Below are 576,716 nucleotides of genomic sequence, written 5' to 3' on the forward strand. Positions count from 1 at the left end.
TGTTACAGGGAGAATCGTGTACAAAACAACTCTGAAATTCAACAGCAAAAACGGCAAAACCATAATCTATCAGGTAATTACTTATCCAGGTGGACATGAGTGAGGGACTTTATGGTGCATACCTATAAAATAGACATTTTTTATCCATAATCTAAGATGATAGAGTTCAGGTCTAAAAAGTACAGTATCAAACTTTAATAAGAAATTATTTCAGAAGGATGAGGTGCATTGTATTAAATATACCATGCTTCATACACTTGTTCCCAGAGTATCACAGATATTTTATTTAGATAGATATTATCAACTGTTACCCACTGGAAATTTAGTTAGATAACTGAACTAAAGCCAGTCTACAGGTATATCCCTATTATTGAAGTACTTGGTTTAAAATAGTTTATCTTTAACATACGTATGTTATAAGTTCCCTTCATATCTCATTTCAACTTTTTGTTCATTTTAGGCCAGTCCTATGGAAACCACATATACCTTTATTATCTGCTTTAAAAAAGTGAATTAAAATAATATTGAGCTAAATATTTCAAAATGTAGCATATAGAACATATGTTGCTGTAATCTTTAATTTACAATAAATTAGGAGCAACTCAAATGAAACATTTTTGCAGGATTTCTGAAAATTATATATTTCCCAAGAAATACTGTATATTTTTTAAATAAATACTGTAATTGTGTTAAATATAACTACTACAAATTGTTAAGAATTACTTAAAATAATGTATGTGCAATTATTAAATAAGAGGTTCAAATAAATGACACATGTTCTCGTATCTAGAAAAATCCACCTAATGTATTTATTTAAGTATATATTTTTTTATTTAGCTCCATCAGCAAATGATTTTTTTTTACAAAATAGACATTAGAATAAAGTCGAAATAAAATACAATATTTGCATAATAAATAAACGGGAGGAACGGGAACGTCTGCCCTAGAAATCTTACAAACTAAGTGATATGTTTCAGCACAGATTCAGGAGTCAGTGACAGGAGTAAGGGTAGTGGATGACCATGTCAGGTCAAGAGTACTGTATGTGTTAATAGATTTGACTTGATGTAGGGATGAGGGTATTTGGTGTATTCAAAGGATAAGAGAGTTCCACAGGTAGCTACAATAAGCAAAGAGTTGTAGGTGAGAGAGCAGTACAGCTGAAAGGGGAGGAAAGGAGATAGTCATCAACACTATACAGGAGTTAAGCAGGGGTAAAGCAAGAAATTAAAGCTGAGATATAGAGAGGGTCAGGTGAGTGTAGAACATTGAAGATGAGACAACTTTGAATACAAAACTAAACAACAATATTTAATTAAGTCTTTTTTATTGTATTAATGAGTGTAAGAAATGTAAGTTTTTATTTCTGTATGTTAACACCTTACATTAAATCATTATGCAAATATGTTCAAAGGTATGTTCTCTTTTGAGGGTTGAGAGTTAAAAGCAAAAGGGCAATGTCATAAGGGAGACACTTCAAAGCCAAGGCAATATCAAGTCATGGTTAATGAAATAAATCACCAAGACACAACATTTATGCTATATAACCACAAAATCTGTTTTTCATCTTTCGGCTGTACAGTTACTCTTGCCAAGGATATCTGTTGGCTTTTTCAAAGTGGTTGCTCAGCTTCAGGGACTCAGTTACAGTAAATGTTGCGCAAACTGCCCCAGATTTCAAACTGAAGTTTACATATTGTTTAGTATATTGATGCAATCCCTGTATTTGTGGGAGTTTAGGAAGCACAGTGAAAGGAAGAGCCCAATTAGTGCATCTCAGCAGGGACATTATTTTCCTGGGAGTGCAACAAGAGCTATTATTTCATCTTGCTAACACAGTGAAGGAACTGAGAGCATGGAAGGGGGTCTAGCCATGGCTATTAAGCCATGGCTGTTTGGCCGCTGGACTTCTGCCCGCTGGGACTCTTTGCTACCGCTGATAACCCAGGGAGTCTGGGGGATTCTGAGCCATTTTGGCTGATAACTGCACCCTAGGTCCTTAACCCTAACTCAAACTTCTAGCCCCTAATCCTAACCTTAACTCCTAACCCCAAAAATCCAATAGCTAACCCCTAACTAATATCCCTAACCTTAACCCTTAATCCTAACCTTACTATTCCTAACCTTTATATTCGTAACTTTAACCTCTAATCCTAACCTTAATATTCCTAACCTTAACCCTAATCCTAACCTTAACCCCTAATCCTAACCTTAATATTCCTAACCTTAACCTAATACTAACCTTAACCCCTAATCCTAACCTTAATATTCCTAACCTTAACCCCTAATCCTAACCTTAATATCCCTAACCTTAACCCCTAATCCTAATCTTAATGTTCCTAACCTTAATATTCCTAACTTTAACCTCTAATCCTAACCTTAATATTCCTAACCTTAACCCCTAATCCTAATCTTAATATTCCTAATCTTAACCCCTAATCCTAACCTTAATATTCCTAACCTTAATATTCCTTTGTGCAAAGAAGAGTGCACCGCACACCAAATTGTGATCTTAGAAAATTCACAATAAGTGAATCAAATTATTATGACACTAAATAGTGTTAGAAACACATTAAATAATGTTCAATAAAATAAATAGTGAAAGTGAATGTTAATAAACAAATAATGACTTAGGTGTCTAAAAGAACATCATTGAAGTGGTAGGATACAAATGTAACCTAAGGCCTCGCTCACACAGCATGCTACACGACGTGTGCACACTTACGTGCGCGTGTTCGTCACAGATGCCTGGCGGCCAATGGTAGTGTTCAGTATTAAAACTACCATTGGCTGCAAAGTGCGGCGTCGACGCTGCTGCAGTCACGGGTGTCTTTTCAATCTGTGATCTCCGGCTGCAGCAGCGTGACATCAAATTCAGCAGCCAATCAATGTCCAGGCGTTTACATTGATTGGCTGCTGAAATTGACCAGACTCGGCAGTGAAATCGGAGGGAGGGGAGACAGGGGCCCCCCCTCTCAATATGATCCATGCAGGACCCCCCCCCTCCCACATACACACACACACAATGGATTTGTGCTTTTATGTTTTCCTACGATGCATCGCAAAGCCACCCTGCGCCCGTGATACAGCACCCCCGCTCAAACCCCCCCCAATCCGCTCTCACACACTTCCTGGATGTGTCGGATCAATCCGTCTGCTCGGGATGATCACACATCGCCCAGCAGACAGAGGCGCACACACGCCGATGTGCCCAAACAGTGTCGTGAAGCCCCCTGTGTGAACGCGGCCTTAAATACGGGGAGTCTGCAGCTAATCTGATGGCGGCCCCTAACGCCTCTATACCCAAGCTCTTACACACTTGTGAGGCAGTCTCCTATGATCTAGATCAGGGGAGCGCAAACTTTTTAGACTGCGCCCCCCGCCTGTTCTCCCCCCCTGCTCACGCCTCCCCCTCCCCCTTACCATGTCATCGGCGACTCTGAAATCATCACGCCTTGCCATGGCGATGCGTCCACAGAAGCCGCCGGAGATCAGGTAAGGAAACGTACAGAGGCCTTACCCGAACCCCCGGAATTTAATTGAAATGCTTTTGGGAAGAGTGCGGGGCCTCTGTAAGATCTAGATAAGAAGCAGAGCTTACAAATGCTTTGATCAGAATTGCTGCACCTGACTCTACTCATCGGCACAATGTATCTCATAGTTGTTTGACCGACAAACAGACTACAAAGTAATGTCTTAGTAGCTATATTCTTTTATATGAGACAGGAGAATTCCTCTAAGTATTAAAGCTCAGGGGAACATAATTATATTATGTAAATTAAGTTTAACCATATTATATAGTCTGCAACCGCGTGGAAAGTACACATGAAACTTTTCCTAATTAAGACAAATGTATTGGTAGAAGAGCGTGCTGCTAGTGTGTATCCTTAGGCATCATGCCTGAATACATTTTTATTGGTGGTTAACCCGCTTCCAGTCCGGATTTGTTTTGCAGTGCTTACTCCTATCTTCTCTCATCATAATCTGCTACTTAATTACTACTGATCAGAAATCTACTCTATATGAGCCTCAATATAGATGTGGGGGCTCATACTTGTGGACAAATTAACGAGGAGATTCCAAGACAGATCATTTTTCATTTCAGAATTTAGTAGTTTAAAACAATGGGAGAAACCAAAGATATTTAAAAGCACCAAATAAACCCTAATTAAGTGCTAAAAAGAACTATGCACTGCTGTCAGCTCTGAAAAACATCTTAAATAATCCAATCAGAGAATAGTGGGGTAGAGTTAATAGCAACACCTACTGTAATTGAAGTTGCTAATATTAGATGTGGACTCCTACAATCATGGGAAATATTCCTACGAAGTTACTTGTGTAGCTTCAATATTTATCAGTGTAGATACTGCATATATTATCAGTGACAAGCAGATACATTGCTGTGTAAGCAATTGTATATAAAACGGATCAGTAACTTGTAGCTTGTAATGAGCAACTCAGTCCACAAACCTCTATTTTAGATACTGGTACACTGTAGCCAACATGGATCTGCCTTTGATGGACAATTAGCAGTATCCTTGTGTTATTAGGAGTGCACAGTAACACAGGGTAATAGCAATATAAGTTGAAAGTAGAAATGGGTGAATATTTAATGGCGAATTTGGATCCGCAGTGGATCGGTCGGTTCCTTTGGTGCGCGGATTTCAGCGGATCAATCTCAAAAAGGGCGATTCGCGTTTTGTGGATTTTTAATTATTTTTGCCAGCACAATCAGCAGATTTGGCAAATTCGTTAACAGATTTTTCAGAATACGCCAGCAGATCGCTGAATCTGCGGTTTCCACAAATCCATCCACGGCTTGGATCCAATGGCGGTTTATGATGTATCCACAGGGATTAAAACCGGCCAAATCCGTTTGCAGATTTTACACCGCGAAATGGATTTTGGGGGAAAAACACGAGAAATTGCAGGGAACCGGATTTGGGCAGATTCACCTACCTCTAGTGAAGAGCTTTGTCAAGTAATTAAAAGGTAACAAAATCTAACAAGGTATAAAGCGCGAAGGATTGGGCTCACGGCAAGGAAATACCTAATCCTCTCCGTACCTGACTCGTAGTATCACGGAGCTATGTGAAAGGCACATAGCAGCGTCTAACACTGAGTCTGCAGTTGCCAGTAGGTACATAGCAATGAAAGTTCCCAAATTGCTTCTACACCTAAATAGAAAACATAAGAAGGATTTCTAAATACATTGCGGCGGAGGTGAGTTAACAGAAAATGTGGCCCCTGCATTACATGGATGCCCTAGAGCGATCTGCTAACCCATATGACATCACAGGCTCGCGCTCGCTGTCTGCCGACGCACACATTTTGCGTGTGAGAACGCTTTCTCAAGGCCACAACCCCCTTTTCTTTTAACTCAACTATTTGCTTGCCTTACCTCCATTCCCTCACGCTTTATACTGAACCACTGATTGAGCCACCTGTGCTGAAGCAGGGATATCTTGAAAACCTGACATGCTGGTAATCCTTGAGGACTGGAGTTGGCGACCCCAGCATGATACCCTCAGCATCAGAAAAGTGAATAATACATCAGTTGATTACTGACAATGTTCTTCTGAAATGTTCTGCTTTCCTGTGCATTGAAGAGCCACAGTATCTGTCACAAAAGGCATTATTCAGGTATTAGGAGGTAATGCTGTTGGTTGGACAATCAGTTTGTCACAGACAAATTTGTGAGGTTTCTATGGCTCTGTAAACCTATAATGTTATCTATGCTGGTCTATTAAATTGTATCACAACCTTGGAAAGCAAAAAGGAGAAAAATGCTTTAAAATTTCCAGTTAGTCCATGTACTGTAATAATTACTTTAAGTGCCCAGTTTTTGCTGAGTTCTTTCAGAGACAAGGAAGGGGAGCTAATACAAATCTTATGTGGTTTTAAAGAAGTAGAAACCACTTTGGGAATTGTAATTAAAATCTGCAGTGTGGTCACTCTGACCCTGTTCAATTCCACCCAGGATTGCAAAGTAACAGTGACAGCATGTCACAGAAGTCAGCTGCAAGCTGTCCGGATAAAAAGTAAACGACCATATTTGTTAGAACACTGTAGCTACAGTAGTACAGATGGGCAAACATTCGCGTACCAGGCAAAATGTGTCTTTTTTTTCTGCAACAAAATCTGCATGACTACAACGTTCTGGCAATTTTCATATATATATATATATATATATATATATATATATATATATATATATATATATATTTATTTATTTATGTGTGTGTGTGTGTGTTAAAAGTATATGTGCAGGCGATATGACTATATTTAAGTCACTTGACCCTTTAAATACTTAATTTTTGCCAAATTCTATCAAAAAGTGGCAGAAATCTTGAAACATTGTTGACATTTTTCACAATTTCAATTTTGACAATTCTTTCGCAAAAAAAGGGGAAATGTTGGAAAAAATTGCAAACATGTTCACAAAGCACTACTTTGAAGCTATCTGTTAGCTAGCACCTGAAACTAACAACTCGCTGATGCACAGATACTGTGCAATTGGAATCCATACTGGGATCTCCACTGCTGTGAATGACTGTAAGGATCTTGATTGATGGTTTTGTATGTTATATAAAATCTTTCATCTGAAACTTAGTCCTAACCCAGTGTCTACCTTAGCCTGGTAAGCCTTAGGAAATTAGATTCAAAATCGATAAACTTCGGGTATCAAAAAGTACTCCCCTCCACTCATTACGTTCTACTGCAAATACATTTGGCACTGAGATTACAAAATGATTTACATAAAATAATGGAAAAGGCGAGATACCCAACAAGATTAAAGAGTGCTTCAATATACAAATGAGCAGATGTCAGTGCGTCCGTTAAAGCGAGGCGTTACATTAATGCTAATGCAATTTTTAGTGCTGCTAAATTTGTGCAACATTGAAAGTAATGGTAACGCGTGCATTATCGGCAAAATGCAATTGTGCATTAATAGTTTTTTTAGTGCGTTATTCCATGTTAACGGGGGCAATGACCTCTGCTACATCTGTATATAACACTACAAGTTAAAAACAATCAAATGCTATAAAGTGGTGCATCACGTAGAAAACTATATTCAGAAATAATGAAGATAGACAAGTTGTTATTTCCTCTCGGTTCACCAACCTGTGTATCGTTAGGATAGGTCAGGGGTGTGCAAACTGAGGGGTACGCCACTCAGGGGGGCGCAACATTTCTCAGGGGGTTTGGGGTGCGGCGCTTACAGAGGTTTTGTGCTCTTCCCCACAACATTTAAATAAAATGCCTGGGGGAGCACGCGAGGTCTCTGTAACTGCCTCTTACCCGCTCTTCGGCAGGCGTCAAATGAAACCACGTGGTCAAATGGCAACGCCAATGCCAGAGAGAAGGTAAGAGGGGGATTGCGAGCAGGGGGGGAGAGCAGGTAGGGGGATGCAAAGAAAAATGTTTGCGCACCCTTGGGATAGGTTATACCTTAGGAAAGCTGCACGGAAAAACTTTCAATTGATGTCCCTAATATTCCTATAGTATTAAAGCTGCAGTTCAGTCAATATCCTGCATGTGTGTTTTTTTAATAAATCAGTTCTGTAGTAAGAAAAAATACTTTTAGCATTTTCTGTTTTTAAAAAAACAACTTTGAAAGACCAATTTTCTTGTATTCTATTTTAACAACCATTTGCTAAGGCACTGCCCCTTCATGTCCTGTCACAAGCCCTGGCACACCTCTTTGTCAGCTCTGCCCTCCCTCTAGTACATGTCAGTGCAGGAGTGCTCATGAATATTCATGAGTTTCCACTGAGTGACAGAAGCAGAAGAAAAACATATGCCAGCTCTAATGATGTCACCAAATTTCGCTGATCAATACATGGAGAACGAATTGACCTGCAGCTATACAGTTCTTTAGGTAATTAGAGATTGCCCACATGAAACTATTGAAGTAAAAAAATACATTAAAAAAAAAAAAGACAACTGCAGCTTTAACAGAGACAACTTTGGTCTGTAACTGTTATATACGCCTATAACATATATTATCTTCAACTGCGCATACAATGTCTTGTATATAATGTATAACCCTGTTCACTCGTTGTAACTGTGTATTTGTAACCATGTATTTGTCATCATAACTCTGTGCCCAGGACATACTTGAAAACGAGAGGTAACTCTCAATGTATTACTTCCTGGTAAAACATTTTACAAATAAATAAATAAACTCACAACCCCTGTGCTTCTGACCCCGCGGTACCCAGCGCCAGCACAATATTCCCCCACTTCATGTACTATTAAACCGAGACTGTTCACAGCCTCTATGCTTTCTATCACATTCAACCTGAAACAACATGTTTCCCGCTATCTCACACAGCTTCTTCATGGTAACATCATAATTCTTTGACATCCTTACTTGCCGTAAATACCCAATTAAGCACCCATTACTGGCCATAATAAATATTCAATAGCATAAGTACTATACCTCGCAGCATATTTACATAAAAAAACTAAATTATAATAAATTCTACCATTTATAGCTCTAAAAAGAGATGAAAAAAATGAAATTGTTATCCAATTTAAATACATAGAAGATTACATTATTTTAAAAAGGAATGAAAAGAAAACTCTTCATTGAATCCTCTTGGCTATTCTGTCTCTAGCTGGTATATCGATCTCATTTCTCGTGCAAACATTCTTTGTCCAGATCACACCCTCAGACCTCCATGAAGTCTGCAAATGCTGAAAAAAGGTTTAATCATTGACACTAGATCCATGTGCAAGTTCAAAACATCTGCCCACACTATATATAATATATGACCATTTATTATACAAATAATTTGTTCAAGTATTCTAATTTCCAATTGACATGCGCTTGTCCCCACATATTACGGCCCACATGGGCAGTTTATGATATAAAATGGCATTTTCAACATTACAATTTAAAAAAAAGTGCTTAACCCAGATATTTTTCCTGATGTGTTTGTTTTACTCTTCTTGATAAATTGGTACAATATGCTGGCCTGGGAAGCCTTCTCTGTCAAAAATTGCAGTGGAGAAATATTGTGCAGGAACCGGGCACCATGCATCCGGAAACGTAGAGGCTGTAAACTGTCTCTGCTTAATATTACACAAGGAATATGGCTCGGGCGCTCGGTAGCATGTGACCGGGAGAATAAGGGCTGTGAGTTGTCTCGGATCAAACTGTTTGCAGGGAAGTGATGTTGCTTCAGTGACGTGAGCCGTGTCCCTGTCTAATGTTGCTGACATCTGACCAGTCACAGCTTTCCGTGCATTGGAGGCTTTTACTTTAACAAAAAATAAATCAGACCAATCTTTAAAAGCTACTAGATACACGTATAGTGTATTATTATTGTAGTAGATGCATATTCTCAATACAATAAAATATAGGAGAAAGAGAACATACTGTATGTATGTATGTATGTCTTTATTTATATAGCGCCATTAATGTACATAGCGCTTCACAGTAGTAATACACGTGGTAATCAAATAAATAATAGATAATATAAATAACAGATCATGGGAATAAGTGCTTTAGACATAAAAGTAACATTAAGGAAGAGGAGTCCCTGCCCCGAGGAGCTTACAGTCTAATACCATGGTATGTAAATACCAGTTACAGTATCTGTCTAGATGAACATAAAACAGGCCCCATTAAGACTTCACAGTTGCCTAAATTTAGAGGAAATATTGGAAACCCGGGACACTGTAATAACTCTCATACTTCAGTGTTCACACTGAGCGTTGGCATGGGAATACAGTATGCGTAAACATTTTACCATAAAGTGAAGAAACAGGAGAGTTGAGTATAGAGTTTAATACTCTGCTTAGGAAATTTTGTGGAAAACCAACACAATCGCCTCCCTGGGAGTGTATCCTTGCTTTAGGGATTCATCAATAAAACTTTTGACCAGCTTTAATAGGTGAACTTTGAGGAGAAAGAGCAGCTGAATAAGTAAGGAGGTTTCCAACAGCAGATGTAAAAGATAACCTCCATTTTTCTTTGTTTCTAATTGAGACAAGCATCATTAACATCATTGCAGACTGGACCATATTTACTAGGGTTTAGCATATGAAGTATCTGTTTTTCAATCCCCCAGAGACCATGTCTGGTATATTCATATACATTTTTGTTACATCCATCCATGAGGAACAATGCAAACTATTTGGTGGATTCCAACATTCCCGGTATTATCTGAAAAATCCTAAACATAATGGGATATCCAAAGACAACTTCTGGGGGGAAATGAAATGACATTGATCATGTCATTTTGCTACAATCCTATCTCTTAATAATAGAATGTATGAAGGAGTAGCTCGATGCCTTAGAAGTGACCTGTTTTGAAGCCTGTCAGCTCGTTTTGTGACTTTGTGCAAGGTCATCTCCCTGTGACTCACACACCAAAATGTGATTGTAAGCTCTACCGAACAGAAAGATTGCACCTTCAAAATTCTATGTACAGTCATGCGCACACTGTCAGTGAAAATAAATAAATATATACATACATATTCTAGGGAGATAAAGGTCCATTTTTTTACTCTTGTCTAAATAAACCATTCCATTAATAGCAGACTTCCTGTCTGTAGTCCTAGTATTTACATCAAATTATAGTTTAATTAGATAGAATAAAGATTGGCAACCAGTTTTGTCATCACATGAAATAAACCCACAATGCAATAAAAAAAAGCTGTGTGTGCTGTGCACGCGCATAGTAAGTGAAACTTCTTTGACTTTTGTCACAGAAATTGTATTTGTGTTGGTGATGTTTTAATTAAAAATCAAAATACAATTTCATTGACAACACGCAAATAAATCTGACTTATAACGTGCTTGCTCGGCACACATCCCCTGTATTAGCTATTTGCACTAAGTGTGAATTCCTCGTGTGCATGTGTGTGTGTATGTATGTCAGTCAGTGTGTGTGTGTATGTGTCAGTCCGTGTGTGCCAGTCAGTGTGTGTGCATGTGTGTCAGTCAGTGTGTAAGTGTGTCAGTCAGTGTGTATGTGTGTGTGTCAGTCAGTGTGTGTGTGTGTGTATCTGTGCCGGTCAGTGTGTGTATGTGTCAGTGTGTGTATGTGTGTCAGTCAGTGTGTGTCAGTCAGTGTGTGTGTGTGTGTGTGTGTGTCAGTCAGTCAGTGTGTGTGTGTGTGTGTATATGTGTGTCAGTCAGTGTGTATGTGTGTCAGTTAGTGTATGTATCTGTGCCAGTCAGTGTGGGTCAGTGTGTGTATGTGTCAGTGTGTGTATTTGTGTTAGTCAGTGTATGTCAGTCAGTGTGTGTATGTGTGTCAGTCAGTGTGTCTGTGTAAGTCAGTGTGTGTGTGTGTGTGTGTGTATGTGTGTCAGTCAGTGTGTATGTGTGTATGTGTGTCAGTCAGTATGTGTGTGTGTGTGTGCGTGTGTGTTTCTGTGTGTGTCAGTCAGTGTGTGTATGTGTGTCAGTCAGTGTGTGTATGTGTGTGTGTCAGTCTGTGTGTATGTGTGTGTCAGTCAGTGTGTATGTGTGTGTGTCAGTCAGTGTATGTATGCGTGGGTGTCAGTGTGTATGTCAGTCAGTGTGTGTTTGTGTGTGTATCAGTCAGTGTATGTATCTGTGCCAGTCAGTGTGTGTCAGTCAGTGTGTGTATGTCCTGCTGCGGCCAGGGGTGGGGTGTAACATTGCGCACCACCCCCCCCCCCCTTTGCAAATTCTGCGCACACCCCTCCCCCCCGCGGGGGACATGCGCCCAGAACGGGCATGAGTGACCGCGGGCAAGAGGTGAGGTTACCCGTCTGCTGCCCGGCCCACCCGGGTCACCCTTTCTTCCAGCAGCAGGAGCCTGCCCCTGGCTCCGAGCCCCTGTGCCCGGCAGGTTGCACCCGGGTTTGCGCCGTGTGCCACCGCTTCCTGTGGGCACAGTGGGACGCGTTCCAGAGCAGCCGGACCCCGCCAGACAAGCGCATGTACTGGCTGAAGCGGCCGTGCTGGGAGGGAGTCCGCGAACACCCGCATCAGTAGAACCCGGCGGGCGGAATGGCGCTGCTGCCAACGGGCATTAGGAGCTTGTGGGGGGAACGCCGCTGCTGCCAGCCGCTTCTGTGCATGTGTGGCGTCCGTCAGCGGCGCCATCGCAACTGCACATGCGTGGCAGGGCAGCGTGCGGGGAACGGCGGCCATTAGGATCGGCGCCAGCGACGATATGTCAGAGGCCGTGTGTGGGGGGGGGGGTTCCGTGGCTGTTTCGAGCGGCGCTGGCGGATATCACATGTGACAGCAGGTGTGTGGGGGGAGGGGAGGGAGCGTGACCTCACTTTCGTTTCACATTTCGTCTCCATCTGTCCAGTTTTGTCCCATGATAACTAGGTGCCACTAAAGAAGTTTCACTTCAATAACTCATAAGCAGTTACAATACTATATCATGTCTGCGCTAACAAAGTCAAATATTGGATAATTTTCCTACGAAACTGAAAATCAATGGGACATATCCAAACATAATAAAATAGCACCATAAGAAGAGCTTTAGTATTTAACTAGATTTTAGTTTAGTCTTTTGACACTGTACCACATAGGAGACTGATAAACAAGATGCAATGTTGGGATAAGAATTTATGGGCATTAAATGGATTAGACATTGGTCAAATGATGGGCGCCAGAGACCAGTCAAAGGCGAGAGGTGGACCAGTGGAGAACCTCAGAGATCTGTACCTGGGCCAGTTCTCTTTAGTATCTTTATTAATGACAATCCAAATGGCGTTGAAGCGAAAGTATGCCTTTTTTGATAGATGCCACAGAGATAGGCAACAGGGTTGACACTCCAGGGGGGTAATGATTTAGGTGCAGATGTAGCACCTGTTATTCAGTGAGCGGTCACATTAACAGACCCAAAAAAGCATGACACTGCACTAATTTAACTCCAACAAATTAATCTGCAATTAATTTTGCATTGAAACTTGTGTTGCAGATCACATGCATTGGTGGCAATATGCTTTGAATAACAGGGGCCAAATCTGTAGATAATGAATACAATCTAAAAAATAAAACAACAATAAAAATAGTAAAACACAACTTTTATAGTAAGGTATGTAATATGAGCAATAAAACAAATTCCAAAGTATATAGTTGTACACTCACAAACAAACATCAAAAGGTGCCTCATGGTCTCCGGTTCTCCAGTAGAGCCGACAGAATCCTCCACCAGCTTTGCAATAGTGGTGTTCCTCTGAGGTCATGAGCCTCCTAGAGAATATCTATTGATGCTTTTCATCCCTATTATATTCATCCCCATAGATTTTCTACTAAGATACTATAAAAAAATGTCATGTATTTATTACTAATATTCAGTCTATGCTCTAAAAAACGCTCTTTTTATGTTCTGCCAATACTGTGCAATGGAGGCCGCATGGGCACTCCAAATAATATATCGCAAAAGCAGTGTTACACTTTATAAACTTATTGAAGGCGTAAGATTTTCCAGTACTTTTGACATAAAATACTTACTTTAATCTTTAATAAAATGACATGTAATGCCCCGTGTGCCTCCACATTTAAAATAGCCTTTCGGTTTTAGTGGCATCCAGGACTTATTCTTATTTTTATCAAAACCTAATGCCCTTGGAATACTAGGTGCCAAATTATTTTTACATGTTTTGCAATGTTATAAATCACTTTTGGCTTCTCGCCAGTAACCTCTCTAAGATTCGGATCAAGTCTAAGAAGTGGCCAGTGATTTTTTAATATTTAATTTATATCTTCAGCTTTTTTATTATACCTAGTAATGAAATACTCTTCTTCTGCTTGAAATACTCCATTTTGGCTTCTTTTTCTATTGTCATGACATACCAATAAATCTTGTCTCTCTAAATTCTTAACGCTCTCATAAGCTTTCTCAACATGTTTATCTTTATACCCTTTCTCTTAAAGCTTTCCTTTTAAATCTACAGCCTGGGACATAAAATTAACATCCCTTGTACAGTTTCTCTTTAACCTCTGAAAACTGTCCAAAGGGAATATTAGTCTTCCATTTGGTATAATGATTACTGTCTGTTGCTAAATAAGTATTAACATCTACGGATTTAAAAAAAAAAAAAAAAAACTTTGGATATTATTTCTCTATTATTCTATACCAGTAAATGCAATTCTAAAAAATACAATTTTCTTACAGTTAGTTTAATACAGGATGCAAAGAAGGGTGTGTGTGTGTGGGTCTGTGTATGTGTGTGCGTGTGTGCGTGTACTTATGCTCTACTTCCTGGTAACATTCTTTATATAGATAAACAGAGATTTAAAAAGTTATGGTGGGTAAATATATAGATATACATGTATACACATACACCCAGGACCTGTGCAATTGTATTCGGTGCCCTAGGCAAACCTTCATCCTTGAGCACCTCCCACCCCACTCCAACAAATGAACTTGCAGATTTTTTATTTAACCGAAAGCTTTTAATATTATACCTAATAGATTTTTTTTCTAACATTCATACATACTCCCCAACTCTCCCTGACACACTCTCACCCACTCCCCCCACTGACACTCTCGCCCCCTATTCTCCCTAACACTCTCTCTCCATAAGACTTTCTCTGCCCCCCACTCTCCCTGACATTCTCTCTCCCCTCGCTCTCCCTGGCAATCTTTCTCCCCCCACTCTCCCTGACACTCACTAACACTGACGCTCTCTGTCCCCCCACTAATACTGACCCTCTATTTCCCTTCACTGGCTCTGACACACTCTCTCTCCCCGCTATTGACACTGACACAGACCGGAACAGAACTGAACAGATACACACATGACAGCCATAGAACATACAATACACACACACACACACACAGGACCTCTCTCCGGTCCATGCTGCTACCTCCTCTGTCTGTCCCCACCTCCAGGCACCTGAAAGCTCATCCTGATTGGCATTATCCAACAGCAGCCAATCAAGATGGAGGAAACTGCCCAGTCCTCTAGGAACAGCCCTGCTCTCCCCGTGCTCAGGGGATTCCTGCCCGGTTAGGAAACGGCACAAGGCAAACTATGTGGTTGCCGCCCCCATATTTTGCTGCCTTAGGTGGCTGCCTTGTTTGCCTAGTGGTTAAACCGGCCCTTCATACAGTGTCTTGTCCCATTCCACTTCCCCCTCACGTCTCCTTACTGTCTTTGGCCGCTTTTGTATTTCAATAGAGGAAAGTCTTTTATGCTTCTACTGTTAATTTTCACACCAGGCCTCCTGTTTCTACCTTATCTAATTTCCCACTTTCTCTCTACATCCATTGCAACCAGATATCCCTCTTACACACACTGTATATTATATTGTATTTCTGTATTTCTGCTATACCCGATGAAGGAACAGGAGATGTTCAAAAGCTTATAACATATCAACTACTTGTTGCTCTAATAAAATATATCATACCACCTACTCCCTCATTTGTTACTTTTATACAGTGTGCAAATCTTAAATGAAAATCATTAATACTGAAAAAAGAAATGTCCCTTTTTTCATGAGCTGTAGGGACTGTTTTGAGATCCATTTTTAACTTTTTCAGGTACTTTGTTGGTGAAAGTGTTGTCCTTTTCGCCGCAGGGAAAGTCATAGGATCTTTCACATTGTTATTGTCTATATATCATTTTATATTAATGTATGGTATTACTAATATGTACATTAGTGTGTCTGCCCTGATATTGCACAGGGCACTTTATATTGAAATGTGTTTATTTAAATATTGAATTGATATTCTTTGCTAGTGCTGGTCCTTCTAGTCGAATTAATACGGATGTATTGAATGAATGATTACAAACTCTCCATACTTTCATGCAAAATGAACAAGATATCATCTACAAAACATCTGTATAAGTTAATATTTCAAAGAAAAGGATTATTATTCCAAATCACATTGTCCTGCTACAGTAGTATCTCATGTATACATTTGCAAGACAAGGAGCAAACCTAAAGCTCATCTCCCTGCACCTACTGTAGTTTGCAAATAAAATGTATTAAAATGAAAATAGTTATGTTCAAGAATAAATGTAATACCATCAAGAATACAATTTTGTAAAACAGAAAATTCCACATAGACTATACACCAAGATTCTGCTTACGTCAATGTAACCGGGACTTATCCATGTTTAAATAAAGCTGCCTCAGAGCTTTGAATCTAGCAGGGAGCTGTTTAATTGCATTCTCTCAATTAGCCAGGCTTCACCTGGATAATCAGAGCTCCAGAAAAGCCTCCTGTGAGAAACAGAAAGAGAGATTTCCTTAGCCCGCCATGGTGCTGTCACAGGAGAGAGACAATGTCTTGAGCACAAAGGTCAAGACACCGGACACCACAGACCTGAAGGGCCACCTGCTTTAAGGTACCGCTTGAGACTTTGGGGTGGCAGGCTGGTATGGGGTTTTTTCCTCCCACCAGTCTTGCAGATAGGGGCTGGGGAGTAAGTTAGCCCTTACACAGGAATAGGTGTTTGTTGCTTTATTTATTTTGTTTTTTTGTTTGCTGTACAGAGTTTAAAGGAACAGGCTCAATAAAGCCAGGTTATAATTTCACCAAAATTGGTCTCCATTAGTGTTCCTCTGCACACATCTCTTAACGTCAGTAAATATATATATTTATATATGAAGAATTTGATTTGGTAAAATTGTTGGTAAAATACCCCCAAAATAACAATATTTTATCATTTGCCTATGGTCCATACAAATTTAAAGAGATGGATAGTTCTCAATCTGATGAATTTATCTCAATCGTAGGTTTTAGATCTTATGCCTCATTAATGAGATTAATGGAAGATGTTAGCGGAGAAAACACATACTGTATAGTATATATGGGTAACCTGTATTGGGCAGATAGAAGGTACAGACATTTTTTTACCAAAAAAAAATGAAATTCATGTTTTACAACAAAATGTTATTCTTGGTAACATCAAATGTATCCTAGAACATTGTTATTTTCATTTTAATGACACATTTTATTTGCAAATTCGGGACATGGTGATTGGCACTAGGTTTGCCTCTAGTTCTCCAAATGTATACATGAGATACAAGAAGGAGAATGGGATTTGGAATAATACTGTAATCCTCTTTTTAAAGAATATTACATTCTACAGACGTTTTATAGATAACGTTCTGTTAATTTGCATTGGAATAATGGAGAGTTTGAAATTATTCGTTCAATTAATCAGTATTACTGATTTTAATTTATGATTCGCATGCTGTATAAAAGTAACTATAAGCAAATTCAATTGTTAGATTTGCCTGTATTTAGCAGCAGAAAGTAATCATTATACCAAATGGAAGACTAATATTCCCCTTGGACCGTTTTCAGAGGTTATAGAGAAACTGTTCAAGGGAAGGGGGTTTTACAGAACTGTATGTCATAGGCTGAGGATTTAAAAGGAAAGTTTTAAGAGAAAGGGTACAAAGATAAACAGATTGAGGAAGCTTATGAGAGAGTAAAGAATTTAGAGGGACAGGATGTATTGCTCTGTCAAGACAAAAGAAGAAAAAAATTAGTATCTCAGACAGAAGTCTTTCATTACTTGGTATAATAAAAAAGCTGAAGTTATGAATGATTAAATAAATTAATATTAAATAAATATTGGCCACTTCTTAGACTTCTTGATCCGAATCTTAGAGAAAAAAATATTTGTCACTTTGTATTCCAAGGGCATTAGGTTTTTTTTTTTTTTTATAACTTGTATTTTATTGAAATATTTTTTTTTGCGTAAGAAATACAATAAAACATACATTACATAGTTACTTTGTGCATCGTAGTAAAATAAATACAATATTTGAAACATTGTGCTGTATATAAAGTGGGTGTTCCACGACTTTTCGCGCCCTACTGAGCCGTGGAAAATGGGGTTGAACCGGGGTTGAGGGGGGAAAAGAGGAAAAAGAAAAAAAAAAAAAAAAGGGGGGGGGGACGTGGGGAAGGGGGAGGAGGGTTAGGAAATGGCAGAGGGGATAGGGAAGGGAGGTAACTGAATACTAGATGTTGGTATCACCGGGTCACGCGAGATACTCCAGTTGTCAGTCTTAGAATGAGTAAGCTGGTGCCTGAGCGTTGAAGTATATAAGATAGAACGGGATCTTTGAGATCGCTCACTCCTACAGGAGAACGCATCTACCATTATCAATGCCAAATTGTGTTACGCTCAACCCCGGGGATGTCTGTCTGTGCTAACCATGGCAGCCAGACGTTTAGATAATTGTCACCAGTGTCGTTAACCAGACTCGTTAACTTTTCCATCTGGCAGATAAACCATAATCGATTCCGAATCTTTGGGATGTTTGGTATGTCGGGGCGTTTCCATAGTGCTGCGATCTCACACCTCGTTGCAATTGCAAAATGAGAAATTAATTTATTTTGGGATTTTGTTAGATCTTTTAGGGGGTCTGTTCAGGAGGAACAGCCAAGGATCTGGGGGAATAGTGAGGTCAAAAATCCTCTGTATCCAATTTCTAATCTTGTCCCATATTTGGGCTATTCGTGGGCAAGACCACAGCATATGTAACAAGTCGGCCGTTCCTCCGCACTGCTTGGGGCATAGGGGGGAGGAACCTGGCACGAACTTAGATAATTTGAGTGGGGTGAGGTACCACCTCATGAGTACTTTATATGCGTTCTCCTTTAGTGTGGTGCAAATAGAGCTTTTGGCTGTGGCTAAAAATATGGTGTTCCAATCGTCCTCTTCTAGAATCTCTCCTAGGTCCGTCTCCCATTGGTTTCTAAAAGCAGGGGTGTGTTGGTGTGATGCTGAGAGATCGACTACTTCTTTATATATCGTTGATATAAGTCCCTTAGTGTCGGTTTCTGCCCGACAGAGCTTTTCGAATTTAGTCAGGGGGGGGTATGGGGCCAATTTGTTGTAGAATGCTCTTATCTGGAGATATTTAAAGAATTCTGAGTGGGGGATATTTTGTTCTGATCTGATGTGTTCGAATGTTTTAATTTTAAGATCAAAACCCTCTAGGTCCTTGATCCTATTGTATCCTTTTGATCTCCATACTGAACAATTACTGCCTATTAGACCAGGTGCGAACCTCGGGTTATTCCATAAGGGGGACATTAGGGAGTTAACTGATGTAAGAGAGTTCTTAATTTTGGAAGCTTCCCAGATCGACAACGAGTTAGTCATTGAGGTGAGCGGCAGATCTATGTGTTTTCTTGAGTTTTTAGGTAGCCAAATTAAACTGCTAAGGTCCAATGGGGAACTAGCAGCACCTTCCAACTCCACCCATCTTTTCAATTTAGGGTCGGAGTGCCATTGTATAATATGACTTAATTGAGCCGCTTTATAATACGATAACAGGCATGGTACCGCCAAGCCTCCCGCTAACACAGATCTTTTCATATTTATTTTATTGACTCTCGGTTTTTTCCCCTTCCAGATGAATTTAGATATTTCAGACTGAAGTGAGAGTATATCCTTCAGTCTGAGTGGCACTGGTAGGGTTTGGAAGAGGTATAGGATACGGGGTAGTAGGTTCATTTTGATGCTATGTATCCTACCTATCCATGAAATTTGCTTGGAGGCCCATCTGGAGAGGTCTTTTTTTAAGGAACGAATTAGGTTGGGATAATTTGCGGAATAGATATTTTTAGCGTTTTTTGTAATTTGAATACCTAGGTATTTTATGGATTTCATTGGCCAATTAAACTGGAAGTTGAGCTTTAACAATTTCTCGGTGTGACTAGGGAGATTAATGTTTAGAGCTTCTGATTTGGATTGGTTGATTTTGAATCCAGAGACTTTGGAGAATCTGTCAAGTAGGTCAAATAGGTTTGGGAGGGAAGTGAGGGGCTTTGAAATTATTAATAAGATATCATCTGCGTACAGGGCCGCCTTATGAGTTTGTGAATATACGTTTAACCCTGAGATATCTGGGTTGTCTCGGATGTGCGCCGCCAGAGGTTCAATACATAGGGCAAACAGGAGAGGGGATAAAGGGCACCCCTGTCTCGTGCCGCTCTGATTCTGGAATGGGAGAGAGGGGAAACCCTGATGTATAACCTTGGCTGTTGGGCCTGAGTATAGAGACATAATTGCTCTGCTCACCTGATCCCCGAATCCAAATGCTGCGAGCGTTTCCTTAAGATATGGCCAGTCAATCCTATCAAAGGCTTTTTCTGCATCCAGACTTAATAGCATACTTTGGGTGTTATTTTTATTTGCCAATTCTAGCAGATCAATAAATCGTCGGGTATTATCCGCTGCCTGCCTTCCTTTTATGAAGCCGACTTGATCTGGGTGTATTAGTCTGGGTAGGATTGTACTCAATCTGTTGGCCAGGAGTTTAGCGAATAATTTGATATCTGTATTGATTAATGATATAGGTCTATAACTTGTACAATGCAACGGATATTTCCCAGGCTTATGTATGAGAGATATAGACGCCAACAGCATATCTCCGGGGATTGGGGCTCCCGCTAAGATAGCGTTGAACATGTGGAGCAGCCTTGGGGCAAGTAATTCTGAGAATTTCTTATAGTAGAGCCCTGAAAAGCCATCCGGACCTGGTGCCTTTGAAGATTTGAGTTCTTTGATAGCCTGTGACACTTCTTCCAATGTGAAGTCAGTACACAGCTAGGTTTTAATAATAAGAAGAATACATCCTGGATGGCAAAAAAAAAAAATGAAAGGCCGTTTTAAATGTGGAGGCACACGGGGCATTACATGTCATTTTATTAAAGATGAAATAAAGTATTTTATATCAAAAATTACTGGAAAATCTTTTTCCGTCAATGATTTTATATAGGTCAACACTGCTTTTGTGAAATATTTATTGGAGTGCCGATGCGGCCTCTAATATATTGGCAGAACATAAAAGAGGAGTTTTAGAGAATAGGCGGAGCATTAGACATTTTTACAGTACTGTATAATAGTGGAAACCTTATGGGGATGAATATAATAGGAATAGAAAGCATCAATAAAGATTCTCCAGGAGGCAGTAGATGTATTTCCCTTTGCAAAAGGGAATCGTATTGGATTGTTATGATGCAAATTCTCTCTCCAAATGGTTTAAATGAGGACTTAGAATGTGTTCCTTTTATTAGAAAATCTAAAGGTTATAGAGTAGGTTAGAATGTACTGGTGTAATTACTGTGGGGTTTCCATTAATCATAGAAACCTGCACCAACAGATCATAATGAAGGATTTAAAATATATATATAGGTGTATATTCATAACTACAGTATGTAGCCTATATTGTGTTTTTAATATGATATATACAGTGTTCGACAAACCTATACATTTGCTCGCCCCGGGCGAGTGGATTTAACATCGTGGCGAGCTCCTATTGGCCCAAGCAGCACACGTTTGGTACTAGGTGGCGAGTAGATTTTTTTGTGTGGCGAGTAGATTTTTTGGTGATTTGTCGACCACTGTATATATATATACTGAGTTAAGTTATGGTGAGTAAAAAAAGTGAAAAAACCCTCCACAGCAAAGCAAATATGCAAATGAAAATACAACTGTATGCTCATCTGTATGTCTTAGGCAGGTCTGCAACCCCGCCTTTCCCCATTATCACCCAGCACACAGCACTTCCACTGCAGCAAGGGATTCTGGGAAATGACATGCAAATGAGCACACAGTGCCACTTTTTGCTTCAAAAACCATTTTTAACATGGTTCCCTATAGGCTTAAGCTTGCTGCATGGTCACAGCTTTGAGCACAGCCAGGGTTAAGGTGCATACCCAGAAAACCACCCACAGACAGCTGTTTCGACCTTAATGGGTCTCATCAGTGTGGGGTTGATTAACTGGGTATGCAAAGAAGCTAAAGGATAGACCAACCATAATACTGAGTTAAGTTATGGTGAGTAAAAAAAGTGACAAAAACCCTCCACAGCAAAGCATATATATATATATATGTGTCACACTTGCGCTAGACTCTGAAAGGTCGCAAGATAAATTCCAACAGCGTCGGAATAAACACCAGCCCTGGTGTGTTGCTGACGTCTTGTGCAGGTGCTCCGTTTGCCCGACAATGAAATCCTAAGATTCTGAAACAGCAAGGCAAGAAAAACGCCCAGGGTTAGTCATTCTTCAATAGATACAGTACTTTTAAAACAAAAAGCAACAGAAACTTACACTTGGGTAAATGACAGTCCAGGTAGTAGACCAAACGACCCGCGATGCAGCAAGGTGATACAACGGGGACCCTGCGCACTGGGTTCCCGGATCAACCAGCAGAACACGAATCACGTCAGCCCAAATACAAAGTCCAATGTCAGTTTAACGTTCTCTTCTACGCATTAAACTAATGGTTGATGGTTGATCCGGGACCCGGTTCCTGTCACCTTGCTGCATCAAGGGTCGTTTGGTCTACTCTGTGGACTGTCATGTAAGTGCAAGTTTATGTTACTTTTTGTTTTTACAGTATCTATTGAATTACTTACTCTGGGCGCGCAATGTCTTTCTTGTCTTGATAGATATGTGTATGTGTACAGTATGTATAACCTTTTCCCCGTTCCTCGCTGACTTTTTGTACCCCACAAAGTTCTTCAATAAATATAGAGTTAAAAAAAGGAAGGAAAAAATAGAGACACTTAACATGACAATAAATAGGACGGGGGGGTTGTGACTAATTAGTATAGACAGAGGGACATACCGAAATGATGTTAATTTGATAATAGTTCTGTTGCATTTAGATTAAGCTGATAGAAGGGAAATCAGCTTCGTATACAGACAGAGGGACACCTATGTGAATACATTAATCAGAATCTGTTAGTCCAGATATATACATATAGCTATAGGAAACTTCCAGAGATGATAACTCCAGCTTAACTCTACAGACACTTTCCCATTTTCTCACTTCTGTATCTCCCCCTCTTTTTCTTTATTCATGTTTTGATATGTATATCTATGTATGAAATTGGATGTTGTGTAATTTTTATATGCCAATATAATACAGGTGATAACACAAAAGTGGCACTTAACAAGGGTGCATAGCTAGTGTGACCAGATGTCCCGGTTTTGACGGACACACCCAGTTTGACCATCAGAGCAGGGGGGGGGCAGCAGAGAGCAGAGAATGCAGGGAGGAGAATGGGAGGAGAGCGCAGAGCCCCAGCAGTGAGACCCGGAAGTGTGTCAGTGGCTGCTACCAGAGCTCAAGATGGCTTCCCCACCCATGTTCCACCACCGTGACAGGTAGGGTTAAGAATGGGGAGAGAGAAAACACACACACTATAGGGAGACAGACAGAATGGGGGAAGAGAGAGACACAGAATGGGGGGAGATAGAGAGACAGAATGGGGTGAAGAGAGAGACACAGCATGGACAGAGAGATGCACACACACTCTATAGGGAGACAGACAGAATGGGGGGGGCAAGAAAGACACAGAATGGGGGAGAGAGAGACACAGCATGGGGAGAGAGAGAGACAGAATGGGGGGGGGGAGAGACACAGCATGGAGAGAGAGAGACAGCCATGGAGACAGAGAGAGAGAGAGAGAGACACAGCATGGAGAAAGAGAGAGAGACACAGCATGGAGAGAGAGAGAGACGCAGCATGGAGAGAGAGACAGCATGGAGAGAGAGAGACAGCATGGAAAGAGATACACAGCATGGAGAGAGAGAGAGAGACAACATGGAGAGAGAGACAGCATGGAGAGAGAGAGACAGCATGGAGAGAGAGATACAGCATGGAGAGAGAGAGAGCATGGAGAGAGAGGGACAGCATGGGGAGAGAGGGACAGCATGGAGAGAGAGAGAGCGAGTGAGAGAGAGAGAGAGAGACAGCATGGAGAGAGAGAGAGACAGCATGGAGAGAGAGAGAGCATGGAGAGAGAGAGACAGCATGGAGAAAGAGAGAGCATGGAGAGAGATAGAGACAGCATGGAGAGAGAGAGACAGCATGGGGAGAGAGAGACAGCATGGAGAGAGAGTAGGAGAGAGAGCATGGAGAGAGAGACAGCATTGAGAGAGAGAGAGAGAGAGAGAGACAGAGCATGGAGTGGAGATAGAGGCACAGCATTGTGAGAGCGAGACACAGCATAGAGAGAGAGAGAGGCACAGCAGAGAGAGAGAGAGAGAGAGAGAGCATAGGGGGAGAGAGAGACAGCATAGGGAGAGAGAGAGACAGCATAGGGGGAGAGAGAGACAGCATAGGGAGAGAGAGACACAGCATAGGGGGAGAGAGACACAACATAGGGGGAGAGAGACACAACATAGGGGGAGAGAGACACAACATAGGGGGAGAGAGACAGACAGAATGGGGGGGGGGGCAGAGACAGAATGGGGGCAGCGAGACACACAGCATGGAGAGAGAGATACAGCATGGGGAGAGAGACAGCATGGGGAGAGAGAAAAGCATGAGGAGAGAAGCAGACTCAGAATGGGGAGAGAAGTAGACACAGAATGGGGAGAGAAACACAGAATGGGGAGAGAGACACACACAGAGAATGGGGGGAGAGAGACACACAGAGATAGGGGAGAGAGAGAGAGACAGAGAATGAAGGATAGAGAGACACCGAGAATGGGGGAGAGAGACACACAGAATGGGGGGAGAGAGAGACACAGAATGGGTGATCGAGATACACACAGCATAGAGAGAGAGCATGGGGAGAGAGAGACACACCCAGCATGGGGAGAGACACAGCATGGGGAGAGACACAGCAAGGGGAGAGAGAAAGCAAAGAAAGAGAGAGACAGCATGGGGAGAGAGACCGACAGAGTAGGGGTAGGGTGACACAGAATGGGGGGAGAGTGAGAGAGACACACAGCATGGAGAGAGAGAGAGAGAGACAGCATGGGGAGAGAGAGACATCACGGGGAGAGACATACAGCATGGGGAGAGTGACACAGCATAGGGAGAGAGACACAGCCACAGAATGGGGAGAGAGTCAGACACAGAATGGGGAGCGAGGCAGACACGGAATGGGGGGGAGAGAGAGAATGGGGAGAAAGACAGAGAATGGGGAGAGAGACAGAGAATGGGGAGAGATGCACCGAGAATGGGAGAGAGGGAGACACACACTGAGAATGAGAAAGACAGAGAGACAGAGAATGGGAGAGAGACAGAGAGAATGGGAGAGAGACACAAAGAATGGGAGAGAGAGACACAGAGAATGGGGGAGAGAGACACAGAGAATGGGGAGAGAGAGACACATAGAATGGGTAGAGAGACACAGAGAATGGGGAGAGAGACACAGAGAATGGGGGAGAGAGACACAGAGAATGGGGGAGGGAGACACAGAGAATGGGGAGAGAGAAACAGAGAATGAGGGAGAGACAGGGAATGGGGGAGAGAGACAGAATGGGAAGGATGTAACGAGAATGGAGGGGTGGGGGAGAGAGAGAATGGAGGAATGGGGGGGGGGAGAGAGAGAATGGAGGGATGGGGGAGAGAATGGAGGGATGGGGGGAGAGAGAGAATGGAGGGATGGGGAGAGGGAGAATGGAGGGATGGGGGAGTGAGAATGAAGGGCTGGGGGGAGAGAGAGAATGGAGGGATGTGGGAGAGAGAGAATGTAGGAATGGGGGGAGAGAGAATGTAGGGATGGGGGGAGAGAAAATAGGGGGAGAGAGAATGGAGGATGGTGAGAGAGAATGGAGGAAAGGCGGAGAGAGAGAATGGAGGGATGAGGGGGAAGAGAGAATGGAGGGATGGGGAGAGATAGAATGGACAGATGTGGGGAGAGAGAATGGTATGTGTGTGTTTGTGTGTGTGTGTGTGTGTGTGTGTGTGTGTGTGTGTGTGTGTGTGTGTGTGTGTGTGTGTGTGTGTGTGTGTTTGTGTGTAGGGGGGACAGAGAGGGGCATGAGACATAAAGGAGAAGGTGTGCAGTTGGTGATGTAATGTGTTTTATAAAAAAAAATTTTTTAATGTGCTTTGGTTTTTACTTTTGTAAATCTGGTCACCCTATGCATAGCCAACTACTAAATGTGATTGGGACCTTCAAACAAAGAATAGAAGCCGCAGGCATTCCCAAACACAACTATTTAGATACAGTATGTATGGCACACATCCAAATATTCAGTTCTGAGTACTCATTTCTGCACAATTCCTCTAAAACATCTGACAAACTCTGAACATGTCTAAATACATAATAATATACAACTATAGTAATAGAAGGTGCTCTGAGACATTTCTTAGCACTTGTCAATGCAGCGAGCCATTGTTGGTGTGTATTACAGTTTTACTTATTAAAACGTTAATCAAAGGCAAAAGCTATGTCTTTATAAGCCCTACATGCATGTTCATTGTATAAAGTACACAATAACGCAACCACAGCAACTCTGATTTACACAGGCCTAACTTACTGTATAAACATTCTTAATATGAAGTTATAATTTGCTAATAAATTGTTATATAAACAAGCACAAAACACTTTGTCATCCCCTTCTGTGAGAGATTGGAAATTAAAAAAATGTATGTTTTAGTTGGCAATTCTTCTGTACCAACATTACATTACAGTACTTTCTTCTTTGGCCTTCAGTAACTGTATACTGAACGTACAGAGCAGTTTTCTGCTCTGATTACTTACAGAATCTTGGGACTCGGGCGGAGGTCTGGGATGCTTGTTGTGCTTGATGAAAAAGAATACAAGTTTCCAGTTTGTTACAGCATGGGTATAAATGATCATTGGGCAAACAAGCCAACATTAGATTAGATTCACTAAAGGCTGCTGAGTTTTAGCACACCTTAACTAATATTCGGACGAATGGGAGTAAAAACATGCTAAAGCTTTGCACTCTAGTGAATCTGGACCGTCGTGGCTTATGAAAGGAAACATATAGTAATAAGCGCACACAATTTTTCAGAACTACGAGACCCTCTGAGGTAATATGGAAACCCAAAAAAGTCAAAACTGATAGTGTTTAATGTTCACACCAAAGTAATAAGATAGGGAAAACAAAATAAAATCTGCTAAATCTGCAGAGCTAGATAAAAGGCTATGGTAGCTGGAGAAAGTAAACAAAAAGCAGGAAGAGGGGGGGGGGGGCAGGAAGCTTGGCGGGAATAAATTCAAGACAAACTAACAGTTATCTGCAAGGTCCGCAGTGCTCTATGCGAAAGCAATGCTAGTCAGGGAATGACAAAAGAGCAGGGGGCAAGAAGTGCAATGGGAAAATAAAGGAAAAAGGTATCTACAAGTTCTGCAGGGCTAAATGCGAAGGCAGTTATAGTCACGGGACAACAAAAAGCATAGGGCAAGGAGTGCAAAGGGGAAACAAGAACAAAACAAACGTTATCTGCCAGGTCTGTCGACCTACAATAGATGCAAGGTAATGGTAACTAGGGAAAGACAAAATGCCATGGACCAGAGAATAGTCAGGCTGCTGCTCTGTGAAAAAAAAGTTGACAAGCAACAACTAACTGACTAGGTGGGGTTTATACACCCTAAGCTGAGATGGGTGCTGAACTCATGGGAGATGCTAGTTCCTATTGGCTCAGGGTCTGAACTTGACTCATCTGTGCGCCCCTACAGGTCTAAAGTAAGTACTGTGGGAGGGAATCTTGACAGTACTCCCTCTCTTAGGCCTCCCCTTGCCACCAGGCTTTTCAGGGTGTCCAACGTGAAACCTGGAGATCAGGTTGTGGGAATGAACATGGGTGGCCAACTTCCATGACCTTTTCTGTGACCCATAACCTGCCCAAACCATCAAATAAAATAATTTCTTCCCCCCTCCCTCCAATACTTGTGATCCAGGATTTTCCAAACCTCTCCAGACTAGCCTAAGACCTCGGGGGGAGTGGGAGCGAGTTTATTTTTAGTTCTCCGTGGTTATCAGCATGATTATCAAAATCCAATCGGCTTTTGCCTTTCTGTACTAATTGAATATAATATTTATTAGTAACAGAACCATTGTGAGCATCAAAAACTGGCACTGCCTTTGGAAAAGTACGAGCCTCTTCCCGGCCACTATGATCTTGCTTACCTTGTCCCAGGTCAGAGATAGATTTTTGCATGGGGAAAAAATATTATGTTCAGGCTCAGGTGGGCAAAAATCAGTTTTGTTCCTGCTGAACAAAGTTCACAGAGAACAATAAAGTGTTAAAGTTAATCTTCGCTGTCTGAGCTGAAATTATGCAGATTGAAAGCTCTTATATTATCTTCTTAAATATCACACTTTTTATCCTCTTCATCTGCATCAATTTTGTTTTCTGATAAATCAAAAAGTCCTAAAGGACCAAGTCTCCCGAGGTATTTCCCTGCCATATCGCTCTCTTTTGACCTTTTCCCTTCAATGTGACTCAAACACGATTTCACGGGAGACTAGGACTAACATACCAGGGATCAATACGCCAAACAGAAACACAGAGTTAATTTATTGGAAAAATAATTATCCACAGCAATTTACAGCAAATCAACACACACACTGACAACTGGGAAACTGGGGTACCATATAAATGAAGATGCAGAGAACTCACTAAAGAGATTTTCCCTGTTCTTCCTGCACTGTCCATGCAGCTTCATACAGCTTGTTCCCAGCTGCTGCTCCAAACAAAATCTGCTTCACAACTAAAACTCTCAGCTCACAGCTAATAAAGAGCTGCTCTTATCTCACTGGAATCTCCCCTCCCCTATGTGTTTGCAACACACCCAGCCCCCGATTGGTGGGGGGAAGGGGATCATAAACACAGTTATATGCAGAGCCTTAATTGGAAAGATTACAGACCACTTTGCAACAGTCCATTTGAAACAAAAATAAATCCCTGGTCCCTGAAGTGCTGGAGCCAGGCTACAGAATACATATACATGTATAACATAATACAGATGTATTATTGACAGGTACTGTAGGAGAAATGGTCTTGACCTTTATTAAAAGCAGTCACATGTATCCCTACCGCACACACGATCTCTCATTCTGAGCATAAATTCTGCTGCTAGGGAAATGAGCGCTGGATCTACATCAATTTGGAAATCAAGAGGGCGGGCAGGGATTCAGCTTTCATTTGATCAAAAATGCCTTTGAAACCTTGATATATATTTGGTAATGAATAATCATTGGCACTTGTACTGTATGGTGGCTCTCCAAAAATTCAGAGCAAAGACAGAAAGCTTGATTATCCATTCATTTCTCGGGTGCTCCCACAAAACACTGATCTCTGGTAATCGCTTATAACAACTTCACAAAACGTGTCTCTCTCTACCACAGAGTGAGTGCTCTGGTGCAAATTCTTGAGTTTCCTGGGACATTCACACACAAAATGTCCTTGTTTTCCACAAATTAAAAACAAATCTTGATTCCGCCTTCTTTCCCTCTCAAGAAAGGGGTCCCTGGATTCACCCTATGTACATCGGGTGAGGGTTCCCTTATTTGACCAACATTGTTTTTATGTCGGACTGTATCTAAGCGTTCATAAATAGTTTGGGAATCATTCCTCTGTCTTTATCCCTTACGTTCTCCTAAGGGGTGTTCCAATTGAAATGCCAAGTCCACTAACTCTGGGTATGGAGCGAGTATCCGAAGAACCTGAGCCAAAAAATCTTTAATCTACCCTCTACAACCTCTATAAAAACAGGGAGGTATTTTTACCTTCAAGTCAAGCAGATTCCATCACTGGGTAAGATATACAAAAATGTCTTTATTGCCCAGCCGAAGTTCCAGAAGCTGGCTACCTTATGTGCTGATTTTGTGATCTCTCGTCTATCATACATTCGCTGGAACACTGCTTTAAACTGATCTAGATTTTTTAGCAGTGGGCTGTCTAAATTCACTAATGGGATAGCCCATGCGGCCGCCTGCCTCTGAAATATGATATAATAAATGCTATCCTTGATTGGGGGTCAGAAAAAACCATAGGCCTCCCTAATAAATGAAGTTGACATTGAGCAAAACATGTCTGATATTTTCGGGGACCCTCAAAATACCGTTCTGGCGACGCTAAAGGGATAGCATGGGGAAAGTTATGTGAAATGGATGGTGCCTCGCTGGCCACGTGAGGGCCAGGAGGCCCCTGCAGGATAAACATGGGGGAAGTAGGAACAGTCTGTGGCACCCCTCCAATGGATAAGGGTGTTACCTGAGCCTACAAGCTATCCATTCTAGCAGTTAACCCCGCTATAGCTAATCTGGACACTGACATTTTTCCATGACAGTATGTCTTGCAAGGTTTTGGCTTGATCAGCTGGTAATATTCCGGTGGGATCCATGTACGGTACCTAAGAGGGACTGATAACTTGGGCTCGTCAATCAGACCTACGAGGCCATAGGAAGTAATATTTAAACCCACCAAATACAAGAGACCGACATAAGTAAAACCTAATAGTGCTTAATGTTCACAACAAAGTTATAAAACAGGGAAAAGAAAATGGAAACTGCAAAATCTGCAGAGCTAAACAAAAATCTATGGTAGGTAGAGAAGGTCAAAGAATCACAGGAGGGGGGAAAGAAGTGAAAGGGGACACAAGGCAAAGCACAAGTTATCTGCAAGGTCTGCAGGGCAACATGCGAAAGCAATGGTAGCCAGGGGACGACAAAAAGCAGGGGACAGGTAATGCAATGGGAAATCAAGACTAAAATAAAAGGTACCTGTAAGGTCTGCAGAGCTAGATGCCAGGAAAAGATAACCAGGGAAAGACAAAGTGCAGTGGACCAGACAATAGCCAGACTGCTGAAGTTGACCAACAACAGCTAGCATGCTGGGTGGGGTTTATTTACCCCAAGCTCAGAAGGCCACTGGCCTTATGGAAGTCTGTCGTTATCATGGTTACATTGCACAACCAAACGGTCACAATGTAATGGGATTTTCATGGAATAGCTTCAGATTGGCGCTATCACAGTTTACTGAACAAGTCCCTAAATCTTTAAACGTTTGTAAAATGTCCCAATGCTACTGTACGTCTATTCCTAATTAAAAACTGAAGAAGAGTTAGTGGTGACACACTATCTACAGTATGTGTCTTGCTGTGGTGTCTGAGAACGCCAAAGTCTCTTGTTCCTTACCTAATGTATGTGCAAATGCAAATTTTATGGAATAAATATTAAGCCGGGCAATTTTTATTTTTTCTTCACACTATTACGCTAAAGATTATTAATAGGTTATTATAACTTGCATCTATTAGGTGTCCTTGAATTTGAAAGAACTTCGATATAAGACCACTGCTTTTCTTAAAACAGCAGTCTACGTTGCTTTGTGTCTCCCCACCCCCCCCTTTAATACAGTAGGTGCATCAATACAATCCACACAGTGATAAGTAATTAGCTAAGTTGCTGATCGATCTGTTCACTAACTGGCTGGCAGTGCAGCAGAAGAGGACCAAAGATGAAAAGTCTGTGGGAAAGATCATGTGACCATGCAGTCACTAGATACAATTGTTCCACTGCTAGATTGAGGGCAGGGCTCAAAAAGGGGTGTGCCAGAGCCGGTTTCAGAAGAGGAAGGAGATATGACTGTGTAAATGGCTGCTATAGAAACAAAAAATGCTTGTTACATTACAGTATAATACATACAAAATGTAATTCAGAATATTTTTTTTTAATGCTCTACTGTAAGTATTTTCTCATAGTTCAGAACTGATTTATTAAAATAAAACACACACACAGTAGGATATGGCTTGGTCTGCAGCTTTAAAGAATTAAGTTATACTAACAGTAAAGAAAGGAAAGTTTTATAATAATGACTTGGTACAATACTGGAACGTTTTAGTTATTGTGACTAATAAGTTTTTATGATACTTAGAAATACTTTTGCTGGAGTCTCTCAAACACCCACAGAAACAAGCCATCCATCTCAACATTTTATTGCTTACGAACCAGCAACGTTATGAACTATTATTCTGACTTGTTCCAAGAATTACTCATGTTTGCATTACCATATTATCTTTGGTCACACCCCAAATTAATGGCTGATATAATAAGAGGAGATGAAAACATGCATTGACAGTCAAGAACATTTTGTTGTTTGACTTTGGCAAGGTTTTAAATCCTTATACTTAAGGGGAAAAAAAGGAATAAGAATGTGTAGGATATTGAAAATACTGCAAAATTATTTGAAAACAGCATAACATTTGACTCAATATTAATCTGGCATATTTTATTCATTCAAGAATTATCTATGCATACAACTTTCATTTGCATAAGCTTTTTGCCCAATTTGCTACAACATCACCTGAAAACCAACTATCAGAAATCTCTCCCCCCTCAGGTAGGAGAAATGGGGCTTTTGCTGGAGAGGAGATGGGAGATAAGATACTGATAGAGATAAAGAAAGATTGGTAATCATTCAAATGAAATCTGTCCACTGGAGAACGGCAATATAAGATACATCCTACAGTGTAGACCAGGGGTCAGGTTTTCTGGATATCCCTGCTTCAGCACAGGTGCTGACTTTGCAGTCTGTGGCTGAGCCACATGTGCTGAAGCAGGGATATCCTGAAAACCTGACCTGTTGGTGACAAGTAACCAGAGTGTTTTTGTTCTGTGAGGTCGAAGTGTACCTTAATACACTTACTCCGACTTAAGACTGCGAGTATGTGAGCGTGTCACTTTTGCTTCTCCCAGATCTTATTTGATTACAATGATGTTATGCTAATGTATGTTTTTTCCTTTTCTTCTTTTTTGAGGAATGGGGATGCGTTTAAAACATCTTTTCCATTGGACATCCATCTGGTGAGGGCATCATTTTCTTCAGCACTGTTGGAGCACTATTTCATTTGTAATTCACTCATCTGCTTTGTTCACATACTCACTTCACTGAACGGTTCTAGTGACCGGTTTCATTTGACAGCACTGAGGAGAATTATTATATTATTGGTTATTTAAATTGTGCGCTTCTTTTGTGTGTGTGTGTGTGTGTGTTAATTGTACAGAATGAACTGCTACAATGTCAGGCATACACCTGCTCCAGGCCCAGCCAAGATTTGACATGACAAAAACACACAGCGTGGGCCCTGGTTGTTAGAAGACGTCGACACACTGATTCTAACTGTGGATCTGTGAATAGAAATCAAGCAATTCAACCTACTCAAAAACTATGCTGCCCCAGGAGTCAGAACACTGATATCCATTCTGCCGGAGGAACAAAGGACAGACCTCAAAACACTGAAAGATGCATTAACAGCATATTTCGGACCAAAGACAAATGTTGAAAATGAGAGATATGTTTTTCACTCTACAATTCAAGATACTAAAGTATTAATGGATGCATTTTTCACCCGTTTAAGACATCTATTAACGGCTGCGATTACCAAAATTATTCCAACGGAGCCGTTCTTAAATCCCACATAATAGCAGGATGCAAATCACACTCTGGCACACACTTTTTTGAGCCCTGCCCTTTCTCTAGAAGTGCACCAATAGTATCTAGTGACTGTCTGGTCACATGATCTTCCTCACAGAACTTTGCATCACAGAATCTTCGCTGATTGATCACAGGAGAACAGATCAAACGGCAACTTCGCTAATCACTTGTCAAAAATAAAAAAAAAACAACAGCTTGAACTGCTGCGTTAAGTTCTATTGGGGGAATGTAATCAGTAGTGATGTGTGAAATGTTCACACGAGTTTGCAAACTCTGAAATTTGCAGGTTTTTTCTCAAAAAATGTTGCATAAAACGGCAGTTCACATGAGCTTGAAACGTAAATTCATATGATTAAAGAGCTGATAAGATTGGTCCTATGAGATCGTTATTTTTTTTTTTTTAATTACAGAACATTTGGTGGGAGGTGGCAATATTTTCCATTTGTCTGAATTTTTAAAAAAAATTCCTTCCCCATAAATGACAAAATTCACGCAACATTTTTAAAAAAAAAATGTTGCAAACAATATCAAGCGCAGTTCTTTAGAGATGGACGGATTGGTCCAAATCTCCCTTTCTGGATTCTCCAGGGCTTCTCAGGCAATATCTGATCTGCACATTGAAATCAGAGTTTCCATTTCAGCAACTTTAGTTGGCACTGATTTAAAAGAACAATGATAGAGGATGATCTGGCACACAAGTAATGATCTAGATAAATATCACCTGCCGGTGCCCACGGACTAAGGCTAAGGTCCGCATGGCTGGCTTGCTTGCCGGCGGCGCGTGCAACTCGCTGTACCGTGATCTGCGGTCTGCAGGAAACTTTTGTCGGAGCGGGGGGGGGGAGGGGGGGGCGTGGCCAAACGGGTCGGGGCTCCACTTGTAGCATTACCCTGCCAGGACGGCCCTAAACACCGGATCAGCTCTGGTCAAACATCCGCTGCCTCTCCGCTCATGGGCTTCACTTAGGGCTTTTTTTGTTCATTGTCTTTTGTTTAATTCCCTCCCTCCCCTCTCTCATCCCCCCCCCACCCCACAATGTTGCTGGAAACAGCCGCCCTTGAAAAAAACCCCAAACAATAGCAGCTCCTGGGTGTGTGCGGCGGGGGGAACGGCTCTCGCTGCCGTTGGATGGATCGGGGGTTGCTATGGAATTAGATTAAAGGATGAATAGACACTTTGGCGTGTCAGAACTGCAGCTACTGATTGTGTTACAGGGCTGTGAGCTGCACAGTCAGGGACTGAGCCGAAGGGACAGGCGGCCGGGCTGTGGGACTCAGGAGGCTGGCTTGCCATTGGTTGAAGGGAGCCAGTCTATGATTGGCCCCTTCGCGTACCATGTGACGCGTTGCCGCAAGAGAACACCATTCTCTCGTGTCTCCTGCTGGCTGCCGCGTCACAGTATGTCGCAAGTTGCAAGTGAGGAGGGACTGGGACCGGATCGTGAGTTCAAACCGCAATGGTAAGTTGAGCTCACGCCGCCGCCCGCGCCAACGGGCGCAGCGGGTCCCAACCCTAAAGGGGATCGTCCTGCTAAGTCCCCAAGAAATTACATGAAGACGTTGCCCCCCTTGCCCTGGACTTTTTTACCCCCTGTTTTCCTTTCCCCCCCCTCCCCTCTCCCCTCTCCCCTTCCCTGTCCTTATCCCTGCCCCAGCACATAGTGCTTTCTTTTGGTCTGTGACCATTTTTTGCATCATTCATGTACCATTAAATGCCTTTTTGGCTGATCCATTTATCTTTTGTTCTTTCCGTTTGAGTGCTGGGAACATTTGTGGTTTATTGATTATTTGGGAGGAATCAGGGTCCTCCTTGTTCCCGCTTTGCACCTATTATTTCACTTTATACATAGTTTGTGTGCTGTCTAATACTGTTTGTTTACTACCCAACACTTATTCGCATTTAAGTTAAAAGAACATATACACCTTTTATATCACAATTGTAGATTTTTCTCATTAGCGCCCTTTATTTATTTTCGTCTGGTAATTCACTTACCAAGCCTGAACACAAAGGAACCAGGTTTGTGTTAAACAAGGAGGGAAGTGCAGTTCTTTGGAACATTGTGAGAGAGGAGATGGGTGGCACTAAGGTCTGGGTGATATTGGCTCAAAGAACAGAGCTTTTGTTCATCCCAGACACTGAGGAGCCTATCTTTGCAGGAGATATCTGTCTGGCTGTAGGAACTGTTGCTGGGTATGATCCCTGTAGGCGCTGCTTCCATTGGCTGGTTTTAAATCCCTGTTCTCATTAAGCCCACCCCTGTGGACTGTCCCAGATGCACAGTCATCGCCTCCGGCACGGATTTGTCAGTCACAGGCGAGCACTCATTCTGTGATTGGCCAGCACGTAGCATCCATGCTGTGATTGGGCGGCACCCTATCCTCCATGCTTTTCTATGGAGATTGGGAAAGTACTTTATGTAAAGGGTAGCCGATCTGAGCTCCACAGTCGTTCCTGGAGTTACTGTGTAACCTAAGTGGTGTGCTTCAAGGCTTTGCCGGAGACACCCCAGAACGGGACTTGGTATCTGATCCAAGTGGGAGATTTGAAAGTGCTATTTTCAAAATAGCATCCCTGAGGTCTTGAGAGACTGGAACCTCTGTGGACATGTAAGTACTCCTGGGTAAGCCTACTGAAATGCAGCTAAGCACATAGCTAGCTAGGATTCCCCACGCAACCCCTGTTTTGGTGAGAGTAAGATCATTTTTGTGTATTTGTGCTGTGCCTGTTAACTATTGTCAAAATAAACTTACTTTATTTAACTCTTTATTTCTGTCTGCTGCTTTTTCCCAGTGAATTACCTTGGTTCTCTGGAATGTTTGCTCTCTCTAATAAAATACTGGCTATAGTATGACCTGTTTTTCTCTCATTCTCTTGACCTCTTTGCTCTAACTAAAACCTGGCCCTCACACTCCTATGGTGGCCTTTCCTTCTCACGCACTCTTTCGGATGCTGGGGTGGAGTGGGAATTCTTCTCTCTTCTCACTGTAAGTTTCAGCTCCAACCTACATCTGATTCCCTAACATTCTACTCCTTTGAGGCCCTTACTATTCACCTTGCTGTCATCTATAGCCCACCTAACTCTACATCCTCACACTCCAATTTCCTTTCTTACCTTTAATCCTGGTTGTCATTTCTCATCTCTTCTGATCCATCCACACTCCTTAGGGGACTTTAATTACCACATGTATCACCCCTTCTCATCAAAATGTAAAACATGTTGTCTCTGGGTTAGCCTTCAATAGAAGGTGGCAATCCTGACTGTTTCACATAGTGATGGGTGATGACTTCAGCTGCTTTTTCTGCTACCACCACCACCACCCTCACTACCAAAATTCACATGACTTGAGGCCTGACTGAGAGAAAGAAAGCGGTGATGATGACCACTGTTTTGTTTGGTTTTGGTGCAGACTGTATGCCCACTGAGGCTGCCATCTGAGAACCTTCATTAGCCTCCTCTTTCTGACATTCCTCCTTTTCCAACTGTGCCTGGACACAATCAATTAGATTTCCCTTGCAATGAGTCACAGTCTCTTCCCTGTGGGGCAACAAGTATTTAAATCTGTCTATGAATCTAGGGTCTAAAAGTGTAGCCTGAAGGTATTCCTCTCTCCATTTCATACTGACAACACGGGGGTCATTCACCACACCAGGCATTCAAGCAATATAGCAACCGTAGCCACCATGCCATGATCAATATTATCATTGTCGCTAGTATTATGCTGCGTATCGATTAATGTTTTGTTTTCTAAGAGGAATATTAGAGGGATAATCTGACTTATGCCACTTTCATCACCACTCCCCAAAATTGAGGCTTCCTCAAAGGGCCTAAGAAGCCTGCACAGCTCTCCCTTGATTTTGCACTATCTACAGTAGACTGCAGAAAGGCCTGACCCAGCTGCCTGACATTCTCCATGATGTAGACTCATAAAAATAAAAATGTGCTTCCTCACTAGTTGAAAAATGTATTTATCACAAAAAAGTAAATTTACAAAAATCAATATAATGAAGGCAAATAACTTCACAAAAAGTCTAATAGCAAGTTTAAAAATAAGAGGTAGTCACCACATGGATCTCCAAAGCAACACCAGTGCTTCTGGACTTCTTGTGACCATTCCTCTGGCAAGGAAATAGCAAGGATGTCCTGATACACATTATTATTATAATTATTCCTGATTCTAGTATTCGCTTTACTTGTGGTAGAATCTGTATTTTCACAACCCTGAAGAACGATCGCAGTTTCATCCCTTTTATCTGAAACATTATCATATTCATCATTGCCCCAGCCACCACTACCACACCGACCAACAGTGCCACTTAAATCACAGTCTTTAACTGCATCAGCAGCAACCTTATCATCAGAATCAGTGTTTCCCGTTTCACCGGAATCAATGTTCAAACACCATGAAATCGGGAAATACTGGGAAAATCGTATCACTGGAAACCCGGAAGTAAAGCACACATGATGTCATCGCTTAGGGGCGGGCACGCGAACCAATGTCACTCCCTACACTTGCTGCCTTGCCGACTGAGCTCACAGAAAGGGAGGGTGGAGGAGAGCCACCTCGTGTGATGTGTAGAGGGGCAGGGTCTATGTGCTGCCTGCCTGTCTGCCGCGCTGATGAGAGCAGGTTGTGATCAACCATTGCAACTGCCCGCTCCCTCACTCCCCTCTCCCGGACTCCCTAACTGCCCTCTCCCTGACTCCCTAACTGCCTTCTCCCTGACTCCCTAACTGCCCTCTACCTCAGTCCCCCCACCACCTTTCCCTCACTCCCCTCACCACTTGTCCCTGTCACTCCCCCCCCAACTTATCACTCACTTCCCCCAGTACCTGTCCCTCATTGCCCTCACCACGTGTCCCTCACTGCCCCCACCACCCTGTCCCTCACTACCCCCACCACCCTGTCCCTCACTGCCCCCTTTACCTTGTCCCTAACTCCCCGTTACTTCCACCGTGTCTCTCACTCCCCCTCGTTCCACCCTGCCCCTGATAATGTATACATTTTTAAGATAGAGGTTTTTTCTTATACTGCATCATTTACTGTAGCGCCCGCTGCCAATGCTAGTAATGGAAAGAGAATGGTAGAAACTCAATGGGGACCAGTTATCCCTTTTAATAAGAAGTAATTGACAGTCAGAAATGTTCTTAAAGATTAGTAATTATTTTGGGGGATTAAAGCTGCAGTTCAGTCTTTTTTTTTTTTTTTTTTTTTATTTATTTTTTTACTTTAATAGCTTCATGTGGGCAATCTCTATTTACCTAAAGAACTGTATAGCTGTCAGTCAATCCGTTCTCCATGTATTAATCGGCGAAATTTTTGTGACATATTAAAAGCTGGCATTTGTTTATAATTTGCCTCCGGCAGTCAGTGGAAGACTCATGAATATTCATGAGTCTCCCAGTGACGTGTGCTCGCTCCCGATCTGCCGCTGTGTGGTGCCCCCTTCTGCCCGATCCCTGTGGCTGTCAGCCTGCGCGAGATGGAGGGGGCTTGTGCCGCCAGTGGGGAGGGGGGAGCGGGAGATGTGTCCTGCTCCGATCCCTGTGCCTGCCTCCCTGCCCGCGCGCGCGGGAGATGCAGGGGGGTTGCGCTGCCCCCGTGGGTGGTGGGGAAGGGAGGGGGGAGCGGGAGATGTGTCCCCTTCTGCTCCGGTCCCTGTGCCTGCCTCCCTGCCCGCACGGGAGATGCAGGGGGGTTGCGCTGCCCCCGTGGGGGGTGGGGAAGGGAGGGGGGAGCGGGAGATGTGCCCCCTTCTGCTCCGGTCCCTGTGTCTGCCTCCCTGCCCGCACGGGAGATGCAGGGGGGTTGCGCTGCCTTGTGGGGGGTGGGGAAGGGAGGGGGGAGCGGGAGATGTGCCCCCTTCTACTCCGATCCCTGTGCCTGCCTCCCTGCCCGCACGGGAGATGCAGGGGGGTTGCGCTGCCCCCGTGGGGGGTGGGGAAGGGAGGGGGGAGCGGGAGATGTGTCTCCCTTCTACTCCGATCCCTGTGCCTGCCTCCCTGCCCGCACGGGAGATGCAGGGGGGTTGCGCTGCCCCCGTGGGGGGTGGGGAAGGGAGGGGGGAGCGGGAGATGTGTCTCCCTTCTGCTCCGGTCCCTGAGCCTGCCTCACTGCCGATGCAGGGGGGTTGTGTCCCGGAGCAGTGGTGGCAGCAAGGTGGTGATGTGTGTATATAAATGTGTGTGTTTGTGTATGTGTGTGTGTGTGTGTGTGTGTGTGTGTGTGTGTGTGTGTGTGTGTGTGTGTGTGTGTGTGTGTGTGTGTGTGTGTGTGTGTGTGTGTGTGTGTATATATATGTGTGTGTATATATGTGTGTGTGTGTGTGTATATATATATGTGTGTGTGTGTGTGTCTGTGTGTGTGTGTGTGTGTGTGTGTATATTAGTGTGTCACCACAAGTACTCAGTCACCCACCCACCCACCCACTCACCCTCTCCCGCCCACCCACCCACCCACTCACCCTCTCCCGCCCACCCACCCACCCTCTCCCGCCCACCCACCCACCCACTCACCCTCTCCCGCCCACCCACCCACCCACCCACTCACCCTCTCCCGCCCACCCACCCACCCTCTCACCCTCTCCCGCCCACCCACCCACCCACCCACTCACCCTCTCCCACCCACCCACCCACTCACCCTCTCCCGCCCACCCACCCACTCACCCTCTCCCGACCACCCACCCACCCACTCTCTCCCGCCCACCCTCTCCCTCACTCATTTATATCTGGCTTTTTTTATTAGATTAGTAAGGAACTATGTACAGTAACAAGGACAAGTTGAAGTAAAGTATAAATGTAATACAATAAATAAACGGTTATGTCAAAAACAAATGTTATTAGTTCTTACTAGGAATTTTATTCCATTTCTTTTTTTAAAAGGTGGGACTGGGGCGAGTAGATTTTTGGGTGATTTGTCTAGATAGAGGTGTGTTTGTGTGTGTGTGTGTGTGTGTGTGTACACTGGAAGTCAGAATACTTCTGTCAGACCGCTTGTGTGTGTGTGTGTGTGTGTGTACACACACACACACACAAGCGGTCTGACAGAAGTATTCTCTGACTTCCAGTGTCTGCCGCTGCTACAGCGTAACTCCTCCCTACCGCCCTCCTGTCCCGCTCCTGTCCCATTCACATGGTCCTCTTCTCCCTCCGCCACCACTGCTGTCCTCTGCCGCTGCCAAGCTTTGCTGCAGGATGCCGTCCTTCTCTCTCTCCGCCGCCGGCTGCTGTCCTCTGCCGCTGCCGAGCTTCGCTGCAGGATGCCGTCCTTCTCTCCCTCCGCCGCCGGCTACTGTCCTCTGCCGCTGTCGAGCTTCGCTGCAGGATGCCGTCCTTCTCTCCCTCCGCTGCCGGCTGCTGACCTTCGCTATATATCCATACATACATATACATATATACATACAGTATATATAAAAAAATATATATATATGTTCTTCAGTATTTATTGATACCTTTTTTTTATTTGGACCAACAATTTGTGTCATGGGACAAGCTTTCAAGAGTTTTCCTCTTCCTCAGGTCAAGCAATACCATAAATATATACGCACATAAACATGCGCACACAGTGTATATGTTTGCGTGTGCGCATGTTTATGTGTGCGTGTGCGCATGTTTGTGTGCGTGTGCATATGTGTGCGTGTGCGCATGTATATGTGCGTGTACGCATGTATACGTGCGTGCATGTTTGTGTGTGTATATATGTGCGTTTGCGCATGTTTATGTGCGCATGTATACGTGTGTGCATGTTTATGTGTACGTGTGTGCATGTTTATGTGTGCGTGTGCGCATGTTTGTGTGCGTGTGCGCATGTATGTGTGTATGTGTGCGTGTGCGCATGTATACGTGTGTGCATGTATGTGTGCGTGTGCACGTGTATGTGTGCGCGTGCGCATGTATATGCGTGCGTGTGCATATATATCTATATCATACAAACACTCACAAAGGGGGTAAGCGCGGCCCTCCTACCCCAGCCGCCAAAGCTCCCTTACCCCCCCCCCCCGCTCCCCCCCCCCGCCCGCTCCCTTACCCCCCCCCCGCCTGCTCCCTTACCCCCCCCCCGCCCGCTCCCTTACCCCCCCGGCCGCCAACTCCCCAGCCGCTGGGGGGCCAAGCAGCCTCGGATCTGCGCCAGTCCCACTCTCCACCACCTCTCACTCCCGTTGTGTGTGTGTGTGTGTGTGTGTGTGTGTGTGTAGGGACATTTTACTCCTGCCAACAATTTGTGCCTCACTTTCACCCCACCCTGCCCTTCACCCCCCCTACCCCTGCCCTTCACCACCCCTGCCCTTCACCCCCCTCTACCCCTGCCCTTCACCCCCCCTACTACCCCTGCTCTTCACTCCCCCTAACCCTGACCTTCACCCACCCCTACCCTTCACCCACCCCTACCCCTGCCCTTCACCCCCCCTACCCCTGCCCTTCACCCCCCCCCCACGCCTGCCCTTTGACTGACGCACGCACACACCCTGACTGACGCACTCACACACCCTGACTGACGCACGCACACACCCTGACTGACGCACGCACACACCCTGACTGACGCACGCACACACCCTGACTGACGCACGCACACACCCTGACTGACGCACGCACACACCCTGACTGACGCACGCACACACCCTGACTGACGCACGCACACACACCCTGACTGGCGTACGCACACAAACCCTGACTGGCGCACGCACACAAACCCTGACTGGCGCACGCACACAAACCCTGACAGCCACACGTACACACACTGACAGCCGCACGCACACACCCTGACTGACGCACGCACACACCCTGACTGACGCACGCACACACCCTGACTGACGCACGCACACACACTGACGCACGCACACACTGACTGACTGACGCACGCACACACACACACACACACACACTGACTGATTGACGCACTGACTGACACACACACATACATACTGACGCACGCACACAACCCCTCACAGCCGCATGCACACAACCCCTCACAGCCACACGCACACATACACAGACTGACGCGCGCACACACACACACACACACTGACTGCTGCACACACACCCACTGACTGCTGCACACACACACACACACACACACACACACTGACACACACACACACACACTGACACAAACAAACACACACACACTGACACACACACACACACACACACACACACACACTGACACACACACACACTGACTGACACACACACACACACTGACTGACGCACGCGCGCACACCCCCACACCCACGCGCGCACACACACAGACTGACGCGCGCGCGCACACACACAATGAATGGTACACACACACTGACACTGACACACACACACACTGACACTGACACTGACACACACACACACACACACTGACACACACACACACACACACACACACACACACACACACACACACTGACTGACACACACTGACTGACACACACACACACACACTGACTGACACACACACACTTACTGACGCGCGCGCGCGCACACCCCCACACCCACACACTGACTGAATGACTGACTGACTGCCGCACGCACACACTGACTGACTGAGGCACACACACATGCACACACTGACTGTGTGTGTGTGTGCGTCAGTCAGTCTGTGTGTGTGTTTGTGTTTCTGCGTCAGACTCACTGACGCGCGCGCACACACACTGACTGACTGACGCACACACAATGACTGACGCACACACACTGCATGAAGCTGTAAAGGAGGGAGGGGGGGAACTGGATTGATGTGAATGGGGGACAAACAGAGAGAGGGGGAGGGGTGAGGAGAGAGAGAGGAGCGGGAACATTACATCCCGGGCAACGCCGGGTCTCTCAGCTAGTATAAAATAAACGTAAAGAGAGGGTGCATACCATTCAATGATGGATACAAAAAAGGAACAACAGGACAGTCACTCTTATACTCCCAGAAAGTGAATATATATATCATTTACGTGAATCACTATCCGTATTTGAAGTGTGTGTGTATATAAATATATATATACATACAAATGAGCATACAGTAATATTTCCATTTGCTATTTGCCTTGCTATGGAGGGTTTTTGTCACTTTTTTACTCACATAACTTCACATATACATACATATATAATATATAATATATATAATATATATATATATATATATATATATATATATATATATATATATATATATATATATATATATATATATATATATATATATATATATGCGCAGTGGAAGTGTATTGTGTGTATTTACCTACACACTCACTCCACATTTCAGTAACATACATATACATCTAAATAATATTCACATATACACGTTTGCTATAAATGGAATTATTACAATTTTACATTATATACACGTGCAATGAATGGAATAAACACTGTAATAAGTTTGAAATCGCCTATCCGAGCTGCTATGCATGGCTGATCCCTTTTCTCCAGCTTCCTTGAATGTACTACTGTATGAGGAAGATCATGTGACCAGATGCTAGTGCACGTTTAGAGAGAGGGAGGGCAGTGCTGACAAAGGGGTGTGCCTGGGTTTGTGACAGGCCATGAAGGGGCAGTGCCTTAGCAAATGCTTGTTAAAATAGAATACAAGAAAATTGGTCTTTCAAAGTTGTTTTTTTTAAAACAGAAAATGCTAAAAGTATTATTTCTTACTACAGAACTGATTTATTAAAAAAAACACACATGCAGGATATAGACTGAACTGCAGCTTTAATTCAGAGTAATATCAATGCAAAAACAAAAAGAGAAACAGCGCAAAAAACCTCATAGTGTAGTAAATAAACAATATTGTATTAATAATACAGGTGAGTATTGCACGTACATCAAACGCCGCCATGAAGAGTTTACCGCGCTTGTATCCTGCGGCTAAGGGTCTCGATCCAATCGAGCAGAGGACTTGTAAAGATCACCCACGGAGCTTGCGGGAGGAGAATTGATCCCGGTGACCCACAACATATCATCCACGGCTGCAGAGCACAGAGTGGTAACTTGTCCCTAACATGTCTTGCTAATTATACAGTTCTTTGATGTACGTGCAATACTCACCTGTTTTATTAATACAATATTGTTTATTTACTACACTATGAGTTTTTTTGCGCTGTTTCTCTTTTGTTTTTTGCACTAGTTCGGTTTGTGGAGCCATACCACGAGCACAGCAGCATAATCTCTATCATATGTAACAGGTTTCAATTGTTTTTTTATATATCTATATTATATGCACCAATTGAGCACAATTATCACGATTATATGAGCGCAGATCACTTCTTTTTTCAGAGTAATATCAATACCTTGTTATATATATAAGTTAATATACTACAAACAGAAACATGGCCAGGAGGAGGGCCAGAGCCCACTTAACTGAACCTCCAGTCAGTCACGGGTTAATGCCTGGTTGTAACTGGTTCAGCTGCAACTATGGTTTAAGTAAATCATGTATAATTTTTCAAGCTATAGCACTACAGAAATAACAGCCTCTCCATCCCACAGCTAAACCCTGCAACAGATAGCTTCTGCTGGAGGCAGCACCACTATTTATACTCCTCTGCTTCTCCTCCTTCACCTACTGTATTATGATTCTGTTTTTTGAATTGCAGATTGTGGATTACGTTTTCAGGTTCAAATTATTAATCCAACCTGCAGATTGTCAGTGATAAAAAAAAAAGAAGATTTTTGAGACTGATCCACAGAAAACTGCAGCTCAAAGGAACTGGCCAATCCGCATCAGATTCAAATCCACAAAAAAAAAGATCCACCCATCTCTATTTATTGCTAATAATACATCTGCTGTTCCAGGAGCGAGGATCCTGAGCTGCGGCAGTGCTGTGTCCTCAAGATCACTGACGGAAAGGCTGGCAATGTGATTTGGTTGTTAATACAGTGTAATTTATGAAATCTGTGACATTGTGTCCCCAAAGATTTCTGTTTTGTCTTTATTTCATTCAAAGAGAGAGGCTCTATGATCCGCACATGTCCTCAGGTTAATGAACATTAGGATGACTTGTTGTTGTTCAGACTTGGAATTAGACTGTATTACCATAGAGATTTAAATATTTGCATTTCTGCAGATGACAGAAAGGTGAACAAGAGGATTGGTAAATAATGTCTGGAGGAGCCACTACATACAGTACTGTATGTTCAATAAGATTGAGTGTTAAGAAGACTAATACTATGCATTTTAGACATGGAAGCCTATGGGCAGTACAGTATACACAATGCAAGATGGGTTGTTGATGGAAGATCATCTGAATGTTTGTAACATTGAATCCACCATGTCTGCCCATCTACTCCTTAAATACCTCCCCTGGCTACCATCAAATTCTTTATCACCTACAAAGTTCTCCTCCCTTTAAAGGATCTACATTCCTCAGTCCCTCCTTACAGCTCAGCTGTGATTTATTGCTATGCCACTGCTCATCTCCTGCACTTTGCTTATACTGTAACTACAGCCCTTTCCTCTCTACTACGTGAAAACCTCTCTCTCACTGCCCCCCCCCCCCCCCTACCTGTGGAGTTCTTGTACCCTTAGTATATTCCAAACACCCTCTATTGCCATCTCCAAATCAAATAACACACCTTCTGATGAACCATGTTATTATACTTCTTTTATGAAAGAGAAATGAGAGAGAAACCATGAGAAACCCGGTAAATATGCTTATTTTAATCATTTGAATATACTTTGCATACCCAAATAAGCATATTTACCAGGTATGTTAGGTGTACTCACGTTTGGTCACAGGTCCATGTGTTGTTTAAAGGAGCGTTTTGGGAAGTATATTCCATCATTAAACAAAATTAAAATACTTGGCATATGCCTTGCAAATTGTGACTAGGCTGCAATTTATTGGCAAAACAGAAATGTATCTGTACAAAGTAATAAGATTATTTTATTTAGTATTTCAATAATATCTATTTAAACATTTTACAAATCTAAAATATGTAGTAGGTAAATGATTTGTCTTCTTACCTGCGAGGATGAATACTCCAACAAGGATAAGAAAGACTAGCAAGTAGAGACCGACCACGGCATACTTCAGAGCTGCTATAGAGCCAAGCTGACCACATCGTCTTGATGGTCTCCTCCCTCCTGCTGGACCTGCATATAAATAAAAGTTTGACTGAGCATATTTTCTCCTAATTTGCCATGCCTACACCGTAATCATGAATTACATTGGGTAACATTAATGCATTTCAAAGCACATATCCCACTAAATAAGGAAGCGCCCTTTTGGGGGTGTGGAATCTGAACTTTGATCTTTGTTTCAAACTCCCAGTTAAGCGTTTTAAGAAATCAGGGTTCGAGTCTCTGCAGGTAGACAAATGGGGCCTTTTGAGAGAGGCGAACATTACATCGCTGGCTCCTCGCCAGTTGTGTCATTTCGCTATCGCCGGTCTTTTTTCAGGTTTCTTTATTGTATTTATTTCTTTTTATGTTTTTTCTTGCCCATTGACTGCTAATGTATTAATCTGTGCCCCTTTAGGGTACAAATAAATACAGTGACAGGCAATGCATTTTTTGGCAAATGCTTGTTTGCAATTGATTGTTATTTTTTTCTATTTCTGTTTATTGTTTTTACTCAATTGTTTGGTATTTGGATGGCTTGTTTTTAGTACATTTTATGATTGGTTAGCGGTTTTATTTCTTGCATAGTTTTGTTAGTTAGGTGTTTATTTAATTGTATTCTAGTATTTTGGTATAACATAATTTGTATTCTTTTGCGGTTTTGGTGTTAGAATAATTTTATTGATGTGTAGTTGAGGCTTTGTAGTTCTTTTATTGTTGTGATGTATAGGTGCTTGTGTATTTCTTTAATTTTCATGTATTTTTCAGCTACATGTTTTTTGTATAGGTTGGCTATTGGCTGCTGCAGTGGCTTATCATGCCCATATTATATGGGTATGATGTACCACTGTGACAATCAATGGGTAGAGGGTGGGAGGTACTTGTGCCGGGGTGGGTGGTTAGGCCTCCCGGGTGGGTAGCAGGTGAAGGTGGGTTAACCCCTTAATTACTATAGCAGTTATTAACCGCTAAGGTGATTAAGGGTCTAGGGGCCATTAGATTGTATTTTTTATTATACTCTTGCTGACAACGGAGGACATGGACCTGAAGTATGGTGATGAGGATGAACTTCATGATGGCAGGGGTAAGTAGAAGTTTTATTTACTTTATTTATGCTGGCTAGCTAATGTTTGATTTTGAATGAGTAAATGATCTATAATCCATATCTTGATAATAGTAATTTTGCCCATAACTTAACTGTATGTGTTGTTGGGGGTAGAGAAGGTGGGTAGTAGGGTTGTTTTGTTTTTGAATGTTTATTGTGGGCACTGAGGATGGGCAAAGTTGGCATTTTGCTCTTGATGGGTGTTTACACCTACCGGATGGGTAGCGGGAGGGGTTAACCCTTCATTACCTTACCGGTATTAACCGCTAAGGTAATGAAGGAGTTAACTCCACCCATAATCCCCCCGCAAGGCCTAAACACCCACCAAGGGCCAAATACACCCTTCACCCACACCCACTACCCACAATAACAATGGCACCGGTAATTAAAAATGGTATGGTAGTTGCCTGTAAATGCATTTTTCATGCTGATTCATGCCGAGGGCCTCCAGTGCTGGTATTTATGTGTATCAGCTCCGGAGGCCCCCGGCATCAATCCGGTGCAGTAACAATACATTTTTTGTGTAAGTCCACTCTTTCGCCGCCGCCTCAGAACTTCCCAGCAGCTTCACGACATCTTTTTCTGGCTTGAGGAATTTGGGAGGAAATTGCCATTCTAGAGCTGCGAGAATTGCACGAGTTTAAAAAATGGCGATAAAGGGCTTATCGCGGCTCACCTTACAATGTGTTTTTGACGAGACCCAAAAATGGCGACTCAGCCCACTTATCGAGGCTTTCTGAATCGCTGTAGGCATTTATAGCCGATAACAGCTAAAAAGCCTTTGGGTTATAAGTGGGTAATGATGGCTACTAGAATAGGCACCTTAATATATTTTTGACTCACAACTAAACCTATGCAATAAAGCTAGAAAAATTCATTTGTTTTTTAATGAAATTAAAATAATACAGTGCTCACTAAATTAGGCAAATGAAAAAGGCCCCCCGACAAAATACAAATGTAGCATTATGACTCCCCTTATTTATTTATTTTTAAGAGAAAAGACAGGAAAAATAACACGAGCGTCAACGAGATACCATTTGTTTTAATAAAGCTAATTTAACATGTTTATTTATTTAGCATTAAATAACGCAGTAGCATTACCACAACTCTTCAGATAAACTGGAGTAAAATGCCTTCTACATCTGTAAGTATTATTTTTTTTTAATCAATTCTGTTGAGGTGTTTCTTTAAGTCCCAAAGGCAACTATAGAACATGAATGCTAGTTTATTGCATCTTTGAAATTACACTTGTACAACAAACAAGAGTGCCACTGAAAACCTAATTCATCCAGCACTAGTGTTTCTCTTAGTGTACCCAAGGAGGATAATAGATATTAATAAAGATATTTATATTTAAACACAGTTTGTGCCATACAGTATGTCATGCTACACTTGACATATTTGTTTTTAGTGATTTACCTTTTGTTGAATTGTAAAGGAGAGTTTTTATTGGCAAAAGATAATTTGTGTATATTTGTTCTGGGAAAGGCAGGATGTTTAAGGCTGAATCAGACCTTGTCCTTATGTTGATAAGGACAACATTGGTGGTGGAACATAGTCATGGACCACTAGGAAACTAGGGGATGTGGACAGGCAAGTGCCCTGCCTGTAGCCAAACGCCAAACCAAGTGTAAATGTAAGTTAACTCTTCCAGATGGCACGTACAGGTATTCTAGAACTACATCCACATACAAAGCTAAACCTGTTCAGGGTGGGAATACTGTATTGAAGAAAGGGTATGTTTCCTTCAGAGAGAAAGCGAGAATATCAACAGACACCTATTAGACACCCTCCTTTTCCCAGCAATCCACCAACCGCTCTACTTCCCCTTATAACAAAAGCTCAGGTGGCAAGAGTGACAGGTGACAGCGACATAGTCAGAAGAAGAAGAGCAGCTGAATGTGCTTATTGCTGCTGTTAGAAGCCGTTCTAAACCTGTGGAAAGTGCAAGAGGGAAAGCCATTACAAGAGAACTTTCTCACACTGAAAATCAGTGTGACTACTCTGCCCCTGTGGAGAATTAGCATTACCATTAAGGAAGAGGTGATTGAGATAGTGTACGGCTAAAGCAAGACTGCCAGTACCAATTTGTATGCTTGGGTAAAAAATGTTCTGTCTGGGATGTATTCTGCCCTGACCCAGACAACAAATGCATGGCTATATGCAACGTATGAAGCATAAAGTCAGCAAAGGCAGGAAACATGGTCATCTTGGAACGTCCTCTATGCTACAGTATGCCCAATGTATAGATGTCATCCACTTAATAGTCAACCAGACCAAAATATGGTATCAAGGGGTAGTCCAGGTACTGTAGTACTGGGATTTCAAATTACTTTTCATTGTCATCAGAATCCTCTACTAGAGCGACTCCCCACAGATTCTTTACCAGATTAAATATTTCCCGCCCATCCTGTTTATAATAATCTCCTTATAACGATGCATCTCTAGAGGTGACAAAGAGGAAGACTTGCTCCGGTCAATCTCACAAGCAGTTAGTTGTTAGGTCCAGTAGTTGAAAGCAATGTTTGTTTTACATATATCGCTATGTCACATTTATTTTAAAAAAAATTATTGAGTTTTCTGATCCTATATTTCTGATGACCCCCTGAAAAAAAACAGAACATGTGCTACAGAATTCTTATCTTTGTTTTCCTTTTAGTTTTGCTTATTCCCTGAAAATACCATGGAATGTCACACTACATAATTCTTATCTTGTGTATTTCCCCTTCCTAATATTCCTTACTGTTCTTTGGGTGTGGTGTGTTAGAGAAAGTATAATTACCATAGCTGTCCATCTGATGAGTGGGTGCACATGCTGTAAAGAGGGCTAGTGTGCGCACACTGCAACAAATATTCTATGGGTCTTATTAACTAAATAAATCAATGATTATCAAAGTCTTTTGTAACCAGTTATTTCAGTAGGCCTTTCCAATAAAAATTACATTTAATCTGAGGATCAAAATATTCAACAATCAAGGCTATGTGGCCTCTTCACTAAACTTCAATACATTCAGTGCATTTTAAATTTCAGTTAAAAAAAATGCAAGATCGTAATACTTGTTTTTTTTCTAAGTGTTATAGCGCTGTTCGTTTAAACTGCAGCCTGGAAGAGCTACAATGAGAGAGCTGCATCTCCATGCTGTTCTTACAGGCGATCGTGCAGTTTTAATGTTAATTTTAATAAAAGAGTACGGAAGCAGGGGGTCTCCGTAGCTGAGCCGCATTAATTTTAGCCTAGGGGACCCTCTGCTTCCCAAGTTACAGGCCCCGGTACGGAGTGCAAGTATCCCCCTGCGCGTTAAAATCGCCCGGTCATGTGACCGGGAGATTTAAACATTGCGTGGATAACGACACCCCATACTGGGGCCTGTAACTCAGGAAGCAGAGGATCCCGGACCTGGAATTAATGCGGTTCATTTCAGACTACCTGCTTCCGTACTCTATTATTAAAAAATATATATATATATATATATTAAAACATCATTACTGTAGCGGCTAGCCGCTAAGGTAATGAAGCTGCATTCATTTAATTTTCAATAGAGTATGGAATCAGGGGGTCTCCTGAGCTGAACCGCATTAATTTCAACCTTGGGGACGCCCCAATTCCCGAGTTACAGGCCCCAGTATTATAGTTGACTCATGGAGGCTATGTAGATAGCCTCCAGTAATAGTCCGTTGGTAAGGGGCATACAAAATGGAACATGAACAATTTTGCAGGGAACTCCCAAGACTGGTGGTGATGAATGCCAGAGGCACTCCACAGATATACTGCGTGGCAGTCTGTGACTTCATAAGATCACATCGCTCTATGAGCGGCGTTCAGGTCGCAGACTATATAATTAAGCCGCAGGAACGGGAGACACTCACCAGGTTACCGCTAAGGTAATGAAACTGGCTGCAATTTTATTTTTATTACACAGGATTGATACCGTTTACCCCCAAAGACCCATGGGGACCAGCAGAAAAAACAGGCCCCCCCCAGAGATTCAGGGCCCCCCCAGAGGTGCAGGACCCATGGGAACCCCAGGGACCCCCGGATCTCCGGCGGGTCCCCGACCGCCTCCAATATCAAACCTTTGCCGTAGAATCAAAAGCAACTCCTTTAATGCATATTGCAATTCCTTTAGCGCCAGCCTGTAGCTGCCGAGAAAAGATTACAAGTTTTTATAGTACTATATGCATATCGGAGTTCAGTGCAAAGCAGTTTCTGGCCAAAAATTTGATTTTGGGCATTTTTTGGCTTACCGCACGTTGTATTTTAGCCACAGTCTTATAGTACTATAAAAGCCACTTTAGTGCGATATTGCACGGTTATCGGAGCCTCGTGAATTGCAACACAGGCCATATCGCACTATAAGGGCATTTATAGTGCTAAAAGTCACTTATCGGAATCTAGTGAATAAGCCCCTATGGCTGTTATGGTAGCTTCAACCTTGAGAGGCTGCCTCTGAGCAGCCAAAATGTTAGTTTATGGATAAATAAAAGTTTTTTTCAAGAAACTCTATCCATCTTTTCAGTGGATTTTGTATGCGGATTTTCCTAGACTTCTGCAAGGAGCACCCATCGTATTTTCCTGGACTTCTGCAAGGAGCACCCACTGTGAGAGCACTGGCCGGATAAACATAGGAACTTTGGAAGAATTTTTGGAGTGCCTAAGATTTTTCTGTTTTGTTTCTGATGTTGTTTGAACATTTTCTACTAATTTAGGTTTCTTTGTATCCATTAAAAAAATATTTTAAACCAAAACCAAAATCAAAACAAATTGAATTTTAGCAAAACCAAATTGTTACAATTTTTTGGAATCAAAAAAACAATACATTTGCCCTCCCTTGTACTAAAATGAAAAAATATGTTGGCAATTTCCTTGTGCAGCTAAATATTATTTACAGTATTTACTTCTGATCTGTTGGTATTGAATCTATATGTTTTGGCCAATGAAGTCGTGGTACATTTAACATTACAGTGGAAATCACGTTGTTTGCACAAAAACATTTTGTTCTGCCAGAGCGTATTTACAAATTACACCCCAAGAATTGATAGTTTTTCAAAAACTGTTGAAAAGTTTATTTCAGCTTGGTTTATTTTATATCCATCGAAAAGGGCAATTGTGCAGTTTTGGGCCAAAATTCCCCTTTTACAGTAGATCAATTGGGAATTTCATCTGAAAACAGCCCTGGATGGGCCTTTAGAGGTAGGCCCTGAATTCAAAGCCCCATATTTACCGAAGCTGTTCCATAACACAATCCATGGGCTAGAATATATTTTGCAGCCCGTTCAAGTGCCTTATGGAGTATATCTGATTGGTAAATACAGGCCTAAATGTATTCACTTGTGTCGTCCTGTCACAATTAAATTCACCGCAAATATGTATTATTTGTTAACCAAAAAAAACACGAATGGACTGTAGCCAATTTGGCAATATTTGCAGAGAAACATATAATTTCTAGTCACAATTGCTTTTTTAAGAGATTCAAATGTTATGAAATCTGGTTGATAATATGCTAATAAATCCCATTAATATATATTGCAACACAGTTACAGGTGCGTCGACGAGTATTCTAAAACTTGCCTTAAACTTGCCTTGGAAAATCTGTTGCTATCACCAACAAGATTCAGGTACATGCTGGGTACATGCTGGGTACATGCTGGGTACATGCTGCAAACATTTCAGTGACATTTCTGCAGAGACTAATGGGCCATCGGATTAACACAGCAAGGGTCCCTGGCAGTCCCAATCATTTGAATGGGACTGCCAGGGACCCCCGCTGTTAATCCGATGGGCCATTAGTCTGTCTGCAGAAATGTTGCAGCATGGACCCAGCATGTACCCAGGATGTACCCAGCATGTACCCAGCATGTACCCAGCATGTACCCAGCATGTACCCAGCATGTACCTGGGTCTTGTTGGTGATTGCTCCAGATTTGTTTTAGAATACTCGTCAGCAGTACGGTACTTTTATTATAGAAATATGAGAGAGAGGGGAAAGGAAGTTGGCAAACTAAAATAGGAGATAGACTTTAAATGATTTTGCACCACATATTTGTGATAAAAAGACTTCAATCTGGGATGTAGCTGTAATACACTGCAAGCCATCGTTTTGACTAAGTTTCACTGAATAATGGCACTGAAATATGCATACAACAACTCATTTAAAAAATCAAAGATTTTTTGTTTTTCTTTTCTATGCACTTAGTTCTCAAACATGTATTATTATATAGCTTGGCTAGCATTTCAACCAATGTAAAACGTAAACCAAACACGCCACAAAAAGGAAACAGATGTTCATGTAACTCTCAATAGATTATGGTTTCAACTGTTTTGATTTTTCTTCTACAAGAAACCACATGTATTCAACTTTTCCAAAGTAAATTATATGAGAACACCTGCCCTGACAAAATCCAATAAAATACAAGTTTTACAAAGGTGTATTGAATCAAAACAAATGTATGGATTTGAACACAATAATTAAGTCTCTCAGTGTATTCATAATTCACGTCTGTTACGCATCTTACATATTTTAACAATACAAAAAAACATACTACGTCCTTGCCAGCTAACCTATAAATGAATTACCATAATATTATGCCAACCATTAGTCTCGCAGCGTGTCCACCACATAATCACATCAAGGGGATCCTATCCCCCCTTAAGTCCAGCCAAAGAAACCACAGCCATTTAAATATCACCCGTTTAGTTGTTGCTCCAATTCAATGTTACCTAGAAAATACCCTACTGATGAGGACTCCCCGCGCTGTAAATACAGATTGTAGTCATTTGTTCATGTAATGTCCCCTCTATCCTCTATTTTTGTTTTCAGTGTCTTCTTTTTTACCTCTTTATATCCTCTTATTATTAAATCTGTCTACCAGAAAACAAACCACAGTATCCATGTCCCATGTATGATTCTAATCCGGAGAGATGGCTGCATGGCGCCGAGATAGAAAGTCACGGTCAGAGGGCCCAGCAGACAGGTTGCCGTCAGCGGTGGAGACACATGGATCATGGAGCTGCAGGAGGAGGCACGGCTGCTGGCTCACGTGCTCGGTGGTGAGGCAGGGATGTCGGCCAATGGGATCGCCCAGCAGAGCGGCAGAGCGGAGAGGTATCAGCAGAGGTGGACGGTGGAAGTTAGAAACAAGGGAATCTTATCTTGTGGGATTTTGTGAACCACATTGGATTGGGTGTGTCTTTTGGGGTCTGCGGATTTTTCGAGTTGGTTTTGTGACAAGTAGGCGTTTAGGCATAGTTGGCTTGGTGGGCAGTTGCGAATTCCAGAATCCGTTGGTAGATTATTGTTTTCAGTGATCTGCCTGCAGATGGCAGATGGCATCGAGTTGGGGTGCTGGCGCAGATTTTGCGGTTTAGTGCGGATTTAGTAAGCAGTGCTTTTTCTGCGTGTATTGTGTGGTACGTGCTGATCTGGACGGGGACCGCGGATTTGGGGAATAGTGGTAGATTTGGCGTGATTTTGTGGTATAGTCAGAATTTAGAATGCAGTGCGGATTGTGGGTTCGTTATAGTGGTATGCTCGGTTTTTGGTCGGGAGAGCGGATTTTGGGGTATAGGGGAGGATTTGGTGTTGATTGCGCAAAGGAGTGAGAATTTTGGGTGATTGCGTAAAGATTTTGGTGGGAAGGTGCGAATTTGGATTGGGTCATGGATTTTGAGTGGATTTTGCAAGGATAAGGGAGTGGATTTTTCAGGCGGAGCTCTCACGGATGGTCATGGAGGCGGATTTTTGGTAGAATCCATATGGATTGGGTATAAAAGTGGATTCTGGGGAAAATCCACGTGGATTCGATACATCCATGGATTCAGTGGGAAAATCTGCACGGATAGATATTGGACCAAATCCGTTGATGGATTTTGCACCACGCACTGGATTATGTAGGAAACGGTGTTGGAAAACGTATTTTTTTGCTTTTACCCATTTTTAGTAGCAGGACGGGCTCCAGCGGCGGAGACCTGGAGAGGTCAGGACCGAAGAGTGCTGCGAGGACAGGACGCAGTATGAGAAGGAGCAGGGATGTGGCTGCACGCAGATATGCCACCCCAGCACTGAACATTGCAAGTAGCAGGCCAGAGCCTACGGCCACTCAGGGCAGAAGGGAGTAGTGGAGAAGGAATCGCAGCAGGGAACGATTAGAACTATGGTGGTCCCGGCCTCTGCTGAGGTTGAGCCCATCAGGACAGAAGAGGTGGGATGTGGGTGCAACATAAGATGCCCTGTTGGCGCAGAAAAGGATGCAGCTGGCCACAGAACAGTGGGCGGTTGGTAAGTCATGCCAGGACAGTACTGGGGGGGGGGGGGGGAGATAGAAAGTGTCAGGGTTAGTTTTAGGTCACTTACACAGGGGGTATAGACAGAAAATTGTATTTAAAACCAGAGACAGAACATGAAACAGACAGGGCTCAGTGCTACATCCAAAGACACTAATACACGGTACAGTGCCTAAATATATATATATATATATATATATATATATATATATATATATATATATATATATATATATATATATATATATATAGTCAGATAAGGCAGTTGGCACTCCAATAGGTGCTGGTAAGCCACAGGTGCACGTCCCATATAGAGAATGTAGTTATACGTTACCGTTCCAAGGATAGGTAAACAAGAGACAGCACTCAATGTTGAAAATCAAAGTGTATTAGTGAAAGCAAAAATACATCCAGAAACCCGGGTTTCTGGATGTATTTTTGCTTTCACTAATACACTTTGATTTTCAACATTGAGTGCTGTCTCTTGTTTACCTATCCTTGGAACGGTAACGTATAACTATATATATATATATATTGTGACAAACGGCTTACTCCGGGGCTCCGTCGTTTGTCCGGGACTGTTTAGAACACGGTCTTTTAGGGTAGGTTAAATGATGAGGCGTCACGTACTGTTCCTTTAAACAGGCTATGCCTGGTTTATTCAGTCCCAGGCACTGAGACTGCCACAGTGCATACAACATAAAACAGATCAAAACAAAAGCTGCTCACCTGAGCGATAACTTAACTTAGATATCCCTGACTCAGGGTTGGAAGTGGCTTTTCCACTCCCAACAACAAAACAAGGTACTTTTGCAGTCTTACACAAATGAACAGAAAGATTGAACCTGTTTGGGGAAGAGGCTTCTCCCCTCTGTAGTTCAGCAGCCTTCCAGCCTCCTGGCTCTTGTGGAGAGACCAGAGCAAACAGGAAATCAGTCTTTCATACCTGATTCTTAATTAGCATGACAGGTGACAGAAATCAGGCAGCAGACAAACTCTGGTCTGGATCTCTCATCCCTCAGTTCCAGCGCTTGCCAAACTGTGGGATGGAGTGTATGTATTATAAGGCTGCACTCCCAGGCCAAACAGGATAGAAACTGTCTAGTATCCTGGGAGCCCTATATACGGAATTTATTACCATCCCCTGGTTTCTGTCACATATCCTCCCCCCCAGCTCAGACCTCGAGGGATGAGCAACCATGGATATTAGGGAGTGCATCCTTGACAACCCGTCAGCATTGCCATGTTTGTGCCCTGACCTGTGTTCCACAGAAAATTTAAAGGGTTGTAGGCTTAGGAACCACCTGGTCACTCTAGCATTCTTTTCCCTGTTTTGACACATCCAGGTAAGGGGTGCATGATCTGTGACAAACCGGAATTTTCTCCCCAACAGATAGTATTTGAGCGTCTCTACAGCCCACTTTATTGCGAGACACTCTTTCTCTACTATGGAGTAATTTTTCTCCTGGGGATTTAGTTTCCTACTTAAATAAAGGATGGGGTGCTCCTCACCTTGAGACTCCTGGGAGAGTACCGCCCCCAGCCCTACCTGAGAGGCGTCGGTTTGGACTACGAACTCTTTGGAGAAGTCAGGTGTGACCAACACTGGTTGGGCACAGAGAGCTTCTTTCAGGCTTCTAAAGGCCTGTTCGGTTTCCGGGGACCACTTTACCATTAGCGGTCCTCTTGCTTTTGTGAGGTCAGTTAGTGGGGTTGCCTTAGTTGCAAAATTGGGAATAAACCTTCTATAGTACCCAATTAACCCCAAAAAGGTCCTTACTTGTTTTTTTGTAACTGGCCTTGGCCAATTTTGTATCGCCTCCACTTTGAGTGTTTGGGGTTTGAGTAAACCTCTGCCAATAGAATATCCCAGATACTTGGCCTCCTCCAGACCAATAGCGCATTTAGCGGGGTTAGCAGTTAGTCCAGCAGACCGGACTGCGTCAAGCACAGCTTGGACCTTTGGAAGGTGGGATTGCCAATCTTCACTATGGATTACCACATCATCCAGGTAGGCGGCAGCATACCGAGCATGTGGTTTTAAAATTTTATCCATCATTCTTTGGAATGTGGCGGGAGCTCCATGTAAGCCAAAAGGCAACACCTTATACTGAAAGAGGCCGTCTGGGGTTGAGAAGGCTGTCTTTTCTTTTGCCCTTTCTGTGAGGGGAACCTGCCAGTACCCTTTTGTTAGGTCTAGGGTTGTGAGATATCGGGCTTTGCCCAGTCTCTCTACAAGTTCATCTACCCTGGGCATAGGATAAGTATCAAATCTTGACACCGCGTTTAGTTTCCGGTAGTCATTACAAAACCTTGTTGTACCATCTGGCTTTGGGACTAAGACTATAGGGCTGTTCCACCCACTTTGGGATTCCTCAATTACACCTAGTTTTAGCATTTTTTTAACCTCTAAACTTATAGCCTTTCTTTTGGCCTCTGGGATTCGGTACGGTTTAAGGTTAACTCGGACCCCCGGTTCAGAGACTAGGTCATGTTCAATTACGCTAGTTCTACCTGGCCGTATAGAGAAGATTTCTTTGTTTCTTCTCACTAAATTCTGAACCTCTTGTTTCTGATGAACAGACAGGGTTTCAGCTATGCTAACCTCTGGGTCAGTTTCTTGATTCTCTGACGGACCTGGGGGTACTAGGGTTAACAAGACTTCTCTATCTTTCCAGGGCTTGAGTAGGTTTATATGGTAAATTTGCTCAGGTTTCCTCCTACCTGGCTGTCTTACCTTATAATTTACTTCTCCCACTCTTTCCAAGACCTCATATGGCCCATGCCATTTAGCAAGGAATTTACTCTCCACGGTGGGAACCAGAACTAGTACCCTATCACCTGGAGAAAAAATTCTGACCCTAGCACCCTTATTATATGTATTCCTCTGTGCTTCTTGAGCTTTCTCCATGTGTTCCCTCACTATGGGTAGGACTGCAGCAATGCGGTCCTGCATCTGGGCAACATGCTCTATTACACTTCTGTAAGGGGTAACCTCGTGTTCCCAAGTCTCTTTGGCTATATCCAGTAAGCCCCTTGGGTGTCGGCCATACAATAGTTCAAACGGGGAGAAGCCTGTGGATGATTGGGGAACTTCCCTAATGGCAAATAACAGGTACGGTAACAAACAATCCCAGTTTTTCCCATCTTTATCGACCGCCCGCCGTAACATGCTCTTTAAGGTTTTATTGAACCTTTCCACTAAACCATCTGTTTGTGGATGATAGACTGAGGTTCTGAGATGCTTGATTTTTAGGAGTTTACATAGCTCTTTCGTTACTTGGGACATAAATGGTGTTCCCTGGTCAGATAGAATCTCTTTAGGAATCCCGACCCGGGAAAACAGAACTACTAACTCTTTTGCTATGTTTTTAGCTGAGGTGCTACGTAGGGGAACTGCCTCCGGATATCGGGTGGCATAATCTAATATTACCAATATATGCTGATGTCCCCTAGCAGACTTTATTAGGGGTCCTACTAGATCCATAGCAATCCGGTCAAATGGTACCTCTATTATGGGAAGGGGTACCAATGGGCTGCGGTACGCCTTGAACGGGGCGGTGATCTGACATGCTGGGCATGAGGAACAATAATTCGTAATTTCTGCCAGAACCCCAGGCCAATAGAAGCTTCGGAGAACCTTTTCTTTTGTCTTTTCCACCCCTAGGTGTCCCCCCCAATGGATGACTATGTGCGAGGTGTAATACTACGTTACGGAATGTCTGTGGTACCAACAATTGTTTAGTTGTAACTGATTTCCTTTTATCAACCCGATATACTAGGTCGTTCTCTACCTCGAAGTAGGGGTAAGCAAGTGACCTATCTGGTTGGCCAGGAGTACTATTCTGGTCCCGTATATTTCCCCTTGCTACCGCTAATGTGGGGTCCTCCCACTGGGCCTTCTTAAAACTCCCAGGACTGACCTCTAGGTCAGCGAGGGTCTTATCCGGTTCTGGGGTGGTAAGTGTCTGCTCAACATCTTGATTTGGGGTATTCCCTACCAAAGTAGTGATGGGGAAGGGAATTTTACAGCACTCCTCCTTTTCCCCCTTCTTATTTGGGCCCTCGTCAACCTCCATTTCTGAAAAAGGGAAAGGATTTGTTTCTTCTAATACTTCGTTATGGTCCGCTATTGAACTCTGGGCGCTATTCTGAGCGGGGGACCACATTTTTAGAAAATGGGGAAAGTCGGTCCCTATTAACACATCATGTGCCAGTTTGGGTACAATACCCACCTTGAAATCTAAAGAACCAAACTCTGTTTCAAAAAAAACATCAACAGTGGAATATTCATGATTATCCCCATGTATACAACAAATTGCCACTCTTTGTGAACTGTTTCCCTGTTTCTTCTTAATGGGCAAGAGGTATTCGGACACTAGTGTGACCATGCTCCCAGAGTCAAGAAGTGCCCGAACCCTCTTACCATTAACCTTTACAAATGCCCACAGATGGTTATTCAAGGGGTCCTCTGGGCTAGGGCCCATACATTGGGACAACAGCGAATAAGGTTCCACGCTGTTGCATTGCATGGGCTCATAATTTAGTGGGCAGATTTTTGCGGTGTGGCCCCTCTCATGACAATTTACACATTTAGGTACATAGTCTGTGTCCCACTTAGAGCCTTTTCCCGGCTCCCCATGTTGGCTATTGCCCTTAGTGTGCGAACCACTGTTGCTTGTGCTGCGTGAAGGGGGTCGCCGCTCTTCAGCGCCCCTTAACCCCGGTACCCTTTTACCGTCTCTGGAAGAGTCCTGGAACCTCGGGTAGTGGGGTTGCTCCACGACTGTGGGTTGCGGGTGCTCTTCTGCTGCATTGTACCTTTCTACGAGGGCCACAAGCTCATCCGCATTGTGGGGGTCACTCCGACTGACCCAACGGCGTAAGGCAGAGGGAAGTTTCCTCAAGAACTGGTCCATGACCAACCGTTCCACGATGTGGCTGGCTGAGTTGATCTCGGGTTGTAGCCACTTCCGGGCGAGGTGGATGAGGTCATACATCTGGCTTCGGGTGGCTTTATCCATCGTGAAGGACCATGCGTGAAACCTTTGGGCGCGAACAGCCGTGGTTACGCCGAGGCGGGCGAGGATCTCGAACTTCAATTTTGCATAGACGTTAGCTTCGGCTGGCTCTAGATCAAAGTAAGCCTTCTGGGGTTCGCCGCTTAGGAAGGGTGCGATTAGACCAGCCCACTCAGCTTCTGGCCATCCCTCTCTCTGTGCCGTGCGTTCAAACGTGAGAAGATAGGCTTCCACATCATCCGAGGGTCCCATCTTCTGAAGGTAGTGGCTTGCCCTGGTCATTTTCGGAACTGGGGCTGCCGCTGCCAGTGGAAGGTTACTGATAGTCCCCCTCAGGATCTCGAGTTCCTGCTGTAAGCCCTGAGCGAACCGCTGTTGCTCCTCTCTCAGCAAGCGGTTTGTCTCTTGCTGGTTTGCATTCGCGTTTTGCAGGGCTTCATTCGTCTGTTGCTGGTTTGCATTCGCCTGTTGCTGGTTGGCATTCGCCTGTTGCTGGTTGGCATTAATCTCTTGCTGGGCTATTAGCAGCTGTTGCTGGGCTGCATTCGTCTGCTGCTGGTTTGCATTAGTTTCTTGCTGGGCTATTAACAGCTGTTGCTGGGTTTCATTCACGTCTTTCTGGGCAGCGACATTGCGTACCAGCGCACCCACCACGTCTTCCATCTTGTTTGCAGAGGATGAAAAAAACTTTTTTTTTTTTTTTTCTTTCAAAGTTCTTCAACCCGCAGACCCCCTAGTGCTCTGCCCGCATTCTCCACCATATGTGACAAACGGCTTACTCCGGGGCTCCGTCGTTTGTCCGGGACTGTTTAGAACACGGTCTTTTAGGGTAGGTTAAATGATGAGGCGTCACGTACTGTTCCTTTAAACAGGCTATGCCTGGTTTATTCAGTCCCAGGCACTGAGACTGCCACAGTGCATACAACATAAAACAGATCAAAACAAAAGCTGCTCACCTGAGCGATAACTTAACTTAGATATCCCTGACTCAGGGTTGGAAGTGGCTTTTCCACTCCCAACAACAAAACAAGGTACTTTTGCAGTCTTACACAAATGAACAGAAAGATTGAACCTGTTTGGGGAAGAGGCTTCTCCCCTCTGTAGTTCAGCAGCCTTCCAGCCTCCTGGCTCTTGTGGAGAGACCAGAGCAAACAGGAAATCAGTCTTTCATACCTGATTCCTAATTAGCATGACAGGTGACAGAAATCAGGCAGCAGACAAACTCTGGTCTGGATCTCTCATCCCTCAGTTCCAGCGCTTGCCAAATTGTGGGATGGAGTGTATGTATTATAAGGCTGCACTCCCAGGCCAAACAGGATAGAAACTGTCTAGTATCCTGGGAGCCCTATATACGGAATTTATTACCATCCCCTGGTTTCTGTCACAATATATATATATATATATATATATATATATGTATATATATGTATATATATATATATATATATATATATATATATATATATATATATATATATATACATATATATAAATATATATATATATATATATATATATATATAGTTATACGTTACCGTTCCAAGGATAGGTAAACAAGAGACAGCACTCAATGTTGAAAATCAAAGTGTATTAGTGAAAGCAAAAATACATCCAGGGTATATATATCTTTTGAATAAAATGGTCTTTTTGGCCAAATTGTTGTAAGCCCTGAACCCCTCCAAGGCAGACCACGTCTCAAGGGTCCTAACACTAAAATAGATTCTTAATAACCTGTACATTACCAGGAAGAATGATTTATAATAAATCTGTCAAAATTAGTTGCATAGTTCTAAGTCTGATTGAAGCTCTTACTAACCTGTAAAATACCAGGAAAAGCACTCTGCATTACATTTGTCGCAATCAAACTGGATGCAAGTTCCCATGGGTGGGGAAGGTGCAAAGGAGTGAGCTTTAACCATTTAAAAGTGGGAGAGGGTGAGCTTCAAACTAGGGAAAGAGGAGCCACCCTCCAAATCAGGTAGGACCAGCTGAACAAGAATATAATATTTAAATATATATTGCCATGCTCAGTAACACTCCTCTTTGACACTTATACGCATATATATATATGTTGTGGTTATTTTGGGGGTTCAATATGAGCTTATAGGTGTCCTGTATGTTTTGGTATAGACAGAAATGAAGGATTGGTGGGACAGCGAACCCATAGGAAAAAAGTTTGGAACTCATCGGATGTGCCAAAAATTAAAACATTTATTAATTTACATGATAAAAAACATGAAACAAAATACACAAAGGACAAGAAATCTCCTCCCATGCGTTTCGCACCAGACTGGCGCTTTCTCACAGAAACTTCTCAACTCCTTTAAAAAGGAGTTATGGCATTTTTTCAGGGCTGATGGTGTGCCTGGGGGAGTGGGGTCAGCAGTAGTTTATGGGGAACTTAGCTTTCTTGGAGCTCTTTCCACTGGTGGTAGCAGTGGAGCTATGGGGTCAGAGATGGCTAACAGGGAGGTCATCTTCTGGATGGACAACATGGGTGTGGAGGCGGCCGTGAATGGGCTTTCAGCGTCTTCTCTGGTGGTCCAGCTTCTGAGGTTGAAGGTCCTAAAGTGCCTGTATCATAATATATGGGTCAAGGCGAAACACCTGCTAGGTTTGGTTAACAAGATAGTGAATTCCCTTTCTCGTTTTCAGTTCACAGCATTCCGGGAGTTGGTCCCAAGAGTGGCTATGATGGGGAACCATGGTCACAGCAGCTGTGGCAGGAAGCAGTGCAGGAGTGATGGAGCTGGTGAGGGCTTGGGAAGGATGGTGGGCCTTGTTAAGTGCAGACGGGGAAAACAAAGGCCCGAGGGCCTAAGAAAAGAGGAAACCAGAGATTAAATGTTTGTGGTACAGAAACAGGAATTTGGAGTCTCAGCCCAATGATTGGAACATTTTTTGCAAGCATCTTCTTAAAGTTGAATGGAGACAGGGATTTCGGAATCCGCAGGCTGGTTGTGGGTTGGAAGAGGGGGGTCAAATCTAATGATGATAGGGCTCCTATTTCGACAGCAATGCTGGACAAAATTGTGGGGTAACACACAAAGTGTGTTTTTTGAATTCTGAAGCAGACCTTTTTGGCGTAGCTTTTGCCTGGCCTTCTTTGGGGCTAGTTTTGGCAAGTCACGCTAGAGAAGGCAGTAAGGCTAGTGGCAGATCACAAAGGCCAGTTTAAGGCTTGTTAAATTACCTTGCTGGTGGCTGGAGTAATGTTACTCTGGGAGGGAGACTCGGTATTGGCTCCCGGTGGGAGGTCTCAGACCACGGAAGTATTTTATTTGGGGAAGGCGGTACCATTCCAGGCTGCTGTGGCTTGAATGGTTGTGACCTTCCAGGTGGAATTTGTGAAAGGCGGTTCCATTCCAGACAAGGTTCAGTTGATGTGGTAGTGATCTTCTGATAGGGGCTCGGTGCAGTCAGTCTAAGGTACTAAATGGCTAGATGAGCATGAGCTGAGGGTATCCCTCAAGCTCTGGCAGATGCGGATGGAGCAATCTGGCTGGGTCGTTAGTTGGGTATAAATATGGAATATTTATCTGTTATTTTAAATAAAAGTTATGGCCGTTTCCCATTCCCTACACGAGGCGACTAACCCAGGACCAGTTCTAACTGTGGGTCTAGGAATCCCTCCCCTCCCACTCCCCTTGCACCTTTGTCACCCTTTGCAATACCACTCATTTTCTAAAAAATTAAATAATACATCAACATTTCTTAAGCGCCCTATTAAATTGGGATGAAAATAATATGTCAAAAAAGCGTAGGCTGGTACTTGCGGAAATTATTTGATATTGAGGTGAGCATGCTACAGGAAACCCACCTGCTACCCAAAGACCAAAAACTGTTATCTATTAAACATTTTCCGTGGATATTCCAAGCCTCATCAAGAAAAAAAAGTGGTGTAGCAATATTACTCCTTAAAAAAACTAAATTTCTAACCTGTTAAAGTAGATAGAGAGGGTTGTTTCGTAATGGGCATACTGTAGGACTCCTCAATCTTGTACACGTCCTCAATATTGTACAATCTAGTCAATGTCTACACCCCTAAAACATGTACAGTAGCCATGTAACCCCTGGATACCCTAGCACAATGTCCTTGTAGGAGCATGCAGTGCTAGGGTTAAACCCCAATCACATGACACAGTATGTGATCCTAATCCCCGGTATGTAACAGTGCTGCAGTTACAGGCAGGTGCCTGAAGAACCCTTGGCGCACATGCCAGGAGGGTGGGCGTACTCCAGTAGTACTGGCCAGTTTCTCAGGCTTAGGAGTGAGGCACACCCTTGGTATTAAAGTTGTCTCCCTTCCAAATGTAGCAGTTCTGTTCTGTTCTGGCTGGTGAGCTCTCTCTGGGTTCAGAGGGATGGTTCCTCTTGCCCCTAAGGCGGTGAAAAATATTAGACTTGTCTAGGGGCCTCAAGCTCAAGCTAGTCATGTTCTGAGATTATATAGTTTTGAATAAAACTCATGAAATTCTTCAGCTATTATGGCGACGCCATGTGTAATCTCCCCTTTTTTTCTTTTGATAGCATTGATTTGGGATCTTGCCTGAACTGCTCTTGGTTTGCTTGCCAATAGACAATCTGCCTTATTACCTTAAGGAATTAGGCCTAATTCTATTTTAAGGCCTTTACTGTGTCCTCTATTTGGATCTGCTTTAATTCAGTTCTGGCCGCTGTAAGAGTTTTATGTATTGTTTTAATAGGGTTATTTTTGTGTTCTTGTTCTAGCTGAGATATCTTATTCGTAAGAGCCATGGGCCACTTAGTAAGTATTCCTTAATTAGTAGTTTGCATTGTTTTGGATTTTTGAAAGTTGTGTAAGAGTGGGAGTGTTCCCCCGGGTTGGATCTGTCCACTCCTTGGACTTGGACCATATTAAAATCTCCTCCAATTATTAGGGGGTTTCGGATGAATCCTTTCATCTGGTCAATTGTCTCCTTTAGAAGTACAGCTTGGTTATCTTTTGGGGCGTAAATATTTATCATGGTGACTGCTACACCTGTTAGCAGGCCTTGTCGTATTATGTATCTCCCCTGATTTTTTTGGTCTCTAAGGGAATATCTTTTTGCTCTGTCATGAGGTATAGAATAGAATGTTGTAGGATATTTTTTTTTTATGCCTTTGGGGGATCGACCGAATCAAAATTAGTCTCCTGTAAGAACAACATATCACCTCCCAGCCTCTAAAATTCTGTCAAGGCCATTCTTCGTTTGAAATTTGAATTCAAACCTTTAACGTTTAATGTAATTAATTTTATTGATGTGGGGTTAGACATCGTGATTACCGTGATTCACTATATGTCCATAGATTAGTTGTTTTGGATTGGATGATCGGCACTCGAGTTGAGCTTCAGTCTGTCGCAAGGGGTGGGATGAGGGGAGGAGAGGGAAAAAAGGGGGAGAGAAGGAAACATACAATGGTAAACAATCCGTTCACATCATAGTTGGCAAACCTCAAGGGGGTCTGCATAGTGAACCAACCGTTCACATAGTTCTGGACAAGCCTCGAAGGGGTTTGCTCATTAAACATTAGCCAGCCCTGTATAATTGTAAATTTGTAATAATTGAACTTAATTAATCCAAATATTTCCCCATTATGTTGGACGGGTTGTGGACAGAGAGGATCCTTGTCCCATATCTGGCTGGACTGCCCTAGGATTCAGCCCCTATGGGAGAAGATATTTAAGTTTATTCTTGATACGACTGGGATCAAGGTACCAAGAGATCCATAGTTCCTACTCCTAAACAACCCATTACAAGGTATGAATACAAATGATTAAAAACTAATAATATACTGTATATTCTCAATGCTAACAGATGTCTAGTCGCTAGATGTTGGAGACAGACCAACCCTCCCACATATAGAAAGGTACAGTAAGGGAACAAATAACCCATGTCATGCTTATGGAACATCTAACGAGCTATCTTGAAGACTACTGTATGTGACTAGATTCCGGAAAGTATGGGATCCCCTTTTATTATAAGGATGTATATATTTCTATAAATAAGGATAAAAGTCAAGAGGTATGGTTGACGTGTTTAATATTCAAAAAGAACAATATATGTGGATCTAATATATAAGAAACAAATTCAATCTTTATTTTGTATGGAAGGGGAAAAAAAAAAAAGGAAAGTTATTTACATGGACAATGAAAATCTATACAAGAGACAACATACAGACATGAAAATAAGCCAGTCATACAGTGATATAATGTTGCAGACCACCACAAGCAGTGCAAGTATTAACAATTTGTGCTTGCACTGAGTTGTTGATCATCATAGACCCTTCTAGAACAAAAGGGATTAATTGGGGCTCTACAGGTCCCCCACGAATTGCATTCAAATCGAGATATTTGCAAAATCTGGTGATATCCCCTCCTCCCACATTCCCCCCTTCCTCCCCCCACCCCACTTTTTCTTTTTTGTGTTTATGGTGTTTCCATCTGATGCAATATTGTATGTCAATATTATTATAATATGTTTAAAGATATTTGATGTTAACCGTGAATACTGTAAAAATGGAAAACCTTCCGAAAATATCAATAAAGAGATTAAAAGAAATAAATGGTGGCCGTTAATTTCTCCCAGAAAGTGGCATGGTGTGTTTATTGGGAATGGGTGAGGGGGTCAAGCTCGAGGCATGAGTAAGGCTACGTCCATAGGACTGCAGCCGTGCTGAGGCGCGCAGAGGCTGAGGGTTTTCCCTGGCCTTAGTCCACGCGCCGTCCGGGGGCATGTCGGGGGGGGGGGGACCTGTGACGTCACGGAGCTGGTTCACCCTCATTGGGCGAACCGCTCACGTGACCGGCCCTGCGCTCCCTTGAGTGCTTGAATTTAAAATTCTCTTAAGACCTACGCTTCCGCACGCTTGCGGAAGCATGCGTGAGCCCCTGCTAAAGCCGCTCTCATTGCGGCTGCAGGGGCTCACTGGTAAGCGCCAGCGCGCCTCAGCACGGATGCCCGAAGCCTAAGGGATGAGCCAGTGGGAGCAGACACCATTGAAAACAAATTAGTCGTACGCAGATCTAATGCGTTATTGCACCAGCACATGCACCAGAAATATGCCGGATACATCTATATGTCCATATCTACTGTACTCTGTGTCTTCCTTTTATATTTCCACAATGGTCATTTTTTCATATACTGTTGGGTTTTTCTGCTGGTACACATTGTATATACAGTGCATAGCTGCACGTAAAAAAAAAAGATTGAATGGTTGTTGACTGCTAAAATGTAGAAATCCTTGAATCTACACTGAACATTTTTTTATGGCTGTATAAATTAAAGAGCAAAAAACATATTTAGTTTGTTAAAATATACTATGTGCAAATCCCTGCAGATACACTGAATTAAAATCTCACTCACTCTAGATCAACACTTTTCTGTCAAACATCTCTAAATGTGTATATAATTTGTTGGCTACGCACGCAGGCTGTTTTAAAAAATAAATGTAAGTATAGTTGTTCGTTACAAAAACAAATTGCACTACACAAAAGCCAAACCGCGTTTTTGCCTGAAAGAGACATCCAGTGAAGAGTTGAGGGTTGTGCTAGATTAACTCAATTAGAAAAACTGATCCTGGTCTAACTAAATTACCTTTAACTGATGAGAAAAACAACCAAGACCCAAATACCATATGCTATCAACACCCTCCCTGTGAAAATTCTTTCACTATAAGACTTGTGCTGATTTTCTCCTGTGAAATATGCAGTTCCACTTACTAACTTTTTTTTTCTCAAAAAACAGCTAACATGTATCATTGTCATATCAGCTTTGTACTTTGCAGATATTTATATTTTAAAAAACATTTTTTCAGGAAATATATTTTTATTTTTCACTGATTTTCTCAAATATTATTTTAGAAATGGCTGAGTTATTTTTTACTCAGAGAGAAGACGTTATAACTTAAACATTTGCTGGATGTAATAACAAACAGATAAATCAAACCGCTGTCGCTAGATATGTCCTCATAATGTTACATGGGCAATTAAGCATGTGCATAGGAGATAATTCATAGTTGAGCAGAGTAGATCCCAAAAAAGGATCAAAAAGATTCCCCACAAATTTGCACTCAATGCTGGCACTAGTAATGCAGACAACAGTGGTCTACCAGTTCATATTACTGTAAGTTGGTCAAGTGACTCATTGGAATCAGAACTAAAGAACAAAATAATAAAATTTGATTACATCATATTAAATACAAACACAACCATAAGATAAAAAAGATATGTACAATATTAAAAATTCCCAGTAGTGTAGTGGATAATAGAGTACCCGTTAGTGATGGAATGTTTCTCCAGTGGGTGAAATAAACTCTATACTGACATCTAGGGCAATACTCAAATAGTTCCTGCTCAGTAATATTAATTCACAATGAATTCATGACTCTAAATGGGTATATTTATATCCTTAAAATATGCTGCAACATTATATATTGTGAAAAATCCTGACTCAAAATATTGTAGCAAACATAAATGCTGGATGTTAAAGACAATATGGGGCCTATGCACTAAAGGTTCCTAAAAAAAACCTCCTCAGCTCAGTGAGACACAGAGAAGGCATTGTAACCAGGCCTTGTGTCCAATCTGGGGCAAGGGGCTGGTTCCTGCTGGATCTGTACTTAAGGGGTTGTACTTCCTCAATTTAATGAGTTGCTTCTACCTTGAGAGAGGCTAGTCTACCCTTGATCAGTTGTGCAGGGCCCTGTCTACTGTGTGCCCTCCCTTAGGGGAGTGGTGGAAGACTGTTTCCCTTACTCTATCAAGGAGTAAGGGAAGAGCTGGGACTGCTCCAGGTGGCCTGTGGCTGGGAGTGAAGGCCCAGTGACCTCCTGAGGGTGAAGGCCCTAATCTCCAGTATCCAGTGGTTTCTGTGTATGCTGTGCAGTGTACAGTGAGAATAAGTGTTACAGTTGTTCATTATACCTCCTTGCCTGAGACTGAAATCTATCAGGGGGAGAGTGAAGAGTTCTCTTACAGGGATTTCACCCCTCATCCCTGGGGTCTGCCCGAGATGGAGGCGCTGTCACCGTGAGTACGATTCAGTTATACCCCAGAAGCCTGTTCTGACATCCCCTAACATCATGCGGGAGACTCAGGACAACTGTAAGCCAGCAGGTATGCACCACACCATGTAACAGTATAGTTTTCCCAGTACTAGACCCTATCTGCAATTGGGGAAACAGGTTTACACATACATAGGAGATACAGGCACCCCATAACGGGGCCTGTATCTCAGGAATCAGGGGGACACTGGACATCAAATCAACAAGGTTCTGCTCCGGAAACCCCCTTCTCATCTACACTAGTAGGAAAACTTAAATTAATATATGTAGTAAAAAACACATAAAACCATTATGGGGGAGTGCCCCCACATAAAACCATTATTTATTTTTTTGACACAGGAGTAATACCACAGGCTGGCGGGGGTCCCTGTGTGCGTCTGTGGGCCCCACATGCACCCCGGGGGGATTCCCATGGGTGTCTGGGGCCCATCCGGTTGGTCCCTGCTAGGCTTTCTGGAACTCGAGGTGATCCCTGTGGGTGTCTGTTGGTCCCCGGGTCATCCCAAATGGTGTCTGGGGGCCCTCGGTTGGTCCCTGCAGTGTCCGGGGGCCCCACAGGGGTCCCCAGGTGGTCTCTGCAGGTGTCTGGGGGTCCTCAGGTGGTCTCCGTGGGTGTCCAGGGGTCCTCTTGTGGTCACCTTTGGCATTCGTGGGTCCTCAGGTTGTCCCCGCTGGTCTGCGGTACCATTTTATATTTAAAAAAATAAAAACATGGCCTACATTTCAATAAATACACCTCCTCCCACCAAACACATACAGTAATGTGCAAAATAACTATTATCCAGATATGGATAACAGATTATTTGCCCATTATTAAACACAACATTAGCCAGCCAGCATAAATAAATAAAGTAAATAAAAACCATTCTACTTACCACTGCCAACATGAAGGGCGTCCTCGTACAGCATACTGCAGGGCCATGTCATCCCATGCCAGCAACAATACATAAAAAAATACAATCTAATGCCCCCTAACCCCTTAATCACCTTAGAGGTTAATAACCGCAATAGTAATTAAGGGGTTAACCCACCCTCCCCTGTCACCCACCTGGGAGGCCTAACCACCCACCCCAGGCCCACTATACCCACCCTCTACCCATTGATTGGCATAGTGGTACATCATATCCATATAATATGGGCATGATAAGCTACTATAGCAGTCAATGGTCACCCTAATACAAAAGCATGAATGGAGACGCGTCTGATTCCAGGTAAGTTTTCTTTTTGCAGCGGCCTCACGCGATCCCCCGGCATTAAATTAAATGCCTGGAGGAGAGCGCGGACCTCTGCAACCGCCCGCGCTCCCCCAGATAATTCTCCCGCCCCCCCCCCAGTTTGCGCATCGCTGTGCTAGAGCATATATCTCTCTAGTGAGTATGTCACATAAAGAAATACATTAGTTTTCAAATCGGATTAGTACACATTAGCCTGGACTAACAGCCAATCTACAGACTCTCTCAAATAGGTATATCATGAGTAGATACAGTAGGTCCGCTACTCTGCAGCCATAAGAACAGTTCAATGAAGCATAGAGATATATAAATGGATCCTGGTCTCTGCGGACCAAATCATGAAAGGAACAGTAACCCGATATACACGCCATAATGAAAGCTAAGTCAGGAGGATGTCTCCACTCCAAGATGACGTCACAGCCGTGACGCCCTACTTATTAATACGTGTAATAGGAACCTGCGGGTCACACGCAATATGCTTGTGAATCCGGGTCACAAGCAGTATACCTGTGAAGCAGGGTCACACGCAATATACTTGTGAAGCCCGGTCACACGCAATATACTTGTGAAGCCGGGTCAGACGCAATATACTTGTGAAACCGGGTCACATGCAACATACTTGTGAATCCGGGTCACACGCAATATTTGTGAAGCTGGATCACATGCAGTATACTGTACTTGTGAAGCCGAGTCACATGCAATATACTTGTGAAGCAGGATTACATGCAGTATACTTGTGAAGCAGAGTCACTGTATACAGTATACAGTACTTGAGAAGCAGGATCACACGCAATATACAGTACTTGTGAATCTGGGTCACACGCTGTATACTTGCAATATACAGTACTTATGAATTAGGATCACATGCAGTATGCTTTTGAAGTGCTTCTCTCTCCCCCAAAATGTTCCCCCTTTCTCTCCCCCTCTCTCCTTTATCCCTCCTATCACTCCCTCCTTCCCTTTCTCTCCCCCGTAACTGAAGTTAGCACTTACAGTAACAATGTGTTAGTTAATAACAGAGCTCTCTACAGATCTGGGCTTCTGTGCTCATACAGGGAGTCCTTGGTTATCCAATGGAATCCGTTCTGGAAGTAGCATTGGATAGTGAAACAGTTGTAAAGTGAGTCCTATGTTAATCAGTGGTGGTGAGCGTTAGATAGCGCATTCCGGCGTCAAAAAATGGCCCTTAGGGTTGCATTGTAAAGCGTTGGATATGCCATTCGTTGTAAAGTGAAACATTGGATAACGAGGACTACCTTTACCTTATTGCTAAATATAATAGGCCTGAATCTTATACAAGTTGTAGCTTGTAAATAAGACTAAAATAATTATTTAATATTTCTTACAAAGAAACGTGTACCCTGAAACAAGATCAACCGGGAAAGGCAATTAGATCTGAGAGCTGCTGTACACTGTTCGCATGAGAGTACAGTATAGTAAGTTCTGTTCTAGAGATGCCTAAGTTACTATTTCACAAGCTGCAAAGTGCACAGTTGGTGTTACACCCATAATAAAACAGGACAAAAAGAAAAGAAGGGAACTCGCACATGGGATGTAAATTATAATGTTTTTTTACTGAAGGTAAGCATTAAAAAACACCATACGCAGTGAATACCGACATGCAGATAAGTAGAAAAAGTGAGCTCAAAAAAACAAAACAGGACGCAGAATGAGTGCAATCCATATGCAAAGAATACTTAGCTCAGCTAATTACTTAGTTCCCCTACTCGGGGAAGCGTCAGTCAGAAATGCAGCCTGCATTGAAGGACGTTTTCTTATTGCCTCACCTGCTGAACTTGCTGAACTTTGGCTCCCCTGCTGGCATCTGGTAACGTTTTTGGGGTTCTCACACAGGCAACCCATTACAGGGAAGTACTGCGGTGGCCTAGAACCGCTGGGAATGGGCCAGAAGACGGGACTATTCCCAAAACGTTACCCCCCTTTATTTAATTTTGTATCATGTCCACCCCCACTCCCCTCCCTTTACCCATTTGTTTTTATTCTTCCTTCTCCCCTTTGCTGTTTCGTTCTTCGTTTTTACCTGGCTTGCCTACCCCAGTGTGACCCACTTTTTTTCTGGTTACCAGTACCAGTCTCCTTTTTTGCCATTTTTTGTGTATTCTTTGCATATGGCTTTCCCTCATTCTGAGTCCTGTTTGGGGTTTTGAGCTCACTTTATCTACTTATCTGTACGTCTGTACAGTATTCACTACGTATGGTGTTTTTAATGCTTACCTTAAGTAAAACACTTTATGATTTACATACTTTCTCTGTTTGCTTTTTTGAGTGTGCAGGTTACCTTCTTTGATTTTTGTCCATATATACAGTGGTTGACAAATCACCAAAAAATCTACTCGCCACACAAAAAAATCTACTCACCACCTAGTACCAAACGTGTGGTGCTTGGGCCAATAGGAGCTCGCCACGATGTTAAATCCACTCGCCCGGGGCGAGCAAATGTATAGGTTTGTCGAACACTGCATATATATATTGAGCGATTTCGGGGTCTCTTTGGGTTCGCTGCACCTTTACTATACCCTTCTGCTCATCTTGGGCATGCTGACTCTCACAAATGTATATTTCCACAATAAAACTGTACACACTCTGCACTTCTTTGTTTACTTACTACATCAATGAAATAAAGAATACTCTTTTCATGTGTATCCATTTTATCAATGTTTTGATCCAAAAATGTGACATCAAATGATAAATTGCAAATGCTTTCTTCTTAAGGATAAAACATTTATGCAGCTGGTAATTTGGCTTCCTCAGACAGGAACAGTGTAGAATCCAGGAAGACATGAGCACTCTTGCACTCTTATAAAAATAAGGGTTTCCCTAGAGATGAGATGGATTTCATTCATATTGCTATACTAAAGCACTGGTAGCAACCGTCACTTGGACAACTGGTGAACTGAAATGACATTGCTATACCAGTTAACAACACAGAATAAAAACTCAACACTGGCCTGTGACAAGAATGTATTTTTGTTTTAAAACAATACAATTATCACCATATCTCCCTTGGAAATAGCTGTGGGATATCTTTGAAACATTCAGGGATTTTGAAATAAAAGCAATGCATAGAAAACATTACCCATGTATTGTTGAATAGGCCGTTTGTGATGGTGTCGTATGGTACAGCTGTTTGGCACTAACTAATGAAATGTTATGCTTAGTGCTGCCCATAACCACAGTCCCCACTGGGTTTTGTACATGAATAATTCCTTTCCCGCAATAGTCATTTTATAAGTAAAAGAGACTGTTTATTCCACAGCATGTGGCCACCCTGTATCCACATAGAACTTTTGATGGTTAACACATTTTGGGCCATATTTCCTAAGTCACCTAGTGATGCCGGAAGACCACTTACAGCACTTTTCAGATGGTGTTTTATGGATTAGCACTGCTTTGTAAACACAACCCTGTGACAGGGTAGAATCCATGTCTGATAACTATGCAGGGAAAATCTATGTATAGCTGCTGAGTCCAGTGGGGAGCCTGAAGATTGGGATTCTGAATGGCCAAAGGGCCACAGAAATAATAATATAGGGACCAATTCTAAATGGAGTTTCAGCAAGAGCAGGCCAAGCATCTGCATGAGCAGGCCAAACATCTGCATGAGCAGGCCAAACATCTGCATGAGCAGGCCAAACATCTGCATGAGCAGGCCAAGCATCTGCATGAGCAGGCCAAGCATCTGCATGAGCAGGCCAAGCAACTGCATGAGCAGGCCAAGCATCTGCATGAGCAGGCCAAGCATCTGCATGAGCAGGCCAAGCAACTGCATGAGCAGGCCAAGCAACTGCATGAGCAGGCCAAGCAACTGCATGAGCAGGCCAAGCATCTGCATGAGTAGGCCAAGCATCTGCATGAGCAGGCCAAGCAACTGCATGAGCAGGCCAAGCATCTGCATGAGCAGGCCAAGCATCTGCATGAGCAGGCCAAGCAACTTTATGAGCAGGCCAAGCATCTGCATGAGCAGGCCAAACATCTGCATGAGCAGGCCAAGCATCTGCCTGAGCAGGCCAAACACCTGCATGAGCAGGCCAAGCATCTGCATGAGCAGGCCAAGCAACTGCATGAGCAGGCCAAGCATCTGCATGAGCAGGCCAAACATCTGCATGAGCAGGCCAAACATCTGCATGAGCAGGCCAAGCAACTGCATGAGCAGGCCAAACATCTGCATGAGCAGGCCAAGCAACTGCATGAGCAGGCCAAACATCTGCATGAGCAGGCCAAACATCTGCATGAGCAGGCCAAACATCTGCAAGAGCAGGCCAAGCATCTGCATGAGCAGGCCAAGCAACTGCATGAGCAGGCCAAACATCTGCATGAGCAGGCCAAACATCTGAATGAGCAGGCCAAACATCTGCATGAGCAGGCCATGCATCTGCATGAGCAGGCCAAGCATCTGCATGAGCAGGCCAATCATCTGCATGAGCAGGCCACGCATCTGCATGTGCAGGCCATGCATCTGCATAAGCAGGCCAAGCAAAATGAACTACTAATACACAAGCAGGCCAAGCAAAACAGACTACTACTGCAGCATTTGCAGCACTTGCAGTTTACTGGCTCCATCTCTGGAGGAGCCTCCTTCTCTTGTACCAGAGAAGCCCAGGAAAGTCTTCCTCTTTTCTGCCAAGATATTCTCCCGAAGACACAAAGCTCCAAAATCTCGGAGGAAGAGTTGCTATGACAAAAAAAAGGACTGGTTGGAAAAGTCTGCGACTCCAGGTAAGAATACGCATGTACATATGTAATAATTGGGAATGGCCAGAAGAAGGGAGATACAGAGCCTGGAGATTTACCTGGGCTATCATGATTTCTGTAAGAGTCAGGGGGAAGACCCGGTTATTGCTGAACAATATGAGAAGGTGGTTAAAATCAATGACAATGTATTGATGCCCAAGGTATTATGCTGTTTCCTCATTTTGAATTGTTGAAGGATATTCTGTATATGGTGAACAAGCATACACAAACAGGGGAGGTCACTAGGAAAATGTTGGTCCCTTCCGTGTTTGTTAAGGTTTTGTTCACCCTGGCTCATACTCTTGCTTGGGGTGGTCACCTCTGTAGAGACAAACCTATTGAACGCATTTTGTCATGATTCTTATGGCCAGAGGTGCATGGTGATATCACCAAATTAAGCAAGACATGTCCTGATTGACAGCTAGCAAGCCAGAAGGGATTAGATCCACCCCCTTGGTTCATCTACTCTTGGTCTATGTTCCCCTTGAGAGGATTGGGGTAGAAGTAAAGGGCGGTTAGGGATAAAGTCAGTTCAGACATTGATCTACCATCAAAAGACTGACAAATTGGTAGATAGGTTTAACCAACCTCTAAAGAGTATGTTGAGCAAATTTGCACACTCTGAAAAGAGAGCTTGAGAAGAACTTCTCCCCTTTCTGTTGCTTGCAGTGCAGGAAGTTCCCAGGGCCTTCACAGGGCTCTCCCCATTTAATCTCCTACAGTATATGGCCTCCAACCCCGATAGAGAAGGCTAAAAAAAAGTACCTTGTCTATTCGGTTGGGGGTGGGAAAGTATGGCCACTGACCAGTAAAATACTGTCGCTGCCCTGAAAGAAGTCCCAACCCCTCAGAAAAAAAACCATAGGTACATTCTATTTTGGGTTTAGCGAATAATTATCATCGCCTCATCCCAGGCTATTCAACAATTATAGCTCCCCAAACAGATCTCACTAGAAAGAGTGCCCCTGTCAAGTAGTATGGTCTAGGGAACGCCAGAGAGCCTTTGAGGAGCTGAAGATGTGTCTGTTGGAGGGTCCCGTCCTTAGGAGCCCAGATTTCAATAGGCCCTTTGTACTTCAGACTGATGCCTTTGATGTAGGAGTAGGGGCCGTTCTGTCCCAACAGTTTGAGGGAATAGAACACCCTATCCTTTTTCTGACCTGGAAGTTATTCTCGAGGAAGGTGAATTACTCAGTTATGGAAAAAGAATGCCTTGCTGTGAAATGGGCGATGGAGGTCTTGAGACACTACCTAGGGGGAGTACATTTTAACAAAACCTATAAGTTAACCTCTAAACTAAGTGTGTTCAAAAAACTAAAAGTGATAAGTGGTAACAAATAGAATATGCTAAATAATGTGTATCATAATGAAATCAATAAAACTAAGTGACTGGATAAATCACTATGAACTATAAAAGGGCAAAAAAAGCAAGAAAATATATAACAAAAATGTGAACCACAAAATGTCCAAAGTGTTCCAAATCAGGTGCTGCTTCTTTCGGAAGGCTCAACTGGATCTCCAAATTAGTGGAAAAATAAAAACAAAAAATGACAATCACCATAGTGTATTATTTAATGTAAAAAGTTAAAAACAGCATAAAAGACTCGTGGTAACAAACTCACAAACAGCTTTCAAAATAACGCATTGTGGAGTTCTAATAACTCAATACTGTGCTGTCCTCTGGATGGGGATCTCCCCACGCCTGTCACCATTTGTTTGGTGTGCTGAATCCTGTGTTGATTCTGGCGTCTGACGTCACCCGTAATCAAACCTCCAGGTGTAGTAGCAATCGTCTCAGTAGGAAGCAATGTCGCTATGCTGGTAATCCTCGCTCACAGGGCCACAGAAAAGGACAAATCAGCTTGTTGCATTAGCAGAGAGTTCCAGAGGGGGTCTTTCAGGAGTACAATGTGTACAAGTGGAAAGGAAACCCTATCCGTTTCATAAATACATGACTACTTCAAATGCTCTAAAATTCATTCAAATTGTACCTGGTACACAATAGTATACTGTAGATAGAGTGATACAGTATATACAACACAGAATATAATAACTTTGGTAGCCCTTATGCCCAAACACTACCCACAACAAAACAGAGAAAGGTAGAGATAATGGAAACAATGAACACACTTTTACTGTCATTATGATTTGAAGGTTACTGCATAAGACTACAATTATTGGAAAATCTCAGATAATATTATTGTGATATTCTATCGGCAAATATGATGTAGAAAAGGGAGATTTAAAAGATAAATGGGCAGCTATCAACATTACAACATTGTGTGCATTGGCTGAAGTTTCTAACCATAATCCCTCTTCACCATGAACTCATTCCAGATAAAAATGTAGTTGGATGGTTACACTTAGTGAAATTTAACGTTAGACTGCAACATACTGTATTGCTGGGTGTTCACAGGCTGAGCTACAATGGAAAACATCAAATCTGTCTTCAATATATATGTGAACTTTTCTAAAGTATTGAAATAAGCAGGGATTTTACAGATAAAGACTAAGGTTTTGCAAAAGTCAAGGCTACATTAATTTAGTGCACAAAAGATGGAGTAACAACCAGGGCCCCCCACAGATTTCAAGAGGCCCAGGACTAGAGTTACGACCGGTGCCCCCCCTCACCACGTGTCAGTGGTCTCGCAAGCCCATTTCACACCTCTCGAGCCCCCTCCTTTATTCCCCCCATCTTCCCATGTATTTTTCTACTCCCTGTCTCACTCTTACCCCCCTCTCATCCTAACTCACTCCACCCTCACCCTGCCCCATCAATTACCCCACTCTCACTCAAACCCGCTCCCTGAATCCCCCTCCTCACACATATCCCCCCCCCCCTTGTCCACACACACAATCCCCCCACAATAATTACCCCCCACAAAATATATACAGACCCCACCCAATACATTAAAGAACACCCTCCCAATACATACAACCCACAAAACCCCCAACCCACAAATATAGAAACCTAACCCCCCAAATATATACACACAAAAAAATACCCATCCCCAAATAAATACAAACTACAGACTTACCTACTTTGGGGATGGTCTCAGGCTTCTGGTGCACCTCACTCTCATGCTGGGGAGCACCGGCATCAGAGAGAGGCCCTGCATGGGACAGTGAGGGAGGCCCACAGCTGGGGAGAGTCGGGACCTGTCGGCCGGACAAATAAGTTGTATTTGACTTCTGGCCAGGCCCAACTTCTTTGCCCAGCTGGTCTTCTTGTTGCTGCCGGCTCTGACTCTCCCCACACTGACATTGTCCCACTTTGAGCCTCTGATGCCGGCCTCTCTCTGACATTGGCACATGCCGGAAGCTGGGCTTGGCATTCGACATACACTGGCATGAGAGAGAGGCCTGGCGTGTGCCGGCATCAGAGGTTCGGCATGGGACAGTGTTAGTGAGGGAGGCTGGCAGTTGGGGAGAGCCAGGACCCAGCAGCAACGAGAGGACCAACAGCTGGACTAAAGAAGTTGGGCCTTGCCAGAGGTCGGGCCCAACTTCCAATGCCTGGCTTTCCCCCCTGTCGACAGCCATGGTAACAACACTCCAAATTGTGGAGTACGTAGAAATGGTGTGTAGCAATGTTGTATATTACAGTATATGGACATTGTACTTAATACAACAATGAGCTTAGCGCTATTATTTGTAAGGCAACATACAATACCTGTACTTACTGTACATACTATGTATGTATTAACCTAACCCTTGCCTTTTTGTTGCCCTGGAGGATTGATCTTGGACCACCATGGTCTGTACAATGGATCTCATGTGGTGCAAACCTACCGAAATCTGTCACTGAATGGTGTTATGATTTGCATTACGTCACCTTAAGGCAACTATGTTTTCTATTATTTCCATTTGCATTTTTGGTATTAACGAGGACATTGTAATAAAGACTATCACAATGCTTAGTGAATGTGATGTTAAATCAGAAATAAATATTGTGGAAATAAGTATTGTCTGTCACTGAACAACCATTAGCGAATCTAGGAAATAGCATACACAATCGCAAAGCATCTTCTTCATGATGTATTTCTCATTTCATATTTACAGTATGAAATGATTATTCTTTTGAATCCCTCCGCTAACATTCCTTCTTTGTTTTGTGGATTTCCCTGAGAGAGTACAGGGGTAGTACCAATGCAATTATCTTACCCAGTATTTCCCGTCCTGTATTCTTTACTACTGCAGGATATGAAGGAGACTACAGTGCGTGGCTATAACAAGTATGTAAAATATAAAAAAAATTCAGGAAGTCTTTTTAAACAGTATGTTTAGTACGCCATGCAATGAGACTGGAGAAAGGCAATTTCACCTGCTAAAAAGGAAACGGTTATCTATTTATTTCAAAATCAGCTGTGGAATGGAGAAATTGGGTCGCTACCTATGTTTAAAAGACGGAGTACAATGAATACTCACATCAGATAAAGACACAAGATAGACATTGATCCATAGGCAGATTTAATTGTTACATAGTTACATAGTAGATTAGGTTGAAAAAAGACATGCCTATGCTAAATTTAGACAACAGATACTTTATCCTATATCTATACTTACTTTTATTGATCCAGAGGAAGGCAAACAAAAAACCCCAGTGTCATATCATCCAATGATATCTCATAAGGGGGAAAATAAATTCCTTCCTGACTCCAAGAATTAGCAATTGGATTACTCCCTGGATCAACATCTAATTGTTAGGTAAGAAGAATATACAGAGACAGTAGGAGGGCATTCTGGTAAGTGCGTCTGGAGGGGGCCAAGTTTTATGAATCATGTGTATAGTATTAGCCACGGTGCTACTCATATGCTTCTTTAAGCAAGTGTGTCTTAAGGTGGTATACAGGTGGGGAAAGGGGAAAGGGATGGGAACCTCTGCTCAGCTAATGGTAATTCTAAATAAGTAGGTGAGTAATGGTGCTGTGCTGAGAAATATACTAATAATATACAAAAGAAAAAAAAAAGCCTAGGCGGAGGCTGATCTAATTGCAATAGCTCTTGTCACGTCGAGCTCGGAGCATTACCTCACTTATATATGTAGCCCTGTGTAATTTTGGGGTTACATGTCTTTCTCCTCCTGTGCAATAATCCCTGTTAAAGGGCAGGTTGCCAGGAGTAATCATGGGGTAATCATGGGGTTTGCCCTCACTTCATATGCTGCGTATTATTTAGTGAAGGAAGTGACTTCAGGCTCTGTGTCCACTAACAGTGACACAGGGGTGGTGCCTACTGAAGCTATATAATATGCAGCACTTCCTTAATTTAGTATGTGTGCCTCACCATCTGAGTGAGGTGAGTCTATCCAGCAACCTGTCAGGGCTCTGGCAGTGTTTGTGGCCCTCCCTCTAGGGAGTGGTGTGGAAGACTATACCTCTTACTTCATTAGGGAGTAGGGCAAGAGTTAGACCTGCTTTCAGTGCCCTTGCCTGGGAGTGTAAGGTCAGGGACTTCCTTTGGGTTGGCAACCTGAGAATGAGTGGCTAGACAACCAAGCCACTATGATGGGCGGCTGCCCATGTCTGCTGTTAATAAAGGATGCCAAAGAAAGATATCGCTTCTGTCCTGTGTGTGGAGTCACTAAGGAAGAAGGTGCATATAGAAGTTCTCTTTCAGAGACTCCTCCCTGCTACGCTGGGGATCTGGAAGAGATGGAGGCGCTGTACCATGAGTGAGTATAACTCAACATTACCTCACAAGCCAGTCCTGATGCTATTCCCCTTAATACCATCAAGTGGGAGACTCAGGAGTCCTGTAAGCCAGCAGGTGCACCACACTATAGCCATGTGTAACCAGAGTAGTATTTCCCTAGAGGGTAGAGGGGCCAATCTGCGATTGGGGGGGGGGGGGGTAAACCCGTTACATTTTGGAGGCGCTGCTGAGATAGGCAACAGGACTGGATTTCAGCTAGGTGAACTGATGTAGGAACATGTATGCTTCAAGGAAAGTGCTGCGGAATGGAAGGGAGCTTAGGGGTAGACAGGGGTAGATTGTCTGCTCTCAAAGCACACCCTAAATGCCCCTGATTGGGGTGATATAGTTCTGGAGACAAGGCTATTGCTTGGGTCACCTGGAGGAGGGTAGTTGTTTGATGTCTAGGGGGTAGCCTGTTAACTTGGTCAGGAACTCCTGGTATGGGTCAACGCTATGTATAACTGACAATAGAAGACATGTTAAGTACAGAGGGACTGATCCTAGGTACTTCTAGCCAGTAACCAGATTGTACACCACAGAGCACTTACACTGGACTGATATCGTGTGCAGCATACAGAGAGAGAGTTTAACCTAGCCTGAGGTAGTGCATTACAACTGAGGCATATACACTTGAGATACATGTAGATGTTCACGCTGGCTTACTTTATTGCATCAGCATGGCGGCCGCCCAGCAGAGGAGCACCATGTGCGATTTCAGCAAAGAAGTAAAAATGGCGACTATATGTGATGTGGTCCCGCGCGGTGCGGAGAGCCCAAAATGGTTCTTCGCGCCAGAGATGAGAGGCACACGTGCTGTGTGGGCAGCGGAGGAAGCGTGTGCGGAGACGCCTTTACTGAGTAGGCTGTGGAGTGGCGGAAAGCTGTGGCTGCATCCTTTCCCTCCTGTTTGAATTCCCTGAGTGTTTCAGAACAGGAGATCAGTGAATACGTTGCAATTACATGTGAAATGTCGGATGATGTATCTGAGTATCAGTCGGTGATTACCGAGCAAGTTAAAACTGCGGTGAGTGTGGACTGCAAAGTAATCAAAGATGGCGGTTCCCGCCACCCTGGGAAACCGCGTGGGCAGAGCGCTGAGAGAAATTCTGCAGGGATTTGGCCGGGAATTGGCGCGAAAACTGAAGTCCCGCCCCCCTATACTGTGATAGGTTCAGAGCCGATTCTGAGTCATGATATGCCACTGTGGGACCCTCCTTTAATCTCCAGCAGAGGGAGGGGTCACTGCACCCACCAATGGAAAGCTGATTTGAGTAAAGGAGGAGCTTCCAATCCTTCAGTTGCGAAGAGCTGGCGAGCAAGAGAGACTGTTGTGTCGTGTGTCTCCCTTACACAGCGCAACTACTGACTGTGCCATGGTGGATTTTGCTATACACCCCTACCAACTTCCAGGAGGCTACCTGGTAGTGAAGACGGGTGATCGAGAAATTCTCCGGTGTCTATGCATGCAGTGTAGACTACCGGGCGGAGAAGCCAGTATGATGGCGAGATGCCCTCAATGCGGCATCCACTACTTGTGGGCCGTGGAGCCATTCGTACCTGGGCACACAGAGGCGGGAGGAACTACAGCCATGCTGACGGCCGTAGAACCGCCAAAGATCAAGACAGAGAAGAGAGATCCCGGGGAATGGGGATCGCTCCTGATGGTAGCGCCGAAGAAAGAGAACGTAGAGGCTTGTGACCGTAGCGGGAAACCGGAGCCTCAATGTCGGTCCCCTGCGGAGGTACCCTTACCCTCATCGGCATCATCATCGTCGGACAACGACCATGGGAGCAGTGCATCGGTGATGATGCGCCTACTGGCGGACCACTGCAGCAGTGCTGTGGAAGAAGAGCGGCTTACCTGTGATTTGGGCCCTCTACAGATCAACATCCCTCGCCAACAAGCGCTGGTGCGACTGGAGCAGCGGAAGAGTCCCACGGCCGTGGCGACTCCCCGTGCAGCAGAGGAACATCCGGAGACGGGACCGGAGGAAGAGGAGACCATTGCAAGCCGGCGGAGTGGTGAGGAACCTCCTTACTCCCCACTGGCTCCAATGGAGGCGGCCGTAGTGAAGGCCCCAAAAAAGGCCCAAGCGGAGCCGAGAAGCGTTGCGGGACATCCGGTGCCGGACGTCTAAATAGAAGAGGAAGTTCCGGGGTGGGACGACTCCACCCAAGATGGTGCCACCTCGTGAGAGGAAGACTTCCGGGGTTAGCAGCGGGACCGACAGGGAGCATCAGTCAGCGGCACTGAGCAGCAAATGTCTAGTACAGCCGGATGGAGAGAAATATCGATAGGCTATGAGAGGCCGTGGAGGAGAGCGGGTTGATGACTCTGCTACCCCCAAGGCCACGACAGGTTGTGGCATTGCCAAGCTGCTGATTTACCTGCCGAAGCGTAAGAACACTTCCCCATTCCCTTTGCCCAGTGCCAAGGCCAATGTCCCTGCCCCTATCCCTACCACGTCACCTTTGGGGTCACGTTCAAGCCAAGGGTGGTCTGGGGAGTCACGGGACACATCTGAGGAGCGGCCTGTGTTGGCCATGGACTGGGGGGACTGTAATCCTTCGGATGAGGGATCTGGGAAGGAGGTAATACCATATGTGAAACCACCTAAGATGAATCCTACTATCTACACCCACATTGTTAGAGGAGGCATTATGGGGCCTCTACACATTCTAGTATCACATCTGGGGTCTAGAAGGGGACTCAGAAGGGCATGAGACTGCCCTGGTGGTGCGAAACCAATTGCGGGATCATAGCACTAAGTGGTGGGTTCCGTTATATGAGGGTTACTCTGAATGGTTGGACCGCACTAGATTCATTCTGATGCAAGGAGATGTGATTGATCACTGGTGGCATGTGGGTATGTACTCGGCTGAGGAAGGCCAAGAGGAGATGGGATGAAATCCAAAAGTGGATAGTCACCCCTAAAGGGTCCTCTATTTTGTATGAAGTTATTGCCCCTGAAGAACTACTGTCCTGGGTACTGCGGGAAACAAGAGACTGGTGAGAGTAAGCAGGGCTGAGAGAGCCATAGTGGCTAGGTATAAGCAGTCTCATGGCTTTGAGTATCCATTTGTTCCTGAGCCTATAATGCAGGAAATTGAGGAGAACCGGAATACATGGTTAAGGGAAGCGGTGGAGGACTAACTTAAATTTAAATCTAGTCACTCTGAGTACCGAACTGAGGCTAGAGTATGTTATCTCATGCGTGTCTGGAGTGTAGGCAGGAACACTTACAAGCACAAGTTAGAATACAGACCAGAGAATGGGTCGCCCAGATCATATAGTGTCACCATTATTGATCACAACGGGCGAGAAGTTAAGAAACCTGATCCCAGGCACTATTATTGAGTGGATTCTCCGAGGGAGTAGTCCTAGTGATGGGAGGGTAAAATGAATATGCTTTGTATTACAGTAATGCACTTGTGTTGTATTTGTATTTTTGTATTAATGTGAATTTTGTATTGTTATGTTGCAGGTTGTCTGTTTGAAAGAAGACCCAGCAAATTTAGAGCCAAGTGGGGACCATTGGATCCACCAGAGGGAGATTGTAGCCCTGTGTAATTTTGGGGTTACATGTCTTTCTCCTCCTGTGCAATAATCCCTGTTAAAGGGCAGGTTTGCCAGGAGTAATCATGGGGTTTGCCCTCACTTCATATGCTGCGTATTATTTAGTGAAGGAAGTGACATCAGACTCTGTGTCCACTAACAGTGACACAGGGGTGGTGCCTACTGAAGCTATATAATATCCAGCACTTCCCGAATTTAGTGTGTGTGCCTCACCATCTGAGTGAGGTGAGTCTACCCACCAACCTGTCAGGGCTCTGGCAGTGTTTGTGGCCCTCCCTCTAGGGAGTGGTGTGGAAGACTATACCTCTTACTTCATTAGGGAGTAGGGCAAGAGTTAGACCTGCTTTCAGTGCCCTTGCCTGGGAGTGTAAGGTCAGGGACTTCCTTTGGGTTGGCAACCTGAGAATGAGTGGCTAGACAACCAAGCCACTATGATGGGCGGCTGCCCATGTCTGCTGTTAATAAAGGATGCCAAAGAAAGATATCGCTTCTGTCCTGTGTGGAGTCACTAAGGAAGAAGGTGCATATAGAGGTTCTCGTTCAGAGACTCCTCCCTGCTATGCTGGGGATCTGGAAGAGATGGAGGCGCTGTACCATGAGTGAGTATAACTCAACATTACCTCACAAACCAGTCCTGATGCTATTCCCCTTAATACCATCAAGCGGGAGACTTGTAAGCCAGCAGGTGCACCACACTATAGCCATGTGTAACCAGAGTAGTATTTCCCTAGAGCGGCCAATCTGCAATTTTGGGGCGGAAACCTGTTACATATATATATATAATTATATTAGTTAATGGCTGCGATTGTGGTTAGTGGTTTCTGAACACCACATAGATTTATATCAGATCTGCAGTGAGGAGCTCGATCTAGCAGGACACTACAGTATATAGAGCTTGCAACTGACTTACTATATCGGGTGCACCCAGAACCACTGCCTTATCATACAAGCAGTATGTGGTCTGGATGCACATTTGATTTCCTATCCTGATACTTACCTTGGATTTTTTAAGTGTTAATGCCTGCATCAACGAGGGTTTTTTGGTGTACGTGCTTAGTATAATCACCTTTATATAATTAGGGGTTATATTACCTACTAGCACACATTAAATCTGCAGCAACTGACTTATTCATTTCACGTATACAGCTATTGATTTGGAAGGGATACACCCCCTTTATCTTGGCAATTATCCTCCAGTACACTATTACAGAGGTATGATAGAGTGCCAATATACCTATATACACATTATTATAGGGTGATACAGGATTGTGTGCTACGTTTGGACATATGTTAACACTAACATCTACCATACTATATACCCAGGTGATTGCAGGTTTTGACTGGGTTATACAGTAATTTTATTCTCATTTATGTACATCCTTTTATTTTAACAAATATATTAATAAAGTATTTTTAACCATGACAATTTACCTACCACTACTATCTATTTTGAGTTACAGAGTGCTACCAGCTGTGTCTTAAGGTGGGTCTTAAAGGTGGATAGAGAGGGTGCTAGTCGGGTATTGAGGGGAAGGGCATTCCAGAGGTGTGGGGCAGTCAATGAGAATGGTTTAAGATGGGAGAGGGCTTAAGATACAAAGGGGGTAGAGAGAAGGCATCCTTGAGCAGAACGCAAGAGTCATGATGGTGCATAGCGAGAAATTAGGGCTGAGATGTAAGGAGGGGCAGAAGAGTGTAAAGCTTTAAAAGTGAGGAAGAGTCATTGAGTGCAAGATGCGGGATTTGATAGGAAGCCAGGAGATGAATTTCAGCAGGGGAGACGCTGAGACAGATTTAGGAAAGAGTAGAGTGATTCTGGCAGCAGTGGTAAGGATAGATTGTAGGGGAGACAGGGGAGAGGCAGGAAGGCCGGACAGCAGGAGGTTACAGTAATCGAGATGGGAGAGAATGAAAGCCTGAGTCAGAGTTTTAGCAGTCGAGCAACAGAGGAAAGGGCGTAGCTTACATTTATCTGTATTAAACCTCTTCTGCCATTTACCTGCCCAGGTTTCCAGTCTCTCTAAGTCCTTCTGGTAGAAATTACATCCTGCTCTGATTCTACTACCTTTCAAAATTTAGTGTCATCAGCAAAGATGGAGACTTTGCTCTCGATGCAAACCTCAAGGTCATTAATAAAAAAGTTAAAAAGCAGGGGTCCCAGTACTGATCCCTGAGGTACTCCACTCATGACCCTAGCCCAACCTGAAAAAGTTCCATTTATGACAACCCTCTGTTGTCTATCCTTCAACCGATTTTCAATCCAGTTGCTTTATTTGCTTTATTTTGTACACCACCCTCTTGTGTGGAACCGTATTAAAAGCTTTTGCAAAATCTAAGTAGGCCACATCAACTGCATTTGTCTTTTATTAGTATTAAAAGGATGAACTTTCTTTATTTCGTGTATGGAGGTTGCACTTAGTTTTTTAGTGTGCCTTTCTTTGGATCAATATCAATAAAAAAACATAACAATCCAAGTAAATATATTAAATGTGCCTTCTTAAGATTATATTTCTTTGTCATAAGAGATTATCTTGAGTCTCAGGCTAAAACTTGAACGAGTCCATTGACCATGATACTTATATAAAGTGATCTCCCAAGGGGGAGAGAAAACAGCAGTGCACTGTGTTCCAATGGAAGGAAATGGATGACGGAGGCTGGATCACTAAAAAAAATCCTTTCTTTATTGAAGCAATAGCAACATCAAACAAGCAGGAGTCTTGGAAGAAACCTCTAACATGTTTCACGCATCTGTGCGCTTTGGGAAATCACTTGCTGCATTCACCGCTGGCTGAGAGTACGCCGCATTCGGGTGTCCGGACACCCAAGGTTGTGAGTACTTCATGTTTATTCAATACCAGGACTGTTGAAGTTTACTTCTCATTTTGGTCTACCTTAAGGGGTCATGTTGTTAGCGGACAAGGGGGCCAAAGTTACCACTTACAGGGGACTTTAGACATCCCCAGCGCTTCAATATACAACACACCCTGTACTGTACATACTGTATGAGCAATATATAACCTAAAACTCACTCATCCTCAAAACAACTATACAAAACCGGACATACAACCAATGTGTTTTCCATTTTTCTATATATACAACTAATTTTTCTATATACATCCTATTATATGACTTATATTATTATGGATGCTTTTTTTGCATACTCTGGAGCCATGAATTAGGAAGCTTCAGTTTCCATTTTTTCTTGCATGATACTTATATACAGTATACAAGTATAACAAAACTGAAAAAGAGCAGTTGGTATTAAACCTTTAAATAAAAGGTGGAACTTAAAAAGATGCAGAATGTGACTCAATCGCATGCAAGGAATATTGTACCACAAGGACTAGTGCAGCATTAATGAATACTGCGTAATAGGCATATCTATGGACATGAATAACTAAAACGTTTTATTTTCTTTTACAAATTTAAAAATGACACATTTACTGCATTTTACTATCAATTTATTTTTTAACAAACGTGATCCCTGTAAATTCTGGTTTTGATTTTGAATGCTCAACTCAACAACCTGCTCATATCCATTGCAGGAACATTTCTGGGTGAATTCTAGAGCTGAGGAAAAGATGTTAGATGCTAATGTAGACAACTAATATCGAAGACCCTTCAGAAACTGGTGTGCCTTTTTTTCAGATGCTTAAGGATTTACACAATAGAGTATCTGGCAACTACAGTATCAGTTACAGTTAGTCCACTCCTATAAAACATTGTGATTCTACTATATTCACTGGAAAAATATTTGCTTTCCCCTTGGTTACAGATGGAACGTAAAGTATAGGGATGATGCAAACAAATCTGTTGTCTCGCATTTTTCTGCTTGTACAGCTGCAGCCTCCTGCATTTCACAAACGTGTGGGTGGGTCAGGGTACTTTAAGCCAATTCTTTTGTCTCCAAGGACCTGATTTAAGTGTTGTCAGAAAAATATTGCAGCTATCCCTATTATGAAATCCTGGTCTCATTTGTTTCTCCATCATAAAATTACCTGAGCAATATTAAAAAAAAAAAAAGTCCACAGCACATGCTAATAATTATAAGCACACTAATACAGTATAAAGTGCATCCAGACTAGTCTGCAAAAATTAGCATGCACGTGTAATCACCTTTTTTTTTAATGTCAGGTTTATTTAGGGACACAGACTAGAGTTTGGTACACAAAATAGAATATTTATTGTGTTTTCGGGCGGGGAAGAATTGTGAAGCTATCCATCCATTACTCAAAAAACCGCAGTGCCAAACCACAACAAAATTATGTTTGAAAAGTAAATATATATTGAGTCCAAAGGCAGCACGGGTCCTCCATGACTATATGTAAACATGAAGTGTGAGCACATTTTTCATAGATTGGTAACCTCGGTGGTAATCCCATATGGGACCAAAATGAACAAATGCAGTGGGATGTTTTAATAGGTTGAATCTTGGTGATTGGTGACAAACGAAACAAATCTGACATATTTTCCAAACAGTTTTTTAAAGTTAAAAAAAAAAGTCCATTGTTTTCAGTTATTACGAGGTAGAAAGAGGATTGTTTGATAAAGTCGTCAGATTTATTCAGGCTGCCTTCCAAGTGTATCACGTACAGTAGGTTAGAGAGCAAAAAAATAAATAAAAAAGGGGGCAGAAATAAGAAACCCCTTCTAAATTCAGGCTATAAAGTTTACAATCAACGCTTTACAGATTAAGTAAATAATTCTAACACATTTAACAAAATCCAACACAGCAACGCAAGGGCATTACTGTAAGCACCTTTTACCTCCTTCTCTACTCAAGACATGCCAACGGTATTATGTAGTATTTTGGCTTATCTATCTCAAACAATGATAGCAATAATTGTCCACTCACGGTTTCCTAACACTTTCTATGCTGTTTTCTTGACAGTTCCTTGTGGAGGTTTATGGTTTGTGGTTATCTGATCACAGAAATGTTATTGAAAATGTTCCATTTAAATTCACATGTAATAATTTGATGTGAATATGCTATTGAATGATCATTTTATTAATGTTATGAAATAATATGATATTTATTTTCCATCCAAATTCTTACAAATATTAACTGAGCTTAGCAGTAGTACTGTAGTTATCTAATATACTCCCACAATTTATGTAGTGATGTGTTAAAACATCCCTTGGTATTATACAATTTCTGGCAGTAATAATGGAAGCAAGTCTGGGTTATTGTAAGCGGCTATCACTCAGGTGGCATATATATTTGATCGGGTTCCTGAGGGTGGTAGACCCCAGATGATTGGAGGTACCAGCATTCTTCACCTTCCTTCATTCGAGGTGCTGGCTTTTTGTGGCCGATAAGGAGTCTCTTCTGGATGAAGGCCACAAAGTTGCTCTTGGTCTCCGGTTTCCTTTGTAGGTCGCAGCGGTGCGAAGTGAACCTAGAGATGGCATGTTCTCCATTGTTGGGGAGGCGCCTTCTTGGTGAACGGAATGGTAGCGAGTTCACCCAACTGCCCGGTCCGCCTTTGACGAGCTCCTTGAAACAAAATCCAACACAGCAACGCAAGGGCATTACTGTAAGCACCTTTTACCTCCTTCTCTGCTCAAGACATGCCAACGGTATTATGTAGTATTTTGGCTTATCTATCTCAAACAATGATAGCAATAATTGTCCACTCACGGTTTCCTAACACTTTCTATGCTGTTTTCTTGACAGTTCCTTGTGGGGGTTTATGGTTTGTGGTTATCTGATCACAGAAATGTTATTTAAAATGTTCCATTTGAATTCACATGTAATAATTTGATGTGAATATGCTATTGAATTATCATTATTTATTAATGTTATGAAATAATATGATATTTATTTTCCATCCAAATTCTTACAAATATTAACTGAGCTTAGCAGTAGTACTGTAGTTATCTAATATACTGCAGGTATCCAGGAAGGAGAGTTGGAGCACTACTATATAAAATAAATTGCTAGAGAGTGTGTCCCAAAAATTAGAGGTTTATTGGGTCAGAGCATGGCAAACAAGAAAAAATGAGCCCTCAGGCTCAGGGGGGGCCTGAGGGCTCATTTTTTCTTGTTTGCCATGCTCTGACCCAATAAACCTCTAATTTTTGGGACACACTCTCTAGCAATTTATTTTATATAGTAGTGCTCCAACTCTCCTTCCTGGATACCTGCCTTTGCTGTGGAGTACCGGATGCACACACCTATGAAGATTTAAATCCCTGGAGGACCACCTGCTACAAGTGAGTTAATCTACTCAATCTTGCACTTTATATTCCTATTCAATGTTTTGGCTGGACACTAGCTAGTGTGAGTATTTACTTATCTAAGGTGATACTCTTCCAGTTTATTGATACCTGGTGGAATTAGGTGTTTATGTTATAGGTGGTCACCATCAATACGTGGGATACTTCGAGGATACAGCACATAGCAATTTAGAATTGAAGTTGCTGAGTCTATGTTTTAGAGCACCACACAGTCTGTTTTTTCTAATATACTGCCACAATTTCTGGCAGTAATAATGGAAGCAAGTCTGGGTTATTGTAAGCGGCTATCACTCAGGTGGCATATATATATATATATAGCTCAACCCCGTAATAGCGTGATCCGCTACAACGCAAATCCGCTTATAACGCGGTCTGAGTACGGGTCCCGATTTGAAAACCTCCATTTTGCCACGACTTACCGGCATCTAGATTTTTTATAGTTTTTTTTATAATTTTTAAGGTTTGTACCTCTACACCACAGGAACTGTGTGATGTCACAGACATCTAAAAATAAACTTAACATTTAACATTTACATGTACACTGTGCACTGTGGCAATGTGTTGTAGAGGATAAATATATTTATAGGGTATGTCTTGTCACACCAAGCCTATGGAGGTAAGAGGCAAGGCATTGGTATCAGTATGTAAAAAGGTCCTGAGTTCGATCCCTGCATGTGTATTATACAAAATGTATTAATGTTCAATTCCCACATGGTATGTGTGTGTGTGTGTGTGTGTGTGTGTGTGTGTGTGTGTGTGTGTGTGTGTGTGTGTGTGTGTGTGTGTGTGTGTGTGTGTGTGTGTGTGTGTGTGTGTGTGTGTGTGTGTGTGTGTGTGTGTGTGTGTGTGTGTGTGTGTGTGTGTGTGTGTGTGCCCGGTAGTCAATAAAGTATTCAATTGAATGTTTAAAAAAAAAAATGACACCGCGCACGAGAGCTGACAGCTGCAGAGAGAAGAGCACGTGGACACAGCCCTTGGAAGACCCTATGAAGAGAGGAGAGAGATCTAGATACCAGTGAAATTTTAACGTGGTCTCGGGATTGTGGACCCCAAGGACCGCGTTATAATGGGGTTCAGCTGTATATGACATATATATATACAGTACCATCACGTTTTAAGTTATGGTGGGTGAAAAAGGCAGCAAGAAACCTTCACTGTATTTGCATATAGCAAATAAAAATATCACTTGTGAGCGCATTCACATGTCTTAGGCAGGTCTGCAACCCTGCCTTTCACCATTATCCCCAGCATACAGTTCTTCCACTGCAGCAAGGGATTCTGGGAAATGACATGCAAATGAGCCCAAAATGTGTCACCTTTTGTCTGAAAAACCATTGTTACATGGAGCCCATTTAAGATAATGCTCGCTGTTAACACAGCTTTAAAGCACAGCATGGGAATCAGATGCAAAGCCAGAGGAACCATTCACAGACATGTTTCAACCTTAATGGGTATCATCAGTGTGAAGTTGGTTGTTCTGCTGGCTTTGCAATTTCAAGACTGTAGGGTTTACCATCACGTTTTAAGTTATGGTGGGTGAAAAAGTCAACAAGAAACCTCCACCGTATTGCATATAGCAAATAAAAAGATGTAGGCTGTATGCTGAGGATAATGGTGAAAGACAGGGTTGCAGACCTGCCTAAGACATGTGAATGTGCTCACAATGTGCATATAAATATATATATATATATATATATATATATATATATATATATATATATATATATATATATATATAGTCAATGAAAAAATAGTTTGCACTCACGGTTTCTCAAATGAAGGCAGATGCTCGTCCCATATAGAAACATGTACAGGGTAACCAGGGAAATCCAGGTAACAAAGAGACAGCACACCGCAATAATGAAGTAAATAAAGTGTATTAACAACACAGGGCAGCCAACGTTTCGGTCCTCAGAGTGGGACCTTCCTCAGCACTGCCCTCAGCAACTGTAAATATTCCTGTATAGTTGCTTTATGCTTTACTGTGGAGGGTTTATGTCACTTTTTTTACCCACCATAACCTTAATAATTGTGGTATATATATATATATAAATATATAAATCTTATTTATATATATACTAGCTTTTGTACCCAGCTTCGCCCGGGGAATGTAATATTGAATACATGTCCCCGCCCCCCCCCCCTCCCGCTGGCGGAACATCTCCCCGACGCCCCCTCCCCCCCCCCCGTTGGCGGCACATCTCCCCGCGCTGCTGTGGCATGTCCCCTCGCTGCCAAATCCGCAGCAGAATGTCCAGTGAAAGTTTTGTTGTGCTCCGTGGTGCCGTGTCTGAGATTTCGATGCTTCGGACATACAAACAAACAGACGGAATCTGAATTAGAATTATAGTATGTATACTACACACACACTTTTCCAGGGGAAGCAAGTCTCGTGTACATGAGTGTACTGTATATGAATCAAACACGCAGGGATATATATATTTCTGGGATAGAGAACCTGTTGGCAGCATTTATAGGGAACGTTTATGTGTAGAGATGAATATATACACATAGTGATAGCACTAAACAAATTATATTCAACATGTGGTTTGTTTTGCGGTATATTTATCAGGTGTATAAGGATATATATCTGAGAAGCCCCCACTCCTCTGTGTGGCAGACAGGAGCCATCTTGTGACAGACACACACGCCATCACCTCATAGCCACCAACCATCGCCTCACAGTAAACACCCTGATTTTGGTTTAAACATCACCCCCTGCATCTCCCCTTCCCCCCTCCCCGCATCTCATATCACCTCTCCCCCCTTGTATCTCAAATCGCCCCCCATGGATAGATCGATCTCTCTCCCTCCTGCTCTCTTCCCTCCCTCACTCTCTTTCTCCCTCCTCTCCCTCCTTCTCTCTCCTCTGCTTCTCCCTCCTATGTCTCTCCCTCCTAATCTCCCTTCTCTCTCCTCTCTCCCACACACACAGTGTCAAACACACACACACACACACACACACACACACACACACACACACACACACACACACACACACACACACACACACACACACACACACACACACACTGTCACACACACACACACCCACACACTGTCAAAGTCAGACACACAGTGTCACACACACACTGTCACACACACACACCCACACCCACACACCCACACTGTCACAGTCAGACACACAGTGTCACACACACACACACACACACACACACACACACACACACACACACACACACACACACACACACACACACACACACACACACACACACACACACACTGTCACACACACAGTGTCACACACACAGTGTCACACACACACACACACACACTGTCACACCCACACACCCACACCCACACACACACACTGTCAAAGTCAGACACACAGTGTCACACACACATTGTCACACACACACACCCACACCCACACACTGTCACAGTCAGACACACAGTATCACACACACAGTGTCACACACACACACACACACACACACACACACGCGCACACACACGCGCACACACACACACACACAATCACACACACACAATCACACACACAGTCTCACACACACACACACACACACACACACACACACACACACACACACACACACACACACACACACACACACACACACACACACACACACACACACACACACACACAGTGTCACACACACACACACACACACACACACAAACACACACAGTCACACACACACAGTCACACACACGCACACACATTTCACACACACTCACACACAGTCACACGCACACACACACACACACAGTCACACACTGTCACAGTTACACACGCACACACACACACTGTCACACACTGTCACACACTGTTACGCACTGTCACAGTCACACACACACACAGTCACACAGTCACACTGTCACAGACACACTGTCACACACACACACTTTGTCACACTGTCACAGACACAAAGTTTGCAGCAAGTAAAAGCAGCCTCTCTCCCTACCTCAGCTCACATGTAAGGAGAAGCAGCAGCCTCTCGCCCCCCCCCCCCTCCCATGCCCCCCAAGTGCCGGGCTGCTAGAGCAGCTCCGAGGAGGGAGGAGGAGAGCGGAGGGGGGAGAGCTAGGGACAGGGACACTGCTCCACAGAGTCCCAGATGAGAATCACTGCTCATGACATGCACAGCTCCGTCACAGGCAAGAGGACGCCCCCTCCCTTAGTAGCCACGCCCCCCGCCCCTCTGTTCCTGCACTAAGAGATTTGCTGGACATTAGAATGTTCATAACTTGGGAGGTGAGTGACATTGGAAGCTCAAAATAGTTGCGTTGACCTACAAATCTGCAGCAGAATGTACAGTGAAAGTTTCATGGTGCTACGTGGTGCCGTTTCTGAGGTTTCGAATATATATATATTTCTTGTTCTTGGTAGATACTTGAAATACAGTACATTTTCTAGGTGGGCTAATATGGAAAGTCTTGGGGGGTCTATGTACAATATCATAATTTTAAAAAAAATGTGCATCTATATTTTAGTGCTAAGAAGTAGTAAAAACCTTCACATATTGAGAAAAATAAGGTCAAAACATTGGCACACAAAAGCATCAAATTGACATAAAAAATGGAATTTGCGATGCTTAGGATATAGGCCCTTGAAATGTGATTGGACATCATGTTTGAACTTTAGGTGAGAATTAATTAAAAGTGCAATTTTATCCACAATTATATCAGAAACTAACCCTGTGCATGCCCCCCTCAGCGCTCAACAGGTTATAACTGTATATCATGTGAAACAGTCCCCAAGTGCTGTGTATTTTTTAATTTTCAAAATCAAATAATCATTATTTTTGTTCTATGGCTTGTGATGTAATTTTGCATCCTAACAACCTCTACTGCACCTGTATCATCATCACTTATTGCCAGGTTCTCATATGCACATTCACGACTTGAAATCCTGCAAGTAATCATGACTTCACTTCTAAAGAATGTTTCCATCATTTGCTTCCTCTATTTTTGAGGCAGGAATGATGTGAAGTTATTTACCCCACTTAAAAATGTGCCAGAAAGAATTAAATGCTCACGTAGGAAAACAGGAGGTTGGCTTTTTAAACACGTAGAAAATATATATTTTTTTATTTTTGTTCCCTCCCCCTCCTCTCTGCTTCTACATAACCCTCCTTCTTCCACTCTTGACTCCTCGTTCTCTGGTTAAAGTGTTGGCAGTCTCTACACTGCTTTTCTCTTCTCCCCCTGCCGCATGCCCTCTTGATCTCCTTTGCTCACACCTTATCAGAACTCTTGCTCCTGTATTATTGCCCACTCTCACCCATAAATTCAACTTCTCCCTGTCCGCTTGTCCTTTCCCCTTATCGTTAAAGCATGTGGTTGTCACACCAATGAAATTCTCAAAAACACCATAGACTCTACGTGCCTTACTAATTACCTGTATCCCTCCTGCCTTTTTACTCCAAACTGCAAAAAATCTTGTGTTCTCCCGTATGATCAACTTTTTAACTCCCATGCCCTCCTGGGCCCATTTCAATCTGGCTTTCATACAGTTCACTCAACAGATTGTCCTCACTAAAGTAGCCAATGATCTCCATGAAGCAAAATCCAAAGGTAATTTTACCCTACTTTTCCAACTAGGTCCTCTGCTATCTTTGATACCGTTAATCACTCTCTTCTTCTTCCCTTCGTGTGACATTTGAATCCTCCCATCCGTTCTTTATTCACATTTACGCCATGGCTAAAATTTGTTGCCTCTTCCTCGATAACATTGCCAAAATCCACCCTTTCATCTGTCAATCTACTGCTAAAACTGTTATGCATTCCCTTATCCTTTCCCGTCTGGGTTATTGTAATATTATGCTAACAGGCCTTGCAAAATTATGCTTTCTTCAAGAACAGTCCACACTCATCTCCTCCTTAAATCCCTCTTTTGGCTTCCCGTCAAGTTTTGGATAACCTACAAAGTTCTCCTCCTTACCGTCAAGGCTCCCCACTCATCTGCTCCTCCTTACATATCAACTTTTATTTCTCTTTATGTCCTTGCCCATCTCCTGCGCTATGCCTATAATTGTCTCCTTTCCCCCTCTTTCACCTCTTCTGCTCTCCCTCACCTTAAACCATTTCCCCAACTGCCCCTTACCTGTGGAACTCCCTCATACTTTATATTCATCAAGCACCTTCTCTCCCCATCTTTAAATAAAACCTTAAAACTCACCTCTTACATGAAGCATTTCAATAGCCTAGACTCATGGCTACTGTCCCACACCTACAGTTGCTTCTAACGGCCATCGTGGCCAAGCACTGTCATGTTCCACACTTATTCCCTCACCTGCTGTCTCTTTTAGTTTCCCAATATCACTTAGATTGTAAGCTTTATGGGGCAGGCATTTCCTTTTCTATTGTCTGATTTAGTTTTTTTGGCATGTATTGCATTATAATTTCCTATATTGTATTGTCTCTTTCATAAAGCACTGAGGGCGCTATCTAAATAAAGATAGAATAATAATAACTTTATTTATATAGGGCTTTTCTCCCAATGAGACTCAAAGCACTTCACGTTATAAAAAGGGAAAAATAAGAAAACATTAAGGTTATAAAAGAGACCAACACAAGGAAAGATGCAATACAGGATGGAATGGTATTGTAGCTATCAAATGCCGTACATGTTCATGAATTAAATGCCTGCGTAAACAGGTAGGTCTTGAGTCTGTTTATATAGATTTCCAAAGAGGAGGCCTCTCAAACTGTGTTCCAGAGAGTGGGAGCTGTGTGGCTAAAAGTTCGGGCCCCAAAAGAAGTCAAGGAGATTTTATGAACTATTAGGAGTCCATCTACAATTCGAAGCGAGCGAATGGGAATGAATGGAACTAAAAGCTCTTTCAGATAACTGGGACACTGCTCATGTACTGTAGGGCTTTGAATGTCAACAAGCCAATCTTGATATAAATGCGCCATTCGTCAGTGCAGAAAACTGAGAACATGTGTCATGTGGCAAGAATGGGGCTGGTTAGTTAATAAAGTGGCCGTAGCATTCTACACCAACTGCATGTGGCGTAGCTCTTTTTCCAGAAGACCCAGGTGCATTGCAGTAGTCGAGGCATGAGGACAAAAAGTCATGGACAAGCATAGTAAGATCCTCTTGGGAGATCAAGTGCTTAATCCTGGCTATGTACTTAAGGTTAAAGAATTAAGATTTTATCATGGCTGAAACTTGATGTTGCAGGGTCTAGTCAGTCAAGGAAAACACCAAGATTCCTTACATGGACAGAGTTTAGCAACAAGGAACCCCCCAGCTTACGGCCTGTTGGTCAACCTAGCTGCCGTCTTGTTGTCTTCAGACAGTGAGTATCCACCACAAGCACTTCTGTTTTATCAGGATTCAACCTCAATCAAAGTGCCCTAATAAACTCTAGGAGCTCAGAAAAACATCTTTTAATGACTAATAATGGATCATACGTACCCGATGCAAAGGACAAATAGAGTTGAGTGTCATCTGAATAGCAGTGATAACCCAGGATATGATGTCTGATTATGTCACCAAGTGACAGCATGTGCACTGCGAACAACATAGGAGATAGGATAGAACCATGTGGCACTTCACATGACAGGGATAATGGTGCAGAGGAGTATACTCCTGATGATACTCTCTGTAACCTGCCAGTGAGAAAAGATCTGAACCAGCCGAGAACTGTGCAACCCAGTCCACAGAAATCATTCAGGCACTCCATTATGATCCCATGGTACACAGTATCAAATGTTGCAGAGAGGTAAAGGAGTTCTAAGATCGAACAGTCACCTCTGTCTCTCATAATTTAGCACACAAACTGGAATGGGTCATAAATACAATGGGCTGATAGAAGGGTGTCCGGTTGGGTTGCCAGCACTTTCTTAATAACCTTCTCTAGGAAAGGAAGGTTTGATACAAGCCTGTGATTAGCCATGCAATACGGGTCTCATGAAGGCTTTTTTTAGAAGCAGCCTGATAATTGCTTCCTTCAGTGGTTTGGGAGAGACACCTGTCTGCAAAGAGCACCAGACTATTTGGGCATACACTCAGCCTATTATATGAACACAGCCTAAGAAAAGGCATGTTGGGACTTGGTCCAAATCACAGGTAATGAGACGCAACCCCTGGATTGTTTGCACAATGTCTTCTACATCCAGATGGTAAAAGCTAGTCCATAAAGCCAGAGAATGTGCATTTTCATGCCTGAAACACTGACACTAATAAGATAGCACAGTTAGACCCCAAACAAGATGGAGGTTACTTTATCAGAGAAGAAGAGAGCAAAATCATCACAACGGGACAGTGAAAAGGCTTCACCAGACTGCAGGAATGCTAGTTTGCAGAGCCTCTTCACAGTGTGGAATAGTTGAGCTGGTCTATTCCCTGCTGCCATGATCACATGGGACAGGAACACTGACTTCTTTCAAGTAATTGTGGACTGGTATTTCATGATGTGGTCAATCACTTTCAGCTTATCCTCAACCAAGCGAGACCTCCATCAGCACCGTTAAAACCTGCTTCCCTTCTTTTTGAATTCCCTAATTACTTCTGTCAAATCAAGGGATGTGGTAGTGTGAGGTGAGGTGTCGTACGCGACCAGGAGTGATAGAATTCATTACGGCCCCCACATTTTTATTGTAGTAACGGATAAGAGCACGGGGATCCACGCTAGTAGTCAATATGTCAGAGAAATCCAGGTTTGCATCAGGTCCTAGGGAGACACACCTCTCAATAGTTGATACCTGGTCAACTGAATGGGAGAGGACCTATTCGGGTTTGGAGCTGTAATTGAGAACAAAATGGAGTGGTGGTATGACCAGACAACTGGCTCTATTCTTAGGTCGAAGATTTCCAGTCCAGTCTGTAAAACAAGATCAAGTGTGTATCCACTTCTATGGGTAGCAGTGCGAACAGGTTGTGTGAATCCCAGAGCATTCATTATGTGGAGGAGGTCTTGACAAAATTGAGAGAGGTCATCATTGACTTAGGCATTAAAATCACCCAAGATAAGCAATTTGGGGGGATCCAGGACTACGCCAGCAATGAGGTCTGCAATTTCCTACAGAAACACCTTCCCATCTCCAGAGGGACGGTAGATGAGAAAGACTCTAAACCCCACACTGCTAGCACGCCGGGCAGCAATTTACTTAAATGATTGAGTATGCCCCACTGGGAGGGCACTAAGTTTAAAAGTTGTTATAAAACATATTGCAACACCTCGTCCCTTACGCAACTGTCTAGAGCAGTGAATGACAGAATCGTTTGTTGGGACAGCAGCTCCTAAAATGGGGGCTGCGTTTTCATCTAGCCAAGTCTCTGTGATAGATGTTAGGTCTGATGATTCAATAAAGTCAGCTATTACAGCTGTATTGTTCCAAATAGATCTGGATACATACATACAGATACATACATCCATCTCAATTATACATAGTTTGCTTATAAAGATAGCATTTTATCAATAACATAATAATACTGTATATGTTTCATCACATCTCCTGAGGCCCAATAATTCCCAATGTAAGGATGTGCATATACAGCAGCGGCAGCTCTTATTCGAGCAAATGCCGCTGGCTGTATGAGGCTGGGAAGCGGGTAGCCGCGGCGCGTGGCGGCGCACTGTGACGTCACAGTCACATGCGCGCCCGGCTTCCCCGTCTTCCCCGGCTTCCCCAGGCTTCCCCGACACCCCTGGAGATGAAATTAAGGTAAGCGGGGGTGCGGGGAAGCAGAGGGGCATGACAGAAGCCGGGTTCGGGGTCCAGAAGGGGGGGTAATTGCGCGCGATGTGGAGGGGGGGTGTGTGGGGGAAACGCGGCAGCGCGCATTTTTTACTGGCGGCAGCTGGGGTAGATCCCGGCATGCCGCCGGCATTTACTTTAATAAAGTATGTCGCTACTGTATATATATAAAGGTTCCGCGCTGTTGCATCACATAGGCAGCGCCATATTGTCCCTGTTTTGCCAGCAAGGTCACTGCGTACAAGTTGGGCTGCGCATGCGCGAGAGAAGCGCGCGAAGGGTAACCAATCTGTAGAGACATGGAGGAACTCTGAACTCTGAACTCCGAACTGTGAGAGGGTCAGCTGAGGCTGAGGACCAATCGGATGCGAGACTTTGTATAGAGGAACCGGATGCGTGTGGGCGGTGGGTCAGAGCAGAGAGGGAGGTGGAGGAGGAGGTTGGCGGAACCTCGTGTGCGAGAGCGGAGGGTCAGTGACCCGTCCGCTTAGGTAAGGGTATTTCCCCGGCCCGAGGAGTCTTCCCCCTGCCACAGTAGGCTGCTGCTTTTGTAAGGACGCCCATAGTTGTCAGGGACGTTTCCCTTTAGTGAGGTTTATCTGCGGAGCTGCGGAGCTGCGGCCGCCATCTTGGATTAAACAACTGACGGTGCTGCAGAAGGGAGAGACGGCGCAAGGCTGGACTAGCCCCAGGACCAGGTGTGGAGTGTCACGGTCATCGTAGTGACCGGAAGGTATCATTATCTACAAGTGCACCTACCCCGGGCACCAGGCGCTGATCCCGCCTCCCAGTAACTAATTGGGTTTACTGAGTGAATCCATATGGTACCATAATTTACCGGTTATACGATATACTCCTTGGGAGAGTGGCAGAGCCACCTATGTACAGAACATTACCCCTAATAAGGTGTGGCCGAGCCACGGTGTGTGTGTGTAATGTTATACGATGAGTCTGCCGATCATTTGTTATTCATGTGTGATATATAAAAGGTTGCTGTTGCATACTGCTGTTGTTATGTTCTTGCTCAGGGTATAATCTCTATACTGGGGATCCTGGGTAAGTGGAGGCGCTGCACCGCAAGTGATAAAGGTATATGACCCCAGGCTCCCAATTAGCGGAGGCTCAGAGCTCCTGAAGCCACAGGTACATGCACCACCGTAGTCCCTTAGTATAGGCGTTAACAAAAAGGGCTACATTTGGAGGCGCTGCTGAGATCTTAGACCTGGGGTGCCCCCACATTTTTTTTGTCTCTATTGTGCAACCAACCCACATCATGTCGGTGCCCTCGGCGCTCGAGGTGCGCAAGTGGGCCCAACGGCGCGGGATTCCCTTGAACCGTGTTTTCGCGCTGGGCCATGTCCCCGCCATGATCTCGTTAGGCACAGTGACCGAGCAGGTCCGAAAGCTTCCTCTCCTGGACAATGCCCAAGTACAAGACCATTTTTATGACCGCGACCAGACCTGGCGCCGGATCTTGTATGCCACTGAACAAGATATATGCCCCGAGGCTTTGCCCCGTATACTGCTGCTGCCCGAGGCCCCGGGGGTGCGCTGTCCCATAGTCCAGGTGGACACCCCTGCGCCCCTTGCCACTTCCACCCCCCGGAGAGAGTATACCCCCACCGCTGGCGCCGCGACGGGAGGCCCCGACCACTCCCCTGACCGTGGCCTGCACCCTCACTGGCCCGCAGCCCTGAGCCTAGGCTCCTCCTCTACCCCGTCCGGCCTGCGGGCTAGCCTCAACTGACTTAGCCTATCAAGATTGGACGCTTACCCCGCTGTCGGGGATAGCTTACCGGGAGACACCTCTTTGCCCGCCTTAGCTGCCGTTATCCACAATACCACCCAGTCGCTCCAGTACAGGAAGTTAAAGGCCTTCTCCGGGGAGAAACCCACGCCCCAAGGGGAAGTAGGGATAGAGGACTGGCTGGATCATACCGAACAGGTACTACCTGAATGGACCTGCACGGACGCGGTCCGTAGACAGCGCATCGTCGAGTGCTTACGGCCCCCCGCGTCCCACATGGTGCACTACTACCGAGACGACAACCCGGAAGCTGATGCGGCAGACCTCATCTACTGCCTAACCAAGGCGTATGGAGCTCCGGTGGACATATATACTTTGATGTCGAAATTTCATGCGTTAGCCCAGAAGGAAGGGGAGATGGTATCCGATTTTCTCAGGCGACTACACCTGGATCTCTGGAATATGGTCAGGAAAGGCGTGTTGCCACGGAAAGAAGCCAACGGAATACGTACCACTCAGTTGCTGAGGGGCCTCCTACCCCTACACCCCGTGTCGGTGCGGGTCAGTAGCTGCATAACGCCCGGGCAAGCCCTGTCGTTTCACGACTTAATGGATCGGGTCCAAGCGCACGAGATGGTGTTGTTAGGGCGTGACTTAGCCACCGGGAAGAAGCCACCGCCCGGGGGTAAAGAAGCCAAGAAAGTGGACCCAAAGCCCGACGTGCCCGAACCTGGGGATCCCGATCCCGAGGATGTCCCCACCCCAGTGACACCCAGACCTCGTCCCCCGACTGGGCGAAGTCCCCCAACCAGGAGAGACGAGGCTTACCTCAGCCAAATGCAGTGTTACGCATGCGGAAAGATGGGACATTTACGGGCCCACTGCCCCACCTCGCGGAGGACGTCGTCCCGATCGGCGCAATCAATGCCGTGCCGGCCCCTGGAGGATGAAAAGGTGTTGCCATCCTCTCCGAGCCCCCGAATTGGCCCCGCCTCCATTATTCGAGTGGTTATTGAGGGCATCTACGCCGCCGCATTATTGGATACGGGATCTCAAGTGACCATCGTGTATCGGCCCTTCTACGACCAACACCTACACCAACTACCGTTGCTATCTGCGGATGCCTTGCGACTACGGGGACTGAGTCATGAAGATTACCCCATAGACGGAGTAGTAAAGGTGCAGTTAGATATTCTCCAGCTGAATACTGGTAAACATCACCCCATGGAAGTGGAGGCCTTAGTGTGCCCCGAGCCGCAGGACCACCCCAGCGCCCCAATCATCTTGGGGACCAACGCTGACATTGTGCGCGCGGTATTCCGCCAGTTTTTGCAGGAAGCAGGAGAAGCCCCACTGCTGGCCCTAGCGGCCTGTCCCGCCCTCCAAGAGGTCTGCGGTAAAATTGCGACCGAAGAAGAGTATGGCGTCCTTTACAGCCAAGAATGGGGGCTGACCCAAATTCCCCCGTGGGAAGGACGAATGATGGTCGCCGCTTGCCATTACCCCCGACGACGGTTAGAGGATCAACTCTTCACCGTGGAGAGCGTGGCCCAAGACGAACAACGGTTGGGCTACAAAGTACTGGCCTCTGTTAAGAAATGGCCCGGGAAGATTCCGGATCGCACCTGGGTGTACGTGCAGAATATATCCCCGTACCCCATGACTATTGACAGGCGGCAGACGCTGGGAAGGATCTACCCCGTGACTCCCGAAGAGGAGGTTCCGACGAGACAATCAAGGTGTTCATCTACTATCGTTGATTCAGTATTGGAATTTGACTTCGGCGACTCACCACTTCCGGATGAATGGAGGGAGAGACTGCAGAACGAGCTTCACGACCGAAGAAATGTGTTCTCCACCAGTGATATGGACGTGGGGTGCAGTCGCAGTGCCCACCATACCATCCGAATGAGCGACGCTACCCCCTTCCGGGAGCGCTCCCGGCGGCTTGCCCCCAGGGATGTTGAGGAAGTGAGGAGATTACTCGCCGAGATGGAAACGGCTGGCATCGTGCAGGAATCTCAGAGCCCTTACGCCTCACCCATCGTGGTAGTCCGCAAGAAGAATGGGACGGTCCGTCTATGTGTGGATTACAGAACTCTGAATACCCGTACTATCCCCGACCAGTATACACTGCCCCGAATCGAGGACCTCCTGAACGCTTTGACGGGAAGCAAATGGTTCAGTGTGCTCGACCTCCGGTCCGGATACTACCAGGTGCCCATGGGCCAGGAAGATCAAGAAAAAACGGCCTTCATCTGTCCATTAGGGTTTTACCAATTTACCCGCATGCCTCAAGGGATCTGCGGTGCCCCGGCACGTTCCAGAGACTAATGGAAAAAACCCTCGGAGACCTTAACCCGCGAGAGTGCTTAGTGTATCTGGGCGATATTATCGTGTTTGGGCGGACTCTAGAGGAGCACTCCGAGAGGCTGATGAAGGTGCTGGATAGGCTTCAAGGGGAGGGTCTCAAACTGTCCCTGGACAAATGCAAGTTCTGTCGATCCTCTGTGACGTATGTGGGTCATATTGTGTCGGCTGATGGAGTATCCACCGACCCAGGGAAGATAGAGGCGGTGGTGAATTGGCCTAAGCCTCTCAATGTCCAAGAATTGCGGTCCTTCTTGGGATTTTGTGGCTACTATCGACGGTTCGTTGAGAGCTATTCCAGCAAGGCCAAGCGGCTGAATGATCTTCTAAAAGTATACCCGGGAGAAATCGGGAGGAAAAGCATCACGGCACAGACGCCCTTTGGGGAGACCTGGACTCCAGAATGTGAACAGGCCTTCAAGAACTTAAAGGCCAGCCTCACTCAGGCTCCCGTCTTGGCCTATGCGGACCCATAACGAGAATATGTCCTACATGTCGATGCTAGCCTTAGCGGATTAGGAGCGGTCTTGCATCAGAAGTATGAGACCGGGTTACGTCCGGTGGCCTATGCGAGCCGAAGCTTGACCCCTAGCGAACAGAATTACCCGGTCCACAAACTGGAATTTTTGGCGCTAAAATGGGCTGTAGTGGATAAGCTGCATGACTACCTATATGGGGTGCAGTTCGAAGTACGTACGGACAACAATCCCATGACCTATATAAACACGTCTGCCAAATTAGACGCCACGGGACACCGTTGGTTAGCTGCTCTAGCCAACTACAGGTTCAACCTTAAATACAAACCCGGACCCACCAACATAGGTGCCGACGCCCTGTCTCGTCGACCGGGCCTTCAGTCCACCCCTGATGAGGAAGTTTGGGAAGAGATACCGGGTCCAGGGATTCGTGCCCTCTGCTCCGTAGCTGCGGTAGTCGACGACCACGTAGCATTCTCGGAATTGCGGATTGTTGACTCGTTGGGATGTAATTCGCGGGCTATTCCCCTGGCCTATCAAGGTCGAGAAGGGATGAACATCACTGAAGATAATATCATCTCGTGGAGGGACCTAGTGCATTATCAAACACAAGACCCCATAGTGGAGTTAGCCCGTCAAGCGGTACAACAAGATAACCCTTCTATACTGAAGCGAGCCCCCGGAGACTTGGTGAAACTCCTGCTAAATGAGTTTGGGAAGTTTGAAATGGACAATTGTTTGTTATATCGGGTGATATCCTATCATAACCATCCCGATCGGCGTCAGTTGTTTTTGCCGGAACGTTTGAGAACCCTAGTCCTCAGGGCCCTTCACGATGACCATGGTCACCTGGGCATTGACAAGACGTTTGGGCTACTACAGGATAGGTTCTATTGGCCGAGAATGAGGGAGTCCGTGGAGCAACATTGTCGGAGGTGTAATCGCTGTTTACAACGAAAGACACTGCCCACCAGGGCGGCTCCTATGGCACACTTGAAAAGCTCGGGTCCAATGGATTTGGTGTGTATGGATTTTCTCTGTATCGAGCCCGACAGTCGGGGAGTTAGTAATGTTCTTGTGATCACTGACCACTACACTAGGTACGCCCAAGCGTTCCCTACGAAAGACCAGAAGGCCGTAACGGTGGCCCGAGTACTATGGGAGAAATATTTCATTCACTATGGATTACCAAATCGTCTTCACTCCGATCAGGGCAGGGACTTTGAGAGTACACTGATACGGGAGTTGCTCACTCTACTGAACATTGCCAAGTCGCGTACTACCCCGTACCACCCCGAAGGGGATGCTCTGCCTGAACGGTTCAATCGCACTCTGTTAGATATGTTAGGAACCTTGACGAGCCCGAAAAAGACGGAGTGGAGTAAACACGTCGAAGCATTGGTACATGCGTATAATTGTACCCGACATGAGTCCACCGGGTATACTCCGTATTTCTTGATGTTCGGAAGAGAAGCCCGTTTACCGGTGGATGTGCGCCTGCGGATATCTACCGATGGGGTATCCAATAGGACGCACTTTCGATATGTCCAGCGGCTAAGGGACAGTTTACAGCTGGCCTATAGATTGGCTGAACGGACGACTGCGCAATTGAATGCGGGAAATAAAAGGCGCTACGATCACAAAGTACGTCACAAGGAAATTCACCCCGGAGATGCGGTCCTCTTACGCAACTTAGGTGTTCCTGGGAAGCATAAATTGGCCGACCGGTGGCGGGAGGGTGTTTATGAGGTGGAGTCACAGATGCCTGGTCTTCCTGTGTACCGGATCAAGGATTCTGAAGGCCGCGTAAAAGTGTGGCATAGGAATCATCTGCTTCCCATACCTCAAGTAGGGACGGACAAATTGGAAATCCCAGCCACGCCCATAGATGGAGAAGTTGAACACACAGAGGATGGCCCAGAGACTGTAAAAATTGCCACCTCTGAGGATCCAATGGAAGGAACCTCTCAAAGGGGCCTTCCGGCCGTGGAGGCATCTCCCGAAGGAGCCACGGGTAAAGAGCCTCTTGGCCCGAACATTGATCATTTGACTCCCGCGAGTCAGCCTCTAGACCCACAAAGCCCATGTTTCACACCCCAAAGAAACTGTACTAATGCTGAATACCCCTCAAGGGTAGAGATGGAAGTACCAGTTGAGACTGGACACTCTGCAGAAGAAGCAGAGGAGAATCAACCCCAGCGAAGTCAAAGAAACAGTCAGCCTCCCATGCGAATGGCATATGATCAATTTGGGGCACCCCATTATGAGGCTCAGCAGTGGGCTCGGCATAGGATGCAAGCTATGATGGTACTGTTTAATGAAATGTGTAACCTAATCTAGGAGGGAGAGGGTTGTGTAAATAGTTATATATATGTGGGTTAGGTAGTCCAGCGGGGACGTTGGATTCTGGAGAGGGGAGAATGTAAGGATGTGCATATATATATATAAAGGTTCCGCGCTGTTGCATCACATAGGCAGCGCCATATTGTCCCTGTTTTGCCAGCAAGGTCACTGCGTACAAGTTGGGCTGCGCATGCGCGAGAGAAGCGCGCGAAGGGTAACCAATCTGTAGAGACATGGAGGAACTCTGAACCCTGAACTCCGAACTGTGAGAGGGTCAGCTGAGGCTGAGGACCAATCGGATGCGAGACTTTGTATAGAGGAACCGGATGCGTGTGGGCGGTGGGTCAGAGCAGAGAGGGAGGTGGAGGAGGAGGTTGGCGGAACCTCGTGTGCGAGAGCGGAGGGTCAGTGACCCGTCCGCTTAGGTAAGGGTATTTCCCCGGCCCGAGGAGTCTTCCCCCTGCCACAGTAGGCTGCTGCTTTTGTAAGGACGCCCATAGTTGTCAGGGACGTTTCCCTTTAGTGAGGTTTATCTGCGGAGCTGCGGAGCTGCGGCCGCCATCTTGGATTAAACAACTGACGGTGCTGCAGAAGGGAGAGACGGCGCAAGGCTGGACTAGCCCCAGGACCAGGTGTGGAGTGTCACGGTCATCGTAGTGACCGGAAGGTATCATTATCTACAAGTGCACCTACCCCGGGCACCAGGCGCTGATCCCGCCTCCCACTAACTAATTGGGCTTACTGAGTGAATCCATATGGTACCATACTTTACCGGTTATACGATATACTCCTTGGGAGAGTGGCAGAGCCACCTATGTACAGAACATTACCCCTAATAAGGTGTGGCCGAGCCACGGTGTGTGTGTGTAATGTTATACGATGAGTCTGCCGATCATTTGTTATTCATGTGTGATATATAAAAGGTTGCTGTTGCATACTGCTGTTGTTATGTTCTTGCTCAGGGTATAATCTCTATACTGGGGATCCTGGGTAAGTGGAGGCGCTGCACCGCAAGTGATAAAGGTATATGACCCCAGGCTCCCAATTAGCGGAGGCTCAGAGCTCCTGAAGCCACAGGTACATGCACCACCGTAGTCCCTTAGTATAGGCGTTAACAAAAAGGGCTACACCAATATCTTTTTATGTACAGTAGAGTGAAAGCAAATTATTATATACAGTATTTAGACGAAGAGTTTCTGCATTGCACTCTTGATTACCTTTATTTTACATCATCACTTCTAATGGCAGACATAATAAAATTAGAGGTCTGGAGACATAAGTTATATGTCATACCGTATACAGAAATGTACACGTATTAAAAAGATCAATATAAAAAATAAAAAAGATATTTTTTATATATATATATATATATATATATTTTATATATATATACATATATAAAATATCTTTTTTATTTTTTATATTGATCTTTTTAATACGTGTACATTTCTGTATACGGTATGACATATAACTTATGTCTCCAGACCTCTAATATATATATATATAGGGCTTTCATAATTCAAAATTTGATCAAATAACACTGACAGTAATGATCTTAAACATCTTGGACATCTGGATAAACTTTATGCTGAAAGTGTAGGAATTGATTAAGATGAATATATGAGTAACACAGATTTTAACAATGCTAGTTGTTGATGCTAGTGAAAGGCTGAAAGTTTGAAACGTGTACAGTAATCTGTCTAATGGAGAACACTTAGCACTAAAGGACTTGAGTAGTAGGTCAGACATTGAAGTCAAACCATGGGACAAAAGGTGAATTTTGTAATTCTATTAAAAGAACAATATAAAAAAGAAAATGTATGACTACAACAGTAAATGAAATAAAAGTTTTAGATTATTAACTGGTAATTCTACTAATACTTTTCAAAAGGAACTAAATGGCCTTTTACAGTAAGGGTTTCTAAATGGTCACATTAATAAAGATGAACTTAAATGTGTGATGATGTTACATCCAAGGGTTGCAACCTTCTACTCAATCTTCAAAATTCATACAAATGCAAAGTCCCCACCAGGAAGTCTGGCATACAGTAGGTAATCTGGGAATTAATGTGTGTATCTGCATTGCTCGTATTCTGCTCCATTTTCTGCATGATCTTCCGTCTTATGTAAGAGATACCAAGGATATTTACGGAAATTCTCTGATATATCTCTTCCACAAGAAAAACCCCTGTTATCAATAAATGTTGAATCACTATATAAGTCTATACAAAAGGCACACCCCTGCTGTTTAGTCAACAAACACTCACTTAGCTCACAACAGCTTCATGCAACATTACCTACCTCTGTGATAATGAACCTGGTATGTACCTCAACTTTGGTCTTTCTCATGGCCTCGTTGAAATGTTATTCTCTCTATCCACTACAAACTCCTCCCTTCTGGCCCACACCCAATATCACCATTCACCCTGGATAACTCAAAAGCCTTGCACTATCTACTAACTGTTGGTGGATAACTCTGAAAACCAGTACACCAACCACCGCACACTCAAATGGCAAACATCACAAATTTACAACTTGCAAACAATTATTCAAATTTCTAATCATACTATTACTCTCTTTAGCAGGTGATATTGAACCTAACCTAGACCCCCCTTTTCAACTCTGTCCCATGCCCCTGAGAATACCCCCTTCAAATTCCAAAAAGGTCTATCTGTCGCCCATATAAATATCCGGAGCCTGCTGCCCAAACTGGATGAACTAAGGGCATGGTGCCTTACGCAAAAACCCAAAGCCATCGTTCTCACAGAAACATGGCTAACCCCTAAAACCCTTGATGCAAATATCACCATTCAGGGATACTCCATTTCTAGGAAAGATAGGTCAAAGAGAGGAGGAGGGGTGTTATTTTATATTGCAGACACCTTACAATTTGAATTTTTAAGTTGCTCCCCAAGCCCACACTCTTTTGAAATCCTAGTTCTCAAAATCTTCCTCCCCTTTTCTACAGTAAGCCTGTCTTGGTTGCTGGCATCTACCGCCCCCCTAAAGCCCCTCTACAATCCCTGACTGATATCACCCAGTTTCTTGGCTCCATTTCCTCTCTGAATGAGAAGAGTGAGCTGCTAGTTCTTGGGGACAGGGCCACCAATAGAAATCATGGGGCCCAGGACAAATGAAAGGAGCAGCCCACCCCCTGCCCCCCGAACCCATAGCGCACCTACCACAAAAAAAAATATTTTTTAGCGTGCAACATTAGCTTAACTGTTTTCTTCTTATTGTAATATGGAAAAAAACATTACGATGCAATCTGTTTATTTTTATATTTTCAACAAAAGACAGGTGACTGTCTGCCTGGGTGACTGACTGGGTGGGTGACTGCCTGCCTGGGTGACTGACTGCCTGGGTGACTGACTGCCTGGGTGGGTGACTGACTGACTGGGTGGGTGACTTACTGTCTGAGTGGTTTACTGACTGCCTTGACTGCCTTGACTGTCTCTTTACTGTCTGGGTGGGTGACTGACTGACTGCCTGGATGGGTGACTGACTTGGTGGGTGTGTGACTGAGTGACTAAGTGACTGAGTGGGTGGGTGGGTGACTGACTGCCTGGGTGGGTGACAGACTGGGTGGGTGACTGACTGTCTGAGTGGTTTACTGACTGCCTTTTGACTGTCTGGGTGGGTTGGGTGGTTGACTGACTGTCATGTTGGGTAGTGACTGACTGCCTGCGTGGGTGACTGATTGACTGGGTTGACTGAGTGGGTGGGTGACTGAGTGAGTGAGTGAGTGAGTGGGTGTGTGACTGAGTTACTGGGTGGGTGAGTGACTGGGTGGGTGACACTGACTGAGTGACTGGGTGGGTGGGTGACTGGGTGGATGGGTGACTGAGTGACTGGGTGGGTGGGTGACTGAGTGACTGGGTGGGTGGGTGACTGAGTGACTGGGTGGGTGTATGGGTGATTGAGTGACTGGTTGGGTGGGTGACTGAGTGGGTGTGTGGGTGACTGGGTGGGTGGGTGGCTGACTGGGTGAGTGAGTGACTGGGTGGGTGACTTCACAAGGCAAACAAGACATGCAAAGGCACAATATTACTCTGACAATCTTCACCAGAATACATCAAACCCAGCTACTGCACCGACACACTTTATTCGAGCAAATACCCACTATGTACCTGGCAGATACCAGGAATGCGCCGCTCCTCACCTCTGACAAGCCCCGTTGCATTTGCCTTCCCAGCCTGGGTTCATGCCTGGCTGACGGGCGGCTGATCTGTTAAATGATAATGATTAGGATTTAATAGGCTGCAATGCTTCGCGTGTCTACCAGATGGCATAAATTCATGAATTGTAATGCAGTATATATATATATACTGTGCAGTATTGCAGCCAGCGGGAATAAAATGCTTCAATCCCTGCCTGGAAAATACCTCAATGCACTCGGGCAGAAAACAGTCACAAACCTCAATACACCCGGGTATACCCGAATTCGTGGGACTAGCCGAGCTCGAATAAAGTGTGTCGCCAGTGTAACTTCTGCAAGGTTATCAATAATATATTCCAGCCTTCTAGCCATCAACAACCAAGTAATATCACTAAGGAGGATATTATTCTGACAAACCCCACTGACATTGTACTGTAAATGCATTCAATGATTACTTTGTGGGGTGTGCTACTAACTTATTAGAAAAACGCAACCCAAACCACAAACATAAACCTCATTCTGTGAGTACCCCCATAGCCCCACCCTCTCCCAACACTGCTCACAATTTTCAATTTGTACCAGTATCCGAAGAGGAGATTATACAAGTGCTCTTCAAATTAAAACTAAGCAGCCAATGTGGACCTGATTTACTGCAATCTAAGTTCCTACGACTTGGTGCACCAGCCATTGATAAACCAATTGCTTCCATAGTCAACTCTATTCTGTATGCAGGCCATATCCTTAAGACCTGGAAAACTGCCAGAGTTGTCCCAATTTTCAAAAGTGGGGACAAAAACACTTTCTCAAACTGCAGGCCAATCTCTCTTCTCCCAATACTATCCAAAGTCATGGAAAAATGTGTCCACTCCCAATTAAGTGATTACTATAACAAGACACATTTCCCTAGCCAATTCCAATCTGGCTTTCGCCCCAAACACTCCATAGTAACTACCCTGCTAAAAGTTTGCAATGAAATCCAGTGTGGAATGGAACGGGGATAACTCACTGGTGCAATATTCCTTGATTTTGCAAAGGCTTTTGACACTGTTGATCATGTTATCTTGCTTAACAAACTCAAGTGCTCTGGAATAGGGAAGCATGCTTTAAACTGGTTTCATTCCTACCTATCAGGTATATCCCAAAATGTGTCCATCTTAGGCTCTAACTCCAACCCCTTGGATATCACCTGTTGTGTCATGCAAGAATCTGTCTTGGGGCCCCTTCTCTTCTCTGTGTTCATCAATAATCTTCCTACAGCTTGTAAGGGAGCTTCAATACACAGGTTTGCAGATGACACAATCGTATATGCACACAGCCATAGCCTCCCTGACCTTGAACACATACTACAATCTGCCTTTTTGAGACTTTAAAATTGGATTTCCCAAAACAAACTGTTTCGAAACACGGACAAGACTGTACCGATGGTATTTGGGACCAAGGCTAAATTTGTAAAGCTTCCAGTGACTGAGCTCCAGATCAGAACCAACGCTAAAACCACCCTAGCTCCTGTTACTAGTTTTAAATACTTGGGCATAAGGTTTGACTCCCATTTAACATGCAGGATGCACATTGATACCCTGACAACAAAATCATATGCCAAACTAGCTGGACTTTACAAGAACAAATCCTCCCTAAGTCTGCTAGTCAGAAAGCGTATCGCACAGCAGATGCTAATGCCAATTATCGACTATGGGGACATAGTATATGGCTCAGCATCCCAAACCCACCTTAGCAAACTTGACACACTCTACAATTCAATATGCCACTTTGTTCTACAATGCTACAACACACACCACTGTGAAATGCTCAAAAAACTAGATTGGTCATCACTTGAGTCTAGGCGCAAAGTTCATCTTTCCTGTCTTGCCTTCAAATACTTTCTGGGCAAATTACCCGTCTATCTGAACAAGCTCCTCACCCCTACCACATGCAGCACTTATCATCTGAGATCTGACTCCAAAAGACTATTCATGGTCCCAAGGTTCAGCAAAGTATCCTATAGGGAGAAGGAGTGGCTCAGTGAGTAAAGACACTGAAAGACACTGAGATTGCTGCAGGGGAGCCTGGTTCAATTCCCGGTGTCGGCTCCTTGTGACCTTGGGCAAGTCACTTTATCTCCCTGTGTCTCAGGCACCAAAAACATAGATTGTAAGTTCTATGGGGCAGGGACCTGTGCCTGCAAAATGTCTCTGTAAAGCGCTGCGTACAATTAGCAGCGCTATACAAGAACATGCTATTATTATTATTATCCGGCCGCTCCTCCTCTTACTGGGCCCCCCAAAACTGGAACAAGCTATCGGAGACTCTCACAGCCTCCACCAATCTAAGTTCTTTCAAAACCAAAGCTGTCTCACATTTTAGCCTGGTCTGTAACTGATACATACGCCTATAATATATATTATCGCTAACTGTGCATGCTATGTCTTGTATATAATGTATACCCTGTTCACTTAAGTAACTGTATTTGTAACCATGTATTATTTGTCATCTTAACTCTGTGCCCAGGACATACTTGAAAACGAGGGGTAACTCTCTATGTATTCTTCCTGGTAAAACATTTTATAAATAAATAATACAACATGAGAAGGGTTTAGAAGTCTTAACTTTATTTTTGGAATCTGGGAGGACACAACACCGCTCCCCTAATAATTAGTATTATTGTTACTTTAATTTGTACTGACACATAATTATTTTATTTTTGACGAACAATTTTAATTATTTTTGCAGGGTACTGCATTTGGATTGGATTTGGATTGGTGGGAGCGTTGCTGTGCCTCCACCAATGATTTGTCCCGATATATTGACCACATTTTATTATGGGTCAGATATATACTGTAACAATGGTGTTCTACTCTTTTGGGATGATCAAGTGAGCTGTTGAAAAATGTAATTGGTCATGTAATTGGTCTCCTAAACAGTAATAAATATCATTTGAAACATACTCATACTCATCAGGTAAGCTTCTGATTAATGTTTTAGACTTGCATATTGGGGGAAATGGTTAGGGAGTTGTACAGACTAGCACTTTTAGAAAAAAGTACAGAAACAAACAGACTGCTGATGTCAAATAATGCACACCCTAATACTTTAGTCTCATAAGGGTGGGGCAGTTAATTCAGATGAACTGCTCCACTGATAAAGACTTTGAAATACAAGAACCACAATTGAGACAGAGCTTTTAGGATAGAGGATACAAAGTTGAGGACATTAGCAGAGGGTATAGTAGAGATAAAGTAATAAATAGAGACAATATGGTAATCGATGAGCCTTCCGAAAAGGAGACACACAGAAAAATAGTAAGATGAATTAGTACATATAATTCCACTCATTACCAAGTGCAACAGATACTGGTATCTACTGAAAGCAGACCCTGTTATCAAAGAGATTTTGCCAGAAAAACCATCAACCACTTGGTTCAACTTATTTGAGACACCAAATGGTCCATAGGCACTTTAAGAGGCAAGCTAAACACAACTACAATTCTGACAGGATTTAAAGGCTCATATAGTTGTGATTAATGTTGAGCATGTTACTACTGTATATGACAAAAACAGCAATTCTGTAATACGGATGGGGATAGATCTTATAATAATTGTAATTATATTAACTCAGGTTACATTGAACATAACAAATTCATGATAGACCTTCTGCAATTTGTCCTTTGTCACAACTTTTTTCTATTTGACGGAACACTGTACCACCAGACCCAGGGAACAGCGATGGGCACATCCTGTGCACCAACATATGCTAATCTATACCTGGGCTGGTGGGAAGATCAACATGTGTTCAGTGACAAATTTGTGCAATACACACAATACATTGATTTGTGGATTCGTTTTATAGACGACATATTATTGATCTGGCATGGTCCAGTAAATATATTGGTTGAATTCGTGTCTCTATTGAATGCTAATGATTTGAACCTAAAATTGACATTTGAGTACAATGCAACTGAGATAACATTCTTGGACCTGAAAATTAGTAAGGACCCAGATGGTAATGTGCAAACCACGATCTTTAGGAAAAAGACGGCTACTAACAGTCTTTTGGCGGCTACCAGCCACCACCCTCCATCTTTAGTCAAAAGCATCCCCATTGGGCAATATTTGCGACTACGCCGCAATTGCTCCACTTTGAGAGAATTTTACATACAGGCCCAGGACCTGAAAGATCGGTTCTTAGATAGGGGATACCCAATGTCTACATTGAAACACGCATATCATCGCGCAAGAGATAGTGACAGAGCACAATTACTGGGTCCTAATATGAAATCACCTAATACACAGGTTCGTTGCATTGGAACCTATAACTATAGGTGGCATGAGATCAAGAAGATTTTCATGAAACATTGGTACATCTTAAGATCCGATGATGACCTTGTTAAAATTCTAAAAGACACTCCAAGCATCACTAGCAGGAGATCAGCTAATCTGCAGGACGGCCTTGTGCACAGTCACTTTAAACGCCCTATATCATCTACTTGGTTAACACCTCCACCAATGGGCATGCACAAGTGCAAGAACTGCAAAGCATGTCAATATATCAACCCTGCTAAATTCTTCTTGTCTCACGACAAATCAGTGACATTTGATATTAGACACCACATAAGTTGCAAAACCATCAATGTAATATATTTGATCAGTTGTGAGTGTGGCCTCAGATATGTTGGTAAAACCATCAGGGAGTTTAAAAAACGAGTACTTGAACATATAAACTCGGTCCACAATAAATTAGAAACACCAGTTGCACGCCATGTAAATAATATTCATCAGGGAGATATTAAGTGCCTATCTTTTATAGGCATTGACCACCTTAAAAACAATATACGTGGTGGTGATATAAATAACAGACTACTAAAACGTGAGGCAGAATGGATATATAAATTAAAAACTCTATACCCTCAAGGGTTAAATGAGGGTTTCACATATACTCCATTTATTTGATCATCTGTGGAGATTGACATCTTGTTCAACTATCCACAATATGTCTCATGCTGATATAAACTATATACCTGTTATTTAGTGTCTCCCTACTTTACTGGCAAGCAAGCAAATACATCTTTGATCGTGGACCTAGTAAAGTTTAATATGCATTCAATTTAGTACATGTCTAAATACCTCCAGCCCACTATGATTAAGTTTTGCCATATATCACTGAACAGCTAATCAGTATCTGTTAATTTGGTATGGGCTCAACAAGTTTAATATATGCCCTCATACATGAGCCCATGTCCCATATGCTGGTGATTCTTTTAAACCTTTATTAGTTATTATTATTGCTGAAATTAGTGTGTACCCCTTTAACAACCGCTGTTCTAAACATACAGTTCCCTACTGATCAGTATAAGCGTTGAGTAAGCTTTCTATTGGCCCGCGGGATGCTATGGCAACCCATGACGCTATATAAACACGCTTCTGAGATCAGCTGGTTATCACTCGCCCCTGAAGAATCTCCGTCAAGGAGGGAAACGCGTAGGGCGTTTTGGCGTGGTGACGTCAGCGCGAGGGAACTGAGAGAGACGGGTAGTATCAACATTTTGTGTTTGTGTTCTCTGCTGGTGCTCCTTTTAAATGCGATCGCGTCCAGGCCTCAACTGGTTCTACTCGCTCAGTGGTTTTTTGCTATAGCCTGTCTCTGTACTGTGATACATTGTGTTACTCTGTCCTGTAGCTAGCAGGGATTCAATTGCAATTAGTTGCGACTCAATGTATGTTCAATCTCACCACTGCTAGTCTGCCAGCATCTGCTACACACTGACACCTATTCATGTATCAATGGCTCTATGAAATGGTAAAAGTTTATGTGTGCAGGGATTTTTGCTAAGGACAATTATTCACAGTATTGATTATTTGTTGACGGCTTATTCAACAACCACAGTAATAATTTGTTTACTGCTTTAATACCCAGCAGAGTGTTTAGCATCAGCTTATTCTGGTCTTTTATTATTAATAGCTTGCCGTATATACTATCTGTGTAGAGTGATTGTTAAATGTCATTGGGCGCAGAATCAATCCACGTACCACCAACCTGTCATTGAGTTGCACATACAGTGATTATATCTACTAGTTTTAATATGGTAGATTATATCTATTAGCCATAACATTATATTTATTAAACTTAGGACTAGCACACTGATTTGGGCTATTTATCAATACAGGTTGGGTGCTCGGTACGCTATGCCACATGACACACAATACACATACACAGGGCAAGCACCTTTGAGCTTTCCCAGCTGAGTAACCCACTCTCCCATCAAGGCCTATTAGGTATCACTGCTTTTGATCTGTATTATTAGGCATCAGCATATCAGACTATATACCTTGGCCATCTATCGTCTCCTCATTCCCTCCCGCCACTGTACATTATATGTATTTATTATTATCACTTTGTGTTAAGAACTCATTTTATCCCCATTATCAATTAAATGTTAAGTTTTAAAAGCCTAGGAGTGCACTACGAAATGAGCTTCTAGTTGTTAAGTGGTAGCAATAAAGATGCCTTCACTTCTCAGCTGAAACCAAATTCTGTCTAGTGCAGCTCATTAGTTGCACCCACCGCCAATCTTGACGGCTCAGGCACCATCATATTATCATCACATTATTTGATTTAGTGAGCATTATATATATTTTTCTTTGTTTTCATTTAGTGTTTACTATAGGGGAACATAAGAATCCTCTTCTTTATTTTGCTCCTACCTCTATTAAGAGATTATTAGTCAAATTCATCTAAATATGACAGGTTTTCTGTCCACCAGCTGGGATACCAGCTCATGGCATGATGAGGCAAAAAAAGTCTTCTCTGTGGAGAACACGTACACACCCTACAACAACACTGATAATATCACTGATTTTTTCAGAATCCTTAATCGCCTATTCAAGTCTCAAGCACAGACTTGGTGGGAGGTCTCTAGTCTGCAGAATTATGATACACAAGATATGATTCCACGGGGCTTACGGATAGGCCTCTCTCCAGCGTATCACATAACCACTGTTGAGTTTACCCAGCAATGGGAGAACATATTATCAACATGTTCACAGTCCTTAATAAAATTATTGGTTGAAACTCAACAGACTAGGTTATTGAATATACAAAAGGAGCTTGATATCCAATTACGCAAACTAGATGACTTTAGAGCCCACAAAGATTTTGATGATATGGAATCTAAACTACAAAGAGAAGTTGATAAGTTTAGAAATGAAATCAAAGAAAGGAAACACAGAAAATTTCAGAGGGATGCTTTAGATTATAGTTTACATCAGGTGTACAGCTATAAAAAATCCCAGAAGAGAAGACAGCCCACAATTAATTACTCCTCCTCAGAGGCTGAGAATTCAGAGTCTGAAACATCTAGTGGTTCAGAAACCAGAATGTCTGCCCCATCTCCCTCTACAAGTGGGATCTCTCAAACTGATACCAATACTATTGCTTTTTTGGAATACCCCCTCGTAAGAGACCAACAAGACGAGGGGGCAATAACAAAAAAACAACAGACCAAGGAAAAAGCAGGCAGAGGCCAACGCAGAAAATAAATTCCACAGCAGTAGAAGACGGGAAATTAAAGATCTTTAATCTCTCAAAAATTAATCTAACTGGTGATCACATCTCACTATTAGAGAAGGGATTATCCTTTTCACCCACCAAGGATTTTAATCTCTTTGAGTGGGTGAAGGATCTAAATTTGTTTTCCCGTAAACTGCTACTGCATAAATTTCACGCTAAAAAATCTAGACGTGAAATTGACACTATTGGCCTCGCCGCATCCGATCAGACAAATGTCCAGAACCTTATGTCATTACTAGATGATAACGAAAGTCCACCTGATAAGAGAGAAGGTCCGTTCTCTAGTTGTAAACCGAAAAGTAAATTTACCCCCTTTATGTCATTATGTCCCCAGGTTGAAGTCTTTACCAACCTAGTCACTCGGGACCTAGAGAAAATGAAAATTAAAAAACACATGCGATATAACATCACTAAAAAAGAAAATGTGGCATTCAGGGAATTAATGACACAACAAGAAATCACAATCAAACCTTCAGACAAAGGTGGGAATGTTGTTGTTATGGACACCGAGTTTTATGTCAAGGAATGCAAACGTATCCTAAAAGATAGAACAACATATAAGATACTGGATTGCAATCCGACTATAAAATTCATTAAGGATCTTCAATCCATTTTAAAGGGTGCCCTCACCAACAATATTATTGACAAAAATGAGCATGATTATTTGTTACCCAGGACACCTACAGTGGCAACATTTTATACATTGCCTAAGATTCATAAAGATCAAAAAAGACCGCCAGGTAGGCCTATTGTCTCCGGCAATAATAACCTTACTGAACACTGTAGTGTATACCTGGATCAAATCATGCGTCCTTTCGTGTCAAATTTACCATCTCACATTAAGGACACGAAAGACACCTTACGAAGACTAGATGGCATCAACTGTGATAACCAAACCCTGTTTGTCACAATGGATGTGGAATCTCTCTATTCCAGTATCATCCATTGCAATGGTGTTAAAGCATGTAGCTATTTTCTCTCTACAAGGGGCTCAGGTTACATTGAACATAACAAATTCATGATAGACCTTCTGCAATTTGTCCTTTGTCACAACTTTTTTCTATTTGACGGAACACTGTACCACCAGACCCAGGGAACAGCGATGGGCACATCCTGTGCACCAACATATGCTAATCTATACCTGGGCTGGTGGGAAGATCAACATGTGTTCAGTGACAAATTTGTGCAATACACACAATACATTGATTTGTGGATTCGTTTTATAGACGACATATTATTGATCTGGCATGGTCCAGTAAATAAATTGGTTGAATTCGTGTCTCTATTGAATGCTAATGATTTGAACCTAAAATTGACATTTGAGTACAATGCAACTGAGATAACATTCTTGGACCTGAAAATTAGTAAGGACCCAGATGGTAATGTGCAAACCACGATCTTTAGGAAAAAGACGGCTACTAACAGTCTTTTGGCGGCTACCAGCCACCACCCTCCATCTTTAGTCAAAAGCATCCCCATTGGGCAATATTTGCGACTACGCCGCAATTGCTCCACTTTGAGAGAATTTTACATACAGGCCCAGGACCTGAAAGATCGGTTCTTAGATAGGGGATACCCAATGTCTACATTGAAACACGCATATCATCGCGCAAGAGATAGTGACAGAGCACAATTACTGGGTCCTAATATGAAATCACCTAATACACAGGTTCGTTGCATTGGAACCTATAACTATAGGTGGCATGAGATCAAGAAGATTTTCATGAAACATTGGTACATCTTAAGATCCGATGATGACCTTGTTAAAATTCTAAAAGACACTCCAAGCATCACTAGCAGGAGATCAGCTAATCTGCAGGACGGCCTTGTGCACAGTCACTTTAAACGCCCTATATCATCTACTTGGTTAACACCTCCACCAATGGGCATGCACAAGTGCAAGAACTGCAAAGCATGTCAATATATCAACCCTGCTAAATTCTTCTTGTCTCACGACAAATCAGTGACATTTGATATTAGACACCACATAAGTTGCAAAACCATCAATGTAATATATTTGATCAGTTGTGAGTGTGGCCTCAGATATGTTGGTAAAACCATCAGGGAGTTTAAAAAACGAGTACTTGAACATATAAACTCGGTCCACAATAAATTAGAAACACCAGTTGCACGCCATGTAAATAATATTCATCAGGGAGATATTAAGTGCCTATCTTTTATAGGCATTGACCACCTTAAAAACAATATACGTGGTGGTGATATAAATAACAGACTACTAAAACGTGAGGCAGAATGGATATATAAATTAAAAACTCTATACCCTCAAGGGTTAAATGAGGGTTTCACATATACTCCATTTATTTGATCATCTCTGGAGATTGACATCTTGTTCAACTATCCACAATATGTCTCATGCTGATATAAACTATATACCTGTTATTTAGTGTCTCCCTACTTTACTGGCAAGCAAGCAAATACATCTTTGATCGTGGACCTAGTAAAGTTTAATATGCATTCAATTTAGTACATGTCTAAATACCTCCAGCCCACTATGATTAAGTTTTGCCATATATCACTGAACAGCTAATCAGTATCTGTTAATTTGGTATGGGCTCAACAAGTTTAATATATGCCCTCATACATGAGCCCATGTCCCATATGCTGGTGATTCTTTTAAACCTTTATTAGTTATTATTATTGCTGAAATTAGTGTGTACCCCTTTAACAACCGCTGTTCTAAACATACAGTTCCCTACTGATCAGTATAAGCGTTGAGTAAGCTTTCTATTGGCCCGCGGGATGCTATGGCAACCCATGACGCTATATAAACACGCTTCTGAGATCAGCTGGTTATCACTCGCCCCTGAAGAATCTCCGTCAAGGAGGGAAACGCGTAGGGCGTTTTGGCGTGGTGACGTCAGCGCGAGGGAACTGAGAGAGACGGGTAGTATCAACATTTTGTGTTTGTGTTCTCTGCTGGTGCTCCTTTTATATGCGATCGCGTCCAGGCCTCAACTGGTTCTACTCGCTCAGTGGTTTTTTGCTATAGCCTGTCTCTGTACTGTGATACATTGTGTTACTCTGTCCTGTAGCTAGCAGGGATTCAATTGCAATTAGTTGCGACTCAATGTATGTTCAATCTCACCACTGCTAGTCTGCCAGCATCTGCTACACACTGACACCTATTCATGTATCAATGGCTCTATGAAATGGTAAAAGTTTATGTGTGCAGGGATTTTTGCTAAGGACAATTATTCACAGTATTGATTATTTGTTGACGGCTTATTCAACAACCACAGTAATAATTTGTTTACTGCTTTAATACCCAGCAGAGTGTTTAGCATCAGCTTATTCTGGTCTTTTATTATTAATAGCTTGCCGTATATACTATCTGTGTAGAGTGATTGTTAAATGTCATTGGGCGCAGAATCAATCCACGTACCACCAACCTGTCATTGAGTTGCACATACAGTGATTATATCTACTAGTTTTAATATGGTAGATTATATCTATTAGCCATAACATTATATTTATTAAACTTAGGACTAGCACACTGATTTGGGCTATTTATCAATACAGGTTGGGTGCTCGGTACGCTATGCCACATGACACACAATACACATACACAGGGCAAGCACCTTTGAGCTTTCCCAGCTGAGTAACCCACTCTCCCATCAAGGCCTATTAGGTATCACTGCTTTTGATCTGTATTATTAGGCATCAGCATATCAGACTATATACCTTGGCCATCTATCGTCTCCTCATTCCCTCCCGCCACTGTACATTATATGTATTTATTATTATCACTTTGTGTTAAGAACTCATTTTATCCCCATTATCAATTAAATGTTAAGTTTTAAAAGCCTAGGAGTGCACTACGAAATGAGCTTCTAGTTGTTAAGTGGTAGCAATAAAGATGCCTTCACTTCTCAGCTGAAACCAAATTCTGTCTAGTGCAGCTCATTAGTTGCACCCACCGCCAATCTTGACGGCTCAGGCACCATCATATTATCATCACATTATTTGATTTAGTGAGCATTATATATATTTTTCTTTGGTTTTCATTTAGTGTTTACTATAGGGGAACGTAAGAATCCTCTTCTTTATTTTGCTCCTACCTCTATTAAGAGATTATTAGTCAAATTCATCTAAATATGACAGGTTTTCTGTCCACCAGCTGGGATACCAGCTCATGGCATGATGAGGCAAAAAAAGTCTTCTCTGTGGAGAACACGTACACACCCTACAACAACACTGATAATATCACTGATTTTTTCAGAATCCTTAATCGCCTATTCAAGTCTCAAGCACAGACTTGGTGGGAGGTCTCTAGTCTGCAGAATTATGATACACAAGATATGATTCCACGGGGCTTACGGATAGGCCTCTCTCCAGCGTATCACATAACCACTGTTGAGTTTACCCAGCAATGGGAGAACATATTATCAACATGTTCACAGTCCTTAATAAAATTATTGGTTGAAACTCAACAGACTAGGTTATTGAATATACAAAAGGAGCTTGATATCCAATTACGCAAACTAGATGACTTTAGAGCCCACAAAGATTTTGATGATATGGAATCTAAACTACAAAGAGAAGTTGATAAGTTTAGAAATGAAATCAAAGAAAGGAAACACAGAAAATTTCAGAGGGATGCTTTAGATTATAGTTTACATCAGGTGTACAGCTATAAAAAATCCCAGAAGAGAAGACAGCCCACGATTAATTACTCCTCCTCAGAGGCTGAGAATTCAGAGTCTGAAACAGCTAGTGGTTCAGAAACCAGAATGTCTGCCCCATCTCCCTCTACAAGTGGGATCTCTCAAACTGATACCAATACTATTGCTTTTTTGGAATACCCCCTCGTAAGAGACCAACAAGACGAGGGGGCAATAACAAAAAAACAACAGACCAAGGAAAAAGCAGGCAGAGGCCAACGCAGAAAATAAATTCCACAGCAGTAGAAGACGGGAAATTAAAGATCTTTAATCTCTCAAAAATTAATCTAACTGGTGATCACATCTCACTATTAGAGAAGGGATTATCCTTTTCACCCACCAAGGATTTTAATCTCTTTGAGTGGGTGAAGGATCTAAATTTGTTTTCCCGTAAACTGCTACTGCATAAATTTCACGCTAAAAAATCTAGACGTGAAATTGACACTATTGGCCTCGCCGCATCCGATCAGACAAATGTCCAGAACCTTATGTCATTACTAGATGATAACGAAAGTCCACCTGATAAGAGAGAAGGTCCGTTCTCTAGTTGTAAACCGAAAAGTAAATTTACCCCCTTTATGTCATTATGTCCCCAGGTTGAAGTCTTTACCAACCTAGTCACTCGGGACCTAGAGAAAATGAAAATTAAAAAACACATGCGATATAACATCACTAAAAAAGAAAATGTGGCATTCAGGGAATTAATGACACAACAAGAAATCACAATCAAACCTTCAGACAAAGGTGGGAATGTTGTTGTTATGGACACCGAGTTTTATGTCAAGGAATGCAAACGTATCCTAAAAGATAGAACAACATATAAGATACTGGATTGCAATCCGACTATAAAATTCATTAAGGATCTTCAATCCATTTTAAAGGGTGCCCTCACCAACAATATTATTGACAAAAATGAGCATGATTATTTGTTACCCAGGACACCTACAGTGGCAACATTTTATACATTGCCTAAGATTCATAAAGATCAAAAAAGACCGCCAGGTAGGCCTATTGTCTCCGGCAATAATAACCTTACTGAACACTGTAGTGTATACCTGGATCAAATCATGCGTCCTTTCGTGTCAAATTTACCATCTCACATTAAGGACACGAAAGACACCTTACGAAGACTAGATGGCATCAACTGTGATAACCAAACCCTGTTTGTCACAATGGATGTGGAATCTCTCTATTCCAGTATCATCCATTGCAATGGTGTTAAAGCATGTAGCTATTTTCTCTCTACAAGGGGCTCAGGTTACATTGAACATAACAAATTCATGATAGACCTTCTGCAATTTGTCCTTTGTCACAACTTTTTTCTATTTGACGGAACACTGTACCACCAGACCCAGGGAACAGCGATGGGCACATCCTGTGCACCAACATATGCTAATCTATACCTGGGCTGGTGGGAAGATCAACATGTGTTCAGTGACAAATTTGTGCAATACACACAATACATTGATTTGTGGATTCGTTTTATAGACGACATATTATTGATCTGGCATGGTCCAGTAAATAAATTGGTTGAATTCGTGTCTCTATTGAATGCTAATGATTTGAACCTAAAATTGACATTTGAGTACAATGCAACTGAGATAACATTCTTGGACCTGAAAATTAGTAAGGACCCAGATGGTAATGTGCAAACCACGATCTTTAGGAAAAAGACGGCTACTAACAGTCTTTTGGCGGCTACCAGCCACCACCCTCCATCTTTAGTCAAAAGCATCCCCATTGGGCAATATTTGCGACTACGCCGCAATTGCTCCACTTTGAGAGAATTTTACATGCAGGCCCAGGACCTGAAAGATCGGTTCTTAGATAGGGGATACCCAATGTCTACATTGAAACACGCATATCATCGCGCAAGAGATAGTGACAGAGCACAATTACTGGGTCCTAATATGAAATCACCTAATACACAGGTTCGTTGCATTGGAACCTATAACTATAGGTGGCATGAGATCAAGAAGATTTTCATGAAACATTGGTACATCTTAAGATCCGATGATGACCTTGTTAAAATTCTAAAAGACACTCCAAGCATCACTAGCAGGAGATCAGCTAATCTGCAGGACGGCCTTGTGCACAGTCACTTTAAACGCCCTATATCATCTACTTGGTTAACACCTCCACCAATGGGCATGCACAAGTGCAAGAACTGCAAAGCATGTCAATATATCAACCCTGCTAAATTCTTCTTGTCTCACGACAAATCAGTGACATTTGATATTAGACACCACATAAGTTGCAAAACCATCAATGTAATATATTTGATCAGTTGTGAGTGTGGCCTCAGATATGTTGGTAAAACCATCAGGGAGTTTAAAAAACGAGTACTTGAACATATAAACTCGGTCCACAATAAATTAGAAACACCAGTTGCACGCCATGTAAATAATATTCATCAGGGAGATATTAAGTGCCTATCTTTTATAGGCATTGACCACCTTAAAAACAATATACGTGGTGGTGATATAAATAACAGACTACTAAAACGTGAGGCAGAATGGATATATAAATTAAAAACTCTATACCCTCAAGGGTTAAATGAGGGTTTCACATATACTCCATTTATTTGATCATCTGTGGAGATTGACATCTTGTTCAACTATCCACAATATGTCTCATGCTGATATAAACTATATACCTGTTATTTAGTGTCTCCCTACTTTACTGGCAAGCAAGCAAATACATCTTTGATCGTGGACCTAGTAAAGTTTAATATGCATTCAATTTAGTACATGTCTAAATACCTCCAGCCCACTATGATTAAGTTTTGCCATATATCACTGAACAGCTAATCAGTATCTGTTAATTTGGTATGGGCTCAACAAGTTTAATATATGCCCTCATACATGAGCCCATGTCCCATATGCTGGTGATTCTTTTAAACCTTTATTAGTTATTATTATTGCTGAAATTAGTGTGTACCCCTTTAACAACCGCTGTTCTAAACATACAGTTCCCTACTGATCAGTATAAGCGTTGAGTAAGCTTTCTATTGGCCCGCGGGATGCTATGGCAACCCATGACGCTATATAAACACGCTTCTGAGATCAGCTGGTTATCACTCGCCCCTGAAGAATCTCCGTCAAGGAGGGAAACGCGTAGGGCGTTTTGGCGTGGTGACGTCAGCGCGAGGGAACTGAGAGAGACGGGTAGTATCAACATTTTGTGTTTGTGTTCTCTGCTGGTGCTCCTTTTAAATGCGATCGCGTCCAGGCCTCAACTGGTTCTACTCGCTCAGTGGTTTTTTGCTATAGCCTGTCTCTGTACTGTGATACATTGTGTTACTCTGTCCTGTAGCTAGCAGGGATTCAATTGCAATTAGTTGCGACTCAATGTATGTTCAATCTCACCACTGCTAGTCTGCCAGCATCTGCTACACACTGACACCTATTCATGTATCAATGGCTCTATGAAATGGTAAAAGTTTATGTGTGCAGGGATTTTTGCTAAGGACAATTATTCACAGTATTGATTATTTGTTGACGGCTTATTCAACAACCACAGTAATAATTTGTTTACTGCTTTAATACCCAGCAGAGTGTTTAGCATCAGCTTATTCTGGTCTTTTATTATTAATAGCTTGCCGTATATACTATCTGTGTAGAGTGATTGTTAAATGTCATTGGGCGCAGAATCAATCCACGTACCACCAACCTGTCATTGAGTTGCACATACAGTGATTATATCTACTAGTTTTAATATGGTAGATTATATCTATTAGCCATAACATTATATTTATTAAACTTAGGACTAGCACACTGATTTGGGCTATTTATCAATACAGGTTGGGTGCTCGGTACGCTATGCCACATGACACACAATACACATACACAGGGCAAGCACCTTTGAGCTTTCCCAGCTGAGTAACCCACTCTCCCATCAAGGCCTATTAGGTATCACTGCTTTTGATCTGTATTATTAGGCATCAGCATATCAGACTATATACCTTGGCCATCTATCGTCTCCTCATTCCCTCCCGCCACTGTACATTATATGTATTTATTATTATCACTTTGTGTTAAGAACTCATTTTATCCCCATTATCAATTAAATGTTAAGTTTTAAAAGCCTAGGAGTGCACTACGAAATGAGCTTCTAGTTGTTAAGTGGTAGCAATAAAGATGCCTTCACTTCTCAGCTGAAACCAAATTCTGTCTAGTGCAGCTCATTAGTTGCACCCACCGCCAATCTTGACGGCTCAGGCACCATCATATTATCATCACATTATTTGATTTAGTGAGCATTATATATATTTTTCTTTGGTTTTCATTTAGTGTTTACTATAGGGGAACGTAAGAATCCTCTTCTTTATTTTGCTCCTACCTCTATTAAGAGATTATTAGTCAAATTCATCTAAATATGACAGGTTTTCTGTCCACCAGCTGGGATACCAGCTCATGGCATGATGAGGCAAAAAAAGTCTTCTCTGTGGAGAACACGTACACACCCTACAACAACACTGATAATATCACTGATTTTTTCAGAATCCTTAATCGCCTATTCAAGTCTCAAGCACAGACTTGGTGGGAGGTCTCTAGTCTGCAGAATTATGATACACAAGATATGATTCCACGGGGCTTACGGATAGGCCTCTCTCCAGCGTATCACATAACCACTGTTCAGTTTACCCAGCAATGGGAGAACATATTATCAACATGTTCACAGTCCTTAATAAAATTATTGGTTGAAACTCAACAGACTAGGTTATTGAATATACAAAAGGAGCTTGATATCCAATTACGCAAACTAGATGACTTTAGAGCCCACAAAGATTTTGATGATATGGAATCTAAACTACAAAGAGAAGTTGATAAGTTTAGAAATGAAATCAAAGAAAGGAAACACAGAAAATTTCAGAGGGATGCTTTAGATTATAGTTTACATCAGGTGTACAGCTATAAAAAATCCCAGAAGAGAAGACAGCCCACGATTAATTACTCCTCCTCAGAGGCTGAGAATTCAGAGTCTGAAACAGCTAGTGGTTCAGAAACCAGAATGTCTGCCCCATCTCCCTCTACAAGTGGGATCTCTCAAACTGATACCAATACTATTGCTTTTTTGGAATACCCCCTCGTAAGAGACCAACAAGACGAGGGGGCAATAACAAAAAAACAACAGACCAAGGAAAAAGCAGGCAGAGGCCAACGCAGAAAATAAATTCCACAGCAGTAGAAGACGGGAAATTAAAGATCTTTAATCTCTCAAAAATTAATCTAACTGGTGATCACATCTCACTATTAGAGAAGGGATTATCCTTTTCACCCACCAAGGATTTTAATCTCTTTGAGTGGGTGAAGGATCTAAATTTGTTTTCCCGTAAACTGCTACTGCATAAATTTCACGCTAAAAAATCTAGACGTGAAATTGACACTATTGGCCTCGCCGCATCCGATCAGACAAATGTCCAGAACCTTATGTCATTACTAGATGATAACGAAAGTCCACCTGATAAGAGAGAAGGTCCGTTCTCTAGTTGTAAACCGAAAAGTAAATTTACCCCCTTTATGTCATTATGTCCCCAGGTTGAAGTCTTTACCAACCTAGTCACTCGGGACCTAGAGAAAATGAAAATTAAAAAACACATGCGATATAACATCACTAAAAAAGAAAATGTGGCATTCAGGGAATTAATGACACAACAAGAAATCACAATCAAACCTTCAGACAAAGGTGGGAATGTTGTTGTTATGGACACCGAGTTTTATGTCAAGGAATGCAAACGTATCCTAAAAGATAGAACAACATATAAGATACTGGATTGCAATCCGACTATAAAATTCATTAAGGATCTTCAATCCATTTTAAAGGGTGCCCTCACCAACAATATTATTGACAAAAATGAGCATGATTATTTGTTACCCAGGACACCTACAGTGGCAACATTTTATACATTGCCTAAGATTCATAAAGATCAAAAAAGACCGCCAGGTAGGCCTATTGTCTCCGGCAATAATAACCTTACTGAACACTGTAGTGTATACCTGGATCAAATCATGCGTCCTTTCGTGTCAAATTTACCATCTCACATTAAGGACACGAAAGACACCTTACGAAGACTAGATGGCATCAACTGTGATAACCAAACCCTGTTTGTCACAATGGATGTGGAATCTCTCTATTCCAGTATCATCCATTGCAATGGTGTTAAAGCATGTAGCTATTTTCTCTCTACAAGGGGCTCAGGTTACATTGAACATAACAAATTCATGATAGACCTTCTGCAATTTGTCCTTTGTCACAACTTTTTTCTATTTGACGGAACACTGTACCACCAGACCCAGGGAACAGCGATGGGCACATCCTGTGCACCAACATATGCTAATCTATACCTGGGCTGGTGGGAAGATCAACATGTGTTCAGTGACAAATTTGTGCAATACACACAATACATTGATTTGTGGATTCGTTTTATAGACGACATATTATTGATCTGGCATGGTCCAGTAAATATATTGGTTGAATTCGTGTCTCTATTGAATGCTAATGATTTGAACCTAAAATTGACATTTGAGTACAATGCAACTGAGATAACATTCTTGGACCTGAAAATTAGTAAGGACCCAGATGGTAATGTGCAAACCACGATCTTTAGGAAAAAGACGGCTACTAACAGTCTTTTGGCGGCTACCAGCCACCACCCTCCATCTTTAGTCAAAAGCATCCCCATTGGGCAATATTTGCGACTACGCCGCAATTGCTCCACTTTGAGAGAATTTTACATACAGGCCCAGGACCTGAAAGATCGGTTCTTAGATAGGGGATACCCAATGTCTACATTGAAACACGCATATCATCGCGCAAGAGATAGTGACAGAGCACAATTACTGGGTCCTAATATGAAATCACCTAATACACAGGTTCGTTGCATTGGAACCTATAACTATAGGTGGCATGAGATCAAGAAGATTTTCATGAAACATTGGTACATCTTAAGATCCGATGATGACCTTGTTAAAATTCTAAAAGACACTCCAAGCATCACTAGCAGGAGATCAGCTAATCTGCAGGACGGCCTTGTGCACAGTCACTTTAAACGCCCTATATCATCTACTTGGTTAACACCTCCACCAATGGGCATGCACAAGTGCAAGAACTGCAAAGCATGTCAATATATCAACCCTGCTAAATTCTTCTTGTCTCACGACAAATCAGTGACATTTGATATTAGACACCACATAAGTTGCAAAACCATCAATGTAATATATTTGATCAGTTGTGAGTGTGGCCTCAGATATGTTGGTAAAACCATCAGGGAGTTTAAAAAACGAGTACTTGAACATATAAACTCGGTCCACAATAAATTAGAAACACCAGTTGCACGCCATGTAAATAATATTCATCAGGGAGATATTAAGTGCCTATCTTTTATAGGCATTGACCACCTTAAAAACAATATACGTGGTGGTGATATAAATAACAGACTACTAAAACGTGAGGCAGAATGGATATATAAATTAAAAACTCTATACCCTCAAGGGTTAAATGAGGGTTTCACATATACTCCATTTATTTGATCATCTGTGGAGATTGACATCTTGTTCAACTATCCACAATATGTCTCATGCTGATATAAACTATATACCTGTTATTTAGTGTCTCCCTACTTTACTGGCAAGCAAGCAAATACATCTTTGATCGTGGACCTAGTAAAGTTTAATATGCATTCAATTTAGTACATGTCTAAATACCTCCAGCCCACTATGATTAAGTTTTGCCATATATCACTGAACAGCTAATCAGTATCTGTTAATTTGGTATGGGCTCAACAAGTTTAATATATGCCCTCATACATGAGCCCATGTCCCATATGCTGGTGATTCTTTTAAACCTTTATTAGTTATTATTATTGCTGAAATTAGTGTGTACCCCTTTAACAACCGCTGTTCTAAACATACAGTTCCCTACTGATCAGTATAAGCGTTGAGTAAGCTTTCTATTGGCCCGCGGGATGCTATGGCAACCCATGACGCTATATAAACACGCTTCTGAGATCAGCTGGTTATCACTCGCCCCTGAAGAATCTCCGTCAAGGAGGGAAACGCGTAGGGCGTTTTGGCGTGGTGACGTCAGCGCGAGGGAACTGAGAGAGACGGGTAGTATCAACATTTTGTGTTTGTGTTCTCTGCTGGTGCTCCTTTTAAATGCGATCGCGTCCAGGCCTCAACTGGTTCTACTCGCTCAGTGGTTTTTTGCTATAGCCTGTCTCTGTACTGTGATACATTGTGTTACTCTGTCCTGTAGCTAGCAGGGATTCAATTGCAATTAGTTGCGACTCAATGTATGTTCAATCTCACCACTGCTAGTCTGCCAGCATCTGCTACACACTGACACCTATTCATGTATCAATGGCTCTATGAAATGGTAAAAGTTTATGTGTGCAGGGATTTTTGCTAAGGACAATTATTCACAGTATTGATTATTTGTTGACGGCTTATTCAACAACCACAGTAATAATTTGTTTACTGCTTTAATACCCAGCAGAGTGTTTAGCATCAGCTTATTCTGGTCTTTTATTATTAATAGCTTGCCGTATATACTATCTGTGTAGAGTGATTGTTAAATGTCATTGGGCGCAGAATCAATCCACGTACCACCAACCTGTCATTGAGTTGCACATACAGTGATTATATCTACTAGTTTTAATATGGTAGATTATATCTATTAGCCATAACATTATATTTATTAAACTTAGGACTAGCACACTGATTTGGGCTATTTATCAATACAGGTTGGGTGCTCGGTACGCTATGCCACATGACACACAATACACATACACAGGGCAAGCACCTTTGAGCTTTCCCAGCTGAGTAACCCACTCTCCCATCAAGGCCTATTAGGTATCACTGCTTTTGATCTGTATTATTAGGCATCAGCATATCAGACTATATACCTTGGCCATCTATCGTCTCCTCATTCCCTCCCGCCACTGTACATTATATGTATTTATTATTATCACTTTGTGTTAAGAACTCATTTTATCCCCATTATCAATTAAATGTTAAGTTTTAAAAGCCTAGGAGTGCACTACGAAATGAGCTTCTAGTTGTTAAGTGGTAGCAATAAAGATGCCTTCACTTCTCAGCTGAAACCAAATTCTGTCTAGTGCAGCTCATTAGTTGCACCCACCGCCAATCTTGACGGCTCAGGCACCATCATATTATCATCACATTATTTGATTTAGTGAGCATTATATATATTTTTCTTTGGTTTTCATTTAGTGTTTACTATAGGGGAACATAAGAATCCTCTTCTTTATTTTGCTCCTACCTCTATTAAGAGATTATTAGTCAAATTCATCTAAATATGACAGGTTTTCTGTCCACCAGCTGGGATACCAGCTCATGGCATGATGAGGCAAAAAAAGTCTTCTCTGTGGAGAACACGTACACACCCTACAACAACACTGATAATATCACTGATTTTTTCAGAATCCTTAATCGCCTATTCAAGTCTCAAGCACAGACTTGGTGGGAGGTCTCTAGTCTGCAGAATTATGATACACAAGATATGATTCCACGGGGCTTACGGATAGGCCTCTCTCCAGCGTATCACATAACCACTGTTGAGTTTACCCAGCAATGGGAGAACATATTATCAACATGTTCACAGTCCTTAATAAAATTATTGGTTGAAACTCAACAGACTAGGTTATTGAATATACAAAAGGAGCTTGATATCCAATTACGCAAACTAGATGACTTTAGAGCCCACAAAGATTTTGATGATATGGAATCTAAACTACAAAGAGAAGTTGATAAGTTTAGAAATGAAATCAAAGAAAGGAAACACAGAAAATTTCAGAGGGATGCTTTAGATTATAGTTTACATCAGGTGTACAGCTATAAAAAATCCCAGAAGAGAAGACAGCCCACAATTAATTACTCCTCCTCAGAGGCTGAGAATTCAGAGTCTGAAACATCTAGTGGTTCAGAAACCAGAATGTCTGCCCCATCTCCCTCTACAAGTGGGATCTCTCAAACTGATACCAATACTATTGCTTTTTTGGAATACCCCCTCGTAAGAGACCAACAAGACGAGGGGGCAATAACAAAAAAACAACAGACCAAGGAAAAAGCAGGCAGAGGCCAACGCAGAAAATAAATTCCACAGCAGTAGAAGACGGGAAATTAAAGATCTTTAATCTCTCAAAAATTAATCTAACTGGTGATCACATCTCACTATTAGAGAAGGGATTATCCTTTTCACCCACCAAGGATTTTAATCTCTTTGAGTGGGTGAAGGATCTAAATTTGTTTTCCCGTAAACTGCTACTGCATAAATTTCACGCTAAAAAATCTAGACGTGAAATTGACACTATTGGCCTCGCCGCATCCGATCAGACAAATGTCCAGAACCTTATGTCATTACTAGATGATAACGAAAGTCCACCTGATAAGAGAGAAGGTCCGTTCTCTAGTTGTAAACCGAAAAGTAAATTTACCCCCTTTATGTCATTATGTCCCCAGGTTGAAGTCTTTACCAACCTAGTCACTCGGGACCTAGAGAAAATGAAAATTAAAAAACACATGCGATATAACATCACTAAAAAAGAAAATGTGGCATTCAGGGAATTAATGACACAACAAGAAATCACAATCAAACCTTCAGACAAAGGTGGGAATGTTGTTGTTATGGACACCGAGTTTTATGTCAAGGAATGCAAACGTATCCTAAAAGATAGAACAACATATAAGATACTGGATTGCAATCCGACTATAAAATTCATTAAGGATCTTCAATCCATTTTAAAGGGTGCCCTCACCAACAATATTATTGACAAAAATGAGCATGATTATTTGTTACCCAGGACACCTACAGTGGCAACATTTTATACATTGCCTAAGATTCATAAAGATCAAAAAAGACCGCCAGGTAGGCCTATTGTCTCCGGCAATAATAACCTTACTGAACACTGTAGTGTATACCTGGATCAAATCATGCGTCCTTTCGTGTCAAATTTACCATCTCACATTAAGGACACGAAAGACACCTTACGAAGACTAGATGGCATCAACTGTGATAACCAAACCCTGTTTGTCACAATGGATGTGGAATCTCTCTATTCCAGTATCATCCATTGCAATGGTGTTAAAGCATGTAGCTATTTTCTCTCTACAAGGGGCTCAGGTTACATTGAACATAACAAATTCATGATAGACCTTCTGCAATTTGTTCTTTGTCACAACTTTTTTCTATTTGACGGAACACTGTACCACCAGACCCAGGGAACAGCGATGGGCACATCCTGTGCACCAACATATGCTAATCTATACCTGGGCTGGTGGGAAGATCAACATGTGTTCAGTGACAAATTTGTGCAATACACACAATACATTGATTTGTGGATTCGTTTTATAGACGACATATTATTGATCTGGCATGGTCCAGTAAATATATTGGTTGAATTCGTGTCTCTATTGAATGCTAATGATTTGAACCTAAAATTGACATTTGAGTACAATGCAACTGAGATAACATTCTTGGACCTGAAAATTAGTAAGGACCCAGATGGTAATGTGCAAACCACGATCTTTAGGAAAAAGACGGCTACTAACAGTCTTTTGGCGGCTACCAGCCACCACCCTCCATCTTTAGTCAAAAGCATCCCCATTGGGCAATATTTGCGACTACGCCGCAATTGCTCCACTTTGAGAGAATTTTACATACAGGCCCAGGACCTGAAAGATCGGTTCTTAGATAGGGGATACCCAATGTCTACATTGAAACACGCATATCATCGCGCAAGAGATAGTGACAGAGCACAATTACTGGGTCCTAATATGAAATCACCTAATACACAGGTTCGTTGCATTGGAACCTATAACTATAGGTGGCATGAGATCAAGAAGATTTTCATGAAACATTGGTACATCTTAAGATCCGATGATGACCTTGTTAAAATTCTAAAAGACACTCCAAGCATCACTAGCAGGAGATCAGCTAATCTGCAGGACGGCCTTGTGCACAGTCACTTTAAACGCCCTATATCATCTACTTGGTTAACACCTCCACCAATGGGCATGCACAAGTGCAAGAACTGCAAAGCATGTCAATATATCAACCCTGCTAAATTCTTCTTGTCTCACGACAAATCAGTGACATTTGATATTAGACACCACATAAGTTGCAAAACCATCAATGTAATATATTTGATCAGTTGTGAGTGTGGCCTCAGATATGTTGGTAAAACCATCAGGGAGTTTAAAAAACGAGTACTTGAACATATAAACTCGGTCCACAATAAATTAGAAACACCAGTTGTACGCCATGTAAATAATATTCATCAGGGAGATATTAAGTGCCTATCTTTTATAGGCATTGACCACCTTAAAAACAATATACGTGGTGGTGATATAAATAACAGACTACTAAAACGTGAGGCAGAATGGATATATAAATTAAAAACTCTATACCCTCAAGGGTTAAATGAGGGTTTCACATATACTCCATTTATTTGATCATCTGTGGAGATTGACATCTTGTTCAACTATCCACAATATGTCTCATGCTGATATAAACTATATACCTGTTATTTAGTGTCTCCCTACTTTACTGGCAAGCAAGCAAATACATCTTTGATCGTGGACCTAGTAAAGTTTAATATGCATTCAATTTAGTACATGTCTAAATACCTCCAGCCCACTATGATTAAGTTTTGCCATATATCACTGAACAGCTAATCAGTATCTGTTAATTTGGTATGGGCTCAACAAGTTTAATATATGCCCTCATACATGAGCCCATGTCCCATATGCTGGTGATTCTTTTAAACCTTTATTAGTTATTATTATTGCTGAAATTAGTGTGTACCCCTTTAACAACCGCTGTTCTAAACATACAGTTCCCTACTGATCAGTATAAGCGTTGAGTAAGCTTTCTATTGGCCCGCGGGATGCTATGGCAACCCATGACGCTATATAAACACGCTTCTGAGATCAGCTGGTTATCACTCGCCCCTGAAGAATCTCCGTCAAGGAGGGAAACGCGTAGGGCGTTTTGGCGTGGTGACGTCAGCGCGAGGGAACTGAGAGAGACGGGTAGTATCAACATTTTGTGTTTGTGTTCTCTGCTGGTGCTCCTTTTAAATGCGATCGCGTCCAGGCCTCAACTGGTTCTACTCGCTCAGTGGTTTTTTGCTATAGCCTGTCTCTGTACTGTGATACATTGTGTTACTCTGTCCTGTAGCTAGCAGGGATTCAATTGCAATTAGTTGCGACTCAATGTATGTTCAATCTCACCACTGCTAGTCTGCCAGCATCTGCTACACACTGACACCTATTCATGTATCAATGGCTCTATGAAATGGTAAAAGTTTATGTGTGCAGGGATTTTTGCTAAGGACAATTATTCACAGTATTGATTATTTGTTGACGGCTTATTCAACAACCACAGTAATAATTTGTTTACTGCTTTAATACCCAGCAGAGTGTTTAGCATCAGCTTATTCTGGTCTTTTATTATTAATAGCTTGCCGTATATACTATCTGTGTAGAGTGATTGTTAAATGTCATTGGGCGCAGAATCAATCCACGTACCACCAACCTGTCATTGAGTTGCACATACAGTGATTATATCTACTAGTTTTAATATGGTAGATTATATCTATTAGCCATAACATTATATTTATTAAACTTAGGACTAGCACACTGATTTGGGCTATTTATCAATACAGGTTGGGTGCTCGGTACGCTATGCCACATGACACACAATACACATACACAGGGCAAGCACCTTTGAGCTTTCCCAGCTGAGTAACCCACTCTCCCATCAAGGCCTATTAGGTATCACTGCTTTTGATCTGTATTATTAGGCATCAGCATATCAGACTATATACCTTGGCCATCTATCGTCTCCTCATTCCCTCCCGCCACTGTACATTATATGTATTTATTATTATCACTTTGTGTTAAGAACTCATTTTATCCCCATTATCAATTAAATGTTAAGTTTTAAAAGCCTAGGAGTGCACTACGAAATGAGCTTCTAGTTGTTAAGTGGTAGCAATAAAGATGCCTTCACTTCTCAGCTGAAACCAAATTCTGTCTAGTGCAGCTCATTAGTTGCACCCACCGCCAATCTTGACGGCTCAGGCACCATCATATTATCATCACATTATTTGATTTAGTGAGCATTATATATATTTTTCTTTGGTTTTAATTATATTAACTGCCAGACACAATGGGTAATATATATGATTACGTGTATTTGCAATAAGAGATATATTGGCAAATCCTTTGGGGAACAAAATGTGCTATATTGGAATATTTGATAGATGTAACACAGAATAGGGATACACGTTTATCAACACGCATTCATGAATGTCATAAGGGCAATAGAAATGGCCTAAACTTCTGTGGTGTAGTCTATCCCTTCAGGGAATAGGGGAGGTGATCTAGATAAGGTATTAAATAAAAGGGACGCTGAGTGGGTCTAAAAAATTGGTTCGCTGGCCTTTTAAGGCCTAAATGAGGGGTTTCTGTTCAACTGTTTTTTTATAACGTGTTTTAAGTATGTGTATAGAATGTGTATACGGTATATTGTTTGTATTCTCCATGTCTTCTGAATGATACTGAATCTCAACATCCGGGTCCTGCTAATGAGGATATAAGACAAGTCAGAAGACATGCACAGTCAGCCCTTGAAGAAGCCGTTCCACCCATATGAAACGCACATTGGGCAACACACACAGAGGTCTGGAGTGCAGCTGTCATGTTGATGGACCCCTAATACTGGAGGCATTCAGTGATGTGGGGTGAAGCACTGGATATCCACTATAATCCAGAACAAGTGACTTTAATTTCACTCTCAAGGTGACCACCTTTTATGATTCTATTTTGTGTGTATATTGCTTTCCAAGGAGATGTGTCCAGCGGACTGTATTTTCCCAAGAAGTACCATCTGTGTTTTGTTTTGAATTTATTTTCTTGAGATCTTGATATATGTTTAGCGAATATGTATAGAACTAAAGGGGATTAATTTTAAAGCCACAACACTAGAAACTGACTTACACCGTTTTGCTATAAGATGAGTAATTGAAAGATATTCTAGGTATACGATTAGAAATTATCCAGAGATACAGTATATGATATTAATAGATGCATGATTGAGTGTAATTGTCTCAGAAGCTATACAGGGTCTCTTAGGAGTTGTATGGTATTGAGAATTCTAGAGGATTTATTATCATGCTTCACACATTGTGGGATGATAAATTGAGTGTTTTATGCAGAATCTGTCTTAAGTATCTAATGCTCCATATTGAGCTGATATTAAAGATCCTCACAACTTCTATGACTATACTGTATAAGATATGTTTGTGAATGATGGTCATTTAAACATAGCAATATACGCACAATGAGAGATTAGCTTTTTTTAATGTACCTCTCAAGTAAGATCAATTGGAATTAAAAGTCAATAATAGTTACCCTATATTAAGTGTAAATTCAGATATACACTGTCACTGTTTGTATTAATCCTCCTATGCTACAGTATGTACAGCTAGTGGTTTGAGCCCTTGAATATAATGCTTCATTATAAGATTTTTTTCCCTGTATTTCTTTTATTATATAATTTGGAATACATGCACATTTCTTTGTAAAGTATGATCTATAACTATACCTTCAGACCTCTGAATTTTGTTAAGTCTGTCATTCTAAGTGATGATGGCAAATAAAAGTAATAAAGAGAGCAATGAAGGAACTCTTTGGACCTTATTCTGCAAGGCATGATAACTGCCGGTAACGTCAAGATGACTTTTCAGCTGAGCAATATTGTGAGAATTGCTCCATCGGCTCCTTGGCCACCGCTGGGTAACTCTTGCCACTCTCTGTGGTCAAAGATGAAATAGCAGCTCTTCAGGGCAGGGTCTCCTTTTCCTACTGTTTATTTGTTGCAGCTGCAGCACTTATTTCTACAAAAAGAAGTATATCTCCTATCATCTCCAAGTGAAAATATTTAAATCTGACCAAATGTAAAGTCCAATGTGCATGGAAAGGAATCCTGAGGGAAATCTTCAACGAAGTCTCATGGAAGGACAAACAGACATGTAAAACAAGGACAAAAAAGACAAAAGAAAAAGATCATAGTGCAACTCAAATAACAAAACAAATGTAGACAAACAAACACTGAAAAGATTGGCAAAGAAATAAATACAGATTTATTTCTTTGCCAATCTTTTCAGTGTTTTTTTGTTTGTTTACATTTGTTTTGTTATTTGAGTTGCACTATGATCTTTTTCTTTCGCCGGTTTTTTGTTTTTACTGTTTGTATTGGTCTGTGTTAACCTTTTTGCATAGGCAGCCCCCACTTTAAGTTTAAAGTGTATTATATTAATGTTTGTCACTTATAGTGTCACTGTTTTAATTTATCGCAATAGCACTGATTTCACTGCTCTTCCCTTATATCTCCTATCATGCCACGTTTATTACTGCTGTAAAGTGCTATGCACATTATGGTACATGGATGGTGATATACAAATAAAGATATACACACATACCGTATATTCATAAATATTGTACATACAAAAGGACTGCTGGAGTAAGCATACAATTATGTTGCTGCCTCTCATTAGTAGGGTTAGGTATACCCCATGGATCCCCATCAGGTCGGAAGGAGTTTAGCCCCTTTAAAGACTACCATGGAATCAGATATGTCCTGAGAATGTAAAGCAACGAACACCTCAATGTGTGCAAGGTCGTCGTATGCTTTAGTTTCTCCCAGCTTGACATGATTTGTAAAACCATCTAACACACCAGATGTACCATTTGATTCTGAGGTTCCAGCAGAGAGAGTAAAAAAGATTAGGTAGACCCGTCATCTTTTTGTTACCACTCTCAGATTCAAGCAGACTTTGGCAATCTCTGGGGTGGGGGAGCATCCACATCACGGCCAACATTCAGTCCATTCACAGTTTTCAACACCTACAGATGCAGCCACCAGTAACCGATCACTTGCCTGGGTAAAAACTAAGGCATCTCACAGTAAATGCCACAACATGCCTCGACATTTCTGTGAGATTCCTAATGGCCCATCAGTTTGAATGGGACTGCACAGAACCCCTGCTATGTTAATCCGATGGGCCATTAGGAATCTCACAGAAATGTTGAGGCATGTTGAGGCACTTAGTGTGAGATTGCCCCAGATTTTCCAGGGCAAGTGATCTAATACTGGTGGCTGCATCTGTAGCAAGGAGGAATGACGAAAACATGAAATTAGGTCACTTCTCCCAAAGCCGGCATCCTTCTCAGTCCAAAGTTGACTACTGATATCTTTGAGAAAAGTGGTGTGCACACTAGACCGTGTGCTCTGAAAGAAATTCATCTCACTCTGGCTCCCTGATGGTATTACCATCTTCACTGAATTACGCATTTATCTCCTATCTCAGCACACATTATTATCCAAACTGAGTAAAATATCGAGTCTATGCGTATATCGTTTTACTAATGAAATATTTTTTATTTACTGTTATACAGACAATCGGTAATATATGTTTTAAGTAAAAAATTATTACAAGTTAAATTTTAAATTGTAAGTGGTGTGCATTTAAGTGAATTTCTTTCAGAGCACACGGTCTAGTGTGCTCACCACTTTACTGATTCACTTTCAGTTCACAGTTGCACCCACTCATACTGATTCTCACTGATTACTTTACATATTATTATGGATTCTAGTTGATCACTTCCTATCCCCAATCCTTTTTGTTACTGATATATTTGAGATTATTTTACGTGAACTCGTACATTTTGTGACAACAGCCATCCAACAGCTCAAGGAGATGTACATCCAGTAGATAAATGATAATTGGGAAATAGTTGGAAACCGAATATAGTCTTAAGCATTCACGGTAATAATTCAGAGTTATTGCATATCCTACACCTACTTGGGCCCTATGAGGAAGGAATCAGCGTACCTCCTACAGATGCAGCCAAGAGTATCCGAATACTTGCCTTGGAAAATCTGAGGCAATCTCCCAGTAATGTTGCAACATTTCTGTGAAAACTCTGCAGACAGACTAATGGCCCATCGGATTAACACAGCGGGGTCCCTGGCAGGTTCTGAAACTTGTGCAATTCTAGCTGCGATTAGGTTATCGCGGCTAATTGCGGCTCTAGAATGGCGAGTTTCCCCAAAATCCTCACGCCAACTTTTCTTGGCTGGTGAGAAGCTGTTGAGAGGCGCCCTTTAGCCCTCGGGTGGTCCCCGCGTGTGTCCTGGGGTCCTTAGGTGGTCCCTGCAGGTGTCTGTGGGCCTTCGTGTGCTCACCCCGGGGGTCCTCAGGTTGTCCCGCGGGCATCTGGGGGCCATCGGGTGATAACAATGTGATACGAGAGATTGCAGATACAATGGGATTCGGAGGATGAAGACTTCTATAGGTAAGTAAAATATTGAATGTCTGTAAATATCTTTTTTTCAGGTTTTTTCATTGTATTTATTTATTTTTATGTTTGTAATTGCCCATTGACTGATAATGTATTAATCTGTGCCCCTATGCATTTAATAGTCCCACGTCACGTGACCATGGGAATAAAATGCATTGGAAATACCGGCACCCCATAACGGGGCCTGTATCTCGGGAAGCAGTGGGTTCCCGGACCTGAAATCCACGCGGCTCTGCTCAGGAGACCCCTTGCTCATCTACACTACTGTAGTAATAACATTTATATTAAAAAAACATTAATTTCAGGTGATATTTGCGCAGGAAGTGGCGGCTCTCTCTGAGCAGCTCTCTGCAGCTGTAAGAAATTGCCGGGTAAGACCTTTTCAGAGAGGCGATCTTCACATGGTTTTGGGAATTTTGCTATCACAGGTAATCGTGGCTTTCTGAATACCTTAATACAGTAGCAATGCTCAAAAAACAGGCGATTTAAATGGCCCTGCAATTTTTTTCATGAATGCTTATAGCCTGGGCCCCTCAATGTTAAAGGATCATCCAAGAATGTGGTATATATGATTAAATGCAGCAAATGTAACCAATTATGCTACATTGGTGAAACCAGTTCAAAACTACAGGCCAGAATGAGCATACACAGACACACAATAACACATATCATAAGGGAGGAAACTACTGCACTCCAGTGGGACATCACTGCTCGCCGGCAGATCATTCCATACTGTAAATTACTTAAAAATTGAAAACTTCACCGGAATGTTTAAAAGCACTCAAGAATGGGAAATATTTTAACTCAAATGATAATGCTGTTTGATATTAAAAAAAAAAGACGATCTAATGCTGATATGGGGTTTCTTAAAATTATCATCATTTTTGGTAATGTTTCTCCCTGCCTCTCTGTTCCTTTTACATTTCAAATCGTTCTTCCCCCACTGCACCCCCGCCTCCCTTCACACTGCTGATGGATGCTTGTCCCTATTTCTCACTATCCCTTTTATCCACGTATTGCCCTGTCTGTTTATTTACCGTCCCCTCAGCCATTCCTTCTCTACATCATCTGCCTTCGATTGTAATCTTGTGTTTCTACATCTGGGTTATGCTCAAACTAATGAAATATTTTGTAAATCAGTATTGCTTGACCTGATGAAAAGAGTAAAGCTTGTGAAAGCTTGTCTTATAATATCAATTGTTAGTCCAAATAAGAAAGGTATCACCTAATGCTCAAATACTCATTTACTGTACTCTGCACATTGCAACTGAACTAACACGGCTATTTCTATTTAATTCTTCATTAAAAAAAAAGAAGCATTCCAAAAAAAGTGTATTACGATTCTCCTTGATCTACAATGATGGAAAATTAGCTGATTACAAGGGAAACCTGCGCACTGATATTATAATCCGTTTTTCAAAATAAAAACCCTTTCTGTGATTTAATACATCGTCCTCCCTTTACGAGTTGATATATTGTAATGTGAAAGTAATAAAGTTGTCTTCAGCACCTAGAACTCAAGACCTGAAAACTTACTATAACATTCTCTTATTTAATACTTACAAATGTTGTGCGCTAATTCTTATGGGACTAACATGATATCAGCCATTGTTCCTTCATTAGACGTGCATGAAGATAGTTTGCGTACATATATATGTACTCTAGAAAGAAAACAGAGCTCATTCACTCTTTGATTTGTACACTGTATACTCGTGTTTTTATTAACAGTCCTCCTTTAATTTACATTATAGTTGGCACATCTTAACTATACTGTTGGAGCACTGGAGTAAAGAGTAATATTTTCCTAGTGCCATTGTTTAATGATATTTTTTTTATTTGGGGCTTTCAAAATGTCATTTCACATTTGTAGCTTGTAGTTTCTTGTTTCTTGAACGACCCACTTGGTGGTAGGGATATTACATTTGTGTATCAGTTTTCCTGCCAGAACTATGATTAAACAAATGAAGTGTAAATGCTTTGTAAGGTTCTGAGTGCACATCACATGGCTGTGCAATTGGCCATAATCCTGTGGTATAAGAAAACAGTGAAGAATGTGGATGGGAAACAGGGCTAGCTTGTCTTTTTTATAGTATATCCAAAAAGCACTAAAAGTTTTTTCCATTGGCAAAATTGCACTGCCATAACAAATCTACAGTCCAGGTCGGGATAAGCACACCCCAAACGATATCTAGCCAAAAAGTCTATTTCATAAATGTTATTTCATGCACTGGCATTATCACGTACAGACGGTGCAAGTCCGTTCTCCATGGGAATCGTAATCCTTCACAAAGGAGTCTGCGGTGTGACGTGTTGCAATTCAAATGAACAAGTTAGGCTATTTTGCCAAGAAGTCGTAGCTTATGGTTAGCAACACTTTGGGGGACATTTACTACAGTGCAGATGGGGGTATCACACTCCAGTCCGATGTAAGTGCCATTCAAGTCTATGGTGATAACCCCCATCGGCTCTTAGTAAATCCCCACCTTTGGCTTTTATTCAATATGCTGTCCATCTTTCTCCCCTTTGCTCGGGTAGAGTGAAGCCCCAGTTATTTCAATGGAAATTAAATCTAACCATGCAAGGAAAAGACGTTTCACAGCATGTTATACTTGGGGGCCTTTATCTTTATCATTTGTTAGGGATCATATATGAAGATGGACAGATGTAGCAGTCATTATTGCTCCCATTGGCGTGTTACAGCGGGACACACACAATGCTTCAGTGGGAGCAGCCACCACTCTAAATGGACTAGCAACAGGTGCAATAACACTTGCTACACATCTGTTCTTCTGCATTTCCTTCCCATGGCACTGCATCTAGTCTCTCTATTTTATGGTACAATCCTAAGGTAAGTGACATTTTGTAGCATAGTTTAGTAAACATATCTAACTGTGATATATCTAGTATATCTAAGTAGTATATCTAATATCTAAGAAGTGAAGTGAAAATGAGTTAACATACATTGGTGGAATTCACTAAGGTCCTATAAGGCAGAGGTTTAAAGGCTATCCCAGCTTCAGCACAGGTCTTTGACTGAGCCACTGATTGAGCCACCTGTGCTAAAGCTTGGATATCCTTAAAACCTGACCTGTTGGAGGGTCTTGAGGACTGGAGTTTAAAACCCCTGCTATTAGCGATATTGTATGTATGTATGTCTTTATTTATATAGCGCCATTAGTGTACATAGCACTTCACAGTAGTAATACACGTGACAATCATAAATAACAAATAATATAAATAACAGGTCATGGGAATAAGTGCTACAGAAATAAAAGTAACATTTAGGAAGAGGAGTCCCTGCTCCGAGGAGCTTACAGTCTAATTGGTAGGTAGGAAGAACGTACAGAGACAGTAGGAGGAAATTCTGGTAAGTGCGTCTGCAGGGAGCCACACTTTATGTATCATGTGTCTAGTATTAGCCACAGTGCTATTCATATGCTTCTTTAAGCAAGTGTGTCTAAAAGTGGGTCTTAAAAGTGGATAGAGAGGGTGCTAGTTGGGTATTGAGGGGAAGGGCATTCCAGAGGTGTGGGGCAGTGAGTGAGAAAGGTTTAAGGCGGGAGAGGACTTTAGCTACAAAGGGGGTAGAGAGAAGACATCCTTGAGCAGAACGCAAGAGTCGGGATGGAGCATAGCGAGAAATTAGGGCTGAGATGTAAGGAGGGGCAGAAGAGTATTAAGCTTTAAAAGTGAGGAGAAGAATGGAGTGTGAGATGCGGAATTTGATAGGAAGCCAGGAGAGGGATTTCAGCAGGGGAGACGCTGAGACAGAGTAGAGTGATTCTGGCAGCAGCGTTTAGGATAGATTGTAGGGGAGACAGGTGAGAGGGAGGAAGGCCGGAGGTTGCAGTAATCAATACGGGAGAGAATGAGGGCCTGAGTCAGAGTTTTAGCAGTTGAACAACAGAGGAAAGCGTGTATCTTTGTAGCTCGATCCATCATTAACTGCTGTCTATACCAGTCAAGGCAGTTAACTCTGAATAAAGCTTTGATGCCCCATATTGGAGTTTAGTGAATCCCGGTGATTGTCTGATATTCCACTATATAGGGTAGCATGGTATGCACTAAAACCAGCAATGTCTGTGTAATGGGAAATTCAGGAAGTTCTTTAAACCTATGAAACATTGAATGTACTGGAGTACAATTGAAGAAATTAATTTTCAATAATTAAACAGGTTTCAGCACATGATGACAACGAAAATAGTTGAAGATATCTTACAGAGAACATAACCCTGATATTGTAGTTGGACTGAAAGTGTATTGTCCAAAAAAAATCCTGCAGAGCAAAGTGGACTAATAGTAAAATAGTGCAATCTCAACTAAGAATGAGATAGATAATATTTAAAACATTTAAAGAATTACGTTCTCTATGTGGTAAATGGACAATTTTCAGCCAAAATTTGAAATAAAACTTATTTTCACATATAAAATGGCATAAAATCACCCATCATTTTATGTATGTATGTGTTCATTTATATAGCACCACCAATGTAAGCAGTGCTCTACAGAATTAATTAAAAAAAAAGTATATGGATATAATATACAAAGTTTCACAAGAGAGTAAAATAGTAGGGAGTCCCTGCCCTCTAGAGCTTACAATCTAAATGGAATAATGTGAGATCTGCAGAATACAGTGAATGAAAATATCACTTGTAAACACATTTACATCTAAGACAGGTCTGCAACCCTGCTTTTCATCATTATCTCATAGCATGCAGTGCTTCCACTGCAGCAAGGGATTCTGGGAAATGACATGCACATGAGCACACAGTGTCACCTTTTGCTTCAAATCCATTCAAATCCATTTTGACATGGACTCCTATAAATGTATGCCTTCCACATTACAAAGCTTTCAGCACAGCCTGGGTTACTATGCATAGTCAGTAAACCTACCCACAGACAGCTGTTTCACCTTTTGGGTCTCATCAGTATGAGGCTGGTTGTGCTGGCTTTGCAATATGAAGCGGTGATAGGTTTCAACTGCACATTCAATAAGTTATAGTGGGTAAAAAAGTGCCATAAACCCTCCACCGTATAGCATAGAGCAAATGAAAATATCACTAGTGAGCACATTCACGTGTCTCAGACAGGTCGGCAACCCTGCCTTTCCCCATCATCTCTTAGCATACGGTGCTTCCCCTGCAGCTAGGGATTCTGGGAAAATATAATAGGAGCAACTGCACTATAGATAGGGTGGAATCCGGGATACACTAAAAAAAAAATTATTAAACAAATTCCATTACTTAAAAATAAATATTATTATGGTGTTTGTGAAATAGCATCCCCATTTATGCTGTATTATTGATTTTTTTCAGTTTCCTAACATAACACAAACTCCCCCCTCTCCCCTTTTCTCTTCAGCCCATTCTCTCTCCTCCCTCTCTCTCCCTACTTTATTTCTCCCTCCCCCTTTTCTCTCTATCACTCCCTTTTTACTCTCTCTCCCCCATTCTCTTCCCTCACTCCCACCCACCCCCCAATTTTCTCTCTCCCCCCATTAATTCCCCCCCCATTTCCTGTCTCTCCATCCCATTCTCTCTATCTCCCCTATTATCTATCTCCCCCATTTCTCTCCCTCACCCACTCCCCTTCCAACATTTCTCTCTTCCCCCCATTTTCTCCCAGTATTCTCTCTCCTTTTTCTCGAGTTCACAAGCTGTGACTTACTACTGGGTGGGACTGCTACGATGGGACCTGCCCCAAGCCTCCTCTGCTGCTGCCACCATCCTCCTCTGCCACCGCCCCCACTCTCCTCTGCCACCGACCCCACCCTCCTCTGCTTCTGCCATCCTCCTCTGCCACCGCCCCCACCCTCTTCTGCTTCTGCCATCCTCCTCTGCCACCGCCCCCACCCTCCTCTGCCACCGGCCCCACCCTCCTCTGCTGCCCCCGCCCTCCTCTGCCACCGCCCCCACCCTCCACTGCTGCTGCCCCCGCCCTCCTCTTCCACCGGCCCCACCCTACTCTGCTGCTGCCCCACCCTCCTCATAGGGGGGCTATGTGGCCGTATTTGGACATCTACATCATCAAGGGGGCTGGGTAGGAATCATAACACTGTGTCCCCCACCCGTCGCACAACACTAAATATGTAAACCCCATATAAGGCCATCTATCATCCAGGGGGAAGGAAATACAGCCCCAGCTTACATTCAGCCAGTGGGAACATGGATTCAGATGGAGAGAGTCATATTTCTCTCCCTGCAGATGGTCAATTCAAGTGAAGAATTAATGGAATTAATGGTACGGGTCCATTCCAAAGCATGGAACTCCGCAGCCTTAATCCTTCAGGGCTGCAAGACTGGCTGTCCTTGTGGCTGCTGATGGGTGACATTCGGGCCACAGGTTGCCTCATTTATTTCCGCTGCCACAAGGACAGTAAGTCTGCCTACGTCTGTATGCTCAATGCTGTTGTTTGTTACGGTAGTGTGACTAAAAAGCTAAGGAAAAGGTGACTGAGCACAGTGAGAATTTCAAATGTATGTAAGTGTACATAGCAGATTGGGAGTAAGAGGACACATGAGGTGACAGAGGTCAAAGTTGCATGTAGTGGAAGGAGAAGAGGATAGTAGCTAAGACAGAGAGGTGTACAGTATGAGATGCAAGGAAAATATCTTGATGGACTATATCTAGTGTTATCTAGACTCAGAGAGGGTGCAATTGTAGCAGAAAAGAAGAAATTAGCAGTGAAGGAAGTCAGAGATTTCCTCCAGAGGAGCTCATAGGAGTGGGTGGGGATAATGAAAGAAAGGGGCAGGTAAACATGCCTGCGGGTGCAATAACGCCTGCTGCATCTGCACATGTGTTATGCCAATTAATATTTAGGTTAACATTAGGTGTTAATAGGATCCACATTCCATTAAATAAGCACAGGCTACTGAAGTATGAGAAATAAAAGTCAGTATATTAACAATATATTTACAATACACAAGAATACTTTATGGGAAAAGAACCAAAGTTTCAGACACAAGATAAGTTCATCATAAAGTTTACCCAAACCCTGTTAAACTAGATGTGTTAAGGGACACATGGCGGCTAACATGACAACATAACTATTATGCTCTATAATCAGCGTGGCTTGCATATGAGAGTGGCCGGCAGTGAAGACACAGTCAGGGGCACCATACAGTGCTACAATATAGCAATGGCTGTCAGAGAATGTACGCTCTAAAACACTGAAACTTTAAAAAATAACAACTCAAATGTGAGGTCACCACTAACACACAAAGTAAAAATAGCAAAGTTTTAGGCAGAGTTGGCTCTTTTCATGTTTACGCCAACCCAGTTCATTCTGTTCTCATAAGACAGCGTGGGTGATAGGTATGAATACATTCTCTAATACCAACATAGCCCTGTCTACGGTGCCCTTTTTGTAGCCAAAATGAACTTTGTGTTCCTTCCAGAAAACAAATTCTCTCATTGTATCTTGTATTCTGTGTTGCCTCCTATAAACATGAGATTTTCTTGGCAAACGCAGACATCTTCACACTTTTGGTAACCTTAAATATCTAATTGAGTGAGCAGAGACGCTGCAAATGAATTATTGTGTAACCCTAAGCCGGCTGCTAAATGTCAAGTCTTTTATTTCCTCTCAAACTAAAAAATTGCAACACGTGGGGGGGGGAAAGAATGAAAACTACATCGAAACCATCCAATAATCCCACTGCTTCTTCCAGTGAGAGCACGACATGATGACTTTGGAAGTTTGCTATAAAGAATTAAAAAGTTAATGTCAACAAAGTAGTATTTGATGGAGCCAAAAAGAACGTTTGGTTTTTTTTTTATGATGTGAAATTACCTTTCTCAGCCAAACAACAAAGTACCGTAACGTTTGATGGAATATTTCTACAAAAACACAGGAAGGGCAGCTTCCATGTTTACATATTATCGACACTGTTCTGCATGCAAAGAGTTTCAAAAAGCTATGCATTACGTCATATAGTGATAGTTATATATACCAACATTTGGCAGCAAATCAGACTGTAAGGATGAACGTACAACGCTCCCTTTTTCAGGATGAGAAAAACAAACTGCTACCGTCGTAAGGAGTGGAGATGGGTGAATGTTTGGGGTGAATTTGGATCAGAAGCGGATCGGCCATTTCCTTTTGTCCGCGGATTTCAGCGGATCAATCTCAAAAAGGGCGATTCGCGTTTTGCGGCTTTTTGTATTTTTATTACCTACACATTCCGCGGATTCCGCAATCCGTGGGCAGATTTTGAAGAATCCGCCAACGAGTTGCTGAATCCGTGGATTGGATTCTAGAAAACCGTCAACAGGTTAAATCCAATGTTTTTTTTTTTTTATGAATTCACGATTCATGATTCAAACCGACCAAATCCGTTTGCGGATTTTAAACTGTGAAACTGATTTTTTGGGGGAAAATGCAAGAAAATCCAGGAAACAGACTAGGGCGGACTTTCCCATCACTACTAAGGAGCATACAGTATAAATCTACAACAAGAGACAGGGGGTGTCCAATGCTACATCCAAATGACAAAACATATATGATGAAAAGTATAAAGTAAAATACTTCAATAATAATAATAATAATATTAAATACTTGGTTATTTAGTTAACCCTTTGGCCAAAGCGTCATAAGCCTGCATACCAACGTCAAGGTAAAACCAAATTAATGCAGGTCCTACACTACACTACACTGTAAACCCTTCCTTTTACCTCTGTAAGAGGGGAAGAACATTATAAGTCTTGTTCCTGCAGCAAATGAAATGACCTCCCAAGTTAAAAAGGTGAAGGAGGAGGAGTGAGCTCTGGGGGGAGGTGCCACAGCCTCCAATTGACTGCTAGCAATCAGACATTGATTAACACACATTCCCAGCTAGCACATAAATATATATTCATTATGTGGTGGGTGTGGGAGTTTGAGCTAGCTGGGAATGTGTGTTAATCAGTATAAATCTACAGATGCAGAGGCCATTATTTTAACAAATCACGCTGTGCATACCTCGGAATACCCATGTCTTGGCGCGGGATTTCTTCCAACCGTACCACCTTAAGACGTGGGTGCAGAAAATTGCATTTTAGTGTTCTGGCTTTTAAACACCTGAAAGTGACACAGTAGCCCAGTACTGTACACATTACAATTCATTCATTTAATTGCATTTAATTGCACACAAGCCATGAAATTCAAACAAAGCAACCACGACAAACACGTGTGCCTGGGGCGATTGGCCATGTTCATGCCGTGTGGAGTACAGCAGCGCACACGAAAACAGCGCCGTGATTTCTCAAAATAATGGCCGCTGCATCTGTACATGGTCTGGATTGCCTCACATATATTTTTCTCTTGCTAATTGTAACACAATTTTAGCTTAAAATACCTGCTCCATCCATATTTCTTTATCTTTTAAAACAAAGTGGTTTATTCTAAGAATAAAGTCTGCCTTTGTCAAACTTCCCTAACACATCAATCATTTTATCCTTAAAAGTATGAATTCAATTCTTACATATGGACTGAATGGAAAAGATACTTACAGCCCTCACAGAGGTTCATCTTGGAGAGGTTTCTCCCATCAAAAGACTCCTCGAAGACAGAGCCATTTTCCTTCTCTTCAAACGTGTGAAGGTACATGACCTTATTGTCCATTGCGTTTTGCCCACTTGTTCTAGGAGAAACAATAAGGGAACCATGTGATGATTTACTAATGAAAAATACTCCGATATTATTTGACACTACAAAATATTCGCCCATAATACATGCAATCACAGGTTTGTTTTATTACTTCTACCTTTGTAATGATGATCTTGCTGATGGCAACAATATTTTTTAAATAACAGCTTTCGACGTGTTATGACTTCAAAAGAAAACCGATGACTGCCTAGCACTGCTAAAGTAGGGTTACTGTATAAACTATAGAATTCCAGTTCAAAAGAATGTTGAGCAAAAGTGTAAGTTTCTGGTCACTGGCAGACTTACAGAGCACCATGGAAGCTAAAATGTTGCAATGGATTGAATCTATTAAAGTCTTACTTAGGTCATAAGGGAATATGTATTATAGAAGTGCTGTATATGTATCAAAGTCAAAGAACTGAGGCAAAAATAGCACAAGAGTTAACATTTGTTTGGAGAAAAAAAAACTATTTGTTTTCTAACCTCTAAAGTGTAGGAACTGCCTCACTAACATTAATCTTGGCCGTACAGCAAGCTCTTAAAACTTTTGTCCCAATGTAATTAGAAAGATCCTTTTTTTATGGTGGATGAAAACTTGAGAAGGTTAACCATTTACATGACTTGCATTTAGTCAAATATACAGTAAGCATCAGGATATATCATGCCTTAGGCTGCGGCCCCGCTGCCGCTGAGCTCGCTCATGCTTTGGAGAGCGGTGATGTCACCAGCTCACTAAGCATGAGCGATCGCTGTCCTGCAACATTTTAGAGCAGGAGTGGGGGGGCGTGGCTATTACGGGAGGGGGGGTGTCATTGGCTGTATAGGGGCTGTCTGTGTTTCTATGTATCTCTCTCTCTCTCTCTCTCTTTATATATATATATATATATATATATATATATATATCTCCCTCTCCCCCCATTGCTCTCTCTCCCCCCATTGCTCTCTCTCTCTCTCTCCCCCCATTGCTCTCTTTCTCTTCCCCCCCCCCCATTGCTCTCTCTCCCCCCCCATTGCTCTCTGTCTCCCCCCCTGCGCTCTCTCACCTGCCCCCCCCCCCTGCGCTCTCTCCCCGCTCCCTCTGCACTCTCTCTCCCCCATCCCCCTGCTATCTCTCCTGGCCCCCCTCTCTCTCCCGGCCGTCCTCCCTCTCCCCCCCTCGCTGTCTCCCCCCCCCCTTGCTTTCTCTCCCCCCCTTGCTTTCTCTCCCCTCTCCCTCCCTTCTCCCCCCCTCTCTCTCTCTTTCTCCCCCTATCTCTCTCTCCCTCCCTTCTCCCCCCTCTCTCTCTCCACATCTCCCCCTCTCTCTCTCCCCCTCTCCTTTCTCCCCCCCTCTCTCTATTCTCCACTCCCTCTCTCTTCTTCCCCCCTCTCTCACTCCCCCCCTGTCTCTATCTCTCCCCCCCTCTCTCTCTGTCCCTTCTACCCCCTCTCTCTCTCCCTTCTCCCACCTCTCTCTCCCTTCTCGCCCCCTCTCCCTTCTCCCCCCCTCTCTCTCTCGCTCTCTCCCTCCCTTCTCCCCCCACCACAGCAGCACTCCGTTTGCCCATTTGCTCCCCCTCTGTCGTTTCCCACCCCCTCTGTCCGCCCCCCCCCTCTGTCCGTTTGCCCCCCCTTTGTCCGTTTGCCCCCTCTGTCCGTTTGACCCCCTCTGTCCATTTGACCCCCCTCTGTCTGTTTGCCCCCCCTCTGTTCGTTTGCCCCCTCTCTGTCCGTTTGCCCCCTCTCTGTCCGTTTGCCCCCTCTCTGTCCGTTTGCCCCCCCCTTTCCACTTCTCTCTGCTGAATTCAGTGTCAGTGTGTGTGTGTGACAGCAGAGTAGAACACGCCCCCTCTCTTCCCATTTGTCAGAGCAGGGTCATGTGACCCTGCTCTTAGCACAGAAGTATCTCTCCCTTGTCTCCCCAAGCAGAACGCTTGGGAGAGCGTGTGTGCACGCGCATGAGCGCGCGAGCACAGCGGGAGAGGGGATGTGCTGATCAACATTTGAGAAGGTAAGCGCCCCAAGCACCAAGCGAGCTCAGCGCCAGCGGGGACTCAGCCTTAGTTTTATGCAGACGGAGCCCTATTCATTAAACTGCAATAAGGGCACTCTCATGAAAAAATTGCTATTTTTGCACAAAATTGTGTCTCACCATCGTATTCATTAAGCAGTTATTGCATGCCTAAATTTAGCAATTTTTTTTATGCTATTTGTTTCAGGATGTGCAATTTTGTGTGGTATGCAAATGAGGTGAACTGGCAAGAATACATATTTACGAATTATATATTAAGGAATCACTGGAAAATCACAGCCAGAAATCTCATCTTCCTGAGAAATACACAATGAAGCTTTTGGAGGATAGTAGAGAAAAAGAGAATGAGGGAGAGAGGGGCTGTCCGATTTATTTATAAAATGTTTTACCAGGAACATTGAGGTTTACTGCTCATTTTCAAGAATGTCCTGGGCACAGAGTTACAGTATGATGACAAATACATGGTTACATTAAGTGAATAAATACATTGCATTTACAGTAAGAAATATTATATGTTATAGGCGTATGTAACAGTTACAAACCAGATTAAAATGTGAGACAGCTTTAGTTTTGAAAGAACTAAGACGAGTGGCGGATGTGAGAGTCTATGAGGAGTAGTCTCTCTCTCTCTCTCTCTCTCTCTCTCTCTCTCTCTCTCTCTCTCTCTCTCTCTCTCTCTCTCTCTCTCTTTCTCTCTCCCTCTTGCAAAAAATAATAATGTTGTGTGCAAAAACATCAGAACACAAATACACAACGTACAGTACTAATGGTCTAGTAGAGATTAGAGGTGTGTCTATTCAGCATGCTAAACCATATTAATGCATATTTGATCAGTTTATATCATACATCCACACATTGGCCCTAGTGATCTGCCTTATCCAGTCAGATCCAGCTGGTCTAATAAACTGACACCATGTTGTATGAGGCACTGAGCTCAAAGCATTGTATACTGTACTGTATATAGTGAGATTGCTTGAAATCTATATACTTGTGTTTACGAATGTTTATATTAGCTGTTTTTGGGATTTAAGTAAACATATCGATGGATGAAGTTACATTGTAAACTCTATGTCGCGATTATGTCACTTAAGCCTCTATTGCTCCAACTGTCATGACTACAGTTACGATTTCAATAACAATGTTGCAATACAGGCATTCATTGTTAAGTAAAATGTATTCATTTAAAGTCCCGTTGATATATTCCTTTGTATGGCGTGAATACCATAACCTATTCAGAGAGTCATTTACCATGAACTTGCATGTGCGAACATATTTCTCCCCTGTTTCTTCTGTATGTTGCTTAGATCCAGCCATGTGCTGGATCCTTTAACACATAGTGTATCAGTCCATTACTCCAGAGCCCCTGGTTTCCCCACCATATCCTTCACCCTCTCCTTATTGCTACTTAATGAAACACAACATTAATTTCGCTAGAAAAAAGCATTTTCTTACGCACTACAAATCCCAGAGCTCGTAGTGGCTGGAATAAATACCGCAGGGAGCAGTTGCCTATTGTTTGCTGAGTCTTCACAGCTCACACAAGCAGTAATATGGTCATATGTTTCCAGAAACAAAACAATTGCCAGATCAAACCTGTCCTTGATGTATTTTATTGTTATTGGTTCACTAAAACTGTAGCCATAGATGTAGACCAGGTTACCTTTGTGAAAAGGGAATTCAAATGTTACTTTCTCTTATTACCACTGACACACACACAAGAACACACACACACACACACACACACACACACACTGTATTAATGTATACATATGTCGTTCACAGTTCTAGTAGCTGTATTAGTCTTAGAAAAATACAGATTCGTTTCAGGTTGTGATACCTTTCAGGGAACAAACATCAGAGTTCTTCAGAGAGGAGATTATAGAGAACACTTGAAGAACAGTATGAGGTTGCAAAATCTCTGTACATTACTGTATAATTTCACGTACAGATGTATGTGGTCATATTCTGCAATATTCTGCACCAACACTGCCATTGAATCTAATGGAAACTCTGTGATACTCTGTGTCAACACGGGATATGTTATATTATCTGTGGGTCAATGAAGTCTACACATTTGAATGAAGAAGTCTTATGTTGGTGCCCCAAAAGGTATCCCAACCTACAATGAACCTGTATATGCAATTTAGTGAAAGTTAAGCATACAGTATGTGTGTTGGACTGGGACATGAAAGGCCCACAGGGAAAAACAAGCGGAATACATAAGACCTCGCTGTTGCAATAAACGTTGCTTGTCCAATTAATTTTTAAATACACTATTAATAAATCAGTATTTAGTACTATGATTTATAATGTCAATGTTACATTTTTAACTGTGTTAAACACTGTTTTCAGTGGCCGTGCGCCAAATGTCTCACAATATTTTGGCGCATTACTGGAGCCATTAACACAAATCACTAATGTAGTAAAGAAGTCCAAGACAAAACTCACAGATCAGATAAGTGATGAAAGGGATGTTTTATTGTATAATAATGTTTTTCTAAGAGGCATGTAAGGCTACTGCCTGAATTTAATGTGTAAGGAAGCCCTAGTTTTCTGACATTCCAGCTTGAGCATGGCTAGTACAGATGTGTGATTCTCTCTGTCCATAATGTACAATGCATATACTAAAGCATTTCTACACTCGGGTTTCAAGTTTTAAACAGAAAAGTAACATATCCTTGCTCTGAGAAAGCTTAATTTGTCCATGTAGCCACAGCGACAGAAACTAAGCACATCATCATTTTAAACTAATAAACACATTTTGCTTAGTAGCCATTACAGGCCCTGTTGGAACAAGGATAACTCATTACAGCTGTTATTACTGTTGTACTAACGCGTTATTGCAGTTTCATTGTTTGCCTTGGGAAGAAAACCCAATCCGCCCTTCCTCCTCCTTTTCCAGTACTCTGCTTACGTTTACTGTGCTAGGGAAGAAAATTACCAAAGTTATCTTAAGCAATAAAAAGTTTCCCATGTTGCTTCATTATCTGCTTGTCATAACAATCTCTATGAGATGCTCACGACTTGAGGACTGTTCGCCATCTGTAATTCTTTACGCTGGTGTGAAAGGATTTAGGGGAAAAGCAGCCATGTACAGAGCATTCCCTCCACTCCCTTTGGTCAATTACTTTCTACTAGTGTGCTCATTATTACTGCTCAGAAATACTGCGTTCCCTGCTGCCTCCACACCATGGAAATGAGTGGCAGAGGTGATAGCAGCAAGTTGAGCCCAGTCCTCATATCTCACATGTTTCTTCCAGGTCTCTGACAGTCTGCCACGTCTAACACTGCCCCCCAGTGATTTATAAATGCCCTGTGCTTCCCATCCTCTTAAGTTTTCCATTTTACCATTGCTCCACTATACACAGAGCCAGATGTACAAAGCTCTTAAATCAGGGAAATAGCGTAAAGTTGCTAAAATAGTAATGGTCGTTATTTTCTCTAATTATACAGTATGAAAAAACAATGGCCGTAATAGATCTCATTAGCATAGAGTTAACGTCAGGTTAATTTAGCATGCCCTTGCATTAGTTTCAAATAACCTTAATTCATGTCTTACCCGGATAGGAGGGTAGAGAGAGAGTTAGTCGCAAGTGCTGTATAGTATGTGCCGCCCCAAGCACACAACAAGTGGAGAGACACTTGTGGGTATCTTCCAAGCTCACTAATGCATTATGTGCTGTTTTCAGCCATTACTGCCTCTGTCGTTGGATATAATGGAGATTAGTGCTAATGATATGTTCCCTATAACAATACCTATCCACGGAGCTCCATTATAGTTAGCACAGGTATTTAACGACGTGTTTCTTAGGTCATACCCTAAGGGGCGCTATCTCCCTGCAGAGCATGAAGTCTGGATTTTGAAAGAGAGGGGAGAGAGTTCTATTTTACTAGAGTGTCAAGTGCTGTATATATATCCACTCAAGACCACCTTCAAAGAACAACTGGAGAGACACCTGCGTACAAGAAGGAGCACACCTGAGTGATACCTGGGATATAAGCTAACAGGATATGCAAAGCATATTTAAATAGCTCCCAGTAGCATACATCTCAGGTATCTTAGGCGTGCCCCTGTTTGTGCAAATGTGTCTGTCCACATGTTATTCTCTCTCTCTTTCTCTCTCTCCCACATACTTCTGTGATTCATCGAATCCTCCAGCACTGCAAACAGAAAAGGATGCTGAACTGGATCTAGCAACACTTAGATATTTGTGCACATTTGGCAAAATTGTGAAATGTTGCTTTGAAATGGCCAACATTTCTAGAAAAGTGTTTCAAAAAGATGGCAAAGTAAACAGTGAGACCTTCACTCATCTCTATTAGTTAAAACTGAATCCATTACCTTTGTTACAGTATTTTTGCAATATCTATGCTAATTAACATTCTTATACTTGCCGTTTCATCTCTCACTTCCCAAGAAAGCTTTGCACAACTAAGGATCATTTCAAATATATTGATCCTGGTATATTGATCCTGGTATGTCCAACGCCTGCAGACTGCCATAGTTAAGGAACTCTGGATATTATGTCAGAAGTTAATACAGTAGAAATGACTCTACTTGGCAAGGTGAAAGCATTTTGTGTTTAGTACACTTGGACTCAAATTTGTGTTAAATGTATTTTAATTTCCTACAACTGACACTAATCTCTTGACCCAACAACAAGTTGGACCTTGAGAAAAAGAAGCAGTAAAACAGGGACATGTAAAAAAAGTATATGTGCTACAGTGCTAATGCTTAATATAAAGTAGTGTGCTATAAACCCTACTAGTAATAACCACCGTGCATAAAAATATAGGATGGCTGCCAAAGAACAAATATAGATAAAATTATATATACAACAAATACAAAAAAAAAAAAAGGATGTCGGCGCCTCAAAAAGTCAATAATATAGTGAAAGTCCTGACCATAAGGCATAAACCAGTCCTGTTGACTTAGAACTCCTCTGATGATTCTTGATAGTTGTTTCACCACATGGAAAAAGAAAACCAAAAACCGATCACAGTATATAACTGTATAGATGATTCTAAATATTAACTCATAAATAAAAATAAATATAAAAATAAAAACATAAATAAAAATAAAACAACAAACTCAACAACTACTAGTGCACAAACTATGACTAACAAACAGACATTAATTGACAGAGATACAGTACAAAGACTAAAATAACCTGCAAATAACCAACTAAAATAGACTGATTTAATAAAAATTGTGACATACACATAAAGGTAACCAATGAATGCTGCTCCAGAGGGGCAAAAATTGCCATATGGTCAGGACTTTCACTATATTATTGACTTTTTGAGGCGCCGACATTCTATTTTTCACTAAAACAGAGGTAAAAGTAAAACTCCCGTACACAGGGCCGCCAACATGGGGGACAGCCAGGACTGCTGTCCTGGGCCTGGTGGGTGTAGGGGCCTGGCCCCTGCAGACACATCAGGCTGCTACACGCCAGTGTGAGACTTGCTTTCCGGGCCTTTGAACCACGGACAGACCTGCTTACCACCCTGAGACGGAGTGTTTGTATTCTACATGTGTAGAGGATCCACCTGTCGGGATAGATGAATGCTGGCCCACTGCTCCCCGAGATTGAGTAAAGAGTGCCATTTCCAGCCGTCTACTTGTGTGGTAAACCCACTAACCCACTGCTCATTTGTATTTACTCTGATGTACGCAGAACTTGTTACCCCTTAGTAAAATTCACTTTTTTAAACTATACTTCACTATGTGCGTTGTGCGCCTTGTTCTTTTGTTTTCTCTCTAGTTCCAGGGGTGTCGAGCCACCCCCAAGAAAGGCTGCAGACCCTATATTAGTGACACCTTCAATCTCAAGGTCCACAATATTGTTTTGTTTTACTGTTCACTGTGTGTGTTTCACTAGGTATTAGCTGCGCACTACCACCTATTTCTGTACATCAGTTCTCTGCAGGGGGGCCTGAGATGGATGAAGCACACAGACGGAAATCCCTTCCTCTGCGTAGCTTGTCAGTAGGCGGTGCCTTGGTCAGGTGTTGGGGTCTCAGTCAGAGGGCGGGGCTGAAGCAGCAGCATGAGAGACAGGCGGAGAAAGGTGAGAGGGAAGGGGTGGTGCCTCAGTCATGGGGCGGGGCTGAAGCAGCAGCATGAGAGACAGGCGGAGAAAGGTGAGAGGGAAGGGGTGGTGCCTCAGTCATGGGGCGGGGCTGAAGCTGCTGCATGCGACTGGCTGAGACAGTTGAGAGGAAAGGGGGTGGGGCCTAAGTTAGGGGGCAGGCAGAAGTTGCTGCATGAGAGACAGGCAGAGGAAGGGAAGAGGGAAGGGGAGGGGCCTCAGTCAGGGGGCGGGGCTGAAGCAGCAGCATAACAAATAGGCAGAGAAAGGTGAGAGGGAAGGGGGATAATTAGGGGGAGAAAAATAGACATGGAAGGGAAGAAGAGATATAGAAAGGGAGAGAGAAAAACACCCTGAAAACATAGTAAATAAAGTAGAAGAGAAATACATCAAAGGGAAAAGAAAGACATATGGAGGGAGAAAAGAGAGAGGCATGAGGGGGAAAGAGTGAGAAAGGGGAAGAGAAGATACATGCTGGGGAGAACATAAATCAGATTATAGAATGAAAGTGTGTTTGTGAGACAAGAGAGATGAGGGAGGAAAAAGGCTAAACACCGGAGGGAAGAACAGAGAGAAAGAATGAGATGAAGGGTGAAAGAAGAGAGAAAGACATGCTGTGGTGGAGGAGAGAGGAGAGGGGAAAATATGCTGGGGGGAGAGAGAGAAAGATATACTGGGGTGGAGGAGGGGGAGATATGGGTTTAGAGGAGAGAGACATGCGGGGGGGAGAGAGAGAAAGATATGCTGGGGTGGAGGAGAGAGATATGGGTGGAGAGGAGAGAGATGCTGGGGGGAGGAGGGGGAGGAGAGAGATAAAGATATACTGAGGAAAGGAGAGAAATACATGAGAGGAGGGGGAAATAGAGACACAGAAGGGGAAAGATGGCATGACATGAAGGGTGTAAGAAAGAAAGGCACTAGGGAAAGAAAGAGAGAAATACATGAAGAGTGTGGTGGTTAGGAGGGGAGGGAATGAAGAGACATGATGGGACAAAGTGATCATGTCATAACATTTGGGTGGGCCCTATTCTTTTTTTGACCTATGACCCAAAAATTCCCCTTTGAATATTGCATTGCACTCCTCCCCTAATTACTGTTATACACTCCACTCTCCAAACTGCTTACTGATACAAGCAGAACATAGTTGAAGGATAAGTTATGTATTAATACCGAACCTTCAACAACTTAGGTTATGTGATCTCTCCAGGTGTGATCACATGACCTTGACTAGCATGGATGCCAGAAGCAGAAGAGTAGGGGGCTCCCCCTTCTATTTCTACCAGGCTGGCCTCTCCATCGGATTAGCTCACCCCCCAAAAATGAGCAAGTGCCAATGATGTACCTGGTATTTAAGAGCCTCTGGCATGTCCATAGGGTTGCCAGGTGTCCAGTATTGAACCGGACTATCCTGTATTTGAACACAATGTGCAATAAAAATTGAGGTAACACTGGACATGTATGTGTCCGGTATTACCTCTCTGGATATAGTGACCTGACCGGCTTGGGAGGCCGCAGGATTTCTCCGAGAAGGGAGAAAGCAGGGCTTTTGCTAGTGGGCTGGGCAGCTTCCTCCATCCTGATTAGCTGCATTATCCAGCAGCAGCCAATCAGGAGGAGGTGTTATGAGCGTTGGGGTGGGGCCAAGGAGAGAAGGAAACAGCATGGAGCAGAGAGTAGAGGTGTGTTTCTCGAGCGTGTGTGTGTCTCGAGCGTGGGTATGTCTCGAGCGTGGGTGGGTGTCTCAAGCATGTCACACCTTTCACCATTGTGTCCAGTATTTTTGGAGAAGCCATCTGGCAACCTTACATAATGTCAGGGCTCATGCCGAGTTACCAGGTGGGTCATCAAGGTGCTGTAGAGGTTAAGGCAATGGGAATGCAATATGAAATGGACTCCCTAAGGCCTCTGTTAAACATGTTGTGAAGCTGTCTTACCATTGCTTCAAATAAATGGAAATAATCATATTCAAAAGGGGCCTTAGAGTCCTAATAGCCATTTACTACATTGGACACATTTCACCTTCTGAAAAAAAATCTTTCTAAAGCCGCACAGGGATAGGTCTCGTCAAAAGACATCTTTGGAATATTTGCTTTATTTAACAGTATTTTGAGCAAATTCTGCACCTGAGCAAGGGGGGTTCCCCAAAAATAAAGCTTATATTCCAAAGATGTCTTTTGACGAGTCCTATCCCTGTACAGGTACAGTGCGGCTTTGGAAAGAATTTGTTCAGTTCTACAATCCATGGCAGAAGTGGGATTCTGGCCATGCCTCTAAGCCAGCACCAGCATTTACACCTACAAACCTATACTGTAAATACTTGAAAAGGAGGAGTGCGGGAAGATAAACCTTTCTTTCCTCTGTATTTAATTGGATAATCCATTCTTTTACATTTTATCCTTCATAGTTTTACATCAAGCTACCACAATGTACGTCTACATGCACATCAGACTTTTATTCTGTTTGCAGCTAAGTGCACCTCTTAGTAAGGTTCCTTCTATTTGGTGCTAATGGGTTAAATAGAGAGATTTACACAAACTCAGATAAAGCTAAACTTAAATGGGATAATACAGTATATCCAAAAACACTTTATCAAATATGTGAGCCATGTAACTAACTTAACTCCACTTATTTTACACAACCACTTCTCCAGACATGTAACTGAGGCACGCAGGGCAAAATAAGGAAAAATACCTTGACACATTACAAGATGCATTTCTTATATGATTTAATTAGTATTAATATAATGACCCATATTCTTCATTATCTGAAGATGGTTTAACTAATAACCACATGGCTATTAATATAACTGAAGTCAGATGACGCGTAGTAACACATTTTGCACAGAAATCCTGAAATAAAAAGTACAGTCACAATGTACTTTGCTGTCAAAGTAATGAGAAATGAAGTGGACTTGATTGCCAAGTTATCTTCATAAACATGGTTTGAGTTACTCACCTGCAGAGTTGAGTGTCGTAGTTCCAGTTCTATAGATTTGCTCCCTCTGCTCGTAGGTTAATGCAGGAAAAAAATATGCAATAATATTTGTGGATCTGTTTCTTGCACAGAATACTCCTTCCAAAATCCCACACTGATACTCAATAATGTTTCTGGGATAACTTTGGAAAGTGTATTTTTCTCTGTACTTCTTATGCAGAAAGTGTCTAACTGCTAGTCCCTTTAAAAAGCCAGTAGCAACTCTGTTTTACAGTCACCTTGTTTTGAAAAAGTTTATTTTTTCTTATTTGCCAATCCACACAATGTATCCACCCCTTTTTAAAAGATTAAAGATGTATTGATGATTCCTTACAATGTGCAGTTCCAACTTTTACATGTTAACTGTTATTGGTGGATAAAATGTATCCATCCCCATAGAAATATTTTTTCAACAAATAGTGAGAAGAATGCCCTCTTGTGTTTATCTTATAAAACAGCAAGTTATATTATATTTAGCTATTATATTTTTGTCTTTTTCATTGTTTTTTTTAGATGCGTTCATGAAGCCAAATGTAGAATATAGAAATTTAATAATTAATTTTAAGTAATAGTCATACATTACTTTTTATATTAATATTGTATATCTTTCAACAATTCCAACTGCTGAAGATTTTAGTACCATCAATTCATTGAGGTAAATCGAATCAAATTTGTACAGATTATTTTTGAACATAAGTGACACCTAAACAAAGTTATTGAAATAATATAAAGTTGTCTTTAAAAGTATAAGATCCTTTACAAGTGTATCCTTGTGTGATTTGGGCTATAGTTCTACCCTCCTCCTGGCAGTAATCCCTCCGTAAGGGCAGGTTGCCAGGAGTAATTATGGGTTTTCCCCACTTCAGGCAGTGCACTCAGGCAGTGAAGGCAGGTCACCTGACCCTGTGTCCAATCAAGAGACACAGGGGCGGTGCCTGTTGAAACTACTTAGGGCATTGCCACTTCCTATTTAGTCTGTGGGTTCTGTTGTCTGGGTCACACAGACCGAGCTGCCAGAACTGGCTAGCGTTAGACCTCCCTTTGGGGAGGGAGAGTGTGTACCCCATACCTCCTACCATGCTTAGGGGGTAGGGGAAGAGCTAGACCCACCCTGGGTGCCCTAGGCCTGGAGTGGTATCAGGGACATCCTGCGGGGAGACAGCCTGCTGTGCAACTGTCTGCTGTGACTGAAGAGATACAATAAAGAGACTGCACTTTTATACAATATCCTGCCTGAGAGTGGAGTGTATCAGGAGGAGGGGAAGACAATTCTCTTGTAGGTATTCCACCCCATACTGCTGGGGGCTACAGGAGATGGAGGCGCTGCACCAGTGAAGAGAACGGAGGCACATCCCCAGAAACCTGTCCTGTTCTCCCATATGTCACCGCGGGAGACTCAGGGCCCCCTGTTGCCAGCAGGTACGCACCACACACAGACATGTAGCCTGAGCGTTAGATCCCCTATCTGAGATTGGGTGGGGGAAAGAGGGAAACATAAATTTGGTAGAAAAGGTGGATCCAACTAACTGTAAATTGTGTGATTAATTATAGGCAGGACTGTGCTAATGTGGTCGGTGGATCTGTGTATAATAAATACACCCAGTTTGTTGTAGATATGGGTTAATTTACCTTTGGGTTGCACGTACAGGTGTCAAGAGTTCACTACTTTTAGGGTGGTTCGTATGGTTGTTAAAGCAGTATGTTAAGCTTGGTTTTTGTTACCCATTGTTACCCTTCTGTATCAGTACAGTATCTGGAACTGGTCAAAGTCCTCTAAGTTTTGCTAGGATGTCTCCCAGTTGCAAAAAATAAGGTAAAAAATAGCGCCATATTTTAATAACAATTTCTTTCATCAATCTGTTCTAGTTTGTTTTACACTTTATGTTCCACATTTGATGTCATAAGACTTTCAGAAATGACCACCCAACTTTATTTGTTTTACAGTATGTCAGGTTCTTCGGAAAACAACATCTGGCATTAATTAGATAACGTGTTAATTGCCCCTAAAAGTTTAGCTTTGGATAAATATGTTTCGTAGTTCAGTAACGTTTTGTATCAGGTATTATAACCATGATCTGTTATTTATATTATTTGTTATTTATATGATTACCACATGTATTACTACTGTGAAGCGCTATGTACATTTATGGCGCTATATAAATAAAGGCATTCAATACAATACAATACTTCACTCATCACTGTCACCATCACCACATACACTTTCTTGATCTTTTACTTTATGTTGCTCCAGATCTCATGGAACATACAGACATTTTCCGCAAACCACATGCACGCAACACTCTGTTACATGCCACCCACCAGCTGTCACAATCGGGGCCTTTTTTCTGGGAGTTCCATACGGGCAGTTCTTGCGTTTACACAGGAACTGCTCTACTATGGAAAACTTTGAGAATAGTGCTCACGATCTCACCACTAGATTTCTTGAAAGGGGCTATGATCCCCACATCATTCAGGAAGCATACAACAATGCCAAAGACAAACTCAGACAGGACCTGCTAGGTCCCAATCTTTCCAATGCTTCCAACCAAAGTCTAAATTCTCAATCTGAAATGAGCCATGCTAATGTCAAAAAGGATAAACTACGTGGTGAATTACCTTTGTTCATTACTCAGTACAGTAATCAAGCAATGAGCATAAAGGCTATTATTAAAAAGCATTGGAAAATATTGACAACTGACCCCCTATTAAGAGACCTCGTCTCATCAGACCCAAATTTTGTGTTTAAAAAATCTCCCACGATAGGAAATGCAGTGTCTCCTAGTATACCTAGACAACAGTCTAATCAAAATAAAAAAGAACTATTCCCTTATTTGCTTGGTTGTTATCCTTGTGATAAATGCAATATATGCAATATGTACTCAAAACGAAATACTTTTGTAATCAGGACGAGACTAAAAAGTTCAACATATTATCTTTTATTTTATACAAAACTGAATATATCGTATATATGCTTATATGCGGCTGCAGTAAAATATATATAGGCCTAACAACAAGAGCCTTTAAAGTTAGAATTCAAGAACATGTGAGATCCATCATTAAAGAGGATCTCACACAACCAGTGTCTCAACATTTTATACATTGTCAAAACAGTAGCTTATATAAATTCAGGTGCATAGCCATAGAACATATTAAGACTAATCTAAGAGGGGGTGACAGAACTAACTATCTCCATAGAAGAGAAGCCTTCTGGATATTTACCCTGGATACATTGATACCAAAGGGTCTTAATACTCAATGGGACCTTCAAACATTTTTGTGTGAAATAATTGGGACATAAATATTTTTAATATATGCTTTATGTGCTATGCTCTTGAACTTAATCTCTTCCTGATTATTGAATGAAACCTACAGTGCTATATATATGCATTAAATAATGTTACTAATTGTTTCCTGCAATTCACATTTCTGTTATTCATGTTACAATCACGGACATGCAACTTTCTGTCTTATTACAGACTGTATAATTTGAATTTCTACATTGATAAATTAAAATTCATTGCTGCAATACTTTGCAACAATGTATCGAATTTTTTGACATGATGCATTTTCATGATATAATTGACACTTACTATACTTATTATGTTTATGGGTTGATACCCTAGCATGTCTTGCTATAGTACATTCACTACCAGTGCACTATTTAAAAGCGACTCCATCAATAGAATTTTATTTTTACCTCTACAGTATAATACAATTTGGTGAAATTTATACCAACCTTAATATCCCAGATATAACTAGGTGCTATTTACAAATCTTAGCCCTAAACATTGGTTTACAAATATATTGTTGGATTACTTCATCAAATACAATATATGTTTATCGTTATCTCCATTCACTATTTGAAATTAATTTAACCATTTGTAGAATAGGGCTAACACTACGGGGGTTAAACAATCAGATGGAGTCTCTCTCTTAATGCACTGGTCTTTCTAAACGCTGTGTTTTTCTATGCTCTGTTCACTTAATTGCTGCTTCATAGCTCATTTCATTAGCACACGTGTGTGCAATATTTTAATTAGAAAGGTGGGGTTTAAATAAATGTTCTCCTCCTCTCTTGTCATGCTCCTTGAGAAAGCGCTAGTGACGGCGTGAAACGCGTGGGAGGAGGAGCCTGTTTTTCATGTGGATTAACACATTTTTATGTAGCCTAATAAAGATGCTTTTATTTTAACCATTTGTGGCCGGTGAGTTCCGCTTTTGTCCGCGGTTTTTGGATGTCATACCGATCCCTTTTCTCATTATTACCGGATTATGCTACATCCAATGTGAAAAAATACACAGTTAAATACTTCAATGTTAGTATTCTCATGAGTAAGGGTCATTTAGTTACACCCTTTGACCAAAGCATTATAAGCCTGCAGCCACTTCATGGCATGACCAGTATGCAGGTTCTAACAGTACCAGTATGATGTGGTGGGTTCTGGGGTTAGAGATGGCAAGGATTGTGTGTTCATTCATTTTAATTTTCAACTGGTATCAGTTAGCAGGTCAGGTCCACTAAGGCCATTCTCCCTCCACTGCAGAGGTAATGAGAATTTTCACAGGTAGTGTTAGGACCTGCATACTGGTCATGCTGTGACGTGGCTACAGGCTTATAACGCTTTGGCCTATGGGTTTAACTAAATGACCCTTACTCCTGAGAATGCAAACATTGAAGTATGTAACTATGTATTGTGTCACATTGGATGTAGCATTGGGTATTTTTGTCTTTTGTTGTATACATTTAGCCACGCTCAGTAGCACTCCTTTTGACACACATACTGTATATATATGACATGGTGGGTTCGGGGGTTAGAGATTTGCTAGGATTATGTGTTCATTCATTTTAATTTTCAACTGATATCCGTTGGTTGGAGGTTAGTGGCCCCTCCTCCCAGGGTTTAAGCTCTCCCCGCCCCACTTTTTATATAGCAGGTTTCTTCCATGCATCTCTGCAGGACAGGTCCACTGGGACCAATCTCCCTCCACAGCAGAGGTGGATGAGAATTTTCACAGGTAGTGTTAGGACCTGCATACTGGTCATGCCGTGACGTGGCTGCATACTGGTCATGCCGTGACGTGGCTGCATACTGGTCATGCCGTGAAGTGGCTGCAGGCTTATAATGCTCTGGCCAAAGGGTTTAACTAAATGACCCTTACTCATGAGAATACTAACATTGAAGTATTTAACTATGTATTTTTTTCACATTGGATGTATGTGGCGGGCAAGGGGTTAACTGGGATTATAATAACGTTCTGGCCCACTTGGTTAACCCTGACCCGTGTGTTGGGCTCTTAGAGTGTCAGCTCTGGGACCCAGATGTCACAAATGTATTACTGCAACTGTATACTGATTTTGCGACACTAAAGAATGATGTGATTTTATTTCCTTTCCGGGGATGCTGGGATCGGGAGATTTCTAGGCTGTAAGTTTCAGGGTGGGTTTGGTGGAGAAAGTCTTTGCAGAATGCGTCTATGTAGCGGGGTTCCGGGTTTTGGGATACCTCAAAAGTTGTATACGGAGATTGAGTGATATCCTCTGATACAGCTATGCGCATTACTCTGCCAACCTTGTACCCTGAAAACGCTCTTACGACTCACTGCCAGAGTCCCTGCTGCAGCATCTTCCAGACAAGGTAAATGGGTATGAAGGGGTTAAAAGAAATCTGCAGGTATACACAGAGTCCTTAGTATAGCATGAGGCTCCCCAGTATAGCAGAGGTACCCCCATACTGTACATGCCCAGGTATCCTGAGCCTAGAGTAGGGGTTCAGGAAGGTGCTCATGCTAAGGTTATGAAGCTGAGCAGATTTGCAGTGTTTAAAAGTATGTTTCTAATGTGTGCCAGGAATGAGGCTAGTGATTTGTAGAGGATATACCCTCCCTCCATGCATGACACCAGAATAGGAACTCATAACTTTTTGCATGCAGCAGACAGGACACTACAACTTTTATTAAACGGGAATAGTTTAATATGTATAGATATTGCTGACCTGTATATGAGCTGAGGGCTTTCTAAGTTATAGACTCTGGAAGGCACAGATGGTTACCAGGGGCCATACTTGAAAGGGCTCAGAGATGCCTAGGTGTGAGGCCATATGGGCCCTGCCATTATTATAGAGCACCCATATCCGGGCATGAAACAAGGCAACCTAACACCCTTTGCTAAACAGCCAACCGCTGTGGAGCCTCGCACCATGGGGGGGGGGGGCGAAGGGGCAGAGGGGAATATTTTACCTGCCCGTCTAAAAGTCTCAGGGATGGCAAACCCTGTATGAGTGTTTTTGATTGGTTGCTAGGCGGTTGCTAAGGTGTTTTGATTGGACTGCAGGTTTTCTGGGACCTGGACACCAGAGGTTTGAAAAGCCCTGACACAGGTTAGATTCTGGTGTTCTAAGAGATCCATCTAAGAGTTTCATCAGTTCCATCTTGTGTGATTCACCTGAGATTCAGTCCCATTGGAGAAGTGGCCTGGAATATTTTGCTGTGTGTTTGCAATTAGGAAAGATTCGTTTTGTTATCCCAGTTTTCCAAAGTAAGTGTGTCTTTTTACTGTATTTTTGTGTAACATAGTTGTGTGCGTTCATTAGGTGAATAAACGCAATTTATTTTTATCTCTCTGCTTGCTCAATCAATGATCCCGGTAATTAAAAGTGGTAATAAGCGGGTCTTACCGTGACAAGCGTTATTTAATGGTGGCAGCGTGTGGCATAGATTGAGCTTATGTTATAAAATCCTGCGGGGTCTTATAACATAGGGGGAAATTCGAAGATTGCGAGCTCCCAAAGCAAGAGAAAGCATACACACGTTACACAAAGCAGAGAAAAGCGCAGGTTCTCCCTGTCACTTAGCTTAGTGCCTGAGGGCGGACATGGACAAGCAATGCACCAGGATTGTTACCCAGTGTAAAAGCTGCAGTTTACCGACAGACGGTTGGTCAGAGACACAGCTGGAGGACTTGGAATCTCACAAAGCAGTTACAGCTTCACAAGAGGAGTGGACACTCACAACTGCAGTGGCAACAGTCTCTCAGCAAACCAGGGAACAGGAGGTTAAGCCAGCCCTGGTAGAGACAGAAAGACATGGGGAGGGAATTGGCACCCCAGGACTTGCCGCACGTTTTGCCTCATGGAGGAGAAGGGTTACCCAGACAGGGGTCACATGGACCCGGGTAGCCCCCAGCTCATCTGCAGTTGCAGAGCCCAGTGGGACAGCTAGGATGCAAGAGATTAATTCAGCACTGGTGAGCATGAAAGAACAAGGGGAGGGAGCGGGTCACCACATGGATACTGTTGGGGGGCCAGAGATAGAGAGTTCAGCCGCGGTAGCCCCAATGGCTAGCGGTCTCTCTACGCCTGGAATTGCCGCTCTCCTCGCCCTGTGGGGACGGAGGGCTGCCCAGAACTTGGCTACACTGGCCAGGGCAGCCAAAAGCACACATCAATGGATTCTACAGTCTGCAGTCATTGGAAGTGCACCCAAAGTTGCAGAGGTTATCCCGGGGAGGGGGTGCTCTCAGTCCCACCAGATTGGTCCAGGTGCCACCCAGCAATGTCCAGCGGGCACCGTTGTGCCAAGTGACCATGGGAGTTTCCCAAGCAGCTGGCGTGCGTGACTCCAGTGTCACTGTTACTCTGGTCCGACCTGATATGGCGAGACCAGAGGATCTGCTCCTCGGACCGGGGGTGCAGATGCTCCTGCTAGGAGATGGGCTGCGGCTCACACCGGTTGCCCGGGTCTTTTGTGATTGGGGTGCCGGGCGTGGCATAAGGGAGGAGGGGGTATTGCCCGGGTTAGATGCTGAGGTCCGCCTTGACAATGACCTGGGACATATTACATGCGTGTTTACAGCAGAACTGGCTCTTGTTGCAACGATTCCAAGGAGCCAGAGATCAGGAGTTGCACCTGAAGGATCCGCCGTCCCCCTGCATTTGGGACCAACAGTTCCAAGGGACTCTGCGGAGACCAGACAGGTAAGCCAAAATTAGGGACACAGTTTAAGGGTGCGGTGCGGTCTGAGCCCAGAGAGGAGCGCGGAGGCTCCAGGTGTCCGAGTCTGACTCGGCCAGTGGGTAAGACCGGGACTCCTGGCACCGCGGGCTCTTGTGTGCAGAGACGGGGTCTACCAGTTTAGATAGGGTTTGGACTGGTAGAAGACAGCTAGGGGTACAGAGGGAGTGTAGGCAACCGTTGTTACACGGGGTCCATTTCATACCACTAGCAGAGCATCAGGGGGCCACTCGCAAGAGAGCTCAGCTGTTGCAGCCTTGCTACGGGCTGGGGCAGAGTTGTGCCACGCCAAGGATGCCTGGCAGCAGGTAGGTAAAGCGTGTGATCATGCGAGGCCAGCCCTGAACCTGTTAGAGGTAATAGGGGAACCTTAGCAAGGGGTAGCTATAGACATAGTGGGACCCCTTATGATCCACAGTTGGTCTGGCCAGTGTTACATGGTCATGGGGTAGATTTGTCTACCCGGGATCCTGAGGCTGTGACGCTTGCCACCATCAATGCGAGGGCAGGGGCAGAAGCATTGTTAGAGATTTTTCCTAGAGTAGGCTGCCCTAGTGAGATTCTAACTGATCAAGGGTCACAATTCAGGCGTGAATTGTTACAGGGTCTCTGGGGTGTGTGCGGGGTAAAGCACCAGCACACCATCCCTTATTACCCACAGGCAAACGGTTAATGTGAGAGGTTCAATGGGACCCTGAAGCAGTTAGTTCCGGCAGGTATAGGGATTGAAGGAACAGAGTGGGAGATTCACTTACAGCACTTGCTGTTTGCATACCGAGAGGTACTGCCAGAATCTACCAGGGTCTCTCCCTTCAAGCTGCTATATGGCCGCATGGTCCGGGAACCTCCTGACTTACTCTGTGAGGGGTGGAAGGGGAACATTACCCAGACTGATGCGTCTGTGCGACAGTCTGTGGCAGCTCTCAGAGACCAGTTAGAAACGCTTATGGGGTTGGCACAGGCTGATCTCAGGGAGAAGATCACCCTAGATGGGGAAATAATCTTCTCTATCTATCCCTGATCTCAGGGAGATTCAGACCAAGCAGCAGACTCGGTGTGATTACAATGCCCCTAGCTGCTCATTCATTCCAGGTCAGCAGGGACTTGTTCTGCAGCCCACTCCGCAGAACAAATTAAAGGCTGTCTGGTCTGGACCGTACCCGTTTTTCAGGAAAATGAATGAGTACACCTATGGTGTACAGGAAGATGGTGAGACAGAGAGAAATAGGGCTTATCATGTTAACATGTGTAAGGAGTATTTCCAGCAGAGTGTGGCATCAGTGCTGGCTATTTGTAGCACACTGATGGGGGACCTGGCAAGCAATGCTCTGCCTGACCTCCTAGGGGAATCTAGGCAGGGGGGCACAGGGGAGCAGGTAGGAATAGGGTCCCAGCTCAGTGCACAGCAGCGTGTGCAAGTCAAGGCTATGTTAGAGCAGCATAGGGTTCTGTTCCTGGGTAAGCTGGACAGAACACATATCCCAGATCATCCAGTGGAGACTGGTGATCAGAGACTTCTGCATAAGCATGCCTACTGTATATGGCATCAGCAGAGGTAAAAGGGAGTATAGAGAGGGAAGTGAAAGAGATGCTGGCCCTAGGGGTAATTGTACCATCTCAGAGCCCTTGGGCTTGTCTGGTAGTCCTGATTCCTGAGAAGGGTGCAGTGCTGCAGAGGATCAGGGAGGCAGGGCTGACACTGAAGCCTACAAAATTTGTAGGGGGTATGGCAGAGTTATCTGGGGCACAGAGTGGGTGGAGGGCATGCAAAGCCAAAACCAGAAGGGGGGAAGGCAATAGGGCAAATGATGGGGGTTGCCGGCACTGCAGGGTACTACATGAAGGTTGTTCCCAAGTACAGCGCCGTGGCCAAACCCTTGACTGACTTGACCCAAAAGCGACTCTCAGTTCTGGTAGCCTGGTCTCCTGCCTGTGACACAGCGTGTCAGGCACTGGAGGCAACGGTGGCTAGTGCACCCATGCTGGCTGCTCCCGCCTACAGCAAAATGTTCCTGATTCAGAACAATGCCTCTGACTATTTTCTCGGTGCTGTACTCCCTCAGAGGGGCAAGTTGCTATGCTGGACTCTTGCATTGCAGGAGTGTGACTTCACCATCCAGCATAAGGAAAGCAGTGCGCACGGCAATGCCGATGGACTTTCCCGCCAGGACAATCCTCCCGAACTAATATACTCAAGACACAGGCCAGTTAAACCGCCAGACGAGGCGATTGTAACACAGCCTGCAATTGAGTAGGGGAGGTGTGGCGGGGAGGGGTTAACTGGGCTTATAATAAAGTTCAGGCCCACTTGGTTAACCCTGACCCGTGTGTTGGGATCTTAGAGTGTCAGCTCTGGGACCCAGATGTCAAAAATGTATTACTGCAACTGTATACTGATTTTGCGACATTAAAGAATGATGTGATTTTTTTCCTTTCCGGGGATGCTGGGATCAGGAGATTTCTAGGCTGTAAGTTTCAGGTTGGGTTTGGTTTAGAAAGTCTTTGCAGAATGCGTCTATGTAGCGGGCTTCCGGGTTATGGGATACCCCAAAAGTTGTATACAGTGATTGAGTTATATCCTCTGATACAGCTAAGCGCATTACTCTGCCAACCTTGTACCCTGAAAACGCTCTTATGACTCACTGCCAGAGTCCCTGCTGCAGCATCTTCCAGATAAGGTAAATGGGTATGAAGGGGTTAAAAGATATCTGCAGGTATACACAGAGTCCTTAGTATAGCATGGGGCTCCCCAGTATAGCAGAGGTACCCCCATACTGTACATGCCCAGGTATCCTGAGCCTAGAGTAGGGGTTCAGGAAGGTGCTCACGCTAAGGTTATGAAGCTGAGCAGATTTGCAGTGTTTGAAAGTATTTTTCTAATGTGTGCCAGGAATGAGGCTAGTGATTTGTAGAGGACATACCCTCCCTCCATGCATGACACCAGAATAGGAACTCATAACTTTTTGCATGCAGCAGACAGGACACCACATCTTTTATTAAACGGGAATAGTTTAATATGTATAGATATTGCTGACCTGTATATGAGCTGAGGGCTTTCTAAGTTATAGACACTGGAAGGCACAGATGGTTACCAAGCGCGGCTCCGGTGTGTCTGTCCAGGGGCCATACTTGAAAGGGCTCAGAGATGCCTAGGTGTGAGGCCATATGGGCGCTGCCATTATTATAGAGCACCCATAGCCGGGCATGAAACAAGGCAACCTAACACCCTTTGCTGAACAGCCAGCCGCTGTGGAGCCTCGCACCGTGGGGGGGGGGGGAGGGTGAAAGGGCAGAGGGGGATATTTTACCTGCCCGTCTAAAAGTCTCAGGGATGGCAAACCCTGTATGAGTGTTTTTGATTGATTGCTAGGCTGTTGCTAAGGTGTTTTGATTGGACTGCAGGTTTTCTGGGACCTGGACACCAGAGGTTTGAAAAGCCCTGACACAGGTCAGATTCTGGTGTTCTAAGAGATCCATCTAAGAGTTTCATCAGTTCCATCTTGTGTGATTCACCTGAGATTCAATCCCATTGGAGAAGTGGCCTGGAATATTTTGCTGTGTGTTTGCAATTAGGAAAGATTAGTTTTGTTATCCCAGTTTTCCAAAGTAAGTGTGTCTTTTTACTATATTTTTGTGTAACATAGTTGTGTGCGTTCATTAGGTGAATAAACGCAATTTATTTTTATCTCTCTGCTTGCTCAATCAATGATCCCGGTTATTAAAAGTGGTAATAAGCGGGTCTTACCGTGACAATGTAGCATTGGGTATTTTTGCCTTTTGTTGTACACATTTCACCTTGATTTGTGACCTTGGGAAACATTTTCACATATCTTTAGATAATACCCCAGCCCTGTGGAAAAGTCCCGTACAGCAACAGCTACTATCCAGTCCTAACTAGGGGAAATACATTTTTTGTTATTGTACATTTGACCCCCTATGTGGGGCATGTGTGAGAAAATTGAAAGTGAAGGACTTTACATGTCGAATTGTGTAGTGTTTTCCCCATTGTTTTTTTACACTTGTATTGTGCTTTGGGAAAATGTTGAAAGTTGCAAGAACTTCCCCGATATAAGGATTGTGCTATCGAGAGCTTCCCACCTTTCAGAACATCTTTGCAGAGTTACAAGCTAACCATGTGATAGCCAATGATACAAAAATGAGACACAGCCCACCAGAAGCCCACTGCCTCAACTGTTGTTGTCTGTACCTGCATAAGTAACGGAGGTGCCACCCAGCCATCCTCCTGAGATGAGCGCCCAATGATAAGGTGGACATGGATGAGTGGGATGTGCAGCTGCTGTCCACTTGTGCAGCTGGAAGACAGACAGAGGAACCTTGGCAAAGGTGGCTCTGTTCCCTCAGCTTTAATCAAGATTGAGAGACAGGGAACCCCACCGTAGAGGCCTTGGATAGCGGGAAGCTGTCCGTTCCTCTGTCCGGGGAGACTGGGAGTCTTGATGGCTCAGGGCAGCCCCAGGTGAGGAAGATATCACTGTAGTGACCTCAGAGGTAGGGGTCAAACTCCTCTGGTGGACCTATCCCTATGAGATCAAGTAGAGGAAAACCTAGATACTGGAGCCCCCAGGTCAAGCACCCACTGGGTACAGGAGCCCTGAGCTATACACCCCTGCCTCGCCTTATGGGAAGGTCCCATCCGAAGTCTGGCCATGAAATAAGCCTCCCCTTGGGGGTACCTTAAATACCCTAACAGCCTGACCTGGGACTGGACTGACTAGGTGAATGTTATTTGTTTGCATGCTGTGCAATAAATGCCTAATTTGGTTAAATTTCCAATCTTTCCACATGCTGCTAAGGCCTGAATCATCAGTAAGTAGTGAAGTGAGAAGCGAGGCTTCCACTTCGGGGGATATACATAAATATATAATGTGAAAGGGGACGTAAGAGATGTTAGGGGGCATACAAGTGTGTGACGGAGGAAAAGAGAGTGACGTAGGGAGGGGAGAGGGTGACGTTGTATTGTTATACTGTATATAGGTTTCATGGTCTTGGAGCTATGGCTCTGACAGGCTCTTTTATCATCGTACATTTATACACTTATATACAGACACACCATACACATAGACAGATACACATAAATATATATTCAATAGTAGTAGTGTACTTACGGCAACCCTTAAAAAGTCTGGACATTGTGAAGTTACTGTAAGGTGACACTCAACATTAACTCCTCCTCCCCCCATGCTTTGCTGATATCATCGTACATGATATCACTGATGACATCATGTAAGACATCACAAATGTTTTTGCGCCCAATGGAAAAAACAAAAATATCGTTTACCCAAGAATAAAAATACATTATTTTTTTTTTTATCAAATTATCCATTTATAAATCTTTTAAATTAATCATTTATAAATCTTGTTTTGTTTCTTGGAATTCCCAAGCGAGCTGGGTACTTTTGCTGGGTACTTTAGCTGGGTACTTTAGCTGGGTACTTTAGCAAGTCATTAGCTAGCCATTTCATAATAAAAAAAAACAAGTCAGCTTGTATGATGTCAAACAGCTTGGATATTGCAATATTGCAAGTCACATGTAGGGGCAGTGGAGTAGTAGTGCTGTGCTTTCTGGAAGCCACAATGAATCGTATGTACAGTATGTACGGTATGTATCTTCTGTAAGACATTCCAATTTCTTCCTTATTCTATTATCCAAGTTACCCTGTCTGTCCCAAACACTTTAAAAATCCTTTACCATATTTGCCAACAAAACTTTACTATACAATCCTATTTGGAAGACTGTACTAATGAAGTATCATGTCAATTATTTATTTGTCTGAAATGTTAGAAACTAGGTTAGCCCCAGCGCAGTTTGTTCGACACAAAAAATAATTGTTAAACACAATAAAATAGCTACATCGGAAAGTGTGTTTCTTGTGCATCTTGTAGCCAAACCAGCCAATTTATCAGCTTCTGATAACTCAACAGTTCAACCAACAGTACATCAGCAATTCTTTCTTGAGCTGTCTGGATGCTAGAGGGAGCTCAGTGAGTAAAGACAGTCTGAGAACAGTGACTGACTTTCAAGCAAAGGAGCCTAGTTAAAAAGCCCAGTGTCTGCTTCATGTGAACCAGAGCAAATCACGTTATCTTCCTGTGCCATAGGCTCTATATGTAGAGTATGCTCTACTGGAGAAAAAGGAAGAATGGTGGAGCACTACAAGAAATGTCCATAGAAAAATAAACAAACAGGAGAGTGCGTTTCCCATTAAAAAAATAATTATTTAATGGTCATGAGGACAAGAAAAGGGCAAAAAAGCCCCACCAACGTTACACGCTTCTCAGAGCGCTTTGTCAAGGTATACACAACAAACTTTATTGACATATATATAGAGACATTTTAAAATAAATGACCAATGAACATAACACAAAAGCAACACACCCTCTCTAATTACTAATGTTCTCCTGATGTGCGAGAGACCAAACTAAGTGTGCGGGCTCAGCAACCGATAGTCCCGCCCCTAGCAACCAATCCGGAGTCCAAACAGGTCTAGCAACAGCTCAGGCTAAGCGCTTGCGCAGTGCCTGACTGTGAATAGATCCGTTGGGATAATGGAGGCTACTTACAGGGCGGGAGATCGGCGGCAACAGCACGCATTGTGTTGCACAACTCCAGCAAAACGCACACGCCAGCCCCACAAGCCCGCAAGCCGCGCAGCACCCGGTGGCAAGAGGGGATCGGCGCGGCGGGCCAACAACCAATGGTCCCGCCCCCAGCAACCAATCGCAGTGCGAGCGCGGTGGTTGGATATGATTGGCGTGATGCGGTTGGCTGACGCCGGTTTTTTTTTCCCGCCCCTTGAGTTGCCTCCATTGCCTTGACATATCTACCCACTACAAGGTACTGCGAGAGACAAAAATAAAAGTATACCTTGACAAAGCGCTCTGAGAAGCGTGAGATGTTGGTGGAGCTTTTTTGCCCTTTTCTTGTCCTCATGACCATTAAAAAAATATTATTTTTAATGGGAAACGCACTCTCCTGTTTGTTTATTTTTCTATGGACATTTGTTGTAGTGCTCCCCCATTCTTCCTTTTTCTCTTGTCATACCTGCTGGACGGAGGCACACCTAAGGACCCCCACTGCTGGATTGCATGGACGTTGCAGCTTCAAAAGTGAGTCACTTGCTTGCTACATGTTTTCCTGGCTATAATCTTTAATGAGATTTTGGTATTATCTAGGGTGAGTCATATGCTTATGACTACTGGTGTTAATGTGTGTCAATTTCTCACTATGTTGTGAGTTCACTATCCAGGAGTCTACACCCAATACCTGTTGTCTTCAATCAAGTATTTATCCTGGGGATCCTTCTACAAGTATTCTTTATTTATTCAATTATATTTTCTGTTATCGGTCCTTAGCACCACGCATTTACATTCTACATATGCTCTACTGGGAAGGGAATCACTGTGTACACTGACAGCTCTAAATATAAATATATATACCAGAACTCCCTCCTACTGTCTCTGTACGTTCTCCCTACCTACAAATTCGACTGTAAGCTCCTCGGGGCAGGGACTCTTCCTTAATGTTTATTTTATGTCTAAAGCACTTATTCCCATGCTCTGTTATTTATTTGATTACCACATGTATTATTACTGTGAAGCGCTATGTACATTAATGGCGCTATATAAATAAACCAGACAATATAAGGGAAATGCTGCACACCTCAAAAAGAAAAATAATGATACAGTTACCGGTGCTCCAGTGTTTGCACGAAAGCCTGCAATCAGTCCTGAACAGATGAACAAAGGAACATAGGGCACAACGGGTTTAGCAAATCAAACTCATTTATTGAGCCAACACGATATGGTCGAAACGTCGTGTTGGCTCAATAAATGAGTTTGATTTGCTATATAAATAAAGACATACAATACAATATATATATATATATATATATATATATATATAATATATATAATTATTACTTAAATAATATAAATACACCAATTCAGAGCTTTACCATTGTAATTTATTGTATTCGTTTTCAATATTTCTGTTTTCACAGATGAACTATTCCTTCAGGTGCAATAACTATTTTACAGTAGATGCACCATTCACATTTTGAAGTATTAACAATAAGGAACTTTAAGTCACAGTGATTTATGCAATAGAATGCTACTTCCTTTCTGGATATCCATTCTGCACTATGATTATTTTTTTAGTTTAAGACATTTTTAATGATTTATAGGTTGCACTTTGCCACAATTTCTGTTTTTCGTTATTGCTCAGTAGAATACTTTCTCCAGGTATGCATTTAGAAACATCCCGGTCGGGTCAAGTTTCTCCCTGGTGCTGTTAAATTTGTTGAATCCTGGGTACATCTTTTCAAAGTCCTTACGGGTACATGTGTGAGCCTAAGAAAAAGTCAAAACAATCAAAATTAGATTCCATAAAAACAAAAGCGAATTCCCCATACGATAAGTATGATCGTTTAGGCAAGTGAAGCATGCATCATAAAAGGACAATCTAAGACCTAATGGATAAGGCTTTCTCAGTTCAACTCATTTACTGTAAGCACGGAGATAAACCAAAAGTCATTTAAACTCTCTGGAGTACACATTGGATTATTTCCCATTAATCATTACTCATTATAGACTAGATTAAATTACAGTATTAGTAGAGAGGTGCGCGGTTTGCTTTGTGGACATCTTTGCAGCTTTTTAAAAAACATTTGCATATTTGTCTAACATGCATAAGCAATTCTTGATTTTTGCACACGAGTATACTATTTTAGCCAAATGTTTATGAATATGAGCTAATGTAAATATTGCTAGGGCCAGTCCAGCATCCATTCGTGTTTGCCATGCTGGAGAAATCCAATGTTTTTCTCGCAGGCAATGTACAGTAGCCGGTGGTACTGGCACAGTCAAAGGTTAACGCCAGCTCTTTAGGATGACTCTCCCCAGTATCAATGTGGGAAGCCATCTGGCCCCATAGTCCATATCCAATATTGATCATCAGCCGGTCCCATACTGATATACGGGTTGCTGCAGGGGGAATTGTATAGTCATAATTTGTAGAGTGCACTTCCTTGCCTTTTCTCTTGATATTACAGATATGATTACAAACAGATGGAAAGTCGCTTGGGGATAATTGATGATCAGAAGGGCAATTACAAGCACTTTGCTCTAGGCAGCCAGTAGACTCCAATTCTTATCGACAGACAACACATCACAGTCCACAGTACCATTCACTAACAGTTAATACCAACTTGGACACCAATCGGCTAATGGTGTATTTCTGTGTCTCATTCCCATTTTTGTTATAACTACAGAATTAGGTGGTACCTTTGTTATTTGGACAAACAATTGATATATGATAACAAGCTTTCGCGAGTTCTCCTCTCTTCCTCAGGTTCAGCAATACTGATATACAAAATATTCCGTACATTTAACACAGATGTAAGATCTGCGAGTTTAAAAAAACAAAACAAAAAACAATAATAAGATTAAAATGGTATTTCTTTATAAGTCTATATTATATTGAAATGAAATGTGCTATGCTGTTATAATTGTTAGAAACATTCAAGAGCTTATTTCTAACTACTGTGTCCCTTTGGTAAAACCTGAGTCTTGAGTTCTGGGCTAGGAATATCCAGCAAAAGTGGTGTATCCCTATCCTGAATAGTTTAATCAACACAAGTTTTATCACGCCAATGTTATAGTCCTGTTGTGTCTTAATAAAAGTCAGTGACAGTATCAAAACATTGGTCCTCCAGAAGGACCTGAACAAATGAAGAGGTGGTGCAAAGAAGAGTAACTACTATGGTACACAAGTTGCATCGTTAAATACAGGAAAGACTAAATGACCTTAAAATGGTCATTATGGAAGAAATGAGGGAGAACTGATATGATAGAAACTGTCAAAGTTGTCAAGAAGGAACAGGAAGTAAACACTTCTCAGAGAATGAGGAACAGAAGAATAAGAAGCCATTCACTGACTCGGGATAGTTATGGGCTCAGGGTACATTTTTAATTGAAAATGTAGCAGATTCATGAAATCACTCTACTCTTTCCTAAATCTGTCTCAGCGTCTCCCCTGCTGAAATCACTCTCCTGGCTTCCTATCAAATCCTGTATCACACGCTCAATTCTCCTCCTCACTTTTAAAGCTTTACACTCTTCTGCCCCTCCTTACATCTCAGCCCTAATTTCTCGCTATACACCATCCCGACTCTTGCGTTCTGCTCAAGGATCTCTTCTCTCTACCCCATTTGTATCTAAAGTCCTCTCCCAACTTAAACCTTTCTCACTGACTGCCCCACACCTCTGGAATGCCCTTCCCTTCAATACCCAACTAGCACCCAGTCTATCCACCTTTAAGACTCACCTTAAAACACACCTTAAGACCCACCTTAAAACACGAAGCATATGAGTAGCTCCGTGGCTAATACTATACACCTGATACATAAAGCTTGGCCCCCTGCAGATGCACTTACAGAATGCCCTCCTACTGTATCTGTTAATTCTTCCTACTTACCAATTAGATTATAAGCTCTTCGGAGCAGGGACTCCTCTTCAGAAATGTACATTTTTTTTTATAACTTTCCTTTTTATTTGGTGTTACAATGCATACATGACATCACCACCCATTAGCATGTATTAATGGATAACCATATGCGTCAAAAAGAACATAACAATTAAACAAGACGACAGACAAACTAGACAAACGACATACACAGACGAAATGGGACAGACGTGACTTACCAGACTTGGGCGGGACACATATGGGGTACCTGGGCGAGCAGGCGGGGGGAGGGAGGCACCGAAGATTGCTTCTGCGGGGGGAGGAGCTGCACCTTGGTATGTGAACTAGCTTGATCTCTTCGGCCAAAACAAGCGCCCTACTCTATCCGTTGCTATGTCATCGTCTGGTCTGCTTTGTCAAAGGAGAACGCATCTGATTTTATTAGTGCAAGAGTGTGTCGGTGTCTATCCCCGGGATGTCTATTTGGGCTAACCATGTGGCCCATACTTTTAGAAATGTTGAGCCAGAGTCGTTGACCCAACTAGTCAACTGTTCCATCTGGCAAACATGCCAAATTCTGTTCCTGATTTTGGGTATAGCTGGTAATTCCGGTTGTTTCCACAATGCTGCGATCTCGCATTGGACACACCCCGGATCCATCTGCCCACTAGGAACAGCCACGGGTCCAGGGGGATCTCCAAGTTGAGTATCCGCTGTAACCAATCTCCCTGCTCAACGTAGGAAGCTGCGCCTCTTTTAGGAATTTCTCTAATGTCTCTGCGGTCTTTTGGGTGTGGCTGACCTTGTCTCCATCATAGAGTGTCGCGTAATAGTTTTTAAACACTTCCACAATCTGTCTAGGATCAGAGGTAAGCTCCCCCCTCTGAGATTTGATGGATGCAATACGAACATTTCGAAGCTTGTTTCGGAGCTTATTGGCAAGTAGGGTATCTGGCTTGTTGGCTTGTTCATAGAATCTGCGCTTGGACCATGCTAACTCCTTTTCGGCCAGGGAGGACAGCACTAGATTAAGTTTAGTTTTAGTATCTGATAGCTCCTTCCAGATGTCCTGATTTTTATTGGTTTTATGCTGTGCAGTGAGTTGTGCCAGTTTCTCCTGCAGCTCTATTATCTTCTTCTCTTTCTCTCTCTTACATCTAGCGGCTATATTCATTAGTATTCCTCTAAGGGTAGCCTTATGGGCCTCCCACTGTGTGGACTGTTAGGATACACTCCCTTCATTTTCATTAATCCGTTCCCCGATTTCTGTTTCTGTTGCGGGGGCTTTTAATAGGAGCTCGTTGAGCTTCCAGTTTTCTCCAGGTCTGTCTAGTGTATCTAGTGTGCACCTCAGCTCTACCGGTGTGTGGTCTGACCACGAGATATCATGGATCTCAGTATGGCCGACCACCGGGACCACTCTGTTGGATACTAGGAGGTAATCTATCCTACTGTATCGGTTGTGGGGGTGGGAAAAGAAGGTATATTCACGGGAGCCTGGGTGTTGTTCCCTCCAGATGTCTACTAGCTGACAGTCTTGTATGCCATTGTGTATTGTTAGTACGTCCTGTTTGTGGGTAGAGTTACATCTGTCCAAGTCTGGGTCTAGCGCGCGATTGAGATCACCTGCTAAGAAAATATTGCCTTTCGCTACCTTATGCAGTTTGTTGAAGAAGCGAATAAAGAATGCTGAGTTTTGTTCGCATGGGGCGTAGATTGAGGCTAATGTTAGGTTTTGGCCCTGGATTGCACCTATTACTATAATAAATCTACCTTCCTTGTCTGTATGGATTTTTTTCTATGGTAAGCGCTAATCTATTATGCACCACTATAGCTACCCTCTTTTTTTTTACGTTAGCAGAGGCCAAATAAAAAGATCTATACTTTTTATTTAGATATTTTGGGTGGTTGGTGTTTGAAAAGTGTGTTTCCTGCAGGAAGATGATATCTGCTTTCTTCCGATTATAGTCCCTAAATGCTATTCTGCGCTTGACTGGGCTGTTAAAACCTTTAACATTGTGTGACACCATGATTAGCTCTCTACTCATCTTTGCTGGTATAGGTGGCTGCTCCGGTATCAGAAATGAACACTTGCTGTGTGTCGTTCGCTGCTGTGACCGTTCCTTCTTCTGTTATCTTTCTGCATCTCCTCCAGATCAGGTAAGTATGGGTGCTGGAGAGGGGGTAGGAGGACACAAGAGGGGGGGGGGAGGGAAACATCGAGACAAACACAAACACAACACATACACTATGTTCTCAGGACCCTGGTATGAGTACCCTGGTCCTGAGTCCAACGCCCTTGGGTGCACAGTGGAAGATGCCAAACTCTTCCTCCTCCCTCGCCTTGTTCCCCCTCCCACCTTAATCCCCACCCAAGGGACTTCGCCGGTAACCTGGATCGAGTTCGTCTCGTGTCCCGGCGATCGGCCCATGCGGATTCCGGAGCAAGCCCTAACCCCTGCTGTTCGGCCCCGCTCTTTTAGTTGCTACAAACAAAAACTCTCCTATGCTGAGTTCCCCTCACCCTGAATGCCTTCTTGACTGCTACCGGTCCTAGCACCCCTTCTCTGCGACTGCTTTTCCCCTGATGTACTTCAATGTGTGGAACCTGCTTCCTCTGAGTGGTGTATGGCTAGGCGTGCCGCAGGGTCCTATTTTTCAAGTGTCATTTGTGATCGGAATTACTGCGTGTGTTGCTGTTTTGTTTCTGGATCATTGTCTATACCTGAGTTATATATGTCTTGGTTACGTGCGTCCCCTTTGCTTCCCTCCTGATCCCGCCCTACCCTTTCTAGCTTCTTAATTTGGTGCAGCAACCTCACCTTACTCCTTCTCCTGTCTATTCTTACCTTCTTATCTATGTTCTCCCAATCACTTATGCTAGTTCCTTCACTTTGCTAACCTACCCTTGCCTTCTAACTTGTCACTTCCCCCTTCCTTCCCATCTACTTGCTTTCCCTTCTCTACCTCGACTCCCCTCCCTTTGCCCCTCCCTTTGCCTCTAGTCCATCCTCCAACCCTCCTATCTACTTCCTCTCTCTTTCTTACCGTCTACCCTATTCCAACTACTTGTTCCACTTGCTCTATCACCCCTCTCTATATTTCACTTCCGCCTCCCTACTTATCAACAAACTTCCCCGTTCTCTCTTCTTTCTTCCGATTCCTTTTCGGTGCTACCTACGCCACTCTTATGCTGCCCCTCAACCTTTGTTTCTCTCTCTCAGCCGCCCCCTGCATTCCGTCAAGAATCACATCCACACTCTTTTAATGTCTCAGGTATAGTCCGCACCATTCACTCCATGTTTCTTCTGCGCTGGCCACTCTCTGTCGCGTGACCTGTCTGGTGCAGCTCCGTCTCCGTTGCTGTGCCGGCTCCAGGCGGTATCCCTCCTCCGACGCTCAATCTTCTGATTGTTGGTGCTGTGACTTCCGGCTCTTCTTGATGACGTGGTTGCCGGTATTTCCAGTGTCCCCCGCCACCTCCAAGATAGCCGCCCCGGGTCCCGCCCCTTCCGGTGACGTATTTCCAGTGGCCACCATTTTGGAATGGACAGCTCACCTAGGCGGATGCGTCGTCAGCAGCTCTTCCCGCTCGACCTGATCTTCCTGCTCGATCCCGCCTTCCTGGTTCTGCGTGCCACGCTGAATGCGCTGTCTCCGCCATCTTGGACGCCATGCCGCCACCACGAGGTAAGTCAAGTGTCTTTTTAACAGGTTTCCACTGTCCATGGTATGGTGTAATTTAAGCTATTTGCTTGTGCATCTCCGGCTAGACTTCAGCATAGGAGCAACTTGTAACTGTTTTAACCGAAAACTTTTAAACTGTGTCTTAGCAATGTCACAAAAGTTTATAAACGTTGTTATGGGTTTCTTCACCCCTGATCGGCTCCTTCAGTGGCCGGGTTCCCCACCGTTGTCAACGAGGGTCCCTGGGCTGTTTCCTCTTCCCCTGTGCCTGGGGGGTTTTCCCGCAACCCGGGGACTTCATGGATATTGGACGTCCGTTTCGGACCACCAGCAGTCCGAACGGAAATGTCCAGCGATAACGAATCACTTTGTCCCTTAGTAACTTTGTAATGGGCCAGAGACTTCTGCGTCGGGCCAGGGTGGACGGTGATAGGTCTTGAAAGACCAGTAATTTAGCCCCTTCGAACTCCATGTTGGCGGCATTCCTGGCTTTTTGCAGCACCTCCTCTCTTGCCGTGTAATAATGGAGCCGCACAATAATATCCCGCGGCTGTTCATTTTGTTGTGGTCGGTGCTCGGTGGCACCTGTCCATTATGAGCTTGTCTTTTGGAGTGTCCAGGCATAGATGCTCCAGCCACCACGCCACATACTCCTCACAGTCCCCGATGTTTTCCGGTATTTCTCTGAGGCGGACATTGTTGCGGCGGTCGCGGTTCTCTGCGTCTTCTTGTCTCTCTCGGAGCTCATTTATCTGCAGCTGTAAGTCTGCTGTTTTTTTGGCATTTTTCTGTCCCGTTTTAGCGTTGGCATCCACCTTCCCCTCTAGTTCATTTGTTCGTGCGCCCAGGCTCCCCACTTCCTTGCGCAGTTCTTTAATTTCTGCTTGTAAGAGGGATTTTAAGTCAGTATACAGGCGCTCGAAGTCACAGCGTCTCACGTGCAGCAGTCCCTGATCTCCCCCCCGGGTCCCCCTCACCCTCGTCCTCCGACTCCGATCCTGTGCGGGAGGTGGGCGCCATTGCCGTGGCCGTCCTGCTGGATCTTCCCCCACCAAAATACTCGGGTAAACCCTTTTTCTTGCGGGTTTTGGTGAGCTTTTTCGACATCTCTGCGGTTGTAGCTTGCGTTTGCTATGTTTTCCGGCGTGTAACGTTTAATTGTCCATTTTTGTATATATTAATATGTGGAGCGAGGCACGGAGCTAGTAGGCTATGCTGCCATACTCCTTGCCATCAGGCATGCGCCTCCCAGAAATGTACATTTTTATGTCTGAAATCACTTATTCCCATGATCGGTTATTTGTTATTATTTGTTATTTATACGATTGTCACGTGTATTACTACTGTGAAGTGCTATATATATTAACGGCACTATAAATAAAGACACATACATACTGTACAACAGCCTCCCAGTGGTGATAAAGAAATGTGAAGCTGTTTGGGATGTACAATACTGTCATGTATATAGCACAAGATCAGGAAGCAAATAGGATCTGTCCTCAATTTTGGCTACTCAAGATAGATCAAGTTGTCCTTATCTGATGACAAATGTAATGTTTCTATGCTTTACAATGTACAGTAGGTTGTGTTGATCTTAGAAAAAAATCCAAATGTGCAGACATTTGTACTAGATATACATGTATTTGTTTGACTCCTGAAGCAGCAGTGATGATGTAGGTACTGTATATGTATGGTAGGTGCGACTATGAGGTGGGGGCAGTAGCTATAAGTCCAGGCTATTAAATGCTTATTTTAAATGGTATGTTTTCAGGTTTGACGTGAAGTTAGGGAGAGAAGGTGCTTGACAAATACCTAATGTGATGAAGGTCCACAGGTAAGGGGCATTGATGGGAAATGTTTTAAAACAAGAAAGAGCAGTAAAGGTGGAAAGGAGAAAGTAATGAGCAGAGGGCAGGAGACAAGAACGGGAATAAAGAGAGATTAAACCTGATATATAGGGAGGAGTAGACAAGTGAAAAGTTTTGAAGATTATAAGGAGAACTTTGTAGATATCCAAACTTGATGGGAAGCCAGGAGGGGAATTTAAGTAAGATATGAGCAGGAACTATTCTAATAGAAAATTTAATTATTCTAGTTGCAGAATTATGGCTATATTGTAAATGAGAAAGTTGCGAGGCAGGGCAGTATGTTAGAATAATCCAATCAGGAGAGAGTAAGGATATGCATTAGGCCTGGGACCCGGTGCGCCTGGCGGCGCGGGCGGCCACACGCGAGTTCCCCACCAGCAGGGGAATCCTCCCGAGCCGGTCCCGGTCCCCCCTGACTACACGCTGAGACGCGTCAGCCGCTACGGGATACAAGAGAATGGTGATCCCTAGCGTTGACGCGTCACGTGGTGTGGCTGTGAGCCAATGAGGAGGGGAGGCTTCTGGAGGAGGAGAGGCTTCGGGGAGCGGGGAGGAGTGTGGGGGGAAAGCAGCGTGAGTGCCTGTCTGTGTGTGTGTATGTGTGTGTCTGAGTGCGTGAGTGCCTGCCTCTGTCTGTGTGTGTGTCTGTATGTGTGTGTGTGTGTGTGCCTGAGTGTGTGTGTGTGTGTATGAGTGCCAGCCCGAGCCCGTGGATTGAGGGAGGGGGGGGAGAGTAGCGGGTCCCTCTGCTCAAGCCATGCCCCCCTCCCGCTCAAACCTCCCACTCCCGCCCACCTCCCGCTCCCGCTCCCTACAGACCGCATATCGCGGACTGTGTCTGTCAGCGCCCCGCCTGTCTGCAGTGCGGGAGCGCTGACGGAGGGAGCGGGGCCTTAGCCTTAGAGTTTTAGGAGTAGATTGCCAAAGGAAAGGGTAGGTCTTGGCAATAGAGGATGAAGTTACACATGTTAGCCATTGTGTGAATGTGAATGGAGAAGGAAAGGGAGGAGTAAAATGTCACATCTAGACAACGCTCTTTGGTGAAAGAATTGATGACAGTAATATTTACTGTGATGGAAATGGATAGACATATCTGCATATCATCTGTGTAGAGATGATACCTAAAGCCAAAGGAGTGGATGGGGTCACCAAATGACAGCATGTAGAGAGAGAAAAGGAGAATTTCAAGAACTGAGCCTTGAGGAACACCAACAGACAGTTCCACTGGGTACAAAGATATGTTAGCAACAGACATGGAAAAGAAGCAATCGGGGAGTTATTACAAGAACCAGGATAGAGCTTGGTTACCAAGAGATGGTAGAATATGAAGTAGAAGTGAGTTATCAACAGTGCTGATCTAAATTTTTAATGACTACACAAATCAAACTTTCTTACCATCAGTAAAATATTGACCATGCATTGCCTAATGTAAAATATTCTGCATCGCCCCAGAGATAGTCTCATAAACAAGTACAGAATACTGTATATGGAAACTACATCATTTCAGAAGCATTGATGCTAGCAAGTAGTGTAATTAATATTCAGTATAACTATGTGGAATACCTTGGCCCAGTGTGGTCTTCCTCCAACCTTTTTCATGATGGCCTCATATTCTAACCAGTAGTCTTGATGTGGCACATCCTTTCCATATGGCCTAGACGAGAGAGAGAGAGAGAGAGAGAGAGAGAGAGAGAGAGAGAGAGAGAAGAGAGAGAGAGACAGAGAGAGAGAGAGAGAGAGAGAAATTAAGAGAGAAATTAAGAGAGAGAGAGATTGTATATATAGAGAGAGAGAGAGATAGAGAGAGAGCCTTTTAACTACATTGGATCAATCTTCAACCAAGTCAACAAACACATTCCAAACCTGCACATCACATAGATGACCATATGGCAACTCATTTATTTCCTTGAGTGCTCATGATAAAAAACAGACTATTATGAAATAGGCTACAACAAATCATACATAACAAATGATCTGAAATCTTATGTAACCTACAGTAACAAAAGTTCTAAAGAAAAAAAACAAAAGTGTCCTCACGACTCGACTATAGGAAAAAGTATAAATGGAACTGGAATAATATCCCAATAATCAAGCACAATGTGTCAAATAAAAAAAGATTTCAATTAAACAAGCATATAAAATATCACATTGGATAATTCAAAAAAAAGAAAAAACACCAGACAAAATATAAATTGCCTAAGACAACAATGATGAATATGAAAACAAAAAGAAAATCATACTTATCCACCACAACAGTGAGTAGACAAGAAGCAAGGACAAGTGTGCTAGGAAATATGTACAAATTGAAATCCCTCAGAAATGGAATAAACCCTGGAAAATCACAGAGTGTGCACACTAACATTAACTGTGTGCGTGGGGGTGGTTGGGGAGGGGGGTGCAGAAGAGGCAAAAAGCTATTATGTTCGATGAAATACAAAAAAGAAGAGAAAGCAAGGGGGGCAACGCTTCATGGAAAACCCCTTCTATATGCCCATTACCACACGTCCCTAACGGACCATGGTACTGTACTTTCCTTTAAGTCCATGTAATCTTAGTTTTCAAAGTCCTTAGTGCCTTCCCCGGTTAGTGAAAGCCGTCAGTCTCCGCCCACAATGATGGAACTGGGGGTTCCTTTCTTCCTTGAGCACCGAGAACTATTTCCAGACACATTTTCTTTTGAGTGGTACAGTCTAAATTTGACTTCTAAATACAATAGAACTGATCCTATTCCATGTAAACACGCGCTGTCCCCTTTTGTTTTATAGAAGAATCGTGGAATGTGGTTGTTTCCTGTGGATAGCTGCTCGGGTGTTCCAGTGTTTTTTATTATCTTTTCAGGTTTATTTTATTTATTTATTTGTTTGCATCTTTTGGCCTGATTCCTTGTGTTTTTTTCCCAGTGTTTCCCATTCCCATGCCTATCCTCTTTCCTTGTTGTCATATATGCTGTTTGTTTGTTTGTTTAGGTTAAGTAATATTGTGTATATCATCAGCTACTATACTTCTCTCTCATCCATATCTGTACCCAGTTCCAATACCTATCAATAGGCACTGTGATTTTATGTGTTTTATATATATATATATATATAAAACGCATAAAATTACATATGCCTTTTATTCCCTGCCTTTCACCATTATCCCCAGCATACAGTGCTTCCACTGCAGCAAGGGATTCTGGGAAATAACAAGCAAATGAGCACACAACATTTCACCTATCGTCTGAAAAACCAATGTTACATGGAGCCCATATAAGCTAATGCTCGCTGTTAACACAGCTTTAAAGCACAGCATTGGAATCAGATGCAAAGCCAGAGAAACCATTCACAGACATGTTTCAACCTTAATGGTGTGAAGTTGGTTGTACTGCTGGCTTTGCATTTTCAAGACTGTAGGGTTTACCATTATGTTTTAAGTTTGTTACGCTGTGCTCGCCACAAACTAGACGAGACCCCTGTGCTGAGATGGGGATAGATAGCCACCAGCCACAGACACGGGGACCCCGTCCGGAATGTAGAGTAGCCTTGCTGGTCGAGTCAGGGATAGGAGAAATCAGAATAAACGTATACTTGCCGGGTCCGATGCAGGAGAGATCCAGAGCATGTGGGGTACTGAAGCCAAGGTCAGAACTGGAGAAGAGCGGATGGTAGGAGTCCGGAGCCAAGGGTCAGGGCAGGAGAGGTACGGATCGTCAAAGTTCAAGCCAAGGTCGGGGTTCCAGAGAGCAAGGGTTCCAAAGGCAGGCAGAGTCGGTACACGGGTGAGCAGAACAAGGACAAGGCAAAACAAGGAACGAGAGGCAGAGGCAAACACAAGGTAACGTGAGTCTATGCTCAGCCGAAGTGCCAGTGGCACAGCTGAGCATAAGTAGCAGGCACCAACTAATCACCCCGGGGGGTGGAGCAGGGGCGTAACACTCACGGAGACCAGGGATAGGCTGGAAGGGAGGAGACAGCTGCCAGTACTGGAAGTACCGAGTTCCTCTTGACTCGTCGCTCAGTGGCATTGCGCGTGCGTCACACGCAGGTGACAGGTCTCTCTGCTGCCCTCTAATCCCGCAATGCGGGGTCTGTGCCTGCGCAGTGCGTCAGCTGGGACTGACGCTCCCATGGGGAGTGCTCTGCGCGTGTGAGGAGAAGCGCTTGGAGGAGGATGACAGCGCGGAGGGTTGCCAGCAGGTGTCGGAATGGAGCAGAGGTAAGTGTGGGTGCGCGAGGTCCGTGCGGGAACGCACGAGGGACCGCGAGTCGTGACAAAGTTATTGTGGGTGAAAAAAGGCGACAAGAAACCTCCACCACATTGCATATAGCAAATAAAAAAAGATCACTTGTGAGCACATTCACATGTATATAAAACACAAAATGAGATAAGGGCGCTAATAACTGTTGATAAAAAATAGTGAATCCCACGAATACTGAGAGTGATATACAGTATATAGTCCTAAAAGGTCTGAACAACACACACAAATGATGTGTGTGTGTATATTGTGAAAAATGGTGATTGAATAGTGCCTCAAAGTAACAACTCAAAGTGACAAACCAAATGGTGATAACACAAAGAAATAATGAGAACACTTTGCATTGCTTGTGTAGTCAATCTCAGGGTCTCTCTTTCCTGCAGCTCATCATTGGGAGATTTCTCCACTCCCATCTTCTAAAATTGTATTCGCAACAGGCGACAAGCGCAAGACAAAGCCAAATAGTGAGATATTGTTTGTGTATTTGATCAAAAAGTATCATAGGGTAAGTCTTGCACTCACATGGTACAAAATGTAAAACAGCAAGATCTCACTCATACGATAGTGTAGTCCAGGGGAGCGCAAACTTTTTGTGCTGCGCCCCCCTGTCTCTCTGCCCCCAGCTCTCGCGCCCCCCTGCCTTCCTTCAGACGCGTCAGATGATGCTGCGTGGGCGTGTGATGTCAGGTCACATGGTGCCGCGGCGTCTATTGATGCCGCGTTGCCATGGCGACGCAACACAGACGGCTGAATCCCGGTAAGTAAACAGTTGCAGGGGCCTCACGCGATCCCCCGGCATTTAATTTAAATGCCTGGGGGAAGAGCACGGGGCCTCTGCAACTGCCAGCGCCCCCCCCAGCACAATCTCCCGCCCCCCCTGGGGGTCGCGCCCCCCACTTTGCGCACCGCTGGTGTAGTCTTTTAGTCCGTCTGGTCTGCAACGCCGAGGGAAGCTCTGAGTGCTGCCAACACTCCTCCTTCTGCTGGTAAATTCCCAGAGTGCTTAGCATTGGACTACGGAAAGCCAAAGGTGCCAAAAAGGACATATACAGTTATGTCCCCTGAGGAAGTGGTTGATTCATGAAACGCGTAGGTTTATTTTCTGTAGGACTGAAGTCCTTGATTGCACCTTTGGCTTTGTGATTGAGATCATACTGAATATTTTATTCAAATACTATTTTTCATTTTGTTCCATGTGAGTGTGAAACTTTCCTTGTGATACTTTTTGATCAAATACACAAACAATATTATACTATTTGGCCCTTTCCTGCGCTTGTCTCCTGTTGCAAATATATATATGCTTTTATATAGATAACCACATCACACTGCAGTTAATATGAGGGCATTGGAGTCTGTTAGAATCCTGCCTCTGAATTGCAAACACTGTAGCCATTAGGTATCAGTTGCAATTCATCAATTACCGTTGAGTACTTTATATCAATAGTATACTTGGACACATTGTACTAAGCTATACAACTGTAGATGTGAGGTTTATGTGGATGAATATATTGGTTCATGGAAGTGCTTGAACCTGTGGAGTGATATCCTTACTCTGGGAATATTAACTCCTTGTGGTGCGACTCCTGTTTGTACACTTATAGAGTATCTCCTATTCCTATCACCACACCACCACCAACCAGTATTTTATCTCCCTTGTATGTATATATATCCTCACACCCTGTTTCATATTGTTGGTGTAATAAAAGTTTATTATGTTTATTGTTACTGCCCACGATTCAATTGAATGGCCTTGAGGGAATATTTGTACCTTGGACAACATTATCCCCATACTTACGTACTTTCCAAGTGTGCAATTATAAAGGGATTCCTTTGGATGTAAAATCCACTTCCCATTGTTCATCCAATTTTGTATACAAATACTGTATATATAGCTTCTATCCTCTCACCTGTACATAATGATATTCATGTAACAGCTATCTCGATGGTAACAGGGACTGAGTAAAATGTCATCTCCTCGAGCGAAGCGCACTTCCACTGGGAAGTGAGCCACTGCTTGTGGGTTTCTTTCCAGCCAGGTCTTGAGCTGCAGTAATGCATCCTTGGTCTTTTCTCTAAGAACAAGATAATCAACATGCTCATCACTAGTGCAGCATTTCCTAACCACATGATGAAACAAAAAGTAGTTAGCTGGTAATGATGCTATTTATGCTGTTTATTTATTGTAAAATAATACATAGTTACATACTATTTACATAGTAGATGATGCTGAAAAAAGACGTGCGTCCATGAAGTTCAACCTACTGTATGCTAAATTTAGACGACAGATACTTTATCCTATATCCGTACTTACAGTATATTGATCTAGAGCAGTGATTCCCAACCAGGGTTCCGTGGAAGCAGTCTCAGGGCTTCCTCCTATTGACCACAGACCCCCCCCCCCCACCTGTGGGTAGGGTTTTTTCGTATGTATTTTGTAGGGTGGATTGAGAGAGAGTGGGGTAATTGACGGAAGGTATGGGGGGAGTGAGAGAAGAGAGGGGGTAGGAGGGAGTGAGGAAAAGAGGGAGTAAGAGAGACGCAAGGGATAATACATGCGAGGCGGAAGGGGGAAGAGTTAGTGAGATGGATGGGAGAGAAATACATGGGTAAAGGGTGGGAAATAGAGGTAGCTCGTGAGGTGTGAAATGTTGTGACTGACCCCTGTCGAACCTAATATGTGTCAGCCAGATAGGGGTTCCCCGAGATTTATCAAAATCCTTCAAGGGTTCCTCCAAACAAAAAAGGTTGGAAAACACTGATCTAGAGGAAGGCAAACAAAAAAAACCAACAGTAAAACATCATCTAATGATATCTCATGAGGAAAAATAAATTCCTTTCTGACTCCAAATATTGGCAATCGGATTAATCCCTGGATCAATATCCTTCCCATGTTTACTTATTTGGTATATCCCTGTATACCTTCCCATTCTAAAAAAAAATCCAACCTTTTTTTGAAGATATTTATTGTATCTGCCATCACAGTCTCCATGGGTAATGAATTCCACATTTTAACTGCCCTTACTGTAAAGAACCCTTTCCTTTATTGCTGATGACATCTCCTTTCCTCCAACCTCAAGGGATGGCCCCGAGTCCTTTGTACTGCCTTTGGGATGAAGAGTTCTTTTGAAAGCTCCTTGTATTGTCTCTGAATATATCTGTATATAGTTATCATATCCCCTCTTAGACGCCTCTTTTCAAATGTAAATAAATCTAATTTAGCTAGCCTCTGCTCATAAATCAGATTATCAATCCCCTTTATTAATTTGGTGGCTCTTCTTTGCACTCTCTCTAGTTCCATAATGTCTTTTCTATGGAGTGGTGCCCAAAATTGTGCATCAGAAGATACAGTATACAGTACACTGAGATAAATATTTCTTTTGTTTAAGCATATCCTAACTTTGTTTCCCCCAAGACAATTCCCAGTGAAAGTTAACAGTAAACAGATTCAATGACTGGAGACATGACTGTAGCAAAATGATGGAAATATGAGATGATAATAAGCTGTGTGACAACACATGATCAAATACAGTTTTATAAATTATATTTCTGGCATATCAAATACAGGTAAGTACTAATTATGAATACTTCTCTATAACATTACTAATAATTATATGTTACAAATTAAGTACTTTTTCAGATGTCAAAAATATCTCATACAGGAGAATGCAAAAATGCAGTTAACACATACAAGAAAAAAGCATTTCCTGTGATATCATTAGTCCAACTTCAATCGTTATTGTATCTCTTCCAAGGACAAAACTTAATGTATACTGTATTTGTTGCACTGTAGATATATGTACTCAATAACAAGTGCAAGGTATAAGAAATAGGACTTACATGGGAATGGCCCAGTCTTGCACGTGCTGTTTAAAAAGACAGTCAAAATTAAATACTTTGTAACTGATGCCCACACGCTCAGTCCTGCTCGTAAACAGAAGCCGGAAGAAAAAATGATTGATCCAAGGCACCATTCTTGGCAGAAAAGTGCTGCAAAGATAAGAGAATGACATTTATTTTATAGGGGACATTTTTTTTTTCACACAATGTATAGGCACAAAAAATACCAAGCATTCTACTAGAGGAAATCCAATGTGAAGGGGAAAAAACGGAGCACAGCAGCAAGCAGGAACAGGTAACAAGGAGGGTTACAATACTGGAACTTGGTTTAAAAGCAATTTAATGAAAAAGACAGCATGGCATACTGGAGGTAGAGCACTCTAACGCGTTTCACGCCTAGTTTTCGCTTCGTCAGAGAGTGTGTCAATCTATTGCATTCTACTAGAGGTAGATGCACGGTAAATACTACTGGTGTGCACTTTCAATGGCATTTTAGTTGTGGTTCTAAATATTTTTGGTGTTTTGGTTATGATTTTTTTTTCATTTGTTTTTGTTTGTGCCAATATTTTGTTTTGGTTTTAAATGTAAAATACAATTATGGAAAAAATTAGAACCTTTTCCTTTTCGAATTGAGGTAAAATGTTTTCGACCTAATTTTTGACAAAAATGTAAGGATGAGTCTTTTTGTGGGTTTTTAAACCCACGATTGGTTGATGCGACGTCTGGCCTTTTGTGGAATCAGAAGGCCAGACGTTAGTCATGAGGCCACACCTCGTGGCTCAATAAAGAAGAAGAGTGAAGACAGCTTAAAGAAGATAAGAAGAAAATAACTAAAGAACATTTAAAACAATGTCGGAAACCACGGATCCAACGTCGGACACCACGGATGCCTTTGGATTGCAAATAGGCCATCTGTCCTGGATTTATTTAGCATTTTGGGTTATTTTGGCCACTGGGCCTTGGATTATTTTTTATGTTTTTTGTGTTGTTATTTTCTTTAGCAATTGGACTAAGATTTTTTTCTGGGTTATTGTGGGGGTGTTCTTAGCCATCGGGCTAGGATTTGTTTTTTATGGGGGTTTTTTTATGGCTGGGCATCGGATTGATTCTGGGGGGATTTGGCCATGAAGATGAGGAGGACAGCTTCAGCCCCACTGGGGTCAGTAGTCACTCTTTCAAATGGTTAACATTGATTTCCAAATAGGCTATATAGGACCCCAATTAAGGCATAGGTAGCCACAGTGACAATCAATGGATTTAATGGCTGTTTTGTTTAGAAGTTGATGTTTGTTTTTAATGTTTTTATTTTAAACGTTTTAGTTAATTCAGTAAATGCTGTTTAATGGTCAAAATCCATATTAGCCCATTAATCTAGTGCGTGTGTGCCGGGGGGGGGGGACTAAGATAGCCAATGGTGGTAGGTAGTGTATTTTATTACTTGTTAGGTAGAATTTATAAAGATTTTTTTTTATAGTCTAGAGTTGAATACTTTAGTATATTTATACCGTTGGTAGAGGGATCTAAACTGCAATATATTAGCCTTGTCCAAGCAAGAACGTAACTAATGTGTGATTGAAGTAGTTAGTCTCCTCCCATATCATATATTCTGGTGATAGCCATTTGATTATTGCACGTGCAATAATAACGAGGGAGATAATTACCTCCTATAGCTTGTGGAACATGCATGACACAACGTGTGTCCAATAAAAAAAAGTCCTTGGAGAAACCAGGGGTGCCATGTGTCCCCTCCTGTGTGTATACTAAGGGTTGATTATTTACTGTATGTTCCAACGTGGCTGATCCGTTCATTTTCAGCCGAAATTAATTAAAAACAATCTGAGCAGTCGCTTTGTCAAATATAATATCACATAAAGAATCAGCCCTTAAACGTAGTAACTTCAGACTAAACCAAAGTTCAGTATGGATATAGAGTGTGAAAAAAAGACAGTGAGTAAGTCAGTGAATGCTTGATTAAAACAGTGGGGTAAGGAGGTAATAACATCATTAAAGAATATTTCTAGGGGCCGAAGAAGACCTGTATTAGAGGGCAAGTAGCGAAAACGTTTTTCTTTTTTTTCAGGGAAAGAGAGAGGGACAGGTGAGCAGCACTATACTGGAGAATGAGGAGTGGCTGCCGTGTGAGGCGATGGACAGTGAGTGGAGCACTGGGTGAAATTCCTTTACACTTTAACTTTTGTGATGTCATGGCTGGGTAGGGAGATTAGCGTAGGTATCGGGAGGGGGACATTAATTCAGTTTGATGGTCACATTATTCCAATAAAAGGACTGCACCATGAAATCGTTCACTTCTTTATTATCTGAAGTATGTTGGCCCTTTTAGTTAATGGGGAAATGTATGTTTCAGACAGCACTTCTTTGGTAATGTAGTTTAATGCTAATTAATGTGAGGTGTAGCGGGAACAAAAAGAGAGGCCCTATCCTCTTAGAAAGTCAAACACACATGCAAGAAGTTCCCAGCATTCATTGGAAAAAACATGTAGAGTCAGCAAGAGTTTTGTCTAAATAGAGAATGTGTTACTGACAAATCATAATTAATAAAAAAAATTAATACACAATCACAAAGTGCATATAAAGTGCTTCTTTTTTACTCTGGGAACAGGCCTGAAGACGGGGGGTTTATCCCCTGAAACATTGCCTCCTTTATTTAGTTTACTCCTCCCATTATTCCCCTTTTCCCGGTTTTGTTTACTTGTTACTCCCCTGTGCAGCTGCTGTGCTTGAGACTGTTTACTAAGGTCCCAACTAAGGTGGCTGAGACCCGATGCCTCTCTGGGATGAGAAGTATTTTTGCTTGATTACTCATTCGTTTGGATCATACAGTATATCCTTTTTTATGTTGTGCTTTTTGATCTAAGATATATTTCCTTTTTTTTGTCTATATATGCCCTTTAGATGCACTTTGTGATTTTGTACACATTTTTTATTAATTATGATTTGTCAGTAAAAGATTCTCTTTTTTTGGCAACACTTGCTGACTTTCTAATGGTTGCTGGGAACCTCTTGCATGTGCTTTTAATTCATGGGGACATTTGCGGTATCTGTGTTATCTCCATACTAGGCTAGAAGTGTGTTTGATGCAATGCTTCATATTTTGCTCTCAGTTGTGTCATCCTGTATCTGGTGCAGATTGTTAAACAATGTATGCCACATCAGACCTGGCAGGTTTTCTAGGACAAGTAACACAGGGAATGTGCAACACAGACTCAGAATTTGATACACTTGATAATATGTGCTAAGGTTATAGTTAAATACCCCTGGCTGGGTAGAGTTACATATAATTGTCACATTCTAAAAATCAGCAGATTAGTCACAACTGTTATGATGGATAACAAAGTGAGAAAGTCCTTGTGATTAATTAACCTGTGTCTACAGACTGTAGTTTGAAACCCAGTCTAGCTTCAACAGGTTCATGTCTTTATATGAATGTGTCTAGGGTCTTACAAGAAGAAATCATTGTGGCTGTATTGACCTACAGGGATAGAGTATAAATTAGCAGTGTTAAGAACAACACATTATTATTACTACATGCAAAATGCATGAAGTATTTGTTTGCCATTACTTGAAGTATATCAAACTGATATTGTGAAATATATGGCTCTTTTTTTATATATATATTTCAAGTTTTCAGTTGTAATAGGAAAATACTTAATGATGATGTATATTGGGTTTCATTTAATCCACATGTATCTTAAGAACAAAAATAGGAAAATAAAATGTAAAAAAAAACACATAGGACAAGATGAGGAAAACAACAGAAGAATTATAAATATGTCCCATGGTAAACAATTCCTACAGAGTGAGCCCATTCTGTAATGTAATCTACTGCTGTAAACATAAAGATCCAGTCGTTGGAGAATGTTGAAACAGTTTTCCATGAACATACAGTACAGTATCAGTAGACAATTCATAGATAAGCCATGTTCATATGTTTAACTAGAGGTGAGGATGTATTCTTTAAAATAAAATCCATTTGGGCTTGTCTATCCCAACAGACACTCTACGGATTTAGTAGACATCTGGAGAAGCAGCTGTTTGCATCTTGATAGCAATACAAGTCTCAAACATCTAAAGGACTTCAGACAAATACACAAATATTTTTCTGACATATATCCAAATATACACCTGTTCCGTCTACTCCATCTGAGTGATTGAGTTTGACAGAATAGACATTATTGTGGTTAGCACATTATGGCAAAAATAGGCATCGGTTCTTAACATGACAAAAAGTGATTACCATCATTGTTACTTCTACAAAGTGATATCAGTCATTCTTCCAATTACCAGTGCTAGATAATATAGTATTTTGCTCAGATGGCACCATCACTTAGAGCCAATAGTATCCATTTTTGCAGCTGAAAATTAATATTTTTTATGACAATTATAGCTGCATATGAAAGCCAACTACAATAATTCCAAGAATAGGAAAAGAACACAAAATTGCACGCCATTATACAACAGCTAATACTGTACTACTTAGAAATCCAGATACAGATTGGAATGAGTACTGCATCTAACCCCAAATCTATACAAGGATATACTGCAGTTCAACAAGTTATACGCAAAATAGAAGCTATTGTACAGTGTATGCACAAGGAATCACTTTTTCAAAACAATTGTTTTATAAAAATGACTTTTCCCTTTAACATCACATACATTTATTGTAAAATTTCCTGGTAGCACTATGTTTTAAAGAAATATTGAAATTAATCACATTCGAGGTCTTCTTTAATTGTGATTTTCTTAAATGTTTCAGAAATCTTTTGTGGTTATACATGGTTCACATTACATATAGTAAGTGCAGTTTCACATGAATGGTGCTGTAAACTTCATCATCAAGGAGAAAAAGGGCTTCAGAAAATAAGAAACCTGAGTACTAGAACTGTGTCATATTAGAGAGAGTTAATTTGTCTCCAGTGGTTCCGAACTAATTGTTTAATTGTGTGAAAATGTGTTCAGTACAGTAATAGAGGGGCGTTTTTTTCAATGTTGTGATGCATTCTTTCATTTCTGGTATTGTTATGGTTTAATATAAAAATCTGTTTCAAACTGGTGTAGTCTTGTTGTTCAGTTTGTTAGCAAAAACATGTATTATCTGTTTCTGCTGGCATCATGCTCTTGCCTAATTTCCATGCTTAGTAGGAGAATATGCTATAGTAGGTTATAGTGTCTAACTCCACTGCACTCTATACTCCCCACGCTAAAAAGCGAAATACACACAGCTATTGATATCTTGACTTTCATTCACTTTAATTGCACTCCATGCATTTTTCCTGTGCTTATCCTGCTTCTCATTTTACTGTATAGGGGGTTATTTGTTAAACTGTGATAAGGCCATTTGGGACTCTATCACATGGAAACACCCATTGAATTTGTTTTAACTTCTTTTGTAGTTTACCGAATAACTGTGTTTTGCACGATTTTCTGAAGGGTGCTAAACTGTAGCACTACTTAACTCCTGTTCGCTTGAATGGGAGTTACGGCATGCTAAAGCTTAGCACCCTTTAGGGGGATATTCTAGTAGCTCCGAGTTGTGCAAATGTGTGTGTAAAGAGCCCTTTCCAACTGGATTTGCAGGCTTTGCTATTCTGTATGCCCTTCTCGCATGTCCAAATAGAGCGGAAAAGGCTATTTTAGAAGCGGTTTTATTCCGGCTGTGCAAATTTGAGTACAATGATCGAAAAGGCTCAAACTCGCATTTTTGGACAACTAGCTGAATTCTAGAAGGTTCATTTCATGCAAAAGGCAAAAACGCCTTATTAATATTTGTTAGGTCCATTTTACCTGGTACCTAGGGCAGGTAACCTTTACTCGACCCGGGGAGCTTTCCATCACGGCACCTAGTATATTCTTTTGGTCTCACATATGATAGTTACGAGCCCGGAGTGCGAGAAAACAACAGTAACACAAGGGATGCTGAGTTCTCTTTACTTAAACAATTATTATCTTATCTTAACCTAAATTACCATCATATCTGAGACACCATATACAGCCCATTTCAATTAAACAACAGGGACTCCAACCCATTGTTATATAAATCAGGGACTTAAACCCTCGATTCTTCTGAACAATAAAATTTAGATTCTTTAGATTCGCAGAGAAAAGGTTGAGAAACACTAAAATACGTTTCACTCACCTTTTTCTGTGCAAATCCCACTGCTTACACCATTTGTTAGGTCCATTTTACCTGGTACCTAGGGCAGCTAACCTTTACTCGACCCGGGGAGCTTTCCATCACGGCACCTAGTATATTCTTTTGGTCTCAGATATGATAGTTATGAGCCCGGAGTGCGAGAAAACAAGAGTAACACAAGGGATGCTGAGTTCTCACGACTGAATTTAATAGGTTCACAGGGCATTTTTTATACATAAGGCAAGGACAGAAAAAAACCTTTTTCAGTTCATTACATCTGTTACAAATATGGATCACACATCTAAATTTATATGTAACCTTTACAAAATGCCTTTTCAGTAAATCTTAAAACATTTTACTGCTGAGCAACAGCTATTTAATGGGGTCTTGTAAGGTGGTCTTGTCTTCTGGTGGACTTGCTTCTTGTGCAGATGACAGGCACAAGACAGCTGGTCCCAAAGCTATTTACCATTTTGGTCTCTGAGAAAAGCAAAGCTACTGTAGTATATACTGCTTTTACTTTTTCAGCCCCTGAGGGGAATAGAGCTGGCAGATACAATTTTTTTTAACCTTACAGTATTAGTATTGCATGTTCCATCCAGAACCAGAAATATGGGTTTTGCTGAGGGAGAGCAAAACCCCATATCATGGCAAAACCCATATGTCAGACTGGTGATGGAGTTATCACCCACTTCAGGTCATTCCGCTTCTAAAGCCGATTACTGTACAATCTGGGCGTTTTGGCAGTTAAACCCTGTGATTTGTCACTTTTCATATACACGGATTAAACTATGCAACTTGCAGTACAAAATACGAATTTTTTGCTTGTTTTATTCAGCTATGTTGACCATGTCAAACGTGCAGTTTTACAAGGACAAACTCGCAGCTAATAGAATATCTCTGTTACAGGAAGTCAGAGCGCAAACCCAAATCAATTTAATCAAAAAGTGAAAAAAGTGATACAAAAGTATATTAAATATCCCCAAGAGGAGATGCAGCTAGCGTGAGCAGTTTCACAACACCCTAAAGGACGTCATAACAAACACACCTAGCGCAAGAACTACTCTCAGATGTGGTATGATGTTGATCAGGCAAGGAATCTGGTGTGGTGCAGCTGGTACTCTCAACAGGTATGCAAGAGAGAGAAGAAAAATATAGTAAAGCAGGGCCCCGGGAATACGGCGGGTTCTGTTCCAGGGGCCTGCTGTATAGTGAAAATCGCCGGAAAGCGGATCCGGCGATTTTCAGTTATTTTGCATGCACAGAACGGAGTTTTCTCCATTCTGCGTATGCGCGGCCTATGGTCTGCACGCGCAAACTACGGTCTGCGCATGCGTGCCGGGCGCACCCGCCCATTCTGCGCATGCGCGACTCGGAATACAAGATGGCGGCCCCCTTCTCGGTGCCGCCGTATCAGTAGATCGCCGAAAAGCGGGGCGCAGAGAAGCGGGGCCCTGCTGTACAACACAATTTATTACAATAAAAATTCTACAGCACAGAGCTCATTACCCTCACATGCTCACGGAATATAATAAGCGGTATGACCACTCTGGGTCCTGTAGTGCTGTACAGGCATACCCCGCTTTAAGGACACTCACTTTAAGTACACTCGCGAGTAAGTACATTTCGCTCAATAGGCAAACAGCAGCTCACTCATGCGCCTGTCAGCACGTCCTGAACAGCAATACTGGCTCCCTACCTGTACCAAAGCTGTGCACAAGCGGGGAGACTATAGAGCCTGTTACACATGCGTTATTTACATCAGTTATGCACGTATATGACAATTGCAGTACAATACTTGCATCAAAAGTGGGAAAAAGGGAGTGCTTCACATTAAGTACATTTTCACTTTACATACATGCTCCGGTCCCATTGCGTACGTTAATGCGGGGTATGCCTGTATATAGTTGTGCTGTGCAGTGGACCGACCAGCGTTTTCTCCAAAGTACCCACTTCAGGGATCGAGTGGCGGGTGACATCGCAGGCTCTCTCCACCAATCAGGATTTGGAGATGGATCTCCTTAGGCTCACAGTAACGGCGAAAAAACAGGCAGGGAAACAGCGTGTGCTCTGGTCACACAGACAAGTCACAGCAATAACTCAGCAGGACTCAATAGTGGCAGCAGTCCACAAGACAAAACAGGCAACCTGATGCGTTTCATCCGGATATTACCAGACTTCTTCAGGGGTGTATGGATATGTTAATCTGCCAGTCACAATTAAATAGTCCCTCAGAACGTCGACGTCACGGCACAAGAGGGGCGGGGTATAAAGTGATTGGCTAATACATATCAATACAATATCAAAACAGCCATAATTATATGTAAAAAAGGAAAACGAACTATCAGATAATGGAAATACTATAAAATACAAAGATAAAAAATGAAAATAAAAAAGATAAGATACAAAACGGAGCAAAGAAGGATGGGTGATCTAAATGGAAACAAATAACCATTAGTCAAAAATACAGACACACAAAAACTAAAGAGTATACTGTAGACACATTAAAATAATTAAAAAATACCAATAAATATCCCAGAAGTAAAAAAGGCACATTAATAAAAATGCATAAATTAATCAAAATTAGTTCAAAAAGGAAACCAGATTTATATCTATATTTAACCTCCTGAATACGATTACCACCTCTCCAATGCAATGTAACTAACTCAATGCCCTGATATATAAGACCCAATGGGTTGGAGTCATGACATTTCTTAAAATGTAATGAAACATTATGACGTTCTAGTCCAATGGTAATATTTTGGATATGCTCCAAAATTCTTACACGGAGAGGTCTGTAGGTACGACCAACATATTGTAATCCACAGGGGCATTATAATAGGTAAATAACTGACGAGCCCTACAGTTAATAAAATGTTTAATTTAAAAAACTTCCTTAGTTACATTGGATGAGAAACAGTCAGTTTTTGTCTTGCCAAATTTACAAGCTTTACAGCTTGAGCACTTATAGAAACCTGTAGGCGTATCCCCCAGCCATGTATTATCAGTTGCTATACAGTAGGTTTCAGCAGACAGGGTTCTACTTTGTCCTTGATATTTCTCGCTTTCGTATTAACTACTTGAGCTCGATCTGGTAAAAAGTCTTTTGTATTTGATCACTTTTTAAAATGTGCTAATGTTTGTTTAATATCTTAGTGATTTTAAAATGTTCACTATTAAGTTGCGTAATAAAAGGAATACAATTGGTTTTATCTTCTTTCTTAGGATTAGACTTTAATAGTAGGCTTCTAGCTATTTATTTTGCTCTCTTTTTAGCAGCTGCTACTTCAAGGGGCGGGTAATCTCTTTCAATAAATCTCTGTTCAAGCACAGCGGGCTGAGATTCAGAAATCTCCAGATCTGAACAGTTTTTACGGACCCTTCTAAATTGCCCAAAGGGGATATTAGAAGTCCATTGTGGATGATGGAAACTATTTTTTAATATATAAGTATTGCAGTCAACCATAGAAGCTTGAGGAATTCATTCTGTACCTTAATAATAACAATCTACATTTGCATGTTATGTATAAATATAACTGTTCAAGCATAGAATTTTTGGACATAGTTCTATATGTGTATAGCCCTGGTAGGTTTGGGCTATTATTCTGTCTTCCTTCTGTATTGTATTGTATTGTATGTCTTTATTTATATAGCGCCATTAATGTACATAGCGCTTCACAGCAGTAATACATGTGGTAATCCAATAAATAACAGATAATATAAATAACAGATCATGGGAATAAGTGCTTTAGACATTAAGGAAGAGGAGTCCCTGCTCCGAGGAGCTTACAGTCTAATTGGTAGGTAGGGAGAACGTACAGAGACAGTAGGAGGGAGTTCTGGTAAGTGCATCTGCAGGGGGCCAAGCTTTATGTGCCATGTGTTCAGAATAGCCACAGTGCTATTCATATGCTTCTTTAAGCAAGTGTGTCTTAAGGTGGGTCTTAAAGGTGGATAGAGAGGGTTCTAGTCGGGTACTGAGGGGAAGGGCATACCAGAGGTGAGGGGCAGTCAATGAAAAAGGTTTAAGGCGGGAGAGGGCTTTAGATACAAAGGGGGTAGAAAGAAGACATCCTTGAGAAGAACGCAAGAGTCTGGATGGTGCATAACGAGAAATTAGGGCTGAGATGTAAGGAGGGGCAGAAGAGTGTAAAGCTTTAAAAGTGAGGAGAAGAATGGAGTTTGAGATGCGGGATTTGATCGGAAGCCAGGAGAGGGATTTCATGAGGGGAGATGCTGAGACATATCTAGGAAAGAGTAGAGTGATTCTGGCAGCAGCGTTAAGGATAGATTGTAGGGGAGACAGGTGAGAGGCAGGAAGGCCGGACAGCAGGAGGTTACAGTAATCAATACGGGAGAGAATGAGGGCCTGAGTCAGAGTTTTAGCAGTCGAGCAACAGAGGAAAGGGCGTATCTTTGTTATATTGCGGAGGAAAAAGCAACAGGTTTTAGAAATGTTTTGAATGTGAGGGGCAAATGTGAGAGAGGAGTCGAGTGTGACCCCAAGGCAGCGTGCTTGGGCTACTGGGTGAATGATCGTAGTTCCAACAGTAATGTGGAAGGAGGTAGTAGGGCCAGGTTTGGGAGGAAGTATGAGGAGCTCTGTTTTAGCCATGTTGAGTTTAAGGCGGCGGAGGGCCATCCAGGATGATATAGCAGAGAGACATTCAGAAACTTTGGTTTGTACAGTAGGTGTAAGGTCGGGTGTTGAGAAATATATTTGTGTGTCGTCAGCATAGAGGTGATAATTAAACCTCTGTGCAATAATCCCTGGTAAGGGCAGGTTTGCCAGGAGTTAAGATGGGTTCTCCCCACTCACTGCAGATCAGTGAGGCAGAGAAAGCAGTGCAGTCAGGCCTGTGTCCAATAAGGGACAGGGGCGGGCTCTTGTTGTATCTGTCTTAATGATCTGCATTTCCTGTATTGAGTCAGTTGCTCCTACCCTGAGAGGAGCTGAGTCTTACCTAACCGAGCTGTCAGGGACCTGGCAGGCTTGAGGCCCTCCCTCTGGGAGAGGCTGGTAGACTGTTCCCACTACTCTGATAGGGGGTAGTGGAAGAGCTAGGTCTGCTTCCAGGGCCCTGACTGGGAGTGAAAGGCCAGGGTCATCCTGAGTGAGAACTACTGCTGTGACTGTGTATGCTGTACAGTGTGCTGCAGAGGAAATAAAGTGTTCCTGATTACAAAGAAGCGGTTGTGAGACTGGAATCTCTCATCCCTGAGTGGGACGTTCTATTCCAGGGATTCCCCCCATATCCTGGGGCCTGCAATAGATGGAGGCACTGTCACCGTGAGAACGTACTGGGTATGTCCCCAGAAGCCTGTCCTGACCTTCCCCATAATACCATCAAGCGGGAGACACAGGAGTCCTGTAAGCCAACAGGTGCGCCACACTATTATGCCTTGTAACCAGAGTAGCATTTCCCCTAGGAGAACCTATTTGCGATTGGGTGGGAGAATACCCGTTACAAGTGGATGAAAATAAAATTTTAACCAAAAGTTTTTTTAAGCAGGTTTACTGCAATAATTTTATATTTAAAAATAATTGCCACAATGGACTTCTAATATCCCGTTTGGGCAATTTAGAAGGGTCCGTAAAACTTTTCTGGAGATTTCTGAATCTCAGCCCGCTGTGCTTGAACAGAGATTTATTGAAAGAGATTACCCGCCCCTTGAAGTAGCAGCTGCTAAAAAGAGAGCAAAAGAAATAGATAGAAGCCTACTATTGAAGTCTAATCCTAAGAAAGAAGATAAAACCAATTGTATTCCTTTTATTTCGCAATTTAATAGTGAACATTTTAAAATGACTAACATATTAAACAAACATTGGCACATTTTAAAAAGTGATCAAATACAAAAGGACTTTTTACCAGATCGAGCTCAAGTAGTTTATACGAAAGCGAGAAATATCAAGGACAAAGTAGCACCCTGTCTGCTGAAACCTACTGTATAGCAACTGATAATACATGGCTGGGGGATACGCCTACAGGTTTCTGTAAGTGCTCAAGCTGTAAAGCTTGTAAATTTTGCAAGACCCAAACTGACTGTTTCTCATCCAATGTAACTAAGGAAGCTTTTAAAATTAAACATTGTATTAACTGTAGGGCTCGTCAGTTATTTACCTATTATAATGTCCCTGCGGATTACAATTTTTTTGGTCGTACCATCAGACCTCTCCGTGTAAGAATTTTGGAGCATATCCGAAATATTACCATTGAATTGTAAAGTCATAATGTTTCATTACATTTTAAGAAATGTCATGACTCTAACCCATTGGGTCTTATACAGTATATCAGGGCATTGATTTAGTTACATTGCATTGGAGAGGTGGTAATCGTATTCAGGAGGCCTCTCAAATAGAGAGACCTTCTGGATACATAAATTGAACACACTTACACCTTCGGGCTTAAATATAGCTATAGATCTCGTTTCCTTTTTGAACAATTTTTTATTAATTAATGCATTTTTATTAATGTGCCTTTTTACTTCCGGGTTATTAATTGGTATTTTTAATTATTTTAATGTGTCAATACAATACTGTTTAGTTTTTGTGTGTCTGTATTTGTTGACTAATGGTTATTTGTTTCCATTTAGATCACCCATCCTTCTTTGCTCCATTTTGTAGCTTATCTTTTTTATTTTCATTTTTTTTCTTTGTATTTTATAGTATTTCCATTATCTGATAGTTCGTTTTACTTTTTTAAGTTGTCCTTATATTATTATGGCTGTTTTGATATTGTATTGATATGTATTAGCCAATCACTTTATGTCCTGCCCCTCTTGCGCCGTGACATCGACGTTCTGAGGGACTATTTAATTGTGACTGGCAGATTAACATATCCATACACCCCTGAAGAAGATTGGTATTATCCGGATGAAACGTGTAGGGTTGCCTGTTTTGTCTCGTGGACTGCTGCCACTGCTGAGCCCTGCTGAGTTGTTGCTGTGAATTGCCCGTGTTACCGGAGCACCCGCTGTTTCCCTGCCTGTATCTTTACAGTTACTGTGAGCCTAAGGAGATCCATCTCCAGATCCTGATTGGTGGAGAGGGCCTGTGGCATCACCCGCCACTCAAACCCGGAAATGGTTACTTTGGAGAAAACGCCGGTCGGTCTAATACACAGCACAACTATATACAGGCATACCCCGCATTAACGTACGCAATGGTACCGGAGCATGTATGTAAAGCGAAAATGTACTTAAAGTGAAGCACTACCTTTTTCCCACTTATCGATGCATGTACTGTACTGCAATCGTCATATACGTGCATACAGTAACTGATATAAATAACGCATTTGTAACAGGCTCTATAGTCTCCCCGCTTACCACAGCTTCGGTACAGGTAGGGAGCCGGTATTGCTGTTCAGGACGTGCTGAAAGGCGCATGCGCGAGCTGCCGTTTGCCTATTGAGCGAGATGTACTTACTCACGAGTGTACTTAAAGTGACAGCACTACAGGACCCAGAGTGGTCATACCGCTTATTTTATTCCGTGAGCATGTGAGGGTAATGAGCTCTGTGCTCTAGAATTTTTTATTGTGATAAATTGTGTTGCACTAGATTTGTCTTTTCTCTCTTGCTTACCTATTGAGAGTCCCAGCTGCACCACACCAGATCCCTGGCCTGATCAACATCATACCACATCTGAGAGGATTTCTTGCGAATAGAATATCTCTGTATGTGAATCTGGGCCTTCTGTACTGTACTGTATTGTACTGAATGTCTTTACTGCTCATCTCCTTTGCTGGTCAATGTCTTTGGCACTCAGTTGCCAGCTATTATTCACCAGTGAGTCACTCATTAAATAATTATCTACATCTGTTCTTCCTTTCACAGTTATGCTTATCATTTCAGCTCAATCTGACATGGATACACTGAATCAACTTATATACAATCCTATTACAATCATATTACCTCTGTTTAGCTCTCATATTACAGAATACAAAGTCTGCTCAGAATGTTCCCACTGATGTCTCTATTGAGATTGTATCTCTCCCAGTATCATCATTGCTTTGTGCTCAGAACATTGACAAATGTAATTATAGAACAGTAATATTAATCAATAGCATAAGAGATTTTAAAATGAAATCCATATGTTTGCAACACCATTTTTTTTAATGCATGGAAAACTTTTTTCACCAAACTAAAACAGGTAAAATGTTTTATTAAAGCAGCCATCATAGAAATGAACCAGTTCTAGTCTAGGCAGTATTTTGAAACCTAAATTGTAGTATGCAATGTGGTTTTATTCTAATTCAGTTTATAATTTCTCCAGTGGTGAACTAGATGTGATTGAGTTACAGATGGCGTTGTAATATGAAATAAAAAGAAATGACCACAAGATGGCACCAAAATATAAGGAGTTGACTTCTTGCCAGAGACTGAATGAGAAAAAGTACATGCTGTAAAAATGGCATTTTTAATGATTTGCTTTAACCTAGAGCAGTTATATCATGTCATGTCAATTTCGTGTCATATCAATTGTCCTGATCCAGCCACTCCTAAATGATTACCCTTTCACTGATATACTGTAGGTGCATGAAATGCAGTATTTTGCATTTGCAATATGCTGTGTTGAAGATCCCTTTGGCATAGGATTAAATAGTAGAGGGCATCTGAATGCCAAAGTGGACAGCATTTTCCGTTGTTCATTATATTTATATCTACTACTGGTAAAAAGCCCAAGAATAAACATTTTTTTATCAGCTATTTTAATCAGAATTTATTTTTCAGGCAAACAGTTATACATCCAAATAGGGTGAAAATGGTTTTAAATGCATTGTCCATGCAAATGATTCCTGTTAGCACAGGGCTACACCAACAATCATAAAGGTAATCAAATGATCAAAAAATAGATTAGCACACATTGCTCACATAGCATGGTGGTGAGAGACAACGGTAAGGCAACCCATAAAAGCAAATAACCTAATTGGTCATCTATCTATCTTTTGACCCCTTCCCGATCTACCTTCATGAAGCTACTATACAATGGTAAGTGGTATGAATATCGAGGAAGAAACAACCGTGGTGATTCCTCCTCATATTCTTACTGTAAATTGGGATAATTCAGACGATGACGATGACGACATTGTGTAAAAGACAAGTACCCTGTACAGTAGTAGTTCAGTGACATCATCTTAAAAATACTTCTACTGTATCCACTGTGACAAACAGCTTACTCCGGGGCTCCGCTGCTTGTCCGGGACGGTTAGAACACGGTCTTTTGGGGTAGGTTAAATGAGGAGGCGTCACGTACTGTTCCTTTAAACAGGCTGTGCCTGGTTTATTCAGTCCCAGGCACTGAGACTGCCACAGTGCATACAACAAAACACATCAAAACAAAAGCTGCTCACCTGAGCGATAACTTAACTTAGATTTCCCTAACTCAGGGTGGAAGTGGCTTTTCCACTTTCCAACAACAAAACAAGGTACTTTTGCAGAGTTAGCCAAATGAACAGAACAATTGAACCTGTGTGGGGAAGGGGCTTCTCCCCACTGTGTTCAGCAGCCTTCCAGGCTCTGGAGAAGAGACAAGAGCAAACAGGAAATCATTCTTACATACCTGATTTCTAATTAGCATGACAGGTGACAGAAATCCCTCAGTTCCAGCGCTTGCCCAAAACTGTGGGATGGAGTGCATGTATTATAAGGCTGCACTCCCAGGCCAGACAGGATAGAAACTGTTCAGTATCCTGGGAGCCCTATATATGGAATTTATTACCATCCCCTGGTTTCTGTCACATATCCTCCCCCCCAGCTCAGACCCTGAGGGATGAGCGACCATGGATATTAGGGAGTGCATCCTTGACAACCCGTCAGCATTGCCATGTTTGTGCCCTGACCTGTGTTCCACAGAAAATTTAAAGGGTTGTAGGCTTAGGAACCACCTGGTCACTCTAGCATTCTTTTCCCTGTTTTGACACATCCAGGTAAGGGGTGCATGATCTGTGACCAACCGGAATTTTCTCCCCAACAGGTAGTATTTGAGCGTCTCTACAGCCCACTTTATTGCGAGACACTCTTTCTCTACTATGGAGTAATTTTTCTCCTGGGGATTTAGTTTCCTACTTAAATAAAGGATGGGGTGTTCCTCCCCTTGAGACTCCTGGGAGAGTACCGCCCCCAGCCCTACCTCAGATGCGTCGGTTTGGACTTCGAACTCTTTGGAGAAGTCAGGTGTGACCAACACTGGTTGGGCACAGAGAGCTTCTTTCAGGCTTCTAAAGGCCTGTTCGGTTTCGGGGGACCACTTTACCATAAGTGGTCCTCTTGCTTTTGTGAGGTCGGTTAGTGGGGTTGCCTTAGTCGCAAAATTGGGAATAAACCTTCTATAGTACCCAATTAACCCCAAAAAGGTCCTTACTTGTTTTTTTGTAACTGGCCTTGGCCAACCTTGTATCGCCTCCACTTTGAGTGTTTGGGGTTTGAGTAAACCTCTGCCAATAGAATACCCCAGATACTTGGCCTCCTCCAGACCAATGGTGCATTTAGCGGGGTTAGCAGTTAGTCCAGCAGACCGAACTGCGTCGAGCACAGCTTGGACCTTTGGAAGGTGGGATTGCCAATCTTCACTATGGATTACCACATCATCCAGGTAGGCAGCAGCATACCGAGCATGTGGTTTTAAAATTTTATCCATCATTCTTTGGAATGTGGCGGGAGCTCCATGTAAGCCAAAAGGCAGCACCCTATACTGAAAGAGGCCGTCTGGGGTTGAGAAGGCTGTCTTTTCTTTTGCCCTTTCTGTGAGGGGAACCTGCCAGTACCCTTTTGTTAGGTCTAGGGTTGTGAGATATCGGGCTTTGCCCAGTCTCTTTACAAGTTCATCTACCCTGGGCATAGGGTAAGTATCAAATTTTGACACCGCGTTTAGTTTCCGGTAGTCATTACAAAACCTTGTTGTACCATCTGGCTTTGGGACTAAGACTATAGGGCTGTTCCACCCACTTTGGGATTCCTCAATTACGCCTAGTTTTAGCATTTTTTTAACCTCTAAACTTATAGCCTCTCTTTTGGCCTCTGGGATTCGGTACGGTTTAAGGTTAACTCGGACCCCCGGTTCAGAGACTAGGTCATGTTCAATTACGCTAGTTCTACCTGGCTGTGTAGAGAAGATTTCTTTGTTTCTGCTCACTAAATTCTGAACCTCTTGTTTCTGATGAACAGACAGGGTTTCAGCTATGCTAACCTCTGGGTCAGTTTCTTGACTCTCTGACGGACCTGGGGTTACTAGGGTTGACAAGACTTCTCTATCTTTCCAGGGCTTGAGTAGGTTTATATGGTAAATTTGCTCAGGTTTCCTCCTACCTGGCTGTCTTACCTTATAATTTACTTCTCCCACTCTTTCCAAGACCTCATATGGCCCATGCCATTTAGCAAGGAATTTACTTTCCACGGTGGGAACCAGAACTAGTACCCTATCACCTGGAAAAAAAATTCTGACCCTAGCACCCTTATTATACGTATTCCTCTGTGCTTCTTGAGCTTTCTCCATGTGTTCCCTCACTATGGGTAGGACTGCAGCAATGCGGTCCTGCATCTGGGCAACATGCTCTATTACACTTCTGTAAGGGGTAACCTCGTGTTCCCAAGTCTCTTTGGCTATATCCAGTAAGCCCCTTGGGTGTCGGCCATACAATAGTTCAAACGGGGAGAAGCCTGTGGATGATTGGGGAACTTCCCTAATGGCAAATAACAGGTACGGTAACAAACAATCCCAGTTTTTCCCATCTTTATCGACCGCCCGCCGTAACATGCTCTTTAAGGTTTTATTGAACCTTTCCACTAAACCATCTGTTTGTGGATGATAGACTGAGGTTCTGAGATGCTTGATTTTTAGGAGTTTACATAACTCTTTTGTTACTTGGGACATAAACGGTGTTCCCTGGTCAGATAGAATCTCTTTAGGAATTCCAACCCGGGAAAACAGAACTACTAACTCTTTTGCTATGTTTTTGGCCGAGGTGCTACGTAGGGGAACTGCCTCCGGATATCGGGTGGCATAATCTAATATTACCAATATATGCTGATGTCCCCTAGCAGACTTTATTAGGGGTCCTACTAGATCCATAGCAATCCGGTCAAATGGTACCTCTATTATGGGAAGGGGTACCAATGGGCTGCGGTACGCCTTGAACGGGGCGGTGATCTGACATGCTGGGCATGAGGAACAATAATTCGTAATTTCTGCCAGAACCCCAGGCCAATAGAAGCTTCGGAGAACCTTTTCTTTTGTCTTTTCCACCCCTAGGTGTCCCCCCAATGGATGACTATGTGCGAGGTGTAACACTACATTACGGAATGTCCGTGGTACCAACAATTGTTTAGTTGTAACTGATTTTCTTTTATCAACCCGATATACTAGGTCGTTCTCTACCTCGAAGTAGGGGTAAGCAAGCGACCTATCTGGTTGGCCAAGAGTACTATTCAGGTCCCGTATATTTCCCCTTGCTACCTCTAATGTGGGGTCCTCCCACTGGGCCTTCTTAAAACTCCCAGGACTGACCTCTAGGTCAGCGAGGGTCTTATCCCGTTCTGGGGTGGTAAGTGTCTGATCAACATCCTGATTTGGGGTATTCCCTACCAAAGTAGTGATGGGGAAGGGAATTTTACAGCACTCCTCCTTTTCCCCCTTCTTATTTGGGCCCTCGTCAACCTCCATTTCTGAAAACGGGAAAGGATTTATTTCTTCTAATACTTCGTTATGGTCCGCTATTGAACTCTGGGCGCTATTCTGAGCGGGGGACCACATTTTTAGAAAATGGGGAAAGTCGGTCCCTATTAACACATCATGTGCCAGTTTGGGTACAATACTCACCTTGAAATCTAAAGAACCAAACTCTGTTTCAAAAAAAACATCAACAGTGGAATATTCATGATTATCCCCATGTATACAACAAATTGCCATTCTTTGTGAACTGTTTCCCTGTTTCTTCTTAATGGGCAAGAGGTATTCGGACACTAGTGTGACCATGCTCCCAGAGTCCAGAAGTGCCCGAACCCTCCTACCATTAACCTTTACAAATGCCCACAGATGGTTATTCAAGGGGTCCTCTGGGCTAGGGCGCATACATTGGGACAACAGCGAATAAGGTTCCACGCTGTTGCATTGCATGGGCTCATCATTTAGTGGGCAGATTTTTGCTGTGTGGCCCCTCTCATGACAATTTACACATTTAGGTACATAGTCTGTGTCCCACTTAGAGCCTTTTCCCGGCTCCCCATGTTGGCTATTGCCCTTAGTGTGCGAACCACTGTTGCTGGTGCTGCGTGAAGGTGGTCGCCGCTCTTCAGCTCCCCTTAACCCCGGTACCCTTTTACCGTCTCTGGAAGAGTCCTGGAACCTCGGGTAGTGGGGTTGCTCCACGACTGGGGGTTGCGGGTGCTCTCCTGCTGCATTGTACCTTTCTACGAGGGCCACAAGCTCATCCGCATTGTGGGGGTCACTCCGACTGACCCAATGGCGTAAGGCAGAGGGAAGTTTCCTCAAGAACTGGTCCATGACCAACCGTTCCACGATGTGGCTTGCTGAGTTGATCTCGGGTTGTAGCCACTTCCGGGCGAGGTGGATGAGGTCATACATCTGGCTTCGGGTGGCTTTATCCATCGTGAAGGACCATGCGTGAAACCTTTGGACGCGAACAGCCGTGGTTACGCCGAGGCGGGCGAGGATCTCGAACTTCAATTTTGCATAGACGTTAGCTTCGGCTGGCTCTAGATCAAAGTAAGCCTTCTGGGGTTCGCCGCTTAGGAAGGGTGCGATTAGACCAGCCCACTCAGCTTCTGGCCATCCCTCTCTCTGTGCCGTGCGTTCAAACGTGAGAAGATAGGCTTCCACATCATCCGAGGGTCCCATCTTCTGAAGGTAGTGGCTTGCCCTGGTCATTTTCGGAACTGGGGCTGCCGCTGCCAGTGGAAGGTTACTGATAGTCCCCCTCAGGATCTCGAGTTCCTGCTGTAAGCCCTGAGCGAACCGCTGTTGCTCCTCTCTCAGCAAGCGGTTTGTCTCTTGCTGGTTTGCATTCGCCTGTTGCAGGGCTTCATTCGCGTCTTTCTGGACAGCGACATTGCGTACCAGCGCACTCACCACGTCTTCCATCTTGTTTGGAGAGAGAGAAAAAAAAACTTTTTTTTTTTTTTTTTTTTTTAAAGTTCTTTAACCCCCAGACCTTTTAGTGTTCTGCCCGCATTCTCCACCATATGTGACAAACAGCTTACTCCGGGGCTCCGCTGCTTGTCCGGGACGGTTAGAACACGGTCTTTTGGGGTAGGTTAAATGAGGAGGCGTCACGTACTGTTCCTTTAAACAGGCTGTGCCTGGTTTATTCAGTCCCAGGCACTGAGACTGCCACAGTGCATACAACAAAACACATCAAAACAAAAGCTGCTCACCTGAGCGATAACTTAACTTAGATTTCCCTAACTCAGGGTGGAAGTGGCTTTTCCACTTTCCAACAACAAAACAAGGTACTTTTGCAGAGTTAGCCAAATGAACAGAACAATTGAACCTGTGTGGGGAAGGGGCTTCTCCCCACTGTGTTCAGCAGCCTTCCAGGCTCTGGAGAAGAGACAAGAGCAAACAGGAAATCATTCTTACATACCTGATTTCTAATTAGCATGACAGGTGACAGAAATCCCTCAGTTCCAGCGCTTGCCCAAAACTGTGGGATGGAGTGCATGTATTATAAGGCTGCACTCCCAGGCCAGACAGGATAGAAACTGTTCAGTATCCTGGGAGCCCTATATATGGAATTTATTACCATCCCCTGGTTTCTGTCACACCACTAAACGTCAAACACTTTTAAAATAAAAACAAAAACTTGTGAAATATTTTTGTCCCTGTCCTGTTCAACGGTAGCCACCTTTTTGCATATCCGCCATGTAGTGCCAAAATGAGTGCTCGCTTAGCTCACACTGCTGCATAGTGCTGTGGCCTAGAAAACCAGTTGTTGTGGTTCTAGTCCTCTTGGGTCTGACATCATTCCAGTCATTAGGTGAGTGTCTTAGGCCAGCGGTGTGCAAACTCCCTGCGCCTGCGCCTCCCTTACCTGATGTCTCCTCGGTCGCGCCCCCACACGCCTCTAATGATGCGTCAAATGACGCTGCGGGGTCATGTGACGTCACGTGACCCGCGGCGTCATTTGAAGTCACGTCTCCGTGGTAACGTCATTTGAAGTCACGTCATTTGATGCCGCGTTGTCATGGAGACGTGTGGACAAGATGCCGGCAAGTAAATTTACAAAGGCCTCGCGCTCTTAGTTTGGGGCCTCTGTAACCGCTGCAATGAGATTAACATTACAGTCAGAGGAACAGGTTTTTAGGGGTGCTTATAGACAATTACATGACCCAAATTATTGAGGAACCAACCAGGAGAGGGGCAATACTGGATTTGGTCATATCAAACAATGTAGAAGTAATAACAAATATTCAAGTCCTGGAACATTTGGGTAACAGTGATCATAACATGGTCACTTTTGAAATAAATTATCACAAAACAGGTTACTTGGTTCAACCAAGACCTTAAACTTTAGAGAGGCATATTTTAATAAACTGAGGACTAATCTACAAGTAATACATTGGGATGAGACTTTTGCAGGGAAAAATGTTGGAGATACTGTAAATGGTCAATCTTTAAAACATTGTTAGATAAGCACACTTATCAGTGTATACCCTTGGGTAATATGTGTAAAGAAATAAGTCAAAACCAATGTGGCTAAATAAACAGGTGGGGAGGAAATGGACAAGAAGAGGAAGGCATTTAGATTCTTTAAGTTAGAAGGGACGGAGAAACCGTATCAGAATTATAAGCAATGTAACAAAAATTGCAAAAGGGCAATCAAATTAGCAAAAATGGATAATGTAAAAAGAATTGCAATAGAAAGTAAGGTCAACCATAAAAAGTTCTTTAAGTACCTTAATAACAAAAAAATGAGAAAAGAAAATATAGGACCCTTTCAGTAGGAGATGGGCAGGCAGATTACTGGAGAGAGGGAAAAAGCTGAGGTATTAAACAAATTCTTTTCCTCTGTGTTTACCAGGGAAGAATCAATTTCAATAGTAGTGCCGAAGGAGGAAGCCACAACCTCCATATTAAAGAACAATTGGTTAACTGAGGAAGAAGTTCATAGACGCATGATACATTTAAAGTAAATAAGGCACCTGGCCATGATGGCATACATCCAAGAGTTCTCAAGGAGTTACGTTCAGTAATAGCCAAACCATTACATTTAATATTCAAGGACTCCATTTCCACTGGCTCAGTACCACAAGATTGGCGTAAAGCAGATGTGGTATCTATATTATAAAGGGAGCTAGATCCCAACCGGGGAATTACAGACGTGTAAGCCTGACTTTAATAGTGGGGAATCTACTTGAAGGTTTAATACGGGATAATATTCAGGAATACCTAATGGAAAACAAAGTTATTAGTAATAGTCAGCATGGATTTATGAAGGATAGATCATGCCAAACAAACCCTATTTGTTTCTGTGAGAAGGTAAGTAGGAATTAAGACCAGGGTAATGCAGTTGATGTGGTCTACTTAGATTTTGCAAAGGCTTTTGATACGGTTCCACACAAGGGGTTGGCATACAAAATAAAGCAAATTTGACTCAGTAAAAGTATATGCACCTGGATTGAAAACTGGTTGAAGGATAGACAACAGAGGGTTGTCATAAATGGAACTTTTCCAGGTTGGGCTAAAGTCGTGATTGGAGTACCTCAGGATCGGTACTGAGACCCCTGCTTTTCAACTTGTTTATTAATGACCTTGAGGTTGGCATCGAGAGCAAAGTCTCCATCTTTGCTGATGACACTAAATTGTGTAAGGTAGTAGAATCAGAGCAGGATGTAATTTCTCTCCAGAATGACTTGGAGAGACTGGAATATTGGGCAGGTAAATGGCAGATGAGGTTTATGCATTTGGGAAGCAAGAATAAACAGGCCACGTACAAATTAAATTGGGGTAAATTAGGGGAATCCTTGATGGAGAATGATTTAGGAGTGCTTGTAGATAGCAGGCTTAGCAATAGTGCCCAAAGTTATGCAGTAGCTGCAAAGGCAAACAAGATCTTATCTTGCATTAAACGGGCAATGGATGGAAGGGAAGTAAACATAATTATGCCCCTGTACAAAGCATTAGTAAGACCACACCTTGAATATGGAGTACAATTTTGGGCACCACTCCTTAGAAAAGACATTATGGAACTAGAGAGAGTGCAGAGAAGAGCCACCAAATTCCCCGGACTTCAAATCAATGCGGTTCTGCTCCGGAGACCCCCTGCTCATCTACACTAGTAATAAAAAATATATTAAAAAACATTAAATTCGTGAGAGATATGCGCAGGGAGAGGTGGCTCTCTCTGAGCAGCTGAAAGAAATCGCCGGGTAAGGCCTTTTCAGAGAGGCGATCATCACGCCGCCGGCTACTCGCACGTTTTGGGAATCGAGGCTTTCTGAATACCGTGTGAAATACAAATGAAGGTGAACGACCCTGGCGCTAGAAAGTGAATCACAAAAGTATGAAACAATAACAACTGGTGACCAACATACTATACAAATAATAATAATAATAATAAAAGTCCTCAAAGGATATAACCAAACAGAGTCCTTGTGAAGAATAAGGAAGAGCCTTTTCTTCCTGTTGAGTTTCAACTATGACGTGAAACTTCTCTTAATGTAAATGATGGTCCTGATTGAAGAGACAAAAGTAGGGACAGGGCATTGCGCAGTATTGTACAGCAAATGAATTCCCTTCCCAACGAATGTCCCAAATGATGCCTACTTACTAGAAATAGGAATAAATCACACAGTGGAGAGAATCTGTAAGATGAACCGTCTGAGTCCTGCCTTCTCCAGAGCTGCACGAATCCCACGCAACATCTCTGGTTCAGCTGAATCTTCAAAACGGTAATTTTCCTGTTAATTAAAAAGCAATGAATCAGAAGTGCCGCTAAGGTTAGGGAACCCCACACGATATCTCCCGGTATCTCACCGTCCTCCTGATGTCTCGTGTGTTCGGTACACACAATATGCACCCCACGTGACTCGCAACTGCGGCCCGTAATGATGACGTCAGATTCTGATTCATTGCTTTTAACTAACAGGAACATTACCGTTTTGAAGATTCAGCTGAATCAGGGATGTTGCGTGGGGTTCGTGCAGCTCTGGAGAAGGCAGGACTCAGACGGTTCATCTTACAGATTCTCTCCACTGTGTGATTTATTCCTATTTCTAGTAAGCAGGCATCATTTGGGACATTCGTTGGGAAGGGAATTCATTTTCTGTACAATACTGCGCAATGCCCTGTCCCTACTTTTGTCTCTTCAATCAGGACCATCATTTACATTAAGAGAAGTTTCATGTCATAGTGGAAACTCAACAGGAAGAAAAGACTCTTCCTTATTCTTCACAAGAACTCTGATTGGTTATATTCTTTGAGGACTTTTATTATTATTATTATTATTATTATTATTATTTGTATAGTATGTTGGTCACCAGTTGTTATCGTTTCATACTTTTGTGATTCACTTTCTAGCGCCAGGGTCGTTCACCTTCATTTGTATTTCACTCATCCACTAGGAGACTACATTGAGATAGTCTCCACTTTAGGGATCTAGGCAGCTTATCTGTTTAATAATTAACATTTATGATTTTCATCCACTGTGCACTGCACTGTTATATCTTTGATCGAGCGCTACATATAGTATTTTTTCACTTTTTCTGAATACCGTGATAGCAACGCTCCAAAAAATGGTGATTTAAATGGCGCAGCGATTTTTATTATGAACGCTTATAGCATAGTCCCCAAAGTATCAGTGTACTTGCATAGGGAGAATGAGTAGCTCAGTGAGTAAAGACACTGACTCCAGCACTGAGTTTGACGCGCGGTAACCTGGTTCAATTCCAAGTGTTGGCTTCTTGTGACCTTGGGCAAGTCACTTTATGTCCCTGTGCCTCAGACACCAAAAACATAGATTGAACACTGGGCAGGGGCTGCAAAGCACTACATAAAACTGCAGCGCTATACCAGAACAAACTATTATTATACAGCACTGTATGCACACACTTATTTGTATGGTTTACCTCTGGGGGGCAATCTTTTCTCACAAAATATACAGTATGGGAATTATTTTTTTTAGGACAGCATGTGAAAAAAGGAAACTTTAACAATATCTATGAGATGATTAATGTCAATGGAATTAGTTTAAGGATATTTACCCCCCCCCCTCCCCCCCCCCCCCATGAGCATAGGACTTTTATTGGAATCTCGCTGTATTATGGGAAAATGAAGTACTTTACTTTTCAACTTAATTTCAGTAATATTATTTTTATTTTGTAACTATGTACAACTGTAACAAATACATCATATGGCTGTCACCACTGCTGAAAAAAAAATACATTTACTGAAGACAACATAAAAACAAAGATATTTTCAACACTCACCAATGCATACCTACTTTGCAAAGTTGCTTTTCATCGTGACGAGCATTAGATTAATGTTTTAAAATGAGTTGACTATTTAAGTTTCTGTGAGTCTCTTGTAAATTACACACACTGTTTTAGTACATTTGGCGCTCAGAAATGAAGAAATCACAAATGCACCGTTACTGTAAACAGACAAATGCAATTTACCAGCACTTGCAATGGCTGTGTGAACTGCACACTAAGATATAGACCCTATTCTTTAAACTGCTAGATTAGCCAGACAAATACACCCAAAACAGGAGACTGCTTTGTCGGAGAGGACAGAGATATCGAAGACCTCAAATTCACCTGGCGAAGGCGAGATTTCTTTGCAGTGTTTTCCAGACAATGTGCAATCTGGAACCTTAATGAATAAACAATTTCTTCAAAGTGCAGGTCTCCTCAAAGATAAAGGTACAAAGCAGATGAAGTTCTCCATTTAATGTGACAGCCAAGAACAGTGGAATAACAAAATGTCTGGTCCCATATGTACCTTTGACCTGATGAAAGGTCCATATGGAACCTGAAACGTTTCCTCTGTTCTTGGCTGTCACATTATATGGAGAACTTCATTATGAACGTGTGAGTAGATCTCTACTTTTTATCTCTGTCTTTGAGGAGACTTGTACTTTGAAGAAATTATTTGTCTGTGTTGTGTTGGCTGAACAAGCCGGATTCTCCTCGCTTGAGGCTGTTTCCCCGCACTTTGGAATTGTACCTTAATGAATAAGTAATTCTGCAGCATTTGCATTCAGAATTAACATATCGCACAGAACTGCACAGCCGGAAACAAATCTCCACTAAAAATTGCTATTTTCGTACAATGCCGTCTTGATCTCTCTCTCGTTAAATCATACCGACAATAACAAAATAAAAACCTCACTCAGTCACAATGTAGTATCAAGCATTTGTCAACTATAAGTGTATAAATGTAAGAAAACTGTCAATCTAGTTTCTTAAAGTTGACAAAAACCTGATAACTTAAAAGTTTTTTTGCAGCTTAGATTTCCAATATGCCATAGGTAAATCTCAGATATTGTCTCTCTAGATACAAAATATCCCACCATAAAACATTACAGTACATGGACTTTTGAATTCTTCTCTAACTTCCACTCTTGCTGGAAAAGGGAACCCATACAGTAGGGACATTTAGTGACATGTTAAAAAATGCCCCAAAAGATTCATTTTTGGCCAACATTGAGCTTTACATGCAGCTGGGAAATGGGCCCAACTTCTAGCACTGGCCGGTCGGACTCTCCCCCCAACCCCCCTCCCAGTTACCGCCCCCGGGACAGTTGTCTAAGCTCTTTCCCCTTCCCCTAATGGCGGGCCTGCAACGACAGCGGCCTTCACTCCACCGAAGGATTAATGCTGCGAGGGGTCCCATTCAGAAGCATGGACCCCCCCCCCCCACAGTTCCACTGTGGCCGACACCATCCCAGGCGCCGTGGTGTTTTGCTTGTTCGTCCGGAGGCACTGAGGACAGTAAGTCTGGCCCCATCTGCATATTATTGATGGCAATGTAATGGTGTTTACATAGTACATGATGCAACACTACGAGCATAACAATTTAAATGGTATAAAGCAAGATAATATCCAAGCTCATTTTAAAATCACATTAACATTAATATACAGCAGATCAATTTACTATTTTCTTCTGTAAAATGATTAAGGGCTCAGCTCCGTCAACTAAATGTAGCCAGGGATTTTCCATATTCGATCCCTCTGATGTTATTTTTGCATTCCTTGTGTTTTTAAACTAAATGTTTGGAGCGAATATTTCTAAAGCTAATTATTTCTTCTGAGCAAATAGGTTTCAAAGAATATTTTCATTTCATGTAAGGATCCTGTATATCACATGCAAGAAATAACATGTGCATCCTACTCCATGTAATGGTTAAATTAAAATTCATGACGTGCTACAGTACATATCAAAATTTCGCATCACTGGAATAGGTCAACCAAGTCAGCTTTAATCACGTCGTTATACTCCTCGTTTTGGTTTAAAATGTACCCTTTTTGAAATAAATATAGTGATGAATAAAATGCATTTCACTTTAATAGGAAATGGGGCATGACATGATTTATTTGCAACATTTATCGGCAACAAAGGAATTAAAGCCTTTCAGGGATTTCATGGAAATGTTAAATTACAAATGATATTTATTTTCACAAATGGTTCTTGTTACCTCGGGGAGAGCATGTTCAAGACTTATTTATACACTGAGACCTTTGTTAGTGGAAAATTAATGCACAAACCAATGCCTTAGAGAAGAACAGTTGTTAAAGATACTGAACTGCTGTCTCAGTTAATACTTAACTGTGTTTTCATAAAAGATAAATGATAGTGGAATGTTTATGAATATTTAGGCTGATATAGGTTAATGTGAATTTAATTTTATTATAACAAAATAAAATCATGGCACCATAGCAGGCAATCAACACATTAAAAATAAAATAAACTATGGAGCAGCAATGAATAGAGATTGAATATATTGCATAATTAGAAAATGCAAGATTAATTGTTAAAATAAAAATTTTAAAGCAGCAGTCCAAGCTGCCGTTTATACTCTCCCCCCCCCCCTTTAATATGTGCATTAATACAATCCACACAATGATAAGTAATTAGGTAAGTTGCCGATCGATCCGTTCTCCTGTGATCAATCAGTGGAGATTAGGTTCGGGGGTTCACTAAATGGCTCTCAGTGCAGCAGAAGAAGATCAAAGATACAAAGTGCTGTGGAGAAGATCATGTGACCAAGCAGTCACCAGATACATTTGGTGCACTGCTAGAGAGAGGGCAGGGCTCAAAAAGGGGTGTGCAAAAGCCTGTTTCAGAAGAGGAAGGGGGTGTGACTTTGTAAATGGTTGCTATAGAAACAAAAAATGCTAGTTGCATTATAATACATTAAAAATATAATTTAGAGTTGTTTTTAAAAAAAATGCTTCAAGTAATTTGTCATAGTACAGAACTGATTTATTAAAAAAACACACACACACACACACATAGGATACTGCTTTGTCTGCAGCTTTAAGATACATTTTATTTTTCCATTGCGTTATTCTATTAGTCTTCTTAGTTTTTTATTATATCAAATTTCTATATCTACCCTAGCAAATTCATACGTGTGGATAACTGTATACCCATTCCTGCCCATTACTCACTAGATGTACTGTAGGAGGGAACCTTCATCCCGTCGATTCTCTGGGACCTGCCGTGGGAGAATGTATTGAAGATTCTGGGCTGAGCAATAGAGATGGGTGAATGTGTCAAAAATTCGATCCAGTAAATAGAATGGAGTGTACAGAGTACACAAAAGATCCCTAATGATCGCGCACCGCAGACCTGAGTAGTATTAAATCATGGTCCTGATGTGCGTCAAAAACAAACAAATACAATAGTTTTATTACAAATAAATGGTTAAAAACGTGAATCCTCCTATTCCTCTCTGTAAGAGAAATGCTGTCTCAGGTAGTAGACAGCATTTCTCTTACAGAGAGGAATAGGAGGATTCACGTTTTTAACCATTTATTTGTAATAATACTATTGTATTTGTTTGTTTTTGACGCACATCAGGACCATGATTTACAGTAATACTACTCAGGTCTGCGGTGCGCTATCATTAGAGATCTTTTGTGTAATCTGTACACTCCATTCTATTTACTCTACATACTCCCTGGCAGCACGCGACCTTAAACATCCTTTTTGGGGGGGGGGGGTTGAGCGAGGTAACACATAACTAGCTGTAAAAATTCGATCCACCCAGATGTCGCAGTGTTTTGGACAAAATGTAATTTGTGGTGGAACATTCGACCTCGACTTCGACATTGAAACATTTGGGCAAATGTATCTAAACATGGCGTCATTTTCGCTTCTCCCTCCCTTTTATTTGCGTCAAAACATTCGACTGGCAAATGTTAAAATGAATATCTGATGTGTTTTATTCGATTTGATTGCTAATGTCCCCACAAATGGCCTCTAATGCAGACTTTGGCACCACTGTGGGGAGCACTATGCATGGATACTTCTGTAGGGGTCTGGCTAGGAGGCTGAATAATTTAAACAAATCCCTGGTCAGGTATCACGGTGCAGTGAGAGCAGTTTGAAGAAAGGTGAACCTTTTTAATGGTTACAGGTCACAACTGAGGCATACTACCTTGAAACAGTCATCAAAATCAGCAGATCTCTATCAGGAGATACTGTATAAGCAACTGTAGGTAAAAGTATTATTCACTGAATTTATCAGAGTAGTAATCAGAGTAATAGAGTAGAGTAATATTCTGATGGGTTGACAGCAACGTAGAATCTCAGAGACATCTTCTGTCACTAGAAGACGCTCTTGAAAGGGCTAGAAGGTATTTTCCAGTGCCAGAAGTTGTCTAATGGAAAAGCACCCTCCTTACTTACTGTACCAATGTATGTTAATGTTTGATATTTTATTGTTTTTGTCCTTCAACCATATTGTACTGCTCTGTGAAATATGTTAATGTGTTATAAATAAATGATGAAAATAATAAAGCACCACTTAGTAAATATGCCACACCATCTGACATTGGAAGACAACTTAACAGCCCATCCAAGTATATGGACTGTACGATGTCTTGCAGTACTGGAAGATATCAGCTCAAGGTGTTTTGTTTCATAGCACTTCATAGTAAATATGGCCCAATTACTAAGTAGAGTTATTACATAACACAAGGGCATGGGCTATAATCTATATTCCGACACCAGAAAATGGAGGAAGACATCTTACAGCCCATTCCTGGGAATTGGCAGTGGTGTAACTATTGCTCGGGATGCCCGGGCTCATCCCAGGGGCCCCAGCTCCCTCCGGACACTTGATACCCCCCAAGCGGTTACAGAGGCCCTCCTCTCACATAGCCCATGGTATATTCCTATAAATGTCAGGTAGTTCACATCCCCATTATGTCTCTGATTTACTTGTCTAGTGACTGGAGTACCAAGTATATGCTCGATGGAATTGACATGCTCCAGGATAAGCCTGCATGGTTATCTAGTTCGTTTTCCAACCTAACTTTTGCTGCACATACTGTACGGTAATCAGGTATATAACATTGACAGTTTGACAGTTGATAAATGTATCAATGGTAAACTGTTTACTGTTATAATAACTTTTATTTCATATAGCGCTTTTCTCAGTAATGGGACTTGACGCGCTTCACAATTTCAGTACAGTGCATTGTAAGCAGCACGTAGGGTTATTACAGACACAGTACCTGCCCAGAGGAATTTGCAACACATGTTTTTGGTGCCTCAGACACCAAATCTGTGCCCAGGACATACTTTAAAACGAGAGGTAACTCTCAATGTATTACTTCCTGGTAAAACATTTGATAAATAAATAAAAATAAAATAAACAGGTTGATAAATTGACTTGTGCAAATGGAATTGAAGTGATTTGGAATACATGTTCTCTTTTAGAATCGATTTTTCCCCCAGACTGTATGCAGAAAAATGGTGGAATATAAGAAAAACACAAATATGAAAAACAATTGATTTGTAGGAAAGTTAGAACAGTGAATTGTTTATAGTACATATTGGGTACAAGATAAAGTTTGTCCAAGGCTAAAATAAGGCCAAGATAGGCTTTGGGTCCAAGCTTTTCCAAGGATTGTTTAATTGTATGATGGTTTAATGCTTATAAGCTATGCATAGGTTAAATTAGTAGCAAGGAATTACTACATGAATCCTGTTTGAGAATAGTTGCATCAGAACAAAAAAGAAATACGTACTGTAGCCCAAGTCTGTTCTCCATTTTAACCTGTCCTTGCCTGAATTTGCCTAAATCTTATTGTAACTGTCTCTGGAAGAATAAATCATTTGGAACTGCAAGAAAACGGTGTCAGACTAATTTATTGGGACAAAGAATCTGAATTTTCACACACTTGGAACGTTTGGAACGAATTATGGGAAGACTGTAGAACGTAGCTAGTCTGACTTGGGAAACATAAATTCATATTCTAGTCTGCTGATTAGATCGTCATCTCTGCCCCTCTATAAAATGGTGGATGGTTCCTATTTATTGCATACAATGGGACTCCTATCAAGTATGGTAACACTGTGTGTCACCCAGCAATCTCTTGGTTTCAGTAACATAGGCATCTGTGTCCTGAATGACAATGTTCCAGTCTTTATCGGACGGCTTTATTGTAAATTCTGTATTAGCCATAAGTTCTTTTAGACCTTCTCTCCCTTTGAGGTTTAAATTGTAATTTAATTTGGAGTGGGGCAGCTGTGCTTCCAAATCTCGTCACACGAGAGACAAAAAGCTCAACTGCAGGGCAAAGAGCAAGTGTCAGAGGGAAGTGACCTTTGTGTCTTAAATCAGTGAAGAGGCCAGTAATATGAGGTACAGTATCTTCATTTTGTTCGAGGAGGGAGATTAATGCACCAAGATTTCGTTTAGTAGCCACACTCATAGTATCTGAGTCATCTTTTGACCTTTTCATGTGGAATTTGTGTAGTGGAATCTTCTACCAAACAAATTCCATTTTTTGGCCCTATTCAAACAGATTTAATGTATGACGTGGGAGAAAATGAGAGTCCCGATATTAATAAGCTAAGTTGATCTGGGCTGAAAGATAATTGGACAGGTTAAAGATCGGGAGTTGGGTTTAGTTCCTTTCTTTCCCTAAGGACTCTTTCCCCTCTGTGGGTTTTACTTTTGATTGCGGAAGTTAAAATAAGTCCACATTAACCGAGAGAAGAGATTTATGGCCATTATTTCTCAAAAAGTCACGAGACTTATGTGTTTGGGTTAGTGATTCGCTCTCAGAAACCTCTGCTTCAGATGAAGAGTAATAATATTATTGCCTCTCTTGCTTTGTCTAGAGGGATAACGATATACTGGGCCCTATTCATAGTCTTTACTGTCTCTAATGAATTTGTGATGTTTACAGTCTTTCAACTCAGCTTTGAATTTTCTTCATGTTAGTCTCTAAACCCTGTTCAAAGTCTTCAAAGTCTGGAATTTTATTGAATTTAGATATGTCTTTAAGAGTTGCATCGAATTCAATACTGATTGATTCAAGTCTGTTTTTTTCATGATCAATCAACAGAAGAATTAACTCCTTAGAACAATTTGAATGGACTGTCACCCAACGCTTAATAAATTCAGGTGAAGCCATGTGGTGTGAGGGCACCAGCCTAATCCTTAGTCCTCGCTGGATCATGATATCCTGAATATAGTTTTGTAGGCTTGTCATCTCCCAACATATTTGTGCTTGGTATCAAATGATTTTTTAATATGTTTCAAAAAGTAATCAATTACATCTGGATTAGTTTCAGAGACCGACATTGATTATTTAAAAATATATATTGTTTTGCTTCATCTTGCCACCGTGAGATGTCTATCCCGGTACTCGTGTATCCTGCCGTGGTGTGTACGGATCAATAGAACCAACAACTGAGGGCGTTCAAAGAATCCCACACATACACTATAGGTAAAAAGGAGAGAAGATGATGTACGGCTATGGTCTGTGCTGAATTGACCTTAATGTAAATGTACAATACTAGTGATAGAGCTGTGAGTGCAATACTATGAATTTGTAGTGAATTACAATGAGCGAGAAGGGGATAATGCGATGTCTTTACAGAGAATTCATTTTGTTGCATACCACCCTTAAATGTAACATTTAATCATAATAATAATCTAAACTAGTTCATATTTGGGTTACCAATGACAAATTCTGCTTTGCAGAAATAAAAAAATGACAAGGTCTATTGCGTGTAACAGTATTAAAGACACAATTACTTCCTTGGTCAGTCTCTTTGTCTTTTCTACAAGCAATTTACCTTCTACATACATCATTACACAGGGTTGTAACCCGAGGCCATGTCTGAGCATAAGGAGCTACTTCTGTATCAAGCACTTTAAGATTTGTGGCTGCATGAGATAGTTATAGAGACAAAGATTAAGATGTATGATTTTAACCACTCCACGTGAAATGCATCTTTGAGAAACCTGCAAAAGTGGAGTAAAAAAGTGCACCAGATGTAACATAGGGGGACAGAATCATCTTTTACAATGAGTTATTATCTCTTGATTGCAGCTTGAAAATGTGAAACATCAGGGCTGAGGTGGTTAAGATACACAATACAATGCAGACCCAGATCCGCAAACTCCGTTATGTGACTTAACGTCACGCTAAAGTCATGTAAAGCCTTAACGTGTATGTTTTCACCGTTATAGAGCATAGTGTTAACTGTAACGGCCATTAATAATAATGAGTTGCAAAAGAGGCATTAACCCTAACATTGCAAACCCACTTGTTACTCCGACCAGACCCTGAAACACAGTAAGACTGGAAGGAGATAGAAAGAGGGGGAGAGAGGGAGACAGTATTTTAGTAGAGCACCCATTGACTTACTCTACAGTATATACCTCTGAATTATCGCAGATGTGTTTACAGGTATGTCTCCACGTGTCGCAGAAAGAAGTGTTTTGGGAGGTATATAAATCAATGGATAATTTACTAAATCAGTCCCTTCTTTCATCGCCAAAACACCAGTGATTGTGCCCACCCTTAGTACACTGTATATCAACCTAGAATTTATCAGTACAAGTTTCCAATCACGAGTATTAGAATGTCTCTCAGCAATATACTGTAAATACCAATATAGGATAAGTATCTGTCATTTAAATTGAGCATAGGCTGAACTTGATGGATATACAGTATGTTTTTTTCAATCTTATTAACTATGTAACTACGTCATCCCATTATGGATGGACATTTAGGGTTTTATTCTTGCTCCCGTTCTCTATTTCAACTTTCTGCTAGCTGGATTTTGTGCCTCAGCTTTGTACACTACAACCTATTTAAAACGCTGGTTCTAAACTGCTCACTCTCTTCAAGATCTGATATAGCAAACATATTCTCCTCCTTTCCTTTAAGGATCTACACCAGGCCTGCACAACATGCAGCCCGCCTGGCCTCTCTGTGCGGCCCACATGGCCTCTCTGTGCGGCCCGCCTGGCCTCTCTGTGCGGCCCGCGATGACTCCGGCCGGGCGCCAGTGAATTAAATAAATTAATTAAAAAAAAAATTTTTTTTTTAAATGGCCGTGATTCCCCGCGGTCCCGGCGCACATGCGCAGGGCCCGCTCCCTCCCCCCCTCGCTCGCAACATGGGACGGAGGGGGAAGTAACAGCCAGCCAGCTCCCCCCCCTGCTCCCAACGTGGGACGGAGGGGGAAGTACCAGCCAGCTCCTCCTGCAGGCCCGCTCCCCCCCTGCTCCCAACGTAGGATGGGTCACTGTCACCCTGTCACCCAGTCACTGTCACCCTGTCACCCAGTCACTGACACACTGTCACCCAGTCACAGTCACTGTCACTCTGTCACCCTGTCACAGTCACCCAGTCACAGTCACTGTCACCCTGTCACACAGTCACAGTCACCCAGTCACAGTCACTGTCACCCAGTCACCCAGTCACAGTCACCCAGTCACCCGGTCACAGTCACCCAGTCACAGTCACCCAGTCACCCGGTCACAGTCACCCAGTCACAGTCACCCAGTCACTGTCACCCAGTCACTGTCACCCAGTCACCGTCACCCAGTCACAGTCACCCAGTCACAGTCACCCAGTCACAGTCACCGAGTCACTGTCACCCAGTCACTGTCACCCAGTCACTGTCACCCAGTCACTGTCACCCAGTCACTGTCACCCAGTTACAGTCACCCAGTCACTGTCACCGGTACCCGGTCACAGTCACCCAGTCACAGTCACCCAGTCACAGTCACACAGTCACAGTCACCCAGTCACTGTCACCCAGTCACTGTCACCCAGTCACTGTCACCCAGTCACTGTCACCCAGTCACTGTCACCCAGTCACAGTCTCCCAGTCACAGTCACCCAGTCACTGTCACCCAGTCACAGTCACCCAGTCACAGTCGCCCAGGCACAGTCACCCAGTCACTGTCACCCAGACCTGTCACCCAGTCACTGTCACCCAGTCACTGTCACCCAGTCACTGTCACCCAGTCACTGTCACCCAGTCACTGTCACCCAGTCACTGTCACACAGTCACAGTCACCCAGTCACAGTCACCCAGTCACTGTCACCCAGTCACTGTCACCGTTACCCGGTCACAGTCACCCAGTCACAGTCACCCAGTCACTGTCACCCAGTCACAGTCACCCAGTCACTGTCACCTGTACCCGGTCACAGTCACCCAGTCACAGTCACCCAGTCACTGTCACCCAGTCACTGTCACCCAGTCACTGTAACCCAGTCACAGTCACCCAGTCACTGTCACCTGTACCCGGTCACAGTCACCCAGTCACTGTCACCCAGTCACAGTCACCCAGTCACTGTCACCCAGTCACTGTCACCCAGTCACTGTCACCCAGTCACAGTCACTCAGTCACTGTCACCCAGACACTGTCACCCAGTCACTGTCACCCAGTCACAGTCACCCAGTCACAGTCACCCAGTCACTGTCACCCAGTCACTGTCACCCAGTCACTGTCACCCAGTCACAGTCACCCAGTCACTGTCACCCAGTCACTGTCACCGTCACCGTTACACGGTCACAGTCACCCAGTCACAGTCACCCAGTCACTGTCACCCAGTCACTGTCACCCAGTCACAGTCACCCAGTCACAGTCACCCAGTCACTGTCACCCAGTCACTGTCACCCAGTCACTCTCACCCAGTCACTGTCACCCAGTCACAGTCACCCAGTCACTGTTACCCAGTCACTGTCACCCAGTCACTGTTACCCAGTCACTGTCACCCAGTCACTGTCACCGTTACCCGGTCACAGTCACCCAGTCACAGTCATCCAGTCACTGTCACCCAGTCACTGTCACCCAGTCACTGTCACCCAGTCACTGTCACCCAGTCACTGTCACCGTTACCCGGTCACAGTCACCCAGTGACAGTCACCCAGTCACTGTCACCAAGTCACAGTCACCTAGTCACTGTCACGCAGTCACAGTCACCCAGTCACAGTCACCCAGTCATTGTCACCCAGTCACTGTCACAGTCAAGCAGTCACAGTCACCCAGTCACAGTCACCCAGTCACTGTCACCCAGTCACTGTCACCCAGTCACTGTCACCCAGTCACTGTCACCCAGTCACTGTCACCCAGTCACAGTCACCCAGTCACAGTCACCCAGTGATTGTCACCCAGTCACTGTCACAGTCAAGCAGTCACAGTCACCCAGTCACAGTTACCCAGTCACTGTCACCCAGTCACAGTCACCCAGTCACTGTCACCCAGTCACTGTCACCCAGTCACTGTCACCAAGTCACTGTCACCCGGTCACTGTCACCCAGTCACCGTCACCCTGTCACTGTCACCCAGTCACAGTCACCCAGTCACAGTCACCCAGTCACTGTCACCCAGTCACTGTCACCATTACCCAGTCACAGTCACCCAGTCACTGTCACCATTACCCAGTCACTGTCTCCCAGTCACGGTCACCGTTACCCGGTCACAGTCACCCAGTCACAGTCACCCAGTCACTGTCACCCAGTTACTGTCACCCAGTCACAGTCACCCAGTCACTGTCACCCAGTCACTGTCACCCAGTCACTGTCACCGTTACACGGTCACAGTCACCCAGTCACAGTCACCCAGTCACTGTCACCCAGTCACTGTCACCGTTACCCGTTCACAGTCACCCAGTCACTGTCATCCAGTCACTGTCACCCAGTCACTGTCACCCAGTCACTGTCACCCAGTCACTGTCACCGTTACCCGGTCACAGTCACCCAGTCACAGTCACCCAGTCACTGTCACCCAGTCACTGTAACCCAGTCACTGTCACCCAGTCACTCTCACCCAGTCACTGTCACCCAGTCACAGTCACCCAGTCACTGTTACCAAGTCACTGTCACCCAGTCACTGTCACCGTTACCCGGTCACAGTCACCCAGTCACAGTCACCCAGTCACTGTCACCCAGTCACTGTCACCCAGTCACTGTCACCCAGTCACAGTCACCCAGTCACTGTCACCCAGTCACTGTCACCCAGTCACTGTCACCGTTACCCGGTCACAGTCACCCAGTCACTGTCATCCAGTCACTGTCACCCAGTCACTGTCACCCAGTCACTGTCACCCAGTCACTGTCACCCAGTCACTGTCACCCAGTCACTGTCACCGTTACCCGGTCACAGTCACCCAGTCACAGTCACCCAGTCACTGTCACCCAGTCACTGTCACCCAGTCACTGTCACCCAGTCACTCTCACCCAGTCACTGTCACCCAGTCACAGTCACCCAGTCACTGTTACCAAGTCACTGTCACCCAGTCACTGTCACCGTTACCCGGTCACAGTCACCCAGTCACAGTCACCCAGTCACTGTCACCCAGTCACTGTCACCCAGTCACTGTCACCCAGTCACAGTCACCCAGTCACTGTCACCCAGTCACTATCACCCAGTCACTGTCACCTAGTCACTGTCACCCAGTCACAGTCACCCAGTCACAGTCACCCAGTCACTGTCACCCAGTCACTGTCACAGTCACCCAGTCACAGTCACCCAGTCACAGTCACCCAGTCACTGTCACCCAGTCACAGTCACCCAGTCACAGTCACCCAGTCACAGTCACCCAGTCACAGTCACCCAGTCACTGTCACCCAGTCACTGTCACCCAGTCACTGTCACCCAGTCACAGTCACCCAGTCACTGTCACCCAGTCACTGTCACCCAGTCACTGTCACCCACTCACCGTCACCCTGTCACTGTCACCCAGTCACAGTCACCCAGTCACAGTCACCCAGTCACTGTCACCCAGTCACTGTCACCATTACCCAGTCACTGTCACCCAGTCACGGTCACCGTTACCCGGTCACAGTCACCCAGTCACAGTCACCCAGTCACTGTCACCCAGTCACTGTCACCCAGTCACAGTCACCCAGTCACTGTCACCCAGTCACTGTCACCCAGTCACTGTCACCCAGTCACAGTCACCCAGTCACAGTCACCCAGTCACTGTCACCCAGTCACTGTCACCCAGTCACTGTCACCCAGTCACAGTCACCCAGTCACTGTCACCCAGTCACTGTCACCCAGTCACTGTCACCGTTACACGGTCACAGTCACCCGGTCACAGTCACCCAGTCACTGTCACCCAGTCACTGTCACCCAGTCACTGTCACCGTTACCCGGTCACAGTCACCCAGTCACTGTCATCCAGTCACTGTCACCCAGTCACTGTCACCCAGTCACTGTCACCCAGTCACTGTCACCGTTACCCGGTCACAGTCACCCAGTCACAGTCACCCAGTCACTGTCACCCAGTCACTGTCACCCAGTCACTGTCACCCAGTCACTCTCACCCAGTCACTGTCACCCAGTCACAGTCACCCAGTCACTGTCACCCAGTCACTGTCACCGTTACCCGGTCACAGTCACCCAGTCACAGTCACCCAGTCACTGTCACCCAGTCACTGTCACCCAGTCACTGTCACCCAGTCACAGTCACCCAGTCACTGTCACCCAGTCACTATCACCCAGTCACTGTCACCTAGTCACTGTCACCCAGTCACAGTCACACAGTCACAGTCACCCAGTCACTGTCACCCAGTCACTGTCACAGTCACCCAGTCACAGTCACCCAGTCACAGTCACCCAGTCACTGTCACCCAGTCACAATCACCCAGTCACTGTCACCCAGTCACTGTCACCCAGTCACTGTCACCCAGTCACAGTCACCCAGTCACTGTCACCCAGTCACTGTCATCCAGTCACTGTCACCCACTCACCGTCACCCTGTCACTGTCACCCAGTCACTGTCACCATTACCCAGTCACAGTCACCCAGTCACTTTCACCATTACCCAGTCACTGTCACCCAGTCACGGTCACCGTTACCCAGTCACAGTCACCCAGTCACAGTCACCCAGTCACTGTCACCCAGTCACTGTCACTCAGTCACAGTCACCCAGTCACAGTCACCCAGTCACAGTCACCCAGTCACTGTCACCCAGTCACTGTCACCGTTACCCGGTCACAGTCACCCAGTCACAGTCACCCAGTCACTGTCACCCAGTTACAGTCACCCAGTCACTGTCACCGGTACCCGGTCACAGTCACCCAGTCACTGTCATCCAGTCACTGTCACCCAGTCACTGTCACCCAGTCACTGTCACACAGTCACTGTCACCCAGTCACTGTCACCGTTACCCGGTCACAGTCACCCAGTCACAGTCACCCAGTCACTGTCACCCAGTCACTGTCACCCAGTCACTGTCACCCAGTCACTCTCACCCAGTCACTGTCACCCAGTCACAGTCACCCAGTCACTGTTACCCAGTCACTGTCACCCAGTCACTGTCACCGTTACCCGGTCACAGTCACCCAGTCACAGTCACTCAGTCACTGTCACCCAGTCACTGTCACCCAGTCACTGTCACCCAGTCACAGTCACCCAGTCACTGTCAACCTGTCACTATCACCCAGTCACTGTCACCTAGTCACTGTCACCCAGTCAAAGTCACCCAGTCACAGTCACCCAGTCACTGTCACCCAGTCACTGTCACCCAGTCACTGTCACAGTCACCCAGTCACAGTCACCCAGTCACAGTCACCCAGTCACTGTCACCCAGTCACAGTCACCCAGTCACTGTCACCCAGTCACTGTCACCCAGTCACTGTCACCCAGTCACTGTCACCCAGTCACAGTCACCCAGTCACTGTCACCCAGTCACTGTCACCCAGTCACTGTCACCCAGTCACTGTCACCCAGTCACTGTCACCCACTCACCGTCACCCTGTCACTGTCACCCAGTCACAGTCACCCAGTCACAGTCACCCAGTCACTGTCACCCAGTCACTGTCACCCAGTCACTGTCACCATTACCCAGTCACAGTCACCCAGTCACTGTCATCATTACCCAGTCACTGTCACCCAGTCACGGTCACCGTTACCCAGTCACAGTCACCCAGTCACAGTCACCCAGTCACTGTCACCCAGTCACTGTCAACCAGTCACTGTCACCCAGTCACTGTCACCCAGTCACTGTCACCCAGTCACTGTCACTCAGTCACAGTCACCCAGTCACAGTCACCCAGTCACTGTCACCCAGTCACTGTCACCGTTACCCGGTCACAGTCACCCAGTTACAGTCACCCAGTCACTGTCACCCAGTTACAGTCACCCAGTCACTGTCACCGGTACCCGGTCACAGTCACCCAGTCACAGTCACCCAGTCACTGTCACCCAGTCACTGTCACCCAGTCACTGTCACCCAGTCACTGTCACCCAGTCACTGTCACCCAGTCACAGTCACCCAGTCACAGTCACCCAGTCACAGTCACCCAGTCACTGTCACCCAGACACTGTCACCCAGTGACTGTCACCCAGTCACTGTCACCCAGTCACTGTCACCCAGTCACCGTCACCCAGTCACTGTCACCCAGCCACTGTCACCGTTACCCGGTCACAGTCACCCAGTCACTGTCACCCAGTCACTGTCACCCAGTCACAGTCACCCAGTCACTGTCACCTGTACCCGGTCACAGTCACCCAGTCACAGTCACCCAGTCACTGTCACCCAGTCACTGTCACCCAGTCACTGTCACCCAGTCACAGTCACCCAGTCACTGTCACCCAGTCACTGTTACCCAGTCACTGTCACCCTGTCACAGTCACCCAGTCACTGTCACCCAGTCACTGTCACCCAGTCACTGTCACCCAGTCACTGTCACCCAGTCACTGTCACCCAGTCACTGTCACCGTTACCCGGTCACAGTCACCCAGTCACTGTCACCCAGTCACTGTCACCCAGTCACTGTCACCCAGTCACTGTCACCCAGTCACTGTCACCCAGTCACTGTTACCCAGTCACTGTCACCCTGTCACAGTCACCCAGTCACAGTCACCCAGTCACTGTCACCCAGTCACTGTCACCCAGTCACTGTCACCCAGTCACTGTCACCCAGTCACTGTCACCCAGTCACAGTCACCCAGTCACTGTCACCCAGTCACTGTCACCGTTACCCGGTCACAGTCACCCAGTCACAGTCACCCAGTCACAGTCACCCAGTCACAGTCACCCAGTCACTGTCACCCAGTCACTGTTACCCAGTCACTGTCACCCAGTCACTGTCATCGTTACCTGGTCACAGTCACCCAGTCACTGTCACCCAGTCACAGTCACCCAGTCACAGTCACCCAGTCACAGTCACCCAGTCACTGTCACCCAGTCACTGTCACCCAGTCACTGTCACTCAGTCACTGTCACCCAGTCACTGTCACCCAGTCACAGTCACCCAGTCACTGTCACCCAGTCACAGTCACCCAGTCACTGTCACCCACTCACTGTCACCCAGTCACAGTCACCCAGTCACTGTCACCCAGTCACAGTCACCCAGTCACTGTCACCCAGTCACTGTCACTCAGTCACAGTCACCCAGTCACAGTCACCCAGTCACAGTCACCCAGTCACTGTCACCCAGTCACTATCACCCAGTCACTGTCACCTAGTCACTGTCACCCAGTCACAGTCACCCAGTCACAGTCACCCAGTCACTGTCACCCAGTCACTGTCACAGTCACCCAGTCACAGTCACCCAGTCACAGTCACCCAGTCACTGTCACCCAGTCACAGTCACCCAGTCACTGTCACCCAGTCACTGTCACCCAGTCACTGTCACCCAGTCACTGTCATCGTTACCTGGTCACAGTCACCCAGTCACTGTCACCCAGTCACAGTCACCCAGTCACAGTCACCCAGTCACAGTCACCCAGTCACTGTCACCCAGTCACTGTCACCCAGTCACTGTCACTCAGTCACTGTCACCCAGTCACTGTCACCCAGTCACAGTCACCCAGTCACTGTCACCCAGTCACAGTCACCCAGTCACTGTCACCCACTCACTGTCACCCAGTCACAGTCACCCAGTCACAGTCACCCAGTCACTGTCACCCAGTCACTATCACCCAGTCACTGTCACCTAGTCACTGTCACCCAGTCACAGTCACCCAGTCACAGTCACCCAGTCACTGTCACCCAGTCACTGTCACAGTCACCCAGTCACAGTCACCCAGTCACAGTCACCCAGTCACTGTCACCCAGTCACAGTCACCCAGTCACTGTCACCCAGTCACTGTCACCCAGTCACTGTCACCCAGTCACAGTCACCCAGTCACTGTCACCCAGTCACTGTCACCCAGTCACTGTCACCCACTCACCGTCACCCTGTCACTGTCACCCAGTCACAGTCACCCAGTCACAGTCACCCAGTCACTGTCACCCAGTCACTGTCACCATTACCCAGTCACAGTCACCCAGTCACTGTCACCATTACCCAGTCACTGTCACCAAGTCACGGTCACCGTTACCCAGTCACAGTCACCCAGTCACAGTCACCCAGTCACTGTCACCCAGTCACTGTCACCCAGTCACTGTCACCCAGTCACTGTCACCCAGTCACTGTCACCCAGTCACAGTCACTCAGTCACAGTCACCCAGTCACAGTCACCCAGTCACTGTCACCCAGTCACTGTCACCGTTACCCGGTCACAGTCACCCAGTCACAGTCACCCAGTCACTGTCACCCAGTTACAGTCACCCAGTCACTGTCACCGGTACCCGGTCACAGTCACCCAGTCACTGTCATCCAGTCACTGTCACCCAGTCACTGTCACCCAGTCACTGTCACCCAGTCACTGTCACCCAGCCACTGTCACCCAGTCACTGTCACCGTTACCCGGTCACAGTCACCCAGTCACAGTCACCCAGTCACTGTCACCCAGTCACTGTCACCCAGTCACTGTCACCCAGTCACTCTCACCAAGTCACTGTCACCCAGTCACAGTCACCCAGTCACTGTTACCCAGTCACTGTCACCCAGTCACTGTCACCGTTACCCGGTCACAGTCACCCAGTCACAGTCACCCAGTCACTGTCACCCAGTCACTGTCACCCAGTCACTGTCACCCAGTCACTGTCACCCAGTCACAGTCACCCAGTCACTGTCAACCTGTCACTATCACCCAGTCACTGTCACCTAGTCACTGTCACCCAGTCACAGTCACCCAGTCACAGTCACCCAGTCACTGTCACCCAGTCACTGTCACAGTCACCCAGTCACAGTCACCCAGTCACAGTCACCCAGTCACTGTCACCCAGTCACAGTCACCCAGTCACTGTCACCCAGTCACTGTCACCCAGTCACTGTCACCCAGTCACAGTCACCCAGTCACTGTCACCCAGTCACTGTCACCCAGTCACTGTCACCCACTCACCGTCACCCTGTCACTGTCACCCAGTCACAGTCACCCAGTCACTGTCACCCAGTCACTGTCACCCAGTCACTGTCACCCAGTCACTGTCACCCAGTCACTGTCACCCAGTCACAGTCACCCAGTCACTGTCAACCTGTCACTATCACCCAGTCACTGTCACCTATTCACTGTCACCCAGTCACAGTCACCCAGTCACAGTCACCCAGTCACTGTCACCCAGTCACTGTCACAGTCACCCAGTCACAGTCACCCAGTCACAGTCACCCAGTCACTGTCACCCAGTCACAGTCACCCAGTCACTGTCACCCAGTCACTGTCACCCAGTCACTGTCACCCAGTCACTGTCACCCAGTCACTGTCACCCAGTCACTGTCACCCACTCACCGTCACCCTGTCACTGTCACCCAGTCACAGTCACCCAGTCACAGTCACCCAGTCACAGTCACCCAGTCACAGTCACCCAGTCACAGTCACCCAGTCACTGTCACCATTACCCAGTCACTGTCACCCAGTCACGGTCACCGTTACCCAGTCACAGTCACCCAGTCACAGTCACCCAGTCACTGTCACCCAGTCACTGTCACCCAGTCACTGTCACCCAGTCACTGTCACCCAGTCACTGTCACCCAGTCACTGTCACTCAGTCACAGTCACCCAGTCACAGTCACCCAGTCACTGTCACCCAGTCACTGTCACCGTTACCCGGTCACAGTCACCCAGTCACAGTCACCCAGTCACTGTCACCCAGTTACAGTCACCCAGTCACTGTCACCGGTACCCGGTCACAGTCACCCAGTCACAGTCACCCAGTCACTGTCACCCAGTCACTGTCACCCAGTCACTGTCACCCAGTCACTGTCACCCTGTCACAGTCACCCAGTCACAGTCACCCAGTCACAGTCACCCAGTCACAGTCACCCAGTCACTGTCACCCAGACACTGTCACCCAGTCACTGTCACCCAGTCACTGTCACCCAGTCACTGTCACCCAGTCACCGTCACCCAGTCACTGTCACCCAGCCACTGTCACCGTTACCCGGTCACAGTCACCCAGTCACTGTCACCCAGTCACTGTCACCCAGTCACAGTCACCCAGTCACTGTCACCTGTACCCGGTCACAGTCACCCAGTCACAGTCACCCAGTCACTGTCACCCAGTCACTGTCACCCAGTCACTGTCACCCAGTAACTGTCACCCAGTCACTGTCACCCAGTCACAGTCACCCAGTCACTGTCACCCAGTCACTGTTACCCAGTCACTGTCACCCTGTCACAGTCACCCAGTCACTGTCACCCAGTCACTGTCACCCAGTCACTGTCACCCAGTCACTGTCACCCAGTCACTGTCACCGTTACCCGGTCACAGTCACCCAGTCACTGTCACCCAGTCACTGTCACCCAGTCACAGTCACCCAGTCACTGTCACCCAGTCACTGTCACCCAGTCACTGTCACCCAGTCACTGTCACCCAGTCACTGTTACCCAGTCACTGTCACCCGGTCACAGTCACCCAGTCACAGTCACCCAGTCACTGTCACCCAGTCACTGTCACCCAGTCACTGTCACCCAGTCACTGTCACCCAGTCACAGTCACCCAGTCACTGTCACCCAGTCACTGTCACCGTTACCCGGTCACAGTCACCCAGTCACAGTCACCCAGTCACAGTCACCCAGTCACAGTCACCCAGTCACTGTCACCCAGTCACTGTTACCCAGTCACTGTCACCCAGTCACTGTCATCGTTACCTGGTCACAGTCACCCAGTCACTGTCACCCAGTCACAGTCACCCAGTCACTGTCACCCAGTCACTGTCACCCAGTCACTGTCACCCAGTCACAGTCACCCAGTCACTGTCACCCAGTCACTGTCACCCAGTCACTGTCACCCACTCACCGTCACCCTGTCACTGTCACCCAGTCACAGTCACCCAGTCACAGTCACCCAGTCACTGTCACCCAGTCACTGTCACCATTACCCAGTCACAGTCACCCAGTCACTGTCACCATTACCCAGTCACTGTCACCCAGTCACGGTCACCGTTACCCAGTCACAGTCACCCAGTCACAGTCACCCAGTCACTGTCACCCAGTCACTGTCACCCAGTCACTGTCACCCAGTCACTGTCACCCAGTCACTGTCACCCAGTCACTGTCACCCAGTCACAGTCACCCAGTCACTGTCACCCAGTCACTGTCACTCAGTCACAGTCACCCAGTCACAGTCACCCAGTCACAGTCACCCAGTCACTGTCACCCAGTCACTGTCACCGTTACCCGGTCACAGTCACCCAGTCACAGTCACCCAGTCACTGTCACCCAGTTACAGTCACCCAGTCACTGTCACCGGTACCCGGTCACAGTCACCCAGTCACTGTCATCCAGTCACTGTCACCCAGTCACTGTCACCCAGTCACTGTCACCCAGTCACTGTCACCCAGTCACTGTCACCCAGTCACTGTCACCCAGTCACTGTCACCCAGTCACTGTCACCGTTACCCGGTCACAGTCACCCAGTCACAGTCACCCAGTCACTGTCACCCAGTCACTGTCACCCAGTCACTGTCACCCAGTCACTCTCACCCAGTCACTGTCACCCAGTCACAGTCACCCAGTCACTGTTACCCAGTCACTGTCACCCAGTCACTGTCACCGTTACCCGGTCACAGTCACCCAGTCACAGTCACCCAGTCACTGTCACCCAGTCACTGTCACCCAGTCACTGTCACCCAGTCACTGTCACCCAGTCACAGTCACCCAGTCACTGTCAACCTGTCACTATCACCCAGTCACTGTCACCTAGTCACTGTCACCCAGTCACAGTCACCCAGTCACAGTCACCCAGTCACTGTCACCCAGTCACTGTCACAGTCACCCAGTCACAGTCACCCAGTCACAGTCACCCAGTCACTGTCACCCAGTCACAGTCACCCAGTCACTGTCACCCAGTCACTGTCACCCAGTCACTGTCACCCAGTCACAGTCACCCAGTCACTGTCACCCAGTCACTGTCACCCAGTCACTGTCACCCACTCACCGTCACCCTGTCACTGTAACCCAGTCACAGTCACCCAGTCACTGTCACCCAGTCACTGTCACCCAGTCACTGTCACCCAGTCACAGTCACCCAGTCACTGTCAACCTGTCACTATCACCCAGTCACTGTCACCTAGTCACTGTCACCCAGTCACAGTCACCCAGTCACAGTCACCCAGTCACTGTCACCCAGTCACTGTCACAGTCACCCAGTCACAGTCACCCAGTCACAGTCACCCAGTCACTGTCACCCAGTCACAGTCACCCAGTCACTGTCACCCAGTCACTGTCACCCAGTCACTGTCACCCAGTCACTGTCACCCAGTCACAGTCACCCAGTCACTGTCACCCAGTCACTGTTACCCAGTCACTGTCACCCTGTCACAGTCACCCAGTCACTGTCACCCAGTCACTGTCACCCAGTCACTGTCACCCAGTCACTGTCACCCAGTCACTGTCACCGTTACCCGGTCACAGTCACCCAGTCACTGTCACCCAGTCACTGTCACCCAGTCACAGTCACCCAGTCACTGTCACCCAGTCACTGTCACCCAGTCACTGTCACCCAGTCACTGTCACCCAGTCACTGTCACCCAGTCACTGTTACCCAGTCACTGTCACCCAGTCACTGTCACCCAGTCACAGTCACCCAGTCACTGTCACCCAGTCACTGTCACCCAGTCACTGTCACCCAGTCACTCTCACCCAGTCACTGTCACCCAGTCACAGTCACCCAGTCACTGTTACCCAGTCACTGTCACCCAGTCACTGTCACCCAGTCACTGTCACCCAGTCACAGTCACCCAGTCACTGTCACCCAGTCACTGTCACCCAGTCACTGTCACCCACTCACCGTCACCCTGTCACTGTCACCCAGTCACAGTCACCCAGTCACAGTCACCCAGTCACTGTCACCCAGTCACTGTCACCATTACCCAGTCACAGTCACCCAGTCACTGTCACCATTACCCAGTCACTGTCACCCAGTCACGGTCACCGTTACCCAGTCACAGTCACCCAGTCACAGTCACCCAGTCACTGTCACCCAGTCACTGTCACCCAGTCACTGTCACCCAGTCACTGTCACCCAGTCACTGTCACCCAGTCACTGTCACCCAGTCACAGTCACCCAGTCACTGTCACCCAGTCACTGTCACTCAGTCACAGTCATCCAGTCACAGTCACCCAGTCACAGTCACCCAGTCACTGTCACCCAGTCACTGTCACCGTTACCCGGTCACAGTCACCCAGTCACAGTCACCCAGTCACTGTCACCCAGTCACTGTCACCCAGTCACTGTCACCCAGTCACTCTCACCCAGTCACTGTCACCCAGTCACAGTCACCCAGTCACTGTTACCCAGTCACTGTCACCCAGTCACTGTCACCGTTACCCGGTCACAGTCACCCAGTCACAGTCACCCAGTCACTGTCACCCAGTCACTGTCACCCAGTCACTGTCACCCAGTCACTGTCACCCACTCACCGTCACCCTGTCACTGTCACCCAGTCACAGTCACCCAGTCACAGTCACCCAGTCACAGTCACCCAGTCACAGTCACCCAGTCACAGTCACCCAGTCACTGTCACCATTACCCAGTCACTGTCACCCAGTCACGGTCACCGTTACCCAGTCACAGTCACCCAGTCACAGTCACCCAGTCACTGTCACCCAGTCACTGTCACCCAGTCACTGTCACCCAGTCACTGTCACCCAGTCACTGTCACTCAGTCACAGTCACCCAGTCACAGTCACCCAGTCACTGTCACCCAGTCACTGTCACCGTTACCCGGTCACAGTCACCCAGTCACAGTCACCCAGTCACTGTCACCCAGTTACAGTCACCCAGTCACTGTCACCGGTACCCGGTCACAGTCACCCAGTCACAGTCACCCAGTCACTGTCACCCAGTCACTGTCACCCAGTCACTGTCACCCAGTCACTGTCACCCAGTCACTGTCATCGTTACCTGGTCACAGTCACCCAGTCACTGTCACCCAGTCACAGTCACCCAGTCACAGTCACCCAGTCACAGTCACCCAGTCACTGTCACCCAGTCACTGTCACCCAGTCACTGTCACTCAGTCACTGTCACCCAGTCACTGTCACCCAGTCACAGTCACCCAGTCACTGTCACCCAGTCACAGTCACCCAGTCACTGTCACCCACTCACTGTCACCCAGTCACAGTCACCCAGTCACAGTCACCCAGTCACTGTCACCCAGTCACTATCACCCAGTCACTGTCACCTAGTCACTGTCACCCAGTCACAGTCACCCAGTCACAGTCACCCAGTCACTGTCACCCAGTCACTGTCACAGTCACCCAGTCACAGTCACCCAGTGACAGTCACCCAGTCACTGTCACCCAGTCACAGTCACCCAGTCACTGTCACCCAGTCACTGTCACCCAGTCACTGTCACCCAGTCACAGTCACCCAGTCACTGTCACCCAGTCACTGTCACCCAGTCACTGTCACCCACTCACCGTCACCCTGTCACTGTCACCCAGTCACAGTCACCCAGTCACAGTCACCCAGTCACTGTCACCCAGTCACTGTCACCATTACCCAGTCACAGTCACCCAGTCACTGTCACCATTACCCAGTCACTGTCACCCAGTCACGGTCACCGTTACCCAGTCACAGTCACCCAGTCACAGTCACCCAGTCACTGTCACCCAGTCACTGTCACCCAGTCACTGTCACCCAGTCACTGTCACCCAGTCACTGTCACCCAGTCACTGTCACCCAGTCACAGTCACCCAGTCACTGTCACCCAGTCACTGTCACTCAGTCACAGTCACCCAGTCACAGTCACCCAGTCACAGTCACCCAGTCACTGTCACCCAGTCACTGTCACCGTTACCCGGTCACAGTCACCCAGTCACAGTCACCCAGTCACTGTCACCCAGTTACAGTCACCCAGTCACTGTCACCGGTACCCGGTCACAGTCACCCAGTCACTGTCATCCAGTCACTGTCACCCAGTCACTGTCACCCAGTCACTGTCACCCAGTCACTGTCACCCAGTCACTGTCACCCAGTCACTGTCACCGTTACCCGGTCACAGTCACCCAGTCACAGTCACCCAGTAACTGTCACCCAGTCACTGTCACCCAGTCACTGTCACCCAGTCACTCTCACCCAGTCACTGTCACCCAGTCACAGTCACCCAGTCACTGTTACCCAGTCACTGTCACCCAGTTACTGTCACCGTTACCCGGTCACAGTCACCCAGTCACAGTCACCCAGTCACTGTCACCCAGTCACTGTCACCCAGTCACTGTCACCCAGTCACTGTCACCCAGTCACAGTCACCCAGTCACTGTCAACCTGTCACTATCACCCAGTCACTGTCACCTAGTCACTGTCACCCAGTCACAGTCACCCAGTCACAGTCACCCAGTCACTGTCACCCAGTCACTGTCACAGTCACCCAGTCACAGTCACCCAGTCACAGTCACCCAGTCACTGTCACCCAGTCACAGTCACCCAGTCACTGTCACCCAGTCACTGTCACCCAGTCACTGTCACCCAGTCACAGTCACCCAGTCACTGTCACCCAGTCACTGTCACCCACTCACCGTCACCCAGTCACTGTCACCCAGTCACTGTCACCCAGTCACTGTCACCCAGTCACTGTCACCCAGTCACAGTCACCCAGTCACTGTCAACCTGTCACTATCACCCAGTCACTGTCACCTAGTCACTGTCACCCAGTCACAGTCACCCAGTCACAGTCACCCAGTCACTGTCACCCAGTCACTGTCACCCAGTCACTGTCACAGTCACCCAGTCACAGTCACCCAGTCACAGTCACCCAGTCACTGTCACCCAGTCACAGTCACCCAGTCACTGTCACCCAGTCACTGTCACCCAGTCACTGTCACCCAGTCACAGTCACCCAGTCACTGTCACCCAGTCACTGTCACCCAGTCACTGTCACCCACTCACCGTCACCCTGTCACTGTCACCCAGTCACAGTCACCCAGTCACAGTCACCCAGTCACAGTCACCCAGTCACAGTCACCCAGTCACAGTCACCCAGTCACTGTCACCATTACCCAGTCACTGTCACCCAGTCACGGTCACCGTTACCCAGTCACTGTCACCCAGTCACAGTCACCCAGTCACTGTCACCCAGTCACTGTCACCCAGTCACTGTCACCCAGTCACTGTCACCCAGTCACTGTCACCCTGTCACTGTCACTCAGTCACAGTCACCCAGTCACAGTCACCCAGTCACTGTCACCCAGTCACTGTCACCGTTACCCGGTCACAGTCACCCAGTCACAGTCACCCAGTCACTGTCACCCAGTTACAGTCACCCAGTCACTGTCACCGGTACCCGGTCACAGTCACCCAGTCACAGTCACCCAGTCACTGTCACCCAGTCACTGTCACCCAGTCACTGTCACCCAGTCACTGTCACCCAGTCACAGTCACCCAGTCACAGTCACCCAGTCACAGTCACCCAGTCACTGTCACCCAGACACTGTCACCCAGTCACTGTCACCCAGTCACTGTCACCCAGTCACTGTCACCCAGTCACCGTCACCCAGTCACTGTCACCCAGCCACTGTCACCGTTACCCGGTCACAGTCACCCAGTCACTGTCACCCAGTCACTGTCACCCAGTCACAGTCACCCAGTCACTGTCACCTGTACCCGGTCACAGTCACCCAGTCACAGTCACCCAGTCACTGTCACCCAGTCACTGTCACCCAGTCACTGTCACCCAGTCACTGTCACCCAGTCACTGTCACCCAGTCACAGTCACCCAGTCACTGTCACCCAGTCACTGTTACCCAGTCACTGTCACCCTGTCACAGTCACCCAGTCACTGTCACCCAGTCACTGTCACCCAGTCACTGTCACCCAGTCACTGTCACCGTTACCCGGTCACAGTCACCCAGTCACTGTCACCCAGTCACTGTCACCCAGTCACAGTCACCCAGTCACTGTCACCCAGTCACTGTCACCCAGTCACTGTCACCCAGTCACTGTCACCCAGTCACTGTTACCCGGTCACTGTCACCCGGTCACAGTCACCCAGTCACAGTCACCCAGTCACTGTCACCCAGTCACTGTCACCCAGTCACTGTCACCCAGTCACTGTCACCCAGTCACAGTAACCCAGTCACTGTCACCCAGTCACTGTCACCGTTACCCGGTCACAGTCACCCAGTCACAGTCACCCAGTCACAGTCACCCAGTCACAGTCACCCAGTCACTGTCACCCAGTCACTGTTACCCAGTCACTGTCACCCAGTCACTGTCATCGTTACCTGGTCACAGTCACCCAGTCACTGTCACCCAGTCACAGTCACCCAGTCACAGTCACCCAGTCACAGTCACCCAGTCACTGTCACCCAGTCACTGTCACCCAGTCACTGTCACCCAGTCACTGTCACCTAGTCACTGTCACCCAGTCACTGTCACCCAGTCACTGTCAGTCACTGTCACCCAGTCACTGTCACCCAGTCACAGTCACCCAGTCACTGTCACCCAGTCACAGTCACCCAGTCACTGTCACCCACTCACTGTCACCCAGTCACTGTCACCGTTACCCGGTCACAGTCACCCGGTCACCGTCACCCAGTCACAGTCACCCAGTCACTCTCACCCAGTCACTGTCACCCAGTCACTGTCACCCAGTCACTGTCACCCAGTCACTGTCACCGTTACCCGGTCACAATCACTCAGTCACAGTCACCCAGTCACAGTCACCCAGTCACTGTCACCCAGTCACTGTCACCCAGTCACTGTCACCCAGTCACAGTCACCCAGTCACAGTCACCCAGTCACAGTCACCCAGTCACTGTCACCCAGTCACAGTCACCCAGTCACTGTCACCCAGTCACTGTGACCCAGTCACTGTGACCCAGTCACAGTCACCCAGTCACTGTCACCCAGTCACCGTCACCCAGTCACTGTCACCGTCACCCAGTCACCGTCACCCAGTCACCGTCACCCAGTCACCGTCACCCAGTCACCCAGTCACCATCACCCAGTCACCCAGTCACCGTCACCCAGTCACCGTACCCAGTCACCGTCACCCAGTCACCGTCACCCACCAACCGTCACCCACCGTCAACCACCCACCGTCTCCCACCCACCGCCATTCACCCATCCACCGCCATTCACCCACCCACCATCATTCACCCAACTGTCATTCACCCACCCACCCACTCACTCACCTACCCAGGCAGGCATTCACATGTCTTTTGTTGAAAATATAAAAATAAACAGGTTGCATTGTAATGGTTTTTTCTGTATCACAATAAGAAAACAGTTAAGTTAAAGTTACAAGTTAAATATATTTTTTCATGGTAGGTGCGCTATGGGTTCGGGGGGGGGGTGCGCTATGGGTTCAGGGGGTAGGAGGGCTGCTCCTTTCATTTGTCCCGGGCCCCATGATTTCTGTTGGCGGCCCTGTGGGTGATGTGAGGTGCAGGGGGGGAGAGGGTGATGGGTAATGTGAGGTGCAGGGGGGGAGAGGGTGATGGGTGATGTGAGGTGCAGGGGGGGAGGGTGATGGGTGATGGGAAGTGCAGGGGGGTGATTTGAGGTGCATGGGGGTTGATTTGAGGTGCATGGGGGGTGATTTGAGGTGCAAGAGGGGTGATTTGAGGTGCAAGGTGGGAGAGCAATGTGAGGTGCAAGGGGGGAGAGCGATGTGAGGTGCAAGGAGGAGAGTGATGTGAGGTGCAATGGGGGAGAGGGATGTGAGGTGCAGGGGGGGTGTGATGTGTGTGCTGTGCAGGGGGTATTGTGTGTTTGATGTGGAGGGGAAGTATTATGTGTGTGGGTGAGGGGGAGAGGTGTGGGTATGAGAGACAGATGGGGAGTATCACAAAGCTTGATAGTGAGGGGTTCTGGTGGAGAAATGAGGATGATGAAGATGAGGGGTGCTGGGGGAGATATGAGGATGATGATGAGGTGCTGAAGGAGAGATGATGATGATGATGATGATGATGATGATGATGATGATGATGATGATGATGATGATGATGATGATGATGATGATGATGATGATGATGATGATTTTACCCGTGCGGCCCAATTTATTTTTCCTTGGAGCAGTTCGGCCTTTCTCACTTTACGAGTTGTGCAGGCCTGCTCTACATGTTTCTGCTATTCCTTACATTGCAGATCTAATATAATGTGTATACCTCTGCTTAGGACATGTGCTCTTAAGTCTGCCTCCTGTATGCTCCTTTTGTCTCTATTGCTTTGTCATGACTGAACCCTTTCCAATCAAGACTCCCTACCATTAACAATTATTCTCAAATGCTTTAGAATACAAGAATGCCCATTAATATACCGAAATTAATAACTGCAAAACATTCGTATAGAATGACAAAGTGAATTCAATTGTAATATTGATTTTAACATACTACAGACTAGATCATTCTTTAGTCATAGCACAAACATTACTATTTCAGCCGACAGTGATTTGTAGGTGCAATTATATCCTAATAAACAAGACCCCCTAATCAAGCTACTACGCAAGTCAAAACATTTTACAGATGTAAAAGGATTCATTTTTCCCTTGAAGCTATGATATTTGGCATCCACACTGCCAATCATTTCTATGGAAACTCTGATATTCTGCATTACAACGGGATATATTCTCTTTTCTGTGGAAACAATGAAATCCTCTATATTCTTATTAACTTCACTATACAGTACTTGTAGGCGGACGCTCACAGAGGTATGCAAGGGAGTCTGGTTATAGTGAAATTAAATAAGGCTTTTATTACGCCTGTTTCGTTAGCATCAGGAAACCATCCAAACAAGGGGAAAACAAAGCTTCTATTCACTTGGGAGTATTTCTAGTGAAATACTATGCAATCCACCACTCCCTTTAGATAAGCATGTCTCCCAGCCCCAAACATATAGCATGAAATGAACAGATATAAAAAAGTCTTATAAATGAAAGTCTTATCTGTTCCTTGTGGTTTGGAGGGAAAATCTTCTCTGTTCCTGGTTGCTACCTTTTCTTCAGGATTTGTCAGCATTCAGGATTAGAAGTTTCCTCTGTGTCTTGCAAGCTGCCTCTTCTGGTACAGTAGACTCAAGACATCTGTCCCTTTGTCAGTCTCACAAGTTGTGAGAGTAAGGGACAATCTCTGCTTTGTCTCCAAGTTCAGCTCAGGTGTGAGCTAAGGAGTCGCCCTTCCTGTCTCAAAAGACAGGCTTTTCTACGCAATCTAATCAGGCAGGTGGTGTTTGTTAATTGACTACCAGCAGTTAACCACCACACTGCTTTATTAGAGGCACATTACCTGAACAGGGATAACTCCCCTGTTACATATCTCCCCTGTTTGTGGGAAGCTCGGGCTTGCCACGGCCAAAGCCCATCCTTCCACTCATTCTAGATATCTCTGTGACTTGAATGAGAGTGGATGGAGGAAGAAAACCCTCAGTCCCACTGCGATTGGAGCCCTTTCTCCAGTTTATTCGCGTCTCCTCCCGAAGGTGCTTGAGATCAGCACTCCTCAGTCGCTCGAGGAGGACTTTTTCTAAGTATAGTCTTTTTGCTATGTGCGCGGTCATGAGATTTCCCTCGCGTCGGGTGCTCGTCTTATTGTAGGCAGACTGTATGGCAGTATTTGCAGAGCGTTTAAAAACAGCCCTTTGAGTTTTCTGCTCTTGAAGCTGTCTCTCTGCCCTTTTTCCACTCAATGGGGTTGCTAGTTTAGCCTCTTTGGGATTAAGTTGTAATTCCAACCCCACTTCCAGAGAATGTCCCATCTTTTCAGCTTCTTCAGCTAAGGATTCCCCTGGTTTTGATTCAGCACGTGTACCTTCTTTTATTGCCTGTTGGGGTGGCTGAAGGTTTTGCTAGTGCTTGTTTAGGTGGTTCACATTTTGCAACCTTGTCTTTCAGACGAGCGGTATTCCCAGCTCTCACTGTACCCTTGTCTTCATGGGTTTTTGTGGCTGTGGGATACTGATGCTTAGTCAGGGTCAATACTTGTCCTTGTAAAACTTTATCTCATCCGTGAGAGATCCCTGTTTTTTGAGTGCGTCTTGCAAGTCTCTTCTCAGGGAATTTATCTGCATGCTTTGCTTTCTCTGAGCTTGCTTCCACATTTTTATTGCATTGTGAAGCACTATGAACTTCTTTGCTTGGGCCACAGTTACTTGTTTAAGTTTCTGGACCTTCTTGTGCTCCCTTTTGTGCCGCGTCACTTGGGTTCTAAAATTGGCCTTTAGCGTTGCTTTGGTGATGCTCAGGGTAGCCTTCAGTTTCTCATGCTGCTTTGAGGGGACATACTGGGTAATCAGTCGTTCCTGCAGCACTTGAATTTCTTTAACAGCCTGCAGATTGTCTTCCTGCAGAGTTCGCTGCTTCTCATCGGCCTTCTCAAGGTGCGTACGCAGAACTTGCAGTTGGTTCTGCAGTCGGTGCTCTGCTTCAAACTTCTCATCTTCCAAAAGTCTATTTATTTCTTTAAGCTCGTGCAGCTTTTCATTTTTTTCCTTGATGTCGTTTGTCAAATTAAAATTTTCTTCTTTGAGTTTTAATTTTTTTCTTTGTAATCTTAAATTTTCTCCTTTTTCAGTCTCTGTACTATTCAGGGCCTCCTTGCAGTCCTCCTTCCATTTACGCACATCTGCTTTGAGAATGACAGTCTCCTGGCGTGAGACTTCCTTCTCTAGGTTGAGGGTCTGAAGCTCCATCTGGGAGACTTGGAGATCTGTATTAAGATTGACGATCGTTTCTTTAGAAATGTACAGCTCCTCAGTGAGACTGTGTAGTTCCTTTCTGGAAACTTCCAGGTCTGTGCGGCAGCTGTTGGTCTCATGATGTGAGGCATACAGTGCTCTGCGGAGTGTCCGAACCTCTTTCTGAGATACGTCCACCTCTGTCTGGACACTGTTGACCTCCTGTTGTGAGGCATTCAGCTCTATGCGAAGAGTGTGAAACTCTTGCTGGAAGACTGTCATCTGCTTCAGTGCCTCCTCATACTTCCGCTTTAGCGTAGCCATCATTTTATCAGATTACACTGGCGACACACTTTATTCGAGCTCGGCTAGTCCCACGAATTCGGGTATACCCGGGTGTATTGAGGTTTGTGACTGTTTTCTGCCCGAGTGCATTGAGGTATTTTCCAGGCAGGGATTGAAGCATTTTATTCCCGCTGGCTGCAATACTGCACAGTATATATATATATATACTGCATTACAATTCATGAATTTATGCCATCTGGTAGACACGCGAAGCATTGCAGCCTATTAAATCCTAATCATTATCATTTAACAGATCAGCCGCCCGTCAGCCAGGCATGAACCCAGGCTGGGAAGGCAAACGCAACAGGGCTTGTCAGAGGTGAGGAGCGGCGCATTCCAGGTATCTGCCAGGTACATACTGGGTATTTGCTCGAATAAAGTGTGTCGGTGCAGTAGCTCTGCTTTTCATCCATGGCGGAAATAGTAGCATTTGCATTATCTAGCTCAGTCTTGAGATCGTCCAATTCTGTCCTGGCTGCAGAGTACATTGCGAGCACCGTCTTCTGTAACTCAGCATTATCTTTCAGTAGCTCCGCATAATCATCTTTCTTTTGTTTCAATTGTTCACGGAGTATATCACAGTCACGCCTGGCATTTTTCAGGGCATCCTCAGGGCTGGTCAAGGGATCGATACTCACTGGTTCCGGCTTCGCTTCCCTCGGATGGTTGGTTGAGGGTTCCTCACTGTTGGCACCGGACAAACACTTCTTTGGGGTACACGACTTCTGCCTTGGGCCCTCTGGATATTCGGTTATCCGCGGGACGAGTTCTCCATTTTCTCTAGGCTGCAGGGCATCTCGGTACCACTTTTTCTCCACCGGATCTGCGGACGTGTCTGTTCCTTCCACGGTAAGTGAAGAACCGCTTTTCTTTTTCCGCCTTTTTGTTTTGGATGACTCCGTCCCATCAGGAATACTGGGGTCTCCTTCTTTATTTAATACTTCAACAGCTTCATTATATACGCCAGGCTTTTCTTGCAGTTGCTTTAGCTGGCAGAAATATTGGGTGATCTGCTGCTCCCGCTCTTTCTCTTGTCGACCATATTCGTCATCATAGAGAGCGGTCTTTTCTGTTCGTGCCGAGTTCAGGCACCCCCACCATTCTTGGGGTGTTTTGTGGGTGTGACTCGGTTCGGGTTCCCCGTAAGAGATGTCTTCCTCCTTATTGGACTGGAAGGGCCACTCTTCCGTGGGGTAGGGTTCATTACAGGAACGCTGCATCTTGTCCTCCATTTTGGGGCTCTCAGGTGTAGTTTTCTTCCTGACCTCAGGAGGCGCTATTGCAACTGTTGCCACTGTATTTGCTAGAACCCCCAACTGTGGTAGTCCTACAGGTGGGCATATTTTGCTTGTAGAGGTCGTAGCTCTCACAGGCATCTCTGTAGACTTTTTCTTTCTTGGATATGTTTTACAATATCAGCAGTACTGTGCATGCATTTTCTCTCATCAGGTATACAGGATGTGCAGTTGCTAGGTAAAATGTCAATTTGCTTTACACCATTTACTTGCTAGGTGCAATCTCTCTGCGTGATTTTCTGCTTGAGTTCAGTCTCAACTTTGGGTATTATGACATTCACTCTTCACACTTTGGGATACATTTTACACAGTTCAGCAATTCTTTTTTTTCTAGTAGGCAATTTTACCCTCAGCACTTGTTTACTGAAAATTCCCCTGCATCAGCACAGTTTTGCATCAATTTTCACATTTTTCTGCATATACTCCATTCACAACTGGTAGTCCTATGCGGTGTGGCAGCCTTTACTTGCGGAATCAGTACCGTTCATGGGTCTCCATCTGTATTTACTGCTTCAGCTAAACATTTGAAAACAACAAACGCCTATCCCTTTCAAGGGCTAACTCACTTCTTGAACCCTGACTATGGCTGGAAGGCAAAAACCCCTATTTCAATGACCATATTACACTTTATTATTGTGATAGGCAAATAAGGTTTACCTGTTTCAGCAGTCTCTCTCTCCTCTTGGGATTGGGGAAAGGAGTCCATCTGTGGTTTTGTAAGTTTCAGTGCAGTGTAAGTTTCCTGCATGGGTGTGTATCACTTTAATTCTGGTCTCTGCTGCATGAGAGTTTTTTTTTTTTTTTTACGTTGCTCTGACTGTTTGTAGGCAAAAAGCATAAAAAAATTTCACAGCCAAACTCCGGGTTCCTTAACTTCAAGAACCACCTCTCGTCCCACTTCGGACACCATATGTAGGCGGACGCTCACAGAGGTATGCAAGGGAGTCTGGTTATAGTGAAATTAAATAAGGCTTTTATTGCGCCTGTTTCCTTAGCATCAGGAAACCATCCAAACAAGGGGTAAACAAAGCTTCTATTCACTTGGGAGTATTTCTAGTGAAATACTATGCAATCCACCACTCCCTCTAGATAAGCATGTCTCCCAGCCCCAAACATATACAGTAGCATGAAATGAACAGATATAAGAAAAAGTCTTATAAATGAAAGTCTTATCTGTTCCTTGTGGTTTGGAGGGAAAATCTTCTCTGTTCCTGGTTGCTACCTTTTCTTCAGGATTTGTCAGCATTCAGGTTTAGAAGTTTCCTCTGTGTCTTGCAAGCAGCCTCTTCTGGTACAGTAGACTCAAGACGTCTGTCCCCATGTCAGTCTCACAAGTTGTGAGAGTAAGGGACAATCTCTGCTTTGTCTCCAAGTTCAGCTCCGGTGTGAGCTAAGGAGTCTCCCTTCCTGTCTCAAAAGAAAGGCTTTTCTAAGCAATCTAATCAGGCAGGTGGTGTTTGTTAATTGACTACCAGCAGTTAACCACCACACTGCTGGATTAGAGGCACATTACCTGAACAGGGATAACTCCCCTGTTACAGTACTGTATATCAATTCTTGCCGTGGTCTACAAAAGGTGCTGTCTGTAACACAGTTCTTGTTAGTTCCCCCGACAAAAATATCCCTGTATCAACCCATTTATCTATTTACAGGTATCTATAATCTTACTTATTTATATTCAATTAGTAAGCTATGTAAAACATACCATAAGGAAAGCTTTCCCATAAGCTTTAGACAACAAGACTTTTAAACTGTGTTTTCAAATTATGATAGTAACTACTTGGACAATTCCCAACACAAACAAGGTATTTATTATTAATTATTATTATTATTATTATTATTATTATTACTATTATTATATACTGTATATTTATTTGTTTATCAAATGTTTTACCAGGAAGTAATACATTGAGAGTTACCTCTCGTTTTCAAGAATGTCCTGAGCACAGAGTAATAATGACAAACACATGGTTACAAATATAGTTCGATTAAGTGAGCAGGGTTACAATTATATACAAGACATTGCTTGAACAGTTAGAGATAATATATATTATAGGCCAGATAAAAATGTGGGACACCCTTAGTATTGAAAGAACTTAGACTGGTGGTAGCTTTGAGAGTCTCCGGTAGATTGTTCCAGTTTTGTTCCAGTCTTTTGGAGTCAGATCTCAGATGATAAGTGCTGCATGTGGTAGGAATGAGGAGCTTATTCAGATAGATGGGTAGCTTGCCCAGAAAGTATTTGATGGCAAGACAGGAAAGCTGAACTTTGCGCCTAGACTCAAGGAGGGTATCAAGTTTGCTATATGTGCAGATATATTTATATATTTTTATAGTCATGTATTCATTGGCAAGGTCATTCTAATGGTTATTCTAATATGTACAATATGATCACATGTGTAATGAGATTGTAATGAGATTGCATAACCCAAGATAAAGATACAGCAATACTATTGGAAAGAACGTATTTTGTAAATCAAACATTGTACATCATAATAGTTTGCTAGAGTGACATTAATGATCCAATTATGGATGTCATTATAATATATTATGCAATCTACAGCGGATGACAGGAGATGCATAGAAAAATGAATGCTCAGGGGGCATTTGATATACATCCTAAGTGCAAATGTCGTTAAATGATTTATTCTGGATACGAGAATCTTGAAGAATTAGATGCTCTATAGGAATATAAAAGTTTCCTTTGGACTTCAGAGTTCTCCTGCCCCTTACTCTGTCTGTGATACTGGTAAAACATTTTCCATATTATAAATTGCATCTACCTACAGTATTCATCTATATATGTGTGTGGGTCTGTGTCTGTCTTCCAGGTGCAGAGGGAGCAGGGAAGCTGCAACTGTGAATCAGCGCTTCTTCCCACATCCTTCAGTGAGCTGCCTTAAAACAATGATTAATACTGTCCTGCTCCTCTTCTATCTCTCAGGACTAGTCTGCAGAACCAGAGTGGAGCAGGATCGTATAAATCAGCACAATGTCAGGAAGCAGCTCACGGAAAGGGGCAGAGAGAAACTCTAATGTACAGTATAGCTGCAGCATCCTGGCTGCCATGGATGTGGAGATCTCTGTGGGCCACTTGTAAGCCCCTTGTAGACTAGATGTGGTCCATGGCCAGCTACTTGAAGAGTCTTGTTCTAATATTTACTGTAAACATAAAGTTATATTTAGTTGTGTTTCTTTTGCACAAATTGTGTCTTGGCAAACATAGTTTGGTTGTAAGATGTGTGGTTCCATGTGTAAAACAAACTTGTAAAGTCTATTATTGATCAAACGCAATTTACTCCGACTGAAGATACAGTACTCACAAGCCCTGATGTTTTTGTTTTGCCTTTAAAAAAAATTGGCTTGTGGTTTGTCCTAACATGCAGTGGTTTTAGTTTTTGTTTACCATTCTGGATGGACTACTGTACTCTATGTGAATTTCATCATTTTATATATTTAAGAGACAAAGGATATATATTAAATGATCTCGCAACCTTGTATAATTCCTATTTATAAAGAGTTTTTTTTATAAATAACAATTACATATGTATTCACTTAAAAGATTGAATTCATAATAATTTGTAATGTTTGCACATTGATTAGGAAAGGTTGTTTGGTTTAAGATATTGTCTCACCACTATACAAAAATACAGATGGAGCAGGGTTTGCTGTTCCATCTGGTGTGATACCAAAGTTGGACCAATCAGTGGAAATTTGGATTTGCGGCTTTGTGTTTCGAATTTCGGAACATGGTGCAATTTGTTTTCCACTTTTTAATTTGTACATTTCCAGCTACAAGTGGTGTTTTTTTTTTCTAACAAATGAATTTGCAAATATTTGAAAATGCAGAAAAAAATAAAATTTTGCAGTGAATGAAAGTTTTCTGGTGATATTCTGTGCCCACTCTGCCATTGATTCCTGTAAAATCTCTGTGATAATCTGAAAAAACATTGTGATATGTCGTGTTATCTGAACAATGTCACCTGCTACATCTGTATACTGCGGCTTTATGAAGAAGAAAAAATATTTAAGAAATTTGTAAAAGTAAGATTTATATTTTGTTACAATGTTAATAAATGATAACTCCTGATCATCAGTTTCAGTTCTATCAGCATTAGATACACTGAGAATCACAAATTCATACAATGGTGTGCGGAAGATGTGTTCTTTTAGAACCTGCATTCACTACAAATAATTGCACGGGTTGTTCCTAAGTGCTCATTATAATTGCAATTGAAGTTATTCTTTCAAAGTGTTTTTTAAGTGATTCATCAAAATCCCCCATTGGACACAACCCAATCCTCAGATTCTGCAATCAGTTGAATCCACCAATGGACTGCTGAATCCGCGGTTTGGATGATGCGAATCCGTCCACGGGTTGCGGAATCCGCGGCGTGTATTGGCAACATTAAAAAATCCGCAAAACGTGAATCAAATCCGCGGAGCAAAGGAACCGGACGATCCGCTGCGCATCCAAACCCACCCCCAAAAAAACCCCCATCTCTAGGTGTGGGGGAGTCCATGGTTCCGGTTCGAACCCCCTCAGAGTGTTAATCCTCTGTTGCTCGGACAACAGTGGTCACGTGACCGCGGGTGGCCCTGGTGCTGCAAACCTTGTGTTGCTACATCTGTACAATGTTTATTTGACCCTACAGTATGTCATAAAAGTAGATAGTAACTTTGGGTCTGTAACTGACGCTTATTCAAATAATAAAGGTCACTCAAAGAACAAGTACACCGTATCAAAAGTTTAATCAATGTATATTGCTGAACAAAAAATGTGTTCACTCTAAGGTCGTGGTCCCAGTGTGCACTGTAGCAGGCGTGCCTGGCGGGGGGGGGGGCGATGCGGGCACATCATTTCACCGCGGTCTGCGATCTGGGAGAAAATGCAGGAGTTTGCGATGGGGGGTGGGCGTGGCTTGGGCTTTCTAGGGGCGTGGCTATGACCTCACGCGGCTGGTTCGCCCTCATTGGCTCCGTTGCAAACTGTAAATTCAATTTCTATGTCTTTTGAAAAACTTGGCGTACAGCGCGGCTGCACCTTCTGCGTGAAAGTGCTTACTGGGCCCAGCCCCATTGGGGGGCGGTGCTTGTACTGGGGATGCGGCCTAAGGGTTCTATTCACAAAGCAGTGATAAGTGGTTTTAAGTACGATAAATGCCCTTATAGCGTGGTGTTGCCTGCTCTGCTATCCACAAAGCAGCAATAACAGTGCAGTATCATGCTATAATGGCTTTTTATCACCCATAAACAGTCAGTGAAAAAAATGTCATACAATAGGCCCAAAAATGGCAAATCCGCCGGTTTTTGGCAGTAACTGCTATTCACAAAGCAGTGATAAATTGATCGTACTATAAAAGCTCGCCATTTCTTTTCACCAGCTAAAGGCTGGCGCAAAAGAGATGAGACATGCATATAAGCATTTTTTTCCCTCTACAGCATTAATACAAGAGGCCGGTGGGGGTCTCCGGGTGGTCCCTGTGGGTATCCAGGGGCCCCACGGGTGTCTGGGGGTCCTTGGGTTGTCCCCACGGGTGTCTGGGGGTCCTCGGGTGGTTCCTGCGATTGTCCGGGGGCCGCATGGGTGATCCCCGCGGGTGTCCGGGGGTCTCTGCTTCCCTACAGTACCAATCCTGTGCCGAAAAAATAAAAAGTGCAATATACTGCTATAAAGACCCCCTAAACACATATAGTACAGTAATGGGCAAAATTACTATTATCCAGATATGGATAATAGTGCATTTGCCCATATCAAATAAAACAGCAACCAGCAGCATAAAGTAAATAAAACTTGCACTTACCGCTGCCAGCCTGCCAGGATGAAGGCCGTCCTCATACTCATCACCGTCCTTGTCTTCCGTTGCCAGAAATAATGCAATAAGAAATAAAATCTAATGGCCCCTAACCCCTTAATCACCTTAGCGGTTAGTAACCGCTATACTAATTAAGGGGTTAAACGCCCGCGCCCCCTACTCACCCTCTGGCTACTTTGATCTCCGATGTCCAGCAGACTTACAGTCACCCATGGGTTAGCCCTGCCCCCCTGCATGGACATCGGTTCCAAAAGTCCAAAGCAAATACAGTACATGACCGGCTTGCGTGTACTGACTAATCTGTGTGGTTGGTTTGAAGTGCTGGTTGTTTAAAGTGTGTGCAGTTAGATCCAGAAGGAAAGGGAAGTACTTGGAATACTAGCAGGGGTGGCTGTTTTTGGGGAGTGTGCAGTGGGTTAATCTATTTTTAAAGTGTGCTGTAATTTGAAGCCTGTAAATTTTTTTTTCCTTTCTCCTGCCTGAGGCCAGAGGGTGTGGTTGGTTAAGTGTCTGGCCTAACACACCTCCAGTGGGGGCGGTTAGTTAATTGATAACCTAACACACCTGGTGGGTGTCACTATTTAAACAGAGGCTTCTAACGAATCCTGAGCTTGCGTGTACTGACTAATCTGTGTGGTTGATTTGAAGTGCTGGTTGTATAAAGTGTGTGCAGTTAGAACCAGATGTAAAGGGAAGTGCTGGTTGTTTAAAGTGTGTGCAGTTAGAACCAGAAGCAGTTTGAACAAGGAAGCGGTTAAACAAGGTATAGTTTATTGAAGTACAGTTTACTGTTATTACTTATAAACTTCATAGTTGCTAGAATGAGCAGGATTGAAAATGCCACTCAATGCACATCTTCCCACATGTATGTGCACTTGGAACAGCTGTTCCAAGGAGAATACCACTGTGAGAGGTGTGAGCGGCTGATCTCTTTAGAATCAGAGATTGCTGATCTGAAGAGGCAACTTGCAATATTGAGGGACATTGGCAATCTTGAAACGGAATTAGAGCTCACTGAGCAGGCCCTTGCTTCGACTAGTGGTGCAGATGTTGGCGCTGTTAGTGAGGAGCAGGTAGGTAGCTGGGTGACAGTTAGAAGTGGAAGCAGGGGCAATAGGGAGAGGCAGGTCGTTTCTGAGCTGAAACATCCCAATAGATTTGCCATGTTGACTGAAGATATTGGGAATGTTGGGGCAGAAATGGCAAGGCTTGGGGAGACTAATTCCTCTAGCAGCCAGGGGAATAGTTCCTCTAGCACAGTGGGGATTCAGGATGCTCAGATACAAAGAAAGATTGTGGTGGTAGGGGACTCCATTATTAGGAAGGTAGATAGGGCAATCTGTTGCCGGGACCACATGAACCGAACAGTTTGTTGTCTCCCGGGTGCTCGGGTTTGGTACATTGCGGATCGGGTAGACAGATTGTTGGGGGGGGGGCTGGGATTGACCCGGCGGTTTTGATACATGTTGGCACCAATGACAAAGTTAGAGAAAGATGGAGGGTCCTAAAAAATGATTACAGGGATCTAGGCTTAAGGCAAGGACCTCCAAGGTAGTATTTTCTGAAATACTACCAGTGCCATGCGCTACCGCAGGGAGACAGTCAGAGATCAGGGAGGTTAATGAATGGCTAAGAAAGTGGTGCAGGAAGGAGGGGTTTGGGTTTTTAGAGCACTGGGACTCCTTTTCTGAGAGGTGCCATCTATATTCTAGGGACGGATTGCACCTCAATGAAGAGGGATCTTCTGTGCTAGGGGGGAGAATGCTAAAAAGATTGGAGGAGATTTTAAACTAGGATGGAGGGGGGAGGGGAATGAAACAGATAATTATCTAAATGGAATAGATGAGGATTCAAGGTGGTATGGAGGTAGAATGGGGGCAAGTGCAAGTTTGATAAGCAGTGAGACACCCATAGTAAAAACAGATAATACTAGAAAACTTCTAAAGACTAAACCAAGTGGGAGCAGAAAGGAAGGAGCAGATAAGATAATAGTACAGGCTGAAAAAAAACTTAAATGCATGCTTGCTAATGCAAGAAGCCTGACAGATAAAATGGGGGAGCTTGAATTAATAGCTGCAAGGGAGCCGTATGATATCATAGGCATTACTGAAACATGGTGGGATGAAACTCATGACTGGACAGTTAATTTAGAGGGTTATTCTCTTTTTCGGAAGGATCGAACAAATAGAAGGGGAGGTGGAGTATGTTTATATGTTAAACCGGATCTAAAAGCTATTATAAGGGATGATGTCAATGAAGGGAATGTTGAAAATGTAGAGACTTTGTGGATAGAAATTAGCAGTGGAGATAAAAGTATAAAGAAATTGTTTGTGGGAATATGCTATAAACCACCAAATATCTGTGAGATTGAGGAAGCTATAATACTTTTGCAAATGGAGAAGGCATCAAAACTGGGTCATGTTTGCATAATGGTGGATTTTAATTATCCAGACATAGACTGGGGCAATGAGATTAGCGTTACAACAAAAGGAAACAGGTTTTTGGGGGTGCTTAAAGACAATTATATGACCCAAATTATTGAGGAATCAACCAGGAGAGGGGCAGTTCTGGATTTGGTCATATCAAACAATGTTGAAGTAATAACAAATATTCAAGTCCTGGAACATTTGGGTAACAGTGATCATAACATGGTCTCATTTGAAATGAATTATCAAAAAACAGATTACTTGGGTTCAACAAAGACCTTAAACTTTAGAAAGGCAGATTTTAATAAACTGAGGTCTAATCTAGTAGTATTACAATTGGATGATGTTTTTGCAGGGAAAAATGTAGAAGATAAATGGGCAGTCTTTAAAACATTTTTAGAAAAGCACACTTATCCGTGTATACCCTTGGGTAATAAGTATAAAAGAAATAAGTCAAAACCAATGTGGCTAAATAAACAGGTAGGGGAGGAAATGGACAAGAAGAGGAAGACGTTTAGATTCTTTAAGTCAGAAGGGACGGAGACATCGTATCAGAATTATAAGGAATGTAACAAAAATTGCAAAAGGGCAATCAAATTAGCAAAAATGGATAATGAAAAAAGGATTGCAATAGAAAGTAAGGTCACCCCTAAAAAGTTCTGTAAGTACCTTAATAACAAAAAAATGAGAAAAGAAAATATAGGACCCTTTCAGTGTGAGAAAGCGTATTGCACAGCAGATGCTAATGCCAATTATTGACTATGGAGACATAGTATATGGCTCGGCTCCTCAAACCCACCTTAGCAAACTTGACACCCTCTACAATTCAATTTGTCGTTTTGTTCTCCAATGCAACTACAACACACATCACTGCGAAATGCTCAAAGAACTAGATTGGTCAGCACTAGAGTCTAGGCGCAAAGTTCACCTTTCCTGTCTCACCCTCAAATACTTTCTGGGCAAGCTACCCAGCTACCTGAACAAGCTCCTCACCCCTACCACATGCAGTACCTATCACCTGAGATCAGACTCCAAAAGACTATTCATGGTCCCAAGACTCAACAAAGTATCCGGACGTTCCTCCTTCTCCTTCCGTGCACCCCAAAACTGGAACAACCTACCAGAGACTCTCATATCCACCACCAGCTTAAGTTCTTTCAAATCTAAGGCTGTCTCACACTTTAATCTGGTCTGTAACTGTTTCATACGCTCATAATATATATTTTCTTTAACTGTGCATGCAATGTCTTGTATATAAATGTATACCTTGTTCATTTATGTAACTGTATTTGTAACCATGTATTATTTGTTTTACTCTGTGCCCAGGACATACTTGAAAACGAGAGGTAACTCTCAATGTATTACTTCCTGGTAAAATATTTTATAAATAAAATAAAATAAAGATGGGTAGGCAGATTATTGGAGATAAAGAAAAAGCTGAGGTATTAAACAAATTCTTTGCCTTTGTGTTTACCAGGGAAGAATCAAGTGCAATAGTAATGCCGCAGGAGGAAGCCACAACCTCAATATTTATGAACAATTGGTTAACTGAGGAAGAAGTTCATAAGCGACTTGAAAAAATTAAAGTAAATAAGGCACCTGGCCCCGATGGCATACATCCAAGAGTTCTCAAGGAGTTAAGCTCAGTAATAGCCAAACCATTATATTTAATATTAAAGGACTCCATTTCCACAGGCTCAGTACCACAAGATTGGCGTAAAGCAGATGTGGTGCCTATATTTAAAAAGGGATCTAGATCACAACCGGGAAATTACAGACCTGTAAGCCTGACTTCAATAGTAGGGAAACTACTTGAAGGTTTAATACGGGATAATATTCAGGAATATCTAATGGAAATTAAAATTATTAGTAATAGTCAGCATGGATTTATGAAGTATATATCTTGCCAAACTAACCTTATTTGTTTCTTTGAGGAGGTAAGTAGGAATTTAGACCAGGGTAATGCAGCTGATGTGGTCTACTTAGATTTTGCAAAGGCTTTTGATACGGTTTCACACAAGAGGTTGGTGTACAAAATAAAGAAAATTGGACTCAGTAATAATATATGCACCTGGATTGAAAACTGGTTAAAGGACAGACAACAGAGGGTTGTCATAAATGGAACTTTTTCAGGTTGGGCTAAAGTCATGAGTGGAGTACCTCAGGGATCGGTACTGGGACCCCTGCTTTTTAACTTGTTTATTAATGAACTTGAGGTTGGGATCGAGAGCAAAGTCTCCATCTTTGCTGATGATACTAAATTGTGTAAGGTAATAGAATCAGAGCAGGATGTAATTTCTCTTCATAAGGACTTGGAGAGACTGGAAACGTGGGCAGGTAAATGGCAGGTGAGGTTTAATACAGATAAATGTAAGGTTATGCATTTGGGATGCAAGAATAAAAAGGCGACTTACAAATTAAATGGAGATATATTGGGGGAATTTCTTGATGGAAAAGGATTTAGGAGTGCTTGTAGACAGCAGGCTTAGCAATAGTGCCCAATGTCATGCAGTAGCTGCAAAGGCAAACAAAATCTTATCTTGCATCAAACGGGCAATGGATGGAAGGGAAGTAAACATAATTATGCCCCTTTACAAAGCATTAGTAAGACCACACCTTGAATATGGAGTACAATTTTGGGCACCAATCCTAAGAAAAGACATTATGGAACTAGAGAGAGTGCAGAGAAGAGCCACCAAATTAATAAAGGGGATGGGCATTCTAACTTATGAGGAGAGGCTAGCTAAATTAGATTTATTTACATTAGAAAATAGGCATCTAAGAGGGGATATGATAACTATATACAAATATATTCAGGGACAATACAAGGTGCTTTCAAAAGAACTATTCATTCCATGGGCAGTACAAAGGACTCGGGGCCATCCCTTAAGGTTGGAGGAAAGGAAATTTCACCAGCAACAAAGGAAAGGGTTCTTTACAGAAAGGGCAGTTAAAATGTGGAATTCATTACCCATGGAGACTGTGATGGCAGATACAATAGATTTGTTCAAAAAAAGGTTGGACATCTTTTTAGATGGGAAAGGTGTGCAGGGATATACCAAATAAGTATACATGGGAAGGATGTTGATCCAGGGATTAATCCGATTGCCAATTCTTGGAGTCAGGAAGGAATTAATGTTTCCCCTTAATTGGGTTTTTTGTTTGCCTTCCTCTGGATCAATAAGTAAGTATAGATATAGGATAAAGTATCTGTTGTCTAAATTTAGCATAGGTTGAGCTTGATGGACCTATGTCTTTTTTCAACCTCATCTACTATGTAACTATGTAACTATGTAACTATGTAACTATGTAACTATGTAAGGAATCAAACCTTTTTTGTCTGCATATAAATAGTCCACTAGACATGAATCTAAAAGGAATCATTTATATTCATCAATAAAAACCCATACTGTCCCAAGGATGACATTAGTGATCCAGCACGATTCATGTGAACAGTGAAACATATCTACAGTGTAAAATATACAGTACTATGTAACTATACAATGTATTAATAAAATATACTTTTAATGGGTAATGGAATAGAAAGATGTACTTTTATTTCTATCAGTCTTATTCCCCTTACACTAGCGTTTGGACTTAGCCTGGACCCTGAGAGTCCCCTCACAACCGTATATATGGTTGGAGAACCCACAAACCCAAAACATGTTCTGGGCTACCATTAACCTGGGTATCCCCTCTGCTACAGAGACACTTTTCATCCCTGTGCCCCATTCACCTTTCTGGGCTATGCTGAAGCAGGGAACTCAAGCGGTAAGTCGTGCAAGCGTTTTCAAGGGGAGACATTGCCGGGACCATGTGCCTACATGATTCCCAAGTACATTTTTAGGGGAACCGACAACTCCGGTCCCCAACTACCTAGGCACATTCTGACAACAATTCCTCCGCAAAATCCCCCTTGAAACTCATGCCCTAGCAATCCCTGCTCACTGACATGCCTGTAAAGGGAAAAACACATAAAACATTTTTTATTACATGTGATGGATTGAAAGATACAATGTTACTGGGCCAAAGAGCTAACTCTCTTAAACCCTTATACACGGATGAGGGGTAACCAAAAATGGGCTTAACCTTTATTTGAGATCCTGATTACCCTCTACCTTCACAGGGGCCATTAGATTGTATTTTTTATTATATTCTTGCTGGCAACGGTGGACATGGATGGTGATGAGGATGAGGCGGCCTTCCTCATGTCAGGCTGGCAGGGGTGAGTGCAAGTTTTAATTACTTTATTTATTTCTGCTGGTTAATGTTTTATTTTAAATGGGAAAATGCACTATTAAACATATCTGCATAATAGTAATTTGCCCATTACTGTACTGTATGTGTTGGGGGGGGGGGTTGTATTTATTTGAATGTATGAATATTTTATTTACACACAGGATTGCTACCACGGGCCAGTGGGGACCCCTGGACAACCTCAGGGAAAACCCAAGGGCCCACGGACACCCACGGGACCACCCGAGGGCCCCAAGACACCCATACGGATCACCCAAGGGACCCCGGACACCCACAGGGACCACCTGAGGGCCTTCAGACACTCGAGGGCCTCCGTCAGCCTCTGGTATCATTCCTGTGCATAAAAAATGTGTTAGGTGGGTATAGGGGTGATTGGGGGCACAGGGTGGGGTTGTGTATTGGTGGGTAGTACATATTGCAATGTTTATTGGGGACAATTGCCCCCAATAAACCTGCTGTTGTGCCTTACCCCTTCATTGCCTTAGCGGCTATCCTCTAAGGTAATAAGCTGCTATAATGTAAATTGTATTAATAGCGTGTGTGAGCAGGGGGTCTCTTGAGCTGAACCGCTTTGATTTCTGCCTCAGGGACCCCTTGCTTCCCGAGTTACAGGCCCGGTATGGGGCATCAGGTGCCAGTATCGCTGCCATTTTAAAATCGGCCGCGTCATGTGGCGGGGGGATTTAAATACTGGAGGAGATACTGGCACCCAATATCTGGGCCTGTAACTCGGGAAGCAGGGGGTCCCCGAGACTGAAATCAATGCGGTTAATCTCAGGAGACCCCCTACTCCCGCACACTATGAATAAAATTACATTAAACCATTACATTACCATAACAAATAGTCGTTACGTAACAAATTTGTTCAATTTTTTATTTGGGTTTTAATACTAATTTATTGTGGCATGGTGTCTCCGGAGCAGAACCGCATTGATTTGAGGTCAGGGGAACCCCTGCTTCCTGAGATACAGGCCCCGTTATGGGGTGTCAGTATCTCCTATGCATTTAAATGTTCCATGTCCCGGAGCACCGGATTGGTGAACTAGCTTACAGTTCACCACACAATTGCATTGGTTGAAGTTACAGCCTGAGAAAAACACATATTGAGATCTTGCTGATAAATGAGAGAGAAACCAGTTTAAAGCATATGGTCCAATACCAGAATACTAGAACTGGTATCTAGAGTCACTAGAACTCAGGATTCTGGAATCCATCTAAACTGAGCCCCCTCGGTGGATTCATCACACTTAAACCGCGCACGTGCACAGTAACGTATTTGAAGAGCAAAATACTGCCAGAGAATGGACTCATAAATGAAAAGCACGAGGGGAGCTGTCATAGTGGTTCCACGGCCGCTATTGATTGTTCTGCAGTATTGTTCTTTCAAAATAATATACAGATAAAGCCTTTAGATACATACTTTACCTACTCACCCACCAGTTCATATTTCTCTGCTCTGTGAGCTTCATAATGTTAATGCAGGTGTAGCTGACTCCAGTCCTCACGGGTCACCGGCAGGTCAGGTTTTAAGCATATCACTGCTTCAGCACAGGCAGTTCTTCGATTGAGCCACCTGTGCTGAAGCATAGATATCCCCAATACCTGGCCTGTTGGTGGCGCTTGTGGACTGGAGTTGGCCACCCGTGCTCTAATGTTTTCATTTGTAATTTGTTTGTTTTTTGGGACGCTAACTGTATGTGTCTTTCTTTACTAGGTGACAGCTGCATGATACTGTAGATGCACTCAATGATTGTGGGTAATATGTTTAATTTCAAATAGCATATGTCTGGTACAGTCCTTTACAGGGTTATAGTGGAGGGGGGAATGCCATTTTATATAGCAGGGTTACTGATACCTTCTTTCTGTTAGTGAAAAAACGGGCATATTTCATTTGATCTGTTTTGCACTGAATTAGTTAAATATCATGCTTTTTCTAACTGTCAACCCTAAAATGTGTAATAATTCAAACAGAGATGATTATTGACCCGACCAAATGTATGTATGTATGTTTGTGTATGTGTGTGTGTGTGTGTGTGTGTATGTATGTATGTATGTATGTATGTATGTATGTGTGCATGTATGTATTTATGTGTGTATGTATGTATGTATGTGTATGTGTGTATGTGTGTGTAGCCAGGTTCCCCTTTGCCGAGATTACCCCCCTCCTTCTGTGGCTCACAGCCACCGCTCGCGAGGAGGTGAGGGGGCAGGTGCGCGAGCAGCGCGCTACCTTAGAGTCAGGGCCGGATGCCGGGGACGCAATCGGGCCGTTGCTAGGGCCGCGGTCGCGTCGCGAGGGTCCGGCAGCTCGCAGTGAAGGAAGCCGCCATTGCGGGTTGCGTTGCGCATGCGCAGGGGACAGAGTTACCGGGAGGCTCACAGACAGGTCGCGCATGCGCAGTAAGAAGCGCGCGAACCCTAGTCTACCAGAGAAGGCTCTTGGAAGGGACTATAAGTCCCATGAGCCTCTGCAGCGCCCCACGTGATGCCAGGGAGCCAATAGGGCTGGAGGATGGCCCTGCAGGAGAAAAGAGATACATTTCGCGGGCTTGCAGTACGCTAGTATGTTGGAGCCAGGAGAAGCAGAGGGAAGGAGGTAGGGTGCAGGAGTCAGTGACTCCCTGCACTAGGACAGCAGCCCCCAAGGCCCCAGCTATCCCTGAGCCACCCTGTAATGTGAGTAGTGTCAGGGACAGCCCCCAGGTTAGGGACCCTGCCACTTACTGTCTAGAGCCAGATAGGGACACAGCCGAAGCTGCACGTCCGTCCAGAGGTTTGGGCTCAGACCCTTGTGGTTGCTGCATCAGCCATCCAGGTGGGATCACCCCGGACGGTAGTTCCGGTGTACAGTCGACGTCGGGATCCTTTGTGAAGTCCCTTGGCAGGCCCGGGCACCAGAGTGCCCGCAGGTAATCTACAAGTGCACCAACGAGTCTTGTCACATTTCACCAGGGACACAGTGGCTGCGCAGTCACACATATACATCTCACTTGAGGGTGGGGTAATACTGTGTGGGGTTGCTGGACACTGGGTGGGATCATTCGGTGGAGGTGGAGGTGAAGGTAGCGTCCTGCGCGACACCGGAGTTAGTGTCTCCTCTAGGGAGGGACATCTGTTGCTATATGTGTATATGCTCAAGGTTATTCATGCAAGTAAAGTCCCTGATTGTTTTACACGTTGTGTGGAGTGATATATATATTTCCTGCGAGGAACCACTCCCCCTCTGGTGGAAGCCATCGCAGGTGGAGGCACTGCACCAAGTAAGAGGTTATACATATTGTCATACGTACCCCAGGCTCTCCGTGGCGGAGGCTTAGGCCCCCTGTGAACCTAACAGGTAGAAGCACCACACTGGGTAATGCATATAGATCCCCCTACATACACCATATCTGCAATTGGGGGGGGGGGGGGAATATGGGTTACATGTGTATGTGTATATGTGTGTATGTATGTATGTATGTATGTATGTATGTATGTATGTATGTATGTATGTATGTATGTATGTATGTATTGTGAAAGCAAATTAGCTGTTGCTGCCTGGTTAACCTTAAGGTGCCTGATATGTAAGCCTCTCTTTTTAACTCCGGAGTGATACAGGATGCGAGCCTGAAGGGATATTTTGGGGGTGGTTCCTGTGGTTGGACAGGTAGAAGAGGAAGTGTGCATTATTGCAGGGATGCTTAACTCCAGTCCTCAAGACCGTTCAGATTTTCAGGATATCCCTGATTCAGCACAGGTGGCTCAGTCATTGTGTCGCCGTCAACAACTTAGCCACCTGTGCTGAAGCAGGGATTTCCTTAAAACCTGACGTGTTGGGGGTTCGGGAGGACTGGAGTTGAGCACCCCTGCATTATAGCATTGAAAACAGTCAAACGTGTCCAAGCGGTTTTTATACTTATAGACTTGCTCTATCCCATTAGGAAATCCTTGTTGAATGCTTTAACTTTTCATCTTCATTTTCATTTGTTCTCTTATATACAATTATTCCTGATTCAGCTATGAGAATATTGAATCACTGAATATTAAACAGACTTCCATTGACTGAATTGTACTTTATAACAATGTCAGGGAGTGCATGTTCATGCACTTGGATGTACATCTGAGATACCTCCGTTATTAAAGGTTCCTCTATCAGTTCGTCATCTACAGTATCATTAATAAGACATGTGGTTCATGCACAATTCATTACAGAATTTAAAATATCCACTTGTATCAAACATTACAATATCTCTCGTAATTTCTTTTATTCTCTTTGGTTCTTTCTTCTTGCCTTTTTAGGGATTTTCTTTTTCTGTCTTCCTTCTCTCCCTACTTTCTTTCCAATCTGCTTGCGTGATTTCCACCGTAACCGTACAATATCACGTAAACGAATGCCTGCTACATCTGTACACAATCAAGTGTACGTAACATCACAGATACAGGATGCATAGGATTCCTTTTTCTAGGTAGGGAGTAGTATGAGAAGCATGAGTTTGGGGCATAGCAGAGAGGGCATAAAAATAAATACAATTTTAACAATTGAATGGGAATACATTGTATTTATTCTCTGTTACGGTGTCTCCTACATAGAAAATGTAGTTCAGTGATGCACAAAGCTCCGTTATTGACTAAACGAAAGACAGAGAAAGGAACAGAGTTATTTTAGTTGAGTCCCAATTACTATATTAAGTTTATGCCCTAAAACCTCCCTCCAAATAAAATATGGAGAAACACATGTGCTCAAAAAGGATCACACCTTGGATATGCCCCTCATTAAATGTTACTTTGACCATTATACATCTCTAAGGTGTATTTTAAAGTATTTAGGAGTACACCTCATCTAAGGGATTTCATTTTCTCTCTCTTCATATTCTGTTAGATGTAGCCCTGATTGGTTTGGGCTATAGGTCTGCCCTCCTCCTGGCTGTAATCCCTAGTAAGGATAGGTTGCCAGGAGTAATCATGGGTTTTTCCCACACCTTGCAGTGCAGTGAGTCAGAGAAGGTAGTGCAATCAGGCATTGTGCCCAATCAGAGGCACAGGGATGGTTCCTACTGGATCTGTACTTAATGCACTGTACTTCCTGTATTTAGCCAGTTGTCTCTACCTTGAGAGAGACAGGTTTACCCTAACCAAGCTGTCAGGGCTCTGGCAGTTTGGGGCCCTCCCTTAGGGGAGAGGAGGGAAACCATCTCCTCTTATTCCACCAGGGGATAAAGGAAGAGCTGGGGCTGCTCTCAGTGCCTTTGGCTGGGAGTGAATGTCCAGGGACATCCTGAGGGTGAAAAACCTGTAAAGCTGAGAACTGACTGCTGTGCTGAATACAGAGTGAATAAAGAGACCTGTGTTTTAACATACTTCTGTCCTGAGAAGTCTATTGGGAAGAAGGTAAAGAGATTCTCCTGCTGAGACTTCTCCCCACATCCCTGTGGGCTGCAAGAGATGGAGGCGCTGTCACCATGAATACGATTCGGGCAAGACCCCAGAAGCCTGTCCTGACCATCCCCTATAACACCATGCGGGAGACCCAGGGCACCCTGTTACCAGCAGGTTTGCACCACACTACCATAAGTAACCAGTGCAGGTTTCCCCGAGATAGGCTCTATATGAGATTGGGTGGGGGAAACAGGGTAACATAGAGATGAAATGAAACATGTTTTCTGACACACGCAATTAAAAACAAGGTGAAACAGAGCTGTGACAGTGGTGCTAGCCAACCGATGGTTTAGCTAACACTGCTAGAGCTGTGATCTAGAAAAGCAGTTGTTGTGGGTTCTAGTTCTGTTGGGTCTGACACCATTCCAGTCATTAACCTTATGCTTATTATTAGCTCAATATAGTTGGTATGGAAATCCATTTAGAAAGTGTGGAACAGGACTCATTTAAATATGCTTTGCATAGGCATTAGCATGTCGCTCAGGTGTGCTTCTTTTTCAGCACAGATATGTCTCCCTAATTTATTTGGAGGGACGTTTGAGGGGATATATATATACAGTAACTGGTGACTGCTAATAAAATTAGAAAGGTCTCTCTCTTCTCTTTCATGTGTATGTATGTGTGTGCTCCTTTTTAACAATTCGCAAACAGGTTGTCAAAAAATTAGTCTAGGAACAAATTGATGTTTGCCTCTGAAAGAAAAAAAATCCACAATTGCGGATTTCCCTTTTGGAGAGTGATCCGCGGACTGGCCGGTCCAAAATGGATTCAATTAGCAAAAAAAAATTGTCCATCTTTAGTGGAGACTGTTCAGGAGAAGGGAGTGATCAACAGTATCGAAGGCAACAGATAGATCCAGGAAACTGAGTACGGAGAAGTGACCCTTAGAATTAGCTGTGAGTAGGTCATTGGATTATTTTGTTAGTGCTGTAATGTATGAGTGGAATGTAAACAATGGAAACCAGATTTCAAGCAGGGAGTTGGAGGAGGCGATTGTATACATGCACGCTCATATGATTGTATAGTCTATGTTCTTTCAAAAGTAAAGCTGTCTCACTTTTTAATCTGGTCTGTAACTGTTACATACAGTACGCCTATAACATATTTTATTTTTAACTGTTCACACAATGTCTTTATATATGTAGCCATGCATAATAATGGACTGCATATATCTTCTCTGTTGGCAGTAAGTCCTGGTAAGTAAAGGCCTGCCAGCAGTAGTTATGGAGGTTTTCCCTCAAACCCTGGTGAGGTGCCCTGTGTATAGATGGGAGTGGCTACATGCTCTGAGTCCCTGGATAGTGACATCAGAGATGTGCCTGCCCCCTGAGGTATAAAGGGCACAACACTGACAGTTTAGTGTTGTTGCTGCTGTGTTGTGAAGGTGGCACAGTGGTTGTAGAGTGTTGATAAGCAGTTAAAGATAGGTTTGTGACCCTAGTGCTGTAACTAGTGGCACGAATATTCTAATCAAGTCTGTCTAGGCCACCCTGTGTCCAGGGACCTGGCACAGGGGTGATCTCCAAGAAGGGAGAGGGGACCCCACTTCAATTAAGAAGGGTAGTACCTGGCAAAGGGACAGCACGGCGGAATGTGTGGCTGAAGCTGAAAGCTGCATGGGGCAGTCTACTGTGATCAGTCCGTCAATAAAGATGCCCTTGATAAAGAGAACCCCACTGTGTGAGTGTGAGCTTACTCAACAGTGGATGGCACCAAGAAGGAGTTCCTCACCAGGACCATCTCCCTGCAGAAGCACAGATCCTGATGAGGTGGAGGCGCTGCACATGAAGTAAGTTGGACTCGCACCCACTACCTCAGCAACCTGTCCTGATGACATCCCCTAATAACACCAAGCGGGAGACTCAAGAGTCCTGTTACTTGCAGGTGCACCACCACACGCGACCTTGTAATGGGGACTGGTTAGACCACACGGGCCAATATGAGATTGGGTGGGTCAGGCCAGAGGGATACACCCGTTACATATATAATGTATAACCCTGTTCACCTAATGTACATATGTATTTGTAACCATGTATCTGTCATCATAACTCTGTGCCCAGGACATACTTGAAAACGAGAGGTAACTCTCAATGTATTACTTCCCGGTAAAACGTTTTACAAATAAATACAAGCTGCTCATGTACATTTATGCAAGCCTGTGAGTCATGCGATTGTATACAAGTTGCTCAAGTAGCTAGGAGGCAAAGGGGAGAAGAGATAGAGTGGTAGTTAGAGGAGGTTTGGTGAGGAGAGGGTTTCTTTAGAAAGGGTGTTATGAGTGCATGTTTAAAAGAAGATGAGAATGTGCCAGAGGTGAGAGAGAGGTTAAAAAGGTAAGTTAGTGTGAGGTTTTGTGTGCCAGAGAGGGAGCAGAGGCGATATGTTGGATTAGGATCAAGGGGACAAGTTGTAGAGTGATACGATATGAAGAGTGTGGAGACCTCATCCTTAGTCACAGGTGAAAATGAACTGAGGGTGGATTTACTGTGGGTGTGTTAGGGGAGATAGATGTTGCGTGTGGAGCTTGACATTAAGAGATTTCATATCTGATTGACTCAATCCTGTCTGTGAAGTACTGTAGGTGACGATGTCTCTGGCTGTGTGGGTAGAATGGGGTGCAGGTGTAGTTGGGTGGAGAAGGGAGTTAAAGCTGGGGAATAGGAGTTGTGAATAGAAGAGAGAATTTGTATGAGTGAAGAAAAGTACAGTAGGTTTGTTTGTCAAGGGAAATGGCAGTGTTATAGGATGAGAGTATGAATTTACTGTATAGTGGAGGAAGTCTGCTTTAGAGATGGATTTTCTCCAGTAACATTCTGCAGTATGTGAGCACTTTTGGAGCTAGCAGGTAAAGTGTGTGTGCCTCGGTTGTGGCTTAGATTGTCGGGTAACGTGTGGTGGCAGGAGCGATTTTATCTAAGGCTGATGAGAGCGTACTGTCATATAGAGAGGTTGCTACATTGGGGCATGTAACAGGGGACTTATCCATGTTCACAAATGTGCCTCTAATCCAGCAGTGTGGTGGTTAACTGCTGGTAGGCAATTAACTAACACCACCTGGCTGATTACAGGTGGTAGAAAAAGCCTGCCTTTGAGACAGGAAGTGAGACTCCTTAGCTCACACCTGTGCTGAAGTAGGAGACAGAGGAGAGATTCCTTAGTCCACAACTGGGCTGAACCAAGGAAGGACAGATGTCTTGAGCGACAAGCTGACCACAAGACAAAGGGGACAAGATTCTAAACTTGGAGCCTGACATTTCCTGTGCACACAAGGGTGCAGTTCCAAGAGAGCAGAGAAGCTTCCCCTGCAGCAGCCCAGCTAACAGATAAGACTTTTTCGTATAAGACTATTATCTATGTCTGTGTATTGATAAATGTCTCCATGATTTGGGCTGGTAAATAGCTTAGCTAACCAACCCAGTCAGAGAGGGCTGAGCTACATGTGTAGATAGTCTCCAAAGCAGAGATAGTTTTTTTTGTTTGGCTCACTATTTCGCTTATGTTGATTTTTTTTGCTGTGTTTAAAGCGACAGGCACAATAAAGCCTTGTTATAATTTCACCTTACAACAGTCTCCATTGTGTACCTCTGCACATGTCCTCCTACAGGGCAGGAAAGGGTAGAGAAGGGAGGGAGCAGAGGTTGTAAATATGTTGGAAATTTGAGGGGGTCTAGTGTATGTAAGTTTCTGTATGTGTGTGGAAGTAGGTGCTGCGTGGGTGCAGAGGGTTGAGTGATTGTCATAGAGAGGGCAAGGTGTGTAGAGAAGTTAGAGACGGAGCAGAAGCGGGAGAAAAACAGTTCAAGGGAGTGTCTATTACAATGAGTAGGAGAGGTGTTCCACTGGGAGAGACCATAGGAGGAGGTTAAAGAGATACTACTGTATATGATGTGAAGTAGCATTGGGATTGTCAATATGAATGTTAAAGTCTCCCAGTATGACAGTAGATGTGTCAGAAAAGAGGAAGTGAGAAAGTCAGGTGGCAAACATGTAGATCCGGAGATAGCTGACCAATAGATGACAGCAACACAGAGCAAGAAGGGAGCAAAGAGATGCACGAAGGATGAGAAAGAGAGGGAGGGAAAGGGGGGTATGATGTGAAATGTGCAGTGCGGGCTATGTAGGATACCCATTCCACTGTCCTGTCTTTTCCCAGGTCTGGGGTTGTGGCTAAGGGAAAGACTCCCATAGGAGAGAGCAGCAGGGGAATGCTGAGGGGGTGAGCCAGGTTTCTGTAATGGCTAGGAGGTTGAGAGAGCTGGAAATGAATCAGTCATGGATTGCTGTAAGTTTATTGCAGACAATTTACATTTTCAATTCTTTTATACAAACAAATAGAGTTTTTTACTGCTACACCACAAGCATACACTAGCATTTATAGGCCTATACAAGCTCAAGAAATGCTTGTATTCCTGGAGAAAGTAAACCATATCCTTATTTCAAATTCATAACACCATTGATTTAACATTTTTACTTTGAACCAATTATTTCTGAAGTATTCAAAAGCTACAGTACATGCTACAATGAAATAATTTATCACCATTACAAATAATGTTTGTTTTTCTGGAGAAAGCATATGATGTGTTGAGAGACTAAGCACCAGCAGAAACAAACATTAAATAATGTGTCATCTAATTATGCATTTGCTTAATTGTGATTCCATTAAACAAATTATATTTCACTATTTTATGTTCAAAGCTTAGATGAAAGGAGAAGTACATGTTATGTTGTCGTTCAATAAGTATCAAAAGAAGAAAGGATATTATTTAATGTAATTATCGTTACTATTTACTAATCGTAATTTACTACAGTATTTACCCTATTCACAGACGAATTGCCTCATTTTGTGACTGTTGTTTTTAAATATATAGTTCAAATGTACAGTATATGATTTTGCCCCATTTTTTACATACATGTCCATACAGTATTTATTGAAACCCAAGTTGTAGGCTGTTGTACACCTATTGAACATTAGATAGGACTCCCAGCCTCATTAAAGGATAATAAAGAAAACTTATATATTACCATTTTTCTGATACCATAAAGCTGGAAAGTTTTATCTTTATCAAACGCAAAAAATGATAAACGCTTCTTTAATAAATTAATGGAGCAACCCAAGTAGGCGAATGTTTTGTAAATTGTTTATTTTTTTTTTTTACATACAGTAGGTTTGAAACAGGGGGTCTCCAGAGCTGAACCCCATTAATTTCAGCTTCGCGGACCCCCTGTTTCATCAGACACAGACCTCTGAAGGGGGTGCCAGTATCTTAGCAAAGTTGATAGGCAGCCTCACAGGATGACATCACAGCTTCCTATTGGCCCGCAGGATGTAGGAGCTTTGAAACTCCACCATTATGTGAACCCTGATAGCCAAGCGGAGCGGCTACCGGCACCCACTATGGACGTAAGTATCTCTGGAAGCAGGGGGTCCCTAGGGCTGAAATTTATAGGGTTCAGCTCTGGAGACACCCTGCTTCAATCCTGTAATGGAGGAACATGTATAAAAACTATTGTACATGTATTTTAAAGTATGGGGTTTCTTTAAAATAGTGTTGCAATGCTTTACATGCCTCTGTACTATCAAAGGATGATTAAATAATGGTTAAATATTGTCTCTGCTGTAGGAGGAAATGCAACAGGGTAATACACAATCCCAGTGCTTACCTAAACCAATTATAATACAGTGAATTTACCAATACTTCATGCAATAGTTAATGCAATATAAACAAAGAATACACTACACATACAAAATTAGTGACAATGAATATCTAGTGGATAGATTAAGATAGATATGTCCTGCAGCCAAGAAAACTCACGGATTGTCCAAATCCTTCAAATAGATCGGATTGTCCAAATCCTTAAATAGATCATGAAAAATTAGTTTCCCATATGGGGCGTGTCCTCATGTGATAACGTGTGTGGTGTAATATGTAATAAACAATTAAAAGAGCAGTGTATAAGTGCAAAGTATTTACACAACGACAGTGACAGCGAATACTAAATAATATAAAAGAGCACTCACATTCTCTATGGCGCAAGGTCCTCAGGTGAATACATATGTGATATAATATACAGAGAACAGTGTATAATGCAAAGTAATTTCACAATAACAGTGTCAGTGAATACGGGATAATGTAGAAAAACACTGGCACTAGTGTGCGTGATGTAATACAATGAAGATTAAAAGAACCGTGTATATTGCAAAATGATTGCAAAGTAAAAATACCATTGAATTTGAAAACACTCGCACTAATAATTGCAGTGCTATCTGGTGTCACTCATGCTCATAGAAGCCAGTACGGAGTTAGCTTCCTGCAGTAGTTAATGTTTGGGGCGGATTTAGATCTGCCGCGGATCCGCCGGTTTTGCGGTCGGCGGATTTCAGCAGATAAGTCTCAAAAATGGCAATTCACTGTTGAGGATTTATTTTTTTTAACACCGACAATCGATCCTTGGATTCCGGAACCCATTGATGGATTTTAAGAATTTAATCTGCATGCGGATTATTGCCCATAAAACGAGCCCGAATCCATGACCTTCCAAACTCAACACTACGAATAAGAAGCACAAGGTCATTTAGTAATAGGAGAGCATACTGTACCTTATCCAGAGCACAAACTCCAGCAGGTAGTATCCCACAAAACAATCCCAAAACCAGTTCGGTTTGGACGATGGAGGCTACAACACATAAAAACTAAATGAGTAAGCAGTTATATTTCTGTTTTAATACAGTATATGCTTTTATTCACAAGAGTAATGCTACAGCATGTTACATTTGACAGTAATGGGCATATAAAAACATATTCCAACAGTGGCCTTTCCTGCTATGGAAAGAGATGCTGAATTCTGTATTAAGGACAATGGGGCTGTCTTGTTTGGATCATTTGTAAAGCAGAGACATTTACACATCCAATTATCATTAATCTGCTAGAAATCCTTAATACTCTGTATTTTTATTAGATGTTCAAGCTAAGCGAGTGCCTATATTAACATGGTCAACTTTGTCAGCATATTAGTGTTTATCCAAAATAGTACAACATCAAAAATATTCTTTAAAATTCCCTTTTTTTATAATTATACAGGGAAACGGAGTACGAGGTGCACCTTTCTATCCAAATAATAAAATGTAAAATACAGTACGAAAATAAAACAGGCATGACTGAGCATCTCACATTATTTAAATGACTAGAATGGTTATTAATATCCCAGCAAAGAGGTAGGTGAAGAAGGGTAAGAAATAATGCTAATATTGCATCTTTGAGGCTTTTATTCACGCCTCTGTTTCAGTAATCCTCCAGCGCTTCCCATAACGGAGACATTAAACTGCAACTCATTGTTTCCTGGTGATAGTGCCCCGATCGGAACTACCGCAGTTTAATGAATAACCCCCAATGTATCAAGCCCCTGAATAATGCACCCGAAGCCACATTCAATTAGTTTGTTCCCGGTGGCAACCTCAAATGTAAGTAACTTGTTACACAGAACTCTTTGCTCATTAAGGGGGTCATTCACTAAGCAGTGATAAGTGCTTTTAAGTGAGATAAAAAGCCATTATAGCGTGATATTGCCTGCTGTGAGATTCACAAAACAGTGATAAGTCTTTTAAGTGAGATAAATGCCTTTATAGCGTGATACTGTCTGCTATGAGATTCACAAAGCAGTGATAAGTGCTTTTAAGTGGGAAAAAATGCCATTATAGCACGATACTGCAGTGTTATCACTGCTTTGTGAATCTCACAGCAGGCAGTATCACGCTATAAAGGCATTTATCTCACTTAAAAGCACTTATCACTGCTTTGTGCATAGCACCCAGAAAACCCACTTATCACTGCTTTGTGCATAGCACCCAGAAAACCCACTTATCACTGCTTAGTGCATGACCCCCTGTGACCCATCAGATTTGGTGGAGATTTTTTTGCCACGTGTACTGTAACAGGAGAAAGAAGTTCTCCATTTAAAATTGAACATTTGCTTCATTTCATTGCAATAATCCACTCCTTGTAATTTCTCGCTAAGTCTCATAATTAATATTTATAAAAACGCTCCCCAATATGTCAGTAAGCACAGTGACCCCACTGTGGAATATTGCAATCTCATCAATTCTTCTTTAAATACTATTGAATACTGCCCTGCGATGGTAAAAAAGGGCAAGGCACGGTGATACATTACCAGAAAGGAGCAGCATGAGCACTCAGGTTTCTGGCCAAAGTGGGTTTTGACTCTTTTCCTGTGCCATGCTTATTTCTGAAGCACAATGATACATTTTCTTTTACACACACAAAGTGCACGCGTCAGTACCTTGTCTGTGGGATCCTGGTAAAATATAGTGACATTTTCCGTGTGTGGAAACCAGAAGAAGCGGAAATATTCTGAACTGTTTAAATGGGTATCGAGATTGTCAAGAACCTGCAATAGAAAACATGGATTGTTTATTAGAGCAAGCACTGAATTAAGGATCTATTTAAAACACTGCATCGTACAATATTTGTATTGTATTGTATTAGTTGTATGCAGAAGAAACAGACCCCTTCACACATAGTCAAACTCAAAGATTACGTTGACTTATTTAATTGGAGATGAAGTCTGCCATGCTATTGGTGATAAATCCTTCCAACTGCAGAGCTATGAATAAAGATTAGAGCTAAACATTAATAATAGGTTCTTAATATTGTGTTCTGTTGCTGATGCACATACTGTAGAGTTAACGTAAATCCTCTGACAGATTGCTTGTTTTCTCCATAAACTCAACTAATTGTCTGTCATAGATATTTAGTAAGCATTACTTTGCCATAAGTGCCCTTCTGGTGATTGGAGACACCTTACATCCAATTCAAGTCACCCCTTATATTTTAAGGCTGCTTAGTACATATGGGCCCATAATCTGTGTGATACTTTTCAGTCGATCAACACGAACATTGTTCATAGATTTATTTGTACAGAAAATGTTGCAACCGTTCAAGCTTCTTGTAACATGCTGGCTTACTTAATCTGAAGATGAAACTTGTAATGTCTCCAAAGCTTCAGTATAAATCCATTTATATAGAGAACTATCATGTAGATCCATTAAAAGGCATTACTGCACCGACACACTTTATTCGAGCAAATACCCAGTATGTACCTGGAAGAAACCTGGAATACGCCGCTCCTCACCTCTGACAAGCCCCGTTGTGTTTGCCTTCCCAGCCTGGGTTCATGCCTGGCTGACGGGCGGCTGATCTGTTAAATGATAATGATTAGGATTTAATAGGCTGCAATGCTTCGTGTGTCTACCATATGGCATAAATTCATGAATTGTAATGCAGTATATATATATATACTGTGCAGTATTGCAGCCAGCGGGAATAAAATGCTTCAATCCCATCTTAGAAAATACCTCAATGCACTCGGGCAGAAAACAGTCACAAACCTCAATACACCCGGGTATACCCGAATTCGTGGGACTAGCCAAGCTCGAATAAAGTGTGTCGCCAGTGTACATCCTGTCACACACCTACTCTTTCCTCAGTTGTTCAGTGGGATTTTATGTGACTCAGACATTTGATTTCAGTCGTGGAAAAATAAACATAGAATACAAACTCATCCAATTCATTTTATCATTTTTTTATAAGGCCAACTCAGAAGTATTTAACATTATTTAGAAAAGGGGGAACTACCTAGTAAAATAACCATTTGGGGGCGTGGCTAAGGCACTGATCTGAGCGGTCGCATGTCGGATCGGCTCCTCAGGAAAAATAGATATTTTCGCATTAAAAAAAGGGTAAATCAGCACCAACCCCCCCAATAATAAAGCAGGAAGGTACTATTACATTGCGGTACTGAGTTAAAGATTCAGAACCCAAAAGGAGCTGATCTAGGACGATACGTGGCCGCGACACAACGTACCGAGGCCTATACAGAAACGGCTACACGAGGAGGTTAGATGGCTGCCGTGGTCACGCAGCAGGTCTAGGCCAAAGACCTTCTACCAGGCTGGTCGTGGTGGGGAGCGATTGCTTGAACATATCAGTAGCATCTGCGGTGGATGGCTGTACAGTGCACCCGGAGAGAGCGGGGGCTCTGACCCGCGAGGGGGACTTGACTGAGGTGCCGGTGAGGTGTGGAGACCTGCCGCCTAAATGAGTTGCGGTTTACGATGGAGCTGTGGAGAAGACCTGGGGACCAAGCGGGACACTCGCTGGAACTGTTTGGGTAGAGGAGGACACGGATCCCCCAGAGGTTGGCAGATCCGCTGCAGCCATTGAGGACTGCAGGCCAGAGAGTTCGTCCTGTTAAGATATCACTGTCAGGTAAAGGGCATCAGCACTTCTGTATTTACCTCCTCAGTGCATGCTTGCTTATTTTTCGTACCCTATGGGTAGTGTGACAGAAACCAGGGGATGGTAATAAATTCCGTATATAGGGCTCCCAGGATACTAGACAGTTTCTATCCTGTTTGGCCTGGGAGTGCAACCTTATAATACATACACTCCATCCCACAGTTTGGCAAGCGCTGGAACTGAGGGATGAGAGATCCAGACCAGAGTTTGTCTGCTGCCTGATTTCTGTCACCTGTTATGCTAATTAGGAATCAGGTATGAAAGACTGATTTCCTGTTTGCTCTGGTCTCCCCACAAGAGCCAGGAGGCTGGAAGGCTGCTGAACTACAGAGGGGAGAAGCCTCTTCCCCAAACAGGTTCAATCTTTCTGTTCATTTGTGTAAGACTGCAAAAGTACCATGTTTTGATGTTGGAAGTGGAAAAGCCACTTCCAACCCTGAGTCAGGGATATCTAAGTTAAGTTATCGCTCAGGTGAGCAGCTTTTGTTTTGATCTGTTTTCTGTTGTATGCACTGTGGCAGTCTCAGTGCCTGGGACTGAATAAACCAGGCATAGCCTGTTTAAAGGAACAGTACGTGACGCCTCATCATTTAACCTACCCTAAAAGACCGTGTTCTAAACAGTCCCGGACAAACGACGGAGCCCCGGAGTAAGCCGTTTGTCGCATATGGTGGAGAATGCGGGCAGAGCACTAGGGGGTCTGCGGGTTGAAGAACTTTGAAAAAAAAAAAAAAACGCAATGTCGCTGCCCAGAAAGACGCGAATGAAACCCAGCAACAGCTGTTAATAGCCCAGCAAGAAACTAATGCAAACCAGCAGCAGACGAATGCAGCCCATCAACAGCTGCTAATAGCCCAGCAAGAGATTAATGCCAACCAGCAACAGGCGAATGCCAACCAGCAACAGGCGAATGCAAACCAGCAACAGACGAATGAAGCCCTGCAAAACGCGAATGCAAACCAGCAAGAGACAAACCGCTTGCTGAGAGAGGAGCAACAGCGGTTCGCTCAGGGCTTACAGCAGGAACTCGAGATCCTGAGGGGGACTATCAGTAACCTTCCACTGGCAGCGGCAGCCCCAGTTCCGAAAATGACCAGGGCAAGCCACTACCTTCAGAAGATGGGACCCTCGGATGATGTGGAAGCCTATCTTCTCACGTTTGAACGCACGGCACAGAGAGAGGGATGGCCAGAAGCTGAGTGGGCTGGTCTAATCGCACCCTTCCTAAGCGGCGAACCCCAGAAGGCTTACTTTGATCTAGAGCCAGCCGAAGCTAACGTCTATGCAAAATTGAAGTTCGAGATCCTCGCCCGCCTCGGCGTAACCACGGCTGTTCGCGCCCAAAGGTTTCACGCATGGTCCTTCACGATGGATAAAGCCACCCGAAGCCAGATGTATGACCTCATCCACCTCGCCCGGAAGTGGCTACAACCCGAGATCAACTCAGCCAGCCACATCGTGGAACGGTTGGTCATGGACCAGTTCTTGAGGAAACTTCCCTCTGCCTTACGCCGTTGGGTCAGTCGCAGTGACCCCCACAATGCGGATGAGCTTGTGGCCCTCGTAGAAAGGTACAATGCAGCAGAAGAGCACCCGCAACCCACAGTCGTGGAGCAACCCCACTACCCGAGGTTCCAGGACTCTTCCAGAGACGGTAAAAGGGTACCGGGGTTAAGGGGCGCTGAAGAGCGGCGACCACCTTCACGCAGCACCAGCAACAGTGGTTCGCACACTAAGGGCAATAGCCAACATGGGGAGCCGGGAAAAGGCTCTAAGTGGGACACAGACTATGTACCTAAATGTGTAAATTGTCATGAGAGGGGCCACACAGCAAAAATCTGCCCACTAAATTATGAGCCCATGCAATGCAACAGCGTGGAACCTTATTCGCTGTTGTCCCAATGTATGGGCCCTAGCCCAGAGGACCCCTTGAATAACCATCTGTGGGCATTTGTAAAGGTTAATGGTAAGAGGGTTCGGGCACTTCTTGACTCTGGGAGCATGGTCACACTAGTGTCCGAATACCTCTTGCCCATTAAGAAGAAACAGGGAAACAGTTCACAAAGAGTGGCAATTTGTTGTATACATGGGGATAATCATGAATATTCCACTGTTGATGTTTTTTTTGAAACAGAGTTTGGTTCTTTAGATTTCAAGGTGGGTATTGTACCCAAACTGGCACATGATGTGTTAATAGGGACCGACTTTCCCCATTTTCTAAAAATGTGGTCCCCCGCTCAGAATAGCGCCCAGAGTTCAATAGCGGACCATAACGAAGTATTAGAAGAAACAAATCCTTTCCCTTTTTCAGAAATGGAGGTTGACGAGGGCCCAAATAAGAAGGGGGAAAAGGAGGAGTGCTGTAAAATTCCCTTCCCCATCACTACTTTGGTAGGGAATACCCCAAATCAAGATGTTGAGCAGACACTTACCACCCCAGAACCGGATAAGACCCTCGCTGACCTAGAGGTCAGTCCTGGGAGTTTTAAGAAGGCCCAGTGGGAGGACCCCACATTAGCGGTAGCAAGGGGAAATATACGGGACCAGAATAGTACTCCTGGCCAACCAGATAGGTCACTTGCTTACCCCTACTTCGAGGTAGAGAACGACCTAGTATATCGGGTTGATAAAAGGAAATCAGTTACAACTAAACAATTGTTGGTACCACGGACATTCCGTAACGTAGTATTACACCTCGCACATAGTCATCCATTGGGGGGACACCTAGGGGTGGAAAAGACAAAAGAAAAGGTTCTCCGAAGCTTCTATTGCCCTGGGGTTCTGGCAGAAATTACGAATTATTGTTCCTCATGCCCAGAATGTCAGATCACCGCCCCGTTCAAGGCGTACCGCAGCCCATTGGTACCCCTTCCCATAATAGAGGTACCATTTGACCGGATTGCTATGGATCTAGTAGGACCCCTAATAAAGTCTGCTAGGGGACATCAGCATATATTGGTAATATTAGATTATGCCACCCGATATCCGGAGGCAGTTCCCCTACGTAGCACCTCAGCTAAAAACATAGCAAAAGAGTTAGTAGTTCTGTTTTCCCGGGTCGGGATTCCTAAAGAGATTCTATCTGACCAGGGAACACCATTTATGTCCCAAGTAACGAAAGAGCTATGTAAACTCCTAAAAATCAAGCATCTCAGAACCTCAGTCTATCATCCACAAACAGATGGTTTAGTGGAAAGGTTCAATAAAACCTTAAAGAGCATGTTACGGCGGGCGGTTGATAAAGATGGGAAAAACTGGGATTGTTTGTTACCGTACCTGTTATTTGCCATTAGGGAAGTTCCCCAATCATCCACAGGCTTCTCCCCGTTTGAACTATTGTATGGCCGACACCCAAGGGGCTTACTGGATATAGCCAAAGAGACTTGGGAACACGAGGTTACCCCTTACAGAAGTGTAATAGAGCATGTTGCCCAGATGCAGGACCGCATTGCTGCAGTCCTACCCATAGTGAGGGAACACATGGAGAAAGCTCAAGAAGCACAGAGGAATACATATAATAAGGGTGCTAGGGTCAGAATTTTTTCTCCAGGTGATAGGGTACTAGTTCTGGTTCCCACCGTGGAGAGTAAATTCCTTGCTAAATGGCATGGGCCATATGAGGTCTTGGAAAGAGTGGGAGAAGTAAATTATAAGGTAAGACAGCCAGGTAGGAGGAAACCTGAGCAAATTTACCATATAAACCTACTCAAGCCCTGGAAAGATAGAGAAGTCTTGTTAACCCTAGTACCCCCAGGTCCGTCAGAGAATCAAGAAACTGACCCAGAGGTTAGCATAGCTGAAACACTGTCTGTTCATCAGAAACGAGAGGTTCAGAATTTAGTGAAAAGAAACAAAGAAATCTTCTCTATACGGCCAGGTAGAACTAGCGTAATTGAACATGACTTAGTCTCTGAACCGGGGGTCCGAGTTAACCTTAAACCGTACCGAATCCCAGAGGCCAAAAGAAAGGCTATAAGTTTAGAGGTTAAAAAAATGCTAAAACTAGGTGTAATTGAGGAATCCCAAAGTGGGTGGAACAGCCCTATAGTCTTAGTCCCAAAGCCAGATGGTACAACAAGGTTTTGTAATGACTACCGGAAACTAAACGCGGTGTCAAAATTTGATACTTATCCTATGCCCAGGGTAGATGAACTTGTAGAGAGACTGGGCAAAGCCCGATATCTCACAACCCTAGACCTAACAAAAGGGTACTGGCAGGTTCCCCTCACAGAAAGGGCAAAAGAAAAGACAGCCTTCTCAACCCCAGACGGCCTCTTTCAGTATAAGGTGTTGCCTTTTGGCTTACATGGAGCTCCCGCCACATTCCAAAGAATGATGGATAAAATTTTAAAACCACATGCTCGGTATGCTGCCGCCTACCTGGATGATGTGGTAATCCATAGTGAAGATTGGCAATCCCACCTTCCAAAGGTCCAAGCTGTGCTTGACGCAGTCCGGTCTGCTGGACTAACTGCTAACCCCGCTAAATGCACTATTGGTCTGGAGGAGGCCAAGTATCTGGGATATTCTATTGGCAGAGGTTTACTCAAACCCCAAACACTCAAAGTGGAGGCGATACAAAATTGGCCAAGGCCAGTTACAAAAAAACAAGTAAGGACCTTTTTGGGCTTAATTGGGTACTATAGAAGGTTTATTCCCAATTTTGCAACTAAGGCAACCCCACTAACTGACCTCACAAAAGCAAGAGGACCGCTAATGGTAAAGTGGTCCCCCGAAACCGAACAGGCCTTTAGAAGCCTGAAAGAAGCTCTCTGTGCCCAACCAGTGTTGGTCACACCTGACTTCTCCAAAGAGTTCGTAGTCCAAACCGACGCATCTGAGGTTGGGCTGGGGGCGGTACTCTCCCAGGAGTCTCAAGGTGAGGAGCACCCCATCCTTTATTTAAGTAGGAAACTAAATCCCCAGGAGAAAAATTACTCCATAGTAGAGAAAGAGTGTCTCGCAATAAAGTGGGCTGTAGAGACGCTCAAATACTACCTGTTGGGGAGAAAATTCCGGTTGGTCACAGATCATGCACCCCTTACCTGGATGTGTCAAAACAGGGAAAACAATGCTAGAGTGACCAGGTGGTTCCTAAGCCTACAACCCTTTAAATTTTCTGTGGAACACAGGTCAGGGCACAAACATGGCAATGCTGACGGGTTGTCAAGGATGCACTCCCTAATATCCATGGTCGCTCATCCCTCGAGGTCTGAGCTGGGGGGGAGGATATGTGACAGAAACCAGGGGATGGTAATAAATTCCGTATATAGGGCTCCCAGGATACTAGACAGTTTCTATCCTGTTTGGCCTGGGAGTGCAACCTTATAATACATACACTCCATCCCACAGTTTGGCAAGCGCTGGAACTGAGGGATGAGAGATCCAGACCAGAGTTTGTCTGCTGCCTGATTTCTGTCACCTGTTATGCTAATTAGGAATCAGGTATGAAAGACTGATTTCCTGTTTGCTCTGGTCTCCCCACAAGAGCCAGGAGGCTGGAAGGCTGCTGAACTACAGAGGGGAGAAGCCTCTTCCCCAAACAGGTTCAATCTTTCTGTTCATTTGTGTAAGACTGCAAAAGTACCATGTTTTGATGTTGGAAGTGGAAAAGCCACTTCCAACCCTGAGTCAGGGATATCTAAGTTAAGTTATCGCTCAGGTGAGCAGCTTTTGTTTTGATCTGTTTTCTGTTGTATGCACTGTGGCAGTCTCAGTGCCTGGGACTGAATAAACCAGGCATAGCCTGTTTAAAGGAACAGTACGTGACGCCTCATCATTTAACCTACCCTAAAAGACCGTGTTCTAAACAGTCCCGGACAAACGACGGAGCCCCGGAGTAAGCCGTTTGTCACAGTAGGTAATACCTTACCAGCGGACCAACCTCTGTGGTAGCCAGGTGGGCACCACTAGATCCCCAAATCTCCCTAGGGTGGCTTCTGTAATTATACAGTCATTCTGGACATTGGAACTATACTCTGAATATATTGTATTCATAAATTGAGCACATATTTGTGAAGCACCAATCACCAAATAACCTACCCATTGTATTAATACATGATAAAGACCCTACGAACTGCGCCAGCTATCGCCCAATTTCACTTATAAACACAGACGTCAAACTATATGCAAAAATTCCAGCTAATCACCTAAAACAATATATGAACTACCTGGTGCAACACGATTAAGATTATCCCGGCAAGTAATTATCCAGATAATGGGCCTCATGCAGTAAGCGACGATTATGTGAAATCGGCAAGCTTATCGATTAGTCATGTTATTGGCGTTTTTCCCTCTCCGTATGCAGTAAGTGCCGAATACATTCAAAATCAACCAGAAAACAAATCCGCCCACTCTCACGATGATGAGCCGATCACACACAGGTGTATCGGCGTGCGTGGCGGGGTGCTGTTAGGTTGCACAATCACAAATCTTGCTGAATCAGGCGAAACAAGCATGTTTTTGATTGCGCGCCATATTTAAAGGCAACGTGTACTGATAATCATTCTCTGTGTTGTTGGGAGTGAGAGAGAGAGAGACGCACAGAGCTGGACGATTGAACATTTGCATATTGACTGAGAGACTTGTTGTGTATTGGGTGAGCTTTGTCCTTTGTTGTTTTGTTTACATCTTTGTCTTGTTTTATATGTGGAAGTGGGTCGTGTGATTGCCTGTACATTTCTTGTCTGTTTTTTGTGAGTGCTGGAAGTATGCCCGCAAAGCGTGGGAAGAGTGATGCTGGTGGGAGTGGGAGTGCTACTCGTGCGAGTACGCGTCGGAGTGAACGTTCTGTTCAGGGGAGTGATGTTGCTGGTGCACCGAGTGGTGTTGCTGGGAGTGGGAGTGCTGTTGTTGGGAGTGGGAGTGCTGGTGCTGCGAGTGGTGTTGCTGGGAGTGGGAGTGCTGTTGTTGGGAGTGGGAGTGCTGTTGTTGGGAGTGGGAGTGCTGTTGCTGTGAGTGGGAGTGCTGGTGCTGGGAGTGGGAGTGCTGTTGCTGTGAGTGGGAGTGCTGGTGCTGGGAGTGCTGGTGCTAGGAGTGTGAGTGCTGGTGCTAGGAGTGGGAGTGCTGGTGCTAGGAGTGGGAGTGCTGGTGCTAGGAGTGGGAGTGCTGGTGCTGGGAGTGCTGCTGGTGGCGCAGTTGCTGATGGGGTGTCTGGTGGTGGCGTGCTTGCTGGTGGCCAGCTTTTGGAGGCTCTTCCATTGGAAGAAGGAGAGTCCAGTCAGCACCAGCCAAGCTCTGACCCTAAACCTGCTCGGAAAAAACGTGTGGAGAAGCCACGTAATCCTCGCTTCAATGACCAGGAAAATAGGGCTCTTGTCACTGGCATTCTGGAGCACTATGACAGTATATATGGACATTTAGTAGGTAAGTGTAACTTTACATTTATTATTCAAATACATGTGATCCTAGGTCATCTGAGTTTTGTTCATATGCAAATATGGGTACACAATATCTTTCTATGTTCATTAGTGTGGAAACACAGCTTTTTATCATGCCTTACAAGGACAAATAAACACAGGCGGTCAATTTGCCAGAACTGCATACAATATGAATGCAACCTTGCTTACATGTATAGGTTTAGTAGTGAATGCTCATGTGCTGCACATATTACACATAAAACAGCATGTTTGCTATCACTTGGAACAGCTAGCAGTGTAGGAAACTGGTGCTTATATTATTATTCATTTACCTCATATCTTTTATATGTTTTTCAAGGGCGGACAAGTGCAGCAAGCAAAAAAGAAATGTGGGACACAATAGTCATTGGTGTCAATGCCTGTGGGAATAGTGTCAGGGACAAGTATCATTGTCGGAAAAGATTTGATGATATTAGGTCCAAATTGAAAAAGAAAATACAAGACCAACGCGTGCATGCTACTGGCACTGGAGGTGGGCCCACACCACAACGTCTCATATTGACTCCATTGGAGGAGCTGCTTCGGCCAAAATTACTTACCGTCGTCGTGGAAGGCTTGGCTGGTGACCGTGACATTGGAATTTATCCGTCACAATTTCCAGCAGGTGATAAATATTACTGTACTAGGCGTGTCGTTGCTTACAGTTATTTTGCATAGTTACACTGCTTTTTATACTGTCTTCACAATATAAGCATACCTGCATCTATATATGTATATGTCTGATTCTGTATATATATATCTCAAAATAGACATATATGTAGTAGTCCTACTAAAAGCAGTAACTAATATAGCACGTGCCATTGCGTGCTCATTTACATGTGAATTCCCAAAATGCATAGCTGCAGTGGAAGCAATTGATGGTGGGCGAAGATGGGGAACAACAGGGTAGTACACGTGTAACACATGTTCATGAGAAATTATTAGTAGCTACAGGTACAGAACAGAAATATGTATCATGTTATTGTGTATTTTATTGATTTTACTCCGACAAACATGACATTACTGCCTATTTTAAGCATGCATCAAAGAAATTGCATGTAACGGCCTACAAACATCACTGGCACTAACACATCTATAGTTGCTTATGAAAAGGTCCATTTTTGCTTTATGTCATATACAGACAGCATAATGAGGCACACGTAGCATATGTTATGTCATTGTTTTCATAACTTAAACACTGCAGATGACTACTTAGCTCATCTACCATTGTGTTAAAGCAGCTGCAATTAATATCTCATCACAGCATACACTTCAACAGAGGGGGTGGGGTTCAGCACACACACTAATTACAGCCTCATTTCACGGTCAACTTAGTTCACACCATTTGCACCTGTTTCAAGTCATTGAAAGGTGTGGCTGATTAGGCTTTTTGGGGAAGGGAATACCTTTCTTACAACCTGAATAGCACAACTGAAGTTAATCACACTCATTTGAAAGCTTAACTCTAGCTACTAAATGCCCCAACAACTCATTACTTATCAAAGCGTACGTCACACATTAGTTCACTCATATCTATAGTTGAACTACTATGAAAGACACATTATCACACACTGCATGTGTTGTCTTGTTGAGTCACAGCCACATTCAGGTGTGCCACATCTTCGATTAATGTACCACACATATCCTCTACCAAAAACAACACTTTTTGCAATATGACCACCTTCATGATAACCATTGTGAATGGTCATCTCATGATAGTTATGTACATTATGATACTGATATCACTACACAACATATGATTTTTATGTACTCATTTAATCTATTTATCCTCACGCATTACTGCAGAAACATAGTATGTTGTATGTTAGGGAACTCAAAAATTCTAAGTACACAGGCATGTACAGTGTTATTACAACTATTTATGTTCACTTTCACACACATTTTCGGTTAAGGAACTGATGTTGTTAGTTAATCATAAATACAGAACATACAATAAGTGTTTGTTCAATATTTACACATGTAAATGTAAAACTTATGTTATTGTTATATATAGTTGCCCCTGGAGGACATGTGTCACCTGAGATGGAACAAGTGTCTTCACCTGGGTCAGCCAGCTCAACACTACTAGAAGGTGAGTGTATCATTTGCTGGCCATATAATATGTGCTCTTCTATATGTTATGTTGTCATGTGCATTATTTGTTTTGCACATCTTCTTTAAATAGGATTACTTAGTGTCAGTGAAAATTAAGTGTAAGGCAACATGTATTGTGTTAGTGATGTTAATTATCATGTAGGACTTCTGAGTTTAGAGCAACTTTTCATTCATTCATATTTCATACTGAGTCCAAACATTATTCGTAAGTCAAGGTAGTTTTTAATGAGGTTATAAAACGTATGCTAACATGTTAGGTGTTACTTAGGACATAGTACAATTACATAGTAACACAGCATACATTAACATGCCATTTAATAATGTGTACATTTCTTTTTAGAACATCATGGTGATGAGGATGATGAGTATGATGAGGATGACGCCACAGAAGAGACTGAAATACAATCATGTGACCATGAAGAGGTGCCAATAGAAACTGTTGTACCGCCAAATCGTCCATCAACTTCCACATACGATGCAATTGTAGCTTCAGAGGGAAAAATAGTGGACGCAGAAAATCGTCGCCATTCAGACATGATGACAGTGCTGGAAAGGATGATTGGACTGCAGGAAGAAACAGTATCACAATTGGCACATCTCCACAGAGTCTTCATTGAAGTGCCTAAACAGTTGCAAAAAATCAACACCTCATTCGAAGCATTAGTTGTTCAGCAAACACAAGCTAATTACTGGAGAATGACTAATGTACCACAATTCAACACCTCCCAGCCAGGATCTGTTCATGCAGGTCAGTTTTCACCACATTCATCTGATATTCATTCACCAGGCCCAAATGTTACCGGTCAAGTAGCAGAGATTGCTGTGCAGGTTCCTGACGACATACTACCACTGCCATCTGTACAAAATCAGCAGCTGACACCTACAAAGGAGCCCACAAAAACAAAATACAAGCAGTTACTACTGACCAGTTTTTGGTCAAAAACAACAAAAGACACACATGAAACAGACCAACCATCACTTGTGCAGTGTCTACCAACTTGCTCACATGTGTCACTGGGCACAAGCCCTGTCCGTGAACAGTCACTACCCAAAAGCCCTGTAGGTGAATCGCTGCCCAAAAGCCCTGTAGGTGAGTCGCTGCCCAAAAGCCCTGTAGGTGAGTCGCTGCCCAAAAGCCCTGTAGGTGAATCGCTGCCCAAAAGCCCTGTAGGTGAATCACTGCCCAAAAGCCCTGTAGGTGAATCACTGCCCAAAAGCCCTGTAGGTGAGTCACTGGCCACAAGCCCTGTAGGTGAGTCACTGGCCACAAGCCCCGTAGGTGAACAGTCACTGGCCACAAGCCCTGCCCGTGAAGTGCCAGAGGCCACTCAAAGTGGCTCTGTTGTGCCTAAAGTTGGTGGCAAAAGAAAAAGGAAAATTCAAGAGACAACAAGCAGGCCTGTTACTCGCTCGCAAAAGGAACAAAAAAAATAAATGTTATAATTCAGAAAATATGTCTTTGGCCTTGTTTTGTTGACTTCAGATTATCTAATTACTATTGTATGTATGCTGAAGACTGTGTTGTTTCCAAACTTTCAACTATGTTCTTGTACACGTGAAGTTTTGGAAATGTTAACACTCATAATTAATTGTGTTATAAATATTTATGTTGTAATCGTCTGTTCAGTAATGGTCCACCAGGAGCCAGTTGCTAAGTTTAGAGAAGCTGCCATTGACTTTGCAGCAAAACATTGCATTTGGGTGTGTTAATTGATGTAAGAATTGCATATGCATATTAGTCACATGCAATTATTAAAACACCTAAGTAAGTGCAAACATCTTTCTTGTACGTGTACAGCAGGATTATGTGTAAATTATTACTTACCTTTGCCTTGCTTGGCCATTGTAATTTTGTCCTTTAATCAGTTGTGTGTTCGTTTCTATAACATCTCAGAATGTATAATAATATATATACACACACACACACACACACACACACACACACACTGAGTGAGTGTGAGTGTGTGAGTGTGTATATATATATATGTATATATGTGTATATATATATGTATATATGTGTATATATATATGTATATATGTGTATATATATATGTATATATGTGTATATGTGTATATATATATGTATATATGTGTATATATATATGTATATATGTGTATATATATATGTATATATGTGTATATATATATGTATATATATATATATATATATATATATATATATATATATATATATATATATATATATATAGTACTATATAAACTGGTATACACAAACTAATACACTTCATGGTTCCTTGTGAAAGCACACTATTTTAATAATACAGGCCTAATGTTTGAGAAATATCCTAAGTATGAGACTCTAACAGTATTGTGCTTAAACAAATGTTTATTACTTAATTCAATCATGTTTCTCACCATTTAAATAGGTTTCATACAAGGTATACTTAATGCCATCAATGTTGTGTGTACTCCTGCAATATAAAAAAAAAAAAAATATTATATATAAATATATATATATTTTTATAAGAGATATATTTATATATATATATATATATATATATATATATATATATATATATATATATATACACACGTATTTAAACTCATGCAGACAGGGAGTTAACCAGACTTTCACATACACACAGAAATGTAAGCGGGGAAAAAACATTTCTTTTTGCAGGTGTGTTTTTACTGATATGCCTGGCTAAGAAATATTTTCACACACTGTTCTTTGTTAGTTTTCAAAAAAACACTATGTGAACGCATTCACAGTCTAGGGATGTTTTTCACAAACGAGATAAAAGAAGGAGAAATGTTTCTCCCACAGTCCCATATCACGAACCACAACTGTTAACCCAATTAGACAAACAAATCCAATTGGCGTTTGAAATAAGGAGTCAAAGTAGTTACTTTTGTTGACCTTGACAAGGAAAAACAGGAGTTTGTTAGCCATTCAGCACATTCATTTTGATGAGCAAATAACACAGACCTGCACACAGCTTTTGTGCTACTCAGACATGGCTGATGAATTCGTTAACAATATTAATCCCCTTTTAGGGTATAAGTACATGATCTGTGAAGCCATCTTGAACAGTCGCGGACAGAAAGCAAGCACACGCCAAATCGATGATTTCATTCGAGCAAAATATCCTTATTACCAAGACCGTAAGCATGCACGGAATTTTAATTCCTCAATAAGATTCACTTTATCAAGTAATGACTTTTTTGAACGTGACCAGGATAAGCTACAACACACCTATGGTTTCTGGAAGATTGCCCCGGAAAAACAATTTATCCTGAAAGACGGCACTTATATTGTCGTGAAAGGCATATTTATTCCTAATGGCAATAGCAATGTATCCGCTACTACTGATCCGTTTGAATCGATACGTGCTGCAATATCTGCAGCCTCCATTCCTGAAACCCACATTGTACAAGAACAAAAGTACTATGATTATGTACCAAGCCTTTCAGCTGAAATTGCATTGGAATGGGAACCGGAAGAAATGAACCTACCTCCCGACCAATTATTTGAAGAAAGCAGTGGCGATTCCTATGAGCGCATCCTGGAGGAGATATGTGCCATACTGGATTCAGCGGTTGGGTTAAGCGTGGATGAAAATGGCTTGCATTTCTGGAGCGACCAGTTGCAGCCAGGCGAAGAGTTAATTCTAGAAGAATGGTAAATATAACAATCGTTATGCGTTGACTCTGCGTTTAAATTTTTTTTTTTTTTGTAACCACCATTTTCACTTTCAATGCGTGGATACAGCGTAACATTGCAGACTGCATAACATGTAGCGATCACAAACAAATTGTTTCCTAATACAATATAGTAGGACCTGAAAGAGTAGTACACATTGCTGACGGAATAAATATACGTACTTTCCTATCCCTTTAAACATATTAGCAACATTTTACCATTACTCTAACACATACCTGTTTTGTTATCATGCAACATCTACAACATTGAAAACCGGGTCCACCACGTATGACGTGGGACCCTTGTCATGGGCCAAGGCGTCCTTAAAAAGGATTAGTGATGTAAGTCCCGCCCCCAAGCGACGTGCGCGCCTCAAAGCCTATTGGCTGTCATGTTTTGTTATAGTAACGGTAACTGCAGTGTGTGATGCGTGCGGCTCAGTGTTTGTAGGCGTACCCTGGGCGTTAGCCGAATGTTAATTGAGTGGGAGGAGTGTTAGCGTGCGTTTCACGCTGGCTTAACATGACGTCACACGTATTGCATTTGCGCATTGTGTTATCGGCCGTGCTTTCTGTTCAAACACGTCTGTTTAAAAAGAATACAGATGTACTCGTTTAGAACGAATGTAGTTTCGTCTTCATTGTATTTGAAATAAAGATGTTATGTTTACTGGTATTTTCAACATGTATTGAACGCACAACGTACGCTTTGTTTTGCGCATGCACTAACAGTTAGTGGAGCCAAGCGTGAAGTGCGTGCGCACACAAAGATGTGCGCGCACATCTTTCAGTATACAGGCAACGTTCACTTCTTATACATAGTTATGCCTGCTACAAATTTAAAGAAACATTACATACTGATGAACAGTTTTACTTCTAACATATAAGTGAGTGACGTGTGTATCTACACAATCATATAGAGCTGCGTAACGCGTTGTCACGGATGCATATCTAGTAAGGTGCCATCTTTGACCATCATGTGTTTGCTGTATTTCAGAGATGTCGGGGAAGATACAATCGGATCAATGTATGATTTCAGAAGAGTCTACCTTTATATGAGATGATTGTGAGGAGGAGCCACCGACTACTATACTACATATGGAACTAATTTTATATTGCTTGCAGCGCTTATTAACAAACAATTAAAAATGTGATACCCTTATGCCTATATTGCATAAGCACTTAATTAACATAATGATGTTGCAAAAGAGTGCCTCATGAATTTTTATTGAGTGTTCTTTAATGACTACTAACATTTTATGACATGGTGTGTTTTATATATAACAACCATTCCCACTCTGCTAACACATTTGTGTATTCTAATATGTAATGGAACGTATGACTGTCGAAACTATGTAACAATAATAATAATAATATGAGCATGTTCATGTATAGGGCTGCTAGTTGTACGCAGCGATTTACAGACACATGTTTCAGCCTGAGGTCCCTGGCCCGTGGAACGTACAAATGTTTTTTTTCCGCATGAGGCACAGGGAGATAAAGTGACTTGGCCAAGGTCACAAGGAGCCCACACCGGGAATTGAACCAGACTCCCCTGCTTCAAACTATCAGTGCCAGTGTGTGTCTTTACTCAGTGAGCCACTCCTTCTCCCAATGTAAAGGACACTTACAACCAAGTAGCCATTTATTTTTAAAATCTCTTGTTACATGGGTATGTAGATAAAATGGTTTGGGACTGTAGCAAATAATGTTAGTGGCCAGATGTTATGGTCCCCTCCAATGCATGATGTTCTGAATATGACATCACCATCATGTTATGAAGTACGTTTCTGTGTATATTTCATTAACCTAACTAACTATAGTTTACTGTGTTTATTAATCGTTTAGAAATACATAGTATAGTCAATATGATGATATAAGCTACCATAATAAAGCTGGTGTTATCATTTGTCGGTGTTATACATGGATCCTACACCAATTGATAGAGACACAAACAGTTGTCTTAAAAAGTGTGTCTATGCTAGTGATGAATGTGCTCCCGTAAGTAAACAAATAAGTACAGTTATCCCCTTTTCTCCAACCACCTCTATATTACATTAATGGAAATTATAAGGAAACATACATAAAATGTGATGAAATGTGAGTAATCATTTTGTAATACAATGCACATGAAAGCTCAAGAGTAGCTAAATGCATATACATGATACAGAAAGTACATATATGTAACATTTGTGTTTAAACCAATATGTTGGGTTTTTAGTTCCAATAATTATAGGAAGATTGAGGTAGCCACATCTTATGAGAGATGTCAGCAAATATACATACCATGATCAGTCATACTGGAGATATACCTATAATGCAAAGGAACAATATATAAATTGCAAACATTGACATGCCATCTTCAGTACCGTAAACAACACAGCAAAGTGTGTATTTGGTGTTAAATGTACAACACCATGTATATTTCATGACATTCAAAATGTAAATCAGCCTGGTGTACACATCATATGGATGTACATGTTACACTGCACCAATAACATTGTATGTAAGCATACTAGAAGCATGAATGATTATGGGCATAATATGTGTTTTGTCTTAGCATAAGGAATAACACAATGCTAAAATATTATTGCTTTGTTACCCAAGTTGTATTCACATACACACAACTAAAGTACAATTGAAGAGGGATTATATAACCTGTGCAACAATAACATACCGGTGCCACATCCCTTTGTGCACACAGCAGAGAAAAGAAAGGTGTGCAACCCATATTCATCTGTGTCCTAACAGAAGGTTATATAAAGAAACATTATTGTTAATATAACATAATTAAACTATAAAAGTAGTACTAGGAACATATGAGTTTGTACTTACAAGAAAAAAATGAATTGATGAGATTCTGTCGTGTCTGGCCACCACTGGCTGTTTGTTCATTTTCAGCAGCTACATGGGTGGGATGCTCGTCTACCAAAGCCTCAGCTAGGTCTGACTGTACATTGTGCCTGAGTGCAACATTGTGCAAAATGCAACAGGCAAGGATAATATCAGACACTTTTTGAGGCTTGTATAGAAGAGCCCCACCAGTTCTGTCCAGACACCTAAACCTGGTCTTGAGTAGGCCAAATGTCCTCTCTATAACAGATCTTGTAGATATATGGGCTGCATTGTACCTGTCCTCTGCTTCAGTTTGAGGGTTTAGCACCGGAGTCAAGAGCCACGGCCTAATTCCGTATCCTGAGTCACCTATAATGAATGGAGCACACATAAGCTGACATTAGTGATCAAATTGTACAATGCCAACATTCCTAAATCAACATGTGTTTTGTGTTAGAACATGTAAATATGTACTCACCCAGCAGCCAACCAGGTTCAAAATGTCCCTCTTCGAACGCATGGAAGACTGAAGAGTTCCTCAGGATAGAGGAATCGTGACTGGAACCAGGGAACTTGGGTACCACATGCATTATCCTCATCGTGGCATCACATACCACCTGTACATTGAGTGAATGGTAGTGCTTCCGATTGCGGTACACATGCTCACTCTGACTAGGTGCAATCAAAGCAACATGTGTGCAATCGATTGCACCCAGCACACATGGTATCCCTGCTATATTATAAAAGCCAGTCCTGACTTCCAGCCACTCTGTCGCCTCTGTAGGAAAATGAATATAATTCCTAGCGCGTCTATTGAGTGCATAGAGAAACTGGGTCAAGGCCCGCGAGAATGTAGATTGCGAGACCCCGCCCACTATGCCCACAGTTGTCTGGTATGACGCGGAAGCAAGATAATGTAATGAGCACAGCATTTTAACAAGCCCAGGGACTGCACGACCTCTGGCTGTGAAAAAATCTAAATCTCCCCTTATCTCCTCATAAAGAGCTAAGATTGCTGCTGAACTCAAACGATAGCGACTTACAATCTCCTCCTCACTCATCCCATCTAACAGGGTTCTCTCCCTGTACAGACGCGGACGAGGCACAAGTTGTCTCCTCTGTCTTCTCCTCTGATCTCCTGTCCCTCTACCTGTCCCTCGGCCTGTCCCTCTCCCTGTCCCTGTCGTATCCGCGTCACTGTCACTGTCCCTCGGTGTGTCCCTCCCTTGCCCTATATGATTGTCTTCATCATCAAGCATGTCATAGAAAAGAATGTTCCTCCGTCTCCTAAACATTCGCAACATTTTGAAATGAGTAGCTGTGAATGAGCAGGTAATGTGCGTCCTTTAAATAGGTATGTGATGATGTCAGGTGACATAGTAAAATGCAAGGTGTTACATTAACATAATAAAGTACTTCTGTGGCAAGCTGTGTGCACTTGTTGTTCTAAGTATTTGTTGTGTGTATTCTGCAGGGAATGATGATATTTGGCAATGATGTGACGTGAAGCTTTGTACAAAGATTGCTTGCAAATAAATAGTTGCATGTGCAATGCATGTAACACTTGTGAACGCAAGAGTCAGTCATGTAATGAGACAAAAAGGCTGAGATTGACGTGGGAAAAGTTTTGTGTAACATGTGTAATTATCCATGTTATTGTGACATGTTGGCAACAATGAATAGTCGTGTGCATATGCATGCATTTGTGTAAGGAGGATAGTTGGTATAGAATGAGTTTACAAGGTGTCCCAATGATGAATTACTGTACATGTGTGTATAAGTTAGGTTGAAGTGCTTGTAATGCAACGGTTACAATGTAAACATGCAATGTGATTGAGCGTCCAATAAGTGACGTCATGAAAATAGGGAGGACCCAAAAGTATATGTAAACATGAGAAGACAGATGTACATGAACGTTTAAAGATGCGTGTCACATTACAAGCATTGTGTAATGTAAAGGAAGATGAATATACTGTGTATGTGTGACATGTGTGACATGTGTAACATCATGTAAATAATTGTCGCTGAGTTGAGTAAAATGTGTGATATGATGTGAGGTTCTCCTTTAAGAGTGTAGTATAGTATTTTCCCTTGCCACATCATCACATGATGAGTAATGTGACCCGCAAATGCTGCAAACATGTAAAAGTCGAATGTTATGCAAATAAGACACATCAGCTGTGACACAATGCAGGGAATGCCCCCACACTGTAATGCAAATCCCCCTTGTATTGTGAGCAATGAAACGTAAACAGTACTATACTGTTATACGTCCCCGCTCCATTGACTTCCATTGATGTACAGAAGTTTTTTTTTTTCTAAGTGCCGTTCCGGCAGCCTTAGCGATCGTTCTCCCGTCCAAAATGCCAACTTTAGTTGGCGGGAGAAATCGGCCATAACATCTCAATTTCGTAGTGCCGATCAGCCCCGATAAGCTGTTTTTTTTTGTTGAATCCAGCCGATTTAAAAAAGTGGCGATCAGTGTCGAAAACAGGCTTATCGGCAGGCGACTGGCCATAACCAAATTATCGGCTCCGAAACCTGGCGATATGAAGCACTTATCGGCGCTTACTGAATCTCAAACCCAATTTTGGCTATAACATGGCCATATTTCCCTTATCAACGCTTACTGCATGAGGCCCAATATCTGGAGGACGCTTAACCTAATCCACACAGCTGAAATAGAGAAGACCTCCTGTATGCTACTCTCACTTTATGCTGAGAAAGCTTTTGATAGGCTTGACTGGCGATATCTGTTTGAAGTGTTGATTGAAAATCGCATACATTTGCTCAAGTGTGGGAACCCTGGCTGACACAAAAGGGCGCGGGGCTTGATCCAGAGCTCGCATTGCTTTAAAAAATAGATAGGGGGATTTAGAAAGATCTAGGTGGAGGAAAGATATTGGAGGTAGGAATAGGACTGGGCTGTAATTCTAAAAATGTCGTGATCATTTTCCCTTTACCCCCCTGCCCCTCCCCCGCCCTCTCCCCCAGTTAGTTGTTGTGTTCTATCCCTCACATATGTCCCCTCCCCCCCTCCCTCCCCTGAATAACCTTTATAATTTCCGTATAATACTATCACTACAAATATTCATTGGGTTATGTTCCCGGTGTTAAAAAAATAACTGTCGATATACTGTAGTGTAATGAGTAACATCTTTCCCTACCCTTTTGTCCCTTCTGTTCCCCAATACTTCAATTAAAAAATTATGTTTAAAATAAATAAATAAATAAAATAGCCATTTGAAGTTTGAGCTGAATCTGTCAAGTTAAATATAATTCAGTTAAGTATGTATCCTTTATATGTAATCATGTATATACAGTTTTACACAGTAGATATGTTTCACTGCTCACATGCATCGTGCTGGGTCACTAATGTCATCCTTGGGACACTATGGGTTTTTATTGATGAATATAAATGATTCATTTTAGATTCATATCTAGTGGACTATTTATATGCAGACAAAAAAGGCTTGATTCCTTACATAGCTACATAGTTACATAGTAGATGAGGTTGAAAAAAGACATAGGTCCATCAAGCTCAACTTATGTTAAATTTAGACAACAGATACTTTATCCTATATCTATTCTTACTTATTGATCCAGAGGAAGGCAAACAAAAAACCCAATTAAGGGGAAACATTAATTCCTTCCTGACTCCAAGAATTGGCAATCGGATTAATCCCTGGATCAACATCCTTCCCATGTATACTTATTTGGTATATCCCTGCATACCTTTCCCATCTAAAAAGATGTCCAACATTTTTTTGAACAAATCTATTGTATCTGCCATCACAGTCTCCATGGGTAATGAATTCCACATTTTAACTGCCCTTACTGTAAAGAAACCTTTCCTTTGTTGCTGGTGAAATTTCCTTTCCTCCAACCTTAAGGGATGGCCCCGAGTCCTTAGTACTGCCCGTGGGATGAATAGTTCTTTTGAAAGCTCCTTGTATTGTCCCCGAATATATTTGTACATAGTTATCATATTCCCTCTTAGACGCCTCTTTTCTAATGTAAATAAATCTAATTTAGCTAGCCTCTCCCCCTTTATTAATTTTGTGGCTCTTCTCTGCACCCTCTCTAGTTCCATAATGTCTTTTCTTAGGATTGGTGCCCAAAATTGTACTCCATATTCAAGGTGTGGTCTTACTAGTGCTTTTTTAAAGGGGCATTGTTTCAGGGTACATGCAACTACACACGCGGGGTTTTCTTGATAAGGCTTATTTATTTAGCCTTAAATTATACAGCACACAAAACAAAAATAGCTTCAGCAGACAAAACACAACAGTCCATAAAAAATGTACTTTGCAAAACAGACCTTAAATCAAGCTGTTCTCTCTCCAGAGTTTCAGGGTATTTCCCTGCTTCAGACAGCATACAAAAAGACAGACCTTCTAGCAGTAATCTCTTCAGTAACTCACTCCTCTCCTGACCAGCTAGGCATGTGTGCACATCCTGGGGTTTTTAACACACCTTGATTAGGCAGCTGGGATTCAACTAATTGCCATGAGCTTCCCAGCTGAAGTTAGCCTCATCACTGCTGCACTGCAGACTAAACATATGTCTGCCAGGCATATAGCTGGTGGCTTTTATTTACCCTGTCACATTCCTCCCCTGTTAGTGTGTGGCTGGGGCTACACATGGCTGAAGCCTGACCATCCACCCCTTCTCTAGAAAAGAAATCAGCATTTGCGTTCTCTTTTCCCGGCCTGTGCTGAATCTCAAATGAGAAGGGTTGGAGGGCCATATACCACCTAGTTAACCTAGCATTGGAATCTTTCATATTATTTAACCACTTCAGAGGAGCATGGTCCGTCACCAGAGTAAAATGGACTCCTGCCAGGCAATGCCTTAACGCCTCGATTACCCACTTTACTGCGAGGCACTCCTTCTCAATCACTGAGTAATTTTTTTCCCTCGGGAACAATTTCCTACTCAGGAAAAGGATAGGGTGTTCAACTCCCTCAAACTGTTGTGACAACACTTCCCCTATCCATATCTCTGATGCATCCGTTTGCACTACAAAATGCCTGTTGAAGTCTGGGCTTCTAAGGACTGGACCCTTTGATAGACACCTTTTTATGTCCTCAAAGGCTCTCTGAGGAGGGGGGGGGGGTGCGGTCGGAGTTGACCTCTAGTAATTTTAAGACATCCTGCATCAGTTTAGCCATAAAATGTGTACCTTGGTCTGTCAACATAACCTGGGGAAGTCCAACCCGTGAGAACAGCTCCAACAACTTGTTGGCTACTTGCTTCGCCGTTGCTGTTCTCAGGGGGAACGCCTCAGGATATCTTGTTGCATAATCAACTATTACAAGAATAAACCTGTGTCCTTTCGCAGAAGGTTCTAGAGGTCCTACCAAGTCTACCCCAATCCTCTCAAAGGGAAATAACACCAAGGGTAGAGGAACCAAAAGGGCTGTTTTTTGTCCCTTTGGACTAGTTAGCTGGCACTCCGGACATGCCGCACATAACTTAGCAATATCACTATGCATCCCTGGCCAATAGAATCGGGACAAAATACGGTCCAACATTTTATCCCTGCCCAGGTGACCACCCCAAGGGACAGTATGGGCTAGAGTGAACACAGATTTAACAAACGCCTTGGGAACCAATATCTGTCTGGTGACCTCTCCTGTTTGTGTTTGCCTATTCACCCTATACAGGATATCATTTGATAATTGAAAATGGGGGAATACTATCACCCCCTGTGCATTTAAAATCTGCTCATCAATTTTCACCACCTTGTCATACTGTCTAGCAAGGACTGGGTCTTCCCTTTGCTTCTGGCGAAAGTCAGGGAGGTACAGGTCTGGTAAATCTGCAGGGCCCATATCCCCCTCCCTCTGGCCATCCCCAGCCATCACTTGTGACCTCTGACTACTAGAATGGTCACCTTGAGACCCAGATTTCTGCAACCAGTCCTGTTTGTCAGAGCGTCTTTGCTTCCGAGTCTTTTGAACCCGGTGTCTACTGGGAAAAAGGTCTGCCGAGAAGGGGAACAGTTTGCCAGGGTTCTCCTGAGCCTTAGAATGAGGCTCCTCGTGAGAGACTGGAGCCATTAGGTCTGAAAAGAAAGGCCAGTCCCGGCCGAGCACAACGGGGGCAGGGAGCCAAGGAGAGACTCCTACTTCGAGGTAGGCCTCCTGACCTTTTACCTGTAGCCGGATTTTGGCCGTCGGATACCGTTTTACATCGCCGTGTATACATTCTATACTCCATGGGGAGTCACAAGAACACACGTTAGGTGGTAACAGTTCCTGTAAGACCAGAGTTTTCCCCGAGCCCGAATATACAAGAGCCTGGACGGTTTTTCCCCCAACCTGGGCTGGAAGTAGCCAGGGCTTTTAATTTTCTCCAGTGAAGGCTGAGGCAACGGTCCTGCTGAAGGAATAATCCATCTGTGGACAGTCCACATGCCGGTGGCCTTGTTCTCCGCAGGCAGAACATGGAGAGGGTTCCCTCGCAGGAGGGGGCCGTGGATAGCGCTCCACTGGACCAGATACTGGATACCAGGCATCTGGTGGGTCTTGTGGGCGCGGTCCTCGGAAGTTCCTCTCATTTTGCGATGAGTCGTCATCAGGAAGGAGATGAGGGTCTCGGCGGAGACCAGCATTTGGACTCTCCCCTTGCTGGAACGACTGCTCCTTCCGCTGGACTTGGCGGTTGCGCATGCATGGGCCGTAGGTTCCCCATTGATCCGACCTCCCTCTTTGGGCGTCCGCAGGTGCCGGTGGAGTCGGATCTGTCGGGTCCTGGACACTCGCCTGTACCTCAGCTCCAAGGAAGTTCTCCACGAGTCGGACCGCCAAGGTTAGGGTTTCAGCTGCATGACGTTTTACCCACGAGCATGCGGAAGGGGGTATTATTTGTAGGAATTGTTCCAAAACCACCTGCTCAAGAATTGCCTCCTTAGTGCACTCCTAGGGTTGTATCCAGCGCGTACACAAGTCCAATAACCGCTGAGCGAGGACCCGGGGTCTCATCTTAGCGGTGTACTTCATGTTCCGGAACTGCTGCCGGTAGGTATCTGGGGTTAGACCTAAGCAATCCAGTATGGCAGCTTTCACTTGTCGGTAGTTCATTGCCTGATCTGCATGGAGGCCCTGATATGAGGCCTGGGCTTCTCCTATGAGGAGCGGGGCCAAAGCAGTTGCCCAGCGATCTGCAGCCCAGCCCTGAGCTTCGGCAACCCTTTCAAATATCAGTAAAAAAACCTCTGGATCCTCGTTCGGAGCCATTTTCCTCAGGAGTATTGGGAGTTTGTTTGCAAGTTCTGGACTGGCAGACCCCTGGAATTGGGTCAGCAGTTTGGCAATCCTCTCCTCCTGTGCTGCCTGTAGTCTTTAATCCCACTCTGCTTGTAGTTGGGCCTGCTCCTGCATTAACAGTCCCTGCTGTTTGGTCTGCTACTGCATTACCAGTCCCTGCTGTCTGGTCTGCTCCTGCATTAACTGTCCCTGCTCGCACAGAAACTATTAAAAAAATTCTTCCATTTTTCTAATTCTTGTGTGTGTGTGGCCCTTTAACTGCAGGGGCCTTTCAAAATCCCGTCCCTTCTGACACCATATGTTGCAGGGTACATGCAACTACACACGCGGGGTTTTCTTGATAAGGCTTATTTATTTAACCTTAAATTATACAGCACACAAAACAAAAATAGCTTTTCTTCAGCAGACAAAACACAACAGTCCATAAAACATGTACTTTGCAAAACAGACCTTAAATCAAGCTGTTCTCTCTCCAGAGTTTCAGTGTATTTCCCTGCTTCAGACAGCATACAAAAAGACAGACCTTCTAGCAGTAATCTCTTCAGTAACTCACTCCTCTCCTGACCAGCTAGGCATGTGTGCACATCCTGGGGTTTTTAACACACCTTGATTAGGCAGCTGGGATTCAACTAATTGCCATGACCTTCCCAGTTGAAGTTAACCTCATCACTGCTGCACTGCAGACTAAACATATGTCTGCCAGGCATATAGCTGGTGGCTTTTATTTACCCTGTCACAGGCATAATTATGTTTACTTCCCTTCCATCCTTTGCCCGTTTGATGCAAGATAAGATCTTGTTTGCCTTTGCAGCTACTGCATGACATTGGGCACTATTGCTAAGCCTGCTGTCTACAAGCACTCCTAAATCCTTTTCCATCAAGGATTCCCCCAATATATCTCCATTTAATTTGTAAGTCGCCTTTTTATTCTTGCATCCCAAATGCATAACCTTACATTTATCTGTATTAAACCTCATCTGCCATTTACCTGCCCACGTTTCCAGTCTCTCCAAGTCCTTCTGAAGAGAAATTACATCCTGCTCTGATTCTATTACCTTACACAATTTAGTATCATCAGCAAAGATGGAGACTTTGCTCTCGATCCCAACCTCAAGGTCATTAATAAACAAGTTAAAAAGCAGAGGTCCCAGTACCGATCCCTGAGGTACTCCACTCACGACTTTAGCCCAACCTGAAAAAGTTCCATTTATGACAACCCTCTGTTGTCTGTCCTTTAACCAGTTTTCAATCCAGGTGCATATATTATTACTGAGTCCAATTTTCTTTATTTTGTACACCAACCTCTTGTGTGAAACCGTATCAAAAGCCTTTGCAAAATCTAAGTAGACACCATCAACTGCATTACCCTGGTCTAAATTCCTACTTACCTCCTCAAAGAAACAAATAAGGTTAGTTTGGCAAGATCTATCCTTCATAAATCAATGCTGACTATTACTAATAATTTTGTTTTCCATTAGGTATTCCTGAATATTATCCCGAATTAAACCTTCAAGTAGTTTCCCTACTATTGAAGTCAGGCTTACAGGTCTGTAATTTCCCGGTTGTGATCTAGCTCCCTTTTTAAATATAGGCACCACATCTGCTTTACGCCAATCTTGTGGTACTGTGCCTGTGGAAATGGAGTCCTTAAATATTAAATATAATGGTTTGGCTATTACTGAGCTTAACTCCTTGTGAACTCTTGGATGTATGCCATCGGGGCCAGGTGCCTTATTTACTTTAATTTTTTCAAGTCGCTTATGAACTTCTTCCTCAGTTAACCAATTGTTCATTAATATGGAGGTTGTGGCTTCCTCCTGCAGCACTACTTTTGAACTTGATTCTTCCCTGGTAAACACAGAGGCAAAGAATTTGTTTAATACCTCAGCTTTTTCCTTATCTCCAATAATTTGCCTACCCATCTCACACTGGAAGGGTCCTATATTTTCTTTTCTCATTTTTTTGTTATTACGGTACTTAAAGAACTTTTTAGGGTTGACCTTACTTTCTATTGCAATCCTTTTTTCATTATCCATTTTTGCTAATTTGATTGCCCTTTTGCAATTTTTGTTTCATTCCTTATAATTCTGATACGATGTCTCTGTCCCTTCTGACTTAAAGAATCTAAACGCCTTCCTCTTCTTATCCATTTCCTCCCCTACCTGTTTATTTAGCCACATTGGTTTTGACTTATTTCTTTTATACTTATTACCCAAGGGTATACACTGATAAGTGTACTTTCCTAATAATGTTTTAAAGACTGCCCATTTATCTTCTACATTTTTCCCTGCAAAAACATCATCCCATTGTATTACTACTAGATTAGACCTCAGTTTATTAAAATCTGCCTTTCTAAAGTTTAAAGTCTTTGTTGAACCCAAGTAATCTGTTTTTTGATAATTTATTTCAAATGATACCATTTAGTGTAGAACTCTATACAGTGCTTATATTACAGTATGTGGCAATAATAATAATAATAATAATAATATTTTCTTTGGCTCCTAAAAACAAGAAAAACGTTGTAGAGAGAGAATCCTTCTGGGATTAATATATACTGTATTAATGCATATATTTGAATAACATTGTAAGTTCTGGAAGGAATCAATTGGAAAAGTCATCTGACCTTGAGGGAGTTTAAATGAATCCTTTTTTTTTTTTCAATTATCTTCCTATAATCTCACTGAAATAGCTTTAACTTAATTACCATTTACAGTTTATTAAAATCTGCCTTACTAAAGTTTAAGGTCTTTGTTGAACCCAATACATCTATTTTTTGATAATTTATTTCAAATGAGACCATGTTATGATCACTGTTACCCAAATGTTCCAGGACTTGACTTGTTTGATTTGACCAAATCCAGTATTGCCCCTCTCCTGGTTGGTTCCTCAATAATTTGGGTCATATAATTGTCTTTAAGCACCCCAAAAACCTGTTTCCTTTTGTTGTAACGCTAATCTCATTGCCCCAGTCTATGTCTGGATAATTAAAATCCCCCATTATGCAAACATGACCCAGTTTTGATGCCTTTTCCATTTGCAAAATTATTTGAGCTTCCTCAATCTCACAGATATTTGGTGGTTTATAGCATATTCCCACAAACATTTTCTTAATACTTTTACCTCCACTGTTAATTTCTATCCACAAAGTCTCTACATTTTCATCATTCCCTTCATAAACATCATCCCTTATAATAGCTTTTAGATCCGGTTTAACATATAAACATACTCCACCTCCCATTCTATTTGTTCGATCCTTCCGAAAAAGGGAATAACCCTCTAAATTAACTGTCCAGTCATGAGTTTCATCCCACCATGTTTCAGTAATGCCTATGATATCATACTGCTCCCTTGCAGCTATTAATTCAAGTTCCCCCATATTATCTGTCAGGCTTCTTGCATTAGCAAGCATGCATTTAAAAAAAATTCAGCCTCTACTATTATCTTATCTGCTCCTTCCTTTCTGCTCCCACTTGGTTTAGTCTTTAGAAGTTTTCTAGTAGTATCTGTATTTACTATGGGTGTCTCACTGCTTGTCAAACTCGCACATGCCCCCATTGTACCTCCATACCACCTTGTATCCTCCTCTATTCCATTTAGTTCATTATCTGTTTCATTCCCCTCCCCCCTCCATCCTAGTTTAAAATCTCCTCCAACCTTTTTAGCATTCTCCCCCTAGCACAGAAGATCCCTCTTCATTGAGGTGCAATGCGTCCCTAGAATATAGATGGCACCTCTCAGAAAAAGAGTCCCAGTACTCTAAAAACCCAAACCCCTCCTTCCTGCACAACTTTCTTAGCCATGCATGTACCTCCCTGATCTCTGACTGTCTCCCTGCGGTAGCGCATGGCACTGGTAGTATTTCAGAAAATACTACCTTGGAGGTCCTTGCCTTAAGTTTTTGGCCTAGATCCCTGTAATCATTTTTTAGGACCCTCCATCTTTCTCTAACTTTGTCATTGGTGCCAACGTGTACCAAGACCGCTGGGTCAATCCCAGCCCCCCCAGCAATCTGTCTACCCGATCCGCAATGTGCCAAACCCGAGCACCCGGGAGACAACAAACTGTTCGGTTCATGCGGTCACGGCAACAGATTGCCCTATCTACCTTCCTAATAATGGAGTCCCCTACCACCACAATCTTTCTTTGTATCTGAGCATCTTAAGTCCCCACTGTGCTGGAGGAACTATTCCCCTGGCTGCTAGAGGAATTAGTCTCCCCCAGCCTTGCCATTTCTGCCCCGACATTCCCAATATCTTCACTCAACACGGCAAATCTATTGGGATGTGTCAGCTCAGAAACGGCCTGCCTCTTCCTGTTGCCCCTGCTTCCCCTTCTAACTGTCACCCAGCTACCTACCTGCTCCTCACTAACAGCAACCAAGCTACCTACCTGCTCCTCACTAACAGCGATACCATCTGCACCACTAGTTGAAGCAAGGGCCTGCTCAGTGAGCTCTAATTCCCTTTCAAGATTGCCAATGTCCCTCAATATTGCAAGTTGCCTCTTCAGATCAGCAATCTCTGATTCTAAAGAGACCACCCGCTCAAACCTCTCACAGCGGTATGCTCCTTGGAACAGCTGCTTCAAGTGCACATACATGTGCAAGATGTGCATTGAGTGGCATTTTCAATCCTGCTCATTCTAGCAACTATGAAGTTTAGAAGTACTAACAGTAAACTGTACTTCAATATACTATACCCTGTTTAACCGCTTCCTTGTTCAAACTGCTTCTGGTTCTAACTGCACACACTTTAAACAACCAGCACTTCCCTTTACTTCTGGTTCTAACTGCACACACTTTAAACAACCAGCACTCTGCCTCAGGCATGAGAAAGGGGGAAAAAAAGTTACAGGCTTCAAATTACAGTACACTTTAAAAATAAATTAACCCACTGCACACTCCCCAAAATAGCCACCCCTGCTTGTATACCCAGTACTTCCCGTTCCTTCTGGTTCTAACTGCACACACTTTAAACAACCAGCACTTCAAATCAACCACACGGATCAGTCAGTACACACAAGCTCAATGCTACATACGCAAGCTCCTTGCTACATACACTTCCAAATAACCTTTTTCCATTTATTTAAAGACAACAAATAGCGTGCAAACTTATTTGTTCATATATTGATAAATAAAAAGTTCAAAATTGGCAAAAAAAACTCTTTTAAAAGCAGACACAATGGGTCAGTGAATTTCGTACTCATTTAACAAAAGCTATTAGCATCAGAGGAAAAACCTCCTTTCCACTTGCATGTTATAGGGAATGATGGACTGTAAAGTATGTTTAATGTTTTTTTTTTTTTTTTTTAAATAGTGGTGAGGTTCACATGTCAAGTTCAACCTATGTTACATTTCGAGGATGAAGATACTCATTCTATATTTGATCTTACAACTGGTGAACAAGCGGAAATCAAACAAAAAAAACCCCAGTGAAACATTATCCAGTTATGTCTCCAAGGGGAAAAATAAATTCCTTCCTGATTACAGTAATGGCAATCAGATTTCTCCCTAGATCAGCATGCTGCCTACAGTATGTTTACTTACTTACAGAGGTAGCCAGACTTGCTGTCCTCAGTGCCGGGATTTCCACTGTGTCAGTGCAGCTACAGATCTCACAGCCCCGAGTACTGTAAGCTGCAGAGAAGGATAAACACTACAGGGCTCCATGGTTCTGAATGGGGCCCTGCAGAATTCATCCTTTGGGCCATGCTGCAGGTAGAGAATACCGGCACTCACTTTTTAGAACATGTAATAGTTTTAATCTGGTCTGTAACATATATTATCTCTTACTGTGCATGCAATGTATTTATTTATAATGTATAACCCTGCTCACTTAATGTACAGTAACTTGGTATTTGTAATCATGTGTCTGTCATCATACTGTACTGTAACTCTGTTCCCAGGACATGCTTGAAAACGAGAGGTAATTCTAAATAGGGCCGATTCACAAAGCAGTGATAAAATCAGTGCTTTTGTGTCCGACTATGGGGCCTATGCACTAAGCGCCGGGAAAAAAAATCGCTTGGATGTTTAAATCGCCAGTTTTCACAGCGTTGCGATCACGGTATGCAGAAATCCCAGAATACCTGTGATAGCAACATTTGCAAAACTGGTGAGTAACCGGCGGCGTGATGATCGCCTCTCTGAAAAGGGCTCACCCGGCGATTTCTTTCAGCTGCAGAGAGAGCTTCTCAGAGAGAGCCGCCTCTCCCTGTGCAAATCTCGCCCGAAATTAATATTTTTTAATATAAATTGTATTACTAGTGTACAGTAGATGAGCTGGGGGTCTCCAGAGCAGAACCGCATTGATTTGAGGTCCAGGGACCCCCTGCTTTCCGAGATACAGTACCCGTTATGGTATCTCCTATGCATTGTATTCGCTCACGTGACGTGGGACATTTAAATCCATAGGAGATACCGGCACCCCATAACGGGGTCTGTATCTCGGGAAGCAGGGGGGCCCCGGACCTCACATCAACGCGGTACTGCTCTGGAGACCCCTTGCTCATCTACACTAGTAATAAAATGTATATTAAAACAGCTGCTACCCACAATAAACATTAAAAATACAACAACACTAATACCCACCTGCTGTACCACACATGATTGATACCAGAGGCCGTGGGTGTCTGGGATTCCTCAGGTGGTCCCCGTGGGTGTCTGGCGGCCCTCGGTTGGTCCCTGCGGATTCCCTCTGACCTGCGGTACCAATCCTGTGTCCAACATTTTTTCCCCAAAACATTTAAATAAATACACCCCCCCCCAACACATACAGTATTGTAATGGGCAAAATAACTATTATCCAGATATGGATAATTGCTCATTTGCCCATTATTAAATAAAACATTAGCCAGCATAAATAAAGTAAATAAACCTTTCTACTTACCCCTGCCATCATGAAGGCCATGAAGGACAGGTCCATGTCTCCGATGCCAGCAAGAGTACATTAAGCCAATGGCAATGAAAAACATAAAAATAATGCAATCAAAAAACCTGTAAAAATAAAATTACATACATTCAATATTTTTCTCACCTTTATAAGCGTTGACCCTCCGAATCCCGGCGATTCTGCAAACTCTCGTACCGCAACATCATCAAAGTCAATCCAACACCATCCACCTTGAAGATACAAAACAGGTAACAAAATTCTTCTTTCTTTTTTCTTCTATCACCGTCTTCTTTCTTCGTCTGTCATTATTTCTTTTCTATTCTTTAATCTTCTATCTGCACCTGTCAATCCAAAACCAAGTGGTAAATCCAGAAAAGGATGTTTTCTCATCATCTTCTTCCAGTTAAATGAGACGAGCAGGTCTTATATATTGCCTGTGACGTCACATTTTCAGGTCAGATGGTACAGCTCCAATCTGATTGGACGCTGTATCATGTGCCAGCCTCCTTTTTTTTGTTAAGGATATGATGTCATCTCTAAGGGAGGTGTGTCACATCCTTAAAACCACATGGCTATATCACATGGTATTACAGGCAATGGGATTGAAGACAATCCCATTGGTTGCTGTACCATGTGATAGGTTAGATTAGTTCAAAAGGATGTGACGTCATTTTAAGGGATGATGTCACATCCTTTTGAACTAATGTAAGCTATCACATGGTACAGGAACCAATGGGATTGAAGACAATCCCATTGGCTGTACTACCATGGATATAGCCATGTGGTTATCAGGATGTGACATACCTCCCTTGGAGATGACAGCACTTCCTTAACAACAACAAAAAGAGACGGGCACATGATACAGCGTCCAATCGGATTGGAGCTGTACCATCTGACCATAAATTGTGACGTCACAGGCCCTATATAAGGCTTGTACACTGGCGACACACTTTATTCGAGCTTGGCTAGTCCCACGAATTCGGGTATACCCGGGTGTATTGAGGTTTGTGACGGTTTTCTGCCCGAGTGCATTGAGTTATTTTCCAAGCAGGGATTGAAGCATTTTATTCCCGCTGGCTGCAATACTGCACAGTATATATATATATATACTGCATTACAATTCATGAATTTATGCCATCTGGTAGACACGCGAAGCATTGCAGCCTATTAAATCCTAATCATTATCATTTAACAGATCAGCCGCCCATCAGCCAGGCATGAACCCAGGCTGGGAAGGCAAATGCAACGGGGCTTGTCAGAGGTGAGGAGTGGCGCATTCCAGGTATCTGCCAGGTACATACCGGGTATTTGCTCGAATAAAGTGTGTCGGTGCAGTACATCTCATTTTATCTCAAGAAGCCAGAACATCCTGTTCTGGATTTATCATTGGGTTTTGGATTGACAGATGAAGATAAAAGATTAAAGAAAAGATGAAAATAATGACAGATGAAGAAAGAAGACGGTGATAGAAGATAAAAGAAAAAGAAGATTTTTTTTATTACCTGATGCTGGTTTTCAAGGTGGATGGCGTTGGATTTCGGTTGATGACGTCGCGGTACGAGAGATTGCAGATACACCGGGATTCGGAGGGTGAAGACTTCTAAAGGTAAGTAAAATATTGCATATATGTAAATGTCTCTTGGAAATGTATTCGCAGTCCAGTGGGAGCATAAAGGGAAACAAGACAAAACAATCTACAGTGGCGACCAACTTTATTCTTACTTGGCTAGCTCCGCGAATTTCAGAATATCCCGGTGATTTGCGGTTTTGTGTCGTTTTCTCCCGGGGTGTACTGCGTTATTTTCGCGGCTGTGATTTAAGCATTTTATTCCCGCTGGCTGCAATACTGCAATGCCTTGTAAAAACGCATGGGGCGTTTGCGAGCTGTTGTCTTTGAAGCCGAGAAATTCATGAATTGTAATGCAGTATATACTGTATATGTACAGTATATACTGTATAACAACAACCCCTACAACCCCTAACATACACATACAGTACTGAATATGCACATCAATGATACTATAGGCCGTCCCCTGGCGAGATGTGTTTGCAGCAGAGAGAGAACCGCTGCTCTCTCTGCGCAAACATCGGCACATTAAACATTATTTAAAATACATTTTTATTCATAGTGTAGATGTGCAGGGGGTCTCCGGAGCTGAACCGCGTTGGTTTCAGGTCCGGGGACCCCCTGCTTCCCGAGATACAGCCCCCTTTATGAGGTGCTGGTATCCCTCTGCATTTAAAGGTTCCGATCACGTGACCGCGGCATGTAAACAAAGCATAGGGATACCGGCACCCCCTAAAGGGGCCTGTATCTGGGAAGCAGGGGGTCCCCGGACCTAAAACCAAAACGTTTCTGCTCCGGAGACCCTCTGCACATGTACAGTATAAATAAAACACATATATAAATAAACACTCATTCCTTACCTTAGCGGCTATGTGCTATGGTAACGAAGCAGCATTTCTGTATTTTAATAATATTGTACAGTGAGCAGGGGGTTCCCTGAGCGAGAAATTAATGCTCAGGGGACCCCCTGCTCCTGCACAATATTATTAAAAATACAGAAATGCTGCTTCATTACCATAGCTGATAGCCGCTAAGGCAATGAAGGGGTTAACCCACCGTGCCTGCTTTATTGTGGGTAGCGGGGATGGGTGAAGGGGGTATTTGGCCCTTGGTGTGAGTTTAGGACTTGCGGGGGGGTTGCGGGTGCACTTAACCCCTTCACGACCATAACAGTTAATACCGCTACGGTCATGAAGGGGTTCACCCCTCCCGCTACCCCCCCGCAAGCCCTAAACAACCACCGTTGGGGCTAATACCCCCTTCACCCACCCCCGCTACCCACAATAAAAAAAACTCAAACACAGCAGCCGTCCAAAAAAAAAAAAAAGGAATATATAAATACATTTAAAATACATTTTTATTCATAGTGTAGATGTGAAGGGGGTCTCCGGAGCTGAACCGTGTTGGTTTCAGGTCCGGGGACCCCCTGCTCCCCGAGATACAGCCCCCTTTATGAGGTGCCGGTATCCCTTTGCATTTAAAGGTCCCGATCACGTGACCGCGGCCTGTAAACCAAGCAAAGGGATACCGGCACCCCCTAAAGGGGCCTGTATCTCGGGGAGCAGGGTGTCCCCGGACCTAAAACCAAAACGTTTCTGCTCCGGAGACCCTCTGCACATCTACAGTATGAATAAAACACAAACATCAATAAAGAATCGTTCTTTATCTTTACGGCTATGTGCTATAGTAATGTCTTTTAATGACGTCATCTTAAAGGCAATTGAAGCAAAGCCATTCTGATTGGCTGTGCTTTCATTGCCTTTAAGTGACGTCATCATTTTAATTTTTATCGGCCAAAACACATGGTTTTCACGGCCCAATCAGGACCGTGGGAACCATGACGAAAATGTGACGTCATAGGCCTTTAAAAGCCTATGTCATCTCATTTTGAAGCCAGACGCCGTGGAGGAAGGACTTCTGGAGAAGAAAGAAGACCAGGGCGTGGCCGAAGGCGGGAAGAAGACCCGCCCAGAAGAAGATAGAAGAAATAAGAATACAGATGAAGATGAAGATGGATTACAATTAGAAGACACGTGGATTGATTTGGATTTTTAGTGTAATGTTTATTTTTTTATGGTTTATTATTTTATGGATTCCTGTGCCTGGTGGATTGGTTCGTGAGTAAGCTGCGCAACGGGAGTCGGTGGGGCCAAGTAATGGTAAGTGAACTAAAGAAATGTATTTTATTTAACTTGTTAATTTTTTTAAAAGCTTTTTTAACATGTGTATTTTTTTTTGTGGTATATCATTTCTTGCCACTGTATGTATGTATGTATATATGTCTAGAGAGATATATACATACAGGGTAAGAAATGATGTTGTTTTAAAAGCTTGATTTGATGTGTTTTAAATTAATTTGTCTATGCTGCTATGCTTTATTGTGAGTTTAAAGTATTTTAAAATTAGATAGATGTAATTGTTGATATTGTATTGTGTGTTTGAGGGAGGTCAGGGCTAGCCTTGGTTTTAAAGTTTGTATTCTGGTTGGTACTTATATTTTTTCACATGCTAAATTGTTCTGCTCCAGGCGTGAATTAGTTAATTGTTTCATTGTTCGGGATGGACTGTCAATTGTTTAGGGATGTAAATAATGATGGCTAATTGATTTTTGTTTACTTGATTGGTTAAAATAGTTGACTTGTTTGGAAGTGTTTGTATTTTGCTTGCAATGATATTGTTCACATTCATTTGCAGAATGTATATGGTGCATAGATTTTATGCATCATTTATACAATGTATATGCAATGTATTGATTGGAATGTGAGGTGTTTCATTGGCATTTGATGATTTAGATTGTAAAATCAGTTAGGATTATTAAAGGAAATTCATTGTAATGTAGTGTGTCTGTATGGAGAAGTGTTATTTGTAGGACAGTATGGTTTTGATAACCCTTCTACATTTATTTGTATATTGGTTCATCATGTGTGTGTATATACTGTATATATATATATATATATATATATATATATATATATATATATATATATATATATATATATATATATATAATAATAATAATAATAAAAAAAAAATAGATGATACCGTTCTGTGGCTAACGAAATGCTTTTATTTGTGCGAGCTTTCGAGATACACTGATCTCTTCTTCCGGCGATGTTACATATATATCTCTGTATATATATATATATATATATATATATATATATATATATATATCAAAAAATAAATAGATGATACTGTTCTGTGGCTAACGAAATGCTTTTATTTGTGCGAGCTTTCGAGATACACTGATCTCTTCTTCCGGCGATGTTACAATGAATGAAGCAAGGATAACTTAAAAACAGTGTCTCTTGGAATGTTATCTGTGCTTGTCCTTCACCCGGTGTGGATGTGTTTTATGGCTAGAGGTGTCAAAGGGTAACTGAAAGCAAGTGAAGAAAGAGTGTGCACATGAGCAGGGAGAAGCAAAAATCAAACTGGATCCCACAAACTGGGCGCAACCCCACATTGGACCGGTACATTGAAAGCTTCAGACACAGCGCCAAAACCACCATCCTGGACAAACATATAATCTGACACTGATGGAGAGGAGAGCCATAGAATCGCTAAAGGCCAACCACAACATAACAATCAAACCTGCGGACAAGGGAGGAGCAGTGGTCATAATGAACACCACAGACTACCTGCGGGAAGCACACAGGCAACTCTCTGATTCAAAGTACTACACCCAACTGCAGGAGGATCCAACTAAAAAATACATGCGAGAACTCAACAGGATCATTAAAACACTCCCGATCCACACAAGAGAACAAATTCCGACCTGATACCAGCTAACCCAAAACCTGGCACATTCTACATGCTCCCTAAAATTCACAAAGAGGGTAACCCTGGGCGCCCTATTATCTCTGGATCTGGCACACTTACCGAGAATATTTATGGCTGGGTGGAGGGCATTCTAAAACCACTTGTCAGGAACACACCAGCTATATCCAGGATACCACCGACCTGCTAAACAAACTGAATGCCATTGGCCCCCTCCCTACAGGAACACTACTAGCAACTATGGATGTAGAGTCACTTTATACAAACATCCCCCACGTTGATGGGATTTCAGCCTGCAGATACTTTCTGGGATCGCAGGAGCCACTCACAGAGACAGTGACTAATGCATTGAATTTATTCTGACCCATAACTACTTCACATTTGGAAATGACACATACCTCCAGACAACCGGGACCGCTATGGGTACTCGGATGGCGCCACAGTATGCCAATCTGTTCTGCGCAAAACTGGAAAGTGACTTTCTGTCCACCTGTCACTTGAAACCCCTTATATACCTTCGCTACATCGATGACATCCTCCTGATTTGGACCTCTGGCGAACAGGACCTCCTACAGTTCTATGACAACTTCAATACTTTCCACCCGACCATCAACCTCAAACTCACCCATTCCCCGGATAAAATACATTTTCTAGACACCACCATTACTATAAAGAACAACCAACTACAGACTTCTGTATACCGCAAACCTACAGACAGAGCCAGCTATTTGAGGGACAACAGCTTCCACCCGACACACACCAAACATGCAACCATCTACAGTCAAGCCATACGATACAACCGGATATGCTCCGACACAGCAGACAGAGACCAGCGGATTAAAGCCTTGAGATCAGACTTTATAAACCGTGGAGATAACCACAGAATTGTAGACCAGCAAATTCACAAAGCCACCAGAATACCAAGAAGTGATCTCCTTGAATACAAACAGAAGGAGACAAGCGACAGGGTTCCATTGGTGGTCATATATAACCCACACCTAGGAGCCCTACGCAAGATCGCCAGGAAACTACAACCCATCCTCCAGGAAGATACAAGACTGCAACAGGTCTTCCCTGAAGCACCCTTATTATCATACAGACAACCCCATAATCTCAAGAATATTATGGTGAGGAGTAAAGTATTCAGCAGTACAACTGAATGCGGGACAAAACCATGCCAGGACCCAAGCTGCAAAACCTGCGCAATGCTCTACACAGCGGACACAATACAAATACCACACAAGAATCGGGAATACAAAATCAGAGGAGGGTTCACCTGTTCCTCCAGCAATGTCGTGTACCTCATCATGTGCATGAAATGCCCAGGGGGCTGCTACTACATAGGTGAGACAGGACAGGGGCTAAACAAGAGAATGAACCTGCATCGCCACAGCATCATACGCGGAACAAGAGACAGTCCTGTTGGCGAACATTTCTCTGACTCTGGCCATAAGATGAATGATCTGAGGGTTACCATACTCAAAGGTAATCTTAAAACCCCGAAAGAGAGATGGTTGCATGAATACAAATTTATGCAACTGTTCGGGACACTTAGCAGTGGCCTAAACAGAGATCGAAATTTTATGAGTCATTACTGACACTAGCGAACTCTCTTCCCATGAGCGCTAAAGGCCATGTCTGTACATACTGTGCTATATGTATGCACACACAGCTGTCTCTCACACATACTAATACTCCTTATTTTTCCATCCATATACACCAATAGGGACCACATAGTATCCACACACACTTTTAGTTGTGCTACAAACTCTCACATTTCCACACCCACCCACACCATTTATATCCCTCTCACTCCACACACACCTTGTGTAGAGCACTGTTTATACTGTGGGCTCTCCATTCATTTTTATTCACACTGATACACATACACACTCTTTCTTCACTTGCTTTCAGTTACCCTTTGACACCTCTAGCCATAAAACACATCCACACTGGGGGAAGGACAAGCACAGATAACATTCCAAGAGACACTGTTTTAAAGTTATCCTTGCTTCATTCATTGTAACATCGCCGGAAGAAGAGATCAGTGTATCTCGAAAGCTCGCACAAATAAAAGCATTTCGTTAGCCACAGAACGGTATCATCTATTTATTTTTTTATTATTGAAGCTCGGCTAACACGGTACTGATACCTCTACATGAATATATATATACTGTATATATAGTTGTATGATGAAGCCACTGTACAAATTCATGGGTAAAGGTTGGGTATCGGGCCAGTGTGGCTTAACTCCTTAATTACCTTTGCGGTTATTATCTGATAAGGTGTTTAAGGGGTTAATTGATATCTGAATGTAATTGCAATGTATTGGCTTTGTATTGGCTATGTATTTTGTGGGCAAGACAAGGATGTTGCTGGCGATGGACACTTCGTATTGATGAAGTCAGTAGTACTTTATTTATTTTAATATGCTAGTTAAGGTTTTTAATAATGGGCAATTAATCTATTATCCATATCTGGATAATAGTTATTTTGCACATTATTGTACTGTAGGTGTTGGGGGGGGGGGGGGGGGGGGGGTGGTGTATGTATTGAATGTATAGGCCAGGTTTATTTTTTTTAAATTCAGGGTTTGTTCCGTGGTTCTGCGTGGGACCTCTGGAGACCACCAGTGGTTTCCTCGGGTATCTCATGGGTACCAGTGGAGGAATGGGAGAAATTCCCAGAAGCGGCGCTTCAGCAGATGAGGTACAAGGATAAGTGGTATAAATATATAACCAAGATGCGGAGAGATATGATGCAACTATTAGGAGTATTGGACCCAGTGCATAATAGTGCAGGAATATGTCATGAGATATAATGTCTTTTAGTGAAGAAATATCCAATGCCTTTTGGCACCTCACAAGACTTTGAACTCTTACCTGCAGCACTGTTACCGGTCAGCAACTCCCCTTGAATCCATGATGGGGAGATACAATACTCACTTCTTTGATCCTTTCTCCATGGGTGCGTGCATCACGCAGAGTGAGTGAACAAAAGCTTGGAATCCAAAGATTGCAGCGGAGCACAGCTTAAGGATGGGGCCAGCACCAGCAGTGAAGGGTTAAAACTATAAATTTATTGGTACATAGTATAAACGGGGGGGAGTCAGAACACACTCTGACGCGTTTCAGGCTATGCAGCCCTTTTTCAAAGAGTACAATCGCGTCTCACAAGCCCGCAGTTATGAAAGGGATTCCCCGCCTACATTACCCAGTGATGCTGCGCGGTTTTGGCGCGAACACCAGCATGCAATGCTATTGGTTGAAGCAAGCTTCCAATCAGAGAGCTGATTCGGGAGGTGCGTCTGGGGCGGCTAAGGTCTCCCGTTCAGCTGCGGTAGTGATGGAAAAGACAAGGGATAACACACAAAATTTAAAATATACAAAACACAAACATCTAACATATATATTGTTATTGTATACGCAATTCGTTCATCATATGGATGTGATCAGGATGTGGGACATAATTAGCTTTTTGAGTAATCAATAGAGGAGTATAACCTTAATAAATTATATAGAGTTAACCCTTATGTCATATGTGGTAAATAACATAATATTACAGAATGATAAATATAGAAAATAGATTCCGAGATAACAGCATAAATATTTGACAGTTTACATCTTTTTTGAAACACTTTGTGTACTAATCTCCAAAGTCTGTACAGAATGGCAAAAATGCATTAGTAAACCCAAAAAGGGAGAATGATGGATAAGAGCAAATGGGTGGGGGGGGAAGGGAAAACAGGGGGGAGGGGGGGGAGGGGATAAGGGCGGGGGGGGGGAGAGGGGAAAGAAGGGGGGGGAAGGGGGGAATCTGACCCCCCCTCTTCTTTCCCTCTCCCCCCCACCCTTTTCCCCTTCCCCTCCCCTCCCCCCCCCTCTCCCTGTTTTCCCTTCCCCCCCCCCCAGACTTTGGAGATTAGTACACAAAGTGTTTAAAAAAAAATGTAAACTGTCAAATATTTATGCTGTTATCTCGGAATCTATTTTCTATATTTATCATTCTGTAATATTGTTATTTACCACATATGACATAAGGGTTAACTCTATATAATTTATTAAGGTTATACTCCTCTATTGATTACTCAAAAAGCTAATTATGTCCCACGTCCTGATCACATCCATATGATGAACGAATTGCGTATACAATAACAATATATATGTTAGATGTTTGTGTTTTGTATATTTTAAATTTTGTGTGTTATCCCTTGTCTTTTCCATCACTCCCGCAGCTGAACGGGAGACCTTAGCCGCCCCAGACGCACCTCCCGAATCAGCTCTCTGATTGGAAGCTTGCTTCAACCAATAGCATTGCATGCTGGTGTCCGCGCCAAAACCGCGCTGCATCACTGGGTAATGTAGGCGGGGAATCCCCTTCATAACTGCGGGCTTGTGAGACGCGATTGTACTCTTTGAAAAAGGGCTGCATAGCCTGAAACGCGTCAGAGTGTGTTCTGTCTCCCCCCCGTTTATACCATGTACCAATAAATTTATACTTTTAACCCTTCACTGCTGGTGCTGGCCCCAACCTTATGCTGTGCTCCGCTGCAATCTTTGGATTCCAAGTTTTTATCTCACGGGTACCAGGCTGGTGGTTCCACGGGTGACACATGCGGGGATGAAGCGGTGGCCTCAAATCTGTGGGGGCACCGCCGACTCGTAGTCTGCGGGGATGAAGCTGTGTGGTCCCACTTCTGTGGGGGCACCGCCGACCCGTAGGTGCGGGGATGATGATGTGTGGTTCCACTTCTGTGGGGGCACCGTGGACCCATAGTGAGCACTCGTGAGTTCCCCAGACCCCCGTGGGAACCATCCAAGGCCCCGCAGACACCTGTGGGTTTGACCCGGGGCTCCCAGACATCTGCGGGCCTACCGTGGGGACCCAATTGTGGCCCACGGTGACCCAAAGGAGACCATCTGGGGGCCATGGTGCTGGCAGGACCCACCAGCAGGCCTCCAGAACCTGTTTAAAAAGGGCTGCTGGTACCCTGTAGGTCTGTCCAGGTGCCCCACCAGCCCACCGGGGACTCGCGTGGGGCTGCGTTATGAACCCTGTATGTAAAAGAATAAATCATGTATTTATGGGGGGGCACAGGGGGTGGGTAATGTATTTAATAAATAGAATGATGTTTGTTGTGGGTCACTGTATTGTTTTTATTGTGGGTACTGAGGGTGGGGGGGGTGTTTCCCCAACGGTATGTGTTAGGCCTCCCTTGTGGGTACTGGGTGAGGGTGGTTAGGCCTCACGGGGGGGGGGGTTAGTGTGGGAGGGTATGTAGGCATCCCGAGTGGTGGTTGAGGGTGGGTTAACCCCTTATTGACTGTAGCGGTTAATAACCGCTATGGTGATTAAGGGGTTAGGGGACATTACTTTGTATGTTTTAATTTTTGTCTCTGTTTTGCAGCAGCGGAGGGGCCATGTGCAGGTGGGTAGTGGGTAGTGGGTGTGGGTGTGGTTATTTACACGGGATCCCCCTCCCCCTCCCCACATTTACATACAGTACACTGCACTCACAGAAACACAGGCAGGGAGATTTAACTGACACAATAGGGGGAGGGGGGCTTACACAGATTAGTCAAAGCAGGGAAGTTTAGCAGACACAATAGGGGGAGGGTTTTTTACGTAGATTACAGTCAAGGCAGGGAAGTTTAACACACACAATAGGGGGAGGGTTTTTTACATAGATTAGTCAAGGCAGGGAAGTTTAACACACACAATAGGGGGAGGGGGTCTTACACAGATTACAGTCAAGGGAGGGAGGTTTAACACACATTAAAAATATGTATTTAATGTATTTATTGTTTATTCTGCCTTAACCCTTCATTGCCTTAGCGGCTATCACTTATGGTAATGAAGCAGCATTTCTGTATTTTTAATAATATTGTGCAGGAGCAGGGGGTCCCCTGAGCATTAATTTCTGGCTCAGGGAATCCCCTGCTCACTGTACAATATTATTAAAATACAGAAATGCTGCTTCGTTACCATAGCACATAGCCGCTAAGGTAAGGAACGAGTATTTATTTATATATGTGTTTTATTTATACTGTACATGTGCAGAGGGTCTCCGGAGCAGAAACGTTTTGGTTTTAGGTCCGGGGACCCCCTGCTTCCCAGATACAGGCCCCTTTAGGGGGTGCCGGTATCCCTCTGCTTTGTTTACATGCCGCGGTCACGTGATCGGGACCTTTAAATGCAGAGGGATACCGGCACCTCATAAAGGGGGCTCTATCTCGGGAAGCAGGGGGTCCCCGGACCTGAAACCAACGCGGTTCAGCTCCGGAGACCCCCTTCACATCTACACTATGAATAAAAATGTATTTTAAATAATTTTTAATGTGCTGATGTTTGCGCAGACAGAGCAGCGGTTCTCTCTCTGCTGCAAACACATCTCGCCCCCGCCGGCCTATAGTATCATTGATGTGCATACAGTATACAGTACTGTATGTGTACAGTACTGTATGTTAGGGGTTATAGGGGTTGTTGTTATACAGTATATATATATATATATATATATATACTATATATATATATATATATATATATATATATATATATATATATATATCAAACAAAGAATAGACTGCGCTCCTCAGGTGTAAAATCAGACTAATTACCAAATGATTGTATTAAATGGATATAGCAAAGGTGAATGGCAAAAGTGAATGCAACAGTATTATGGATGATTGACTCACACTAATAAAAATACATGCAATATGTTATAATAAAATGCTGAGTGCCAATGTTTAAAAATCTGCTGTAAACACAAATATATGCCAGTGAACAATACAAATATAATAAAATGGCATGTGTTGGTAGTTTGACTACTGCACTAATGAATCCCTCCTGAATGATACTAAATGAATGATGAATGGAAAAATACAGAAAAAATGACACTAAGTGTGTCAAAGATGAAAATAAAAATAAAAATAAAAATGAAAAATGTGAAAAATGTAAAAATATATCAACCAAACCAAGGGTCCATGCTAGGATCTGGCTGCTCTCATCAAGGACCAACGAACTCCCAGAAATCTGTGAACAACAAGAAAAGAAAGCGCCCGATCCTAGTGCAGCATGAAAAAATACAATTTAATAAAAATGAATATGAATAAAACCAACAAATGCGAACTCACAAACACAGGATAAATAAATGCATATAATGAGTATACTCATTCGCCAACCGCCCACGTTGTGCCTTGGATGGCGCGCCCTCTCTCTGTCTGGGTTTTCTCAGCTCTGCTGAACCGACATCCAGCAGGGGATACAGGAAAAAGCTCACCACAATGTGACCCGGAAGTCCTCCACAATGTTAGTGTATCCGGATATGAGGTCTGTAGTCCGTGACCCCGCAATGCAGGGGCTGATCAGAGAAGTCTCTCTGCACTCCCAAAGGCAGTCCGTAATGAGGTGGGCAGTGAGGATAGAGTCAAAATGATTAGCGCTAAAAAACGCTCTTCTCTACGCGTTTCTTCACATAAAGTGATTTCATCAGGATGAAAATCACTTTATGTGAAGAAACGCGTAGAGAAGAGCGTTTTTTAGCTGCTGTCACACCGTGATATACATTTTGACTCTATCCTCACTGCCCACCTCATTACGGACTGCCTTTGGGAGTGCAGAGAGACTTCTCTGATCAGCCCCTGCATTGCGGGGTCACGGACTACAGACCTCATATCCGGATACACTAACATTGTGGAGGACTTCCGGGTCACATTGTGGTGAGCTTTTTCCTGTATCCCCTGCTGGATGTCGCTTCAGCAGAGCTGAGAAAACCCAGACAGAGAGAGGGCGCGCCATCCAAGGCACAACGTGGGCGGTTGGCGAATGAGTATACTCATTATATGCATTTATTTATCCTGTGTTTGTGAGTTCGCATTTGTTGGTTTTATTCATATTCATTTTTATTAAATTGTATTTTTTCATGCTGCACTAGGATCGGGCGCTTTCTTTTCTTGTTGTTCATATATATATATATATATATACTGCATTACAATTCATGAATTTATGCCATCTGGCGGACACGCGAAGCATTGCAGCCTAGTAAATCCTGAACCATTATCAATTAACACATCAACCGCACGTCAGCCGGGCATGACCCTGGCTGGGAACGCGGCATGCATAAACAGCGTGGCATTCCAGGAACCAGCCAGGGACAAACCGGTGATTTGTAAGAATAAAGTGTGCCGCAACAGTAAGTGCAGACAATAAAATATAGTAAATAAACTCTGTAGAATTCTTGGCTCCTATGTGCAGCCTACTCACAGGATTTTAGTAAAAAACGGGCAACAAGAGACAGCTTGGATAGCAGTAAAAACTTCAGGCTTTGGAGTGATGTTAGAAAAGAAAAAGGTGGTGCTAAATGAGCTTGCAACAATGTAAGTAATGGTATTATTATCACTATACAAAAGGAATGATGCCTGCAGCTGAGGTATTTTGGAAGGGAGTCTTCAATTCCCATACATACTGTATATAAAGAATAGATGACATGAAAATATATCTCAGCGCATGGGATCAATTTAAGGAGAGAACTTTGGAGTGATGTTAGTCTCCAATCACAGCGAGATGAGGATGCATGTAAAAAAGAAATACATCCATAGTGCAGACCAATAGTAATACGTAATCTTATAATGGTACTAAAAATGCACACATACAATAAAAACGTATGAATCACCAATATGTGCCTGCTCACCCCCGCCTCCGTTTAGCGATCGATCAAATGGTAAGATGCCTCTGCGGTCAGCTCTCTGCTTCCCGGTGACTCTCTGGGGCGTTGCGTCACTTCCGGTTTGTCGCGTCACTTACGGTTTCGGCTTTTGGATTGACAGTCACTAGCACCTCGTCTCTCCTCCTCTGGGCGGCTCTCACTCAACGCGTTTCACCAATCAGATGCGTGGCTTCGTCAGGACACTCCTGACGAAGCCACGCATCTCATTGGCGAAACGCGTTGAGTGAGAACCGAAACCGGAAGTGACGCGATCGACCGGAAGTGACGCGACGTCCCAGAGAGTCACCGGGAAGCAGAGAGCTGACCGCAGAGGCGTCTTACCATCTGATCGATCGCTAAATGGAGGCGGGGGGTGAGCCAGGCACATATCGACTCTCCTATATCACAATTGGTGATTCATGCGTTTTTTAACGTTTTTTATTGTATGTGTGCATTTTTAGTACCATTATAAAATTACGTTTTACTATTGGTCTACACTATGGATGTATTTCTTTTTTTACATGCATCCTCATCTCGCTGTGATTGGAGACTAACATCACTCCAAAGCCTGAAGTTTTTCCTGCTATCCAAGCTGTCTCTTGTTGCCCGTTTTTTACTAAAATCTTGTGAGTAGGCTGCACATAGGAGCCAAGAATTCTACAGAGTTTATTTACTATATTTTATTGTCTGCACTTAGATTGTTTTGTCTTGTTTCCCTTTATGCTCCCCCTGGACTGCGAATACATTTCCATGACTTGGGGACCAGAGGAAACAGGCCCTACCAGATGGGTCCGAACAGGGGGTTATAATTCATATATATTTTTTTTCACGTATTTGCACTATTATTATTCACTGTTCACTATTGAGTTATTTATTATCACTATATTTTAAGTGGTCACTAATAGTGTTAGCGCCTGTTTTTTCACCGTCACACATCATGTAAATGTCTCTTTTCAATTTTTTCATTGTATTTATTTATTTTTATGTTTTTGATTGCCCATTGACTTATAATGTATTAATCTGTGCCAGGGTACAGATAAATACAGAGACAGCCAATGCATTTTTTGGCAAATGCTTGTTTTGAATTGATTGTAATTTTTTCTATTTGTTTTTATTTATTTGGTTTCAATTGTTTTGAATTTGGATGGCTTTTTTTTGTACATTTTAGGATTGGTTAGCGTTTTAAATTAATTATTAGTTTTGTTGGCTATTGGTTTTAATGGATGTGTTGGCTAGCGGTTTTATTCTATTTATTCATTTGTTGGCTAGTGGTTTAAAATAGTTAATTGTTCTGTTGGCTAATGTTTAAAATTAATTAATTGTTTTGTTGGTTAGTGCTTTTATTTATTAAATTGATTGTTTGGCTAGTGCTTTTATTTATGTATTTAATTGGTTGGCTAGTACTTTTATTTATTTAATTGGTGGACTATTGCTTTCATTTATTTAATTGGTTGGCTAGTGCATTTATTTCTTGAATTGGGGTGTTTAGGTGCTTGTGCATATTTTTATTATGGTGTATTTTTGACCTTCATGCTTTTTTTTTTTAGGAGGGCCATTGACTGCTATAGTGGTGTCACGGGAGACTCCTGTGGCGGGTAGGATCTCGGTGGCCGGAACAGCAGGAAGCGAAGTAGGGGTCACAAGCAGGGGTCCGAGGCAGGCAGCAGGTAGCGAAGTCAGGTAACAAGCAGTGGTCCGAGGCAGGCGGCAGGTAGCGAAGTCAGGTAACAAGCAGAGGTCGGCAACGAGGAGACTGGAACAGGACAGGCGGGGCAGGACAGGTCCGGGAGCAGGGACTGAGAACGGGGAGCAGGGACTGAGACCGGGGAGCAGGGACTGAGACCGGGGAGCAGGGACTGAGATTGGGGAGCAGGGACTGAGACCAGGGAGCAAGGAACAAACAGGGACAAGCCAGATTACTAGCAAGGGCCTTTACTGTGAACAGACTCAAATACTGGTAGAGGTACAGGAACAGATCAGGAATCAAAGACAAAGGCATGTGCAAGGAGTCTGACTTGAAGCAAAGGCAAAAGCAACAGACAGGAAGCAAAGCTATAAAGGACAGAGAGAGGAGCAACAAGAAGACAGACAGACAGAGGAACCCAGAGCCAACAGAAGGCAGCAGCACACCCAGTGGACAAGGAAGCTATGGCTAGGCAGGAGGTCTAGGCAACCCTGACAAGTGGCTTATCATGCCCATATTATATGGGTATGATGTACTACTATGCCACTCAATGGGTACAGGGTGGGTATAGTGGGCCCGGGGTGGGTGGTTTGGCCTTACGGGTGGGTATCGGGGGAGGGTGGGTTAACCCCTTAATTACTATACTGGTTAACCGCTAAGGTGATTAAGGGGTTAGGGGTCATTATATTGTATTTTTTCTTGTATTCTTTCTGGCAACAGAGGACATGGACCTGGAGTATGCTGAAGAGGATGTCCTTCATGATGGCAGGGGTAAGTAGAAAGTTTTATTTACTTTATTTATGCTGGCTAATGTTTCATTTTATAATGTGCAAATGAGCTATTATCCATATCTGGATAATAGTTATTTTTCCCATTACAGTACTGTATGTGTTGGGAGGGGGAGGAGGGTGTCTTTATTTCAATGTATTTTAAAAAAAAATGTGACTACAGGATTGGTACCGCAGGCCAGCGGGGACCAGCTGGGACCACATGAGGACCCCCAGACACCACCTGAGGCCCCGTGACACACACCAGGACCATCGGAGGGCCCACAGACACCCATAGGGACCACCTGAGGACCCCCAGACACACATAAGGACCACCCAAGCACCCACAGATACCCGTGGGGACCACTTGAGGACCCCTGGACAACCATGGGGACCACCTAAGGGCCCACAGAAACCCACGGGGAACACCTGAGGACTCCGGACACCCACGGGGACCATAGACACCCATGTTGACTACCTGAGGACCCCCACAGCCTCTGGTATCAAACATGTGGGGGTAGAGGAGGTAGTTATTCGTGTTTATTGTGGGTAGCGAGGGTAGCGTTTAGCCGCTAATGTAATAAAGTTGACTGTAAATGCATTTTTATTGCATGGGATTCATGCCGAGAGTCTCCGGTGCTGATTAATGGGTATCAGCTCTGGAGACCCCCGGCATCCATCCGATGCAGAAAAAAAGCATTTTTTTGCTAAGTCCTGTATCGCCGCCTTCTCAGCAGCTTGTCACCAGATTTTGGGAGAAACTCACCATTCTAGAGCCACGATTAGCCTGGATAGGCCTCGATAACCTAATTGCGGCTAATAGAATTGCACGAGTTTCACAACCTGCCGATAAGTGGCTAATCGCCCGGCGATTTTTTTATGACGGCTGAAATTCTGGGCGATTCATGCCTTTATCATCCACTTATCAAGGCTTACTGAATAGCAGTAGGCATTTTGGCCGATAAGTTCTCGATAAGTGGCTTATCGAAGCTTATAGCGTAGGCCCATATACATTTGTATTCATATTCAGTAATAATGTTTTACACAACCTCTTTTTTTTTTTTACTGTGGGGATCGGATTCTGTCCTTTCTGCTTTTAATGTTAGAAACCTGAATACTTTTTCAAAGGGAAATCATGTTTAGGTTTGTGGGATGCTGCTCAGAAGGCTTTAATGTATCATATTCCTTAAGGACTAGAAAACGACATATTTGCTTGCCAGATGTCCTCCCAGCAGGCACTGTATCACTATGGTAAGAGTTTCAAATGACTAAAGATACAGTAGGAAAAGAAAAATATATCAATGTACATTTTTGTGCTTAGAAGTAGAAGAGGATTTGCTTGAGCAATTATGAAATGAAATAATTGGTACAATTTTCATTTTTATCCTGGATGATTTGTTTTGTAATGGTGTAATAGTTCGTTTTTTGCAGAAATCTTTTTTTCTTTTTTGTAAAATGTTTATTGAAGGAGCTGTCCATGTATTAATCAAATATATGTATAAAGTAGATAAATAATACATGTAATTGGGTGATCAAATCACCCTCAAAGTAAAATATATATTTATGGCCCGTGCTATCGTAGGATACATTTTCTGTGTCAGAAAAACATTAGTGTGGCAATAAACTGTTAGTATAATAGCCAATTACTGCCATGACTGTGTTTCTTAATGACATTCCTCCTACAGAGTGTACACTTACTTAGCAAATTAATATGTTCTCATTGTCTTGTGCCAGTTTATTATCGGAAACGAGATACATAAGACTTACAGTACGGAATTATCATCTCTGCTAAAGTTAATATTGTGCAGAATATAGCCATTAAACACCATTTAAATTTTCTGTTATGCCATCAGATCTGAAATTTGTACGTGAATGTAATATTAAAGTAATTATAGTGAGGCATACCACGTAGCTTTTTGCTCTCAATTATATTTAATTATATGGATAATTTCATTATAAACACATTTTTCAAGCCGGAGAAACAAGACACTTAATGGGGGGGAAAAATTGCCATTAATTCTACTTTCTTAAGAAATGTTTGATGTCTAAAGAAATTGCTTAACAACAATGATATGGAAAGGATAATTGCTGATACTTCTCCAAAATATGTAAATAATTGGAAATGTTAATTCATGGGGATGAATCCCTCTATGGTGTAAAATTATATTAGTAATTCAGCTGGCGCTCTTACCTATAAATATGATTTGTTTATAAAATATAATAATTAACCTCAAAATAGGAAAATAGGCTTCAATACATAAACAAGGTAAAATAAATAAATATAAATAATAATAATAATTCATTATACACAAAATCACAGAGTCCAATTCAGTCAATGTATGGGTATGCAGCTTCTTTAAACCGGATCTAACCCTCAGGTCCGGAGGAAACGATAGAAAAAAAAAGAGAAAAGAAAAAAGCGCAAAAACCCATAGTGTAGTATAGTCAGTTTATATGAAAGAAAATACGGTTAGAAACACTTACATAAGTAAGTTTTTGTAAGGCACTTCAGTATAAGATAGACTGGGTTACAATGACCACCGGAACAATCGTAGTCCATTCGTTTGCCTGCTGGGTGCTCCCTGTCTTTCTCTGTTGTCCTCCGCTCGATCAGCGGCGTGCGTCCACTTCCGCATCACATGACTCGTGTCTCGAGGCATCAGCTGACATATTTTCTTTCATCTAAACTGACTATACTACACTATAAGTTTTTGCACTTTTTCCTTTTCTCTTTTTTTTTCTATAACAATGAGCAATTTTTGGGGTGTTTTTTGAGTTCGCATGTCTGCCATTGAAAAAGAAAATGAGAAATAATTACCTCGTATCTGCACACAAACAAGCCATGTTACAAATCGGTGCTCCTAATTTAAATGTTAATTATAAATGTATACAATAGTGAAATAAAGTATATATGGATCAAACAAGGAAAAGTGTATTTAAATGTATGTGAAGATATCATTGTACTTTTAAAGGGCACAATAAACTCACAGTGAATAATATTCACCCTTAAATGATTGGTGCAATTTATAACTATAATAAAGGAATAACTTTACTACAAGGTGATTATAAACCAATGTATCTCTACAAATTGTGCTTTCTAGAAATAATAAGGTACACAGAGTTTGCCGCTTAAACCCACAAAAAACTGTTTCCCAAGTTCTTTCTGATAGACACTTTTTCTCTAAGATAAGGGAAGCGTGAATTGGCACTGGAACAAGAAAACACAAATAGTGTGATACAGATGCAGCGGCCGTTATTGAAACACTTCACGCTTTGTATTCCTCGGAATACCCACGTCATGGAGCGTTATTGCTTCCAACCTTCCCGCCTTAAGACGCGAGTACAGAAAATTGCATTTTAGTGCTCTGGCTTTTAAACACCTGAAATTGACACAGTAGCACAGTACTGTACACATTACAATTCATTCATTTCATTGCATTTCATTGCACACAATCCATGAAATTCAAACAAGCAACCGCGATAAACACGTGTGCCTGGCGCGATTGGTAGCGTTAATGCCGCGTGGAGTAAAGCAGCGCACACGATAACGGCCGCTGCATCTGTATGTTCCCAAGTGTAAAGCTGAAGGGTCTTTAGGCTGGCACATGATATTACTCACATACTGTATTCCCCTTTTCAAATGTATTTCCAAACCAGTGGCAACCTCTATGGGGGAGTCTGGTCAGCAGAAAGCTCTCAGGAAAAAGAGAGATAGGATTTAATAATGCAGACAGTACAAAATTGTTTCTATATCATTCATTAAAAAACCTAACAAATGCGGACACTCAGACAGCGAACATTCTTTACAACCTGTATTGCTATAAGTAGGAACTCACCCGAGAACTTCAGAGATCGTAGCCACTCGATAACTCGGGTGTTCCTGCTTATAGCAGAACATGTTTTAAAGTATGTCCACTGTGTGAGTATCCGCATTTTTTCATTTTCTTTTTTTGTTTCACATTTTTTATTGGTTTTACACAGAGGAAAGGGTACAGATCCTCACTTTATTCAATGCCTTCGGCTTGCCCTTGAGGAGGAGCCCCTCCTATATCTTCGTTAGTCTTATACACCCTCTCACTCCTCCAGCCATAGGGGAGAGCATTTCGCTTGGGGGATTAGTCTTTCCTCTTTTGGGTGTGGAGAAAAAGGATAGGCCTATAGAAGAAAGGAAGTAGAGAGGGGGGGAGGAGGGGAGAGACAGGGAAGGGGGGGAAGGTAGTGGAACGGGGAACCAGGGATCAGGGAGGAGGGAGAGAATAGAGGGTGGGAAGGTAGGACCCCCCCCCCTTTTTCATTTTCTTTTTAATAAATTATAAAATTATTAAGTAAGTCTTTTCTATCTGTGAGTATGACAATCCAATTTCTGTATGAATTTATATGCAGTACAGCTGAGTTCCCTGGTCATTGGCCGAGGCAACATTCAATACAAGGTGTTAATGGACGGTAGGGCTGAGTTGGTGATTGGGTGTCTATTGTGGCAAGGTGTCAAAAGTAGGAGTATACTGCTACATATACTTAACTGTATAAAACATGAATAACGAAGCTGTCTTATACATTCAGTAGTAGTACAGTACATGCTGATGAGTAACTATGACCTAAAAAATTAGCAAGGAAACCAGCATTAAAATAATGCACATGTACCACCCTGTGTGTTTAGAGTTATGTACAGTATGTACGCTGCATCCTGGTGGATATAGCGTGTTCATCTACTTTGCATGCCACAGAGTCAAGGATATGATGGACATGCTCTCAGGCCAGTTACTGTGAAAGTATGAAAGGATTAACATCATTGAGTGTTAGGAAAGTATGATATTACAGGAAGAGGGACAAGAGCTGAGAGAGGATGTATTACAGCAGAGGAAGAGCCGTGAAGAGTCCCTATCCCTAGCAGAGACAAGAGGGAGACAGAGCCATCGGCTGACAGATCTGTTGCATCCAATTATGAGGGAAATTGGAATGTCCCTCAGAGTGAGGAGAAACTATTACGCAAACAGAAGGTGTGGTGCCCATGAGTAGTCCGCAAGGAAAGTCATCCACAGAATCGCCCTGCTACCCTGCAGTATCCTTTTCAACATACAGACATACTATTTTAACCTTTGCGAAGTACTGGCCTGCATCTATAACCCTCAATATACAGTCATCGAGCTCCAACGGCACGGGGACTGATTATTTGACACTAGCGCACCAATATATTAGTGAAAAAGGGGAAAAAACGGTGCTATTCGGTAACGGTACAGGATGGAAATGCCAAGTTGATCCGAAAACCTGATCTGGTCCATTACTACTAAATACTGATTTACAGAGCAGGAGCTGTGCTGCAATGGTTATGGAAATATTGACTTACAGAGCAGGAGAAGTTTAGGAGTGCCCTGTTAAATGATGTTATTGGTTATGTTCTGTTTGTTATGCACTTTACTGATATGTTATAAATTTGTTGGTGGTATACAAATTTAATTACTTCATACAGGGACGTTTCACCAGGGGGAGTACGTAGCCAAGTAACCCTGGCTACATATTCCTGGCCCTAAAATTTTAAGTCTTGGTAGGGGAATTGACAAATTATAATAAGAGCCATTCGCCTCCAAAAAAGCCACTAGCTGCCCTCAAATCCCCCCTCGCTCTCTCTAATCCCCTTCTGTTTACCTGCTTGCAAGAGTTACTGGTGGCTTGGTGCGGCAGTTTGGTGAGGCAGCTTGGTGCAGCAGTGTGGTGCGGTATCTCCCGGTATTTTTCTGTGTCTCCCACTTCAACTCCTACATTCTCCTGCAACTTTCCGTTAAAATGGCCACAAGGTGTCAAATGTCGCCGTATTGCTATGACAACAGGACGCTACGTGACATCATATATCATCCCCTTATTATGACAACATGCCATCATTTGACTCCGCGCGGCCATTTTCACAGAAGCTGTAGGAGAATGCAGGGAGTTGAAGGGGGAGACCCAGAAGAATGCCGGGAGACACTGCACCATGCCGCCGGCAACTATCGCCAGCGGGTAAAATTCACTCACCCCAGGTGAGGGGGAAAGTGCTTTTATTGAGCCCTGTATATAATATATATATATATATATATATATATATATATATATATATATATATATATATATATCTATATATACAGTGGTTGACAAATCACCAAAAAATCTACTTGCCACACAAAAAAATCTACTCGCCACCTAGTACCAAACGTGTGCTGCTTGGGCCAATATTTACTCGCCCGGGGGTTAAATCCACTCGCCCGGGGCGAGCAAATGTATAGGTTTGTCGAACACTGTATATATATATATATATAACACAAAAAAGCAGTCAGCACTCTAATGTAGGGCAAAAGGCAGTTGCTAGTCCCATAGCAATCCACACAGCATATGAACCAGCCCAAAGACCAGTAAAGAGACAGCAACCAGCAAGGAGTAATCCAAAATGATCTGTATTGAAACAAACAGTTACACGAAAGCCAACCTTTCGGTCTCCCTGTAAGACCGAAACGTTGGCTTTCGTGTAACTGTATGTTTCATTACAGTTTATTTTGGATTACTCCTTGCTGGTTGCTGTCTCTTTACTGGTCTTTGGGCTGGTTCATATGATATATATATATATATATACACACATATATACACACACACTGTTGTCCCCAAGAGACACGTGTCATCTTGAATTGTCTGACCTCAGCCAGTCTCAGTGCTGGCTGACTAGTCTCATTCATATTCAGGGGAGGTGGACTCAGGCCCCCACCTTATTATTTGCATATCTAGGGATATAACGAGGGGTTACACACATGTACAAGAAGGGATTCACAACCACTCAAATCCAATGGTATCTTCTGCAAAGGGGCATCCAGGTGACACTATGCTGGGTTAGGTAACATGCTCAAGGGAAGACAAAGGTTTGTAGGATGGTCCACAGGTTCAGAACCTATTCCTTTTCCTCCTAATTTTGTCTTTTCACAGTGCAGCGATTCGGCTGGTGAATGAGATCAGACTGGAAAATGATGAATGATCTGCTGCAGAAATTAGGAATATTTTGCATCATACAGGACACCTACAAGCTCATATTAAACCCCCAACATATTTTGCATCACAAGCATGATATTCCAGTGTCCAGCATGAGACCCGTGAGACATGATTTTGGCTGGACCTTTCAACATGTGAGGTAAAGGGCTTTGTAATTTGTTTAAACATATGACAAGTGATATACATGAAGTGTACGATATTGCTGTTCTAACCAGAATTGTACTCATTTTGCAGAGAGTGTCCCATGATAAGGATTGGTAAAGGCAAATATGCCAGTACTGCTCTTCAAAGTATCTAAAAGGCAGAACAACCAGGGCCACGCTTATAACTTGAGTTGCTCTTTTTGGGGTTAGAACCAAATAACTTCCAAATAGCCCCACTGTGTTTGGTAATAAGGAGGGTTCAGTATTATAATTTAAAGTATCCAAGGATTGGTAAAGGCAATGATGCAAATACTGTATGGCAGTATTATCCTTCAAAGTATCTGAAAAACAGTAAAACAGAAACAGGACTAGAACTCATAACCGATGCTTTTCTAGCATCAACTCTAGCACTGTGAGCTAAGCCACCTCCTCGTTAATTAAAAACAATTATTGGGAAGGGAAGTGCCTGGTATTTCCTTATCCTATTGCTAACATGAGCCAGCGTTATTTCCAGTAAGCACCGGGATAGCGCTTTTCCCGATGTTAGCCGGATAACGCCAAGTTAGCCACCTGCAAGTGAGCGACCCAACGGACGTCAATTTTACATGAATTTAGTTTAGAGGATTCTCGATAAACTTAGGAAATATAACGTCCGTTACCTAAACCGGTAGCAATCGTTATTAGTTCAAAATTGACAGCCTTCTGTGGATCTACCCCTTTGTGAGAAAGGGGGTATTGTCAGGCCCAACACGATCATCACCCACAACCTCGTCTATTCATGGCAGCAGCTGTAGTAGTGAGCTACACCAGCTGCTGGATAGCTCCACTGTTGCAGACTATTGTTCTTTTGAGCTCTATTGCTCACTGCTCACACCTGTAGCTAATCCTACTTGTAGTAAGCACTGTCCCTTTTCCCTACTAATCCTTCTCGATCTCTCTGTTGCTTTTGTCACTGTTGATCCCTCTCTTCTGCTTCAAATTGTAAACTCTCTTAGTATGCACAACAAAGTTATTTCCTGGTTTTCATCATAACAATAAATAAATGTGCACCAAACTGTAAGTGATAAGAAATAAATAATGTTTACTGTTGATGAAATATCTACTTGTGATAAACCAAATGGGGTCAAACCCCTAGAAGTGATAAAGTGAACTGATCAGCGTGATCTTAAAGAGTCTTTAAATATCAATGTTGTAGATACAAGTGAAGTGAAAAAATGAATACACATGTAACCTTTCAAGTAGGAGCAACACAATAGTCTGCAGCTTTCAATAGGGATGGCTCAGCATCCCAAAAGCTATTACTGTAGAAAGAAAAAAGAAACAGCGCACAACTCATAGTGTATTAAAAATTATATTAGGCTAATTGCAAGGAAGGTACGTATTGCACGTACACATAGCTAGATAAATCAGGCAGTACATGTTATGGACATGTTAAAACATAGCGCAATGCGTTTGGCCGTCAGGACATCAGCTGACACCCGTCACAGTTGATTCCTGGATCTGCAAAGTCTGGTTCTCTCAGTGTGTGCACACGTGTCTTAAATCCTCGGTTCCCAGCCTGGTTCCTCCGTATCAATCCAAAGGGTTGCAGCACTATTTGGGACTACTATGGTTGCCGTAGGGGGAACTCCCAGCAAAAACACAGCAACACATCGAGAATCGGAGCTATGGGTCTCATGCAGCAAACACTGACGTCATCATGTTCGTGCCGTCAGGCGGTTAAACAGCAGAAGTGATCGTCAGTGAAGGAAAAAAGCCGCAGACTCAGACAAACCTGGAAATGTGCTGGTAATGCGATAGGAGCAAATGCTGTCACGGCCTCTTTTATTCTCCAACATCTCCGATTTTGTTTGGGTATTTTTTCCGAATGCCACGCACTTCACCGCGTTCATGCCGCATTCATGCCGAGACAGCGCTAATACAATAAAGGCGGCCGTGGCTTAAAATACCAGAACATACCGCATCAAGTATTGCATCTGCCCGCGGTTTTCAGAGTAGCGCTGATACGGCCGCACGAGGCTAAAGGCAGCCGCCAATGTAAGTAGTAAGTTCTAATAGCTTATCCCAGGTGTTTCGAAGGTACTACCTACTTCATCAGTAGGGGGCTCGTGAGGAGGTTTGAAAGGGGGGGAGGCTCACAAGACTGCCGACGTGGGGGATTGTTTCACTTAATTCCAAAACAATCCCTTTTCATCTCCTCCCTAAATCCCTCATCTGACTTTCCATAACATTTCGATCACCCACAAAGTTCTCCTCTTTACCTACTGATGCAGCGGCCGTTATTCGAACACATCACGGCGCCGATTTTGAGTTCTCTGCTGTTCCCCACGCAGCATGAACGTGGCCAATCGCCCCAGGCACCTGCGCTTATTGCGGATGTTTTGTTTGAATTTCATGGATTTAGTTTCTTCGTTTGCAATAAAATGGATGAATTGTAATGTGTACAGTACTGTGCTACTGTGCTACTGTGTAAATTTCATGTTCTTAAAAGCCAGAACACTAAAATTCATTTTTCTGATCTCGCCGCGCTTGCATCTTAGTGCGGGAAGGCTGAAATTCATCCCGCGGTTTCAAATCGGGATTCCGATGTACGTCATGCGTGAAGTGTTCGAATAACGGCTGCTGCATCAGTATAAGGCTCTCCACTCCACTACTCCTTTCTACTGATCATATCAGCTTTGATCTCTCATTATACCTCTGCTTGTCCCCTACGCTCTGCCTAGAACTGTCTCCTCTCCACCCCTTTCAGCTCTACAGCTCTCTCGCCTTAAACTCATTGCCCTCATTACCCCTTGCCTGTGGAAATCCCTCACACTTGCTATACACCAAGCACCATCTCTCCTCGCCTTCAAGACAAACTTTAAAACTTGTAGTAATAGGGAGTGAGAGGGTGAAGGATGGTGAGCTCTAGCTACTGTCAGTAAGTTGGTGCCAGGGGTGAGAGAGTCATTGAACACACAAGAACACTTGCCTAGACAAGTTAGAGAACCCCTTTTGAACAAGCACTCATATAGTGATAAATACAAATAATTAAAAGGTAACCTTTATTAGTGTATATGGGTAAAATTAGTGAAATACGTAAACACTCAACACAATTAAAACACGTATTAAACTGAATGCCTATAAGTCTAAATTATAGACTGATAGAGGTAGTACTTGAAGGAAATTAATGTAACTGGCACCATATAAAGCGAAATCAAAAGATTGTATTAAAGTGTAAAACAAATATGGTGCCTCAGTGTGGTGTGTCTATTATAGTTGAAAGAGTCTGGTGTATGTCACTCAGGTATAATGACAGTCACACCGCTTTCATGCCACATCTGAATAGTATATGGTTCTCTGACAATATACGGAGTAATTGTAATATATAGCTAGAGCATTTCGGGCCAGACCCACGTAATGGGTACTGAGTGTAGCCTAGCTAGACTCTGTTGTCAGAGAAACCAACAAAGGGTTAAAAATATATCCTTCAATACAACGCTGGATATAATAAAATATAATAAAATATCAGGAAGGGAGGCTACTGTGTAGCTGGAGGGGGGGGATGAGGCTAATCAGTGGGAACTAAAGATGTATAATGTTGTTATTTCCCACTGGTTAATACATACTTCAAAGTTCTTGTAGCCTTAGATGAGCACAGTGTGGTTAACACAACAGATGAATAGTAAGGTAAATTACTGCTCGTATCCCCTGTGAAGGTAGCAAGTGTGATTGTAAGCAGGCTAGCTGGTATGTCTATACTGGTAAAGCCATTTAATGAGTTGTCTGCAGCTGCCATTGAGTAAAGTCGCTCTATATCTGCAGACCTAAATAGATAGTATGGATACGTGATTTGTACTTAATAGCCGCCCAGCTGTATCAGTCAATATAGTAATTATGGATGAGCAGGCTATATTGCCATAGACAAATAAGTCTCAGTTACCACATATCCTCTGGGGCAGATGAGCCCTGTCTGCTGGGTGTAGGCGACTAAGTGTGGTATATATGGTGCCCTGCAGCCGCTCAGTAATATGCCCACATCAGTAGAGGGGTGCCTGAGTGGCTGCTGTCTCGGAGCGTTTAATCACAGCTCCCGAGTGGCGGCATCTGTTGAGTCTCCACCCGGCATGGTGTATTCATGAACACCGCCAAGTATAAAACTGCCGGGTGGAACTCTAAGTAGAACAGCGGCTATTCTCTGTGCTATCAAACAGATGTCGCCGCACCAGTACGCGTGCTGACGTCACAGAGGAGCGCCCACCGACGTACGTTTCGCGTCACGTTGACGCTTTCTCAAGGTGACTTTAAAACTTACCTCTTAAATTATGCATTTCAATATCCTGAACTCATGGCTATTATCCCAAACTCACAGTCGCTCCTACCAAGCACTGTTGCACTTATTGTATCATAATTCCCTATACTGGTTTTTGTTGTTGTAAAGTGCTGAGTTCACTGTGAGCTATATCAATACAGAAATACATACATTCAGGAAGCCAGGGGGAGTTTTCATGAGAATAAATGTGCAAATGGGGGTTGGCTGTTGGTATTGCAAGCATTTGAACACAGGTAAGCAAATGTGCATTTTATAGACTCGTGGATATTCACAGCTGAAAGGAATTCCCATTTTCGAAGCGCATGCGAATATCTGAAAGATTCATGTTTCTCTAGTCAGGATCAAGGAGGTAACCCTACTCTTAAATATAAATTAATATTTATATTCATTTTTTGCAAATATTCTACAACATTTACTAAATGAATATCAAAGATTAGACTCAACTTTACCAATTTTCTTTCTCTTTATTTTCTGCATGGTAAAAATGATAAACAATCTCTCTGATAAATATATGAAAGATTGTATGTTATCAATGTAAAACCCATCTGATTCTTCCCCTTGCTACTGTAGTGTGTGATGACCTTATTAAAAAGTATTTAATCAATACTACAGACTTCCTGCCCTTTGGCTGTAACCACATTTCCTTTGACTAGATTGTGCATATGATTTGAATAAAAGCAATCTTAGCATGACCTAGTTACAAATAGTTCCTAATCATCTGCACATCATCAAATGCCTACATTTAAATCTACCTCTATATATGTAGCCATCTTTGAGTTATAAACATTTATGCAACAACACAAACACTGGGTACTTAGAGCAATTAAATTACATGAATGAGGCAATATATTAACCCCTGCCCTGCTTCAAGAGTCAATAAAGCTTGTGATGTTGTTTTGCATCACTAATACCTCACCTGGATGCTAGGTATGATACATTGAAAATGATGGTAGTAACCTTTTTTTGTGCAAAGACAAACACTTACAGGGTTGTGTATGAATGCATCTTTGGTGCAAAACTTGTTTCAAAGATAGGGGAGCTATTGCAAATCCTATTGAAACAAAAACATTGTGATTATTTACACCTACTACACAAGACCAAGGAGGAGAGATGGGTGAACCAGTCCAAATCCATTTCCCGGAATTCCACAGATTGTTTAGACAAAATCCGTCCGCCCCCCCACCATCAAAATCCGTCTCCGGATTGGGTAGTAAAACAGTTTCGTGAATTCGTTCAAATCCGTCATTGGATACAATCCGAACTCGGATTTCATGTTGAATCCAAGATCCGTTGCCTCATTGTGTGTGCGAGGAAGAGAGAAACAGAGACTTTCAATTTAGTCTGGCAACGGATTTCAGATTGCTCTCTATCTTTGAAAAAATTAAATCCTAAATGTCAAATTGGCGTTTTTGAGACTGATCCGTGAAAATCTGCAGACGATGATAGGAGGTGTATCCAAATCCACAAAAAAAAAAATCACCCAACTCTACTGTACCATGGAGACTCCAAAAAACACTCTATGCTGTTACTTGTCTTGTAAATCACAAGCAGTATGTACAGCATATAGTATTGTAAACAGATCAGAAACGTATGGAATACTGATAGTTATGTATTATAAGGCATACGTTGGTATATCAGAAAGAAGGGCGATGTCGCCAAGAAGTGTAAAAGCCCAAAGTTACAAATGTTAAAAATATGTAGCCCAATGTTTCAAATACAAAGTGCTATGGGAAGGAAAACTAAAGTCACCAAACCATTAAGGCTCAGATTTAGTAAATCATGTGGAGCCATAAAGTAATTTAAAATCCATTCTATTTAGAACATTAAGGACAATCAATCCACACAGATGAAGGGAATTATAGTCCAAAATAGGCCCCAATTGTATGAACTCGAACCCTTCACTACAGTTCTCTAGTGATGGGGGATAATGCACGCTTCGATATCTGATGGAGAGTATATATCTGCTCAGTGTTCGTTCATTCTCTCTCTCTCTCTCATCTGTTTTCTCTCTCTCTCTCTCATCTGTTTTCTCTCTCTCTCTCTCTCTCTCTCTCTCTCATCTGTTTTCTCTCTCTCTCTCTCTCTCTCATCTGTTTTCTCTCTCTCTCTCTCTCTCTCTCTCCTCTGTTTTCTCTCTCTCTCTCTCTCTCTCCTCTGTTTTCTCTCTCTCTCTCTCTCTCTCTCTCTCTCTCTCTCTCTCCTCTGTTTTCTCTCTAACCAATGTCAATGAAACAACATAACCAGTAGACATTAAATGCCATTTCCAGAGTCTGAATAAAGTCTATAGATCCCAAATTAAAAATTAGTGGGAGGCTTCCAGTCTTGAAAATTATATAAAACGTAACCTAGTGCCAAGATTACTGTAACAGGGCCTTATCCCCCCCCCCCCCCGTCTAAAAGGGCTTCAATAGAAAGCCTGAATTGGTCTGAGCAATCCAACAGGGAGCTGGTTATTTGCAGCTAGAGACAATTAAGCAGACTCCACCTGGCTCATCAGACAGGTAGAAAAGCCTCTCCTGCTTGAACTGCAGGGGAGATCTCTTGAGCACAGAGGGACTGTGTGTTGCCAGAAGAGATTTCCAGGAACAAGTGGTCTCGAGCAAAGGATTGTGCTGCCATCAAGATCCCCAGGAACCAGTCATCTATTCCAGGGCACAGCAGACCCTGGAACCCACCAGAGGGTGGCCCCGCAATGCAGACCAACCCAGACTCAGAGACTGACATAAAGAGCCCCTGCTTCCAGATACCTCTTTTGACTTTAGGCTCATAGGTTGCTCCCAGCCCTGCAGATAGGGACTTGGAAGGTGAGTTAGCCCTTACATAGGGATAGGATGTTTGTTTATTTGGTTGCTTTCTTTAATATGTGTTGTTTAAAGCTACGGGCTGAATAAAAGCCATGGTTTATTATTCCCAAATATGTTTCCCTGGTTGTACCTCTGCACATGTCTCTTACATAGAGTATGGTGTCAGAAGTTGGGATGAGAGGTGGCCCTTATATTTCAAAGGGGCCCAGAAAACACCAGAAAAGTGCCTGTCCGGTTCCAACAGTTAGAAACCCTCAACAAACTATACCAGGGAAGCGGAGCTTGAACAAGTAAGTGACGATCCCTTGACCAGCCCTGAAGATGACCTGCAAACTGCCAGGTATAACTGTGATCTCCTCTGTGAATGATTGAAACAGAAGATAGAAGCTAACACCAAGCTGCAGAGTGGTCTGCTCAAACTCGCCTTTGACTGTTGGTCTGTGATGAACACTGAACGTCGCTCAAATTATATATTTAACAAAATGATGAAAATGGGTCAATACAAACAGTCTCAGCAAGTACCTCTGCACCAGAATGATTTCCTTGCAGGGATCAAGCATTTAAGTGCTGACAATATTACAGCCAATCAGAGCACCCCCCCCCCCTCTCCGCCCTTTGAGTTGGAGAGTTATAAAACACTCTCTATCAATGATGCCCCTTGACGAAGTGAGCATACGCAAAACGTGCGCATTGGAAACCACATCAGCGACTTACTGTATAGCGGAGCACAGGGCATAATAGCGAAACTCTCTCCGCCAATTACAGAGGTGCAATTAAGCTAGTGATCTCTGCCTTCAGTTAGCTTTATTCATGCTGCACCAGACTACTGTATATAGTAATATATTATATTTTGAAGACTATATTATTCATTTATACCATACATGAATATACTTGTAGCACCCCTGTGGGGGTCTACTCACTTTAAGGGTTAAATGGGGAGGTAAGAGTTAACTTCCTGCTTTACCCCCCTTTGCAACAATGTTGCAGAAAAGTCAGAAAAGGGCCTGGTTACTCCTATATTCTAGAAAGTGCTGGACAAGTTACCTGTTCAAGTGACTCAGCAGCTATTCTATTCTGCCCAGTGGTAGGGAATGGATGTAGGGTATAAATTAGAGTAACCTAGACCGCCGATCTCCTGTGGACCCAGATGTTGGAGATCTCAAGTGTACATAATTGTTCCTGTGATAGGATAAGATGTGTGTTCTTTGTTTTCCATGATAGGGAATGTATCCCAGTGCAAGGGGATCCCTTTATATAGTCCTGGGCCGGTTACCCTCATTAGGAGAAAATTGAGCACCTTATTATAGATTCTCTGGTGAGACCTGAAGGTATCTGCTGGGGAATTATATGAGGAAGTATATCCCTTAGTTCTGCTCTCAGTGAGAGGGTTGAAGGATTGGGAAAGAGATGGCCCCTGCTCAAAGATCTCAGTGGTTGAGGTACCGCCTGTTCAAGTTTAAGCTAGTACTGGAACAAGAGAAGCAGGAGGTATCAATCATGTACCAAATAGATAAAGTGTTGGCCCATCAGGGGACACCTGAAGTTATCTATAGGGTATGACCTTGCAACTCACAGTTACCAGTTAGGAATGTAAGTATATTATTCTCCTAGTGCACCACCTCACATACATTACTGAGGTTGAGCGGGCGCCACAGTCTGTTGTAATCCTTTCTATTGCCATAAAGCTTTGCACCAATCAGTAAATATGGCCCTCTTTAGCCTACAACAGTACTCATTCAAAGCCAGAAGTTGTGTTGTTTTACACTTTAGTCCTTGGTTCTCTCGCTTCCTTCTGTGGGTTCATCCGGAATGGTCTTTTTGTCAAAAGTGTCAAAAGAATTATAATAGGACAGATAGAGGTGCTATAACCCAAGGGGTGCAAACGCCGCCTGAGAGGGTTGCTCATTTTACAGTATGTCTCTTGGTATCAAGATATTGAAGTACTTTCCTCCATGATGATCATGTACTAATTATATAGTGCAATTGTGTTTACATAGCACTAAAATGCAATGGAAGAATAATACAAATATGTGCATATCCAGAGAAGTAACATTAGGGGGGGGTAGGAGTACCTGTCCTGGAGAGCCTACATTTGGTTTGTTGGGACACACACATATGGACACATGAAAATGCAAACTTTATTGGGCCAGGATAAAAGCGATTGCAGGGTACGAGCATATGCAGTGGGTCATGGATTTATAGTGCTATGGAAAAGCTTCATTGTGAAGTTTAAGGGTCAGTATGAGAGAAATATTTCATGCAGGATATAGCAATAGAGATTCACGGAACAGAGAGAAATATCCTTGAGTGTGCAGGAGTCGAGCAGGTGAGAGATGAAAGCAGAGCTATTAGCAGCACCCGAGGAATGAAGAAGCTTTAAGGAGAGGGTGTTAGACAGATCTTCAGAGAGTGTTCTAATAATAGTCACAGTAATCATAATGGATTGGAGTGCAAGCTGTTGAGTGACATAGGAAAGGGCAGATTTAGCAATATGGTGAGTGTAGACGGACGTTCACAGAGGTACACACTTGGAGTCGTTTATAATGTGAAATTATAATAAGGCTTTATTGTGCCTTTTCCTTTTCATCAGGAAAATATCCAAACACAGGGGGGGGGAACAAAGCTTCTATCCACCTGGGAGTATTTCTAGTGAACTCCTATGCAATTAATTCACATCTCCGTTAGTTAAGCAATTCTCCCAACCCCAAACACATAGCATGCAATAAGCAGATATAAGCAGTCTTTTAAGAATGAAAGTCTTATCTGTTCCTTGTGGTTTGGAGGGAAAATCTTCACTGTCCCTGCTTCAGCTCCCTTGTCTCCAGGGTTGGTCAGCATACAGGTTTAGAAGTTTTCCCTGTGTCTTGAAAGCAGCTCTTCTATCTTTTTGGCAGAGCTCAAGACAAGTGTGTCTCTAAGTTCTGCTCAGGTGTCAGCTAAAGAGTTCTCACTTCCTGTTTCAAAAGACAGGCTTTCTAAGCCATCTAATCAGGCAGGTGGTGTTTTGTTAATTGACTAAGAGCAGTTAACCACCACACTGCTGGATTAGAGGCACATTACCTGAACAGGGATAAGTCCCCTGTTACATACCTCCCCTGTTTGTGGGAAGCTCGGGCTTGCCACGGCCAAAGCCCATCCTTCCACTCTCATTCTAGATATCTCTGTGACTTGAATGAGAGTGGATGGAGGAAGAGAATCCTCAGTCCTGCTGGGATTGGAGCCCTTTCTCCAGTTTATTTTTGTCACCTCCCGAAGGTGCATGAGATCAGCACTCCTCAGTCGCTCGAGAAGGACTTTTTCCACGTAAAGTCTTTTTATCTTTTGCGCGGACATGAGATTTCTGTTGCATCGGGCACTCCTCTTTTTATAGACAAAGTGTATGGCAACAGTTGTAGGGCCGTTAGGACTAGCCCTTAGAGTTTTCTGCTCTTTAAGCGGTCTTTCTGCAGTTTCTCCACACCACGGAGTCACCAGTTCAGCTTCTTTGGGACCGAGTTGCACCTCCACCTCCTTTTCCAGAGAACATCCTATTTTTTCAGCTTCCTCAGCTAAGGACTCTTCTAGTTTTGATTCTGCACTCCTACCTCTGTTTGTTGCCTGTTGGGCAGCTGTAGGTTTGGCTAGTGCTTTCTTAGGTGGCTCAAACGTCGTAATTTTGTTTTGAAGTTGCATGGAGTCCCCAACTCTCACTATACCCCTGTCCTCATGGGCATTAGTTACTGTGGGATACTGGTGCTTTCTCTGAATCTGTATCAGAGTCTCCTTCATATTCTGGAGCTCTGTAATTTTTGTTGCATAGTGGCGCATTATGAACTTCTTTGCTTGGGCCACAGTTACTTGTTTCAGTTTCTGGACCTTCTTGTGCTCCCTTTTGTGCTGCGTCACCTGGGTTCTAAGCTTGGCTTTTAGCGTTGCTTTGGTGATGCTCAGGGTAGCCTTCAGTTTCTCATGCTGCTTTGCGGGGACATACTGGGTCATCAGACGTTCCTGCAGCACTTGAATTTCTTTAGCAGCCTGCAGCTTTTCTTCCTGCAGCGTTTGCTGCTTCTCCTCAACATACTGGAGGTGTGTACGCAGACCTTGCAGTTGGTTCTGCAGTTGGTGCTCTGCTTCAAACTTTTCCTTGACTTCTTCTGTCAACTGAAAATTTTCTTTTTTAATTTTTAATTTTTCTGTTTTTAATCTTGAATTTTCTCTTTTTTCAGTCTCTGTATTCTTCAGGGCTTCTTTGCAGTCCTCCTTCCATTTACACACATCTGCTTTAAGAATGACACTCTCCTGGCGTGAGACTTCCTTCTCTAGGTTGAGGGATCCTTCTGAGAGACTTTGAGATCTGTATCAAGATTACCAATAGTTTCTTTAGCAATGTCCAGCTCCTCAGTGAGACTGTGTAGTTCCTTTCTGGAAACTTCCAGGTCTGTGCGGCAGCTGTTGGTCTCATGATGTGAGGCATCCAGCTCTATACGAAGAGTGTGAACCTCTTGCTGGAAGACTGTCATCTGCTTCAGTGCCTCCTCATACTTCCGCTTTAGCGTAGCCACCATTTTATCAGATTGGCTCTGCTTATCATCCATGGCGGAAATAGTAGCCTTTGCAGTATCTAGCTCAGTCTTGAGATCGTCCAATTCTGTCCTGGCCGCAGAGTAAATTGCGAGCACAGTCTTCTGTAGCTCAGCATTATTTTTTCTCTCCCTTTCCAATTCTTCACAGAGCAGATCACAGTCATGCCTGGCAATTTTCAGGGCGTCTTCAGGGCTGGTCAAGGGATCGTCACTCACTGGTTCCGGCTCCACTTCCCTGGGATGACTGGTTGAGGGTTCCTCACTGTTTTCACCGGACAGACACTTCTTTGGGGTACACGATTTCTGCCTTGGGCCCTCTGGATATTCGGTTAACCGTGGGACGAATTTTCCATTTTTTCTAGGCTGCAGGGCAATTCGGTCCCCCTTTTCCTCCACAGGATCTGCGGACGTGTCTGTTACTTCCACGGTAAGTGAAGAACCGCTTTTCTTTTTCTTCCTCTTTGTTTTGGATGACTCCGTCCCATCCGGAATACTGGGGTCTCCTTCTTTATTTGATACTTTAGCAGCTTCATTATATATGCCAGGCTTTTCTTGCAGTTGCTTTAGCTGACAGAAATATTAGGTGATCTGCTGCTCCCGCTCTGTCTCCTGCTGATCATATTCATCATCAAAGGGAGCGGTCTTTTCTGTTCGTGCCGAGTTCAGGCACCCCCACCATTCTTGGGGTGTTTTGTGGGTGTGACTTGGTTCGGGTTCCCCGTAAGATATGTCTTCCTCTTTATTGGACTGGAAGGGCCACTCTTTCGTGGGGTAGGGTTCATTACCGGAACGCTGCATCTTGTCCTCCATTTTTAAGCTATCAGGTGTAATTTTCTTCCTGACCTCAGGAGGTGCCATTGCAGCTGTTGCCACTGTATTTGCTAGAACCCCCAATTGTGGTAACTCTCACAGGCATCTCTGTAGAATATCTGTTTCTTGGATAAGTTTTACATTATCAGCAGTACTGTACATGCATTTTCTTTTATCAGGTATACAAGATGTGCAGTTGCTACTGTAGGTAAAAAAGTCTATTTGCTTTCCACCATTTCTTGCTAGGTGCAATCCCTCCGCTTCAGCAACAGAATTTGGTTTTCTGCCTGAGTTCAGTAATTTTCAGTCTCATCTTTGGGTATTATGACATTCACACTTCACACTTTGGGTGTCTGTTTTTGCTCCCAAGAGATATATATGCAGACTTTTTTTTTTACTTGCAGAAAAAAAACATTCTTTGCAGTGGACTATTTCTTTCATTCCCGGCAGGGTGACTCAACATTCAGCAATTGGTTTTGAAAAACCTTTTACACAGTTCAGAAATCACTTTTTCCCCTATAGGGCAATTTTAAAATCAGCATTTGTTTGCTAAACATTCCCCTGCTTCAGCACAGTCTTGTATCAATTTTCACACTTTTCTGCATATACTCCATTCACAGCTGGTAGCCCTATGCGGTGTGGCAACCTTTATTTGCTAAATCAGTACCACTCGTGGGTCACCATCTGTTTTCACTGCTTCAGCGAAACTTTTTGAAAACAACAAACACCTATCCCTTTTTAAGGGCTGACTCACTTCTTGAACCCTGACTATGGCTGGAAGGCAAAACCCCTGTTTCAATGATCATATTACACTTTGTGATAGGCAAATAAAGTTTTAGCTACTTCAGCAGTCTCTGTCCTCTTGGGATTGGGGTAAAGAGTCCATCTGTGGTTTTGTAAGTTTCAATGCAGTCTAAGTTTCAGTATTGTGTATCCCTTTAACTCTGGTCCCTGCTGCATGAGGTTTTTTTCTAAGTTGCTCAGATTTGTTTGTAGGCAAAAAGCATAACAAAAAATTTCACATAAAAATCTCCGGTCCTTTTTAACTACAAAGACACCTCTTGTCCCACCTCGGACACCATATGTAGACGGATGTTCACAGAGGTACACACTTGGAGTCGTTTATAATGTGAAATTATAATAAGGCTTTATTGTGCCTTTTCCTTTTCATCAGGAAAATATCCAAACACAGGGGGGGGAACAAAGCTTCTATCCACCTGGGAGTATTTCTAGTGAACTCCTATGCAATTAATTCACATCTCCGTTAGTTAAGCAATTCTCCCAACCCCAAACACATAGCATGCAATAAGCAGATATAAGCAGTCTTTTAAGAATGAAAGTCTTATCTGTTCCTTGTGGTTTGGAGGGAAAATCTTCACTGTCCCTGCTTCAGCTCCCTTGTCTCCAGGGTTGGTCAGCATACAGGTTTAGAAGTTTTCCCTGTGTCTTGAAAGCAGCTCTGCTATCTTTTTGGCAGAGCTCAAGACAAGTGTGTCTCTAAGTTCAGCTCAGGTGTCAGCTAAAGAGTTCTCACTTCCTGTATCCAAAGACAGGCTTTCTAAGCCATCTAATCAGGCAGGTGGTGTTTTGTTAATTGACTAAGAGCAGTTAACTACCACACTGCTGGATTAGAGGCACAGTACCTGAACAGGGATAAGTCCCCTGTTACAGTGAGGAAGAAACAACAAGAAAAAGAGTGAATATGAAAGGAGGAGGGGTGAAGGAGTTAAATGTAACACCTAAAGTAAATGTAACACTGACCCAGTGCTTGAGGGACAAGGTGCATAGTAGTGTTACTGTATCAACCATGTTAGGACCTGTGAGGCGCTTGGTCTTAGATATATTAAGCATTAGGCGATGAATGGTCATCAAGGATAATATTGCAATGGGGTGTTTTGAGACTCAGAATAGGTATAACTGTGTGTGTGGGTAGATACATATTTATGTGTGTTAAGCTTAAAGGCGATATTTAAAGTAAAGGCGATCCCCAAGAGAACGAAGCCTGAAATATACCCACAGGTACATTTGCAGAGGAAGAAAAGGAATTAGCCAGAGAAAAACAAGAAAAGTGAAATCATGAGAGTGTTTTATACACCAAGTGAGCGGAGTTTGTGAAAGAGGAGACAATAATACCAAAAGCAGCATATTGGTTGAGAGGAGGGGAAGAAAGTAGTGACCTTGTTATTTAGCATTCTGGAGGTCATTGAAAACCTTACATGTTACAGTATAATGGAAAGTAATCTGTGTCTTTCATTTGTTTCCCTTTTAGTAGCTTCAAAAAATCTCATCAGGTCTGGGTTGATGTAATCTCTTTTCTTAAATTTGGTACAGATGTGAGCCAGAAGCAATTTTTCTATGTGCTTTTTGATAGCTTCATCAATACTGTAGCTCTTTTTGATTATTTGAGGGGCATTTAGGTTCCAGACACTGTAGGTGATCTGTCAAAAATGAAATAGTATATACTATATAATATAATTATTGTAGAAACTTCAAAAGACTGAGGGGAGATAAAGGAAAACAAGAAACTTGGGAAAAATCAAGATTTGGTAGTGGAAATAACACAATAGAAAACAATGAAACAATGGAAAAGTTTTAAGTGATTTCCCGAAGTAATGAAAACTACTGTAATAAGATTAGATATTTTCTACAACGTCTGACGTCATTAGTAATCTTATTGGTCGAACTACAGTAACACATGACCAGTTAGTACGTGTAATGTGATGCCCTCGCATAAGAGAGCATTGTCAGCTGAAAGAGGATACATGAGCAGGGCTGGCTTGGCGGCGGTTCCATTGGTGCAGTCGCACCGAGCCCTGCGCTTACAGAGGCCCAGGCGCTCTTCCACACAACATTTAAACTGATTGCAGGGGGAGACCGCCAGACCATTGTAAGTGGTCTTCTCTCTGGCTTCTCCTCTCCGGCATCTCGTGCTCCCCATCTCTGCAATGTCACAGCATCACGTTGCCATGACAAAAATCTATAACTTATTAGATTTGTTGTGGATTGATCCAACTACTGATTAGTGTGCATGTATGTATATATATATATATATATATATATAACAATGAAAAGAAAAAGAAAAGCGTCCCAACTCAGCACTCAAGTATACTCAGAACAAATACCAAAGAAAATTATGATTTAATTTAACAGCACAAATAAACATAAAATACAAAAAATATTAAAACAAACCCTGACATCCTCCTGTGATAGAATATGTATCAGACAGGGGAAATCCCCTATGAAGATACTGATGGACCCCTAATACCCAAGGCAAGGGAAAAAAAGCCGGTAAGCACAAAATATATGTAGAACAATAACCCCTTGAACCTACAAGGCCGGCCTCACCCCTAGTAAATATAAAACCACACAGCAAGCATAGATAACACATGCACCAGATTGCCTAATACATGCTGATGTCAAATACATATATTATATACATACACCGCAGTTGATATAATCAAGGCAAACCAGGCACTGTTAGTATAGGATCAACAATGGTTAACAGTTCACATCAGTTACCATAGTCCATGAGACCATCCATGCCACACTGTGATAGTAAAATGTCCAAAGGGTAAAGATCTTCCAATTGAGGGGTCCATCCGCAGGGGAGTCAGGGAAAAACAAACGCCGTTTTATGTGAACTGTTAACCATTGTTGATCCCATACTAACTGTCTCTTTTTGGTACTTTGCCTGGTTTGCCTTGATTATACCAACTGCATTTTCGGTGTATGTATATAATTTATGTATTTGACATCAGCATGTACTGTTGCGGCTCAGCTTAATCTAAAGCTTAATCGCAATTGTTCGGGGCTTTTTTTTTTTAGCCGCCAAACTTGGCCGCGCGCCAGCCGCATCTCGCGGCCGCGCGCCGTCCGTTTCTCCATTCAGCGCTAATGGCGCTGTACAATGGAAGCGCCTGTGGCACCAAAAAAAAAAAAGCCCGCGTCTGCACGCGGTTTAAAAATACCCGCGGAGAAAGCCGCATTAGGCTAAAGGCGGCCGCCACTGTATTAGGCAATTTGGTGCATGTGTTATCTATGCTTGCTGTGTGGTTTTATATTTACTAGGGGTGAGGCCGGCCTTGTAGGTTCAAGGGGTTATTGTTAACCCCTTGTTCTACATATATTTTGTGCTTATAGGCTTTTTTCCCTTGCCCTGGGTATTAGGGGTCCATCAGTAGCTACATTGTATTTCTTACACAGGTATACCTCTATTTCTCGAACACTGTAGCTTTAAGCAAATTACACTGGTCTCCTTTTACCATGGTAACAATTAAGTGGACATACCCCAGAGGAAGTCACAGATTTGGGACGAAAAGCGCTGGTACAGTCTCGTATTACAAATGTTTGTCTAGCCTATTGGCAGCTTTCACTACTGGGACTACATCAGCGATGTGGAAGTCAGTGACAAATTTGTTTATCAATAATGTAAATTACATTGGGAATGGTAAATTACTTAGGAGGTGTACCACTACAGCATTTACACCCATATTCGTAGACATACAATTAAGATATACTTTCTTCATCTGTGATGATATTAGGGAGTGCTTAAATATCCCATCTAGTGCCCAACACTTTGGCACACTATTGAACTTTGGCACCTTTGGGACGATGCAGCGGATATTTGAAGTGATATGAGTGCAGCTGTTGCAGTTTATTTCTACGCCCTGTGTACAGCTGAACCCCATTATAACATGGTGCTTGGGGTCCACATAATGAGACCGCATTATAACTGGGATTGCATTATAATCGCGAAATGACCACAGTGCCAGGACTTACCCGGCATCTGCAGCTCTCTCCTCTCTGCAGCTCTCTCATCTCCCTGCTTCATCAGGCTGCATCCACATGCTCGGCGCTCATCTCCAAGGTTGTTTTTTTTATTTTTTTATTTTTTTATTATAACATTCAATGCTTTATTGCTAACGGACACACATAAATACAAACACCGCCCCCATCACTAATAATTTTACCATACCATGCAGGAATCGAACCCATGACCCTTCATACACTAGTAGCAATTCGCTAGCTGCTTTCAGTACTGTGCAGTAGAAGTTAAATTTGTTTATAGAGTAAATGGCATCACACCAATCCTATGGTGTAGCAGCTAGAGAATTGCTACCAGTGTATAAAGGGTCATGGGTTCAATTCCTGCTCTTTTTTATTATTAAACGGATCTGGACTATGACTTTATAATTAAGTGAACCCACTCAACCGTGCCACCAAGTGATATTGAGCATGGAGGAATGGTGCGAGAACACTAGTTACCAGCATTTCAACCAATGAAGGATTGCTTTTGCATTGGATTCAACTCTGATTCAGAAACAAAAAGGGCCAAGACACTGTTTGGTGGAATCCAAGCCATGGAAGTTCGGGAGGGCTCAGATTTTGGACCCCTCAATTCACCCATCTCTAGAGGATTTTCTCCTTGACTGGTCATATCGCTCAAGTATTTTTGAGTGATCTTCTGAAATTCTGTACCTTATGCCTTTCTAAGAACAGCTGAAGATCTATGTGCAATGTGCATGCATAAGATGGTTAGACCTCCATATTTGTGCACTGACACAATGCTAGAATTTTCTCTAGCATCAGTTTGTGTTAGTGCCAGATGTGCATCTTTTAGGAACACACATAAACCATCTCACAACTGGCACATTTTAATCATAGCTAAGAAAAAAGAGAATGGTGCCAAAAGGAGTGTGGGCCTTTAAACATACAATTAAATTATTGTGTCAAATAATTCCTCCCCTTACTTCCCAAATTGCCCCGCTGCCACTAGCATTGCTACAGTACACGTATGCAAAAAATACTTTCAGACTGGACATACCTTAATGTTGAAACACAGAATAAAAGTGATACTGATAGCATCAACTTAATGCCATGAGCAGCCATACAGTCGTTGTGAATGTTTTCATTGCTGCTTATAGTATCAGACTGAAGTCACTTGTATTACAGAGAGCATCACCAGCAGTTCCATCAACACCAGTGATAACAGCACTTTACTACAGTACAACTCTGTAGCATCAATTCTCAAATTTGGCATTGCCTGGGCTCTCTCATGTATAAGAGCCAGAACGAGATAAATAACTTACAGCAATACTGATTCTGGTTTTAAAAAAAAAGCAACATACGCATATACAAACAGAGGCTCTCCACATCAATAATGCTCCTTGTTCTGAATTTGCTCTCTAGTGCTGTGGAGTGCTGCTGGTTGTGCTTCTTGTTTGCCAAGTTCCCGTCACTTTCACTGACTTCCCCCTCCTCATAAATCAGATGAAAACTACTTAACCATACAAGTAAATGGAAATTAATATAAGTGAATATGAATACAAACTGAAATTAAACAAAGCAATGATTTGAGATGTAAACTTTGATATATCCTATCTTAACACTGTGCCAAGTAACACCACCATTATCAGCTCCTGCATTATTACACAAACAAGAGATGCTGATAGAGCCAGGTGTCACAGGCCCCATGGCAGGTAAACAAGTTCTAAATCCCCATCACATCTACAGTTACTTTTGATATCATACCATCAAACTTATTTGCAGCTACTCGGGTGGAGGACCGGGGGTGGCAGAAGGGGTTAACCACTAAGGGAGTCAAGAGGGATGTCAGGGGGGCTCAAATCCAGTCCAAATCCAGTCCTCAAGCATGCCCCAACAGGTGGCTTCAGCGCAGGTGGCTCAATCAGAGGCTCAGTTGAAGATTGATTGAGTCACCTGTGCTGAAGCTGGGATATCCGGAAATCCTGATTTGTTCGGGGGGTTTGAGGACTGAAGTTGAGCACCCCTGGGGTAAGTAATTGTTTTTAATATTGTTAATTTATAATTGATTTAATTACACCAAACCATTTATTGCCAATGTTACTATCAAGGCCCATATTGAGAGGTTCTAGGTAGCCACAGTGACAATCAATGGTTTTATGGTTAAAATGCAAATTTTTTTTTTTGTTGAAACGTAAAGTTTATTGAGTTTGCTATTCACATAGGGAGGAGGGGAGGGATACAGAATAAATGAGGGAGGGGAAGCAAGGAGAGGGAGGGAGAGGAAGGGATACGATATACATTATGATTAGTACAGCAGTTGTTTCAGAAAATACAACAGGTAACAGTGATCAGTTGCGTGACTGACGGTATCAGATTGCACAGTAGACAACAGTTTCCGGTGGGATGCAGAAACCCTAGGACCAAGAGTAGGTATGATCAAGGTGATAGGAAGACGGCGTTACTAGAGTATGGACTATCTATTATATGAAGATGAGGGGTGGAGGAAATCTGGGGTCGTTAATATAACCTCCCATGTGTTTTTTTTTTATACGTAAATTTTTTTGGTTAATTGCCTAAAGCACTATTAGCCACATTAATAAGGCTATTGGGCATTAGACTAGAGGGGGAGGGGGCTGGGGAGGTGGATAGGGGGAGTGGTTGATGGGTATAGTATTGCCAAGTAGGATGGTTATGCCTCCGGGGAGGGAAGGGGAAGGGAGGTGGCAGATGGGGTTAACTCCTTGGTTGCCTTAGTGGTTGCCAAAGCATTGCATAATAATTAGCCAGCTCTCACCTGCATCATTAGCCAGGTTTAAAGGCTAACTCTGGATCCCTGCTGGTACTGGAATCACAGACCCATTTTCTTGTTTAAAGACTGAGCAAGGACTCAACCATGTTATGGACTGTTTGAATGGGCTATTCTAAACCCTGCTGAAAGTAAGCTGCTTTGTTATTTTGCACACACAGTATGTTGAATGTAAGCTCTTTTTGTGTTCCACGCTTTAAGGCTTAATAAAAATTCCATACTCAGAACCCCCACATGTCATTACCTACTCACTGCAACATGCCCCCTAAAGCATGTGCTACTCTATTACAAATCTCTAGCTTCTGAGGTAGACTGCACCCCCAGGACAATTAATATTTATTATCAATGTGTGTTATAACTTCTCCCTAACTCCTTCCATTGTTCTATCCAACAAATATCTCATTCATTTGACCACGGTAAAATATGGGAACATTATGCTTACCCCCTTATTCAAGACAGTGAAAATAGGTGTAATGCAGAACATTGCGTCATTAACTGTACATTATTCCCATTCTCACCATGTTTAAGTAGGGCCTCAAAGTTGAGCCTCCTACAGTACATGGATCCATTCATTTGATACTACAAATGAGTGTTTATCAAATGCCCTTGAGGCAAACTCGTGCCATTCTGGTGCATAAATAATAGTTGACAAGTACCACTGTTTTTCTTATTTTAATGCAACTCTGGTGCTCCTCTTTACCAATTTGATAGCAGTTTAGGGTTTAGGTTATTTGATATCTGTAAACTGTCAGGTTTATGGTGAATTTTGAGTATGTCACAAATCCTGAGAGGATTGGACAGTCTTAGGATGCAGTCTTGTTCTATTCTTTCTGGCTGTAACATTGTGAAATATTCTTATATACAGACAGCACTACAGATGGGCGGAACATTCCAAATCCGTTCTCTGCAATTTCCAGAATATTTTAGGCCAAATACGGCCCACCTCCTCACCGAAAATCGTCCATGAATTTGTAATGAAATAATTTCAGCAGATTCTTAATAATCCGGATTGATTCCAATTTTTTTTTTAAATTACGGTTGAAGCATGCGGTCTCTGGAGCTGCACACCCTTAATTTGAGCACTGGCGACCCCAGCTTCCTGAGATACTTACCTCCATAGGGGGTGCAAGTATTTCTCCAGTTCAAATGTCCCGGTCACCTGGGCCAATGGAAGCCGTGACTGGGCCATTTAAACTGCAGAGATACACCGTCAGCACTTATGAACATAAGTATCTCGGGAAGCAGGGGGTCCCTGAAATTGAAATGAATGGGGTCAGCTTTGGAAGAGGTGGCAGCAGCTGGGAGAGCCTGGGCCCAGCAGCGGTGGCGGAAGCCATGAGGCCCGGCAGCTGGGACTGACCTCTGGTTGCTGCCTCAGAGCACTGACTCTCCTTAGCTGCTGCCTCCTGTTCCCATGCCATCCTCTCTGTCCCGCTGCTGTACGCCCGGAAGCTGGGTGCACCTGGAAGTCAGGCCCAGCTTTTGGCAAGCAATGGCGGGAGAGAGAGAATGGCAGGGGAACAGGAGGCAGCAGCTGGGGATAGAAGGGACCCGGCAGCAGAAACCAGAGGCCCGGCAGCTAGATGCAGCTTCCAGTACCAGCTGTCTGGGCACCACACTCAACCATGCCCAGGACACTTCTCCCAGCTCTCCCCCCCCTGTTGGTGGCCCTTCTCAGCGATATATAAATTTAAAAAAATAATGTTAATTCGTCTGAAAAATTTTATTTGAAAAATAGATATGGAAGACAGCTACCATGATAGAGCTTTAAAGGTTAAATTAAAAAGAAAAATAATGGAAGCATAATTAAACAAAATCCTCTCTCAGATATCTTTGTAGAGAACGTTTTCTTGGTACAGAACTTTAAAGTACTTAAGCTGGCCCATGTGGTTGAGCTTGGGTCCTATGGTGAGCAGGCCAGCCTCTTCTCATCCCCTCTTTATTATACTGTACATTATGTTCCCCCACCCCTGTTTTAAATACAGGTTAGGTGTAAGGGGTTAAATTGGGTGGAGTTTGAGGGTGCTTAAAGGGAAGGTTTAAAAGGCTGGTGCGGAGCAGAAATGGCCTCTTACCTCGCAGCGAGGAGACACTTCTGTCTTTGTGTGTTTTATGTTTACAAAGAGAAAATAGGGGAGCGAGGAGTTAAGTACTGATCAAATGTTATATAATGAACATATAAATTATTGATAAAAATAAGTCATAAAATAAACAAAATGGTGGGAAGGCTGCTGATTGTAACCTGCCCACCTACCACATGCAGAAGAGCACAAGGGTTGTACACCACAGTCAATGCACTTGCTGTATGTTCCAATGGGGGGAAGGTGGATGGAGTAGAAATATATAAATATATATTAAACCACTTACAACGGCCCTGTGTAAGTGTAACACACATCAGGGTTGTCTTTCCTCCTTCTCCCCTTGGCAGTCCAGTCTTCCTCTATGGATCCACTTGGAAACCCCAATGGAGGTAGATGTTAGGACCTTTTTTAACAATTGAATGAAAATTGTGACTAAATCACAAGATCATCCACAGAAGGTACATTTGTGGTGCACACCACACTAATAATGTTTATTTTTTAAGTGAATATACAGTGAAAAACCTTGGTGACAAAGTGAAAAAATAAAATATATAATTAAAACTGACACGTGGTGCTATCTTTACTGATTCTTATTGCCTTGACTGATAACAATGGTTAATACTACTTCAAAACATGTAGAGTATATATGCAAATATGTCTGTTGACAATATATCCTCCTAGTTGCCTGTACACATTCCTTAGTTATAGAATTATACCTACAGATGGTAATAATGTTGTCTATTAACCAATAAAACACTACTAGATGCCACTGCAAGTCACATAGCCAAAATACACAATTTATATGGCAATAAATGACTTTGCAGCATATACCCTAGCCTTAACTATAATACAAACAGAAAATTATCTATAATAATTATGTGAGCGGTGTGTCCTGTCTTCTGTGTTTTAGATGTTAGGACCCCTTCGTCTCGGAGTACACCCCCACAGTCAATTGCGATGCCAGAGAGAGATCATATATTAAAATATGAAAACTTTTAATAATAAAATAAATCATCCGCACTCACATGTCAAAAAAGTCATAGGCTGCGGCCGAGTAGTCCATGCCCGTTGCGACACTACAGTGTCCCTTCTCCCGCGTCCGAGAGCCTGACGAAGCCGAATCAGCAAAACGCTCAGTTTTTTGATCCAGGGAGGCCACGGTAGCAGTCCGTCCGGATCACGAATCAGCTGTGCCCCGGAGCGGTATACCGGACACGGGAGCAGGGACACTGTAGCGTCGCAACGGACATGGACTACTCAGTCGCAGCCTAGGACTTTTATAACATGTGAGTGCGGATGATTTATTTTATTATCAAAGGTTTTCATATTTTAATCTATCATCACTCTCTGGCCTCGCAATTGACTGTGGGGGTGTACTCAGAGTTGAAGGGTTCCCAACATCTAAATTTGCAGGCTCATTGGGTCAATGCCCCAAGTTGTGGCGCTCGGGACACAGAGAAATAAATACCCATATTGACTAAACATTCTTCTGACATGAGACACGTTCCTACTATTGAATGGGTCGTATGAGGTCTTCCAGAAGTGGAAGATGCCTTATGGCAGAAGACTGCTTAGTAAATAAGGGCTGAAGGGTCTTGCCCAAGGTCACAAGGAGCCAGCACTGGGATTCAAACCGGGCTCACCTGCTTCAAAGGTAGTGTGTTTACCTCTAAATGTCTCCATGGGTGCAAAGTAGATGCAGGAGGAAGACTTTAAAATACTTGAAACTGTAAACATTGTATCTATAACTCTTAAATGTGTGTGGCTAAAATCTTCATTAGCAAAGAAATATCCTCTGGTATATTCTCCTACTGTCCTATTTTATCCCACATTAGTATTCTCCCAGGAGATTATGTTGAATTAAATTTCGTGCCTTTGTTTTTCCTACTTTCTTTGTGTTACATAGTACAAAAGGTTTGGGGGATAATCTGTACTTGTCAGGCTGATCACTAATGTAATACATTCTTCAAAAAAAGTGGGATTAAACTTTATCAGTCATCAAATACATAGTACCGGCTTTAATGTGCCACCCTTTCATCATTCAGAGGTCTGCCTGGCTTTGTGCAGTTCAAAAAGTCCAATCATGCTAACCGGAGTAAAATGTTAATTCACTCTGCATGACTTTCTAACCCAGCAGTATTCTAAATGAGATTTATATTCCAATATATAGTGCTGTTCTCTTATATTAACAGACCTTTTAGTGAAAGCTAAAAGTTGATGGAAGTTGGTAGCTGTAAAATATAATAAAATGTAGTTGGAGGGGCTGTCCCATTCAGCAACATCTTTAACTAAACATGACGTCCAAATAGCGCAACATGGGAAATGATGGACTGTGTGCTGCTTGTGTTAAGAGATCCAGCCGAGAAAGCAGGGCAGCTGTAATTCTGAAGTTGAAGTCATTTTTAAAATGGCTAGTGGCCATAAACCATACAGAAGTGACAATTATTAAAGCTGCAGACTAAGCAATATACTAAGTGTTTTTTTTTTTAATAAACCAGTTCTCTACTATGAGAAAATACTTGTAGCGTTTAAAAAACAGGAAAAACAACTCTGAATTACATTTTTAATGTATTATAATGTAACAAGCCTTTTTTGTTTCAATTGCAACTATTTACAAAGTCACATCTCCTCCATCTTCTGTAACAGGCTGTGGGTCACCCCTTTTTGAGCCCTGCCCTCTCTCTAGCAGTGCACCAACTGTATCTACAGTAGTGACTGCCTGGTCACATGATCTTCCCCACAGAACTTTGTCATATTAATATGCAAGTTCTACTGACTGCAAAATACTCCTCTGCAGCCATTTAGTGAATCCCCGAGCCGAATTTTTGCCGATCAATCACAGGAGAACGGATCGATCGACAACTTAGTGAATTACTTATCATTGTGTGGATTGTATTGATGCACATATTAAAGGGGGGGAAATAAAACAAAATAAATGGCAGCTTGGATTGCTGCTTTAAGATGAAATAAAGTGAATTATTATTTAAGAGACAGTTAAATAATTTTACATTAGTATTGGGTTTAAATTATATTTCCATGACACAAAAAAGGGGAAAACAAAAGTTTGGGTGTATATACGGTATATATGTATATGACCTTAGAGAAGAGGGGTAAGGGGGGGCAGTCATTAGCCAGGCTTGGGTCCTAGGTAACCTTATAGGAATGCTGATGTCTCTATGTTTATATCATTTAACGTGACTTCTGTATCTTACATAGTTACATAGTTACATAGTAGTTACATAGTAGATGAGGTTGAAAAAAGACGTACATTCATCAAGTTCAACCTATGCTAAATTTAGACAACAGATACTTTATCCTATATCTATACTTACTTATTGATCCAGAGGAAGGCAAACAAAAAACCCCATTAAGGGGAAAAATTAATTCCTTCCTGACTCCAAGAATTTGCAATCGGATTAATCCCTGGATCAACATCCTTCCCATGTATACTTATTTGGTATATCCCTGCATACCTTTCCCATCTAAAAAGATGTCCAACATTTTTTTGAACAAATCTATTGTATCTGCCATCACAGTCTCCATGGGTAATGAATTCCACATTTTAACTGCCCTTACTGTAAAGAAACCTTTCCTTTGTTGCTGGTGAAATTTCCTTTCCTCCAACCTTAAGGGATGGCCCCGAGTCCTTAGTACTGCCCGTGGGATGAATAGTTCTTTTGAAAGCTCCTTGTATTGTCCCCGAATATATTTGTATATAGTTATCATATCCCCTCTTAGACGCCTCTTTTCTAATGTAAATAAATCTAATTTAGCTAGCCTCTCCTCATAAGTTAGAATGTCCATCCCCTTTATTAATTTGGTGGCTCTTCTCTGCACTATCTCTAGTTCCATGGTGGCTTTTCTTAGGATTGGTGCCCAAAATTGTACTCCATATTCAAGGTGTGGTCTTACTAATGCTTTGTACAGGGGCATAATTATGTTTACTTCCCTTCCATCCATTGCCCATTTGATACAAGATAAGATCTTGTTTGCCTTTGCAGCTACTGCATGACATTGGGCACTATTGCTAAGACTGGTGTCTACAAGCACTACTAAATTCTTCTCATCAAGGATTCCCCCAATATATCTCCATTTCATTTGTAAGTTGCCTTTTTATTCTTGCATCCCAAATGCATAACCTTACATTTATCTGTATTAAACCTCATCTGCCATTTACCTGCCCACGTTTCCAGTCTCTCCAAGTCCTTCTTAAGAGAAATTACATCCTGCTCTGATTTTATTACCTTACACAATTTAGTATCATCAGCAAAGATGGAGACTTTGCTCTCGATCCCAACCTCAAGGTCATTAAAAACAAGTTAAAAAGCAGGGGTCCCAGTACCGATCCCTGAGGTACTCCACTCACGACTTTAGCCCAACCTGAAAAAGTTCCATTTATGACAACCCTCTGTTGTCTGTCCTTTAACCAGTTTTCAATCCAGGTGCATATATTATTACTGAGTCCAATTTTCTTTATTTTGTACACCAACCTCTTGTGTGAAACCGTATCAAAAGCCTTTGCAAAATCTAAGTAGACCACATCAACTGCATTACCCTGGTCTAAATTCTTACTTACCTCCTCAAAGAAACAAATAAGGTTAGTTTGGCAAGATCTATCCTTCATAAATCCATGCTGACTATTACTAATAATTTTGTTTTCCATTAGGTATTCCTGAATATTATCCCGTATTAAACCTTCAAATAGTTTCCCTACTATTGAAGTCAGGCTTACAGGTCTGTAATTTCCCGGTTGTGATCTAGCTCCCTTTTTAAATATAGGCACCACATCTGCTTTACGCCAATCTTGTGGTACTGAGCCTGTGAAAATGGAGTCCTTGAATATTAAATATAATGGGTTTGCTATTTCTGAGCTTAACTCCTTGAGAACTCTTGGATGTATGCCATCAGGGCCAGGTGCCTTATTTACTTTAATTTTTTCAAGTCGCTTATGAACTTCTTCCGCAGTTAACCAATTGTTCATTAATATGGAGGTTGTGGCTTCCTCCTGCGGCACTACTATTGAACTTGACTCTTCCCTGTTAAACACAGAGGCAAAGAATTTGTTTAATACCTCAGCTTTTTCCTTATCTCCAATAATCTGCCTACCCATCTCACACTGAAAGGGTCCTACTGGTATATTTTCTTTTCTCATTTTTTTGTTATTATGGTACTTAAAGAACTTTTTAGGGTTGACCTTACTTTCTATTGCAATCCTTTTTTCATTATCCATTTTTGCTAATTTGATTGCCCGTTTGCAATTTTTGTCACATTCCTTATAATTCTGATACGATGTCTCTGTCCCTTCTGACTTAAAGAATCTAAACGCCTTCCTCTTCTTGTCCATTTCCTCCCCTACCTGTTTATTTAGCCACATTGGTTTTGACTTATTTCTTTTATACTTATTACCCAAGGGTATACACTGATAAGTGTGCTTTTCTAATAATTTTTTAAAGACTGCCCATTTATCTTCTACATTTTTCCCTGCAAAAACATCATCCCATTGTATTACTGTTACGCCGATGCTCGCCACAAACCGGGACCGGACCGCGGGGCTGAGGTGGGGTTATATAATCACCGACCTGAGTCCACGCAGACTGATCCGGAGTGCGCAGTTCATAGTCGTACATCGCAGGGTCAGGATTGGAGAAGGCAGCATCGTCGTTAATGAAGCAGGAGTTCGGCAACAGGAAATCAGGAGTGCCCCGCTTCAGCTTAGGAGCGTGAGCGCGGGGGTGGCTTCTGCGCGAGGAGCGGCCTCGGCCCATGACGCCGATCTCAGCAGGAGGAGACAGCAGGCTGGCCGAAGTTCACCGCAGGGCAGCGTCGGGAAGAACCAACGCTTCAGCGCAGAAGTCCAAGGCAGGTCACTGCAAGAGGATCGCAGCAAGCCGCAGGAAAGGAAGGGTAGCCACTGCTAGGAGGGAATGCAGCAGGTACCGGTGCTGGCAACACGCTTCAGCACAGACGTCCCGGGTAGGCCACTGCAGGAGAATAGCAGCAGGCCAGTGCTGGCATCAACGCTTCAGCACAGACGTCCAGGGCAGGCCACTGCAAGGAGATAGCAGCAGGCCGCAGGAAAGGAAGGGTAGCTACTGCTAGGAGGGAATGCAGCAGTACCAGTGCTGGCATCAACGCTTCAGCACAGACGTCCAGGATAGGCCACTACAGGAGAATAGCGGCAGGCCACAGGACAGGAAGGGTAGCTACTGCTAGGAGAGAATGCAGCAGTACCAGTGCTGGCATCAACGCTTCAGCACAGACGTCCGGGGTAGGCCACTGCAAGGAGATAGCAGCAGGCCACAGGACAGGAAGGGTAGCTACTGCTAGGAGAGAATGCAGCAGTACCAGTGCTGGCATCAACGCTTCAGCACAGACGTCCGGGGTAGGCCACTGCAAGGAGATAGCAGCAGGCCAGTGCTGGCAACAACGCTTCAGCACAGACGTCCAGGACCAGGCCTCTGGATACTCAGGAACTTGGAAGGTAAGAACGCTAGGAGAGAGGCCTGGGGTGGTTTGTGGCAGAGACAGTAACATAGAGGTAGGAATAGCTATGCTCGGCGCTGGTTCAGAGCCAACGCCTAGAATATAAAGGGCGGAGATCCAATCACAGGAGGAGGGTGTGTGAGAATTCCTCCAATGAAGTAGCACAGGGCAGAAGCTGCAATGAGAGGCAGCACCTGTGCCATAGATTGCCAGAGGAAGCCTGCAACTGCACAGGTCTGCAAGGCAAAAGTCAAAGCCAGTAGTGGATTCCTTACAGTACCCCCCCCTTCAGGTGAGACCTCCGGACGAACAAGATCCATCACAGATTTGGGGGACATGGAATTGTTCCTAAACCTCCTTAGGCGAGAGGTGGCGTTGAAAGCCCATAGTTTGTTGGGATTCCTTACAGTACCCCCACCACTGGGTGAGAAGCCTGGGTGAACAGGACCATTCATAGGTCTGGGAGACATTGAGTTGTTCCTGAAGTGTCTCCGGCGAGAATTAGGTCCACAATCCAGATGTACATTGGCGAGTGCCATGAAAGACAGCGGTGGTACTGCAGTTCTTGGTACATGGACAATGGGACCTGAGGGCTCCGGAATGGGAACATCGGAAGGACAGTAGCCAGGTGTCCGGTGCATAGTAATAGTCCAAGAGTATGGGACACAGGACACAGATTGTTGGACAAAAATGGCAGAGGGACCTTCAGAGAAGGCAATGTCTTTGGTGAAATCAGCACGGAGGAAGTTGCGAGAGTCTTTAGCTTCCAAGGAATTCCGGGTGGTTGTTAGCAAGGGAATGGGGCGGGAGGGTTCACTACACACTATTGCAGCGGTACTTTTGATACCAAGCAGGGTTGCTATCCCAAGCAATTTGCGAGAGTCTGTAGCAGTGTGTATGCAACTCATGGTACTGGCAGTTGAAGAAGGATCCGCTTCCTTTGGTTTGTGATCTTTAGAGAGAATCAAATCCGAAATTGTGGCCTTGGCGAAGGACATAATAAGCATGTCTATACCCATAGTGGACCCATAGAGAACAGGAACGGACGCTTCAGGTAAAGCGACGAGGTCCAGTAAGGGTGTCTTCATCTTAGAGAGAGGCCAATTGCCATACAGATTGGGCACTTTGGGCACCGCACAGAGACCTGCGAGTAAGGAGTCTGTTTGAAAGGTGAGAAAACAGATTTTATCCAAAAAACAAGGCAGGCGGTTAAGCGGTGCATCAACCTTAGGGAAAAAAGTCTTGGGGTTAAAGCTGGGTGCCTCCAACACAGAGAAAGAAGACAGAGAACTAGAGCTTGGCTTCGGAGTGGAGGTCCCAGGTACCCAGGTCTCACATGATACTGTGGGAGAAGCAATGCAAATTGTTACTGTTTTAAACATAGGGTCTTTAACATCGGTAGCTCCAGGCACCTTTTTGAGAGGTAACCCTAGTTTTGGGACAGGACAGTCAATAGCAAGTACCCCAAGTATTGTGGAAGACACAGAGAAAAATAAGTCCATTTTAAAGACGGGATCTTCTGAAAAAAGGGAACGTTCCAAATGCGATACCCCTGAGTTCGTGGTAGTAGACATACAGTCAGTAGTGGATACCCCGAATACTGTGGGCGAATCAGCGTGAAACAGTATTATTACAGGAATGGGCATCCCAGACTTAAAGTCATTTTTAATCATCCCGGAGGCTGTGGCATGATCCGTGAGAGAAACTGGGGTAAACTCTCCAACAGACACAAGGGACATCTTGCTTGTTACAGAATTGGGTCCCTGAGAATCCCTAGTGAGGGCATCAGACTCCATGGGAGACTTAGTGACAGGGGTTTTGGAACTGATTAAAGGAATGGCAGGTATCACAGATTTACTAGGAGAAATACCTTGCAAAACAGAAATTTTAGTAAAGGTGATAGGCATCACAGATAGGGCAGACAGAAGTAAGCTAGGCAAGGTTGCTTCTATAACAGAAGATTTGGCAGCGGCAAAGCTTAACTCAGCGGCTGCTGGAGAACTTTTAACTACAATGAGAAGGGACTGCAGTTTTACAAAGTCAGGGATAAAAGGAGTCTCAAACTTGAAAGCCTGATCATTCAAAAAGAAGGGCCCTAACTTTAATGGTACTGAGGGAGCAACAGCAGATACGCTGATCTCAGAAGGGGTCACTTGGAAAGGAGAATAATATGTACTGTTCGCTTTAAACCCTAGGATTTAGGAAAAGGAGAACTCAGACAGTGCAAGTGGGGCAACCACGACTGTGCTGGCCTCTGAAGTGGGTATTTGGGAAAGAGTGTCTGGGACTTCAGAAACGACAACAGATTCCACGAAAAGGGGTCTATGCTCAGAAGCAGGGGTCTCAGCTCTCTGAGTGGCAGACGGGGTGAGTGAAATACCTAGGAGTAGGGATTCTGCGAACAGGTTTAGAGAAACAAACGGCTCCAGAATACTTTTTACTGGAGCCAGTATTATTGCCGAAAGTTCAGGGGGCATAGCCCCGAGAATTTTAGCCGAGTCAGAGGACAAAAGGGGTTGATCCTCTGAGGCTAAGGAGGTGTCCCTGACTGACGAACTAAAGGGATCTACCAAGGAAGGTTCACAGGGCTGACCTGCAGGGGTTAACATAGGAAAAACCCCAAGGGTTAAATTACTCTGTACGTGAGAATCAGAGAAATAGAAGCTAGTCTCCGAGAGTGGGGTCATAGGGGGTTCTGCCTCTTGCCCTAGGAACCTATCATTAGACTGCGGAATACTAGGGTTAGCAGTAGGAACCTCACAGAGCAGACTAGCAGGGGTTAATACAGAAAAAACCTCGGAAACAGAGCTTAGAATTTTTGGTTTAGGAAAAGAGGGCAAACAGGATTCATTCTCTGGTGCTAGGGAAGACACACTGACCTGGGTACTGCAGGGATTTACAGTGGGGAATGCATAAGCCTGACTAGCAGGGGTTAAGACCGAAATAACCTCAGGGACAGAACTTAGGGAGGTTAACTCAGGATTAGGGAGCGTGGCAGCTTCTTCCTTAGCGGGCAGCGACAGAGAAATGGTTTGACCATTCTTAGGAGAGAGAGGTAACCCCACAGGTTTAGTAACAGGACTGGTAGCACAGAGAATCTGCCAAGCAGCAGCATAGCTGGCAAGGAGGGGATCCTGTTCTATTATGTGAGTGTCTAGTGTTGAGGAAAATACATGGAGTGTATCTTGAGACTGAGCCAACATGAGGAGGGCGCTCTGTTCTACTAGATGAATGTCCAGTGATGAGGCCAGGGCATAGATTGCCTCTTGGGCGTCGGCCAGTTCCATAGGGTTCACATTATCCCAGGTTAAAGGGGAATCAGGGGAGCGAATACATTCGGCTAGAGACTGTTTTAAGCTCAGGATACAGTAAGCCTTAATAAAGAGATCACAACGGCATTGTCTTTGCAAAGGGGTTAAACCTTCATAGGTAAACATTTCATCCATCAGGGGTATTACTTCACACAAATACTGGCCTTCATAGTGGGACTGATACGCAGGACGGGACATAACTTCAGTTGGAAAATTGCCATCCCCCGCCACGGCGCGGTCCGGTTTTAACGGGCCGAGCATACTGTTACGCCGATGCTCGCCACAAACCGGGACCGGACCGCGGGGCTGAGGTGGGGTTATATAATCACCGACCTGAGTCCACGCAGACTGATCCGGAGTGCGCAGTTCATAGTCGTACATCGCAGGGTCAGGATTGGAGAAGGCAGCATCGTCGTTAATGAAGCAGGAGTTCGGCAACAGGAAATCAGGAGTGCCCCGCTTCAGCTTAGGAGCGTGAGCGCGGGGGTGGCTTCTGCGCGAGGAGCGGCCTCGGCCCATGACGCCGATCTCAGCAGGAGGAGACAGCAGGCTGGCCGAAGTTCACCGCAGGGCAGCGTCGGGAAGAACCAACGCTTCAGCGCAGAAGTCCAAGGCAGGTCACTGCAAGAGGATCGCAGCAAGCCGCAGGAAAGGAAGGGTAGCCACTGCTAGGAGGGAATGCAGCAGGTACCGGTGCTGGCAACACGCTTCAGCACAGACGTCCCGGGTAGGCCACTGCAGGAGAATAGCAGCAGGCCAGTGCGGGCATCAACGCTTCAGCACAGACGTCCAGGGCAGGCCACTGCAAGGAGATAGCAGCAGGCCGCAGGAAAGGAAGGGTAGCTACTGCTAGGAGGGAATGCAGCAGTACCAGTGCTGGCATCAACGCTTCAGCACAGACGTCCAGGATAGGCCACTACAGGAGAATAGCGGCAGGCCACAGGACAGGAAGGGTAGCTACTGCTAGGAGAGAATGCAGCAGTACCAGTGCTGGCATCAACGCTTCAGCACAGACGTCCGGGGTAGGCCACTGCAAGGAGATAGCAGCAGGCCACAGGACAGGAAGGGTAGCTACTGCTAGGAGAGAATGCAGCAGTACCAGTGCTGGCATCAACGCTTCAGCACAGACGTCCGGGGTAGGCCACTGCAAGGAGATAGCAGCAGGCCAGTGCTGGCAACAACGCTTCAGCACAGACGTCCAGGACCAGGCCTCTGGATACTCAGGAACTTGGAAGGTAAGAACGCTAGGAGAGAGGCCTGGGGTGGTTTGTGGCAGAGACAGTAACATAGAGGTAGGAATAGCTATGCTCGGCGCTGGTTCAGAGCCAACGCCTAGAATATAAAGGGCGGAGATCCAATCACAGGAGGAGGGTGTGTGAGAATTCCTCCAATGAAGTAGCACAGGGCAGAAGCTGCAATGAGAGGCAGCACCTGTGCCATAGATTGCCAGAGGAAGCCTGCAACTGCACAGGTCTGCAAGGCAAAAGTCAAAGCCAGTAGTGGATTCCTTACAATTACTACTAGATTAGACCTCAGTTTATTAAAATCTGCCTTTCTAAAGTTTAAAGTCTTTGTTGAACCCAAGTAATCTGTTTTTTGATAATTTATTTCAAATGATACCATTTAGTGTAGAACTCTATACAGTGCTTATACTACAGTATGTGGCAATAATAATAATAATAATAATAATAATAATAATATTTTCTTTGGCTCCTAAAAACAAGAAAAACGTTGTAGAGAGAGAATCCTTCTGGGATTAATATATACTGTATTAATGCATATATTTGAATAACATTGTAAGTTCTGGAAGGAATCAATTGGAAAAGTCGTCTGACCTTGAGGGAGTTTAAATGAATCCTTTTTTTTTTTTTCAATTATCTTCCTATAATCTCACTGAAATAGCTTTAACTTAATTACCATTTACAATTGCCTTGGCTTTTTATTCTATACATAAAGCATTGCAACAAATAAATTGTATGCATAAAAAAAGCAATTATCATTCCACCAAATGAAATAAACAAACAGCATTAAAATCGGGTGCTGGCACTATCAGAGACTTTGCTCTGGAATTTGTCTTAGTTAAAAGTGAATCAGTGAGCATCATTTGCTGCCATTACTTTATGCACTGAAGAATAGCCACATTTTTTCAGTGGCACGACAGCTGGAGTTTTTTTCATTTGATTAATCTATTGCTTTTCTTTTGGATTCGGTAAATAACTTCCCATGACTCCTTTAGTAAATAACCCCCCATGTGATAACGTATAAATCTATTGTAGGTCCAAGTGGGTTTTGGGAAGACGGTTTTAGAGTGCACCCGAGAGACCAGAACTCATAATTTTCTTCATTTCTCGCTTCAGTGGGCTGTAAACTGATAAACTCAGAGTTAAAATGTAAAACTTAGGACTAAATGAGACTCTAGCAGGGTCCTATCTTTCACCCTTCTCCAATGCACCATGATGTCACTCTGACAGGTTTACGTCTTTCCACCAATCCCCAAGGGAGTTGCATTTATTCAAAGACAATATACAATACTTCTTGTTATTCACAGTGCAACCCCCAGACTTGTATCACATTTCTCCAACATTTAAATGAATTTAACAGACAAAGCTACAGTACCACTCACATATCTACCATTCCATTGTCAGAGGTCAATTTAATTTCTAGCTAGCTACCTTAACACCTACATTTCCTAGATATTTCAGGTTTTCTATGACTCACATCATCGCAACACAATGCCACATTTTGTTATTATCAAACATAAAATCCCATCCACTGTAATTGAACCTCACATGCAATTCAATTAGTGACCCTTTGTGTAACCTGCTGTAGGATATCTTTGCTCTGCTCTCTTCAATGTTATACTGTAGCTTGTGATCCATAACTTCACCTATTTTTCTTAAGCATTTGGCACACTGGCAAAAGCTCTCAAGCTTCTTTAAAATATTCTGAAACATAAGCTTTCTGTTAGTTCTATTATTATTCCTTATGTGTCTTAGAGATGGTTGTGGCACCAAAGGATTCATACTGAGTGGCATCCCTTTTGGAACCATGGACCCTCTGCACCTAAACCATGGCAGCCACTGTCCCTGACACTGCAAACATTTGCTTATTTGTCCACGATTCCGGGGACAGTAAGTTAGCATTGTTTCCCAGAATGATACAAAAAAAAATCTACTTTATTAAAGATGGAACATCTTTTCAGCACCAGCAATAGCTTGATTGTGTAAGGTAAATCAAATGGCACCTGCAAATGAAAGCTTTCTCACACTGCTATGCACTCACAGACCATACTGTATCATGTGCAACTACATTATTTTTTAAGCAATGCGGCTCCAAAGATGTGTAACTTCTGAACAGCACGGCTGAGACTAGAATTACTGGAACTCTTGAATTATTCTCTAGAGTGACTAGGTTATGTATTCTACCTTATTTCCTCCCAAATACAAATCCACCCACTTCATCCCAATTTTTCATATATCTCCCACACAATAACAGAAACATAGAAAGACAGAGATTAATAGATACCCCTTGGCATATCTACATTACTCTGCCTATTCTCCCATCACCAATACTTCCTACATTAATTCTCATCTTCAATCTCTCTCTGCACTTAAATCCCCCTCTCTTTTGAAGTAGGCTTTTGTCACGCTCCTTGTTAAAAAGGCCTTATTTAGCCAGCCTCTTCTAGCTACTTCCCATTCTCCTTTCTCCCACTTACTTCCCAACTTTTCAAATGACTGACACTGCATGCCATCTGCTAAGTCACTTCTCACACCCTCCAGTGTAGATTCTGCTCCTAACCACTCGACTGAGTGCTTTAGAAACACTGGTCTTCTAATGGCAATTCTTACCACTTTCCTATCACCCTCTCTACCCTCTACCCTCTCTTACCACTTTCCTATCACCCTCTCTACTGCCTTCAACACTGTCAATCATCCCTCTCCTCTTCAACACTCTAAAATTCATTGACCTCCATAACAATGCTCTCTCTTGGTTCACCTCCTACAGAACTTCCCTGACCACTCCATTGATGTCTCATTTGCTGGTACTTTTGTCTTTCAACTCCCTCTTTCTATATGAGTTCCACACAGACCTATGTTCTTCTCCTTCGATAACTACTTCCATGTGAATCAATCCACTTGTTTATTTCCTATGCCAGTACCATATCATTTTCTGCTCCTGCATATTCCACTACTACAGTATCTTAAACTCAGTATATTGAAAACAGAACATGTCGTCCTCCTAAGCACCAATTCCAATGCATGCCCTAATCCTCAATTAGCAATAAAGACTCCATCATTGTCCCAATGATGAGAAGTTATCTTTGTCTCCTCCTTCTACTTTATTCAGACTTGTCAAATGTCCACTAATCCTGGACATACAATTATTACCCAGGGTAAAGCTTGAACTTTAGGGAAGTTGCTATGCTAAAATAGAATATCAAGAAACAATGCTGCAATGGTTACAATGTAAGAAGTAATAGATTTTGAGTACCTCTTGGAGTGTAGATGAGAACTGTATCTCTTGTAGGTGGAATGCGGGTTTACATTGAAAAGTAATACTGAGAATTACTCCTAGAGACCCAAGGTGCACCCTGCCCGCTTGGAATATTTCTGCATTCACCGACTCTGAGCACTCCACGATATCACCTGAAGCAGTCATCATGGTCAGAGTAACCACCTGTTGGAAAACAAGGTTTTTTTTTTTTTTTTAAATCAATGCAATAATTACTATACAGAAAAAATAATTGCAAGGTCCATCCAGAATAACGAATTGTAGTATTCCACTGTACTAAAGGGAAATTAAATTGTTAGTTTTAACATATATAAAAGACATGCAAAATGGTGACTACATTTAGGATACATTTTAGGGAACTTCCAGCACAATATACTAATGCAACAGATTGTTCAAATATGATTGACAACCCAGGTAGAAAACTTTAAAGTTGCATTAAAAAATAAAAAAATCGGCACATGAATTTGTATATACTGGGTACAGTATGTATATATGTTTGTTTGTTTGTATGTATGTATGTGTTGTGATGCCGTCACTGCCCTCTAAGGGCTAGAATGGGGCAGTTGTGGGACCTTACAGCTCTCATAGAGTTAATCATTCTGGAAAGGTCTGTTCAGCTGTGAGTTAATGAGCTAATTAGCCTAGCCTGTATAGTCAGGAAGTGATACAGAGATTCCCCCCCCCCCCCATGTTGCAAGACACACACTGTTGAGAGTTATACAGAGAGGGTGAGAGACGCTGCTGCTATACTGATCTGAAGGCACACACAGACAGCCCTGTGAGAGACTGAAAGGAGACCTGCTGCAGGTATACTGGGTAAAGTGGGGAAAGAGTTTAGTTCTCCCACGATTAGTTAGGGACTAAGCAGTATTAGTCAGTACTCCTGGAAGGAGTTAGGTCTTTTGTTTCTGTTTTGTGTTATGAGTTAACCCTGTACCTGCTTTGTACCCTGTAAATAAACCCCTGCTCTGAAAGTACAGTGTTTCCTGCCTTTGATCTGGACAAAAGATCCGACGCTGGGACTGAGACGTCACAATTGGTGGAGAATGTGGGCAGTCCACAAGGCAGTCAAAGGGGAAAATGGAGGAATTTCTGACCTCGCTTCAGTAGAAACAAACAGAAAATTCTGCAATTATAATGTGGGGTTTGCATCAATTGGCAAAGACCCAAGAGGAGATGTCAAAATCCTATAATGAAAGTTTACTACAGATGACAAAGTCACGAACTGAAAGTACGGCGGCGTTAGTACAGCAGATGGCGCTGTCCCTACATCAGACGCTAAAAGAAGAGCAAAACGAGGCGCAACTTCGCCTACACTAGGAGCTCCAAGTGTTGGGAGAGAAAATTACCGCCCAGCCTAGAGTGGCCCCACAGGTCGCTCACCAGGTAAAAACACACCTCATTCAGAAAATGACGATGGACGATGACGTTGAGGCGTACCTGTCAATCTTCGAGCGCACCGCAGTACGCGAAGGGTGGCCAGCTGAGCAATGGGTGGGAATAATTGCTCCCTTCCTGGTGGGTGACTCACAACAAGCCTATTATGACTTAGAGCCCGAGCAAGCTAAAGACTATGACACCCTGAAGGCGGAGATTATGGCACGGCTAGGGGTCACCCTCGTGGTTCGGGCCCAACGGTTCCATTCCTGGCATTATGATATAGAGAAGACACCCCGCTCTCAACTCTATAAACTTATACACTCTGCAAGGAAGTGGCTCCAGCCTGAGGTATGTTCCATCGCTGCAGTTGTCGAAAGGGTCGTTATAGACCGGTTCCTGAGGGGTCTCCCCCGCACCATCCAGAAGTGGGTGAGCCAGAGTGATCCCAAAGACGCCGAACAGTTGGTTGCTTTAGTCGAATGTTACTTGACTGCCGAAAAGATGTCCAAGAGTTCAAGTCCAGATGAGTGCTCCGGTTCTCGTTTCCTGCGCTCCAGGAGGTCCAATAAGACTGTTCAACCGAATAGGAATCCCCAAGGACTCATTGACTTGCATAAAGGAGTAGGAAGTCCCACAGCACCTAGGAGGGACTCTGGTCTCGTTGTTCCCAGTAGACTGGAGACTAAACACCGACCCAGTTTTGGAAGGTATGTAGAGTGCTACAGATGCCATGAACTTGGACATGTGGCCGCAGTTTGCCCTCGGAACGCGGAACCAATGGAATGTAACTTTTCTGTAGGGCATGGTTCACGCTGGGTTTCTACGGTTCAGCACAGTTCTTGCAGTTCAGAAGAGGATGATGAGGACTCCTATGTGGCCCCGCGGAAAGGACAACCTCCGTGTGCAACAGAAGCTGCAGGGAAAGTTTACTCCGTGGCATCAGAAAAACCAGAGGTGGACTACAACACAGAGCGCTTGGCGCAATCGTCACAGGAGTGACTACTAGCCTTGGTATGACAAAGGCTACCGATACCGCCATAAGCAGAAATCCAAGTGAGTCAGACCAAAAGAGTGTTGACTGGAAACGGTTCTATGAGGCATCCCAACAAGACGTTCAACGCCTCATCGGCAAGCTAGAAGTTTCTCAGCGAGAGGTCTGCACGTTAAAAACAGAGCTGGGTAAAGTAAAGCAGCAAGTGCTACAGGAGCGACTGAGTACCCAGTGGGTCCCCGCCAAGCAGCTGATGAGCCTTACCCGAGCATCACTGGAAGCAGAATACAAAAAAACTAAAAATGTCCAAACCTTGGAATCTGAAAAACTGAAGTTGGATAAAAGGCTTCTAGAGCTAAAGCGGATAACTGAACACACGTCCCAGCAACTCACAGCTACAAAGGAGGATAACCTCAAGCTGGAGAAAGAGCTGGAGAAGCAGAGAGCCTGCTCCATCACCAAAAATCAGTACACCCAGGAGAAAGAGGCATGGAAAACAGAAGCAGCAGCAATCCTAGCGACAAAAACTACAGAGATCCAAAATCTGAAGGATGCGCTGACACAAACCCAGAGCAAGCACCGGGAAGAGATGAAAGCCCTGAGAGGAATTGAATTGTCAGCTGCCTTGAGCCAGAAAAGAAGTATAGAAGGACAGCTTCAAGACCTGAGGAAGGACCTGGAGTTTGAGCGTGCTGGCCGCAAGAAGGCTGAGAAACAACAGCGTGACCTTTTCGAAGAGCTCAAAGATCTGAAGACTGAGTGGGACACTACGCTGGACTCTATTACTGCTCAGCAGGAGGTCTAATGAAGAAAATCTTTAAGAAGAGGTGGATGTCAGACATGTCTGACAAAGAGGTTGGTGCACGGGATAGTGCACGGGCCGCTCACAGGACAGTGTTTCGCTGGGGGGAGGGATATGTGATGCCGTCACTGCCCTCTAAGGGCTAGAATGGGGCAGTTGTGGGACCTTACAGCTCTCATAGAGTTAATCATTCTGGAAAGGTCTGTTCAGCTGTGAGTTAATGAACTAATTAGCCTAGCCTGTATAGTCAGGAAGTGATACAGAAATTCCCCCCACCCCCATGCTGCAAGACACACACTGTTGAGAGTTATACAGAGAGGGTGAGAGACGCTGCTGCTATACTGATCTAAAGACACACACAGACAGCCCTGTGAGAGACTGAAAGGAGACCTGCTGCAGGTACATTGGGTAAAGTGGGGAAGAGTTTAATTCACCCATGATTAGTTAGGGACTAAGCAGTATTAGTCAGTACTCCTGGAAGGAGTTAGGTCTTTTGTTTCTGTTTTGTGTTATGAGTTAACCCTGTTACCTGCTTTGTACCCTGTAAATAAACCCCTGCTCTGAAAGTACAGTGTTTCCTGCCTTTGATCTGGACAAAAGATCCGACGCTGGGACTGAGACGTAACAATGTATACATATATGTGTGTATATATATATATACATACAGTGGCGACACACTTTATTCTCGCTCGGCTAGTCCCGCGAATTCAGGTATACCCGGGTGTATTCAGGTTTCTGATCGTTTTCTGCCAGAGTGCATTGCGTTATTTTCCCGGCAGGGATTTAAGCATTTTATTCCGGCTGGCTGCAATACTGCAATGCCGTTTAAAAACACATGGTGGCACTTGCGAGCTGTTCTCTTTGAAGCCATCCCCTATAATGAATTGTAATGCAGTATATATACTGTATATATATATATATATATATATATATATATATATATATATATATATACTGTATAACAACTACCCTATAACCCCTAAGATACAGTACTGTACACATGCAGTACTGTATATGCACATACATAAATGATACTACTGTATGGGCGGCGGGGGCGAGATGTGTTTGCAGCAGAGAGAGATCCGCTGCTCTCTCTCTGCGCAAACATCGGCACATTAAAAATTATTTTAAATACATTTTTATTGATAGTGTAGATGTGCAGGGGGTCTCCGGAGCTGAACCGCGTTGGTTTCAGGTCTGGGGACCCCCTGCTCCCCGAGATACAGGCCCCTTTAAAGGTCCCGATCACGTGATCGCGGCCTGTAAACCAAGCAGAGCAGAGGGATACCGGCACCCCCTAAAGGGGCCTGTATCTCGGGGAGCAGGGGGTCCCCAGACCTGAAACCAGTGCGGTTCTGCTCCGGAGACCCTCTGCACATGTACAGTATAAATAAAACACATATATAAATAAACACTCATTCTTTACCTTAGCGGCTATGCGCTATGGTAAAGAAGCAGCATTTCTGTATTTTAATAATATTGTACAGTGAGCAGGGGGTTCCCTGAGCCAGAAATTAATGCTCAGGGGGGCTCCTGCTCAATATTATTAAAAATACAGAAATGCTGCTTCATTACCATAGCGGATAGCCGCTAAGGCAATGAAGGGGTTAACCCACCGTGCCCGCTTTATTGTGGGTAGCTGGGATGGGTGAAGAGGGTATTTGGCCCTTGGTGTGAGTTTAGGACTTGCGGGGGGGCTTGCGGGTGCACTTAACCCCTTCACGACCGTAGCAGTTAATACCGCTACGGTCATGAAGGGGTTAAGCCCTCCCGCTACCCCCCGCAAGCCCTAAACAAGCACCGTTGGGGCTAATACCCCATTCACCCACCCCCGCTACCCACAATAAAAAAAAACTCACACACAGCAGCCGCCAAAAAATAAATAAATAAATCTAAATAAATAAATGACAATAAATACATTTGAAATACATTTTTATTGATAGTGTAGATGTGCAGAGGGTCTCCGGAGCTGAACCGCATTGGTTTCAGGTCTGGGGACCCCCTGCTCCCCGAGATACAGCCCCCTTTATGAGGTGCCGGTATCCCTCTGCTTGGTTTAAAGGGCCCGATCACGTGATCGCGGCCTGTAAACCAAGCAGAGCAGAGGGATACCGGCACCCCCTAAAGGGGCCTGTATCTCGGGGAGCAGGGGGTCCGCAGACCTGAAACCAATGCGGTTCAGCTACGGAGACCCTCTACACATCTACACTATCAATAAAAATGTATTTTAAATGTATTTATTTATATTCATTTGTTTATTTATTTATTTAGATTTATTTATTAATTGTGCTGCTGCTGCAAGTCCTAAACTCACACCAAGGGCCAAACACCCCCCTCACCCCCGCTACCCCCAATAAAAAAAATTCAAGCACAGCAGCCCCACAATTAATAAAAAAATCTAAATAAATAAATAAATACATGAAGAGAAATAAATATATACTGTATATATATACTGTATATATATACAGTATATATATAATAATAATCCCTATACATTTACAGTATATACTGTGTATATATATACTGTATACATACATATATATATATAAAAATCTAAATAAATAAATAAATACATGAAGAGAAATAAATATATACTGTATATATATACTGTATATATATACAGTATATATATATAATAATAATCCCTATACATTTACAGTATATACTGTGTATATATATACTGTATACATACATATATATATATATATATATATATATATATATATATATATATATATATATATATATATATTTATATATATACACACACACACACACACACACATACATATATATATATATATATATATATATATATATATATATATATATATATATATACAGTATATATATACACACAGTATATACACACACATGATGAACCAATATACAAATACATGTACTGTAGAATGGTTATCAAAATCATACTGTCCTACAAATAACGCTTCTCTATACAGACCATAATAATAATCCATTTAATAGTCCTAACTGATCTTACAATATAAAACATAACATTCCAATCCACACAGTACATTGCATTTACATTGTATAAATGATGCATAAAATCTATGCACCATATACATTCTGCAAATGAATGTTAACAATATAATTGCAAGCTACTGTACCAGTAAATACAAACACTTCCAAATAAGTCAACTATTTTAACCAATCAAGTAAACAAAAATCAATATATACTGTAAGTACCAACCAGAAAACACAATTTAAAACCAAAGCTAACCCTTACAATACCAAGGATTACATCTATCTAATTGTAAAAAACCTTATACATTATACAGAGGCGACACGTTTAAATTGAGCAGGGCTAGTACCGCAAGCCGGGACATGCCCCGGCTTGCTAGCCCCACTCCCTCGCTGTGCCGCGCGTCACCGACGCGCGGTCACGCGTCATCGGGTGCCTGCGCCCCCTGCATGCGCGTCCAGGGGTCCTCGAGGGAGCCCTGGTGTCCCGCGATGTGGGGGACGGCAGCAGGGGGTTCCGGGGGACCCGGCGGACCCGGCGAGCAGAGGAAGAAAGCCCCGATCGGAGGGCGCTCCTCCGAGGCTTCGGCGCGCGCCCGGCACCCTCCGGCGCGCACCAGGTTACTGCTGCGGCCGAGACCGGGCAAATGCTCGAATAAACTCGGCCGCAGCAGTACACAGCATTGCAATAAACAAAATACATGATGAACAATACAGAACATCCCCTGTATCTCCCTGCCTTCAGTGTAATCTGTTTAAAGAACCCTCCCCCCTAATGTTTCTGTTAAACAGATTACACTGAAGGCAGAGAGATGTAAAGCCCCCTCCCCCCTAATGTTTCTGTTAAACAGTTTACACTGAAGGCAGAGAGATTTAACAGAAACATTAGGGAGGGGGGAGGGGTCTTTAAACAGATTACACTGAAGGCAGAGAGATGTTTCTGTTACAGTAAATCTCCCTCCCTGCATTGCTGTCAGTGCAGTGTATGTAAATGTGGGGAGGGGGGGGACCCAATGTGCATACTGTGAGGTCTAACCACCCTCACCCCCTACCCACATACTGTTACTCCCCCCCATCCTGGCCATGGCCCCTCCGCTTCTGCAAAACAGAGACAAAAATTAAAACATCCAAAGTAATGTCCCCTAACCCCTTAATCACCATAGCGGTTATTAACCGCTACAGTCATGAAGGGGTTAACCCACCCTCACCCACCACTCGGGATGCCTACATACCCTCCAACACTAACCCCCCCCACCCCCCGTGAGGCCTAACCACCCAGTCAGTACCCACAAGTGCGGCCTACCCACATACCGTTGGGGAAACACCCCACCCCCAGTACCCACAATAAAAACAGTACTATGACCCACAATAAAAAGCATTATATTTATTAAATACATACCCACCCCCTGTGCCCCCCCCATAAATACAAGATTTATCCTTTTACATACAGGGTTCATAACGCAGCCCCACGCTAGTCCCCGGTGGGCTGGCAGGGCACCTGGACAGACCTACAGTTTACCAGCAGCCCTTTTTACACAGGTTCTGGAGGCCTGCTGGTGGATCCTGCCAGCACCATGGCACCCAGGTGGTCTCCTTGGGTCACCGTGGGCCATAATTGGGTTCCCACGGTAGGCCCAAGGATGTCTGGGAGCCCCGGGTCAAACCCACAGGTGTCTGCGGGGCCTCGGGTGGTTCCCTCGGGGGTCTGGGAAACTCACGGGTGCTCACTACGGGTCCGCGGTGCCCCCACAGAAGTGGGACCACACATCGTCATCCCCGCAGACTACCAGCCTGATACCCTTGGGATACCCGGAAATACCCGGAGGTGGTCTCCATAGGCCCCACGCAGAACCACGGAATCAAACCCTGAATGTAAAAAAAATAAACCTGGCCTATACATTCAATACATACACCCTCCCCCCCAACACCTACAGTACAATAATGTGCAAAATAACTATTATCCAGATATGGATAATAGATTAATTGCCCATTATTAAAAACATTAACTAGCATATACAAATAAATAAAGTACTACTGACCTCATCAATACGAAGTGTCCGTTGCCAGCAAAATCCTTGTCTTGTCCACAACATACATAGCAAATACAAAGCCAATACATTGCAATTACATTCAGATATAAATTAACCCCTTAAACACCTTATCAGATAATAACCGCAAAGGTAATTAAGGGGTTAAGCCACACAGGACCGATACCCACCCTTCACCCATGAATTTGTACTGTGGCTTCATCATGCAACTATATATATATACTGTATATATATACAGAGAGACAGAGAGAAAGAGAGAGAGATATATACAGTATATATATATATACACACACGTTATATACACACCCATGATAAACCAATATACAGTACAAATAAATGTAGAAGGGTTATCAAAAGCATACTGCCCTACAACCAAACACTTCTACATACAGACACTACATTAAAATCAATTTCCTTTAAAAATCCTAACTGATCTCACAATCTACTGTATATCATCACAAACCAATGAAAAACCTCACATTCCAATATATATGATGCATAAAATCTATGCACCATATACATTCTGCAAATGAATCAACCAAGTAAACAAAAATCAAAAGCCAATACATTGCAATTACATTCAGATATCAATTAACCCCTTAAACACCTTATCAGATAATAACCGCAAAGGTGATTAAGGGGTTAAGCCACACAGGCCCGATACCCACCCTCACCCATGAATTTGTACTGTGGCTTCATCATGCAACTATATATATATATACTGTATATATATACAGAGAGACAGAGAGAAAGAGAGAGAGAGAGAGATATACAGTATATATATATATATATATATATATACACACATTATATACACACCCATGATAAACCAATATACAGTACAAATAAATGTAGAAGGGTTATCAAAAGCACTGTCCTACAACCAAACACTTCTCCATACATACACACTAAATTAAAATCGATTTTCTTTAATATTCATAACTGATCTCTCAATCTAAATCATCACTAAACCTCTGAAAAGCCATTTAAACAACTTACATTCCAATATAAATGATGCCTAAATATCTATGCACCATATACATTCTGCAAGTAAACAAATCTCAATTAGCAATCATTATTTACATCCCTAAACAATTCACACTAGATCCCGAACAATAAAACCATTAACAAATTCACGCCTAGAGCAGAACAATTAAGCCTTTGAAAAAATATAAGTACCGACAAAAATACAACCTTTACAAACCAAGCCTATCCCTGACCTTCCTCAAACACACAATACAATACCAAGGAATACATCTATCTAATTTTAAAATACTTTAAACTCACAATAAAGCATAGCAGCATACACAAAATAATTTAAAACACATCTAATGCAGCTTTTAAAACAACATCATTTCTTACCCTGTACTGTACTGTATGTATATATCTCTCTAGACATATATACATACATACAGTGGCAAGAAATGATATACCACAAAAAAAAAATACACATGTTAAAAAACCTTTTGAAAAAATTAACAAGTTAAATAAAATACATTTCTTTACTGTAGTTCACTTACCATTACTTGCCCCCACCGACTCCCGTTGCGCAACTTACTCACGAACCAATCCACGATCAGGAACCCATAAAATAAAAAACCATAAAATAATAAACATTAATCTAAAAATCCAAATCAATCCACGGGTCTTCTATCTGTAATCCATCTTCATCTGTGTTCTTCTTTCTTCTATCTCCTTCCAGCGGGGCGGGGCGGGGTCTTCTCCCCGTCTGCGGCCACGCCCTGGTCTTCTTTCTTGGCCGGAGGTCCTTCCTCCGTGGCATTTGGTTTCAAAATGAGACGACATAGGCTTTTAAAGGCCTATGACGTCACATTTTGCGTCATGGTTCCCACGGTCCTGATTGGGCCGTGAAAACCATGTGCTTTGGCCGACAAAAAAAAAAATGATGACGTCACTTAAAGGGAATGAAAGCACAGCCAATCAGAATGGCTTTGCTTCAATTGCCTTTAAGATGACGTCATGAAAAGGCACATGGCCGCCCTCACATGGTATGGTAGCCAATCAGAGCATGGGAACTCCATCCCTACTCTGATTGGCTTTGGTATACCATGTGTCAGGGGCTTGGGGGAGAAAGGATGTGACGTCAATGAAAACCTGTCACGTGGTACGGTAGCCAATCAGAGTAGGGAAGAACACAGATGAAGATGGATTACTGATAGAAGACCCGTGGATTGATTTGGATTTTTAGTTTAATGTTTATTATTTTATGGTTTTTTATTTTATGGGTTCCTGATCGTGGATTGGTTCGTGAGTAAGCTGCGCAATGGGAGTCGGTGGGGGCAAGTAATGGTAAGTGAACTACAGTAAAGAAATGTATTTTATTTAACTTGTTAATTTTTTCAAAAGGTTTTTTAACATGTGTATTTTTTTTTTTTGTGGTACAGTATATCATTTCTTGCCATTGTATGTATGTATATATGTCTAGAGATATATATACATACAGTACAGTACAGGGTAAGAAATTATGTTGTTTTAAAAGCTGGATTAGATGTGTTTTAAATTATTTTGTGTATGCTGCTACAGTATGCTTTATTGTGAGTTTAAAGTATTTTAAAATTAGATAGATGTATTCCTTGGTATTGTATTGTGTGTTTGAGGAAGGTCAGGGATAGGCTTGGTTTGTAAAGGTTGTATTTTTGTCGGTACTTATATTTTTTCAAAGGCTTAATTGTTCTGCTCTAGGCGTGAATTTGTTAATGGTTTTATTGTTCGGGATCTAGTGTGAATTGTTTAGGGATGTAAATAATGATTGCTAATTGAGATTTGTTTACTTGCAGAATGTATATGGTGCATAGATATTTAGGCATCATTTATATTGGAATGTAAGTTGTTTAAATGGCTTTTCAGAGGTTTAGTGATGATTTAGATTGAGAGATCAGTTATGAATATTAAAGGAAATTGATTTTAATTTAGTGTGTATGTATGGAGAAGTGTTTGGTTGTAGGACAGTGCTTTTGATAACCCTTCTACATTTATTTGTACTGTATATTGGTTTATCATGGGTGTGTATATAATGTGTGTATATATATATATATACTGTATATCTCTCTCTCTCTCTCTCTCTCTCTCTCTCTTTCTCTCTGTCTCTCTGTATATATATACAGTATATATATATAGTTGCATGATGAAGCCACAGTACAAATTCATGGGTGAGGGTGGGTATCGGGCCTGTGTGGCATAACCCCTTAATCACCTTTGCGGTTATTATCTGATAAGGTGTTTAAGGGGTTAATTGATATCTGAATGTAATTGCAATGTATTGGCTTTTGATTTTTGTTTACTTGGTTGATTCATTTGCAGAATGTATATGGTGCATAGATTTTATGCATCATTTATACAATGTAAATGCAATGTACTGTGTGGATTGGAATGTTATGTTTTATATTGTAAGATCACGTGATCGGTCCCTTTAAACCAAGCAGAGGGATACCGGCACCTCATAAAGGGGGCTGTATCTCGGGGAGCAGGGGGTCCCCAGACCTGAAACCAACGCGGTTCAGCTCCGGAGACCCTCTGCACATCTACACTATCAATAAAAATGTATTTCAAATGTATTTATTGTCATTTATTTATTTATTTATTTAGATTTATTTATTTATTTTTTGGCGGCTGCTGTGTGTGAGTTTTTTTTTATTGTGGGTAGCGGGGTGGGTGAATGGGGTATTAGCCACAACGGTGCTTGTTTAGGGCTTGCGGGGGGGTAGCGGGAGGGCTTAATCCCTTCATGACCGTAGCGGTATTAACTGCTACGGTCGTGAAGGGGTTAAGTGCACCCGCAACCCTTTAGGGGGTGCCGGTATCCCTCTGCTCTGCTTGGTTTACAGGCCACGATCACGTGATCAGGACCTTTAAACCAAGCAGAGGGATACCGGCACCTCATAAAGGGGCCTGTATCTCGGGGAGCAGGGGGTCCCCAGACCTGAAACCAACGCGGTTCAGCTCCGGAGACCCCCTGCACATCTACACTATCAATAAAAATGTATTTAAAATAATTTTTAATGTGCCGATGTTTGCGCAGAGAGAGAGCAGCGGATCTCTCTCTGCTGCAAATACATCTCGCCCCCGCCGCCCATACAGTAGTATCATTTATGTATGTGCATATACAGTACTGTATGTGTACAGTACTGTATGTTAGGGGTTATAGGGTAGTTGTTATACAGTATATATATATATATATACTGTGTATATACAGTACTGTATATATATACTGCATTACAATTCATGAATTTATTCATTCAACCTTGTCAGAGGTGAGGAGCGGCGCATTCCAGGTATCTGCCAGGTACAAACTGGTCATTTGCTCGAATAAAGTGTGTCGCAGCAGTACATACACACACACACATACAGCACCGACAATGTTTATTCGACTAAAAACCGCACGGCTGGATGCGTGGCGGCAGCGTGGAGAAGCGTTGGGAAGCGGCTCGTTCGCGTGACGTCGGTGACGTCACAGTGACGTGCGCGCCCGGCTTCCCCGGCTTCCCCGGCTTCCCCGACTCCCCTGAAGGTTTGAAATGAGGTAAGCGGGGGAGCGGGGATGCAGAGGGGCACAGCAGGAGCCGCTAGGGGGTCGGGAAGGTATTTAAATTGCGCGCCGATTGGAGGGGGGGGAAACGGAGGGGACGCGGCTGGATGCGGCTGGCGCACTGACTATTCTCAGCACCAGCCGGAGTAAGTCCTGGTCAACCGGCGGCTTTTGCTTCAATAAACATTGTCGGTACTGTACACACACATTTGTTTTTTCTGTGGTTGAACTTCTAACCTATTCTTTCGTTTTAATGCTGTTGAAGAAATTCCGTAATGACTCTTAATTATGAGACAAGGCATAATTTTTGCGTATGAATAAAATAGGAAGAATATATATGACATTAGAATAAATTGAGAACACATTTTCTGAACAAGAGCTTAAAATGTGAAGAAAGTTACAAGGAATCAACTTTCGTCCAAAGTGAATATATTATGATATATTTATAACAGACAGCTCTAGGGAATTATAGGCATACTCAGATGAAGGAGGGCGGAGAACGATATTAGGCTAGGAAGAGGAATAATCAAATGTCAAACAAGATGATAAAAAAGCCCAGTTAGTAAAGGAGGACAAAACCTTTTTAGATATATATATATATTGAATGTATAGCTGGGCCACCTTATTATTTATTTGTACTTAGCCTTCATAGCTGAATATAAAGGGGAGGGACCATATGAGAGTAACCGGAAAGGAGTTGGACAGAAGCACAGAGGAGAAAGTCCTACAGGAACTTTCAAAAGTGGACAAGTCAGTTGGGCCAGACAGAATACATCCAAGGATATTAAAAGAGCTTAGGGTTGTTGTGGCAACACCATTAATAGAACTATTTAAGCAGCCAATATTAAGGTGTAGTTTCAGGTGTCTGGAGAAGAGCAAGCTTAGTCTATGTCAGCCACAATGGAATAAGAACTGATGACCTCAGCTCTTCAGAACCGCACTTCTGGCAGTGAGCTGGATCAGCTGCTGGATAGCTCCACTACCTCAGTAAACCTTTGAACTCTACTATTAATTGCAATTTAAGTTCCTACGTCTTGGTGCCCCGTCTTTCCTAAACTAATTGCCTCCATAATCAACTCGTTTTTTTTCTTCTGACCCAACCACTAATGCTTGGAAAACCGCCAGAGTTATCCCTCTTTTCAAAAGTGGTGACAAAAACATTTTCTCCAACTAGAGACCAAGCTCTATTCTACATCTATTCAAAGTGATGGAAAAATGTATTAACTCCTAACTAAAATAACTTTATAAGAAATACAATGTTCTTAGTCAATTCCAATCTGGCTTCTGTCGAAATCACTCCGCATTAATGACACTCTTAAAAATAACAGTTGACTGGTGCAATATTCCTAGATTATTATTCCTAGTTAAATAAGCTAAATAAGTTAAATAAGCTCCAGTACTCTGGTATTGGACAATATGCTTTAAAGTGGTTTACTGATGCAGTGGCAGTTATTCGAACACATCACGGCGCCGATTTTGAGTTCTCTGCTGTTCCCCACGCAGCATGAACGCGGCCAATCGCCCCAGGCACCCGCGCTTATCGCGGATGTTTTGTTTGAATTTCATGGATTCTGTTTCTTCGTTTCCAATAAAATGGATGAATTGTAATGTGTACAGTACTGTGCTACTGTTCTACTGTGCTACTGTGTCAATTATATGTTTTTAAAAGCCAGAACACTAAAATTCGTTTTTCTGCACTCGCCGCGCTTGCATTTTAGTGCGGGGAAGGCTGGAATTCATCCTGCGGTTTCAAATTGGGATTCCGATGTACATGAACAATTGGGATTCCGATGTACAAGTGTTCGAATAATGGCCGCTGCATCAGTATCTCATTTTTAAAGCCTATATTGTTCTGATGAGTCCAGGAAGGAGCTGGTTAATTGCAACTACAGACAATTAACCAGTATCCACCTGGCTCATCAGACAGGTAGAAAAGCCTCCTGTTCGAACTGCAGGGGATCACACTAGTACATGGAAGGTGTTTGCTGACAGAGAGAGATCCCTGGGAACAAGCCCCTTATTCTGGGTCAGAGCGGTCACTGGAACCCGCCAGAGTACACCCCTTCCCCCATGGACAACAACCCAGACCTGGACTGAGAGAAACAGCCCTGATAATAAGTTACGTCTTTGGACATTGGGTCAGAGGCTGGCAAGAGGCCTTTCCTCCCAGCCCTTCAGATAGCGACTGGGAGAGTAAGTTAGCCCTTAAAAAGGATAGACTGTTTGTTTATTTGTGTGCTGCCTTAAAGCTGTATTGTTTGAAGGTACAGGCTAAATAAAAGTCAAAGTTTATTTGTCCCAATATACCTGATATTACCCCTGCACTCGAGAGGTGGCCCTTGAATTTAAAAGGGGCCCGGAGACGGTCTGGGAAAATTGTTGTACTTTTTGTGTCTACATTTCCTGCAACAGCATGAGCAACAAAACCAGGAACCACAAGCAGAAGTGACCAGAATTAAAGGGCAACACATCCAGGCAGAAAAAGGTACAGTACGCTGGAGAAAGCCACAATGCCACAGTATGACTAGGGGGGACTGCAACAGACACTGACCCGCACACAAGGTACTGACTCTGTGACCAAATACTACCCGACCACGCGTGCAGGAAAAAAAACAAAAACCCATGGGTTTTTAAAATGACCGCTCCGAAAAATAAATGGTCTACAGAGATATCTGTGAGCGGTATGAACTCTGCAAGTGAAGACTGCTCACCTGTAGGACTGCCAGCTGGGGTTCTTGCATATACAGAGAAAATCCTCGGATGGTGGAAGAATACACCTGATGTTGCCAAAATGAAGGTCCAAATGTGGTTGTCCTGTAATTAACCTGGCCACATGCAAGAGTGTCCCTTACGGTTCAAAGAGGATCCTGATGAGGAGGATATCTCTTTTGTGGGCCCAGAAATGTGACGCACCCACAGAACACCTCTAGAATGGTGGAGCTGCCTGAACCATGTATGCACCGAAAAGACAGGTCTTTACGACCATGAATATGATTGTCGGCAGCAAGAGCAGGACCAGCAGAATGCCAAATATTTCCGCCTGTTAATGCAACTGCAAGAAAAGCATGGTGGATGCAATGAAACTGTAACATGTAGCTCACCACAAATGAAGTGCGACCGCGTTGCTAAGGCAGGGAATTGAGTAACGCTGACCCACAGCCACGCGGGCGCGCCTAGGATGTAGAGTAGTCGTTCAAGCCAGGTCAGGATTGGATATGTGAGAGTAGTGAGGTACTTGCCAGATTCAGGAGAGGAGAGTTGCGGATCGTCGGGGTGCGTAGCCAGGTTCAGGATTGGAGAGTACCGGATCGTCGGGGTACGTAGCCAGGTTCTGGATAGGATATTGTCGGGTCGTCGAGTACCTAGCCAAGGTCAGGACTGGAGATAGGAGAATGGTCATACACGCCAGATCAGGAGTGGAGAGAAGCGGAGTCCAAGGTAGAAGCATGGTCAGGCAACAAGAGGTTAATCAGGCAAGGCAAGGCAAGCTCTCAGGAACTGGAATGCAGCAAGGCATGGCGTCACACTAGGCTATGCTCAGCAAAGACAGAGTGCAAGTGAAGGGTATAAATAGGAAGACGCTCCAATAGCAAGCCAGGGCGGAACCAGGAAGTAAAATCCAATAGGTTGCTGGGGCACAAAGGTGTGCCCTATGATGCAGCCTGATCAGAACTGGAGCCGGGACCGATCGCATGCCGACCCGTGCCCGTCACGGAGGTCAGGGGGTGGAGCCTAGGTCGCACGTCACTCCCAGGCCGGTCCTCACTAATCAACACTAACCCGCAATGCATGCGGCAACGTCAGGTGACGTCAACCTACGTGATGACATCACGCTGTGCCTCGGAAAGGCGCGAAAATTAAACAATAAGTAGGAGAGGAAGATGGAGGACTAGATAAACATAACCCTTGAAGAAGTTCTAATGAACGAAAAGCATTGGGTGGTACTACACACTAAAGGAGAATTGCTGAGCACTGGTGTATCTTGAGGGATTGCCCATCTAGAATTGACTCCTTGTTTACTGTGACCTGCTATGGAAGGCCGCCACAAGGTTTTCCAGAGAAGGAAGGAGCATTGGACTCTCCCTTATTATCTGACCCAGGGTGGTCCCATTGCTTACACCCCTTCTGTGTTTGTGTTACTGAGCTTTTAATATATCTGCTGTTATAAAGCAAGCTGCACCATATCCTGTGTCCTCTCTTTTATACACTGGGAATCTCCTCCCCACGCTCCTGACGACCTACTACTCACCAGACCTGAGCTGGTTACTCATAACAGCCGCAAAGCCTTTACTACTCACATTAAATGTGAGTAAGATCATTTCGACATATCAATTAAGAACCCCCTTTTTTATACTCTAGTGCACTATTGTATATTATTTTTTCTTTAATATATACACCTACCTGGATGCGAGTGCGCTCCCGATCCTCTGCCCTCATCGCCTTAAGCACAAGAGTGCGAAATGTGTAGGTGGGGTATTTGTACCCATTTTTACCTGTTTATGCTTATGTGAGCTGAATAAATAATATTTTTATGGGAGTTACACTGTCATGATCCTTTTTGCTCCTGTTTGTTCCTGTCCTGTTGAGGCTGTGCTCGGTTCCACACCGACACCACTTGGAAACCATTTTTCAATGGATTCTGCACGCTATTAGGACTTGCCAGATCCACTGAAAGGGCTTCATACAAAGATAACAGGCATTAGCCTTATGATTGTTACCCCCTCATATATATACTGTAGGGCCCCGCTTCTCGCCGATCTGCCAATACGGCGGTACTATTTCCCGACTGCGGTCATATTTTTTGCGCATGTACAGCAGGGAGCGCCGAGTCCGCACATGCACAGAAGGGAACGCTGGGTCCGCACAAGTGCAGAATGTTGCATTCTGGGATGGCGCAGGAGGGAGGAGAGACGGGAAATTGCCGGTGGACATAGCTTTTTTGTGTGCAGAGCGCACAAATGCTATGTTCCGCTTTTCTGCGATTTCCGCTTTTCGGCAGGGGCCTGGAACCGAACCCACCGAATATGTGGGGCCCTACTGTATTTGCTTAACTTTGCAGAGGTGAGTCATATATTGTGGTGGGTACCACTAGGCGTGAATTCTCCCAAGCATTTAATACCTGGACTGTTTATGTGGATTATTGAAGGCATTTTCGGACATTATTTATCTAATACTAGGAATACTCCATAGAGTACATACTGTAGACTGATTGAGCGCCATTTCAACCCTGAACTGTACTCTGGATTTACAAGCTCATAAGGGGAAATAGTCACAGTAAAGTAATTTGCACAGGCTTATTAAAGGCACAAAATAAATAAAAAATAGGATAGAAGGTAAAATTACAATAAGATTGCAGACCTAGAACTATTAGATAAATAAGCAGAAAATACATTCCAAACAAACTGAAGTAGTATTACTTTGTGGATATGAAAATAGAGAAGAAAATGTCAGTTGTTCTAATGTATGCATTATTATAACACGGGACTGGTGTAGTTATTTTGCTAAACAGAATTATAAATGGAGGCATTCAGTAAAAGAAATCAGTTCAAGTATTTTAAATTAATTCTCGACCAGAAGAAAAAGCCCTGCAAGCAGCAATGGATCTGCAGACTAATGTAACAATCTGTATATTAATATTCAGAAATGGTAGTACGAGTTATACAGTATTCTCATTTCTGTTAAACTTTATGAGGCAGAGAAACTGTGATGTGATTGTATGGGTTTTGGAGGAAAATCTAATTACCACGATGACAGTTTGTTTGTACAGTATTTATTCTGTTCTGTACACTGCGACTGGAACGATTGGAAAAGGAAAGATATGTAAGAAAAAAGGGGCCTGTTAAGCACTTTCATTAAATGGCAACTGTGTTGCTCTTGGCACTATTAGTTTCAATAGGAGCTTCCCTGTGAGATCGGATTGCAGAGACTACTGCAGTTTAATGGATAAAGCCCTATGTATCAAGTGGCTGATACTGTACATACACAGTGACACATTACACATGTTTTCTCTAGCATCACATTGTGTCAGTGGATGGCAAATATTGGACATTTGCTAATCACATTTGCAATTGCTACCAATCTTAGAAAAAAAGAAGTAGATTACATACCATATATTAGGAATGTAAAGTTTGGTACACCCCATTAAAACATTGCATCAAGTAACACACCCTGCTATAACTCCTAATTCCCCCTATCTCTCCATATTACCCCCTATGCCAGTACAATGTCAGCGAGAAGCCACTCCATTCATTGACACATCTTTGTGCAATTCTTGATATACAGTATAGCTTGTATTGTGTGTCAGTTGCTATTAGTTAGGGACCAGTCAGGTGTGTTACTATACCTGTGTGGCCAATATGCCATGATGAATGCCAGTATTATGGGTCCCTGTGCCAATAACTCCAGCTGCAGCTACATCAGAAATTGCTCCTAGACTGCAAAACAAAAAGAAGACATGTATAGTATTTTACTTTCACAGTTCCTCTCGTCTATGAATGAAGTTATGGAATTAATAGTAGACAGACACTTTGTGACAAAAGTTAAGATGCATAAGAAATGAGTCGTTCTATTTGAGGCATGATATGATAACTGTACTGTAATTAAGCGACAATGGGGCTAAAACAGGGTTAAGCCTGTACCACGGGGTGGGCAACTCCAGTCCTCAAGGGCCCAAAACAGGTCAGGTTTTCAGGATATCCCTGCTTGAGCACAAGTAGCTCAGAAGACTGAGCCACTGATTTAGAGACGTGCTGAAGCATGGATATCCTGAAAACCTGACCTGTGGCAGCCATTGAGGAATGGAGTTGCCCACATCTGATGTACAGGCGTAACCATTTTGTTCCTATACTTTTGCATCCTGTATGCCCTGTGTACCATGTAGCTATGTACCATGTAGCTATGTCCCTCCTTCAGTTTATTGTGTACCCCATGCTGCTGCGGGGCTTTCATCCTACCACCATATTGCCGTCATCTTAGACAACCTGGCACCCCTAGGTTTGGGAAACATTAACACCTTTCCGGTTTTCCCTCCCTCTCCTTTACCCAATGTTGTTTTCTGAGGGCCAGCCCTGTGATTGGCCTAAAGTTAGAAACCCCTGCCCAACAGCCCCTTGATTTGCCCAGTGAAACCCTTTGCATGTCAATGACGAATCATTTTCTAAGGTCCTTGCCTGGCAAGTCTCCAGCAGTTTTTTTCTCTCCAGGGGAAACGGCTTCACCTGTCACAAGTCTTTCCTTGGCACATCCCGGAACTCTGCCTCAGCCTCGCAAACACACCATGTGCCAAGGACCTCCTTCAATCCCCACAGATCTATAACCTCATCAAAGAGGCACCAAGCTCAGTGCGGTCACCCTCGCTCTAAGTGGTAGGAACTTTTTATTGACCCTCCCACTTTATTTACTGATGATGATGACTATATGTAACCAATTTCTGTGTGTACTGTACCCTTCAAATTAAACCCCTTAGTTTAGTGTCTAACCGAGTGTTAGCCCATGGGCTTTGTTACACTCATATTTTATGTACAGTAATGTTGTGGGTATGTTATTGGTGTGGTTTCTGGGAGCCCTGTGACCCTTGAGTTTACAGAGGCCACATTGCCCTCAGAAACCACCAGGTAATCGGAAACTGATTGTGTCTCCCCAGGGAGTCTGCAGTTACCAGCAGGGGCAGGAGGTATCCAGTGCAGAAGAGTGGAGCTCTTCAGTGGTTCCCCCCAGTGATCCCAGTTGGTGGCACCCTAGTGGGCATAGGCTAAAAGTTTTGTGAGCTTGGCACATTTTTGCTGTAGCAAGAGCAGGGTCCCTTTGTGGTCGGTTGGACCGAGGCACTATCCTGACTGGCAGAGTCTTGGTGAGGACTCCGTTTACCGATGACCTTTCTCTTTTGGGAACCGGTGGCCTGACGTTTCATCACAAACCAGAAGACAGAGGGTAAGTTCCAGGTGAATGTACAGTAAAGTTCAGTCACACAATTGGACTTTAATTAGACCCGCAACTGCTGTGTTGTTGCTCAAGATTCCTTAAAAAGTTTTCTTATTAACAATGAAACACTGAAGTCCTATCTAGTCACTAAATGGATGATATCATGCCATTTTAACATTTTATGTGAATTATAAGACGGTGGAATAATAAATGTCCTGTCATAGTTGTGGGTTTGAGTAAAGTTTTTTGTTGTTTTGCACAGAGCTGCAACTTCTATGAGTGGGCTATCAGTAACTAATGCTTCTCATTAACGAGTTTGGAAAAAAATTACCAGTAGAGGGATTAAAAGGTTCATCATAGTTAAAGTAAGAAAAATCACACTGCACCGGAATAGCACAAAAACGTATTCTACCCATCTACACTGGAAGAAAGCAAGAAAGCTCACCAATAACTAGATGCAAATAAGGGTAATTGTAGTGACACAAAATATAGCAGAGAAAGCTGACATTCAGTTCCCAGGGGAAGCTTTATCAGGGATTAAGTATAAATGGAGACCCCTAATCCATAAACCTGTAGAGAATCAGCACCCGATTTATCAAGGAGAATAAAACCACAATTAGAAGCATGTAAAAGCCATGTCAACCCTATTGTAATGTTCTTTCTTTGCATCAGTATTGCATATTGCCCACCTCAACCTAGTACAACTAGAGGCAAAAAAGCAGCAGCAAACCTACAGATTTATACATGACATGTTCATGTAACTGGAAGGAACACTCTTACACAGTCTAGTGGAAAAGGTATAGTCAATGTTTTCAATGTTTCTATTTGAGTTAAGACCCGTCTCCATCCTTAAGGCTCTGATTTCTTAATAACAATACTTGTAGTTAGAAAAATAGAAACATTGAACTACTTGGCCAACGTGTCTGCTCATTTTCCTATCTCCTTTAAGACCTCAGACCCTAATTTTTCTTCGTATTTTGGATATCCTTATGCCTATTCCAGTGAAAAATAGGTTTCAGGTGGAAATAACCACTTCAAAAAAATAAAAAGTGCACATGCAGAGTGAAAGTAATCTCATTGAATGTAGTATAAGTGATTGGAATGACAAATACATACAGTAGGGCCCGGCACATACGGCGGGTTCCGTTCCAGGGCACCGCCGTAAAGTGGAAATCGCCGTAAAGTGGGGCCCTACTGTACTGCATTGTACCTTTTGAAAACAGAGATGCAGAGCTGTAAACCGACTGTTTCGCTGACAAATGGCATCTGACAAGGAGTTGCGCACGCGCTAAAACTGTTGCTTTGTGACAGCCGGATACTCAGCTGCTGAGCGCTTCATGCTGAAACTCGCCGGAACAACTGAACAAGCGTCAAACCTAATGAATATGGGTATACATTGGGAAACGCTGTATGAGTGGAGCGCTGTAAAGCGGGGCCCTACTGTATCTTTCAAGAGGAATTGGTGCTGATCCTTCAAGAGGAGTTTTCCCTAATCCCCCACAAAATAATGGCAATTGATGTTAGAGCTCAAGCAGAATCTTCAAGAATGACATATAAAAGAGAGAAACAATACTGCAATACTGCAAACTGATGGGCGCAGATATGGGGGATTGCTGGATGTAACACACTGAGATGAAATCAAGCGTGTAGAATACTGGACAGGAGCAAAGAAGTGTTCTTGCAGAATTAGATGTGTCTCCAGGTTCCAGTGGCGGACGGCATTAAAGAGAACAGAGAAGCCCCATTGTGTAAAACAATTTATATTAAAAATATAAACATGAGAAATTTGCACTCACAAAATTGCATTTGACATGCACATTTACACCACAAACTAGGTCAAAAATAGCAAAACGCTGCATTGTTCTCCTTCCTGGTTCCTGCTTTGAAGACTCCCTCAGTGTGGCTGGGACTTCTGGGTTGCCGTCAAAACCCGCGTGCAGGACAGGAACACACACAGATCACCCCCATTCCTCAGAGCATGTCCAGAAACAGTTCCATAGGAGTGACGCTAGTAGCACTACGTGTTTTACTCAGATGAGCTATCCTGATGAAGCTCGTCTGAGTGAAACGTGTAAGGCTACTAGCGTCACTCCTGTAGACCTGGTTTGGACGACAACCCAGAAGTGTCATTGCGGAAATACTGAGAGCATCATGAAAACTGGATCCAGGAAGGAGAACGTTGTAGCGTTTTTCGATTTTTGACCCAATTTGTGTTCTATATGTGTATGTCAATTGCCGTTTTGTGAGTGCAAATTTCTTATGTTTATCTTTTTATTTTTAATATAAATTGTATTACACTATGTGGCTTCTCTGTTCTCTTTAATGCCGTCCGCTACTGAATCCTGGAGACACATCTGATTCTGCAAGAAGGCTTCTTTGCTCCTGTCCATTATTCCTCATGCTTGATTTAATCTGCCAGAATGTGATACATCCACCAATACCCCATATTAGTGTCTATCATTGTACTGTATTGCACTATTGTTTATTTCTTTTCTTAGGCCATTCTTGAGGATTCTGTTTGCGCTCTGACGTCCATTGATATTATATCTATCAAGTATGTTTTTATTCCCTTACTGTTTTAGCCCCTACCAGCCCATTGGGAGCCTATTCTACAAATCCACCAACCTTTCCGCGAATAAGTACTTAACCACATCTCCCCTTATTTCCCATTTATTTAGCCCCTGTAGCCTGTATAGTAATGGTGCCGTAACAATGCTAATTTGTACAATTAAATTTGTACTGCATGTGTGTCTTTTTTTTGTTCTTAACTATTACTTCTTCAACATGGCTATATACTGTCATATAGACTCTTACAAATACAATGCAAGAAAGACACATTCACTATAAAAAAAATTATTCAAAAGGACTTGTTTTACTTAAACAAGGATTCTGCCCAATTATTTTAGGCATTCCATATTGTCTGATTGCCACTCACATTGTAATGTATATATTTTAACTTTCTAAAGCACTACGTGCCATACATGGCTAGCTACCAATACACAGATAAATTCAAACATATGCATGCCTCTTATACCCATACTCGTCTCTTATGCTCTCCCAAGGATATTTCATCTTTGCATTTTTAAGCTCTACAACACTCTCCCATGTTAAATCTTTCTCACTAAACTCTCCCTACGTTTGGAACTCTCTTCCACTCTGTAACGGGTGCCCGCCAGTAACTGGATGGAACCGCGAGGCCGAGGTGTAGATATTGATACACCGACCTGAAGCCGCGTCCGGATGTTTTCTACAGAGAGAGAGAGATGTCTCTCCACGTGTTGAATAAAGGTATGTTTAAGGGGATATATATAGCACTGGGGACTCTAGTAAAATGTAATTTGCTCTCCCCCCCCCCCCCTTCCCCTCACTTGTGAATTGACGTTAACCTCATTCAACATAATACCCATTACAGATTTTTGATGACGTGACCTTATGTGCCCTTAGTGCCAGATCCACAAAGGTCTGTTTACTAAGTGGTATTCACCTTTTTAGCATCTTACAGACGCTCCTAAGACAAAGGGACAGTTGTTAAAGGTGTATGGAGCATGATGCTGTGATGTATATCTGTACACTCACATTCATATTATCTGCGTGTGATTAAACATGCTGACATACAGTAGGACATACTTTGCTCTCATAGTTAAATAGTGAAGGATCATCCATCATGCGCTATTTACAATATAATAAAAGGTCAAATTATAATAGTAGCTACAAGAAAAAGAAGCTAATTGGATGGATAATCATTTTATATAAGAAAGTTAATTACTGATTTAGTGTGCCAACAGAATAAGCAGGCCAATCCAAAATGTGACACACTGTAAAACAATGTTACATTTTTAGTACATTAACATCCAGAAAGGAGTAACATGATTAGATGAAACTAGATAATTATGCAGCCATCAGAAAAATAATCAATATTAGTTACATAAAGTTACAAAATTCAGTTCTATAAGCTGATCTTCTGACATGCATTATCTGATAGGAGTAATACTGTATAACGATGTCCTTGAGGACATCATCTTTAAGGAAAGTGGCTGGTGGCTATACACTGTGTTGTGTGTACATTGTGGTGATGCCTTAAATCCTATTCATAAGGGGTTCCCTAGTTGGTAGAAAAAATGAGATTGAAGACTGCTTAAAGTATTGTTCAAAATGTACAGTACAGCTCAACCCCGTTATAACGCGATCCGTCACAACGCGAATCCGCTTATAACGCAATGCAAGCGTGGCTCCCAATTTTCGTATTTATGAATACTTTACAACACGATTATTGGTATCTTAAATACTTTATTGTACAATGCATACAATTGTACATTATTTCTAATGCGATCCGCTTATAGCGCGATGTGATTCTTTTGGGCTCCAAGCACAGCGTTATAATGAGGTTGAGCTTTATTAGTTATAAAGCTAATTTCTCTGCAGAATAATCTATGTGGGTGAAACATAATATGGGTCACTCATTGAAGTGTACTAGTTTCGAAGTGCAATAAAAAAAAACACAGTTCAATGGGAGTTTCCACATAGTTTTGCCCGAGCGCCACTATCTTACTCAAATGAATAACTCGCGATGAGAGAGTAATGAGAAGCACAAAACTGCTATAAGATAACAATGTCAAAACAATGCTATCGCAGGTCTTAAATATTTTCTTCATGGGTTATAATCCATTAAAGTGACCTGTACAGTGATGTCATGACAATGAGAGGGAATGTGATGAAGCTGAAAGGATAGACCAAGAACCCCCAATGAAGCTCTACAAGAGCAAAACATGTGTTAGGTACATATGACATCATCAAACGTGGGACATCATTGGGCATGGAGCTTAGGTATCTGGTAGAACGCTGGGACCTGCCCTTCTCCCTCTTCTTTACTCACCCCTGACATGAATTGTATTCTTTCTATATGTGCGGGACCGATTCTAAGTGAAATGAATAATTATGAAAATAGTATGTTTAATCAGAATACTTGTATAGTCCCATTTCTGCTAAATGGTATGTCCTACAAATGCGGAAGGAGTCAAACTGATTTTCTTTGCTACACTTGAGATAACACGAATATGACAAATAGTTATTCGGATAACAAGTATAGTGTAGTATGTCAGTATATGTTAGAAAAATAAAACAATGGTGAGGAATGCACCTGTCTCAATCCGTTCCGTGGATTTTCCCAGTGAAATCCGATCCAAGGAATGAAATCAGCCATTAGATTACTTCTGTGCATCTCCGCCACATGGATTTGAAAGAATCCGTCAAAGGATTGAATTTAAATCTGAATCTGTCTTTACATTGATATTTTTATACTTGTCTCATAATAATTCAGTTTGATGGATTCAAATTCTGTTTGCAATTTCGGATTTAGTAAGAGTCTCAGAAAGACGGGTTATTTTTTCCCCCCCTGATCCGTGGGGTACCGCTGATGAAAGGAACTGGCCAATCCGTGGCAGATTCAAATTCCATGGAAGAGGTTGCCCATCGCTACTAACAGTATATAAACCTGGTTGTAGCATTAAGGGTTGGTGCTCCCATTAGTTCGTTCTCATGCAGTGTGGATCCAAATGGTATATAGGAAGAGGTACTGTATATAGGAAGAAAAGAAGACAAAAATAGTGCAATCCTACTTTTAAAGTTAGTATCTTAAAAAGCAGAGTTTTCACTTATATTTGTTCAGTGCATAGAAAATATTTTCAGTGCATAGAAAATACTCTGCTATTAAGATAAACATTCAATAAGTAGGATTGAACTATTTTTGGGGGCTGTCTTCTCTTCTTTCTATGTATTATCTGGATCCACACGGCATGGAGTTGAGGAAAGACAGGAGATTAATCTAGACAACAAACTAACAGGAATACTATCCCTTAGTGATGGACATAAATATTAAAAACTTAGGAGCCAGCCACAATTTTTAGGAGCCATCATTTAGTTGGGTGTCTGGTGGAAGGGAGGGTCGGCTAAAGCTAACCTCTGCCCCTTCCCACATGTCGGCGGCTTAGTATCGATGTGTATGTGAACAAACAAATAACTGCCAGGCGCTATTTGTGCAAATACAAAGTGATTTACCGAAAAAGATATATGAAAAATCATGTGGCATGCAAGAAAAGTCAGTAGGGATACTGTGTATAAATAGTAATTAAGTACCTAAAAAATAATCTGACACAAATATGGAAGGACAAAAACAAGAGGAAAAAGTGCACAACTCATAGTGTAGTATGCAAAATATTATATTGGTGCAGATAAAAGGTCAGTATCACATGTTCAGGAATAAAGGACTTTTAGTCATGTTTATGCATAAACCAGCATGATGTTACTGTAGGACGATAGGGTACTCTCACAGGTGGGCTACAATGTCTGCTCCTCAGTCAAGCAGGCAAGTCAGATAGATAGTGGTCAAATAGAACTGGCATCCGTCAAATAGATTATTCTCCTCTGGACGTTCCATTAGCCAGGCAGCAGAAGTAAAGTAAATAAACCTTTCTACTTACCCCTGCCATCATGAAGGGTGTCCTTATCAGCATACTGCAGGGCCATGTCCTATGATGCAAGCAAGAATACATACAAAAATACAATCTAATGGCCCCTAACCCCTTAATCACCATAGTGGTTAATAACCGCTTTAGTTATTAGGGGGTTAACCCACCCTCCCCTGCTACCCACCCGGGTGGCCTAACCACCCAACCTGGACCCACTATTGGCATAGTGGTACCCCCCTCTACCCATTGATTGGCATAATGGTACATCATACCCATATAATATGGGCATGATAAGCCACTATAGCAGTCAATGGTCACCCGAATAAAAATACATGAAGCCCAAAATACATAATAATAAAACATACACAAGCACCTATACACCACAATTCAATAAATAAAAGCACTAACCAACAAAACAATTAAATACTTTTAACTAGTAACCAACAAAGCAATTAATTAATAAAACCACTAGCCAACACATCAATTTAAGCAAGGAGCCAAAAAAAGAATTAATTAATTAAAAACATTAATCAATCGAAAAAATACATAAAAACAAGCCATCCAAATTACAAACTATTTAATACAAACAAACCAGAAAAATAGAAAAAATAACACTCAATAGAAACCAAGCATTTGCCAAAAAATGCATTGGCTATCACTGTATTTATCTGTACCCTAAATGGGCACAGATTAATACATTTGCAGTCAATGGGCAATTAAAAACTTTAAAAGAAAGAAATACAATAAAAAAACCTGTAAAAAAAATAACATACATTCAATATTTGACTTACCCTTAGATGCGTTGGCCCTCCGAATCCAGGGGTATCAGGAAGCTCTCCTACCACGACGTCAAAGACAATCCAACGCATCCACCTTGAAGATCTAGATCAGGTAACAACATTCTTCTTTCTTTTATGTGCTATCACCTTCTTTCTTCATCTGTCATTATTTCTTTGTTTTCTGTAATCTTCTTTCTTCACCTGTTAATCCACAAAGTCCCATTTTAAATCCACAACACGATGTTGTCACGTCGGCTTCTTGAGTAAAAATGAGGTGTCAAGGACTTAAATATGGCCTGTGACATCACATTCTGATTGGACACTGTATCATGTGCCACCTCTTTTTTTTTTGGTGAAGGATGTGACGTTATCTCCAAGGGAGGTACGTCACATCCTTCAAACCACATTGCTATATCACATGGTATTAGAGCCAACGGGATTGAAGACAATCCCATTGGTTGCTGTACCATGTGATAAGTTACATTAGTTCAGAAGGATGTGCCATCACTTTAAAGGATGATGTGTTAGGGGAGGGGAGGTGTATTTATTGCAATGTAGAATACTAGAATAGCACGAGTTTGAAAACCTGGCGATAAGTGGCTTATCTGCGCGCATTTGGTGATTTTTTTTCCGAAGTAATATTTTGCCAAAAAGCTCTCTTATCGCTGACTTATCGGGGCTTACTGAATAACAGTAGGCTTTTTTGGCGATAAGGTGGCGATAAGTGGTTTATCGGAGCTTAATGCATAGGCCCCAGTGTAGCAGCAGGAACAGGAGTAATGTTGTTGAAAACTAATATACAAAAAGGATAGGAACATTGTATCATTCCTTTAATAATTATTTCCAGAGCTGATTCCCTAGTGGTATTATTAACATCTTCTTTACAGATAATTATTACGCACATACTGTGAATCAAAACGAACAAATTCATGGCCCTCCAAGTTCAATTTGTCAGGAATCAATAACTTTATTATTATTATTATTATTATTATTATTATTATTATAACTTTCTCTCTGTTTTTTTAAAGTAAAATACAAAACATGTATGCAGCTTTAAAAGAGTAAAATGGAGACAGATATTTAAGAAAATGCATGTGCCTGTCCGTATTCATGTAAAGTATATTTTTTATTTATAAAGCGACAACAATGCGGGCAGCTTTTTACAAAAAAAGACAATAGCATTAAGGGAATTATAATACAATAAACGCAACAAATATGGTGTTAAAGCCCGCTCTGACTGTCTGTATTATTTTCACATTGATAGTACAGTAGCATTTGCAAGTGTGGGCTCCTCTTAAACAATTCAGTAACATACCGCCGGCTGTAATAGTATAAGAGTACAAAACATAAATGATACCAATATTTGTACTGTGGATCACCGTTCTATACCTTTCACTCTCTCTAGTGGTTCATAATAAAGGGAAATTTTTCAGGAATATTGAAAGCTACTATTTTGAAATTAGTTAAATCACTGGCTACAAGTTTGAACTATTTTTGTTGCAATATGTCCAAACAGTAGAGTCACTGTCATGGGCTTTATAGGCAATTTTGGCTGGTCCTTATTACAGCAATATATTAATCCGTGGCCCATCTAGTCTACCATTTTCTTACCTTTTTTTTACTGTTGTATTATATCTGATTAAATCTCTGTCTGATATTATCTGAGCTTCAATCCATTGTGTAAGAAATAGTGATACTTGTAAGTTTCTCCTTCATCACTTCTCTATTTCCCCCCCCATTGCATAAAACATCTTGGATAAGCAAGTAGCACATTTTCCTGGAAAGTCAGATACTGATATGACATGTATCTCATTTTAACTGCTACTACAAAGTGACAGGAGATCCATGGGGAAAAGCCTTCAGACTGGAGCCGTGACCACATATTTCCAGAACAGCTGAAATCTTGCTATAAATTGGCATAGCACGCCGACAGCTCACAAGAAGCTGCAATAAAGATATCATGACTGATGTTGCCGGAATAGTTGTATACTTCTGTTATAATAAAGGTTAACTTAATGCAGCAGCTAGTTTGAAGCATCTAAATCTTACGCTTTTATTTAATGCTTTGAATTATAGTTTCCATCTATATATATATATATATATATATATATATATATATATATATATATATATATATATATTATACTATATTAGTGAAAGCACTGTATGCCTGCCTGGATGTCCGGTGTCCCTAGGGGAAATCTCATTGGTCCCTTGGTCCGCCCCCGCACACCTCTCATTGGCCTGAGGCGGAGTGACGGGCCAAAGGACACACAGGGACACACACACAGGGACACACACACAGGGACACACACACAGGGACACACACACAGGGACACACACACAGGGACACACACACACACACACACTCTCCCCTGTCAGTTGGACCGCAGCTCACCTTCCACACAAATTCCCCCCCTCCTCCTCTCCCGGTGCCCCTCCTCTCCCGGTGCCCCTCACTCTCTCCCCCCTCCCCTCACTCTCTCCCCCCTCCCCTCACTCTCTCCCCCCTCCCCACCACACCCAAATCCCCACGCTCCGCAACATCCCCAGCCGCACCATCACCCTCACCGTGCGCCGCTCCCGGAGAGGGGAAGCGCGGCCCTCCTGCTCAGCAGCAAACTCCAGGCTCCTCCCCCCTCGCGGCGCGGCCCTCCTGCTCTCCCCCTCATGTGCGCCGCTACCAGAGAGGGGAAGCGCGGCCCGGGCCTCCTGCTCTCCCCCTCACGTGCGCCGCTACCGGAGAGGGGAAGCGCGGCCCGGGCCTCCAGCTCTCCCCCTCACGTGCGCCGCTACCGGACGGAGGGGAAGCACGGCGCGGGACTCCTGCCACTCTTGCCCCCCCCCCAGCTTCCCGAACTCACCTCCTGCCCCAGCCAGATGCCACGGGGTCAAGGTAAGTCACCCACCGTCTCCCACCCACGCACTGTCACCCAGTCACCCACACACTCACCCACACACCCACCCAGTCACCCACACACCCACCCAGTCACTTTCACCCACTCACCCACCCACCCAGTCAGTCACCCACCCACTCAGTCACCCACCCACTCAGTCACCCACCCACTCAGTCAACCACCCACCCAGTAACCCACCCACCCACTCAGTAACCCACCCACCCACTCACTTAGTCACCCAAAAAACTCACTTAGTCACCCACCCACTCACTCAGTCACCCACCCACTCACTTAGTCACCCACCCACTCACTTAGTCACCCACCCACTCACTCAGTCACCCACCCACTCACTCAGTCACCCACTCACTCAGTCACCCACCCACACACCCACCCAGTCACTTTCACCCAGTCACCCACTTTCACCCAGTCACCCACTCAGTCACCCACTCAGTCACCCACTCAGTCACCCACTCAGTCACCCACTCAGTCACCCACTCAGTCACTCAGTCACCCACTCAGTCACCCACCCACTCAGTCACCCACCCACCCACCCACTCAGTCACCCACCCACCCACCCACCCACCCACTCAGTCACCCACCCACCCACCCACTCAGTCAACCACCCACCCACCCACTCAGTCACCCACCCAACCACCCGCTCAGTCACCCACCCACCCACTCAGTCTCCCACCCACCCACTCAGTCACCCACTCAGTCACCCACCCACCCACCCACTCAGTCAACCACCCACCCACCCACTCAGTCACCCACCCAACCACCCGCTCAGTCACCCACCCACCCACTCAGTCTCCCACCCACCCACTCAGTCACCCACTCAGTCACCCACCCACTCAGTCACCCACCCACCCAGTCACCCACCCACTCAGTCACCCACCCACTCAGTCACCCACCCACTCAGTCACCCACCCACTCAGTCAGTCACCCACCCACTCAGTCAGTCACCCACCCACTCAGTCAGTCACCCACCCACTCACTCAGTCACCCACCCACTCACTCAGTCACCCACCCACTCACTCAGTCACCCACCCACTCACTCAGTCACCCACCCACCCAGTCAGTCACCCACCCACTCAGTCACCCACCCACTCAGTCACCCACCCACTCAGTCACCCACCCACTCAGTAACCCACCCACCCACTCAGTAACCCACCCACCCACTCACTTAGTCACCCAAAAAACTCACTTAGTCACCCACCCACTCACTCAGTCACCCACCCACTCACTTAGTCACCCACCCACTCACTTAGTCACCCACCCACTCACTCAGTCACCCACCCACTCACTCAGTCACCCACTCACTCAGTCACCCACCCACACACCCACCCAGTCACTTTCACCCAGTCACCCACTTTCACCCAGTCACCCACTCAGTCACCCACTCAGTCACCCACTCAGTCACCCACTCAGTCACCCACTCAGTCACCCACTCAGTCACCCACTCAGTCACCCACTCAGTCACTCAGTCACCCAATCAGTCACCCACCCACTCAGTCACCCACCCACCCACCCACTCAGTCACCCACCCACCCACCCACCCACTCAGTCAACCACCCACCCACCCACTCAGTCATCCACCCAACCACCCGCTCAGTCACCCACCCACCCACTCAGTCTCCCACCCACCCACTCAGTCACCCACTCAGTCACCCACCCACCCACCCACCCACTCAGTCAACCACCCACCCACCCACTCAGTCACCCACCCACCCACTCAGTCTCCCACCCACCCAGTCACCCACTCAGTCACCCACCCACTCAGTCACCCACCCACCCAGTCACCCACCCACTCAGTCACCCACCCACTCAGTCACCCACCCACTCAGTCACCCACCCACTCAGTCAGTCACCCACCCACTCAGTCAGTCACCCACCCACTCAGTCAGTCACCCACCCACTCAGTCAGTCACCCACCCACTCACTCAGTCACCCACCCACTCACTCAGTCACCCACCCACTCACTCAGTCACCCACCCACTCACTCAGTCACCCACCCACTCACTCAGTCACCCACCCACTCACTCAGTCACCCACCCACTCACTCAGTCACCCACCCACTCACTCAGTCACCCACCCACTCAGTCAGTCACCCACTCACTCAGTCACCCACCCACTCAGTCACCCACCCATTCAGTCACCCAGTCACCCATTCTGTCAGTCACCCAGTCACCCATTCAGTCAGTCAGTCACCCACTCACCAACCCAGTCACCCACTCACCCACCCAGTCAGTCACCCACTCACCCACCCAGTCAGTCACCCACTCACCCACCCAGTCAGTCAGTCACTCACTCACCCACCCAGTCAGTCACCCACTCACCCACCCAGTCAGTCACCCACTCACACACCCAATCAGTCACCCACCCAGTCACCCATTCACCCACCCAGTCAGTCTCCCACTCACCCACCCAGTCAGTCTCCCACTCACCCACCCAGTCAGTCTCCCACTCACCCACCCAGTCAGTCTCCCACTCACCCACCCAGTCAGTCTCCCACCCAGTCAGTCACCCACCCACCGACCCAACTCACCCACCCACCCACCGACCCAAAGTCACACACCCACCGACCCAAAGTCAAACCGACCCAAAGTCACCCACCCACCGACCCAAAGTCACCCACCCACCGACCCAAAGTCAAACCGACCCAAAGTCACCCACCCACACACTCAGTCACCCACCCACCCACTCAGTCAAGTGTCACCCACCCACCCAGTCACCCACACACTCAGTCAACTCAGTCACCCACCTAGCTGTCAAGGGGGGGGGAAGCCTAACCCTGTCGTACGCCCCCCCAAAATTACATCCCGGGCAACGCCGGGTCTCTCAGCTAGTATATATATATATATATATATATATATATATATATATATATATATATATATATATAGATGGAAACTATAATTCATGTATATGTATATATGTAACCCTCTATATATATATATATGTAACCCTCTTTCCTGCTGACTAGACAGGCTACTGATGCTGTATATACCTGCTGGCTCACCGAGATCTGAGCCTCCGCTAACTGGGAGCCTGGGGCAACAATAGCAAATGGCAGCGCCTCCACTTGTCCAGGATCCCCTAGATGTGAGATTCACCTGGACAAGAACAATAATAACAACCCGCAAGTATATGTAACAGTTTACTATATATATATATATACTTTGGTCCTAATAACACATATGCATGAAATAACATTAGCGAACATACACACTTATATGGCAGTTATAACCTTGAATGACATATACACATATAAGAATGATATAGCTGTATACCAGTAGTTCAGAGTGCACCCACTGTGCAAGTGTCCCTTCCCCACCACCGTGTACACCCCACACCGTGTCCAATGTACTGGACCAGTCCCTTGGTCACTTAACCTTTAGTGTCCCTAAGAAATCCCCCCCCAAGGCGGGATCAGCGCCTGTAGGTACCGGTGTTGGTGCACTTTATAATAATACCTGCCGGGCGCTCCAGCACCGGTCGCTGATACTTCGAAAAGGATCCGCAGATCCAGCGTCGTCTCTCACGAGTAGTTCCTCACTGTCATGGAGGTCTCTCACAAGGCTTGACTCCGCAATGCAGTCTGATCCCAAACTACAGATCACCTTGTAGCTCAGTAAGATGCTGTGTCCCTGACTGCTACTATCAGTAAATGGTAAAGTCCCTATCTAGGGCTGTTCCCTGCAGTGCCACAAGCTGCTGGTGACTCAGGACCTGCGCTGGGGCCTAGGGGAATATTCTGGCCTATGCAGTGGGTCACTGACCCCATGCACTATGCACCTCCTCTCCCCTTGACTCACAGCACCAACTGACACCAACTGCCTGTTTTCTCCAGCGCGCAGAATGTTTCAGAATCAGAGAGCAGAGAGTTTTGACAACCCCATTGGCTGCTGTGACCACCTGGTATCCCAACTCCATGAGGCCCATGGGACTTGTAGTCCCACACAGAGCCTTCCCTGGTAATGGCCGCCTCTCCTGTATCACTGCGCATGTGCAACTCTATCTCTAGGGGCCGCCGCAACTATCATGCTACTGCGCATGCGCGAATCGCGCATAACATGGCGGCGCCCTGAGCCAATACCTCCGGGAATCCCCCGCGCCGCGGCCGCCCCGGCAGCTCCCACTAGCACCAGGGTAAGAAGGGGTGGTACCGGAGGACCTGGTTAAATATATATATTTATATTTATTCAAATTACCTGTGGATGGAAACTATAATTATTATATATATATACAAATATATATATATACACACATATACAGTATATATATATATATATATATATATATATATATATATATATATATGTATGTATGTATGTGTGTATATATATATATATATGTATGTATATGTAATTGTATATATATACCGTATAATATATATATATATATATATATATATATATATATATATATATATATATATATATATATATATATATATATATAATACGGTATATATATACAATTGTGTGAAAAAGACATTTGAATTCTATGATTTTACATATCAGGACATAATAACAATCATGTTCCTTAGCAGGTCTTAAACTTGGGTAAATACAACCTCAGATGAACAACAACACATGACATATTACACCGTGTCATGATTCATTTAACAAAAATGAAGCCAGAATGGAGAAGCCATGTGTGAAAAACTAAGTATACCTTATGATTCAATAGCTTGTAGAACCACCTTTAGCAGCATTAACTTGAAGTAATCGTTTTCTGTATGACTTTATCAGTCTCTCACATTGTTGTGAAGGAATTTTGGCCCACTCTTCTTTACAACGTTGCTACAGTTCATTGAGGTTTGTGGGCATTTGTTTATGCACAGCTCTCTTAAGGTCCAGCCACAGCATTTCAATCGGGTTGAGGTCTGGACTTTGACTGGGCCATTCCAACATTCTTGCCAACTGGGCCATTGCCTTGATTCTTTTCTTTTTTTGGCCATTCTGTTGTAGATTTGCTGGTGTGCTTGGGATCATTGTCCTGTTGCATGACCCAATTTCGGCCAAGCTTTAGCTGTCGGACAGATGGCCTCACATTTGACTCTAGAATACTTTGGTATACAATGTAGTTCATGGTCGACTCAATGACTGCAAGGTTCCCAGGTCCTGTGGCTGTAAAACAAGCCCAAATCATCACCCCTCCACCACCGTGCTTGACAGTTGGTATGAGGTGATTGTGATGATATGCTGTGTTTGGTTTTCGCCAAACGTGGCGCTGTGCATTATGGCCAAACATTTCCCCTTTGGTCATGTCTGTCCAAAGGACATTGTTCCAGAAGTCTTGTGGTTTGTTCAGAAGCAACTTTGCAAACCTAAGCCGTGCTGCCATGTTCTTTTTAGAGAGAAGAGGCTTTCTCCTGGCAACTCTTCCAAACAAACCATACTTGTTCAGTCGTTTTCTAATTGTACTGTCATGAACTTTAGCATTTAACATGCTAACTAAGCTCTATAGAGTCTGAGATGTAACTCTTGGGTTTTTTGCAATTTGTCTGAGCATTGCACAGTCTGACCTTGGGGTGAATTTGCTGGGATGTCCACTCCTGGGAAGATTGGCAACTGTCTTGAATGTTTTCCACTTTTAAAAAATCTTTCTCACTGTAGAATGATGGACTTTAAATTGTTTGGAAATGGCCTAATAACCCTTCCCAGATTGATGGGCAATTCAGTATATGAAGATAATGGGTGCTCTAATAGTACAGAAATATTGTATTATATTCATCAATAACAAGGAAACACATACTGTATGACTCAATCATGGAGTGGATAGACTACTGGGTGAGTGATACAGTATATACCACTGGAAGCATGAATATCCTGAAGGCAACAGAAAAAATGATGTAAAACACACTTCGCTGTACCTCATTGCAAATAGCTGTATGATAGAGTCCAGAACTCACCCCAACATGTAGTAATGAAGATGATCCATTTATTTTTATTAAATACATCATGACACGGTGTAATATGTCATGTGTTGTTGTTCATCTGAGGTTGTATTTACCTAATTTTAAGACCTGCTAAGGAACAGATGATTTCCCAGAATCCCTTGCTGCAGTGGAAGTGCTTTGTGATATTGGTGAAAGTTGGGGTTGCAGACCTGTCTAAGGCATGCAAATGAGCATGCAGTAATATGAGAGAGAGAGAGAGAGAGAGAGAGAGAGAGAGAGAGAGAGAGAGAGAGAGAGAGAGAGGCAGAGAGAGGCAGAGAGAGGCAGAGAGAGAGAGAGAGGCAGAGAAAGAGAGAGAGGCAGAGAGAGACAGGGACGCAGAGAGAGACGCAGAGAGAGAGAGACGCAGAGAGAGAGAGACACAGAGAGAGACGCAGAGAGAGAGAGAGACGCAGAGAGAGACGCAGAGAGAGAGAGATGCAGAGAGAGAGAGACGCAGAGAGAGAGACGCAGAGAGAGAGACGCAGAGAGAGAGAGACGCAGAGAGAGACGCAGAGAGAGAGAGACGCAGAGAGAGAGACGCAGAGAGAGAAACGCAGAGAGAGAGAGACGCAGAGAGAGACACAGAGAGAGACGCAGAGAGAGAGAGATGCAGAGAGAGACGCAGAGAGAGAGAGACGCAGAGAGAGAGACGCAGAGAGAGAGAGACGCAGAGAGAGAGAGATGCAGAGATTGACGCAGAGAGAGACGCAGAGAGAGAGAGACGCAGAGAGAGGCACAGAGAGAGAGAGGCGCAGAGAGAGAGAGGTGCAGAGAGACGCGCTGTGCCCATCACTGAAGAAGGGGTTACCATATTCCCAGTTTCTGAGGGTACAGAGGGTGACCAGCAATGTTGAAAATTGCGAGACTGTACTGCTCAACATGGCGTGTAGATTCCAAGACCGCGGCTATGCGAAAGGCGAGATCAACACTGCTCTTAAGAAGGCCAGACTGATTCCTCGTGAGCGATTGCTCACATCTACTATTAAATCACAGGACACAGAAAGGTTTCATGTTGCTAGTACTTATAGCATAGCCTCGGGACTGATCAAATCAAGCGTGCAAAGACACTGGAATGACAAAAAGATTGGTGCGCACTTCAACAAACCCCCATTGTTCTGTTATAGACAAGGACGCAATATTGGTGATTCCCTCTTGCAGTCAGACTCTATGACGAAATACGTTAATAGTACCACTTGGCTTACCAGGACCCCAGGAGTCTACAAATGTCACAGGTGCACTAATTGCCAGCATATGATCTTGGGCAAACATTATGCGCACCCACATAGTGGCATGGCTATCAAGATAAAGGACTTCATGAATTGTAAGAGTCGCTTTGTGGTTTATTTTATTTGCTGCCCTTGTGGTATGTACTACGTGGGCAAGACCACTCGGATGTTGAAGGAGAGGATCTGTCTCCATAGATCGGCCATCAGGAAGGCATTATCGGAAGTGGGTGACAGTGATGACCAAAAACTACAACCGGTTGCAACACATTTTAAGAAATTCAAACACAACCTTGCGACGATGAGATGCATGCCCATCATGCAAGCTCATGTGTCACCACGGGGTGGAGATAGGGGAAAACTCTTATTACAGCTGGAAGCTAGACTCATTTTTGAGCTCAATACAATGGCCTCAATGAGGATTTCAAGCTTGGGTGCTTTCTTTAATAACAGTGTGTTACCTATTTGGGCGGGCTGATTGCCCTCGGCTGTATGTGTTTCTTTCCCCATTTCCTTCTTCCCTCCTTCCTCATTCCTTCTCTACTTAACTTATCCTTCTCTCCCCCTCTATGTTCTCACCTTTCCTTCCCTCCCTCTCTTCCTCCTGTTATTAATGTGTCTTTCACTGTCAGTGTTTTACCTTGTATACATAGCTTTTTGTTGCCATCTCCTTCCCCTGGTTTTGATTAACTCAGGCTTCTTGTAGCCATTTTGTAGATCTAGTGGCCTGATGATCATATTGTGTTGTAATAATGTTCTTTTTATTAATGCCTGCAGCAATAAGGAATTCTGCTCTGCTTTTATTTCTCATCCTTTTTTTCACGTTTGTTTCTCACTTTCTGACATTTTATATGTAGCCATGCATAATAATGACTGCATACATCTTCCCTGTTGGCAGTAAGTCCTGGTAAATACAGGCCTGCCAACAGTAGTTATGGAGGTTTTCCCTCACCCCCTAGTGTGGTGCCCTGTGTAAGGAAGGGAGTGGCTATATGCTCTGAGTCCCTGGATAGTGACCTCAGAGATGCGCCTGCCCCCTGAGGTATAAAGGGCACAACACTGACAGTTAGTGTTGTTGTTGGTGGAGAAATAGTAACCAGAAGGTACAGAGATTGAAGAACCACTTTTGTGACCCTAGTGCAGTAACTAGCGGTGGCAGAGTGGTCAATCAAGTTTGTTTACGCCATACTGTGTCCAGGGACCTGGACCTGGAGAAAGGGAATCCCACTTCAATACGGGAGGGCGTACCTGGCAAAGGGACAGCACGGAGAGATGTGCGGCTAGAGCCGGCAGCTGCATGGGGCAGTCTGCTACATCCCTGTATTCAATAAAGATGTCCTTGAGAAAAAGAACCCCACTGTGTGAGTGTGAGATTACTCAACAGTGGATGGCACCAAGAAGGAGTTCCTCACCAGGACCATCTCCCTGCGGAAGCACAGATCCTGATGAGGTGGAGGCGCTGCACATGATGTAAGTTGGACTTGTACCCACTACCTCAGCTACCTGTCCTGAAGACATCCCCTAATAACATCAAGCGGGAGACTCAAGAGTCCTGTTACTTGTAGGTGCACCACCACACACGCCTTGTAATGGGAGACTGGTTAGACTACACGGGCCAATATGAGATTGGGTGGGTCAGGCTAGAGGGAACACCCGTTACAATTGGAGGCGCTGCTGAGAGACCTGTCAACAGGACAGGCTTTTGCTAGGCACACATTAGGAAAGAGAGAAGTGTCTGCTGCCACTTTGTGCTGCGTGGGACGGAGCCAGGGGTAGTCAGGGAAATGCTGGAGCTGCATGCCGCAAAGACGCCTTGGGATCCATAAGGGGTTAGTGAGTCTGGAGCCGGGGGCTATTGCTGTTCTAGTCGCCTTGAGGTAGCGCTAGCGGGGGACGCCTAAGGGGTAAACTGGTAACTGAGAGCAGGAATTCTGGACGGGTCCGCACTAGGCTAGCCAAAAGTAGGTCGACGCCCAAAGTACTGCATGGAAGAGCCAGAGTACTCTAGTCTCCATTCCAGATCACTTACCAAGGAGCACAGACTGGAGGAACGTGTTACAGTAGACACAGAAAGAGTGAGCCTAGCCTGAGGTAGTGCAAACATGAGTCAGATCTACGTTAAGTACACAAGGTGGTGCACAAGGCATATTTATTGTGCAGATGTGGTAGCTGCCCCGCAGAGCGGAGCTCCACGTACAGAAAATCGGTGTTCAACGATCACGAGAGACCTGTCAGAATGGAGGATCTGTACAGAGCAGAAGGTCCAGGATGGCAGAGAGAGAGAACCACAAGAATGGAGGATCTGCATAGAGCAGAAGGTCCAGGATTGCGGTCAGAGGAAGAACACACATATGAACTGTGCGTGGACGAAGAACAAGCTACAGAAGAGACTTTTGTGAGTTTGTTGTGGAATGGCGTGAAAGCCGTGGCTGCGCCGTGTTTGTCGTGTTTTTGTTCTCGGGATGATACCCCTGAGAATAATGAGCAGGACAGTGTGCTCCGATGGGAGGAACGAAATGGACTTTGTTATACCCCAATTAACAAACAGCCAGACGCTGCCTTCAATGAAAGAAAAGACAATGCTTACCAAGATGGCGGTTCCCGCTTCCCCGGGACACCGCGTGGGCATGCTGCAGAAAGTCTTGCAACTTTGCAGTCTGCTAAATGTTGGCCAGGATTGGCGCCAAGCAGAAAACTCCACCCCGCTGAGGAGTTTGGCGCGAAAGCTGGAGCCGCGCCCTCATGGACTATGACTCACTCCGCACCTGTGCTGGGTCAGCCTACAAATCTACGAGACATCCCCCTAGTTTCAACCAGGGGGAGTGGTTTGCGGTTACACCGGATGTCGACAGAGAAAATGGGAGGAAGGGTTGCTATGCCCATGCCTTTCAGTTGCGAAGAGCCATTGATCAGTATAGACCTCTGAGACGAGTGCCTCCGCTGGTAAAGATGGCTGAAGCTGCTGACAAAGTGGACCAAGGTCCTGTGATTTCCACTCACCCTTATTCGGCTCCAGGAGGCTTCCTGATAATCCGTGTGGAGGGTGTGGAGACTGTGGCGTGTCTTTGCCTGCAGTGCCGACTGCCGGGCGGAGCCGTGGGCAGCGAGGCCCGATGCCCCCACTGCGGACTGCAGTACATGTGGCCAATGACCACATTCGTACCGGTGCAAGCTGTGGGAGTGGCCGGGAATGTCCCGATTCCAATAGAAGAACAGCCGGGAGCTCTCTGGAACAAGAGTGCCAGTCCCGCAGAGTCGGAGCCAGCATTGGTGCTTCCGACGGAGAAACTCAGCCATCGGAGAGGTGATCACCGAGGAGCCCATCGCCGGTCTCCTACTGGGATGCCTCGGCCGAACTGCAAACTGGAATCCTCGGACGAGGAGTGTGCAAGGCTGGCGAGTAAGACAGTCATCAGACGAGACTGTCATACCATTGGTACGCCATGGAGGGATGAACTTCCTCGTGGTGTGGAGACGCAGAGTCGAGTGTCTCCCGTACCGCGACCACCCGATCGCCGGAGTCCCACTGCCGTGGTGACTAGTGGATCGGATGCGGGTCGATCAACCCCGACCCTGCGAGGTACTAAGACACCGTGCCTGTTGCAGAACCGAGGGGAGGAAGAGCCGGAGGAGCGAGTCCAGAGCCAGACTGGATCGCGCAGCAGACGGGCGTTGCCGGATGTCATGGTGGAAGAAGAGATCTCGATTGGGGATCCATCCCAAGATGGCGTCGCAGCACGTGCGTGTGCGGAAGTGGTTCCGGAGGATCAGAGCGGCACCGAGTGGGAGATGGTGGCGCCTCTGCGGTCCAGCAGCGGGAAACGATCCCCTACTATCCGGGGGAATGGGCGCTCGAAGTGCAGAACCAAGGGCCCCGCTGAAGGAGACAAGAATGGACTTTGTGGCGACGTTAAGACAGGTATCGCTGGAGAGCAGGTCGAAACCCTGTCAGTACCTACTGTTCGGTCCCGTCCCCAAACCCCGTCCACACCCAAGGTTAGCCCCAAGGCCCTAGTTAAATCCCCTGTACCCGTCACTATTTTATTTGGGTCCAGTTCCAGCTTAGGGTTGTCCGGGGAGTCACGGGGTCCTTCCGATGATCGGACTGGAAGCCTGGACTTGGGTACGTCGGATGATGGGTCGGAGGGAGGAGGGAGTATGTCCCGGCAAGTGTCGGTATCCAGCGATTGCCCTAGTGGGCTTAGTATCACCGTACGAAACACCTCTCAGCATAAACGAGTTAATGAGAGATCTGAGGGTACATCTGGGGTGTCTTCTGGTGGGCCGATGAGGAGTCCATAGAAGAGAGTACAGATCATAGCTCCGAGGAACGGAAGGAGACTAGGTGGTGGGCCCCATTGTACGAGGGGTATGTATCATGGTTTGACCGCACCCGCTTTATTTTAGAGAGGGAGGGGGTGGTTGATCACTGGTGGGCTGCCGGTGACTTTGACGACGAGTCATACCTTAGGGCCCTAAGGGTAAGGTGGGATCGAATCCAGGCAGGCCTTATTATTCCTAAGGGGTCCGCAGGGTTGGATGATCCGGTAGAAACGGATGAGCCCCTGTCATGGGTGTTGCCCGGGGCGGCTGGGCAAGGTGGCTTGACCAGGTTGTGTCGAGCTGAACGGGCTATTGCGGCGAAGTATAGGAAGTCCCATGGGCTTCATTACCCTTATGTCCCGGAACCTCTAATGAGATAGAGGAGAATAGGGAGAGATGGCTCAAAACTGATATACAGTATTATATCGTGGAGATAGGGGGAGCTATTAAAGGGATACAGGCTGAGCAGAGGGTAGCTCAACTGATGCGGGTATGGAAGATAGGGCGCAGTGTATATATGCACAAGGTGGTACTGCTGCGACACACTTTATTCGAGCAAATACCCAGTATGTACCTGGCAGATACCTGGAATGCGCCGCTCCTCACCTCTGACAAGCCCCGTTGCATTTGCCTTCCCAGCCTGGGTTCATGCCTGGCTGATGGGCGGCTGATCTGTTAAATGATAATGATTAGGATTTAATAGGCTGCAATGCTTCGCGTGTCTACCAGATGGCATAAATTCATGAATTGTAATGCAGTATATATATATATACTGTGCAGTATTGCAGCCAGGGGGAATAAAATGCTTCAATCCCTGTCTGGAAAATAACTCAATGCACTCGGGCAGAAAACAGTCACAAACCTCAATACACCCGGGTATACCCGAATTCGTGGGACTAGCCGAGCTCGAATAAAGTGTGTCGCCAGTGTATACTGCAATGAGCGAGGAGTACCCCGAGAATACAGCGTGACTGTATATGATGCCGCGGGGTGAGAGGTGAAGAAGCCCGATCCTCGGCATTATTATTGAGTATCCAATAGAGTGGTCTGTTGTTTTTTTTAGCGCTCCCTGCTGGTCAGTGAGTGTACTAGGCTTACATTATTATGTTCATGTGATGATGTTTGCTATGTTATTTGTGTGTTCTTTTGCAGTGTTTCCTGGCGCAAGGTACACCAAATTTAGGTCCCAGCTGGGACGGTGGGTATCAACCAGGGGGAGTATGTAGCCGTGCATAATAATGACTGCATACATCTTCCCTGTTGGCAGTAAGTCCTGGTAAATACAGGCCTGCCAACAGTAGTTATGGAGGTTTTCCCTCACCCCCTAGTGTGGTGCCCTGTGTAAGGAAGGGAGTGGCTGTATGCTCTGAGTCCCTGGATAGTGACCTCAGAGATGCGCCTGCCCCCTGAGGTATAAAGGGCACAACACTGACAGTTAGTGTTGTTGTTGGTGGAGAAATAGTAACCAGAAGGTACAGAGATTGAAGAACCACTTTTGTGACCCTAGTCCAGTAACTAGCGGTGGCAGAGTGGTCAATCAAGTTTGTTTACGCCATACTGTGTCCAGGGACCTGGCGCAGCGGTGATCTCCCTAGGAGAAAGGGAATCCCACTTCAATACGGGAGGGCGTACCTGGCAAAGGGACAGCACGGAGAGATGTGCGGCTAGAGCCGGCAGCTGCATGGGGCAGTCTGCTACATCCCTGTATTCAATAAAGATGTCCTTGAGAAAAAGAACCCCACTGTGTGAGTGTGAGATTACTCAACAGTGGATGGCACCAAGAAGGAGTTCCTCACCAGGACCATCTCCCTGCGGAAGCACAGATCCTGATGAGGTGGAGGCGCTGCACATGATGTAAGTTGGACTTGTACCCACTACCTCAGCTACCTGTCCTGAAGACATCCCCTAATAACATCAAGCGGGAGACTCAAGAGTCCTGTTACTTGCAGGTGCACCACCACACACGCCTTGTAATGGGAGACTGGTTAGACTACACGGGCCAATATGAGATTGGGTGGGTCAGGCTAGAGGGAACACCCGTTACATATAGTACCCATGGAGATCCGTCTGATGTCCCGGTTATTACTGCATCTTATTTCTATATAAGTGTTCCCACTGATATACAGTCAGATACTATATCCACCATCATGATTGCCAGGATGTGAGGGATCGATCGCGTATCTCCCCACTGTGTGAGATGCCGTGCAGCCTACTCAAGTGGTGATAGGGCCACGTATGTGCGTATCGCTAAGCCGTTGACTCCTCTTCGATGGACCACGGCGTCACGGTCTCCAGCAGCATGGCACCATGGTTACGGAGGACATTTTCTTCCCTCGCAGTGGCGGCCTGATGGTACTGCATACACAACTCAGTGGTGGCCTGATGGTACTGCATACACAACTCTGATCCCTGTGGATCATGTGGCTGTGTTGATGACAGGCATAGTGCGACATCAGCGACTTTGGGTCTGATCATGGGATTTGATGCACGGCCAATCAGCTACTCTGGTTGAGTCATTTTGGTGGGGATATGGGGGTATTTAAGGGATCCACTGGCCATTAGTCTCAAGCACCACCCTGAGGATGGTCCCACGAGGACCGAAACGTTGGTCATGTTTGTGCTATTAATATTGCTGGAGTGGATTACTTTTCTCTTACTATTGGTATAGGACATGCACAGCAAACTATTTATGGTATTGGGAGTGCCGGCTGCCCCATTTTGTTTTGTGTATATATATACAGTGGTCGACAAATCACCAAAAAATCTACTCGCCTCACAAAAAAATCTACTCGCCACCTAGTACCAAACGTGTGCTGCTTGGGCCAATAGGAGCTCGCCACGATGTTAAATCCACTCGCCCGGGGCGAGGAAATGTATAGGTTTGTCGAACATTCTGTGGCTAACAAAATGCTTTTATTTGTGCGAGCTTTCGAGATTCACTGACCTCTCATACCAGTGGTGTTACAATTGATAAAGCAAGAAAGGTTTTTTACGTAAAAACAGTGCATCCTGTAATGTATCTGTGACTGAAACCTATCCCTCCTCCCTGTGCAGTATGCGATTTATGACGTAAGGTGTTAAATGGTCCCTGAATGTACAGATACCATTGCACACATTTATAATATATATATATATATAGAGAGAGAGAGAGAGAGAGAGAGAGAGAGAGAGAGAGAGAGAGAGAGAGAGAGAGAGAGAGAGAGAGAGAGAGAGAGAGAGAGAGAGAGAGGCAGAGAGAGAGAGAGAGAGGCAGAGAGAGGCAGAGAGAGGCAGAGAGAGGCAGAGAAAGAGAGAGAGGCAGAGAGAGACAGGGACGCAGAGAGAGACGCAGAGAGAGAGAGAGACGCAGAGAATCTTACCGGGCAGGTCCTAAACTACTGTTTTATACAATTAGCCACGCCCAGTAGCACTCCTTTTTGACACTTACTGTATATACATATATCTGTAACATGGCCTCTCGGCAGTTACTTCTTGTTCTGGGCCTTTCCTCTGTCAGTCCTGTTATTACAGGCAGTGGTAATGTTAATTCCTTCACATGGCCTGCATGTGAGTTTTCAGCCTTGAATCATGTAGCAATATTCAAGGGTGGGCCTTGCAACATGAGGTATGTCAATCAAAGGGGCGGATATTGCTTGGAACGCCACCTGGTGTGTGTGGGCCAATATGTATCCGGCTTTGTCTTGTAATGATTCAAAGTTAGAGACACTCCCCTGAGATTTTCAAATTGAGACATACCTCCTAAATTAAGTTGTCAGTTAGTTTAGTCAGTTGAGAGTGAGCTGAGAGAGAGGAGACAACACAGAAAAAAGCTGTCTCTTCCCTTCCCCGTTGCTGAGGGGAAGGGGGGGGGAGAAAAGAAGATCATGCTACTGTACTAGTCAGGGCTCTGAGCTAGGTAGAGAAAAGCACTGATCATGCAATACTGCTGTGACATGCTGTCTCCGTATCTGCAATAAAGCTTCCAAGAAAAAATATTGCTGTGTGGCTTTCTGTCCCTGCATGAGGAGTGTCAGTTGGGGTCCCTCCTCTGAATACCCTAGAGGATCCCTACTGGCTGGAGGCACTGCACCACCCAGAGATGACCAGCACAATGTAATCTGTTCCACCCCCTGTTCCTGTCCTGGCTCTCCCCACACCATCGCGGAGCCCTCAGCCCTCCTGTTACCAGCAGGTATGCAACACCAAGACACCTGAGTAACCTGGGAAGGAGTGTACCCCCCCCCCAATCTCACGTAGGGGGGGGGGGGATAACAGGGTTACATATCTATATATTGTGGTAATTTGGGGGGGGGTTCTGAGAGCTTGCTGGGTATCTGTGTGTTTGTTAACTTTGTTCAGATGGTCTCAGCTGTTTTGGAGGTTAGTGGCTCCTCCTACCCAGGGTTTAAAGCTCGCCCCTACCCACTGTCCAAGTAAACACGTTGTCTTTTCATGCAGCTGGTAGCGACAGGTTCAATGCCAGGACCATCCTTCCTCTAATTATAGAGGTAAATAAGGATTTTAATCAGTTAGTGTTTAGGACCTGCGATATTATGGTCATTCCTTAAAAGTGGCTCACAGGCTTATACACTTTGGCCAAAGGGTTAACTAAATTACCCCTTTATTCAAGAGATATATATAGGTATTTCACTGTGTTTTTGTCACATTGGATGTTGCTCTGGACTTCTTTGTTTCTTGGCACAGGTAATTTTAACCAATTTTTGCAACTTGGAGATACAGTATGTAACGGGTATCCTCCCCCCTCCTCCTTCCCCCCCTTCCCAATCGCAGATAGGGACCATGTGGGGAAATCTACATCTGTTACCAGTGTGGTGCAATACCTGTTAGGCTCACAGGAGGCCCGAACTTCGCCAATGGGAGCCTGGGGTGTATCCTGGACCGTATACTTACAGCGCCCCCACCTGTGCAGGGATTCCAGGTGTATAGAATGACCCCTGACACAGGACCCACAAATAGGAAACACATACAATGGAGTATATATATATGTAACTGTTTACTATATGGGCAAAACAATAACATCACATCACATCAATAATAACAACACAGCCGTATCACCCTTAACCTGGCCTCACTGGGCCGCAAACCCTACCACTATACCCAAGTGTCCCAATAGTCCAGCAACCCACCCACTAGGCGTGATCAGCGCCTGTAAGGAAACCGGTATGTAGGTTAAAGTTGGTGCACTTGTAGAATACCTGCCCGGGGCTCCTGCGCCCGGGTACAGCAACAATAGGAAAGGACCCATCTGCATCCAACACTGAATCCGCAGCAATGGCGTCCTGTCCCAATCCAGATAATATCACCTCACAGATAGTCTCTATCTTGAGTGATGCAGGTCTGATCCCAGACACACTTGTCACACAGCTCCCTCCTTGTCAGAGCACGCAGCAGCGTCTGTCTCAATGACTAAGCTACTGCTAAAAGGGTAAAGTCCCTACCTTAGAGCCTTCCCTACACAGCAGCTACATATCTACTGGTGAGTTGGGCCTAGCTGGGGCCTGGGGGTAACCTGGCCTAGTGTAAGAAGTCACTTGCTCCCTACACCTACCTCCCTCCCCCTTATCCCAGCTCCAACTAACTCTTCCTGTCTGCACACAACAATGTATCCACATGCAGCATAAGAATCTATCAGCCTTAGTGGCTGTCTGGCTGCATGTGACAGGGATCATAGGGCAGTCCCCAGAGGCTGCTGGGAGTTGTAGTCCACTCTGGGGCATTTCCCTATGAGGACCGCATGGGCGCCTCTCTAATGGCCGTCTACCTCTCTCTATCTGCGCCTTCGCTAGACTAATGGCCGCCACGCCACTTTCCTGCACATGTGCAACATCTAGGGGGCCCTGCACTACAGGTAATGGCCGTCGCGACTCCTCATACGTATTGCGCATGCACGACCTCCCACGCAAAATGGCAGCGCCCTGGCACTGATGTCGCTGGGAGCCCCCGCAACTGCCTGACATGGTGCGGTGGTACCCGCTACTCTGCACAGGTGAGGAGGGCCAGGGGGAACCCTGCTACAAGTAGATAACTGTATAACATACACCAAACAAGAAGAGGAGGATTATCAAAATCTTACGACTTCAAAACCCGTGCAAACAAAAATGTCAGATTCAATAATGGAATTGAATACTGTTTTATTTATAAACTGGCACTGGTTTTGCACAGAAATGTATCCTGTTTTGGCAGATGAAAAACTTGAAAAAGATCAAATGTCATTTTAGTTTGTAAAATCTAGAATAGCCTGGAATATACAAATGAGTGCCCAAAGTCCCAAATATCGATGCACAGCTTTCACGACCCCACATAAACTATGAGTGCTGACTTTACTATGTATTGGTTGAGCAAGTCAAACAGTGTTTGCTGAATTTACAAGAACAATGAAACATTCTTAAGGTTCTGTCAATAATTAGGGAGGTCTGTCTCATTGAAAGATTGACAGGCTACTTAAACATAAAATGGTAAGGTTTAGGATCTTCCCATGACCCCAAAACAATAAACAGCATCTTGCATTAACCACTTTAGAACTTTCTCCTTGGTGAAGATAGTAGGATTTTCATAAACTGATCACCGACAAATTATGTGTACTACTTATACTTTGAATATAATACTATAATTCCTCCTCAAATATTTAACTTTGCCCATGTCAAGCATATGTTATATTTCACTCCAGTTCTTTGACCCTGGATTCACGTACAGTAGGTGGTTCATCTTTGAAAGGACAGCTGAAGGGTGACAGCCACTGACAGAACTGCAAAGGTTTAAAAAAAAATGGAAGCTCAATAAAAGGTTCAAGGTATTTATCACCTCTCACTTCTGGCTACTGTCAAAGGTGAGTACAGAGCGGGAAAATCCTTCATGCAATAAAAATTTCTTGATCATTCTGTTCCTGATTAGTCAACAGGGCAATTCTACTTATTGGGCACACCCTAATCACTTTGAGCAAAATCAAAACACAAACAAAATGTTGAATCACAACACCAAGCCAACTAAGAATCTCTAATAGAAAGCTGTATTGTATAGGTACAGATGCAGCGGCCGTTATTCATACAAATCACGGCGCTGTTTTCGTGTGCGCTGCTGTACTCCACGCGGCATTAACGCGGCCAATCGCCCCAGGCACACGTGTTTATCGCGGTTGCTTTGTTTGAATTTCATGGATTGTGTGCAATTAAATGCAATGAAATGAATGAATTGTAATGTGTACAGTACTGTGCTACTGTGTCAATTTCAGGTGTTTAAAAAACATAACACTAAAATGCCATTTTCTGCACTCGCCTGCACTCGCATCTTAAGGCGGTATGGTTGGAAGAAATCCCGCGCCATGACGTGGGTATTCCGAGGTATATAAGGCGTGAAATGTTCAAATAACGGCCGCTGCATCTGTATGATGTGCTTGAAATTAGATTTTACATTGTATGAAACGGAAAAACTAATGAAGCTATGAAAACACTAATAATATAATGTAAATTATTTCAGGAGACTCTAATGATGAAGTTTAAAGAGTGGCCCTAACAGAATGCTCAGAAGCGTGAAAGTCTGGATTTTGAACACAATAAGCTGAGTAAATAACTTGTGACTGAGATTGGTGCACAGTGGTCTAGAGTCAGCAATGTTCGATAAGGGAAAAAAGCGGTATTACCCTCCAAAAATACATTATTGTTATGGTGCAAGTCATCAATCTTCTACTGCTGAAAATAACACATTTTTATTGGGTTCGCTAAAAATATCAGGACCAGCATTAAAATGAGTAAATAATGTAACTCTACTGCTAGTCATCCAGTCTCGATATTTATTGGGACCCGAGTAAAGGCAGAAATATGGCTTTTTTATCACCTATTACAAGTTGGCGTTCAGCTGGCGATAGCCCCATCTTGCCTACAGTATGTATACTGTATAATGGCCTATATATTAGTCATTATATACAGTACATAGACAAGATATCTTAAACCAACATGGAAAAGATGATTTAAAAAAAGAACAAATAACACATTACAGTACATATTAAGTTCTTAGTTGCCCAAGTGGTCAGCTACAGTAATTGATGTTACAGAGCACTATTGTAGCCATAGTAGTTAATGCAATTGTGATGCCAGAATGAATACATTATTAACGTTCGTGTTAATTTGCACATCATGTCAAGTACAAAAATATTGCACCCGGTAAATTATTCCCGCAATCTTGATGACTATCGTCATACAATTGCCGCAATAAGTGAGGATAACATTTTTTTTGGTTCGATATTAACTTTAGTGGAGTTTGATGACTCCTGGCCAGTGGGTCAAGAGAAATGTTCTTCATGAGGATGTATAGTGGCCAAAAGTTGAACTCTTTGGTATTCCTGCTATATTGTTATCCAATCAAAATCTATCCAGTAGTATATTATTTAGAATTATTTTATTCTTTTTAAATAAAGAAAAAACATTAGGTGTGTGAATCGGCCAGCCTGTTCTGCTTTAAATAATCTGATTTATGATAACTATTACAAATGCAGAAGATAGTGCTGCTGAAGAGTCCTGCAATAAAACGTCAGTGAAACCGTTGACATATATTCTAGTTTTATTTTTAACCAGTGACATAGAGATGTAGCAGCTTTTATTTCTCCCGCGATGCAAAGGGACACACACAACGTGGGAGTAAGAGCAGGCACCGTTTAAAAACATTAGGCATCTGTGAAAAATGTCTGGAGCTACCGAGCGATTGCATATCTGTAGGCCCACATTCATTGTGCTGTGTACTCTGGAAGGTTTTATTTCCATTCATTTGAATGGAGCCGAGATCATCCAGGGCAAAGGCAAAACAGCTTCACAGCATATTGAAAAAAGAGCTGCATATTGGTGGAGAGGCCACATACTTAGGTCACATACTTCCCACTTCCTTGCAAATGAAGTCCTGAAGTCCTTCTCCGGAAGTCCTGGTAACCCCACCTCATGTGTCTTATGTCAACTATGTAGCATAGGGTACACCAAGGTTCATTCCATGGGGGTTACAATGCCAATGAACGCATGTAATTCCTCTGCCTTGGTACCCTGTCTTTTTGTATTCCTCACCCGGGGGGAATTCAGTGAAGATGCCAGGCTCGCCCAAAAAAGGTAAGTGAGCAGAAAGTCAGCTCTCTGACTTGTACAAGTGAGGAAAAACAGGAAGAAACAGATAAATATAAGATAAAGAAAAAATAAAAAGGATAAAAGACAGAGGAACGGTTTGGCACAAAGCATAAAATGAGAGAACAGCAATTTATTATTTTTACTTGTTTTCAATTTATAACGACTACTACTAATATTATTCAAGATAGCAAACCCTTTCACAAATCTGTATTGTTGTCCCATAGCACAGATACACCGGATTATTACAGATAAATAGCATTTGCTTTTGCTGTTCCTGGCAAAGGGAATATCCCAGGCTACAGCTCATTAGAATGTATGTGTCGTAGATTAGTTAACCTGTACAAAGTGAGAGTAATTGAGGGTCAGGCAGAAAAGGTACTTACTTTGACAGTGCTAGGCCACACTTGGTTAACTCCTCATTTAAATCAGTCAGAAGGATTCCTGCTTCCACTGTCACCTGCATCTTTTCCTTATCCACCTATGAAAAATGAACCAAGACTAATAAGATCACAGACTGTGTCGAGCACCTTTCACAGAAAAGCAGGATTTTAATATATATAAGAACCCACGATCCTTTCTATCACACTGCTACTGATCTACCTGGAGTCATTATTCAAACATTCAATATTGAAGACAAATAAAAAGATGGATGTTAAATGTGCTTTCAACTCTTTCACATGCTGCTGCATTAGCTATCTTACGATACATTTCATTTCACTGAATATCTATAATAAAACAGAGTGCGCATCATTTAGAATTACAACATTTCTAAATAATATGTGCCAAGTCTATATTCTTTATTAGATTTAAGCTTAATATTTTAAGACAACTGTATCAGAACACATAACGTATTTATTAAACATAAAACAAAAAAACAATAAAACATTATTTCATCAGTGGTTACAGTAGATAAATAATAGCAAGGATGTTATTGAAACTGTCGTGTTAAAATTCAGTTTGTGTTCAACTTAAGTGAGCGACATTTGCAAATAATTTCAATATACGTCTCTTGAGCCACATTTAAAATTGATGGGACAGCATGTTGTATCTGTGATGCATACAGTATCCCTGTATTTAGTATTTATACACATTCACAACAATTGTCACATTCACAACCCTAGAAGATGTGGTGAAAATGGCAAAGTTCTGAAACAAATGAGTTACTAGGAGTATACACTCTATATATGTAGAGTTCAACCCTGGGTAAATGTTTTTGACTGTCCTTTATTGTAGCTTTTTGAGCAGTAGAGATGGGCGAATCCGGACATATCCGTTTCCTGGATTTTCGCTGATGTCACCCCCAAAATCCATTTTTTTGGGGGGGTGTAAAATCTGCAAACGCATTTGGTCAGTTTCAATCCACGCGGATTCATCAAAATCCGCCATTGGATACAACCCGTGGATGGATTTGTAGAATGCTATCTGCGGGTTCAGCAATCTGCTGGCGGATTCTTAACAATCTGCCAACTGTCGGCGGAATCCACGGATAGGATTATACAAATCTGTCCGCGTGCTGTGGAATCCACGGCGTGTATTGGTAATAATAATACAAAATCCACAAAACGCGAATGGTCCCTTTTTGAGATTGATCCGCGGAAATCCGGGCACCAAAGAACCGGCCGATCCGCTGCGGATCCAAATACGCCCCAAAAATTCACCCGTCTCTGTTCAGGAGTTTCTGGGTTTGGAGGAACTATATAGAACTAGATAGGGGACAGCGTACATACTGTATATATAGATAGGGCAACTGTGTTAGAGGAGAGATATACGGCTTATTCTATAAAGTGCAATAGTGCCGATTCACCACTACGGCATAGAAATCCCCATCGACTTCCCACTTTATAGAATAAGGCCCATAGCAGCCAACATGATAACACTATCCATATCGCAGAGTAAGATCCCGTGGGATTGTGTCGGCATCAAGGTAGACAACTAGATTTGGGTGAAATGTTGTGAAAAATTTGACGTTTGCTCCATTTTTTTATATTTCAAATTCGTTAAAGGTTGAAAAAATTCTGCTCTCTTTTTATGTTTTTTATTAAAACAAATACTTTACCATTGGTGAACAATCAAAATAGGTGTGATTTTTTTTTAGAAAATTGGAGGATACTCACAATTAAGAAAGGGGGGCGGGGGATGTATATTTGGAAAATATTTTAATATCCCAAATATTCCAGAATTTGCAAAAAACATCACACGTTCACCCATTTCTACCGACAACTGTCTACCCACTGGGGTAGAGCTGCAGACCCCTTTATGGAGGGAATATTTGTTGCAGCTCCGATGCAGTGATTGTTTCAGCTAGCAGTCTGTTATTTGTGCAGTCTTTACTGCATGACCTGTAGCAGCTCTGTATTTATGCTCCATATACTGTATGTCACGGGAGACCAGGACTTTTGACACTTATTTATATTTGTACCGGGATCATTCACTAGGCAAAACAAGAACAGAATGCGGTTTATGCGGGTACACCCGCATGCAACACAAAGAATACACAAAATACAGGCACTTACTGGGGGGTGAAATCTGGGCTCTACTAGGTGCAGGGCGCCTGCTTCAGTAGGCTTACCCTGACCGGGATATAACCCTGGCTTCTTGGTCCTCTTTTCAGCTGTAATTCCTAGCAGCAACTGCTACGTTCCAAAATGAGAACTTGGACCTCACGTCTGACTTAGTCTCTGCAGGGCAGACTTTCCTAGCTTCAAAACGAAGCCGGTTTCTCTGCTATTCGTGACAGAGCAACTTTGAAAAGCCCGCCCTAGCTTCATTGACATACTGTAAGCCACTAGATTGTCTTGTTTTCTGGCTGGGGCTTCTCCTAACTTACACTCTGCTGAGCGATGTTTAGCATGGAGTCAGCATGGATAAAGGAAGAGCGTCCAATCAGAGCATGGGAATTCCCTGCCGCCAGCCAATAGGAGCTCATCCGTTAGTTGATGTCAGAGGAGGGGGCAAGCCAAGCCAGCTTTGGATGCCCTGTGGGCAGGACATATGAATTGACCAATGGGAAACGCTCCGACATTCTTCCACTTGCCCCTGTCAACCCATTGCCACCTACTTGGCAGGCTCCACTAAGTCTGGCAGACCATAGGGTCCTCCCCACAGGGGGTCTCTGTTCTCTGGGCTCAGTACTCCACCCTGCCTCAGCCACTTAACACCCCCTGACACCTCTCAAAATCCTGTCTCCTCTTTGAACTCCAATGTCTATCCAGACTTCCCGGCACCTATAAAGATGCCCGGGCTGACTGGATAGACATTTAAAGTAAAAGTACGAATGAAATTAAATATACTTTAATACATGGGAACACTTGGGGAGACTCATATCTGTACGGGAAATAGGACTGAGATATCTGAGCTCGAAAACCAGGAGTCTGGGTGACACTGGGCAGCCCCGGTGTAATTCAACCCGCGTACCGGCAAATCATGCTTGCTCGCCGGGTAGAATTAGGGGACTACCGATATCTTTGTCCCTCAAACGCCTGCAAACAAAACAATTGCATTTCTACCCCAATATCCCACCTAAAACTTACACATAGAAAGTTTCATGAGTCTAGGAATACAGGGTACATGAAAAGGGGAAAAGCAGGGGACACTTTAACTTTTACATATTACAATCCCCGGCCCCTGGCTTATGGTGCTAGGCAGCTGCCAGGGTCCCACGGCTCTCGGTAACTAGATGGGCTTGACCTTTATTGTATATTCTGGTTACCCCCTTGCCGTCACACAATACATAACTGAAAAATCTACAGCTGATGGTATTCTAAAAAAAACAACTGTAGAGAAAATAAGCAATGTGAAAACATTCTAAATACAGATGTAGCAGCCACTATTACTTATCGTGCAACAACGCAAAAAAATGCTTGATTAATTCGCTTTTTTAAATGATTTTTTTTCAACTTGCAGCATTCAATTGCAAATCACATGAGGATTAAAGATGAGAACTTCAGATTTTAACAGCGGGTTGCAGTTTTTTCATCTCTAGTTTAACACCATTTTATACAGTATGCATAACATCTAAATGCCTTTTGCTGATACAGATAGCTGCCACGCTTTTGAATTTTCTGCAGATGCTTTTCAAACAACAAGAAGTGTGAAATATAAAAATCTTCATCAAAGTATGATAATGTTCTAACAAATGTATTTCGTTTCCTTTAGGTACACATGTGACCAGACTACATGTGTGCACTGCCGGGGCTGAAGCTGCCGAGTCCTGATAGCAGCATCCCCCAGCAGCAGAAAATCTTTACGTGGGGTCCCCATTTGGAAGAATGGACACCCGCAATTTTACTGTTCCTAGAGCTACTGCATTTTGCTTTTTATCCAGCACCTCTGGGGCCAGTAAGTCTGGCAACATCTGTAAGCAGTGAGAAAAGGGGTGCAGAATTTGCTATATTTCGGCTCTTTAGTGATCTGTTTGTGTGTAGAGTAGCGTTGCGTGTATCTTGAAACTGTTTATGCAAATGTGTGATGGACAACAAGCTACAGATGGTTTGAGATCAGAGGACCAGCAATGAATCTCATTATGTTATCAAGTCATCTCAGAAACGCCAATTTATTTGATCTTCTTTCACATCAGGTTTCGGATCCAACAGTGACAGCTCAACAATATTAATTAAATTACATCACTTCAGGACGGACTTTATCAGAGGCTACATATTTATAAAGTTTGAGCCGATGCAGTAGCCATCTGTGTCAAGTCTCCGGCAGGGACCTGATTATACAAGTCTATGGTCAGATGTTAATAAATTCCATTTGTTCTGCAGGTTTTTTTTTTTTAACTTGATTAGTATGTAGAGTATACACGAATTCAAGGGAATGCTTGCGGCTCCCTTCGGTATTGCACTGCAAAAAATCGTCAGCTGGCAAACCAGTTTGCAGATCTTTTAAGGGTTAAAAGTTTATCAGAAATCACAGATTTCCACTATTTACTACATTGCCATGATAATGCGTCAGCGTGACGCCATTTGATGCTGCAACATCGCGTTGCAACGAGACGCCGTGTGACGTCGCGCCGGTGACGTCCGCGTCGTAATTTGCCGCTACGGTTCAGAAGGAGAAGGAGGAGGGCGGCAGCAAGGGGGTGGTCACCACATGTAAGTGCCTTCCCATCAGGCCCGATAGGCCAGAGAGCGCGGCAAATGTATATAGGGGCGGACATTTTTGCTGTCCCCAAATTTTGCCAACCTAGATCCGAGCCAAATGGGAAATCCGCCACTGCAGTTAAAGGACGTCTGTGGTTCTGGCACCAATTTGCAATGGCATGAAGCAGCAGCAAGTACAATAAGTACAATGATTTTACATATAATTACATAGCCCAGGGGTTCTCAACTCCAGTCCTCAAGACCCCCTCCCCCCCCCCCCCAACAGGTCAGGTTTTTCAGGATATCCCAGCTTCAGCACCGGCGGCTCAATCAGTGGCTTACGTCGAAGACTGCATACCTGTGCTGAAGCAGGGATATCCTGAATACCTGACCTGTTGGAGGTTCTTGAGGACTGGACTCAAGAACCCTGGTACATAACTAGTTAGCCTAATTAAATATATACATATTTGGTGGATTTCGGCCGTCCATTTGATGTGCCCGCTCAATCCTGGTGACGCCGCTCCCGCATGAGAGTTTAAATACTCCCCTTGTGAGTGTAAGTCTTTGTGACTTTTTAATTATGTATTAAATTGTTTTATTGAGTTACGCTATGGAGCTTGCACTTCTCTTTCTTTATGTATTCCCTGTGATTTGGCATAGTCACCTTCGAAGCAGCATCGACTCCATAAGATCTCCTCTCTGATCTGGACTTCTTATCATTCCATCATGTTTTTTTCACTCAAGAACTGATTTGAACTATCGATTTTTGATCACATTATTGTGTTTGTATTTGATATCACAATTATCTTTTTATATGATACCTATATATTATTAGTCATTAGTAATTATCACTCTCCACGCCTCATATGTCATAGTCACTTACTGTATATAACCATTTCATTTGATTTACACTGTCATGCCACAATATTTCTTGTTATAATAGATACACTTGTTTAGCGCTACTAGTTCCTTCTTTTAAAAGCTTCATTAAATATATACATATTTGAATGTTATAGGGATAAACTCTGTGGCAAAACACTAAAGTCAGATAACCTTGACCAGCATGTGGTCAACCCTTAGATCAATATGGATAGTCAATTTTTATTTGTCACTTTATTGTGTTAGATATGGTGTTTGTATCAGGTATGCAAATCACTTTAAAAAGCAAAGAAAAAATTGCAACAGCCATAATACGGTAGCTCTGTTCACACAGGCGGACACAGTCTATGGGACCTATCCTAGTAGCTACAAAGTGTGACAAACCACTTCTAAAGTGCCCCTTAGAAACGGGTTTACATGCTTTGCTATTCTGCATGCGATCTTCCATGTCCAAACTGCGTCTAAACGTTTTTGTTTTAAGAAGCGATGTATTTTCAAAAAAGTCTCAAGCTCGGATTTTTTTACCCAAACTGCTATTCTCGTTGCTTTGTAATTGCAAACAGCTCTGTAAACTCATATATTTTTCACACCACATTAAGGGTGGCGAGATTAGTATTGCGAGTTACGTCAACAGCCTGAAATATGGGTTCGGCTCAGAGAGCAAAACCCATAGATCAGACTTGGAACGGAATTAGCACCATCTCAGGTCATTCCGCTTCTAAAGCAAGTACAATCCGGGCGGGTTGGCTGTTAAATCGTGCCGGTTGTCACTTTGTTTAGAAGAAGTGATTCGCAAGAGAGAATACCATTTTGTCCCATTTCATTCTGCTTCTTGTGAACACACAAGACCATGCGGCTTGGCAATGACAACTTTGGAGCTACTAGAACAAGCCCCATTGTGTTTTTAACAAATTGTTTAAATAAATCTATTTTTGTTCCATTAACTTAATATCTCAAATAATGAAAATACAGGACAGTATGTCATTATTTAAAAAGACATTATTCACCACTACAGTACGTTGTCTCTTAGTGGAATTAAGTATTGAGCCCTCACTTGTTTAAAAATAGCATAGCATTTTACAGTATTGATCTGATTTGGTGCACTTCCCTTCTTTCCTGCTCATGCTGTATTTCTTTAATCTATACATGGCTTGCATAGGATACAGTACATTGCCTATGATTGCAAATCTTAACTTTTGAAACTTCAGGACATAAATGAATATATTTTATATACAGTGCTCATCACTCACCTTTGCAATAATGTTAGTACTGTATGTCTGCATTTAACATCTAGTCTATAACTATTCCAAAAATACTTTTCAAAAGATCGTATTCAAGTTTCCGATCATGTCCGGGTCGCTAAACAGGAAAGAAACTGACTTAAAAGTGAGATTTGTTTTGGAACATCGAACAAGGATTTCTCACAGTGCTGTCGTTTTGTGTTCCATGAGAATAATGGCAATTTCTCCATGGAAATGCAATTAGCTTTATTCATTAAGCAATCATCGCATGTCAAAACCATGCACAAATGGTTTTTTAAGATGAGAGAAAGAAAGGCTTGTTTACTTGTATAACCTCAAACATCTTAACCTACAGTCCATGTGGTGAGACAAATGATACAGTCCCTGGGAAGATACCTGATAGTGAGCTACAGCTGGGAAAAGGGCAAATAAATCATGAGAATATTTTGTGTATGCTTTTTATTTGCGTATTTACCAGGTATCGTGAAAGGTATTCTCAAAATCGAATTATTACACTGACAAGTTAAACCTAGCGTAGCTCATTAAACAATAATGTTTATATTGCTGCAGAACTGAAATAAGGAAAACAAAGAAGCATTGAATTGGACGGCAGATACAGTAGGAACCACATGGCCCCCTGTGTCTGCCCATTGTCTTATCTGCTAATAAACCTCAGGCCCTACTTGATCCTTAGCCATCTTTGGTACAGCTCATCCCCGGAATAACGCGATCCGCTACAACACGAATCCGCATATAACGCGATGCAAGCGTGGCTCCCAATTTTTGTATTTATGCTTACTTTACAACACGATTATTGGTATTTTGAGTACTTTATTGTACAATGCATACATTTGTACATTATTTCTAATGCGGTCCGCATATAGCGGATCCCAAGCACCGCGTTATAAGGGGGTTGAGCTGTATTTAGGATATTCTATCCCAAGCATGTTTAAATTCCCACATTGTAGACACAAGACACTACACACAAATCTGCCACCCTTTCTGAAGAAATACTTAATCACATTTCTCCTATACGATTTGTTGTTATACATGTAGGCTGGAAGATACATCATGTAGCTGGTATGTACGTGTGGTGGTCATTGTCTCAAAACATTAGATATACTGTAGACCATTTTTATCCCACTATGTTGTTTTTTGTGTCTGTGTTAAATGTAATAAAGCTGTTTATCAAGTGACATAGACATGGTACATGATTTTTTAAAGTTGGACATGGTCAGACTTTTTAATTCCCTTATAAAATGTGGCAAATAATGATAGCCAAATGTGCAGAAATCGATACATTTATATTATATATGTATTAAGTGACTGTTGTCATACATTCTTCATATTTTCCATGTTAGCACTTTAATTCCACCAAGTCACAGGCTAGTGCAAACAATGCCGTGATACGTCACTGTTCAGAGGAGAGATACATTATGGGATGTTGTGCGCTTTCTTTTTGCAAACGTTCGTGTGAAGCTTTTATAGATCATTTCATACTTTGCAAAATAAACATGACGTTTTTGCTTTGAGTATTCCAACAATTGGGAATCATTGCAAAACTTTAAATGAAAACAGCCAAGTTCAGGGGTTGAATGCATTTAGTCGGTGAGACATTGGTATGTGCTGAGTTTTGGCAAAGATTGCAATTTCCATAACCTTTTAGAAATTCACGAATGTACAAAATTAACCAGTTTTCCGAGTCTACAGAAATGTTTTGCCCATTTCTAGAAAACATACAAAGTATTCTATCACTAACATACAATAAGAATGATTCACTTTTTAAATTACAAAATACAGTACTTGATAAAAAATATATTGAAACAAACTGTAGCTTATGTAACATGTACATTTTTGTGGGACTCATATGGATGAGACCAACGTACCTTGATAATTTTGTTCATTTTATCCATTCGGATCATGAAGTCATCGGTGCAGGCAATATTAGAAGGTGAGTGTCCTGCTCCCACCACTTTTACCCTCTTACTTCGCTGACGAGCCAGATCTAGAATCTGAAATGACAGTAATTAAACAAAGGGAAATGTTAGTATTTAAATATACAGTAGCTTTCTGTTTCCAAAAACTACTAAATTGAAATACCTGCTATGGTTTTCTACACAGATAGAGAACCCATGAGAGTGCAGTATATATATATATATATATATATATATATATATATATATATATATATATATATATATATATATATATATATATATATATATATATATAGAGAGAGAGAGAAAAACAACATTACCATTATCTCGTCCGGTAAAGAAAGACTGCACTCGGTTCAGTAATCATGAAAAACTGTATTGGGCATCTGAATAGAAAAGATAAGTCACCCAATCCGACGTTTCGGTCCTGGAATAGGACCTTTCACAAGGGTGAAGCACCCCCTTGAGAAAGGTCCTATTCCAGGACCGAAACGTCGGCGATGTTACAATGAATGAAGCAAGGATAACTTAAAAACAGTGTCTCTTGGAATGTTATCTGTGCTTCTCCTTCCCCCGGTGTGGATGTGTTTTATGGCTAGAGGTGTCAAAGGGTAACTGAAAGCAAGTGAAGAAAGAGTGTGTATGTGTATCAGTGTGAATAAAAATGAATGGAGAGCCCACAGTATAAACAGTGCTCTACACAAGGTGTGTGTGGAGTGAGAGGGATATAAATGGTGTGGGTGGGTGTGGAAATGTGAGAGTTTGTAGCACAACTAAAAGTGTGTGTGGATACTATGTGGTCCCTATTGGTGTATATGGATGGAAAAATAAGGAGTATTAGTATGTGTGAGAGACAGCTGTGTGTGCATACATATAGCACAGTATGTACAGACATGGCCTTTAGCGCTCATGGGAAGAGAGTTCGCTAGTGTCAGTAATGACTCATAAAATTTCGATCTCTGTTTAGGCCACTGCTAAGTGTCCCGAACAGTTGCATAAATTTGTATTCATGCAACCGTCTCTCTTTCGGGGTTTTAAGATTACCTTTGAGTATGGCAACCCTCAGATCGTTCATCTTATGGCCAGAGTCAGAGAAATGTTCGCCAACAGGACTGTCTCTTGTTCCGCGTGTGATGCTGTGGCGATGCAGGTTCATTCTCTTGTTTAGCCCCTGTCCTGTCTCACCTATGTAGTAGCAGCCCCCTGGGCATTTCATGCACATGATGAGGTACACGACATTGCTGGAGGAACAGGTGAACCCTCCTCTGATTTTGTATTCCTGATTCTTGTGTGGTATTTGTATTGTGTCCGCTGTGTAGAGCATTGCGCAGGTTTTGCATCTTGGGTCCTGGCATGGTTTTGTCCCGCATTCAGTTGTACTGCTGAATACTTTACTCCTCACCATAATATTCTTGAGATTATGGGGTTGTCTGTATGATAATAAGGGTGCTTCAGGGAAGACCTGTTGCAGTCTTGTATCTTCCTGGAGGATGGGTTGTAGTTTCCTGGCGATCTTGCGTAGGTCTCCTAGGTGTGGGTTATATGTGACCACCAAAGGAACCCTGTCGCTTGTCTCCTTCTGTTTGTATTCAAGGAGATCACTTCTTGGTATTCTGGTGGCTTTGTGAATTTGCTGGTCTACAATTCTGTGGTTATATCCACGGTTTATAAAGTCTGATCTCAAGGCTTTAATCCGCTGGTCTCTGTCTGCTGTGTTGGAGCATATCCGGTTGTATCGTATGGCTTGACTATAGATGGTTGCATGTTTGGTGTGTGTCGGGTGGAAGCTGTTGTCCCTCAAATAGCTGGCTCTGTCTGTAGGTTTGCGGTATACAGAAGTCTGTAGTTGGTTGTTCTTTATAGTAATGGTGGTGTCTAGAAAATGTACTTCATCCGGGGAATGGGTGAGTTTGAGGTTGATGGTCGGGTGGAAAGTATTGAAGTTGTCATAGAACTGTAGGAGGTCCTGTTCGCCAGAGGTCCAAATCAGGAGGATGTCATCGATGTAGCGAAGGTATGTAAGGGGTTTCAAGTGACAGGTGGACAGAAAGTCACTTTCCAGTTTTGCGCAGAACAGATTGGCATACTGTGGCGCCATCCAAGTACCCATAGCGGTCCCGGTTGTCTGGAGGTATGTGTCATTTCCAAATGTGAAGTAGTTATGGGTCAGAATAAATTCAATGCATTTAGTCACTGTCTCTGTGAGTGGCTCCTGCGATCCCAGAAAGTATCTGCAGGCTGAAATCCCATCCTCGTGGGGGATGTTTGTATAAAGTGACTCTACATCCATAGTTGCTAGTAGTGTTCCTGTAGGGAGGGGGCCAATGGCATTCAGTTTGTTTAGCAGGTCGGTGGTATCCTGGATATAGCTGGGTGTGTTCCTGACAAGTGGTTTTAGAATGCCCTCCACCCAGCCAGAAATATTCTCGGTAAGTGTGCCAGATCCAGAGATAATAGGGCGCCCAGGGTTACCCTCTTTGTGAATTTTAGGGAGCATGTAGAATGTGCCAGGTTTTGGGTTAGCTGGTATCAGGTCCAGAATTTGTTCTCTTGTGTGGATCGGGAGTGTTTTAATGATCCTGTTGAGTTCTCGCATGTATTTTTTAGTTGGATCCTCCTGCAGTTGGGTGTAATACTTTGAATCAGAGAGTTGCCTGTGTGCTTCCCGCAGGTAGTCTGTGGTGTTCATTATGACCACTGCTCCTCCCTTGTCCGCAGGTTTGATTGTTATGTTGTGGTTGGCCTTTAGCGATTCTATGGCTCTCCTCTCCATCAGTGTCAGATTATATGTTTGTTTCCTTACTTTGTCCATGGTGGTTTTGGCGCTGTGTCTGAAGCTTTCAATGTACCGGTCCAATGTGGGGTTGCGCCCAGTTTGTGGGATCCAGTTTGATTTTTGCTTCTCCCTGTTCATGTGCTGCGGCTCTCCTTCTGCAGTGTTGGCATAATCTTGGTTGTGTCTGTCATGGAAGAACTCCTTAAGACGCAGCCTTCTGAAGTATTCTTCTAGGTCACTGCACAGCTCAATCTTGTCCATAGGCTTGGTAGGGCAGAATGTGAGACCCTTTGAAAATACTGAGGACTCTGCTTGATTAGGTGTGTAATCTGAGAGGTTAACAGTGCAGTCCTGCTGTTGGTGACTGTCAAGGTTTGTATTATTAGTTGTTGTGCTGGCTGCTGCAGAGTATCTCATTCTTAGCCTCAGTCTGTGCAGTTTCTTTTCCTTATTGCTAATTAGACCCTTCAGGAGTTTTTCATGGAATGTTTGGAGTCCTCTCCATGTGTCTGTGTGAATTTCTCCTGTCTCCAGGATGCTGTCTATTGTCACCTTTGTCTTTCTCCTGTTGCTGTAACAGATGCTGATGAGATGGTTCCTTAATCTTTCTGAGTTCCTGGTGCACAGTTGTTGGGAGAATTTGGTGTTGTATGTGGTAGCAAGTGGGTTTTTGAGGACGAGTCCTTTCGGGATCAGATGCTCCTTCTTGCATTTGCTGAGGAAGATGATATCGCTGTCTAGTTGTGCCTGTTTTTTCAGTAAATCCTTTAGCTTCATTTGGGTGCGGTACAATGTGGTATCTTCCATATATATATTATATACAGTATTATGATACAATCACTGTCTCTGTATATGCTGGTGTTGCAGCTAGTGTGCTTTTCAGCCTACAGGGAGTTAATCTCCCCTAGAGAAACTAGTTTCAGCTGCAGCTAATTAAGCTTGACCCCTGAATGAACAAGGAAGTGTTTTAAGGCAGACACAGAGAGCTGCCATTCTGAGAGAGACTGCTTTTCCTCGGAGAAGTGGGGAGAGACACAGAAGCCTCCCCAGCAAGGTGAAGCTGGATGATACAGTCCACTAGGCACACTGGTGGTTGCGCAGCCTGCTGGGATTGCCTGGGTTTGAATTACAGGAAGAAGAAGGAAGGACGCAAGACTGCGCTGAAGCAGGGATATCTGGTCCTTAACATTGGATTTACAGATGAGAGGGATTCTCTGAAATCTCGCAGGGTCCAGAGGGAATTACCGGGAGCCCCAACAGTAACAGATCAAGAGCTAAATATATATTCATGAAATTAAGTCTGTTCATATGGGGTGCATATGATAGGGAATGTTTTAAGCTGGGAATCAGTTTAGCTGGCCAGTGCTGTTAGAAAGGGCTGAAGTATGTTTCGTTCGTTTTTCCTAAAGGGAATAGGTGTTATTTTTATGATTTGTTTTGACTTAAAGGGCCGGTGGGCCTGTTGGTGTATGATTTCATCCTGTAAATAAACCCATGTAGAGAAATATAATGTTTCTGGCCTTATTCTGGGACGAAAAGATACTGCAACATGATGTGGGCAACACGTTACATTGTTTTGTTTTTCTTTCAATTTATCACTCTGGAAAAAACTGAAGATAATACAAATATGGAAATCCTCCTCTACTACAGTCCTCATCACTGTTGTAGCTTTTCCTCCCCGACATTAAGACACAATATACAGACCAGCCATATCATTGAACAGTTCATAAAGTAATATATTGTTTTTTATTTCTTTTAAAAAAGGTCATTTTTTAAAAAGAGGTTATAATATAATCCTATAATATAACCATATAATGTAACCCTCTAATTTATCCTTTTAATATAACCCTATAATATAACCCTACTTTTCCTTACCTCTTTGATTTCTTCCACACATGTCGGCTGAAAGTACAGTTCTGGGCTAGAGCCATATGTTTCTGCCCAATTTTGGAACTTGAATCCTCCACAGCCAACCACCTAAAAACACATCACAGTAACCACTTTAATGGGGACAATATTTAGTTTCAAATAGCAGCTTAGAAATGTTGGCTTAATAGTAATAATACTGCCTTTGTAGCGGGTACACCTGGTGGGCAAGTCCCTTTATTTGCCTGCACTTCAAACAAAGACAAGTGCGAAAGAAAAAACAGTCATCACGTATTTACAGATGCAATGAACGTTGTTCCTCCCGCTGGCGCATACACAACGTGCCAGTGGGAGAAGCGGGTATTGGTTTAAATCAACCGCGCCCATAATGGAGCTAACATGTTGTTTCACCAGCGCTAGTGCGGCAGTGGAGATAAAAACGTTTTCTTTTGTGTTCCCTTTTTCTTTACATCTGAAAACTGATCAATAAAAATGTAAGTATTAAAAAAAAACAAAAAAAAACGAAATCCATTTTAATTTAGTTTTTACATTAAATGATTGAGGGGGGATGGGTTGAGCTGGAGTTGAACTGTGCTCCCTCCAGCTCCTATAACCCACCGTTCCCTGTTTTTATTAGATTTTGCTAACTTTTTGAAAAGATCTTGTGTCACCACAGGGCCACTAATAGAAAGTTGCAGTTTTGTATTGGACACCGGTTGAGGCTTGCCCCAGCAGCCATATTGTTGTTCCAGACAAGTATTGTTGTCTTAAAGGTTTAAAATGAAATATATAGAGAACTTGGGTTCCCACAACTGTGAGTCCCATTGTTTAATGCCAGAATAATTAGGAGCATTGGGCTGCTGCTTAAATACTCCAATTGGCCTTGACTACCTGGATAGACATGTAAATGTATCAAAGGTTATTGTGGGATATTCTGTAAAAGTCTGCGTTATTACTGCCATTGAATCTTATGGAAACGCTGACATTTTGCATTATAAAGTGATATATTGTGTTATCAGCAGGAGCAATGGCGTCTGCGACATGTATACAACTAGGGGGCATATTCCCTGAAGTGGCCATTCAAGCTGTTCATTGAAGTCAAGAACAGAAGTACCCCACAGGTAATGAAGTAATGCAGCACTGAGCAGTTAGATACAACCACAGAATGCCCACTAGGTGGATAACAGAGAACACTGGACTGCTTTGTTTAATACACAGTGTCGCCCCCCCCCCCCCCCCCTGTTTTTTCAACATAATTTTCTAACCCTTACTGAAAATAATCCTCCAGATCCTTCAAGATTGAGGCAGGTATCTATGTGCCAAAAATTGTGTATTCTTCATGGACAAAAAGCATATTACAGGCATATACTGATGGTTCAGTACAGGTTCAGTGTGGGAACTAATCCGGATCAGTATTTGTTAGTTCTGATCTCTCTATGTCCAAGCAAAACCTTTATACAATTTTTTTCCTATAAACAGCTATTACAATTACTACTCTTTCTCACAATAACCAGATTATACATATCAATTAATACAAATAGACAGTAGGAATTCGTCTTTAGCCGTTATCTTTCAGACATTCATGGTAGAACAATGTCTCCCTATATTTGTATCTCCAGACATCCTTGTGAGATGTCTGCTCGTCCTATCAATCTCTGGTATTCCAGACTGATTTAACCGTTCTTTGTATGTTATAACAATCTTTTTTATCCTACAAATATTCCTTTGTTACAAAGATGCCTTTGCCAATCTGAGTTAACTGTCTAACTCTTCTCACAATCCACAGTCCATGAGCTTCTGCTATGTAGAATTTCTACCCAATTTACAAAATCCTAATTATAATTACCAGTTTATATAACACAGATAAAATAGAAGCTAATAAGGTAAAATGGATTCCTGAATCACATGAGACCTTTCTACACTTACCCCCATTTCTCTGTCCCTGCCAAATTACAGATGTTGCAGATGTTAATGCACCTATCGCACAATAAGTTATTGCCGTGAGTTTGAAGGAATTATCTAGTGATGTTATCGTTTTCTTGTGATTTGCAATGCAAACAAATGTGGTGGTAATGCACCAAATTGTGTGATTTTGCATGTTACAGCACGGTAACCGGTGCAATAACCTCTGCTTCATCTGTACGATGAGGGGTGAATTTAGACTGTGTACAGTGATTAGTGGAGAAAATGCTGTGTTGATGCCAGTTCTTATAATAATAGTAATTATTGGGCCATTTCCTGCTGTGTTTGAGGCCAAATGAAACGGCCTCAGTTAAACCAACTTCCAGAAGCTGTACTTCATATTAATCCAAATCACTGAGGTCGGAGGATGAAGAATTTCAGTTGCCTCCGATCCCCAACTCTACTTTGTGCAGCATACTGTCAAAATTATTTTTATTCCATATTTGAAAACTAACCAGGAATATATTATGTTCATGCAATGTCTTTATATATAATGTATAACCCTGCTCACTTAATGTAACCATGTATTTGTAACCATGTACAGCTAAACCCCGTTATAACGCGCCTCGTTATACCGCGATTCGGTTATAACGCGGTTTTCCCGTGGCTCCCGTTTTTTTTTTAAAAAAAAAAAAAAAAAAAAAAAAAATTTTAAAAAAAAATTTTTTTACATTTTTTTTTTTGCACACTGCACACACTCACTGCACACACACTGCTCATTGCTCACACTGCCACACTGCACACACACTGCACACTGCACACACACTGCTCATTGCTCACACTGACACACTGCACACACTCACTGCACACACACTGCTCATTGCTCACTGCCACACTGCACACACACTGCACACTGCACACACTCACTGCACACACACTGCTCATTGCTCACACTGCCACACTGCACACACACTGCACACTGCACACACACTGCTCATTGCTCACACTGACACACTGCACACACACACTGCTCATTGCTCACTGCCACACTGCACACACACTGCACACTGCACACACACTGCTCATTGCTCACACTGACACACTGCACACACACTGACCACACTCACGCACACTCACACACACTTACGCACACTCACGCACACTTACGCACACTTACAGACACTCACACACACACACACACACACACACTTACACACACTTAGACACTCACACACACTCACACACACTTACACACACTTACACACACTTAGACACTCACAGACACACACTCACACACACTCACACACACTTACACACTCACAGACACTCACACACACTCACACACACTTAGACACTCACAGACACTCACAGACACTCACAGACACTCACAGACACTCACACACACTCACACACACTTACACACTCACAGACACTCACACACACTCACACACACTTACACACACACTCAGACACTTACCCACACTCACACACCCATATACACACACACACTTTCTCTCCCATATATACATACACACACACTCTCTCACTCTACACAGACGGGCCGCGACCAGCACCACCACCCGCTCCCCCCCCTCCTCCCGCGCAGGCAGCGGGAGCACCGGGGACAGCGGTGGGGAGAAGAAACCCCCCGCTACAACCTCCATGCAGGCAGCATGGTTCTGAGGTAAGCGGCGACCTGAGGGGACATCCCCACTCCCATCTCCTGCCCCGCGGCCTGTCCCGAGGTGACAGGGGGAAGCGGGGACAGGAGAGACATCCCCGCTCCCATCTCCTGCCCCGCGGCCTGTCCCGAGGTGACAGGGGGAAGCGGGGACAGGAGGGACATCCCCGCTCCCATCTCCTGCCCCGCGGCCTGTCCCGAGGTGACAGGGGGAAGCGGGGACAGGAGAGACATCCCCGCTCCCATCTCCTGCCCCGCGGCCTGTCCCGAGGTGACAGGGGGAAGCGGGGACAGGAGAGACATCCCCGCTCCCATCTCCTGCCCCGCGGCCTGTCCCGAGGTGACAGGGGGAAGCGGGGACAGGAGAGACATCCCCGCTCCCATCTCCTGCCCCGCGGCCTGTCCCGCGGTGACAGGGGGAAGCGGGGAGCGGAGGGACATGCCCGCTCCCATCTCCTGTCCCGCGGGATGAATATGCGCTAAAGCGCGGCGGCCATTTTTTTTTCTCGCGACCCCGTTAGTAACGCGGTGGTCTCGGGGTGGACCCCGAGACCCGCGTTATAACGGGGTTTAGCTGTATTTGTCATCATAAGTCTGTGCCCAGGACATACGGGAAAACGAGATGTAACTCTCAATGTATTTCTTCCTGGCAAAACATTTTATAAATAAAAATAAATAAACTAATATGGAACTGCTTTTTGTTTCGTTTCAGTTCTAAAGATATAAACAATATTTTTTACTTTGCAAAGAAACATGTTTGCTCTTCCCCGGTTCTATACCGTATGTACACCAAGGTGAGATGGAAAAAGAGTTTTATTCCTTCCAAAAAGAGCAGTTTTTAATCACTACTTTAGTTTGCACAGTCATGACTTGCAAACATTAAAAAAAAATTACCATCTCTTTATTGTTAATTCATATTGTGTAGTCAAACTAATCTTCCAACAGATCCTCCTAGCATAGCAAACATCGTCGTTAGTAAGGATGTACTGTATGAAATATATAAATCCCTTAATGAGTGTTTAATGTCTTTGCAGCATGGAAATTTAAAATATTTAATGGCAAAAGACTGTGGTTTATAGGAATACTTTAAAAAATAATTGTTTTTAGTCATTTGAAGTTTTTAGAGGAATAAGTGGTGGGTTACACTGAAATAAATGGGATACCATATGAAATGAACCGGAATAAAGGATGGGTTACATTGCATTACTGTAGCGTACTACGACAAACGCTAAAACTCAATTGTTTCCGGTTCACGGCGCACTCGTGGTACCCGCATACAACACGCAAAACGTAATTGATAGCCAGGGATTTAGACCTAGCTTCTCGCAGTCATGGGAAGTGTAAGTCTTGCTACATTTTTTAATCCCTTTTGAAAATTACAAAATGTATCAAACATTTAAAGACAATCCGAATGCACATTCCATTGTAGTACTCAAAAATGGCAAACTTGTAGACAGTTTGTAGAAGTTTTACTATTGTAAATCCTCATTTTGAAATGCATTTATTTTAACAAAATGCTGCTGATGATGATGGAGTGAATGCCTACTTTTTTTCAACCACTGTGTAACTACCACTGTAACATTTATTTAGTAAAGTGTAAAATACCACACTTTATAAAAAAAAAAAAAGTACAATATCCAAAAGATGGAGGCTCACAAGTAGTACTATAGTTGCAGCTGCATTATCCGTGGTGACTCTTTTTACATCCACATACCGGGAAGAAATATTGGATTCTGGATTTCTTCACATACTTAAGTACTTGTATTGTTTACCTACTGAAATGCCCTTATGGGTTAATATATGTGGTCAAGACAATTAAAAGCTTAAAGGAACGAGCGTCACAACATAAAACCAACATTAGAAATCCGGATAGTGACACCTTAGTGGAACGACACTTCAGATCAATGGGGCATACCTGTAGCACTGCACAATAAGGTACTAAGTAATTGATCAGGTGGTACTATCCCCAAGAGGGAGTGACAAGGAGAAACATCTATTACACTGTGAGGCAAAATTGATCTCCACAGTTGACTGTGTGGCTCCAAAGGGTCTCAATGAACGTTTGGGACTCCATTGGTTCCTTTAAAGTATTGTGGTCCATTTGGATGCAGGTGGAAGTGGACTATGTTAGAATTAAAACACAAGGTATATAAACATCATGCTGAGTTTATTATTTTATTCTCCCCATGACTGCTAGGACTCACACTTTTCTATCTCTAAGCTATGACCCCCCGGGCATCAAAATGCTACATCCATTGAATTTGACAACAAAGGTATGATGGAAGAAGCACGTATCGTGTGAAACGTGTGTCAGGTGACATCACAGGAGTAATACTTCCGCATTCAGTGCATTGTGTGATTTGGCGGTGGACACGAGGAGGTGATGTTAGCAAGCTGCATTGAGTTAGCATTGAGTACTTCGTTGTCTCCGCCACCTCCAATTTTGGACTCATATACTACCCTTAGGGTTACTCCCCCTTACCGTGGGAATGAGGCTTACGTCCACCAATTTTATTATGCTCAGTCTTATCCTGAGCTAGTTTTTAAGATCTTTGTGGTTATAGCCTCTTATACTCTCGATGTAGGACTGAAGTACAGTGAATGTTGCTCATTTATTTAGTCATTCCAGTTCATATATGGGAAAACAAAAAACAGCGCAAAACTCGTAGTGTATTAAATGGGATTATATTGGCTCATCACAGGTAGAAAGTATTGCACATACACTTAGATGGAAAATATCAGGCAGTACATGTTAGGGACATGTTACCACTATGCAGCAAACATCTGGTCATCAGAGGCACAGGATCTCTGCATCAACTGCCAGATGGAGACGGTCCGCAGGACCGTGGTCACTCACTCCACGGAACACGTGTTCAGCCCCGTCACACGGCGCCTTAGTCCCCGTCTCTCCGCTCGGTTGATGGGGAGGACTATGTACTCACAATTAGTAGATGGGGAACTCCCGACACGATACACAGCTCTCACGCCGCAAACAGACTCATACTCTGGTAGCAAACACTGACATCATCGACATGCGCCTGCCGGCGACTGACAGTCAGACAAAGAGTTTCAGTGAATAATTAAAACCACAATCATATGGTCTGGTGCTGAGCTGGAAAGTGTATTTGGAGCGTATAAACACTGCAGCTATCATCCTACGCGTTTCGTAAGGATCATATTTTTATGTACCTCACTACAGTGTTTGAATGGCACTTTTTTTATATTGATTTTTCCTTGTCATATATATGTAGTAAAACCCCTAGGTTATATAGTGGAGTTTGTTGGTTACATCACTGTGAATTCTCACTTGCACAATATATATTGATTATTTATGTCACTTATATTTATCTAGTTTAGTGTGCATTTATTCTTTTATATTGTTGTCCAGTTCATATATATCTGCAATATAATGGGGCTGTAATAATATGTACTTTAATGTGAGTATGCAGATCACTATATGTGCCGCCACTAATAGGGCAGGTTCTGTGGACCCTCTTCAGGTTAGCAAACCTTTTATGCATTAATTTATGTAACGCTGTACTTTTATACTTACTGCTTCTTAATTTGCCCCTTATGGCTATGGGTGAGTCTGAGGGATATTGATATTATATAGAGCAATTTATTCTGTGTATTTTTCCATCCGCACTTTATATTTTTTGTGAATCTCTTTCTCCTTTCTTAGTAATATGGATTTGGACCTGCACAATCGCTGATTTTGGAATGATAGAATAATAGTAGTACAATCTATACAATGGCTAATACGCAGGGCCGCCGACAGGGGGGGACAGCCAGTATTGCTGTCCCGGGCCCGCCCAGTCAAGGGACCTGGCCTCGGCAACACTACTGTTTCCATTCTGTGCATGCAATATTGTAGATATGAATAACTTTAATGTTTGATTAATGAATCAAACCAGTATGCATAAAAGTAAGAAAGAACAACATTATTTATGCAAAAAGAAGAAGAAAAAACTATATTGCGTTTCTGCTATTAATTTCTAAGCACCCTTTGTGGTCTTATATTATGAATAGGTCAATCTCAATATAACAAATCATGCGTTTATTAATAAAGAATATTTGTCAAAGCACTAAATGGAATATTATTTCAATAAGGATCCTCTGCTTGCAAACATTTTTAAAAGTTGGATTTTATATTTGAATATGAGTACTTCAGCATAAGGTGATACCTTTTTTTATTTGGACTAACAATGTATATTATAAGACAAGCTTTCAAGAGTTCTCCTCATCCTTGGGTTAGGCAGTTCTGATTTACAAAATATTCCTTGAGTTAAACACAGATGTAAATTTAAAAAAAAAGATACCTGTATCAGTCTAAGGGGCTTATGCAGTAAGCTTTCATAAGCCACTAATCGAGCACATATTGCCCAAAATGCCTACTGCTATTCAGAAAGCCTTGATAAGTGGGCGATAAAGACTGAATCACCCCCAAAAAATGTGTTCACTAACAAATCGCCGAGTGAGCGGCGATAAGCTACTTATCGCCGCTTTTCGGAATGTTCATAAACTCGTGCAATTCTAGAAGCCGAGAGTAGGCTATCGACGCCTATTCCTGCTCTAGAATGGCGATTTTCTCCCCAAATCCAAACGCCAGAAAAAGTTGGCGGGAGGGTGGGGAGAAGCGGCGATAAGCGACGAGACAGGACAGGCATGTTTCCTGCATCAGATTGATGCCGGGGGTCTCCGGAGCTGATATCCATTAATATTAGCACCAGAGACACCTGGCATGAATCAGATGAATGAAAAATGCATTTACAGGCAACTTCATTACCTTAGCGGCTTAACGCTAAGGCAATGAAGGGGTTAACCACCAGTGCCATGCTTATTGTGGGTAGCGGGGGTGGGTGAAGGTTATATTTGGCCCTTGGTGGGTGTTTAGGCCTTGCGGGGGGGTTGCGAATGGAGTTAACCCCTTCATTACCATAGCGGTTAATACTGCTAAGGTAATGAAGGGGTTAACCCCTCCTGCTACCCACCGCAAGGGCTAAACACCCATCCTCAGGGCTAGTACCACCTTCACCCACCCCCGCTACCCACAATAAACAATAACACACACAACAGCCCCACTACCCACCTCCTAGGCCCCCAATAAACATTACAATATCTAATACACAACCCACCCCTTGTGCCCACCCATAAAACCATGATTTATTATTTTACACATACAATAATACCCCCAGCCAGCTGGGGTCCCCGGGTGGTCCCGACGGGTGTCCGCAGGCCCCACAGTGCACCCCAGGGGTACCGACAAGTGTCTGAGGGCCTCTGGGTGGTCCCCGCTAGGCTCCATGGCCTCCAGGTGGTCTCCGTGGGCCCCAATGGGGTCCTTGGTGTTCCCGCGGGTGTATGGGGGTCCCCGGGTCATCCCCACAGATGTCTGGGGGCCCTTGAATGTTCCCACAGGGTTCTAGGGGCCCTCGGGTGGTTCCCACGGTTGTCTTGTGGTCCTAGAGTGGTCCCCGTGGGTCCCTGCTGCACTAATCCTGTATGTCAAAAAATAAAACATGGCCTATATTTAAATCAATACACCCCTCAACCCCCCAAAACCCATACAGTTCAGTAATGGGCAAAATAACTAGATATGGATAATAGATTATTTGCCCATTATTAATCACAACATTAACCAGGCAGCATAAATAAAGTAAATAAAACCATTCTACTTACCCTTAGAAATATGAAGGGCGTCCTCGTCAGCTTACTGCAGGTCCATGTCCTTCGTTGCCAGAAAAATACATACCAAAATACATTCTAATGTCCCCTAACCCCTTAATCACCTTAGTGGTTAATACCCCCTATAGTACTTAAGGGGTAAACCCACCCTGCCCCGCTACCCACCAAGGAGGCCTAACCACACACCCCGGACCCATTATACCCACCTTGTACCCATTTAGTGGTATAGTGGTACCCATATAATATAGGCTTGATAAGCCACTATAGCACTCAATGGGAACACTAATCAAAATACATTAATGCACAAAAGACACAATAATAAAACATTCCAAAACACCTAAACACCCCAATTCAATAAATAAAAACACTAGCCAATATATGCAATTAATACAAGCACTAACCAACACAACAATTAATTAAATCCACCATTAACCAACAAAGCAATTAATTAATTCCACCATTAACCAACTTGGCAACACAACCAAGACATCATTAATTAAAAAAGAAAATCAATTGCAAGAAAAATTAAAAATAAGACAGGAGAATTACAAACAATTACATCCACAGAACAAACACACAGAAAAAAATCACAGTCAATACAAAGCAAGAAAATAAAAACAAATTATTGGCCCAATAAAGGGTACAGATTAATATATTATCAGTCAATGTGAAATGAAAAAATAAAAATCATATCCAATCGAAAAACCTGTAAAAAAAAAATACATTTACATACATTCAATATATTACTTACCTTTAAAAGCGTTGGCCCTCCGACTCCCGGGGAATTAGGAAGCTCATGTACCACGAAGGGCTAACACTGCATCCGATTTCATTTTCTTTCTTTTATCTTCAACAACCTTCTTCTAGCTTCTTCTGTAATTATTTCTTAATTTTCTATATCTTCTGTCTTAATCAGTCAGTCCAAAAACCCAATGGTAGATCCACAACACGATATTGTCTCGTCATCTTCTTGGGCTCAAATGAGGCATCACGGCCTTAAATATGGCTTGTGATGTCACATTTGGGCGGGAACTGGTTCAGCAACCCTCTGATTGGCTGTTAAAACCATGTGCCCTTTTTTTAAAATGACGTCATTTAAAGGGAATGATGCAGCCAATCAGAAAGTAGAATTATTACCTCCGCCAAGCTCAACTCAAACACAACCTGTTCCTCTAACACAGGTTTGGACAGCAGCAACAGCAGTGTCTACATCTATTGTTGCTGAGGCTGTCCTGCCTGCACTGCTCCCTGAGCCTCTAGAAGAATCACTCCTCAATGTCACAGTAAGGCACCAGAACCCCTCCTGACCCTGCCTTTCTCCATAAAAAATAATGGAAAAAAATAATCTCTGAACAAACTTTATAAACTTCGTAAAAGTGAACTCTAGTGGTGAAAGGCAGAATTGCACGCTCACGCATGATTTCTTAAAATTAGGCAAACAGAACTTTTTAGATGATGAATTTGCAAAAATTTGACCTTAGGGAAACGCAGCGGATTCAAACTACAAGATTTTTTGAGAAGTTTTTCATTTACCCAATGTATATCTTTATACAGTATATAATGTTCTTTTTACAGTATATGGTTATATGGCAGTATACAGTAAATAAACCTGCATATAGTATTCTATAGTACATGCTATACTGTATATAAACAGCAATATTCAGAGATATTTGCATTGTGTACTGCGACCATTTAAAGCGTTCTAGCATGGGCAGTGTTGAAAACTCATTAGCACCACTAATATATTCATCTCTTTGCAGACATCGTATCAGAATTATAAGCAAAGTAACAAAAATTGCAAAAGGGCAATCAAATTAGCAAAAATGGATAATGAAAAAAGGATTGCAATAGAAAGTAAGATCAACCCTAAAAAGTTCTTTAAGTACCTTAATAACAAAAAAATGAGGAAAGAAAATATAGGACCTATTCAGTGTGAGATGGATATGCAGATTATTGGGGATAAGGGAAAAGCAGAGGTATTAAACAAATTCTTTGTCTCTGTATTTACCAGGGAAGAATCAATTTCAATAGTAGTGCCGCAGGAGGAAGCCACAACCTCCATATTAATGAACAATTGATTAACTGAGGAAGAAAGCGGCTTGAAAAAAATTAAAGTAAATAAGGCACCTAGCCCTATGGTATACATCCAAGAGTTCTTAAGGAGTTAAGTTCAGAAATAGCCAAACCATTATATTTAATATTCAAGGACTCCATTTCCACAGGCTCAGTACCACAAGATTGGTGTAAAGCAGATGTGGTGCCTAAATTATAAAGGGAGATAGATCCAAACAGGGGAATTACAGAAAGCCTGACTTCAATAGTGGGGAATCTACTTGAAGGCTTAATACGGGATAATATTCAGGAATACCTAATGGAAAACAAAATCATTAGTAATAGTCAGCATGGATTTATGAAGGATAGATCATGCCAAACTAACCCTATTTGTTTCTTTGAGGAGGTAAGTAGGAATTTAGACCAGGGTAATGCAGTTGATGTGGTCTACTTAGATTTTGCAAAAGCTTTTAATATGGTACCACACAAGAGGTTGGTGTACAACAGAAAGCAAATTGGACTCAGTAATAATGTATGCACCTGGATTGAAAACTGGTTGAAGGATAGACAACAGATGGTTGTCATAAATGGAACTTTTTCAGGTTGGGCTAAAGTCGTGAGTGGAGTACCTCAGGGATCAGTACTGGGACCCCTGCTTTTTAACTTGTTTATTAATGACCTTGAGGTTGGGGTCGAGAGCAAAGTCTCCATCTTTGCTGATGATACTAAATTGTTTAACGTAGTAGAATCAGAGCAGGGTGTAATTTCTCTCCAGAAGGACTTGGAGAGACTGGAAACGTGGGCAGGTAAATGCCAGATGAGATTTAATACAGATAAATGTAAGGTTATGCATTTAGGATGCAAGAAAAAACTGGTGACTTACACAATAAATGGGGATAAATTGGGGAAATCCTTAATGGAGAAGGATTTAGGAGTGCTTGTAGACAGTAGGCTTAGCAATAGTGCCCAAAGTCATGCAGTAGCTGCAAAGGCAAACAAGATCTTATCTTGCTTTAAACGGACAATGGATGGAAGGGAAGTAAACATAATTATGTCCCTTTACAAAGCATTAGTGAGACCACATCTTGGGTATGGAGTAAAATTTTGGGCGCCACTCTTTAGAAAAGACATTTTGGAACTAGAGAGAGTGCAGAGAAGAGCCACCAAATTAATAAAAGGGATGGACAATCTATCCTATCAGGAGAGGCTAGTTAAATTAGATTTATTTCCATTACAAAAGAGCCGTCTAAGAGGGGATATAACTATAAACAAATATATTCAGGGACAGTACAAGGAGCTTTCAAATGAACTATTCATCCCAAGGGCAGTACAAAGGACTCAGGGCATCCATTTGGGTTGGAGGAAAGGAGATTTCACCAGCAACAAAGGTTAGGGTTCTTTACAGTAAGGCAGTTAACATGTGGAATTCATTACCCATGGAGACTGTGATGGCAGATACAATAATTTTTTTCAAAAAAGGTTGGACATCTTTTTAGAAAGGAAAGGTATACAGGGATATACCAAATAAGTAAACATGGGATGAATGTTGATCCAGGGATTAATCCGATTGCCAATTCTTGGAGTCAGGAAGGAATTTATTTTTACCCTTAATGGGGTTTTTTGTTTGTCTTCCTCTGGATCAATAAGTATAGATATAGGATAAAGTATCTATTGTCTAAATTTAGCATACTGTAGATTGAACTTGACGGACGTATGTCTTTTTTCAACCTCATCTACTATGTAACTATGTAACACCAATCATGAGTCCTCTATACCAGGAACGACCAAATGACCCATCTGACTTTCTCTAATGCCAGAAGAAATAAAGGAAATGATAAAACAGGATATTTATGGTGCTAGACGCCTTCCTATACGACCACATCTTGTTTCCTGCATTAGGAGGTGTATGTATTCATGGCACGGAGACAATATTTTTGATCATATACAGTATATTGTTCCAATTAATGTTGTGTTAGCATATCCATATTTATGCTGTAACAAACACACATACTGAGCATGAAACGTCCAAAATATGCTATTTTAATACTCCTAATTCCGTATGCAATTGCTGATGATTGAAAGTGAGTAAAATAAAAAGCTGTATGCATGTAATTGGAAAAAACAAAGTATGATTTAAAAAAAAAAAAAGGAATTATAATAGTAAATTAGATACGCTATAAAAGGAGAAATCGTGTTGGGTGATGGAGAGCTAGTAAATTGTTGATGATTTTGCATTTTTGAGCTTACCCTGTAATATATTCAAATATTTTACTCTGATAAATAATCAAATACATGAAATACAACCACCCACATGCATATCTTCTAACAAAGAAACATCAAAATAAGTATCCATGAATTTTGGTTTTGCCCTCAAAAGAGCAACATAACTTGCTAAAACAAGCCATTGCACAAGAAGCAAACCAGTATGTGTGTTATGTAATTACATCTTAATTCTACTTCTACCACCTCACTGAATACAGGAAACAACAAATACTGTTTATTAATAATACAGGTTTCATTTAGAATAGACTATCTATGAAGCTTTATTATTTTATATAGTTTTCTTCACTGAAGCCATAAGTGAAAAAAAAATACCTTTTTGTTTTTGTTCTGCATGTATTCATTTAGGTCAGAATTAGTATTGAACTTTTACATGGGAGAAGGAGCGGCTCAGTGAGTAAAGACACTGACTGGCACTGAGTTTGAAGCAGGGGAGCCTGGTTCAATTCCCAGTGCTGGCTCCTGGTTGCAAGTCACTTTATCTCCCTGTGCCTCAGGCACATAAAACATACTGTAGATTGTAATCTCCACGGGGCAGGGACCTTTGCCTGCAAAACGTCTCTATAAAGCGCTATATAAGAACATGCTATTATTATTACAAACTTCCCATGAATTCTAAAATCCCACTTACCATTGTCTCTTATTTCAGGAAGTTGAAATGGAGTTACTGTAGTTGGTGTTATCCAGGGAATAAAATGACTGCAACTATGAAAACGACAAGAGAGAATAAGAACTTTCTTTCAGGGCTCTTTTAACAAGCGACATAAATCTGATGACTAAGCTGTCTCTTAACAGTTCATGAAACTGAAGTTACAAATTCTTGTTTCAGTGGTTTCACATTAAACATAGATAATATGTAACTATATTAGAGTAACATTCTAATCCACTGGGATTCCCTTCACTTGCTCTGTGGTTTTTGGAGCAGTAGCTGTCTCTGAATAATATGAATGTGGTGTAGTGTAGAGATGAGCGAATCCACCCAAATCCGTTTCCTGGATTCTTTCCCAAGTCCCCCCCCCCCCAAATCCATACATTCATTAAAAACCACCATTGGATACAATCCGTTGATAGATTTGTAGAATGCACTCCGCGGATTCAGCATCTCGTTGGGGGATTCTTAAAAGTCCATCCACGGACTGCGGAATCCACGGAATGCAATAATTATAATAACGAATCGCCCTTTTTGAGATTGATCCGCTTAAATCCACAGGCCAACGGAACCGGACGATCCGCTGCGGATCCAAATCCGGCCAAAAATTGTCATCTCTAGTCCTGTGTCAAATTGACATGCAGTTCTAAAAAAAAATTGCAAAGAAATGTTCCTATATATTTATGCATAATGCATTAAAAAAAAATAAAAAAATAAAAGGACTTTATTTTGCAAAGCATCAGTGTATGCCAACAGTATCACTTTTCTTTTCAAACTGATTATTTGCTGTTATGCCAAGCGCATAAAAGATTTGTGTATCAAACATAAATGGAAACCGCCCGACTTGCCAAATACTTGCATCTCACATGATGTATATTATAGAACATATTTTTTAAATCTTGTAATCTGTGTGAATGTCTTTTATAGGGGATTGTGATAAATAAGCAGGTTGTTGGTAAACAGAAATTAAATGTCAAGCTACCTCTTTCTGCAATGGACACCAATCTTGGGCCCAGATTCACAAAAGGGTGCTAAGCTTTAGCATGCCTTGACTCTCATTCAAATGAATGGGAGCCATGGTGTGCTAATGCTTGCCACCCTTTTGTGGATCTGTGCCCTGGGTTGCTAAATTTGGAGCAACATGTTAAAACACAGAAAACAGGACTAATTCAACAGCAGAGAGCTTTAAACCTCATGTCTTACTAGAATGTCTCATACTGTATATCCATTTAGTTTCCAAATGGATTATAAAAAAACATTTTGTAATGCGAATGTAATTTAAGGCAACTTTATTCATGGGGAAGAAAATCAAACAAACTCCTTTGAGCAGTGATGTCTTTACCTTATCCCCCAAAAAGTACGGACAAAATCAAATTGGCTATTATTTTCAACCATTCACGACATTGGCAATCTCATACACTCTTAATGGTCCAAGCTTATCGTCATGTTTCCTATAAGTTTCTTAAAGGTGTCATTTTGTCGGTGGTGGGAGGTGTAAAATGTGAAAGAAAATCATGCATACCAAGAATTAGAGAAATAAGGGTAGTATTTAACTACAGAAATAGTTACACACAGCATGAGTATGTAGCACTGTCACGCTGTGCAGCCCGAAGACCAGACCAGTCCCCTGTACTGAGGTGGGATGTAGAGTATACGCACCGACAGCAGAGGGGGCGTGTCCGGGATGTGGCGTAGTAGCGTAGCCAGGCCTGGATGTAGATAAAGAATGGTCAAGTACTTGCCAAGTCCGAGGATATAGAAAGTTCCGTAGTCAAAATCCGTAGCAGAGTCCGAGGGTCTTAGAGGTTAGAGTAGTCAGTAGGAAAGCCGAGTTCAGGAGCCAGAGGGGATATTCAGACGAGCCGGGTCAGTAGCTGTAAGGAATAAACACAAGAGAGCACGACACAGGTTCCAGGCCACACAGCTATGCAGAGAAAGGAAGTGATGGCAAAGCAGGATATTAAAAGCGACAGTGACAAATCCGGACAAGGGGCATGGCGGAGGTGTGTCGAGGAGCTGCTCGTGAGTGGCTGAGAGACCAGGAAGTAGTGGAGCACAGCTGAGAGTCCGTAACACTAGTGCCAGAATCCAAGATGGTGGCGGCAGAGTTCAAGGTATGCACTGGGCGGAGGCATGGGTAGCAACGGGGGGCAGGGGCAGCAGCTGCTGCAGTACTGGTAGTTGGTAAAGAGGGGTCACGCCGCAAGGGACGTGGCCCCCAATTCCTTACAGTACCCCCCCTTCAGGATCAACCTCAGGATGATCCATCCAAGGCTTCTGTGGAAACTTCTTGTGGAAACGATTGAGTAGAGCTGGAGCATGAATGTCTTACCTTGATATCCAGGAACGCTTTTCTGGACCATAGCCCTTCCAATGTACAACGAACTGTACTTTCCCCCTGGATATACGAGAATCCACAATGGACAGTTCCTCGAATTCAGAGTGTCCTTGGACCGAAACAGGATTGGGTCTACGTGCTTTTGCAGGGAAGCGATTGCTCTGAACGAAAGGCTTGAGCAGGGATACATGAAACGCATTAGGAATGTTCATGGATGAAGGCAACTATAAGCGGAACGTGACAAGTGTGATGACTCAGGGGATTGCTTCCCCTCCTTGTCCCTCTCTCCCATCTCCTGTTACTCCCTCTGCTCCTTCCCACTCCTCTCCCTTGCCTTCTATCTCTCTCCCTTTGCCGCAGCGCGTGCCCCGCAGGTCTCGCATACCCACGCGGTCCCTGAGTCCCTGCTATGATGCTCCCCACTCCCTCTCTCCCGCGGTGCCCGCATTACCTTCCCCAGCTGTGACATCCTTTCCATTACCTTCTCCCAGCATGGTGCCCGTGGCGTGGTGTTCCGCGCGCCTGGTAACGCGGCCTGTGAATGCGCTCCCTCAACCCACGGAGGACGCGTGCACACGCTCCTCCTCTGGGCTCCCTGACCCGTCTGCTCCCTCCTCTCGGTCCCTGTGAGCCATCTCGCTGTTGCAGCCCTTGCGTGCGTCTCCTCAGCCCACGGAGGGCGCGCGCGCACATCCCTCCTCTGGGCCAGTGCCCCTTCTCCGTCCTCCCCTCAGCCCTTGCGGGCCGTCTCTGTGTTATAGTCTGTGCGCGCGCATCCCCAGTTTACAGAGGGCGCGCGCACATGCTTCTCTTATCCTGTCCCTCATGTCTCCTCCTCCCAAACCCTGCAGGCCATTCCCCTGACTGCCCCTTCTGTCTCCTCCTCTTCTCTCCCTGACCTATCCCTGTCATCTCCCACTTCTCTCTCTGCTCCTCCCCTCTTTTCTATTGGTATGCCCTCCTTTATAACCCCTGTCTGTCCACTTCTTCCTCACTCTTCCTGTTCCTGTTTTCCTGTGTGTACCTGACCTATGCTGTGTGTAAGGATGTGCTCACCACAAACGAGATGGGACCGCGGTGCTGAGGTGGGATAGCGCCACCCACAGCCACGAGGGCACGTCTTGATTGAAGAGTGGTCTGGGATTCCGGATCGGGGTAGGAGAGGTACGGTAGGTAGAGAGGCCGTTAGCCAAGTCCGGGGTTAGAGAGAGGGACGTTGTCATTTACCGTAAGCCAGGATCGGGATGCCAGAGGTGCGGAGAGTCGTGTAGCCGTATGCCGAGTTCGGGATGCCAGAGGTACAGGAAGACGTAGCGGAAGCCGGTTCAGTTCACGAGGAAGTCTGCGAAATAGAATAAGGAGGCAGAGAGAGGTGAGAACAACTGGTTCTATGCTCAGCCAACGAGTCAGTGACTCTGCAAGGTATATATAAGAGAGAGGATCCAATAGCAGCGCAGCAAGGTGGAGGTGTGTGGAAAGGCCAGGTTACAGCAGGTATAGGTCCAGAAGGAGTCCCAGGGGAGGAGCCATAAAGCCCAGCAGCCTGACTGTATTTGGTGATGGCCATCAAAAGAGGTGTTGTGCCTTTAAGAGGCGGGAGCGCCTCCGTGTGGCCGCGCCTCCGTGAAGCAGTGCCATCGGCTGCGTGCGCGGACCCACGCCCTGCTCCGAGGGCAGAAGAGAGAGGAAGACGCGCGCGCGCGCGCATAGCAGGAACAGCTGTCGGTGGCTTGCTTCCGGAGTCCACGTGCGCCGCGGGAGACCCAGACGGAGCTGCAGATAAGTGAGGAGCACGCCGTGAGCGGCGTGACTCCAGAATCCTCACACTGTGCTCCCTTTGTGTCCCTGCTGATTCCTGCTCCTGTGTTATCTTGGATTTCCCTGGCTTTTGACCCCTGCTTGTCCTGGACTACTCTGCTCTCTGGTACCCCTTTGAACCTTGCTACGTATACTACTTTGCTTACCTCTGGCTTCCTAGGACTTGGCTGGTACTCTGACGATTCTACCCTCTGGACTCCTGGACATTGGCACACGGACACGACTATTCTTATGGACACCCCCAAGCGTTGCAAGTATCATACTAACTCTCTTCCAACAGGCCCAGCAACGCTATACCACACTCCGGGCTTGCTCTCACTGCTATGGGTGTGTGGTGTCATACCGTTCCCACCTCAGTACTGGGGTCCTGCCAGGTCTGCGGGCATACAGGCGTGACAACAGGATTCATTTGTTCCTGAATCAAGAAAGGCCCCAAAAACCTAGGCGCCAATTTCGGGATGGGAGTCTTCAGTCTTATATTCTTTGCTGAAAGCCAAACTCGGTACCCTGGCTTGTAATTGGGAGCCTGTTGGCGACGACGATCTGCTTGAGATTTGAACCTCTGAGCTGCCCTAAGGAGTGCGGATTGGATCTTGATCCAAGTGTTCTGTAGCGTGGTTACCCATTCATCGGCTGCTTGCACTCCTGAGGGAGTGTTGGAGATTGGAAGCCGACTTGGATGAAAGCCGTAATTCACGAAAAACGGAGATTCTTGCGTAGATTAATTACGGAGAGAATTGGAATCAAATTCCGCCCATGGTAACAGATCAACCCAATTATCTTGGGTATCAGAAATAAAGCATCGTAGATACTGTTCAAGGCTTTGATTAAGTCTCTCAGTTTACTCATTAGTTTGGGGATGATAGTCTGAAGAGAAGGATAAGGCCATACCAAGCCTCTTGGAAAAAGCACGCCAAAACCTTGATATGAAATGCGATCCTCGGTCAGAAACTATGGACGTAGGGATCCCGTGGATACGAAACACTTCTTTGGTAAAAAATATCTGCCAGTGTGGGAGAGGAGGGAAGACCCTTGAGGGGAACAAAATGGGCCTGTTTCGAAAATCGGTCTACTATGACTAAAATGGTAGTCATACCTCTGGAGGGACGAAGATCCACAATAAAATCCATTGAAATATGTGTCCACGGATGATCAGGTACTGGAAGAAGCATGAGTAACCCGGAAGGCTTTTGATGAACAGTCTTGTTTTGTGCACAAACTGGACAAGCGTGTGTAAATTCGTGAATGAGTTTTGCCATATTAGGCCACCAAAAGGTGCGCTTAATGAAATCCAAAGATCTCTTGAAGCCGGGATGGCCGGCTGACCGGACGGAGTGACCCCATTCCAAGATCTTCTGACGAAACTTGGGGGCGGCATAAAGAGTTCCTTCCAGTACCTCTAGACCACTCAGAATCTGTGACTGGGCTTCTACGATCTTTTCAAGAATATCAAAAGAGTTAGTGGAGACTATGCATTTCGAAAGTACAATTGTTTCTGTGATTTCTTTGGATTTTTCCTCATGGGGAAATTGTCTGGACAAGGCATCAGCTTTTATGTTCTTCATGCCGGGGATGTACGATAGAGTATAATTAAATTTTGGTAAAAAAACTGCCCAGCGGGCTTGACAAGATCCTAAACGACGTGCACTTTCGATATAGAGAAAATTCTTATGATCCGTCAAAATAGCAATTGGTTCGAGGGAGCCTTCCAGAAGGTGTCGCCACTCCTGTAAAGCCATCTTGATGGCCAGGAGTTCTCTATTGCCGACATCATAGTTATTTTCAGCAGGGGAGAACTTTTTCGAAAAAAATCCACATGGGTGCAATTTATCTTGAGGGGAGAGTCTCTAGTAGAGAATGGCACCCGCACCACAATCAGAGGCGTCCACTTCTAATGTAAACGGAAGATTAGTATCAGGATGACGAAGGTTGGGTGCCGAAACAAAAGCTTGCTTCAAGGTTTCAAAGGCGGAGACGGCCTCCGGAGGCCACACAGATGGGTCGACTCCTTTCTTAGTAAGCGCAGTGATGGGAGCCACAGTGTTAGAAAAATTCCGGATGAATTTCCTATAGTAATTGGAAAAGCCCTAAAAACGTTGAATGGCCTTAAGAGAATTGAACAGGGGCCAATCCAAAACAGCCTTAAGTTTTTCTGGGTCCATCGAAAATCCTTTATCCGAAATGATATAGCCTAAGAAGGCGGTAGAAGATTGATGAAAAATACATTTCTCGAGCTTTGCGTAGAGATTATTGACACGGAGACGAGACTGGACAAGTCTAGTATGCTGGACATGATCTTGAAGATTCCCAGAAAAAATTAGAATATCGTCAAGGTAAATAATTACGAAGGAATTGAGGACATCGCGGAAGACATCAATCATAAAATCCTGAAAGAGTAAATGAGTACTTCAGTATTAGCTGATGCCTTCTTTATTTGGATTAACAATTGCTACTATAAGACAAGTTTTCGAGAGTTCTCATCTCTTCCCAGGTCAGCGATACTGATTTACAGAGATTCCATGAGCCTAACACAGATGTAAAAAAAAAAGACAAATAAGATAGCCATCTAAGGCAGAGAATGCGGAGAGAGAATAAACAGACAGGGCAATAAGTGGATGAAAGGGACAGGAACATCCATCCATCAGCAGTGTGCAAGGGGGTGAGGATGCAGGGGAGAAAATGGGTATGGGTAAGGGACATTGAGACACAGGACCATACGGTACATCCATCAGCAGTGTGCAGGGGAGTGGGGGATGCGGGGGGAGAGAGGGTTAATTGTAAAATACACAGTGGGAGGGCAAAGCATTGCAAAACATTATGGCAGTGGGTTAAAAACCCCATATAAGTATTAAGCCCTCTTGTTTTAGTGTCAAAATGTATTATCATTTTGAGTTCAAATGTTTACTGTTCTTGATGCTTTTAAATATTCTATTGAGGATTTGGATTTTTAAATTATTTATGGAATGATCTGCCTGTGTGAAGTCGTTTTCCACTGTAGTGCAATATCCTCCTTCTTCATGGTGTATTATTGTGTGTCTGTGTAGGTTTCTTCTGGTTTGATGTTTTTGGCTGGTTTCACCAATGTAGCTTCCTTGGTCACATTTGCTGCATTGAATCATATATACCACATTCCTGGATGTGCAGCAGAATGTTCCTTTGACATTCAATGTTCTATGTTTGTGACTATTTGTGGGATCTTGGCATAGATATTTTCAAAGTTTGCTGCAGGTGTTGCTGCATGGTCTTGTGCCATTAACAGCGTCCTTCAGTTCGTTATGACGTTTTCTATTGACTAACGTCTGTCTGAGATTTGGCAGTTCCCGGAGTGCAAAGATTGGAGGTTTGGGGAAGATGTCTTTTAATGTTTCATCCTCTGTCAGTATGGATTGCAGATCTTTGATTATTTTTCGCATTCCCTCTAGGGCAGGGATGTATGTAGTCTCTAGTGGTATGTGTCTGGCAGTTTTTTCTTCTTGTATGTGAGCAGGTGGTCTCGGCTTACATACAGTTGTGATTTTTGTGAAAATATTCTTTGGCTTGTATCTCTTCCGTGTGAATGATTCAGTCAGGGTTGTGAGGTGTCTGTTTCTGTCTGTAGTGTCAGAGCATATGCAGTGATATCTAATAGCCTGGCTTTCTATGATAGCTCGTTTTGTATGAGTGGGATGGAAGCTGCAGATATGGAGGTAACTATATCGGCCTGTGGTTTTCTTGTCTAGTGTGTGTAGTCTGCATTCTTCAGTGTTACTGTGGTATCTACAAAGTTCACAAGGTTTGTCGACTAATCTTTTCTGATCTTAATTGATGGGTGGAATTAATTCAAGGACAATCAATAACATTGTTTAAGATTTTCTTCGCTCGCTGTCAATATTATAAACAGATCATCAATGTATCTGTAATATTTGTAAGGTTTGTGGAGGCCTGTGGTTAGAAATCTCTGTTCAATATTGGCTATAAAAAGATTGGCATATTGTGGTGCCTTCTTGGTGCCCATTGCAGTCCCCGTTAGCTGTAGGTTCATTTCCATGTTGAAGCTTAAGAACAGTAGTTGTGTGTGAGGATATATTCTATCAGTTTGGTAATTACTTCAGAGCTGTATTTCTGATCCAGGTTATATGTTGCAATGAATTGCAAGCATGCCTCAATGCACTTTTTGTGGGGGATGTTATTGTACATCCTTGTATCTTTGTACTTGAATCTTTGTAAATCCATATTGCTGACCTGAGGAAGAGAGGAGAACTCTCAAAAGCTTGTCTTATAGTATTCATTCTTAATCCAAATAAATAAGGTATCACCTAATACTGAATCACTCTTCATCAAAAGTCAACCTTTTTGATTCAATGAACATAATTGCATAAGAGGTAGAGTAATACACATTACAATCCAAGCATTTCAAGAGCTATGGTGTGGCCTTGTGGGGTTAATATTAACATGACTGTAGCAATGCATGATGGTGTGATCTAGAGCAGAGAATCCCAACTTCAAAAGACCACTAATAGTGCAGGTTTTAAGCATACTCCCTGCTTGAGCACAGGTGGTGCAGTCAAAAGGATTGGGCCACCAGTGCTAATGAGAGGAAAGCCTTAAAATCCGCACTGTTAGTGGTCCTTGAGGACTGGAGTTGGGAACCTCTGATCTATAGTGAGTGTGCATGTGTTGCCATCCCTGAAGGAATGAAGATGTATGAATAATGAGAATGTGTAGTATATGTATGAAGTGTGTGTGAAAGGTTTGAACTAACTTCCTCAGCAGCACCAGGGTTACTGGATCCTACATTTGGCCCTGTAACAGGGTGAACAAAAGACACCAGCCCTATGCCTGGCAGTGACCGGGTTAACATTCAGCTGGGAAGGTCTTGATAATTTGTCAGCTTCCAGCTTCCTGTTAAGGGGCTTTAAAAACTCAGACTGCACACACATACAGGGCTGCCTAAGCTATGGAGATACACTGAAACTCTGGAAGGAGAACAGCTTGATTTAAGGTCTGTTTCTCTGTGACATATTTGTTTTATGCTGAATTGTTTTCTCTGGCCTTTGAACAGAAGGGGCAAAGCCCTGCTCAGGACTTATATTGTGTTACTTTATATAACCTGAACAAAAGCTCTGTTATTTGTTTGTTTCATGTTTTTGCTAGCTAAATAAATAAGCCATTTCGGAAACCCACGTGTGGTGGCATATACCCTGCTACCCTGCAACATGCCACTGTTGAAGGTATCCATGACTCTCATCCCCAAGGGTGTGCACTCCACATCGATGGGAGGACCTCCTTTTGTTCCCGCAATATGTTTGGAGAACCAGGCAAGCTTTTCTTGGAGCTTCCTCTTGTAATCATGCTATCTTCTCTCGAGCCCTTTCACAGCGCGTGAATTGTATTTATGACAGTGGCTTTGTTCTCTGCTCGTTGATGTGTTCATGGAGGTCTTTCCAAAGAGTTTGTTTTCATGCTCCAAAAATTTTCTTAATGAGTGCTTTGACTTCCCCTGTTAAATTGTTGCTTTCTTTTCCACTCACAATGCTGGCTGCGTGATTCCTCCATCATGACGTGGCAGAGTTCTTGTAGATGGAAGGCCCCAAAAAGTAACATTTTATATAGGATTTGAACTAATTTCCTGAAGGGTTACAGTTAAGCAGACTTAATTATTCCATACAAATGTTGCAGGACTACTATTCTGCCGTAGGGCTGGCAGTAAACCCTCATACTATCAGGTTGCCAGTAGTTGGTACGGGGTTTTCCCCCTTCCTATGGTACTGCACTTGAGTGACAGCAGGGGGTGGTATATACTGGTGTAGCTGGGACAATGGCATGCCCGCCTTCTGGCTGTACTTAAGGGCAGTTAGGAGTATCCTTCTCCTCTGAGGAAGGCAGGTCACACAACTGGAAGCCTGAGATTGGGGCCTTCCCATGTGCTATTCCCTCCGGGGAAGAGTTAGTGTGGACCATACCTCTGCCTCTGCTAGGGACGTGGGGAAGAGCTAGTGTGGCTGCGGGTGCCCTTGGCCTGTAGTGGCGGTCCATCATCCGGTGAATCCTTAGAGACTGTATTGAGCAGATCCTGCCTTGTTCCTGTTACTACAGAGTATAGTAATAAACCCGTTCCTGTTTGCAATATATCTCCTGCCTAGGGCGTGACCTTACGGGGGGTGGGGGGAGATAGAGGTAATAAGTTCTACCATGGAAGATGACCTTCAATTCCTGGAGTCCACGGTAGATGGAGGCGCTGCACTGCTAAGGAGATATGTGGGGTATGAACACCAGGAGCCTATTCCTGTGTCACCACTACCATCGGCGGACGACTCATCCCTCCTGTTGCCAGTAGGTATATGCACCACACACCCTGTAATGGCCCCAACCTGCGATTGGGTGGGGGAAACACCGTTACACAAACATCAGGTTTTTTCACACACAAGCATATGATTGAGCAAGATGTTAAAATTATGCTTAAACCATGGTGCTAATCTAAGAACAAATTCTAACAATTTAAGAACATCGGTTGAGCTCTAGAGTTCGCTAGGGGGTGCTGTTTGTAAATCAGAGAAGGTGCGGGAGACGCAAGTCTATTGCAAGCTGTCATCTGTGACATCAGACGCAGACGAAAAGAGTCAGGAAGAGAACGGAGGAATACAGGTGGCTGCAAGCGCCTAGAGCGCGCCGTGTGCCGGCCACTGCAGCACTCCATAGGCGGTCTACTCCCCGGAACGTCTGACTCTCCTGCACACAATATCGGTGGTGACTATACAGACTGTTCTTCTGTCTGTCCCTCTCTGATGGTGCACTAATTTTACCTATGATGTAAGTGAGAATTGGGGCTACTGTGGTGCACAATATATTTTTGCATTTTTCAAAAGAAGGCCGTGCTTGTCTTTTTTTCTTGTCTTTCACATAATTTGTCTCTATGTTCCTGGAAGGAAGCAACATATTTCTATTTGATTGTAGCATTTCATTTATCTCTTGACATTCAATTACCAGCTATTCTGAGTGTCTGTTTTTTTACATCGTCTAATCCTATCAGGTTAATGCTTACAGGGAAGCATTGGGAATCTATTAAACTACACAAGCTATGGCACATACTGCAGAAAGAATGGGATTTAGGATTAGGTATATTTTCTCCAGCTGTCATCTGATAGTACAGCAGTGCTACTTGGTTTCAAGGAAACGTGTACCTGTATGTATGTATGTATGTATGTCTTTATGTAAATATAGGACCATTAATATACATAGCGCTTCACAGTAGTAATACACGTGACAAGCATATAAATAACAAATAATAAAAATAACAGAACAATGGAATAAGTGTTTCAAACATAAAAATGAACATTTAGGAACAGGAGTCCCTGCTCCAGAGAGCTTACAATCTAATTGGTAGGTAGGAAGGACATACAGAGACAGTAGGAGGACATTCTGGATAGTGCGTCTGCAGGGGGCCAAGCTTTATGTACAGTATCATGTGTATAGTATTAGCCACAGAGCTACTCATATGCTTCATTAAGCAGGTTTTTTTTTTTCTTCAAATTTTTTATTGGTTTTCATAGGGATACACAACTTGTACTTGACAATTTTCAATGGAGTTTCTTTTATAGCTTTTGTTTGATACAGAACATTGACCGAGAGTTAGTGCTAGTACATAAACTACACAACCTATACTTCTACTCCGTGTTCCGTTAATCATAAACTCTTTCTCATTTAATCAACTTATAAAGCAAAGATAACCTTGTATATCCCTGAGCAGCTGTTTAAAAGAATAGAAAAGAAAAAGAGAGAAGTAGGAGAGAGAAAAGGCAAAGGAAGGGGAGGAGGAGGGGACGGGGAAGAGTCCAGGATCTTGGGATGAGGATGAAGGGGGAGTAAGGAGGGGGGGGGATAATCCCCCTCCTCTCTCGACCCCCACTCTCCAGGCCTCTAGCAATTACTGTCACTTCTTAGAGAATTTACACATTATTTTGCCGATAGTTTCTATTTTTTCGTTCTGGTGCCACCCTTCCCATATCCTATTGAATTGTTCAATTTTTGGGTTAAGCTGTGCTGAGAGAAGCTCCATAATCCTGACCTCATTCACGCTTGTAATTACAGTTTGTCTGGAAAGAGTGTTCATTTTTTTCCAGGCCGCAGCCACGGAGCAGCAGGCCGCAGTAAGGAAAAATTAACTCAGTTTTCTGGATGGTAGTTGGAGTTCCTCAATGGGCTTGGCCAGCAAGAAAGTTAGCGGGTCCAGCTGTATTCTAATCTCTGTAAGGTCCTAAATCATATCTCGAATCATAAGCCAGAACTTTTGGATCTCTGTAAAGAACCACCATATATGAGCGATATGAGCCATATCTCCCCTCTGACCACACCCCCTCCAGCATTGATCCGGTGTTCCAGGAAAGACATGGCTCAACCTTCTTGGAGTTAGATACCAGTGAAATAAAACTTTATAAATATTCTCTTTTATTGTTGTACAAATGGATGTTTTAGCTGCCGATTCCCAGACATCCTCCCAGTCTTCTCTATCTATTTCTATATTGAGGTCTTCTGACCATTTTAACATATAACTGTGGTTATTGCTAGTCACTGACGATGCTATTCCTGAGTATATTTCCGAGATCAGACCTCTCTGGTATGAGCCCTGTCTACATAGCTTCTCAAATTTTGTCAGATTGGGGAATTTAGACTTGTGTGAGATAGCGAGTAAAAAATGCTGAATCTGTGGAAAGCCCTCTACACTTCAGGACTGATTGTAAGCATGTGTGTTTTAAGGTGGGGTTTAAAGGTGGAGTGGCAGGACGGCCTCGCGGTAGGGTCAGTAAGACGCTAGACGATTTGTTAAGCTTTAACTTTAGTGGTTTATTTGCCACCAAACAGCAACCAAAGCATTACTCCCCCTTTAAGGCAAAACACAAAAATAATGAAATAAAATCCTCTCCCTGTCAGGGAGACTAACTGACTTTTACGTGGCCCATACAAACGGGGCCACCAGCTAAGCTGCCCAGGTATATGGAACAAAGTAACAGTCTCTGCACAGAACAAATAAAGTGTTTTTGCTTATCTGTCAGTCCTTCTCTTTATCCTGGGTGTGGTTCCCAGCTGGTCCACACAGGCCTACTTCTTCCAGTCCTAGGGTCCAATACAGATAGACTCTCCCCGGCTGGGAGACCTTTCACTTCCCCTCTCTCTGTGGAGTAAAGCAGTCTCTCTGTACAGCAGCTTCCTGTGTCTTTTAAAGCACTTGTTTAACTGAGGAGTCCAGCCCCTGATTAATCAGTCTTTAGCTGCTGCTTTCTCTCACTGAGGAGATTAACGCTCTGTGTACTGGCTGCAGTGTCTCTCCATTACCTGTTCCAGCCTACTGAGTCAGTGACTCTGTCACAGTGGATAGAGAGGGTGATAGTTGGATATAGAGGGGAAGGGTATTCCAGAGGTGTGGGGCAGTCAGTGAGAAGGTTTAAAGCGCGAGAGGGCTTTAGATACAAAGGGGGTAGAGAGAAGCATCCTTGAGCAGAACGCAAGAGTCGGGATGGTGCATAGTGAGAAATTAGGGCTGAGATGTAGGGAGGGGCAGAAGGGTGTAAAGCTTTAAAAGTGAGGAGGAGAATTGCATGTGTTATACGGGATTTGATAGGAAGCCAGGAGAGCAATTTCAGCAGGGGAGACGCTGAGACAGATTTAGGAAAGAGTAGAGTGATTCTGGCAGCAGTGTTTAGGATAGATTGTAAGGGTGACAGGTGAGAGGCAGGAAGGTCGGACTTCAGAAGGTTACAGTAATTGAGACGGCAGAGAACAACAGAGGAAAGGGTGTATCTATGTAATATTGTGGAGGGAAAAGCGACAGGTTTTAGATACGTGTTGAATTTGAGAGGAGAATGTGAGAGAGGAGTCCAGTGTGACTCCTAGGCATCGTGCTTGCACTACTAGCTGAACTTCCAACAGTAACATGGAAGGAAGGGAGGAAGTATGAGGAGCTCTGTTTTTGCCATTGTGACAGGGTAAATAAAAGTCACCAGCTATATGCCTGGAAAACCTATGTCTAGTCTGCAGTGCAGCACTGACTAGGTTAACTTCAGCTGGGAACCTCAGGACAATTAGTGGATCCCAGCTGCCTAATCAAGGTGTGTTAAAAACCCAGGCTCTAGACACATGGTGCTGGCTGTTGAGGAGAGAGGAGTAAGCTGCTGGAGAGATTACTGAAACAAGGTCTGTTATCAAAGTACATGAATTATGAACTGTGTGTCTCCTGCATAGAAAAGGGTAGCTGCCTGATGTTTACACTGTCTGCTAAAGAAAAACTGTTTTGTTTTGTCTGCTGAAGAAAAAGCCAGTTTTCTTTTTGTTTGCTGATGAAAAGCTAAATTTGTTTGTGTGCTGTATATCTTTTAAGGCTGAATAAATAAGCCTTGTCAAGAAACCCACGTGTGTCGTTGCATGTACCCTGCAACAGCCATGTTAAGTTTAAGTCGGCTGAGGGTCATCCAAGAGAGACATTCAGAAACTTTGGTCTGTACAGCAGGTCAGGGCTTGAAAAGTAAATTTGTGTGTCGTCAGCATAGAGGTGATACTTGAACCCAAGAGATGTGATTAGGTCACCTACAGAGGGTGTGTACAGAGAAAAGAGGAGAGGGAGACAGGTCGATAGTTAGAAAGACAGGTAGGGTCAAGCTTGCTGTTTTTGAGTAATGGTATGACTGTTGCATGTTTGAAGAAGGAAAGAAAGTGTCACGAGAGACTCCTGTGGCGGGTAGGATCTCGGTGTCCGGAACAGCACGAGCGTAGTAGGGGTCACAAGCAGGGGTCCAAGGCAGGCGGCAGGTAGCGAAGTCAGGTAACAAGCAGAGGTCCGAGGCAGGCGACAGGTAGCGAAGTCAGGTAACAAGCAGAAGTCGGCAACGAGGAGACTGGAACAGGACAGACGAGCAGGGACAGGTCTGGGGGCAGGGACTGAGAACGGGAACAAACAGGGACAAGCCAGATTACCAGCAAGGGCTTTACTGTGAACAGACTTCTATAATACAGGTACAGGTACAGAAACAGATCAGGATCAGAGGCATGTGCATAGGAGTCTGACTTCAAGCAAAGGCAAAGGAAACAGGCAGGAAGCAGAGCTATAAGACAGAGAGAGGAGCAACAAGAAGAAAGACAGACAGACAGAGAGGAACCCAGAGGAAACAGAAGGCAGCAGCACACCCGGTGGACAAAGAAGAACTATGGCTAGGCAGGAGGTCTAGGAGACCCTGACATTACTCCCCCCTTTCAAGAGCGTTCTCTGGACGATCCTCCAGGCTCTTCCCGGAGGCCTTGATGGAACGGCGACTCAAAGTGACCCACCTCTGGTGGCTTGTCAGTGGGCAGAGGTTACTCCACAGGTACATTGGGTGCTGCAAGGAACCTCCGAATGGGTGCGTTCAACCCAAAAGCAGGGGCAGAGACATCAGGAACGTGGGCAACAAGGACGGGTGCAGCCTTTCCACATGAGTCAGTGGGGACACAGAGTTGGCTCACCATGGTCTCCTCTTGCGACTGCCGTTTCGTGGCATCAACCAATGAAAGACCAGCTATTTGAGTTTTCAGCTCTTGAAGCTGTCCTTCTGCACTTTTTTTCCCACTCAAGGCAGTTGTCAGTTCAGCTTCTTTGGAGTTGAGTCGCGACTCAATCTCTCCCAGCTGACTTGGAACAAGGCTTAAATATGTTTCATCTTCTTCATTTCTGATCTGCAGCTGCCGGTACGCCTCCCGGGCCTTGTCCAGCTCCAGCTGCAGCCGGACCTTATCATGGGCTGTGTGGTCCAATAATTTGCAGGCATGGCCATTTTGACCTCATAGCGCAGTGTCAGGCCAGCCACTTGACAGACTGACACCTTCTCTCTCTCCTCCTTTTTGGCAAGCTATGCCTTGAGCTCAGTGATCTGCGCCTGCAGCGCTGTGAGTTGCTGAGATGTGTGTTCAGCTGTTAGCTTTAGCTCTTCCATCTTTAGGCGTTGCTGCAATTTCCACTCCTCAGCGAGAGACCCCTGGTTGAGTGCATTTTGCAATTTTCCACTCAGGGCTTACATCTCTTTACTGTGATCATTTTGAGCTTGCTTCCATGCATCCCTCATTACGTCTTGGAGCTCTGACAATTCCTTTGCCAAGGTCTCAGCTGCCTGCCTTTTCCAGGTCTCTTTCTCCTGGGTGTACTGACTGTTAGATATGGAGCAGTGTCTCTGCTCCTCCAACTCTTGTTTCAGTTTCTGGACCGCCTTGTGTTCCCTCTCATATAGGGTTACCTGGGCTCTAAGCTCCTCCTCCAGCGAGGCTCTGGTTATGCTCAGTGTGGCTTTCAGCTCCTCATGCTGTTCTTTGGGGACACACTGGGTACTCAAATACTCTTGCAGCATCTTTATCTTGTAGGCAGTCTGGAAACTTTCTTCCTGCAGAACTCGCTGCTTTTCTTCAGCATTCACCCATTTCTCCTTCGTGTCCTGCAGATGTGTACGCAGTTCTTGCAGCTGACTCTGCAGCATATTTTCTGCTTGTGTGCGCCACTCCAGGGAGACATGTTCTTCTTGCAGCATTCTCTCTGCATTCTGCAGTGCTGTCTGCATGTCTAACTTTTCCTGGGCCAACTGTTTCTTCTCCTCTCCTAATTCATGGAGTTTCTTATCTCCTTCACTGACTTGGACATAGAGATTCTTGCACTCCTGGGTTACCATTTCAAAACTGCTATTTAACCCTTCGAAGATCTCTCTCAAAGAATGTAGTTCTGTGTTGAAGTTGCAATTCTTTTCCTTGGAGGCTTCCAGTTTTGCGCCAACTTGAGCCATGAAACTCTGGTACTGGGCATTATCAGCATAGGCCTTCTCCAGCTTGCTTGACAGGATCACCTTGTCCTTCTCCAACTGCTCTTTTTCTTTCTCCTGGAGAACACACTTAGCAATTGCTGAGGATAGACAGCTTTGTAGTGCAGCCTTGGCTTCTTGCTCCTTATCTAAACGTCCATAAAGACAATCAATCGCTTGAAGCGTCTGAGTAGGGGCACCTTTCTTTTCTTCCACTATTCTTGGGATACGTCTGTGAGTTGCCTTAAGCTGCAGCATATCTTTCATCAAATGCAGACTCTGAGGTTAAATTTTCATTCTTAATTCCTTCTGCAACTTCCACAGTAATGCCTCCCTTCTTTTTCTTCTTCTTCCTTGCTTTGAGAAGTTCTGAAGAATCAGCGGTACTGTGTTCACATTTACTGCTCAAGACTGTTTGAGTGGGAGCCATAATTTCAGACATGGGGAAACCACACTTCCCAAGAAACCAGTAAAGAGGAAATGTGTTTTTAAAGCAGAAGTATTAGAATGAACAACAGGAATATTAGACACAGAGAGACACAAGATAGGAGAGCTGACCTTTTGAGACTTTAGCATCAGTCACGGAGATTTATAAATGCAAGCAAAAAACATAGACAGAGAAACCTGTAATTATATCTGAAACTTTTGACATCATACATAGGAATATCAGACAGAGAACCTTGCAGTTAAATCTGAAACTTCTGTTATCTGGCGTAGGGATATCACAGGTTGCAGAGAAACAAACTTTAGGGGAACTTGCAGGTAAACCTGAAACCTTAGAACCAATTTTAGGAAGAACTACAGATTGCAGGAAAAATCACAGTATGCAGTAACAAAATAATGGAAGCACTCTTGTCTTTTGAAATGGGAACCATGTAAACAGCAGTGGTCCAACCAGGGATGCAGAGACAAGCCTTGTCCAGGGAATGAAAAGTCAGAGTCAGAGTCAGAGTCTAAAAGGTGGCAACAGGTACTGCAAGGGTAAACCCAGGCACTGCACAAAAGGAAAAAAAACCTCAAAGAATGGTGCACTTGTCTCTGCAGCAACAGTTCTAGTCTCAGCAGAAATGTTTTTTCGTTATGAACGCAATAATTCTTGCAGAACACTTAGCAGCAACAAAAAAAAACCTTTCAAAATCCCAACTTGGATTTCCAAAAAAGAAACGAAAGTACTTATCTTCAACCATGCGGATGTGGTCTGATGCAGCAGGCAGGAAAGGGTGCAGGCAGAAGAAGAATCTGTTCCAGCGAGGTCCAGAAGTGGCCTTTGCTTTCTGTCACGAGAGACTCCTGTGGCGGGTAGGATCTCGGTGGCTGGAACAGCACGAGTGTAGTAGGGGTCACAAGCAGGGGTCCAAGGCAGGCGGCAGGTAGCGAAGTCAGGTAACAAGTAGAGGTCCGAGGTAGGCAGCAGGTAGCGAAGTCAGGTAACAAGCAGAGGTCCGAGGCAGGCGACAGGTAGCGAAGTCAGGTAACAAGCAGAAGTCGGCAACGAGGAGAGGACAGACGAGCAGGGACAGGTCTGGGGGCAGGGACTGAGAACGGGAACAAACAGGGACAAGCCAGATTACCAGCAAGGGCTTTACTGTGAACAGACTTCTATAATACAGGTACAGGTACAGAAACAGATCAGGATCAGAGGCGTGTGCATAGGAGTCTGACTTCAAGCAAAGGCAAAGGAAACAGACAGGAAGCAGAGCTATAAGACAGTGAGAGGAGCAACAAGAAGAAAGACAGACAGACAGAGAGGAACCCAGAGGAAACAGAAGGCGGCAGCACACCCGGTGGACAAAGAAGAACTATGGCTAGGCAGGAGGTCTAGGAGACCCTGACAGAAAGATACCAGAGTAGAGGAGGAGTTAAAAATCTGTGTAAGCATAGTGATTATAGTAGGAGCAAGAGGTTTTAGGAGATGGGTGGGAATGGTGTCAAGAGGCTAAGAGGTAGAGGGAGAAGAGGAGATCAACAGTGAAACATCCTCCTCTGTGACAGCGGAAAAAGAGTCAAGGAATGAAGGAGGAGAGTTAGAAAGAGGTGTAGGGTGGGAGGAGGAAACAGAGGGGCTTTTCTGACATATGGATTCCACCTTTTCTTTAATATAGTCAGCAAAGTCCTGAGGTGAGATGGAGGGTGGAGAAGAGGCAGCTGAGGGTGGTCTGAGTGGGAGTCAAAGACAGAGAAGAGTCTGCACGGGTTAGCCATGTGCGTGTTAATTACTGAAGTAGGTATATTTAGCCTGAGAGAGGGCAGAGTTGAAACAGGATAGCATACATTTGTAGTGAAGGAAGTCTGCGAGAGTGTGAGATTTCCTCCAGAGGTGTTGAGAGGAACGAGTGCTGTAATGCAGCATACGCGTGTGGGAATTTAGCCAGGGTCTGGGGTTAGAAGGGCGAGAACAGCAGAGAAAGCCGGGCATGTAGATCAAGAGAGGAGGACTGGGCAGAGTTGTAGTTCCTGACCAGGTTGTCAGGGTCTGGAGCAGGGCTGAGAGAGGAGAGGGAGGAGCGTAAAGTGGAATCAAAAGCTGGTACTGTAGGTTAATAGAATGCAGGTCTCTGCAGAAACGAGGGGTAGAATGGGGAGGGAGAAGGGGAGAAGCAAGAGAGAGAAAATGAGATAAGGTAATGGTCAGAGAGAGGAAAGGGGAAATGGAGAAATCAGAGAGGGAAAAGTTTGTAGGTTTGTAGTGGCCATCCTTGTGGGTGCTGGCTGCAGTCCACTGTTGAAGGCCAAATGAAGTGGTTAGAGAGAGAAAGCGGGAAGCCCAATGGAGAGAGGGGTCATCAATGTGGCAGTTGAAGTCCCCAAGGAGAAAAACAGGGGAGTCTGAGGAGAGAAAGAAACAGAGCCAGGATTCAAAGTGAGAGAGAAAGGCAGAATGGGGGGTGAGTAGAGGTAGGTGGGTGATAGATGACTCCACGTGGACAGGGAGAGGAGAGAAGATCTGGACAGTGTGAGCCTCAAAGGAGGGAAAAGCAAGAGAGGGAGGAATAAGAAGGGTACAGTAATGGCAGAGAGGGGAGGAGCCCCACGCCTCCAGCCCTGCCATCAGGGTGCGGAGTGTGGGAGAAAGAAAGCCAACCATAAGAGAGGGCAGCTTCCAGACCAGAGACTGAGTGAGCCAGGTCTCAGTTATAGCAAAGAGGAGCATAGAGTGAGAGAAAAGAAGTAATGCACAGAGAGGAACTTATTTCAGAGGGAGCGAGCATTCCAAAGGGCACAGGAGAAAAGGAGAGAGGAGGGAGGATGACAGGGGATGGGTATGTGGTTAGAGGGGTTGGCAACAGAAGGAGTAGAAGATGCATGTGTTATGCTCAGCATAATGTTCGCTGATGTTTGAAGATGTTAAAGCTTCTCTATTTATATATGTACCCAATTTTTCAACTCTGTCCATGAAATGTCTGTGAATTGACTTTACTTTTAATGTAACCATGTATTGTTATAACTCTGTGCCCAGGACATACTTGAAAACTAGAGGTAACTCTCAATGTATTAACTCATGGTAAAACATTTTTTATGAATAAATATAAATAAAAGTAAACTTCTTTGGACTTACTTGTGAATCATACTCCTTCTGTACCTTTCTGGGTATAGCTGACCACTCTCTGTGTAATTAGTCCATTATCTGTGCTGTTCAGGCACCATCCTCTAATACTGTACATAATACTAATCTAACCAAGGAGGACAATCCCTCCACTCAGCCATCCTACATCTTTCTTACTACCACAACTGGGTACAGAGACTGAGTGCAGGCAATTCGGGGTCTATTCTGTCATCGTGACAGGACCTCTCTATCTCTGCTTGTCCTAGTTATCCACCCCTAGTGCACCTACTCTCTATCAACCACACATTGCCCTATGTTGAGCGGGTATCACCCTTCTCTATATTCAAGGATATAAACTCTATGAAAAATTCATCTCAGCAGTGTGTGGATATTTATTCTTGATTTTTTAACGGTAGGTTGTACAGTAGGTTGTAGGGATTCCAGGGAAATACAGCAGTTCAGGCAGCAGCAAAGTTAATCTATCAATGGGCATGTTGCTGTAAACATTTAATAAATGGTCAATTGAACGATTGAGATGGCACCGTTCCTCCATAATTCAGAACACGTGGAGCCTATGCAGTATAATAATATATGCAGTATAATTATAATCAGACTTTTCGCCATATTCTTTAAGAGATTTAATTCCTGTAACATTGCGTCACTAAAAAAAATCAACAGAGGCTTTGTTTTATTTTGACACAGAATTAGCATAACAGATGATAAAACATGTCACGGAAACAGCGTATAAACTGCCTTCTACCCAACACACACTGTCAGTGCTGGTGGGAGAGCGGAAGAGACACCCCGGGCCAAATAATTGGAGGGAGATTAAAGCTATTTTGCTCTATCCGAGTGGATTGTCTCTTCTTTATAAATATTTAACCATTAGGATCTTATTGTCTTTGTGAAAGGTAACTGTGGTGGGGATTGATTTTTATGTAGGTTTGTTTTTAATTATATGTTCGTATTATTTTTCTTCTCTGCTGTAAATTGTATACACTATGAAGAGGCTGATAGTGCTATTATTTAATGAAAATCCTTATTAAAGTCAAAGGGTATTTTCATCAGAAAAGAGCCCAGACAGCCACTATTTGTGTAAGAAAAGGGAAAACACCATGGCGCATATTTGGGGATCGGATTAGATAAAAGAATCAATACAAAAAGGAGCGACATTTCTAAAGAAAAATGTATGCAGTTTTAGTCAGAAAAATGTAATATAAAAAAAACAACAATACAATTGAATGAATACTAACATTGGTATTACATTTTGTATACCTAAACCTAGATTGAGCTGAATCAAATACCTGAAAGTGTTAATAACAATAAAACTGAAGCATGCCAACTAAAATTCCAAAGGCTTACAAAGGACTATTGGAAAAAATGTGATATTCCGTAATTATAGGAGATTTTGATCCAAATACTACTTGGTCTTGCAGTTGATCAGTGCTTGGCACTATGGCCCAGATAAAAACTGGAAAGGATTATTAACTTTCTTATTGTATTTGAGTCACTCTAAGAATACCCTCCTCATTGGTTTACGCTACATACATCTTCATCAACACATTGATGATCTATTAACATCTCATTCCCATAAGACCAGTCCTTCCAATCCGCTAATAAAATAAGAGTCGTAGAGGCCCGCAGGCTCCCCTTTTTAGAGTACCGATCTCGGACGGCCCGATCAGCTTCCCCAGGCAGAACCCCACCCTGGGCTATCCTGGTGGAACGGGTGTCCTTGTTAGAATTCCTTTCGGAAGTGTCAGCGAAAGAGGGGTGGCAAGATACCTGGAGACCAGCCGTACTGGTCGAAGGTAAAGGGACCTTGGAAGTGTCCGAGTCCCGGTCAATGTCTCGTGTGGATATAGTACCCGGACCCGACACCAATGTGATTTGGACCACATGAGGTGTAGGGGCTGGCATGGGCCTATGGGCCCGCAAATATTCCAGTGACTGGGCCAAGAAAGCAAGAGTTGGGACATCTAGACACAGCTGAGGCTTATCTTCCACTTTGGCCACTTCTGTCACTTTTGTCGAGCCCTGCGCTCATACATGGACTGAATAAAGGCAGTTCTCTTTAAACGAGTGGGAGTGTTACTCACCAGAGCAGAAATCAGAGTAATCTCATCCGCCTCAGTGGTCGCTAGCAGCATGATGTCATCTCCGGCAAGTCGCACAGGGTCCTGGCACATGTCCAGATCCTGTATCGGAAGGGCGTTGACATCCGGGCGTTGACATTGCATAGGGGTGCTTTCTTTGTCTTTATCAGCTTCCGCCACGCGGACGTCAGCAACGGAAGGTACCTCCATCTGAACTAGAGAATCCTTGAATCGGCTTCCGGACACCTCCACAAGGGGTCATCCACCTTTCAGGTCTTATGGTCGCGGTTACTGTTGCAGGGCTCCTCTGTCTCTCTGAGCTATTAGAACTATTCTGTTCCTCCACAGCGTCAGTCGGCTATTCGACAGTGGTCGAAACACCACAGAAGACCGTCTGCTACTTGTACGGGAGGAAGAGGGCAGGGACACTTCTGCAGGGGAGAGACACTGGATCATTTCTGAGTCATCAGCGGCAATCAGCAAAGCCGGTCATAGCTCATGCGCCTCTGAGAACAATGGTGCCTCATCACCCCAGGCAGTCACCTTACCCGGCATTTCTTGGGCTGGTTCCGGCTCACCGACCGTCTCTGGTTCCTCTGCGGGGACCAGGTCTGGAACCGTCTCAGCCTGTTGGGTAGTCATCGGGATACTCAATCCCCTTGGGCCTCTTTTGGGGCACACAGGCCCTCCTAAGACTCCATGGTTGAGGTAGACTGGACTTTAGCAGCATCGACCACCCAGGTATTAGTGTGGGTCGCAACTTTTCGGCGATTCCTGTAGGCTGCAGCAGCGTGGGCTTCAGGAAACGTGCTCCGCAGCGGGCACACTGGGCTCCCCAGGCCAGGTTGCCACCTGGGAAGTTGCATTTGGGGCAGAGGCATCTGAGGTACCTCTTCCCTTCCACCTTCACCACCAGGAGACCTCCTGGTAGCCGATGGTGGGTAAATTCCATCTCGCGACATAGTCAGTCTTTTCTGTAAGCATGGGCTCAAAAGCAACGGGTAGCTCGCCATGCTCCAAAGAACTGAGGGTGCAATTCGCTACATCCGGTACCTCCCTTATTCCCCAAAATCTTTAGGTATTGGCTGTCAACATGTCCCCCCCTCTGGTGGAGATTAGAGGAGGGACACTCGATAGCATGGATGGGGCATGACTCTGACTCCTGACTGAGCAAGTCATGATGCTTGGATGGGGTCCTGGCTTTCGTGTCACACAAGTTCACGCGTAGCCTTTTTGCAGGCAACAGGCGTGCTCTCCAGCAGACGCAGAAGACGCCATTTTAACTCACGTGGCCTATTCCCGGACAGGGGAACCTACATTTTGGGAACAATCCCTTTGCAGACCACACAGTGACCATGATTCTGACTGGAATATGTTCCTCCGGGGTCCTCACAGGACATAGATTAGCAGTCTACCAAGAGTAGGATGTACCCCAGGCTAGCAAAGCTCCATCTTAATACGCTGCACACGAATACAGTCCATTACAAGCACTCTGTGGTTCCATAGCCTGGCTACCGGCTAGTGATACTCTGGGCTTCTTCCAACAGAGGGGTCTAGACACCCCTCCTAAGATACTCCCTATCAGTACCATTATGCCTTCCCGCTTGGCTGCCAGTATCGCAGACTCTCTTAAGAGCTCCCTAGGACTCAGTTAACCAGAGCACCCCCTTTAGGCATCGCAACTACCCGCCTCATGGCGACTTAGAACAGCAATAGCCTTTGTGTCTCCAGACCATTCACCCGATAGGGCAGTCTAAGCTGTAGTTCCTTGCGGGGAGCGATATCCCCCTGACATTACACCTAGCCTCCCTCCTTCAATAGCATGTGCTCTGAAAACGTACCCTGTAACTTCCAGCTTTGTCTCGCTGAAAGCCTGTCCTGTTACAGATCTCAGCAGCGCCTCCAAATGTAACGGTGTTTCCCCCTAACGGTGGGAGATTTTGCCATTACTGGTCATGTGGTACATGATACCTGCTGGTAACAGGAGGGCTGAGTCGTCCGCCGGTGTAGTAGGGACACAGGACTAGGTTGCTGGGGTTCATACCCTACATATCTCTTTAGTAGTGCAGCGCCTCTATCTGCAATAGGCTCCATGGAACTGCAGGTGATCTCCCACGATAGAACCGATTACATCTCCCCTAGTAAGATCACACACCAGGCCGGAGGTATATGCAAACAGGAACAGTTTATTATCTGTTCTGTAAAGCACAGTAACAAGGCATGCTTCTGCTCGATGCATTAACTCTCAGCTACCACTGAAGGATGGTCCCTGGACCGTCACTACAGGCCAAGGGTACCCACAGCCATCCTAGCTCTTCCCTGCCTCCCTAGCAGAGGCAGAGGTATGGTCCACTCACTCACACTAGAGAGGACAGGAGAAGACCAATAATCAGCTTCTCTAATGTGTGACCTGCATTCCTCAAGTGGGGCAAGGCACTCCTGAATTTGGGGCGGCACTGCCCTTAAGTACAGTCAGGAGGAGGTCATCAAGTCTGTCCCATGATTGGTCATGCCCAGGCCTGATGTTACCGCCTCCTGCTGTCACTCAAGTGCAGCTCCTCGGAGGAGGAAACCCCCATATTGACTACTGGCAAGGCCTGCTTATACCAGGACTTACTGCCAAGAGAAGGGTAGAATAGTAGGCACAGGTTGCCTGGCTACTCTTACATTATTAGCAATATTCTCATATATGATACAGGCACCAACAAAAAGAAAATAATCAGGTTGTCTAGTGGTTCATTCTTTTACTGTTCATGTCCCTCATCTGACAAATAATTTCTTAGGCAATGAAATGTATTTCTACCCTAGAAAACACATGGTTAAAATTACATATCTATTTTACATGGAAAATTTAGTGTCAACATCTTAATCTTTATCCTGTTCTATTTAGTTCCCATTCTACTACAAAGATCCAAAGAAATTCAAATCTGTATTTTGACAACTGAATAGAAAAGGCCAAGCTTACATCAGGCTTAGTAGCTTTAGTACAATTTGTAAATTGAAAAATAAATGTTCATGCTTCGCTCAGAACTGATGGGAAGGTCTTTTCAATCAGCTTAAACTTGTTTATACCTTTTCAATTTGGCAGTGTAAAGATTTATTAAAATCATGACAAGTAAATACAGTGCCCCATAAATCCAGGTCATTGGAGACACAAGCGTTCTTTAGTTTTTGATTCCCTTCGCAGAAGTATTTTCCAGTATTTCATTTGTTAGCCTCTGTTTTCAGTCCCAATGGGAATGCTAAAGTTGACTCAGCAACGAGTGAAGTCCCTCACCAACGGTCAGAAGAATATTTCAATTATATATTTGTCATCTTAGTTAATGTTTACGTGACCTCTCTCAAAGATACATTTTTATAATTTCTATATTACAGTACTATGTAAAACATACATATGACCATCAATGCCGACAGTATCACAGCTATAGATGTTGATCGGCCATGTTGTTTTTGTATGCTGGGTTATGCCTATAGGCAGAATATTTAATAGGCGACTGTCGCTCGCCACTGTTAGAGTCCACCAGCCATCGTACTTCATCCGCTTGTCTAAGGAAGTTATGGATGATTTACGGGTGATTCGAGAGTTTTCATTGAAAAATGAAATGGTAGGTTGTAGTGGTTGCAGGACGTCTTGTCCAGAAATGACATTGAGTTATTCACGAAGGTGGTGGGAGCTGTCAGTTTTGGTGCTTAGTATGTGGGTCGTTGGTGAGCAGAACGGCAACCGGACAATTAGCCGATGCTGGAGCTGTGTGGTCACCTAGTGCTGCTTGAGCTGTTCTATTTGGTATTACTGTAGCTGTCGAGTTATGGGGTAGTGAGCTCTCAGTTAAGAACGGTTAAGACTCTCCCGGTCATTCGCTTAATGAGGAGTCTAGTTTTGCAGTGTTTAAGTCAAATCACTTACTTCAGTGCTAGGCATTTCCCAGATGTAAAAAATATAATAGCGGATGCCTTGTCCTGTTTAAGTTTAATTTATTCAGGTCCTCCTCCCCAGGCGCAGACAAGGTTGGTCAGAGGAGCCTTTGGCACATCGTAGTAGACGAGTGATGGAGTCAGTTGCGCAGTCAGTTGTGCCAAGTACATGAAATGGATATAGTTGAGAGTGGCTCGAATGGTGTGATTTTGTACAGTCAGCTGGAGCAGACACCGTGGACGAAGTTGAGTTACTAGTTATCCTTTGGCTGAACAAAGTTGAGGCACGTATGTCAGGCAGTACGCGCGGCCATTTTTTAGTGGTTTTATCTTTCTTTTGTAAGTTACATGAGCGAGCAGACATCACAAAAAACATTATTATTAACATGATGGTGAAGGGTCTGCAATGGGGATGGTCACCTACCAGTTACTCCAGCCTTGTTAGGCCAGTTATTGCGTTCGTGTACAGTGTATGCAGTTCTGCTTTTGAAGTTTTGCGGGTGGGTGAATTGGTCATGCCTATGCGTTTCAGGGCAGGACGTTTCTGAGCAGGGATGTCAGAACTGACAGTGACAAAGGTGTCCATATTCTGATTAGAAGGTAGAAAACTGACCAGCGTGGAAACGGTCCATTGGTTTGGTTTTGTACTCTGGGCAGAGCCGCCCTTTTAAATATGTGCAGTACAAGACAAGACACACCACGGGGGGATTCTGTTCTTTAGGGCAGAAGGATGTTTTTTTTTTATTGGTTTTAATATTTTTAATATTTTTTTTATTATTTTTAATATATATATATATTTTAATATATTTTTGTATTGTTTTTATGTCATTGAATTAAATTCGCTCTTTTTATTTTCCGCCTTGCTTCTGTGTTTTGTGTGTGTTCGTTTTGTGAGTGTCTTGTATGTTATGTTTTGAGTGTACGGTCTGTTTGTTATTGTCAGTATACAGTGTACACTATGATATGTCTTTGTGCTTGATTCCACATATTCCATGTCGTACGGCTGCGGACCCATCAAGTCACCAAGCCTTGGAAGGACAGGAACAACAGATTTTCTGGGACTCTTCCACCTATTGGACTCTGTAAGGTCATATGTATGGACTCATAAGGCGCCGGTTCGTATTGTTTTCTGTGTAATTCCTGACCCTTGTGGTTAGATCTGTTGCCAGGCAGCCTTGCCATAATTGTGAGGTAATTTAGTGTAATTTAGATTATGTCACACACATCATTCACTATTGTGATTTATTAGTATTAGCGCTGCTTGCACCACACTTTGTTTTCACAGTGATGTGTTAGCATTATTTCAGTTTCAGTTTACGTCCATTTTAGTCAGTGTTTAGTCAGTATAGGCGTGGATCCGAGCGAGTATGGCACACATTCATTTAGAAATGGGGTGGCAACGGAGGCTGCCAGATTAGGTTTGGGACTGAAGTCATCAATCGTTTTGGGCGATGGGGATCGGGGGAATTTTACAAGCTATGTCAGAATACACACTGTCCAGTAAAGCATTGCTGTGTTGCTCTCTTCTGTTGTTTTGTTGTTAGGGCAAGCTGCTGACATCTGGATGTGTGGTTACTCCCTGATTTGCTGGACTGCTCAGAGAGCAGAGTTGTGCCATTATGGGCTTTGGCTGGGTTTGGAGCCAGCATGTGCCAATATAAGTGGGGTGGCAAATAGGATGTGAAGTGGGTATAGAGGAAACTGATGTGCCTAAAGTCCTTTTTCAGGCCCAATGATATTGTGTTGCAGCATGTGGGTGGGAATTACAAGGGTCAGAAACAGACGCTTGAAATAGTTTGAGACATCGCCAGTGCATCAGTGGTTTTCCTTGTTATCTTGCTGGTACGGTCTGAAATTGTTCTGAGGTTACAATGGAGGGCTGCTAGGCATCAAGTGGCAGTTGAGCATTACATGAAAAAGTTGAATAAGGTCAAGGCAAAATTTGTCTTTAACATTGGGGGAATTGTCAACTTGGAACAGACCCATACTGGTTTATTCAGACATGATGGCGTTCACTTGTCAGAGTTACTGTAGGTACTGACAATTTTAAATTAGGCTTCCAGGAGTATTTGGAGAAGTCACATAGTTGCTAGGCTGTGGCTCAGCCAATTTAAGGAGTTAAATGGCCTTGGCAGTGGCAGTTGTTTATTGTAGAGACTGGGCCCATAAGTATCAGGTATGGGCATATGGCCTAGTCAGAAATTAAGTTTGGCCTGCTCCGGGCCGCTAGTGTTCATGAGTGTCCGCCTTAGTGAATGACACGGTACTAGTGAGGTGTCGGTTCTCCGTCAGCAACAGCGGTCAAAAGCCATAGCAATTCTGGAGGTTCGCGACATGGTACTGGCCAGTCTGAGTTGGGTTTAAAACAATGTTGTATCATTAATAAAAGCTTTGGTCTTATTCAGCCAGTAAGATGTCAGTGTCTTCCTTTGGCAGTAGGGGCTTATCGGGCCTAACCCAGTTATGTTCTAAGGCAAGGCAGTAAGTCCTTGAATGAGAACAGCAGAGAGAGGAGGCTGGCGGCCCCTGCTGAGAGAAAAGGAAGGCCTTAGGAGACAGAATCAGAACCTGAAAGGGCTTTGGAGCTTTTGGCAAAATGAAAAGACTTATTTTATCTTAAGAAATATGCAGGTGGGAACCAACACAGTGATAAAAAGAAATCCTTTGAAAATGTAATAAATGCTTGTTTTATTGCTTATTGATTGCATAAACTCCCAATGGATGTAAGCAGATGAAAGTAGTGTATATTGTAGACGTTGACTCTAGAGTCCCCTGTCTTTGACTTTGAAAAAACTGAACAATATGGATCCATGAAAAAACAACAGAAATATATTTAGATCTGGCATGTGGTACCCATAGATGACAATTTCTCTGTTTTATATAGCAGAGATTTAAGGCAGCCGAACAAAGGACTAGATTCACAAATCTCTGGTAAATCAGGGTTTATAACGTGTTGACGTTACCTAAAACAGATGTTATTTTCCCTGAGGTTAACATATATTCTAAAACATACTGGACACCTAACAAGCTCCTATTGAACCCCCAAAATAACCACAACATATATATATAAGCATATGAGTGTCACAGAGGAGTGCTACTGAGCATGGCAATATATATTTAAAACCAGAGACAGAACATAAAACACAGACAGAGCTCAGTTTTAGAACATCCAGTGAAACTCATACACGGTACAGTGCCTAAATATATATGTATAAATATCTATTAAGTAAAATGGTCTTTTAGTTTGACATTTTTGGCCAAAATTGTTGTAAGCCCCTGAATTGTTGTAAGCCCCTGAACCCCTTTTACTTAATAGATATTTATACATATATATTTAGGCCTTGTACCGTGTATGAGTTTCACTGGATGTTCTAAAACTGAGCTCTGTCTGTGTTTTATGTTCTGTCTCTGGTTTTAAATAGTTAACATATATTCACAAAGCCAATTATACGCAAAAACAACACAGGCTGTACAGGATATCACATTAGCAAAAGGCTTAACATCACATTATTATAGCATAACTTTGCATTAGCTTCCAATAACATGATGTTATTAGCATTGCGGACGAGGGGGGAGAAATTCAACTATTTTACTAGCTACCAAAAGATTCTCCTATACAACACGATGAGAAATGTGAACACACCTGAGAAATTATGTTCATTTGAATATGCAAAGTATATTTAAATTATTAAAAAGAGCCTATTTCTTTGGTATTTCAGGTGTGTTCACAGCACTCTCAACTGGCCAGATCCACAGCGCTATGTTAAATCAGAAAAAATAACATTATGTAACCTCAGTCCCCTTGGGCTCCCAGTGTCCCCTTACCTCCGCGGCGGTGTACGGCGGGTGTCGGGAATGTGCGAGGGCAGCTGGTGAGGCCAGCCGGTCGCCGGGAACTCGTGACACACCTGGCTAGGAGGAGGAGGAAACGAAGGAGGAGGAGGAAACAAAGGAGGAGGAGGAAACAAAGGAGGAGGAGGAAACAAAGGAGGAGGAGGAAACAAAGAAGGAGGAGGAAACAAAGGAGGAGGAGGAAACAAAGAAGGAGGAGGAAATGAAGGAGGAGGAAATGAAGAAGGAGGAAACAAAGGAGAATGATTCCTCCTTCCATTTCCTGCAAATGACCCCCGTGCGCACGTGATCGTACTGTGCTGGAGGGGCGCCTGGTACTCAGATACCACGACCCCTTGAGACTCAAAGGGTTAATGTGAGGTCGTGGTTCTTTAATACACTCTTTTCACTGTGGTTTCCACTCATATCCCCTCTTAATATATCTCTGTCTAGGAGAAAGTCAAAGAACTGTATGTACAAATATGAATGAACAATTTAAGAAATTGAACATTTTGAAACAGACATAATGCCCCCCTCCATGTCTTACTACTGTATATATTAGAAGTTGAAGTGAATATTGACTATACTTTTTCATTTTAGTTCAACATACTGTAGGTCATTTGAATAATTGCATTTTACAAGGACAGAATGAGGTCATAAGAAGAAACCGACAATCACAGAGAATAAAAACGTTAAACCCAGTGGATGCTGGTTACACAAGAGTTTTGCCACGTACATTTTGTACCAGTTCCCATCCACTACTTCAGACTATAAAATGTTTTAATGTACAAAGTATATTTCAAGGGAGCCCATGGGCACTCCAAAGCACAGTCAACCAGAACGCCTTCAGAAAGAATTGCAGCTACAGTAATTCGGGATTTAAAGAAATACTTTCAAACTATTGCAGAACTAATGTCAGAAAACGCATCCTTGTGCATGAATGATCTTTACTTTCTAATGTCTTTGTAACGTGGCAGGCTTTGTAAGCATGGTGATTGTAGAGACAACAAGTATTGGAAAGTAGATACATTTTACCAGTCAACAGTAGATAATTACAGATGTGGCCGGACTTACTGTCAGTTAGTTACTGCAGCGGGAAGCCGCGGATTCCAAGCCATAGCTTCCCCAGGTAGCCATACAGTAGCTTCCCCAGGTAGTGGGGAGTCATTGGTGCGGGTGGTCCCATTCGGAAGTAATAGACCACCTGCTGTAATTCTGTGGAAAGTCACTTTTACTGAAACCGCAGCTTTAGCAAACAATTGTAGTAACCGCTAAGGTAATGAAGGGGTTAACTCCCACCGCAGCCCCCCCCCACGCAAGGCCTAAATACCCACCATGGGTCAAATACCACCTTCACCCTCCCCCGCTACCCACAATAATCTGGGCACTGGTAGTTAACCCCTTCATTGAGTTAGCGGTTAGCCGCTAAGGTAATGAAGCTGCCTGTAAATGCATTGTTCCTGCATCGGATGGAAGCCGTGGGTCTGCGGTGCTGATATTAATGTGTATCAGCTCCGGAGACCCCCGGCATCAATGCAATGCAGGAAAAATGCATTATTTTCTTCTAAGTCCCACTCTCAAATCCCTTCTCGCCACCCTTGGGGTGATGATATGAAATTTGTGATAAGCTTGCTATTTCAGAGCCCCGATGAAATTATCGAGGCTACTAGAATAGCGTGATCTTATAAAAATGCCGCTATTTCGCTTTATGAAACTCCCGCTCAGTGTGTTTGGCCAGGAGCCTGACCACACAGGAAAATACACTCCCCATAAGAGTTTTGGCAGGTTATCGAAGCTTTCTGAATAGCAAATCTGCCAAATCGTATGGGAAGTTCCAAATACTAGAAAAGGCCCCTTAAAGCTGCAGTTCAGTCTTTTTTTTTTTATTTTATTTTTTACTTCAATAGTTTCATGTGGGCAATCTCTAATTACCTAAAGAACTGTATAGCTGCAGGTCAATTTGTCTCCATGTATTGATAGGCGAAATTTGGTGACATAATTAGTGAAGGGATTTGTTTTTCTTCTGCTTCTGTCTCTCAGTGGAATCTCATGAATATTCATGAGCACTCCTGCACTGACATGTGCTAGAGGGAGGGCAGGGCTGCAAAGGGGTGTGCCAGGGCTTCTGACAGGACATGAAGGAGCAGTGCCTTAGTAAATGTCTGTTAAAATAGAATACAAGAAAATTGGTCTTTCAAAGTTGTTTTTTTAAAAACAGAAAATTCTAAAAGTATTTTTTCTTACTACAGAACTGATTTATTAAAAAACCACACATGCAGGATATTGACTGAACTGCAGCTTTAAAGTGAGGAGGAGAACTTTGTAGTTGATACAGAATTTTATAGGAACCCAGAAGAGGGTCTTAAGAAGGAGATGAGCAGGGACTGTTCTGTTCTGTGATAAAGTGAAATGATTTACTGTAAGTTGAAACATTTTGGATAGATTTAAAGGAAGACACTTGTTTAGATGGGAGAACTGTTAGTAGCATGTTACAATATTCAAAACTGCAGAAAATAAGGGCATGCTGTCGAGTGACAGAGGAAAGGGCAGAACCTAACAATATTACAGATGAAGATGTGACAAGTTTTAGCAAGAGCTACCATACAGTAGTCTGCAATCTACTGTAGTAAAAAGGCTACTATCATCACTTCCATTATCAGAAAACATTGGCCAATTCTTTCTCCATATCCTCTTATGAAGAATATCACTTGTTCATATCAAAAACATTTTTTCAAGAAATCACAAACAATGGGCAATATAATTTCCCCCAGTATGTCCAAACACTTTTCTTATTGCCCTTTGGACACCTTGAAAAACCTTAGATGCACAGACATGTTGATACACTACCTAGAGGAGGCGACAGGACAAGTTGGTTACACCAAAGGGAAGCCTATTGGATACTCACCTTACATACTCTCATAACAAAAATATTAAACACAGAATGGGATTTTAAACACTTTTTGTGAATGGTGATGACTCTATACACTATAGTGATTACTTAGTCACTATGATGTCATATTTAAATATAGAGCCATGGCTGCATTGAGACATATTTTTCTATCTTGGATTTATTATTATCTCGCTTGACTACAATAAGTCTACAATTTGATATGTGTCATTTTATAGTCACAGGGTTTGATGTGATATATTTACCAAATACTTTTCCTGAGATATAACATATTGTATATATTCTTTTTCCCTCCACTATAAATTGGAATTTCGTTATATATCTACTGTATGATATTTCTAAATATATGTTTATCACTCTGACAATATATTATACAGTATATATTGCTTGACCGATTGATCTTTATCTGCTTTTTTTCACTCCATACTGTAATTATTTAGTCGCAGTTTGGGTTGGAATATTCCACTTAAAAACACTGCACACCTACAGTACAGTAGTTCCCAATTTAATTCAACACTCTGAGGGATATACCAACAGATTAGTATTTAGAGTTGTACCATTTTGTATCACAATTGAGAACTATGTAATCAACATTATTCTACATATATAAAGTAAAGATGTGTCTTTTATAAACGCCACTCAGTGAATGTGCAAAATGTTTATTTGAGATGCTATAGTGAGATTATCACTATTGCCTTTTCTGTGCATCGTGCATCAGTATTAAATTACTATGACTAGTTATAACAGTCTTTGCTATACTATTCAGCTTCTTTTGATTATGTTATATAAATCTGTATGGATGCAACATTTTATGCGTAATACGTAAGATTCTTGAGCTTAATCAATTAAATATACTATACATGCTGCATATCAACTATATTTCTATGATATATTGGATCCATGATTATTATAGACAAGTTCGATTTACATGTCTTACAGTAAATTTCAATTAACTAATTGTTATGCTATAATTGGGCGCTATATAAGTTAATAGCCAAACCTATTTTTATTGCTACTTGAGAAAGCACCCTAGTGTTGTGAAATGCGTGTGAGATCCAGGAGAACATCTGCCCCGGAGACCCAAGGAATATTACAGGAGGGAAGAACAGGAATTTTGCCATCAGTATATAGTATGTCCTTTGGTAGGTGCTATATGCTGAGGATATATGTACAGTTTAAATCTCTACCTATGCAATCCACAGTTGTTTTTACTAATTGAGCTCTGACGGACCTTGACTCAGCTCTCTGGAATCACAGGACCGAATTGTCTTCCTTCCATTAATAAACATATGTGAATAGCGTACAGTGTCCCGCGCATTTACAAATAGTCTGATTGGTAATGTGTGGAGCGGGGGAAATAAATCATCTGAGGTTCATGAATATAACACACCAAGGTCTTGGAGGAACCAATAAAGTAGTCTTAACTCCTACTGAAGACCAGAATCAAGGTGGTGTTTAGTGCTGGCCATGTAGACGCCAGACCGATGGTCTGCGGTGATATGGAAACGTCCTCGTCCCCCCCTCCAGGATAGAAATAGTAACAGGAAATTAAGCTAAAGGATCTGGAGCATCATTTCCTATTGGTAAACATATACTGCAGCTAAAAAAAATGCCAATCAATAAAGATGACTCCTTTCCTGTATTGCACGACATCCTAGTTTTTGAGTTGCATGTACAGTAGAGGCAACTGAAACACAAAAAAGACAACAGCGCAAACGCACATAGTGAAGTTTGTAAAGATATATATGTGTATATTATTAGGGTATTATATCTGCGTACATCAGATTAGTTGGTTTACAGCATTTCATGTACAATACATGAGTTACCAGTCGTCGCACTGCCACCACCAGACCTCGGGAGTTCCCCTTCACAGCCTCCAAGACAGGCTGCCACGATAATGGTATGGAGCCTCCACTCCAGTACTGTATACGGCTCGATGTCCTTTGCCGATTACTGCCGTCGATACCGCTCACTCCTCAGACCTGCCGCCGCCCGCAACTGCTTCCAGCACCTCAGATCACTGAGTTGGTTAGTCACGTGTCCCGTAGGGTTTTGCGACCCCTGAAGAAGAAGCTCATGCTTTGAAACGCGTTGGATAAAGATTTTTAATATTCCTAGAACTGTCTTTCAATAATCTGCGTGGTTCATCCACATTGGACTTATTGCATATATCAGCTGCACTCGGCATGCTGGAGTGACGACAACATCACGCTTTACGCTAAGCCTCCCTTTACGGCCGGTCGCAAAACCCTACGGGACACGTGACTAGCCAACTCAGTGATCTGAGGTGCTGGAAGCAGTTGCAGGCGGCGGCAGGTCTGAGGAGTGAGCGGTATCGACGGCAGTAATCGGCAAAGGACATCGAGCCGTATACAGTACTGGAGTGGAGGCTCCACACCATTATCGTGGCAGCCTGTCTTGGAGGCTGTGAAGGGGAACTCCCGAGGTCTGGTGGTGGCAGTGCGACGACTGGTAACTCATGTATTGTACATGAAATGCTGTAAACCAACTAATCTGATGTACGCAGATATAATACCCTAATAATATACACATATATATCTTTACAAACTTCACTATGTGCGTTTGCGCTGTTGTCTTTTTTGTGTTTCAGTTGCCTTAGGGGTTCCACATCCCTATCAATATAGCTGCAGACCACTGTTAATCGATTTAGAGGTTGTACATTTTTATATTTAACACAAAGGTGGTGAAGGGTATAACAATAGAATTAGTAATTTGCGCACTTTATTTGTTTTGTTTTTTACAGTAGAGGCAACGTTTATTCGAACATTTGCCGTAAACTAGCCGGGTTACATTCTGGGTATGTGCTGGGTATGTGCTGGGTATGTTCTGGGCTAGTTTGAGGCACGTTTAAGGCATTTCTGCATTGACTAACGCCCCATAGGATTAACACAGCAGGGATCCCTGGCAGTCCAATTCAGTTTGAATGGGACTGCCAGGGACCCCCGCTGTTAATCTGATAGGCCATTAATCAATGCAGAAATGCTGGGGCTAGTTTAAGGAAAGTTTAAGGCATGTATTCAGAATGTACCTGGGTGTTTCCTGGGTTTTTTGGGGAATTGCCACTGGTTTTTGTTCGAATAAGAGTTGCCTCTACTGTAACATTATTTTAAAAAAAACACCAACTTTCTAAATATAAAAATGATACACACTTAGGTCATCCAGTGATTAAAATGTTGATAAATGCAGACAAGCCTTAACTAGCCGTATGCTGACCTCCTGGATTGCATTTAACGGTAACATCTCACTATTTTAATAATGAAAAGAGACATGAGCAGTTTTTCTTATGTGCCGTGTTTACAAAATTGTAGGCGATGCTTCTAGTGCCATGAAAATTGCATGGCTGACTTTTGGAAATAAATGGATTTTAAGTTAATTAGGTATATACGTTTTGTATTAAATCATACCATTTAGTACGGTTGTCAACATTACCCTAGTTAGGTTAGAAAATGATTTTGAATGCATAACAGACAAATTTGATTTTAGGAAACTTTTATTAGACATTGGGGTTTATTACCATCATCGTCATCGTCATCATCATCGTCATTATGTACAAATTACCAACATACAGTATATAGCAGTGTTAAAACACAAGTTATGTAAAGGAAAGAAGTTTGTTTAATAAAGTTATGTAATTGCATTCGGTAATTTGTGTTATAATGAAGACTGGGGGAGGGGAGGTGGGGCTATTGATGATGGGTAGGATTTCTTGAAAAAAAATGTCTTTGGGGAACCTTTAAATGAGTGATGAGAGATGAGACTCTGATTTACAATGGCAGGACACGATATTAAATAGGTGTAGGGCAGCCCAGGGAAGGTCTTGAAGGTTAGGGTGGAAGACCACAATAAGAATCATGACCAGAGAACTTGCCAAAATTGGGTTTGCCAATATTTTGTTCAAAAATGTTTGATAGTTCATGATATATTCACTCAAACTTTGTAGCCAAAAAAGTTTCTGCGAAATTGACCTTTGCCCAAAAACAAATCTAGCGAAATGGCAAATTTTCCCAAGGAAAGACTATGAGACCTATCCACTAAGCATCAATAAGCCACTTACTGTATCGCCACCTTATCACCGAAAAGGCTTACAGCAATTCAGTAAGCCCCGATAAGTCAGGAATAAGAGAGCTTTTCGGAAAAAGATTTTGCAGAGAAAAAAAAATCGCCAAGCGAGTAGCGATAAGCCACTTATCGCCAGGTTTTCAAACTTGTGCAATTCTAGTAGCCCTAATTAGCTTATCGAGGATAATCACTGCTCTATTGTAGAATTGAGATTTCCTCTCAAAATCGTCCCACCAGGAAAAGTTGGCAAGAAGGTGGTAAGAAGCTGCCAATAAGCGGTGAGACAGGACTTAGAAAAAAAATGCATTTTTCCTGCATCGGATTCATGCCAGAAGTCTCCAGAGATGATACTCATTAATATCACCCCCGGCATAAATCCGATGCAATTAAAATGCATTTACAGTCAACTTCATTACCTTAGTGGCTAATTGCTAAGGCAATGAAGGGGTTAAGGAACAACAGCAGCTTTATTGGGGGCAGAAGGGGTGAGTGAAGTGGGTACTTGGCTCTTCATTCACCCCCTCTACCCCCAATAAACATTATAATATGTACTAAACACAAATACGCAACCCACCCCCTTTGCTCCCACATAAAACCCTTTGTTTTCTTTTTTGGACACAGGATTGATACCAGAGGCCGGCCGGGGTCCCGGTGGGTGTCTGGGAGTCCTAAGGTGGTCCCTGTGGGTGTTTGGGGGTCCTCGGATGGTCCTGCGGGTCTTCACTGACCTGTGGTAACAATCCTGTTGCAAAAAAACAAATTTGGAAGACAATGCAATAAATACACCTCCCACCCCCCTCCCCAACACCTACAGTACATTAATGGTCAAAATAACTATTATCCAGATATGGATAATAGCTCTTTGCTCATTATTAAATAAAACATTAGTCAGGCAGCATAAATAAAGTAAATAAACCTTTCTACTTTCCCCTGCCATCATGAAGGGTGTCCCAATCAGCATACTGCAGGGCCATGTCCTCCGATGCCAGCAAGAATACATACCAAAATACAATCTAAAGGTCCTTAACCACTTAATCACTGTAGCGGTTAATAACCACTATAGCAATTAAGGGCTTAACCCATTGATTGGCATAGTGGTACATCATACCCATATAATATGGGCATGATAAGCTACTTCAGCAGTCAATGGTCAATCTAATAAACATTGATGAAGACCCAAACACCCGTGGAAACCACCCGAGGGCCCCCAGATACCTGTGGGAACCACTTGAGGGCCCACAGACACCCAAGGGCCTCCAGACACACTTGGGGACTACCTGGAGGCCCACGGACACCTGTGTGAACCACCCGAGGACCCCCGGACACCCACAGAGACCATCTGGAGTCCAACAGACACCCACGGGGACCACCCAGGGACCCCTCAATTATGTGTTTTAAAAAAATAAATGATGGGGGGCACAGGGGGTGGGTAGGTTGTGTATTGGTTGTTAGTACATATTATAATGTTTATTGGGGGGAGAGGGGGTGAATGAAGGGCCAAGTACCCACTTCAATCACCCCCTCTGCCCTCAATAAAGCTGCTATTTTGCCTTAACCCCTTCATTCCTTAGCGGCTATCCGCTAAGGTAATGAAGCTGCTTTAATGTAAATGTTATTATTAGTGTGAGGGAGCAGGGGGTCTCCAGAGCTGAACCACATTGATTTCAACCTCGGGGACTCCCTGATTCCCGAGTTAAAGGCCCAGATATGGGGTGCCGGTATCTCCGTCATTATTTAAATCCCCCAGTCACGTGACGCGGACGATCTACAAATGGCGGCGATACAACACCCGATGCCCCATAGCAGGGCCTGTATCTCAGGAAGCACTTAGACTGAAATCTAAGCGCTATAGTTCAGGAGACCCCCTGCTCCCGCACACTTTTAATAAAAATTACATTAAAGGAGCTTCAGTACCATAGCAGATGGCCGCTACGGCAACGAAAGTGTTACATTTTGCTTTCCGAGATAGAGGCCCCATTATGGGGTGCCGGTATCTCCTATGCATTTAAATGTCTCGCATCACGTGACCGTGGGAATCAAATGCATAGGATATACCGGCACCCCATAACGGGGCCTGTATCTCGGGAAGCAGGGCGTCCCCGTACCTCAAATCAATGCGGTTCTGCTCCGGAGTCCCCCTGCTCATCTACACTAGTAATAAAATTGCATCAGAAAGAACTCGTTCGGCGAGCCCTTTTCAGAGGATCGACCATCACGTTGCCGGATACTCGCCATTTTTGCAAATGTTGCTGTCACTGGTATTCGGGGGCTTTCTGCATACCGTGATAGCAACGTTGTTAAAAATGGCAATTTAAACGGGACAGCGATTTTTTTTTTTTATCAGAGTTTAGTGCATAGGCCCCTGTATATCCCAACAACATCCAAAGCCTGAAATGTAGCTTATGCTGAATTGAGAGATGGTGGGTCAGCATCAGGGATTATTACCAAACAATAACTATGCAAACAATTCTCATAGTTGTTTGAATCTCAGTTCACTATGTACCGTACGTATATCTTTCTAACCACAGAGGACGAGAGATTTTAAAGTTGCACGGCCACTTGAAATTGTTTATCGGAACTGAAATAAGTGTAAGCTCTCAGGAATATAACCTATAATCATGTACTACAATTACAAATATGTTTATTTACAAGGTTTATGTTGCATTTTTTAAGATTTTATCATACCACACAAAATCATGGCAGTTTTAACCTCTTTGCTTGGTTTTTTTTTCTTTTACCTGCTCATTGATGTTTAAACGGTTGAATTTCTTACAGAATGTACCAAAAATGGAGGTTAATATTTTTTTTTAAAAATATGATAAATATGCTAAAATAACTATGAGACATGATGTTAATCATGCAATAACCAGCGCTGCATCACATCCCTATTTCCCCTTCCTTTTTGCCTCACATCCCCTCTTCTTAGTTCTGAATCCCATCCTCCATTCTCTGTATTTTGTTCTATAAAACTTTATCTTTCACAATCCAGGTCGAGCATGTATGGAGAAAAAACAACAATACAAAGATCTAAGTGCAGATGATAATTATATGTGAATGAATTCAGATCTTGGCTCTTCTGTGTGTCCTACTCACAAGAGTTAAGTTGTATATAGGGCAACATCAGTGAACTGTGGTAAATACTCCTGGAATCAGGTAAAGGCTGTGCTTCAATCCACAACTCAGCAGGGAGAGGAGATGCAAAGAAAAAGGAATATACCCATAGCGCAGATCAATATGGTAAAATCAATATTTATGTAAAAACCTCAAAAATGCGCACTTACAATAAAGCACTGTAAAAACAGCATGTAACACTGATAATGAAAGCCGGAGAGATCACCCAATACTGTGGCTCACCACACCGCCTCCGTTAAGACGCCCACTGCATTCACTGGAGATCTCCGCGTTCAGCTGCCTGCTTCCCAAATACCCGCAGGTGCTCAGCTCCACCGCGGTCTCTCAGATGGTGCGTCACTTCCAGTTTGGCTTTCGTGGTACACAGACCATCAGCAGCGCGTCTCCCCGCCCCTCAAAAGCTGTCTGGGCAGTCCACTCTACGCGTTTTGCCAAATCCCTATGCAGCTTCCTCAGGAGTGTCAACAGCAATTCCAGGAGTATTTACCACAGTTCACTGATGTTGCCCTATTTAGAGTTAGTCTGACAGTCAGTCTGACAGTGAGTCAGGTGTGTGAGAGTTAGTGTTAGGGAGCAGAGGAGGGAGCAGCTCATGAGTAGAGCTGATAGGATATAGTGAGGTGTGCCAAATACCTCTCACCCTGCTTAGGGGGTGAGGGAAGAGCTAGCCCCACTCTGGATGGCCCTTCCGTCCAGGGTGGAGGCAGGGACCATCACTAAGGAGAACAGCCGGTGGCATTGTAAATCAACTGTACCTGTCTGCTGCTGCGGGAGACTGAATAATAAAGGAGTCTGCTGTTTAAAGAGAACCTTGTGTGAGACTGGAATCTCTCATCCCTGGGAGGGGATTTCTGTGGTAGGGATTCCACCTGTATCCCTGGTGCTTACTACAGATGGAGGCGCTGCACCATTGAAGGAGAATGAAGGCATCCACCCCAGTAACCTGTCCTGTTGTCCCCCATGTCATCTCGGAAGACTCAGGCCCTCCTGTTGCCAGCAGGTATGCACCACACAGAGACATATAGCCAGACCGTACAACACCTTAGGGGGTCCAATCTGCGACCGGGTGGGGTCCATGGGTTATCCATACTCCCACGGATTGTGAAAGATAAAGTTTCCACATTTGGGGGAAAGTGAAGACAAACCCCACCGGAGGGTTCGATCAGGGAGTTACAACCTTCATTTTATCACAATTTGTTGCACACTTATTTGCACGATTATTCACCATTGTATATATTATGTATTTATTGTCACTTTAAAGGTAGTGACCACTTTTAGAGTTTTAGCGCCTTTTTTTCACACCATCAATCTGTCACTTTTGTTCTATAAAAGAAATAATTCTGCAATAAATAAACACTATTAAAAAAATCTGCTGTTTTAACAAATGTGTTGGGACACATTTAACATGGAACACAAGTGATTATGATGTCAGTGATTTTATAGCAACCATTAATATTTGTCGTACACAAAGACTATCACATAACATTGATGTTTCCTCCCAACATTTCCAAAATTCAAAGAGGAACGCAAAAAAACAATGCTGTATTCAGTAGGCTTCTGGGCATATTTATTTATTTATAATTTTTTGCTCTAGGGCCTGTGGCAGGTTAAGGGGGGGGGGGTAACATGAATATGCCTGGGTCTCTTGCAAGATGTGAGGAAATTACTGTTCCTCAGGGTTGTCCCTCTCGGGAAGTGAAAGGGATAATCATTGCTCTGGTGGTCGTGGGAGGAGTCAGTAGCTATTGATGGGAATAGAAAACTTTAATGGAAGCTCTAGCTGGCCATAGGCAACAGTTTGGCAGAGCCCCAGACACCAATGCTTTGCAGCAATATTTTTTCCTAAGCTTTCTTAGGGAGAACGAGTATAGTGATACTGAGAAAGAAGCTTCCCTTGGTCCTGCTATACACTTGGTTCCACCCAAAGCTGCAGTAGTACAATGTTCAAAATTGCATGGAGACCTAGAAAAAGGCAGAGTTAGCCAGGAGCAGGGCAGCCTGTGCGGGGACCCTTCATCCATGGGGACTTATATAGATCTCCATCTTTTATATTCAGTTAAACTCCCTAACATTAAATGTAAGGTTTCAGAGACCAAGCAATTTGCATAGTTTATAACAAAATTAAGATGCAGACATTGGAGCTCTGCGTGACTGATTAATTTCTATGCCACAGATTAATCTTTTCCTAACAAACTTTAAATGAACCCAACCCTTTCAGCAAAATTGCTGCACAAGTAATCTAATCAGAATTTGTCTAAAGCTTCACTAGTAGCACACCTACAGGTGTAGGTGAGCCACTAGTAGCAAGACTTAGCGGCCTCGGGGCGTAGTAGGTGTGCTACTAGTAGCAAGACTTAATGTCCTCAGTGCCGGGACCACAGTGGCCAATAAAGATTTTATGTGTGTTTTACCTTTCCAGGTCTGATAATCAGTGGAGATTCTCAGGCTATGAGTTTCAGGGGGGACTTTGCAGTAAAAGTGTTGTCAGAATGTGTCTAGGTAGAAGGGGCCCAGAGTTGCTGGTCACCGCAAAAATGTATCCGGGAATCAAGTCATATTCCCATAGACAGACACATCACTCCAGTCAGGGTCTACCCTGGTAAGCAGTTGCGTGACTCACCGCCAGGTTTCCCTGCTTCAGCACAAACCAGAAAGGTAAATGGGGCATAGGGATGTGTGTGTCCCAGGTACACTTGAGCTTCCGTAAGTTAGTGAGGGTCCCCTAGTATATGCCCACATCACCAGAACCCGGTATAGAGGTTATAGGGTGCTTCAACCATCGATAAGGTTGCAAGGTTGATTTCCTGACTAAGTCCAAATTCCTATGTTTTTAGAAAAGTAACTGTGAAATTGAACCTAAGCATTATTTCGTTCAACTTTAAAAAAAAAGCCTTATAGGAAGGTCTAAAAGCGCTGAATCTGAACGTGTGCGTCTTTTCAGTCAAACCTAGTAATCAAGGGACTTAGAAGATATTGTCAAATATTTTTATTTTAACAATGTCTATAATGGTATATGTTTTATGAAAACAGGAAGAAAAAGACACAACACTACTTCTCAATAGGATAGATCAAAAAAGGAGTGTTCCCAAAGTGGAAAAAAGCTAATTTATTAGAATCATGGAGAAAAAAACAGCATACACAGGCAGGAGGCCCATACCTACTCGTTTCAAGCTTTAGCTCTTTATCAAGGTAATTTATATTAGCCTTGATAAAGAGCTAACGCTTAAAACGCATAGGTGTGGGCCTCCTGCCTGTGTACTGCACCGACACACTTTATTCGAGCAAATACCCAGTATGTACCTGGCAGATACCTGGAATGCGCCGCTCCTCACCTCTGACAAGCCCCGTTGCGTTTGCCTTCCAAGCCTGGGTTCATGCCTGGCTGACGGGCGGCTGATCTGTTAAATGATAATGATTAGGATTTAATAGGCTGCAATGCTTCGCGTGTCTACCAGATGGCATAAATTCATGAATTGTAATGCAGTATATATATATATACTGTGCAGTATTGCAGCCAGCGGGAATAAAATGCTTCAATCCCTGCTTGGAAAATACCTCAATGCACTCGGGCAGAAAACAGTCACAAACCTCAATACACCCGGGTATACCCGAATTCGTGGGACTAGCCGAGCTCGAATAAAGTGTGTCGCCAGTGTATGCTGTTTCTTTCTCAATGATTCTAATAAATTAGATTTTTCTACTTTGGGGACGCTCTCCTTTTTTAATCTATCCTATTGGGAAGTAGTGCTGTGTCTTTTTGTTCCTGTTTTTGTACACGAGGAAAGACGGAAGCACACCTGTACCTGAGGACTTGGAATACCAACAAGGATGCTGCCCTATACGTGAGTCCTTGAGATATATCTCATTCATCATTTCATCACTATATTATTATATATGTGTCTGGACACTTTATTGTGTGTATACCTTACTACAGTGCTAAGTGGGATACTAACAGTTGAATTGATTATATGTGAGATTGCCTCGTTATTTTGATACCTAAAGGGTACTCCATCTATGGATTCTTATTACTTCCATGCTTAAAGTTTCTTGCTTATGTGTTGAGCATTCCACAATCTGCTTATGAATTATATGTTTTATGCACTGTATATGAGCTGGGGATTTCCAAGTCCATGGTTCCGAAAGACCAGTTGGCTACCAAGTTTGTGCCACTATGTCTGCTCGGGTCCCGGACTTGAAAACCACAGAGATTGCCAAGGTGTGAAAGCCATTTGGGTGGAGGAGTTAGACTCAAGTACCCTCGTCCTAGGCTGAATGGAAGCCATTGGGTGACCATTTGCCCAGCCCAGACCCAGAGACGCCTAACTCCATGGGTGGCTTCTGACTCACAGGTGGCAGAGGTGCCAAGTTAGCGCGTGCCCCTGTCAGATTTCGAATCCATCCTTATCTGGCTTAAGTATACTGGCAATGCTCTGATTGGCTGGTAGGAATCCTCCCATGCCCGGATTGGCGATAGTATTTCATGAATGGGACTGAAATACTATAAGAAACCCAGCAGCCAATCCGGTCCTCAGATTCCAAGCACCAAGACAGCAGCGGCAAATTTGAACTCAACAAAAGATGCTCTTGGAGAAATAGACGCGAGCCAGCTTCAGAAATTTCAAGGAAAACACAGGGGGTGCCCAGTGCTACATCCAAATGACAAAACATACTTGGTAATAATTACAAGAAATGATGCTTCAGTACTAATAACAATGCTAATGCTAATAATAAAATATGGTTTTTTAGTTAGAAATTTTGGCCAAAACATCATAAGCTTGCACACCAAACGTCAAGGTAAACCATAATAAGTGCAAGTCCTACACTACACTGCATTTGTTCCCAATACCTCTGTATGAGGGGGAAGAACCATAATAGATCTTGACACTTAAGTACTAAAAAAGAAGATCTAGAATAAATTGGGAGCATATTAGTCAGTAGTGTGATAATGATAATCTAATGGCCATAAAGAAGCATGTTTATGTTATACAAACATGTTTCAATAGACACCTGTTTTTGAAAATGCAAAGCTATTTAATCATATGTTTAAAAATGATACAAAATGTGCCTTAAGTTTAATTTTCTCTTTTTTGGGGGGAGTATGCAGTATGACTACACCCATGGTAATCAACATGTTGGTGCAGCAGTGACAATTATTTATTTATTTAGAAAATGTTTTACCAGGAAGTAATACATTGAGAGTTCCTCTCGTTTTCATATATGTCCTGGGCACAGAGTTATGATAGTACAAGGTTATATTAAATTAACAGGGTTAATTTAAAGACATTTCATGAACAGTTAAAAATAACACGTTATAGGTGTACGTAACAGTTACAGATCAGATTAAAATGTGAGTCAGCTGAAGTCTTGAAAGAACTTACTGTAGACCGGTGGCAGCTTTTAGAGTCTCTGGTAGATTGTTCCAGATGTGAGATGCACGGAAAGAGGATAAGAAGCTAGATTCATTATTGAAGAAACATTGATAAACTAAGAGGTACTGTAGGTACTGTGTTTTTTGTTCAAAAAACAAACCACAAAGATATTGAGGTGAAGATGTACAGTAGTTACAACTAGAAAAAAAATGGTGTAATAATCAGTTAATTAGTGTGTTCTGTAATTACAAAATCTGTCTCATATTAAATATTAATGAAACGGCAGTAGGACACATCTGTGGCCCTGAAGATTGAATTCATGTTAATTTGTTTATGTTTTTTGCAGTTACTAAAGTCAATATATATATATATATATGTATATGCTTTAAGAATCTTGCAATTCCCTATCAACATGCCAGCATGCTTCCCGTTGAATTAAAGCAGGTGTGTAACAAATAACCATATCTTTATCAATAACATGAGATCTAAACTTGGTTTAACAAAGTACTGATACCAAGGAAAATATATATTCCAAACTTTTGCTTTCCAGAGAATGTTACTAGGAGGTAACTGATTACTTTTTCTCTGTGTGTGATAGTATGTTGGATAAGATCTTTTATCTTTAATCCACAGAAATGGACCCCTCAGATGTTGGTCACTTAGCCTTTAACTGACATGTTGTATCTGCCTTGTGTTGCTCGGAAAATCAGCCCCACTCAGCATTTTCAATAGGTTTTACGGAGCTCTTTCCATTTTTTTTTTTATTTTTTTTTACCTTTTTCGTCTTGCCTGGTTGATTTTAAATCAGCTCCCTTGTTCTGAGCTAGAATTCTATAGTACAGAGTTCAGCGTAATTGATGTCACTGAGTTTACAGGGATTGTAGAAAACCAGAGACGAAACTGCTGAGTATTAGAAATGCAGGTCAAATGAGGTGTGACTGAAAGAATACATGATAAAAACAAATCATTTATAAAGTAAAGCATTGTAGTCAATTTGTTACTTTTTGCTTTCTATTTTAGGGAGAATCGATGCATGTATTTGAACTTTTTTTGTAGGGTTGCAAGAGCAGCAATATAGGTAGACCATAGCTATATGTACTGTATGTGATCTTATGTTGCTGTTAAATGAAGGGAAATACTCAGAGACTCAAGCTAACAGCTACATGCTAATATGCATATGGTATTATATGCCAATGTTTACTTTGTGTCCTAATAACTTGGAGGTAAATAGTATTTGGTCTGGTTATATGATTTAAAATTCAACTGCTGTGCTACAGAGAGCAAATGATGCAGTAGTAGCTCAGTAAAATGATTATTACTTTGTGTTGAAAACAGGTTTGTAGCCAGACTTACTGTCCCCAGCACGTGGTCAAACAAGCGAAAGTCTGCAGCGCTAGGGACAGTGTCTGCGGTGATGGTCCTGTAGTGCAGACGAGTATTCTAAAACAAATCTGGGGCAATCACCTACAAGACCCAGGTACATGCTGGGTACATGCTGGGTACATGCTGGGTACATGCTGGAACATTTCAGTGACATTTCTGCAGACAGACTAATGGCCCATTGGATTAACAGCGGTGGTCCCTGGCAGTCCCATTCAAACTGAATGGGACTGCCAGGGACCCCTGCTGTGTTAGTCTCTGCAGAAATGTCACTGAAATGTTTCAGCATGTACCCAGCATGTACCCAGCATGTACCCAGCATGTACCCAGATGTACCTGGGTCTTGTTGATGATAGCCCCAAATTTTCAAGGCAAGTTTAAGGCAAGTTTTAGAATACTCGTCGGCGCACCTGTATTTCGGGTGTTCCTTGCTTCTCAATTGGACCCTCCACACCATTAATAATTTGGTGCCGCGACCTTCGAGGTCATGTGACCAAAGATGTTAAGTCTTGCTACAGTACATCGGTAATTCAGAGAATGACTTCTTACATCTGGTGTGAAGAGCATTGTTACTGAGGAAAAGAAGGGATCCAGCGCTCCACGGATTTCTGAATAAGAAAGATTTATTGTGCCACACAACGTTTCGACCTTATGGTCTTTATCAAGTGACTAGGCATCCGTGGAGCGCTGGATCCCTTCTTTTCCTCAGTGTATTTTGGAGTTTATGGCAGGTACTTCCTTGAACCAGCAGCACCGGTAAATTGTATGCATTTATCTTTTTTGTGGAGTGCAGCCTTAACCCCTCTTACAAGAGCATTGTTACAGCATCAGGTGCAAAAACGTAAGAGTACAGATTTAAAAAAAACCAGATCAACAGGTAAAATTATATTTCTGCTGCCACCACTAAATCCTGGACAGTAACATACCTGTTGCACGCCATGACTGAGCCACTTTTCAGCATATGTTGCTGCATTAACTGTACAGTATTGAATGCTAAACATGTCTCAAAATCATAAATTTCCACAATTGATTTGCTGTTTGTCCAACAAATTGCAGCTTAGTCACAGCACACAAGGTGATTCACAGAGCATTTTAATTTCACTTAATGAGAGAGGGAGGGAAATAATCCGATTTTACTGAAGTACCCATTAACTTATATACTTCCCCAAACACTCTTTCATACAACAAGTGGAGAGGTACCTGGAAATACATCTGAGATACCTAGGAAATAGCTTAATTTGAATATGCAAAGTATATTGAAATAATGTAAATTAGCATATTTTGCCGGTTTCTCTGGTATTTCGTCGATTTTTATACTCTATGTTCCTTTTTTTTTTTAGTGCAAAACCGCTTCACCCTTACAAATTGTAGTCTCTCTCTCCCCCTCCCTCCGTGTTTTAGGTTCTGGATAGGAATTACCCCATTACAGAAATTTGAAAAGCACATTGACTTAATGTTTAGAAAACCGCTGGCAAACTGACTACAGGAATTTGCGATGTTTTATCGCGACCGATAAAGGGAAGATTTTGCATAGTTCACGAAAGCTTTGCACATCTCTGTTGCACCTGTCAATAATAATAATAATAGCATGTTCTTGTATAGCGCTGCTAGTTTTACGTAGCGCTTTACAGAGACATTTTTGCAGGCACAGGTCCCTGCCCCGTGGAGCTTACAATCTATGTTTTTGGTGCCTGAGGCACAGGGAGATAAAGTGACCTGCCCAAGGTCACAAGGAGCCGACACGGGAATTGAACCAGGTTCACCTATAACATTGAAGCAAGTGATGCTACTAAGTAATCAAACCTCTACATTTATCCAAGTGAATGACTATTGTCAAGTAATCAGTCTAAGGAGATTAGAGATAATATTTGCAAATTGCAGATAACATTTATCAATGATAAAGAATCCCATTGTTTTTTTTTTCTTTGATCATTCATGTGCAGGTTTTTTTGCACTGGTTCTCCCCAGCTACGCAGCTGGTAAGCAACCCCCGCTATGTGGCGAGGTTTGATCATTTATCAATATGGATGTAATAGACACAGAGACAAAGAATCTGTACCTGCTGATAATTCAAGGTCGGCAATTCAGATTTTAATTTCTAATACCAAGGTTGACAAGGTACCAGCAAAGGGCAAACCCAGTGCAGGATCATTATCACACTAACTTGGACTAGCTGCGGTCTATTATTTAAGAATACACTTTTGTGTATCAAACTCCTGCAAAGTTTGTGTAGTTGCACATTTTTGTGCAGTTAATTAATTTATTTATTTATTTATAAAATATTTTACCAGGAAGTAATACATTGAGAGTTACCTCTCGTTTTCAAGTATGTCCTGGGCACAGAGTTAAGACAAATAAAACATGGTTACAAATACAGTAACATACAGTAAGTGTACAGGGTATACATTATATAATGACATTGCATTGCACAGTTAAAGAAAATATATATTATGGGCGTATGAAACAGTTACAGACCAGATTAAAATGTGAGACAGCCTTAGATTTGAAAGAACTTAAACTGGTGGTGGATGTGAGAGTCTCTGGTGGGTTGTTCCAGTTTTGGGGTGCACGTTAAGAAAAGGAGGAGCGGACGGATACTTTGTTGAGCCTTGGGACCAGGAACAGTCTTTTGGAGTCTGATCTCAGATGATAAGTGCTGCATGTGGTAGGGGTGAGGAGCTTGTTCAGATAGCTGGGAAGCTTGTGCATGAAGAATTTAAAGGCAAGACAGGAAAGGTGAACTTTGCGCCAAGACTCGAGTGATGACCAATTTAGTTCTTTGAGCATTTCGCAGTGATGTGTGTTGTAGTTGCATTGGAGAACAAAACGACAAATTGAATTGTAGGGGGTGTCAAGTTTGCTAATGTGGGTTTGAGGTGCCGAGCCATATACTATGTCTCCATAGTCAATAATTGACATTAGCATCTGCTGTGCGATACGCTTTCTGACCAGGAGACTTAGGGAGGATTTGTTCCTGTAAAGTACCCCTAGTTTGGCATAGGTCTTGGTTGTCAGGGTATCAATGTGCATCCCGAATGTTAAGTGGGAGTCAAACCATATGCCCAGGTATTTAAAACTAGTGGAAGGAAAAACCAGGGGAGCGTTGATACCTTTAAGAAGAAAAAAAGACAAACATAGTGCAACCTGTAGCAAAATATGTTATAAGGAGCTCCCAGCCGGGCACCACATACTAAGGCCAATGCCTAATGGGATATAGCAGCAGGAACAATTCGGAGGAGATAATCTTTAGAAAAGAGAAGCACACGTGCAGTATCCAATAAAATACAGTTTATCCAAAAATGATAAAAGTGGAGGCTTACAGAATCCCAATGGGAAAACAGCATTGACGGTGGTGATCTCAAGACCACATCACAGCGTCTCTGTGCCAGCAAACCGCCACGGTACACTTCAGCCTGGAGCCGTCTCGTCACTTCCGGTCTTGGGGCCGTCACGTCACTTCCGGTTGCGCTGCCGGTAGGAAAACAGGAGTCTCCTGACGAAGCCATCTGCAAGAACGGCGAAACGCGTTGAGCGTGACCTCATAATCAAGAAGGAGAGAGTGCCTGGGTATCCGTAGCTGTTTTCCTACCGGCGGCGCAACCGGAAGTGACGTGACGGCCCCAAGACCGGAAGTGACGAGACGGCTCCAGGCTGAAGTGTACCGTGGCAGTTTGCTGGCACAGAGACGCTGTGATGTGGTCTTGAGATCACCACCGTCAATGCTGGTTTCCCATTGGGATTCTGTAAGCCTCCACTTTTATCATTTTTGGATAAACTGTATTTTATTGGATACTGCACGTGTGCTTCTCTTTTCTAAAGATTATCTCCTCCGAATTGTTCCTGCTGCTATATCCCATTAGGCATTGGCCTTAGTATGTGGTGCCCGGCTGGGAGCTCCTTATAACATATTTTGCTACAGGTTGCACTATGTTTGTCTTTTTTTCTTCTTAAAGGTATCAACGCTCCCCTGGTTTTTCCTTCCTATGTTTCGTGTGGACCTTGAAACAGTCCGTCCAAGGGTTTGAGTGTCTTTATTTTTATTTTGTATTTTGTGTTTATCTTCACATTTATATACATAGTTTTTCCATTAAGTGTTTATATATATTATTCACAATATTATTCACTGTGTTTAGGTATTGAGCGCCATCTTGTGTGTTCCATATATTTAAAACTAGTGACAGGGGTTAGGGTGGTGTTAGTGTTGGTTCTAATCTGGAGCTCAGTCGCTGGAAGCTTTAAAAATTTAGTCTTGGTCCCAATTACCATTGTTACAGTCTTGTCAGTGTTTAAAAACAGTTTGTTGTGGGAAATCCAGTTTTCGAGTCTCAAAAAGTCAGACTGAAGTATGTGTTGAAGGTCAAAAAGGCTATGGCTTTGTGCATATCGGATTGTGTCATCTGCATACATGTGTATTGAGGCTTCCTTACAAGCTGTGGGACGATCATTGATGAACACTGATAATATTTGTATTTATACTTTTATATGTATAGTACTGCACGTAATGGGCATATAACTGGCGCCTATATTAATATAAAACCCATAAATCACCAAAGGTGAAATCCGACCAAACAAATGTCCAGTCCTTGATATCCAATCCGTATCCAGATATCTTGAATGAAGTGACAGGGTAGATATAAAACAGCTTGTTAGCAATTTCTCCTCTACGCTCTCCGTGTCAAACCTCTGGGAAGACTCCACGCAGTCCTTACAGAGCTCAGATGCTGCTGTGACACTCACCGCTGCTCTGATCACAAACCCGTTGGTCACGTGGCAGTCAGGTGACGTCACTAGTAAGCGCACCGGCGCCGAAAGTCTTTACAGCTATCAATACTCCAGGCACTTAGCCGGAGGGATTCCCCTGGCCAAACTTGCTCAATATGGGGATATGAAATGAACAATCGCAGTACCAATGTTTGTATTAGTCGAACTACCACCCTACGCGTTTCGTGATGCTAATCACTTCATCTGTGAGTGGTTTGATTTGAGTGGAGTTGTTTGACTTGCTTTGCTTTGCTAGTCCCATGCTGTGCTTAACAGCTGTGTGAACGGCGATGCATTGGCTTAAATGGGCTCCATGTGTATGGATTTTCAAGGCAAAAGGTGGCACATTGTGTGCTCATTTGCATGTTATTTCCCAGAATCCCTTGCTGCAGTGGGAGCACTGTATGCTAGGTGATAATGGTTGAAAGGCAGGGGTGCAGACCTGTCTAAGACATGTGAATGTGCTCACAAGTGATATTCTTTATTGCGTGTGTGTGTGTGTGTGTGTGTGTGTGTGTGTGTGTGTGTGTGTGTGTGTGTGTGTGTGTGTGTGTGTGTGTGTGTGTCAAAAGGAGTGCTACTGGGCGTGGCCAAATGTATACCATAAAAGACAGAGAAGCCCAAAGCTACATCCAATATGACAAAAATACCCAGTGAAATACCTATATATTCACTTGAAAAAGAGAAATTACCATTTTTCAAGAGAATATACAGGTATTTCACTGTGTATTTTTGTCATATTGGATGTAGTTTTGGGCTTCTCTGTCTTTTGTTGTATACATTTAGCCACACCCTGTAGCACTGCTTTTGACACTTATATGCATATATACTATATATTATGTGGTATGTTTTAGTGTTTCTTTAAGCTTGCTGGAGTTCTGTGTGTTTACTATATTTGGAAGTAGACTGAAGCAGATTGTATTATTTCACAAAGTCTTTGTTATTTATCTCTAAACTGTCTTTTTCTTTACTCTAATAAAAAAAATGTATACTTTAAAAATACACTCTAGTCATCTGAAGTTTTTAGGGGAATAATTGGTGGGTTACATTGAAATAAATGGAATATTATATCATATCAAAAGAAATTAATGGGAAAAAGGGATAGGTTACATTGAATTTAGATTAAAGACACACTAGTACACTAGCGTCGCCAATCAATACTGCCGAGTACTACTGCCAATTCCATTTTTTTTCCGGTTGCGGCAAAATCATTGTCAGTCACAGTAACCACATCAAACCCAAAAAAACAGAAATAATTTCCGGGGATTTAGAATTAGCCTCTTGCGGTCACAGGGAGTGTAAGTCTGGATACATCTGTATAACTTATTTAACTATTCTTGAGTAGAGATTTGCAAAGAAAACTGTCCAAAATGCATTAGAGAATCTTTTTTTTCCCCAAATGTTCCCCATGCTTCAAGGTACTAATATTGTCACCAAATGACTAAGCTTTCAGTGAAATATCACCAGACAGTGCATGAAACATGGTGTGTGCATCCTATTTCAAGTCTCAGCATTATGGCAATCAAGCGAATGTAGAGAATTTTGCTAAATTCAATGCACCTTGACAATGCGTGGCTAATCATCTGTGAACAGAGCCGCAGCTGTTTTCCCCAATTAAAAAGGACAATTTTGCATAGTTCGCAACCTCATCCGAAAGGTTAGCAAATCTCTATTCTATTCTTAATATGAATGTTACGTGGCGGGTTCTAACTTTGATAGTTAATCGTGGTGTGATGTAATTTATTTCCCTCTTTTATGAAGTATCTTCTTCCATGTGGGTTTTATTAGATGATTGTAAATTAATTTGATAAGCTTTTAAAGGTCACTTCATTCTTATTATTTCTGCCATGACGTATTGCAATTTACTTTATCTTGTTCTTATTCAATATTTGTGAGTATCTTTGATAACAAAGAATCAAATTACTGGTTCTTGGCAAGAACTGGAAATAAATCAAAGACATTGTAAAAGTGTATTTCTCAGAAAATTGAACAGCACACGTTACGGTAAGTTATTTTTAAAAAGTTAGATTTACTGTGTGAGGTTTCCAATTACCCTTTAAATTCAAATTATCTGAGGAAGAAAGCTCATAATGTCTCTCTCTTTACTGAAAATCAGATAGCTTCTCAAAATGATCAAAATCAATTGTTCAAAAAAGATAAATATGACTAAATATATGTATTATATCTTTATTTATATAGCACGCACAGCTGTACTCAGAACTTTGCAAAGGGGAGGCAATGCAGTACAGGGAAATATAATACAATAAGTGCAACAAATAAAATCAGACAATAGGGAGGAAAATCCCTGGCCAAAGAGCTTACAATCTAAGTGGTATGTTAAGAGACTTACAGAGACAGCAGGTGAGGCAATAAGTGCTGTAGATGGCAGTGTTTTGTCTCAATTGTTGGTAAGAGTGATTGAAACGCATATGATTTGCCATAAGATCATTACTGAGCCCGGGGTAAAAGTACATCCTCGTCCATACAGGTTACCTGAGAGCAGGAAAGATATAGTCCAGGAAATATTAAAATTATGCATTATAGAAGAGTCCCACAGTGACTGGTGCAGTTCCATTGTTATAGTACCCAAAGCAGATGGGAAAATATTGATCTGTGTGGACCAAAGCATGGTCAATGTGGTTTCACAGTTTGATGCGTACCCAATGTCCAGAGTGGATGAGTTGCGTGACTCCTTACCTCTGCCTACAGACAACAGGAAAAGTAGAAGTATAGATAAAGACCAGCATACAGTAATGCAGTTAAAGAACATCATTATTGTTAATGAGCTACAATAAAACATTTAGGCCAGCATATTATCTCGATATTATTGTTCAATCTGTGATTAACAACTAGAGATTCACTGACTAGTCAAATTAGGGGCAGCATTCAAAATTATATGATGTGTTTAATAACCAAAAACAACAATACACATGTGTTTCTGTAGGTAGAAATGTTCATTATGAAACCTGGTACAGTATTTGAAATATATTTATAAAACAAGATATTGGTCTCTTTTCTTGAGCATTTGTAGCAGGGTGCCCCTTACCTGCCCATAGGAGGAAGAGCTGCCTCTACGTCATCGCTGCATTGCTCTGCTGGATCGGCAGACGTTGCGGCGTCCATTTTGGATTGGCTCTGCATGTAAGGAGCAGAACTACAACTCCCAGAAGCCTCGAGCTTGGTCAAATGGGCCGCCCCAGGCAATTGGCAGAGAGCGCCAATTTTTGAGATCCAGATCTCCTCTGCGGGACTGGAGATAGCATGGGCAGTCCTGACGGAGGAAGCAAAGAGGAAGGTAGTGTCCAGGGAGTTTTAGCTCCAAGCCTCACAGCTAAACCATTGTTCTCTTCCAAGGGGGAAAAGATCTCAGAGATAGACTAGTCAGGCAGATATTGGGAGCACACAGGCTACCCAGACTTTTTGGGGACACATGATGAAGCTCATGCGTGAGCGAAACACATAGTTTTAGAGCCTTTTTACTGTATGTGTTCCTTGCCCTTATACTATATTCAGTGTGTTTTGCCAGTTGGGCTTCACTGTATTAGTTTGTCAAGTGTCTAAGAAGTTGAGTGACACCACCACATATGGGACACGCTACATCACACGAACCCGGAAGTGGCTCAGAGACGTTGTGAGATGCTGAGAATCAGCTGTTCCCAGCGCGCAGGAGCAAGCATCTCAGTTAACCGACCACCGCGCCATACACCTGTCTAGCCGGGCAACAAGGAGACACATTTTTAAAGGAGTCCACTGGATCACAGCCTTTAATATGTAAGTTGATTTATGCATATATTTATTCTGTACATTATAAATCATTCACCCTTGATGCACCTTGTGCTTTCTTTCTTTTCACCCAAATATGGGTGTTGCAGCTGTAGCCAGTGTAACAGTATGCAAGAGGGCAACATCTTCACACATCCACAGCCTGGCAAAAAGTATTTTATCAAGTAATTTCTCAAGTGCCTTTTAAGGAATGTTGTATATTTGAAAAAATGCCCCTGTGGACTAGGGTACGTGGGGAGACAACTCAGCCGGTAAAGGATCGTATCATACAGCACAAGGAGCCCATCCACAGGTGTGATATGGAGGGCCCCGTGGCTCACCACTTTACACATGCTGGGCACAGTGTAAGCCAACAACTTTTTAAAGTGATCGATACGGTCGAGAAAAAACGACGAGGGGGCAGCCTTGTGCCGCGGATCTTACAGAGGGAGACCAGGTGGATAAGGACATTGGGGACCCTGGTGCCAGGTGGTATGAATAAGGAGTTGGACTTGGGTTTTCACTCCTAAGATCCTGCTTCTTGTAACCCCTCATTAGGCGTTACAGGTGTACCATATTCTGTCAGAATTACATCGCCATGGTCTGGTGTTCAACTTTTCCACCTAATGACTGGATTTCTCCTCTTGCCCTGCTCGCCCCCACAAAACTCCTCGCTCCCGGCATTTGTGCTGGTACTGATGCCCCTTATCCTGACGTATGATCCGGGGAAGAATCAAGTTCAATAGTAGCGCCACAGGAGGAAGCCACAACCTCCATATTAATGACCAATTGGTTAACTGAGGAAGAAGTTCAGAAGCGACTTGAAAAAATTAAAGTAAATAAGGCACCTGGCCCCGATGGCATACATCCAAGAGTTCTCAAGGAGTTAAGCTCAGTAATAGCCAAACCATTATATTTAATATTCAAGGACTCCATTTCCACAGGCTCAGTACCACAAGATTGGCGTAAAGCAGATGTGGTGCCTATATTTAAAAAGGGAGCTAGATCACACCCGGGGAATTACAGACCTGTAAGCCTGACTTCAATAGTAGGGAAACTACTTGAAGGTTTAATACAGGATAATATTCAGGAATACCTACTGTAATGGAAAACAAAATTATTAGTAGTAGACAGCATGGATTTATGGAAAACAATACAGACCGGCGCCTAGAGTCCAAATGAATGGAAATGGGATAAGTCCAGAGATTGGTGTCAGTGTCCAATGTATGATGATCCAGCCGAATGTACAGCAGATTCCTAAGCAGCAGTAATAGTATATGATGCAGGGGAGACAAGAAGGAAAAATCATAGCGTGACACTGTTTAAAACAACATAACACATAGACATGGACAGACAGACACATACAACAATAAACAGGCTGACTAATATACAGAGAATTTATTAAACAATAAAAAGCAGAAAACTGATGAGGAGCAGGTTTAGGATCCGGTGTGTAAAACTGGAATCCTACTTACAAGATGTCCACAGGATATAAGCAGGTGGATATGGTAGTGATTGTCCGGCGGCAGCTGTTGGTGGACGCGTGCCACTTGTGGAGGACTGCAGGCACCTCTCTCGATCAACGCCGGTCAAGGCGTCACTGCAGGCAACTTCCCACACGGCTTGCTCTCCGCGCCCGGAATGACGTCACGGTAGGCGGGACCGCGCTCCGGAACTAGCTCTTGTAGTTGTATCTCCAACACACCGCTATTCAAGGGGTCTCCTGCAAGGCTCTGCTCCTAGGCGTTGATCGAGAGAGGTGCCTGCAGTCCTCCACAAGTGGCACGCGTCCACCAACAGCTGCCGCCGGACAATCACTACCATATCCACCTGCTTATATCCTGTGGACATCTTGTAAGTAGAATTCCGGTTTTACACACCGGATCCTAGACCTGCTCCTCATCAGTTTTCTGCTTTTTATTGTTTAATAAATTCTCTGTATATTAGTCAGCCTATCTGTTTATTGTTGTATGTGTGTGTCTGTCCATGTCTATGTGTTATGTTGTTTTAAACAGTGTCACGTTATGATTTTTCCTTCTTGTCTCCCCTGCATCATATACTATTACTGCTGCTGAGGAATCTGCTGTACATTCGGCTGGATCATCATACAGTACATTGGACACTGACACCAATCTCTGGACTTATCCCATTTCCATTCATTTGGACTCTAGGCGCCAGTCTGTATTGTTTTCCTTGTGTCTTTCACTAACTGTGTTTGGGTTAGTTTTCCTGGCAGCCTTGCCCCACCATTTTGTTATTCACTTTGTTGTTTAATATTAGTATTGCACTATCATACATTTTTAGCGCTGTATACACCACCTTTTTTCTTCAGCATGGATTTATGAAGGATAGATCTTGCCAAACTAACCTTATTTGTTTCTTTGAGGAGGTAAGTAGGAATTTAGACCAGGGTAATGCAGTTGATGTGATCTACTTAGATTTTGCAAAGGCTTTTGATACGGTTTCACACAAGAGGTTGGTGTACAAAATAAAGAAAATTGGACTCAGTAATAATATATGCACCTGGATTGAAAACTGGTTAAAGGACAGACAACAGAGGGTTGTCATAAATGGAACTTTTTCAGGTTGGGCTAAAATCGTGAGTGGAGTACCTCAAGGATCGGTACTGGGACCCCTGCTTTTTAACTTGTTTATTAATGACCTTGAGGTTGGGATCGAGAGCAAAGTCTCCATCTTTGCTGATGATACTAAATTGTGTAAGGTAATAAAATCAGAGCAGGATGTAATTTCTCTTCAGAAGGACTTGGAGAAATTGGAAACGTGGGCAGGTAAATGGCAAATGAGGTTTAATACAGATAAATGTAAGGTTATGCATTTGGGATGCAAGAATAAAAAGGCGACTTACAAATTAAATGGAGATATATTGGGGGAATCTTTGATGGAGAAGGATTTAGGAGTGCTTGTAGACAGCAGGCTTAGCAATAGTGCCCAATATCATGCAATAGCTGCAAAGGCAAACAAGATCTTATCTTGCATCAAACGGGCAATGGATGGAAGGGAAGTAAACATAATTATGCCCCTTTACAAAGCATTAGTAAAACCACACCTTAAGTTGGTTCCTATGGAGCAGTGGATGTTATCTTCCCCTAGAAAATTAGCCACAATGACATGACATTCCCTTAACGTCATAAGGGACCTTGACATGTGATGTTCAGGAAATGTCATACACAATTTAGGGGCCTGTCCACACCACAGAGGGGCTGTATGCAGGCCTGTTAGAGGAGAATTTTGGCGTGTCCACCTAGGTGCCTATCAGAGGTATACACGGAGGTGCCTGTCAGTTCCACCGGACACCAGAAAGCCCCCTCAGAGAGACACCTCTGCGGATCTGACACAGGTTAGGGTTGCCAGCAGGGTACCCGGGACCACTAGTCACCGAGCCTGGGTCAGTAGTCCCAGGTTTCCCCCCTGTGGGTGGCCCTACTGCTACAGGGAATCAAATGTTCTCTGCCAACTCCCACATTTTGCTGCTCTAGGTGGCTGTCTAGTTTGCCTAGTGGTTAAACCGTCCCTGCTCTAAGCTGTTTATGCCAAAGATTTAGACCAATCAAAAAGCTTGGTTACTGAATATCCTAAAATTTGAACCTAAAAATATCCTGAAACCGTTATTCTTGTAACTGCTATACTGCACCGACACACTTTATTCGAGCAAATGCCCAGTTTGTACCTGGCAGATACCTGGAATCCGCCGCTGCTCACCTCTTGCATGCTTCGTTGCGTTTGCCTTCCCAGCCACGGTTCATGCCTGGCTGACGGGGGCCTGATCTGTTAAATGATAATGATCAGGATTTACTAGGCTGCAATGCTTCGCATGTCCACCAGATGGCATAAACTCATGACTTGTAAAGCGCCGAATCAGTAATGTGTGGGCTTGCAGTTGTTTCGTTTAAAAAAAGGTACTGTACCACAGTGTGCCATTGTAACTTGGCCTTGAGACTGAAGGAAGACGTTGCAAAAATGTATCAATTTAGGCTTTACATATTAAATAAAGACCAGTAGTTTCAGTTACAGTACACTATTCTCCAGAAATCCACCATGAGTGTTCAAGTGCAGCCCGTGTTCCAAAAACCTGACAGAAGTTATGCTTATTTGATATGGGCCGCTATTAATGCAACAGAGGATAAGATGGCAACAGTTGTTCAAATTTATCAGTATTTTATCGAAAACTATGACTTTTACAAATTTTCGCCAACTCCTCATTTGTGGAAGCGTGCAATAAGGAAAAGGTTATGTAGTGACCCCTGTTTTCACCGTATTGAGCCCCAATTTGTTGGAGGGTATTGGTGTGTGTCACAGGGTTTTTCCCGTATCTACGATCATGGAGGCAGCAAAAGGCGAAGGGTCATGTTAAAACCAACTAAGAAGCGACAGTCCCTGCCAAGCAATGCGCCAGCACCAGCACCAGCACCGGCTTCCAATGACGGTCCCACTGTCAGTGACAACCCTGAGACAGAGTCGGATTTCGAAGCCAGTTTTGATGAAGCTTGCATGTACCTAAGCGATTTCCCGCCTCACCTGCTGACTACAGGTGGGCTAGTCCCGCTGCAAACTATCGACGTGGGTGATGAAGAAAGCTGGAGTGGCAGTGGACCGGCGCCAGCACTAGCTGAATGGGAAATTCAATGGTGAGTACTGTATTGTTGCCGTATTATTTTGGTGAGGCTGGCTGGGTACTTCTTTAGGGGGCTGACCATTACTGTACATTAAAACTTTTCATTTTGTTTTTCCTCAGAAAAGAAAACGGCTAATGGGGGGATTTCGATGGATAATATTGTGCTGTATGCTGATGTTTTCCGGCCGAACAGTATACTGTGTAATAAACCCGAATAAATAAAACTATGCATTTATTCTACAGTACATGTTCAGTAAATTACTGCACATACTGGGGGCGAGATGTGTTTGCAGCAGAGAGAGATCCGCTGCTCTCTCTGCGCAAACATCGGCACATTAAAACTTATTTTAAATACATTTTTATTGATAGTGTAGATGTGCAGGGGGTCTCCGGAGCTGAAGTGCACAGGTTTTAGGTCGGGACCCCCTACCCCCCGAGATACAGGCCCCTTTAGGGGGTGCCGGTATCCCTCTGCTTTTAAAGGCCCCGATCACGTGACCGCAGCCTGTTAAACCAAGCAGAGGGATACCGGCACCCCCTAAAGGGGCCTGTATCTCGGGGGGCAGGGGGTCCCCAGACCTGAAACCTGTGCGCTTCTGCTCTGGAGACCCTCTGCACATGTACAGTACAGTATCAATAAAACACATACAATATACAGTACAGTATAAATAAACACTCGTTCTTTACCTTAGCGGCTATGCGCTATGGTAAAGAAGCATCATTTCTGTATTTTAATAATATTGTACAGTGAGCAGGGGGTTCCCTGAGCCAGAAATTAATGCTCAGGGACCCCCCCTGCTCCTGCTCAATATTATTAAAAATACAGAAATGCTGCGTCATTACCATAGCGGATAGCCGCTAAGGCAATGAAGGGGTTAACCCACCGTGCCCGCTTTATTGTGTGTAGTGGGGATGGGTGAGGGGGGTATTTGGCCCTTGGTGTGAGTTTAGGACTTGCAGGAGGGGGGGGGTTGTGGGTGCACTTAACCCCTTCACGACCGTAGCAGTTAATACCGCTACGGTCATGAAGGGGTTAAGCCCTCCCGCTACCCCCCCCCCCCGCAAGCCCTAAACAACCATCGTTGGGGCTAATACCCCATTCACCCACCCTCCCGCTACCCACAATAAAAAAATACACACACAGCAGCCAGCCGCCAAAAAATAAATAAATAAATCTAAATAAATAAATGACAATAAATACATTTGAAATACATTTTTATTGATAGTGTAGATGTGCAGGGGGTCTCCGGAGCTGAAGCGCACAGGTTTTAGGTCTGGGGACCCCCTGCCCCCCGAGATACAGGCCCCGCCGGTATCCCTCTGCGTTTAAAGGCCCCGATCACGTGACCGCAGCCTGTTAAACCAAGCAGAGGGATACCGGCACCCCCTAAAGGGGCCTGTATCTCGGGGGGCAGGGGGTCCCCAGACCTGAAACCTGTGCGCTTCAGCTCCGGAGACCCTCTGCACATCTACACTATCAATAAAAATGTATTTTAAATGTATTTATTTATATTCATTTATTTATTTATTTAGATTTATTTATTAATTGTGCTGCTGCTGCAAGTCCTAAACTCACACCAAGGGCCAAAAACACCCCTCACCCCCAATAAAAAAAATTCACGCACAGCAGCCCCACAATTAATAAATAAATCTAAATAAATAAATAAATACATGAAGAGAAATAAATATATACTGTACAGTATATACTGTATATATACTGGATATATATACAGTATATATATAATAACAATCCCTATACATATACAGTATATACTGTGTATATATATACTGTATACATATATATACACATATATATAAAAATATAAGGAAAAAAAAGCGCCAAATCCTAGTGCATTACTGTGCAAAATAGATATATTTAATTCCCAAAAATCTCAATAAAAATGAACTCACAAACATAAAACAATTAAAAGCATTGTATGAGTAATACTCATGCTCCTAGGACCAGGAAACGCTGCTTTGCTGCTGTAGTCCCTCCGTGACTCCACTGGAACAGATTGCTGCCTCCGTTGTTCACTGCCTGCAGGAACTGACGTACACTGGCGACACACTTTATTCGAGCTCGGCTAGTCCCACGAATTCGGGTATACCCGAGTGTATTGAGGTTTGTGACTGTTTTCTGCCCGAGTGCATTGAGGTATTTTCTAGGCAGGGATTGAAGCATCTTATTCCCGCTGGCTGCAATACTGCACAGTATATATATATATATATATATACTGCATTACAATTCATGAATTTATGCCATCTGGTAGACACGCGAAGCATTGCAGCCTATTAAATCCTAATCATTATCATTTAACAGATCAGCCGCAGGTCAGCCAGGCATGAACCCAGGCTGGGAAGGCAAACACAACGGGGCTTGTCAGAGGTGAGGAGCGGCGCATTCCAGGTATCTGCCAGGTACATACCGGGTATTTGCTCGAATAAAGTGTGTCGGTGCAGTATCAGGCACTCCACGATGGTCTCTCCCCCGGTTTACACCAAACAGTTGATCTTTAGTTCCCACCGGGGACGGTTGAAGTCGCGGACCAGCGGGTGACGTCACGGGAACAGTTCTAATTACCGGACCGGTATAGATACTCAGCAGTTCAATGGCAAGCGTTGCAAAGTCCACTGCACACCTTCCCTACGCGTTTCATCTGATTTACAGACTTCTTCAGGGGATGGACTCTGGGTGTGTGGTGTCTCATATTATATACCTCCCAAATCCAATTAGCTTAATTAGTAAAAAGTCAAAAAACATTGTGTTGGCAATTTAAATTGTACGTGGAATCGATTGAATACACATGTGAACACCTAATGTTGCATCCACATCACTAAATACTTGCCAGCACAAAGAAATATATATACAATACTGATGAATACCAGTTATACTATAAAATTATTAAAACAAATATATAGTTGATGTCCTTGTCTATGTTATTTTGTTGTTATTATATGGACTACAAGGGTGTATCTAGAGATATCAAGAGAATATACTGTAGTTGCCAACACCTCAATATGAATGATATTTAGCAACAGTTATACATTTCATATGTTAAACAAAAAATTATTATTATTATTCTTATAAAACAAAAATTATTTCATAATCAATGTCCTTATTTGTTTTAGTTTAAACATACTATAAGGGTACATCTCAAGATATCCTAAATGCCCCAATGAACAGAAGAGTTAGATATTTATTCAATATAATATAAATGTGGCTTAAAGAGGGTAGATCAATTAATGAACAAGAAAGAGCATAATAGTCTCTTAGATACCAATTGATTTTTATCTTGGTACATTATTTAAATTTTACTTAGTATTATCATGGATAAAGATTGAAACCATAATCCCTTATGAGTGGTTTTACTCTTAATATTGCAGAACCATTTGTGATATTAAATGAGTGTTAATCAGTGTCCCATAAGATGGAGGTTAAAGTATCTTTATGTCTATGTATATAAATCCAATTTGGACTGAAAAAGAACCAGCGTGGAAAAGAGCAGCATTGAACTCCATAAAGAATGTAGTATGGAGTTAAGAAATATATTAGGAAGTTTAGACCGGGCATGTATCCTAGGTCACTTGAATCGTCAGCCCAGTAAGATTGCATGGTTCAGCTTACTCCCAACACTCCTCGATGGGGGGGGGGGGGGAAGGGGGGGGGTGGGGGAATAGAGGGGGGAAAGGGGGGAAAAATGTGATGGTGAAAATTGGAAATCTATGTGTATGTGATACGTGAAATAACAAATATAAACAAATAACAAATATAAATAAATATTAATAAATGTGTCCTAGTATGGCACTGTGTTATATGTATATGTATGTGCTATCAATAATATAAACCCTTGACTAAATGTTTATGTGCTATCATAAATTATTAACACCATAATGGGTGAATTTATATTAATAATCACCTATGTCAGGCGATCACGAAGGGAACATGTGACCATGTTCAATCCAGACCTCCGTGGTCATCAGACTTGTAATGGTACCTATCCTACAGTAACAAGGTGCAAAAAGAAAAAAGGCAAAGAAAAAACAGGAGAAAAATCCGTCCCAAAAAAATGTGTCCCAAAAAAAAATAGACATTATTTTAATTACATTACTAATAGTTTATCCAGACATTACGAATTGAAGCACAATAAAGATCCGTCCTCATTAGTAATCATGGGGGTTGAGGCTATAAATTCTACACTTCTGAGTGGAGACAGGCACAAATTGCTCAATCTGAGAGAAACATACTGGATCTACGAATTAAATACATTGAGTCCAGAAGGCCTAAATGATTGTATTGATGTCAGCACAGTCATCTAATCTGACCTATGTCTATTTTTTTTTGGGACACATTTTTTTGGGACGGATTTTTCTCCTGTTTTTTCTTTGCCTTTTTTCTTTTTGCACCTTGTTACTGTAGGATAGGTACCATTACAAGTCTGATGACCACGGAGGTCTGGATTGAACATGGTCACATGTTCCCTTCGTGATCGCCTGACATAGGTGATTATTAATATAAATTCACCCATTATGGTGTTAATAATTTATGATAGCACATAAACATTTAGTCAAGGGTTTATATTATTGATAGCACATACATATACATATAACACAGTGCCATACTAGGACACATTTATTAATATTTATTTATATTTGTTATTTGTTTATATTTGTTATTTCACGTATCACATACACATAGATTTCCAATTTTCACCATCACATTTTTCCCCCCCTTTCCCCCCTCTATTCCCCCCCCCCCTTCCCCCCCCCCCCCCCCATCGAGGAGTGTTGGGAGTAAGCTGAACCATGCAATCTTACTGGGCTGACGATTCAAGTGACCTAGGATACATGCCCGGTCTAAACTTCCTAATATATTTCTTAACTCCATACTACATTCTTTATGGAGTTCAATGCTGCTCTTTTCCACGCTGGTTCTTTTTCAGTCCAAATTGGATTTATATACATAGACATAAAGATACTTTAACCTCCATCTTATGGGACACTGATTAACACTCATTTAATATCACAAATGGTTCTGCAATATTAAGAGTAAAACCACTCATAAGGGATTATGGTTTCAATCTTTATCCATGATAATACTAAGTAAAATTTAAATAATGTACCAAGATAAAAATCAATTGGTATCTAAGAGACTATTATGCTCTTTCTTGTTCATTAATTGATCTACCCTCTTTAAGCCACATTTATATTATATTGAATAAATATCTAACTCTTCTGTTCATTGGGGCATTTAGGATATCTTGAGATGTACCCTTATAGTATGTTTAAACTAAAACAAATAAGGACATTGATTATGAAATAATTTTTGTTTTATAAGAATAATAATAATAATTTTTTGTTTAACATATGAAATGTATAACTGTTGCTAAATATCATTCATATTGAGGTGTTGGCAACTACAGTATATTCTCTTGATATCTCTAGATACACCCTTGTAGTCCATATAATAACAACAAAATAACATAGACAAGGACATCAACTATATATTTGTTTTAATAATTTTATAGTATAACTGGTATTCATCAGTATTGTATATATATTTCTTTGTGCTGGCAAGTATTTAGTGATGTGGATGCAACATTAGGTGTTCACATGTGTATTCAATCGATTCCACGTACAATTTAAATTGCCAACACAATGTTTTTTGACTTTTTACTAATTAAGCTAATTGGATTTGGGAGGTATATAATATGAGACACCACACACCCAGAGTCCATCCCCTGAAGAAGTCTGTAAATCAGATGAAACGCGTAGGGAAGGTGTGCAGTGGACTTTGCAACGCTTGCCATTGAACTGCTGAGTATCTATACCGGTCCGGTAATTAGAACTGTTCCCGTGACGTCACCCGCTGGTCCGCGACTTCAACCGTCCCCGGTGGGAACTAAAGATCAACTGTTTGGTGTAAACCGGGGGAGAGACCATCGTGGAGTGCCTGATACGTCAGTTCCTGCAGGCAGTGAACAACGGAGGCAGCAATCTGTTCCAGTGGAGTCACGGAGGGACTACAGCAGCAAAGCAGCGTTTCCTGGTCCTAGGAGCATGAGTATTACTCATACAATGCTTTTAATTGTTTTATGTTTGTGAGTTCATTTTTATTGAGATTTTTGGGAATTAAATATATCTATTTTGCACAGTAATGCACTAGGATTTGGCGCTTTTTTTTTCTTATATTTTTCTATGCAGGTGGAGAGGGAGGTCGTTGTGCCCTTTTTTGTATAATTGTATGTTTTTAGCTTTTTTATATTGGACATTCACAGTGCATTTTTGGTATATTAATTAATTTCATTATTTAGGATATATTGCATTGGTATATCATTATATCAATTCATTAATATCATGTTGATGTATTTATGATTTATTACCGGTTTAATTAATTTTATATATCCTATACTTCTGGCGTTCCACACACGAGCGCAGACCCCTATTGTATATATTATACACATATATATATATATATATATATATATATATATATATATATATATATATATATATATACAGTATATATATATATATATATAGTATACAGTATACAGTATATACACACAGATGATGAACCAATATACAAATACATGTAGAATGGTTATCAAAATCATACTGTCCTACAAATAACGCTTCTCTATACAGTACAGACAATAATAATAATAATCCATTTAATAATCCTAACTGATTTTACAATATAAAACATAACATTCCAATCTACACAGTACATTGCATTTACATTGTATACTGTAAATGATGCATAGCATAAAATCTATGCACCATATACATTCTGCAAATGAATGTTAACAATATAATTGCAAGCTACTCTACCAGTAAATACAAACATTTCCAAACAAACACTTTAACCAATCAAGTAAACAAAAATCAATATATACTGTACAGTAAGTACCAACCAGAAAACACAATTTAAAACCAAAGCTAACCCTTACAATACCAAGGATTACATCTATCTAATTGTAAAAAACCTTATACAGTACATTATACACAGCATTGTTTAAAGCCCCCTCCCCCCTAATGTTTCTGTTAAACAGATTACACTGAAGGGAGAGAGATATAAAGGCCTAAAGCCCCTTCCCCCCTAATGTTTCTGTTAAACAGATTACACTGAAGGGAGTGAGATATAAAGGCCTAAAGCCTTACCAGTAAATCTCCCTCCCTGCATTGATGTCGTGCAGTGTACTGTATGTAAATGTGGGGAGGGGGGGGAGGACACCCAATGTGCATACTGTGAGGTCTAACCACCCTCACCCCCTACCCACATACTGTACCGTTACCCCCCCCCCCCCCATCCTGGCCATGGCCCCTCACGCACAGCAGCTCCACAATTAATAAATAAATCTAAATAAATAAATAAATACATGAAGAGAAATAAATATATACTGTACTGTAAGTGCCCTCTTTATTGTGTGTAGCGGGGGTGGGTGACGGGGTTTATAAATGTGAGTTTATAAATAAAATAAAGAATATTATTTCTAGGGGCCCTAGAACAGAAGTTCCCACGCCAATTTCGCGCTCATTGCTCTTTTTTTACAATGTTGCTGGTCTTGCGGCTTTGCAGTCTGCAAGCAAAAAGCAGTTTATAGTACTGAGTGTGAGATAAATTATTTATCAGTGTTGATCAAAGAGAGTTGATCAGAAGGATTCCCCTTATATACAGCACTCTATTGTCATTCATACAGAACAGTATAGTAAAGGGTAGACAACAAATGGTCTTGCAGCATATTACTACAAATCTGTCAGGTTGACCAGAATCACTGCGGATATCGGAAAATAATACAATTTTATTAATTCTACATAGAATTAATAAAATTGTATTATTTTCCGATATCCGCAGTGATTCTGGTCAACCTGACAGATTTGTAGTAATATACTGCAAGACCATTTGTTGTCTACCCTTTACTATACTGTATGAATGACAATAGAGTGCTGTATACTTTATAAGGGGAATCCTTCTGATCAACTCTCTTTGATCAACACTGATAAATATCATATTTATACCCCTTTAGCACCTGTCGTTCCATCCTATGCACCCATTTACAATGGTGATTGCGGTCGTATTCACGTACTTTATGTGAGATAAATTAACCAGTTCTTTTATTGCTGAAGTCGCCACAAAAAACTTTTATTTACAAATACAGTACAATACAATGGTGAAACATTTCAAGTTAACAGCAATTCAAAACCTCAACACACAATAATACATACTGTACAGTACTGTATGATTATTTATTTATAATACAGTATACAGCTCTGTACTGTATATGCAGTATACAGTATACTGTACTATATTTGGGCCTTGTCTTTGGGGGTTTATTCATGCAATTATTAGGGTGACCTGCCGTTGGAAATACTGACACAGTACAGTCCCAGCTACAGTATTTCAGCCACCCCACCCCCTCCCTTAGAGTTTTTAATCCCTCCCTGGCCAAGCATCAATCGTCTGGCTAATCCAATCCAAGCCATTGTTATGTTAATCTGGCCCTGGGCTGGCTACGGTAACAAGATTCAGCAGGAGGCCAGCCAGCGTATCATCCCACCATCCCCCTCCCTTGGAGGGAGGCTTGCCTGCTTTGGAAAAATCCCCTCTCGAATTGGAAATGTAAATCTGATGTGCATCCGTTTGCTTACAGTAACTGTTCTGTTCAGAACAGCCACTGCTTCTAAATTACTGAAAATATACAGGATAAATATACAGCAATGTGAAATAATCCGTTCTGTGGGTCTGAGAGGGTTGAAAGTCACCAGGTCCTCATACAGTACAGTACATTCTCGAATACCTTTAGAATAAAAATACAGTATACTGTATATAAATATACAGTATACTGTAAATATTGCACAGTACAGTATAATGTTAAATAACCCATCCTGTTCTTTTTCCCTTCATACTGTAACAGTATCCTCATTGTGTCTGCAGTACAGTAGTTCATTGAGAGAGGAGAGGTTTTGTGTACATCATTACTGCTGTTTATATACTGTACATTTGACTGCACAAGCAGATTTGACGGAACACAAGGCCCCCTCTCCCCCTTGGGCACCCTTTTTCCTGGAACGACAAGAAAACAAAAACTTTGTTCAGTTACTGTACTGTACCGTATGTGCGTACTGTATTATGGTAGAACTACTGTACAGTAGGTGGCTGGTGCAGCTTTCTCTGGAAAGAAAAAAATGGAGCAGTTAGTAGGCAGTTACTGTAGTACTGTCAAACTAGTCTACTGTACTGTATACTGGAACTACTGTATACTCTGACTATTGGGAAAGAAAAAATCTGTGCCATACTTACCTGTATCATACTGTACTTACTGTACAATACTACAGCACTGTACTACTTTCCTGATGCTTGCCCATTGCGCGCGATGACAATGGGCAACACAGTGGCAATATGGTCTATATATTTATTGCATCGTTCCACGGTGAGTACATCGTTCCAAAAACTCATTATGGCTTTATACAACTCGTCCTTCTTGGAGGGTTTCGCCACTTTACGGATGTGGTCCTTCAGCTGATGCCAGACCATTTCGATCGGATTGAAGTCTGGCGATCTGTGATTGGAAAGAAAGGACAATTAGTTTAAGAGATACAGTACACAGTAAAAACAGTGGGGAACATAAATGGGACACGGTCTACTGCACTTACTCCGCTGGCGTCTTCACCCAGTTGATGCCGCGCTCAAGGATATGCGCCGTCGACGCGGTGTGCTTGGGATCATTGTCCTGGTAAAAGCGATGACCATTGGGAAAGTCTCGTGTGATGTATCGCACTATCACGGGCACAATGTTGTCTTGGAAGAAATCTTTATTCATGATTCCAATAGCAAGAAAAGAAAAGTGCTCAATAGTACAGTACAGTGCATACGGTAAGGCAACACTAGTCAAGTACAGTGCATTAGGCGGCATTATATTTGAGAAATTGTACCTTCAAAGACGACAATGCATCCCGGTCCACGCCTAGAGATGGCACCCCACACATGCAGCTTCACAGGGTGTTTTGGCCGCGGCTTCAAAGTTATGCGGCCTTTTTTGTGGAACGCAAATCTTGCAAATCTCTCCAGCGACACAGTAGACTCATCAGTGAAGATGCAATCCTGGAAAGTCTCACCGCTGTCGATCCATGCTTGGGCCTGTAGCACTCTTTTGATTTTGTTTGCGTCCCGTATCATGGGGTACGCTCTGTAATGACAATGAATAAAAAAAATTAGCGTCACAGCGCAGTACAGTTTGCAAAACAACACTTTTACTTTACAGTACCTCCTGTACTGTCCAGTACTAACCTCACACGTCCATATTTCCATCCAATTCTGCGTCTCATCTTCTTTATGCTGCTCTTGGATACAGTCAGATTGTGGTTTTCCTGCAGAGTGTTTTTAACCCTTAATGCGCTCCTCTCATCATTCTCCTCACTTATTCTGTCCACCAGAAGAGTAGTCTCCCTACAATGCAAAGAAATTATATTGTGTTATTAATATGCAGCAATATAAAATGTATACTGTATACTGTACATGTAATGTTGTAATATACAGTAAATATAAATATACAAAAAATGTATACTGCTGTACTATAAATATAAATAGACAAAATATACAGTATACAGTACTGTTGTAATATAAATATACTATATAAATATACTGTTGTTATATCATAATAAATACACATCATATATTGTATATTCCGTTGTAAGATGAATTGCAATATACCAAAAGTGTATACTGCTGCACAAAAAATATAAATTGACTACACATACACTATATACTGTTGTAATATAATAAATATACTATATAAATACGGTATACTGTTGTTATATCATAATAAATACACATCATATACTGTATATTCCGTTGTAAGATGAATTGCAATATAACAAAAGTGTATACTGCTGCACAAAAAATATAAATTGACCACACATACAGTACACTACAGTATATACTGTTGTAATATAAATATACTATATAAATACGGTATACTGTAGATGTACACTACAGTTTTCTATATTTTTTTTGGTTAAGTTTTATAAATATACTTACGCATTTGTTATCTTTGGTGCCTTTTTGCGGTCTCTGTTTTTTCCTTGTGCATGATAGCACACGGTGCTTGATGGAACAACGAGGCCAGAAGCAGTTAACCAGCGCTGGATATCTGCAATTCGTTTTCCGCTCGTGTACATCTCCTTCATTCTCATGCTGAGATCCTTTGAAATCTTCTTAACAGGCATTGCTGCGAGTAGAAAGAAATACAAACACAAGAATGTATATTCGATGTTTAGTCGATGTGTATTCAATGTGCAGTGAATCCACAAAATGGATGGTGTATTTATATGTTAATGACTCACATTACAGACCACCCACTTTCAACACCTGTACCTGGCCGCCATGCATAAAAGGTTGTACACGTTGCATAGCCCACCACTTGCTGATCTTTATCTGAGCCATTGTCCAGATACTGCATTGTGCCTCCCGCTTACATGGAGCAGCCCCGGTTCTATGGACGCAAGAACCATCTCACCTCTGCTGTGCCTGCCACACTGAAAAAGAGAAAGGCAGTTACCGTTTCCAAGCCAAAGGCAAAGCGACAGGCTAAGGCCAACAAAGAAAACCTTCTGCTGACCCCAAAGGCTAAGGGTTTTAAAACACGTCAGCCTTATTATGTGAAGAAGAAATACGGTACTGTGCTCGGTACGCAAGACGTATGGCAGCCAACTCACCGAATCCGCAGACCACTTGCTCCCATAAGCTTCGACGACTCTGCTGTAGCTGTCCCGGAAATCTTCAGCCCGGCTTCTCCACCCCCATCTTCTCCGGTTCCATCTGAAGATGCTGCTGCCTCTGAAATCCACGGGTCACTGTCTCCTTTGCTCTTGGACGACTCTGCTTCTCTCCCGGAAATCCAGCGGTCACCTTCTCCATCCCTCTTCGACGACGCTGCAGCTTCTCCTGTACCGGGCATCCCCAGGTCACCTCCTCCACTCTCCATCGATGCCGCTTCTCTCCAGGGAACCCCCATCTCATCCTCCGTTGCACCCATCCCCCCAGATCTCCAGATGCCATGCACAAGCAGCTCGTTAGACCGGATCCTGAATGGGCTAACTGTGGATCTCCCCGGGAATTCTATTGTGCTGGCAAAGCTAGATCTGCTTCTGGAGTCGGTGCTACATGTGGAGCAGCGGGTGCTACAAATGGAGCAACGGATGGATCAACAGATGCTACATATGGAGCAACGGATGGATCAACGGATGGACAAGATAGAGGCTGACATAGCGGGCATACATTATTTGCTTGGTGTTAATGCCCCTGTTTCCCCGACGCTGGAGCAGGGGGGTGACATGGATGTGATGCATGGTACCTTCGACCCCCTTCCATCACCAAGCACACCCCCTCCACCAGAAGATGCAGTGTACTATGCTACTGAGGAAGACATGACAACCCCGTCAAGACCACGCCAGGAGACAACCCGTCGACCACTACCGGAGGAAAGCTTCCTCCCAGACACCCTACCATTGCCCGTCGCCTCAAGTACACCCGCTCCCAAAAGACCTCCTACACCCGGTCGCATAGAAACAGTGCCCGACATCTCCCTGTGCGATCTGCCTCCGGCGCTGAGGGAGAAGTATAGGGTGAGGAGTGCTGGTATACCACACAAGTATGTCTTGATCATATTTAAACACCATGTTCCCTACACATTGTACTGCGAGTGGGTGTTCAAAGTAAATTACGATGGGAATCGCCATAAAAAGGCCCTTCCTGCTAATTTAAGGAAAAAGATTGTGGAAGAAATGCAGCGCTATTATCCTGTTACAGATCCTGTAATGAGAGGCGTTAGAGACTGCATTAATGGCGTTTTGCGCCATGCAAGGCATCGGCCATGGATGGAAAATGGGGAGGACTTTCAGTGAGACCATACTGTAATATTGTGCTGTACTGTACAGTACATGTTTTACCCTACAGTACCTGCTGTACTTAAACAAAGGATACTGTATGTTGTTGTGTGTTGCACGGTTTTTGTACTGTATTTGTAAATAAAAGTTTTTGGTGGCGACTTCAGCAATAAAAGAACTGGTTAATTTATCTCACACTCAGTACTACAAACTGCTTTTTGCTGCCAGACTGCAAAGCCGCAAGACCAGCAACATTGTAACAAAAGAGCAATGAGCGCGCAATTGGCGTGGGAACTTCTGTTCTAAGGCCCCTAGAAATAATATTCTTTATTTTATTTATAAACTCACATTTATAAACCCCGTCACCCACCCCCGCTACACACAATAAAAAATAATCAAAAGTAATGTCCCCTAACCCCTTAATCACCATAGCGGTTATTAACCGCTACAGTCATGAAGGGGTTAACCCACCCTCACCCACCACTCGGGACGCCTACTGTACATACCCTCCCACTCTAACCCCCCACCCCGTGAGGCCTAACCACCCTCAACCCTCACCCACTAGCTACCCACAAGGGAGGCCTACCCACATACCGTTGGGGAACCCCCTCCACCCCCCACCCCCAGTCCCCACAATAAAAACAGTACAATGACCCACAATAAACAGCATTCTATTTATTAAATACATTACCCACCCCCTGTGCCCACCCATAAATACAAGATTTATTCTTTTACATACAGGGTTCATAACGCAGCCCCACGCTAGTCCCCGGTGGGCTGGCAGGGCACCTGGACAGACCTACAGTTTACCAGCAGCCCTTTTTACACAGGTTCTGGAGGCCTGCTGGTGGATCCTGCCAGCACCATGGCGCCCAGGTGGTCTCCTTGGGTCACCGTGAGCCACAATTGGGTCCCCACGGTAGGCCCAAGGATGTCTGGGAGCCCCGGGTCAAACCCACAGGTGTCTGCGGGGCCTCGGGTGGTTCCCTCGGGGGTCTGGGAAACTCACGGGTGCTCACTACGGGTCCGCGGTGCCCCCACAGAAGTGGGACCACACATCATCATCCCCGCACCTACGGGTCGGCGGTGCCCCCACAGAAGTGGGACCACACATCGTCATCCCCGCAGACTACGGGTCCGCGGTGCCCCCACAGAAGTGGGACCACACATCGTCATCCCCGCATGTGTCACCCGTGGAACCACCAGCCTGATACCCTTGGGATACCCGAGAATACCCAGAGGTGGTCTCCATAGGCCCCACGCAGAACCACGGAATCAAACCCTGAATGTAAAAAAAATAAACCTGGCCTATACATTCAATACATACACCCTCCCCCCCAACACCTACAGTACAATAATGTGCAAAATAACTATTATCCAGATATGGATAATAGATTAATTGCCCATTATTAAAAACATTAACTAGCATATTCAAATAAATAAAGTACTACTGACCTCATCAATACGAAGTGTCCGTCGCCAGCGCCTTCCTTCCATCTCTTGCCCACACAAGACATATCCAATACCAAGCCAATACATTGCAAGTATCGTTCAGATATCAATTAACCCCTTAAACACCTTATCGGATAATAACCGCAAAGGTAATTAAGGGGTTAAGCCACACAGGCACGATGCCCACCCTTCACCCATGAATTTGTACTGTGGCTTCATCATGCAACTATATATATATATATACTGTATATATATATAGAGAGACAGAGAGAAAGAGAGAGAGAGAGAGAGAGAGATACAGTATTTATATTGATATTGATTTGAATTGATATCTGAACGATACTTGCAATGTATTGGCTTGGTATTGGCTATGTCTTGTGTGGGCAAGAGATGGAAGGAAGGCGCTGGCGACGGGCACTTCGTATTGATGAGGTCAGTAGTACTTTATTTATTTGAATATGCTAGTTAATGTTTTTAATAATGGGCAATTAATCTATTATCCATATCTGGATAATAGTTATTTTGCACATTATTGTACTGTAGGTGTTGGGGGGGAGGGTGTATGTATTGAATGTATAGGCCAGGTTTATTTTTTTTACATTCAGGGTTTGATTCCGTGGTTCTGCGTGGGGCCTATGGAAACCACCTCTGGGTATTCTTGGGTATCCCAAGGGTATCAGGCTGGTGGTTCCACGGGTGACACATGCGGGGATGATGATGTGTGGTCCCACTTCTGTGGGGGCACCGCGGACCCGTAGTCTGCGGGGATGACGATGTGTGGTCCCACTTCTGTGGGGGCACCGCCGACCCGTAGGTGCGGGGATGATGATGTGTGGTCCCACTTCTGTGGGGGCACCGCGGACCCGTAGTCTGTGGGGATGACGATGTGTGGTCCCACTTCTGTGGGGGCACCGCCGACCCGTAGGTGCGGGGATGATGATGTGTGGTCCCACTTCTGTGGGGGCACCGCGGACCCGTAGTCTGTGGGGATGACGATGTGTGGTCCCACTTCTGTGGGGGCACCGCCGACCCGTAGGTGCGGGGATGATGATGTGTGGTCCCACTTCTGTGGGGGCACCGCGGACCCATTGTGAGCACCCGTGAGTTCCCCAGACCCCTGAGGGAACCACCCGAGGCCCCGCAGACACCTGTGGGTTTGACCCGGGGCTCCCAGACATCCTTGGGCCTACCGTGGGGACCCAATTGTGGCTCACGGTGACCCAAGGAGACCACATGGGCACCATGGTACTGCCAGGATCCACCAGCAGGCCTCCAGAACCTGTGTAAAAAGGGCTGCTGGTAAACTGTAGGTCTGTCCAGGTGCCCTGCCAGCCCACCGGGGACTAGCGTGGGGCTGCGTTATGAACCCTGTATGTAAAAGAATAAATCTTGTATTTATGGGTGGGCACAGGGGGTGGGTAATGTATTTAATAAATAGAATGCTGTTTATTGTGGGTCATTGTACTGTTTTTATTGTGGGGACTGGGGGTGGGGTGTTTCCCCAACGGTATGTGGGTAGGCCTCCCTTGTGGGTACTGACTGGGTGGTTAGGCCTCACGGGGGGGGGGGGGTTAGTGTGGGAGGATATGTAGGCATCCCGAGTGGTGGGTGAGGGTGGTTAACCCCTTCATGACTGTAGCGGTTAATAACCGCTATGGTGATTAAGGGGTTAGGGGACATTACTTTGTATGTTTTAATTTTTGTGTCTGTTTTGCAGAAGCGGAGGGGCCATTGCCAGGATGGGGGGGGGGTAACGGTACAGTATGTGGGTAGGGGGTGAGGGTGGTTAGACCTCACAGTATGCACATTGGGTCCCCCCCCTCCCCACATATACATACACTGCACGACATCAATGCAGGGAGGGAGATTTACTGGTAAGGCTTTAGGCCTTTATATCTCACTCCCTTCAGTGTAATCTGTTTAACAGAAACATTAGGGGGGAAGAGGCTTTAGGCCTTTATATCTCTCTCCCTTCAGTGTAATCTGTTTAACAGAAACATTAGGGGGGAGGGGGCTTTAAACAATGCTGTGTATAATGTATAAGGTTTTTTACAATTAGATAGATGTAATCCTTGGTATTGTAAGGGTTAGCTTTGGTTTTAAATTGTGTTTTCTGGTTGGTACTTACAGTATATATTGATTTATATTTGAGTATACAATGTAAATGCAATGTACTGTGTGGATTGGAATGTTATGTTTTATATTGTAAAATCAGTTAGGATTATTAAATGGATTATTATTATTATTGTCTGTACTGTATAGAGAAGCGTTATTTGTAGGACAGTATGATTTTGATAACCATTCTACATGTATTTGTATATTGGTTCATCATCTGTGTGTATATACTGTATACTGTATACTATATATATATATGTGTGTGTGTATATATATGTATACAGTATATATATACACAGTATATACTGTATATGTATAGAGATTGTTATTATATATATACTGTATATATATATATATCCAGTATATATACAGTATATACTGTACAGTATATATTTATTTCTCTTCATGTATTTATTTATTTATTTAGATTTATTTATTAATTGTGGGGCTGCTGTGCGTGAATTTTTTTTATTGGGGGTGAGGGGGTTGTTTGGCCCTTGGTGTGAGTTTAGGACTTGCAGCAGCAGCACAATTAATAAATAAATCTAAATAAATAAATGAATATAAATAAATACATTTAAAATACATTTTTATTGATAGTGTAAATGTGCAGAGGGTCTCCGGAGCTGAAGCGCACAGGTTTCAGGTCTGGGGACCCCCTGCCCCCCGAGATACAGGCCCCTTTAGGGGGTGCCGGTATCCCTCTGCTTGGTTTAACAGGCTGCGGTCACGTGATCGGGGCCTTTAAACGCAGAGGGATACCGGCACCCCCTAAAGGGGCCTGTATCTCGGGGGGCAGGGGGTCCCCAGACCTAAAACCTGTGCGCTTCAGCTCCGGAGACCCCCTGCACATCTACACTATCAATAAAAATGTATTTCAAATGTATTTATTGTCATTTATTTATTTAGATTTATTTATTTATTTTTTGGCGGCTGGCTGCTGTGTGTGTATTTTTTTATTGTGGGTAGCGGGAGGGTGGGTGAATGGGGTATTAGCCCCAACGATGGTTGTTTAGGGCTTGCGGGGGGGGGGGGGTAGCGTGAGGGCTTAACCCCTTCATGACCGTAGCGGTATTAACTGCTACGGTCGTGAAGGGGTTAAGTGCACCCACATCCCCCCCCCCCCTCCTGCAAGTCCTAAACTCACACCAAGGGCCAAATACCCCCCTCACCCATCCCCACTACACACAATAAAGCGGGCACGGTGGGTTAACCCCTTCATTGCCTTAGCGGCTATCCGCTATGGTAATGACGCAGCATTTCTGTATTTTTAATAATATTGAGCAGGAGCAGGGGGGGTCCCTGAGCATTAATTTCTGGCTCAGGGAACCCCCTGCTCACTGTAAAATATTATTAAAATACAGAAATGATGCTTCTTTACCATAGCGCATAGCCGCTAAGGTAAAGAACGAGTGTTTATTTATACTGTATATTGTATGTGTTTTATTGATACTGTACTGTACATGTGCAGAGGGTCTCCAGAGCAGAAGCGCACAGGTTTCAGGTCTGGGGACCCCCTGCCCCCCGAGATACAGGCCCCTTTAGGGGGTGCCGGTATCCCTCTGCTTGGTTTAACAGGCTGCGGTCACGTGATCGGGGCCTTTAAATGCAGAGGGATACCGGCACCCCCTAAAGGGCAGGGGATCCCCAGACCTGAAACCAACGCGATTCAGCTCCGGAGACCCCCTGCACATGTACACTATCAATAAAAATGTATTTAAAATAATTTTTATTGTGCCGATGTTTGCGCAGAGAGAGCAGCGGATCTCTCTCTGCTGCAAACACATCACGCCCCCGCCGCCCATACAGTAGTATCATTTATGTATATGCATATACAGTACTGTACAGTATGTGTACAGTACTGTATGTTAGGGCTTATAGGGGTTGTTATTATACAGTATATATATATACAGTATATATACTGCATTACAATTCATTATAGGGGACGGCTTCACAGAGAACAGCTCGCAAGCGCCACCATGTGTATTTTCACGGCATTGCAGTATTTCAGCAAGCCGGAATAAAAAGCTTAAATCCCTGCCGGAAAATAACGCAATGCACTCTGGCAGAAAACAATCAGAAACCTGAATACACCCGAGTATACCCGAATTCGCGGGACTAGCCGAGCTCGAATAAAGTGTGTCGCCAGTGTAGTACTGAATAAAACTTTTAGACAACAGTGGAAGGGTTTTCAGGCTAATACAATAATTATCGACCTTCAATGAGCACAGTGGCTTTTAGTGTTTGTTATTTTCATCAATTTATCTCAGAATGTACAGCTGCTTACAGATACTGTATAGAAACAAATGCATTTTCGTCTTTATTTATTTAATGCACAGTATAGTATGTGAACTTACTCCTCAGAATGAACAAAAGGAGTCTTGTTTCAAAGAGTGATTCCCAGTTCATTTACAGTAATTGACTGACTATTTACAAATTAGCATAAGCTTATTCCCTTCGCTACAATTCCTACACTTATCGCACTGTATCAGCAAAACCAAAGAAGATAAATAAGAGTTGCTGCAGGGCTCTAATTAAGATCTCACAATTAACAGTTATGGTTCTTTGAAATGCCATCGTATGAGTAGAGATGTGTGAAATGTTTGCTGAGGTTTGCCAATTACACAAAATGTATTTCCTCCCTCCTAAACCCCCCCCCAAAAAATAATTCACAAATAACCGAGCATTTTACTACAATTCTTCAAGCATTACAAGTCAATATGCATTGCAATTCTGTTTCTTTTAACTTTTCTTCGTTCCTCTTTTAATTTCTCTCATGATATGTCCTCCAGTTTGCTTTACTGCAGATGCCGAGGCTATCAATACGGAACACAAGATGCGGCTTGTGGAGTTGGGATACGAGTGTTAACATAGACACACACGGTAGATGGTGGAAATAACGGTATACCTAGTTATATTGGTCAAAAAGGAGGAATGGGAAGGTGGCGCGTGGGGGGTGGTCATCGTACATGGCAGAAAAAAAGACTTCTTAAAATAGTTTGATTCACAGCACTTCTCACAGTGTATTTCTTCAGATCTTATGCATCTTTATTTTTCCATATCATGATTGCAGAAAAAGAAATAAAACTCTCATATTCAGTTGTGGTAACTGATCTATAGAAGAATCGCACCTCAGGCCCACGCAGCCCTTTTCTTTTAATTATTACCCTATGAAAAACAATCATACTACAATGGCAAAAAGGGTGTATTGTTATTATTATTATTATAATCACAATGACCAATTGAGAAAAATCTAAAAGTAAACCGTGAAGAAAACCATAATTTGTACATAAATATGATCTTCAATATGGTATGAAATAGTTTCCTAACTTACATGATTTCTACAGTATATGGAGCATTGATATGCAAAAATATACAGACAAGTAATTGGATTTGGAGACAGATATTCTTTAGTCGAAACCTAAAAGGCCTGCAAATGCAATAATATATATGGCCTTAAATAACAAGTCGGTCCGTGTTATCTACAAAATAGAGCAGGAACTGAAGGAGGGTAATTAGCTAACTAGCTCGCTGTGCAGCTGTCACAGGAGACCAAGAAAACAAGAAAATGAAATAAATTGTAGTTTATTCACAGAAATAGGCATACACACAGTGAAACACAAAATACAGATGAAAAGCACACTTACTAGGGCTCTGGGGATAGAACACTAGACTGTTCTAGGTGCAGGGAACTCTAAATAAGATTTTTCCCCCTGACCGGGACTTAGCCCAAACTCCTCTGTTCCCAAATCGGTGTGAAGTTCCACATGCCACCGCTCCTCTTCATAGAACTTGGACTCCTTTTGACCAGGGGTTAGTACCAAACTCCTGGAACTAAAATCGGCTTGTAGTTCCAGCCGTGACCACTACGTTTGATTATTAGAACTTGAGCACTAAAAATGGGACTTATAACCTTTTCGGGCAGGCTTCTCAGGTTGAAAACTGAAGCCGGTGCTCTGCTATTCGCGCAAGAGCAATTTTGAAATGCCCGCCCACACTTCTACCGCCGGAGATCTCAATCCTAATTGGCTCAGACGGTTTTTATAGTATTTGGAGTTTTATTCACAAAATACTACAGCGAATCATAGCGTGGGAACTTTCTCCGTAGCCAATCAGAGCGAAGCCAGTATTGAAAGCCGGGTTTGTTGGAAATCTGAGATTGCCAAGGGACTTGTGCAAGTTTGCCACTTCTATCCCTGGCTATCTCATGCCATCCACTGGGTCAGGCTCCTCCAGGTCTGGTGCACGAGAGATGAGGGAGTGTGTCATGGACTAAGCTTCTTGGTGCAGTGAGCTGCCAGGTAGTCAAGCTTAGGTAGATAGGGTAGAAGTAGGGTAGGTAGGGAAAACAAGAAGGGGCTGATGGTGTAGTAAATTACAAAACATCTTTAATACAAAAAGATATATTAAAAAAACCCTGAGGGTGTACTCACAATTGGCACTGCCACTCAGGACACATAAATGTATTTTTACAGCGATATGCTGTCTGGTGTGCGTTTAGTCCGTCTCTGCCCTCTGCTGGCGGTCCCCACAAGCTGCCGCTGGGGTTCTCGCGCGGTTGACTGTAGTCGCCGTCTGACGTCACAGTTTACTGGGAATGAAGTTCCTCCTCTCCTCTTCCACTCAACGCGTTTCGCAAGATAGGGTTAACTTGCTTCGTCAGGAGTGTAACGATTCCTCCATTATCTACACTTAAGTATACATGGAAGAACAAATGGCAGCCCGGACGACTGCCATTGATCCCAGGATGTGGGTACTTGAGCCTTTCCCTGTTACCCAAATGGCTTTCACACCTCTGGCATCCTCTGGTTACTTTCAACTCTGACTTGGAAGCCCTGGCAGCTACATTGGTTCCAAAAGTCCCAGCGCATTTATAGTGCACAACAGTACATAACAGCACTATTACAGTATTAATAAAATATACTTTAATACCTGTTTAAGTCTCTGATTATGGGGAATCGAATAGAAAGGTCCACTTTTATTCCTATCAGCCCTTATTCCAAACACACTAGCTACTGGACTTAGACTGGACTCTGAGAGTCCCCTCCTAACTTTACCTAGAGTTGGAGCACCCAAGAACCCAATACAGGTTCTGGGCTCCCTGGGCATTAACTGGGGGTAATCCCCTTAACCTAGGGACCCCTTATAGTTACAGGGACACTTATCATCCCTTTGCTCACTTTGCCTTTCTGTACCATGCTGATGCAGGGAACCCTAGCGGTGAGTAGCGCAAGCATTTTTAAGGGGAGATATTGACAGGACAATGTGCCTACATGTATCCAAGAATCCCTGGTAAATTTTAGGAGAACCGACAACTCCGGACCCCAACTACCTAGGCACATTCTGACAACAAAATCCCCCCCTTGAAACTCATGCCCTAGCAAATCCTGCTCGCTGGCATCCCTGGAAAGGTAAAAGCACATAAAATCTTTATAACTGCAAATTACAGGTTATGCATATACAGTTACTGGGCTCAAGAGCTAACACTCTTGAACCCTTATACTCGGATCAGAGGTAACCAAAACAGGGCTTGACCTTTATTAAGAGCCTGGTTACCCCCTCACCATCACACCTGCTCACTTAGAAAGTCATGGCTACTGGCTAGGGCAGGGTTAAGCGAGGTGACTGGTGACTGATCAGTTCACCATGTCCTGCCACAAGACATTCAGAATCAAGTGGTTTCTTGCCAAGAAGCAGAACCAGAACAGGCTGATCCCACAGTGGATCCATATGAAAACTGGCAACAAGATAAGGTACAGTACAGTATAACTCTAAGAGAAGACACTGCAGAAGGACCAAGCTTGGCTTGACGAAGTTCCGTTATGTGGTTGGAAAACACACCCTATGGTTTCCTTGTGGAGACCTTAAAACCATGTGACACGTTGTCATTATTTTGTAGCAACATCTGCTGTTTCATTTGAAATTAAACTAATATGCCCAAAATGACCAGAATTAAGAAACTAAGCCCAAGAGCATAACTGAGACCTCTGTCATCTGCCGTAGCATAAATTCTAGTGGCTTCTGAGCGTGATGTGACTAGTTAAACAAGCCAGAGGCCACAGAGCTCCCAGAATAGACACCAAAAGTAAAAACTGTAGCAAAGTGTCAAAACATTCAAAGTAAAATTAGAATAACATGCAGTGGGCAAAAATCCTAATAATAAAATTAATGCAATGGGTTCTTGGTCTGAATACGTGAGCCAGCAATCAGCCATACAAGAGAGCTACTTTTCGACTGTAGGGTATGGTACCGGTACATACAAAAAGGTAAACAAGTGTACAAGGCCAAAAAAACAGGAAAAGGTAGCGCTAAAATTCAAATAATGAATGTAATCTATTCTGTGTACTATAGTAAGTGTAGAGTGGCGGCTGCCTGTGATATTACACTGACCCCCAGGTCAGAGAAATGACATGTGATGTGAAATATTATATCTCTGGCGCCCCGCACATAACCCCAAAATATAAAAGGATATATACAACCCAGATCAGATGCTGGATCAGGTGTAGGGATGTGCTCCAAACGAAGAAGATTCGCATATAAATAAAAACAAATAGAAACATAACAGTATAGCGTAATATTGTCAGATAAATGCCACTGAATCAATGCAGTAAAAACAAATAAAATAAATACAGAAAACAAAACCAGAACAAAGAGCTGAGAGAAGACAACAGTTAAAATAATTCACATTTAATATTAGAAACAATAATAGGATATAACCATAGTTAAAACAAGAATAAAGTTCTGTTGGTAATGCTGCTGCTGAAGCTGAAGTGACCACTTACCAGACATGAAGTGGAAATGCGCAGTGGATAAATCAGAGAGTATCCCCTCTCGTAGAGTTCAAACGGCTCGTGGTGTCTCCCATGTGTGGCAGATGTTCCGTCTTTCAACTCTCGCTTCCGTGTGGCTCGCTCCTCTTGGTCTTGCAACCATAGACCTCGGTGCGTAGTCAGCTCAGTCAGGGGTAGAAAGAACTGTATCCGCAGAATCGCCAGACGGGGATCCCACCAGGCACGTGAATGGCAGCGGCAGATTCACCACGTTCTGAGTATCAAAGCAGCGTGAACAGTATAGTTCCGTCGGTGGTGGTCACAAAAGTAAGCAGCAGGGCCAGCAGATCCCACCCTACGCGTTTCGGAAGTAGAACTTCCTTCCTCAGGGGTAAAAGGTTAATGACATTAACATCTGCCGCACAGGGGAGACACCACGAGCCGTTTGAACTCCACGAGAGGGGATACTCTCTGATTTATCCACTGCGCATTACCACTTCATGTCTGGTAAGTGGTCACTTCAGCTTCAGCAGCAGCATTACCAGCAGACCTTTATTCTTGTTTTAACTATGGTTATGTCCTATTATTGTTTCTAATATTAAATGTGAATTATTTTACCTGTTGTCTTCTCTCAGCTCTTTGTTTTAGTTTTGTTTTATGTATTTATTTTATTTGTTTTTACTGCATTGATTCAGTGGCATTTATCTGACAATATTACGCTATACTGTTATGTTTCTATTTTTTTTTATTTATATGCGAATCTTCTTCGTTTGGAGCACAACCCTACACCTGATCCAGCATCTGATCCGGGTTGTATATATCCTTTTATATTTTGGGGTTATGTGCGGGGCGCCAGAGATATAATATTTCACATCACAAGTGTACAAGGCCAGCAGCAGTAAGCAAAAGTGGAAGACACCTGTACAGGGCCATCTTAAGAACATGGGGGCCACCGGGCAAAGCAGTGCACGGGGCCCTGCCTATACAATCACTCACCAGCCTCCCACGTGCTCACTAGCATCAGCAGGTACTGGAAGTGCTGCATTGCTAGGCTGCGAGCGGTTGTGACGCGAGCTGGGGTTCCACTTCCGGGCAGGGGAGAGCGAGCGGAGCCATGGTCCTGGGCGGAAGAGAGCGAGCCGGGGTGCCGCGGCGGGGGGAGAGAGAGCCCTCCTAGCTAGTCTTAGAATGGTGGGCACGCATGGGCCAGGTGCGTGGGGCCCCCTTATGCAGAGGGGCCCCCGGGCAACTGCCCAGCATGCCCATACGTTAAGATGGCCCTGCACCTCTGCTGAAGCCGGTACTGATTGAGATACCTGTGCTGAAGCTGGGATCTCCTTAAAACCTGACCTGTTGTGGGATCTTGAGGACTGGATTTGAGCCCCCCTGACCTACTGTAGATTTTGGGAAAGTTTTAAATCATCAACTACAATAGACGATAGCTGGTAATGATTGATGTCACCTCCACAGTCAGCTCTTCAATTACTAAAATGATGAATTTGCACATGAAGTAAAACAGTTCTTTTATCAATCTCCCTCAATTGCTAAAATAAAACTGGTAGGGTATAAGGATTGCGTTGTACCGTGCTCAGAACATATACACTGATTCATTTGTATTCCAGTTCTCGTTTTTGCTGTCTGGGCATATAGTATTAATCAGCTGGAGGATGGAGAGGTTATGGGTCGTGTTAGTGAGCATTCATCCACCTGAGTGAGATGAACAACTTGTGCTGTTAATAATTAATTTCAGCTCGTGGATTGTAAGTAGCGAGACCAGCAGCGGATTAGGAATGATGTAATGGCAAAGTCCAAGGGGACCTGCATAAAGTCAGAAGCAGCAGATGCAGCACAAACAGGGTATCCAATCTAACTTTCACCAATATCAGAGTTAGCTGGATGCACATCATTGCACAAGACTAGGAATGTCTTGTAATTAAATAACTACACTGTTTTATAACATTATTTTCCAGTGGACTTCTGCAACAACATGTTGACAATGAACTTCAGATATTGGTCCGATCTAAGGGCAAGGCGAACATCTTGGGCCTCGCGCCTTCGAGGGTCCCATGCTCCCTCCTCTCCCTCTTCTCCCTCCTGTCGGCGCCGGGATCCAACTTTCTCCCCGACCAGAGGGGGAAGCTGGGGGAGGGAGCGTGGGCCCCCGGTGCGGCAGAGAAGTAGGTGTGAGGGGGGCGGGGGGTGCAGGTGTGCTCTTACTTCCTCCACAGCGGGCCGCCTCCTACAGCATCATATGATGTCGTGTTGCCATGATGTGATGGCGCTGCAAAACTGGTAAGTTCCCCTTTTATTTAACAGGGGGGGGCTCTGCTGCGCGCAAGTCGCCTTGGGCCCCTGCAAAGCCTAAGGCTGGCCCACCTGCCGTCTCACGGATTGTGAGTGAGTCCAGCTGATTTTTGGAATATGTTGTCCTGTAGAATGGTTGACTATACCCCTATAAATTGTTTCCCGACAATTTTCTCAAAATCCATCAAATGTCCCGGTTTTGATCTTTTCCCTGTTTTAACCCAATTAAAACTCTTAAAACTGTTTTTTAAAAAAAAAATAGACACCTCATGTTTTTAAGCGATCGATTATATCAAAGAGTAAAGATTTCAAATATATTGGTATATTACTCTAATACTCTAATTACCGGTAGCTATATGTAATACAGTGATGCGTGGTACTGTGTGTGTCGTGGCTCATGAGATTGTGAGAACCCTGTTTTCTGAGGGGGGCAGGTAGGTGAAGGAATCAACAATAGAGGTAAGATCAGTTCATTTGATTAAACTATTTATTAATATAAACTAAACCGTCATTTTGCTAAACTCAAATTTTTGTGTTATGTTAATAAACTAAATACTGAAATACAGCCATACTGCAGCCTAAATGGAGATGCTATTACACTAACACCATTATAATATATTATTTTAGTGATGTCATTTATTTTATAAATATTTTTTTTACATGTCCCGGGTTTCTACTTTTGAAGATCTGATCTCCCTAGATTTCAAAATTAACTTTTGGGAATCTAGTAACTCTATTTCTTACTGATTTAGTCCTTGGAGGTTATATAGACGGTGTGGTATATTGATGCATCACCTCCACAGACTCCAATAGTATAATCTCCTTTAATAAGTGAATCCAATGTCCAGGATCAATGTATATAAAATGAACTCAATTGACCTCCCAGGGTGATGACCGGGACTTGTTGGTGCCCACACGGCTAACCAAACCACGTCTCCAATAGATATAAACTCACCCTTGGGACAATAACAAAGAACAGTCCAGTAATGGAGGTAAAAAATGATGGGCTATGCCCTTTACCTTCCTTCCATGTATCCAGGTGAGAGGATTCTCCGGCGTGCAGCCCTCAATAGGTAGATAGGTAGATAGGTAGATAGGTAGATTCAGAACAGTAGAGAAGAGGGGCACAGCTCACAATGAAAGCGTCAGCGAACGCAAGTAATGAGGGCAACTCCAGATGTGGGTAAAAATATATCAAGCTTTAATGGTCAGTACAGAGATAGGACCACGCACCAATGCGTTTCGTTTGGAGGTTATAGTTATCTCTCCAAATCCAGGGGAGCGAAGAAGGGAACCATAAAAAATATTTTAGAGCAAAAACAGTGAAAAATAATTAAATAACTAAACCCAAAAATGCCTACTTACAATAGAGCAGGGATTATAAGGCAATATTAAGACCAATCCAGTGTTGATAGTCGCCCTTGATGATCTATGGTGGTAGTCAGCAATCTCGGACAAAGAGATATAACGGCATAGTGCAGATCACACACACAATACTTTATAAAACAGATAAACAAGGCTCCCAAATGGAGGCTTACTATCTTAAGGCATTGTTCTCCAATGCAACTACAACACACATCACTGCGAAATGTTCAAAGAACTAGATTGGTCATCACTAGAGTCTAGGCGCAAAGTTCACCTTTCCTGTCTTGCCTTTAAATTCTTTATGGGCAAGCTACCGAGCTATCTGAACAAGCTCCTCACCCCTACCACATGCAGCACTTATCACCTGAGGTCAGACTCCAAAAGACTGTTCATGGTCCCAAGGCTCAACAAAGTTCCTCCTTCTCTTACCGTGCACCCCAAAACTGGAACAACCTACCAGAGACTCTCACATCCACCACCAGTTTAAGTTCTTTCAAATCTAAGGCTGTCTCACATTTTAATCTGGTCTGTAACTGTTTCATACGCCCATAATATATATTATCTCTTACTGTGCACGCAATGTCTTGTATATAATGTATACCCTGTTCATTTATGTAACTGTATGTGTAACCATGTATTATTTGTCCTAACTCTGTGCCCAGGACATACTTGAAAACGAGAGGCAACTCTCAATGTATTACTTCCTGGTAAAATATTTTATAAATAAATAAGAAAACAGGCAATAACAGTGTAATGGTGCGGTACAGTCTCACTGCTCCCTCTCACGCCTGCAGTGTCTTCCGCGTCCGTCGAGTCCGATGCGTCACTTCCGGTTACGCGATCTCGATCTCCGTGGACATCACTGGCTCCCTGGGATTTGGCAGTGTTCTCTGTCTCTTGCCCCGACCGCTGTGAGCCAGCTCAACGCGTTTCGACGTTTCTAATGACGTCTTCTTCAGGAGTTTATAGTTATACCAGGGGTAGCCAACCCCAGTCATCAAGGGCCAAATAAGTCAGGTTTTCAGGATATCCCAGCTTCACCAAAAGTGGTTCAATCAGAGGCTCAGTCAAAGACTAAGGGGCCTATTCGGGTAGCTTCGATAAGTGACTTATCCAGAATTTTGGGCACTTCTCGAATGAGTTTGCAAGTGTAGCTACAGATACAACGGCCATTATTTTAAGGCATCACGGTGCCGTTTTCGTGTGCGCTGCTGTACTCCACGCGGCATGAATATGGCCAATCGCTCCAGGCACACGTATTTATCGCGGTTGTTTTGTTTGAATTTTATGGATTGTGTGCAGTTATATGCAATGAAATGAATGAATTGCAATGTGTACAGTACTGTGCCACTGTGTCAATTTCAGGTGTTTAAAAGCCAGAGCACTAAAATGCCATTTTCTGCACTTGCCTGCACTCGCGTCTTAAGGCGGTACGGTTGAAAGTAATCCCGCAACATCACATGGGTATTCTGAGGTATAATCCGCGTGATTTCGTAAAATTATGGCCGCTGCATCTGTATTCAGAAAGCATCGATAACATGCCAAACTTGCTCGAGAAGAGTTTCTTCTCGATCGGTCGCGCTTCCACTCAGACAAACCATGCGGAAGTTAAACTCAAACTCAATTTTTGTGTGAAATCGACATATTCTAGTAGTCCGGAAGTCCAAATCTCGGCAGCAACTCGCAAGCAATTTGCAGGTTCTGATTTCGCCAACTCAGGGGTGGCGAGATAGGATCCGCGATGTGACTGAAGAAAACAAATATTTTTACTGCATCGGATTGAAGCCAGATGTCTCCGGAGCTGCCCCGCATTAATATCAGCTCCGGAGACCCCCTAATTCCATCCTATGTAATAAAAATAAATTTACAGGCAGCTTCATTACCTTTGTGGGTAACCACTAAGGTAATGAAGTGGTTAACTATCAGTCCCCTGTGTGTTAGGGGTAGAGGGGGTTTGTGAAGGTTGTATTTAGTCCATGGTGGGCTTTTATGCCTACCAGGAGGGTTGCGGGAGGAGTTACCCTTTTCATTAGCTTAGCGGTAACTACCGCTAAGGTAATGAAGGGGTTAACCCCTCCCACTACCCACCTGGTAAGCATAAACACCCACCACAGGCTAATACCACCTTCACCCATCCCCTCTACCCAAATACACATTCAAATACAATACAGAAACCAATAATAGCCAATACACCCATTGCCCAGTGTGATTACCTATGCCCTCAATGGGAGCAAAGATAACCCCAAAAGCAATGAATGGGCACCCTATTACCCATCCCCTCTACCCCCAACAACCCCCCCCCCCTCCCCAATACATACAGTAAAGTAAAGGGCTGGATAATAGCCAGATCTGGATAATAGCTCATTTGCCCGTTAAAAATAAAACATTATCCAGCCAGCATAAAGTAAATTAAAGTTGTACTTAACCCTGCCAGGATGAAGTCTGCCCTCATCCTCATCACAATCCTCCTCGTCCTCCGTGGGCAGCAACATTAAAATAAAAAAAATATCTGCTGACTACTAACCCCTAAATTACCTTTGCGGTTAGTAACTACTATAGTTAATAAGGGGTTAACCCCCCCTAATACCCACCAGGGAGGACTAAACACCCACCATGAGGAAACTACCCCCACCCCCTCTACCTCCATCACCACACATACAAATGGGCAAAGGCACTAGTTGACCTCTTATTGCCATTGAGGCAATCCATACCCATTGTGTGGGCATGGTTTACCACAGTCACAATCAATGGCTTTATTGTTGAATGCTTGCTTTTATTTAAATGTTATGTCTTTTATTTTGTGTTTTTTTTTTTAGGTTGCCCTTTAATTATCAATGACTATATTGTGGGCATGGTTTACCACAGTGACAATCCATGGGTATAGGGGGTGGGGGATGGGGATAGGGCAGTTTCCACTGGGAGGGAGTTATGCCTCCCAGGTGGGTAGTGGGGGAGGTGGGGTAACCCCTTAATTACCATAGCGGTTAATAACCGCTAAAAGGTTTAAGGGGTTACTGGCCAGTAGTTAGTTTTTTTATTTTAATGTTGTTGCCCACGGAAGACGCAGAGGATGCAGAGGAGGATGAGGACAGCCTTCATCCTCACAGGGGTAAGTAGAACTTTAATTTACTATATGCAGGCTGGGTATTTTTTTATTTGTTTATATATATATATATATATATATATATATTCATATATTCATATATATATATATATATACAGTGTTCGACAAACCTATACATTTGCTCGCCCCGGGCGAGTGGATTTAACATCGTGGCGAGCTCCTATTAGCCCAAGCAGCACACGTTTGGTACTAGGTGGCGAGTAGATTTTTTTGTGTGGCGAGTAGATTTTTTGGTGATTTGTCGACCACTGTATATATATATATATATATATATATATATATATATATATATATGTGCTTCTTTTGGAGGTGAACTGTCTATCACAGTTATCCTCTTTTTTGATAATATTTTATTTCATTGTGTATTTTTTTGGATGCCCATTGATTCGCAATATGTTTAACTATGCCCCTTTAAGGGTATAGATAACCAAATTGACAATCAATTAATTTTTTGACAATGTTTTTTTTATTTACATGTAATGTATTTTATTTGGTTGTTATCTTTAATTGTTAGGTTGCCCATTAATTGCCATTGTGGCAAATCTTGCCCATATTGTGGGCATGGTTTACCATAGTGACAATAAATGGGTTTATTGGCAAATGTTTGCTTTTATTTAATTATAATTTATTATATTTTGTGTTTTTTTTTTAGGTTGCCCATTCATTACCATTGTTGCAATCCATATCCATATTGTGTTCATGGTTTTTTACAGTGAAAAGCATTGGGTGTATTGGCAAATTATTGTTTTTATTTAATTTTAATGTATTTTATTTAGTTTTTTTTTTTTTAAAGTTGCCCATTCATTGTCATTGTGGCAATCCTTGCCCATATTGTGGACATGGTTTTCCACAGTGACAATTAATAGGTAGAGGGGGAGGGCGATGGGGGTAATTGTCCTAGGGAGGATAGATGAGGCTACCCAGGTGGGTAGCAGGAGGGGGGTTAACCCCTTTAATACCATAGTGGTTAATAACCATTACGGTGATTAAAGGGTTAGAGGCCAGTGGTTCTTTTTTTATTTAATGTCAGTGTTTAATTTAATGCGTTAATGCCGCATGGAGTACTGCAGCGCACACGAAAACGGCACCGTGATTTGTTCGAATAACGGCTGCTGCATCTGTATATGCTCGGTGGGAAATGTTTTATTTTTAATGGGCAAATGCGCAATTATCCCTATCTTGATGGTAGGGATTTTGGCCATTACTGGCCATGTGTGTGTGTGTGTGTGTGTGTGTGTGTGGGAGGGAGGGTTGTTGGGGTAGAGGATTTGGGTAGTAGGGTGTAGATTCCTTGCCATTGGGGTTATCTTTGCTCACATTGAGGGTATAGGTAACCAATAGGTATATTGGCTAGTATTGGTGTCTGTATTGTATTTAAATGTTTATTGGGGGTAGAGGGGATGATTGAAGGGGGTAGTTGCCCCGAGGTGTATGGTTAGGCCTCTCTCTTACATTGGTTGTGGGAGGGGTTAACCCCTTCATTACAATAGCGGTTTCTACCACTAACGTAATGAAGGGTTTAACCTCTCCTGCAATCTTCCTGGTAGGCCTAGCCACCCACCCTGGAGCAACTACCCCCTTCCCTCACCCTCTCTAACCACAATAAACCTGGTACTCTGGTTTAACTCCTTTATTACCTTAGCAGCCAGCCGCTAAGGTAATGAAGCTGCTTTTATATTATTTTAACAACAAAGTTTAATAACAACATTTCTCTAGCCAATTCCAATCTGGATTTCGCCCCAAACACTCCACAGTAACTACCCTGGTAAAAGTTTGCAATGAGATCCAGTGTGGAATGGAACTGGGACAACTCACTGGTGCAATATTCCTTTATTTTGCAAAGGCTTTTGATACTGTTGATCATGTTATCTTGCTTAACAAACTCCAGTGCTCTGGAATAGGGACTCATGATTTCAACTGGTTTCATTCCTACCTATCAGGTAGATCCCAACATGTGTCTATCTCAGGCTGTACTCCAACCCATTGAATATCACCTGTGGTGTCCCACAAGGCTCTGTCGTGTGGCCCCTACTCTTCTCAGTGTTCATCAATGATCTTCCGACAGTTTTTAAGGGAGTTTCAATACACATGTATGCAGATGACACAATCTTATATGCACACAGTCTTAGCCTCTCCGTCCTTGAACACATACTACAATCTGACTTTTTGAGACTTGAAAATTGGATTTCTGAAAACAAACTGTTTTTAAACACTGACATTTGGGACCAAGGCTAACAATGATATTTGGGACCAAGGCTAAATTTTTAAAGCTTCCAATGACTGAGCTGCAGATCAGAACCAACGCTAATACCACCCTAACTCCTGTTACTAGTTTTAAATAGTCGAGCATATGGTTTGACTCCCATTTAACATTTGGCATGCACATTGATACCCTGACATAAAAAACTTGTGCCAAACTAGGTGTACTTTATAGGAACAAATTCTCTCTAGGTCTGCTTGTCAGAAAACGCATCGCACAGCAGATGCTAATGCCAATTATCGACTATATGGACATAGTATATGGCTCGGAACCCCAAACCCACCTTAGCAAACTTGATACCCTCTACAATTCAATATGCCGTTTGGTTCTCAAATGCAACTACACACACACCACTGTGAAATGCTCAAAGAACTAGATTGGTCATCACTTGAGTCTAGGAGCAAAGTTAATCTCTCCTGTCTTGCCTTCAAATACTTTCTGGGCAAGCTACCTGTCTATGTGAACAAGCTCCTCACCCCTACCACATGCAGCACTTACACCTGAGATCTGACTCCAAAAGACTGTTCATGGTCCCAAGGTTCAGCAAATTATCCGGACGCTCCTCCTTCTCTTACCTTGCAACCCAAAACTGGAGCAATCTACTGGAGACTCTCACAGTCACCACCAGTCTATGTGCTTTCAAAACTAAAGCTGTCTCATATTAATCTGGCCTGTAACGCTTACATACACCTATAATATATATTATCTCTAACTGTGCATGCAATGTCATATATAATGTATACCCTGTTCTCTTATGTATTTGCAACTATGTATTATTTGTCATCATAACTCTATGCCCAGGACAAACTTGAAAATGGGAGGTAACTCTCAATGTATTACTTCCTGGTAAAACATTTTATAAATAAATAAAAAATAAAGTATTGAAGCATGTGTATCCGGAGCTGAACCGCATTAATTTCAGGCTAGGGGACCAGCTGCTTCCTGAGTTACAGGCCCCGGTATGGGGTTCCGGTATCTCTCTGAATTGTTTAAATGTCCCCGTCACGTGGGCCGTGACGTAGGAGAATTTAAACATGGCGTAGATACCAGCACAACATACCGGGCTTGTAATTTGGGAAACAGAGGTCCCTGAAGGCTGAAATTAATGCGCTTCAATACTATGTCAGTCAAATGAAATTAAAGCAGCGCGATCGACTGTTAGAGGCGCGCAGGGAGATTGACTGATTATTTCTACTCTCACTGCGCATCTCTTACAGACTGATGCAGCCAGGTAGGATTCACACAGTCCTTTTTAGAAGCAGGGACCCCCGCTTGTTAATCCTGATCGACCATTAGTCTGGTTGCAGGGACTCCGTGAGCACACGGCACCAGGCCCGTTCCGGTAGCGAATATCGTGTCGATTGCGCTACATTAGTAGATGGACTTGTTTTTGGCATGGCTGCAGGGGGGCTGGTGTTTTGTGCCATGACGTAATGCATGATGACTTCATTGGATATGTACCGCCATTCGCCCGATCGGACCATGCGACTCCATGTATGTGCTATGCAAATATGTATCTGAGGTATGTAATGTTACTCCTTGAAAAAGCACTCTACTTGGTGTGAACATTTTTGGAGGTCTGTTAGCTTCCTTTTAGATGGCTTACATAAATGTAATATTTTATATTCAAAGCTTCTCTAGCCTGATCATTTTTTGGTGGTGTGCTTTCCTATTTGCTTTAAGTAGACAACTTTTTGGATTTATCTTAGACAGAGCCTTTTCTGTTCTGGATGACGTTAATGCCACACTGTTCTTTTTTATTTTACATTGATTTATTTTGTGATTTTGTTCTTACTTTATTGATTTATATATTTTCAATGTTATTATTTTGTATAATTCATTTTTTTCATATATTGATTCTTTCATTCTTTCTTTTCTCACTCACATATATATAGTAAAAAAATATGCTGTATATATGTGTATATATATATATATATATATATATATATATATATATATATATATATATATATATATATATATATTACAGACAAAGAATAGACTGCGCTCCTCAGGTGTAAGCTCAGACCAAATCCCAATTGGTTATATTAAGTGAATATAGCAAAGGTGATTGGCAAAGGTGGTGCAACAATATTATGGATGATTGATTCACACTGATAAAAAATACATACAATATGTTATAATAAAATGCTGAGTGCCAATGTTTAAAAAGCTGCTGTAAACACAAATATATGCCAATACCAATATAAAAAAGGTAAAAAAGGTAAATGTCGGTGGTAAAGACTACTGCACAAATGAATCCCTCCTGGATGATATTCAATGGATGATAATAGAAAAAAATGTATATATAAAAAAAAAAGACACTGAATGTGTCAAAAAATGAAAAAAAATAAAAATAAAAATGAAAAAAAAAAAAAATATATATATATATATATATAAAAAATAAAAAATAAAAATATATCAACCAAACCAAGGGTCCATGCTAGGTTCTGGCTGCTCTCATCAAGGACCAACGAACTCCCAGAAATCTGTGAACAACAAAAAAGAAAGCGCCCGATCCTAGTGCAGCATGAAAAAGTACAATTTAATAAAAATGAATAAAACCAACAAATGTGAACTCACAAACAACGGATAAATAAAAGCATATATTGAGTATACTCAATCGCCAACCGCCCACGATGTGCCTTGGATGGCGCGCCCTCTCTCCGTCTGCACTCTCTCAGCTCTTCCGAACCGACATCCAGCAGGGGATACAGGAACAGGCTCACCACAGTGTAACCCGGAAGTCCTCCACAAGGTTAGTGTATTCCAGATAGGAGTTCAGTTTGTGACCCCGCGATGCAGGGGCTGTGAGAAAAAATCTCTCTGCACTCCCAAAGGCAGTCCGTGTTAAGGTGGGCAGTGATGATGGAGTAAATGTTGTATCACAGTGTGACAGCAGCTAGATAACGCGTTATGGGAGTGCAGAGAGATTTTTTCTCACAGCCCCTGCATCGCGGGGTCACAAACTGAACTCCTATCCGGAATACACTAACCTTGTGGAGGACTTCCGGGTTACACTGTGGTGAGCCTGTTCCTGTATCCCCTGCTGGATGTCGGTTCGGAAGAGCTGAGAGAGTGCAGACGGAGAGAGGGCGCGCCATCCAAGGCACATCGTGGGCGGTTGGCGATTGAGTATACTCAATATATGCTTTTATTTATCCGTTGTTTGTGAGTTCACATTTGTTGGTTTTATTCATTTTTATTAAATTGTACTTTTTCATGCTGCACTAGGATCGGGCGCTTTCTTTTTTGTTGTTCATATATATATATATATATATACAGTTAGGTCCGGAAATAATTAGACACCGACATAATTTTCATAATTTTGGCTCTGTACGCTACCACAATGGATTTGAAATGAAACAACTGAGATGCAATAGAAGTGCAGACTTTCATCTTTAATTCAAGGGGTTGAACAAAAATATCGTATGAAACATTTAGGAATTGCAACCATTTTCATACACAGTCCCCTTATTTCAGGGGCTCAAATGTAATTGGACAAATTAACACAATCAAAAATAAAATGTTCATTTTTAATACTTTGTCGAGAATCCTTTGCAGGCAATGACTGCTTGAAGTCTGGAACACATGGACATCACCAAATGCTGGGTTTCCTCCTTTGTGATGCTTTGCCAGGCCTTTGCTGCAGCTGTCTTCAGTTGTTGTTTGTTCGTGGGTCTTTCTGCCTTAAGCTTTGTCTTCAGCAAGTGAAATGCATGCTCGATCGGGTTGAGATCAGGTGATTGACTCGGCCATTGCAGAATATTCCACTTCTTTGCCTTAAAAAACTCCTGGGTTGCTTTCGCAGTATATTTTGTCCATCTGTAAAGTGAAGCGCTGTCCAATCACTTAGCTGAATTTGGCTGAATCTGAGTAGACAATATATCCCTATACACTTCAGAATTCATCCGGCTGCTTCTGTCTTCTGTCACATCATCAATAAACACTAGTGATCCAGTGCCATAGGAAGCCATGCATGCCCATGCCATCACACTGCTTCCACCGTATTTTACAGATGATGTGGTATGCTTCGGATCATGAGCCGTTCCAAGCCTTCTCCATACTTTCTTCTTCCCATCATTCTGGTACAGGTTGATCTTAGTTTCATCTGTCCAAACAATGCTGTTCCAGAACTGGGCTGGCTTTTTTAGATATTGTTTGGCAAAGTCTAATCTGGCCTTTCTATTCTTGAGGCTTATGAATGGTTTGCACCTCTTTGTTGAACCCTCTGTTTTCGCTCTTGTGAAGTCTTCTCTTTATGGTAGACTTGGATTATGACATGCCACTTCCTAGAGAGTGTTCTTCACTTGGCTGGATGTTGTGAAGGGGGTTTTCTTTACCATGGAAAGGATCCTACAATCATCCACCACTGTTGTCTTCCGTGGACGTCCAAGCCTTTTTGTGTTGCAGAGCTCACCAGTGCGTTCTTTTTTTCTCCGAATGTACCAAACTGTTGATTTGGCCACACCTAATGTACCTGCTATCTCTCTGATGGATTTTCTTTTTTTGCAGCCTAAGCATGCCCTGTTTCACTTGCATTGAGAGCTCCTTTGACCGCATGTTGTGGGTTCACAGCAACAGCTTTCAAATGTGAATGCCAAACCTGGAATCAACTCCAGACCTTTTACCTTCTTCATTTATGATGAAATAACGAAGGAATAGCCCACACCTGTCCATGAAACAGCTTTCGAGTCAATTGTCCAATTACTTTTGGTCCCTTGAAAAGAGGGGGCTACATATTAAAGAGATGTAATTCCTAAACCCTTCCTCCAATTTGGATGGGAATACCCTCAAATTAAAGCTGATAGACTTCACTTTAAGCCCATACTCATTATTTAACTGTAACTTGAATTTATTTTGGTAAACAGCTGAAATAACAAAACTTGTATCAGTGTCCAATTATTTCTGGACCTAACTGTGTGTGTGTGTGTGTGTGTGTGTGTGTGTGTGTGTGTGTGTGTGTGTGTGTGTGTGTGTGTGTGTGTGTGTGTGTGTGTGTGTGTGTGTGTGTGTAATAACTGCTAAAATATCAGTTCATTTGCTACGATAAATAATTCAAACAGAGCTAATCCAAACCCATGGGGACCTTTTTCAATACTACACCCGTTACTTCATTAGCAGAGCAGCAACTATTGACAACACATTGACTTTAAATCATGCTGGTGTAATAAATGAGCTGCATCCTATGACATGTTATCAAAGTGATGGACTTCGTCAGAAAGAAAAATGAAGAACCAGAATAATTATTTGCGCATCAAATGTAAGCCATGATTTATTTAATTAATTCGTACATTTGATGCATGCTTTTATAATCAATACATTATATATATAAATAATTCTTGTACCTGTCTCTACATATAATGAATTACATTTTTGGACTCTGCCATACCATATTGCATTGTAGTTACACGTCACTGGGCAAAGAAGCTTGTGCTTTAAAAGCTTGCACGTTATGTACCGGAAGTACTGCTACAGCATTCAGTTTAGGCTTTTTCATGCTGCATTTATTTAATCTGCTATTAAACAATACAATGTATCTATATCTAGAACTGATTTGAATTTGCACTATATTTCATTTACTTTTAATTCTAACATATTGTACAGGGCTGCTGACATGAGGGCAGTTCAGGAACTTCTGTCCCAGGCTCGGTGGCGAAGGGCCCAGAAGTTAGGTCCTACGGGAAGTAAGGGCAACTTCCTCTCTTAGAAACCCCAATAATCATGAACTAATGTAACCACGAAAATGGAATGAATCATGACCACAGAAGGAGACAACAACCCTAACCATAAAGTAGCAAACGGGACGCTGAGGGAGTTTCTCCTCGGCAGCTCGAATCACCGCTGGAACTTCCTGGTAGGTGGACTCGACCAACGGGCAAGCGCGCTGAGACAGCCTCACGTGACCACTGGTGCGCTGTGGGCATCCTTTTTTTCATATGTTTTGAGGTATACCCTTAGGGGTTATCTTATTAAGGAGATTGTGGGGAGTTACTCCATGCACCTAGCAGCAAATCCTCTTATATAGGATTCAAGACAGCACGAGCACGGATTCTCGAATTGTGTTCTTCTAACCCCAGACCCTGGCTAAATTCCCAAATGGGCATACTTCGTTCCTCCACTCGTTCCTCTGAACGCCTCTGGAGGAAATGTCACACTTTCGCAGACTTCCTTCCCAAAAATTTGTGCTATCCTGTTTCACCTCTGCCCTCTCTCAAGCTGATGACTTTACTTTTTAAAGATTGTTGCTTAAAAAAGGCAATTCAAGCCTTCGATTACCACCAAAAGGAGCTTGTGTTACAAGCAGGCAAACCATTTTCAAGCTGCTTCAGTTCACCATAGTGAAGGAAAGTAAAGTACATGGTAAACTTAAAAAATTACCAGGCAGAAGATATCTTATAAAGTCATAGGGGTAGATCCTCAGAAGTCCGAAAAATGTTTAGCGATACTGCAACAGGAAATATGCTCTGCCTAATAACTATGCATACGTCTGCATACCCTATTATGTAGCTGTTGAGCCCTGCAGTGATCAGGTTAATCTCAGCCTGAGAGCAGACTAACTTAATTAACCAGGTTTAATATGGCTCGTTAATGGGCTTTAAAAACGTGGATCTCCCAGTAGTCTGAGTTCTGTGTGAACCCAGGATACACACACTCTGGGACTAGGATGGAGAAGATCAGAAAACCCTGTCACAAGGTTTGTTTGTTTGTTTGGATTTTTGTGTTTACTCAATGTGAGATAGCTGGACTTAACCATGTTTTTTGCAAGGCCTTGCCAACCGTCTATAAGACTGTATACCCTATGGAGGGCTACTCTGCCATCAGGCCGCAAGAGCCCTCATATCTCCTTGAGGGCACAGCCCTTGCGGGACTAAAGACTGGGGCTTTCTGGCAAAGGACACAGCCCTGTTCAAGACTTTTTGTGTTGATTGTTCTAATATGCTGAAAGTAAGCTCTTTTATGTTTCATGTTTGAAGTCTCTCAACAAAAGCTTATCCTCAGACATCCCACATGTCGTTGCGACCTCACTGCAACAAATACGTTAAATGGGGTTAATGTGACGATAAGTTGTAGCACATACAGTATCCACAATGGTGATTTAGCGTTACAATGCCCTCGCGTTAACCTGAAAAATATCAGATCGCTAACTTTTAACGACCTCTGCATTACTCATATGCTATATATAGATATAGAATGACCCCCTAAATCAACATTTCGTGACTTCTGGTATAATTAGAGTATCAGTGCTTGGAAGTCTTTCTATGTTCTATATCAAGCTTGGATTAGGTACAGAAAAGTCACTATCAATTAAACGCACCAAAGGAGATAAATATGTTGGCAACAGGGAAACTTATGTTCTCCCAAACTGGCATCCTTCTCTTTCATTAGTAATGGACCACATGCTGGGGCTGTTATGTTAAATGAGGTGATATTAATGTCTACCAGGGGAATAATAAGATCAAAATGTTCTATATCTAGTATGGTATTATATAGTATCTAACTCGTTACCTCTGTAAGAAACGTTACTCTTACTTCTGTTCTTGTTATATGTTATTAACCTTAAATACATGCTATGATTTTGCTACAGTAGTTATCAAAAAGTAAATTTCTCCTGGGAACAGTCAAGTGTTAGGCTGGAAACGTCTTGGAGAATAAACTTTCTTACCTCTGTTTCCTGAATATGTTGTTATTATCCAAGTCATATAAAGAAGCGCATGTATCATCAATTCATTTATGAGGCTGAAATGAATGCGGTTCAGCTCCAGAGACCCCCTGCTTCAATACTGTGTTATTACTATAAAAGCAGCGCAATCGCCTGTTAGAGGAGCGCAGGGAGATTGGCTGATTTTATCTACTCTCAATGCGCGTCTCTTACAGACTGATGCGGCCTGGTAGGATTCACACAGTGGGAGTCCCATTCAGATGCAGAGACCTCTGCTGTGTTAATCCTGATGGGCCACTCCCCCCCTGCCAAGCACTGTGCCGCGAACGGTCAACTCTTGGCATCAGTACATGCTCTGCGGCAGCTGATTCATACACGTGGCTGAATCAGTACAGATGTAGTAAGACTTGCTGTCCCCAGTGCCGCGGACGAAAAAGCAAATGTCTTCGACTCCAGCGCTGCGATCGCGCTACGGGGGTCCATGCTTCTGAAAGGGACCCCCACAGCGTTAATTCTTCTGAGCCCCGACCACGGCTATGAAAACAGTAAGGTTTGCCACATCTGTAGCACATTTGGGTTGCTATTTCTGGGGTTTTTTTATATTATGGTCAATATCTGAATGTAGGGAATGTAGCCATGAAACGTTGTACTAACCTTTCGTAACAGTGCATTTGCTTTTTACTAACTTTTTTAATATACTCCTTCCTATTCTGTATTTTTGCATGTTTGGTGCTGCTAGGGGTGTAAATATATAGTAGTTCACATTGTTATTTGCTTGCTAATAAAATCTTATTATTTTTATTATACTTGGAATTATTCGGAGTCTCGCCTAAATGATCCTTTGTGATTGTCTTATCAGAGCTTTATGCCCTGGGGTCACTGGGTCCACTTCTTTCAAGTACTTATACTTTGTGTGAATGCACAATATTAGGGATCTTTTGGTGACCCATTGTGTATATATCTTGTTATTTTCTCCCTTGATGCACCTCCAATTATACTTGTGACACACTAGCTAGTAATATATAGACTTGATATTAAGGCCGAGCGGTATGGTTATTGTTATATAGTTAAGCTTCACAAAAACCATCAAAAACAGCTTGAAAACAAATACAGTAAGATTGGTAATATGCTTCAAAGCACATTAAGCTCACTTTCCATGTCATTTTATTTAAGAGAAATGCACCGTAAAATTGTGTAACCCAGCTTTGGGAAAGGCTTGATTTACCCATCTAGTTGGAAATTGGTGACTGGCTAAAAACAGGCAATGAACAACAGTCCAAACTCTTAAATAAAATAACCTATATTATTACCCCCTATATACAATACTCTTGGCTTATAATTGCACAAAGGGGGGAGCATTAAATAAAACACTTATGGTGGTAATATGTTCATCAATAGACAAAGAAGCCCCAATGCACATCCAATATGACAAATTATTAATTCTTTACTATATATTTTTTGCTATGTTTTTTCTTCTCATAACTATTGGTAATTTCAACCCTGCAAGCAGATTAAGGTACAGGGTATACCCTATCGCAGGTCCTATACTATCAATTTTGTACTGTGTCTTTTGTATTACTTCCACTATATATTGAAAACACAAAACAAAATAATAATATAGCCAATAGCATGAGATGCTGCCGTGTTTGCTGTGTCTGAGAGGTTAACATTTATGAGCACTACAGGTATGTGTGCTATGTGTGAGCTACAGTGCAGTAATGTTTAATAGAGCAAAACTAGGTGATTGATGCCTATAATAATAGATAGGTAATAGATAAGGATTTGGGGCCATTTATTCTGTATTGCATTGTCAGCTGAAGTTTGTTGTATTTTATTGTCCCCATTCCTTACTGGCTATGGGCCATGAAAGGGTGTGTCCATAAATCTGATAATCTTATCTATGTGGCAGAGGGAACAAGATTTACAAGCATCTCTTTATTCAGTCCTAATGGTAAAAGAAAACCCATGTAAAAATTCAGGCCTTCAAAAATGATCATACAAAACACCTATCAATGTTTTAAGGTATCAAATATTCAGCCTTATAAACCATCTTTTAACTTTGCTTGTACAGATGCAGCCATGAGTATTAGAACACTTACCTGGGAAATTCTGGGAGATTCTGGGGCAGTCTCACAGTAAATGCCTCAACTTTGCTGCAACATTTCTGTGAGATTCTTAATAGCCCATTAAACTAACATAGCGGGGGTCCCTGTAGTTCCATTCAAACGAAATGTGACTGCAGGGGCCCCTGCTGTGTTAATTCGATGGACCATTAAGAATCTCATGGAAATGTTGAGGCAATGTTGAGGCATTTACTGTGAAACTGCCCCAGAATTTCCCAGGCAAGCGTTCTAATACTGGTGGCTGCATCTGTACTGTAAGTGCGACTACATCCACAAACTCCATTCCACATTGAAAAAATTATTAAACGGTGAGAGATACAAAAGGATGAAGAACTCTAGGCCAGGAGAAATAATAGGACCACCATGAGTCAAAAGAAAGCTGTGACAACAGTACATGACATGTTGGTTTTCTACTGGGTGATACATAAGCCCTATTAACTAATAAAGATCGTAATATCTCAGGACACCGAGTGTCTCAAGCCCAAAGGAGCCCGGTGAAGTTATGCAGGACTCCCCCAGATCTAATACTTTAAAAGATAAACATAATTTTGATGGAGGCGGATTTGCTGCTTATTTAGGAGTCTTCAACCGGCTATCTATCCCTCACCACATCCCAGATATCTTCCATAGAAATCTTCTAATGAAGTCACAACACTGCTTGGCAGTATTCATGTAATACTTCTTCAATATCCGATAGCAGATCAGTAAAATAATTGGATGATAAGGCAAGCAAGTGCGCAGAGGCAAGTCTTCCCCTGACACGTGTGACAACTCATCACAACCCACAACACATCCCTTTGGTTTGGCCAAAAGGTGGACTGAATGTGAGACATATACATTTTTGTCAGTACTACACTGTTTGGTACTGTATAAGCTCGTTTTCACTCATTGGGGTAAATCCAAATTCATGAATCATATGCCTCATAAATGGGATTTTTCATTATGAATATATTTATTTAAAGAAGTGTTTTTAGTCTTCTGTTTTACTTACTAATAAAACACTTGGTTAGAAATGTGATGCTTTGTTAATTGTTGCTAAAGCTTCAGAGGTTAATTAGCATGTTTGCTTATATGGAATAAGGCTGATAATGTGATATTAAACATTGTAACAATATCAAACATTATACTAAGGCAATTATGTATCTTTTGTGATGCTGACATGGTTTTTTATCTAAATATTAAATATAAATGGAGATATAAATAAAGGTGTTGTAACTTGCATTTAAAATGTATATTGTTTGGCCTCAAGGGCGAGGGGGGGCATGGGGGTCCCTGACAAGCTAAAGTACTACCAAGCAACCCAGCCTAGGCAGGTGGTGATTTGGAACGCTGACCCAAATCTACTTTGTTGGCTTGCCATTGAATCTTACTATAGGAGGGCCTCCTCCCTGCCATTGTCCCTTTGGGCTCCAGGGGTCCAGGAGCCTAATACCAGGATGTTCAAGTTGGGGTCGATGAGTTGCACATGGAATATTTGGAATAAAACCAAAATGAAATATAAGCTTACGTCCTCTCCGTCTCAACTAACTCCTCTTTTTAATAACCCAAATTTTTCCCCAGGGTTGTGACCCAAAACAATTTAGCCAATTCCAAAATAAAAATATCAAGATGATAGCAGATTTTGTTGAAAAAGGAAAGATCCTTTCCTTTCAAGAACTCCGATGAAAATATGAGGCTCCGGATCTTCACATGTTCACATTATTTCAAAGTAGGCATTTTCTACATCAAATTTCCAGTCTCGTTTTTCCTAATGTAACGCACTTTCCCCCCACCCCCTGGGAGATATAGTGGCTACGGTTTATGTGGTACGTTACCTGCAGCTCATAGGAGGCCTGAACCTCCACTATTAGGAGCCTGGGGTGTACCTGGTCCGGTCGACAAAAGCGCCTCCACCTGCGCGGGATCCTATCAATGTGGGATAACACATAATACACAATATAATAAACACACACCAGTAGAATATAACAGGTTTTACTGAACAGGATATAATACTACTACCCCGCAATATATATATATATATATATATATATATATTATTATTATTATTATTATATTATTATAATATATTCGATAACAAAACAATTAATGGGGCCGATTCACGAAGCAGTGATAAAATCAGTGCTTTTGTGTCCGACTATGCGGCCTATGCACTAAGTGTGGGGAAAAATAATCTCCGGGCTGTTTAAATCGCCATTTTTCACAGCGTTGCAATCACGGTATGCAGAAATCCCAGAATACCTGTGATAGCAACATTTGCAAAACTGGTGAGTAACCGGCGATGTGATGATCGCCTCTCTGAAAAGGGCTCACCCGGCGATTTCTTTCAGCTGCAGAGAGAGAGAGAGATGCCTTTCCCTGCGCAAATCTCGCCAGAGATCAAAATTTGTTAATGTAATACTACTGTACTGTATCCGGAGCAGAACCTGACTGATTTGAAGTCCGGAGACCCCATGCATCCCGTGATACAGGCCCCGTTATGGGGTGCTCGTATCTCCTATGCATTTTATTCCCATGGCCACGTGACACTGACATTTAAATGCATAGGAGATACTGGCACCCCATAACGGGACTTGTATCTTGGGAAGCGGGGTCCCAAATAGAAAAATTGAACAAATTTGTTACCGTAGCGGCTATCTTCTATGGTAATGAAGCTGCTTTAATGTAATTTTTATTAATAGTGTGCAGGAGCAGGGGGTCTCCTGAGATGAACTGCACTGATTTTAGCAGGGTTTATCAGCAGGGTCTCTTAAATACCAGCTGTTAGCATTGCACAAACACATGGACCCTCATTGAGAGCAGAGCAGCACATATCAGAGGATTTGTATTGTGTTTATTGACGCTTGTGTCTGTTTTTTCATACTGAGTGCTGGGAACCATTATATAGATTTATTGGTTATTGCTTTGAGGGGGCTAGGGGTCCCTCTCTGTTTCCGTGCACCACTACATTCATTTTCTTATTGTTTCACATCACCAGTGGTGGAGTGTTGCCTTTATCACATACTTTTTGCACTGATTTTAGCCTCGGGATCTCCTGCTTCCCGGGTTACATGCCGAGATATGGGGTGCCGGTATCTCTTTCATTATTTAAATATCTGGTCACGTGACGCGGGTGATTTAAAAATGGCAGCGATACCGGCACCCGATGCCCCCCACCAGGTCCTGTACCTCGGGAAACAGGGGGTCCCTGAGGCATAAATCAAAGCGGTTCAGCTCAGGAGATCCCCTGCTCCCGCACACTATTATTAAAAATTACATTAATACAGTGACAAGCAATGCTTTTTTTGGCAAATGCTTGCTTTTATGTCTTTTAAATGTACTTTGGTTCTTTGCTATTAATAATTTTGTCAATTTCTTTATGGGAACTTTGGTGGTGTTTTCAATTGTTTATTTCTGTTACTTGTTTGTTGTTTGCTTTTTAATAATGGTGTTTATTTAGAGTTTTATTTGGAGTTTTCTTTTATCGATTGATGGGTTTGTTTGGTGTTTGGATTTTTAATTCTGGTGCTTATTTGGTATTAGCTTTATTGATTGCTGGTAATTTTGTTGTGTTTATTAATTTGTTGCTGTTTATTTGGTGATTTTTTTATTCAATTGGATATTGTTAGTGGTGGTTTATTTTTATTTTTTTACCTTCCCCATTTATTGCTATAGTGTTAAAGCATACCCATATTAAATGGGCATGCCTAAACACCTAAACCTAAACCAATCAATGGGTAGTGGTGGTAGTCTTCTCTGGGTGGATGGTTAGGCATCCCGGGTGGTTAGCTGGGGAGGGTGGGTTAACCAAGGGGTGCACAACCTTTTTTTGCTGTGCCCCCTTGCCTGCTCTCCTCTGTTGTTGCACACCCCCCTTAACTCATGCGGCGTCAAATGACGCAGTGGGGGTCGTGTGACATCACGTCACGTGACCCGTGGCATCATTTGATGTCACATTACCATTACAATCGTGACATCACATGACCCAGGGTCACGCGTCCTGAAACCGGCTGAATCTCGGTAAGTAGAGGTTGCAGAGGCCTCACGCTGTCCCCCGGCATTTAATTTAAATGCCTTAGGGAAGAGCGTGGGACCTCTGCAACCGCCCATGCCCCCCAAAAAATATTGTGAAGTGGCGAGCTTTTACAGTACGATAAAGTTAGCACTGCTTTGTGAATAGCAGTTACTGGCAAAAAAATGGCGGGTTTGCCATTTTTGGGCCTATCGGACGACTTTTTTTTCACTGGACTGTTTATGGGTGATAAAAAGCCATTTTAGCGCGATACTGCACTGTTATCGCTGCTTTGTGGATAGCAGAGCAGGCAGCATCGAGCTATAAGGGCATTTATCGTATTTATAACCACTTATCACTGCTTTATGAATCGGCACCAATGTGTTTTGCTTATAGGATAAAATAAAGGAACAGTATTCGTTTTTTAGGCTGTTAGGGCATCTTGAGCTTCATTTATGAAAGGATGTCCCCCAATTTTACTACCTGCATATAAAAATAAGTGTGTGTACTTTTCCTTAAGGTAAAATTGCAGGAACAAACAGCAGTGCACCTATTCTGCTTATTCAAATGTTGCACATTACCTGAATAAGTATTGTAATGTATTTCAAAACATGCCAAATAGAGGTCATATTAATGATTCATCCTGTATTCACTGAACAGCTTAATCCAACAGCAGGCGGAAGATGCTACTTTGAATGGGAATTAGTAACTTATTAAATTAAGGATATGCAAGAGATTTCAACATGTTTACCTTCTTAATTGCAGAATAATACCTGGCGTTCAATGGAAAGGGACCCTCTGTCTGTCTCAGTTGCTAATCTCACCGCAAGCTGTCAATAAAACATAAGCCTTCTGCCCCCTGCTTCATGAATCTTGGGCTATACTTCATCCATATAAATGGTAATCTCGGTCCAGCAGGAACCACCTTACCCTTTATACAGCTATTTCTAACTTGATATTATTATAGATGTTATGTTAATGTAGCCCTGGTAAGATTATGGGCTATATTTCTATCCTCCTCCTGGCAGTAATTCCTGTTAAGGGCAGGTTGCCAGGAGTTATCATGGGATTCCCCCACCTCAGGCACTTACCCTGAGATAGTGAAGGTAGGTCACCTGACTCTATGTCCAATCAAGAGACACAGGGGCGGTGCCTGCTGGATCTACTTATGGCAGTGCAATCTCCTATTTAGTGTGTGAGAGTTCTGTTAGTCTAGGAAGGAGTGGAGCTGTTAGTTAGAGTTAGGTGGATCAAATACCTCTCACCCAGCTTAGGGGGTGAGGGAAGACCCAGCCCCACTCTGGGTGGCCTTATGCCCAGAGTGGAGGCAGGGACATCCTAAGGGAGTACAGCTGGCTGGCTGTGCATATGTGGTACCTGCTTGCCTACAATTGGAGAGAGAGAAATAAAGAGCTGCTGCTAGTTATAAGAGACCTGTGTGGAGACTGGAATCTCTCATCCCTGGGAGGGGATTCTGTGGTAGGGATTTCACCCCATATCCCTGGGGCTTACTCCAGATGGAGGCTCTGCACCATTGAGGAGAACGAAGACACCCACCCCAGAAACTTGTCCTGGTTCCCCCATGTCACCGCGGGAAGCTCAGGCCCTCCTGTTGCCAGCAGGTATGCACCACACTCAGACATGTAGCCAGACCTTGAGACACCCTAGGGGACCCAATATGAGGTTGGGGGGGGAGTCCATGGGCTATAATAAAATCTCCCTCCATAGTTGTACTGTACCTGCTCCCTGTGTCCAAGCTCGCCCTGCCTAGCTATAAATAGTAGGTCCTGAGGTGCAGCTGTGAATGACCAGTCTATTAAGACTTCTTCCCCATATTAGGGAGATAAAGGGAACGTTCACAAAGATAGTGTTAGGATTGCAGAAAAAGAGGGCACACTTTGGCGTGCTCTGCAAGCTTACAATGCTTTGGCCAAAGAATTTAACTAAGTGACCCACCCTTATGAGAGAAGAACACATAAGTATTTAACTATATGATTTAACATGTTGGATGCAGCATTTGGGGTTCTCTGTCTTTTGTCACATAGCCAATAGCACTCCTTTTTGACATAAATATACATGGTGAGGTGGGTCTGGGTTTATCACTAGTTCAGACTGAAATATGAACTAGAACAAGAAGAAAACGGGCGCACCGCCAAAGTGGGTCCCAAGCCAAGATAATATAAAAAGTCTTCTTTATTGATCCATCTAAAAGTGGAGGTTTAACACCCTCCTACGCGTTTCGTGTAAAATACACTTTATCAAGGTTTTTCTCCTTGTTCTATTTGACTTCTGAGACCAGCATCTCTCTACCAGGCTGCACGCCTTTACAGGACATTGATAAAGGGGATTCTGTGAGTATTATGCATTATTGTATGTGAGCTTTTTAAGTGATAAATGTAGTTAGACTATAGTTAATACACTTACTATCTTCATGCAAGATCAATAACCTCAGCTGATATAACATGGATCTAATTGTATTCTCTTCACAGGTATGTCCCTTGATGTGCAAGTCCTGTTTAAAAGATTTACTCTGCGGCCTTAAACATTGATATAAGTTAGTATGTTTGAATTTCAAAAGGTGGTTTTTTTTCCCTCTTAACTCTGTGCTGTTAATTGACCAACTGGAACAAGCTGATTGATTGGGGAGGGGGAGGGTCATGTGACTGTTTTAGCTGTATAAAACAAACACCTCATTTGCAGGAACTGCAATTGGCATTAGAGAGTGAGGCATTTAAAGTGAGCTTTTAAAGTGATAAATGTAGTTAGACTATAGTTTGACTAGAGGTGACTGGGGACTGCATCTTTCTGCAAACTTTTTTACTCACGACAACAAACGGTAAGCTACTCAGATCACACTATGATCCCATTCTTGCTAACCTGCATATTTTAACCCCCCACCCCTTTACAACTTCTTTCACTGCAGCCTCTTCCAAAACTGACTGCACAAAACACTGAAACCCTGAACTGACTCTAGCATTGCAATGCACCAAAACATTTGACAAGGAACAGGCACACCACTGCTGTTTAGTCTGCACACACTCACTTTGTTCACAACAGCTCCTTGCAGCACTGCCTACCTCTGGCATAATGAACCTGCTCTGTATCTTAACATTTTTCTTTCTCCTGGCATCATGGAGATGTTACTCTCTCTATACACTACAATCTCCTCCATCCTGGCCCACACCCAACATCACCATACACCCTGGACTACTCAAAAGCCTTGCGCTATCTACTGAATGTTGGTGGAGAACTCTAAAAACGAGCACACCAACCACTGCTCACTCTAATGGCAAACACCACAAATTTACAACGTCCAAACAACTACCCAAATTCCTACTCGTACTGTTACTCTCCTTAGCAGTTGATAATGAACCTAACCCAGGTCCTCCCATTTCAAATCTGTCCCATGCCCCTGAGAATTCCACCTTTAAATTCCAAAAAGGCCTATCTGTCGCCCATATAAATATCCGGAGCCTGCTGCCCAAACTGGACGAACTAAGGGCAAGGTGCCTTATGCATAAACCCAAAGCCATCATTCTTACAGAAACATGGCTATCCCCTAAAATCCCAGATGCAAATATCGCCATTCAGGGATACTCCATTTTTAGGAGAAATAGGTCAAAGAGAGGAGGAGGGGTGTTATTTTATATTGCAGACACCTTACAATTTACACTGTTAAATTGCCCCCCAAGCCCACCCTCCTTTGAAATTCTAGTCGGCAAAATCTGACTCCCCTTTTCTAAGCCCATCTTGCTTGCTGGCATCTACCGCCCCCCTAAAGCCCCTCTACAATCCCTGACTGATATCACCTAATTTCTTGGCTCCATTTCCTCTCTGAATGAGAAGAGTGAGCTGCTAGTTCTTGGGGATTTCAACTTCAATTGGCTTGACCCTAAAAACCACAAAATCCAGATACAACTCAAGTCACTTAACCTATCGCAACTCATTTCCCAACCCACACGGATAAACCTGAAATCACACAACCATTCCTTGCTAGACTGGATTCTCTCCTCAAACCCCAGCAGAATCCAATCCTCTGGCATCCTTCCTGACATTTTCAGTGACCATGCAATAGTGAACTGTGTAAGGAAAATTAAACCGCCCCAATCAAGCCCTAAAGTTCTCCTCACTAAAACATTTAAAAACTTTAACCCACAACAGTTTCTGGATGACCTACCAACTGACCATGGCACAGAATCGATTTAATTCCCGACCCTGATTCTGCACTCGACTATTTTTAATCCGAGTTCTTAAAACTATGCGATACCCATGCTCCACTATGCAAAATAAGGGTACGGGGGGCCCACCTTCCATGGGTTACAACTGACCTTATTGCACTCTACCAGCTCAGGGATACCTTGTGGAAAAGCTACAAAGTAACTGGCACTACCAAGGATCTCCATCACTACAGATGCATGCGGAACATGTGCACAAGGCAAACATGGCATGCAAAAGCACAATATTACTCTGACAATCTCCACCAAAATACAACAAACCCAGCTAACTTCTGGAAGGTTATCAACAATATATTCCAGCCTCCTAACCATCAACAACCAAGTAATATCACTAAGGGGGATATTACTCTGACAAACCCCACTGACATTGCAAATGCATTCAATGATTACTTTGTGGGGTGTGCCACTAACTTATTAGCAAAACGCAGCCCAAACTACAAACCTGAATCTCATCCTGGTTGTACCCCTATAGTCCCACCTCCTCCCAACACTGCCCACAATTTTCAATTTGGCCTAGTATCTGAAGAAGAGATTATACAAGCGCTCCTCAAACTAAAACTAAGCAGCCAATGTGGACCTGACTTACTACAATCTAGGTTCCTACGACTTGGTGCCCCAGCCATTGCCAAACCAATTGCGTCCATAGTCAACTCTATCCTGTCTGCAGGCCATATTCCTAAGACCTGGAAAACTGCCAGAGTTGTCCCAATCTTCAAAAGTGGAGACAAAAACACTGTCTCAAACTCCAGGTCAATCTCACTTCTCCCAATTCTATCCAAAGTCATGGAAAAATGTGTCCACTCCCAATTAAGCGATTTCTATACCAAGACAAATTTCCCTAGCCAATTCCAATCTGGCTTTTGTCCCAAACACTCCACCGTAACTACCCTGCTAAAAGTTTGCAATGAAATCCAGTGTGGAATGGAATGGGGACAACTCACTGGTGCAGTATTCCTAGATTTTGCAAAGGCTTTTGACACAGTTGATCATGCTATCCTGCTTAACAAACTCCAGAGCTCTGGAATAGGGAAGCATGCTTTAAACTGGTTTCAGTCCTACCTATCAGGAAGATCCCAACATGTGTCCATCTCAGGCTCTAACTCCAACCCCCTGGATATCACCTGTGGTGTCCCGCAAGGCTCTGTTCTGGGGCCCGTACTCTTCTCAGTGTTCATTAATGATCTTCCCACAGCTTGTAAGGAAGCCTCAATACACATGTATGTTTAAGAAGATACCCGGGCGCTATCTCTGTGTGGCTTATCTGATGTGCAGAACTATAAAAAGAGTGGTGTAATACTGCCTGGAAATGGTTTTCGAGTGGTATCCTCTTGTGACTCGGAACCCCAGCAGGATCTATCCAGGACCCTTGTAGGTAATGAATACAAAAAGGATGGGGGAGCACAATGGTTGGAAACAGGCAGTGTTATAGAACTGGTAATTGCTTTTAAAGATGAAGCAGTTATATCCTGAGCAGGTGTGGTGGCTCAGGTGTCTAATGTCCAATTAGAAGGATAGGCACACATGGGTGTATGTGTGTTGGTGTGAAGGTGAAATAGAATAAAGGTATATAAGACTTACACGGCCTTGTGTAAGCCCAGTCGCATCAGAGTTTCTTTGGGAGTCCCGTGTGCTTCTGATAAGGCTTTTCTTCTTGCGATGCGAGTTCTTCTTCTTGATGTGTGGGCCACTTGCTTCGTTGGTTCACAGTGCCGCTCCAGGGGGATTTCCTCTCGTATAAACAGAAAGGAGGGTAGGGTTAACACATATACTTATATACACGTCAATGAGGGGGGGGATGGTGTGTTTATGGACCACCAAAAATTATATACTATATATTATAATCTGGCACTCACACGGACTAGTGTGAGTGTAATCCTATCTTGGTATCTTGTTCATTTATGGGTGTTGCCCAATCAATATCAGGTGATGAAAGGGTGGGGTATAGGTGTATTAGTGGTAAATATATCACAATACTCACACGGGCCAGTGTGAGTACACACTTCTAGCGGTATCTTGCTCTTCTGTTCCAGTTGTAATTGATGTTGAAGATGGGGTTAACATATGAAAGACACTAATGTCTGGAGGGTAAAAACTAACTTTAATAAAAAACATGAGAAATAAAAACAAAAACAAACACAGAAAACAAACGATTCTGTGGAGGTAAAAGCAAGGGGTAGACAGTATGGTGTATAGTTGTAGGGGGTCTCTCTCTTCCGCGTCCAGATGGGGAGCTACAACTACACCTCCGCCTCCTCTGTAATGTGCTATAAAATGTTCCAGGTAAAGAGCAACGCGTTTCGTCCGGAACTGGACTTCCTCAGGCTCAGTAGTGGACTTCTACTGAGCCTGAGGAAGTCCAGTTCCGGACGAAACGCGTTGCTCTTTACCTGGAACATTTTATAGCACATTACAGAGGAGGCGGAGGTGTAGTTGTAGCTCCCCATCCGGACGCGGAAGAGAGAGACCCCCTACAACTATACACCATACTGTCTACCCCTTGCTTTTACCTCCACAGAATCGTTTGTTTTCTGTGTTTGTTTTTGTTTTTATTTCTCATGTTTTTTATTAAAGTTAGTTTTTACCCTCCAGACATTAGTGTCTTTCATATGTTAACCCCATCTTCAACATCAGTTACAACTGGAACAGAAGAGCAAGATACCGCTAGGAGTGTGTACTCACACTGGCCCGTGTGAGTATTGTGATATATTTACCACTAATACACCTATACCCCACCCTTTCATCACCTGATATTGATTGGGCAACACCCATAAATGAACAAGATACCAAGATAGGATTACACTCACACTAGTCCGTGTGAGTGCCAGATTATAATATATAGTATATAATTTTTGGTGGTCCATAAACACACCATCCCCCCCCTCATTGACGTGTATATAAGTATATGTGTTAACCCTACCCTCCTTTCTGTTTATACGAGAGGAAATCCCCCTGGAGCGGCACTGTGAACCAACGAAGCAAGTGGCCCACACATCAAGAAGAAGAACTCGCATCGCAAGAAGAAAAGCCTTATCAGAAGCACACGGGACTCCCAAAGAAACTCTGATGCGACTGGGCTTACACAAGGCCGTGTAAGTCTTATATACCTTTATTCTATTTCACCTTCACACCAACACACATACACCCATGTGTGCCTATCCTTCTAATTGGACATTAGACACCTGAGCCACAACACCTGCTCAGGATATAACTGCTTCATCTTTAAAAGCAATTACCAGTTCTATAACACTGCCTGTTTCCAACCATTGTGCTCCCCCATCCTTTTTGTATTCATTCAATACACATGTATGCAGACGACACAAACCTATATGCACACAGCCATAGCCTCTCTGACCTTCAACACATACTTCAGTCTGACTTCTTTAGACTCGAAAACTGGATTTCCCAAAACAAACTGTTTTTAAACACTGACAAGACTGTAACAATGGTGTTTGGGACCAAGACTAAATTTTTAAAGCTTCCAGTGACTGAGCTCCTGATTAGAACCAACACTAACACCACCCTAACCTCTGTCACTAGTTTTAAATACCTGGGCTTATGGTTTGACTCCCACTTAACATTCGGGATGCACATTGATACCCTGACAACCAAGACCTATGCCAAACTAGGGGTACTTTACAGGAACAAATCCTCCCTAAGTCTCCTGGTCAGAAAGCGTATCGCACAGCAGATGCTAATGCCAATTATTGACTATGGAGACACAGTATATGGCTCAGCACCTCAAACCCACCTTAGCAAACTTGACACCCTCTACAATTCAATTTGTCGTTTTGTTCTCCAATGCAACTACAACACACATCACTGCGATATGCTCAAAGAACTAGATTGGTCATCACCACAGTCTAGGCGCAAAGTGCACCTTTCCTGTCTTACCTTTAAATTCTTCATGGGCAAGCTACCCAGCTATCTGAACAAGCTCCTCAACCCTACCACTTGCAGCACTTATCACCTGAGATCAGACTCCAAAAGACTGTTCATGGTCCCAAGGCTCAATAAAGTATCCGGACGTTCCTCCTTCTCCTACCGTGCACCCCAAAACTGGAACAACCTACCAGAGACTCTCACATCCACCACCAGTTTAAGTTCTTTCAAATCTAAGGCTGTCTCACACTTTAATCTGGTCTGTAACTGTTTCATACGCCCATAATATATATTTTCTTTAACTATGCACGCAATGTCTTGTATATAATGTATATCCTGTTCATTTATGTAACTGTATTTGTAGCCATGTATTATTTGTTTTACTCTGTGCCCAGGACATACTTGAAAACAAGAGGTAACTCTCAATGTATTACTTCCTGGTAAAATATTTTATAAATAAATAAATAAATATTGTGAGTCCAGGAGCCATCCCAATGAGGGCTTGACTTAGGTTAGTTTATTTTGGCCTATTTCTTGCCCTTCAGGGATTATTGGCCCTTCTGGGGACTTTACTTCAATTTTGTCACATACCCTCATGTCCATTATTGTTTATCTGTCAATTAAAATTATACAAGGGATCAAGCGTTGAGCGCCTTTATCACTTCAATTGTTATTCTGATACACAAACTATCAGTTTGGAATAAAGAATAACCTTGGAAGTGCAAATTGCCACAAGCTATTGTTAATACGCATTGATTCTTTTTCTATCCTGCATTAAGCCATTTATTAGTAATGTCCATATTTGTCTCTTAAGTATTCTCCTCTCCAACTAACCCTGTCCCTCTTATTTATAGTGCATAACATTTGATCCTCTCTATATCACCTTTTTTTAATAGGATTGACTCCTTGTCATTGGGAATTCAATTATTCTATTTTTTCATATAGCCAAAATCTCACATCAGTGTTAATAGTCAGTAAAGGCCAGCTGTATTTGAGCAGGCCATCTTTCTTGACTCAGTTAACTACTGTAGGAGCTAATTTTTTATGGATCGTAGTATAGTGTCTATGTATATGAAGTACATTCTTACAATCTGTTTAAGTTCTCAGCCTATTGATCTTGACATATCTTACATATTATAAAAAATGAACAGCTGAAAAATTAAAGCACTCCAAAGATTAAAAAGCACAAGAGGGTAGTATATACTCATGGACAGGGCTGCAAACAGAAATCTTGGGGAGCAGGGCAAATGAAAGGAACAGGCTTCCCCCAGCACAATGGGGAAACACAAGGGAGTGGGAGAAAAGGTAATGGGGGGTGAAGAAGGTATTGGGGGAGAAGGAGCTATGGGGGGAGAAGGAGGTAATGGATGGATAGTATGGGACTGGAGGGAGTACAGATCTAGCTTTATTTACTCTTAGGGTGGGTGCGAGGAAAAGTGCAGATGAACGGATGTTGGATGTTGGTGCCACTGAGGACGAGGAGGAGGATGGCCTTCCTCCTGGCAGGGGTAAGTACTACTTTTATTTACTATAGGGTGTCCATTGATTGCCAATGTAGGTATCTGCGCCACTGTTAAGGGGTAAGGTAACCAACGTTACAATCAGTGGATTAAATTGCTAGTGTTTGATTTTATTGTAATGTGTATTTTGTTACAGTTAATGTATTTTTTATCCTTTTCAATGGTCAAAGCGCTATTATTTGGTGTGTGGTGGTGCAGGAGGGGGGATGTTGGTGGTAGAGAGGGTGGGTTATATGGACAGTTGCCCACAGGGAGGGTGGTTAGGCCTCCCGGGGGTAGAGGATGGGTTTAACCCCTTTGTTACCTTAGCGGTTAGCAGACGGGGCGCAAGATTTTCCAGGGGGGCACGGCGGTTGCAGAGGCCAAGCGCTCTTCCTCAAGGCATTTAAATTAAATGCCGGGGGATCGAGTGGCACCTCAGCAATATCCCTTACCTTGTCTTCAGCAACGTGTCACCATGGCATCACATGACCAGCAATGTCATTTTACGCTGAAGACAAGGTAAGGAAGGGGGCGCAATCAGGGAAAGAGAGCAGGCAGGGGGGCACAGGGGAAAAAGTGTGTGCACCTCTGATCTATGCCTCAATGGGTCACAGATAGTCACATTGGCAAGCAATGGCCACCCAAAAAAACCCTCTTCTCTAGAACCCCCCTCTCCCAACATACACTGTAAAAGACAAAATGCCTATTATAAATATCTGGATAATAGCGCATTTGCCCATTAAAAATAAAACATTAGCCACCATACTGTTATAGTAAATAAAAGTTGCACTTTTACCCATGTTACCCCTGCCAGGATGAAGGCCGTCCTCGTCCTCCTTGTCTTCCGTGAGCAGCAACAGTAAAATTAAAAGAACTAACTACTGGCCACTCGTATCTTAATCACCTTAGTCACTAGCCCCTCCCCTGCCCCCCCCCCCCCGCTACCCACTTGGGAGCCGTAATGACCTTCCACATGACAACAACCCCATCCCCCACCACCATCTCCACAAATACAAATGGGCAAAAGCACTAGTAGCCAAATATACCAAAATAAATACAAAATAAAATAATATTTATATAACCGTACAATACATGACAAAGTAGCCAACAAACACATTGATTGTTACTGTAGGAAACTATGCCCACAATATGGCATGAAATACCACACTGGCAATGAATGGGCAACCTAAGAAACATCCACAAAATAAAATGCATTATAATTAAATAAAAACAAACATTTGCCAAAAAAATGCATTGCTTGTCACTGTTCTTATCTATACCCTCAAGGGGTGTAGATAAACACATTGATAGTCAATGGGCAACCTAAAATAAAATAAGCAATTAAATAAAATACAATCAATGTGTTTCCCATCTTTGCCGTGATGAAAATTCAGCCTCTTCATCCAACAACGGCACCAACTCTTGCCCCACGATGCAATGATCCTCAATCAGCATGATGCACAGAAGTCCATGAACCTCAGGTGCTTGGAGAGCAGGCCCCGGTGAGTAGTTCTTCTTTCTTTTCTTTTTTCTTCTCCAACAGCTCAAGGAGATGTTGATCCACCGTCTTCTTGGGGTCAAATGAGACGTGACAGACTTATATAAGGCCCGTGAAGTCACATTTGTCTGACAAATGATGCATCCAAAAATCCAACATGGGATGGGTTCCATTTTTTTTAATGATGTGATGTCATCACAAAGGGAGGGAAGCCAGCCAATCAGGTAGCATATGTTTCCCTCCCTTTAAGAGTATGTCACTTCAGCAAAACAAAATGGAAGCCATCACATGCTACATCCATCAATCGGATAAGTGGATGTACCATGTGATGCCATTCCTTTTTCAGAGTGATGTGATGTCAACACAAAGGGAGGGAGGCATGCTACCTGATTGTCTGTCTGTTGCCCATTCCTGTGTGGTGTTGATGGTAGAGGGGATGGGAGAAGGGGGTAGTTTCCCCAGGGTGGGTGGTTAGGCATTGCGAGAGGGGTTAAACTATTCATTACCTTAGCCGTAGAAACCGCTAAGGTAATGAAGGGGTGAAACCCTCCCTGGAGTGAAACTGAAACCCTCCCTGGAGACCTAAACACCCACCCTTTGGCAACTAAAAAATTCACCCACCCTCTCTACCAATAACAAAACAGGGTAAAGCTATTTAAACTCTTCATTACCTTAACGATTAGTCACTAAGGTAATGAAAGTGTGTTTAAATTTTAATAACACAGTAATGAAGAGGGGGTCTCTGGAGCTGAACCGCATTAGTTTCATGTCCGGGAGCCCCTACTTTCTGAAGTACTGGCCCAGTATGGTGTGCCAGTATCCCCCAGCTTTGTTTAAATCTCCCAAATCACATGGGCCGTGACGAGGGAGAATTTAAACATGACCGCTGGTAAACCGGCACCCCATAACGGGGCCTGTAACTCAGGAAGCAGGTGGTCCCCAGGGCTAAAATCAATACGGTTCAGCTCGAGGACATACAATAATATGTTATTAAAAGAAAAGAAAAGCCCTGTGATTGCCTGTTAGAGGCGCACTGGTAGAGTGACTGATTCAGTCTATCTCTTACTGTGAGTCTAGGTGCAACCCGGTAGGATTCACACAGCATGAGTCTGATTAAAATGCAGGGACCCCCGCTGTGTTAATACGATGGGCCATTAAGTCTCCCTACGTGCACTGCACGGTGCGACTTCGGTTCAATTGCAAGGAGCGCCACGCTGAAGCGAGAGAATTGGAGACTGCATTTGTATTCTTTCAAGGATTAACTATTTTTTAAATGAATTGCAGTAAGGTTATAGTCACAAGCTACAGCGAAGATTCTCGCTGTTTGTGGCGTGTACAGATTCCTCCTGGCTCATGCATACAAACAGTGTTGTGGTTGGAGGAGGTGCCAATGGTAAATCGGTATCCTGAGCTATATTGAGCTCTTGGAAAATTACAGATTTAAAACTAGATTTCTGGGCCAGCTTGGAGAATGCCTGTGGCTACCTAAATACCGGTAGCCTTATACATATATACAAAAAGTTTAATTATATATATATATTAGCTGAGAGACCCGGCGTTGCCCGGGAGTCACACTGTCCCCCCCCACACACACAGTCCCCCCTCCCCCACACACTGTCCCCACCCTCACACACACACACACACACACACACTGTCCCCCCCTCCCCCACACACACACACTGCCCCCCCTGCCCCACACACACACTGTCCCCCCCTCCCCCACACACACTGTCCCCCCCCACAAACACACTGCCCCCCCCCCACACACACAGTCCCCCCCTCCCCCCCACACACACTGTCCCTCCCCGTGACTCGTGCTCCCCCCCCCCCCCCGGCGCCCACTTGGTCCCCCGTGACTCGCGCTCCCCCCCCCCCTGGCGCCCGCATGTCCCCCCCCAGCGCCCGCTTGGTCCACCGTGCCTCACGCTCCCCCCTCCAGCACCCGCTTGGTCCCCCGTGCCTCGCGCTCCCCCCCCCCACAGCGGTCGCTTGGTCCCCCGTGCCTCGCGCTCCCCCCTCCAGCGCCCGCTTGGTGATTCGCGCTCACCCCCCCCCCCAGCGTGCAGGCGGCGGCAGGAAGCGCCCTTTGTGGGCATTGGGCCTGTGTGGAGAGTTACTGGCGCCATAAGCTGAGGCGGGACGCGCAGTGACTTACCTGAGGGGGAGGTAGGGGAGCGTTGGTGGCTGGGATAGGAGGGCCGCGCTTCCCCTCCATCCGGAGCCGGTGCAGGGTGGCGCACGTGATGGGGGGGACACAGAGAGAGGTGTGTGTGTGTGTTTTCCGTCACTCTGCCTCAGGCCTATGAGAGGTGTGCGGGGGCGGGCGGGCCAAAGGAGCAATCTCATTGACCTGAGGGACACAGGCCATGCAGACATACAGTGCTTTCAGAAATATATAGTAGATATATATATTTTTTTATTTCAAAAGGGCTTTCCTGTATTAGTTAACCTTGGTACTAACCAGTGTTTAAATTTCAAATCCAAAAACCTCTCTCTTTATATGAAGTTTTTTTTCCCAAACTGTTCAAATATTAACATAAGTTACATAACTGACCCACCATACAGTACAATAATGCACAGTATATGAAATTACGATTTGATTGTAGTTTGCCTTTATTATTGTCCCTTTAAAAGGTATAAGAATTGTAGACGATATAACATTATATGCACCTTAAACCCATTAAATACATGAGAAGGGGCTTCTCGTCATTTTTTTATTTTCATGTGGAATTCCACAATTATAAACTGCTCAAAATACTCAATACATAAATAAATGAAAAGACCAATTCAGCTTTATGACCAATGCCAGATGTACAGTGATTGATGCTGAGCCAGAAAGGGGGCAGGCAAATACATTAAATGCATTTTTTGTATAATAGCTATAAAACGCATAAGGAGTTTAATTGCATTAAGCTTAATTACATTAGCAAATGATTCAGAAATAATTCCACCAATATTACTGCATTCTACATAAGCATTTTCAAGACAGCTGCTCAAAGCATTATTACTTTTAAAGTCCATTGTTCATCACAACTGTTCTCTCTGCTGCTGGAAAATGGAAGGCATGCAGGGAAATAGTACATGATAGGAAAAAAACGAAGTCACTCAGCTGAAAATGCTGTTATAAAGAGAGATAGGCGAACCCGCCCAAATCCGTCTCCCGGATTTTCTCGCATGTTCCCTCCAAAATCTGTTTCGAGGTGTAAAATCTGTAAACTGATTTGGTCAGTTTTAATCAACGCCAATTCATCAAAACCCACTATTGGATAAAACCCACTGCCGGATTTGTAGAATTCAATCCGTGGAGTGTATTGGTAATAATAATTTTAAACAAACATTGCAAAACGCGAATTACCCAATCTGAGATTGATCCATGGAGATCCAAATTCGCCAACAGAAATCACCCATCTTTAGTTATAAACATATTAATATTGAAATAAACAGGGCATAGAAAATTAGATATCAATTTATATTTCCTGAATAGTCACAAGAAAGCAATAGGTGCAATTGCTACAACAAATGTATGTGTGTTAAGTGCATAGTTTTTTCTATAATAAACAGGGACCTGAGACCCTGGGAGAGATATTAATTTACATATTTTTGCATAATTTTTGGGTGGTGGAAATAGATAGATCTGATTGCAATTGAGTAAGGGGTTAATATTCATTCATGGAAAGTACCTTGCGCAGGAGAAAGGTGAGTTGGCAAGAGTGTATTAACCCTGGTTGTATATCTAAGTCACGTGCTCACTTGTGTGCTGTTCGTTAGAGATGGTATATTGGGACGATTTAGGGGAGATATTGTTCATTTGAGGGACCTTTGTGATGGTGAAGAGTGGGCCAGCTAGAGAGCTGTGTATTAACCCTTGTCCCGTGTGCAGGTCACATGCTCACAGGTGTGCCGTAAATAACACTCTGTTCAAAAGATTAATAGATATTTTCAAATCGACTGAAAAACTATGTCGGTGTGCCTAGTGGGTAAATGTTGGCACAAATTCATGCTAACAAAGACAAAGTGCGAGAGGGAGTGGCTCAGTGAGTAAAAGACACTGACTGGCACTGAGAGTTTGAAGCAGGGGAGCCTGGTTCAATTCCCGGTGTCGGCTCCTTGTGACCTTGGGCAAGTCACTTTATCTCCCTGTGCCTCAGGCACCAAAAAACATAGATTGTAAGCTTGACCGGGCAGGGATCTGTGCCTACAAAATGTCTCTGTAAAGCGCTGCGTATAACTAGCAGCGCTATACAAAAACATGCTATTATTATTATTAATGTGTTTAAAAATATATATATTATACTAAACAAGCTAAAGTAGTTATATCCTTTCTTTCACTACGGTACAGTATGTCTTTTTGAAATGTCCCTGCAATCCAATAGATTACAGACATGTTAAACTTGAAGAGGTTGAAAATGTCTTACAGTGTAAGGTGTATAATCCAATAACTAAAATGCCTACATTAATATTATATTAGTATTATACTGTAGTAGTCAGCACTGTAAACATGCTAGTTCTAGTTTTTGTGTAAATGTGAAAAACAACTGCTTATTGTTATTTTTATGGTACACTGTTCAACCTAAGTACATTTATATGCTCAACCCAAAACTTGAGTGAGAAACCCATCATTTGTACATGACTGTACATAATACCGCGCTCATCCCTATAGAAGTTTGCTGCTAGTAAAAAGATAGGCCTTAACATATAGAAAAACAAAAAGAACGATTCCTGCGCTCCTACCAATTAGGCTAAAATAAAATAGTGATCTCATGAATAAGGGTTATTTAGTTAAACACTTTGGCCAAAGCGTTATAAGCCTGCAGCCAACGTCAAGGCATAACCGAATGTGCAGGTACCTACACTGAATATATGTAATTATTGTCCCATGGACTAGTGAAAATGTCAGAAAGCCCTGAAGGGGTTAAATAAAGCACCTGCTTTTTTTAATAGTGCAATTTAAAGCTGCTAAAGCCAGTATCATAGTTACCTTACTATAGACTGTGGGTGCACAAATTCCCTGGTGTGAATATAATAAAACTTACATATACTTCTTTCTGTCAGCCTTAGGCCTCGTTCAGGGTGCTGGCTTCGGAGGGAGGGCGTGCTGCCGTGCGTGCTGCCGTGGGACACAAAGTATTCAATTTGAATACTGGTTGTCAGGGTAGCAGCTGCCCTGTCTCCGAAGCCCGGAGTTGACGCTGGCTACAGTTTCAATAAACGAAAATCTCGTTTTTTGAAGCTGCAGCAGCGTCACAGGGACCTCGGCAGCCAATGAAATAATTCTTCAGAATGATTTCATGACTGCAACTTGGATCCCTAAGCTGCTACCTGTAACCCCGCCCCCTCCTCAACTCCTGAAACAGTCTTCTGGGGATAAACACAGATCGCCCAGCAAACTGCCGCCCTCCCTCCCGCCCTCCCTCCGAGTCCTGCAGCTGGCACCCTGAACGAGGCCTTAGGCTGCGGTCCCAGTCAGCACTGGAGCACACGCGCCCGGCGGGGGGGCGGCACGTGCACAGCACTGCACCGCGATCTGCGGTCCTGGGAGAGAGGGAGCGTTTGCGACGGGAGCGGGCATGTTGGGGGGTTTGCAGGGGCGTGGCAATGACCTCACGCGGCTGGTTCGCCCTCATTGGTTGAACCGCCGGTGGGGGCGTGGCCACACCTCCATCGCAAACTCTGAGCTCAAATTCCCCTGTTTCAGTGAAAACCTGTCGCGCAACGTTGGGGAAATGTGCGCGTCAGGGTAGTAACTGGGACCGGACTGACGGGGAGGAGGGAGGGGGGGGAGTTGAACGCAGGTACTTGGGACGTGGCCTTATACATTCACCTACTCTTGGATAGTGAGGAGCGCAGTAATATGTACTGTCTTCCACAAATATTAGGCCAATCCTTTTCCTTGCTGCATACTCCATAAGGGCATTTTAATACTGAAACGTCAAAGGGTAGGTTTGTTGGCTCATCCGCTTTACATAGCATTTCCTTGGAGGTGTATGTCTCCTCCCTTCAGGACAGAGCACCTGTCAATTATCAAATTAGTTCAGGTATATCACACTTCTGTGTCAGTCTGCACATCACCCTCCAAGAGTAGGCGAATGTATAAGGCTGGCAGAAATAAATATTTGTATGTTTTATTATATTCACATCAGGGAATTTGTGCGCCCACAGTTTACCTCTATTATAAGGTAACTACTGTGCAGTTTCAGCATACATTGGACTTCATGCACAGGAAACACTTACCAAAAGGTGTTTTTTGTTCCTGCACAAATCCCACCTAATTATTGCAAATATCTGTGTCTCACGGTTTTATTTTGTTTCTATACATTAATTAGAAAGAAGCTCCAATTTAGGGACTTCTTTATAACGTTAGGGTTTTTTTGATCAATATGTTCATTTATTGGTGTTTTCCCCAATTTTCTTTATATACTAGTGTAACGGGTTTCCCCCCCCCCCCCATCGCAGATCTAGTGTGGGTGCGGGGAACATACGGTGTTACGTGGTGTCTTCATGCTGCATATCTGGGGCAAATATACCCGATCATAGATCAATCTACTCTATTCTCTGAATTTGAACATGTTCATATCGGACCAAACATTTTGGACATTTATATATATTTATATATAAATATACCTCACAGGAGGTCTGAGCCTCCGCCAGTGAGAGCCTGGGGTGAATCCTCGAGAACGTTTCTTGGTTTCAGCGCCTCCACCTATGTAGGATTCTATGGAAATGTAGAATGACCCTAACATAGGAACCCACCCAGAAAACACACACACCAGTATTATGGCTAACAGTTTAATGAGTGAACAAAGAATACTCTTACATCCTCTTATAACATTATCACCTTAAACGGGTGTCCCTCTCTAGAGGAGACACTCTCTCTTGCGTCTCGCAGGACGCTTCCCCCTACACCGGGCGATTCCACCCCGTGTCCAACAATCCCCTCACACTGTCCCACGCTCTTGAAGGGATAGGATCTAGGTGACTGCGCAGTCACTAACTAGTAGAACTGTTGGTGCACTTGATGACAAAAGGGGTTACCTGCCGAGTGCTCCTGCACTCGGGCCTGCAGCACTTCAAAAAGGATCTGTTGCTCTGAATCCCGTCTGCTCCGGTGGTTCTTTGCACGGAATCCGCCAAGGCAATTCCACCCTGGTGACAGTCTCTGTGGACCCCAACTTGGGTCCGAACCTCTTAACAGGAACCGCAGCATCGCTGTGTCCCTATCTATTCTACCCTACTGTGACAGGATCCCTAACCTAGGGCCTGTCCCTGTAGCACTTCGAACTGGGGAGTGAGGACCTATCTGGGACCTAAGGGGTTAATAACCTACTCCGTTCCCCTTACTCTTCCCAGTCCTGCCTCTCACTAACAATTAACTAATGGAGCAACTACACTCACAGCTACACTCTGCAACATACTAGATGCGTACAGCAAACTTGCTGCACACTAACACTATGCCTTCTTGTCAGGCCTCACAGCAGTGCCAGCCGTGACCCTGACAAGACAGCACTCTAACACACTAAAGGCAGCGTCCCTATCTTGGGCCGTCCCTCAGCACTTACCCACTAACCTGGTGGGGAGTTGGGGCCTTACTTGGGATGTGGGGGACCTTACTCGATGTAGGAGCTGCACATGCTCTCTGCACCCTTCCTTCCTTCACAGCTCCCCAGCTC

At 43.2% G+C, this 576,716-nt stretch overlaps 2 protein-coding genes and 1 pseudogene across 2 annotated transcripts in view; 1 reads left to right on the forward strand and 2 right to left on the reverse strand.

The window, feature by feature from the left end:
- Positions 1 to 163,570, reverse strand: part of SCARA5 (scavenger receptor class A member 5) — a 568,875-nt gene extending 405,305 nt beyond the window's left edge. Inside the window, exons 1-3 of the mRNA XM_075598610.1 lie at positions 163,271 to 163,570; positions 152,074 to 152,204; positions 46,087 to 46,215 (exon numbers count right to left, since the gene is read on the reverse strand). Of these exons, the coding sequence (XP_075454725.1) occupies positions 46,087 to 46,215; positions 152,074 to 152,185 (241 nt within the window). The 5' untranslated portion in view covers positions 152,186 to 152,204; positions 163,271 to 163,570. The remainder of the gene's footprint in view (positions 1 to 46,086; positions 46,216 to 152,073; positions 152,205 to 163,270) is intronic.
- Positions 163,571 to 179,261: 15,691 nt separating this feature from the next.
- Positions 179,262 to 451,674, reverse strand: LOC142493904 (L-gulonolactone oxidase-like). The gene is made up of 12 exons (XM_075598611.1): positions 451,517 to 451,674; positions 437,295 to 437,396; positions 432,593 to 432,718; positions 423,889 to 423,983; positions 391,195 to 391,285; positions 372,085 to 372,270; positions 279,810 to 279,917; positions 278,113 to 278,189; positions 195,408 to 195,557; positions 193,478 to 193,642; positions 188,900 to 188,990; positions 179,262 to 179,668 (listed from the first exon to the last, which is right to left on the reverse strand). Exons 1-12 carry the CDS (start codon positions 451,517 to 451,519, stop codon positions 179,540 to 179,542), a joined length of 1,323 nt encoding a protein of 440 aa, XP_075454726.1. The 5' UTR covers positions 451,520 to 451,674; the 3' UTR covers positions 179,262 to 179,539.
- Positions 451,675 to 533,984: 82,310 nt separating this feature from the next.
- Positions 533,985 to 534,216, forward strand: LOC142492443 (large ribosomal subunit protein eL39-like; annotated as a pseudogene).
- Positions 534,217 to 576,716: the final 42,500 nt, after the last annotated feature.

The sequence above is a fragment of the Ascaphus truei genome, chromosome 4 (genome assembly GCF_040206685.1).
Source record: "Ascaphus truei isolate aAscTru1 chromosome 4, aAscTru1.hap1, whole genome shotgun sequence".
Lineage (NCBI taxonomy): Eukaryota > Metazoa > Chordata > Amphibia > Anura > Ascaphidae > Ascaphus > Ascaphus truei.

Excerpts from the sequence above, each read along its gene's own strand:
- LOC142493904 (XM_075598611.1), bottom strand. Across the intron at positions 391,286-423,888 it reads TGTGGCCTAGCACTGTCAAA|TCTAGGAGCAATTTCTGATG; the intron begins GTAAGTACCTTT and ends TTTGTTTTGCAG. Across the intron at positions 278,190-279,809 it reads ACCAGGATCCCACAGACAAG|CCTCCATCGTCCAAACCGAA; the intron begins GTACTGACGCGT and ends TATGTGTTGTAG.